Below are 576,716 nucleotides of genomic sequence, written 5' to 3' on the forward strand. Positions count from 1 at the left end.
TTGTGCAACAATTTGCCGGCTGTGGAGTAGTCTGGGGACATGGCTGAGGAGACTGGTGAGATGTAGACTTTGACGCGGGAGAGTGTATCGATCGAGAGGGGTGGGTATTCGTTGCACGAACTTTACGAGCCGGAGAAGCAGGATGATGGACAGGAAAGGGTTTAGAGTCTGACACAACGGGTAGTCTGCGCTTACCACTAGAGGAGGATGGGGGTCGGATGGTACGTTGGGCCAGAGGCGTCAAATGGCTGGTATGAGAGAGAGAATTGGAGTGAGAGGAGGGACGAGGTTAGGAATGAGGGGAAGGACGAGGAGAGGGAATAGGTAAGGAAAGGGATGAAGAGGAGGTAGGGGTAGAGAAATCTAAAACAGAGAAAGAATTAGAGACAGGAACAAGAGGAGTCTGTAAGGGGGGGATTGAGGTAGAAAGGGGTTTAGGTAGAGAGGAGGGAGAGGTGGAAATAGGAGTGCTAGGAGGAAGAGAAGAGGAGACAACAGTTACAGGAGTAGGTATAGAGTGAGAGGTGGGAAGGCGAGAGGAGAGAGGAGATGAAGAGGGGACAGATGCAGAAGGGATAGAAGAAATAGTTCTGGGATTAGAAGTTATTATGGGAGGAGGACGGGCTACACGTGCATAAGTAACATTAGGGTGATGACCGAGACTGCGAACTCTGCGACGAGCCTCACGAAGGGAAAGGCCAGTTTTCCAGCGGACGCTAGACACTTCTGCTTCAAAGAGGTAGGCAGGACAATGTCGGTAGGAGGCAGAATGATCACCTTGACAATCTGGGCAGCATCGGATGATGGAAATGCAGTCTGAGGTGGTATGACTGGCCAGTGCACAGTTGGTGCAGACTGCGGATGATCGGCAGTACTTGGCTGGATGGCCAAAGCGCCAACAAGATGTGCGATGACGAGGAGATGGAATATATTCGCGTACTGGGAGAACAGTGCCTCCAATGATGACTGTGGGAGGCAGATCACGAGAGGCAAAAACTATTTTAACAATATTAGCCAGCTCTTAGCGTTGTCCACGAGGAGGAATTGTATAGCAATGAATTGATCGTATTGGGTGATGTTGTTCCGATAGGATTAGTTCAATATCATTAGTACAATCCGGGAAAGCCCTCTGGCCAAAGGACATCGAAGATGGTAAACGTACAGTGCCTGTGGTAGAATTGAGCTGGATGTCTGGGGACACAGAGATGGGTTGTCCTGCATTACTGACTAGGGATGTAACCTTCTCGGCTTGGGCAGCACTGTGAACGACAAGGAGGCGGGAATCATTCGGACGGGCCGAGAAGGTGACATCCCTGCCTACTTGTCGAAGGAGATAGAGGTGGAGTGAGAGGTCGTTGGTTGTGTCGTATACGTTGAAAATTTTTGACCATGTCTGCGTACCGAAAATTGAGGAGGTGAGGGAAGGGGCAGGGATATAGGAAGAAGGACGAGGTCAGGAGAGGGAAACAGAGAACATGGAAGGATGAGAGGCAGGAGGTGAAGGAGGAAGGTAAGGATGAAATGTGACGATAGTAGAAGCGCTGACTGAAGTAGACAGAGCAGAAGCTGGAAGAGTGGAAGGCACAGTAGGCGAGGAGAATGGGGTGTTTAATACAATCGAACGTGTAGGAGGAGGGGAAGAGATCGAGGCCATAGTCGAAAGGGGGTTTTGGGTCGTCACCATAATCGGGTGAGAAGTAACAATATCCATATAATGTAAATTGGTAGACTTCACCCCCCAACCCCCCACCCACCACGGAGCCCAACGAGGGGAGGCTGATGTTGGGTTCAACTCACCCAACAGCCCCAGGGATAGCGGGAGAGGTATGCACGGACACGGGTTGGTGTGGGGTGGCAGCCGCGGACCAATGCGGTGCCCACCAAACAGTGCCCGCTTAACACTAGACGAGGTTGACTGAGTCAACACATGATCAGCCGATTTGCCCAGCAGGGCCACACTGGACCGCCCGTCTTACCCCAACCCCCCTACCAAAGGAGCGTGTTGCCCACCACAGGGAACTACACCCTGCCCCATGGTGGACTCAACTCCCAGATAGAGGGGCGCAGGGAATATACGGGTCGCCACGCATGGCAAACACGTGGGGAGGGAGTAGTCTCACCCAAGATGACAGAAGGGGCGGAGACTAGTATCATCACCTAAGGCCTCCACTATTTGGTGATGATAGGGGAAGAGGAAGAAGCAATAGGATAAGGAAAAGAACCTCACAAAATTAGTTGAGGCAGCGACAGGGACCCAAGGAGAGGGGAGAGGGTAGAGTAGAGACCCCACCACAGCTTCCCCACCCATCAAGACCCAATCGACGTCTCCGAAGCCCCCCCACGACAACAACGAGCGAGGAAATGGGGGGGGAGGGGGGTTGGGTACAAAGGCATACCTGAAGAAGGAATAGTTTGGAATGTAGAATCATAATAATGACTATGAGAAAATCTTGTAATAATTAGCCTAGAGCAGCACAAACAGTATATACATGAAGTACTGTGCCTCGTACAGTTTTAGTAACTAATCATCTGTTCTTATAAGTTTCCACAAAAGAGCATAATTTTCATATATTCACTCACTGCGAAAGGAAAGATGATGCCAACAATCATCTATCATATGAAAATATATTTTGGAAACTGAAGATAATACAAATAAAAGAAAGCTAACACAGCATTTAACCTCTAGATAGTGGTAATATTTTGGGTGCAGCTGCCCTCTTCCTACGGCAATATTTCCCAAAATAGCCTTACTTCAAACCTTCATATCTGGGAAAGTATAGCAGTTAAGAAAACAAATTAAAAACCATATTACTCAGCAACTCTTCTTCTTACAAATGAAAGCATCCCCAGGCCTGTAGGTGGTTGCTTCAATGACTAAGGACACGAAGAGGATCAGTAACTTTTGGCGCTTGAAGTAGGACGACTTCATGCGCGTGTGCGCAGCCCTGACTTGGTTTCACTCTCAACGTGATAACTTCTCACCACTAGATAAACTAGACACAGAGGCATCCAAGGCATGCCCTATGGCATTATCACTGAGCCCTTTCCTAGTATCCTTGGGCAAAGGCTTGGCAGGGGTGGATGAGGCAAGCAGTCTGAGGTGGGGATGGAATCAGATGGGGGGTTTCAGAAGACATCGTTCAGCATCTGTTTAAGTCACAAAGAAGACTGAGGTACACTTGCAATGGGTGGTGGGAGTCTCTCCCTGTCCTCCGGTGATGAGATCTACTGGAGGCCAATTCAAACTGTTACGGGACTGCATTTGCGGCTCCTCCCGTCACCCAGTAGTCTCCGTCCACCCTTTCTGTAGCGGCCTATGTGCAGGGGTTAAATAAAGTAACTGAAAGAGCCACAGTGGGCACAAGTGCTGACACACAACAACCAAAATGAGCTGCCCATAGCTCTCTCACCTTACTGTGAACATCTAAGACTGCTGCTAAGCTGGGCAGTTTCCTGTTATTACTACACAGGGTGCAGAAAAGTACATTACTAATAAGCCAAACAGTGTGCATTGAAACTACTTATTCCTGCACTGTACCACCTTTTTATTCCTTTGTTGCCTAGGCAGAAAAGAGGTACTAATTTTATTCTGACTCAAGTGAGAAAATTTAAAAGGTACCATATATTATTCAGACTAAAGTCAGATGATACAGTCCTTTGCCATGACAACTTGAGAATTTTAAAATGAATTATCTTAGTACTGCATCAAGCAATAGATGTTTAGGTATGCTGGGTCTGATGAAAAGGATTTTAAAATATTGCAGAAAATGTAACAGGCAAGACCTTACTCTTTTGTGTTATCTGAATGACCAGCTATGTACCATTTAGAGGTTATCTACAATCTGTGATTTAAAAAAATAACAACATAAAATTAAAGTTATCATGTACTTGTTTGATGACCCGTATACTGCTGTTGCTTAACCCTGGTCCACTTAGCTGAGAAGATCCATCAACAGCAAGTAACCAACTGCTCCTATGGGGTCATCATGTGAAAAATTATATTACACCTACATGAATACTATATAGTGTCTCTGGAATTGATGTCCTAACTTCAATAGGTACTTCTAGAGCTGATTTTGTGTAAACGCTATATCAACATGGGTCCAATTTTCAACTGTTATATGGTACAAATACAGATGACCTTATAGGTGAATAATATAAGAAAGACAATTTTTACCCTCAGGGACATCAGTAATTGTAGCTCCACAATGGTTCAGAACTGGACCCCTGTTGATACAGCATTTTATATTCAAAATCACCTAATATATACCCTGCTGAAGTTAGTCCATCAAGTCCAGGAACACTTTATGAACACTTATACTACCATCATGTAAGATACTACTGTGCTAGAGAATCCCCTGCATTTAACCTCCCAGCTGCTAATTACTTCCCTCAGCAGAAAGAAATTAAATCTTTTTCCTGAAGATTTTTGTTTTTTCTATCTGCTTATTGTAGCTTTTGTTACCACCACCACCACCTCGTTTTGTTGGCCGCCGGTTCAGCGTGACAGCCAAATCAACAAATGGTGGCACTTCAAACCCAAAACACTTGGCAACCTGTGTGGACAAAAAAAAACAATATATTAAAAATAATTATAATGTACTGAATACTTAAAGTGAATTTCTTAAAGTATAAAGGTTCTCTGTACTGATGATATGCAGATTGGGTTTATGCCAGGTAAAGGAACAAGTGATGCGTTATACACTGTCCAACAGCTTCAGAAAAAGCTACATAGGAAGGAAGAGACAGAAAAAGAGCTGTACTTTGCTTGATTGTTTCGTTTTTGAAGACTTCAACATGCTTGCATACGTCGGCCTTGGTCACCTAATGCTGACTTTCCATGCTGCACAATCTATGGCAGCCTCCCCGTTCAGTCCCTTAACCCTGAGGTCACACTTAATGACCTCGTCCCACATCTTTCTTGGTCTACCCCTCACAACCCCACCCCCAGTATTAACACTTCTCACCTTCTGCACCCAATTATCATCCCCCATCCTCTCCACATGCCCAAACCATCTCAATCTACCTCTCTCCATCACAACACCAATACACTCCAGTCCCATCCTACCTCTCAACTCTACCATTATGAACCCAGCCCCCCCAGGCCTTGCACGCAGGGACGCACTGCACATCCACCTAATCATTGTCATTTCTGTATGTTTGAGCCTGCGAATATCCTCTTCCTTTAATGCCCAGGTCTCACAACCATACAGCATCACACTCCTAACACATGCTGCATACAGAGACCTCTTAGCACGTAGGGAGAGTCCTCTCCATGTCAGGAGAGGCAAGAGCTCCCTGAACTTCTTCCAACCACTTCTCACCCTAGCCACAGAGCTGGCTCCAGCCCCACCTCCTGCACATAACATGTCTCCCAAATAACAAAACTCTTCCACCCACTCAAGAGATTCACCAGCAAGTTCAATCCTTTCACACCTGACAATCTCCACCTGCTCTCCCCGACACACCGCACACATAAAATCAGCATTATCTTGCAGTCTACCTCTGATACCACTACATCTCTTGTGCACCCATTTATCACAAACACTGCACAAGATGGAATTACTTCCCACGCCCCTGTGGCAAATTTGATATAGGATGGATGAGAGAAAGCTGTACTTTGCTTTTGTTGATCTGGAGAAGGGCTTTGGCAGAGTTCCTAAGGAGGTGGTGAAGTGGGCAATGAGAAGCATGGGATTAAGGAGTGGCTGGTTATAGTGGTTAGGACAATGTATGAGGGTGCTCTCACCCAGATGAGAAAGAACAGTGGTTTGAGTGATGAGTTATCATGAATAATGGTGTGCATCAGGTTCCAGTTTTGAGACCCTTGCTGTTCATCAGGGTGCTTGAAGTTCTCTCAAAAGACTTCAGAGCTATATTTCCACACAGTATTGTATGCAGATGACTTAGTGTTGATCGCAGACTGAAAGGGTGGCAGAGGTAAAATTTAGGAAAGAGATGTGGAATAGGGTACCAGAGTTTGAGAGTACCAGAAAAAGTGGATAATCTATCTATTTATTGCCAGACGCCGTAATCCCTTAAGAGGTGGCCACAAACAAATTGCCTCCATGTAGCCCTGTCTCCAACCATTTCATTGCCCTACTCCCAGCTCACACACCCCTCTCTCAAATACCTCTCCACTCCATCCCTCCATCTCATTCTTGGCCTCCCTCTCCCTCTCCCCCCCCCTCCACCTTGCTCACATACACTCTCCTCATCAGTCTCTCACTCTCCATCCTCTCCACATGGCCAAACCACCTCAAGTGTGTTTCTCCTAACACTTCCTATCACATCCACATCCACACCACAATGCTCCTTCACTTCCTCATTTGTCAGTCTGTCTCTCCATGTGACTCCACATGCTCCTCTCAAATAACTCACTTCCACTACTCTCACTCTTGACTTCTGTCCCTCCAGTAAGGCCCAAGCTTCACTTCCAAACGTCACGAGTTGGTATCACAATACTGTCATGTAGTAACTTTTTTATTTCCATGCTCACTTCCCTGTTTCTTATCACTGCTTTCAACGAACCAGCAACCTTTCTTTCCTGCCGCACCCTTTCAAGCACTTCACCCTTTAAACTTCCACCCTTACTCATCACATTACCCAAGTACTTAAATGCACTCACATTTTCCATTTCCTCCTCATCCAACTTCACTGTACATTCACTGACATCACTCCTCTCGAAGACCATAACTTTACTCTTCCCTACACTGACCTTTAGATTCCGTTTCTTACACACTCTCATCCCTTTTCTGTCCAACTCTCTAATGCAAGAGTTAACCGTTACTCCCAGTCTTTCATTTATGCTACAGGTCAACTCTGGAACTGTCTCCCTCTGTCTGTATTTCCTGCTGCCTATGATCTCCAGTCTTTCAAACGCAGTGTGTCCAGGCATCTCAAAATGATCGGATCTTGAATTTGGATCTCTATTGTATTTTGTTTTTCTCTTGGAGGGAACTGTTACTGTGGGCTCATGGCCTTTGGTTCCTTCTTCCTCGCACTAAAAAAAAAAAAAAAAAAAAAAACTCTCCCAAGCTCATCCACCAAGCCTTACAGCTCCCCTTTGTCCTCACTTAACAACACAGTATCATCTGCAAACAACAGTTCAGGGAGTTTCCAAACACTGCCCTCTCTCACTAGGGCCGCTCCAACATCCACTGCCCTACCTTGTATCTGTCTTATAACTCCATCCATATGCAGATTGAACAACCATGGAGACATGACACATCCTTGTTTCAATCTAACCTTCAAATAGAAAAATTCACTCAGTTCACTATCCACATACACTGCAGCCTTAGCACCCTCATACATACTCTTCATGGCCTTTAACAACTTCCCATCCTCTCCATATATTCTTAATACTTTCCACAATCCTTGTCTATCCACCCTGTCATATGCTTTCTCCAAATCCATGAAGGCCCCATACAACTTCCTTCCCTTCTCCAGAAACTTTTCCACTAAAGATCTAAGAATGAATATCTGATCTACACAACCTCTCCCCTTCCTAAAACCTTCCTGTTCTTCTCCAACTAATTCCTCTGTTATTTCCCTAACTCTGTTAATAAGTATCCTACCAAATACTTTTCCTATTACAATAAGAAGACAAATGTCTCCATGATTACCACACACTTCTTTTTCCCCTTTTACTTTGTACAAGGGAATAATTATACCTGACTTCCAATCCTCTGGAACTCAACCTTCCTCCCAGGCCAATCTGCACATCTTCTACATCCATTCTACTACTATATCTCCCCCATGCTTCAACATTTCACCACACACTCCATCAATTCCTGGGGCTTTCCCCAATTTAACTTTCTTCATTGCTTCCACAACTTCTATCCTACTGATTTCTTCCTGTCTTCTCACCTCCCTCCTTCTCCCAGCCATTCCCTAGCCACTTATACTCGCATCACTTCCATCCTCTATGTTCAACAATTCCTTAAAGTGTTCTCTCCATCTGCTCACTTTTTCTCCCTTCTCCACTAGTAATCTACCATTTTTATCTTTCACTCCCCTGCTAACTTCACTTCCACCCTGTCTTACTCTCATCACCTCTTTCCAGAACATTTTTTTACAGTCCCTCCACTTTACACTCAAATTCCTTCCAAATTCCTCATCCACTCTCTTTTTACTCTCTCTTACTAATCTTTTCACCTCTCTCTTTCTATCTACATATAACTCTCTCTTCCGTCTCTCAACTTCTTCCACGCTCCTATTTCTCATCCATTCATTGTATGCTTTCTGCTTTTGTGCCACAGCCTGTTTCACCTCTTCATTCCACCACGCTGTTCCTTGCACCCCCTCCGTCTTCTCTTCCTTCCACACACCACATCACATGCTGCACATATTTCTTCTGTGAATATCCTGCACACACCTTCCACGTCCCCCATCTGCTCCAATTCATATTTGCCCAATCGTTCCTCCACTTCTCTCTTATATTCTGCCTTTTTCTCATCCTCTTGTAACCTTTCCACTCTCCTTGCAAATACTCCTTCTTCCCGTCCTTCCCTTCTTCTAGTTCTCCATCTTTTTTGGATCTTCATTCTGGCCACCACCAAGTGGTGGTCAGAAAGTCCACTCCCCCAACCTCTATAAGCTCTTGCATCCATTACACATCTTCGCATCCTTTCATCCACACACACATAAACAATCATTGCCTTCCTTTCATTCAGTTCACCACCCACCCTTCTCATCACTTGCCATGTATACCTGTGGATCATTTTATGCCTGAAGAGGGTATTGGCTATCACCAACCCCCTCCCAGCACGAATGTCCACTAACACACTGCCATTCTCATCTATCTCAGCACGCACACCCCACCCACCAACTATTCCATCCACCTTCACATTCCCTAATTTATCATTCATATCGCCGATCAAAAACACTCATTCCTTCCAAAATTTTCCATGCACACTTCCACATTTGCCCAGAAGTCTTCTCTCACTCTGTTTGCACGATCTTGCGTTGGCGCATACACACACACAATCGCCCACATTTGTATTCCAACTTTCAATCTTACCCACACAATCCTTGACCTAACTGATCCATACTCTCTTATGTACTTCCATTTTTTACTCACAACTATACACATTCCTTCTTTTGTCCTCTCATTTTCACCTACTCCTGCACATATACCCCATCCATACTCCCATTCTCTCACCCTCTCACCTCTCCATTTATTTTCAGTTACTACACATACATCAACTTTCGCACCCTCAAGCACCTGGACAATCTCTCTCTCTTTCACCTCATCAGATAATGAAGGTAATGAAGAGAGTTTTAGAAGGTATGATTAGAGAAAGAGTGAATATTGATGAGATGCAGTTTGGGTTTATGCCAGGTAGGGGGACCACTGATGCTATATTCATTGTTCGTCAGCTTCAGGAAAAATATATTGGTAGGAGAAGGGATCTTTATTTTGTTTTTGTTGATTTGGAAAAGGCCACTGACAGAGTCCCTAAAGAGGTGGTGAAGTGGGCAATGAGAAAGCTTGGCTTGAAGGAGTGGCTGGTTAGGGTGGTTATGGCTATGTATGTGGGTGCTCACAGCCAGGTAAGAGTGAATGGAGATTTGAGTGATGAGTTTTCCGTGAATGTTGGTGTGCATCAGGGGTCAGTCTTGAGTCACATGTTGTTTATCATGGTACTTGAAGCCCTTTCACGTGACTTTAGAAACGGACTCCCGTGGGAGTTGTTGTATGCTGATGATTTGGTGTTGATTGCAGAGAACAAAAGGGAGGCGGAGGAAAGGTTTAGGAAGTGGAGAGATGGTATGGGGCACAAGCGTTTAAGGGTAAATGCAGATAAAACAAAAGTGATGATATCTAGGGTTGGTGGCGGTACTGTCAAAGACGAGGGAGAGTGGCCATGTGCAGTTTGCCACAAGGGCGTGGGAAGTAATTCCATCTTGTGCGGTGTGTGTGATAAATGGGTGCATAAGAGATGTAGTGGTATCAGAGGTAGACTGAAAGATAATGCTGATTTCATGTGTACAGTGTGTCGGGGTGAGCAGGTGGAGATTGTCAGACGTGAAAGGATTGAACTTGCTGGTGAATCTCTTGAGTGTGTGGAAGAGTTTTGTTATTTGGGAGACATGTTGTGTGCTGGAGGTGGGGCTGGAGCTAGCTCTGTGGCTAGGGTGAGAAGTGGTTGGAAGAAGTTCAGGGAGCTCTTGCCTCTTCTGACACTGAGAGGACTCTCCCTACGTGCTAAGGGGTCTTTGTATGCCGCATGTGTTAGGAGTGTATTGCTGTATGGTAGTGAGACCTGGGCAGTGAAGGAAGAAGATATTCGCCGGCGCAGACGTTCAGAAATGACAATGATTAGGTGGATGTGCAGTGTGTCCCTGCGTCCAAGGCCCGGAGGGGCTGGGTTTACGATAGAAGAGTTGACAGGTAGGATGGGACTGGAGTGTACTGATGTTGTGATGAGGAGAGGTAGATTGAGGTAGTTTGGACATGTGGAGAGGATGGGAGATGATAATTGGGTGAGGAAGGTGAGAAGTGTTAATACTGGGGGTGGGGTTATGAGGGGTAGACCGAGAAAGACATGGGACGAAGTCATTAAGTGTGACCTTAGGGTTAAGAGACTGAACAGGGAGGTTGCAATGGATCGTGCAGCATGGAGAGCCGCCATTAGGTGACCAAGGCCGACACATGCAAGCATGTTGGAGCCTTTAAAAACGAAAACGAAAACGATGTGTGTGTATATATATATATAGATATACAGTAGAACCTCTCTCATTCGGACTATATGGGGGGAAGGGTTGTCCGAATTAGCAGATTGTCCGGACCATCAGGGTAATCTCCAGTTCATACCAAAAACTATCTACATAAGGTATGTTAATTATTAACATATGTGGCATATGTCAACCCTATGTAACTGCAAAAGATGAAAGGATACTAAAATAACAAAACTAATCATGTACGATAGTTTTGTATTGCATAATTTACAGGTAAGGCCATGACAAGAAACTAGCCTACATTTTGAATTGTAGTAAGTGACTAAGGCCCGTGTAGGCAAAAAAATAAATTAATTAATTAACTGTAATATTTGGAATAAAACTTATGTAGGCAAAAAATACATTGTCATCTTTGGCATATTGATAACGCCCATATGGGCAAGAAGCTAATGTTTGATGTACAAGTAAAGCGCATTTAAGTACAAAAAATAACCTACAGTAATCACTAAACACTGCAGAATATTCTGACCCATTTTTGTGTAGGCAAACTCCTCCTTTTAACACCTTTATTTATTGCAGAAGCTACACTTGCATTAAGGGGCATGGTAAGAAGGATTAACTTTTGAAATACAGCATAAAAATATAAATGACTGGTGAACTAGTTGATGGAACGAATGCTAGCGTGTGTTTAAACAGGCGCCCATGTTGCGACCTAGCGTGATACAAAACTAAACGAATAACGATCGCTTTCCGTGTCGATACTGAAAATTACTTTAGAATTACTTTCAACATATTTTTGGAGCTTATTATTTTTAAATTTTGTCCAAATTAACAGAAATCCGGATTAAAGGGGTCCGGACCAAAGAAGTTCTACTGTATATATATATATATACACTCAATCCTCGTAAATCGCGTGTTTATAAATCATGGATTTGTAAATCACGGCTAAGTGGTTCTCAGACTGCCGGCACCCTTAAATCGCTGTTAAGTCATGAAAATCGCGGATCTAGGCACCGAAGGGGGCCTTTTCCGAGGAGAATCATAAACCGCGGCATTCAATTTGAAAATCGTGACCCAACAACCAATCACCACCTGTCCCTGGTGGCAAGTGTGCATACTAATGCCGCAGAGTTAATGAGAAACATCAGGAACTCATCACCCACTATTTTGCCCGGGTAAGGGCAGAAGCTGAGCCTGACCACAGCCTGGCCCTTCACACACTGAGGACGTGGATGACGTAGCATCTGTCAACTCTAAGGCAGACTTAGAGGGCTTCCTGAGGGAGGCAGAGGAGCTGGAGAAGGGAGAATAGCATGAGGGAGCACCCTCATCTCATGCTGAGAGGTTCCAAGTTCTTCCCAATACCACCTCACTCCATTCACTTAAGCAATATCGTCATAGGATTAAGGTGAGATCCCTTAACATTGCTTATTTCTATTAAGTACATGCACTGAATATTCCTAAATTTGTATGTTTGTGTTTGATGGTGCCTAGATAGGTGTAGGTAGGGTGCTGTGGGGGGTGGTTGGCCAAAGTCCAGACCCAAATTCATTTTTCACATAAGTCAGATAGATTATTTTCTGGTTAGGAGGGCCGATAGAAGGTTAGTGAGGGATGTTAAAGTTATAGGAAGTGAGGAGTGTGTGCAGCAGCACAAACTATTGATTTGTGATATGGTGCTTAAAGAACAAGTGATGAAAAAGAGGACTTATGTACCTAGGAGGAAAATATGGAAGCTGAAAAACCAAGTAGTAAGGGATGCCTTCTATAGCGAGTTGAGGAGAGTGGTGGCTGAACAGGGAGCTGTAGACAGAGGCGTTAATGAACAGTACAGAGCCCTCAAGAACAATTTCTTGAGAGTTACTGATGTAACATGCGGCTGGACAAGAGGACCACCAAGACATAAAGTAACTTGGTGGTGGGATGAGGGTGTAGAAGCTGCAATTAAGGAGAAAAGAAGGCTTTTCCGGGAATGGAAGAAGGGCGGTGGCAAAGAGGAATATTTGGCTGCCAAGAGTAGGGCTAGGAGAGAGGTATACAGGGCAAAGTCTGAGTCACAGAGACAATTACTTGATAACCTAAATCATGGGGAAAGGAAAAATATATTTAGGGTGGCAGGTCAGGTGAAGAGGGATAATCGGGATATCATAGGTGAGCAGTGTGTGAAGAATGATGAAGGAAGGGTAGTGGTGAACAGTGAGGATATTAAAGATGCATGGAGACAGCATTATAACCGGTTGTTGAATGAGGAGTTTGACTGGGACAGGGAAGGTTTGGAGCCAGCAGATCCAGTGTCTGGCCCTTGGCCTTTGATTGATACTGCTACTGTGAGTGAGGCAATAGGCAGGATGAGGGTGGGGAAGGCAGCAGGTGTGTCTGGGTTGACTGCCGAAATGTTGAAGGCCTCAGGCGATATAGGGGTAAGTTTAGTCACTGACCTGATAAATAGGATTATTTATGAGTGTGTTGTCCCAGATGATTGGCTGAAGAGTGTAATTGTAAATGTGTATAAAGGGAAGGGTGATGCCCTGGAAAGAGGAAATTATAGAGGTATAAAGCTTTTAGATCAGATAATGAAGGTAATGGAGAGAGTTTTAGAAGGTATGATTAGAGAAAGAGTGAATATTGATGAGATGCAGTTTGGGTTTATGCCAGGTAGGGGGACCACTGATGCCATATTCATTGTTCGACAGCTTCAGGAAAAATATATTGGTAGGAGAAGGGATCTTTATTTTGTTTTTGTTGATTTGGAAAAGGCCTTTGACAGAGTCCCTAGAGAGGTGGTGAAGTGGGCAATGAGAAAGCTTGGCTTGGAGGAGTGGCTGGTTAGGGTGGTTATGGCCATGTATGTGGGTGCTCACACCCAGGTGAGAGTGAATGGAGATTTGAGTGATGAGTTTTCTGTGAATGTTGGCGTGCATCAGGGGTCAGTCTTGAGTCCCATGTTGTTTATCATGGTACTTGAAGCCCTTTCACGTGACTTTAGAAACGGACTCCCGTGGGAGTTGTTGTATGCTGATGATTTGGTGTTGATTGCAGAGAATGAAAAGGAGGCGGAGGAAAGGTTTAGGAAGTGGAGAGATGGTATGGGGCAAAAGGGTTTAAGGGTAAATGCAGATAAAACAAAAGTGATGATATCTAGGGTTGGTGGCGGTACTGTCAAAGACGAGGGAGAGTGGCCATGTGCAGTTTGCCACAAGGGCGTGGGAAGTAATTCCATCTTATGCGGTGTGTGTGATAAGTGGGTGCATAAGAGATGTAGTGGTATCAGAGGTAGACTGCGAGATAATGCTGATTTTGTGTGTACGGCGTGCCGGGGTGAGCAGGTGGAGATCGTCAGACGTGAAAGGATTGAACTTGCTGGTGAATCTCTTGAGTGTGTGGAAGAGTTTTGTTATTTGGGAGACATGTTGTGTGCTGGAGGTGGGGCTGGAGCTAGCTCTGTGGCTAGGGTGAGAAGTGGTTGGAAGAAGTTTAGGGAGCTCTTGCCTCTCCTGACATTGAGAGGGCTCTCCCTACGTGCTAAGGGGTCTTTGTATGCAGCATGTGTTAGGAGTGTAATGCTGTATGGCAGTGAGACCTGGGCAGTGAAGGAGGAAGACATTCGCCGGCTCAGACGTACAGAAATGACAATGATTAGGTGGATGTGCAGTGCGTCCCTGCGTCCAAGGCCTGGAGGGGCTGGGTTTACAATGGAAGAGTTGAGAGGTAGGATGGGACTGGAATGTATTGGTGTTGTGATGAGGAGAGGTAGATTGAGGTGGTTTGGACATGTGGAGAGGATGGGGGGTGATAATTGGGTGGGGAAGGTGAGAGGTGTTAATATTGGGGGTGGGGCTATGAGGGGTAGACCGAGAAAGACATGGGACGAGGTCATTAAGTGTGACCTTAGGGTTAAGGGACTGAACAGGGAGGCTGCAATGGATCGTGCAGCGTGGAGAGCCGCCATTAGGTGACCAAGGCCGACACATGCAAGCATGTTGGAGCCATTAAAAACGAAAACGAAAACGAGTTATTATTTATAAACCGTGGAATTTGTAAATCGCAGCAGTGGTCCAGACCCAAATTGCCGCGATTTACGAGGCTCATGGCCTTTGGTTCCTTCTTCCTCGCATAAAAAAAAAAATTATATATATATATATACAGTAATCACTCCAATATCCGACGTAATAGAGCCATAGGTAGGTCCAGATATTGGTTCTGTCCGGATATTGGGCCCCAGCTTATGGACTTGTACTTATGGACCCTAACTCAGAGAAACACCTATACAACCCCCTCTGGACATGCATAGCACCTATTTAAGACCCAAATCACACCAATACGGGACATAAATGACTGAAATAAATGCAAAAGAAACATAAAATGAGGGTTTAGAAGTAGGTTCATACAATAATAAGCATTCTGGTGACTGGCTCCTGGACTGGTACTTATGGACCCTAACCTAGCCTAACTCAGAAAAACACCTTCCTACTGCACATGCATAGCTCCTAACACCCTATTCACACCAATAAAGGACATTAAAGAGAGAAATGAGGTAAGTATAGTATGGAAAAAAGTGCAGTATGAAACATTCTTATGTCCGGATAGTGGGGATGTTCGGATATTGGGCGTCCGGATATTAGAGTGATTACTGTATGTATATACTGTATATATATATATATATATATATATAGCTCTCTCTTCTCCTTTCGGCTCTCCCCTTAGGGGTCGCCACAGCGGATCACCCGTCTCCATCTTACTCTGTCTTCTTCTTCTCTTGCACCTACCACTCGCATGTCCTCCTTCGCTACATCCATAAACCTTTTCTTTGGCCTTCCTCTCTTTCTCCTGCCTGGTAACTCCATTTCCAGCATCCTCCTTCCAACATACTCCTAATCCCTCCTCCGCACATGTCCAAACCATCTCAGTCTCGCCTCTCTAGCTTTGTCCCCAAATTGACTTACGTGTGCTGTCCCTCTAATATGTTCATTTCTAATTTTGTCCAACCTCGTCACTCCTAGTGAAAAACGCAACATCTTCAATTCTGCTACCTCCAACTGTGCCTCCTATCTTTTTGTCAGTGGTACTGTCTCCATTCTGTACAACATGGCTGGCCTCACTACAGTCTTATAAACTTTCCCTTTCATTTCTGCAGAGCCCCTTCTGTCACAGATCACTCCTGTCACCTTTCTCCACCCACTCCATCCTGCCTGCACTCTCTTTTTTACCTCTCTACCACACTCTCCATTACTTTGAACAGTTGACCCCTAGTATTTGAATTCATCAACCTTTGCCACCTCTACACCTTGCACCCTCACGGTTCCCCTGTCATCTCTCTCATTTACACACATGTACTGAGTTTTGCTTCTTACTTTCATTCCCTTTCTCTCCAGTGCATATCTCCATCTCTCAAGCTCGCCTCAGCTTCCTCCCGGCTCTCACTACATATCACAATGTCGTCTGCAAACATCATTATCCACGTATTTCTCTGCCATCCTGACTTTCTCATACAGTACCACAGCTCCTCTCTCGGTACCCTATCATAAGCCTTCTCCAAGTCTATAAACACACAATGCAACTCTTTCTGGCCTTCTCTGTACTTCTCCATCACCACTCTCAAAGCAAATATGGCATCTACAGTACTTCTCCCTGGCATGAAGCCAAATTGCTCCTCGCAGATCCTCACTTCTCTTCTCAGCCTAGCTTCCACCACTCTTTCCCATATCTTCATTGCATGGCTGATCAGCTTTATACCTCAGTAGTTGCTGCAGCACTGCACATCACCCCTGTTCTTGAAAATCGGAACTAGAATACTTTTTCTCCACTCCTCTGGCATCCTCTCATCTTCCAGGATTTTTGTTAAACAATCTGGTAAACCACATCACAGCCATCTCTCCTAAGCTACTCCATGCTTCCACTGGGATACCATCTGGGCCCACTGCCTTGCCATCCTTCATGCTCTTCATGGCATTCCTCACTTCCTCTCTGCTGATCTCTTGCACTTCCTGACTCACTACCTCCAACCTTCCCTCTCTCATATTTTCTATATTCATCAACTCTTCGAAATATTCCTTCCACCTTCTTAGTACTCTCTCCTCACTTGTCAGTACATTGCCATATGCATCCTTTATCATTCTAACATGATGCACATCCCGCCCAGCTCTGTCTCTCTGCCTGGCTAATCGGTACAGGTCTTTTTCCCCTTCTCTACTATTCAACTTCTCGTACAGCTTCTGGTATGCCTTTTCTTTAGCCTTAGCAACCTCTTTATATATATATATATATATATATATATATATATATATACACAGTGGTTTCTCGAATTTCAATAAGCATGAGTACCTAAAAATCACCGCGAAATTCAAGGAAAAATTAGTTTGGGTCCATGGCCTCCAAACCTAACCATGTAAAATCATGATTTTTTGCCCACACCCCCTGTAAACTTTATGAACTATAACTGTGGTTAAGTAACTGTAGTTCTGCATTGTATTGTCATACTGTCAGCAAGTGTATACTTGGTGTATTTCTGCCCTTTCCTCTATTGCCATTTCTCCTTTGGCTGCGAAGATTTAGAGGTGCCAGACTGCACTTGTCCATTACCACTGCTACCCGAAGAACCACTCTAGCTTGCCATCTTGAAACAGGTAAGTTGCGACAAAAATACAAAGAAAATACATACAACTAAATTGCAGTGAAATGCATGTCCACACATGGAAGGTACAGGCTGAAAGTGCGGCACTTGGCCGTAGAGGGCTGGCTGCTAGCAGGACAGTCTTTTCCTTGAATTTCTCTTGTTATATCTTCGAGTTATTACAGTACTGATTAGTTAATAATACTGTAAGTATATTTATAGAATGACACGGAACAGTCCAGGGTGCGAATTGTCCTGACGGGAAATCGTCCATGTTTTGACTGGGAATTATCTGACGGTAAACTGACTTGACGGTGAATTGTCTCGGAACCATATCATCGTTTGCTCCACACATGAATAAATGATGTTGATTTTCATTCTCTTCTTGACACATGTCACATACGATATTAGGTTAGGCTCATACTTTTTCTTATAATTTTCCTTTGCTTCTAGCATTTTGGTTCGCATCAAAAATATTATCTTTGCTTGTTTTGGTTGGAGTCTGGCCCTGAGAGCATATGTCATATACGATATAAAGTTAGGCTCATATTTTTTCTTATAATTTTCCTTCACTTCTAGCATTTTGGTTTGCATCAAAAATATTATCTTTGTTTGTTTTGGTTGAAGTCTGGCCCGGACAGCATTGAAATGCGTGACTTTGCATTGAAATGTGAGGTAGGCAGACCACTCCAAAATGCACCGAAATTTGATTCATCAAATTCTAAACTGTCGAAATTCGACAAACCACTGTGTGTATATGTATGAGTATATGTATATGTATATGTATATATATATATATATATATATATATATATATATATGTATATGTATATATATATATATAGGAGGAGGCCGTAGCACGGGCCGAACAGGGTAGTACTCCCGAGGGGAACGGGAATGCTGGTGATAGGGAGAGCTGGAGCTCCTGTTTCACTAGCTATCTAACCATCCCCCTTTGCTGACCCTTTCAGTGTGACAGTAACATGGAGAGTAGACCAGCATACTCTCCCAAACATTTCCTCTAACTATCTATGCACTACACCACATGCACTTTACATTTCACACAACGTATCCCACTACGTTACAGGGGCTGGCGCCAGCAAGGGCATGCGGCCAGAAAACTTTGCCCCCGCTACCTAGTGGCGGACTTCTGGGGGGAGGCGTGGCGGGGGTTCTGCTGGCATAGATCATGGGTCCAGGGCGAGATGGGGCTCAGGCCTGTGCTAGAGGGTACAGGGCACTGCGGTTCCCAGGCTGCCGCTTCCGCTCAATAGAGAGGGGCCCAAACCTGGGAGTAGCGCCCCAGGAGGCTGCCCTATCAGTGGGTGTATAATGGCGGGATAGTTGCAGTGCTAAGACGCGCTTGGAGGGTGTCCCTGCAGCTGTCCTGGGAGGGTGCCCCGAGGCCACTACCACAGCCACTGGTAAGCTGGTGGGCTAGGGGTCCCAGATCCATTGCCTGGACCTGGGATTGTGAAGTGAGTGGGACCTGTGCTGTGTCTGTCCCCATTTATTAATACTGAAGGTGACAAAACAAAAAAGGTTTCAAAGCAAGCCTGAGGACAGTAAATCACCCATGGGGATGAGGGTGGGTTCACGGAATGTGGGGAGTTTGAGGGGAAGAGCAGGGGAAGTCGTTGAGGCATTCAGTAGGAGGTGGGTGGATGTGGCGTGTTTGCAGGAAGTCGGGTACAGGGGTGGATCAGCCAGAAAGATTGTTGGGAAGGACTGTTGTTATAAGTTGTTTTGGCAGGGGGGGACAGACGGATATGGAGGTGTTGGTGTGATGGTTGCGGAGAAATGGGTGGAATATGTTATGAATGTTTTGAGAGTAAGCGATAGAATATTGGTAGTGAAAATTCTGTTGGGAAGAAAGATAGCTGCGATTATATCGGCATATGCTCCACAGGCAGGATTGGATGAATCAGAGAAAGATAGATTTTGGGATGATTTAATACGTGTAGTGGGTGGTATGCGGGATGATGAGATAGTGATTTTGGGAGGGGACTTAAATGGTCATGTAGGTGAAGCAGCACAAGGTTATGAAGGAGTGCATGGAGGATGTGCATATGGTCTAAGGAATGCAGAAGGGGAAAGGATACTCGAGTTTGGGGAGGCAACGGACATGATTGTGTGCAACACATATTTTAGGAAAAGAGACAGTAGGTTAATTACGTATGAGTCTGGGGGAAATAGCAGTCAGATAGATTATTTTCTGGTTAGGAGGGCCGATAGGAGGTTAGTGAGGGATGTTAAAGTTATAGGAAGTGAGGAGTGTGTGCAGCAGCACAAACTATTGATTTGTGATATGGTGCTTAAAGAACAAGTGATGAAAAAGAGGACTTATGTACCTAGGAGGAAAATATGGAAGCTGAAAAACCAAGTAGTAGGGGATGCCTTCTATAGCGAGTTGAGGAGAGTGGTGGCTGAACAGGGAGCTGTAGACAGAGGCGTTAATGAACAGTACAGAGCCCTCAAGAACAATTTCTTGAGAGTTACTGATGTAACATGCGGCTGGACAAGAGGACCACCAAGACATAAAGTAACTTGGTGGTGGGATGAGGGTGTAGAAGCTGCAATTAAGGAGAAAAGAAGGCTTTTCCAGGAATGGAAGAAGGGTGGTAGCAAAGAGGAATATTTGGCTGCCAAGCGTAGGGCTAGGAGAGAGGTATACAGGGCAAAGTCTGAGTCACAGAGACAATTACTTGATAACCTAAATCATGGGGAAAGGAAAAATATATTTAGGGTGGCAGGTCAGGTGAAGAGGGATAATCGGGATATCATAGGTGAGCAGTGTGTGAAGAATGATGAAGGAAGGGTAGTGGTGAACAGTGAGGATATTAAAGATGCATGGAGACAGCATTATAACCGGTTGTTGAATGAGGAGTTTGACTGGGACAGGGAAGGTTTGGAGCCAGCAGATCCAGTGTCTGGCCCTTGGCCTTTGATTGATACTGCTACTGTGAGTGAGGCAATAGGCAGGATGAGGGTGGGGAAGGCAGCAGGTGTGTCTGGGTTGACTGCCGAAATGTTGAAGGCCTCAGGCGATATAGGGGTAAGTTTAGTCACTGACCTGATAAATAGGATTATTTATGAGTGTGTTGTCCCAGATGATTGGCTGAAGAGTGTAATTGTAAATGTGTATAAAGGGAAGGGTGATGCCCTGGAAAGAGGAAATTATAGAGGTATAAAGCTTTTAGATCAGATAATGAAGGTAATGGAGAGAGTTTTAGAAGGTATGATTAGAGAAAGAGTGAATATTGATGAGATGCAGTTTGGGTTTATGCCAGGTAGGGGGACCACTGATGCCATATTCATTGTTCGACAGCTTCAGGAAAAATATATTGGTAGGAGAAGGGATCTTTATTTTGTTTTTGTTGATTTGGAAAAGGCCTTTGACAGAGTCCCTAGAGAGGTGGTGAAGTGGGCAATGAGAAAGCTTGGCTTGGAGGAGTGGCTGGTTAGGGTGGTTATGGCCATGTATGTGGGTGCTCACACCCAGGTGAGAGTGAATGGAGATTTGGGTGATGAGTTTTCCGTGAATGTTGGTGTGCATCAGGAGTCAGTCTTGAGTCCCATGTTGTTTATCATGGTACTTGAAGCCCTTTCACGTGACTTTAGAAACGGACTCCCGTGGGAGTTGTTGTATGCTGATGATTTGGTGTTGATTGCAGAGAATGAAAGGGAGGTTGAGGAAAGGTATAGGAAGTGGAGAGATAGTATGGGGCAAAAGGGTTTAAAGGTAAATGCAGATAAAACAAAAGTGATGATATCTAGGGTTGGTGGCGGTACTGTCAAAGACGAGGGAGAGTGGCCATGTGCAGTTTGCCACAAGGGCGTGGGAAGTAATTCCATCTTGTGCGGTGTGTGTGATAAATGGGTGCATAAGAGATGTAGTGGTATCAGAGACAGACTGCGAGATAATGCTGATTTTATGTGTACAGCGTGCCGGGGTGAGCAGGTGGCGATCGTCAGACGTGAAAGGATTGAACTTGCTGGTGAATCTCTTGAGTGTGTGGAAGAGTTTTGTTATTTGGGAGACATGTTGTGCGCTGGAGGTGGGGCTGGAGCTAGCTCTGTGGCTAGGGTGAGAAGTGGTTGGAAGAAGTTCAGGGAGCTCTTGCCTCTCCTGACAATGAAAGGGCTCTCCCTACGTGCTAAGGGGTCTTTGTATGCAGCATGTGTTAGGAGTGTAATGCTGTATGGCAGTGAGACCTGGGCAGTGAAGGAGGAAGACATTCGCCGGCTCAGACGTACAGAAATGACAATGATTAGGTGGATGTGCAGTGTGTCCCTGCGTCCAAGGCCTGGAGGGGCTGGGTTTACAATGGAAGAGTTGAGAGGTAGGATGGGACTGGAGTGTATTGGTGTTGTGATGAGGAGAGGTAGATTGAGGTGGTTTGGACATGTGGAGAGGATGGGGGATGATAATTGGGTGAGGAAGGTGAGAAGTGTTAATATTGGGGGTGGGGTTATGAGGGGTAGACCGAGAAAGACGTGGGACGAGGTCATTAAGTGTGACCTTAGGGTTAAGGGACTGAACAGGGAGGCTGTAATGGATCGTGCAGCATGGAGAGCCGCCATTAGGTGACCAAGGCCGACACATGCAAGCATGTTGGAGCCTTTAAAAACGAAACGAATATATATACAGTACAATCCCTGCTATCCAGTATCCAGACAAACGGAATACTCAGAAAAACAGGAAAATTCAAGGGCTGGTAAAAACGTCAGTAAGTTATAACTGCGCCACTTTGAATGGACCGCCAAACCGCCGTTTTATCGTGTCATGCAAGGCTGGGTGAAGTTGGACTAAGCGAGGTGAAGGCATTTCTGACTAATGTAAATCCCTAGTAAATCCTCTTAACCAGCCCTCCTCTTCCCTCTTTCCCCTACTTGAATTCAGTCATCCTCCACACCCTCCACAATTTCCACAAATCACCAGTCTGCTTTTTACCACCAGACAGTAAACAAGCTCTCTTGCTGTTGTGTTGCTCTGATGGACAGTAATTTCAACACTCCAAAATGTCTAAAGAGCAAACTAAACGTAAGCGTGTCGTGCTTACCTCGAAACAGAAGCTGGACATATGCAATAGACTTGAAAAAGGCAAACATTATACAACATTGATGACCGAATATAATGCAGGAAATCCAACGATTTATGATATCAAGGCCCAAACATCCAAGCTTAATGAATTTTTCATGAATAGCGAGACAAGTAAATCCATCGAAAAAAGGCATACTCTTCATCGTTCGAGTGGTTTTGCTTAGAAAGATCTAGGGGAGCACCTATTTCTGGTCCTCGTATACAAGAAAAAGCAAGAGAGTTTCACAGTAAAATGAATACAGAAGTCGAATGTGATTTCAGTGTTGGATGGTTAAATCGTTTCAAAGACAGGCATGGAATTTGTAAACCAGACATCTCGGGAGAGAGCAAATCAGCAAACGCTGGTGTTTTTCTTCCTAACGGACCGACTCTAACTTGCACCACATAAATTCATTGTAGAACGCATGTGTGCTGGCAGAGATGAAAAAAAAAATGTTAATAGGAATGAAGGTTTACTTTGTTGGAAGAAAAAAAAAAAAATATATGCTTGCACTTCATATGTACATCATGTATTTTATTTTGTGCAAAACAGCTGATTGGCGGCGGGTGAAGGGTGGAATAGTGGTCAGTCGGGGCCGGGACTGGTGGCTCAATCGGTAGAGAGTTGGCCTGCAGTCCTGACGGACCCGGGTTCAAATCCCGCTGAGGCAGGGAACAGTTTAAGGATTTGAATTTCAGAAAAATCAGACTTTACTGATGTACCAGAAGGCCCGCCGACATGTCGTAAAAATACCCCCGCTAATACCAATACACCAGTCCTGTATGAGACAGCCCTAGCATGTATTCAGTATGGACGGTGGGTGTTAGCGCCGAAGTGGTGACATGTGGAGGTGTGCAGTACGTAGGAGGACTACTGGGCCTTGAAAGCAGGCTGTGAAGCCTATGCCCAGAGTCGGTCACATAAAAAAAAAAAAAAAAACTGATGTGGGGGCACAGGTGTCGTGATAATTTACCAATAAATATTCAGGATTTTATTTCTTTAATTTTCCACATTTATGAGTACATTACATACAAGAAAATATTCGGTAGTTAACAGAATGGACTCGTGCATTTTGCAGTCATGCCCGTGCATTATGACCATGGTGTGTGTTTACAAGGCAATATTTCAGGTGGAATCTCTTAGTGTGCCCCCTGATGTGAGTGGTGAGTACCTGAATTGTATTTACTGCTGTGATAATTATCGCCTTTGCATAGATTTGAATATCAGAACTACGGGAAAAATCTGTAACCAGGAAGGTAAATTCCCCAAGCCGCCCGGTTAACTGGGATTGTACTGTATATATATATATATATATATATATATATATATATACTGTATATATATATATATATATACACACATATATATATATATATATATAAACATATATATATATATATATAAATATATATATACAAATATATATATATATATATATATACAGTAAAATCTCAAATTTCAACAGTTTAGAATTCGATGAATCAAATTTCGATGCATTTTGGAGTGGTCTGCCTACCTTACTTTTCTATGCAAATTCGCGAATTTCGATGATCTCAGGGCCAGACTCCAACCAAAACATGCAATGATAATATGTTAGATGAGAAACCAAAATGCCATAAGTGAAGGAAAATTATAAGAAAAAGTATGAACCTAACCTAAAATCATATGTAACATGTGCTCTCAGGGCCAGACTCCAACCAAAACAAGCAAAGATAATATCTTTGATGTGAACCAAAATGCTAGAAGTGAAGGAATATTATAAGAAAAAGTATGAGCCTAACCATATGTGGACATCCATTTCACTCCAATTTAGCTGTATGTATTTTCTTTGTACAGTATTTTTGTCGCAACTTACCTGTTTCAAAATGGCAAGCAAGAGTGGTTCTTTGGGTAGCAGTGGTGATGTACGAGAGCAGCCTGGCACCTCTAAATCTTTGCAGCCAAAGGAGAAATGGTAGTACAAGAAACAGAAGAAATACACCAAGTACAGTAACCTCTCAAATAACGCGAGGGTTAGGTTCCTGGAGAGGTCGCGTTAGTTAAAAACATGTTTTTTAAACATAATATTCCCATACGAAACAATCGTAATACTGGGGGTTACGTTCCTAGACTCTGGGAAAGTCTACCCATTTGGGGGGTTATGCTACTCTAAACTTAAAAGCAACAATATTAATTTGAAGGAAAATCCACGTAAAAAACAAAAACAGTATATCTGGGGATATATAAACAACATTTGAGCCCTAGCTGGGCTGAAATGTTGTTTACTTCTCCCCAAATACATACTGTTTTCGTTTTTTACGTGGATTCTCTTTCAATTCTGCTTCATTCACGGCATTGTGAAAGTTCCTTACCACTATTAATGCATTAGTAGGTCATAAAAACACTACAGTAAAAGCAACATTTTCATTACAGTAAGTAGGTCACAAACAATAACAACACAGCCTCACTTCATCTATGCATCACTCGTCGTCTGCTGCTGTCCCTCCTTACCCCTCTACCCCACCTCCCACCGCTCTCCACCCTAAATTTGTTGTCCCTCCTCGCTCTGCTGTCCTTCCTCTTCCTCTTACTCTGACTCCAGTGCTACTGGTGATGAAGATAACAGTTTTCTGTCTTCTTCATAAAGAACTGTTCTATCTTGGTCTGAGTGGTTTTCTTCTTTCTCTTCTGCAGCATCAAGTTGTAACAATTTAGATCTACCATCACTTCCCCGGCCAAATTTTGTCTGAAAATGAGCCAAATTGCTCAGAATGGGGCCAAACATCATTTTTGAATATTATAGTTCGAATAAAACCAGTTTAAGCAACAGACAAATAAAAAATTGAATTTATGCATAAACTGCCACAAATGGTCTATCAGCTCGGGACTGTCCAAGGCGCGCGCGGCTAATCTGAAACCATCACATACGTGTAAAGTCGCGTTAAATCGAGAAACCCTTGTTAGTTAAACATCCATCCATTGCCAGACGCCATGTATCCCAGAAGCGGGGTGGCCAAGGCTTAGACTTAATTGTTTTACAGGGAGGGGCACTAATCCTCCACCAACCCCACTTAATACGTAGGGAGAATACCTCCTTAAATATTTGCTCGTGTTAAAACGAAAACGCGTTTTTTAAACTCGTGTTAGTTGAGAGGTAACTGTATACACTTGCTAACAGTATGGCAATACAATGCAGAACTACAGTTACTTAACCACAATTATAGTTCATAAAGTTTACAGGGGGTGTGGGCAAAAATTCATGATTTTAGGTACTGGTAGTTAGGTTTGGAGGCTCCGGACCCAAACTAATGTTTCCCATAAGAAGTTCAGTTTAAATTTCGATGTTTTGAATTTAATGCGGTTTTTGGGTACATATGTCCATCGAAATTTGAGATTTTACTGTATATATATATATATATATATATATATATATATATATCTATCTATCTATCTATTGCCAGATGCCATAATCCCGTCAGGGGTGGCCATTTGACTTTGAGTTAGTTGTTTTACAGGGAGGGGCACTAACCCTCCACCAACCCACTTGCTGATACGTAGGGACCACGTACAGTTTGGTTATATGGTTACCACCCAGCGCTGTATATGGTTTCTTGGCTTACAGGAAACCATTTGGCTTGTCACTCAATGTAAAGCCATCTGTAATGGAAAGAAAAGCAATAAGAAGTGACAGGAAAGATGGGACAAATAGGAAGAGAGGAGGGCAGGCACAGAAAAAGAATGATACGGGCTAAGGAAGAAGTAGCCAGCACTACATCAAGTGAGTGGATGATGGTCGCCACCACCTACCACACTATATATATATATATATTACACACACACACACACACACACACGCTTGTATATAACTGGGTAGTTTTTTTAGTACTAACCTTTTTCAAGTCAAGAGAATTTATATCAAAAAAGTCCTTATTTTGGTGAGAATTGTAAGCCCGAACATATCCTTTGAAGGCCTCCTTACCACTGCTGTGCAGGAAATAGTTCTGCTTCATGAGCTTCTCCAGCTGTGAGAGAAAAAAAAAAAAAAAGAGTTCATACTTCTCAGTCTTTTCTGGTACTGTACATGCAATCAATATCAATGAACAACTGTATACAGCAGATACAGTAGAAGTTTTTTTTTTTTTTTCTTATTTTTCTATATCAGTATAGAAACAAATGAGAAACTGTGTCAATGTTTCATTGCTGTCTAAAACTCTGCTATGCCTGCTTCCTCCAACTTACAGTACAGTACACCCTCACTATAATGGACTAATTGGGGGAGGGCCACATCAGTTAACGCCGACAGTCCGTTATATCCAAAGGTCACCCCCTGAGGTGGGATTTCAAGCACATGTTTGAAAATAAATGAGTACAATGGCATATTCTAGATAACCTATACCCATTTTACACAAAATTGACCCATAATTTCACTGTTTTGCTGCTTATTTCACATCCTTGTCATGGCACTTCTTCATGATTAGTACAGTCTTACTACATTCTGTTATTACAACTCAGCAATCATGATTTGGAGAGAGCAATTTCAGATCAGGCTGGAATAAAATGGGTAAAAAATACATGTAATGTGCCCCATTGTGCTCATTTAACGGACAATGTTCTTTACAGCCAACAAAAAATGAGTGGGTTTCATGGCGTCTGCTACATACGATATCTGCTATACCAGAGTCCACCATAGTGAGGGTATACTGTACTTACTTAATGGGGAAAAATATACTGGGAAAATATACCAGGCACCTTTATAGTAAGGATTTACTATGCTTACTTGATGAGGGGGAAAGTTAAATTTTGGTATGCATTTCTACTTGTAACAGGGACTCTGTACTACCTATCACTTTCATTAAATGATGTACATGCATAACACTGATTTTAATAAACTGCCTACAAACATCAACAAAAATAAGTAACAAAACTGCTAGAAAATGTTACTATAGGTATGTACACTATATGTCATAACAAAATACCACTGACGACACAATGAAAAGCAAAGCAAGTGAAATGAATGAGGTGGTGGTTAAGTACCCTACATGTATGCATACAACAGTTGCGTGGCTGATGAATGATGAATGGCAGAAAGGAATGAAAGACTATACATGTACAATATTAACTCGAGGTGTATGTATGCTAAGTTTTATTTTCAAAAAGAGAAATTAATGTCAATGGGTGCATTCACAAAGTCCCAAAAGTTGTCAATCTTCACCTGATAACTTGATATGAAAAAATAAAAATGTGGCCAGCTAAACTACAGTTTTGTATGTATTTCCTTTATTAGTCTGTTTGTAAGTATAATTTTATGAACATATTTACTCAATAAAATGAAAAAAAGAAACTTCAGTTTGATAGAGTTGAAAGGAATTTCTAAAGTAACCTAATATACCATCTAAATTTCAGGAAAAATATTGTTTCTAGCTTAAGTACAATCATTTACATTCTTAGTCATGTCTTTTAATACAGTAATCCCTCGATTATCCGACATAACAGAGCCAAAGCATGTCTGGGTAATGGCTCCCTCCAGATAATGGACTCCTCTCCTGGTCCCCCTTCATACATAACCTGACACTGAAAGTCACTGTAAAGGGACACTATAGTACATCATACAACATGCTCACCCTTCTCCCTCTCACTGGAGCAAGAGGGGGAGGGAGGGAGGGAATGGAGAAGGAGAGAGAGAGGAGGGACCAATGTTACGTTATCTCTTCCGTTTGTTTATTCGAAGAGGCACACTTATGTCATTCCTGTATTTATTCGCTCTCTCTCTCTCTCTCTTTCCTCACACAAGGTGCATTCATTTTACTTCACATATTTTTGTCTTCATCATCATGTTCTTCATCTTCATCTTCCCTTTCATTTTTACCTTCACTTTCAGTTCACTCTGACATTCACATTCACTTTTATATTCACTTCCACACTCACTTTCACTACTACTTTCATTTTTATTTTCATTTTAACCTTCACCTTCATTTGCATCTTTACTTTCTCACTTTCATGTTTACCTTTACTATTACTTTATGTTCACACCTTCACTTTTGTATTCCCTTCTTTTACTTTCTCATTCCCTTCATTTTCACCCCACCCTCTCTCTCTCTCTCTCTCTCTCTCTCTCTCTCTCCCACCAGAGAGGGAGAAGGAGGGGAGCAATGGGGAAGGAGAGAGAAAGAATGGACCAATGTTACACTATCTCCTCAGTTTGTTTATTCAAAAAGATGCGCTTATGTCATTCCTGTACTTATTCTCTCCCCCCCACCCCACACTGGGCACTTCCATTGTAATTCATGTATTTTTGTCATCATCATCACCTTCACTATCACCTTCCCTTTCATTTTTACCTTCACTTTCAATTCACTTTGACATTCATATTTGCTTTCATATTAACTTCCATGCTCACTTTCCCCTTCATATTCACCTTTACACTCACTTTCATTATTACATTCATTTTTATTTTCAATTTCAATTTCACCTTCACCTCCACTTGTATCTTTACTTTCTCATTTTCATGTTTACTATTACATTCACTCACCTTCACTTTTGCCATCCCTTCTTTTACTTTCATATTGCCCTTCACTTTCACCTCTCTCTCTCTCTCTCTCTCTCTCACACACACACACACACACACACACACACACACACACACTCACTCATATGGATGCATATATAATCTTTCCCTCACTAAAAAATATGCACACATATGCACATACATGCACATATGTACACATGCTGTACTGGGAACAGCTGAAGGGGTCTCTAGTGGACGTTAGATAAAATACTGAGCCAGACAGTACGGCGCCACTGGGCTATTGGCACAGCCACCGGACGCATGCATTTTGTCTACGTAAAATGGAATAATGCACGAATGATGGTTTAGAACAACCAGATCATTGCGACTGGGTAATGGATTGTCCGGGTAATGGCTGTCCGGATAATATAGGGATTACTGCATAGTGTTAAATAAAATTTTCAGACAAATATGCCTATAATTATACAATACTAACATCAAGTCATTTGGCTGCAAAATGCTTACAGGGATCAGGATGAAGATTATATACACATGTCCGCATCAAAAGTTCTGTTGCTGTCTTCTTGGAAACATTAATACTTGAAATTTCAGTGGCTTCAACTTTGCATGATTTCAACTTCATAAATTAAGAGTTGGCACATTCACTTCTGCATTTGTCAGATGAAACATTAATCTCTTTGATAACTAAATGATAAGTGTTTCATATTAAACATGCAGTGAGACTTCTAATATCATGTGATGAATGCTCACGGGCCACTTGTCATTCTAAGCATTCTAGTACAGTACCTGTTCTGCAGTATTTCACTTACTAATCATATGTAGAAAATAGTATAATAACCAATGATTATAGTACTGAAGAATTTATGTACTGGTCATCAGTAAATATCAAGAAAGGGATTTTACAAAATATGCGATTGTGCGAACAGGAAGAGTTGACCAAGTTCATAATGAAATCACCCAGCGATCACTGCCAACTCCTCAGTTTGTGAATGCTCCCATTGTATAATATGCAACTTAAAATTCAGGAGGTACTTTATATAATGATGATATAACCAAAATCACAGCTTTGGAAATAACTTAAAGTTTTGCAAATTTCAAATGAAAAACACTCAATGGCTATTAAATTGAAAATCCCTCAATCTTCAAACACACAACTGATGTAAATAATAAAGTCAAGCTGTGTATATGTCTGTCTGTTCGTTTTTTCATTTCTTTCATGAGAACAGTAACAGATACTGTCCATGGAGTGTCAGAAAAGTACCAAATGAAAATTTTGGTGATTGCTCGTGACACTATCTATCTATAGCCCGACGCCCTAATCCCGCAAAGGGTGGCCGCAGACAAAACGCCTCCAAGTCACTCTGTCACCCACCATTTGACTCCCCTCCCCCCAACTCACCCCCCCCTCCCTCATATACCTCTCAACTCCATCCCTCCACCTCATCCTCGGTCTACCCCTCCCTCTCCCTCCCTCGTGACACAATCGCGCAAAATTATCAGAAGTCTCGATATATGAATCATCATCATCCGGACCTCCTTTCCCACCCTAGAACAGGGTGAGGGGTAAAAATGTCCAGAAAGCCCAATTTTACCCAATCCAATGGGCCACGCTTCCATTCACTTGTCATTCAAGCCCCTAGAATCCTGGCTCAATCTGATACCCCTAAAAACTTTCACCACATTCTGTAGCTTCACATAAATGTATCCAACAGAGTCAATGCGAACACTGTCACAATAACCTGAGGTGTCCCAACGACATATGGATACATTCCCACATTTTGTCACGGTAACACCCGACGACGCATCAATACGTTTTGCAATTGCAAGGTCCGTAATTTGCACATTTTTCAAATTTCGCGCATGATTTTTGGTACATATGCGCAGGCAAGGTGCGGCAAGAAGGAAAATAAAATATGGTCCTTCTGTGTTGTCTGGGGAAAGCACGAGTGGTATGGCGGGAGTGAAGGGTGAAAGGGAAAGTGGTGTGGCGGGAGTGAGCGGTGAAAGGGAAAGTGGTGGGGGGAGGGAAGCAGCGCGAGTGTGTGGTGTACGTGGGCAGATGGTAGGCGAGAAGTAGCTGCTCCCTAGCACGTCTTTGGCCCCACAGTATTCCCGCACTTCCTCGCCACAGCCCAGTGATGTGGGGAAAGGAAGGAAGGGGAAGGGAAAGGGGAAAGGAAAAGAGAGAGGGAAGAGGAGCGCGAGTGAGGAAGGGTGCCGCTCTCCACTTCCCCATCCTACCCCACCACCCTCTCCTCCCCACTCTGACGAGGTGTTACTTTACTGATACTGTGTGTGCTTCCAATAATATGACGCTCACTGCAAAAGTAAGGCCTGTAAATATGCGATAATATGACGCTCAATACAATAGTAAGACCTGTATGTATGTGATAACAATTATATAAAGTGGAAACAGGTGTAATGTTAGTGGAAAAGTGTTATATAAGTTGAAAAATAGAGTGTAAGTTGAAACAAATAGTAGCGAGTTCACTCACCATGTAAATATGCCATAATATGACTCTCACTATAAAGTAAGGCCTGTAAATATGTGATAACAATTATATAATGTGGAAATGGGTGTAATGTTAGAGGAAAAGTATTATATAAGTTAAAAAATGAGTGTAAGTTGAAACAACAGTCATAGCGAGTTCACTCACTATCACAACAATCTTCCCAAAGTTTGACGAACATATTGTGGAAAAATCAAACAATTTGCAACATGTAGTAGTAGAGATTGGGTTTTCATTGTATTTCGCCAGGAATAAATTATCTTTGGACAGAACTGGGAAGACAGTTTTGTCTTTCATTGTACATAAGCGATAATATGACGCTCAATATAATATTAAGGCCTGTAAATATGTGATAACAATTATATAAAGTGGAAACGGGTGTAATCTTATTGGAAAAGTATTATATAAGCTAAAAAATAAAGCATAAGTTGAAACAACAGTCACAGCGAGTTCACTCACTATGTACAAAGACACAACAATCTTCCCAAAGTTTGACGAACATATTGCGGGAAAAATCAAACCATTTGCAACACGCAGTAGTAGAGATTGGGTTTTCATTGTATTTCTATCTATCTATCTATCTATTGCCAGATGCCTCAATCCCGTTCGGGGTAGCCACAAACAAAATGCCTCCACGTCGCCCTATCCCCCACCATTTCACTGCCCCGCTCCCAACTCACACCCCCCTCTCTCATATACCTCTCCACCCCATCCCTCCATCTCATCCTCGGCCTCCCCCTCCCTCTTCTTTCTCCCCTCCACCTCACTCACATACACTCTCTTCGTCAGTCTTTCACCCTCCATCCTCTCCACATGGCCAAACCACCTCAGTGTATTCCTCCTAATGCTTCCTATCACATCCACATCCACACCACATTGCTACTTTATATCCTCATTTGTCAGCCTGTCTCTCCATGTGACTCCACAGGCTCCTCTTAATTAACTCATTTCCAATGTTCTCACTCTTGACTTGTGTCCTTCCAGCAACGTCCAAGCTTCACTTCCATACGTTAGAGTTGGTATCACAATACTGTCATGTAGTAACGTTTTCACTTCCACGCTCACTTCCCTGTTTCTTATCACTGCTTTCAAGGAACCAGCAACCTTTCTTCCCTGCTGTACCCTTTCAAGCACTTCAACCTCCAAACTTCCATCCTTACTCATCACACTACCCATGTACTTAAACGTACTCACATTTTCCAATTCCTCACCATCCAACCTCGCTGTACATTCACTGACTTCACCTCTCTCAAAGACCATCATTGTATTTCGCCAGGTGTAAATTATCTTTGGACGGAACTGGGAAGATAGTTTTGTCTAATTGTACATATGCCATAATAATACACTAAATATAATTGTAAGGACTGCAAATACGTGATAACAGTTCTATAAAGTGGAAACGGGTGTAATGTTGGTGGAAAAGTATTATATAGGTTGAAAAAAGAGAAAGTAAATTGAAACAACAGTCATTGCAAGTTCGCTCACTATGTAAATACAGGTATGCTCTAATATTACGCTAAATATAATCGTACGGCCTGTAAATATGTGATAACAGTTCTGTAGTGGAAACTGGTATAATGTTAGTGGAAAAGTATTATGTAAGGAGAGAAAATGAAATGTATGTTGAAACAACAGTCATAGTGAAGCATATGTGACTGATTTCAGCGATTTTGCTATGCTCACTCAATGGAACAATGCTTATTTCACCTATATTTTTGTGTGAAAACCAATATATTTCTTGACCTACATGTTATTTTGCTCCAAATTAATAAATACCTATCAATTATGAGTGACTTAGAATACATACCTAAACCATGGAAAACGGGACAGCAGCTGAGTGCCTTCACAAAATACGGTACCAGGTGCGTGGTGGCTCACCTGTTTTGACCATTTCGAGTCTCAGGTATGCACCTTCTCTGTGATCTGCCATCGTTTCTCACCAAAAGCGGAGGCTTGAGAAAAAAAAAAAAAAATCTGCCGGGATTGGGAGGGGTCAGTGGTGGAAAATCGGCCGGGATGGGGCGGGTTAGGCGTGCCAAATCCCCGATCACGCATTTCTTCTCACAACATTCATCCAGCCAGCTCGATCTCTTGTCGGTCCCCTAGCCTCACGGACTTCCATACCTCTCTTCCTCACACACTCATCCACCATATCCCTCCACCTTCTCCTTGGCCTACCTCGCCTCCTCCCCCCTTCAGATTTGCTCAGATATACCTATTTCATCACTATTGATGGGGTATATGTGCAGGAGTAGATGAGAATGAGAGGGCAAAGGAAGGAGTGTGTATAGTTGTGAGTAAAAGATGGAAGAAGAGCATAAGACAGTATGGATCAGTTGGGTCAAGGATTGTGTGGGTAAAGTTGAAAGTTGGAATACAAATGTGGGCGATTGTGTGTGTGTATGCACCAACGCAAGATCGTGCTAGAAGAGTGAGAGAAGAGTTCTGGACAAATGTGGAAGTGTGCATGGAAAAGTTTGGAAGGAATGAAAGAGTGTTTTTGATTGGTGATATGAATGGTAAAGTTGGTAATGTGAAGGTGGATGGAATAGTTGGTGAGTGGGGTGTGCCTGCCGAGATAGATGAGAATGGGAGTGCGTTAGAGGACATTTGTGCTGGGAGGGGGTTGGTGATGGCCAATACCCTCTTCAGGCATAAAATGATCCACAGGTATACATGGCGAGTGATGAGAAGGGTGGGTGGTGAATTGAATGAAAGGAAGGCAATGACTGATTATGTGTGTGTGGATGAAAGGATGCGAAGATGTGTAAAGGATGCAAGAGTGTATAGAGGTTGGGGGAGTGGACTTTCTGACCACTACTTGGTGGTGGCCAGAATTAGGATGCAAGTGAGATGGAGGAATAGAAGAAGGGAAAGACGAGAGGAAGGAGTAGTTGCAAGGAGAGTGGAAAGGTTACAAGAGGATGAGAAAAGGCAGAGTATAAGAGAGAAGTGGAGGAACGATTGGGCAAATATGAATTGGAGCAGATGGGAGACGTGGAAGGTGTGTGTAAGATATTTACAGAAGAAATATGTGCAGCATGTGATGTGGTGTGTGGAAGGAAGAGAAGGCGGAGGGGGGTGCAAGGAACAGCGTGGTGGACTGAAGAGGTGAAACAGGCTGTGGCACAAAAGAAGAAAGCATACAATGAATGGGTGAGAAATAGGGGCGTGGAAGAAGTTGAGAGGCGGAAGAGAGAGTTATATGTGGAAAGGAAGAGAGAGGTGAAAAGATTAGTAAGAGAGAGTAAGAAGAGAGTGGATGAGGAATTTGGAATTAATTTGAGTGTAAAGTGGAGGGACTGTAAAAAAATGTTCTGGAGAGAAGTGAAAAGAGTAAGACAGGGTGGAAGTGAAGTTAGCAGGGGAGTGAAAGATAAAAATGGTAGATTACTAGTGGAGAAGGGAGAAAAAGTGAGCAGATGGAGAGAACACTTTAAGGAATTGTTGAACATAGAGGATGGAAGTAATGCGAGTATAAGTGGCTGGGGAATAGCTGGGAGAAGGAGGGAGGTGAGAAGACAGGAAGAAATCAGTAGGATAGAAGTTGTGGAAGCAATGAAGAAAGTTAAATCGGGGAAAGCCCCAGGAATTGATGGAGTGTGTGGTGAAATGCTGAAGCATGGGGGAGAGATAGTAGTAGAATGGATGTGGAAGATGTGCAGATTGGCCTGGGAGGAAGGTAGAGTCCCGGAGGATTGGAAGTCAGGTATAATTATTCCCTTGTACAAAGGAAAAGGGGAAAAAGAAGTGTGTGGTAATCATAGGGGCATTTGTCTTCTTAGTATAATAGGAAAAGCGTATGGTAGGATACTTATAGACAGAGTTAGAGAAAGAACAGAGAAATTAGTTGGAGAAGAACAGGGAGGCTTTAGGAAGGGAAGAGGTTGTGTAGATCAGATATTCATTCTTAGATCTTTAGTGGAAAAGTTTCTAGAGAAGGGAAAGAAGTTGTATGCGGCTTTCATGGATTTGGAGAAAGCATATGACAGGGTGGATAGACAAGGATTGTGGAAAGTGTTAAGAATATATGGAGTAGATGGGAAGTTGTTGAATGCTGTGAAGAGTATGTACGATGGTGCGAAGGCTGCAGTGCGTGTGGATGGTGAACTAAGTGAATTTTTCTCTTTGAAAGTTGGTTTGAAACAGGGATGTGTCATGTCTCCATGGTTGTTCAATCTGTACATGGATGGGGTAATAAAAGAGGTACAAGGTAGGGTAGTGGATGTTGGAGTGGCCCTGGTGAGAGAGGATAGTGTTTGGAAACTCCCTGTACTGTTGTTTGCAGATGATACTGTGTTGTTGAGTGAAGACAAAGGGGAGCTGCAAGGCTTGGTGGATGAGTTTGAGAGAGTGTGTAAGAAACGAAACCTAAAGGTGAATGTAGGGAAGAGTAAAGTGATGGTCTTTGAGAGAGGTGAAGTTAGTGAATGTACAGCGAGGTTAGATGGTGAGGAATTGGAAAATGTGAGTACATTTAAGTATTTGGGTAGTGTGATGAGTATGGATGGAGGTTTGGAGGGTGAAGTGCTTGAAAGGGTACAGCAGGGAAGAAAGGTTGCTGGTTCCTTGAAAGCAGTGATAAGAAACAGGGAAGTGAGCATGGAAGTGAAAAAGTTACTACATGACAGTATTCTGATACCAACTCTAACGTACGGAAGTGAAGCTTGGACACTGTTGGAAGGACACAAGTCAAGAGTGAGAGCAGTGGAAATGAGTTATTTAAGAGGAGCCTGTAGAGTCATGTGGAGAGACAGGCTGACGAATGAGGATATAAAGGAGCGTTGTGGTGTGGATGTGGATGTGATAGGAAGCGTTATGAGGAACACACTGAGGTGGTTTGGCCATGTGGAGAGGATGGAGGGTGAAAGACTGACGAAGAGAGTGTATGTGAGTGAGGTGGAGGGGGGAAGAGGGAGGGGGAGGCCGAGGATGAGATGGAGGGATGGGGTGGAGAGGTATATGAGAGAGGGGGGTGTGAGTTGGGAGCAGGGCAGTGAAATGGCGGGGGACAGGGCGACTTGGAGGCGATTTGTTTGTGGCCACCCCAAATGGGATTGAGGTGTCTGGCAATAGATAGATAGATAGATAGATCACTATTGTTATCCATTCTCTGCACATAACCATACTATCTTAGTAAACTCTATCCGATTCTGGTGTCCAAAGACTTCTCATTCTGCATCTTTCACGAATCACAGTATTCTATATCCCATCCACTCTCTGTACTCCACATACATTCCTCAGCGGTCGCATCTCCACTGCTCTCACTGTTGACTTTTCATTTTCATACCGCATCATATATGCAAAAATAATTTTTTTGTTTTTGTGGTCAGAACTGGTCATTGTCTTAACCCGCCCCATCCCGACGTTTTCTGGGCAGTGGTACGCCCCAGTCCTGACATTTTTGGACCTTTTTTTTTTAGGCTCAAACATCCGCTTTTGGTGAGAAACATCGAAAATTCATAGAGAAATCGCTCACCTGAGGTTTAAAATACTCGATCCAGGTACGAGTACCTCCTTACCTGACTGGGTTTTCTAACAAGCTGGCACCAAAGAAAATGAGTTCAATGGGAGGGTAACTATTTTATCCACTCATAAACAATATTTATTTATTTACTTGGTACGAATTTATATGTAGTACAAGAGTATATTGGTTTTCAAACAGTAATATAGGCATTATAAGCATTGTTTCACTCACTAACTCATCACCATTCATGATCTTTTTTTCCCACATTACCTAATCATCATTTCGGACCGTTTCTTCCTCTAATGCTATGTAAACTTTGTCCTCCACAATGTCATCGATTGGGGAGTCACTCTGGCCCTGAATGTCTTTATCGGCCAGGTCAATAGTAACAGGTGAATTGCCGAGACAACGGCGTGCGGGGGTTATGCGGTGTAAGGCATTGTCCCTGCTTGGCATCTTGTAGAGGAATAGAGGAAGGTGTCCCATGTATACGTGCCAAAAATCACTCGCGAAATCACTCACGAAAATTGAAAATTGTGCAAATTTGGGACCTTGCAATGTTGCCGCGTTAATTTACATCTCCGGGATATGAGTGCACATCATGTGAGGACGTGAATTCACGTCTCCGGGACGGGGCAGATTAAACAACAGTATGGAAAAAAAAAGTATCTGCAAACATTTTGTGATGGAAAGGCAATTAGTTACCCCTGCAAATTTTGGGGGGCAAGCACAAGTAGTTTATATAGTATGCTAATGTCTTAACGTTCACGTATGTTTTATTCAATGATTTGAATATTTCCATTCAAATAAATGAGAATTTACATCATCACAAAAAGCATAGCAGCAGGGAAGATGAAACAGCAAGGAAGATGAAGAAGAGACAGTAAATGAAGCAATGGCATTAGAATGGTAAGTACACAGTTGCAGTAATATTCATTTGCATATTTTAATCTTGGATACTAACATGAGCATAAAGTTAAATTACATATACAATATGGGTCAGCTGACAATACATGCATTACTTAAATCCATCCACCCATCATCCAATCCTACTTTGCCCCGTGAGCAGCGTAAGAGCCCGAGGCTAGGCAAGTTGGTCCTGACATTTAAGATGAGAGTGACCAGGCTCACTCATCCCTCAGTGGTATAACATGAGCAATAAACCCCAACAACCCCTTCGATTTAAACCTTCACCGGCTCAATCCAACTGGAGCACCGAAATTACCCACTAAACCACCAGGCACCATAATTTGGTTATATGGTTACCACCCAGCACTGTAAATGGTTTCCTGGTATACAGGAAACCATATGGCATGTCACTCAATGTGGAGTTACCCATAGGCTGAGGGATGAGGAAAGATTGAAGGAAAGAAAGGTAGAAGAGGGAGTGTAAAGTCACCCATAGGCAGATGGATGAGGAAAGAATGAAGTAAAGAAAGACTGAAGAGGAAGGAAGTAAATAAGGATGGAGGAGAGGAAAGGACAGACACCCGAGAGCAGGGCTACATCGAGTGAGTGGATGGTGAGTGCCCCCACCTTCCACCCAGCATCTTTAAATTACATAGCAACTGCCCCAACAAACAGTACACACACTTTCCTACCAACAACACCCATTTTTTTTCTTCTATTATTTCCAGGAATTTGGTTAAACACAAAAAGATATACAGTAATCAAGCTGGGCTTGAAGATGATAGTACGTCACATTAATATGAACTTTGACTGTATCAACCTCTGTAAGCCACCCTAACAACTTTCCAATAGAGGCATATCAAACAAATAGTAAATTCATTGAGATGTCTAAGCTGCCACATCAAACAGGCAGTAAATATATATTATTCTGGAAAGAGGTGTGGAAATGTAGAAGTGAAAACAGAAAGAAATGTGATGGTGTGAAGGATGTAAGTGGTAGATTATTAACCCAAGGGGATGAAGTAAAGAACAGGTGGAAGGAATATTTCAAAAGCTTGATGAATGGGAATAGAGAGAGCAGAGCGGTTTGATTGGTTTTGGGGGTGTGCACAGAAGGAATGCAGTACCAGGAGACGTGACACTCGCACAGGTGAAGAGTGCTGTGAAGCGGCTGAAAAATGGGAAAGCAGCTGGGGTTGATGAGGTGTATGCAGAGATGCTTAAGTGTAGTGGAGAGAGTGGAATGAAGTGCTTGTTGGAGAAATGTGCGAATGCATGGGTGAGTAAAACCGTGCCTGCAGAGTGGAAAAAGGCTGTGATAGTACCCCCGTACAAAAAATTAAGGTGTGCGAAGTGAGTGCAAGAATTATCGTGGCATAAGTTTACTGAGTGTGGTAGGGAAGGTATATGGAAGAATTATTATACAGAAAGATGTAGAGATACTAGAAGTCCTAATGAGTGATGAACAGGGTGGCTTTAGGAGTGGCAGAGGATGTGTGGAACAAAAATATCTGCAGTGAGACAGATAGTAGAGAAGGCTTGTGAGACGGACCATAGGGTGTTTATGGCATTCATGGATCTGGAAAAAGCATATGACAAAGTAGACAGAGAACGACTGTGGAAAGTTTTGTGTATGTACAGTGTAGAGGGTAAGCTGCTAGGTGCCGTCAAGAGTTTTTATGATGGTAGTGAAGCATGTGTATGGGTTAATGGGCATCTATGTGAATAGGCCATGATCAGTGTGGGCATGCGACAAGGTTGTGATGTTCCCATGGTTGTTCAGTACAGTAGAACCTCTTTGGTCCGGACCCCGTTAATCCGGATTTCTGTTAATTCGGACAAAATTTAAAAATAATAAACTCCAAAAAATATGTTGAAAATAATTCTAAAGTCATTCTCAGTATCGGTGCAGAAAGCGATCGTCACTTGTTTAGTCTCAGATCATGCTAGGTCGTAACATGGGCGCCTGTTTAAACACACGCTAGCATTCATTCCATCATCTAGTTCACCGACCATTTATATTTTTACGCCGTATTTCAAAAGTTAATCCTCCTTACCATGCCCCCTAATGCAAGTGTAGCTTCTGCAATGAATAAAGGTGTTAAAAGGAAGCATGTAACACTAAGTATTGCAGGTAAAGTGAAAATACTTGATAAACTAGAGGCTGGTGTTCCTGCAGGAAAACTCATGAATGAGATTACCCTGATGGTCCGGACAATCTGCTAATTCGGACAACCCTTCCCCCCGTATAGTCCGAACTAGAGAGGTTCTACTGTATATATATGGATGGGGTGATGAGAGAAGTAAAAACACGAGTAATGGAGAGAGGGATGGCGTTGGTAATGAATGGTGATGGATCGAACATCTCAAATTTGTTGTATGCTGATGATGCAGTACTGCTTGCAAGTACTGAACAAGAACTTGGTAGACTAGTGCACAGTTTTGCTGATATGTGAGCGTCATCCCTTGAAAGTAAACGTAGAAAAGAGTAAAGTTATAGTTACTCAGAGAGAAGATGACTCCCAATGTGATGTAACAGTGAATGGAGAGAGACTGGAATTGGTGAGAGAGTTCAAATACCTGGGTACAGTGATACAAAAATGAGGAAAATGTGCAAAAGAAGTTGAAAGTACAGTGACACAAGGAAGAAAAGTAGCTGGTGCAATGAAGGATTTGTTAAGAAACAGAGGCTTGAGTGTTGCAGCTGCATGAGGCTTACATGAAGGAGTGTTAGTGCCAACTTTAACATATGGATGTGAGATTATGGTGTGGCATGAAAATGAAAAGTCAAGAATATGAGCAGTGGAGCTGGGACTGCTGAGGAATGTATGTGGAGTGCAGAGGGTGGACAGGATACGAAATAATGTGATTCATGAAAGATGCAGAGTGAGGAAGTCGGTGGACACCAGAATCGAAATGAGTGTACTGAGATGGTATGGTCAGGTGGAGAGAATGGATAACAACAAAGTGGTGAAAAAGGTACAGTATATCTGAGTGAATTTGAAGGAGGGAGGAGGCGAGGTAAGCCAAGGAGAAGGTGGGGAGATATGGTGGACAAATGTGTGAGGAAGAGAGGTTTGGAAGTTGGTGAGGCTACAGAACTGACAGGAGATCGAGCTGGCTGGATGAATGTTGTGAAGAGAAGTGCATGATCAGTGATTTTGGCACCCCTTTTTAACGTGGCAGCATCTGGATTGACTCTATCAGATACGATTATGTGAAGCTACAGAACGTGGCGAATGTTTTTGGTGTATCTGATAGAGCCAAGATTCCAGGGGCTTGAATGATGAGTGAATGGAAGAGTGGCCCATTGGATTGAGCAAATTTGGGCTGTCTGGACATTGCTACTCCTCACCCTGCCCTACGGTGAGAAAGGAGGTCCAGATGATTTTATATATATATATATATACATTGTTTATTTTAAAAGTCTGATGAATGGGAATGAAGAGAACAGAGCAACTGTAAACATGATTGATTTTGGGGGTGTACAGAGAAGGAATGCAGTGCCAGGAAACATGACACTGGCAGAGGTGAAGAATGTTGTGAAGTGGCTGAAAAATGTCAAAGCAGTTGGGGATGATGAGTTGTATGCAGAGATGATTAAGTGTAGTGGAGATGGCACAATGAAGCGCTTGTTGGAGATAGTGGATGAGTGAAACTGTGCCAGGAGAGTGGCAAAAGACTCTGATTATGCCCCTGTACAAACATATAGGTGAGCAAAGTGAGTGCAAGAATTATCATAGCATAAGTCTGTTGAGTGTTGATGGGAAGGTATATGGAAGAATTATTATAGAGAAAGTAAGAGATGTCAGAAAGCCTAGTGAATGACGAATGGGGTGGCTGTAGGAGTGGCAGAGGAGGTGTGGATCAAATATTTGCAATGAGACAGATAGTCAAGAAGACTTGTGAGAAAGACTATAAGGTGTTTAAGGGATTTGTGGATCTGCAAAAACCATAAAGATTGCTGCCACTGACGAGGAATTAGCAAGACTATCTATCTATTGCCAGACGCCTCCACGTTGCCCTGTCCCCCATCATTTCACTGCCCTGCTCCCAACTCACACCCCTCTCTCTCATATATCTCTCCACTCCATCCCTCCACCTCATCCTCGGCCTCCCCCTCCCTCTCCTCCCCTCCACCTCACTCACATACACTCTCCTCATCAGTTTCTCACCCTTCATCCTTTCCACATGGCCAAACCACCTCAGTGTGTTCCTCCTAACACTCCCTATCACATCCACATCCACATCACAACGCTCCTTTATATCCTCATTTATCAGCCTGTCTCTCCATGTGACTCCACAGGCTCCTCTTAAATAATTCATTTCCACTGCTCTCACTCCTGACTTGTGTCCTTCCAACAACATCCAAGCTTCACTTCCATATCACAATACTATCATGCAGTAATTTTTTCACTTCCATGCTCACTTCCCTGTTCCTTATCACTGCTTTCAAGGAACCAGCAACCTTTCTTCCTTGTTGTACCCTTTCAAGCACTTCACCCTCCAAACTTCCATCCTTGCTCATCACACTACCCAAGTACTTAAACGTGCTCACATTTTCCATTTCCTCACCATTAGCAAGACAACTGGAAAAAAATGATTGCAAAGCTAGTGGTAAGTGGCCGTGGCATTTTCGTAGGAGGCATGGTTTGGTACATCTTAAGCTTCATAGTGAAGCTGCGTGAACTGATACCGGTGCTGTGGAGTCATTCCGCCTTAAATTAATAAAGTGAAAATCTGGATCATGCTCAAATATACAGTATAATGCAGATGAAAGAAGCTTTTTTTGTCAATCTATCTATCTATCTATAGCCCGACGCCCTAATCCCGCAAAGGGTGGTCGCAGACAAAACGCCTCCAAGTCGCTCTGTCACCCACCATTTGACTACCCTCCCCCCAAATCACCCCCCCCTCCCTCATATACCTCTCAACTCCATCCCTCCACCTCATCCTCGGTCTACCTCTCCCTCTCCCTCCCTCCACCTCACCTACATACACCCTCTTAGTCAGTCTTTCATTCTCCATTCTCTTCACATGTCCAAACCACCTCAGTGTATTTCTCCTAATCTTCTCAATCACATCCACATCCACCCCACAGCGTTCCTTTACTTCTTCATTCGTCAACCTGTCCCTCCACGTCACTCCACATGCTCCTCTCAAGTAACTCATTTCCACTGCTCTCACTCTTGACTTGTTCCCCTCTTGCAAGGTCCATGCCAATAAATACTCAGGCCACAAGCATAAGGAAAGGATTGCACAGAAAAAGCTGCAAAAGAAGCAATTGTCTGTGTTGGTCGGTACAAATGTCAACGTAATGCATTGACTAAAGGTTGTGGTGGATGGCAAGCAAGCCAAACCCCAGGCATTGAAAGACATAATGCACCAACTTCCTTCCCCCCCCCCCCTCCGACTCTGGGCAAAGGCTTCAGGGCCTATATCTTGAGGGCAGTAGCCTATCCCAAGGCCCAGTAGTCCTCCTACACCTCCACATGTCACCACTTCGGCGCTAACACCCACCGTCCATACTGAATACATGCTAGGGCTACAGCCATTTTTGAACAATGCTTTCAGCACTACTTCATCCCTGAGGTGAGAAAATTCTAGGAGTCAGAGCTGAATAGGAAGCCAGAGGACGTCCAGGCATTGCTGATCCTGGATAAGGCCCCTGCTCACCCTCATCCTGACATCCTGGTTTGCAGAGATGGGCAAATTCGGGCCAAGTTCCTCTCTCCAAATACCACCAGCCTTATCTAGCTTATGGACCATGGCGTTATTGTATCTGCCAGGTGGACCTATCAACGCAGTTACCCGAAGGAGGTCCTTATCGTGGTAGAGGATGAGGATGATGTGGATGAGGACACCCGAGGGCAGAGGTTAGTGAATAACTTCTGGGCATATAACATCAAGTCTGACAATTTAGGCCAAGTTCCTCTCTCCAAATACTGCCAGCCTTATCCAGCTTATGGACCATGGTGTTACTGTATCTGCCAGGTGGGCCTATCAGCGCATTTACCCAGAGGAGGTCCTTATCATGGTAGAGGATGAGGACGATGTGGATGAGGACACCCGAGGGCAGAGGTCAGTGGAAAACATCCGGGCATATAACGTCAAGTCTGACATATTCAACTATGTTTCAGCTTAGACACAAGTTAAGGTGACCTCTTTAATAAATACCTGGAAAAAATTACTTGAGGACACTGACCCAGAGTTTGACTCTGAAGGTTTTGAGGCAGAAGATTCTCACCGCATACTGCACAGAGCTAGGGAAAATGAAGTCACTCTCCAGGATTTGGAGGAATGGCTGGATGTAAATGACAGTGAACTTTGATATGAAATTCAGACAGAGGAGTAATTCTAGCTCTGAGGGCGCCACTAGCCACACAGGAATATTCATCATTTCATTGCTCGTCTCATGTAAAACATTTTTCTTTGCATAACTGACATGAATATTATGTTAAGGGACATCATAGCTTTAATGTATTGTAATCTGGTGTGCCTTATTACTTGTATGCACGAAAATGTGATGATTTATGCAGATTTATCCGTGTAGGTCAGACAACTGTATAACTCAGACTGAGTTATCCCCCAATTAGTCAGAGTTACCAAGGTGTGACTGTAATTACAAACAGCATACAAAGATTAATAAATTCAGGAGGTGAATGGCATCGTTACTGCATGGTATGTACGTGTCACTCGATGTAGTGCTGCTCTCAGGTGTCTGCCCTTTCCTCTCCTCCGCCCTTCTTTCCTTCCATCCTCTTCTGTCTTTCTTTCCTTCATTCTTTCCTCATCCTTCTGCCTACGGGTGACTTTACACTCCCTCTTCTGTCTTTCTTTCCTTCAGTCATTCCTCTTCCTTCTGCCAGTGGGTGACTCTACACTGGGTGACAAGCCAAATGGTTTCTTGTGCACCAGGAAACCATTTACTACGCTGTGTGGTAACCATACAACCAAATTTTGGTGCCTGGTGGTTTAGTGGGTAATTGCATAGCTCCAATCGGATTGAGCCGGTGAAGGTTTATATCCAAGGGGTGGTTGGGGTTTATTGCTCATGTAATTGCACTTAGGGATGAGTGAGACAGGTCACTCTCTCCTTAAATGTCAGGAACAACTTGCCTAGCCCCAGGCTCCTATGCTCCTCATGGGGCAACATACGACTGGATGATGAATGAATGAAAAAAATGAATGGCATCATTATTGCATGGTATGTACGTGTACAGTCCATGCTGCCTCAAGTCACTCATTTCGCCTCACGTTACTCGCACCCTCCCTCTACTCCAAACTGGTGGCGCCAGCATTGACGGAGATGGTGGTGGTGGTGGTGGTGGTGTGGTGATGGTGGGTGGGAGGGGGGAGTAAGTCACACAGCACTCTACATACACTCACTGGTGAACCAACACATGAACTGAGAATACTTTTTCCCGAGTTGCTGTGAAACCCATACTGGTTGTAACATCAAAGTTCCACACATTTTTGTTTAGTACCCAGGATGACAGATGTGTTGTTGGTACAACTAACATAAATTCTGGTATACTGTGAATACTGGAGGAGAGAATTTTAGTAATGATGTCAGACCTATTAAGATTTAGGAGTTACGAAGTTCAATAAATCATCACCATCATCATCATCATCCCAACCTCCTTCCCCACCCCAGGGCAGGGTGAGGAGTAGCAAAGTCCAGACAGCCTAAGCCTGCTCAATTCAATGAGTCATGCTTCCATTCACTCACCATTAAAGCCCAAGGAATCCTGGCTCCATCTGATACACCAAAAAAAAATTTCACCATGTTCTATAGCTTCACATATACTGTACCTATCTGACAGTCAATCCTAGCGCTGTTATGTTGAGAAGGGGTGCCAAATACCTAGTTATGAGCCTCTCTGCACAAAATTCATCCATCCAGCTCGGTCTCTTGTCAGTCCTTTAGCCTCACCAACTTCCATATCTCTCTTTCTCACACACTCATCCATCATATCCCTTCCACTATCTTCTTGGCCTACCTTACCTTTTCCCTCCTTCAAATTCGCTCAGATTTACCTTTTTCATCGCTCTATTGTCATCCATTCTCTCCACATGACCAAACCATCTCAGTACATTCACTTCAATTCTGGTGTCCACAGACTTCCTCACTCTGCATCTTCCATGAATCACATTATTCCATATTCTGTCCTATCTCTGTACTCCACATACATTCATCGGCAGTCCAATCTCCTCTGCTCTTACTCATGACCATTCATTTTCATGCCACACCAGAGTCTCACACCCATTTGTTGAAGTTGGCACTAACACTCCATGTAAGCCTCGTGCAGCTGCAACACTTAAGCCTCTGTTTTTTATCATGGCCTTCATAGCACCAGCTACTTTTCTTCCTTGTGTCACTATACTTTCTACTTCTTTTGCACATTTTCCTCTCTCTTCTATCACTGTACCCAGGTATTTGAATTCTTCCACCAACTCCAGTCTCTCTCCATGCACTGTAACATCTCACCGGGAGTCATCCTCTCTCTCAATAACCATCACTTTACTCTTTTTTACATTTACTCTCAAAGCACAATGCTCACAGCCATCTACAAAACTCTGCACTAGTCTACCAAGCTCTTGTCCGGTGTTTGCAGGTAGCATTAACACATCAGCATACAACAAATCTGAGATATTTCATCCATCACCATTCATTACCAATACCATCCCTCTCTCCATTACTTGTGTTTTTACTTCACTCATCACCCCATCCATAAATATGTTGAACAACCATGGAGACATCACATGACCTTGTCGCATGCCCACACTGATTGTGAACCAATCACTAAATGACCGTTAACCCTTACACATGCCACACTACCGTCATAAAAACTCTTGATGGCACCTAGCAGCTGACCATCTACACCGTACATGCACAAAACCTTTAACAATCCTTCTCTGTCTACTTTGTCATATGCTTTTTGTCATATGACGAGGTGAAACGAGCTGTGGAACAAAAGAAGAAGGCATACACTGAATGGTTAGCGAGTAGAGGTAGGGGAGAAGATGAGAGAGAGAGAAGATAGAGGTATATGTGAGCAGGAGAAAGGAGATGAAGAGACTGGTGAAGAGGAGTAAGAAGAAAGAGGATGACGAGTTTGGGAGGAATCTGAGTGTGAAATGGAGGGAGAGTAAGAAATTGTTTTGGAAGGAGGTAAAGAAAGTAAGGCAGTGTGAAAGGGGAAACAGTAGGGGAGTGAAAGATAGGAATAATAGATTGTTGGTGGAGAAGAGAGAGAAATTGAGGAGATGGAAGGAGCACTTTGAGGATTTGTTGAATGTAGAGAGTGACAGCAGTGCGAGTATAAGTGGTTGGGGAATGGCTGGGAGACGAAGAGATGAGAGAAGGGAGGAAGAGATCAGTAGGGCGGCAGTAGTGGAAGCAATGAAGATCAAGATGGGAAAGGCCCCAGGAATAGATGGAGTGTGTGGTGAAATGCTGAAGTATGGGGGTGAGATTGTTGTGGAGTGGATACGGAAGTTGTGTAGATTGGCTTGGGAAGAGGGAAGGGTTCCAGAGGACTGGAAATCAGGTATAATTGTTCCTTTGTACAAAGGAAAAAGGGAGAGAGAAGTATGTGGTAACCACAGGGGTATTTGCCTTCTTAGTGTGACTGGAAAAATATATGGTAGAATACTCATTGATAGGGTTAGGCATATGACAGAGAAGCTAGTTGGAGAAGAACAAGGGGGATTTAGGAAGGGAAAAGGGTGTGTAGATCAGATATTTGTTCTAAGATGTTTAGTGGATAAGTATCGAGAGAAGGGAAAGAAAGTGTATGCTGCCTTCATGGATTTGGAGAAAGCTTATGACAAAATAGATAGGCAAGGTATGTGGAAGGTATTAAGAATATATGGAGAGGAGGGGAAATTGTTGAGTGCTGTGAAGAGTATGTAAGAAGGAGCTAGGGCTACGGTGCGAGTGGATGGTGAGCTGAGTGAATTCTTTGATCTCAATATGGGACTGAAACAGGGTTGTGTGATGTCTCCAGGGCTGTTTAATATATACATGGATGGGGTTGTAAACGAGGTGCAAGGTAGGGCAGTGGATGTGGGGGTGGCTCTAATGAATGAGTGTGAGATTTGGAAGATTCCAGTGTTGCTGTTTGCTGATGATACAGTATTGTTGGGTGAAGATGAATGGGAGTTGCAAGGTTTGGTGAATGAGTTTGGGACAGTGTGTAGGAAGAGGAATCTGAAAGTTAATGTACACAAGAGTAAAGTTATGGTGTTTGAGAGGAATGAAGTCACAGAATGTACAGTGAGGTTGGATGGTGAGGATATGGAGAAAATGAGTCCATTCAAGTACTTGGGTAGTGTGTTGAGTAAGGATGGAACTTTGGGGGATGAAGTGGGTGAAAGGGTACAGCAGGGAAAGAAGGTTGTTGGTTCACTGAAAGCAGTGATGAGAAATAGGGAGGTGATTATGGAAGTTAGGAAGTCACTGCATGATAGTATTGTGATCCCTACTCTGACGTATGGAAGTGAGGCGTGGACCTTGCAAGAGGGGAACAAGTCAAGAGTGAGAGCAGTGGAAATGAGTTACTTGAGAGGAGCATGTGGAGTAACATGGAGGGACAGGCTGACAAATGAAGAAGTGAAGGAACGTTGTGGGGTGGATGTGGATGTGGTTGAGAAGATTAGGAGAAATACACTGAGGTGGTTTGGACATGTGAAGAGAATGGAGAATGAATGACTAACTAAGAGGGTGTACGTAGGTGAGGTGGAGGGAGGGGTAGACCGAGGATGAGATGGAGGAAGGGAGAGGGAGGGTTAGACCGAGGATGAGGTGGAGGGATGGAGCTGAGAGGTATATGAGGGAGGGGGGTGGTGAGCTGGGGGGAGGGTAGTCAAATGGTGGGTGACAGAGCGACTTGGAGGCGTTTTGTCTGCGGCCACCCCTTGCAGGATTAGGGTGTCGGGCTATAGGTAGATAGATAGATTTTTTTCCAGATCCATAAATGCCATAAACACGTTATAGTCCTTCTCACACACCTTCTCCCCTATCTGTCTTATTGCAAATATTTGATCTACACATCCTCTGCCACTCCTAAAGCTACCCTCCTCATCACTCACTAGAACTTCTGATATCTCTCTCAATTTGAAATAAGATAGTTACCAATTCAGCAATTGCTGATTAATAACCAACCAAGACACAAGTACGCTTATCCACATCCAAGTTTTCTAGCAAATCAACTGTACACGATTCAAAACACTGCTTCAGTAGTTCTTTACTATTACAACATAAGTGTGGACTGCTAATGGTTGGCATGTGCCCTATTCATCAATGTTATGCAATTTTTTCAGTAAGAAGTAATGATATCACCCAGTGGGTACATGCAGCTTTTGTTCCATTATATATTCTTCCTTACTTTAACCCGCCCCGTCCCGACGACGTATGGGTACGTCACCACGATTTGCATTTGCCAGTCCCGGCGACGTACCAGTACGTCGTGCAATTGCAAGGTACCTAATTTGCACAATTTTCAATTTTCGCACGTGATTTTTCGTATGTATACATGGGACACCTTCCTCTATTCCTGTACAAGATACCAAGCAGGGACAATGCCTTACACTGCATAACCTCCCCCCTCCCCCCCTCACGCCATTGTCTTGGCAAAGGACCTGTTACCAGTGACCTGGCTAGTAAAGTTATTCAGGGCCAGAGTGATTCCCCAATCGATGACAATGTGGAGGACAATGTTTACATAGCATTAGAAGAAGAAACAGCCAGAAATAATGATCAGGTAGTGTGGCAATAGGTCAGGTATGGTGATTAGTTAGTGAGTGAAACAATGCTTATAATGCCTTTATTACTGCTTGAAAACCAATATACTGTCATACTACATATACATTCGTACCAAGTAAATAAATAAATACCGTTTATGAGTGGATAAAATAGTTACCCTCCCATAGAACTCGTTTTCTTTGGTGCCAGCATGTTAGAAAACCCACTCAGGTAAGGAGGAACTCCTACCTGGATTGGGCACTTTAAACCTCAGGTGAGCGATTTCTCTATGAATTTTCGATGTTTTTCACCAAAAGCGAAGGTTTTAGCCAAAAAAAAAAAAAATCGAAAATACCTCGGGACTGGGGGATGTCGGAGGTGCGGAAAACCTCGGGACGTGACGGGTTAACTGACAATAATACAAACACTACATATTCATTGGTTTAACTGTGAAGGGTCTGAATAACAATACATGTTAATGTTCCCCAACCATGATAAAATCCCCTTTATTCCTAAAAAATAACACGAGTAGTGTGGAATGACATCCGCCTGTCCATATCCATGTCTATTGCTCATTTTTTTTTTTTTTCCAAATAAGCAATTGAAATTCCATGAAACAGAATTACTACTTTGTGGTGGGTGACAAAGCTCAGACCAGAGTGTGGGAGGAATTGCCAGAGATGTGTCTGGTGGAAAACACCTGATGCCAAACATCGATGTGCAAAATTTATCTTCCACAAAATTAGAAGGATTTGCTTTAAATTGAAAATATGTAAGTAACTGTATGTGTGTTGTTATAAATCGATAATTTAAAATTAATTTGCTTAAAATCAACATTCTACTGTATAAACTGAACCTGGGGTTGTTACAGTCCCCTCTAACAAATGTTGGCTACAGTCAACCCTCGCTATGCATGGGTTTGCATATTCATGGATTTTTCCGGGGAAATCATTTTAAAAATTCATAGGTAGATATTTCCTGCTTTTCCCCCCAGCATCAGCTGTTCCTAGCGATTCATGAGTGATTTGTTTTCGTGAGAAATATTGTCATCATGCCATGCAATACAGAACATTAACCATTCATTGTCCATCATGTACTGCATGACAAACACTCATTGCCATCATCACGGGTGAGTACGGTACATTGTACCCATAAAGGCTTGTGTATCATCCAGTTCTGTCTTTTGGGGAAGTATTAATGCGCCATAAAATGCATTTACAGGTCTCATACGGGTCTGTAGGTAATGGGAAAAATTAAAACAGTGAAACCAGCTATTTTTGCGGAGGTACAGAGTACTTCTGGATTTCACCCATTCGTACAGGGGGGGTGGGGTCCAGCATGTAAATTTCATGAACAACGGGGGTAGAGTGGATATTGAATTATTAGTTCAATGTACCAAGGGTTTACTGCAGTATAAAAATATATAAACATACATAGAAACACTTCAACAATCTTTACATGTTTCTGCTTCCTGGTGCAGAGTAACTGACCACCTGATTAGTTAATCAGCAAAAGCTAAGTCTTCAACTCAGTGCTGTGAATGAATGGGGAGCCTAAATTCTTCTAGTCTGCTTCTTTTGTAATAATTTAATTTAATTATTAATGTGTGGTAAGTTCTTGTGATCAAATGGAATGGTCATATGGAGAGAAAGGGTGTGAACATGATGGTAAAAAGCGTGCACAGTATCTCAGTATCCAATGGTGAAAGAAGTATGTAGTAATCATAGGGGCATGCCTTCTTAGTGTAATAGGCAAAGTTTATGGCAGGATACTTATTGACAGAGTTTGGAAAAATAACATAAGAATTAGCTGGAGAAGAACAGGGAGGTTTTAGGAAAGGAAGAGGTTGTGCAGATCAGATATTCATCCTTAGGTCTTAAGTTAAAAAGTTTCTAGAGAAGGGAAAGAAGGTGCATGCAGCCTTGATGAATTTAGAGAAAGCATATGACAGAGTGGATACACATGGAATATGGAAAATATTAACCCCTAAAAGACGGGTGTCTGCATATGCTGTCCATGGGTACTATACCGGTCGCGTTGACCAATTCCTCTTGTGCCCCGCCCCCTATTGATGCCCCGCCCTCTTCCAGCTCTACTCGTTGCTGATTGGGTGAGATCATTATTCCTCTTACTAACAGAATAATGAGCCTTACCACGAAACAATATTGTATTACAGTATTTACTTTTACTTTGAATTCATTTTTTGATGATAAAGGAAGCACTAAAATTTGCTAACTGAATCAAAATCAGTTTGAAAAGAACCAACCTGTCTCCTCCCACAACTGCAGCTGAGTTTTGCCGCCAAGAAAGTTCGGAGCTTAGCAATAACACATCGCAGGTGTGCCGTTATTACTGTTAAACATATTAAGTCACCTATTTGTCATGGCTGGTAAGTTACCACAGTTTCATAACCATATTGTAATTTTCCCTATTTATTTCCTTAATATCAGAGGTTTGAATACAGAAGTAGGAAAACGAAATGTCACTGGCTTTGCTTCGAAATGAGAACGTGAAGTCAGTGAAATCTTATAGAGGGAAAAGGGTTTTGTGTGTGTGTGTGGATACCATATTTAAGGAAAAATGTCAAACCACTAAGTTCTTTGTAGAATGTGTACCTTTTTATTTTCATAGAGGGAACTTTCGTTACTTTACAAACCTTTCATGCCGATGACGTTCCTTGATACTTTTTTCCAACATCCTTTACTACAAAACATTTCCTAGTTAAATGGAAAAGATATCATTGCAGTTAAGGGGTTAAGTAAATGTTTTGTTGCTTCGATTAGCGAGAGCGCCTAACATGTTTACCCAACACTGGCACGGCAAGACTGGCTCAGAACTCATACTCGGGCCAACAGGCGAGTGGGCATGGCCAAGGGGGTGGGGCACAAGAGAATCAGGCAAACGCTAACAGTATAGGGCCAAAAAGACACGTGCTTGCATATGTGGTCAAGCCCCCCCTACCCCTCCAAGCCCATCCAATCCCCCTACCACCACACCCACACACCACCTGCCAAGTACCCTCACCCTCACTCCCCTTGCCCCTCCTCCTGCCCTCCCCCCGTGACCCCCACTGCCCCACAACTCCCCGCACTGTCCCTCCCAATACCACCCACTGCCCACTACCACCCCTAACCCCTACCCTCCTACCATCCCTATTCTCCCCATTCCCACCCCATACACATCCCCAATCCCCCCAACCACTCCCCCCACTGCCCCCCACCACCATCTCCCCAGCAGCCACCACCCCATATCCCCCATCCCCTACTGGCCACCCCTACTCCGACCACCCCAACCCCCTACCCTCCTCCATCCCCCACACCCCTAAATCCTCCCCCCCCCCAAACAAACCCACCCCTCCAACCCCCCCCTCTCACCCCCACCCTTTTCCCCCCATCCCTCTCCTACCCCCCCACTTACCATTCCCACCCCCACCTCCCCCAAGCACCCAGTCCCCAACCCCACACCACCCCACAACCCCCACACCTCCCCTACCATATCGCACCTGCCGATTACACCCGTCCTGAACGTGTCAAAACATTCCAATGACCGTCTTTTAGGGGTTAAGAAAATACTGTACAGAGTACATGGGAAGTTGTTGAATGCCGTGAAGAGTATGTATAAAGGGTGCTAGGGCTGCAGTGCGTGTGGACAGTGAACTGAGTGAATTTTTCTATTTGAAGGTTGGACTGAAACACGGATGTGTCATGTCTCCACGGGTGTTTAACTTGTATATGGATAGGGTTATAAAAGAGATATAAGGCAGAGCAGTGGATGTTGCAGTGGCCCTAATGAGAGAAGGCAGCATTTGGAAACTTCTTGCATTGTTGCTTGCACAAGTTGCAGATGATACTGAATTATTAAGTGAAAATGAGGGGGAACTGCAAGGCTTGGTGAATGGGTTTGGGAATGTAAGAAATGGAATCTACAGGTGAATGTAGGGAAGAGTAAAGTTATGGTCTCTGAGAGAAATGAAGTCACTGAATGTACAGTGCGGCTGGATGATGAGGAAATGGAAAATGTGAGTGCGTTTAAGTACTTGGGTAGTGTGATAAGTGAGGATGGAAGTTTGGATAAGAGCCTGAAAGGGTACAGCAAGGAAATAAGGTTGCCGGTTCTTTGAAAGCAGTGATGAGAAAGAAAGAAGTGAGCAAGGAAGTAACAAGTCACTGCATGACAGTATGTACTGTGATATCAACTCTAATGTATGGAATTGAAGCTTAGACCCTGTTAGAGGACAAGAGTCAAGAATGAAAGCAGTGGAAATGAGTTATTTCGGAGTTGCATGTGGAATTACATTGAGAGACAGACTGGCAAATGAGGAAGTAAAGGGGCACTGTGGTGGGGATGTGGATGCGATAGAAAGAGTTAGGAGAAATACACTGGGGTAGTTTGGCCATATGGAGAGGATGGAGAGCAAGAGATTAATGAGGAGAGTGTATGTGAGTGAGGTGGAAGGGGGGAGAGGGAGGGGAAGTCTGAGAATGAGATGGAGGGATGGAATGGAAAGGTATATGAGAGAGGAAGGGTGTGAGCTGGGGGGAGGGAAATGAAATGGTGGGGGACAGAGTGACATGGAGGCGATTTGTTTGTGGCCACACCCTTTACAGGATTAAGGCATCTGGAAATTGATAGAATGACAGACATACTGCTCTTATCATTATGTAAATTATGTGTGCAACAGCAGCATTATTCAGTGCAAAGTACACTGTTATTCAAAGCTCATTGGTGTGGCAAGCATGTAACTGCTGATATGGTGGAGCTAGCTGAAGTGTGATGTGAAATACATGACTGTTGTTTTTAGGTATGCATCTAAGTTTCATGTCAACTATGTTTATGTTGTTAAGGGTGGATGCTGTAGTGGTTCATTTGAATATGATGACTGTTGTCCACTGTGGTCTGTGAGGGCTAGGATTTCATTCATGTATAATGATACTTTCTGTTGTTGTTATGATCCAAGAAACCGGCAATGCCACAGGAAATTCATTCATTCATTTATCATCCAATCTTACATTGCCCCAAGAGGAGCATAGAAGCCTGGGGTTGGGCAAGTTGGTCTTGACATTTAAGATGAGAGTGACTTGCCTCGCTCATCCCTGAGTGGCATTACATAAGCAATAAACCCTAGCCACCCCTTGGATATAAACCTTCACTGGCTCAATCCAACTGAAGCACTGTAATTACCCACCGAACCACAAGGCGCCAAAATTTGATTATGTGATTATCACTCGGCATAGTAAATGGTTTCCTGGTGTACAGAAAACCGTTTGGCTTGTCATTCAGTGTAGAGTCACCCATAGGCAGAAGGAAGAGGAATGAATGAAGGAAAGAAAGACAGAAGAGGGAGTGTAAAGTCACCCTTAGGCAGAAGGATGAGGAAAGAATGAAGATGAAGTAAAATTTTCCCTCCAATAGAGTCAAGAATTCATATGCAGATCCTCTGATGACAGTCAGGTAGCTTACGTCTGTGTTTATAATTCATTCATTCATTCATTGCCAGACGCCATGTATCCCAATCGGGGTGGCCAAGGGCTTAGAGTTAATTGTTTTACAGGGAGGGGCACTAATCCTCCACCTGTGTTTATAAGCTACTTCAATTTGCCACGAACAAGTGGAAGATTCCCCTGTCCCTAATGTTGGCCTGAAGGGGCAGGGCAGCCCCTTAGGCCGGGCGCACATTGAGACGCAAGGCAGCACAGAACAGGGCAGACACAGGGCAGAGCAGGGCAGGGCAGCATAGGCGTGGTGCGCACATTGGCTCAAGCAGTCTGTCGTCCTGTGCTGTACTGTGATCATTTGCATTATTACAATCCAGTGGTACGAGCTCTCTCTCTCTCTCTCTCTCTCTCTCTGTCTCTCCACACACATACACACACACACACACACACACACACACACACACACACACACACGATGCAACGGCACACAGCAACAGTCAAATCCGTATGCTAATTCATGATATTAATTTTCATACAGCAATATACATACCATCGTTATACTGCAGAGTTCTTGCAATATCAGCCCATATCTCGTCCTTGTAAGATCCCTTCATGTACTCAGGATAAGTAGTATCATACAATACTTTTTGTTGGCGGACAGCCTCTATAAGTTCCTCGGTGGATGACATCGTGAGAACTTACAAAATGACTGGCTGTGCCACACGTGTGCAGGAAACTGCGTTTCAAAGGCTGCGAGGCACAGGCTAACACAGGTCTGCAGCTGTGCTGTGCTGCCCTGCGTGACAACGTGCGCGCTTACATTTGAAATAGTGAGATGCAGTTTTCTGCCCTGCTCTGTGCTACGTCGCCTGTGTCGCCTGCGTCTCAATGTGCGCCCGGCCTTAACAACAGAGCATGTAGAAGCTGTTAATCTCTCTCACAGCACATCCAGTGGAGCCAGTACGATTTAAAATACATGATATCCTCACCCTGCCCTAGGGTGGGAAAGGTCTGGATGATGATGATGATCTTTCCCACAGTACATCCAGTGGAGCCAGTATGATTTAAAAGAAGCATAAAGTCACAGGAAAAAGGAGATGGAAAAAAAAATCACTTGAGCTATGTCATGAACTGAACTCCAGTCTTCTGTCTGTGCCACAATCAGGTTAGCCCCTTAATGGCCCCCGAGCATAAAAAGATGCCATGTGGTATGAATGCCACAAGCATCAAATAAGTGCGATCTATTAAAACCTGTGAACAATTAGGGCACAGGTAGCATCAGTGGTATGTTTTCATAAACATACTCTACCAACCGAAGCATGCAGGCAGTCAGTTTATCTTGTATCTTATCATCTATTGGTCTACATGCTATTGGGAATAAAAAAAAAATGGTCCCAGGGCAGATCTGTGGTGCACATGAATGTACAGTAGTGCCTCACAGCCACTGAGGACTCTGCCATTTCTAGTTTTATTAAGAACTGACAGTGTGGAAAGTTGCCTTACTGTCTTCTGGAGATTTGAGGTTTGATCTCCATCACAGTATATGTTGATGAATATTACCTATGGTTGCTGTTGTCGCCTATGATTCATCTGAATATGAACCCACTGGACTGTAGAAAAATGGCGATTGCAGCTGGGTTCTCCCTGATATCTTTTGTTGACGTTATAAAGAAGGGCTGCCTGTACTGTGAGAGTATAGTGCACTGAGGTGTGTTACAGTGTGAGAGGCAGCAATATGATGAAGACAGCGACAACCGTTTGTGAGTTGTATTTTGAGCTGGTACTGAAGTAGACAAGGGTGATGGCTACGTCACACTGCTATGGTGAATTCACAGAAATCCCTTCCCTAAGAATATTAAAAGGGTATGGAAATAATGACAGTATTGACAAATTCAAAAAAGACTGAAGACCATACTATGGTTATTTTTACCTGAGGCTGGATATTGGCCACTTTGCCCCAGGTTATGTCCATGGCCTCCACTTTAATTTTGTGGGCCTTGAGGTATCGCACGAAGCCTATCTCCTCCTCCTGCACAAAGAGAAGTGCATGGCCTTGACCTCCGGCACGAGCAGTCCTCCCCACACGATGAATATACTCTCTGAAAGATACAAAATAACATAGTAAGGGAAATCCCACAGGCAATGATCAGCTACATGCATAACTTATACATACATCTTTCAATAAACCCAGCTATCACGTAACACTACTACCACCATCACCACGAATAATAATCAATAATAAAACAACAATAATAATAATAATAATAATATTATAACACTAATATTATAATAATAATAATAATAATAATAATATTATAATAATAATAATAATAATAATAATAATAATAATAATATGGAGAAATAGAAGAAGGGAAGGATGGGAGGAAGGAGTAGTTGCATGGAGAGTGGAAAGGTTACAAGAGGTTGAGACAAAGGCAGAATATAAGAAAGATGTGGAGGAATGACTGGGTAAATATGAATTGGAACAGATGGGTGACGTGGAAGATGTGGGCAAGATATTCACAGAAAAAATATGTGCAGCATGTGATGTGGTGTGTGGGGTGAAGAGAAGATGGAAGGGGGTGCAGGGAACAGCATGGTGGAATGAAGAGGTGAGGCAGGCTGTGGCACAAAAGAAGACAGCATACAATGAATGGAAGAGAAATAGGGGCGTGGAGGAAGTTGCGAGGCAGAAGAAAGAATTATGTGTAGAAAGGAAGAGAGAGATGACAAGATAAGTAAGAGAGAGTAAGAAGAGAGTGGATGAGGAATTGGGAAGGAATTTGAGTGTAATGTGGAGGGACTGTAAGAAAATGTTCTGGAAAGAGGTGAAGAGAGTAAAACAGGGTGGCAATGCAATTAGTAGGGGCGTAAAAGATAAAAATGGTAGATTACTAATCCAGAAGGGAGAAAAAGTGAGCAGAGGAGAGAACACTTTAAGGAACTGTTGAACACAGAGAATGGAAGTAATGTGAGTACAAGTGGTTGGGGAATGGCTGGGAGAAGGAGAGAGGTGAGAAGACAGGAAGAAATCAGTATGACAGAAGTTGTGGAAGCAATGAAGAAAGTCAAATTGGGGAAAGCCCCAGGAATTGATGGAGTGTATGGTGAAATGCTGAAGCATGGGAGAAAGATAGTAGTAGAATGGATGTGGAAGATGTGCAGATTGGCCTGGGAGGAACGTAGAGTCCCGGAGGATTGGAAGTCAGGTATAATTAATCCCTTGTACAAAGGAAAAGAGGAAAAAGAAGTGTGTGGTAATCATAGGGGCATTTGTCTTCTTAGTGTAACAGGAAAAGTGTATTGTAGGATACTTATTGACAGAGTTAGGGAAATAACAGAGGAATTAGTTGGTGAAGAACAGGGAGGCTTTAGGAAGGGAAGAGGCTGTGTAGATCAGATATTCATTCTTAGATCTTTAGTGGAAAAGTCTCTAGAGAAGGGAAAGAAGTTGTGTGCGGCGTTCATGGATTTGGAGAAAGCATATGACAGGGTGGATAGACAAGGATTGTGGAAAGTATTAAGAATATATGGAGTGGATGGGAAGTTGTTGAATGCTGTGAAGAGTATGTATGATGGTGCTAAGGCTACAGTGCGTATGGATGGTGAACTGAGTGAATTTTTCTCTTTGAAGGTTGGGTTGAAACAGGGATGTGTCATGTCTCCATGGTTGTTCAATCTGTACATGGATGGGGTGATAAAAGAGATACAAGGTAGGGCAGTGGATGTTGGAGTGGCCCTAGTGAGAGAGGGTAGTGTTTGGAAACTCCTTGTACTGTTGTTTGCAGATGATACTGTGCTGTTAAGTGAAGATGAAGGGGAGCTGCAAGGCTTGGTGGATGAGTTTGGGAGAGTGTGTAAGAAAAGGAATTTAAAGGTGAATGTAGGGAAGAATAAAGTGATGGTCTTTGAGAGAGGTGAAGTCAGTGAGTGCACAGTGAGGTTGGATGGTGAGGAAATGGAAAATGTGAGTACGTTTAAGTACTTGGGGAGTGTGATGAGTAAGGATGGAAGTTTGGAGAGTGAAGTGCTTGAAAGGGTATGGCTAGTTCCTGATCATCCCACCTTTGTTGAACTTTTTCAGTGTCTCAGTTACACAGAGAGTAGGCCAGCATGCTCTCCAATACAAATTTCTCTAACTATCTACACCAAACTACATGCACAGTACACACTACACTTCCTTTTCCAAAATTCAAAAAAATCATGAAGTCTCAACACTCTGCCTCGAAGTCCCGGGGGGGGGGGGGGGGGGGGGGGGGGGGACCATAAATGCCCCCACCTTCCACCCCTCTCCCGGTGACAGCTTGAGCTGCCTGGAACCACAGTCTGACTCACTTCTTCTTCATTTCTGCAACATTCGCGACCGTTCCTCAAACTTTCGCTCTGTTGAACATCACCTCTCCTCCTCTAAACCTCACCTTTTCTTTCTAACTGAGACTCAGCTGTCTGAGGCAACTGACAGCAAACCCTTTTCTGTATCCTCCTACTTTCTCTATACTCATTTCAAAGCCAAAGGTGGCTGTTGTGTATATATACGCAACGACTTATCTTGCTCTCATGTTCCTCAACTCGATTCTTCTGAATTCTCTACACTCTGGCTTCGGCTTTCCTGTCATTCTCTGACTAAATATATCTGTGCTGTTTACTTATCCCCTAATTCTACTATCAAAAATTCTTTGACTATTTTACTTCTACGATGGAACACATTCTATCCATTTCTCCGTTCGCTGAAATCTCCATATTAGGAGACTTCAATGTTCACCACCACCTTTGGCTCTCCTCTCCTTTCACTGATCCACCTGGTGAACAAGCCTACATCTTTTCTACACTTAATGACCCGGAGCAGCTTGTACAGCACCCTACCCATATCTCAGACCGCCTTGGAGAGAGCTCCAACATACTTGACCTCTTCCTTACAACTAATCCTTCTGCCTACACTGTTAATCTCTTCTCTCCGCTGGGCTCCTCTGATCACAACCTTATCACCTTAACCTGTCCTATCACTCCGGTACGGCCTGTGGACCCTCCAAGGAAATGTCGTCTATGGCATTTTGGAGCCGCGGATTGGGAGGCCCACAGGCAGTACTTCTTTGTTTTTCCATGGAATGATTATTGCCTCCATGGCCGGGAGCCATCTGAGTGTGCCATGCGCATTACGGAGGTTATTCTCTCGGGCATGGAAGCATACATTCCTTTCTCATATCCTTTGTCTAACACACGAAATCCTTGGTTTAATCACGCTTGTTCAAATGCTGTCCGCAACAAGGAGAGGGCCTACAAATGGTACCGGATCCAACCCACCCCCAAATCACATCATCTTTACGTTTCTGCCCGGAATCGTGCTTAGTCTGTTCTTCGCTCTACTAAAAATAATTTCATCCGTACTAAATGCTCTAAACTCTCCAACTCGAATTCTTCCCACTCCTTCTGGCACCTTGCCAAAAACCTTTCTAACAACTTTACTTCTTCATCCTTCCCTCCTCTTTTCTACTCTGATGGTTCTGTAGCTATTTCTTCTACTAATAAGGCAGATCTCTTCGCACAGACTTTCTCCTCCAATTCCACCTTAGACAACTCCGGTGCTGTTCCTCCATCACTTCCCCCCACTGACTTCCTCATGGCTGACATTAAAATTTCTTCAGCTGATGTATTTTCTCCCATCACTGGCCTCAATACTAACAAGGCATATGGGCCTGATGGAGTACCTCCTGTTGTTCTCAAGAACTGTGCTTCTGTGCTTACACCCTGCCTAGGCAAATTCTTTTGCCTTTGTCTATCAACTTGTACCTTTCCTTCTTCCTGGAAGTTTGCTCTCATTCTGCCAGTCCCAAAGAAGGGTGACCATTCCCAACCCTCTAACTATCATCCAATTGCTTTAACGTCCTGTACTTCAAAAGTTTTTGAGTCAATTCTCAACAGAAAAATTTTAAGGTATCTTTCCTATCAGGACCTTCTTTCTGATCGTCTGTACAGGTTCCGTCAGGGACGCTCCACTGGCAATCTTCTCGCCTACCTTTCAGATTCCTGGTCATCCTCCTTTCAGGACTTTGGCAAAAGCTTTGCCATTGCACTTGACATCTCAAAGGCTTTCGATCGAGTCTGGCATAACTCTTTAATTTCCAAACTGCCCTCTTACGTTTTCTATCCTTCTATCTGTGCCTTCATCGCTAGCTTCCTTTCTAATTGTACTATAGTCGCTGTTGTAGATGGCCATCGTTCTTCTCCTAGATCTATCAACAGTGGTGTTCCTCAGGGCTCTGTCCTATCACCAACTCTCTTCCTTTTATTCATCAATGACCTTCTAAGCTGTACATCTAACCCTATCCACTCATACGCTGATGATTCCACTCTTCACCTTTCCATTCAGTTCCCGCAACGACCATCTCAGCAGTTACTTCCAAACAAGGGATGAGGCTATGGCACACCTAATGTCTGACTTGGCTCGTATCTCTGACTGGGGTAAAAATAATATGGTTGTTTTTAATGCATCTAAGACTCAGTTCTTACACCTATCAACCCAACAAAATCTTCCACAGGTATACCCACTAATGTTTAATAATATTTAGCTTAATCCTGCATCATCCTTGAACATGCTTGGGATTTCATTTACTCGGGACTTATCTTGGAAAGATCATATTACATCTCTTGTAAAATCTGCTTCCAAGAGATTAGGTGTGCTAAGCCGACTCCATTCTTTCTTTACCCCTGCACAATTGTTGACTCTATACAGGGGTTTTATCCGCCCCTGTGTGGAGTACAACTCTCATGTGTGGGGAGGCTCCCCACATACAGCTCTTCTCAATAGGGTGGAGTCAAAGGCTTTTCGTCTCATTAACTCTCCTCCTCTTACTGACTCCCTTCAACCTCTGTCTCTTTGCCGCACTGTTGCATCTTTATCTCTTTTCTATTGCTACTTTAATGGTCACTGATCCTCTGAACTGTCTGCATGCATTCCTCCACCTCTTCGACAGTCGCGTAGCACCCATCTAGCAGCAAACTCTCATCCTTTTTCTGTTCAACTCTCTAATGCAAGAGTTAACCATTACTCCCAGTCCTTCATTTAAGCAACAGGTCAACTCTGGAACTGTCTCCTTCTGTATGTATTTCCTGCTGCCTATGAGCTCCAGTCTTTCAAACGCAGTGTGTCCAGGCATCTCGAAATGATCGGATCTTGAATTTGGCTCTCTATTGTATTTTGTTTTTCTCTTGGAGGGAACTGTTATTGCGGGCTCATGGCCTTTGGTTCCTTCTTCCACAAAAAAAAAAAAAAAAAAAAAAAAAGGAAGAAAGGTTGCTGGTTCCTTGAAAGCAGTGATAAGAAACAGGGAAGTGGGCATGGATGTGAAAAAGTTGCTGCATGACAGTACTGTGATACCAACTCTGACGTATGGAAGTGAAGCTTGGACGTTGCTAGAAGGACACAAGTCAAAAGTGAGAGCAGTGGAAATGAGTTATTTAAAAAGAGCCTGTGGTGTCACATGGAGAGACAGGCTGACAAATGAGGACATAAAGGAGCGTTGTGGTGTGGATGTGGATGTGATAGGAAGCGTTATGAGGAACACACTGAGGTGCTTTGGTCATGTGGAGAGGATGGAGGGTGAGAGACTGAGGAGAGTGTATGTGAGTGAGGTGGAGGGGGGGAGAGGGAGGGGAGGCTAAGGATGAGATGGAGGGATGGAGTGGAGAGGTATATGAGAGAGGGGGGTGTGAGTTGGGAGCAGGCCAGTGAAATGGCAGCCGACAGGGTGACATGGAGGCGATTTGCTTGTGGCCACCCCGTATGGGATTTAGGCGTCTGGCAATAGATAGGTAGATAGATACATAGATAATCCATCCATTTATCCATCATCTAAACCTGTGTTGCCCCATGAGGAGCACAGAAGCACAGGCCCAGGCAAGTTGGGCCTGACATTTAAGATGAGAGTGACCAGTCTCGCTCATCCCTGAGTGACACTGTGTGAGCAATAAACCCCAACCACCCCTTAGATATGAACCAAAACAGGCTCAATCCAGTTGGAGTGCATTAGTTACCCACTAAACCTCCAGGAGCCATAATTTGGTTATATGGCTACCACCCAGCGTAGTAAATGGTTTCCTGGCATACAGGAAGCCATTTGGCTTGTCACTCAGTGTACTGTAGAGTCACTCACAGACAGAAGGAAGAGGAAAGAGTGAAGGAAAGTTAATGACATGAGAGGAAGGAAGGAAAGAAGAAAGGAAGAGAGGAATGGGCAGCCACCCAAGAGCAGCACTACAGCAAGTGAGTGGATAGCAATAATAATAATAATAATAATCATAATAATAATAATCATCATCATCATCATCATCATCCTGACCTCCTTGCCCACCCTAGGGCAGGATGAGGAGTAGCAATGTCCAGACAGCCTAAGTCTGCCCAATTCAATGGGCCATGCTTCCATTCACTCATCATTCAAGCCCACAGAATCCTGGCTCCATCAAATAGACCAATAAAAATTTCACCACGTTCTGTAGCTTTACATATATATCTATGTGACAGAATCAATCCAAACGCTGTCACATTAAAAAGGGGTGCCAAATCCCTGGTTATGCGCTTCTCCACAAAAAATTCATCCATCCAGCTCGGTCTCTTGTCAGTCCCTTAGCCTCACCAATGTCCATACCTCTCTTCCTCACACACCCATCTACCATATCCCTCCACCTTCTTCTTGGCCTACCTAGCCTCCTCCCTCCTTCAAATTTGATAAGATATACCTTTTTTACCACTCATTTGTCATCCACTCTCTCCACATGACCAATCCATCTCAGTACACTCTCTTCGATTCAGATGTCCATAGACATCCTCACTCTGCATCTTTCACAAATCACATTATTCCATATCCTATCCACTTTCTGTACTCCACATACATTACTGAGCAGTCCCATCTCCAATGCTCCTACTCTTGACTTCTCATTTTTGTGCCACACCATGGTTTTACATCCATATGTTAAAGCTGGCACTAATACTCCTTCATGTAAGCATCATGCAGCTGCAACACTCAAGCTTCTGTTTTTTATCATGGCCTTCATAGCACCAGCTACTTCCCTTCCTTGTGTCACTATACTTTCCACTTCTTATGCACATTTTCCTCTCTTTTCTATCACTGTACCCAGGTATTTGAACTCTCTCACCAATTCCAGTCTCTCTCCATTCACTGTTACATCACAGTGGGAGTCATCTTCTCTCAATAACCATCACTTTACTCTTTTTTACATTTCCTTTTAAGGCACGATGCTCACTGACACCTACAAAACTCTGCACTTGTCTCTCAAGTTCTTGTCTGGTATTTGCAAGTAGCACTGCATTATCAGCATACAACAAATTTGAGATATTCCATCCATCACCATTCATTATCATTGCCATCCCTCTCTCCATTACTTGTGTTTTTACTTCCCTCATCATCCCATCCATATGCATATTAAACCACCATGGGAACACCATACAACCTTGTCGCACACTCACACTGATCATGAACCAATCACTTAGATGCCCATTCACCCTTACACACGCCACACTACCATCATAAAAACTCTTGACAGCACCTAGCAGTTTACCATGTACACTGTACATGTGCAAAATATTCCACAATCCTTCTCTGTTTACTTTGTCACATGCTTTTTCCAGATCCATAAATGCCATAAACACCTTAGTCCTTCTCACATGCCTTCCACACTACCTGTCTTATGGCAAATATTTGATCCACACATCCTCTGCCACTCCTAAAGCCACCCTGTTTGTAATCACTAGGACTCCTGATATCTCTCTTACTTTATAATAATTCATCATATACCTTCCCTACCCCACTCAATACACATGTTATGATATGTCTTGCATTCAATTCGTTCACCTTTATTTTTGGACAGGAGTACAATCACTGCCTTTTTTCACTCTACTGGCATAGTTTCACTCATCCATGCCGTCTTACATATCTCTGACAAGCACTTCACTCTGCTTTCTCCACTACACTTAATCATCTCTGCATACACCTCAACTCCAGCTGCTTTCCCATTTTTCAACAGAATCACGGAATTCACCACCTCTGCGAGTGTCACGATTCTTGGCACTGCATTCCTTCTCTATACTTCCCCCAAACCAATCATGTTAACAGTCACTTTGTTCTCTCCATTCCCACTCATCAGACTCTGAAAATATTCTTTCCATCTGGTCCTTACTTCATCCCCATTGGTTAATACTCTACAACTTCCATCTTCCACACTTGAACATTTCTTTCCACTGTCACTTGTAAATTTCCGCACCTCTTTCCAGAATAACTTCTTGTTTTCAGAGTACTGTAATTAGCATTCATTTTTCTTCCTAGATCATCATTTGCCTCCTCTTTTCCTCTTCACTTGTCTCCTTATATGCTTCTTGATCCGGCTACTGTATATTCAATGCTTCTTTCAACTGAAACCCTGGGCTGTATCCACTCTAGCCACTTCTTCCTCTTTTCCTCCTTGCTCCCTTGACCTCTTCACTCGACTATGCCGTATCTTCCTTATTTGTTGTTACTCATCACACACTGCTTTAGCATTCCTAACTAAGCAATAATAATAATAATGATAATAACAATAATAATAATAATAATAATAATAATAATAATAATAATAATGATAATAATAATAAAAATGATGATAATAAAAGATTAGGAGAAATACACTGAGGTGGTTTGGACATGTGGAGAGGATGGAGAATGAAAGACTGACTAAGAGGGTGTATGTAGGTGAGGTGGAGGGGGGGAGAGGGAGGGGTAGACCGAGGATGAGGTGGAGGGATGGAGTTGAGAGGTATATGAGGGAGGGGGGGGTGAGTTGGCGGGAGGGGAGTCAAATGGTGGGTGACAGAGTGACTTGGAGGCGTTTTGTCTGCGGCCACCCTTTGCGGGATTAGGGCGTCGGGCTATAGATAGATAGATAGATCTTAAATGTCAGGACCAACTGCCTAGCCCTGGGCTTCTATGCTCTTCATGGGGCAAAGTACGATTGGATGATGGATGGATAATGATAATAATAATCTATCTATTGCCAAAGGCCTTAATCCCATAAGGGGTGACCGCAAACAAATCGCCATGTTGTCCTGTCCCCCGCTATTTCACTGACCTGCTCCCAACTCACATCCCCCTCTCTCATATACATACCTCTCCACTCAGTCCCTCCATCTCATCCTTGGTATCCCCCTCCCTCTCCTCCCCTCCACCCCACTCACATACACTCTCTTCGTCAGTCTCTCACTCTCCATCCTCTCCACATGGTCAAACCACCTCAATGTGTTTCTCCTAACGCTTCCTATCACATCCACATCCACACCACAATGCTCCTTCACTTCCTCATTTGTCGCTCTGTCTCTCCATATGACTCCATATGCTCCTCCCAAATAACTCATTTCCACTACTCTCACTCTTGACTTCTGTCCCTCCAACAAGGTCCAAGCTTCATTTTCATACGTCAAAGTTGGTATCACAATACTGTCATGTAGTAACTTTTTCATTTCCATGCTCACTTCCCTGTTTCTTATCACTGCTTTCAAGGTACCAGCAATCCTTCTTCCTCGTTGTACCCTTTCAAGCACTTCACCCTCTAAACTTCCATCCTTACTCATCACACCACCCAAGTACTTAAATGCACTCACATTTTCCATTTCCTCCTCAACCAACCTCACTGTATATTCACTGACTTCACTTCTCTCGAAGACCATAACTTTACTCTTCCCTACATTCAACTTTAGATTCCGTTTCTTACTCTCCCAAACTCATCCGCCAAGCCTTGCAGCTCCCCTTCATCTTCACTTAACGACACAGTATCATCTGCAAACAACAGCACAGGGAGTTTCCAAACACTGCCCTCTCTCATTAGGGCCACTCCAACATCCACTGCCCTACCTTGTATCTCTTTTATAACCTCATCCATATACGGACTGAACAACCATGGAGACATGACACATCCCTGTTTCAATCCAACCTTCAAATAGAAAAATTCACTCAGTTCACTATCCACATGCACTGCAGCCTTAGTACTTTCATACATATTCTTCACAGCATTCAGCAACTACCCATCTACTTCACATATTCATAATATTTTCCACAATCCTTGTCTATCCAACCTGTCATATATTTTCTTCAAATCCATGAAGGCCACATACAACTTCTTTCCCTTCTCTAGGAACTTTTCCAATCAACCGTCAAAAACCAGACTGCTTAGGAAAACGGTACAGTAAGACCTCACTATAACGGACTAATTGGGGCCCAGACCATTCTAAAACAAAGCAAAATTCCGATAAAAGAGATATCCAGACCTCCCCCTGCTATTCCCAACTTTTTCCGATTTATCATACATTAAACTGAATCGTATCAAAGGTTTTTAACCTTTATACTCTGGACTTAAATTTCGCGGCACCTCCAGCATGTGTGCATAAAAAACGGGTGGGAAATTTTAAATTGGTCTATTTTGTTTGCTATTTTATGCAGCTCCTGTGAGAAGAGTAAAGAATTTGCAAGATAGTGAGAAAATGGCAGAGTATAAGAGCATAGTGGAAGAAAGACTGGGAAGGTATGAGCTAGAGCAGATGGAAGGGGTGGAAGACGTATGTAAGATATTTACGGAAGAGATAGGCACAGCATGTGAGGTGGTTTGTGGAGTGAGGAGGAGATGCAAGGGTGTGCAAGGGACAGCATGGTGGAATGATGAGGTGAAATGAGCTGTGGAACAAAAGAAGAAGGCATATAGTGAATGGTTAGCAAGTAGAGGTAGGGGAGAAGATGAGAGAGAGAAGAGAGAGGTATATGTGAGTAGCAGAAGGGAGGTGAAGAGACTGGTGAAAGACAGTAAGAAGAAAGTGGATGAAGAGTTTGGGAGAAATCTGAGTGTGAAATGGAGGAAGAGTAAGAAATTGTTTTGGAAGGAGGTAAAGAAAGTAAGGCAATGTGAAAAGGGAAATAGTAGGGGAGTGAAAGATAGGAATAATAGATTGTTGGTGGAGAAGAGAGAGAAATTGAGGAGATGGAAGGAGCACTTTGAGGATTTGTTGAATGTAGAGAGTGACAGCAGTGCGAGTATAAGTGGTTGGGGAATGGCTGGGAGAAGAAGAGATGAGAGGAGGGAGGAAGAGATCAGTAGGGTGGAAGTAGTGGAAGCAATGAAGGTTGGGAAAGGCCCCAGGAATTGATGGAGTGTGTGGTGAAATGCTGAGGTATGGGGATGAACTTGTTGTGGAATGGATATGGAAGTTGTGTAGATTGGCTTGGGAAGAGGGAAGGGTTCCAGAGGACTGGAAATCAGGTATATTTGTTCCCTTATATAAAGGAAAAGGGAAGAGAGAAGTATGTGGTAACCACAGGGGTATTTGCCTTCTTAGTGTGACTGGTAAAATATATGGTAGAATACTCATTGATAGGGTTAGGCATATGACAGAGGAGCTAGTTGGAGAAGAACAAGGGGGATTTAGGAAGGGAAAAGGGTGTGTAGATCAGATATTTGTTCTAAGATGTTTAGTGGATAAGTATCTAGTGAAGGGAAAGAAAGTGTATGCTGCCTTCATGGACTTGGAGAAAGCATATGACAGAATAGATAGGTAAGGTATGTGGAAGGTATTAAGAATATATGGAGTGGAGGGGAAATTGTTGAATGCTGTGAAGAGTATGTACGAAGGAGCTAGGGCTACGGTGCGAGTGGATGGTGAGCTGAACGAGTTCTTTGATCTCAATGTGGGACTGAAACAGGGTTGTGTGATGTCTCCATGGCTGTTTAATATATACATGGATGGGCTTGTAAAGGAGGTGCAAGGTAGGGCAGTGGATGTGGAGGTGGCTCTAATAAATGAGGGTGAGATTTGGAAGATTCCAGTGTTGCTGTTTGCTGATGATACAGTATTGCTGAGTGAAGATGAATGGGAGTTGCAAGGTTTGGTGAATGAATTTGGGACAGTGTGTAGGAAGAGGAATCTGAAAGTTAATGTAAACAAAAGTAAAGTTATGGTGTTTGAGAGGAATGAAGTCACAGAGTGTGCAGTGAGGTTGGATGGTGAGGATATGGAGAATGTGAGTGCATTCAAGTACTTGGGTAGCGCGATGAGTAAGGATGGAACTTTGGGGGATGAAGTGCGTGAAAGGGTACAGCAGGGAAGGAAGGTTGTTGGTTCACTGAAAGCAGTGATGAGAAATAGGGAGGTGAGTATGGAAGTTAAGAAGTCACTGCATGATAGTATTGTGATCCCTACTCTGACGTATGGAAGCGAGGCGTGGACCTTGCAAGAGGGGAACAAGTCAAGAGTGAGAGCAGTGGAAATGAGTTACTTGAGAGGAGCATGTGGAGTGACATGGAGGGACAGGTTGACGAATGAAGAAGTGAAGGAACGTTGTGGGGTGGATGTGGTTGAGAAGATTAGGAGAAATACCCTGAGGTGGTTTGGACATGTGGAGAGAATGGAGAATGAAAGCCTGACTAAGAGGGTGTATGTAGGTGAGGTGGAGGGAGGGAGAGGGAGGGGTAGACCGAGGATGAGGTGGAGGGATGGAGTTGAGAGGTACATGATGGAGGGGGGGGTGAGTTGGGGGGAGGGTAGTCAAATGGTGGGTGACAGAGCGACTTGGAGGTGTTTTGTCTGCGGCCACCCTTTGCAGGATTAGGGCGTCGGGATATACAGTAGATAGATTGATGTTTTATGCACTCAAAATACTAGACAAAGTATGGGGTAATAATATATCATTTGAAAGCTTAGATGCTACTCTTTGCCAAGATAAAATAAAAAAGAAGGAATAATGATCATGGGCAGACATAAAAATAAAATTTAAAAAGTGATGTTGCTGGCCAAAAACACAGAAACTTTACAATTCATGTAATATGTGTACAGACATGAAACTTAATGGTATTCAAAGTCATACAGGTGTATAGATATTCCTAGAAGACATACAGATTATTCCCTGGGCCTCTTGTGGTAGCTATTGTAGCATTCTGGGCAAAATCCATTGTTTCACTTGGGGCAGACATAGCAAGTCCACATTCACTTATTTTGTTCAATAACAGCCAAAAACAGCACTGTCATGTAATGTCATATATCACAACTTATGCCTGAAATACTCATTTACCGGTGGACGTATTTATATATATCAGCTATTTCACTTATAAATCTGCTAAAAAGGGTAATATATAGCATGTACCAGATTTTCACTCACTTACAAGCAAGATGGCGGACCTACTACTCTCTATTTGACTCTATAATAAAAGCTGGGACGTGATTGGATAGCTAGAGAGAGAGTGGGAAACAATGGGCCAATCATAAGCCTCGATGTGTGACATCTAGCCTCAACCAAAACAAACTTCCCATTCTCACATGAGCGGGAGATTTGAAGGCAGCCACGATCGTGGCCTCACAGAGTCTGCCAGGGAAGCCATGCATCATGCCAGGCAGAGTATAAGGGTTAAACTGTTTTCACGACCATTGCAGTACTGGACTGTATTATACCTTTACTACAATAATAAAATGGTATAATATATTAAATAATACTGTACTGTACACTGATATACATGTCTTTTATTTACCTTACTGTGATGAACATAGCTGAAATGGTCAGGCAGTCCGGACTGCCCCTGGCTTTATCGGACTTTTTCCGATATACAGTATAGGAATTTAGTCCGGTAGCACTCAGTTCCAATAAAAATGAATTCTGGTCTATTGAAGTCCATTATATTGAGGTTTTACTGTATTTCTAGATTCTTGACTTATCATATTCCTTAATGATGAAAGAAAGACTCAGAGCCATATTACCAAAGGATCCTAATCAATTTTTACAATGAAGAAGTCTCTATAGTGGTGAATAATCGCACAGTATCATACTGATTATGAAGTCTCCAACATGTGCCTCTTCACACTGTTCGATCTCTGGCAGCCTCCCTATTCAGTCCCTTATCCCTGAGGTCACACTCTATGACTTCGTCTCGGTGTTTTTTGGTCTGCCTCTTGCAACCCAACCCCCGATGTTCACACTTCTCACCTTCCACACCCAATTGTCATCCTTCATCCTCTAAACATGCCCAAACCATCTCAACCTACTCCTCCTCATCACAACACCAATATACCCCAGTCACATCCTTTCAACTCTTCAATTATAAGTCTAACCCTCCCAGGCCTCACATTCAGTGGCACACTACACATCCATCTAATCATTGTTATTTCTGTACGTCTCAGCCTACGAACATCCTCTTCCTTTACTGCCCAAGTCTAACTACCATACAGCATTAAACTCCTGAAACATACTGTATATGAGTAGCAGAGGCGACAACGCAATCACACTGTGCATGCATGACTGGGGCGTGGATTCATGGACTTAATGTTTGCTTTTTAGTTATAGAAAGAAGAAACCTGATTTTTCCCATGTCTCTTACTCTTCTTGCATGAATAGACTACAACTATAATGGGATATTGATCATAAGTTTGTAAGAGAATCTTCTGATCAGAGGAGCCCACTTGCTACTTAACCATGTCACCATTACTCATCCTTCTGCCCTTACATGCAGACTCTACCTCCACCACTCAATGAAATCAATCCGTAGCAATGCAGTTTTTAAAAGTAATGCAAACACTTATTAACAACTGTAATTAGTATCACTGCCATCTAAAACTTTAAAAATCTTAACATGCTGCTTTTTGGGATGTAATATAAACTCTAAAATTCCTGACGCTTTGTTCTTCCAGTTTGCGCACAAACACCTTGATCTGATTTTCTCATGATTTTGTTTTTAGCAAATTACTTACCGTAAGTAGTATGCATTTGGTTCTTAGAACCAATGAATTTTCATGACTTTTTTTTCATGGTGGCCATTGCAACAGTACATTGTAATAAGAAAGACACACAAGTAGGTAAACAATGACATGTTAACTACACCTGCTCTAGAAGACTTGTGACCTGCTGCTTGCATACGTCATCTGTTTAAATGGTTTGAGAAAACTGGTATATGGTGTGAATGAGAAATTGGACGGGAGAATCAAAACAAAATCTGTCTCGATTCTTGATAAATATGGATTTTTAAAAACCAGATACTTAACAGTCAACTGCAATACTATAATAATCTATCGATTCATTGCCAGATGCCGTAACCATGCCAGGTGTAGCCATTTGTCTTTGGGTTAGTCGTTCTATGGGAAGGGGCACTGACCCTCTGCCAACCCACTTGTCGCAAGTAGGGAACTTGTGTGGGATAGCTATATGGTTACCACCCAGCATTGTAAATAGTTTCCTGGCTTACAGGATACCATCAGGCTTGTCACTCAATGTAAAGCCACCTGAAAAGGAAAGACGAGTAATAGAAAGTGACAGGAAAGATGGAAGAAATAGAAAGACAGGAGGGCGGACAAAGAAAAAGAATGATAAAGGTGAAGGAAGAAGCTGGAAGCACCACATCAAAAGAGTGGATGATGGTCGCCACCTCCTACCACAAACTATACTGATAATGAAAATAATAACAACATAATTTTAATAATAATTCATCATTAATCTCATTTTGCTCAATATAAACAGAAGAGTACAGGTTGAGGACTAGCCTATTCAATCCTGATATCTAAGGCTTATATCCATCCATCCATCATCCAATCCTACGTTGCCCCATGAGGAGCGTAGGAGCCCAGGGCTAGGCAGTTGGTCCTGACATTTAAGATGAGAGTGAACATAGTAATAATAAAAGTAATAACAAAGAAATTAAATTATTTTCTCTGCCAAATCCAGTAATCATTGAAATATCCTGGAAGTCTTTATTCACAGTCCAATACCACCAGGAAAACATATTAAAGAGAGACCTTGTTTAATTCTGTCAAGCACTGAGGTGGTTTGGCCATGCGGAGAGGATGGAGAGTAAGAGAGTGAGGTGGAGACTGATGATGAGATGGAGGGATGGAGTGGAGAGGTATATGAGAGGGGGGAGTGAGTTGGAAGCAAGGCAGTGAAGTGGCACTGGACAGGGCGACATGGAGGCAATTTGTTTGTGGCCATCCCTTATGGGATTGTGGCATCTGGCAATAGACAGACAGATGGGTTTGCCCAGTAGCCACACAGCCAGTAATGACATTAACATGGCTCTACCTGCTCTCTTTCATTTGTGTGTGTGTACCACACAGCCAGTAGTGACATTAACATAGCTCTACCTGCTCTCTTTCTCTCATGTGTGTGTGTGTGTGTGTGTGTGTGTGTGTGTGTGTGTGTGTGTGTGTGTACTATACAGCCAGTAGTGACATTAACATAGCATTACCTGCTCTCTTTCTCTGGTAATTCACCGGTTCGGTCAGGATCACTTGATGGTCGTGATCGTCAGCTTTTACCCTCCCGGAAGGGAGCTGAGAGCTCATATAGTCCGATCTAAGGGCAAGGCTGTGACCTTCACGCACGCACACACCCGTCCCCTTGCTCAAGGGGGACAGTAACCACCCACTTCGTCAGTGAAACTTTTCGCAACCTGAGCAAGGCGCGAACTCCCGTCCACCAGTTGGCAAGCGGGAACGTTACCACTGCACCAGCGAGCGGTGTGTATGTGTGTGTACCACACAGCTGGTAGTGATATTAACATAGCTCTACTTGCTCTCTTTCTCTCGTGTGTTCTTACCTAATTGTATCTTTACAGGAATGAGTCAAGCTTGTACTGTCCCGTGTCTTAAACCATAGTTATCGTACATATCCTTAAATTTGTGAATTGTTTTGGCACACACTATTTCATTCGGTAGTGCATTCCATTGATCAATTGCTCTGTTTGGGAAACTGAATTTCCTTAAGTCTTTATCACCTCTCTTCTTATGCAGTTTTTTGCAGTGTCCTCTTGCTGATGCTTCTCCATATGTTAAGTAATCATTTATGTCTATTTTCTCCTTTCCTGATATGCACTTATATAGCATTATCATGTCACCTCTTTTCCTTCTCTCCTGTAGTGTTGGTAGATTCAGTTTATTTAGTCTTTCTTCGTAGCTTAGGTCCCTTAAGCTTCGTATCCATCTTGTAGCGGCCCTTTGAACTTTTTCAATCTTGTCTATGTGCTTTTTGAGATGAGGACTCCAGACTACTGATGCATATTCCAGGGTTGGTCTAATGAATGATGTTATTATACTTCTTAGCATGTCTTCATTGATGTATGTGAATGCTATTCTCATATTTGCAAGCAGTGTATACATGTTCCGTACCTTCTCGCTGATGTGGTCAGCCGGAGATAGTCTGTTATTGATAATCACACCTAGGTCTTTCTCTCTTTCTGACGTGTATAGGGTTTTATTTCCTAACTTATAATCCCAGTCAGGTCTTTTTCCACTTTTACCAAACTTGATTACATGACACTTGTCCAAACTGAATTCCATTTGCCATGTACTACTCCATTCATGAAGTTTATTTAATTCTTCTTGTAGCTCCCTACAAGAGTCTGTGTTAGTAATTCTCCTTTGTATTTTTGCATCATCTGCAAACATATTCAGATAGCTCTCATTTCCAGTGTTACTGTTTATATCATTTATATACACTAAAAACATGATTGGTGCCAGCACTGAACCCTGTGGTACTCCACTAGTCACTTCTTTCCATGATGAGTAGTTTCCTCTTAGTACTGTCCTCATTTCTCTTTTTATGAGAAAGTCTTGCATCCAACAAAACAGTTTGCCTCGAATTCCTCCTTGATGGTACAGTTTCCATAAAAGTCTTTGGTGTGGTACTGTGTCAAAAGCTTTCTTGAAATCTAAATAGATACTGTCCACCCATCCTTCCCTTTCCTGTATTGTGTTTGTTACTCTGTCATAGTAGCTCAACAGATTAGTAACACATGATTTTCCTTTTCTGAAACCAAACTGTCTTTCTGTTATCATACTGTGTTCTTCTAGATGATTTATCCAAGCTTTTCTTATAAGTTTTTCTAATACCTTGCTTACAACACTGGTCAGTGATACTGGTCGGTAGTTGAGAGGATTTTGTCTATTTCCTTTCTTGAATAAGGGGACAATATCTGCTTTTTTCCAAATATCAGGTAGTTTACCTTGACTCAAGGATTTCTTGAAAATTAAAAATAATGGTTTACTTAACTCTTTTGCACATTCTCGTAATACCCAACATGAAATTTCATCAGGACCACTTGCTTTTCCTCTGTCTAATCTACTTAACTCCTCCTGTATTACTTTTTCTGCTATTTGTATATCTGGTAGTATGTGTGGACATGCGTGTTCCACATAGTCCCTCTCAAAATTTTTTTCTTCTGTAAAAACTAATTGGAAATTCTTATTTAGTGCTTCACAATAACTTTCTCTTGTGTATAAGTGATTCCCTCATCCGTAATGGATTGTATTATATCTTTTACTTTGGTTTTGCTTCTGATATAGCTGTAAAACAGCTTTGGTTGATCACTACTTTTATTTATTATATGCTCCTCAAACTGTTTTTGGGCTTCCCTCCTTACTCTTGTATAGTCGTTTCTTGCCTGTTTGTAATTATTATACGCCCTTTCACTATTGAGTCTTCTGTATCTATTCCACAACAAATCTCTTCTTTCTTTTGATTTTTTACATTCTGTATTGAACCATTTCTGTATTTTCTTATCTGTTTCTTTGTGCTGTGGGATGTACTTCTGGACTCCTATTTCATAAAATTCACAAATTTTTTTATATACAGCATTTAAATCTTGTCCTCTAAGCTCTAACCCACTGAACCACAGCTGCTACAACCAGCTAGATGACAGAAGAGCGCTACCTCTCCCAGCAAGGCAACTTACCCAGGCACAGCGTGAACTCATGACTCTTTGGTTTCAAGTCAGGTGCTCCACCACTGAGTCGCCATGCAAACAATGTATTCCATTCATCCCTCAATAACCCAGAGCCTTAAACAACTCTTTACCGTATCACTGTCAGTGATGTCGAGTTAGTGCATGCTATAAAAAATTGTGAACAATTATGGGAAGGGAACGAAGGTCACTGGTATGTTTACAGGACCCTACACTACCATCCCAAGCAGTCAGGTGGTCACTTAATATCAGATGTTTTCGCCCATATGGCACATGCACCGTAATCTTATTAATTTTTCTGTGAATCATGGCGAATCACAGGATGGGTTTATGATGCTAAAAAACACATTGCTAGGGGCCCCAAATGATTCTCTTCACAGCTGCAAGAAAAATAAATTGATTTTAGAACTCTTGATAAATTGTTCCGTGGCTGGCCAGGAGTGCACATAAATTTCTGAGCCCACAGCCATTGAGGGGTTAAGCCAGTAAGCCATACCTACAATTGTTTGTTTCTGGCACAATGGAAGAAACTTACTCTACACACTCAAAGATGGATTTCGTTTCCCAACTGTAGGTTAGGTTAGGTTTGGTTAAATTACAGTATTAGGTACAGTTATACTAGGTTAGGTTAACTTTTGTTAAATGCTAAGGATAGTCCCTTCTGCCATTACACTGACAAATCAAACAAGAGTTGTCAAAGCTGACCAGCTAAAAACAATGGGGAAAAAGATTTAACAAGAAACATTTAATTATGGATAATGCATTACAGCATCAGTGGTTCGTAGGCTGGTAAATGTCATTTTCAGGAAGGCATTAAGAATTAGCGAGGGGGTTTGGAATGTAACCCTCACTAACTTGAAGGGGGTACTGTATTACGGTTCAGTAATATATGTCTGATTAACTCTATGTAATTTATAGTAGGGGTATTGTGGTGCGAAACTAGTGAGCGAACTGCTTAAGTAAATGACATTTATACTCAGGACTACTTGTGGGGTCTGGAGGAACCTAACACCTGCGAACTTATGGCATTATACACTACTGTTAAAATGGTGGGAGGGGGGAGAGGAAATCAGAATTGCAATCTCAATGTGAAAGAATAACAGTACAGTAAAACCTCAATATAACAGACTTCAATAGACTGGGATTCGCTTTTATCGAAATCGAGGAGCTACCGGACTAAATTGCTATATATCAGAAAAAGTCTGATAAAGCCAAAAGCAGTCCGGACTGCCTGACCACGTCAGTTATGTTCACCACAATAAGGTAAATAAAAGACATGTTTATTAGTGTACAGTACAGAATTATTATACATATTATACCATTTGATTAATGTAGTGAAGTTATAACACAGTACAGTACTGCAGCGGTAGTCAAAACAGTTTAAAACCCGTTCATGCAATCCGGACTAATGTCTGATATATCAGAAAAAGTCTGGAATAGCTGGGGGAAGTTCGGATGTCGCTTTTATCGGAATTTTGCATTTTTTTGAATGGTTTGGGCCCCAATTAGTCCGTTATAGTGAGGTCTTACTGTAGTGTACAGAAATATTTAGTTATGATTTTACTGTACTGTAAATAGTTCCCCACAAATATCTGGTAGTATGGCAAACTACAATACAGCCAAACTTTGATCATGATTATTATTTTGGTCCATCAAACTACCGCAGAAACCATACAAAATAAATGGGAATTAATGTTTTGCTTTGGAGTCTATAAGTCTACCCTCACTTTTTTTTGACTGACACCTAAATATTATCTCCTAAACAGACTGAAGGGACTGAAAGGGTGATGTTTACACCAATTCTTCTACTATTTATTGTACACCAGATAACTATTTTCTCTCACATCTTTTATATGAACAATAAACGAACATTCATAACAATCGATTTTCGTCTGTATAAATATGAAATTTGCATGATTAACCACTCCTAGTCATCAGTTTCCGACCTTACGAATATGACAGTTCTTACAATTCAAGCTACATTTCTTGTTATTTTAGCAAAGCCAACCCTAAAATAATCCTATTAACACTTCCATTTATTCTGAATTATTACCCAAGTAGAATTCCCGATGTCACTAATCAGAAAAACTGCCACTCTTCACCAAATTATTTAATTTTCAACATCAAAGTCAGTCAACTAAACCTCATTCTTTTTATGTGCCTTCTGTGTCACTATGTGAAAGAGAGAAATTATAAAAACATTTTTACTCACTATTATAAGGAAGAGAGGCTGTAATATAGTCAAACAGATGCAATAACTGATGGTTTGAGTCTACCGTCTCTGTATTGGAATGGATATTATTCTTTCTTTCCTTAACTATCAATACGCTTTATTTCTCATCCATTTCATGTATTTGTCCAGCAAAAAACAAAAATAATAATAATAAATAATAATAATAATAATAATAATAAGGCTTATAAGAAACATGTAACGATTCTTCTAAACGAAATACATTATTAGCATGACACAACTCAAGATCCTACGTTCTGACCATACACAAAAACCCTCATGTGTCTTCTGCCCTGCTGGACCAGGGTTGCCATTTTTTTGGGGGGTGGGGGGGGGCAAATTCTTCAAATTAGTCATTTTTTGAAGTGGCTGGCTCAAAAAAATAGCTGGTTTTTCTTGTCATTTGGCTTTTTTCCCTAATATGTAATATATTTCGACAAATTATGAGTGAACCTTTATGTTACTTTTAAAATCACAAACTAACTTAGTATCTCATAAAATGAATTAAGGAAAATGATGTCCTATGTTTTCATTCTATAGCATACAGTACTTTAGAGCCGTCACCATTCTCAGATTTCGGCCAGCAGGCTCATCTCAACACGATTTCAAACTTTAAACAATGTACGATTTTCAAATGAAAAATCTGTAGATTTTCTTCAGCATTTTCAGATGAAACATTGTTTTAGAAAACTAAATTATATGGGTTTCAAACCAAAGGTGCAGCTAGAGATCTGTATATGTATGATGAACACTGTCATACCCAGTGTGCTTTTATGGCTTCTAGTAACTGTTTTACTGAATTTATTGGACTAAAGCATATCTAGGATATCAATATAATTACTGAAGAATAACACCATGAAGAGCTTACATACGGTGTATCAATAACTATCCATCCATCCATCCATCATCCAATCCTATGTTGCCCCATGAGTAGCGTAGAAGCCTGGGACTAGGCAAACTGGTCCTGACATTTAAGATGAGAGTGACCAGCCTCATTCATCCCTGAGTGGCATTACCTGAGCAAAAATCCAAACCACCCCTTGGATATAAACTCACACAGGCTCAATCCGTCTGGAGCATCTTAATCACTCACTAAACTACCAATCGCCGTAATTTGGTTATATGGTTACCATCTACCGTAGTACGTAGTAAATGGTTTCCTAATGACTACCATGGGAGAGATTTTAGAAAATATGCGACTTGTGATCTCTGCAGGGGTAGTCCAACCTCCATACTGAACTAGCTGGCAATCATTCTCAACTCTGGAGTTAGTGACACTGGGAATCAAATGTTCACAACTCTGGAGTTAGTGACACTGGGAATCAAAAGCTTATCTCCATCACTGATATCTACTGGGATACTTTGCGACTACAGAGTACAAAAAACATGATTACATCTTAGGGCTGTTGGTGTGACTTGAGGCCAGCTGCCATGAGGCATGCCATTATCACAGTAACTGATACAAACTCAGTGGCCTACTGCATTGCCACCCATATCCTCAAATACATTTCCACTCACCTGTCTGGTCAGAATGGTGCATTATCAGCTATTATGGGGGATGAGTTGCTGTAAAAGAATGTTATGATAATAACAAAAACAACAGAGCAGCTTAGTCTTTTTCTGGTGTTAATTTAACTTACAAATGTTGATTATAGTTCTTGAAGCAGTAATAACTGTTTTTCTCGTTTCTGAAATTTCACTGGAAGGCGAAGCACAGAATTTTCCTAAATTTTTCACTGCCTGAATGTGATTAAAGACAATTTTACTTGCAATTCTGAAGGTCGTACTCTCATCATCCTCTGTTCATACTATGTATCTAATATCAACAGTTACTTAACATCAGCACAACTTTATGAAAATAAACCTGGCTACATAGCCATACAAATTTCATGACAAAACATCACTATATCGCCCCATCAAAATTTATCTTTAAAGTTTCAAACAATAAATTCTATTATCTAGTTTTGTTATGTTTAAGCTTACAAGTATGCAGCTCTATGTATATGTATGATGATAACAAACATGAGAGGCACCTGACTCACTTAGGATCATCTGGAGGGTCATACTGCACAATCCAGTCAACAGCTGGGATGTCCCACCCTCGTGCAGCCACATCCGTACATAACAGAATACCACAGTCAGCATTACAGAACTGGTAGAATGTGCTTGTACGCTTTGTTTGCTTCTGCTTACCCTGAAGAAAAGAAAAATAATCATGATAAATGAGGGGGAGGAAGGCATATAATTATCAAACAATACTGTACATCTAAAGAAACTTCTCATTCCTTGTTCACTTTGTTGACCGCATTTTTTCTTGGGGTGTCCCCCCAGATTTTACTGGATGGTAACTCTGGTATCCTTCGTGGTCCATGGATTATTTTACTGAGTCTGGCAATTGCCTATAACAGCCAAGAAATATCCAGAAAGGATATGTCAGTGCTTCCATTTACTTTGCATGAATGCTATGGATTCCAGTTGTAACAAGTGCTGGTTTGTTCTGGGCATCAAAAAAGCAGTATCCCATAGCAGTACTTTGTCAAGAGAAGCAGCCCCAAGCTTCCAACATTGTTTACACTCCTTGTTGAGTTTGGCCCAATGACTTCAGCATTATCTTGGCAAATTTGGCCCAGCTACATAATTTGAGTAACTAACTAAACCTTAAGCCATTAAATTATGTTTAGGTTAAATATTTCAATGTCAAATTTTGTTATTGTTCTGAGTCAATTTTCCTTCAATTTATAACTAAATACAATGAACTAGAGGGAAGGAAAGGCTGATGGTATACCTGAATTTTTGTTATAAATATCGGGCAACTTGTGGTAGGTGGGGGCGCTCACCATCCACTCACTCAATGTAGTGCTGCTGTGGGTGTCTGTCCTTTCCTCTCTTCCATCCTTCCTCTTCAGTCTTTCTTTCCTTCATTCTTTCCTCTTTCATCTGGCTACAGGTGCCTTTACACTCCCTCTTCTGTCTTTCTTTCCTTCATTCTTTCCTCTTCCTTCTGCCTATGGGCGATAATACATCGAGTGACAAGCCAAATGGTTTCTTGTACACCAGGAAACCTTTTACTAAGCTGGGTGGTAACCATATAACCATATTTTGGCACCTGGTAGTTTAGTGGATAAATAAGGTGCTCCAATTGGATTGAGCCTGTGTATGTTTATATCCAAGGGGTGGTTAGGGCTTATTACTCACGTAATGCCACCCAGGGATGAATGAGGGATCTTAATGTCAGGACCAACTTGCTTAGCCCTGGGTTCCTACGCTCCTCATGGGGTGACATAGGATTGGATGATGGATGGATGATTGGACTGTCCTGTGTGTTCTTTCTGAAACCCACTGAGTAAACACTCAAATGAACCTTGATTTTCATAATGTATCAACATTATTAGTTAAATCACATGTTATTTTTTATTACTCAGGCTATGTATGATAGGCAAGTAATGAGATGTGTATCTGTATACATATAATACAGGTAACCCCCAATATATGAAGTGAAGTTAGTTCAGGCAGTGATTTTTCAGATACTGGGGTGGTTATAATATGGGTTCTATGGGATTATGTCAAGTAGACATAAAGGTTTATATTTGTGCAACTTTAATTATCTCCACAAAGTACATTCCTGGTTATAAAACACAAATTACATACCTCCAGCAGCACTATACTTGCACCAGAGTCTGTATAAATAGCCATAACTCATGGGTTATACATGTCTTAAGTACACACAGTTAATGTGTGACTTTACTCAAACTCCCTCGTGAACTTATCAAGTCATAATATAACTGTATTCATTACATACTCACAGCAACAGAGTACTTGCACCAGAATCTGGATAACAATCAATAACACGTGTTACGAGGTCTGTTCTAAAAGAAACTGGACATTTTAAACAGCACATCAACTAGTCAACGTAATGTGATCAAAACAGGAGTGCTGTGTAGCAGAAATTTTGAGCTTTAGTCAAACACTACCCGCATCGCACCACGCCCCTTCGTCATCAAGGTACACGTGCTTCAGTGAACATCCTTTGCTTCATTAAACTCTCTCCAAATGTATCCCCTGAAATATTTTCTCAAAGCATGAAAATCAGTTTTACTATAATTATACTTAACTTCTTTATGCTTTTTTTTTTCACTTTCTTCCCAGCTTATGACCTCATTAAATTACTATATGATCACTCTTACCTTGAGGACAAAGGTACTTAATATTTAAGATATCATTTGGATCTGTTGTGAAAACAAGATTTATCCTCAGTGTTCCATTGTCACTTATTGTTCTTGTATTTTCCTTAATATTTTGGATCAGTAAGTTCTCTGTTGCCAGTTCTTGTAATTTATACCCCATGTATTGGTATTATTATCTGCATTGCTTTCTCTCCCAGTTAACCTCTTTACAACTAAAATTTCCATTTAAAACCAATCTATTTCTTCTTTGTACCAGTTTTTCCATGTATATCATTACATCTCTAGTCTTGACATTACTACATGTTCTTCATCATTCCACACTCTTGTTCAAGGTGGTACATTAACTACTTCTATGTCTATCTTATTACCTTTGTCATTGATGATTTCTACTGTTATAGCTTCCACATTTTTAGTTCCAGTATTTATTACTACGCTCAATCCTCGTAAATCGCGCCAATTTGGGTCTGGACCACTGCCGCGATTTACAAATTCCGTGGTTTATAAATAATAACTATTATGTGAAAAATGAATTTGGGTCTGGACTTTGGCCAACCACCCCCCACTGCACCCTAACTACACCTATCTAGGCACCATCAAACACAAACATACAAATTTAGGAATATTCAGTGCATGTATTTAATAGAAATATGCAATGTTGTGGGATCTCACCTTAATCCTATGATGAAATTGCTTAAGTGAATGGAGTGGGATGGTGTTGGGAAGAACTTAGAACCTCTCAGCACTTGTTCTTCCCAAACTCTTTCGCCAGCTTTGAAAACTTCTCTCCCTTCTCAACATGACAAATGAGCTCCAAACGTTGACTGTACAACAACTGCGGCAGCTTCTTGACGCCATACTGCTTAGAGCGCTTCATTGGGGGGTCAGGAGGGGCCATGGCAGGTAGGAGGAGGGGGAAGCTGCACAAAAAAGGCAGTTAGCTCTCGTACTCCACGGCAACGGTCTGTAGTGTGTGGACTGGTGGGACCAGAACAACATCATCATGGCAGCATTAGTATGCACATATGCCACCAGAGACGCTCGGTGATTGGTTGTTGGGTCGCGATTTTAAATTTGAATGCCGCGGTTTATGATTCTCCTCGGAAAAGGCCCACTTCGGTGACTAGGTCCGCGATATTTGTGACTTAAGGCCCTATCACACGGTACCTCGTACCAGGAACGGCCGAGGAAGATTTAAGTGGAACAAAACTTGGACGCTATCACACATGTTCCTCGTATCCTCGGCAAAGGACATGCTTCTCACACTGTTGCCAGAGCCCCGTCTCGCGACTGTGGACAGTGATCGCTGTCGATGACTCGATAAAGAATAAGGAGAAGCAACTTTTGTTTACAAACTGGTACACACGTGGAACTGCCTCAATTTCTCTATAAGGGCGAATTCAGCTGCCCTTGTCCAGGAAATCGATGATAAAGCCATCAGTACGTTGTTGTTGTGGTGGTGTTTTCAGGTGGCGACTGGTTCGTCTACTCTACCTGCGGTGGAGTCCTCAGTTGTAAACACGTGATATTTTATCGACATCACAGTTTCCTCGGTGTAGGAAATATTAACTCTTTATAAGGCCTTCAAAACGATTGATATTTATTATAAAATATTAATAAGTATTCAGTGTTAGGCTAAATGTTTAATAATGTAGTATGATATATTCTCTGTCGAGTAGCCTGGGTTTTGGTCACACTGTTTTGCCCGTCGTATCGTCGGCAGGAATCCATACAGACGGGTTCTAAATGCCCGTGGTATCGTCGGCAATTTTACCACGTTACCGTTCCAATTTACCATCGTATCCTCGGCAAACCTCATATGAGGTGCCGTGTGATAGCCCCTTTAACAACGATTTAAGGGTGCCGCCAGTCTGACAGCCACTTAGCCATGATTTACGAATCCGTGATTAATAAACGCGATTTACGAGGACAGAGTGTACGTTTTTCCTTTGGATTATTTTTTGTCATTATTAAAATTCCTCCCCCAGCTCTTCCCTCGCAATCTCTTCTCCTTATTTTATATCCATGCTAACCCATCACCATTACTTTCATGTCCCTTTCATCTTTGTTTCATCATCATCATCATCATCATCCAGACCCCCTTTCCCACCCTAGGGCAGGGTGAGGAGTAGCAACGTCCAAACAGTCCAAGTTTGCCCAATCCAATGGGCCACGTTTCTATTCACTCATCATTCAAAGCCCCCGGAATCCTAGCTCTATCTGATAAGTCAGAAACTTTCACCACATTCTATAGCTTGACATACACGTATCCGAGTCAGTCCGGATACTGTTGTGTTAAAATGGGTAACCAAATCCCTGATCATGCACTTCTTCTAACAACATTCATTCAGCCAGCTCTATCTCGTCAGTCCCCTAGCCTCACTGACTTCCTTACCTCTCTTCCTTGCACAATCATCCACTGTATCCCTCCACCTTCTTCTTGCCCTACCTCACCTCCTCCCTCCTTCAAATTCACTCAGATATACCTTTTCACCACTTAGCTGTTATACATTCTCTCCTCATGACCATCTCAGTACACTCTCCTCGATTCTGGTGTCCACAGACCTCATCACTCCACATCTTTCACGAATCATATAATTTCATATCCTACCCACCCTGTGTTCCTAAAATACATTCCTCAGCAGTCCCATCTCCATTGCTCTAGATCTTGACTTTTCATTTCCATGCCAATCCATTTATTAAAGCTGGCACTAACACTCCTTCATGTAACCTTTGCCCAGCTGCAACACTCAAGCCTCCATTTCTTATCAAAGCCTTCATAGTACCAACTACTTTCCTTCCTTGTGTCACTCTACTTTCCATTTTTTTTGCACATCTTCCTCTCCTTTCTATCACTGTACCCAGGCATTGGAATTCCCTTACCAATGCAAATCTCTCTCCATTCACTGTAACATTGCACTGGGAGTCACCTTCTCTGTCAATTACCATCACAACTCTTTTCTACATTTACTCTCAAGGCACGATGCTCACAGACATCAGTAAAACTCTGCACTAGTCTACCAAGTTTTTGTCCAGTATTTACAAGCAGTACTGCATCATCAGCATACAACAAATTTGAAATATTCCATCCATCACCATTTATTATCAATGCCATCCCTCTCTCCATTACTCGTGTTTTTACTTCTCTCATCACCCCATCCACATATACTGAACAACCATGGGGACATCACACAACCTTGTCACATGCCCACACTGATCGCGAACCATTCACTCAGATGCCCATTTACCCTAACACATGCTTCACTACCATCATACAAACTCTTGATGGCACCTAGCAGCTTACCATCTCACTGTATATGCACAAAACCTTCCACAATCCTCTGTCTACTTTGGCATGTGCTTTTTCCATATCCATAAATGCCATAAACATCTTACTATTTTTCTTACAAGCCTTTTCAACTATCTGTCTCACTGTAAATATCTGATCCACACATCCTCTGCTGCTCTTAAAGCCACCCTGTTCATCATTCAGTAGGATTTCTGATATCTTTGTTTCACTTAAAATTCATTCATTCATTCATTGCCAGACACCATGTATCCCACACGGGGTGGCCAAGGGCTTAGAGTTAATTGTTTTACAGGGAGGGGCACTAATCCTCCATCAACCCCACTTGACACGTAGGGATGCCAACAGCATCTGGTGTTCCCAGGCGGTCACCCATCCAAGTACTAACCAGACCCAACGTTGCTTAACTTCGCTGATCGGACGGGAAGCGGTGTACTCAACGTGGTATGAAAATTATTCCGTCTATACTACTGTACATTATTATACTGTTCACCTTGTCTCTTACTTTACCATGTGTAACATCTTTTCACCGTGATTTTTATTTCTTTATGTCTTCTCTTGGTGGCAGGTGGCAGCAACCATCATCCACTCACTAGATGTAGTGCTGCCTACTTCTTCCATCACCTTTATCATTCTTTTTCTGTGTCTACCCTCCTCTCTTCTTATTTCTCCTATCATTCCCATCAGTTCTTATTACTCTTCTTTTCCTTTAAGATAGCTTTACATTGAGTGACATGCCTAAAGATTTCCTGTAACCCAGGAAACCATTTCCAACACTGCGTGGTAACCATATAAGCAATCCATATGTGTTCCCCATGTGTCAAGCAGTGAGTTAGCAAAGGGTTAGTGACCCTCCCCGTAAAACAACCAACTCAAAGTCAAATAGACACCATGTACAGGATTATGGTATCTGTCTATACATAGGCAGAGTGTTCTCTTTTATTTCATTTCACCATTTTCATATTCAGTACTCTCATAAGAAACAAACGGAAAAAAATAACTGCTTCTTCATCTCTTCTCTCTGTTTTGTTTTTTCTCTTTGCATTCAATATTTCTTATTTTCTCTCATCCGAATTCAAATTCCTCCTCACTACTATCCCTCTGAATCTCATTCTCCTTCAGCCTCCATGTGGATTTCATCACTTCCTATGCTACTCTTACTGACTTGAACTAAATTCTGGCTGCTTCGTCCACCCTTTAGATACTGTCCCAACCCTCACACTCCCTCAATCTCTTCCTCCCATCCATTACTTTCTGCATCTTCCTCCTTAATCAGTTCACTGGCATTCTTTTCCTCTGTCTCTTTGCTCTCAACTTTATTTCTGATTTCATCTTCTTTATCTCCATACACTACTGTATATTTTTTTTTTATCTACTGTCTCTTTCACTTTGTTTTCCCTCTTTCTTATGACATCTAATACTCCTGTTTCAAATTTCACATATTCTTTTTTTTCTTCTCTCTCCAATACCTCCATAGTCCCCTTTTGTTCCACCATTATTTAATTTTAATGCAATTTTTCAAGTAGACTGTAGCACCAGTCGAGCAGGGCAGTACTCCCGAGGTGGATGGAAAGCTGATGACAGGGAGTGCTGGAGCTCCCGTTTCATCAGCCCTCAGGACTAGTTCCTGACCATCCCCCTTTGCTGAACTTTTTCAGTGTCTCAGTTACACAGAGAGTAGGCCAGCATGCTCTCCAGTACAAATTTCTCTAACTATCTTCACCAAACTACATGCACAGTACACACTACACTTGCTATTCAAAATTCACAAAAATGGCGTCGATTAATCAAGCCTCGGAGTCCCCAGGGGGGGGGACCATAAATGCCCCCACCATCTGCCCCTCTCCCGGTGACGACTCGAGGTGCCTGGAACCACTGTCTGACTCTCTTCTTCTTCATTTCTGCAACATTCGCGGCCTTTCATCTAACTTTCGCTCTGTTGAGCACCACCTCTCCTCCTCTAAACCTCACCTTCTTTTTCTGACGGAGACTCAGCTGTCTGAGGCAACCGACAGCAAACCCTTTTCTGTATCCTCCTACTTTCTCTATACTCATTTCAAAGCCAAAGGTGGCTGTTGTGTATACATACGCAACGACTTATCTTGCTCTCGTGTTCCTGAACTTGATTCTTCTGAATTCTCCACACTCTGGCTTCGGCTTTCCTGTCATTCTCTGACTAAATATCCCCCCCCCCCCCCCCCCCCCCCCCCTAATTCTACTGACTATCAAAAATTCTTCGACTATCTTACTTCTACGATGGAACACATTCTGTCCATTTCTCCTTTCTCTGAAATCTCCATTCTTGGAGATTTCAATGTTCACCACCACCTTTGGCTCTCCTCTCCTTTCACGGATCCACCTGGTGAACAAGCCTACATCTTTTCTATCCTTAATGACCTAGAGCAACTTGTACAGCACCCTACCCGTATCCCTGACCGCCTTGGAGAGAGCTCCAACATACTTGACCTCTTCCTCACAACTAATCCTTCTGCTTACTCTGTTAATCTTTTCTCTCCGTTGGGCTCCTCCGATCACAACCTTATTACCTTAACCTGTCCTATCACTCCGGTACGGCCTGTGGACCCTCCAGAGAAACGTCGTCTGTGGCATTTTGGAGCCGCGAACTGGGAGGCCCTCAGGCAGTACTTCTTTGATTTTCCCTGGAATGATTATTGCTTCCATGGCCATGAGCCATCTGAGTGTGCCTTGCGCATTACGGAGGTTATTCTCTCGGGCATGGAAGCATACATTCCTTTCTCATATCCTTTGACTAACGCAAGAAAGCCTTGGTTTAATCACGCTTGTTCTAATGCTGTCCGCAACAAGGAGAGGCCTACAAAAGGTACCGGAGCCAACCCACCCCTGAATCACATCATCTTTACATTTCTGCCCGGAATCGTGCTAAGTCTGTTCTTCGCTCTACTAAAAATAATTTCATCCATACTAAATGCTCTCAACTCTCCAACTCGAATTCTTCCCGCTCCTTCTGGCACCTTGCCAAAAATCTTTCTAACAACTTTACCTCATCATCCTTCCCTCCTCTTTTCTACTCTGATGGTTCTGTAGCTATTTCTTCTACTGATAAAGCAGATCTCTTCGCACAGACTTTCTCCTCCAATTCCACCTTAGACGATCCCGGTGCTGTTCCTCCATCACTTCTCCCCTCTGACTTCCTCATGGCTGACATTAAAATTTCTTCAGTTGATGTATTTTCTGCCATCACTGGCCTCAGTACTAACAAGGCATATGGGCCTGATGGGGTCCCTCCTGTTGTTCTCAAGAACTGTGCTTCTGTGCTTACACCCTGCCTAGGCAAACTCTTTCGCCTTTGTCTGTCAACTTGTACCTTTCCTTCTTGCTGAAGTTTGCTCTCATTCAGCCAGTCCCAAAGAAGGGTGACCACTCCCAACCCTCCAACTATCGTCCAATTGCTTTAACGTCCTGTATTTCAAAAGTTTTCGAGTCAATTCTTAATAGAAAATTTTAAGGCATCTTTCCTATCACAACCTTCTTTCCGATCGTCAGTATGGGTTCCGTCAGGGACGCTCCACTGGCGATCTTCTCACCTACCTTTCAGACTCCTGGTCATCCTCCTTTCGGGACTTTGCCATTGCACTTGACATCTCAAAGGCTTTCGATCGAGTCTGGCATAAATCTTTAATTTCCAAACTGCCCTCCTACGGTTTCTATCCTTCTATCTGTGCCTTCATCGCTAGCTTCCTTTCTGGTCGTTCTATAGCCACTGTTGTAGACGGCCATCGTTCTTCTCCTAGATCTATCAACAGTGGTGTTCCTCAGGGCTCTGTCCTGTCACCAACTCTCTTCCTTTTATTCATCAATGATCTTCTAAGCTGTACATCTAACCCTATCCACTCATACGCTGATGACTCCACCCTTCACCTTTCCATTCGGTTCCCGCAACGCCCATCTCAACAGTTACTTCAAGAAACAAGGGATGAGGCTATGGCACACCTAATGTCTGACTTGGCTCGTATCTTTGACTGGGGTAAAAATAATATGGTTGTCTTTAATGCATCTAAGACTCAGTTCTTACACCTATCAACCCGACAAAATCTTCCACAGGTATACCCATTAATGTTTAATAATACTCAGCTTAATCCTCGTCATCCTTGAACATGCTTGGGGTTTCATTTACTCGGGACTTATCTTGGAAAGATCATATTACATCTCTTGTAAAATCTACTTCCAAAAGATTGGGTGTGCTAAGCCGACTCCGCTCTTTCTTTACCCCTGCACAATTGTTATCTCTATACACGGGTTATATTCGCCCCTGTATAGAGTACAGCTCTCATGTGTGAGGAGGCTCCCACACACAGCTCTTCTCAATAGGGTGGAGTCAAAGAATTTTCATCTCGTTAACTCTCCTCCTCTTACTGGCTCCCTTCAACCTTTGTGTCCTCGCCGCACTGTTGCATGTTTATCTCTTTTCTAGCGCTACTTCCATGGTCACTGCTCCTCAGAACTGTCTGCTTGCATTCCTCCACCTCTACGACGTGCGCGTAGCAATCTGTCCTGGCAGCAAACTCTCATCCCTTTTCTGTCCAACTCTCTAATGCAAGAGTTAACCGTTACTCCCAGTCTTTCATTTATGCAACAGGTCAGCTCTGGAACTGTCTCCCTCTATCTGTATTTCCTGCTGCCTATGATCTCCAGTCTTTCAAACGCAGTGTGTCCAGGCATCTCAAAATGATCGGATCTTGAATTTGGCTCTCTATTGTATTTTGTTTTTCTCTTGGAGGGAACTGTTACTGTGGGCTCATGGCCTTTGATTCCTTCTTCCTCGCATAAAAAAAAAAAAAAAAAAAAAAAAAAAAAAATTGCCATGCAATCCTCCATATTTATGCCTGCCCCCAACCCCAAGAGGCTTGGGGACGGGTAATGTTTTCATTTGGTTTGTCCGTCTGTTTTTTAACAACTTTAAGCGAAAACTACTGGTGCGATTTTAACTAAAATTACAGGGATGATACGGTATGACCTTCTGATCCACCCAACCATCAATCATCCAATCCTATGTTGCCCCATGAGGAGCATAGGAGCCCAAGGCTAGGCAAGTTGGTCCTGACGTTTAAGATGAGACTGACTAGCCTCACTCATCCCCGAGTGGCATTACGTGAGCAATAAACCCCAACCATCCCTTGGATATAAACCTTCACCGGCTCAATCTGATTGGAGTGCCATAATTACCCACTAAACCACCAGGTGCCACAATTTGGTTATATGGTTACCACCCAGCATGGTAAATGGTTTCCTGGTGTACAGGAAACCATTTGGCTTGCCACTCAGTGTAAAGTCACCCACAGGTAGAATGAAGAGGAAAGAATGAAACCTGATTAAATTTTGGATCAAATTAGGCCAAGACCCACGCAGTGCGGGGGAGGTCGGGGATTGCCATAAATCCCTTCAAATTCGTCATATTGGCATGAAACCAAAAGCTAAAGTGGATCTTTCAAATCTGCATCCTATAATGTGCCTCACTACATCAGGGGGTCACCTCCCCAATTAGCTGTAGGGGGGGTCAATGTCAGGTGGGTCGGGCCTAAATTTCAAATTAGCATAAAATTGTCAATTTTCACCCAATTTACTCCAAATGTGATATGTGACACTGCTGACTAGATATCCTGTTGTGTTTATACGTCAGCACTAAAATGACCGCCGGGACGGGTTTGTTGTGCCTTGGTACTGCTTCTTGTTCATTTCTATTTCCACCTCCTCAGTTTTCACTTGACTTTACCTTATACCTCTCTTTAATATTTCATTCTCTTCTCTTAATTTCTTAATATGACTTTCCACTTTTGCCTTATATTCTACCAATTCTTTCTTAGCCTGCATCTTTCTCTCCTCCATTTCATCCCTTTCAGTTGGTTTCTTCTCCAAAGAAGTTAACCTCTCTATTATATCCTTAGCAAAGTCCTTAAATTCACAAATTACCAGCATTCTTCTTTCTAACAACCATAACCACTTCAAAACCTCCCACCCAGCCACCACCCTCTCTTCTAACTTTTCCCCATGTTCTTGGATTTACCCTGAAACCCTTACATTTCTGGTGATTCAGGATTCACCCTGTGTGTACTTACCTATTTGTATTTACCCATTTGTAGTATACAGGAATTGAGCAATGCTCGTGTTGTCCTGTCTCCATATCCACATTTATCAAGACTACCTTTACACACATGAATGTTTTTCTCATGCACCACCTTTTCGTCTAAGTCGTTCCAAATACTTATGTATTTACCTAATATATCTAATTGTGATATACACGGAATGTGCTATGCTTGTGGGTTTCCGTCGCTGTTTCTCAATAACTCAAATTTAGCCTTAAACTCGTTTAAGTTTTTAGACTGGACGATCTCTTTGTCCAGGCTATTCCATAAGTCTATACAGTAATCACTCTAATATCCGACGTAATAGAGCCATAGGTAGGTCCAGATATTGGGCCCCAGCTTATGGACTTGTACTTATGGACCCTAACTCAGAGAAACACCTATACAACTTCCTCTGGACATGCATAGCACCTATTTAAGACCCAAATCACACCAATAAGGCACATAAATGACTGAAATAAATGCAAAAGAAACATAAAATGAGGGTTTAGAAGTACAGTAATCCCGCATTTTTGCGGATTTTTTGTCTACGGTTTTGCCCTCTCGCGGATTTTCTTAGCATTAATAAGTTCAACTAAAATATCCTTGAATATACAGAAAACAAAAAATTTGAAATTCCCGCAGCTTCCAAGTGTAGCACAGTAAACTCACGCCACCCTCTGTCCCTTTCCCGCGGCCCCTCTGCCAGTGTTACCATATCTAGCATAATTTTATTCTTTTAGCATAATTTTGATCAAATTTTCGAGTCTGGAATATTTTTTAGCATATTAGAAGTTTAAGCATCATTCTAGCATAATTTAAAATGGAATGGAATATTTTTGGAATAATTTTATAAATGCTACAAATCAGAGAGAGAGAGAGAGAGACGAATAAGGTAAGATGATGTTTGAATAGTTGGTTACTTTCAGTTTGGGCTTGGTTGGGTTGGATTAGGTTAAGTTAGGTTGGATTAGGGTAGGTTAGGTTCGGTTTGGTTCGGTTAGGTTAGGTTAGGATAAGTTTGAGCTTTGTATTTTACCCATGAAACCAAGGTTTTTCCGATGGATTTTGGTATGATTCATTTGATTTTCAGCTTCATTTCAGTCGGAAATGACCATTTTCTGTGTTTCCCCCCCTCCCTATAACCTCCGACTCCCCAAAGATCCCCCATTATTGCAGGGGGACGGGGGGGGGTCATATCTCAAAATCTGGTTATTTCCGACGGAAATGATGCTCAAAATCGAATGAATCACATCAAAATCCATCAGAACAACGTAAGTTTCGTGGGAAAAAGCAGTATGGGCAGAAAACCAATATTTATCCTCTTACTGTATGTAGGTTCATTTTAATATTTTCATAGTAAACAATACATAATTAATATGTAGCACGAATATGTATAGAATTTTATCATTTAGCTTCAAGTTAGCATAATTCATTTTTTACTTGGAACAAATTTGCTCAATCTAGCACAATTTTTTCATTGTCCTAGCATAATTTTGTTGTTTGGATATGGCAACACTGCTCTCTGCCCCTCATTCCTCAGTCCACGCCTGACTGCCTTACGTGTCTGGTGTACTTGTAACCGCACTATGATACGAGCCTCTTGCCTCCCACTTGCTTTCCACATGGCCCCAGGACGTAAGCCAGCCTCACCAAAGGCTAATAATACAATTAGTAAGAACTCCAAAGTGACAAAACGATCAAGAAAAGTTATGACCTTAGCAGAGAAAATTGTGTTACTGGACAAGCTAAGAAACGACCGTGCGAGTGTTTGTTATCACCAGTTAATTCATCTTTTTATTTTGTACTGTTTTGTGAATAAATGTGTAGATAATTGTGTATTATAGTATGGTGTTTACGTTTTTCCTTCATAATGGAGTATGTGCTTTCAATCTTGTAAGAAGGTATTTCGGGATGAGTATGGAGGTTTCGGGGACAATTTACAGTCACAACAAACACAAGACAATTCGCCTTCATTAATGAAGATAGCTATGGGTGACGCTAGAACATAATTCAAAGGCGACTACAGCGAGGAAGAAACAAGTTAATTATTGACTAAAGGTGCAACTAATAAATAATATCCAGAACCTACGCTACTGAACATAGAATTTGCTGGATCCCCCTGAAATATAGTTATTAAAGTATTGATTAATTAATAATAAGTATATTTATAAAAGTATTGATTAGTATATTTACAGAATGGCGGGGAATCGTCCAGGGTGCGAATTGTTCTAAAGGGGAATCGTCCATGTTTTGACGGGGAATTGTCAGACGGCGAATTGTCTCGCAATCAGTATGGACATGGACTGTGTGATGGGCAACATGGTGGACACAAGTGCAAGATTCAATTGTTAATAGAGTATTCGCGAAATTGACTTTTCGCGGGGGTTACAAGAACGTAACTACCGCGAAATATGCAGGATTACTGTAGGTTCATACAATAATAAACATTCTGGTGACTGGCTCCTGGACTGGTACTTATGGACCCTAACCTAGCCTAACTCAGAAAAACACCTTCCTACTGCACATGCCTAGCTCCTAACACCCTATTCACACCAATAAAGGACATTAAAGAGTGAAATGAGGTAAGTATAGTATGGAAAAAAGTACAGTATGAAACATTCTTATGTACGGATAGTGGGGATGTTCGGATATTGGGCGTCCGGATATTAGAGTGATTACTGTACTTCTGTAAGGAAAGCTATATTTCATGATATCCTTCAAGCAGCTTGACTTTTTCAATTTCATTCCGTGTCCTCTTGTTGCTCTCTTATCCCATAAAAACAGATCTTCTTTGTCAATTTTATCTACTCCCACCATGGTACTGAACACTGCAATCATGTCTTCCCTCTTTTTCCTTTCCTCTAAGGAAGGCAAATCCAGCTTTTCAAGCCTCTCTCTGTATGACAGGTCTGCCAGACTGGGGACCATCTTGGTTGCTGTTCTTTGTATTCTCTCAATCTTGTTTATATCTTTCTTTTTGTGAGGGGACCACACTACCACTGCATATTCTAACCTGGGGCGGATCATGGCCACTATCAATTTTTTCATACGTTGGGTCTGGTTAGTACTTGGATGGGTGACCACCTGGGAAAACCAGATGCTGTTGGCATTCCTACGTGTCAAGTGGGGTTGGTGGAGGATTAGTGCCCCTCTCTGTAAAACAATTAACTCAAAGCCCTTGGCCACCCCATCTGGGATACATGGCGTCTGGCAATGAATGAAAAAAAAAAAAAAAAATCCATATAATGAAATACTACTCTTATGTTAGTCAAGAGTTTATAAGTCTCTCCAACTATCTTGTTAATGTGCTTTTCTGGTGACAAACTATCTTGGACCAGCACTCCCAAATCTTTCTCTTCTCTCATTTTTTCATTACCCAACAAATAATTCAGTGATGGCCTCCTGGTACTTTTACCCATTTCCAATATTTTACATTTCTTTACATTAAATTTCATTTCCCACGTCCGGCTCCAATCATGTATCCTATCCAGATCCTCCTGCAGCATTTTACAATCCTCCTCAACCTCTACCTTCCTCAAGATCTTTACATCATCAGCAAACAGACTTGCATAACTGTTCACTCCATCTACCATATCATGTACGTAAATCAGGAATATGACTGGCGCCAGCACCGAGCCTTGAGGGACTCCACTTGTTACTTCCCTCCATCCAGACATCCCGTCCTTTATTACTGTCCTCATTTGTCTGTCTCTCAGAAAGTCCCTCATCCATTCCAGGAGTTTCCCCTTCAGTCCTCCTATATACTCTAGTTTCCACATTAGTCTCTTATGAGGTACCTTGTCAAAGGCCTTCTCTAAGTCAAAGTACACACAGTCCACCCAACCATCTCTTTCCTGTACCAAGTTAATCGCTCTTGAGGAAAAGCTCAACAAGTTGGAAATACATGACCTTCCACTTCTAAATCCAAACTGACATTCAGCCAAAATATTAACCTCTTCCAGATATTTTATCCATCTGCCTTTCAGGATTGTCTCACACAATTTTGTGATCATGCTGGTTAGAGACACTGGTCTATAATTCAGGGGTTCTTCCCCGTTTCCTCCCTTATAAATTGGTAATGCATTTGCCCTCTTCCATTCTTGTGGCACCTTCCCCTCTTCCAGTGAACACACGATTAAACTGTGAATTTTATCCACCAGTTGTTCTCTGCATTCCTTCAGTACCCAATTAGAAATTCCATCAGGTCCTGGGGCTTTCCTTACATCTTGAGTTTCCAGTAATTTATACACTTCCTGTACCTCCACTTTTATATCTTCTATCACTGGTACATTTCTAATCACTCCCTCCCCTTCCACAAACTCTTTTTCATTAGTGAAAACCGATTGGAAACATTTGTTCATTATTTCAGCTTGCACTGCTGCATCTTTATAGACCTCTCCTTTTACTTTTAGTTTGGTGATTCCTTCCTTTTGTTTCAGTTTGCCATTAACAAATCTATAAAACAGTTTGGGTTCATCCTTGCATTTGTCTATTATACCTTTTTCAAAATTCCTTTCTTCTTCTCTACGTATTCTTGTGTATTCATTTCTTGTTCTTTTATATTCTTCCTTTGTTCTGTTGTTACCTCTCTTTCTCCAGTTGTTCCATGCCTTATCTCTCTCTTTTTTTGCTATCATACACCATCTGTTAAACCACTCCTTTTTCCTGTTTTCTTTCCCTCTTACTCTTGGTACAAATTTTTCCACTCCCAAATTATAGAGGTCTAGAAAGATATCCCACTTCCTCTGTATCTCTCTTATTTCTCTGAATTTTCTCCAATCCGCATTTTCAAAAAATCTTCTCAATCCTGTAAAATTTGCTTTCTCAAAGTTGTATCTTCCCTGCCTAGGAAGCTCGTCTCTTGGCTCGACGTTCCCTATTATCATCTGGAACTCAATTACCACATGATCACTTTTTCCTAAAGGACAGAAATATTTCAATGATTCTATTACATCAGGTTCTTTGGTACAGTAAGTCTAACCTTGCTGGTGTGTCCCCAACTCGGAACCGTGTCTCTTCTTTGACCTATTGCATCATCTCATTATTCATTATTATATTTAATAATATATTGCCCCACTAATCTTTGCTGTCTCCTGAGTCCCATTACTCCCAGTTCACTTCTTTACAGTTAAAGTCACCCACCAAAGTTATATTGTTGCTCTTCTCAATCATTTTTTGTAAATAACTAGCCATATCTGACAACATCTGGTATTCATCATCATTCCATGTTCTTGTCTTAGGAGGAACATACACTATTGCCATATCTCTTATGCCATTCTCTCCAGTTTCTAGTTTCATACTTATCACTTCAGCCCTGCCTTCTCCCATTTCCATGGTATATACATTTATGTTGTTCTTCACTGCTATCATCACCCCTTCCGTTTTTTCTTTTCTGTCTCTTCTCCACGGTCTGTATTTACCATCTCCCATGTGAACATCAATATCTTCTCTTAACTTGGTTTCTACAAAGCACATGACATTAGGTTCATATTCTCTCAAGAAATCATTAATTTCAAGCCTTGCTGATATTAAACCATCAACATTAGTATATACCACCTTAAATTATTTTTGATGTTTATTATACCCTCTTCTCTCCTTCTCTCCATCAGTTTCACTTCCTCAATTTCTGATCTTTCATAGCCATCCTCCTTAGTTTCCTTCACTTCTATTTCTTCACATACCACTTCCTTACTTTCATATCCATCACTCTCCAAAAAAAAGTTTTACATTCTTCCTCTGACCTCTTATCATTTTTTTCCTTTACTTGTTCCTTCAATGATTTTAAAACTTCTCTTTTTTCTTCATTCAAATCTTTTCTTATTATAATATTTTCCATCCCTGCCTCTTTGCTTAGTTTCCACGTCACTTTATCATTTACTACACTTTCTGATGACAACTTGACTCTCTTTGGTCTTGTTTCCCCTTTCTTATAAGGCCCTATCCTCTTTACTTCCTCAATTTCTTTTTCCCACTTGTCTCCCTCGGGATCAATCTTGCCTAATATTCTTCTCACCAGGTTCGTGTCTCTCTCGAGTCTCACGGATCTAACCTTTTCTTCCTCCTCTCTGTTTCAAAATATTACCACACATCTGTTCCTTTCTACAGTTTCTCTCACCATTTTCTCTTTTTTCTTCAGTATTTTCACTACATTTTCTTCCATTTTTTTCTTGTTCATTTCCCTTTCTTCCTGGATGATTTCCCTTAAGCTGACCACTTCTTTCTGTTCTTCTTCTACATGTGCCCACTTTGCCTTATGCTCTTCTAATACACTACTCACCTTCTCCGTTTTATTACTACTCTCTTCTAGTTTTCTCCTCAATTCGATATTTTCATGCTTCAAATCCCTGATCTCCTCATTCGCCGTCTCATTGGACTGGATCAGACTCTGTATAGTAATCTCGGTATTATCAAACATGTCCTTTAACACTAGATTCTCCACTTTCAAGTTCACTAATCCTCATAATCAATGTTTTAACCAGATCCATGACATTAGCATTACTATCAAATCCTGGAAATACGAGTCCCTCAATGTTTACATTATCGGCCATGTTTGAGATTGGTTACAGTATCAAAAACAACTGTTACCGAAAATACTACAAACTTTCATGTATAATCTCTGCCAATAAATCTTTACATTTTTGGTAGTCTATATTAACTTACAGTACAGTAATCCCTCTAATATCCGAACGCCCAATATCCGAACATCCCCACTAACCGGACATAATCGTCCCAGGATCCAACATTCCCAAAATGGTCCGAAAACCACAAAAAAAAAAAAAAAAAAAAAAAAAAAACGAATTTTTCCCACCCGTAATTTGAACTTGACTCGTGCGACGCGGGAGAGCATTGTTGTGGCGTGTCATTCCTCCGACGTCTGATAGAACGCCGCTGCATCCTCCCCACTTTCTGCCTGTCTCTCGCCGCGAGTGCACGCTTGTCGTTATGGCTGCCCACGTACTCGCTTTTGTGGTGGTGCCTTACCTGCTACAGGCACTCCTGCTGCTCTCGGGCCTCCTCTTAGTGTGTGTGATGATGGCCCTGCCACCTGAGAAAAGGAAGAGAATGGTGTTGACTCTGGAGAAGAAACGGGAGATATTGGAAAAAGTAGATGCGGGGTGGTCTTCTTCCCGCATCCTCCGCGAGTTCAACCTGGCCCGATCTACTTTGTTCGATATTAAGAGATCCCGAGACAAACTCATGCAGTGCACGGCTGACTTCTCGTCGAGAAGCAAACGCAACATGGAGAGGAAGGTGATGTTTACTCCCAAGTTTGCTGAAATCGACCGCTCCACGTTGATTTGGTATCGACAGCAACGTGCTGCTGGTGTGTTGGTACGTGGAACGGAGCTGAAGGCTGCTGCTGAGAAGTTCGCCAGGCTTCACGACACCCTAGGCTTCAAGGCATCCGAGGGTTGGCTCTTTGCGTTCAAGTTACAGCATGGCCTTACCAACAGTAAAGCTCATGGCGAAGCTTTGGACGCTAAAGAGGATGGAGTTGACGAGTTTCGGCACAAGGTGAAGGGCTTGATCGTCAGGAAGGGCCTCACTCTCGGTCAAGTCTACAACGCTGACGAAACTGGTCTATTCTATCGCTCTTTGCCAACAAACACTCTAGCCGAGGAGACAGAGAAGTGTGTACCTGGCCGCAGGCTCTCCAAGGAACGGATATCTGCTTTGTGTTGTGCCAATGCTAACGGCATGCACCAGCTTAAGCCCGTTGTTGTTGGCTGTGCAAAGCAGCCTCGGTGTCTTCATGGGATGATGGATGTCCTTCCTGTCGTCTGGTACCATTCTTTGAAGGCATGGTTTATAGCTGTGATCTTCAAAGACTGGTTCCACCGCCACTTCGTCAAGGAGGTCATCAATTACCAAATGGAGACACTGGGAATCCCACGCGACCAGGTAAAGAGCCCTCCTTCTCCTCGACAGTGCACCTGCCCACCCATGCGACAAGGACTTGGTGGCTGAGAATGGCCGGATTAGGTGCATGTTTCTGCCACCTACGACTGCTCTCATCCAACCAATGGACCAAGGAGTGATCGTGGCAACAAAGCACCTATACCGACGGAAGTTCCTGGACGAGGTGATGGTTGTTCTCAAGGACGAGGACGAGTGCAGGGAGGGACGGGACACATGAGGCCAGCCGACTTTGGAAAACCTTCACCACTACAACATCAAGTCTGCACTGTACAACTGGGCTAGTGCATGGAAGGAAGTCTCTGTGAAGACTCTGGAAAATGGTTGGTCTCGTCTGCTTCTCGGAACGGATGTGGAGTACGATTTTCTAGGGTTTGACGTGGATGACTTCCATGCACGGCTACGTACGCACGGCGACGATGTTGATGTGGACGATGTTCGTGAGTGGTTGGATGACGACGAGGGCGATCCTGGGTATCAGACATTGTCTGATATCGAGATCGCGTCTTCAGTTGCAGGTGTCAGTACCGAGCTTGAAGATTCCGACGAGGAAGGCGACGATGATGCGGACTCCTCTCAGCAGGACACTACTCCAGCCATCCCCAAGCTGAGCTCACTCCGGGAACACCTAGAGTTCGTCCTAGACTACCTGGAAAACCCGTACTGCGACAGGGAGATGGGGCCCTTGGGACTTGGGGAGGAAGTGCGTGCTTTTAGGCAACTCATCATCAATTGTCAGAATCATCGGTTATTGCGCAAATCAACCACTGACAGTTTTTTCAGGCCCGTGACCCCCACTGTGCCCAGCCCTGGCTCCACTCCATTGCCTCCCCAAGACAGGCCCTCATGCTCTGAGCCACAGCCCAGCACATCAGCCACAGTGGAGTCACCGCTCGACGTGAGTTTGCGTCTGTCTTCAGATTCGTCTTCAGTGGGTACACCATCACCACGACCCAGCGACGCACCCCTAGGTCACCTGCCAGTGATACTCTCGGACTCTGACAGTGAATAAACAGCAAGAACTTCTCCACTAGACCACACGGGAATTTACACTGTTGTGCAGTGAAAAGAAACAGTGTGTTGTGTTAAGGATTTACAGTTGTGAGTGAAAAGACTAATTTGGAACAAAATTTAACATAAATAGACTTGTTTGTTTTTGCTTTAGAAAATTATTAGAAGAATGGGAAAAGTTAAAGTGCAGAGTGCAACACTTAGTAAGTTACAATGGAGCATTAGTTAGACAAGAGTGCGCACTGTGAAGAGAACGACTTCTGAGTGCGATTGACTAAGTTCAGTGCAAGACTTCATGAACAGTGTTCTGGAAGTGCTCCAGGAAATCCTTCTTACTGTCAGAGTCCGAGAGGAGGCCGTTATTCATCGAGGTGGACATGGACTTGCTGTAAGTAGGCAGAATGTTTCATACTGTACTTTTTTCCATACTATACTTACCTCAAACACCTCATTTCACTCTTTAATGTCCTTTATTGGTGTGAATAGGGTGTTAGGAGCTATGCATGTGCAGTAGGAAGGTGTTTTGCTGAGTTAGGCTAGGTTAGGGTCCATAAGTACCAGTCCAGGAGCCAGTAACCAGAATGTTTAATATTGTATGAACCTACTTCTAAACCCTCATTTTATGCTTCTTTTGCATTTATTTCAGTCATTTATGTGCCTTATTGGTGTGCTTTGGGTCTTAAATATGTGCTATGCATGTCCAGAGGGAGTTGTATAGGTGTTTCTCTGAGTTAGGGTCCATAAGTACAAGTCCATAAGCTGGGACCCAATATCCGGACAGGACCAGTATCCGGACCTGCCTATGGCTCTATTACGTCAGATATTGGAGGGATTACTGTATTATAAATTTAAAACAAGACCATAGGAGACAGGACAAACATAATTCCTGAAAACTACTTAAGGTTTGCAGCGGTGGCTGAGAGCAGTCGAGATACGTCCGTTCGCTCTGGCTGTCAGTGTGTGTGTGTATGTATTTACCTAATTGTGATATACAGGAAATGAGCTACCGTAAAACGCCATAACTTCGGACGGCGTCCAAACTTCGGACATTTCGCAAAAAAATGTAATAATTCAAGTTTATTGGAAGAGAGTGCGATATTTGCAAAAAATAATGATGTGGGTAGGTAGGGTAATCCTCTAAGACTATTATGTATTAATCCTATTAAACTAGCTTGAATATGTGTGGGTGAAAAAAATTCGTGAATCCATTGGAAAAAATAACTGAATTTTCTTACCCTGCAAAACTTTGTTCACACAGAACAAACAGTTTCAATTGTAAAAAAGTGAACAGTACGATTATATGTAGAAAAGTGCTGTAAGTACTGGGAAGTAAACTGTTTCAAAATGTATGCATGGATAATCTTGCTATGCCTGCTTTAATGAATACTTCTTTATTTTGCAGAAAAAATCCTAACTTCGGACAGACAAATTATTTGAGCCAAATAAAGTCCAAACTTCGGACAGACAATAATATTAATGGTAAAGTGATGCTAATTATATAAACAGAAAAACATGGCTAAAACAGCGAAATCTCCTATAAAGAGGAAAAAAGCCTACACAAGTAAAGTGTCCAAAAGTGCCCTGGAAAAGGCTAAAGATGACATAAATAACAAGAACATGAGTGTGCGCAAAGCAGCTGAAAAATATAAATTAAAAAAGAGCACATTACATGATTACCTGATACAAAAACATTGCAAACAAGTGGGACGTTATACTTCATTGAGCCATGATGAAGAGTTACTGGTGTGTCAGAGAATCCTCACATTGGCAGAATGGGGATTCTCACTCAACAATTTGGACTTGAGGATGTTAGTGAAAGCATATTTAGACAAACGAGGGGTTGTTGTGTCACGATTCAGTAACAATGTACCTGGTGTTAAATGGGCCCATTCCTTCTTCAAGCGCCACAAACAAACCCTTAGTAGACGATTGTCCCAGAATATAAAGACTGACAGAGCCAGAGTGACAAGAGCCATGCTAGCTGAGTTTTACAGTAACCTGAAAAAATCACTAGAAGGTGTGCCTCCAGAGAACATAATAAATTTTGATGAGACCAATCTTACTGATGATCCAGGTAAAAAGAAAGTCATAGTGAGGCGGGGCACTAAATATCCAGAGAGAATCATGAACTCAACAAAATCCTCAATATCTATTATGTTCTCTGGAACTGCATCTGGTGTGTTACTCCCTCAATATGTGGTGTATAAAGCTATCCAACTTTACGATACCTGGACTGAAGGGGGCCCTCCTGGAACACTATACAATAGGTCCCCCAGTGGATGGTTTGACTCGTGTTCATTCGATGACTGGTTCCACAAAATTATCCTCCCCTATGCTAAATGCAAGACAGGTAGAGTTGTCATTATAGGAGACAACTTGGCAAGCCATGTATCACCCAGTGTTATTGAGTCATGTGAGAAACATAATATCTCCTTTCTTCTCTTACCACCTAACTCCACGCACTTGACACAACCTCTCGATGTTGCTGTGTTCCGGCCTCTAAAAGTGCACTGGCGTAAGATCCTCGAGAACTTCAAGAAAACTACTGTTGGTAGGCTGAGTGCTTCATTACCTAAAGACTGCTTCCCAGCACTACTGACCGAACTGGTGGATAAAGTTAAAGGGACCATTGCTGACAACCTACATAGTGGGTTTAGGAAGTGCGGCATTTATCCTCTTGATCCACAGAAATCCATCTCAAGACTTCCAGAAGATTCAATCCAAGATACAGCTGATACTGGTACACCAGGACCATCTACCAGTACTGCCTTAGACAGCTCAGTGTTGGAATTGTTGAAGGACATGAGGCATGGAACCAGTCAGTCAAGCTCAAGTCCAGCTATAGCGAAACCAAGGCGAAAGAAAAGGTTGAATGCGTCATCGGGCATGAGTATTACTACAAGGGCACTACAAAATGAAACAGAGAGCCAGCATGAAGAGTGTGAAGTTGATGATCCACAACCCCAGCCACTGCAGCCACAAGAGGATACAGCAGAGATAGCAGCACAGCCTTCCACTTCCACATCTGCACCCAACCATGAAGCACAAGCATCTCCCCTGACAGTCACCTCTACCCAGATTATTGGGGATAAAGTTGTTCCCTCAGATTGGGTAGTTGTGAGGGTTCCCTTTGATACCAAAGACAGATATAGGCATTATATTGCTATCATTGTTAAGGTAAAACCAGAAATACATGTCAGGTTTCTCAAACACGTTCAGGGTACACCTCACACATTTGTATATCCAATGGTTGATGACAGCAGTGACATAGACAAAGAGGATATACTGAAGGTGTTACCAGAACCAACACTTGACCGAAAGCAAAGGATGATTTTTGATGTAGATGTGAACCTTTGGCCTAAGTAATGATAATAATTTTGATATAGATCTGTAAGATACCATAGTCAGTACTACCAGTACCAAAGTTATTGCCAATAAGATGCCTTAACCAGTAATGAGGTTTATTTTAAAGAAAAAAGTGATACTATACATTTAGTTACAGTATTTTATACTGGTAGTTAAGGAATAGTTTTTTGTACTGATGTACTACAGTTAATATGTTCCATGGTGCCTTCATAACATGTGCCAGTGTGTGCGTGTGTCTGTTGATTTGTGTGTGTGTGTGTGTGTGTGTGTGTGTGTGTGTGTGTCTTTAGAACCTGTAAGAAATGTTCAACATCATATTATGTTATTTCGGTATGCATTTGTTGAGTCAATGAGGTAGATACTTGATAATTAAGTGAAGTTTTGTTTAGGAAAATGAGGACAGTTCCTCTTACAGTTTTGGGTATATGCAGTGCATTTTTATTTTATTTTTTCATCTCAAAAAGTTCGTGAATAGTTCTTAGTTCTATTTACGGCCAGAATACCTCACTACAATGTGATATGATGCAATTTAATGTGATATGAAATTACGAGCTCCAAAAAGAAGATATTCTGGGATACTTCTCTATATATATGTATAACTCTGGTCACGAGTGCCCAATATTTTTTTTTACATTTTTTAAAAACTTCTCAAGTGTCCGAAGTTTGGCCAGTGTGTCCAGAGATAGATCCCATTAACCCTTTAACCGCGGGTGTCATTCCAGAATGACGTTGCAAAAACTGGACCAAACCGTGGGTGTCATTCTCGAATGTTTGTGAATATTTTGAATACCCCGCGTTTTTTCCATGCGCCAGTTGTTTCAAGGGAGAGTAGCTATTAAGTTCTTTCACTCCAGCCGACCCCCACCTCCCTCTTCCCCCCCCTGGGGCCCCACCTCCCACCCCCTGGGCCCCCCACCCCACCCCGGACCAAACACGCATCAGTATCTGTCCAGCTGTGTGAGTGACAACACTGCTGATGTGATAGTGAAGTGCAGGCAATTACAGTGCCTTTTACCTGCCTCAGTGAACACAGAGTGGGCGTTTATCGTATGTGCAGGGTTCATATATGTTTATAGTATTATTATCAGAATGAGGTTGGCATTTGGTAATGGTGTGTGAGCGAAAAATAGTGATTAAAACACCGCTGATGTGGCAGTGAAATGCGGGTAATTACAGTGCCTTTTACCTGCCTCAGTGAACACAGAGTGGGTGTTTATCGTATGTGCAGTGTTCATATATGTTTATAGTATTATTATCAGAATGAGGTTGGCATTTGGTAATGGTGTATGAGCGAAGGTAATGGTGTGTGAGCGAAAAATAGTGATTTTACACCCCTCACTTCTAACGGCACTGCCCGTCCTGTGAAAGTCAACAAAGTCATGAAACCTACATCAATGGAAAGCTGAAGGTTAGTACTTTCTAATGGTACCTTATTTTTTTCTCTAGCTTTATTCTGTGCAGAGTTATTAAGGTTTAAAGGTTTGTTTACATTTGGCTGAAACCCCCGCGGGAGAGGACAGTCAGACCAAAACAATACCCGCGGTTAAAGGGTTAACCATTCTCATGTTTAAAGGGAAAATACATGGATGTCCGAAGTTTGGAAGAGCTGTCCGAAGTTAAGAAATTTGTTCCTAACCTCGGACACTTGAAAATGAAAAAAAAAAAGCACAAGTTTAGCTTGGCTAATTTTTTTAAATATATGGATTTAGTAGGTACTCTCCCTGGCTACCACATGACACCAACAGGAATAAAATTGCACCATTCTACAAGGAGTTATTCATTAAAACACATAAAAAATGTCCGAAGTTATGGCGTTTTACGGTATGCTCGTGGGGTCCCGTCTCTGTTTCTCAATAAGTCAAATTTAGCTTTAACCCCTAAAACGCGGGTCGTCGTGTTTGCGACGCTCGCCAAAAAGGACATAACGGCGGATCGTCGCGTTTGCGATTCAAGTTAATTTTGAATAAACGCGGGCAAGGATGTTCTAGCTGGTATTGTCTATCAGTACCACCACCCTTTAGCTACAATTAGCATACTTTACCTTTGTACTACTGACCTCCGTTGTTGCCAAGTATCGCGTTTTTCCCCCGTCCCCCCCCCCCACCACGGCCCGGCCAGCCTGACTGCTCAGAACTGTAAATCTGCACTCTCCTCTCACAAGCTGTTTATGCTAAGAGGAAACGCTTGTTTCCCCAGTTGTTACACTAGCTTTTTTTCGCGCGGTTTGCCCCTGTTTAGCATCAGTTTACCGCAGGCTTTCAAAGTGACATTATGGCGAGTTCTAGCTCTTCCGAGTCAGTGCGAGCGGCCGACAGGAACGAGAATAAAGTGACGGGCGTAAGGCAGAATAAAAAGCGCGCCGCGGTGATCTTTTGGGAAGTAATATGATTGAAAATAATGTAGTATATGTGTTTTTAGCTGTGAAAATGGAAATGTTTGTTGAGTGACGGGAAGAACGCAGCCGCGCTGCATGTCGGTCGTACGCTTCGTTGATTTTAGCCTTATTTTCAGTGCTTATTGTACAAATACGGATTCCAAACTACCTGTACATTGTAGTATAAAGTTTACTCTGACAGAATGAGGCTGTGGTAGAGGGGAAACCGGGTTGCTGGAGGTGTGAAAGTGAAGATTTTGTTACCCAACTTTGCAAGTCTCCACAAGTCCTTGGGTAGTCCAGAAGGCTCAACACCTGTCTCTGGAGAAAGCTGAATGTAAGTACTATCTGCCATACCAAATATAATGTTCTAGGGTTAATCTCTGATTTTTGGAAAATACTGTATTTTCCTACAGGTACTCAGACCGCGATCGAACCCCGCCACCAGGGGGGGGGGGGGTCGGCTGTCCATTGGCCACGCTTTAGGGGTTAAACTCGTTTAAGTTTTTAGACTGGACGATCTCTTTGTCCAGGTTATTCCACAGGTCTATACATCTATGAGGAAAACTATATTTCTTGATATCCTTCAAGCAGCTTGGCTTCCTCAGTTTCATCCCGTGTCCTCTTGTTACTCTCTTATCCCATACAAACAGATCTTCTTTGTCAATTTTATCTACTCCCATCATGGTCCTGAACATTGCAATCATGTCACCTCTCTTTCTCCTTTCTTCTAAGGAGGGCAAATCCAGCTTTTCTAGCCTCTCTCTGTACGACAGATCTGCCAGACTGGGGACCATTTTGGTTGCTGTTCTTTGTATTCTCTCAATCTTGTTTATATCTTTCTTTTTGTGTGGTGACCACACTACTGCTGCATATTCCAACCTGGGGCGAATCATGACCACTATCAATTTTTTCATTATCTCCTCATCCATATAATGAAAAGCTACTCTTATATTAGTCAGGAGTTTATACGTCTCTCTAACTGTCTTGTTAATGTGTTTTTCAGGTGACAAGCTGTCCTGCACCAGCACACCCTAATCTTTCTCTTCTCTCGCTTTTGTGATTGGTTCATTACCCATCAAATAATTCAATGATGGCCTCTTGGTACTTTTACCCATTTCCAATATTTTACATTTCTTTGCATTGAATTTCATTTCCCACATCCGGCTCCATTCGTGTATCCTATCCAGATCCTCCTGCAGCATTTTACAATCCTCCTCAACCTCTACCTTCCTCATGATCTTTGCATCATCAGCAAACAGACTTGCATAACTGTTCACTCCAGCTACCATATCATTTACGTAAATCAGGAACATTACTGGCACCAACACTGAGCCCTGTGGGACTCCACTTGTTACTTCCCTCCATCCAGACATCTTATCCTTTATTACTGTCCTCATTTGTCTGTCTCTCAAAAAGTCTCTCATCCATTCTAGGAGGTTCCCCTTCAGTCTTCCTATATGCTCTAGTTTCCACATTAGTCTCTTATGGGGTACCTTGTCAAAGGCCTTCTCCAAATCTAAATACACACAATCCACCCAACCTTCTCTTTCCTGAAGAACGTCAATCGCTCTTGAGTAAAAACTCAACAAGTTGGTAACACATGACCTTCCACTTCTAAATCCAAACTGACTATCAGCCAAAATATTCATCTCTTCCAGATATTTTATCCATCTATCTTTCAGAATTCTTTCACACAATTTAGTGACCATGCTGGTTAGGGACACTGGTCTATAATTCAGAGGTTCTTCCTTGTTTCCTCCCTTATAAATTGGTACCACATTTGCCATCTTCCATTCTTGAGGCACTTTCCCCTCTTCAAGAGAACACACAATTAAACTGTGAATCTTATCTGCCAGTTGTTCTCTGCATTCCTTCAGTACCCAATTAGAGATTCCATCTGGTCCTGGGGCTTTCCTTACATCTTGAGTTTCTAGTAGTTTATACACTTCATGTACTTCCACTTTTATATCTTTTATCACTACATTTCTAGTCACTACCTCCACTTCAACAAACTCCTTTTCATTAGTGAAAACTGGCTGGAAACATTTGTTCAATTTTTCTGCTTGCATTGCCGCATCCTTATAGACCTCTCCTTCTACTTTCAGTTTGGTGATTCCTTCCTTTTGTTTCAGTTTGCCATTAACAAATCTATAAAACAGTTTGGGTTCATCCTTACATTTGTCTATTATACCTTTTTCAAAATTCCTTTCTTCTTCTCTGCGTATTCTTGGTATTCATTTCTAATTCTTTTATATTCTTCCTTTGTTCTGTCGTTACCTCTCTTTCTCCTATTTTTCCATGCCGTGTCTCTCTCTTTTTTTGCTATCATACACCTTTTATTAAACCACTCTTTTTTCCTGTTTTCTTTCCCCATTACTCTTGGCACAAATTTTTCCACTCCCGAATTATACAGGTCTAGAAAAATATCCCACTTCCTCTGTATCTCTGTTGCTTCTCTGAATTTTCTCCAATCTGATTTTTCAAAAAATTTTCTCAATCCTGTAAAGTCTGCTTTCCCAAAGTTGTACCTTCCCTGCCTATAAAGCTCATCTCTTGGCTCCACGTTCCCTGTTATCATCTGGAACTCAATGACCACATGATCACTTTTTCCAATAGGACACAGATATTTCAAGGATTCTATTACATCAGGTTCTTTGGTAAACAGTAAGTCTAGTCTTGCTGGTGTGTCCTCACCTCGGAACCCTGTCTCTTTTTTGACCCATTGCGTCATCACATTGTTCATTGCTATATTTAATAATATAGTGCCCCACGAATCCTCGCCGCCTCCTGAGTCCCATTCCTCCCAATTCGCCTCTTTACAATTGAAGTCACCCATTAAAATTATATTGTTGCTTTTGTTAATCAGTTTCTGTAAATAACATGCCATGTCTGACAGCATTTCCTGGTATTCATCATCACTCCATACACTATTGCCATATCTCGCTTGTTATTCTCTCCAGTTTCTAATTTCATATTTATCACTTCGGCCCTGCCTTCTCTCATTTCCACGGTATCTACATTTATGTTGTTTTTCACTGCTATCATCACTCCTCCTCCTGTTTTTTCTTTTCTGTCTCTTCTCCACAGTTTGTATTTACCATCTCCCATATGAGCATCAATATCTTCTCTTAACTTGGTCTCTACAAAGCACATAACGTCAGGTTCATGTATCCTCAAAAGATTGTTGATTTCTAACCTTGCCGATATTAAACCATCAACATTAGTATATGCCACCTTCCAATGATTTTTGGTGTTTTCTATACCCTCTTTTCTCCTTCTCTCCACCGGTACCACTTCCTTAACTTCTGATCCATGTGTGCGTGTGTGTAGTTGTGTACCCAACTGCATGTACAAGTATTAGGAAGGTAGGTAGTGACAGCAGTAGTATTGGGTAAAACTTCCCCATGAGACAAAAATCCTCCCCACAATACATACAATCTCAACAGATGTTCATCTCTCTGAGCTGGAAAAATGGCAATACTGTACCTGTAACTTGTATGAGCTCTTCTGCTCGGCCTAGTTCAGAAGGAATTCACCGCATACAGTAAAACCTCTTTAAGTCGGAATAATTGGGGCTGAGGCCATTCCGACTTGACTATAATTCCGACTTATGGGAAATGTGAGATTCCTGACTAACCAGAAACAAAAATAAAACAAAAATCACTGACCATGCTTGCAGAGGGTGTAATCTAAGCACATGGAAGGCCTCTTGGTAGGATGTGGAGGTGCTAGGGGAGCATATGATTGCTTTTGTGCAACATTTCTTAACCATAATCGCAACTGAACAACAGTACAGTACTGTACTGTACAGTACACACTTTTCCTTATTCTTCATGTTGTAAAACGTGCTTGGCTCCAGGTTAAACTCCACACACATGGCACGCTTAGAGCTACCAACATCGATTCTTTCCAACTTTCAGCTTCTCTTGAATGCTCAAGGTCTTCAGCTTCATCTCCTTCCTGCCTGAAGAAGCCTTGGGAGCCTTGGAAGCCATGCTGGTTGGGAATAAAAGTGTGGAATACAGACTGAAATGTGAGAAAATACCGACACGAGTGGTAGCAGATGCTAGACTGAAGCAGAGTGAGGTGGGAGGTTCCAGGACTTGGCAAGGTTGCCAAATGGAATGTACAGTACTGTACAGCACAGAAATTTGCTAGACTGGCCTAAACAGTGAAAAAAATCCACCATACAGATGGAAATTGGGGAACATTAAAGAAAACAATGCTAGATAGGACTTTACAATACACCAGTCATGGAGTAAACTTCACCATTTATTATCCTCCAGATTTAAAAAAAAAAAACTTCTTAATATAGCGGGCAATCCTCCACATTAGCAACACTGTGGTGGGAGGTGGCTGGCGGGCCCTCACAGGCTAGAACATGATGAGCTCGTGCATCATCATAATGAGATTTGGCTTCCCTTAGCTGAGATTTCACGTCTTAGGGGCATTTTTACAAGAATTTTCTGAACGAGCCATCACAGCCTAGAACGATGCATCATCATCCAAGATGGGCCTTCTGTCAGACATCATTTAACGACTTTGGGGAAATTTTTCCGAGTTTTTTTTTTTTTACTGATTTCGAACATTTTAAATTATTTTCATTAACGATTTTCATGTAACATTACAACTTGTGCATAATTCCGACTTACAGGATGCTGACTTGCAGAGGTTTTACTGAACTTTAAAAATATACAGTAAACTCCTGATTATCCGTCTCGGCACTACCTCACATATGACATCATTCGGCATAGCTAATGGCTGAATTAAAATGGTATCTAGCATGTGGAGTGGATGGGGGATGATAATTGGGTGAGGACGGTGAGAAGTGTTAATATTGGGTGTGGGTTATGAGGGGTAGACTAAGAAAGACATGGGACGAGGTCATTCAGTGTGACCTCAGGGTTAAGGGACTGAACAGGGAGGCTGCAATGGATCGTGCAGTGTGGAAAGCCGCCATTAGATGACCAAGGCCGACACACGCAAGCATGTTGGAGCCTTTGAAAATTAAATGAAATGAAATGAAAATGAATCTAGCAGAAAGCATAAAATCTTTGACACTACCCAGCACGAAGGACCCTTTCTTCTGGCTAAAAGTACATTATTATCCTGCATGAAACTGTTGTTGTCATCATACCTCCAGCCACAATCACAAAAAAATTAAAGAAACTACACAAAAAGAATGGGGTTATACTGTACATGTATTGTAATATGAAAGGGGTGGAGTGTTGAGGGAGGGGGGAAGGGAGGGAGGACTGACGGTTGGTGGGCCTAGCAGCACACGGGGTGTTTGGTGGTGGGCAGGGAGGCTGAGATGCAGTGGTTGGGAGCAGAAAAGTTTTGACTGGCTAAGGCAAAAGAGGGAGAATTCTAATGCAGAGTTTTCATTGGCTGGCAGCAGGAAGGTGGATGTTCTCTTACTCTCCACTGTACAGTAAACCCTCGATATAACGAACTAATTGGGGGGAGGGGTGGGTTGCTAAATCTGATAGTTTGCTATATCCGAGGGTCGGTATTATAAGAGGGATAACCAAACCTAAGTCGCTGTATCCGGGGAGTCGTTCGGTCCTACGTTTGCAACCACAACCTAAACTTACTCTAGGAAGTTTTACATGAAGAATTCAATGGTTTATGTAGTTATACATGTAAATACAATACTGTATGAAGTTGTACATATAAATACAAGTAATCCCTCTAATACCCGAACGCCCAATATCCGAACATCCCCACTAACCGGACATAATCGTCCAGGGGTCCAATATTCCGAAAATGGTCCGAAAACCGCAAAAAAATCGAAAAAACACCAATTCATTCCCGCCCGTAATTTGAACTTGGCACGGGGGGCGCGGGACAGCTTTGTTGTGGCGCATCATTCCTCCGACGTCCGCTACAGCGCCCCTACATCCTCCTCACTTTCCGCCTGTCTCTTATCGTGAGTGAATGCTCGTCGTCATGGCTGCCCACGTGCTCGCTTTTGTGGTGGTGCCTTACCTGCTGCAGGCACTCCTGCTGCTCTCGTGCCTCTCCTTCGTGTGTGTGATGATGGCCCCGCTGCCTGAGAAGAGGAAGAGAGTGGTGTTGACTCTGGAGAAGAAGAGGGAGATATTGGAGAAAGTAGATGTGGGGTGGTCTTCGTCCCGCATCCTCCGCCAGTTCAACCTGGCCCAATCTACTTTGTTTGATATTAAGAGATCCCGAGACAAACTCATACAGTACACGGCTGACTTCTCGTCAAGAAGCAAACGCAACATGGAGAGGAAGGTGATGTTTACTCCCAAGTTTGCTGAAGTCGACCGCTCCACATTGATTTGGTATCGACAGCAACGAGTGACTGGTGTGATGGTACATGGTATGGAGCTGAAGGCTGCTGCTGAGAAGTTCGCCAGGCTTCACGACGCCCTAGACTTCAAGGTATACGAGGGTTGGCTCTTCGCGTTTAAGTTACGGCATGGCCTTACAAATCGTAAGGCTCATGGCGAAGCTTCCGACGCTAACGAGGATGGAGCTGACGAGTTTCGGCACAAGGTGAAGGGCTTGATCGACAGAGAGGGCCTCACTCTCGGTCAAGTCTACAACGCTGACGAAACTGGCTTATTCTATCGCTCTTTGCCAACGAACACTCTAGCCGAGGAGACGGAGAAGCGTGCACCTGGCCGCAAGCTCTCCAAGGAACGGATATCTGCTTTGTGTTGTGCCAATGCTAATGGCATGCACCGGCTTAAGCCCGTTATTGTTGGCCGCGCAAAGCAGCCTCGGTGTCTTCGTGGGGTGATGGATGTCCTTCCTGTCGTCTGGTACCATTCTTTGAAGGCATGGTTTACAGCCCAGATCTTCAAAGGCTGGTTCCACTGCCATTTCGTCAAGGAGGTCATACATTACCAGACAGAGAAACTGGGAATCCCACACGACCAGGTAAAGGCCTTCCTTCTCCTCGACAATGCACCTGCCCACCTGTGCGACAAGGACTTGGTGGCTGAGAATGGCTGCATTAGGTGCATGTTTCTGCCACCTAATACTACTGCTCTCATCCAACCAATGGACCAAGGAGTGATTGTGGCAACAAAGAGGCTGTACCGAAGGAAGTTCCTGGACGAGGTGATGGTTGTTCTCGAGGACGAGGACGAGTGCAGGGAGGGACGGGACACGCGAGACCAATGGACTTTGGAAAACCTTCGCCGCTACAACATCAAGTCTGCAATCTACAACTGGGCCAGTGCATGGAAGGAAATCCCTGTCAAGAGTCTAGAAAATGGTTGGTCTCGTCTGCTTCTTGGAACGGATGTGGAGTACGATTTCCTAGGTTTTGATGTGGATGACTTCCATGCACGTCTACGTACGCATGGCGATGATGTTGATGTGGACGACGTGCGTGAGTGGTTGGATGACGAGGAGGGCGATCCTGGGTATCAGACCCTGTCTGATATCGAGATCGCATCTTCAGTTGCAGGTGTTAGTACCCAGCTTGGAGATTCCGACGAGGACAGTGACGATGATGTGGACTCCTCTCAGCATGACACAACTCCAGCCATGCCCAAGCTGAGCGCACTCCAGGAACACCTAGAGTTCATTCTGGACTACCTGGAACACCCGGACTGCGACAGGGAGATGGGGCCCTTGGGATTTGTGGAGGAAGTGCACGCTTTCAGGCAGCGCATCATTAATTGTCAGAATCGTCGTTTCTTGCATTGACAGTTTTTTCAGGCCCGTGACTCCCGCTGTGCCCAGCCCTGGCTCCACTCCGCTGCCTCCCCAAGACAGGCCCTCGTGCTCCGAGCCACAGCCCAGCACATCAGGCACGGTGGAGTCACCGCTCAACGTGAGTTTGCATCTGTCTTCAGAGTCGTCTGCAGTGGGTACGCCATCACCACGACCCAGCGACGCACCCCTAGGTCACCTGCCAGAGATACTCTCTAACTCTGACAGTGAATAGACGTCAAGAACTTCTCCACTAGACCACACGGGAATTTACAATGTTGTGCAGTGAAAAAAACAGTGCATTGTGTTAAGGATTTACAGTTGTGAGTGAAAAGACAAACATATTTTGGACTAAATATAATGTAAATAGACTAGTGTGTTTTTGCTTTAGAAAATGGTTATAAGAGTGGAAAGACTTAAAGTGCAGAGTGCAACACTTATTATGTTACAATGGAGCATAAGTTAGACAAGAGTGCGCACTGTGAAGAGAATGGACTTCTGAGTGCGAATGACTAAGTTCAGTGCAAGACTTCATGAACAGTGTACTGCAAGTGCTTCAGGAAATCCTTCTTACTGTCAGAGTCTGAGAGGAGCCAGTTATTTTGTAAGTAGGAAGAAAGTTTCATACTGTACTCTACTGTATTTTCCATACTATACTTACCTCAAACACCTCATTTCACTCTTTTATGTCCCTTATTGGTGTGAATATGCTGTGTCTTAGGTGCTATGCATGTGCAGTAGGGAGGTGTTTTTCTGAGTTGGGCTAGGTTAGGGTCCATAACTACCAGTCCAGGAGCCAGGGACTTGTAAGTACCCAGAATGTTGAATATTGTATGAACCTACCTCAAAAACCTCATTTTATGCTTCTTTTGCATTTATTTCAGTCTTTTATGTCCCTTATTTGTGTGATTTGGGTCTAAAATAGGTGCTATGCATGTCCAGAGGGAGTTGTAAAGGTGTTTTTCTGAGTTAGGGTCCATAAGTACAAGTCCAGAAGCTGGGGCCCAATATCTGGACAGGACCACCATCCGGACCTGCCTATGGCTCTATTACGTCGGATATTGGAGGGATTACTGTACCTATAACAGGAATACAGTATCATGTAGTACAGAGATAGCCCGATTATCCGGGCTATATGGTGTGAAGGGGTGCCTGAATAATCCGAAAGCACGATTAATCCAGTTAAAACAAACACAAGTACAGTACTCTACTGTTAGATTGATTTATTAATAGAATACATTACTATTTGTATCAGTACTCTGCCCTTCATACATACACACAAGAATGAAGAAAAGAATAAGCACACAAAAAAACCTATTACTTCACTCCGAATCTGGGTCGTCCACCTCAGGTGAACACGAACGGAGCAATGCCTCATCAACGGGGGAACATGTAGGTGGCGAATTAGCAGCTGTGGACCGGTGTGTATTTGAGACACCTGAAGGGCCAGGTTCAGGGGAAGAAGCTGCTACAGTGCCGGGAGGAGAACCAGGGGGAGTAGCAGTACATGGAGGGAAGAACTGCAAAATCCTTTAAAAAAAAAAAAATACAGTAGCTGCCTTTGATGTGTGCATTCTTGTAATTAATGAATGCTGAAACAATAAAGAAAATTGTGAAACTTCGTAATGTAATAAAAAAATAAAAGCGCATCATTGTTACGTAACTTACCAAGTCTGACGAAATCCTGTGCCCCTGTGCTGCCGTTGTATGATGCAATCTCTCAGCTCCCAGATAGTGTTGTAGCACCGAGAAAACTCGGCATCGTCTTCCATCCCATCCAGGAAACTGAGGAGGACATCAGCAGCTTCACGTGCCTGCGAGAGTCGAGGCCTAGGGACGCTGGCTGCATCATCATCGCCATCCTCATCATCACTATCATCATTATCTCTCCACTGCACAGACTCGGCAATCTCTTCGTCTGTCATAATTTCGAACCCAGGATCTCCTTCATCAGCTTCCAACCATTCCATAATTTCATCAGCTGTTGCCTCTTCTCCCCCACGTTTTAAAGGTGCCAGGTATGGCTCAAACCCATCAAAATCTTGGACGGCTTCCTCGTTTTGCAACAGCTGGGACCAGGCATTAGGAAGCGTCGTCTGTTTCACATCATCCCAAGCCTTGGCCCAGTTAAATATGGCAGACTTCAGAGAATAATTTTTACACTTTGACAATGTCCTTTGCCCTCTGGTATCCTCATCCTCGTCATCAACCACAACCATGACCTAAGAAAATACATGCAGACGAAAAAGAAAGAAAAATATGGACGTGCCAGATCTCCGCAAGAAACTGTCGTACCTTTAGGTTAGGTTGCAAGATTTCACTTTCGTATTTTTTCTTCACAATTAATTTTTATTTTGTAAACCTCTTCTATAAATTTTATTTCATTAACCTCTTCAATAAATTTTACTTCTCTGGGATAGTCAGAGTAAGTTGGTTAAGTCCACTGGACACAAAGCAACCTTGCCTGATCGTTACAATCTCGTCACATGTTAGCCAGCACAAAAAAAAAAAAAGGGGGGGGGGTTAGGTTAGGTTAGGGTTTAGGGTGGATTAATTTATTAGGTACAGTTAAGCTATGTTAGGTTAAGTTTAGTTAAACACTTAGATTTGGCCATCCCTTCCGCCATTACTAATATTTTCAATCAGATTATCGTCATAGTCATATTACATGTATGATTATTCATTTGCGCAACAAATGAGGCCTCAAAACACTCAAATGAACTAAAAAAAAAAAAAACTATGAATGGATTAAAAAACACCAAAAATAGGAAACAGCAGTAAGGGAAATATTGCCCGGTTTGTATTATCATTTGCCCGTACCTATAACTGTCTTTTACTCAACGTACTCAAAGGTGGTTTTCGTTTCCCAGCCGGATGCTAGGTTAAGTTTGGTTAAATTATTAGGTACAGTTAAGCTAGGTGAGGTTAGAACACTTAGGTTAGGAGTCACTTCCAACATTAAGCTTACGAATCAAACGAGTTGATGGGGAAACAGATTTTACATGAAATGTTTTACCGCCTCAGAAATATAATTAAAATATAATAGACTGTCAGGAAGAACTGATTTGGTAAGGTGCTTTTACTGCCTCTGATAAAGCGTATGTTTACCCAAAGAAAAGCTTTTTTTGCACTAAAGGAATTAATGACACTTACGATGAATTAAAACTTACCTCCTCAAGGAATCGTCGTTGGTAGAGTCGCTTGGCTGCACATATGATGCCTTGATCCATAGGCTGGATAGCTGATGTTGTGCTGGGAGGCAGCATGATGCACCTGATTTGTCCATCATCACTCACGAGTTCAGAAACACCAGGATGAGCAGGGGCGTTATCAAGCAGGAGAACTGCTTGTACACGAGCTGGTGCAATATTCAGGACTTCCTGTTGAAACCTTTGCACCTCAAGGATGAAATTATTAAAAAACCAGTACTTAAAAATCGCTGATGTGAACCAGGCTTTCTTGGAGAAGTCATACAGAAGAGGTAATTTATCCATGCAGGTGCGGAGACAGCGTGGGCGACGAGCCTTGCCAACAATGAGCGGCTTCAACCGGTGGAGACCATCAGCACTTGAACAGCACAACACAGACACACGGTCCTTGGAGATTTTGCGACCAGGAACAGACTCTTCATGGCGCTGTGCAAGTGTATTCAGGGGAAGTGACCAGTAGAATAAGCCGGTCTTGTCAGCGTTGTATACCTGGGAGAAAAGAAGACCCTTGTCTTGTATAAGCTTCAGCAGTTTCTCCTGAAACAGCTGAATTTGTGATGTATCTGCATCCAGAGACTCGCCAAACACACTTCAGTTTACCATTGCATGCCTTGCCTTGAATCGAGAAAGCCAACCATCAGATGCCTTGAAACCCTGAATGCCGATATGGTTGCTAGCTTCTCTGCAGCAGACTTAATCTCAGCACCTCGTACCATAACGCCGACACTCCGTTGCTGAACAAACCACTTATACACTGCTTCCTCCAGGCGATCATCCACTGCAATTTTCATGGTTTTTCTGGCAGCCGAAGACCCACTAACTTTACAGTCAATGGCTATCTTACCAGAGAATTCCATGAGTTTAGCCTTGGACTTTCGAATGTCAGAAACAGTTTGTTTGCCTATTCCATAAAACTCTGAGCTGCGCTTGATATTCCAGCCTGATTCAAGTTTTTTAATCATTTCCAGCTTCTGTTGCAGCGTCAGGACAGTTCTTTTCCTCTTTGTTGGTGGTGGAGCCATGGATATAATGATGAAGGGCATCGCCAGCATCACAAATATAAAAATAAACAACGGCCATAGTGGTAGATCAGCAGGGGTAACAAGTGAACTAGCCATGGTGAATGTCGCACACGTGAGTGACAGAGTCAGAAAAGGTAGGTCGTGAGCGGGTGGCACGGGTGGGGGGTTGACTCACACTCGTTTACTCGTAGCTTGCTCGCTAGCAATCGCGGTGCTTTCTGTTTCAACTGGAGCTATCGTAAGTATAATTTTATGAATTATTGTACCGCTGAATCATTCAGTTATGGCCCGAATATTCCGAAAGCTGGATAATCCGAGCCTGGATAATCGAGCTTTCACTGTACTGTTACAGTACACTTACTGTGCCAGGAAGGGATGCTGTTGACGTTCACTTACTGTGCCAGGAAGGAGTGCTGTTGAAATACACTTACTGTGCCATGAAGGGATGCTATTGGAACCATGGGCTGATTCGCAAACTTCCCCTGCATTTAGCGACCTTTGTTCGCAAAATACGGGGGAAGTTCGGCCAGGATTTGGCTGTTCGCTACATCCGAAATTCACAATACCGGGGTTTGTTATATCGAGGGTTTACTGTATTCCTCCGCCGTTTTGGTGCCTATATTCAAACGAACCTACACTGCACTCTATGTCTCTTCCAAAACATTATTATTATTAAATGGCAATGTTGTGATGAGTTTCCCTCCAAAACCTGGCTGGCTTTATAGTGCTTCTGTGGCTTTCTGACATGTCGCATTGCTGCCCCTCCCCTCCCCTCTTCCTCTCCTCTCTGGTAAGTACAACTTACAGTATTCTGAAGTGTACATTACTGCACTGTACAAGTGATTGCTGGACTCTGCTAAGGCACCAATGAAAGTGTATTGGAAAGAAAAGTTAATTAAATTGTGGTGTATTGGAAAGAAAGGTTAATCAAATTGTGTCACTAAACAAGAAGAGTCGATAAAAATGTGTTTATTTTACTAAGCAAAATAACCATGCAACAAAGGAATTGTTAACACAATATAAAAAATCATTTAGACAACTGTTTCCTCCCAAGTGAAATTTGTCCTTGCTACGATGGAACAAAAGTTCTGTTGTGTTTTGTGTGGCAGACAGCTAGAATTTCGACTGAAGAAAGTACAGTACGGTGTACACAGTACAGCACAGTAGTGAAGCATGGTTCATTTTATGCGTGTACTTTCTGTTTTTTTACTGTTTTATTTTGGATGTTATTGTACAGTATTCTCCAATAATGTCTACATCACCACCACCATCATCATTATCATCACAATCAACATGCAATGTGTTTCTGTACATAAGATTAAAGTGTACTTCACAGTACATACAGTGTTTCAATATTAGAAACACCTTTTGGCTGATTTTTGACGGTTTATAGAGCTTATAACGTGCATTACACTGTACATGTACTGCCAGGTGAAAGAAAACGGGTCTCCTGGCTGGGGAGACTTTATTATTATCCCCATCATCAACATGAAATTGCTTCAGCATATAAAATTACAGTGCACATAACAGTACATTATAGTATTTTATTTTTAAGAATGTCTGTTAGCTGCTTTGTGACATTTTAAAGCGTTTTATAGGGGGTATGACAGTTGATAAGTGTTATAGAGTTGGGGGTTAAGGGCCCCTCGGGGGAACTTTTGCATAACCTGGCATATTGAGAGTATACGTCAGGCTTTTGGCTCTATTACGCTAGATAATTGGGAGTTCACTGATACTGTAACCTTTATATCTTTCATAATTCTTGGTTACCTGAATGAATTTCTTTGTGACTGGAATATATACTGACATCTCAAACTATTTTATCTACTGATAAAAACTGTGAATAAACTACAATGACAATGAGTAACTTACATGAATAGCCATAACTGGAAGGTCAATGTAGTTCAGAAGTTCATGGTAAAACTTGACTGCCATGCATGAACTAAGGAAAACCATGACTTTCCTTTTCTTGTTCTTCTTGATGAATGTATACAGTACTAGAAATCTCTTGTCAGCAGGAACTACCAAATATGCTGAAAAACAAGTTTAAAGTTAGCATTCATAAAGTTCACCTTCAACACATAATTATACAGGTCAGCTTATTGTAAAAGTGACTGCTGATCTGTAAAATGCCAGTGAAAGAAAATTAAAATATGGGAAATTAAAAGGCAGAAACACACGTCTATAAATAATTAAATGTCAATAAAAAAATCCAACAAGACTGCCAACATTCCCAAGGGAATGGAAGATGATCTCCATAAGAGTTACAGTACACTGACATGCAGTTGTGGTAACTGCCATGATGATTAATGAACAGACACAGAAACATCAGATCTCAAAATCTGCTTGTAATATGGGTTAATGTCTAACTCCATAAATTTGTTTAAAAGACCCATCCATCATCCAATCCTACATGCCCCATGAGAAGTGTACGAGCCCAGGGCTAGGCAAGTTGGTCCTGACATTTAAGATGAGAGTGACCAGTCTCACTCATCCCTAAGTGGCATTACATGAGCAATATACCCCAACCAACCCTTGGATATAAACCTTAACCGGCTCAATCTGACTGGAGCGCAATAATTACCCGCTAAACCACCAGGTGCCAAAATTTGGTTATATGGTTACCACCCAGCGTAGTAAATGGTTTCCTGGTGTACAGGATACTATTTGGCTTGACACTCAGTGTACAGTCACCCACAGGCAGAAGGAAGAGGAAAGAATGAAGGAAAGAAAGACATAAGAGGAAGCGTAATGTCACCCAGAGGCAGAAGGATGAGGAAAGGATGAAGGAAAAAAAACTGATATTGATGAATGGAAAGAAGGATGGAGGAGAGGAATGGGCAGACACCTGAGAGCAGCATTACATTGAGTAAGTGGATGGTGAACACCCCCACCTACCACATTTTAAAAGACCCAAATACAAAAAATACATAAATAATGAAAAAGATGTCTGGGAATATTGGCCCAAGGAACAATAATGCCAAGTTTGAAACAAATTGGTGAGAAAAAAAGAATGGCATCAGGTTGAAAAAGCACTTAGAAGAAAGAAGAGAAATAGAGGAAATAGTAACTCTTTACACTTGGTGTGGACACCTAAATATGGCACTACAGTGGGATCACCGTATGCATGGACTAGAATACTACAATAAGTCAACATCTCTATACCCTTCCAAAACAAAACTCCAACTTGTAATGTCATAAATTCAAATTCCACAGTGGCACAATGCCCAGTTGTTGCCTAAAGTTCTTTTGTCAAAGGATGCTGAATAGTAGCAACCCATATAGTCACCCACTGTGGTTTGACCCCGGTTAAATTTCTTGTGCTGATTTACAAAGATGGATGAATCAGTATTATATTTCCAGTCATAAGTACAGTGATGATGAAAATACTACCAGCAGAATAAGCAAATTTCCTGTAAGAAAGGAATAAAGACAGTAAGGAGAGAAATGTATATATATATATATATATATATATATATATATATATATATATACACTCAAGTCCCCTAAGGCACTGCTAACTGGTTCTGGACCGCACCCGTGCCATAGAAAACCGTGCCGTACAAATAACTAAACATATGGGAAAAATGGAATTTGGTACTACACGTTCGCCCAAAGTCCCCTTTTCCATCCCACTTTTCCCCATTTTTCCCCACTTTACAAATAAACACAATCAAGCAATCAGTCAATGCATGTATTACATGTAACAATAGGCACAAAAAACAGGAGGGTGATCAGCTTTGTATCTACTTTGGCAATACCACGCGCTGCAGATAGAGCAAAAAAAAGCTCGGACAAGTAGACACAGATCAGCTGACCGACCAAAACATTAACGATGGCGGAGGCTGCCTGGTCAAGCACTGATTGAAGAAGTTTGTTTTATAAAGTTTGTATGCTCAAGTGTCAACAAAATTCTCATTTAACACATTAACAATCATTCTTATATACGCGATGATGATGAAGGGAGGCATTATACTTCGTCTTAGCTCAGAGATAGGTGCTTTGTCATTAACCTGTTCATGGTGGTTTTACAAACAAACCTATAAACTAGTCACAATACCCAAAGAATCTATAATGTTTCATTACTTAACACAATGAATTTGGTGAAGTTTAACCTCCTCATATGAGAGAAAAATGTCCATGGTTGAAGCACTTGTAGAATGGAGCTGAAGTGGTCGCCAACTTCTTTGTTTACAAACAGGGAAGCGCACCACCAGGGGATTTTGCCCTCGTGTTTCAAACCTTGCCGCGCCCGCGCCAAAGGTAGTTTATGCGTGTGGTTCATTTTGGGGGAGTCTGGTACCTTGCTGTGCCATAGAAAACCGTGGCATAGAAGTCCGCGCCATAGGCGACTTGGCTGTATGTATAGATATATAGTATATATATATATATATATATACTGTATATATATATATATATATATATATATATATATATATATCAATCAATCAATCAATCAATCATTTCCTGTGGCACCCTCGGGGATGCATAGGGCCTCGATGAACTCACACCACCACATCCTATCTTGTGCTAACTCCTCAAGATCTCCCCAACACTCATCTCCAGCTTCCCGTCTCATTGTCCTCACCCACGTCTCTTTTGGCCTTCCTCTACCTCTCCTACCAAGCGCCATCCACCCTGGTGTACCTCGTACTATTCCCTGTCTCCTCTACACATGTCCTAGCCACTTCCATCGTGAGAACCTAACATATTCATCGACCGGCTGCACTCCCGTTATTTCTCTAATTCTACTATTTGGTATCCTTTCCCACCACTTAACTCCTAATATTCTTCTAAGTGCTTTATTTTCAAACACCAAGAATTTATTTTCCATAGTCACTGTGCTGTACCAAGACTCGTGTCCATAAATTAAGATACTCCTAACCATTACCTTATAAAGTTTGATTTTTGTATGCACAGAGAAATTATTATTCCAAATATTTTTAAGCATTCCCATTGCCTGATTAGCCTTCTTTAACCTTTCCTCGAATTCAACGTTCAAAGAACCATCCTTGGCTAAATAAGTACCTAAATATTTAAACCTATCAACTTGCTTTACAACCATACCTCCAATTACACATTCCTGTGCATTTTCCATATTCATATTGATTATTTCAGTTTTTCCACAATTAATAACCAAACCCACCTTGCGACCTTCACTCACCAAACAGTCCAACACTCTCTGCATCTCTTCTGGCCCATCACAAATCAAAACTATATCATCTGCATAATCTAAATCCAAAAGTTTCCTGTTCTCTCCCCAAAGTATACCTGCACCGGTTTCTGTTCCAACGCGTTTCATAATGTAATCAATGACCAATATAAATAGTAAAGGCGATAGAACACCACCTTGAATTACTCCGGACTTGACTTCAAACGAATCACTCAGACAACCATCAACCATCACTTTACAAAATGTGTCCTCATGCATGTTCATAATGACCCTCACAAACTCCTCTGGTATTCCATAATGTGTCATGATCTTCCCCATAGTCTCTCTCGAAACACTATCAAAAGCCTTTTCAAAATCAACAAAACAAAGACTTAACGGTACTCTCATTTCATTAACTTGCTGCATCAAATGCCTAACTATAAAGATCTGATCATTGCAACCACGTCCCTTTCTAAAACCAGCCTGTTCATCCCTCAGAATACCCTCAACCACCGGCTCCAACCTATTTAACAACACTCTACTGAAAACTTTCAAAGCTATCGGCGACAAAGAGATTCCCCTCCAATTACCACATTCACTCAGGTCTCCCTTCTTCGGAACTTTAACAATTACACCATTCTTCCAAACTGATGGTAGTAACCCCATCACCCATATCTTATTGAATAGCTTGGTCAAGATCATTATTAATCTATCCCCCTCCACTTTAAACATTTCCGGAAATAAACCATCCTCCCCTGGTGCCTTATTATTCTTTAACTGTTTTACTGCTTTCTCCACTTCTGCAAGCCTCAACTCTCCTGTTTCTATATTTAAATCTTCCTGAGCAGACGGTATATCCTCTTCTGGTGGTATTGGTCTATTAAGAACTGTCTCAAAATGCTCTTTCCATCTATTTTTAATATCTCCATCTTTGGTCAATAAATTTCCTTCCCTGTCTCTAACTGGTATTTCCTTGCGTTTACCTGCATTACCACTCAGTTCTCTAATCGATTCATATGCTATTCTTTGACTCTGTCCATCATTTTTGTTTATTAAGATTTCAGTCTCTGCAACCTTTTCATCCACACATCTTCTTTTATCTCTCTTAGCTAACCTTCTTACTTCTGAATTCAAACTCCAGTACGCAGCTCTTGCTAATTCCATCTCTCGTTCATCAACGCATTGCATCTCACTCCTCAATTTAGCCTCACCTCTCTTTTTTATCATATCCCACGTTTCCTCTGATATCCATTTCTTTCTCCTGAATCTATGTCTCCTTCCAATCGTACATTCAGCAGTCTCATGCAAAACATTGTTCACATCCTCCCACATCTCATCTACACTTCTCTCCTCCTCTTCCAACGTTTCCAACACCAAAAACCTATTTCTGCATTCTAATCTGAATTCCTCCTTTTCTTCTCCTTCCCTTCTAAGCTTAACAATATCGTATCTACCAACACCAGAGTTTTCCTTCTTCTGATTTTTAAGTTTAAACCTTATTTTTGCAATGCTGAGTTGATGGTCACTACCAATATCCGCTCCCCGTTTAACATGAACATCTAGCAGAGAACTTCTATGCCTCCTACTGATAGCGATGTGATCAATCTGATTTTTATATTTTCCACACGGCGACACCCAAGTTGTCTTGTGTATATTGCAATGCTGAAAGAGTGTGCCCCCGATGACTAAGTCATTTGCTAGACAGAAGCTTCCAAACCTAACTCCGTTTTCACTCATCCTACTACCAACTCCCATCTTACCCATACATGCCTCAAATCCCTCATTTGAACAGCCCATTACTGCATTAAAGTCTCCAACGCAAATCAAAACATCATGTCTAGGTACCCTTCCTACTCCTTCTTGCAACTTTTCATAAAATGTGTCTTTCCTTTCATCGAGTGCATCATTAGTAGGTGCATAACACACAAACAGACTGATGTTGCCATGATTTGATTTAAACCGTGCGTATAACAATCGCTCATCTATAGGATCCCACTCACATAAAGCCTTATTTGCCTTACAACCCAGCAACAATCCTACTCCCTGATAATGCATTCTGTCCTGTCGACCAGATATCAATAAACGTATACCATCCTCCAAATCCAACTTATCGACTCCAGTTAATCTAGTTTCTGTCAGAGCACAAATATCAAGTCCATAATTTTGAAAAACCTTCACTAACTCATCGATTTTACCGTCATGATTTAGTGTTCTCACATTCCAGTTACCAATTTTAATTGTATTTTTTGCATTGACAAAGGAATTAGATTGTAATTGAGGCAACCGTGAGATTCTTAGCACCCCCTGCCCATTTAAAGGCTGCACGGGATTAGGGGCCATTATTGTTCTTTCAGAGTCCATCAAGGTTTCTTTGGCTAACTTCCTGAACACCTCGCCATTGTGTTGCAGTCGCAGTAGGCAGCTAACTTGCCTGATTGCCCACACCCGAAAGACCCAGCTATACTGTAGCCAGTCACGTGCTGGCATGCTTCCCAGCCATTTCACTCCCAAGGAGTTCCTCTGCCTGAGAAAGCAACCACCCCCCTGCTCCCGAGGGCTTTTGATCTGTGTAGGTAGAGGGCGATCACTCCCTCACTAGCCATATACAGTGTATATACAGTGTATAGGCTACACTCATATATATATATATATATATATATATATATATATATATATAGTAATCCCCGTAATATCCGGACGCCCTATTTCCGGACATCCCCACTTACCGGACATTTTTGTCCCAGGATCCAATATTCCCAAAATGGGCCAAAAACCGCAAAAAAATTCTAAAAAAATCCGACATTTTCCCGTCCGTATTTTGAAGTTGGCAAGCGCGGCGCGGGCCAGCTGTGTTTTAGTGCGTAGTTCCGCCGATGTCCGCTAGAGCACCCCTGCATACTCCCCACTTATCGCCCATCTCTCGTTGTGTGTGCATGTTCGTCGTCATGGCCGCCCATGTGCTCGCTTTTGTGGTGGTGCCTTACCTGCTGCAGGCTCTTCTGCTGCTATCATGCCTCTTCTTCGTGTGTGTGATGATGGCCCCGCCGCCTGAGAAGAGGAAGAGAGTGGTTTTGACTCTGGAGAAGAAGAGGGAGATACTGGACAAGGTGGATGCAGGATGGTCTTCCTCACACATCCTTCGTGAATTCAACCTGGCCCAATCTACTTTGTTTGATATCAAGAGATCCCGCAACAAACTCATGCAGCACATGGCTGACTTCTCGTCAAAAAGCAAACACAACGTGGAGAGGAAGGTGATGTATACTTCCAAGTATGCAGAAGTCGACCGTTCAACATTGATTTGGCATTGACAGCAACGTGCTGCTGGTGTGATGGTGCGTGGCACGGAGCTGAAGGCTGCTGCTGAGAAGTTCGCAAGGCTTCACAACGCACTAGACTTCAAGGCATCCAAAGGTTGGCTCTTCACATTCAAGTTACAACATGGCCTTACCAACCATAAGTCTCATGGTGAAGCTTTGGACGCCAACGAGGATCGAGTTTCGGCACAAGGTGAAGCACTTGATCGACAGGGAGGGCCTCGCTCTCGGTCAAGTCTACAACGCTGACGAAACTGGCTTATTCTATCGCTCTTTTCCTACAAACACTCTAGCCGAGGAGATGGAGAAGTGTGTACCTGGCCGCAAACTCTGAAAGCAACGGATATCTGCTTTGTGCTGTGCCAATGCTAACGGCATGCACTGGCTCAAGCCCGTTATTGCTGGCTGTGCAAAGCAGCCTCGGTGTCTTCGTGGGGTGATGGATGTCCTTCCTGTTGTCTGGTACCATTCCTTGAAGGCATGTTTCACAGCCCAGATCTTCAAAGACTGGTTCCACTGCCACTTCGTCAAGGAGGTCATACATTACCATGTTAGGACTCCATATTATAAATACAATTAATTATAGAAAACATGATAGATAGATAGATAGACAGAGCACCAGGCAAGCCTGGGAACGGGAAATGATCTTGCAAGTGTAACTGAGGAAATGTTGACAATACACTGGAAGCAGCAAGTCAGGGGATGATATAGGTAGTGTGTCAGCGAGATAGCATACAAACAATGCCTAGTGACCATACACACACATACTTACACACAGGTTTCTATAACATTCCAACAACAGTGCAACACACGTGACATGACCCTTGCTACACCAGAATTTAGGAAGCAGAGCTCAGAAGGAGGCTAGCTATAGAACTGACAGGTAGTGGAGAGAGTGAACAAGAAGAGGGGTCCAACTAGATTTACTTAGTATATTAAGTCTCTGTAAGACATACCCTGCTCAACTTAGATTTTCTCTGAAGATAATAAATTAAGATCAACTCCCTGTATTCATCTTTAACTCCTACTACAAGAATCAAGAGTCACAACCAGAAGGAGAAACTGGGAATCCCACGTGACCAGGTAAAGGCCCTCCTTCTCCTTGACAATGCACCTGCCCACCCGCGCGACAAGGACTTGGTGGCTGAGAATGGGCGCATTAGGTGCATGTTTCTGCCACCTAATACTACTGCTCTCATCCAACCAATGGACCAAGGTGTGATCGTGGCAACGAAGAGGCTGTACCAAAGGATGTTCCTGGAGGAGGTGATGGTTGTTCTCGAGGACAAGGACGAGCGCAGGGAGGGACAGGACATGCGAGGCCAGCAGACTTTGGAAGACTTTCGCCGCTACAACAAGTCTGCCATCTACAACTGGGCCAGTGCATGGAAGGAAATCCCTGTCAAGACTCTAGAAAATGGTTGGTCTCGTCTGCTTCTCGGAACGGATGTGGAGCACGATTTCCTAAGTTTTGACATGGATGACTTCCATGCACGTCTACGTGCGCATGGCAACGATGTTGATGTGGACGAAGTGCGTGAGTGGTTGGATGATGACGAGGGCGATCCTGGGTATCAGACATCGTCTGATATCGAGATCGCATCTTCAGTTGCAGGTGTCAGTACCCAGCTTGAAGATTCCGACGAGGACGGCGACGATGATGCGGACTCCTCTCAGCGTGACACTACTCCAGCCATCCCCAAGCTGAACGCACTCCGGGAACACCTAGAGTTCGTTCTGGACTACCTGGAACACCCGGACTGCGACAGGGAGATGGGGCCCTTGGGACTTGTGGAGGAAGTGCGCGCTTTCAGGCGGGGAATCATTAATTGTCAAAATCGTCGTTCCTTGCGTCAATCAACGATTGACAGCTTTTTCAGGCCCGTGACCCCCACTGTGCCCAGCCCTGGCTCCACTCCATTGCCTCCCCAATACAGGCCCTCATGCTCCAAGCCACAGCCCAGCACATCAGGCACGGTGGAGTCACCACTCAACGTGAGTTTGCTCCTCTCTTCAAAGTCGTCTGCAGTGGGTATGCCATCACCACTACCCAGTGACGCACCCCTAGGTCACCTGCATGAGCTACTCTCAGACTCTGACAGCGATTAGACGCCTAGAACTTCTCCACTAGACCACACGGGAATTTACAGTGTTGTGCAGTGAAAAAAAACAGTGCATTGTGTTAAGGAATCTGAGTTCTGAGTGAAAAGATAAAGATTTAATTGACTTTCAATGTAACGTAAATTAACTAGAGTGTGTTATGTTTAGAAAATGGTTCTATGAGTGGAAAGACTAAGTGCAGAGTGCAACACTTATTTCATTAAGGTACAATGGAGTGCATGTAAGACAAGAGTGCGCAGTGTTAAGAGAATGGAATTCTGAGTGCAAATGACTAAGCTCAGTGCAAGACTTCATGTACAGTGTAGTGCAAGTGCTTCAGGGACTCCTCCTTACTGTCAGAGTCTGAGAGGAGGTGGGTTATTCATCGAAATGGCCATGGACTTGCTGTAAGTACCCAGAATGTTTCATATTGTAATGTATTTTCCATACTTACCTCTAATACCTCATTTCACTCTCTTATGTCCCTTATTAGTGTGAATAGCGTCTTAGGTGCTATGCATGTGCAGTAGGGAGGTGTTTTTCTGAGTCAGGCTACGTTAGGGTCCATAACTACCAGTCCAGGAGCCAGGGACTTCTTGTAAGTACCGAGAATGTTTAATATTGTATAAGCTCACCTCTAAAACCTCATTTTATGGTTCTTTTGCATTTATTTCAGTCTTTTATGTCCCTTATTGGTGTGATTTGGGTCTTAAATAGGTGCAATGCATGTCCAGAGGGAGTTATATAGGTGTTTTCTGAGTTAGGGTCCATAAGTACAAGTCCAGGAGGCTGAGGCCCAATATCCGGACAGGACCACTTTCTGGATGTGCCTTTGGCTCTATTACATCGGATATTGGGGGGATTACTGTGTGTGTGTGTGTGTGTGTGTGTGTGTGTGTGTGTGTGTGTATACCAGATATATATATATATATATATATATATATATATATATATATATATATATATATATATATACATACAGTATATATATATATATAGATAAATAGATAGATACCATATATATATATATATATAGATAGATAGATAGATAGATAGATAGATATCATATATATATAGATAGATAGATAGATAGATAGATAGATATCATATATATATAGATAGATAGATAGATAGATATCATATATATATATATATATATATATATATATATATATATATATATATATATATATATCTAACTATTGCCAGACGCCATAATCCCATAAGGGATGGCCATTTGACTTTGAGTTAGTTGTTTTACGGGGAGGGGCACTAACCCTCCACCAACCCACTTGTTGACATGTAGGGAGCACGTATTGTTTGGTTATATGGTTACCACCCAGCGTTGTAAATGGTTTCTTGGCTTACAGGAAACCATTTGGCTTGTCACTTAATGTAAAGCCACCTGTAAAGGAAATTAAAGCAATAAGAAGTGACAGGAAAGATGGGAGAAATAGGAAGAGAGGAGGGCAGGCACAGAAAAAGAAAGATAAAGGCTAAGGAAGGAGTAGGCAGCACTACATCAAGTGAGTGGATGATGGTCACCACCACCTACCACAAGTATATACATATACATATATATATATATATATATATATATATTTTTAACATGTCCACCATACACAGAGAATATTAATGGACATATTCACCAAATAAAATGAGAAATGGATGACTGGATAAACTGAAGGGGACACATTGGACTAAGATGGAGATCATGGTCCAAAATGGGAATCATGCCCATGAAGGGCATGTTTGGCACTAACCCAAATCAGTTAAAGTTGTGCTATGGTTTAGATTTATTTAGGTCCTTCAGGGTTGGGTGGAGTCGGGGAGGTAAGTGGGTAGCATTGTGGTGTCACGCCATATCAAGGAATGTACTGTATTGATACCATGTGAAAATGGGCATACAATACACATACTTGTTCATGCCCTCTTTTGCATGGTATCATTTAAAACTGTCTTATGGAAGATAAATATATGTAGTACTTTTACTTTAGTTTCCCATAAATTTTCAAGTTTAAACATAGTAATCCCGCATATTTCGCGGTAGTTACGTTCTTGTAACCCCCGCGAAAAGTCAATTCCGCGAATACTCTATTAACAATTGAAAACTTGCACTTGTGTCCACCATGTTGCCCATCACACAGTCCATGTCCATACTGATTGCGAGACAATTCGCCGTCAGACAATTCCCCGTCAAAACATGGACGATTCCCCTTCAGAACAATTCGCACCCTGGACGATTCCCCGCCATTCTATAAATATACTAATCAATACTTTCATCAATATACTTATTATTAATTAATCAATACTTTAATAACTATATTTCAGGGGGATCCAGCAAAGTCTATGTTCAGTAGCGTAGGTTCTGGATATTATTTATTAGTTGCACCTTTAGTCAATAATTAACTTGTTTCTTCCTCGCTGTAGTCGCCTTTGAATTATATTCTAGCGTCACCCATAGCTATCTTCATTAATGAAGGCGAATTGTTTTGTGTTTGTTGTGACTGCGAATTGTCCCGAAACCACCATACTTATCCCGAAATACCTTCTTACAAGATTGAAAGCACATACTCCATTATGAAGGAAAAACGTAAACACCGTACTGTAATACACAATTATCTACACATTTATTAACAAAACAGTACAAAATAAAAAGATGCATTAACTGGTGATAGCAAACACTCGCACGGTCGTTTCTTAGCTTGTCCAGTAACACAATTTTCTCTGGTAAGGTCATAACTTGATCGTTTTGTCACTTTGGAGTTCTTACTAATTGTATTATTAGCCTTTGGTGAGGCTGGCTTACGTCCTGGGGCCATGTGGAAAGCAAGTGGGAGGCAAGAGGCTCATATCATAGTGTGGTTACAACCACAACAGCCACTTAAGGCAGTCAGGCGTGGACTGAAGAATGCGGGGCAGAGAGCAGTGTTGCCATATCCAAACAACGAAATTATGCTAGGGCAATGAAAAAATTATGCTAGATTGAGCATATTTGTTCCAAGTAAAAAATAAATTATGCTAACTTGAAGCTAAATGATAAAATTCTATACATATTCGTGCAACATATTAATTATGTATTGTTTACTATGAAAATATTAAAATGAACCCACATACAGTAAGAGGATAAATATCGGTATCTACCCATACTGCTTTTTCCCACGAAACTTAAGTTTTTCTGATGGATTTTGATGTGATTCATTCGATTTTGAGCATCATTTCCGTCGGAAATAACCAGATTTTGAGATATGACCCCCCCCCCATCCCCGTGAAATAATGAGGGATTTTTGGGGAATCGGGGGTTATAGGGAGGGGGGGAAACACAGAAAATGGTCATTTCCGACTGAAATGAAGCTGAAAATCGAATGAATCATACCAAAATCCATCGGAAAAACCTAGGTTTCATGGGTAAAGTACACAAAGCTCAAACTTATCCTAACCTAACCGAACCAAACCGAACCTAACCTAAAACCTAACCTAACCTAACCTAATCCAACCTAATCTAACCTAACCTAATCCAACCCAACCAAGCCCAAACTGTAAGTAACCAACTATTCAAACATCTTCTTACCTTATTCGTCTCTCTCTCTCTCTCTCTCTCTCTCTCTCTCTGATTTGTAGCTTTTATAAAATTATTCTAAGAATATTCCATTCCATTCTAAATTATGCTAGAATGATTCTAAAACTTCTAATATGCTAAAGAATATTCCAGACTCGAAAATTTGATCAAAATTATGATAAAAGAATAAAATTATGCTAGATATGGTAACACTGGCAGAGGGGCCACGGGAAAGGGACAGAGGGTGGCGTGAGTTTACCGCGCTACAATTGGAAGCAGCGGGAATTTCAATTTTTTTTTTTTTCTGTATATTCAAGGATATTTTTGTTGAACTTATTAATGCTAAGAAAATCCGCGAGAGGGCAAAACCGTAGACAAAAAATCCGCAAAAAATGCGGGATTACTGCATTCATTTTGGATAATGGCAGATATCACCTAAAAAATGATATATTGGCTATATTACTGCAACATGAAGAGGTTAGGTCAACTCATGCAATACTAACTCTCGATGACTACTAGACAGAAATCCACAGAACCTATTCATATCCAATATACTAAAATCTGGCTTATTTCAGATAATGGGGGCTTCCTGTATACATAGGCAACATACAACATGTCCTGTGGACGAAACAATAATATAACAAGAGTATGATCTGCAAACTTTACCAGTGTCCCATAGATTGTTGTGCCATATATGCAAGCCAACCCCCCAGATGGATGGAAGTGTTTACTACTACTGCTTAGCATGACTGTGTTACCTGACCACTGAACATAATGCTACACTCCGATGACCCATCCACAGTATTTCGGAGGATAAATAAGCTTATATACAGTACATTCATGAACTGTGTGATGTAATCTGCCTTTCAAGATGACAAAAATTTAATGTAATTCTTACCTGCCTCAATAATGATGATGATTAACCTACTACCCCCCACACACACACACAACAAGCACCCAGATGGAGAGGATGTGACAATTTCACGCTGCCAAACTTTTACCTATTTTACAAACAGCACACAATTAAAATGTATTTATCTCAAAGGAACAAATTTAGTTCACAGTCAACATTAACTTAAAAAACCTGATGTGCCTTTCAGATGGATATTCTTAGTTATCTTTCCAGGGTGACCATTGTTTACAAGTGAAATGACAGGGTGCTCGACTCTGACCCCAAACATTACAGCACCTAAGGGACGGTACATTACATTTTAGACATTACAGTAAGACCTCACTATAATGGACTAATTGGGGCCCATGCCATTCCAAAAAAAGTGAAATTCCGATAAAAGCGACATCCGGACTTCCCCCTGCTATCCCGGACTTTTTCCGATTTATCAGACATTAGTCCGGATCGCACCAACAATTTTTAAACTGTTATCACTACCATTGCAGTACTCTACTGTATTATACCTTCACTACAATAATAAAATGGTATAATATATAAAATAATACTGTACTGTACACTGATATACAAGTCTTTTATTTACCTTAGTGTGGTGAACATTGCTGAAATGGTCAGGCAGTCCGGACTGCTTCTGGCTTTATCAGACTTTTCCCGATATACAGGAATTTAGTCCGGTAGCTCCCCAAGTCCGATAAAAGCAAATTCTGGTCTACTGAAGTCCGTTATATCGAGGTTTTATTGTATTTAAATTTTTTGTAAACATGAGACCTAATCTATAATGTTCATCATGTCTTATTCTTGTGTTCCCCTGGACATTCTGAAACAATGAGTTTTCTGTTACCAGTTAATGTAATTTATAACCCTATATTTTTATTATTACCTGCATCACTCTCCTCCCAACATAGTATACCTCTGCAATTAAAGTCTCCAGTTAGGGCTAGTCCATTTCTTCTTTGTGCAAATTTTTCAAGATACATCAACATAATTCTTGCCATACCCTCACACTCTTCATCATTCCATGTTCTTGTTTGAGGGCACATAAACCACTCCTATATCCATCTTTCTCCCATCATAATTTTGTACTTCCACTGACAAGGATTCTGCCTTGTTGCCCACTTCCATCTAATTTGCCTTTAACCCATGGATTGCAAATTTACCTTTTTTTATCCCACCCCATGGTGTGCAAAAAATGAAGTATATTTTTGGTTTTGGTTTTGTTCATTACAAACTTGAAGATAAACATCCAGGGAATCATCTGGTAAAAAAAAAAAAAAAAAAAAAAAAAAAAAAAAAATGCTCTCTCTCTCTTCAACTTTGCATAGGGCCATGCGTAAGTTTACATAGTAAAAAGTTTTTTGTTTATTATAAACTTGAAGATAAACATCCAGGGCATCATCTGGTGAAAACAAAAAAATCTCTCTCTCTCTCTCTGTCTTTGCATAGCACCATGCTTAAGTTTGTGTAGGGGTGGAGTAGGTAGCAGTGATGCACGGCCAGCAAAGCCTGAGCTGTGGCTCGCAACGCAATGCTACCCTGTCTGAGCTGTGGCTCACAATGCAATGCTACTCTGCCTGAGCAGTGGCTTGCAATCCATGGGTTAAATTGCTATATGTTATGATTAAAACTCCTCCACCAGATCTACCTTCTCTGTAGTTCATCCATCCATCCATCATCCAATCCTACGTTGCCCCATGAGAAGCTTAGCAGCCCAGGACTAGGCAGTTGGTCCCGACATTTAAGTTGAGAGTGACCAGTCTCACTCATCCCTGAGTGGCATTACATGTGCAATCAACCCCAACCACCCCCTGGATGTAAACCTTCACCGGCTCAGTCTGATTGGAGCACAATAATTACCCAATAAACCACCGGATGCCAAAATTTGGTTATATAGTTATCACCCAGCATAGTAAATGGTTTCCTGGTGTACAGGAAACCATTTGGCTTGGCACTCAGCGTAGAGTAAGGCAGAAGAAAGAGGAAAGAATGAAGGAAAGACAGAAGAGGGAGTGTAAAGTTACCCACAGGCAGAAGGACAAGGAAAGAATGAAGGACTGAAGGAAAGGAAGACAGAAAAGGATGGAATGAAAGAAGGATGGAGGAGAGGAAAGGGCACACACCCGACAGCAGCACTACATCGAGTGAGTGGGTGGTGAGCATCCTCTCCGTATAATATATCCACTCCAGTCTAACACCTCTAGTTTTATGTCTTTAACTAGCGCATCTGACTTTAACATATGACTGTTGGTTTTTCTTTAGTTAAATACCGGTAATCTTGTAACTAATTTTGGGGGCATTAATCCATCTACATTTTTAAGTTGCTTTCCTTGCCTCTACTTTCTCCTTTGCAGTTTCTAAATACTTTTGTCTTGTCTTCTCCCCAACATAACATTTTACTACTTTCATGTCTATCACTCCCTCCTCACCCCACTTCCCCCCAAAAAAATTATACTTCTTTGTTCCTTCATGATTTTTCCTCTTTCCTTCTGCTATCAAGTTTGTTATTTTCCCTCTTTCTTCCTGGTTTACATACTTTCTTACAACTATCCCACTGAATCTACTAGCTTTCAATCTCCACGTAGATCTTAATACCCCTTCAACAACCCTGGTCAAACTGAACTGTATCTTAAATAGTCTCTTCCCATCCTTTTGATACTGCCCTAATCTTCATACACCCTTATCTCTTTCTCCTACCCATTATTATCTATACATGTTTTCTGGAGCAATTCCCTGGCTTTTTTTTCTCAGACTTTCCTTTCACTTTTGTTCCTAATTTTGCCCTCTGTATCCCCATACACAATCACACAATTCTTCTATCAACTGTTTCTCTCACCATATTTTCTCTCTTCCTTATGTTCAACATATCCACTTCAAAATTTACTTTTTCAATTTTTTTTTCTCTTTCCAATTTCCCCTTGTTCTTTTCTGTTCCTAGATTATCTCTTCTAATGTGGCTGATCTATTTCTTCTTTTACCTTCCACGCATTCTGAATATTCTTCATCTGTGTTTCTACCACCTGTTTTAACTGGTCATATTTTCTCTTATGCTTCTCTTTAATATTTACTTTCCTTCTTTCAGCATTTTAATTTGCTGCTCTGCATTTTCATTGTACTTTTCAGTTCTTCCTCTGCTGACACTTTACTCTCCTAATTTCTCTCTCTCTCCTCTATTTTCTGTCACTTATTCTTTTTATAATGTCAAAAATATTTTCTCCTATATCACAAATCTTACATTTTCTCTCCAATGTTTCAGCTCTTACCAAAATTCCTTGTGCTACACTACTATGTAACTGCCTTTCTAAACTCTCAATCTTGGCCAATACAAGATATCATTTTGTATTGTTTATGAAGGCTCCAACATGCCTGCATGCATCGGCCTTGGTCACCTAGTGGTGGCTTTCCACTCTGCTCAATCTCTGAAGGCCTCCCAATTTGTCCCTTATCACTGAGGTCACACAGACCTCATTCCAGGTTTTTCTTGGGCTGCCTCTCACAACCCTATCCTCAATGTTCACACCTCTAACTTTCACACAACTGTCAATATGCCCAAACCATCTCAATTTACCCTTTCCCATCACAAAATCAATACAATCAAGTCCCATCCTTCCTCTCAACTCTTCACCTGCAATTCTAACATCCCCAGGCTTCGCATTCAAGGACACAGTTTGCATCCATCTAATCACAGTAATTTCTCTGTTTTGAGCTTACAAATATCCCATTCCTTTAATGCCTGATTGCCCATGTCTAACTTCCAAACAGCATTAACTCCTACCACATGCTGCATACAAGGACCCATTAGCACAGAAGGGGAGCCCTCTCAATGTTATAAGAGGCAACAGCGTCCTGAACTTCCTCCAGCCACTCCTCACCCTGGCCATGGAGCTAGCTCCAGCACCAATACCTCCAGTATGTAACATGTCTCCCAAATAACAACACTCCTCCATACACTCAAGAGACCCCAGAGAGACCAGTCTCTTCATACCTGGCAATCTCTACATGCTGTTCTCGACACCAACACATACGAGATCAGCATTATTTCACAGTCTACCTCCAATACCACTGCATCTCTTATGCACATATTTATCACAAACACTGCACTAGATGGAGATACTTCCCACACCCTTGTAACAAACTGTACATTACCACATTCCCTCTGCTCTGACCGTACCACTATCAGTCTTAAATATCACGACTTTCGTTGTATCCACATTTACTCTCAAACCCTTGTGCCCCATTCCATCCCACCACTTCCTAAATCTTTCCTCTCCCTCCCTTTCATTCTCTGCAGTCAACACCAGATCATCAGCATATAACATCATCCTTGGAAGCCCAATTCAAAAGTCCTGTGAGAAAGAGCTTCAAGCACCATGACAAACAATAAGGGACTCAAGACTGACCCCTGGTGCACACCAATATTCAGGGAAAACTCATCGCTTAAATCCCCAATCACTCTTACCTAGGTGTGAGCACCCACACACATAGCCATGGTCACTCTAACCAGCCATTCCTTGATCCCAAGCTTTCTCACTGCCCACTTCATTACCTCCCTAGAGACTCTATTAATGGTCTTCTCCAAATCAACAAACAGAAAGAACAGCTTCCTTTCCTTCCATATACTGTATATTTTTCCTGAAGCTGTCAGACAACAAATATGCCACCAATGGTCCCTTTATCTGGCATAAACCCAAACTGCATCTCATCAGTATTCATTCTTTCCCTTATCAAACCTTCTTGAACTGTCTCCATTACCCTCATTATCTGGCCCAAAAGTTTTATGCCTCTATAATTTCCTCTTTCCATGGGATCACCCTTCCCCTTATACATGCTGTCCCCAACTTACGAAAATAATGGGTTCTTAAAGATCTTTCGTAAGTTGTTCTTTTCTTAAGTCCATCTCTCATTCTTAAACTCTCTCTCTCTCTCTCCTTTCCAACCCAACCCTAATCCCATAATTACTAAGGTCACAATGTTCTTTCCCCCTACCCCATCTCCTTTATACTCCATACCTACTTCTGTCCAGACCCCCCCTTCCCCCCCTCTCTCTCTTTCTCTCCTTTCCAACCCAACCCTAAACCCATAATAGGGGACTTTCAGAGTGCCGAGTCATTCCAAACTCAGTCCTATACTAGTCTTTCGTTGGTTGCCATGCTTGTAATAGCCGTAGATTATTTGTACTCCAGTGTCTAACAGTGAGATATAGTAATGGCATATGCCACTAAGTTACTAAAATATTACTCAGAAAAATCATAACCAATAAGAATGATCTCCTTTGTTTTCATAATTTTATAATCTATGATCGTAGACTCGATACCGAAGCATCAGGCTGTCACAACTACACCTTGCATAAATTATATTCGATTTGCTGGACATTGTAGCTGATCTGTCATATATATTAAGGCCTGGCAATTATACACTGTTAACATCAACTTTTGTAGTCAGTCCTTGTATTGTCTGAAATTTAATATTTTGTAAATATAAGCACTTAACATATCGCCAAGAGACTCGCGCATGCGCAGTAAAGGGACTATCCTGAATAAGAGAAAAGCCCATGCTCACTGTTTACCAAAGATTGTTTCATCTGTCTAGTGCTAATGTTTGAGATTGAACTATACTGAATTAAAGGGATTAAGTGCAATAACTCAAATTCAGAAGCTGCCGAATCAAATTAGGGACTACTTATCAGTCTTCATTATTATCAATATCCTATCTTAGTATTGTCAAGATAAAAAATGTGCTCACTGTAGAGAGAGAGAGAGATGGATTTTTCCTTTTCTATCAGTTGATGTACAAAGGGAATTTATGGCTAGCACTAGTGTGCCAGATAAAAAAAATGCCTAGTTACATTTATTACTGTACTAGTGTTATTACTTTGCCGCTAGGCTACCCTTTAATTTGTATTTAGGACGAAATTACATTACACGGCCAAGTTGTAATTGTATAATACCTTGCATTTAATTGACATCTCAAAAAAAAGTTACCACCTTAATTCATTTCATTCATTGCCAGACACCATGTATCCCAAACGGGGTGGCCAAGGGCTTAGAGTTAATTGTTTTACAGGGAGGGGCACTAATCCTCCACCAACCCCACTTGACATGTAGGGATGCCAACAGCATCTGGTGTTCCCAGGCGGTCACCCATCCAAGTACTAACCAGACCCAGCGTTGCTTAACTTCGCTGATCGGACAGGAAGCGGTGTACTCAACATGGTATACCACCTTAATGATTATTTAAAATACGAAAACTGAAGAAACAAAATGTATGTATATTCTAATATCGACAGTCTGCATCATTTAACATACAAGAGGATATTACAGTAAAACCTCGATATAACGGACTTCAGTAGACCGGAATTCTCTTTTAACGGACTACAGGAGCTACCGGACAAAATTCCTATACAGTATATCGGAAAAAGTCTGATAAAGCCAGAAGCAGTCTGGACTGCCTGACCACTTCAGGTATGTTCACAACAATAGAATAAATAAATGACATGTTTATCAGTGTACAGTATAGTATCATTATATATATTATACCATTTGATTAATGTAGTGAAGTTATAACATAGTACAGAACCGCAATGTTAGTCAAAACAGTTTAAAAACCGTTCATGTGATCCAGACTAATGTCTGATATACCGGAAAGAGTCCGGATTAGCAGGGAGAAGTCCGGATGTCGCTTTTATCGGAATTTCGCATTTTTCGGAATGGCTTGGGCCCCAATTAGTCCGTTATAGTAAGGTCTTACTGTAATATGTAATACAGATAAAGTTGTACCAGGTGTCCAGTGCCACTTAGAATCATGTATGTTCCTTCAATTTTTGGAAGGGATGGTAAAATAAATCACAAAACGTGTACCAAATGATGATCAGGTAAGCCTCTGAATAAGAGTGATGTCAGAAGCCTAACTTTTTCAGTCCAATGATATACATAGTTTTATTCTTGCTGCCAAACAATTTTACCAGTTAGAATACTCATACTGAAGGGGATTAATGAAGCCGTATCATCATCCAGTTCAGTCTCCCCTAAGGTGAACAAAGTCGTCGGAATAAGGAATAAAATAATTTACGTCCTCAAAGTGAAGGAAGTACAGTAGTTTGATCACACTCATGGAGCAGCACACGCTCTAGGCTAACTTGTATTTGTCTGTTTTTTTCCCTCGTTGTATAAATCAAGGTACTGTACATAATACGAATCACGCTTATAATGGACTTCAAAACCTTCGTTAATCACAATAATGGTCTAGTAAATGAACCATATGCACATCCGCCTTCACCGATAGCTAGTGAAAAGTGAGCTATGTTTTATCCCAGCATGGGGACAGTCGCCTATGACTTATGGAAACAGATGTCAAGTGGAGGTATTTGGCAAATATTAAATTTCAGAAAACTAGGGCTACGACAAGCCTCAAGAAAGCACTATTCATACTCAAAAAGATGGTAAAAATGTACATATGAAGGCCAATTGCACAGAACTCATAAGTAACAACGAAATGACCGTGTGTAAGGGATTGCCAGATGGAAGCCCAATGCACGCACATGCAAAATAGCCAGTCAAAAGTATTCAATCATGGATGTGATATTTTTTTATCAAAGAGTATTTTAGTGACCTTAATGGTATATAGTGCTGCTAACTCTTGCAAATTTATCCAGATATACAGAATAGTCACAATAGTTATGTTACTTTCTCTGGTCTAGGACCAAGTTTTGGCTCACCAGCTAGGTAGCAGGCAACACCTGAACGCCCTTTATTACTAAGGACACAAAGTTCTTTCTACCCCACCACCTTTCTACACCATTCCTACGTCTGTGCTATCCTCTCTCTCTCTCTCTCTCTCTCTCTCTAACCCAACCCTAATGCCATAATTACTGAGGTCACAAAGTTCTCTCTTTCTACCCTATCTCCTTTATACTCCATACCGACTTCCGTGCTATCCTCTCTCTCTCTCTCTCTCTCCCCCCAGATTAAAGTCCATTATTGTCTCCACTCCTCCACTTATCCCCTACCCCTCCCTGAACTGCAATTACAGTAAAACCTCACTACAACGGACTAATTAGGGCCCAAGCCATTATTTTAAAAAAGCAACATATGGACTACCCCCTGCTAAAATATTTTCTATCTACCTATTCATAGCCCGACGCCCTAATCCCGCAAATAGTGGCCGCAGACAAAACGCCTTCAAGTCGCTCTGTCACCCTTCATTTGACTGCCCTTCCCCCAACTCACTTCCCCCTCCCTCATATACCTCTCAACTCCATCCATCCACCTCATCCTCAGTCTTCCCCTTCCTCTCCCTCCCGTCACCTCAACTACATACATCCTCTTAGTCAGTCTTTCATTCTCCATTCTCTCCACATGTCCAAACCACCTCAGTGTATTTCTCCTAATCTTCTCAACCACATCTACATCCACCCCACAACGTTCCTTCACTTCTTCATTCGTCAACCTGTTCCTCCATGTCACTCCACATGCTCCTCTCAAGTAACTTATTTCCACTGCTCTCACTCTTGACTTGTTCCCCTCTTGTAAGGTCCAAGCCTCGCTTCCATATGTCAAGGTAGGGATCACAATACTATCATGCTGTGACTTCTTAACATCCATACTCACCTCCCGATTTCTCATCACTGCTTTCACTGAAGAAACAACCTTCCTTCCCTACTGTACCCTTTCAAGCACTTCATCCTCAAAACTTCCATCCTTACTCATCACACTACCCAAGTACTTGAGTGCACTCACATTCTCCATATCCTCACCATCCAACCTCACTGTGCATTCTGTGACTTCATTCCTCTCAAACACTGTAACCTTACTCTTGTTTACATTAACTTTCAGATTCCTCTTCCTACACATTGTCCCAAAATCATTCACCAAACCTTGCAACTCCCATTCATCTTCGCTCAACAATACTGTACCATCAGCAAACAGCAAATCTTCCACATCTCACCCTCATTCAATAGAGCCACCCCAACATCCAATGCCTTACCTCACACCTCCTTTACAACCCCATCCATGTATACATCAAACAGCCACGAAGACATCACAAAACCCTGTTTCAATCCCACATTGAGATCAAAGAACTCACTCAGCTCACCATCCAGTCGCACTGTAACCCTAGCTCGTTCGTACATATTCTTCACAGCACTCAACAATTTCCCCTCCACTCCATATATTCTTAATACCTTCCACATACCTTGCCTATCTATTTTGTCATAAGCTTTCTCCAAGTCCATGAAGGCAGCATACACTTTCTTTCTCTTCTCTACATACTTCTCAACTAAACATCTTAGAACAAATATCTGATCGACACACTCTTATCCCTTCCTAAATCCCCCTTGTTCTTCTCCAACTAGCTCCTCTGTTATATGCCTAACCCTATCAATGAGTATTCTACCATATATTTTTCCAGTCACACTAAGAAGGCAAATACCCCTGTGGTTACCACATACTTCTCTCTCCCTTTTTCCTTTGTACAAAGGAACAATTATACCTGATTTCCAGTCCTCTGGAACTCTTCCCTCTTCCCAAGCCAATCTACATAACTTCCATATCCATTCCACTACAATCTCACCCACATACCTCAGCATTTCACCACACACTTCATCTATTCCTGGGGCCTTTCCCATCTTGATCTTCTTCATTGTTTCCACTACTTCCACCCTACTGATCTCTTCCTCCCTCCTCTCATCTCTTCTTCTCTCAGCCATTTCCCAACCACTTATACTCACACTGCTCTCACCCTCCATATTCAACAAATCTTCAAAGTGCTCATTCTATCTCCTCAATTTCTCTCTCTTCTCCACCAACAATCTATTATTCCCATCTTTTACTTCCCTACTATTTCCTCTTTCACATTGCCTTATTTTCTGTACCTCATTCCAAAACAATTACTTACTGTCCCACCATTTCACACTCAGATTCCTCCCAAACTCTTCATCCACTTTCTTCTTACTCTCCTTCACCAGTCTCTTAACCTCCCTTCTTCTGCTCACATTTCCCTCTCTCTTCTCTCTCTCATCTTCTCCCCTACCTCTACTCGCTAGCCATTCACTGTATGCCTTCTTCTTTTGTTCCACAGCTCGTTTCACCTCATCATTCCACCATGCTGTCCCTTGCACACCCTTGCATCTCCTCCTCGCTCCACAAACCACCTCACACGCTGCACCCATTTCTTCCGTGAATATCTTACATACATCTTCCACCCCTTCCATTTGCTTTAATTCATACCTTCCTAATCTTTCTTCCACTATGCTCTTATACTCTGCCATCATCTCACTATCTTGCAACTTCTCCACTCATCTCACAGGAGCTATTTCCTCCTGTCTTCCCCTTCGTCTCTTCAGCCATTTTCTTTGCAGCCTTACCTTGGCCTTCACTAAGTGACGGTCCCAGATTCCATTCCCCCACCCTCTCCACACTCTTGCATCCGACACTTGTCTTCTCATTCGCTCATCCACACACACGTAATCTATCATTGCCTTTAGTTCAACAGGTTCACCATCCATCCTCCTCATGACTCTCCATGTATACCTGTGGATCATCTTATGACGAAAGTAGGTGTTAGTTATTGCCATCCCCTTACCAGTACAGATGTCCACCAAAGCACTACCATTCCCATCTACTTCAGCTGGCACACCCCACTGACCAACCACTCCATCCACTTGTACATTCCCAACTCTGCCATTCTTGTCTCCAATCAAAAACACTCTCTGGCTCTTCTCAAATTTTCATACATGAAAAGTGTTATGGCCACAATCCTTCTTCACGTCATCAGTTCCTTCTAACTCAGGATAATATCCCATATGCCTCTTGACTTTTCTCAAATGCCACTATAAATGACTTACTGTATAACACAGTATAATTTTAGTAAGATTTGGACTCGATAAAGGCCATATGTAACACACACACGAAGATCTTTTCGTACATGAAGTGTCACGGCCACTATCCTGCTTCACTCCACCAGTTCCTTCTAACTCGTGGCAATATTCCTTTTGCCTATTTGCTTTTCTAAAAGGCCACCAAAAATAATTTGTTGCATAGCACAATATAATTTTAGCAAGGTTTAGACTCGATAAAGCCATACAAAACACACTATCTATCTATCTATCTAACTATTGCCAGACGTCATAATCCCGTCAAAAGAAGATATTTTCATTCATGAAAAGCATCGTGGCCACCATCCTGCTTTACCCCCACCAGTTCCTTCTAACTCGGGGTAATATCCCATTTGCCACTAAACTTTTCTCAAATGCCACTATAAATAATTTATTGCATAACACAGTAAAATATAAGCAAGGCTTGGACAAAATAAAACTCGTAAGTACAGTGGAATCTCAAATTTCGACAGTTTAGAATTCGATTAATTGAATTTCGATGCATTTTGGAGTGGTCTGCCTACCTCACTTTTCAATGCAAAATCGCAAATTTCGATGCTCTTGGGGGCTTCATAAGCAGAAACAGTCAAAGATGATCACCTTCTTCAGGCCAATTACTAGGGTGTTGCAAGATATAACCATCCAAGAGGGTGAGGAGGAAGATGTTGACACTGCAGATGTCCAGATACTCGAGGATGATTTTCATTTTGAGGATTTCGGGTTGGATACCTCCACAGAGGCTACTTCAACTTAGTAGTCCACCCCTACCACACACCACCAAAACCAGCCAGCCAAGTGATAATAGGCCATAGCCCAAGGTTAGTACTGTACAGTGTGCTGTACTGTAATAAAAACTATGACAGGATACTGACAAACCATAACAAATTTTGCTGTATTCTAAACTACAGTACAGTATGGCAATACAGTGCAGAACTAGAGTTATGTAACCACATTTATAGTTCATAATGTTTACAGGCAGTGTGGGCAAAAAAATCATGATTTTACATAGTGAAGTTGGGAGGCCCCGGACCCAAACTAATTTTTCCCATAAGAAGTTCAGTATAAATTTCGATGTGGTTTTTTGGTACATATCCCCATCGAAATTTGAGAATCCACTGTAATAAAAAAAAAAACTTTCTTGTGGCACCATTCCAACTCACTTGGCTCACTCTACTCTAACCTCCCACCTTGCCAAGTGTTTATCATCATTCAGCACCTGGTGAAGGATCCTTCAGAGTAAATTGTTCAAAATCATTATCCATTATCTTCAGGATCATCACCAAGGAACAATGAATCATCCTCCTGATTGTCTTCACTGGCAGGAGCTGAATCATGGACGGGAATTGGAGGTGTACCTTTTACCTTACATGTCGTGGGGGATAGGGGAATTTCAAGAATACTCCCCCAGTATCCCTGCTTGTCATTTGAGACAACTAAAAGGGTTGGTGGTGGGTTAGTGCCCCACCTGTAAAAACAACTAACTAAACATGCAAATAAAGCACCTCAGACCAGGACAGACCATACGTTGACGACTAAGGAACGGACAAAGGACATTCTAAGGGTGAGGACGTGGAATGTGAGAGGAGTGAATGATGATGTTCAGGTGCTTGAGGATGCAGGAGTGGATTTATGCGGATTGACTGAAACTAAATGGAAAGGTGAAAGGGTGAGAGAATGGGAATACGGTTTAGAAATATATGCGGGAGTTAATGAGAATGAGAGGGAAAGAGAAGGAGTATGTCTCATGAAAAGCAAGAAGTGAAAGAAGAATATAAGAGACTATGGAACAGTAGGTGCAAGGATTCTATGGGTGAGGATGAAAGTAGGTATACAAGCCTGGGCAACTGTATGTGCATATGCACCGACAAAGGAACAAGTGGCAAGAGTGAAAGATGAGTTTTGGGCAAGTGTAGAAGCATATATGGACAAGTCTGAGACGAGTGAGAGAATGTTTCTGACTGGAGACATGAATGGTAAAGTTGGGGATGTACAAGTGGATGGAGTGGTTGGTCAGTGGGGTGTGCCAGCTGAAGTAGATGGGAATGGTAGTGCTTTAGTGGACATCTGTGCTGATAGGGAGATGGCAATAACTAACACCTTTCAGCGTAAGATGATCCACAGGTATACATGGAGAGTCATGAGGAGGATGGATGGTGAACTTGTTGAACAAAAGGCAATGATAGATTACGTGTGTGTGGATGAGCGAATGAGAAGACAAGTGTTGGATGCAAGAGTGTGGAGAGGGTGGGGGAATGGAATCTCGGACCATCACTTAGAGATGGCCAAGGTAAGGCTGCAAAGAAGGTGGCTGAAGAGACGAAGGGGAAGACAGGAGGAAATAGCTCCTGTGAGATGAGTGGAGGAGTTGCAAGACACTGAGATGATGGCAGAGTATAAGAGCATAGAGGAAGAAAGATTAGGAAGGTATGAATTAAAGCAAATGGAAGGGGTGGAAGATGTATGTAAGATATTCACAGAAGAGATGGGTGCAGTGTGTGAGGTGGTTTGTGGAGTGAGGAGAAGATGCAGAGGTGTGCAAGGGACAGCATGGTGGAATGATGAGGTGAAACGAGCTGTGGAACAAAAGAAGAAGGCATACAGTGAATGGCTAACAAGTAGAGGTAGAGGAGAAGATGAGAGAGAGAAGAGAGAGGTATATGTAAGCAGGAGAAGGGAGGTGAAGACTCTGGTGAAGGAGAGTAAGAAGAAAGTGGATGAAGAGTTTGGGAGGTATCTGAGTGTAAAATGGTGGGACAGTAAGTAATTGTTATGAAAGGAGGTACAGAAAGTAAGGCAGTGTGAGGGGAGAAATAGTAGGAGAGTGAAAGATGGGAATAATAGATTGTTGGTGGAGAAGAGACAGAAACTGAGGAGATGGAAGGAGCACTCTATGGATTTGTTGAATGTGGAGAGTGAGAGCAGTGCGAGTATAAGTGGTTGGAGATTAGATGGGAGAAGAAGAGATGAGAGAAGGGAGGAAGAGATCAGTATGGCAGAAGTTGTGGAAGCAATGAAGAAGATCAAGATGGGAAAGGCCCCAGGAATTGATGGAGTGTGTGGTGAAATGCTGAGGTATGTGGGTGATTTTGTAGTGGACTGGATATGGAAGTTGTGTAGAATGGCTTGAGAAGAGGGAAGGGTTCCAGAGGACTGGAAACTAGGTATAATTGTTTCTTTATACAAAGGAAAAGGGGAGAGAGAAGTATGTGGTAACCATAGGGGTATTTTTTTTTTTTTTTTTTTTTTTTTTATGCGAGGAAGAAGGAACCAAAGGCCATGAGCCCGCAGTAACAGTTCCCTCCAAGAGAAAAACAAAATACAATAGAAAGCCAAATTCAAGATCCGATCATTTTGAGATGCCTGGACACACTGCGTTTGAAAGACTGGAGATCATAGGCAGGAGGAAATACAGACAGAGGGAGACAGTTCCAGAGCTGACCTGTTGCATGAATGAAAGACTGGGAGTAACGGTTAACTCTTGCATTAGAGAGTTGGACAGAAAAGGGATGAGAGTTTGCTGCCAGACGGGTGCTATGCGCCCGTCGTAGAGGTGGAGGAATGCAAGCAGACAGTTCAGAGGAGCAGTGACCATTAAAGTAGCGATAGAAAAGAGATAAAGATGCAACAGTGCGGCGAAGAGACAGAGGTTGAAGGGAGTCAGTAAGAGGAGGAGAGTTAATGAGACGAAAAGCCTTTGACTCCAACCTATTGAGAAGAGCTGTATGTGGGGAGCCTCCCCACACATGAGAGTTGTACTCCACACAGGGGCAGATAAAACCCCTGTATAGAGTCAACAATTGTGCAGGGGTAAAGAAAGAGCGGAGTCGGCTTAGCACACCCAATCTCTTGGAAGCAGATTTTACAAGAGATGTAATATGATCTTTCCAAGATAAGTCCCGAGTAAATGAAACCCCAAGCATGTTCAAGGATGATGCAGGATTAATCTGAATATTATTAAACATTAGTGGGTATACCTGTGGAAGATTTTGTCGGGTTGATAGGTGTAAGAACTGAGTCTTAGAAGCATTAAAGACAACCATATTATTTTTACCTCAGTCAGAGATATGAGCCAAGTCAGACATTAGGTGTGCCATAGCCTCATCCCTTGTTTCTTGAAGTAACCGTTGAGATGGGCGTTGCAGGAACCGAATGGAAAGGTGAAGGGTGGAGTCATCAGCGTATGAGTGGATAGGGTTAGATGTACAGCTTAGAAGATCATTGATGAATAAAAGGAAGAGAGTTGGTGATAGGACAGAGCCCTGAGGAACACCACTGTTGATAGATCTAGGAGAAGAACGATGGCCGTCTACGACAGCAGCTATAGAACGACCAGAAAGGAAGCTAGCGATGAAGGTACAGATAGAAGGATAGAAACCGTAGGAGGGCAGTTTGGAAATTAAAGATTTATGCCAGACTCGATCGAAAGCCTTTGAGATGTCAAGTGCAATGGCAAAGCTTTCGCCAAAGTCCCGAAAGGAGGATGACCAGGAGTCTGAAAGGTAGGTGAGAAGATCGCCAGTGGAGCGTCCCTGACGGAACCCATACTGACGATCGGAAAGAAGGTTGTGATAGGAAAGATGCCTTAAAATTTTTTTATTAAGAATTGACTCGAAAACTTTTGAAATACAGGACGTTAAAGCAATTGGACGATAGTTGGAGGGTTGGGAGTGGTCACCCTTCTTTGGGACTGGCTGAATGAGAGCAAACTTCCAGCCAGAAGGAAAGGTACAAGTTGACAGACAAAGGCGAAATAGTTTGCCTAGGCAGGGTGTAAGCACAGAAGCACAGTTTTTGAGAACAACAGGAGGGACCCCATCAGGCCCATATGCCTTGTTAGTACTGAGGCCAGTAATGGCAGAAAATACATCAACTGAAGAAATTTTAATGTCAGCCATGAGGAAGTCAGAGGGGGGAAGTGATGGAGGAACAGCACCGGAATCGTCTAAGGTGGAATTGGAGGAGAAAGTCTGTGCGAAGAGATCTGCTTTATCAGTAGAAGAAATAGCTACAGAACCATCAGAGTAGAAAAGAGGAGGGAAGGATGATGAGGTAAAGTTGTTAGAAAGATTTGCCTTCTTAGTGTGACTGGAAAAATATATGGTTGAATACTCACTGACAGAGTTAGGCACATAACAGAGGAGCTAGTTGGAGAAGAACAAGGGGGATTTAGGAAGCGAACAGGGTGTGTGGATCAGATATTTGTTCTAAGATGTTTAGTGGAGAAGTACCTAGTGAAGGGAAAGAAAGTGTATGCTGCCTTCATGGACTTGGAGAAAGCTTATGAAAGAATAGATAGGCAAGGTACTTGGAAGGTATTAAGAATATATGGAGTGGAGGGGAAATTGTTGAATGCTGTGAAGTGTATGTACGAAGGAACTAGGGCTACAGTTCGGGTAGATGGTGAGCTGAGTGAGTTCTTTGATCTCAATGTGGGACTGAAACAGGGATGTGTGATGTCTCCATGGCTGTTTAATATATACATGGATGGAGTTGTACAGGAGGTGCAAGGCAGGGCAATGGATGTGGGGGTGACTCTAATGATGAGGGTGAGATGTGGAAGATTCTGGTGTTGCTGTTTGCTGATGATATAGTATTGTTGAGTGAAGATGAATGGGAGTTGCAAGGTTGAGTGAATGAATTTGGGACATGTGTAGGAAGAGGAATCTGAAAGTCAATGTACACAAGAGTAAAGTTAGGGTGTTTGAGAGGAATGAAGTCACAGAATGCACAGTGAGGTTGGATGGTGAGGATATGGAGAATGTGAGTGCACTCAAGTACTTGGGTAGTGTGATGAGTAAGGATGGAAGTTTTGGGGATGAAGTGCTTGAAAGGTTACAGTAGGGAAGGAAGGTTGTTGGTTCACTGAATGCAGTGATGAGAAACAGAGGTGAGTATGGAAGTTAAGAAGTCACAGCACGATAGTACTGTGATCCCTACCCTGACGTATGGAAGTGAGGCATGGACCTTGCAAGAGGGGAACAAGTCAAGAGTGAGAGCAGTGGAAATGAGCTACTTGAGAGGAGCATGTGGAGTGACATGGAGGAACAGGTTGACGAATGATGAAGTGAAGGAACGTTGTGGGGTGGATGTGGATGTGGTTGAGAAGATTAGGAGAAATACACTGAGGTGGTTTGGACATGTGGAGAGAATGGAGAATGAAAGACTGACTAAGAAGGTGAATGTAGTAGGTGAAGTGGAGGGAGGGAGGGAGAGGGAGGGGAAGGCTGAGGATGAGGTGGATGGATGGAGTTGAGAGGTATATGAGAGAGAGGGAAGTGAGCTGGGGGAAGGGCAGTCAAATGGTGGGTGACAGAGTGACTTGAAGGCATTTTGTCTGTGGCCACCCTTTACGGGATTAGGGAGTCAGGCTATAGATAGATAGATATATTTTTCAAATACATATCGTACATTTTATACATCTTATTTTTTACGATCTTACAAACTAAAACTGTTCACTTTGTCTGTATATTTCACTTATCACTAGTCACCCTTGAGCAGTGTATCAGGAACTTCCGTGGAAATTATGTGGGTTGACTGAGGCAGAGCACGGGGGCACAACAGTAACACCACCAGCCCGCCACCAACTGACGCACAAACACACAAACCTCTTGCTGTGTAATTAATGCTTTGTATCTTGAATATATATTATATTAATGCAGACTCCTTTTCTAATTTTTTAGCATTTAGAAAGTAATTTATTGGTATACAGTAAAACCTCACTAAATCGGACTAATTGGGGTCTAAGCCAGTCTGAAAAAAGCGAAAGTCCGATAAAAGCGACATCAGGATTCCCCCCTTGACTTCTTTTGTTATGCACAGAGGCTTGCTTGCCCTTCATGCATTTATTCCCTCTCTCTCTCTCCGCACTGGGCACTTCTATTTTACTTCACATATTTTTGACTTCGTCGTCACCTTCACCTTCACATTCATTTTTACCTTCTCTTTCAGTTCACTCTGACATTCACATTTACTCTCATATTCTCTTCCATGCTCATTTCACATTCACCTTCACACTCACTTTCAGTATCACTCATTTTGAATTTCCCTTTCACCTTCACTTGCAACCTTACTTTCACATTTTCACATTTACCTTTATAATTATTCACTCACCTTCACTTGCCCTCCCTTCTTTTACTGTCACATTCACATCCACCTACACTCACACTTTCACCTTGACTTTCACTTTCTTTTCTTTCACCTTCATCTTCACTTTTTCATTCACTTTCACCATTTTCACCTTCTTTTTCTCCTTGGCCTTTACTTTCACCTTCACTTCCACCATCTTCACTTTTACATTAATTTTCACCTTCATTTTCATTCATTTTCACCTTCGCTTTCACCCTCACGTTCACCTTCACATTAACCCTCACTTTCACCTTTCACCTTCACTTTTGACTTCATTTTCACCTTCACTTTGACCTTCCTTTTCATCTTCACTTTCACCTTCACATTCACCCTCACTTTCACCTTCACTTTCGACTTCATTTTCACACCTTCACTTTCACCTTCCTTCTTCACCTTCACTTTTGCCTTCATTTTCACATTCACTTTTACTTTCACCCTCACTTTCACATTTGACTTTACTTTAACCTTCACCTTCACTTTCACTTCTACTTTTGCCTTCACTTTCACCTTCACCTTCACTTTTACTTCCACCTTCACTTTCACACTACCTTCACTTTCACCTTCACAATGCCTTCACTAACCTTCACTTTTTCATTCACTTTCACCTCTCCCGGAGACAGTTCGTTCAATCGTTCAAAGATTCAAAGATTTCCTGCACATATAGTGCAGGCTGGGCCATACATTAGCCCTGTCAGTGGGGTATGGGCTGGTTAAAAAATAGTAAGTGGAGAGGACAGGACCTGGGGATTGCCCAGCACACACGTCCTGTCTCCTGGCTGGCTTTGTGGTGTGTGTCCACCGAAGAGAGAGAGAAGGGGAGGAGATATAGGAGAGAGAGAGAGAGGAGGGACCAAGGTTATGCCTATCTCCCTCATATGTTTATGCCAAGGGGACGCCACTTGTCATTTCTGTATTATTCTCTCTCTCTCTCTCTCTGTTGACTTTGACATTCCATATTTACTTGTGCTCTCTCTCTCACCCTCACTTTTACTCTCATTTTCACTGTTATTTTCATTTTCAATTTTACCTTTCTCTCTCTCTCTCTCTCTCTCTCTCTCTCTCTCACTGGAGAGGGACGGGGAGGAAGGGAAGGTATGGAGGAGGAGAGAGAGTGAAGGAACCAATGTTATGGTATCTCCTCCGTTTGTTTGTTTATTCGTTTTTTCCAAGAAAGGACAGCTTCTGGCTTGATCGGACTTTTCCTGATGCATAAGAATTTAGTCCACTTGGCTTCTTGAGTCCGATAAAAGCAAATTCCGCTATACTGAAGTCCGTTATATCGAAGTTTTACCGTAATTTAAATTTAAACACTTTTCAAATACTGTACTGTACACTTTACGCATCTTATTATTTACAATCTTACAAACTAAAGGTGTTCACTTTGTACATTTCACTTATCACTTGTCACCCTTGCGCAGTATATCATGGATTTCCTGGGATGTGATGTGGGTCAGACTGAGGCCAGAGCACGAGGGAACAATAATGACACCACCAGCCCTCCACCAACCGACACATGAACACACAAACCGCGCGGACAATATGGCCGCCTCAGGCTGAGGCTAGGAAGTCTGGACTGCTTCTAGCTTTCTGGGAGTTTTCCCCAAATATAAGAAATAATTCCAGTTGGTTCCTCAACTCCAAAAAAAGCAAATTCCTGTCCAGTGAAGTTTGTTGTAATGAGGACATACTGTATCACCTCACTTTGACCCCATCCTTCCTTGCTATGACTGACCTCTCCTCCCCCTCCTCACATTTTTTTTTTTTTTCTTTTTTGTACCCGGATTTTTTGTAAGTCAATCTTTCGTAAGTATGGGCGTGACTGTACACACTTACAACCACACTCTTCAGCCAGCCTTCTGGGGCAACACACCCATCCAGCTGGAATATCAGAAGCCAAACTGAACATGGCATCATACTGAATGACCTCAATTTACCTAAATGGGTAAATGTCTATTGCCACTGCGTAGAGATGAAATTTTGCTACAGTACATTAAAAAAATCTATGTTTGTTAAGTGTATATAAAGAGAGATCAGTCTGTTGGCATTAACCCTTTCGGGTCGCAAATACAGGTAGGTCTGTACATCCAGTCTGAAAAATCGAATTTTTGACAAAAAATCAGGGTCTGTAAATTTAGAAAAAAATACAATATTCATACAAAAGGAACTAATACACATCTCTCTACAAAACATTAGGGCTCTACTTACCATACATGAGCCATAATAATGATGTGAAGTTGTGTAGCAAATGGTGTGTTGTGTCATGAATAAATGAATTTCTGTGTACAAAATGATAGAGAAATACTCCTGTTTACCTAAAAATCATAAAGCTGCATTATATCTTCTCAACTGGATTGCCCTATACTCAAGAAATGATTAATATTAAAAGAAATACTTATAACATTCACCAGCTTCCCACCACAGTCTTGAGATGCGCTCAAATAGGCAAGTCACGATTGTGGCCGGGAAACCCGTCCTGATAATGCCACGATTGTGACCATGAGACCTGAAAGGGTTAATGAATGGGTACCTTGCTCCAGCCCCTCTACAGTGGCACTCTGTTTATCTGAATCTACATCCACTTCCATGGGTTCAGTCTTCAGTGCAAGCCGAGCCAACTCATTCGTCCTGGTGTCTTTTGTGGCACTAAAAAGCATTGTTTGCCTTCGCTCTGTGGGGGGAAAAAAAAAAAAGGAATAATAATCAATATTTTATGCTAAAGCACCAATTACACTGACAGACAGAAGAGAGACATATGTACAGAGGAAGAGAGAGGTGAAAAGATTAGTAAGAAGAGAGTGGATGAGGACTTCGGAAGGAATTGGAGTGTAAAGTGGCGGGGAATGTAAGAAAATGTTCTGGAAAGAGGTACAGAAAGTCAGACAGGGTGATAAAGTAGTATAACGGGGAGTGAAAGATAAAAATGGTATATCGCCAGTGGAGAAGGGAGAAAATCTGAGAAGATGGAGAGAATACTTAAAGGAACTGTAGAGCATAGAGAACGAAATTAACGCGAGTATAAGTGGCTGGGGGATGGCTGGAAGGAGGAGGGAGGTGAGAAGACAGGAAGGAATCTGTAGGATGGAAGTAGTGGACGCAATGAAGAAAGTTAAAATGGGAAAAGCCCCAGGAATTTTTGGAGTGTGTGGTGAAATGCTGAAGCATGGGGGAGAGATAGTAGTAGAATGGATATGGATGATGTACAGATTGGCCTGGGAGGAAAGTAGAGTCCCAGACTATTCGAAGTCAGCTATTATTATTGCCCTGTACAAAGAGAAAGGGGAAAAAGATGTGTGTGGTAATCACAAGGGCATTTGTCTTCTTAGTGTAATGGAAAAATTATATGGCATGATACTTGCTCAATGAGTTAGAGAAATAACAGAGGAATTAGGAGAAGAACAGGAAGGTTTTAGGAAGGGAAGAGGAATCAGATATTCATTCATAGGTCTTTAGTGTAAAAGTTTCTGGAGAAGGGAATGAAGTTGTATGTGGCCTTCATGGATTTGGAGAAAGCATATGACAGGGTGGACAGACAAGGAATGTGGAAAGTATTAAGGATATATGGTGTAAATGGGAAGTTGTTGAATGCCATGAAGAGTATGTATGAGGGTGCTAAGGCTGCAGTGTGTGTGGATAGTGACCTGAGTGAATCTTTCTATCTGAATGTTGGATTGAAACAGGGATGTGTCATGTCCCCATGGCTGTTCAATCTGTATATGGATGGGGTTATAAAAGAGATACAAGTTAGGGCAGTGGATGTTGGAGCGACCCTAATAAGAGAGGGCAGTGTTTGGAAACTCCCTGTACTGCTGTTTCCAGATGATACTGTAAAGTGAAAACGAAAGGGAACTGCAAGGCTTGGTGAATGAGTCTAGGAGAGTGTGTAAGAAATGGAATCTAAAGGTAAATGTACAGAAGAGTGAAGTTATGATCTGTCAGAGAAGTGAAGTCACTGAATGTACAATGAGGTTGGATGTGAAGAAAATGGAAAATGTGAGTGCATTTAAGTACTTGGGTAGTGTGATTACTAAGGATGGAAGTTTAGAGGGTGAGGTGATTGAAAGGGTACAACAGGGAAGAATGGCTCCTGGTTCTTTGAAAGCAGTGATAAGGAAGGGGGAGGTGAGCATGGAAATAAAAAAAACTCACTGCATGACAGTATTGTGATGCCAGCTCTAACGTACGGAAGTTAAGCTTGGACCTTGTTGGAAGGACACAAGTCAAGGATGAGAGCAGTGGAAATGAGTTATCTGAGAGGAGAATGTGGTGTTACATGAAGAGACAGACTGACAAATAAGGAAGTGAAGGAGAGCTGTGGTGTGGACATGGATGTGATTGAATGCTTTAGGAGAAATACACCGAGGTGATTTGACCATGTGGAGAGGATGGAAAGTGACAGACTAACAAAGAGATAGTATGTGAGTGAGATGGATGGGTGGAAAGGGAGGGGGAGGCTGAGGATGAGATGAAGGGATGGAGTGGTGAGGTATATGAGAGAGGGGGATGTGAGTTGGGAGCAAGGCAGTGAAGTGGCACTGGACAGGGCAACATGGAGGCGATTTGTTGGTGGCCACCCCTTACAGGATTGAGGTGTCTGGCGACAGATGGACAGATAGATAGACAGACCAATTAACATAATCAAAACAAACAAAATTAACATTAAATATACTGAAAACTTGAAAATGGTTAACAATGCAAAAATACTGTGATTATCAGCCAACAAACCATTGCCTTAAGATTTCTTCCATACCACACCATGGAGGGTGATAATTGGGAGCAGAAAGTGAGAAGTGCTAATGTTGGGGGTAGAGTAGCAGGAGGCAGATCGAAAAAGACCAGGGACAAGGTTATTGAGTGTGACCTCAAGGATAAGGGATTAAACAGGGAAGCAGGTAGAGATTGAGCAGCATGGAGAGCACCCATTTGGTGACCAAGGCTGACACACACGAGCATGTTGGAGCCTTCAAATACTAAACAATACAAACCCTATGGTTGGGGGGGGGTAGTATTACTCCCATGATATCAAGAACACATTAGAGTATGAGTATGCCTAATGCCAAAAACCAGTATTACTCCCGTGATATCATGAGCATATCAGAGTATGAGTATGGCTAAAATACTCTCAATATCTGCCATACTTTAGTCATGTTGCAGTTAAGTTCCTGGGTTTCTCTCCAGTGCATTATCATAACCAATCAGGTTATCAGAGGTGTGTTTCTGTGCAAAAGCTCAGGCATCTGTATTGCTATTTGTTGTTGAGAAAAGTTGCTGCATTAGCAATGACCTCTACCATTCTCTGTAAGAAGTGTGGTAGCCTATCCCCACTTTCATGTGGTGAACACTGTTAGTGTTCATAGTGCCATGCAAGTGGAACTAATGGGGTGGCAAATGCTTAACCCTAGCAGTTTTTCTTTGTTTTATTTTATTCTTTTTTCTTTCTTGTCTATTTCCATTCTCTTTGGTGCCTGCTAATTTCAACATTGGTGCTGCCTGGGATTACCTAGGACACTCACTGAGCTAGACATGGCTGATACGACTCAATGGCAAGGTGCTAAACTGTTGGCATTTGGTAAATGGCACTGCATCACATGTGTAGGCCTTCAGGATAATGATTACAGTTGCGTTTCAAAGAGGTGGCCCTGAAACTGATGATACTGTGGTAGCTATGATGTGGGTGCTGCCACAGCAGGTATGGAGACTGAGATCATCAACAGGGTCAGAGCTTTTGAAAGGTGCTCCTGACAGTTTTATGGTGGATATATCTTTAAGGCTAACAGTTTGGAAGATAGGATCAGCATTATTAAGGCAACTCCATTGAACCCTGAACATCATTTGCTGACATCTTGAAATAAGAACTTACATGCTGTGGAAGGATAGAGATGATCCCATCACATATCTGACTCATGACAGGACAGAACATATCTACCAAGTACTGGTGTTGAAACTAATGGATGACACTGACAATGATAAAACTAGATTGTCTCCAAGTACTGGAGATGTGGAGAGGGCACTGAAGTCTATTTCAGTTAATAGCTGTATGGAAACAGGATCAGGGACTGCCCACAGAAAGAGGCAAGTGAGATTCTAGCACAGCACTTAAATCATGTTTTGGTTCTGATCCTACTTACTCAATACCTAAGTCAAAGAAAATTCTTCCAAAGATAACTATGACAGGACTTTACCTTTCCCTGGATGACACTGGTATCACTCCAAGCATTTTAGATAAGAATAAAATCAAAATGCTTATGGAAAGTGGTTGTACTGTCCACCTTCAGTTTACAGGAACTAAGAATGATACTAAAAGTGCCATCTTAAAGATGTCTCCTGAAGTGTGCTCCTCCACTTTAGAAAAGGGCAAATATATATATGTGGGCCTTACAAGACGCCATCCCTTCAATAGATTTGGGGTTATACAATGTCACCACTGTCAGGGTCTTGGTCACATATCTGAGAAGTGTACCAGAAAGAGCCATGAACCCAACTGGGTTTTTTAAACTCACATGGGCTCTCCCAAATGTGTAAACTGCTCTTCTGTAAGACATTTAGAAAATGTTGGTTCACAGTCAGTGGCTCATTTTTGCATCTACTGTAGTACAGCATGTCTACATATGACTTCCCACTGAAATAGGTTAACTGAAAACACCAACTTCATCCACTCAAAAAATTTATAATCCCCCTTAAGTCAGTTAATACTCATTCTTCTAAAGATTCATTCCATTCATAATAAAATGAACTTGACACTTTGTGTTTGACACAAACTTGGTTGTGTGAATCATACACTGTATTAACAGTGTGTGCACTGCTTTGCTCAAGACACAGTCTATAATAAAGAGTTCCCATGCCTTCTGCCAACCATCTGGGTGCAGGTGTAGCCTTCTCTACTCCATGGAGCTCACAAATGTATCTTACATAAATTATGACTTTATGCCATCTTTCTTTGAATTTATGGAAGTATTAATAAACTTCCATAAAAAAACTATTAAAATTGCAATTGTTTACCGACCATGCCATCCAGGCACAGGTTGAAGCTTTATGGAGGAGTTTGGCCAGTTTCTAGAAGCTTTTTCTCTTAAATCTTGTGGACTGCTTGTTTGTGGTGATTTCAATTACTGGACTGACAATCCTCACTTGAAACGTTTTCTTTCAAATTCCTCATACTGATCAACTAGAATATTCTTTTAAATCATCCTCATCAATCAATTCATATCTCAGGCCAGGTACTTGATTTGATCTTATCCCCTCTTGGCTGCAGTCGTATTGGATGTGGAGGTTGATTCAACTGATCCTTTCATCTTAAACCACAAACTCATCACTTTTGGTTTTAAAAGCCTTCATACTGAAAGGTTATCAGTTTTAGAAATATACAGGAACGCTGACCACGATCTGATTTGTTGCGTTGACGATTAGCACTTAAATGGCATTAATTCATCTGATGATTTAATGAATATAAATACAGTGATGAGGTTAAGTCTATCTTTGACCATCATTGTCCAGAAGTAGCAAAGACAATCACTGTACATGAAAATCCTCCTTGGTTTGGTCCTACCCATCAATTCTTTGCACAGACAGCACAGGAAAGCTAAACATGAGTGGCGCTTCCAATGGACTGAACTGACTCAACTGCATTGTGAGTTTGCCTATAAAGACAGGTATTCCCAAAATATGGTTATGTGGTGGATTAAAAAGCTGGCTGTGGTTATGAATAAGTTGGCTGGTCACAAGACTGTGACTCCTAACCCAACTTCTGTATCTGGTGCCCTATTGGCTTCCAATTTTGTTTCGTTCTTCTCATACACAAAATGAACAATACACCCACTGCAAATTGACTTAGGACCTACACACAGAATTGCTATGGGAGGGTTGTCTGTCTTTGCTTTGTGTTTCCACCTCTACCAAGTGAATTTTTTGGGCAAGAAGTAACTGGCAACTCCTCCGGTGTTGGAGGGAGGTGGTGAAACACTCAGCACGTCAGTGCTTGCCCAGAAGCAAGAGTGGGAGTATAATGTTCCTGTCGCTCTGAGCTTGCACCTCCCTCTTTTTTCGTAAGCATTTCTGTTTGCCCTGTTATTTTCCTAGAGTCGAGTTGTCATGCCTGGAAAGTACTGCTCAAAGGATGAAAGGGTCTGTATCAATGCATAAAGGCAGGATAATGTCCCCATCAACACGATCTGTGAACATACTGGATGCACAAAGTTGACCGTAATGAAGATTCTTACTGCAGCGTGCAGCCTGCCACCTGATGTCGTACCAGAGCACAAGCATGGCGGTGGAAAGAAGTGGATGACTTCTAGAGATACAGATATGCTTCTGAAGAGGGAGGTAATCAAGAATCCTCAACTGACAGCAGCAGACTTGAAGAAAATGCATCCCCAGCTGTTACAAGATGCCTCAATTCGAACTATCCAACACTGCTTGCAGAAGGAGCTGGGTTTGCCAAGCCGCACATAATATATGAGTGTGCTGTCCCAGATGATTGGCTGCAGAGTGTAATTTGTAAATGTGTACAAAGGGAAGGGTGATGCACTGGAAAGAGGAAATTATAGAGGAATAAAGCTTTTAGATCAGATAATGAAGGTAATGGTGAAAGTTCTAGAAGGTATGATTAGAGAAAAAGTGAACACTGACGAGATGCAGTTTGGGTTTATGTCAGGCAGGGGGACCACCGATGCCATTTTCATTGTTTGACAGCTTCAGGAAAAATATATTGGAAAGAAAAGGGATCTGTATTTTGTTTTTATTGATTTGGCAAAGGCCTCTGACAGAGTCCCTAGAGAGGTCATGAAGTGGGCAATGAGAAAGCTTGGGTTGGAGGAGTGGCTGGTTAGGGTGGTTATGGCTATGTATATGGGTGCTCGCACCCACGTAAGAGTGAATGGAGATCTGAGTGATCAGGGCTCTTGTTTGGTGAGCCACAGATCGCAAATGCGAGTATTTATTCTCTTCGGCGAACAAATTTTACACTTAGGTCGCCTTTTGGTGAGGAGAAAATACATCCACTTCAAAACCCAGTAAACTACAAAATAAGTAGATATCACTTAAGTGAACCAAAAAGAACGTTGTGATTAATTATTAAGTCTTTCCTTGTCGCCACTGTGAATGTTTAAAACCTCATTACAAGATTCTAATCATCACAGTGTGTAAATAAATAAATATATTTATTGCTCATAAAATATTTTGGCTCGTAGTAAGTTTGCCTACTAAAAATTTATTTGGCTCGTGTATCTGAAACCTTAGGAGCCAAATGGCTCACAACCATTGGCAGTTAGCAAGAGCCCTGCTGATGAGTTTTCTGTGAATGTTGGTGGGCATCAGGGGTCAGTTTTGAGTACCTCATTGTTTATCATAGTACCTGAAGCCCTCTCACGTGACTTCAGAAATGGAATCCCGTGGGAGATGTTATATGCTGATGATTTGGTGTCAATTGCAGAGACTGAAAGGGAGGCGGAGGAAAGATTTAGCAAGTGGAGAGATGCTTTGGGTCACAAGGGATTAAGGGTAAATGCAGATAAAACAAAAGTGATGATATTTAGGGATGGTGGTGGTACAGTCAAAGAACTGGGAGAGTGGCCATGTGCAATTTGCCACAAGGGCATGGGACGTAATTCCATCTTGTGCAGTATTTGTGATAAATGGGTGCAAAAGAGATATAGTGGTATCTGAGGCAGACTGCAAGAAAATGCTAATTTTATGTGTGCGGCATGTCGGAGAGAGCAGGTGGAGACTGTCAGGCGTGAAAGGATTGAAATTGCTGTTGAGTCTCTTGAGTGTGTGGAAGAGTTTTGTTATTTGGGAGACATGTTATGTGCTGGAGGTGGGGCTGGAGCTACCTCTGTGGCTAGGGTGAGAAGTTCAGGGAGCTGTTGCCCCTCCTGATACTGAGAGGACTCTCCCTACGTGCAAAGGGGTCTCTGTATGCAGCATGTGTTAGGAGTGTGATGCTGTATGGTAGTGAGACCTGGGCAATAAAGGAAGAGGATATTTGCAAGCTCAATCGTACAGAAATGACAATGATTAGGTGGATGCGCATTGCGTCCCTCCATGCAAGGCCTGGGGGGGGCTGGGTTTACGATGGAAGAGTTGAGAGGTGGGATGGGACTGGAGTGTATTGGTGTTGCGATGAGGAGAGGTAGATTGAGATAGTTTGGGCATGTGGGGAGGATGGGGGATGATAACTAAGTGCAGAAGGTGAGAAGTGTAAATATTGGGGGTGGTGTTGCGAGGGGCAGACCAAAAAAGAAATAGGACGAGGTCATTAAGTGTGACCTCAGGGTTATGGGACTGAACAGAGAGGCTGCCAGAGACTGAGCAGCATGGACAGCTGCCATTAGGCGACCAAGGTCAACACAAGCAAGCATTATGGAGCCTACAAAAACGAAAAAAAAACGAAATGAGATTATTTCAAATATGTCTGCCTTAAGACACCCAAGGCAATGTGCTTATATACGATCTCATCGACTGGACACATCAGTGCATATTGCATTCTAACCTAACCTAACCAATTAGTTTTGCCCCCTAATACTCCTCATAAAAATTTTAGTCACCAAGGATCGCCACTAAGCCTCTTGAAAGTCCTCATTACCAATCAAGCAAAAAACTTCTGACCTAAGCAACACGTGAATAATGGCCACCCAGCATCTGGCATATTTTGCCAACAATCACTTTCGGCTCTCATTAAAAAAAAAAAAAAAAAAAATGCAGTGTGAAACTATTTTTGAAAGCCATTAGTCATCAACAATAAAGGAAAAAAAAAAAAAAAATGATAGGAAGAAGTTGTCACCATGGAGTAATTGCGTATTTCTCACGTCTCAGATACAGTACACACAAATGCAGTAATTGTGAATAATAAACAATTCAACCAGGAAGTATAATTTGCATGACAGTATAATTCACAAGAACTGAACTCACATAATTATGTTACATAACTATGTATGTCAACATGTAGTGTCTTCACACATCATAAGATCCGAATTATCTCTACCAAAGACCATCAGTTCATAACAAACATCGGGAACAAAGCCTTTTTTTTTCTTTCACACTCGTTACACTAAACGTGGAAACATGAATTTTACTGTTCCTTCATCATTAACTTTTTTTTCTAACAGAGAGAACTCTCCACATCGTAAACACACCCGACTCGTATCTGTCTGATCGTTTGCATTTAACCTCCCTCACTACACACCACTTTGTCCGACAATTTTACATTTTCATTTAGAATAAATGCTTTTCTTGTGTTCATAGCACTTTCAGGGTGTTTAGGCATGACTAAAGTTACTGTGGAACCACATGCTCAGAGTTCTGAGAGGAAATGAGGAGCAAGGATATAAGCAAAAAACTTCTCATTATAATGAACGTCTACACAACACTGAGGCAGTCTGTGGCAGGTGGTATGGGACATGGGTCATGTGGGTCTGGTCTGGTCGAGGAAGCCAATCAGTGACCAACAAAAGCATAACACATGAACTGTATTTGGAAATCTAACACCTAAACGCACCCATTTCCCAGTTTCTCTCGCACAATGGAGTGGCATTACCGTGCTATTATAAGTAATTATGGGAGAAATTAAATGCCCATGTTATCATAAGATCGTTGCTCCGTTTTGTCTTAAATCCTGACTCTACTGTATACCCTGGTTTAACGATGTAATTGGTTATGTAAAACCCCATTGTTAGCCAGTGTATTGTATATCAGGGTACTTTTAACGTGTAAAGTAATGGGAAACGTTTATCAGCCTTGGGTTTCCCCCAAACCAAGTCCAAAACCCACCCAAATGAGCCCAAAAACAAGTTTCAAGCCAATCTAAATAGCCTAACAGCTGTAAAGGAAGCTAACACCTGTAAATAACTCACTGAAACCAACATATAAAATCTGAAAATCATAAGAAATAGGTTAGATAATATCAAACACCTCTCATCACTTACTTCTTGTAAGTCCATGTCTGGTCCTGGTCATCATCCTTGCTATTCCCCCCGAGGCTAGAGGCCATGTGGTGGTCCCTCGCATTCACTCATCCTCCTCAGTGCCCTCAAACCCCACCTTCAGGAGAGGGTCAAAGGGAGGGGGAAGCCTGGCAAGGTGGAGTGATCGTAGCGGGGGACTGATGCACTGGCTCTGGGGGTGGCGATGGAGTGCGATGCAATGATGTAGGCGGTGGCAATGGGGTGCGATGCGATGGCTCAGGTGGTGGAGATGGGGGTGCGATGTGATGGCTCTTGGTGTGGTGATGGGGTGTGATGTGATGGCTCTTGGGGTGGTGATGGGGTGCGATGCAATGGCTCAGGTGGTGGTGATCGGATGCAATGCGATGGCTCAGGTGGAGGCAATTGAGTCCATTGCGATGACAGAGGAGGTGGTGAGGGAGACAGCACAATGACTGATGAGGTGGCAATGGAGTCAGATGCAGTGACTCACATCATGGCAGAGGAGACTGAGACAGTGGCCGAAGTGGTGAGGGAGATGGAGGTTGAGGCGAGGAAGGCAGTGATGGAGTGGTGAAGTGTCTTATTGGAGACACAGCTGACACGGGAAACAGGGATCTGCTGCAGGTTAGGTCCAGCACTAGAGGCCAAGCACATCCTTAGCGGGAGAAGACCCTGGGTGTTTCTCTGCTGGTCGATGGCAGAGGAGATGCTCTGCTGGTTGAAGGTTGGAGAGATGCTCTGCTGGTTGAGGGCTGGGGAGATGCTCTGCTCTTCGAGGGCTAGGAAGATCCTTTGTGGCTTGCTGGCGTGGTGGGGGCCTGTTTGAAGGAGGCAGTGATTATAGTCTCTTCTTTTCCTCCAGCATTGTCTTGTACACCTTCATCCCCTCCTCCAGCCGATTAGCTGTGTCCCTGCTTCATCTTGGAAGAGGGTCATGTGTGTGCATCAGCACAATGATTTCGTCCAGCTTGGTCAGCACCTCCCTCAGAATTATTCTACTGATGGCTTGCACGTCAGGGACAACTGCCTCCTCCTGTGCCTAAAGGTGTGACCTCTGAATTTCAATACTGAGGAGCTCCTCATTGCTGAGCTCCTCCCTGTGACTTCGAGGACCTCCTACACATCGACTTCCCTAAAGCCTGCCTTGTGCGACAATTCCACTATGTCCTGCCGCACACTCTGCACAGGCAAAGCTTGCATGCCCTCGGGAAAGCCGGTGAAGGAGTGCACACACTCTGGCCACAGCGTCAGTCACTCACCTTTCATGATGGGCTGGGTAACTTCATGTCACGCTGCAGTGATGTTCTCTATGGTGTGGTGTATTCTGCAGACCTCCCAGAATTTATGCACTGTCGTCCTATTGTCACTGTCAGAGGCCCTGACTAACTGCTGCATAGTGCAGCGGAGGTAATACGCTCTGAACACAGCTATCATCCCTTGGTCCATGGGTTGTAACAACAACGTGGTGTTGGGGGGCAGGAACACCACTTCCATGTTGTTTGCCCATTCCTTCATCGCGGGAGGGTGGCTAGGCAGACTGACTACCACCACGGGAAATCTCTTTGCAAAATTCTCCCTAGAGGCATACTTTGTCCGGACACGAGAGAAGTACAAGCGGAAATATCATGAACAGATGTCGAAAGTCAGCCAGGCCTACTTGCTGGACTTCCAAATTACCCTGAAATTTTTTTTCACATACCCCACCAGATGCCTGGGGTTCTCAGAGTGGTACCCAAGGAGTGGCTTCAACTTGAGGTTGCCCTCGGCGTTGCCCCCAAGCAGGAGTGTAAGCCAGTCCTTCGAGGCCTTGAACCCTGGCGTAAACTTTTCCTTTGTTCCAAGATATGTCTTAGGAGGACATTCTTTTCCAAACGAGCCCAGTCTCATCAAAATCCAAGACCTGCTTCGCACTCTAGCCACCCTCTGCAATTATGTGTTTCAACTCGTCAGGAAACGCTGCCACTCCCACCATATCTGCACTTGCTGCCTCACCGTACATCTTCACGTGGTGGAGATTTGCTTGCCTCTTAAAGTGGTCAAACCACCCATGGCTAGCCTTGAAGGTTTCGTAGTATCAAGATCCCGCCTCACCTTGATTTCTTCCCATAGTGAGAGAGCCTTGGTGCAAATAATTACCTGGCTCATAGGTGCCTTCCTCTGGTTCTGATCTTCCACCCACATGCGCAGCATCCGCTCCAGCTCCTCCATTGCAGTTTCTCTCTGGCGGGTGATACATGAGGCGCTTATAGTTGCAACCTCCCCAGCAGCGGCCTTAATGGCCTCCCCCTTCTTGATGATGATGGAGACAGTTGACTGGGCCAGGTGGAGCCAAGGCGATAGCACACACACCCTCGCCTTTTTCATGGCGCTTAAGAATATCTAGCTTGACTTCTAGAGACAAGAGTTTTATGCACATGCTTTGTGGGAACATCACCAGTACCAACACTAGCAGGCTGCTTACCACCCCGACTTGGGCCTCCACTTACACCATCACTAGCCCCACCACGTGCAACATACTTACCAGACATGATCACAATTATTTAAGCCACATATTACACAAAATAGCACTCCAAACAGGATTAGTATCACTGCTCTACTCACAGCACTGCTCATACCCAGTTAATATGCACTACAACAGCAGCTTGCGTAATGTTGGTGATGCAACACGATGTGTGGTGGGCGGGCGTAAAAAAGTTCCTCACTCTGAGATGGCTGGTGTAAGAAGAATGATATGGGTGAGCACGGGGTGAGTGATGGCTGTGGGACCTGCGTGAGCGTTTCTGCGCATCCTGGGAGGCAGGCGGGCTGAGCTGGCCGCGGGAGCGCGCAATTCAAAATTTCCGCCTATCACTTGTGGATACAATGTTGGAGGGCCCATCGCTAAACTGGGGCGCGGTCATCGTCTAATGGGGTACGGTGGTATTTGTACCCCCATCACTAAGTCAGGGTGTTGCATCTAGGGGTATCGTATATCGGGGTATTACTGCATAACTGCCCTGTTCCACGATGGAGGGTCTCACCTCTGGTGACATCTTCAAGACAGCAGTTATAGTGCCACTCCTTGTTCTTGTGAAGAGAAGGCTAAGGGTGCAACCTCAATCAACGAGCCTCTTAATTTTATTATTTTTATTCAGAATGTTAGGGATGATGTCAGAGTCGCCCAAGGAAGAGGAAAGGCCTGCTACAGTCATTTTTGGCTGCATTTTCTTTGGCTATGATATGTAAAAAGTGCCATCAGAACCAAAATGATCCTTCAGTATCCCAGCCGCTTCACCTTTAGTCTCGGCTGATGGAAACTTCATTACTAGCCCACAAGTCTTGGTCTTAAGGCAGCTAGCAACCAGTACTGAGTCAAGTACACCTCTGATGTCTTCTGGTCCCATCTGAGTCGTTGGTGGATCAGCACCGCTCTTTCGTTTTATCAGTACCTATTGACTACGAATTGTTTTTTTCTGCCCATGAGACCTCAACCACACCCCAAGGGAGATCCTTCCCCTCCCCCACGAGAGACACCCAAATTGCATCAGCAAATGACTTGACGTGGTCTTGGGTGACAGCCACGAGTGATGAGACCTTGGTCTCTAGTCTGTCTGAAACATCTCTGATAGCCTGAAATATCGGACCTACAACCCCATCTTCCAACTCTTTCTTAGTGGCTCTACTTCCTCCACCAGCCATGACCTCATCCGCTGGTGCAATGCATTGGCTACACAGCCAGCGAAAGCCCAGCTGGTGGCTCTTCTTCATAAATGGATAATCATTAGCATCCATATTTTCGCAAGCCAAATTAACTTACTTGATGCAGTATGCACACTTAAGCTAGTGCACCTTTTTGCAACAGGCCTAGTGCAGTGAGGGCACTAGTGTTGTTTGCTCATGGTTGGCAAAAGAGAAAAGAACAAAACAAAAACATTGACAACAACAACAGCAAAAAGTATATACCATACCACCTGGTAGAAACCTGGGTAGTGCCGTCCTCATTTGTGTCACCCTAATCTGGGGGGAGGAGAGCACAAAGAACAGAAATAAAAAAACAGGGGGTCTGCGGGGTCACCACAAGCAGGTGGGGTACAACTTGACTACCCTTCTGGGCAAGGTAACTCAAATCGAGATGCCGCAAGTGCTGAGATGGTATTTTACAACTTTTCCCAATTTGAGCTTTATGACAGTAGCAAATATGTTACTTAGGCAAGACCTCATTGGTTATGATACTGCCACTGTGCAAACTCTTCCAAACACTCAAGAGACTCACCACCAAGTTCAATCTCTTCACGTCTGACAACATCCACCTGCTCTCCCCAACATACCGCATACATGAAATCAGCATTATCTTGCAGTCTACCTCTAATACCACTACATTTCTTAGACACCCACTAATCACAGACACTGCACAAGATGGAATTACTTCCCACGCCCTTGTGGCAAATCACACATGGCCACTCTCCCTCTTTTTTGACAGTACCGCCACCAGACCTTGATACCATTGCTTTTGTTTTATCTGCATTTCCTCTTAAGCCCTTGTGCCCCATATCACCGCTCCACTTCCTGAAACTATTCTCCAACTCTCTTTCATTCTCTGCATTCAACACCAAATCATCAGCATACAACATCTCCCGCGGAAGTCCATTTCTGAAGTCATGTGAGAGGGCTTCAAGTACCGTGGTAAACAACAAGCAGCTCAAAACTGACCCCAGATGCACACCAGCATTTACAGAAAACTTATCACTCAAATCTCGGTTCACCCTTACCTGGGTGCAAGAAACCTCATACATGGCCATAACCACCCTAACCAGCCTCTCATTGATCCCAAGCTTTCGCAATGCCCACTGTACCACCTCTCTAGGGACCCTGTCAAAGGCCTTCTCCAAGTCAGCAAAACAGTTCCCTTTTCCTTCCTATATATTTTTCCTGAAGCTGTCAAACATTAACTATGGCATCAGTGGTTCCTTCGCCTGGCATAAACCCAAACTGCATCTCATCAATATTCACTCTATCTCTAATCATACGTTCTATTACTTTCTCTATTACCTTCATTATCTTGTCTAAAACCTTTATGCCTTTAGAATTTCCTCTTTCCAGGGCATCATTCCTTGTACATATTTACAATTACACTCTTCAGCCAATCATCTGGGACAACACACTCATATATATAATCGTATTTATCAGGTCAGTAACTGACCTCACTTCGATATCTGCTGAGGCTTTCAACATTTCAGCTGTCAACCTAGACACACCTGGTACCTTCCCCACCTGTATCCTCCCTATCGCCCCACTCACAGTAGCAGTGTCAATCAAAGGCCAAGGGCCAAACATTGAATCAGTAGGCTCCAAACCTGCCCTGTCCCAGTCAAACTTTTCATTCAACCACCGGCTGTTTCATATCCCCAATGTTCACCACTACCCATCCTTCATCATTCTCCATACACTGATCACCTATGATATCCCTATTCTTCATCATTTGAACTGCCACCTTAAATATCATATTCTTCCTATCCACACAATTTAGGCTATCTAGTAAAATTCTCAGTGACTCAGACTTCGCCCTGTAAACCTCTTTTCTAGTCCTACACTCGGCAGCTAAGTATTCCTCTGTTACCATCCTTCTTCTATTCCTGGAATAGCCTTCTTTTCTCGTTAACTGCAGCTTCTACACCCTCATTCCATCACCAAGTTACTTTATGTCTTGGTGGGCCTCTTGTCCATCTACATATTAAATCATTCAGTAACTCTCAAGACGTTGCTCTTGAAGGCTCTGTACTGCTCATTAACACTTCTGTCAATGTCTCCCTGTTCAACCACCACTCTCCTTATCTCCCTATAGAATGCATCCCTTACTGCTTGTTTTTTCAGCTTCCATATTTTCCTCCTACGTGCATAGGTACTCTTTTTCATTATCTGCTCCTTAAGCATCATGTCACATATCAATAACTTGTGTTGCTGCACACACTCCTTGCTCCCTATAACTTTAACATCCCTCAATAACCTCCTACCAACCCTCCTGACCAGGAAATAGTCTATCTGGATGCTATTTCCCCCCAGACTCGTATGAAATCAACCTAATCTCTCTCTCTCTTCCTAAAATGTGTGTTGCATATAATCAGGTGTTTATGGCATTTATGGATCTGGAAAAAGAATGCGATATAGTAAACAAGAGAAGGACTGTGGAAGGTTTTGGGCATCTACGGTGTAGATGGGAAGCTGCTAGGTGCTGTTAAGACTTTTTATGAGGGTAGTGAGGCATGTGCAAAGGTAAATGGGCATCTAAGTGAATGGGTCACGATCAATGTGGGCATGCGACAAGGTTGTGTGATGTCCCCATGGTTGCTTGATATATATATATGGATGGGGTAATGAAAGAAGTAAAAACACAAGTAATGGAGAGAGGGATGGCATTGGTAATGAATGGTGATGGATGGAATATCTTAAATTTGTTGTATGCTGATATTGCAGTGCTACTTGCAAATACCAGACAAGAGCTTGATAGACTAGTGCAGAGTTTTGTTGATGTCTGTGAGAGTCATGCCTTAAGAGAAAATGTAGAAAAGAGTAAAGTGATGGCTACTGTGAGAGAAGGTGGCTCCCAATGTGATGTTATGGTGAATGGAGACTGAAATAGGTGAGAAAGTTCGAATACCTGGGTACAATGACAGAAAAGAGAGGAAAATGTGCAAAAGAAGTGGAAAGCAGTGACACAAGGAAGGAAAGTAGCTGGTACTATGAAAGCCTTGATAAGAAACAGAGGCTTGAGCGCTGCAGCTGTGCATGGCTTACATGGAGAAGAGTTAGTTCCAACTTTAACATATGGGGTGGCATGGAAATGAAAAGTCAGGAGTTAGAATAGTGGAGATGGGACTGCTGAGGAATGAATGTGGAGTACAGAGAGTGGATAGGATACAGAATAATGTGGTATGTGAAAGATGCAGAGTGAGGAAGTCTGTGGATACAAGAATATAAAAGAATGTACTGAAATGGTTTGGTCATGTAGAAAGAATGGATGACAAGAGAGTGGTGAAAAAGGGATAGCTGAGCAAATCTGAAAGAGGGAGGAGGTGGGGTAGGCCAAGAAGGTGAAGGGATATGGTGGATGAGTGTGTGAGGAGGAGAGGTATGGAAGTTGGTGAGGCTAAGGGACTGACGACAGACTGAGCTGGATGGATGAATTTTGTGCGAAGCGCATAACCAGGGTTTTGGCACCCCTTTTTAGCGTGACAGTATTTGGATTGGCTCTATCAGACAGGAGCTACTGAATGTGGAATAATTTTTTTGCCCATCTGATGAAGCCAGGATTTTGAGGGCTTGAATGATGAGTGAATGGATATGTGACCCATTGAACTAGGCAAACTTTGGCTGTATGGATGTTGCTACTCAACACCCTGCCCTAGGGTGGGAAAGGGAGTCCGGATGATGATGATGATGACGATGATGATGATGATGAAAGGACTAATCTTGCTGGTGAGTCTCTTGAGTGTGTGGTAGAGTTTTGTTATTTGGGAGACATGCTATGTGCTGGAGGTGTGGCTGGAGCTAGCTCTGTGGCTAGTGTTAAGTGGTTGGATGAAGTTCAGGGAGCTGTTGCCTCTCCTGACACTGAGAGGGCTCTCCCTCCATGCTAAGGGATCTTTGTATGCAGCATGTGTCAAGAGTTTAATGCCGTATGGCAGTGGGACCTCAGCAGTAAAGGAAGTGGACATTCACAGACTCAACCGTACAGAAATGACAATGATTAGGTAGATGTGCTGAGCGTCTCTGAGTGTGAGGCCTTGGGGGGCTAGGTTTTTGATGTAAGTGCTGAGAGGTAGGATGGGACTGGAGTGTATTGATGTTGTGATGAGGAAGTAAACTGAGATGGTTTGGGCATGGGGGAAAGATAGCTGGGTGTGGAAAATGAGGTGGAAAATGAGGAGTGTTAATGTTAGGGGTAGGGCTGCGAGAGGTAGACCAAAAAAAGACCTGGGACAAGGTCACTGAGCGGGACCTCAAGGATAAGGGCCCGAATAGGGAGCTGTCAGAGATTGAGCAGCATGGACAGCTACCATTAGGTGACCAAGGGTGATGCCTGCAAGCATATTGGGGCCTTTACAAAATGAAAACAAACAAAGACGAACTCAGCAAGTAATGTTCTATATACCTAACCAGGACATCAAACACAGTGAAGCTACTATGTAAAAAAATTTAATCACACCCTATCATAAATAAATCTCCTAGTATGACACATTATCACTGCTGCCTTAACATTATTCAAACCAATAAAACTTGATGAAAACAATTAAAACTTAAAATACAATATGAACTAATCACACCTGCATCGAATGCTGGAGTTTTAGAAACTTAAACATGACATCCCATCAGTTCAAACAGAGAATACCATGAATCTAGCAGTCCATAACAATTCACTAGCAGTATATTTCTACTGTCACAGACACTTGTTCTATGTATGCAGAACCTAATAAAAAAAGAAAAAAAAATATCCAGTCACACTCTGGAGTCCCCTTGGGAAGCTCCTAAGCACAAAATGAATAATACAGAGCTCTTCAAAAAAATGTTAACACGTGTGGGACTGAAGTTTTTGGTTAAACAGACCTGAAGTCCCAGTATAGCATATCCCAATGACAAATGTATGTTCTTAGAGTCAGTCTCCACTTGTTTTTCTTTACTCCAGAGGCAAGCCTTGTTGTCGTTTAATTGAGTTGCTCATCTTAAATGTCAGGACCAACTTGCCTAGCCCAGGGCTCCTACGCTCCTCATGGGGTAACACAGGATTAGATGATGTATGTATGTATACAAAGAAAAGTAAGATACTGAAGTGTTTTCCATGTGATAATGCTTTTCTGAAGCATCCTGTAAGTGCAAAATACTACAGCAGTAAATGTGAGGTCTGAACCTGGTAACAACAATCCAAACAAATCAATTCAGAATGCTCAAAAGAGGGGCAAACACTGACACACACAGTGAGGATGGAAACAAGAGGAGCAGGGACCACCATATAGTACTCTAGGAACAGACAAAAAAATGCACAGCAAAGAAGTGGAATCATAAAGAGTAATGCATCTTACTGGAAAATTATAACATCACAGTAAGTGTCAAGCACTGGGAGGGATAAGCTCCACAACTAACTCCAGGCTGCAGTACCTATTATGGTATGGTTTTGAATTTTTGCTGTAACAATGAGAGCATTTCTTGCTTTACCAACACAAAGTGGGTTCTGGCACATCTCTCCTTAACCCCTTAACCACGGGGCGTCACTTTCGTGATGCTTGGGAGCAAGGGATCATACCGCGGGGCATCGCTTTTGTGATTCTGTGTTATTTTGAATTCACCCGGGCTTCCAAGTGGTGCCTTGTATCATCTATCAGTACTGCCAATGTCCAACACTAGTCAGCACTCCTAATCTCATCTGTACTCCCATCCATTGTTGACAATTTAGCCATTTCTCCCCATTCTTGACGCCCCTCCCTACCCCCCCTCCATTACCCTATCCTCTCGCCTGCCCAGCCGTGCTACGCTAAGTAAATCTTCCCTGGAATTTTTCACTGATTTCATCCATTGAAATAAGCCCTATGCCCTATTCTTATACCAAATAATATATACAAGAAAGAAATAAGGTAAGTGAGAGTGCCATACACCTGGAATTGGCTAATTATCACCTGACAACACCTCACGTGCACTCGTTCGCTAATTTTCGCTGTTTATTTCCCCTTGAAATATGCCGTATAATCTATTTTCGTAATAAATATACACATAAGGAGGGAAGGGAGAAGCCTAAGTGATATTTACATTCACCTGGAACTACCTAATTTATTTTTCATCATTGCCAGACGCCATGTATCCCAAACAGGGTGGTCAAGGGCTTAGAGTTAATTGTTTTACAGGGAGGGGCACTAATCCTCCACCAACCCCACTTAACACGTAGGGAGTTATGCCAACAGCATCTGGTGTTCCCAGGCGGTCACCCATCCAAGTACTAACCAGACCCAACGTTGCTATAATGTATTGTATAGATTTCCTGCCAATAATTTCACTGCAATATATTAGCTGCTGTCAAGAGGCTAACGATGGCAGCAATGCATTTCCCTAGGTAGGCCACCACCCTGGCCCACCCTTATCAGTTCACTCTCATCTCCCAATGTGGAGGTATGTCTCTTTGCTCTTGCTAGCTTCAGGGACTTTTCACCCCCATGCAAAGGGCCCTGTGACCTTTACCCCCTACTAAACCTCGTGTGGAAAGAGGTAAAGGGCTGACAATTGATAAAAGAGTGACTACGATCTTTCTATTGAGTAAAACAGTGCAAGTGGAACTGTAAATAATGTGTAAACAGCAAGTGAAAGTAATGAATGTAAATATACGTGAACAGTGGAAAATAGTTTTATAAGTTACTTCAAGTGACAGTGCATAACACAGTGTAAATAAAATAGAAATGTAAATACAGTAATCCTGCATATTTCGCGGTAGTTACGTTCTTGTAACCCCCGCGAAAAGTCAATTCCGCGAATACTCTATTAACAATTGAAAACTTGCACTTGTGCCCACCATGCTGCCCATCACACAGTCCATGTCCATACTGATTGCGAGACACCCGCCGTCGTCAGACAATTCCCCGTCAAAACATGGACGATTCCCCTTCAGAACAATTCGCACCCTGGACGATTCCCCGCCATTCTATAAATATAATAATCAATACTTTCATCAATATACTTATTATTAATTAATCAATACTTTAATAACTATATTTCAGGGGGATCCAGCAGTCTATGTTCAGTAGCGTAGGTTCTGGATATTATTTATTAGTTGCACCTTTAGTCAATAATTAACTTGTTTCTTCCTTGCTGTAGTCGCCTTTGAATTATATTCTAGCGTCACCCATAGCTATCTTCATTAATGAAGGCGAATTGTTTCGTGTTTGTTGTGAGTGCGAATTGTCCCGAAACCTCCATACTCATCCCGAAATACCTTCTTACAAGATTGAAAGCACATACTCCATTATGAAGGAAAAACGTAAACACCGTACTGTAATACACAATTATCTACACATTTATTAACAAAACAGTACAAAATAAAAAGATGCATTAACTGGTGATAGCAAACACTCGCACGGTCGTTTCTTAGCTTGTCCAGTAACACAACTTTCTCTGCTAAGGTCATAACTTGATCGTTTTGTCACTTTGGAGTTCTTACTAATTGTATTATTAGCCTTTGGTGAGGCTGGCTTACGTCCTGGGGCCATGTGGAAAGCAAGTGGGAGGCAAGAGGCTCATATCATAGTGTGGTTACAACCACAACAGCCACTTAAGGCAGTCAGGCGTGGACTGAAGAATGCGGGACAGAGAGCAGTGTTGCCATATCCAAACAACGAAATTATGCTAGGGCAATGAAAAAATTATGCTAGATTGAGCATATTTGTTCCAAGTAAAAAATGAATTATGCTAACTTGAAGCTAAATGATAAAATTTATACATATTCGTGCAACATATTAATTATGTATTGTTTACTATGAAAATATTAAAATGAACCTACATTCAGTAAGAGGATAAATATCGGTATCTACCCATACTGCTTTTTCCCACGAAACTTACGTTTTTCTGATGGATTTTGATGTGATTCGTTCGATTTTGAGCATCATTTCCGTCGGAAATAACCAGATTTTGAGATATGACCGCCCCCCATCCCCCTGAAATAATGAGGGATCTTTGGGGAATCGGGGGTTATAAGGAGGGGGGAAAACACAGAAAATGGTCATTTCCGACTGAAATGAAGCTGAAAATCGAATGAATCATACCAAAATCCATCGGAAAAACCTAGGTTTCATGGGTAAAGTACAAAGCTCAAACTTATCCTAACCTAACCGAACCAAACCGAACCTAACCTAAAACCTAACCTAACCTAATCCAACCTAACCTAATCCAACCCAACCAAGCCCAAACTGAAAGTAACCAACTATTCAAACATCTTCTTACCTTATTCGTCTCTCTCTCTCTCTCTCTCTCTCTGATTTGTAGCTTTTATTAAATTATTCTAAAAATATTCCATTCCATTCTAAATTATGCTAGAATGATTCTAAAACTTCTAATATGCTAAAAAATATTCCAGACTCGAATATTTGATCAAAATTATGCTAAAAGAATAAAATTATGCTAAAAGAATAAATTATGCTATAGATATGGTAACACTGGCAGAGGGGCCACGGGAAAGGGACAGAGGGTGGCGTGAGTTTACCGCGCTACAATTGGAAGCTGCGGGAATTTCATTTTTTTTTTTTTTTCTGTATATTCAAGGATATTTTTGTTGAACTTATTAATGCTAAGAAAATCCGCGAGAGGGCAAAACCGTAGACAAAAAATCCGCAAAAAATGCGGGATTACTGTAATGTAAATAAAATAGAGAACGTAAATAGAAATGTAAATGAGTAGTATTATAAGAATACGAGTATATACCCTAGGAGTAATGAAAGTGAAAGTTTCACTCTAGCATGTCTGAATACTATGAGTTATGAGAGTGAAGGTGAAAGTGACATTCACTCTCAATGCTAGTATACAGGACGAGAAAGTGAATGCTACGTATTTTACTGAAAGAAATTGAATCCCTACAGTGACAATAAACTAATACTACTGACGGAAACTTATGGATAAAGACTGTAGATATATATAAGTGTTATATAGTAATAGAAGTATAAAGTGTGAGGGGTTTTAAGAATAATAAATGACTGAATACCAACAGCGAACTAGCGCAAGAGGGAAGGTCATACGCGCTCGTAATTTTCATTGCTTTCACAGTGGTTTTTATTTGGAGTATCCCAAACTACTTGATAATCATAGAGTAGTGTTTATAGTGTTAGTATCTGGCTGTGGTAATCATATTACGGGTTGTCGGGAAGTGTAAAGTGGAGACTTCGTTACCCAACTTCAGAGGTCTCCACAAGTCCTTCGGTAATCGACGAAGGCTCAACAAACATCCCAGGAGAAAGCTGAAGGTATGTGCCATATGCATATGTAATTTTAATATTCTAGGACTAATAACTGATTTTTGGCAAATATTTTTTGAGAGTCTGTCAGAGCCCGAATAACCCCGCTGGAGACGCAAAACATTGGGAAACATGCCCGCGGTGTAAGGGTTAATTATGAAGTAAGTCAAGAAGGTACTCTAACAACACAGAGTTAATCTTGTGGTCATGAGAAACTCAGATTATTACTTCTTAGGTGTCAAAACAATGGAATATGAACAAAAAAGACTTAAAAGTACATAGGTCACTTACTAGGAAGAATCCTCAGTATTTGCTTCATCTCCTCCTCAAATCCCACATCAAATATCCTATCAGCTTCATCAATCACCAGACACACCAGATTCTTGTACAGAAAATGTGGTGTGTTCTGCAAGTGGTCCAGCAGTCTCCCAGGAGTGGCTACAAGGATGTTCACACCTGGAATGAAAATGCTGTTAATCATCATCATCCAGACCTCCTTTCCCACTCTACGGCAGGGTGAGGAGTAGCAATGTCTAGACAGCCCAAATTTGCCAACTCCAAAATACAATTACCACTGTTGTATGAACAAGGCAACCTATCACCAACCTCTTGCAGTGCCAGCTCACGTACATGCTTCTCCAGTAGATACGCGACAAAGAGATTGCGAACACTATTTCCTGATTCTATCTCACTAATGGCCTGCTCTCCCACCCTTCACTAATAGTGGTAATAACAGACTTTTCTTGCTCTATCTCAATCATTTTTCCCTTTTCCACTCTCTCAGCAATATACTGCACAACTTTTTTTTTTCTCCCATGCAGCTGAAGCTTTTCGATCACTATCAAATAAATTAAAATAATGCCATGCCCCCTCACCATAAAGAACATTCGTACAGCATTTTATAGAAGTTTAATGAAGTACCAACAGCAGCTAATTAGCCTCTCCACTATGATTATGAATTAGTTCAATGTGTTATTACTCCCACTACATAATTTTATTTAGATTAGTAAAAACTACTTTCGTATTGAAGAAGTATGTAATGGCTATACAGTATAGTAACTAACCCCTCGAGAGGGAAATAAAAAAAAAAATCCAAAGCAGAAAAGTATACTATATTGCCACAACAATAATCATTTATAAAAATAATTTTGTCCTGTGAAAGCCTTGGCTAGGACATGTGACTAAGCTTCTTGCATACAAGTGAGAGCTGTGTATATGGAAAATGCAGTCACACATCACTTTCACGAATTCTTTTCGACAGTCTGTATTGCTGCATTCTTCTCACAAATCCACACCATCTCAGAATACTTTTCATTTACTATACAGTATATTACACCACAGTGCAAACCTTCTGCTACTTCTTCCATATCTAAACTTTTACCTAATCAACTAAAGCTCATTACCTTAAACCTTCAGCCCAATATCTGCTTCCATGACTTACCTATACCACATGAACATCTTGAAATTTCTCATTCACGGAGAGTTGGGCTTCACAGGTTATAAACGGTGCAAGCACACTGTCTCTCTGCCTCTAAATCACATTCACATTCACATTCAGTTAAGCTGGGAAGAGGGGAGGGACCCCTGTATTACTCGGTGTTTTGCCTAGGAGGGGGGTTGGGAGGAAATGGTTGAGCAGGGTGATAGGTTTTAAGTGCTGCCTTGAAAAGCATTGCAAAGTTAATGCAATACAGCTGGGACCAGTTTTATGGATGGAGTGCCATGTATAATTGGGATGAGACTCATCTTAGTAGGTAGGAAGTTAATGTTTTAGCTGGAATGAAAGACAGGGAGTTAGAGGGGTTTTCCTGTGGTTGAGAATTAGACGTACAGGAAGTTGCAGCAACTACATTCAGAAATCATCATCATCAGGTATGGATAGATGCATCGAGACTTGCAAAATTAAGAACAACAGTTTAACCATTAGCGTAGATACATCCACCTAGGCATCTCAAAATGAGCAGGCGATGATAGAGGACAGCACAAATGATGATAAAGGAGCAATAATTGATAGTACAAACAATTGTATTACTGTATTAGTAGAGTTTCCTAGTTATTTAAAAAAAAAAAAAAAAAGTCTCAAAGTAGAGGTATAGTTACTCATAATAATCTGCAAGTGTAATAAACAAACAGATGGAGGGATGGGGTGGAGAGGTATATGAGAGAGGGGGGTGTGAGTTGGGAGCAGGGCAGTGAAATGGAGGGGGACAGGACGACGTGGAGGCGATTTGTTTGTGGCTACCCCAAACGGGATTGAGGCATCTGGCAATAGATAGATACTCGTAGATAGGAGTTTACGTAATAAAATGGATGAACTGAGGGCTTTAATCTGTACACAGAAAATAGACACTGCCGTTCTTAGTGAAACTTGGATGAATACACACTCAAGAATTTTTACCTGATTATCAGACAAAGGGCTATGATAATTTTGTGTCAAATATTCTGGGAAAAAAGGGGAACAGGGTAGCTACTTATGTAAAGGATTCAATAAACTATTCCAATAAAGCAGACATTAAAGTAAACAGGGACATGGAAAGTGTCTGGGTCGAAATCAGGAACAACAGGGAGAAATTAGTCTTAAGAGCTATTTACAAATCTCCAAAATTAAGTAGAGAAGATAGTAAATATCTTTGGGAGGAAATTAGGAAAGCATCACATTCCAGCTTAGTAATAATTGTAGGGGATCTTAACCTGCCAAGGCTAGATTGGCGAAATCAGAGAGGGGATGCAGAATCAGAGGAATTTTTAGAGGCACTACAGGATAATTTCCTTTATCAGTGCATCAGGGAGCCCACCAGAGGTAATAATATACTAGATTTGGTTTTAGCTAATGAAGAAAATGTCATTAGTGATACAGAAGTTGGTGGACGATTTGGTAACTGCGATCATGAAGAAATTAGGTTCAAATTTGTTTGGGATGTCTGTTCTACTGAAAATCCCTCTACCGTTCCTAATTTTTGTATAGATATTGATGGATTAAGAGTTTATTTCAGAACCGTATTCCATGGGGAGACTGGTTACTTCAGTGAGAGCCAGGTCATTGGGGAACCCCATGTCATAGGTGAGGGGCAGGAAATGGGTGGGAATGTGCCCCAGGTCACTGGAGAAGGTCAGGCCATAGGTGAGGGACAGGATATAGGTGGGAGTGTAGTTCAGGTGACTGGGATTAACTCAGGTCCAGTACCAAGCAGACGTTTGGCTAGTGAGAAATATACTGAGTTAGTAACTATAATACACAGAGGCCAAGATAGATATATCCCCTCAAAACCATTTAGAGCGAATAATTCAGAATCAAGACAGTTAAAAAACAGATTAAAATCTCTGAGGCCAAAGAAAGGAATATACAGTACAGAAAAATAAAAAGTGAAGAGGAACACTAATGTAACTGGTACCCGACTTTGAATACAGAAATAAAGAGGGAGATACGGAAAGCAAAGCGAGGTTATGAAATTAAGGTTGCTAGTGAATCAAAAGAAAACCCCAAGGGTTTTTACCAAATGTATCATACAAAAAAAAAAAAAAGATAGGATAGGACCTCTCAGGGCAGAATCAGGTAACAAAGGCAGTGAAGATAAAGAAATGTGCTCCATCCTAAGTGATTACACTCAAACCTCAATTTAAGGGGACCTCCATTTAAGGGATTTCGGATTTAAGGGACTCCATATTCTACCTAACAAATGGACATTATTGTTTTGTAATGATATGTAATGTCTAGGTTATATACATTAACATGTTTCTTTATACAGTACAATACCAGTAAAATAATATTCATAATCATATAAATAAGTAAGATAAGTGAAACAATTATTGCATTTCATAATAAGATTGTCTTTATATGTGGTAAAACAATGGACATTTTCAAGTAAGGGACAAGTTGATTCCCCATTTAGTCCCTTAAATCGAGGTTTCAGTGTACAGTATTTCATATTAGTATTTACCAAGGGAAATCTTGACCTGGTCCCTCAAGCAGCAAATATTTACGATGATAGTAGGGAAAATATTCTTGATAAGATAACCATTAGGAAGGAGGATGTACTGAGAGAAATTAATAAGTTAAAACCTTAAAAATTGCCAGGTCCAGACGATATGAATGCAAAATTTTGAAAAGAAACCAAAGAAGAATTATGTCAGCCACTTTTAACACTATTTACTGACTCTTTAAATTCAGAAGTTCTGGAGGCATGGGAGACCACAAACGAAGTGCCCATTTTAAAAAAGGGTGATATATGAGCTGCGATGAATTATCATCAGATAAGTCTAACATCAACAGTAGGAAAAACGCTAGTCAATTTGGGCAAATAAAATTAGAGAACACTTAGAAACATTTAATCTTGAAAGTCAGCACAGATTCAAGCAAGGTCGATCCTGCCTCACAAACTTGTTGTCATTCTTCTCGGAGCTGTATGAGGCAGTAGACAGCGACAAAGCTTACAATATTATTTATCTGGATGTGAGCGCCCACCATCCACTCACTCAATGTAGGGACGCCGCATGGTCTCTACACTGAGTGACATGCCAAAAGTTTTCCTGCACCCAGGAAACCATTTACTAAGTTGGGTAGTAACCATATACCTGGGGTTTTTGGCTAAGTTAAGTGTCCCACAGATTCCCATATCCAAAATCATCTAATCATGGCAGTTGTTTCAGAGAGCCTAGGAGGGCCCAATACCTGCCCAGGGCCCCAACCAAATGGGCAAATTTGCATGGCCATGTGGAATGTGACAGGTGTCTATAAGGAGAGCAAGACGGTGGAAGTGGGGTGTTCAATAGTGCGAGATATGCCGTGATGGTATTGTGTGAAACAAAGATGAAAGGGTGTGAAGTGGAAGAGTGAAAGGGTGTGACATGTGTAAGATTGGGCATGAATGGGTGAGGAAGACGCACGGAAGGAGTTGCTTTGTTGATGAATGAAGTGTGGCAGAGTGGAATGAGAGATTACAAATGTGTCAGCTTGAGGTCTATGTATGTCATGTTCAAGTTTGAGGAGGTGAAAGTGGCGGTTATTGTAGCATATGTACTGTGTGAGGACAGAAGTGAGAAAGAGAAAGACAGGTTTGGGGATGAGCTGGATGAAGCAGTGGGAGAAATGCCCAGGAGCTATAAAGTGATCATAATGGGCGATATGAATGCAGGAGTAGGCACTGGTCCTGAGGATAACATAATGGGTTGTAATGCAATACGAGGAGAAAATGATAATGGGAAGCGACTTAAGGATATGTGTCAGGAAAGTAGGTTGTACATTTGTAACTCATACTTCACACACAAAGATGCATATAAGTATATATGGTACAGAGGGAACAGGGATTGTGCTGAAAGGAACCTGATTGCTTACGTGCTCGAAGAGAGGTTGATGATGGGAATGGTTGCTGATACGAGGCCCGTGAGAGGACGATGTGGAGGTCTGTCAGATCAAATGATTGTGGTATGCAAGATCAAGCTGAAAGGAGTGAGGTTGAGCAGGAGAGACAGGAGCGGTCAGAGGAAAAACTGAAAGTCGAGAAGCTGAGGATCAAAGAAATGGCAGATGAACAGAGGACCAAAGTAGGGGAGGAGTTAGAATCAGTGAATTGGAATGAAATGGATCTGAACAGCCTATGGAATGCAAAAAAGGATTGGGGTGTGTGATGTGGCAAGAGTAACAACAAACAAGAAAGGTTCAGCATGGTGGGATGAAGAGGTTAAGAGCAGTGGAGGAAAAGAGGAAGAAGTGGCTTGAGTGGTTACAGGACAGGGGTTCAATTGAAATAAGAACTGAATATACTGAGAGCATGAAGCACGTAAAGAGACCAGCGAAGAGGAAAAAGGAGGAAGTAAATGATGATCTAGGAAGAAAAATGAATGATAACTACTCTGAAAATTGGAAGTTATTATGGAAAGAGGTGCAGGAATGTAGAAGTGAGCGCAGAAAGAAATGTGAATGTGTGAAGGATGTAAGTGGTAGATTATTAACCCATGGGGATGAAGTAAGGACCAGATGGAAATAATATTTTGAAAACCTGATGAATGGGAATAGAGAGAGCAAAGCGGCTGTAAACATGATTGGTTTTGGGGGTGTGCAGAGAAGAAATGCAGTGCTAGGAAATGTGACACTCATACAGGTGAAGAGCTCTGTGAAGTGAATGAAAAATGGGAAAGCAGCTGGGGTTGATAAGGTGTAAGCAGAGATGATTAAGTGTAATGGAGAGAGTGGAATGAAGTGCTTGTTGGAGATATGTAAGAAGGCATGGATGAGTGAAACTGTGCCTGCAGAGTGGAAAAAGGCTGTGATTATATCCCTGTACAAAAATAAAGGTGAGCAAAGTGAGTGCAAGAATTATCGTGGCATAAGTTTATTGAGTGTGGTAGGGAAGGTATATGGAAGAATTATTATAGAGAAAGTAAGAGAGATATCAGAAGTCCTAGTGAGTGATGAACAGGGTGGCTTTAAGAGTGGCAAAGGATGTGTGAATCAAATATTTGTAGTGAGACAGATAGTGTAGAAGGCTTGTGAGAAGGACTAGAAGGTGTTTATAGCATTCATGGATCTGGAAAATGCATACGAAAAAGTAGACAGAGAAGCACTGTGGAAGGTTTTGCACATGTAAGGTGTAGATGGTAAGCTGCTTTGTGCTGTCATGAGTTTTTATGACAGTAGTGAAGCATGTGTAAGGATTAACCCTCTCGTTACTGGAAGACTCAGGCTGCATCCAATCGTAGGCAAGTACTCAGGATGTGGGCCGGCTCGGCCATGGCTGAGTGCTGGGAGAACCCCCTGTCTTTCTGTGCTCGAGGTACTTCTTAAACATTTTATCCTCACACCCTTAGTTTTGCTTCTATCTCCGTGATTTTTATTCCTTGTAAACTCGAATAGTTGTACTTGTTTATCGTGTTGATAAAAACGTTTGGCGAATATAAACTATCAAAACCCACGCCGTCCACCCCTCTCCCGATGACAACCAAGCGAGATGCCTGGAACCAATCTGACTCACTTCTTCATTCCCACAATACTTGCAGCCTTTCTTTGACCTTTATGTTGAACACCACTACTCCTCTAAATCTCACCTTCTATTCCCCACTGAGACTTAGCTGCCTGAAGAGAAAAAGCAAATTCTTCTCTGTACCCTTCTACTTTTACTATACTTATTTCGAAACCGAAGGTGGCTGTTGTGTATATGTACACATTAACATATCTCGCTCTCGTGTTCCTGAACTTGAATCTTCTGAATTCTCTACTCTCTGGCTTAGCTATAATGATATGCTCTGACTAAATATATGTGCTATTTACTTATCCCCTAATTCTACCATGAAAAATTCTTCAACAGTCAAGAGTGAGTTATTATGGGAAATGAGTTATTTAAGAGGAGCCTGTGAGTCACGTGAGAGACAGGCTGACGAATGAGGATATAAAGGAAACGTTTGTGGTGTGATGGGATGTGTGATATAGGCTACAGAGAATACAATTGAGGTGGTTTGGCCATATGGAGAGGATGGAGGTAAAAGACCAATTTAAGAGCAGAAGATGAGAGGTGGAGGCAGAGGGGAGGGGGAGGTCGAGGATGAGATGGAGGGGATGGGTGAGAGGCATAGTGAGAGAGGGGGAAAGAGCAAGAGCAGAGCAGTGAAATGCATGGACAGGCTGTTCTGAGCATTTTGTTGCTGCCACCTCAAAACGGGGATTGAGGTAATGCCTTAGCACAGATAGATAGATAGATATCACAGAAGCACAGAGAGGAGAATCTAGAAGATTCAAATTACAGGAACACGAGAGCGAGATATGTTATCAGCACATGAAAATTTTAACCACATCCCTTTCAGAAATGATGAAGGAGAGAATTCACAAAGCCTTGCCAAACTGAACACGAGTGATCGTGCTGATTAATATGCCCTCTCCTGGATTCTAATCTTCCTCTTTCCTCCTCTCGCTTTTCCTCTACACACACACACACACACACACACACACACACACACGACGCTTAAATAATAAAACAATGTAAAAGGTAGCCTGCTTATCTGTTTGTGTCCTGATATCGTCCATGAGGAGGATGGAGATGGGAGTATTCGGGTCGAATGTGGGGGGAGGGGTTGGGAAATATGAAAGATGAAGAAAATTATCTTATCTATTTTATTGCTTCTATTACTATTCTTTATGAAAAACATAAAGTGATTTACAATAGTATTAATATTTAAGGATCAACAGGTATTTTATAAATATTCATTATAATTTAAAATTTACATTGAAAATTCACTTCTCTCTCTCTCTATCACTGATATTCATGTCTCCTCATCTAAACCTTCTTCTTCAATTTCTTCACAGAACTCTCCCCCATCCCGTTAATCCGATCCCTCCACTTCCCTAGGCTACTCAGCTATCACTATGAAAAATCATATATATATATATACACACACACACACACACACACACACGACGCTTAAGTAATAAAACAATGTGAAGTCTCTATTTATCTATCAGTGACAGCAGGGGCTGCCACCTTGCCAGAATTTCTGGCTGTGTATGGCCCATCCTGCCAGTTTCCCGAAGTTTATTAAGGGTTTTATAGTTCCACTTTGTATATATATATATATATATATATATATATATATTCTGACAGAATGGTAGATTTTTTCAGGTCATCACAGTTATTTAAAAACATGTTTGTCTTTATACATATCGTTTAACAAAACAAAGAACAAGCCATTCAGTCTGAACCCTATTCTGTCCAGATTTCTAAATCACGGCACAGCACTCTGACAGTGACAGGTAGCGGGTCTCAGATGAGGAAGACCTTTAGTAAGAAATAGGATGCCCAGAATGGGAAACGGATTCACGATCCCAGCCTGTGTGTGTGTAATGTTGTGTATGGGCACAACAAGGAAGAGGGGATGGGGACGTGATAGGTCAGGAAGGATGATGTTCTTGAGTCCAGGTGGGTGCAGCCCAGATATCGGTCCATATGAGGAGGGATGAGATGGAGTGGCTCCGGCTGAATGTGGGGAGGGTTAGGTAAGCCAACAGTATCTGAAAGATGAAGAAATTATTTTATTTATTTTTATTGTTTTATTACTATTCTTTATGAAAAAAAATGTTATGAAAACATAAACTGATTTACAATAGTTTTACTGATCAAAATGATCAACAGTAGCATTTCCTTAATAACATTCATACCTAAAATTCATTGAAAATACAATCACCATCTCTCTCTCTCTCTCTCCTCTCCTCGATATTCATAAATTTCTCATCTAAACCTTCTTCTTCACTAAAAGGAATCATTCGCCACGTTAATGACGACTCCTCGACTCATGTGATTCGTTATCAATGTCATTTCTGATATATTCCTTGTTCTAGCTTTCTCAGAGTGCTCCATACATTTTTGCCAGTTTTCAAGTGTCACTTTCCCTACTGCACTTCTTGTGATGTTAGAGAGAGAGAGAGAGAGGTGATGGAGTGACCACCAGTCCTCTGTGAATACCCAGCCCTCTCTCTCTCCTCTTCTCTCTCTCTCTCAAGGTTCTGTAGTAGTGAATACTAATGTCAATGCAAGGTAAGGGAATCAACTGTGATATAAGTATTATAAAAATAAATAAACATTAACATATTATTGAGAAACAACTACAAAGAAGTCCCCACGAGACGTCAGCATGTGGAACTGCTCACAATTCCCTGGGGGCCACCAACGCTCTCACCTTCATACATGTCTACAACCTTCTGCCACAATATTCGCCATAGATCACAACATTTCCTCCTCATCTTACTTTCCAATACAAAGCATACCATTAGTCATGACAATGACTACACGACAATGAGAGAGAGAGAGAGAGAGAGAGAGAGAGAGGTAGATGGGGAGGGGAGAGTGGAGACGTGGCAGCTGGCATCCAAACAGAACCATAGTTCATATTGACCCAAAGAGCATACCTGAACATGACACCTATCTTGACTGATCTGTGCATGGTGTGTGCATGGTACATATGGGTGGCAGGTGCTACACACATACATGGTACATATATATATGTAGCATGTACATGGTGTTTCTGTCCCTCAAGTGTGGCTTGTCCCTGCCGTGCCTGGCCCCCACAGGTCGCAAATCAGATGCCTCTGCCTTTGACAGTGACTTTGAGTAAAATAGACGCATATTCCCACATCTGCTTTTTCCTTATATGACCATATCCTTACTTATAAGACGGAACATATCCTATCCATTTCTCTTTTCTCTGAAATTTCCATTCCAGGTGATTTCAATGTTCATCACCACCTTTGGCTCACCTCTCCTTTCACCGATCCACCTGGTGAACAACTCTACACCTTTTCTATCCTTAATGACCTAGAGCAGCTTGTACAGCACCCTAACACAGCCTTCTAAAACAGGCCTGGTCAGTGGGGGAGTGAGAAAGCTCTATGTCATCTCCTGTGGGCCTACCTGCGGCTCACATGACTCAGCCCATTGTGACCTCAGTATAAGAGAAAATTGTGGTGGGGTCACGTTCTTGCCCGTATTCAAAGCGTTTTTTACATTTAAATCACCTAGTCTTCTTGTACAGAGCAAACACAGTGTTAAAGAAACAACGCCCTTAAAGTGTTGTGTACTCCTGTGTATGGGTAACTACAAATCGGGACATAAAGTCCATGTATTCAGGTTCCAAAAGTGTGAAAAACAATCTGCACAGAGGTCGAATGCCATTAAACGAGAAGGTTATATTATCTCCAAGCACAGCAGAGTACCATGAATTATATTGTGATTCTCGTCAAAAATGATATAGTGCTAACGAGCACATAATGGTACCATATACTTGTTCGATGAAAACTGTGGAAACAGAAAATAGGATATGCTGGAGAGAAGTATTTTTTTTCATGCAGCATACCATACAAGAATTTATTGTTTTGCCAGACATTCTCTCATTTTAGATGAAAATGTCTCTATAGATCTATCTATTGTCAGATGCCATAATCCCGTAAGGGCTGGCCATTTGTTTTATGGGGAGGGGCACTAACCCTCCACCAACCCACTTCCTGACATGCAGGGAGTACGTATGGTTTGACTATATGGTTACCACCCAGCATTGTAAATGGTTCCTTGGCTTACAGGAAACCATTTGGCTTGTCACTCAATGTAAAGCCACCTGTAAGGAAAAGAAAACCAATAAGAAGTGACAGGAATAATGGGAGAAATAGGAAGAGAGGAGGGCTGGCACAGAAAAAGAATGATAAAGGCTAAGGAAGAAGTAGGCAGCACTACATCAAGTGAGTGGATGATGGTCGCCACCATCTACCACCAGATGAAAATGTAATAGCATTAAAAATATATTGCCATTATTACAGTTATTAGTATTATTATTAATGATACTAATGTGCAGGAGAGAAGTGAATATTTTTTTGCGTGTGGCATGCCAACTAAGAATTTATCATTTTGCCCGACATTCTCTCATTTTATATGAAAATATAATAGTACTAAAAATACATTATCATTATTATTGTTATGAGTATTATTATTAATGATAATGTACGGGAGAGAAGTGAATATTTTTTTTCGTGTGGCATACAAACTAAGAATTTATCATTTTGCGAGACATTCTCTCATTTGTGATGAAATGAAAATATTATTACTAATGTCTTATCATTATGTACGTGTCAAGTGGGGTTGGTGGAGGATTAGTGTCCCTCCCTGTAAAACAATTAACTCTAAGTCCTTGGCCACCCCGTTTGGGATACGTGGCGTCTGGCAATGAATGAAAAAAAATGAATTATCATTATTATTATTATTGCTGTTACCAGTATAGGTATTATTATTAATGATAATACTGTAATATTATGCAGGAAAAAGATGTGAATATTTTTTTTCGGGTCGCATACCAACAAACATTTTACCGTTTTCCCATATATTCTCTCAGTTTAAATTAAAAATATATTATTATTAATATATTACCATTAAAATAATAATAATTACAATAATTACAATAATAATAATAATAATAATAATAATAATAATAATAATAATAATAATAATCAGTAATTTATCCATCTATTGCCACATGCCTTAATCCCGTACGGGGATCGCCTCCTTGTTGCCCTGTCCCCCGCCATTTCACTGCCCTGCTCCCAGCTCACACACCCCTCTCTCATATACCTCTCCACTCCATCCATCAATTTCATCCTTGGCCCCTCCCTCTCCTCTCCTCCACCTCACTCACATACACTCTCCTCATTAGTCTCTCACTTTCCATCCTCTCCACATGCCCAATCCACCTCAATGTGTTTCTCCTAACACTTCCTATCACATCCACATCCACACAACGATCCTTCACTTCCTCATTTGTCAGTCTGTCTCTCCATGACTCCATATGCTCCTCTCAAATAACTCATTTCCACTGCTCTCACTCTTGACTTCTGTCCCTCCAACAAGGTCCAAGCTTCACTTTCATACATCAGAGTTGGTATCAAAATACTGTCATGTATTAACTTTTTCACTTCCATGCTCACTTCCTTGTTTCTTATCACTGCTTTCTTCCTTGCTGTACCCTTTCATGCACTTCACCCTCTAAACTTCAATCCTTACTCATCACACTACCCAAGTACTTAAACGCACTCACATATTCCATTTCCTCCTTATCCAACCTCACTGTACATTCACTGACTTCACCTCTCTCGAAGACCACAACTTTACTCTTCCCTACATCCACCTTTAGATACTGTTTCTTACATACTCTCCCAAACTCATCCACCAAGCTTTGCAGCTTCCCTTCGTCATCACTTAACAACACAGAATCATCTGCAAACACCAGTACAGGGAGTTTCCTAACACTGCCCTTTCTCATTAGTGCCGCTACAACATCCACTGACCTACCTTGTATCTGTTTTACAACCCCATTCATATATAGATACAAGAGTATACAGGGGTTGGGGGAATGGAGTCTCTAACCACCAATTGGTGATGGTCAGAATCAGTGTTCAAACGAAATGGAGAAACAGAAGAAGGGAAGGATAGGAGGAAGTAGTTCATACAAGGAGGGTGGAAAAGTTACAAGAGATGAAAAAAGAGCGGTATATAAGAGGGAAGTGGTGGAGCGATTGGGGAAATATGGATTGGAGCAGATGGGGTATGTGAAAGGTGTGTGAAAGATATTCACAGAAGAAATATGTGCAGCATGTGAGGTGGTGTGTGGGGTGATGAGAAGACAAAAGGGGGTGCAGGGAACAGCATGGTGGAATGAAGAGGTGAAAGAGGCTGTGGCACAAAAGAAGAAAGCATATAATGAGTGGATGAGAAACAGGGGTGTGGAAGAAGCTGAGAGATGGAAAAGAGAGTTGTATGTAGAGAGGATGAGAGAGGTGAAAAGATTAGTAAGAAAGGGTAAGAAGAGAGTGGATGAGGAATTTGGAAGGAATTTGAGTGCAAAGTGGAGGGAATGTAAGAAAATGTTCTGGAAAGAGGTAAAGAGAGTTAGACAGGATGCCGAAGAAGTTAGTTGGGGAGTGAATGATAAAAATGGTAGATTACTAGTGGAGAAGGGAGAAAAAGTGAGTAGATGGAGAGAATACTTTCATGAAATGTTGAACATAGAGAATGAAACTAATGCGAGTATAAGTGGCCGGGGAATGGCTGGGAGACAGAGGGATGTGAGAAGAGAGGAAGAAATCAGTAGGATGGAAGTTGTGGATGCGAAGAAGAAAGTTAAAATGGGGAAAGCCCCGAGAATTGATAGAGTATGTGGTGAAATACTTAAGCATGGGGGAGAGATGGTAGTAGAATGGATGTGGAATATGTGCAGATTGGCCTGGGAGGAAGGTAGAGTCCTGGATGATTGGAAGTTAGGTATAATTATTGCCCTGTACAAATGGGGAAGAAGAAGTATGTGGTAATCATAGGGGCATTTGTCTTCTTCGTGTAATAGGAAAATTATATAGTAGGATACTTATTGACAGAGTTAGGGAAATAACAGAGGAATTAATTGGAGAAGAACAGGAAGGTTTGAGGAAGGGAAGAGGTTCTGTAGATCAGATATTCATTCTTAGATCTTTGGTGGAAAAGTTTTTTGAAAAGGGAAAGAAGTTGTATGAGGTCTTCGTGGATTTGGAGAAAGCATATGACAGGGTGGATAGACAAGGATTGTGTAAAGTATTAAGAATATATGGAGTGAAGAGCATGTATGAGGGTGCTAAGGCTGCAGTGAATGTGGACAGTGAACTGAATAAATTTTTCTGTCTGAAGGTTGGATTGAAACAAGGTTGAAACAAGGATGTGTCATGTCTCCATGGTTTTTCAATCAGTTTATGTCTATCTATCTATCTATTGCCAGATTTAATAGACTTTCAATGTAGTGTAAATAAACTAGAGTGCGTTATGTTTAGAAAATGGTTTTATGAGTGCAAAGACTTTAAGTGCAGAGTGCAACAGTTATTTCATTAAGGTACAATGGAGCGCAAGTAAGACTAGAGTGCGCAGTGTTAAGAGAATGGAATTCTGAGTGCAAATGAAAAGTTCAGTGCAAGACTTCACGTACAGTGTACTGCAGGTGCTTCAGGAACTCCTTCTTACTGTCAGAGTCTGAGAGGAGGCAGGTTATTCATCGAGATGGCCAGGGACTTGCTGTAAGTACCCAGAATGTTTCATATTGTACTGTATTTTCCATATTGTACTTACCTCTAACACCTCATTTCACTCTTTTATGTCCCTTATTCGTGTGAATAGGGTCTTAGGTGCAATGCATGAGCAGTAGCGAGGTGTTTTTCTGAGTTAGGCTAGGTTAGGGTCCATAACTACCAGTCCAGGAGCCAGGGACTTGTTGTAAGTACCCAGAATGATTAATATTGTATAAACTCACCTCTAAAGCCTCATTTTATGGTTCTTTTGCATTTATTTAAGCCTTTTATGACCCTTATTGGTGTGATTTGGGTCTTAAATAGGTGATACGCATATCCAGAGGGAGTTGTATAGGTGTTTTTCTGAGTTAGGGTCCATAAGTATAAGTCCAGGAGGCTGGGGCCCACTATCCGGACGGGACCACTATCCGGACATGCCTTTGGCTCTATTATATCGGATAGTGGAGGGATTACTGTATGTATATATATATATATATATATATATATATATATATATATATATATATTGGATGAAGCAGAGAAAGATAGATTTTGGGATGATTTAATATGTGAAGTAGGTGGTATGCGGGATGATGAGATAGTGGTTTTGGGAGGGGACTTAAATTGTCATGTAGATGAACTAGCACAGGGTTATGAAGGAGTACATGGGGGATGTGCATATGGTATAAGGAATGCAGAAGGGGAAAGGATACTCGAGTTTGGGGAGGCAACGGACATGACTGTGTGCAACACAGATTTTAGGAAAAGAGAGAGTAGGTTAATTACAAAGAGTCTGGGGGAAATAGCAGTCAGATAGATTATTTTCTGGTTAGGAGGGCTGATGGGAGGTTAGTGAGGGATGTTAAAGTTATAGGAAGTGAGGAGTGTGTGCAGCAACACAAACTATTGTTTTGTGATATGGTGCTTAAAGAACGAGTGATGAAAAAGAGGACTTGTGTACCTAGGACGAAAATATGGAAGCTGAAAAACCAAGTAGTGAGGGATGCCTTCTATAGCAAGATGAGGAGAGTGGTGGCCGAACAGGGAGCTGTAGACAGAGGCGTTAATGAACAGTACAGAACCCTCAAGAACAATCTCTTTGAGAGTTACTGATGTAACATGCGGTTGGACAAGAGGACCACCACTAAAAAGTAACTTGGTGGTGGGATGAGGGTGTAGAAGCTGCAGTTAAGGAGAAAAGAAGGCTTTTCAGGGAACAGAAGAAGAGTGGTAGCAAGGAGGAATACTTGGCTGCCAAGCGTAGGGCTAGAAGACAGGTATACAGGGCGAGGTCTGAGTCACAGAGACTTTTACTTGATAACCTAAATCATGGGGAAAGGAAAAATATGATATTTAAGGTGGCCAATCAGATGTAGAGGGATAATCGGGATACTATAGGTGAGCAGTGTGTGAAGAATGATGAAGGAAGGGTAGTGGTGAACAGTGAGGATATTAACCCCTTAACCGCGCGGTGTCACTTTCGTGACGCTCAGGAGCAATGGATCATATTGCGGGGCGTCACTTTTGCGATTCTGTGTTATTTAGAATTCTCCCGGGCTTTCATGTTGTGGCTTGTATCATCTATCAGTACTGCCAGTGTTCAACAATAGTCAGCACTGTTAATGTCATCTGTACTCCCATCCACTGTTGACATCATCATTGCCAGACGCCATGTATCCCAAACGGGGTGGCCAAGGGCTTAGAGTTAATTGTTTTACAGGGAGGGGTACTAATCCTCCACCAACCCCACTTGACACGTAGGGATGCCAACAGCATCTGGTGTTCCCAGGCGGTCACCCATCCAAGTACTAACCAGACCCAACGTTCATCATCATCATCCACTGTTGACAATTTAGCTATTTATCCCCATTCTTGACTCCCCTCCCTATCTCGCCTCCATTACCCTCTCCTCTAGCTTGCCCGGGCACGCTGCGCTAAGTAAATCTTCCCCAGAATTTTCCACTGATTTCATCCATTGAAATAAGCCCTATGCCCTATTCTTATACAAAAAAAAAAAAAAAAAAAAAAAAAAAAAATTAGGTAACTGATAGTGCCATACACCTGGAGTTGGCTAAATATAACCTGGCAACACCCCATGTGCATTTGTTTGCTAATTTTCCCTGGTAATTTCTCCTTGAAATATGCCCTATAATCTATTCTCATAATAAAAATATATACAAGTATAAGAAAGGAAGGGAGAAGCCTAAGTGATATTTACATTCACCTGGAACTACCTAATTTCATGAAAATCATTTCACAGCATATAAATTAGCAGCCATCACCTTGCTGATGCAGTCAGCCCTTGGGGGCCCCATATCCGTCTCATCATTTAGTTCAGTGTTGTTTCTTGAAATGAGAGCACGTAGCACTCGCCCCTCTCCATTTCCGCAGATTCTAGAGGGCCCTGTGACCTCTACCCCTATTAAACCTCGTGTGGGAAAGGGTAAAGGACTAAATGACTCTGCTGTGGGGCATGAACTGGCTAATTTACCCATGATAACGATGGACAGTGACTACAATCTTTCTGGTGAATCGTGTAATGACCCAGTGGAGGAAATGGTGAAAAACTACGAATGCTTCAGTGTCCCAAGTTCATCCTGCATCCAAGGGAAAGGAGCCCTTATTTACTGGAAGTGACAGTGTATAACATAGTGTAAATAAAATAGAAATGTAAATAATTACTAATATAAGAATATGAGTACAAATACTTGGAGTAATGAGTGTCAAAGCTTTGCTCTCTACACTAGTTTACTGAACGAGAATGAAAATAAACTACTATTACTAAAGGAAACTTACGGATAAATACTGTATATATATATCGTATAAGTGTAGTAAGTGTGTTTATGAATACAGTAATAAATGACAGAATACCAGTGAGGAGTGAGGGGAAGTGGGAAGCTCGTACGGGCTCGTAATTTTCATAGCTATCACATTTTTTTTTTTTTTTTTTTTTTTTTTTTTTTTTTTTTTGGATTCCAAACTATTTGAAAATCAAAGAATAGTGTTTCTAGTGATAATATCAGGCTGTGGTTATCATATTACGGGGTGTCGGGAAGTGTAAAGTGGAGACTTCGTTACCCAACTTCAGAAGTCTCCACAAGTCCTACGGTACTCAACGAAGGCTCAACAAACATCCCAGGAGAAAGCTGAGGGTATGTGCCACATGCACATGTCATTATTATATTCTAGGTCTAATAACTGATTTTTGACAAATATTTTAAAAAGTCTATCAGAGCACGAATATTCTCGCGGGACACGCAAGGAGCATCAAAACAACCCCGTGGTTTAGGGGTTAAAGATGCATGGAGAAAGCATTATAGCTGGTTGTTGAATGAGGAGTTTGACTGGTAAGGGGAAGGTTTGGAGCCAGCAGATCCAGTGTTTGGCCCTTGGCCTTTGATTGATGCTGCAACTGTGAGTGAGGCAATAGGCAGGATGAAGGTAGGGAGAGCAGCAGCTGTGTCTGGGTTGACTGCCAAAATGTTGAAGGCCTCCGGAGATGACCTGATAAATATGATTATATATGAGTGTGTTGTCCCAGATGATTGGCTGAAGAGTGTAACTGTCAATGTGTATAAAGGGAAGGGTGATGCACTGGAAAGAGGAAATTATAGAGGTATAAAGCTTTCAGATCAGATAATGAAGGTAATGGAGAGAGTATTAGAAGGTATGATTAGAGAAAGAGTGAATATTGATGAGATGCAGTTTGGGTTTAAGCCAAGTAGGGGGACCACTGATGCAATATTCATTGTTTGACAGCTTCAGCAAAAATATATTGGTAGGAGAAGAGTTCTGTATATTGTTTTTGTTGATTTGGAAAAGGCCTTTGACACAGCCCCTAAAGAGGTGGTGAAGTAGGCAGTGAGAAAGCTTGGCTTGGAGGAGTGGCTGGTTAGGGTGGTTATGGCTACGTATGTGGGCGCTTGCACCCACGTAAGAGTGAATGGAGATTTGAGTGATGAGTTTTCCATGAAAGTTGGTGTGCATCAGGGGTCAGTTTTGAGTCCCATGTTGTTTACCATGGTACTTGAAGCCCTCTCATGTGACTTTAGAAACGGACTCCCGTGGGAGATGTTGTATGCTGATGATTTGGTGTTGACTGCAGAGAACGAAAGGGAGGCGGAGGAAAGGTTTAGGAAGTGGAGAGATGGTATGGGGCACAAGGGCTTAAGGGTAAATGCAGATAAAACAAAAGTGATGATATCTAGGGTTGGTGGCGGTACTGTCAAAGACGAGGGAGACTGGCCATGTGCAGTAATTCTACGTTGTGCGGTGTTTGTGATAAATAGGTGCAAAAGAGATGTAGTGGTATCAGAGGTAGACTGCGAGATAATGCTGATTTTTTGTGTGCGGCGAGTCGGGGAGAGCAGGAGATTGTCAGGCGTGAAAGGATTGAACTTGCTGGTGAATCTCTTGAGTGTGTGGAAGAGTTTTGTTATTTAGGAAACATGTTGTGTGCTGCAGGTGGGGCTGTGGCTAGGGTGAGAAATGGTTGGAAGAAGTTCAGGGAGCTCTTGCCTCTCCTGACATTGAGAGGGCTCTCCCTATGTGCTAAGGGGTCTTAGTATGCAGCATGTGTTAGGAGTGTAATGCTGTATGGTAGTGAGACCTGGGCAGTAAACGAGGAGGATATTCGCCAGCTCAGATGTACAGAAATGACAATGATTAGGTGGATGTGTAGTGCGTCCCTGCATGCAAGGTCCGGGGGGGCTGGGTTTATGATGGAAGAGTTGAGAGGTAGGATGGGACTGGAGTGAATTGATGTTGTGATGAGGAGAGGTAAAGTGAGATGGTTTGGACATGTGAAGAGGATGGGGGATGATAATTGGGTGAGGAAGGTGAGAAGTGTTAATATTGGGGGTGGGGTTATGAGGGGTAGACCGAGAAAGACATGGGACGAGGTCATTAAGTGTGACCTCAGCATTAAGGGACTGAACAGGGAGGCTGCAATGGATCATGCAGCTTGGAAAGCCGCCATTAGGTAACCAAGGTTGACGCATGCAAGCATGTTGAAGCCTTTAAAAATGAATAGAGAACAGAAGAAGATTTTATATACAGTAAGCCCCCTCGTCTGGCGAATTTCAACTTGGCGAAACTCACTTTTGGCGGTAGGGTGGCCACGGACCACCGAATGCGCGCTTGGCGATTTGAATTCAAACTTGGCGGTCCCCTGGCGGCCGCACGTTGAACAATATCAAGAAAAATTGAAAATGTCAAAGCAGGCAAAAATAACAAAGTTTTTCTTAGAGAACCTGGACAGACAACGCAATATCCAAGACGTCATTGCCACCATTCCCGTTGACGATGATAACTGTGAAATCATTGATAACCCCCCCCCACTCAATGTGCCACAAGAACAGCCCCAAAAGCAGCCACAAGAACAGCCGCAACCTCCCCAGCCATCCCAACCCCTCCAGCCACCCCAACCTCCCCAGCCAAGCTTTGCTGCCCTCTTTAAGCTGGATGCTGACTTTTCTGGCTTCGATGAAGTGGATGATCAAGCGAGACAAATGGTTGCTAAGGGGGTTATGGGGGAGGAGGGGGAGAGTGATGAGGAAAGTGGTGGTAGCAACTAAACTGCCCCCACTGCCACTCCGACGTCCCCAGCCAAGCAAGCCTATCTTCACTCTATTTACGGTTAGTTACAACCTTTATATCATGTCTTATTAGCTTTATTTATTGTTTATTGGTCTGTTTTCTACATGTGTATTAATATGTGAAGGCAAAAGATTTTATTTCAGCTCGAAAGATGGTGTTTTAGGGGTCAAAAGGGGGACTTTGGCAATGACCAAAGACTGATTGAGGCACTTTATAGGCAATTTATATGGTAAAAAGAACTCGCGTTTGGCGAAATTCGAAATTGGCGGTAGTTTCGCCAGACTAATTGGATCGCCAAACGCGGGGGCTTACTGTGTATATATATATATACAGTAATCCCTCTACTTTCCGGACATCCCCACTAACCGGACATAATCGTCCCGGGATCCAATATTTCCAAAATGCTCCGAAAACTGAAAAAATTGGGGGGGGGGGGGGGAGCTTTGTTGTGGCGCATCATTCCTCCAACGTCCGCTAGAGCGCCCCTGCATCCTCCCCACTTTCCACCTGTCTCTTGTCGCGAGTGAACGCTCGTCGTCATGGCTGCCCACGTGCTAGCTTTTGTGGTGGTGCCTTACCTGCTGCAGGCACTCCTGCTGCTCTAGTGCCTCTCCTTCGTGTGTGTGATGATGGCCCCGCCGCCTGAGAAGAGGAAGAAGAGTTGTATTGACTCTGGAAAAGAAGCGGGAAATATTGAAGAAAGTAGATGCGGGATGGTCTTCTTCATGCATCCTCCGTGAGTTTAACCTGGCCCGATCTACTTTGTTTGATATTAAGAGATCTCGAGACAAACTCATGCAGTACACGGCTGACTTCTCATCGAAAAGGAAACGCAATGTGGAGAGGAAGATGATGTTTACTCCCAAGTATGCAGACGTCGACCGCTCTACGTTGATTTGGTATCGACAGCAAACTGCTGGTGGTGTGATGGTACGTGGTACAGGGCTGAAGGCTGCTGCTGAGAAGTTCGCAAGGCTTCACGACGCCCTAGACTTCAAGGCATCCGAGGGTTGGCTCTTCGCATTTAAGTTACAGCATGGCCTTACCAACTGTAAGTCTCATGGCGAAGCTTTCGATGCTAACAAGGATGGAGTAGAGGAGTTTCAGCACAAGGTGAAGGGCTTGATTGACAGGGAGGGCCTCACTCTCGGTCAAGTCTACAACGCTGACGAAACTGGTTTATTCTATCGCTCTTTGCCAACAAACACTTTAGCCAAGGAGACGGAGAAGCGTGTACCTGGCCACAAGCTCTCCAAGCAATGGCTATCTGCTTTGTGTTGAGCCAGTGCTAACGGCATGCATCAGCTTAAGCCCGTTATTGTCGGCCGTGCAAAGCAGCCTCAGTGTCTTCGTGGGGTGATGGATGTCATTCCTGTCATCTGGTACCATTCTTTGAAGGCATGGTTCACAGCCCAGATCTTCAAAGACTGGTTCCACCGCCATTTCGTCAAGGAGGTCATATATTACCAGACGGAGAAACTGAAAATCCCACGCGACCAGGTAAAGGCCCTCCTTCTCCACGACAATGCACCTGCCCACCCGTGCGACAAGGACTTGGTGGCTGAGAATGGCTGCATTAGGTACATGTTTCTGCCACCTAATACTACTGCTCTCATCTAACCAATGGACCAAGGAGTGATCGTGGCAACGAAGCGCCTATACCGACGGAAGTTCCTGGACAAGGTGATGGTTGTTCTCGAGGACAAGGACGAGCGCAGGGAGGGACGGGACATGCGAGGCCAGCAGACTTTGGAAAACCTTCGCCGCTACAACATCAAGTCTGCCATTTACAACTGGGCCAGTGCGTGGAAGGAAATCCCTGTCAAGACTCTAGAAAATGGTTGGTCTCGTCTGTTTCTCGGAACGGATGCAGAGTACGATTTCCTAGGTTTCGACGTGGATAACTTCCATGCACGTCTACGTGTGCACGGCAATGATGTTGATGTGGATGAAGTGCGTGAGTGTTTGGATGACGACGAGGGCGATCCTGGATATCAGACCCTGTCTGATATCGAGATTGCATCTTCAGTTGCAGGTGTCAGTACCCAGCTTGAAGATTCCGACGAGGACGGCGACGATGATGCGGACTCCTCTCAGCATGACACAACTAAAGCCATCCCAAAGCTGAGCGCACTCCGGGAACACCTAGAGTTAATTCTGGACTACCTGGAACACCCGGACTGCGACAGGGAGATGGGGCCCTTGGGACTTGTGGAGGAAGTGTGCACTTTCAGGCAGCGCATCATAAATCGTCAGAATCGTCGTTCCTTGTGTCAATCAACAACTGACAGCTTTTTCAGGCCTGTGACCCCTGCTGTGCCCAGCCCTGGCTCCACTCCGTTGCCTCCCCAAGACAGGCCCTCATGCTCCGAGCCACAGCCCAGCACATCAGCCACGGTGGAGTCACCGCTTGACATGAGTTTGCGTCTATCTTCAGAGTCGTCTGCAGTGGGTATGCCATCACCACGACCCAGCGACGCACCCCTAGGTCACCTGCCAGCGACACTCTCAGACTCTGACAGTGATTAAACGGCAAGAACTTCTCCACTAGACCACACGGGAATTTAGTGTTGTGCAGTGAAAGAAAAACAGTGCATACAGTATTGTAAAGAAAGTAGAAATTTGAGTGAAAAGACAAAATTTTTGGACTAAATTTAACGTAAATACACTGTGATTTGTTTTGAAATTGGTTTTATGAGTGGAAAGACTTAAAGTGCTGAGTGCAACACTTATTAAGTTACAATGGAGCATAAGTAGGACAACGAGTGCCCAGCGTGAAGAGAATGGACTTCTGAGTGTGAATGACTAAGTCCAGTGCAAGACTTCATGAACAGTGTACTGCAAGTGCTTCAGGAAATCTTTCTTACTGTCAGAGTCTGAGAGGAGGCGGTTATTCATGGAGATGGCCATGGACTTGCTGTAAGTAGGCAGAATGTTTCATACCGTACTCTACTGTATTTTCCATACTATACTTACCTCAAACACCTCATTTCACTCTTTTATGTCCCTTATTGGTGTGAATATGTTGTGTCTTAGGTGCTATGCATGTGCAGTAGGGAGGTGTTTTTCTGAGTCAGGCTAGGTTAGGGTCCATAACTACCAGTCCAGGAGCCAGGGACTTGTAAGTACCCAGAATGTTTAATACTGTATGAACCTACCTCAAAAACCTCATTTTATGCTTTTTTTGCATTTATTTCAGTCTTTTATGTCCCTTATTGGTGTGATTTGGGTCTTAAATAGGTGCTATGCATGTCCAGAGGGAGTTGTATAGTGTTTTTCTGAGTTAGGGTCCATAAGTACAAGTCCAGGAGGCTGGTGCCCACTATCCGGACAGGACCACTTTCCGGACATGCCTATGGCTCTATTACGTCGGATAGTGGAGGGATTACTGTATTTTCTTACGGACAAAGTTAATGGGATCCATTTCTACTCACTTAACTCACCCGACTCGGTGTGACTAAATACCAAATAGGCACTTTTCACTGGAAAATACTTTAATTTTTCTCGCCACAGTGGCTCATACACATCTAATTATCTGAAATCTACTTTAAAAATTTTATTTAATATAACTTAATAAAAAAATTAGGTTTCAGAGCTAAAATGCAAGAATGTTAGCAGATATTTCCCCTTCGGATTGTCAGTGTTTATATCTTGGTCTGCTGATGAGTGGTTGGTCAATGTTCAGATATTTCCCCTTCAGATCGTCAGCACACCTTGACAGACTTATATTTTGCATAAATATTTATTTTGAATTTAAAAAAAAATGTATCTGCACTGTAAACTGATTTTTATCCAAAACAAAAGTCCGCCAAGGTGAGTTGTTACGCTAGAGGCAAAACACTTCTGCTAACTTTAAGAAATTTTCACTTTGAATCCTGATTTTCTATTAATTATTAAATTAAGCACAAACTTTTGATTGAATTTCAAATAATTAGGTGTGCAAACCTATATGGTGATAAAGATTAAAAAATTTTCCAATTAAAATTGCCGATTCTGTCCAAGATCAAGATCACATTCGATGATTGTATCTCGATCAGCTGATTAGTGGTTGGCCAGTGTTAGCAGATATTTCCCTTTCAGATCATCAGGACGCCTTGATAGACTTCTATTTTGCACAAATATATATTCTGAGTACAAAAAAATGTATCTGCTTTGTAAATTGATATTTATTACAAAACAAAAGTCCGTCAAGGAGAGTTGTTAAGCTAGAGGCAAAACACTTATGCTAACTTTAAGAAATTTTCATCTGAATCCTGATTTTCTATTAATAATTAAATTAAGCACAAACTTTTGACTGAATTTCAAATAATTAGGTGGGCAAACCTATATGGTGATAAAGATTAAAATATCTTCCAATGAAAATTGACAGTTCGGTCCAAGACTGCGTGTTTGTATCTCGGTCAGCTGATTAGTGGTTGGCTGACCTTGTGGTGCTTCATTGCTTGCTCATTTTCCTCAGCTTTCTGATCTTCCTCTATCATACCCTCCACATTCTTGTCAACAACTGTCTAAATAACCATTCTTAGGGTTGTAGCTAGCAAAATAATGCTATTGTGTCAGTTATTATTGTTATTGTGTCAGTGTTATTATTTTATGTACTGGGTATGTTTGTTATGTTGGTATTGGTAGCCTACATTCCAAAATGCTCTATATTATCGGTATAATTGCCAGACAATATTGGAGAATTCGGACAAACTATGGTAATACTCCGGGGAATGGTATGTGGGGCTGGACTTTTGCCATTCCCAGACTGTTCTACCCCCCTTTAATTCTGGCAAATCAAGGGTCGAGTGTCCTGTTAAACTGATTTATTTACCGGTAAATGGACACTTTAAGCAGCAGAAAAACCTTACCAATTCAATTCATACTCCTCCAGCTTGTTTCTGCTTTTCTCTGACAACTTTCAGTTTGGTAAATTACTTTTGCTAAAAATTTTTCTCCCTGTTATTATCGTTCCTTTCCTTAAGCCATACCTTCGATCGTTTTCAGTGCCGTGGAAGAAACTCAATATGCTCAAAGGTGGATTTCGTTTCCCAATTTTCCAACTGGAGGTTAGGTTAGGTTAAATTATTAGGTACAGTTAAGCTAGGTTATGCCAGTTTAGTTAAACGCTTCGAACAGTCCTTCCCGCCATTACGTTAACGAAACAAACAAGAGTTGTAACATCAGAACGGCTAAAAACAATGGGGAAACAAATTTAATACATGTTTATTTACCAACCCACAAATATCCAGAAAAATATAACGGACTACCAGGAAGAACTGATTTGGTAAGGTGCTTTTACTGCTTAAAGTAAAGTGTATGTCTCGCCCCCTCAATGGCCATGAGTTCTGAAATTTGCATGCTACCATGGTCAGTCTTGGGACAATTGTTTCAAAGTTCTAAAATCAATTTCTTTTCCACTTACGTGAAAAGACTCGTCTGGCACACCTGGCTTTTTTTTCCCCTAAACACATCCTATGATTTGCTATGATTCGCAAAACAATTAATGAAATTAGGATGCGTGTTTGGGTCTGGTTAGTCCTTGGATGGGTGACCGCCTGGGAACACCAGATGCTGTTGGCATCCCTACATGTCAAGTGGGGTTGGTGGAGGATTGGTGCCCCTCCCTGTAAAACAATTAACTCTAAGCCCTTGGCCACCCTGTCTGGGATACATGGCGTCTGGCAATGAATGAATGATGAGGATGCGTGTTACATTAATATGTAAACATCGGTGAAACATCTGGAATGAAGTGAATGCCTGACTGCCTGGGATGGTAGAGTAGGGTCGTGTAAACATACCAGTGACCTCGTTCCCTTCCCATAATTGCTCGCAGTTTTTTATAGCTCGTCCTAACTCAACGTCACTGATTCCGGTACAGTAAAGCATTGTTCAAGACTGGCAGTTATGAAAGGCATAATGGAATACATTATTGTTTGTATTAGTCCTCTCTCTTTCACACATACACATAAGAACGAACAAAAAAATGAGCAGTAAATGTACATTAACTTTAAGGAGCAGAAATAATTGTGCTCAGTCCGTCCAAAAATATTGGGAAGAGCGATACCGAATGAAGAATGTGGAACTAAATACTAACCTATGAGAACATGTGGGACAAAAGAGTAATTCTTTTCTGATTAGCAAACATTTTTGTTCCATTCCGTCTCCTAAAACTGTGAAAGCCATAATTTTTCGTGTAAGCATATGGCCTAATGACCTTACCGATTCAATACGTTTTCCTCTAGTTTGTCTTCTGTAATTTTCTGACTATTTTGAGGATGGTAAATTATCTTCTCTTGTTGACAGATTTTCTCCCTCATTATCATCACATTCCTTAAGCCGTACCTACAATTGTTTCCAACATAATGTAAGAAACTTACTCAAAATTAGGGCACATATTTGTGGTAGGTGGGGGCGTTCACCATCCACTCACGATGTAGTGCTGCTCTCGGGTGTCTGCCCTTTCCTCTCCTCCATCCTTCTTTCCATCCATCCTCTTCTGTCTTTCTTTCCTTCATTCTTTCCTCTTTCTTCTGCCTGTGGGTGACTTTGCACTCCCTCTTGTATCTTTCTTTCCTTCATTCTTTCCTCTTCCTTCTGCCTATGGGTGATTCTACACTGAGTGACAAGCCAAATGGTTTCCTGTACACCAGGAAACCATTTACTACGCTGGGTGGAAGCTATATAACCAAATTTTGGCGCCTGGTGGTTTAGTGGTAATAAAGGTGCTCCAATCAGATTGAGCAGGTGAAGGTTTATATCTAAGGGATGGTTGGGGTTTATTGCTCAGGTAATGCCACTCAGGGATGAGTGAGGCTGGTCACTCTCATCTTAAATGCCAGGACCAACTTGCCTAGCCCCAGGCTCCTACGCTTCTCATGGGGCAACATAGGATTAGATGATGGATGGATGGAGGTAACATAAAACATGTAAACATCAGCAAAAACATCTGGAATGAAGTGAACGCTTGACTGCTTGGTAGAGTAGGGTCATGTAAACATACCAGTGATCTTCGTTCCCTTCCCATGATTGTTCACAGTTTTTTATAGCTCGCCCTAACTCAATGTCATTGCAACGATACAGAACTGTTGCTCAAGACTGGCAGCTATGAAGGAGTCTGAATCAATACGCTCTCTTTCACACATACACATAAGAAAAAACAAAAGAATGAGCAGTAAATGTACACTTAACTTTAAGCAGAAATAACTGTATGCTCAGTCGGTCCGAAATGTGTTGGTAGGAGCGATATCGAACAAACAATGTGGAACTAAATGCTAACTGAGTAATTTTTTTCTCATTAGCAAACATTTTTGCTATACTGCATCCCATAAAATTGTGAAACCCATAAATTTTTGTCCAAGCATACAGCCTAAAGACCATTCCTCTAGTTTGTCTTCTGTATTTTTCTGACTATTTTGAGGGTGATAAATTATCTTCTCTTGCTGAAAAATTTTCTCCCTTATTTCATCAAGTTTCCAACTTAATGGAAGAAACTTACTCAACGTACTCTAAGGTGGATTTCGTTTCTCAGCTGGAGCCCAGGTCAGGTTAGGTTAGGTTAGGTTACGTAGTAGTAGTAGTAGTAGTTGTTCCCTAGGCAGTCTGGCCGAAAAGCCCCGAGTCCCTTAGGAAGGCCATGGCCAAGACCGGGCTTTCCCACACAGCTCTCAAAGAGTGTATATTGTGTTGTTCGCGTGGTGATTGTGTGCAATACAGTCTTCAATAAGGTGCTTAACCCCTTAACCGTGGGGCGTCACTTTTGTGACGCTTGGGAGCAAGGGATCATACCGCAGGGCATCGCTTTTGTGATTCTGTGTTATTTTGAATTCACCCGGGCTTCCAAGTGGGGGCTTGTATCATCTATCAGTACTGCCAATGTCCAACACTAGTCAGCACTCTTAATCTCATCTGTACTCCCATCCATTGTTGACAATTTAGCCATTTCTCCCCGTTCTTGACTCCCCTTCCTACCCCCCCTCCGTTACCCTATCCTCTTGCCTGCCCGGCCGTGCTACGCTAAGTAAATATTCCCTGGAATTTTTCACTGATTTCATCCATTGAAATAAGCCCTATGCCCTATTCTTACACCAAATAATATATACAAGAAAGAAATAAGGTAAGTGAGAGTGCCATACATCTGGAATTGGCTAATTATCACATGACAACACCTCACGTGCACTCGTTCGCTAATTTTCACTGTTAATTTCCCCTTGAAATATGCCGTATAATCTATTTTCGTAATAAATATACATATATGGAGGGAAGGGAGAAGCCTAAGTGATATTTACATTCACCTGGAACTACCTAATTTATAATGTATTGTCTAGATTTCCTGCCAATCATTTCACTGCTATAAATTAGCTGTGTCAAGAGCTAACATTGGTAGAACTGAATATCCCTAGGTAGGCCACCACCCCGGCCCTCCCTTATCAGTTCACTCTCATCTTCCGAAGTGGAGGTACGTCTGTTTGCTCTTGCTGACTTCAGGGACTTTTCACCCCTATGCAAAGGGCCCTGTGACGTTTACCCCCTACTAAACCTCATGTGGAATGAGGTAAAGGGCTGACAATTGATAAAAGAGTGACTACAATCTTCCTATTGAGTAAAACAGTGCAAGTGGAATTGTAAATAATGTGTAAATAATTTGTAAACAGCAAGTGAAAGTAATGAATGTAAATATACGTGAACAGTGGAAAATAATTTTATAAGTTACTTCAAGTGACAGTGCATAACACAGTGTACATAAAATAGAAATGTAAATAACGTAAATAAAATAGAGAACGTAAAGAGAAATGTGACTGAGTGGTATTATAAGAATACGAGTATATACCCTAGGAGTAATGAAAGTGAAAGTTTCACTCTAGCATGTCTGAATACTATGAGTTATGAGAGTGAAGATGAAAGTGACATTCACTCTCAATGCTAGTATACAGGACGAGAAAGTGAATGCTACGTATTTTACTGAAAGAAATTGAATCCCTACAGTGACAATAAACTAATACTACTGAAGGAAACTTATGGATAAAGACTGTAGATATATATAAGTGTTACAGTATATAGTAATAGAAATATAAAGTGTGAGGGGTTTTATGAATAATAAATGACAGAGTACCAAGAGCGAACTAGCGCAAGTGTGACGGTCAGACGCGCTCATAATTTTCATTACTTTCACAGTTTTTTTTTTTTTTTTTTTTTTTTTTTTTTTTTTTTTTTTGATCCCAAACTACTTGAAAATCATAGAGTAGCGTTTATAGTGTTAATATCTGGCTGTGGTAATCATATTACGGGTTGTCAGGAAGTGTAAAGTGGAGACTTCGTTACCCAACTTCAGAGGTCACCACAAGTCCTACGGTAACTGACGAAGGCTCAACAAACATTCCAGGAGAAAGCTGAAGGTATGTGCCATAAGCATATGTAATTTTAATATTCTAGGACTAATAACTGATTAGAAAGGGACGTCGTTGCAATGATCAGATCTTCATAGTTAGGCATTTGATGCAGCAAGTTAATGAAATGAGAGTATCGTTAAGTCTTTGTTTTGTTGATTTTGAAAAGGCTTTTGATAGTGTTTCGAGAGAGACTATGGGGAAGATCATGAGACATTATGGAATACCAGAGGAGTTTGTGAGGGTCATTATGAACATGCATGAGGACACATTTTGTAAAGTGATGGTTGATGGTTGTCTGAGTGATTCATTTGAAGTCAAGTCCGGAGTAATTCAAGGTGGTGTTCTATCGCCTTTACTATTTATATTGGTCATTGATTACATTATGAAACGCGTTGGAACAGAAACCGGTGCAGGTATACTTTGGGGAGAGAACAGGAAACTTTTGGATCTAGATTATGCAGATGATATAGTTTTGATTTGTGATGGGCCAGAAGAGATGCAGAGAGTGTTGGACTGTTTGGTGAGTGAAGGTCGCAAGGTGGGTTTGGTTATTAATTGTGGAAAAACTGAAATAATCAATATGAATATGGAAAATGCGCAGGAATGTGTAATTGGAGGTATGGTTGTAAAGCAAGTTGATAGGTTTAAATATTTAGGTACTTATTTAGCCAAGGATGGTTCTTTGAACTTTGAATTCGAGGAAAGGTTAAAGAAGGCTAATCAGGCAATGGGAATGCTTAAAAATATTTGGACTAGTAACAATTTTTCCGTGCACACAAAAATCAAACTTTATAAGGTAATGGTTAGGAGTATCTTAATTTATGGACACGAGTCTTGGTACAGCACAGTGACTATGGAAAATAAATTCTTGGTGTTTGAAAACAAAGCACTTAGAAGAATATTAGGAGTTAAGTGGTGGGAAAGGATACCAAATAGTAGAATTAGAGAAATAACGGGAGTGCAGCCGATCGATGAATATGTTAGGTTCTCACGATGGAAGTGGCTAGGACATGTGTATAGGAGACAGGGAATAGTACGAGGTACACCAGGGTGGGTGGCACTTGGTAGGAGAGGTAGAGGAAGGCCAAAAGAGACGTGGGTGAGGACAATGAAACGGGAAGCTGGAGATGAGTGTTGGGGAGATCTTGAGGAGTTAGCACAAGACAGGATGTGGTGGTGTGAGTTCATTGAGGCCCTATGCATCCCCGAGGGTGCCACAGGAAATGATTGATTGATTGATTGAATAACTGATTTTTGGCAAATATTTTTTGAGGGTCTGTCAGAGGCCGAATATCCCCGCGGCACACGCAAAACATTGGTAAACATGCCCGCGGTGTAGGGGTTAATAGTATGGGGTGCTGTGTTGCATCCTGGACAGGCATCAGCGATGCAGTCATGCAGCCTCTTCTGGTAGCTTAAGAGGGCTGGATGGTGCCCACATCTCAGCCTGGCCAGGTGGATCCTGTCCTCATGAGGAAGATAGGATTCAGAATGGTGGATGTCAGGAGGCCGTGTATGCAGCTGTGTTGTCTTTAAGTGACTGAATGGAGCGGCGAGTGATCTGAGTGTGGATATGCTTCTGGAAGCTGGTCTGAGGTGGGCAAGGAGGAAGAGATGACAGTATTTGTGTAAGGTATCGTGTGCTGGGTGTTGTTTTGATGTTCCTTGGTGTGGGTGGATGTGCTGCCATGTACTGTAGTGGATGTTGCGGGTTTGTGGAGGTTGCAGCAAGAAACTGGGTGCCTCTCATGTCTAGGTGATCCTTGACTTTGAGGACTTTGGTGTCTTGATGTAGGTGGTCTGTGGGTGTAGTAGCTGTGCAGCCTGTGATTATTTTTAGGGCCTTGTTCTGTATGGTTTGTAGTGTGTTGTAGTGTGTTTTGGTGAGGTTAGAAGCCCAAGCAGGGCTTGCATAATTCATCACTGAACGTATGTATTATCTGTATAATGTGGTGGTGGTTTTTTTGGTTGTGTCTGAATGTTGTAAGGGCAAGTGACCTCAAGGCATTAAGTCTTGGTGTTATTTTATTTTTAATGTTTGTGATGTGTTGTTTAAATGACACTGATGTATTGTATGTTACACCAAGGATTTTGGGTGTGTGTGTGTGTGTGTGGTAGGGGAGTGTTGTTTATGGTGAGGTGTGGGATGTGACTGTGTTCTGCTGCCCACTTTGTGAGAAGAGTCACTGTAGATTTGGCTGGGGCTATTTTGAGCCTATTTGTGGTGAACCATTCGAGTAGTGTGTTGAGGTAAGGTTGAATGATGTGTTCAGCTGTGTTTGCATTTTGGTGAGTACATCTATCTATCTATCTATTGCCAGACGCTTCAATCCTGTTTGGGGTGGCCACAAACAAATCGCCTCCAAGTCGCCCTGTCCCCCGCCATTTCACTGCCCTGCTCCCAACTCACACACCCCTCTCTCATATACCTCTCCACCCCATCTCATCCCCGGCCTCCCCCTCCCTCTTCCCCCCTCCACCTCACTCACATACACTCTCTTCGTCAGTCTTTCACCCTCCATCCTCTCCACATGGCCAAACCACCTCAGTGTGTTCCTCATAACGCTTCCTATCACATCCACATCCACACCACAATGCTCCTTTATATCCTCATTCATCAGCCTGTCTCTCCACGTGACTCCACAGGCTCCTCTTAAATAACTCATTTCCACTGCTCTCACTCTTGATTTGTGTCCTTCCAACAATGTCCAAGCTTCACTTCCGTACGTTAGAGTTGGTATCACAATACTGTCATGTAACTTTTTCACTTCCATGCTCACTTCCATGCAGAGGAAGCTATGTGTATCAGTGGTATGTGGGGTGTGAGTACATCATGCATGTATAGGTTAAAGAGTGTAGGGGACAAAACAGATCCCTGGGGGACGCCGTTTGTGAAGTTTCTGATGTTAGAAGACTGACCGGCAAATGATACGTGTGCACATCTGCCTGCTGAGTAGTTTGCCAGCCATCTTTTTGTGTTATTGTGCATGTTTATGCTGAGTATTCTGTTTGTGAGGCTGTGGCAGGGGATGGTATCAAAAGCTTTGCTAATGTCTAGTGTGATTAGGATTGTTCTGTGTGGTGGCCTAGCTGAATTCAAGCCATCGAAAACTCTCTGTGTAAGGTCTGTAAGAAGGGTGTTTGTGGAGTGTAGTGGCCTAAAGCCATGTTATGACTGGGCTAGGGGAATATGAGGTGTGACTAGTTGTAGTATCAGTCATTCAGTGACTTTAGAGAGGGTGCAGAGGAGTGTGATGGGGCGATGTGAGGAGGGTAAAGTGGGGTCTTTGTTGGGTTTAGGGATAGTGATGATATTGCCATGCTTCCAGATGTTGGGTATTATGTTGTGTGAGTAGCTGTAGTTTGATACGTTAGTGAGTGCTTGTATGCCTTGTGGTCCTAGGTGTTTTAGGTGAATGTTGCTTAAGTTGTCTGGTCCACAGGCAGATGAGTGCTTGAGGTTGTTAATGATGGCTTCGTCTGGTTGTAAGTGAAAGGTGCATAGTCTGGGTCTGTGGGGAACTGTCTCTTACGCTGGATGATACGTCGGTCTTCTGGATGGGGGTTTAGATGGCTGACTTGTGAAAAGTGATTGATGAGAGTGTTTGCTTGTTGTTTGTTTGAGGGTATGGTGTCTGTTGTTATGATGGCAGCATGTGATTGTGTGGTGTTCCTGTTAGAAAGTGTGATGCTGTTTAGTGTTTTGTAGAGTTTGCTGATGTTTGTTTTGTGGTCAAGTATTTGGAGGTAATTTTTCCAGTTTAGTGTTTGCTGTTCTGATATTTTATTGTTTATTTGAGTGTTGAGTTCTTGTATTTGTTGTACAGTGTCTTGTGTATGGGGTGTTGGGGAGTGTCACAGTGTGTCCCGTTGTCTGATGAGACCTTGAATTTCTAGTGTGAAGTTGGGGTTGTCTCTCTTTCTGTTGCCTCTAGGGATGTGTCGTTTGTCTGCGTTTTGTATAATTGCACTGAAAGTGTGCACAGCGGTGTTGATGTTTGTGATGGGTGTACTGTTTAGTGTTTGGAGATGTTGTTCTGTTTCAGTTACAAAGGCCTCCCAGTTGGCTCTCTTATAATTAGTGTATGTGTGTTTGTGGCCAGCTGGGGTGATTCTGGTTTTGGTAGTGATGATGATTGGGAGGTGATCAGAACCTAGGGTTTTGACCACTCTCCATGATGTAGTGGGGGAGAGGTTTGAGGAGCAGAAGGTGATGTCTGGAGATGATGGGAGGAATAGGGCTTGGTGTGGGATATGGGTATGTTGGTCTAGATTGTTTAGTATGAAAAGGTGAAAATGGCATCTTCGTCGTGGGTCTACCCCCCAGAGGCTGTCGAAGAGATGAGCAGGACAGCATGGGGGCCAAACCATCACAAACCCCCCTGGCCCCTCACAGGGCTCGAGTACCTGGGAGTGGCTTCGGTTAGGTTACGTTAAATCAGTAGGTAGTTACTCCTACATTTCAGGTGATCAGTAGGTAGTTAATGTTACATTTGCAGTGAACAGTGTCAGCAGAGTTCAATGAGATAAAATGCTTAGTGAATCCGGCCATGGTACTGTATCCACCCATGGAAATTTAACCCCTTAACAGGGAGGCGTCACTTTAGTGACGCTCGGGTGCAATGGATCATACCTCGGGGCGTCACTTTTGCGATTCTGTGTTATTTTGAATTCTCCCGGGCTTTGAAGTGGTTGCTTGTATCATCTGTCAGTACTGCCAGTGGCACCAAACAGCTGTTACACCATGGTCCCTTCACCCCTTCCTTCCTCCCCCTCCCCCCTCCCCTGTCAGGGTTGCCATTAGGTATTTTTCATTACCAAGTGTGGGCCAATTTGGTAATGAAAAATTCATTTGGTAATGAATCAGAATAATGCATTACCAAATGGATTTTTCACATGTATGAGGATACACAGGATGGAGATGGTGGATTGTTTGCTCTCTCTGATTAATCTGCTACACTACATAGCGTGAAAATAATCAACATGGTGTTAATTATAAGGAGAGTGATTACATGTACAGTAACCCCTCCAATATCCGGATCAATAGAGCCATCGGTAGGTTCGGATATTGGTTTTGTCCGGATATTGGGCCCCAGCTTATGGACTTGTACTTACGGACCCTAACACAGAGAAACACCTATACAACTCCCTCCGGACATGCATAGCACCTATTTAACACCCAAATCACACCAATAAGGCACATAAATGACTGAAATAAATGCAATAGAAACATAAAATGTGGGTTTAGAAGTATGTTCATACATTAATAAACATTCTGGTAATTATGGACTCTAACCGAACCTAACCTAACCGAACTCTGAAAAACACATTCCTACTGCACATGCATGAGGTAAGTTTAGTATGGAAAGAAGTACAGTATGACACTTTCTGGTAAGTATAGTATGGGAAAAAATACAATATGAAACATTCTGGTAAATATAGTATGGAAAATAGTACAACATGAAACATTCTGGCTACTTACAGCAAGTCCCTGGCCACCTCGATGAATAACCGCCTCCTCTCGGACTCTGACAGTAAGAACGATTTCCTGAAGCACTTGCACTACACTCTTCCTGAAGTCTTGCACTGAACTTAGTTAATAACACACAGAAGTCCGTTCTTTTCACAGTGTTCACTTTAGTCCAAATAATGTTCCATTAAATTTAAGTGTTGCACATTAACTTTTCCCAAGTTTTTTTAAGTTTCCAAAGCCAAAACAAAGAAGGTTAGTTACGTTAAATTTCTTTTCTACTTAGTCTTTTCTCCCAACTTGAAAACCTTAACACAACACACCGTTTTTTCCCGTGGGGTCTAGTGGAGAAGTTCTTGCTGTTTATTCACTGTCAGAGCCCGAGAGTATCACTGGCAGGCGTCCAAGGGGTGCATCGGTGGGTAGTGGTGATGGCGTACCGACTACAGAACACTCTGAAGACAGCCGCAAACTCACGTCGAGCGGTGATTCCACTGTAGCTGATGTGCTGGGCTGTGGCTCGGAGCATGAGGGCCTGTCTTGGGGAGGCAACGGAGTGGAACCAGGGCTTCGCACAGCAGGGGTCACGGGCCTGAAAAAACTGTCAATCGTTGACTGACGCAAGGACCGACGATTCTGGCGATTGATGATGCGCTGCCGGAAAGCACGCACTTCCTCCACGAGTCCCAAGGGCCCCATCTCCCTGTCGCAGTCCGGGTGTTCCAGGTAGTCTAGGACGAACTCTAGATGTTCCCGGAGTGCGCTCAGCTTGGGGATGGCTGGAGTAGTGTCCTGCTGGGCGGAGTCTGCATCATCATCGCCTTCGTCGTCGGAATCTTCAAGTTCGGGACTGACACCAGCAACCGAAGACGCGATCTCGATATCAGACAACGTCTGATACCCAGGATCGCCCTCGTCGTCGTCCAACCACTCACGAACATCGTCCACATCAACATCGTCGCCGTGCGTACGTTGGCCGTGCATGGAAGTCATCCACGTCAAACCCTGGGAAATCGTACTCCACATCTGTTCCGAGAAGCAGACGAGACCAACCATTTTCAAGAGTTTTCACAGGGACTTCCTTCCATGCACTAGCCCAGTTGTACAGCGCAGACTTGATGTTGTAGCGGCGAAGGTTTTCCAAAGTCCGCTTGCCTCGAGTGTCACGTCCTTCCCTACGCTCGTCCTCGTCCTCGAGAACCACCATCACCTCGTCCAGGAACTTCCGACGGTACAGGCGCTTTGTTGCCACGATCACTCCTTGGTCCATTGGTTGAATGAGAGCAGTCGTATTAGGTGGCAGAAACATGCACCTAATACGGCCATTCTCAGCAACCAAGTCCTTGTCGCACGGGTGGGCAGGTGCATTGTCGAGGAGAAGGAGAGCCTTTACCTGGTCGCGAGGAATTCCCAGTGTCTTCGTCTGGTAATGTATGACCTCCTTGACGAAGTGATGGTGAAACCAGTCTTTGAAAATCACAGCTGTGAACCATGCTTTCAAAGAATGGTACCATACGACAGGAAGGACATCCATCACCCCACGAAGGCACCGAGGCTGCTTTGCACGGCCAACAATAACGGGCTTAAGCCGGTGCATGCCGTTAGCATTGGCACAACACAAAGCAGATATCCGTTCCTTAGAAAGCTTGCGGCCAGGTACACGCTTCTCCATCTCATCGGCGAGAGCGTTCGTTGGCACCGAGCGATAGAATAGGCCAGTTTCGTCAGCGTTATAGACTTGACCGAGAGTGAGGCCCTCCCTGTCGATCAAGCCTTTCACCTTGTGCCGAAACTCGTCAACTCCATCCTCGTTAGCGTCCAATGCTTCGCCATGTGCTTTACGGTTAGTAAGGCCATGTCGCAACTTGAACGCGAAGAGCCAACCCTCGGATGCCTTGAAGTCTAGAGCGTCATGAAGCCTTGCAAACTTCTCAGCAGCAGCCTTCAGCTCCGTTCCACGTACCATCACACCAGCTGCACGTTGCTGTCGATACCAAATCAACATGGAGCGGTCGATCTCTGCATACTTGGGGGTAAACATAACCTTCCTCTCCACGTTGCGTTTGCTTCTCGACGAGAAGTCAGCCGTGTACTGCATGAGCTTGTCTCGGGAACGCTTGATATCGAACAAAGTCGACCGGGCCAGGTTGAACTCACGGAGAATGCGAGAGGAAGACCAACCCGCATCAACCTTCTCCAATATCTCCCGTTTCTTCTCCAGAGTCAACACCACTCTCTTCCTTTTCTCAGGAGGCGGGGCCATCATCACACACACTAAGAGTAGGGCAGAGAGCAGCAGGAGGCCTTGCAGCAAGTAAGGCACCACCACAAAAGCGAGCACGTGGGCAGCCATGGCGAACAGCGTAGGTCTTGTCGCGGTGAGAGATAGGCGGGAAGTGGGGAGGATGCAGCGGCGCTCTATCGGACGTCGGAGGAATGACGAACCAAAACAATGCTCTCACGCGGCGCGCGCGGCAAGTTCAAATTACGGACGGCAAAAAATCGATTTTTTTTCCAATTTTTTTGGGATTTTCGGACCATTTTGGGAATGTTTGATCCCAGGACGATAAGGTTCGGTTAGTGGGGATGTTCGGTAATTGGGCGTCCGGATATTAGAGTGATTACTGTATTTCCACTTGTATATAGGTGGTTTGGCCATGTGGAGAGGATGGAGGGTGAAAGACTGATGAAAAGAGTGTATGTGAGTGAGGTGGAGGGGGGAAGAGGGAGGGGGAGGCCGAGGATGAGATGGAGGGATGGGGTGGAGAGGTATATGAGAGAGGGGAGTGTGAGTTGGGAGCAGGGGAGTGAAATGGCAGGGGACAGGGCGACTTGGAGGCGATTTGTTTGTGGCCACCCCAAACGGGATTGAGGCGTCTGGCAATAGATAGATAGACAGACTGATATATAATTAGTGAAGAATAAATGCTAGCTTTACGAATTTGGTAAAGTTAAATTTGGTAATGAAAGTTGAGGAGATTGGTAATGTGGCCGTTGCGATCTGGTAACTCTGTTACCCCGCCATCATCAACAGTCACAGCCTAACTCCGATCGAGAGCAGATGCTCATAGCAGTGCAAGCCACAGGTGCTTGTTTTTAGTGAATAAACAGTGAATAAACTGCAATACCTCGCCACTAGAACACACGGGAATTTACAGTGTTGTGCAGTGTTAAGAAATTAGAATTTAGAGTGCAGAGAATTAACTGTGGACTGCAAACTGGCGGTTCAAACCAGTCCAGGAGCCAGGGACTTGTAAGTACCCAGAATGTTTAATATTGTATAAACTCACCTCTAAAACCTCATTTTATGGTTCTTTTGCATTTATTTCAGTCTTTTATGTCCCTTATTGGTGTGATTTGGGTCTTAAATAGGTGCTATGCATGTCCAGAGGGAGTTATATAGGTGTTTCTCTGAGTTAGGGTCCATAAGTACAAGTCCATAAGCCGGGGCCCAATATCAGAACAGGACCACTATCCGGACCTGCCTATGGCTCTATTACGTCGGATATTGGAGGGATTACTGTATAAAAAAGAAAAAAGGTAACTGATAGTGCCATACACCTGGAATTGGCTAATTAATTATCACCTGGCAACACCGCAAGTGCACTCGTTCACTAATTTTCCCTCTTTATTTCCCCTTGAAATATTTCCCCTTGAAATATGTTGGAAGGACACAAGTCAAGAGTGAGAGCAGTGGAAATGAGTTATTTAAGAGGAGCCTGTGGAGTCACGTGGAGAGACAGGCTGACGAATGAGGATATAAAGGAGCGTTGTGGTGTGGATGTGGATGTGATAGGAAGCGTTATGAGGAACACACTGAGGTGGTTTGGCCATGTGGAGAGGATGGAGGGCGAAAGACTGACGAAGAGAGTGTATGTGAGTGAGGTGGAGGGGGGAAGAGGGAGGGGGAGGCCGAGGATGAGATGGAGAGATGGGGTGGAGAGGTATATGAGAGAGGGGGGTGTGAGTTGGGAGCAGGGCAGTGAAATGGCGGGGGACAGGGCGACTTGGAGGCGATTTGTTTGTGGCCACCCCAAACGGGATTGAGGCGTCTGGCAATAGATAGATAGATAGATAGAAATATGCTGTATGACCTGTTCTCATAATAAAAATATATATAAGAAAGGAAGGGAGAAGCCTAAGTGATATTTACATTCACCTGGAACTACCTAATTTCCTGCCAATCATTTCACAGCATATAAATTAGAAGCTGTCACCTCACTGACGTTGTCAACCTTTGGTGGCCTCATATCCACCTCGTCATTCAGTTCAGTGACGTCTCTTGAGATGAAAGCACGTAGCACTCGCTCCCCTCCATTTCCACCGCTTCTAAAGGGCCCTGTGACCTCTACCCCTACTAAATCTCGTGTGAGAAGGGGTAAAGGACTAAGTGACTCGCTGCGGAGTGTGAACTGGCTAATTTACCCATGATAATGATGGACAGTGACTACAATCTTTCTGGTGAATCATGTGATGAGCCAGAGGAGGAAATGGCGATAAAACTACGAGTGCTTCAGTGTCCCAAGTTCATCCTGGCTCCAAGGGAAAGGAGCCCTTAGTTACTGGAAGTGACAGTGTATAACATAGTGTAAATAAAATAGAAATGTAAATAATTACTAATATAAGAATATGAGTACAAATACTTGGAGTAATAACAGTGAAAGCTTTGCTCTCTACGCTACTTTACTGAATGAGAAAGTTAATGCCTGGAGTGAAAATAAACAACTATTACTGAAGGAAACTTATGGATAAATAATGTATATATATATATAAGTGTAATAAAGTAATAGGAACATAAAGTGTGAGTATGTTTATGAATAATAAATGGCAGAATATCAGCGGGGAACGAGTGCAAGTGGGAAGCTCGTATGCGCTCATGATTTTCAATGCTTTCACGGTGTTTTGTTTTTTAGGTGTATGGATTCCAAACTACTTGAAAATCATAGAATAGTGTTTCTAGTGATAATATCAGGCTGTAGTAATCATATTACGGGTGTCGGGAAGTGTACAGTGGAGACTTCATTACCCAACTTCAGAAGTCTCCACAAGTCCCACGGTAGTCAACGAAGGCTCAACAAACATCCCAGGAGAAAGCTGAAGGTATGTGCCATAAGCATATGTAATTATAATATTCTAGGACTAATACCTGATTTTTGGCAAATACTGTATTTTTAAAAAGTCAGTCAGAGCGCGAATATCCCCACGTGAGGTGCACAGATCGCCTCCGACATGCCCCCGCTTAAAGGGTTAAATCTGTGTATGTTAAAAACGCCGATGTTAAGGGTTGACGGTATACTCTTATACATGGCTACACCACTGCAGAGTATATAATACCACTCGTGTCCAGGGCCACACAAACAATTCCACTTGAAACATAACTTCCTTGTAAACACAACTCACAGACGAAACACACATGATTGCAGTGTCTAACACTAGTACACAGTCTATCTATCTATCTATCTATCTATTGCCAGACGCCTCAATCCCGTTTGGGGTGGCCACAAACAAATCGCCTCCAAGTCGCCCTGTCCCCCGCCATTTCACTCCCCTACTCCCAACTCACACCCCCCTCTCTCATATACCTCTCCACCCCATCTCTCCATCTCATCCTCGGCCTCCCCCTCCCTCTTTCCCCCTCCACCTCACTCACATACACTCTCTTCGTCAGTCTTTCACCCTCCATCCTCTCCACATGGCCAAACCACCTCAGTGTGTTCCTCATAACGCTTCCTATCACATCCACATCAACACCACAACGCTCCTTTATATCCTCATTCGTCAGCCTGTCTCTCCATGTGACTCCACAAGCTCCTCTTAAATAACTCATTTCCACGGCTCTCACTCTTGACTTGTGTCCTTCCAACAACGTCCAAGCTTCACTTCCGTAAGTTAGAGTTGGTATCACAATACTGTCATGTAGTAACTTTTTCACTTCCATGCTCACTTCCCTGTTTCTCATCATTGCTTTCAAAGAACCAGCAACCTTTCTTCCCTGCTGTACCCTTTCAAGCACTTCACCCTCCAAACCTCCATCCTTACTCATCACACTACCCAAGTACTTAAACATACTCACATTTTCCAATTCCTCACCATCCAACCTCGCTGTACATTCACTGACTTCACCTCTCTCAAAGACCATCACTTTACTCTTCCCTACATTCACCTTTAGATTCCGTTTCTTACACACTCTCTCAAACTCATCCACCAAGCCTTGCAGCTCCCCTTCGTCTTCACTCAACAACACAGTATCATCTGCAAACAACAGTACAGGGAGTTTCCAAACACTATCCTCTCTCACCAGGGCCACTCCAACATCCACTACCCTACCTTGTACCTCTTTTATTACCCCATCCATGTACAGATTGAACAACCATGGAGACATGCACATCCCTGTTTCAACCCAATTTTCAAAGAGAAAAATTCACTTAGTTCACCATCCACACGCATTGCAGCCTTCGCACCATCGTACATACTCTTCACAGCATTCAACAACTTCCCATCTACTCCATATATTCTTAACACTTTCCACAATCCTAGTGCACATGGTAATTTCATTTTGTTAAACATTATTTGTTATTTTATTCAGAAAACACATTCAAAAAAATAAACTAAAGAAATAAATCATAAGCATTTACTGGTGATATGATGATTTGGAAAGATGTGCTGTATGGCACAATTTTCACGATTCCCTTTCTCACCAGTTTATTCCTCCCCTGTCCACTGTTACTTCATCCATCACTCACCACTCAGCTGTTTTGCAGATAATACAGTAAATACGTACGAATAACATGAAAAAATAAACTAAATACAGTACTGTACAATAAATAAATCTTGAGCTTTTGCTGATGAACTGATGATTAGGAATGAAGTGTTGTACAGGAGAATTATCACAACCCCCTTGCTCACAGTTGTGTACAGGTCTCATCCCATATTCATGGGATCAATATTTGCGGGTTCGCATATTTGTGAATTTTTCTGGGAAGTCACCAGCCACATAATTTACCCAAACTTCTTATAACCGCACCATTAAAAACTTATTCGTTATTATAATTTTTTATACAGTAGCTCAGTACACTTGTATATTTGCAAATTTTTTTGTTGTTTTCAGGTCCCAGAAATGGTTTTTAAGGTCTTTGTGCATGCTGTCATGGGAGTCCATGGCAGTCATCTGCATCAAAAGTACCTAAAATTATTATAACCATACCCATTAACTTCTTTATTATTAAAGTATTGTATACAGTAATACAGTATATGTTTGTAATGTTTTATGCTGGTTTCACATCTCTAAAATGGTTTTTGGGGGTTTATAGAGGTAATCTGATAATGTATGTGCATTTTCTGGGGGGAGCATCCAAAGTTCATGGATTGCACTCATTCATTGGGGATTGTGTCCCCCAAACCCCGTGAATACAGGGGTATACCTGTATACGGCCACGGCCCACCAATCTATTCTTTGCCTGACCGTCCTCACTCCATCCCTCTCTTGCCACTTGGCTGTTTGGCAGATAATACAACAATGACATACGAACTGCAAGCATAGTAATTTTCTCCAACAAACCAAACTTTTTCTTTCTATCAGCTAGATTTTATCTTCTCTGCCAGTGCAAATGTGTTCTAAGATGAATTTATACATCATCTTAAAATGCATTCGCACAGGCAGAGAAGATAAAATCTAGCTGATGAAAATGAAGGTTTGCTTTGTTGGATAAAATTACTATGCTTGGAATTCGTGTGTATTTACTGTTATATCTGCAAACCACATGAGTGGCGAGTGAGGGTGGTCAGGCAAGAAATAAACTGGTGGGTCGTGGCCATACACATAACTGTGAGCATGGGAGTCATGTTAATTCTACCGTACAACACTTCTTTTCAAATCTTCAGCTCACCAATAAATGTTTAAGTTTTACTTCTTCAGTTTACTTTTTCACATTTTTATGAATAATACTTAACAGAATGGACTTGCCTGTGGAGTCACATGGAGAGACAGGCTGACGAATGAGGATGTAAAGGAGCGTTGTGGTGTGGATGTGGATGTGATAGGAAGCGTTATGAGGAACACACTGAGGTGGTTTGGCCATGTGGAGAGGATGGAGGGTGAAAGACTGACGACGAGAGTGTATGTGAGTGAGGTGAAGGGGGAATGAGGGAGGGGGAGGCCGAGGATGAGATGGAGGGATGGGGTGGAGAGGTATATGAGAGAGGGAGGTGTGAGTTGGGAGCAGGGCAGTGAAATGGCGGGGGACAGGGCGACTTGGAGGCGATTTGTTTGTGGCCACCCCAAACGGGATTGAGGCGTCTGGCAATAGATAGATAGACAGACTTGCCAAGATACTGTAAGATACTGCAAGCTCACTGGTAGTTAGAGTTGGTTCGTTAGGTAGAAAACACATTTTCCACCAAAGATGAGCATGTTTTTTTTTCAATGAATTTATTCGTCATGCTTTTCTCGACCCTCTATCCTAAAACTTTCCATGAGTAAAAGATGAAATGTGGTAGGTGAGGGGTACTCACCATCCACTCACTCGATGTAGTACTGCTCTAGAGTGGCCGCCCTTCCTCTCTTCCTTCTTTCCTTCCTTCCTCTTATTTCCTTTTTTCCTTCTTTCTTTCCTCTTCCCTCTGTCTAAGGCTGGCTCCACACTGAGTGACGAACCAAATGGTTTCCAGTTCACCAGGAAACCATTTATTACATTGGGTGGCAACAATATAACCAAACTGTGGCGCCTGGTGGTTTAGTCGGTAATTAAGGAGTTCCTTTCGGATTGCGCCTGTGCAGGTTTACATCCATGGGATGGTTAGGGTTTACTGCTCACGTAATGTCACTCAGGGATGAGTGAGGCTCGTGACTCTCATCTTAAATGTCAGGACCAACTTGCCTAGCCCTGGGCTTCTACAATTCTCATGGGGCAACACACGATTCAATGATGATGATGATGATGATGATGATGATGATGATGATGAAAAGATGAAAATCAAACATAAAACACAATACAGTACTGACACACAACAGTAACACAGTACATGGTGTACTATGTACCCACCTAATTTTGGCATCAATGGAGAGTAGAGTTGTACACCATGCAGTACAGTATGTGTACTTAATCCTGTGTGTAGTAGCAGTAATTACATGTACAGTAACTTCAGAATCACAACTGAACACTAGGACACGAAGCACTGAAAGGCCACGAGCTTTGGTACAACAACAAGCGAGGCATGAAAGACCAAAGCAGACGCATTTCTGCAGAGTGCAGAAATAAGTCTTCACTATACGAGATCCACGAGAGAGACTGAGAAAGCAAGAGCAGGTTCGGCATTCTGGGTGGGCTGCTCCTGAAATAAATTCCAATTGGCTGGCACACTGCAGCTGTTCTCATTGCCTAAAAAGTGGTGGGGTTTTCCTAGGTGCCATATGGCTACTGTGAATGAGCCGGTTAATACCCATCGCTGCAAGATATAGCAAAAAAACTGCTGGTTACTTCCCATTTGGCTCCGGATGCTGCATAATTTTGCCGGATGTATGCTGGATAAAGCCGAGTCAACGACGCCAAATATTGCGATGACGGATAATTGAGTTTACCATAATGCACCAGTAATTGTTTAGTGGCCTATAGGTATGCCCTTATTTTTCTGGCCTAATACCTAAATATTTACCCTAAACAAACTGCAGGGACTGGATGGGTGACATTTACACATGTTCTACACTTGATTCTGACCCACATGACTTTTTTCGTTCACGTATCTTATAACTAGTGAGCCAATGTTTCGCTCTCTTTCGTTTATAATGGCTCCAACATACTGTACTTGTATGTCCCACCCTTGGTCACCAAATGGTGGCTCTCCATGCTGGTCAATCTCTGGCAGTCCCTTATCCCTGAGGTCACACTCTATGACCTTGTCCTAGGTCTTTTTCAGTCTGCCTCTCAAAATCCTGCCCCCAACATTCATACTTCTCACTTTCTGCACCCAACTGCGATCCCTCATCCTCTTCACATACCCAAACCACCTCAATATACCCCTCCTCATCACAACACCAATACACTCCAGTCCCATCCTTCCTTTTAACACTTCCATCATATATCTAGCCTCCCCCCAAGCCTCGCACTCAAGGACACACTGTACATCCACCTAATCACTGGCATTTTTGTATGTTTAAGTCTGCAAACATCTTTTTCCTTTACTGTCCAGGTCTCACTATCATACAACATTACACTTCTGACACATGCTGCATACAGAGATCCCTCAACATGCAGGGAAAGCCCTCTCAATGTCATGAGAGGCAACAGCTCCCTGAACTTTTCCAATCACTCCTCACTGTACCCACACAGCTAGCTCCAGCCCCAGCTCCAGCACATAACATGTCTCCCAAGTAACAAAACTCTTTCACATACTCAAGAGACTTGCCAGCAATATCAATTCTTTCACACCTGACATCACATTCTCTCCCCAAGACACTGTAAAAGAGTTGAAGGGAAGCCAGGTTCAGTAAACAAAAAAGTTCACTATACCCAAGTCTCCCCCCCTCCCACTCAAGTGGACATTTGAAAATAAATGACAACAATCACATTCTAGTTCTAAAACTGAAAACTATACCCATTTCACACTAACGTGGCCCATGATTTTGCCCTCTTATGGCTTATTTTATATCCCTGTCAGCACTTCATGATTAGTGCAGTATTACTATAATCTGTTATTACAACTCGGCAACCATGATAGGGAGATTGCAATTTTGGTTCAGATGGTGAGACAAAGACAGCAAAAGTTCAGCAGGCTCTGAGCCATTCAGTATATTCAAAAATCAGTTATATAGACGTTTGTTATAGCAAGGGTCTATTTATATGAATCACACATACCATATACAAAGTATATCACAAAATACTTGGCAAACCAAAACTAACAGCTTTATGGCTAATACAGACAGAACTCCAAATCTCAATCAGTATGTGGCTATCATGTGATCCACCTTCTCATTACCTCTCCTCAGTATGGTGGATTGGACTTGACCACGAGCTCCTCCCCGTAAAGCAAATAAGTCAGAAGTCAAATGGCCACCCCTTACGGGATTATGGTGCCAGGCAATAGACAGATAGATAGATAGATAGATAGAATTCATTCTAAACTCCTCAGGGGTGGAAAGCAGCAGCATCTGGGAAACATGCTGACAATTTACAAGACTGTTAACGAAACACTTTTTGTGGCACTGATGAGGAGTCCACATGTGGTGGTGTTTAGCACCCTGGCCAGAGAAACAATGCTGTCCACCTGAAGGACAAACCTCCTTATATTTGCTTGTACCTTGCTGGAGGAAGGACCCTGGTCTGACCCTGGTGAGGTGTTGTTTGCCTCAAGGGGGGCACCAGATCCCTACACTGTGTACATGTACCTGCAGGACAGCCCCACAGAAACAGTTGCCAACCTGTGGTTGAAGGGTATGCTCAACCAGACAGACCCAGGTTAAGCAACAACAACAAATAAGAACTTTTGTTTTATATATGCAACATGAACAGCTTTCAGAGTTTGGCATATATTTTGCTAAACACTCTGTATAGGCTAATATTCATTCATATGAATAGTTTTACTCACATTAATTCAGTTTAAATCTCACACCTTCCAGAAATCTCAAACTGTATCACTCCACCGCAGGATCAACTTTCTCCACAGAGGGAAAATCTATCTATCTGTCTATAGCCCGACGCCCTAATCCCGCAAAGGGTGGCCACAGACAAAATGCCTCCATGTCGCTCTGTCACCCACCATTTGCCTGCCCTCTCCCCAACTCACTCCCCCCTCCCTCATATACCTCTCAACCCAATCCCTCCACCTAATCCTTGGTCTCTCCCTCCCTCCACTTCACCTATATACACCCTCTTGGTCAGTCTTTCATTCTCCATTCTCTCCACATGTCCAAACCACCTCAGTGTATTTCTCCTAATTCCCACAATCATGCCCACATCCACTCAACAATGTTCTTTCACTTCTTCATTCGTCAACCTGTCCCTGCATGTCACTCTACATGCTCCTCTCAGGTAACGCATTTCCACTGCTCTCACTCTTGACTTGTTCCCCTCTAACAAGGTCCACACCTCACTTCCATAGGTCAGGGTAGGGATCACAATACTATCATGCAGTGACTTCTTAACTTCCATACTCACCTCCCTAATTCTCATCACTGCTTTCAGTGAACCAACAACCTTCCTTTCCTGCTGTACCCTTTCAAGTACTTCATCCCCAAAAGTTCCATCCTTATTCATCAAACTATGCAAGTATTTGAATGCACTCACATTCTCCATATCCTCACCATCCAACCTCACTGTGCATTCTGTAATATCATTCCTCTCAAACACCATAACCTTACTCTTATTTACATTAACTTTCAGATTCCTCTTCAAAAACATAGTCCCGAATGAATTTGGGACAGTGTCTTGCAATTCTCATTCATCTTCACTCAGCAATACTGTATCATCAGCAAACAGCAACACCGGAATCTTCCACACCTCACCCTCCTTCATTAAAGCCACCCCCACATCCACTGCCCTACCTTGCACCTCCTTTACAACCCCATCCATGAATAAATTAAACAGTCATGGAGACATCGCACATCCCTGTTTCAGTCCCACATTTAGGTCAAAGAACTCACTCAGCTCACCGTCCACTTGCACCGTAGCCCTAGCCCCCTCGTACATCAACTTCACAGCATTCAGCAATTTCCCATCCACTCCATATATTCTTAAAACCTTCCACATACCTTGCCTAACTACTCTGTCATCTGCTTTCTCCAAGTCCATGAAAGCAGCATGCATTTTCTTTCCCTTCTCTAGATACTTCTCCACTAAACATTTTAGAACAAATATCTGATCTACATATTCTTTTCCCTTCTTAAATCCCCCTTGCTCTTCTCCAACTAGCTCCTCTGTTATATGCCTAACCCTGTCAGTAAGTATTCTGCCATATATTTTTCCAACCACACTAAGAAGGCAAATATTCCTATGGTTACCACATACTTCCCTCTCCCCTTTTCCTTTGTACAAAGGAACAATTACACCTGACTTCCAGTCCTCTGGAACCCTTACCTCTTCCCAAGCCAATCTACACAACTTCCATATCCACTCCACTACAATCTCACCCCCATACTTCAGCATTTCACCACACACTTCATCAACTGCTAGCAAGTACAGTATTCCCAAAGCCGGCAAAATACAAACAGAGAAAGATGTCTGGTCTGAGAGAACAGTGAAACATGTGAAAGTGTTGCACTGGTTGTGTGTGTGTGTATGAAGTCTCTATATTGCACTGCTAGAACTCACAGGGTAAGAAGAGTGTAAAAGAATAAGGAGGGACACAGTAATACCACCCACTTTAAACATCTGCCACAGCATTGGCTCAAATCCTTAATAAGGGGATATATACAGCAAGATGAGAATGCTGCCACTGAGCCACTGCAGCTCTATGTTTCATCAATAAGAAAGCTATTAGAAAAACTTACCTTTAGCCAGTTTAGCAGCCTCACTTTTACGGTCAGCTCCACCCATGATAAGTCCATAAGTCTGTGTGTGTTCTTGCATAACCTCACGAAGCACTCCAAATGTCTGCATTGACAGCTCTCGGGTTGGTGACACAATGATTGCGCCAGTACCTAAAGAAAAAGGCTCATAAATACAGGCTAATGCAAAGAAACATTTTATATCTAAGAGACAATTCAAGAGAAATATTTAAATATCAATATATGATAATGGTCGATCCCTGTGAGACAGTCTTTTATCAGCATGCAAATGCCGATTAATGTTGGTATTGGTATCGGAAAGGAAAAACTGTCCAATAACCGAAAATGCGTCAGGATTGGCTCAGTAATGGCCAAAAAAAAAAAGTTTGTTTTACCCAGTGACACGAGACTCAAAGTCTTCTGCCACTTACTTTCCCACCTTTTTAGATATGAGCAAGAAGTGGTGCCAAAGCATGGCAAACCCATCTCCAGCAGTCACTGTAGTGCTGGCATATAAACAAAACATGATATCTAATCAAAGATGTCACACATCAAATTTGGAGTAAATCTGGTGAAAATTGACGATTTAATGCCCATTTGAAATTTTAGGCCTGACCCACCTGACACTGACTCCCCTACAGCTAACTGGGGGGTGATCCCCCTGATGTAATGGGGCATGTAATGCGATGTAGATTTGAAAGATGCTTATTTAGGTTTTGGTTTCATATCGATATGATGAATTTGAAAGATGCTTATTTAGGTTTTGGTTTCATATCGATATGATGAATTTGAAAGGAGTTATGGCAAAAAAAAAAAAAAAAAAAAAAAAAAAAAAATTGGGGGGGGGGGGGGCCTACATCCTAGGGCCTAGCCCAGTTTGGCCCCAAATTTAATCAAGTGATCAGAAGGTCATAGCCCATCATCCCTAAAATTATATTCAAAATTGCATCACTAGTTTTTGAGTAAAGTTGTTAACAGAGAGACAGACAGAGACAGACAAACCGAATGTAAACAATTCCCGTCCTCGAGCCCCTCTGGGGCGGGGACAGGTAATTAAGACCAGGATGATGACAATTTTCCCAACAGTACAGCCATACCCCATACTCTACCCACTGTCTTATGTGGTACAATGTTTAAATCATAAGGAATACTTAAACCATAATATTATAAAATGACTGTGGTTAGAATGTAACCCTAAACAAAAACAATAACTACACAGTAGCCTTCTGTTAACCCCTTAACAGTGGGGCATCACTTTTGTGACGCTTAGGAGCAAGGGATCATACCGCGGGGTGTCACTTTTGTGATTCTGTGTTATTTTGAATTCGCCCAGGCTTTCAAGTGGTGGCTTGTATCATCTATCAGTACTGCCAATGTCCAACACTAGTCAGCACTCCTAATCTCATCTGTACTCCCATCTATTGTTGACAATTTAGCCATTTCTCCTCCCTCTTGACTCCCCTCCATTACCCTCTCCTCTTGCCTGCCCGGCCGTGCTATGCTAAGTAAATCTTCCCAGGAATTTTCCACTGATTTCATCCATTGAAATAAGCCCTATGCCCTATTCTTATACCAAATAATATATACAAAAAAGAAATAAGGTAAGTGATAGTGCCATACACCTGGAATTGGCTAATTATCACCTGACAACATCTCACATGCACTCATTCGCTAATTTTTGCTGTTTATTTCCCCTTGAAATATGCCGTATTATCTATTCTCGTAATAAAAATATATATAAGAAAGGAAGGGAGAACCCCAAGTGATATTTACATTCACGTGGAACTACCTAATTCATTATGTATTGTCTAGATTTCCTGCCAATCATTTCACAGCATATATATTAGCAATTGTCGCCAGGCTCACATTGGCAGCATTGCACTTCGCCTAGGCGGCTAGGCCACCACACTGTATTCAGTTTACTGTCGTCTTTCAAGGTGGAACCACGTCGGATACGCGCCTGTTCAATTCCACCGATTTTTAGCCCCAAGCAAAGGGCCCTGTGACTGCTGTGGAATGTCAACTGGATAATTTATCAAAGAAAATGATAGACAGTGACTACGATCTTTCTGGTGAGTAAAACAGTGCAAGTGGAAATGTAAATAATGTGTAAACAGCAAGTGAAAGCAATGAATGTAAATATAACTGAACAGTGGAAAATAGTTTTATAAGTTACTGCAAGTGACTGCATAACACAGTGTAAATAAAACAGAAATGTAAATAATGTAAATAAAATAGAGAATGTAAATAGAAATGTAAATGAGTAGTAATATAAGAATACGAGTACATATACTAGAGGTAATGAAAGTGAAAGTTTCACTCTAGCATGTATGAATACTATGAGTTATGATAGTGGAAGTGAAGGTGACAGATTCACTCTCAACGCTAGTATACAATACGAGAAAGTGAATGCTATGTATTTTACTTACAGAAAATGAATGCCTACAGTGACAATAAACTACTATTACTGAAGGAAACTTATGGATAAAGACTGTAGATATATATAAGTGTTATATAGTAACAGAAATATAAACTGTGAGTGTTTTTATGAATAATATATGACAGAACACCAGCGGCGAACAAGTGCAAGTGGGAAGGTCATACGTGCTCGTAATTTTCATTGCTTTTACAGTGTTTTTTTTTTTTGGAGTATGGATTCCAAACCCCCCCTACCCCTGGGGGTAGGAGGGTTTTTCAAGAATACTCCTCCAGTATCCCTGCTTGTCGTAAAATGCGACTAAAAGGGATGGCGGAGGGTTAGTGCCCCTCCTCGGAAAACAACTAACTAAAAAAACAAACAAGAAGCCTCGGACAAGGACTGACCAAACGATGACGACCCAGGACCGGACGAAGGACTTGGTAATGGGTACATGGAATGTAAGAGGAGCGAATGATGAGGTGAAAGAGAGAGAGATTGTCCAGGTGCTTAAGGGTGCGAAAGTGGATGTATGTGGAATAACTGAAACAAAATGGAGAGGAGAAAGTGTTAGAGAATGGGAGTATGGATGGGGTATATGTGCAGGAGTAGGTGAGAATGAGAGGGCAAAGGAAGGAGTATGTATAGTTGTGGGTAAAAGATGGAAGAAGAGCATAAGACAGTATGGATCAGTTGGGTCAAGGACTGTGTGGGTAAAGTTGAAATTTGGAATACAAATGTGGGCGATTGTGTGTGTGTATGTGCCAACGCAAGATCGTGCTAGAAGAGTGAGAGAAGAGTTCTGGACAAATGTAGATGTGTGCATGGAAAAGTTTGGAAGGAATGAGAGAGTGTTTTTGATCGGTGATATGAATGGTAAAGTTGGGAATGTGAAGGTGCATGGAATAGTTGGTGAGTGGGGTGTGCCTGCTGAGATAGATGAGAATGGCAGTGCGTTAGTGGACATTTGTGCTGGGAGGGGGTTGGTGATAGCCAATACCCTCTTCAGGCATAAAATGATCCACAGGTATACATGGCGAGTGATGAGAAGGGTGGGTGGTGAACTGAATGAAAGGAAGGCAATGATTGATTATGTGTGTGTGGATGAAAGGATGCAAAGATGTGTAATGGATGCAAGAGCTTATAGAGGTTGGGGGAGTGGACTTTCCGACCACTACTTGGTGGTGGCCAGAATTAGGATTCAAGTAAGATGGAGGAATAGAAGAAGGGAAAGACGAGAGGAAGGAGTAGTTGCAAGGAGAGTGGAAAGGTTACAAGAGGATGAGAAAAAGGCAGAGTATAAGAGAGAAGTGGAGGAACGATTGGGCAAATATGAATTGGAGCAGATGGGAGATGTGGAAGGTGTGTGTAGGATATTTACAGAAGAAATATGTGCAGCATGTGATGTGGTGTGTAGAAGGAAGAGAAGACGGAGGGGGGTGCAAGGAACAGCGTGGTGGACTGAAGAGGTGAGACAGGCTGTGGCACAAAAGAAGAAAGCATACAATGAATGGATGAGAATTAGGGGAGTGGAAGAAGTTGAGAGGTGGAAGAGAGAGTTATATGTAGAAAGAAAGAGAGAGGTGAAAAGATTAGTAAGAGAGAGTAAGAAGAGAGTGGATGAGGAATTTGGAAGGAATTTGAGTGTAAAGTGGAGGGACTGTAAGAAAATGTTCTGGAAAGAGGTGAAAACAGTAAGACAGGGTGGAAGTGAAGTTAGCAGGAGAGTGAAAGATAAAAATGGTAGATTATTAGTGGAGAAGGGAGAAAAAGTGAGCATATGGAGAGAACACTTTAAGGAACTGTTGAACATAGAGCATGGAAGTAATGTGAGTATAAGTGGCTGGGGAATGGCTGGGAGAAGGAGGGAGGTGAGAAGACAGGAAGAAATCAGTAGGATAGAAGTTGTGGAAGCAATGAAGAAAGATAAATCGGGGAAAGCCCCAGGAATTGATGGAGTGTGTAGTGAAATACTGAAGCATGGGGGAGAGATAGTAGTAGAATGGATGTGGAAGATGTGCAGATTGGCCTGGGAGAAAGGTAGAGTCCCGGAGGATTCGAAGTCAGGTATAATTATTCCCTTGTACAAAGGAAAAGGGGAAAAAGAAGTGTGTGGTAATCATAGGGGCATTTGTCTTCTTAGTATAATAGGAAAAGTTTATGGTAGGATACTTAATGACAGAGTTAGAGAAAGAACAGAGAAATTAGTTGGAGAACAGGGAGGCTTTAGGAAGGGAAGAGGTTGTGTAAATCAGATATTCATTCTTAGATCTTTAGTGGAAAAGTTTCTAGAGAAGGGAAAGAAGTTGTATGGGGTTTTCATGGATTTGGAGAAAGCATATGACAGGGTGGATAGACAAGGATTGTGGAAAGTGTTAAGAATATATGGAGTAGATGGGAAGTTGTTGAATGCTGTGAAGAGTATGTACGATGGTGCGAAGGCTGCAGTGCGTGTGGATGGTGAACTAAGTGAATTTTTCTCTTTGAAAATTGGATTGAAACAGGGATGTGTCATGTCTCCATGGTTGTTCAATCTGTACATGGATGGGGTAATAAAAGAGGTACAAGGTAGGGTAGTGGATGTTGGAGTGGCCCTGGTGAGAGAGGATAGTGTTTGGAAACTCCCTGTACTGTTGTTTGCAGATGATACTGTGTTGTTGAGTGAAGATGAAGAGGAGCTGCAATGCTTGGTGGATGAGTTTGGAAGTGTGTGTAAGAAACGGAATCTAAAGGTGAATGTAGGGAAGAGTAAAGTGATGGTCTTTGAGAGAGGTGAAGTCAGTGAATGTACAGTGAGGTTGGATGGTGAGGAATTGGAAAATGTGAGTGCGTTTAAGTACTTGGGTAGTGTGATGAGTAGGGATGGAGGTTTGGAGGGTGAAGTGCTTGAAAGGGTACAGCAGGGAAGAAAGGTTGCTGGTTCTTTGAAAGCAGTGATAAGAAACAGGGAAGTGAGCATGGAAGTGAAAAAGTTACTACATGACAGTATTGTGATACCAACTCGTAACATATGGAAGTGAAGCTTGGACGTTGTTGGAAGGACACAAGTCAAGAGTGAGAGCAGTGGAAATGAGTTATTTAAGAGGAGCCTGTGGAGTCACATGGAGAGACAGGCTGACGAATGTGGATATAAAGGAGCATTGTGGTGTGGATGTGGATGTGATAGGAAGCGTTATGAGGAACACACTGAGGTGGTTTGGCCATGTGGAGAGGATGGAGGGCGAAAGACTGACGAAGAGAGTGTATGTGAGTGACGTGGAGGGGGGAAGAGGGAGGGGGAGGCCGAGGATGAGATGGAGGGATGTGGTGGAGAGGTATATGAGAGAGGGGGGTGTGAGTTGGAAGCAGGGCAGTGAAATGGCGGGGGACAGGGCGACTTGGAGGCGATTTGTTTGTGGCCACCCCAAACGGGATTGAGGCGTCTGGCAATAGATAGATAGATAGATAGTTTCTAGTGATAATATCAGGCTGTGGTAATCATATTACGGGTTGTCAGGAAGTGTAAAGTGGAGACTTCGTTACCCAACTTCAGAGGTCTTCACAAGTCCTATGGTACTCGACAAAGGCTCGACAAACATCCCAGGAGAAAGCTGAAGGTATGTGCCATATGCATATGTAATTTTAATATTCTAGGACTAATAACTGATTTTTGGCAAATATTTTTAGAGAGTCTGTCAGAGTGCAAATATGCCCGCGAGACACGCAAGTCAAGCAAAAACAACCCCCCGGCTTAGGGGTTAAGGTGCTGTGGCAGACATGGAGAAAACTGAATTCAGTGGTTATCAGACAACTCACTCTCCCACCCCCCCACGCACTGGACGGTGATCCTGGCTCAAACTGTCGACTGGGAGGCCACATCAGCAGCTGACTGAGAAGGCTAAGTATGCATGGTAGAAACGATTTTAACAAGTTTCAGTGTTTCACACACAAAAGTTACCTATCTGTCTATCTATCTATCTATCTACTACCAGACACCATGATCCCATAAGGGGTGGCCGTTTGTCTTTGAGTTAGTTGTTTTACGGGAACAGGCACCATCCCTCTGCCAACCCACTTTTTGATACATGGGGAGCACATATGGGTTAGTTATATGGTTACCACCCAGCATTTTACATGGTATTATGGCTTACAGGAAACCATTCGGCCTGTCACTCAATATAAAGCCACCTCAAAAAGAAAGAGGAATAATAAAAAATTGACAGGAATGATGGAAGAAATAGGAAGAGAGAAGGGCACTCTTTTGACTCCAGTATCTCTAATTTGTTCAAAACTACCTTTCTTGCCTCAAAGATTGGCAGTCACCTCCTCAACAAGATCTTTCTTGGTGTTAAACCAGTTTCCTCCACCAGTCAGGACTTTGTTACATATTGGTTGCAAAGTCAACGAGAGCCCAGTCAGTAACTCCTTTTCATATATGGCTAGCAGTGGTAGTAGTTATTCTCTAGGCTATCTGGTCGAACAGACCGAGTCCCTACGGAAGGCCATGGCTGACACCAGGCTTTCCCACAAAGCTCCCAAGGAATGTATGTTGTTTTGTTGGTGCAGGCGATTGTGTACAATGCAGTCTTCCATAATGTGCTTATGGGGTGCTATGTTGCATCCTGGACAAGCATCAGTGACAGAGACATCCAGCCTCTTCTGATAACTCAACAGGGATGGATGATGCTCACATCTCAGCCTGGCCAGGTGGACCCTGTACTCACAAGGGAGGTAGGATTCAGAAGGGTGGATATCAGGAGGCCATGCATGCAGCTGTGTAGGCTTTGAGTGACTGAATGGAGAAGCGAGTGATCTGAGCATGGATATGCTTCTGGAAGCTGGTTTGAGGAGGGTGAGGGGGAAAAGATGACAGTATTTGTATATGATACCATGATCTGGGTGAAGTTTTGATGATCCTTGGTGTGTGTGGATGTGCTGCCATGTAGTGTAGTGGATGGTGTGGGTTTGTGGAGGCTGTACCAAAAATCTGTGTGCCTCTCAAGTCAAGGTGGTCCTTGATTTTGAGGACTTCGGTTTCTTGGTGTAGGTGGTCTACCGGTGTAGTAGCTGTATAGCCTGTGATTATTTTTAGGGCCTTGTTCTGTATGGTCTGTAGAGTGTTGTAGAGTGTTTTCGTGAGGTTAGAATCCCTAGCAGGATTTGCATAATTCATCACTGAACGTATATATTGCTTGTATACTGTACTGTGGTGGTGGTTTCTTTGTTGTCCAAATGTTGTATGGGCAAGTGACCTTAGGATGCTGGGTCATGGTATTCATCATCATCATCCGGACCTCCTTTCCCACCCTAGGGCAGTGCAAGGAGATGCAATGTCCAGACAGCCCAAATTTGCCCATTCCAATGGGCCATGTTTCCATTCACTCATCATTCAAGCCCCCAGAATCCTGGCTCTATCAGAAACATCAAAAACATTCAACACATTCCGTAGCTTCTCGTAAATGTATCCGATAGAGTCAATCCAGACGCTGTCACGTTAAAAAGAGGTGCCAAATCCCTGATCATGCACTTCTCCTCACAATATTCATCCTGCCAGCTCAATCTCTTGTAAGTTCCCTAGCCTCTCCGACTTCCAAATCTCTCTTCCTGACACATTCACCAACTATATCTCTCCACCTTCTTCTTGGCCTACCTTGCCTCTCCCTCCTTCAAATTCGCTCATATATACCCTTTTCATCACTCTATTGTTATCCATTCTCTCCACATGACCATACCATCTCAGTACACTCTCTCCAATTCTGGTGTCCACAGACTTCCTTACTCCGCATCTTTCATGAATCACATTATTTCGTATCCTATCCACTCTCTGTACTGCACATACATTCCCCAGCAGTCTCATCTCCACTGCTCTCACTCTTGACTTTTCATTTTCATGCCACACCATAGTCTCACATCCATAAGTTAAAGTTGGCACTAACACTTCTTCACGTAAGCGTCATGCAGCTGCAACACTCAAGCCTCTGTTTCTATTCAAGGCTTTCATTGCACCAGCTACTTTCATTCCTTGTGTCACTCTACTTTCCACTTCCTTTGCACATTTTCCTCTCTTTTCTATCACTGTACCCAGGTACTTGAACTCTCTCACAATTCTAGTCTCTCTCTTCTCACTGCAACATCACAAAGGGAGTCACCTTCTCACTCAATAGCCACTACTTTATTCTTTTCTACATTTACTCTCAAGGCACGACACTCACAGACATCAGCAAAACTCTGCACTAGTTTACCAAGTTCTTGTCTGGTATTTGCAAGTAGTACTGCATCATCAGCATACAACAAATCTGAGATATTCCATCCATCACCATTCATTACCAACGCCATCCCCCTCTCCATTACTCGTGTTTTTACTTCTCTCATCACACCATCCATATATACATATTAAACAACCACCGGGACATCACACAACCTTGTGTTGGTGTTTATTTAAATTATTTTAATGTTTGTGATGTTTTGTTCAAATGACATTGATGTTGTGTGTGTGGGGGGGTAGGGGTGTGTTGTTTATAGTGAGGTATGGAATGTGACTATGTTCTCCTGTACACTTTGTAAAAAAGATCACTGTAGATTTGGCTGGGGGTACTGTGAGTCTGTCTGTGGTGAACATTCACGTAGTGTTTTAAGGTAAGACTGGAGGATGTGTGCGGCTGTGTTTGCATTTTGGTGTGTACATGTTAAGTGTTATGCCGTCTGCACAAGAAGCTATGTGTATCTGTGGTGTGTGAGGTGTGGATATGTCATGAATGTATAGGTTAAAGTGTGTAGGGGACAAAACAGGTCCTTGGGATATGCTGTTTGTGAAGTTTCTGATGTTCGATGACTGACCAGCAAATGTTACATGTGCACATCTGCCTGCAAAATAGTTTGTCAGCCATCTTTTTGTGTTAACGTGCATGTTTGTGCTGAATATTTTGTTCATGAGGTTGTGGCAAGGGACGGCATCAAAAGCTTTGCTACTGTCTAAAGTGACTAGGAGTGTTTTGCATAATGGCCTAGATGAATTCATGCCATCAAAAACTCTTTGTGCAAGGTCTGTAAGAAGAGCATTTGTGGAGTGTTGCGGTATATTACCATGTTGTGATGGTGCTAGGGGGAGGTGAGGTGTTACTAATTGCAATACCAGTTGTTCAGTGACTCTGGAGGAGGTGCACAGGAGTGTGATGGGGCAGTGTGAGGAAGATAACATTGGGTCTTTGTTGGGTTTGGGGATAGTGATGGTAGTACTATGCTTCCTGATGCTGAGTATTTTGTTGTGTGAGTACCTATAGTTTGATATGTTGGTGAGTGTTTGTATGCCTTGCGGTCTAAGGTGTTTAAGGTGTATGTTGCTTATGTGTATGTCTGGGCCATAGGCAGATGAGTGCTTAAGGTTGCTAATGATGTTTTGTCTGGCTGTAAGTAAAAGGTGCGAAGTCTGGGTCTGAGGGGAACTGTCTCTTGCATCGGATAACACATCAGTCGTTGCAATGGGGCCTTAGATGGCTGACATGTGAAAAGTGATTGATGAGAGTGTTTGCTTGTTGTTTGTTTGAGGATATGGTGTCTGTTGTTATGATGGCAGCATGTGACTGTGTAATGCTGCTGTCAGAGAGTGTGGTGCTGTTTAGTATTTTGTAGAGTTTGATGATGTTTGTTTTGTGACCAAAAAATTTGGAGATAATTATTCCAATTTGGTGTTTGCTGTTCTTATATTTTATTGTTTAACAGACTGAGTGCTTGTATTTGCTGTAAGGTGTCTTGTGTATGGGGTGTTGGAGAATGTTGTAGTGTGTCGCACTGACTTATGAGGCCTTGAATTTCTGGTGTGAAGTTGGGGTTGTGTCTCTTTCTGTTGCCTCTAGGGATATGTCTTTTGTCTGCATTTTAAATAACTGTATTGAAAGTGTGCACAGCAATGTTGATGTTTGTAATGGGTGTACCATTTAATGCTTCAAAGTGTTGTTTTGTTTCAGTTGTGAAGGCCTTCCAGTTGGCTCTCTCACAATTAGCGTGTGTGTGTCTGTGGCCAGCTAGGGTGATTCTGGTTTTGGTAGTGATGATGACTGGGAGGTGGTCAGAGCCAAGGGTTTTAACCACTCTCCAGGATGTTGTGGGGGTGAGGTTTGGAATCATACATAGGTAATAAATAACCCATGGTGAGATATTCATAGGAGGTGAAACCACACGCTGCAGGAAGCACACTTTAATACTTGTGCAGTTCTAGCTACAAACTTACTGCAGCAAGGTCTCTGACAATATTGGCTCATGTCTGTGTAGAAAATTCTTAACCAGAAAAAGCAACAGGAAGAAAAAAAAATACTACCCAGGATCAACCCGGGTATGCCCATTCCTATTTGCCCTACCCTACTTAAGAGAAAAAATATAAACACAGCCAAGGAGAAACAAAAACAGAAAACAAAGAAAAAAATGCTAGATGTTACACAGCACTCTTCCCACTGGTTCCATTTATAGACTTTAGGTCTGAATGCATGAACAAGGCTTGAGATGGACTTGGGACTTGAGTCAATCTTATGTCAGACTTGAGACGTGCCTGCTGAAAATCAGTGTGCAGAAACAAGGCTTGGGCCTCCCTCAGAGCCGATGCTCGCACGTCCAAGCTGCCTCTGAGTGGGCTTGAATTGGACTTAAGCCTTGTGGACCTGTTATTAACAATTTTGGTGAGCAGATTCACTTTTTAAATTAATATTTAATCAACCACTACTGCAATAATAGACAATGACTGCTTAAGATCCTCAGCAAAAAATATTTGAAATTTATACAAACTACTTGGCTGTCAGGATGATAAACAGTATATACATACTTCGTTTTCTAGTATACTGTACTATAGCAGTAGCCGTGTGTGTGTGTGTGTGTGTGTGTGTGTGTGTGTGTGTGTGTGTGTGTGTGTGTGTGTGTGTTTTGGGCAGCCAAAATTACACATTCAGATCACACCAAAACTGGCAGAGAAATCGCAAAAAATTCGCTGATGTGAAAAAACTTGGTCCCATCACAACTGAAAAACTTTTACTATAGTTAATGAGTGATCACATTTTGACCAAAAAAACGCCGTTCATGGTGCCCGGCATAGGATCTCCATAGAATTTTTTGCTCACTGGTAAAACTAAAGTATTTCGGACTTGCCTTTGGACAACTTAGGTTCCATTCCTGAAGCTGCAAATAACACGATCAATTGGTTAGCTGCAAAAAATCCAAGTGACAACGTTACACTAGAACAGTACATAAATGCAAGAGCCCTCCGCAGGAGCAAGTGCAAGGGGCCTGAAGGGCCCACAAGCACTTGTTTACACTGACAGCATTACCAACGCATTTTGCCCGAACTGAAAATTACTGCCTCTATTCCTAATTATTCTTTTTATTCTATCATTATAGCTAACAGCCATAATCTGTAATCCATTTAGCTGCCAATAATGACAGGTTTAGATGCTCCAGCAAGACTGCCTGGACTGCTTATGAAATGTCATTGTCCCTCCTTGTAGGCCAGGCAGTGACTGGTCACTTGCATAACAATCCATAGTTTTTTACAACAACCTCCCTAAATGAACGCATATAATGGACCAACTCGCAACACTGTCACCTTCCCATGCAAGGACTATTTAGTTCTTCATATTAATTAAAGTTTTCTGTATTATTTAGATTCCTCATAGTTATTATTCATGTACAAGATAACACTGTAGATATCTGGTATCTAAGGTTTTTATAAAGCATCTTTTATTTTATCTTGCCTTATCTGCTAAATTTAATATTCAAAAGTTGGAACTGTGATTGGCTTATTTGAAAATGGTCGAAAGTTTGCTGCACGTTCGCAACTCAAGGTTGACTTTGTGAAGTCAGACTTGAGCTTTGATTCAGCACATGGCTCTGTCAAGCTGGCTGAGCCCAACTTATGTACGCTATGAGCCTGGGTTTGGAACCCTCCCAAGTTCAACTTTCAAGTCTGCCTTTGGTCCCATTCTGGTATTTGGGCCTAAGTGCAATAATAGCGTGCACAAGTAAAGATGGGGATGGGATACACTATCTCTATGAAGAAGGGCAAAGTTAGTTGCTAATATAATAACTTTTCCTAATGACAAATAGCAAAAATGGATGGTCAAGCCTAGCACAACAGCAAACCTGGGATAAACTTCACTGGTTATGATACTGCCACTGCATAATGTTGTTATAAAATTCAGCTCTAGCTGTACCCGCTTCATTTTGTTTCATTTATAAAGGCTCCAACATGCATGCATGTGTCGGCTGTGACCACCCAATGGTGGCTCTCTATGCTGCTTGATCTCAGGCAGCCTCCCTATTCAGTCCCATATCCCTGAGATCACACTCAGTGACCTTGTCCTAGGACTTTTTTGGTCTGCCTCTTTCCACCCTCCCCCCCAAACATTCACACCTCACACTTCCAGCACCCAACTTTCATCACTCTCTCCACATGCCCAAACCATCTCAATCTACCGACCAATACATTCAAGTCCCATCCTACCTCTCAACTCTTCCATCATGAACCTAGCACCCCATGCACTCACATTCAAGGACGAACTGCACATTCACCTAATCATTGTCATTTCTGTACATCTCTGGCAAAGAATATCCTCTTCTTTAACTGCCCAGGTCTCACTACACTCTAAACAGATGCTACCATCAAAGATCTCTTAACTTGGATGGCAAGCCCTCTCAATGTCAGGAGAAGCAACAGCTCCCTGAACTTCTTCCAACCACTCCTCACTCTAGCCACAGAGCCAGCTCCAGCCCCACCTCCAGCATGTAACATGTCTCCCACATAGTGAAACTCTTCCACACACTCAAGAGACACGCCAGAAAGATCAGTCCTATCATGCCTGACAATTTTCACATGCTCTCCTTGACACACTGCACGTGTTCAATCAGCATTATCTCACAGTCTGCCTCTGATACCAATAAATCTCTCATGCACCCACTTATCACAAAAACAGCACAAGGTGGAATTACTTCCATGCCTATGTGGCAAACCGCACATGGCCACTCTTCCTCTTCTCTAACAGTACTGCCACCAATTCTAGATATCATCACCTTTGTTTTATCTGCATTTACTCTCAAGCCCTTGCCCTCCACACCATCTCTCCACTTCCTAAATCCTTCCTTCACCTCCCCTTTATTCTCTGCAATCAACACCAAAACATCAGCATAAAACATCTCCCATGGGAGTTGATCTCTGAATTCACATGAAAGTGATTCAAGCACCATGATAAATAATAAGCGGCTCAAGACTGGCCCCTGATGCACACCAACATTCACAGAAAACTCATCACTCAGATCTACATTCACTCTTATCTGGGTGTGAGCACCCACATACATAAGTCACAACCACTCTAACCAGCCACTCCCAGATCCGAAGCTTTCTCAATGCCCACTTCACCACCTCTCTAGGGACTCTGTCAAAGGCCTTCTCCAAATCAACAAAAACAAAGTACAGTTACCTTTCCTTTCCTATATATTTCTCCTGAAGCTGTCGAACAGTAACTATGGCATCAGTGGTCGGTTTGCCAGGCATAAACCCCAACTGCATCTCATCAATATTCACTCTATCTCAAATTATACCTTCTAGAACTCTAGCCATTACATTCATTATCTGGCCCAAAAGTTTTATCTATCTATCTAAATATAACCCGACGCCATAATCCCACAAAGGGTGGCCACAGACAAAACGCCTCCAAGTTGCTCTGTCACCTACCATTTGACTACCCTCCTCCAACATATACCTCTCAACTCCATCCCTCCACCTCATCCTCGGTCTACCTCTCCCACTCCCTCCCTCCACATCACCCACATACACCCTCTTAGTCAGTCTTTCGTTCTCCATTCTCTTCACAGGTCCAAACCACCTCAGTGTATTTCTCCTAATCTTCTCAACCACATCCACATCCACCCCACATCGTTCCTTCACTTCTTCATTCGTCAACCTGTCCCTCCACGTCACTCCACATGCTCCTCTCAAGTAACTCATTTCCACTGCTCTCACTCTTGACTTGTTTCCCTCTTGCAAGGTCCATGCCTCGCTTCCATACGTCAGGGTAGGGATCACAATACTATCATGTAGTGACTTCTTAACTTCCATACTCACCTCCCTATTTCTCATCACTGCTTTCAGTGTACCAACGACCTTCCTTCCCTGCTGTACCCTTTCATGCACTTCATCCCCCAAAGTTCCATCCTTACTCATCACACTACCCAAGTACTTGAATGCACTCACATTCTCCATATCCTCACCATCCAACCTCACTGCACACTCTGTGACTTCAATCTTCTCAAACACCATAACTTTACTCTTGTTTACATTAACTTTCAGATTCCTCTTCCTACACACTGTCCCAAATTCATTCACCAAACTTTGCAACTCCCATTCATCTTCACTCAACAATACTGTATCATCAGGAAACAGCAAAACCGGAATCTTCAACGTCTCACCCTCATTCATTAGAGCCACCCCCACATCCACTGCCCTACCTTGCACCTCCTTTACAACCCCATCCACATACATATTAAACAGCCAAGGAGACATCACACTACCCTGTTTCAGTCCCATATTGAGATCAAAGAACTCACTCAGCTCGCCATCCACTCGCACTGTAGCCCTAGCTCCTTCATATATACTCTTCACAGCACTCAACAATATCCCCTCCACTCCATATATTCTTAATACCTTCCACATACCTTGCCTATCTATTGTCATAAGCTTTCTCCGAGTCCATGAAGGCAGCATACACTTTCTTTCCTTTCTCTACATACTTCTCCACTTAACATCTTAGAACAAATGTCTGATCTACACACCCTTTTCCCTTCCTAAATCCCTCTTGTTCTCCTCTGTCATATACCTAACCCTATCAATGAGTATTCTACCATAGATTTTTCCAGTCACACTAAGAAGGCAAATACCCCTATGGTTACTACATACTTCTCTCTCCCCTTCTCCTTTGCATAAAAGAACAATTATACCTGATTTCCAGTCCTCTGGAACCCTTCCTCTTTTCTATCTATCTATCTATTGCCAGACGCCTCAATCCCGTTTGGGGTGGCCACAAACAAATCGCCTCCAAGTCGCCCTGTCCCCCGCCATTTCACTGCCCTGCTCCCAACTCACACCCCCCTCTCTCATATACCTCTCCACCCCATCCCTCCATCTCATCCTCGGCCTCCCCCTCCCTCTTCCCCCCTCCACCTCACTCACATACACTCTCTTCGTCAGTCTTTCGCCCTCCATCCTCTCCACATGGCCAAACCACCTCAGTGTGTTCCTCCTAACGCTTCCTATCACATCCACATCCACACCACAACGCTCCTTTATATCCTCATTCGTCAGCCTGTCTCTCCACGTGACTCCACAGGCTCCTCTTAAATAACTCATTTCCACTGCTCTCACTCTTGCCTTGTGTCCTTCCAACAATGTCCAAGCTTCACTTCCGTATGTTAGAGTTGGTATCACAATACTGTCATGTAGTAACTTTTTCACTTCCATGCTCACTTCCCTGTTTCTTATCACTGCTTTCAAGGAACCAGCAACCTTTCTTCCCTGCTGTACCCTTTCAAGCACTTCACCCTCCAAACCTCCATCCTTACTCATCACACTACCCAAATACTTAAACGTACTCACATTTTCCAATTCCTCACCATCTAACCTCGCTGTACATTCACTGACTTCACCTCTCTCAAAGACCATCACTTTACTCTTCCCTACATTCACCTTTAGGTTCCGTTTCTTACACACTCTCTCAAACTCATCCACCAAGCCTTGCAGCTCCCCTTCGTCTTCACTCAACAACACAGTATCATCTGCAAACAACAGTACAGGGAGTTTCCAAACACTATCCTCTCTCACCAGGGCCACTCCAACATCCACTACCCTACCTTGTACCTCTTTTATTACCCCATCCATGTACAGATTGAACAACCATGGAGACATAACACATCCTTGTTTCAAACCAACTTTCAAAGAGAAAAATTCACTTAGTTCACCATCCACACGCACTGCAGCCTTCGCACCATCGTACATACTCTTCACAGCATTCAACAACTTCCCGTCTACTCCATATATTCTTAACACTTTCCACAATCCTTGTCTATCCACCCTGTCATATGCTTTCTCCAAATCCATGAAAGCCGCATACAACTTCTTTCCCTTCTCTAGAAACTTTTCCTCGTTCCAGGGCATCACCCTTCCCCTTGTGCACATTTACCATCACACTATTTAGCCAGTCATGTGTGACAACACCATCCATCCATCCATCCATCCATCATTTAATCTTATGTTGCTCCATGAGGAGCGTAGGAGCCCGGGACTAGGCAAGTTGGTCCTGGCATTTAAGATGAGAGTGACCAGCCTCACTCATCCTTGAGCGGTATTACGTGAGCAATAAACCCCAACCACCCCTTGGATATAAACCTTCACCGGCTCAATCCGATTGGAGCACCTTTATTACCCATTAAACCACCAGGAGCCAAAATTTGGTTATATGGTTATCACCCAGCGTAGTAAATGGTTTCCTCGTGTACAGGAAACCATTTGGCTTGTCACTCAGTGTAGAGTCACCCACAGGCAGAAGGAAGAGGAAAGAATGAAGGAATGAAAGACACAAGAGGGAGTGTAAAGTCACCCGCAGGCAGAAGAAAGAGGAAAGAAAGAAGGAAAGAAAGACAGAAGAGGATGGATGGAAAGAAGGATGGAGGAGAGTAAAGGGCAGACACTCGAGAGCAGCACTACATCAAGTAAGAGGATGGTGAGCGCCCCCACCTACCACAGGAGTGTGACAACACACTCATATATAATCATATTTATCAAATCAAAACTAACTCCACTCCTAAATCTCCTGATGATTTCAGTATTCCAGTAGTCAACTCAGACACACATTCCTGAATTGCATCCTGCCTATTGCCCTGCTCATAGCAGAAGCATCAAGCAAAGACCCAGAGCCAAGCAATGGATCTGCTGACTCCAAACCTTCCCTGTTCCAAATTCCTCATCCAGCAAAAAGTTCTAATGCTTACAGGGTTCACCACTGCCTTTCCTTTATCATTCTTCATATTCTGCTTGTCCCTGATATCCATGTTTTTCCTCTTCATGTGATGTACCACCTCAAATATCGTATTCTTTCTTTCAATGCTATTTAGGTTATCCAGTAAAAGTCTCTGAGACTCATATTTTGCCCTGTAAATCGTGCCTCTTTTCTAACCCAACGATTGGCAGCCAACCTCTTTGTTACCACCCTTTTTCCATTCCCAGAAAGGCCTTCTTTTCTCCTTAACTGCAGCTTGTAACTCCTCAGCCAACCACTTTGTTACCTTGAGTCTTGGCAGTCCCCTTGTTCATCCGTTCACTGAATCAGTAACTCTCAGGAGATTGTTCTTGAGAGCTCTGTACTGTTCATTAACACTTCCATCAACAGCTTCAAGTCCAGCCACCACTCTACTCATCTCACCATAGAAGGCATCCTTTACTGTCTAGTTTTTCAACTTCCACAAAAACATTTCTTAACCACATTCATTTAGTAGTCTAGAACGTACAATACTGGGAACAGTCCACAGCCTAACTTAACCACATTTTGACAGATAAACAACCAACCAAAGTTACACAAGGAATTCAACATTAACTGTAAAAAATAATCAGCTAAAGCTATGTCTCACTGGAATCATTCTTTCTCATATTCATTGTCAAAATAAAATATATATTTACATCTATATCTATCTATCCATCTATATACTGTATATATATATATATATATATATATATATATATATACAGTAATCCCTCTAATATCCAAACATCCCCACTAATCGGACACAATCGTCCCGGGATCCAATATTCCCAAAATGGGCCAAAAACCGCAAAAAATTCGAAAAAAATCTGACTTTTTTTCCCACCTGTAATTTGAAATTGCCGCGTGGCGCCAAACAGCTGTTACACCATGGTCCCTTCACCCCTTCCTTCCTCCCCCCTCCCCCCTCCCCTGTCAGGGTTGCCATTTTATTTTTCATTACCAAGTGTGGGTCAATTTGGTAATGAAAAATTCGTTTGGTAATGAATCGGAATAATGCAATACCAAATGGATTTTTCCCATGTATGAGGATGCACAAGATGGAGTTGGTGGATTGTTTGCTCTCTCTGATTAATTTGGTAGCCTATATAGAGTGATTAAAATCAACATGCTGTTAATTATAAGAAGAGTGATTACATGGATTTCCACTTGTGTATATAATTAGTGAAGAATAGATGCTAGCTTTATGAATTTGGTAATGAAAATTAAAAATGGTAATGAAAATTGAGGAGTTTGGTAATGTGGCCGTTGCGATCTGACAACTATGTTACCCCGTCATCATCAACAGTCACAGCCTAACTCCGATCGAAAGCAGATGCTTATAGCAGTGCAAGCCACAGGTGCTTGTTTTTTGTGAATAAACAGTGAATAAATTGCAATACCTCGCCACTAGAACACACGGGAATTTACAGCGTTGTGCAGTGTTAAGAAATTAGAACTTAGAGTGCAGAGGATTAACTGTGGACTGCAAACTGGTGGTTCAAACCAGTCCAGGAGCCAGGGACTTGTAAGCACCCAGGATGTTTAATATTGTATAAACTCAACTCTAAAACCTCATTTTATGGTTCTTTTGCATTTATTTCAGTCTTTTATGTCCCTTATTGGTGTGATTTAGGTCTTAACCCTTTAACTGCGGGTGTCATCTCAGAATGACATTGCAAAAACTGGACCAAACCGCGGGTGTCATTCTCGAATGTTTGTGAATATTTTGAATACCCCGCGTTTTCTCCGTGCGCCAATTGTTTCAAGGGAGAGTAGCTATTAAGTTCTTTCACTCCAGCCGACCCCCACCTCCCTCCTCCCACCCCCCGGGCCCCCATCTCCCACCCCCCAGGCCCCCCACCCCACCCCTGACCAACACGCATCAGTATCTGTCCAGCTGTGAGTGACAACACCGCTGATGTGGCAGTGAAGTGCGGGCAATTACAGTGCCTTTTACCTGTCTCAGTGAACACAGAGTGGGTGTTTATCGTATGTGCAGTGTTCATATATGTTTATAGTATTATTATCAGAATGAGGTTGGCATTTGGTAATGGTGTGTGAGCGAAGGTAATGGTGTGTGAGTGAAAAACAGTGTTTTTAGATCGCTCACTTCTAACGGCACTGCCCATCCAGTGATAGTCAATGAAATCATGAAACCTACATCATTGCAAAGCCGAAGGTTAGTAGTTTCTAATGGTACCTTATATTTTGCTCTATATTTATTCTGTGCAGAGTTATAAAGGTTTAAAGTTTGTTTACATTTTGGCTGAAACCCCCACGGGAGAGGCCAGTCGGGGCAAAACAATGCCCGCGGTTAAAGGGTTAAATAGGTGCTATGCATGTCCACAGGGAGTTGTATAGGTGTTTTTCTGAGTTAGGGTCCATAAGTACAAGTCCAGGAGGCTGGGGCCCAATATCCAGACAGGATCACTATCCGGACATGCCTTTGGCTCTATTACATCGGATATTGGAGGGATTACTATACATATACAGTACAGCCTTCAACTTTGCGATTCACCAATTCTGCGAGGTAGTTTCAAAAGTCATGTATTTTTTAACATTTATGAACTTTGCGAGTGATCACACACTTTGCAAGGTCGAGTGGTGGGAGAGTCGTCTTCCCGTACTACTTTGCCACACGGAGTAGTGACGTCACGGTTCACTGGGCGTACTGCGCCTCCTAGTTCAGTGGTCTGCTGCCCTGCCACGTTTGTTTGCACCTGTTCCCAACCAAGGTGACTGACCCTCACAATTTCGTGGTGCTCCTCGCAATATCCCAGCAGTCTAACCTTGCACGAGTGTTATCATGGCGCCAACGGGTAAGAAGAACAAGAAAATAAGTTTGGAGACCAAATTGAAAATGATTGAAAGGAAAAAAGCAAGGAAAGGTAACTCTGCTATTGGTCGGAAGTTTGGTTTTGGTGAATCGACAGTGAGAATGATTTTAAGGAACAGTTAACAAATCAAGCAAGCAGCAAAGAACAATGGAGGTGCTCAATTTGATGGTAGAATGCAGGTTCATGTTTGTTTCATTAATCATCGTAAAATTAAGAGGTAGAGTTGAGAGAAAAAGTGGGAAAAAGTGCTTACCTTGGGGTGATGTCGACCAATTTGCCTGTAATTCATATATTTAATTGTTTTAATTTTGTGAATTTTGATTTTCCGAGGGTTTTTGTTGACCATATTCTCGCAAAATTGGAGGAAGGACTGTATATATATATATATATATATATATATATATATATATATATATACACACATATATAAGCAATAGGATATTGGTAGTGAAAAATCTGTTCGATAGAATGATAGCTGCAGGTATATCGGCATATGCTCCACAGGCAGGATTGGATGAAGCAGAGAAAGATACATTTTGGGATGATTTAATACGTGTAGTAGGTGGTATGCGGGATGATGAGATAGTGGATTTGGGAGAGGACTTAAATGGTCATGTAGGTGAAGCAGCACAAGGTTATGAAGGAGTACATGGCGGATGTGCGTATGGTATAAGGAATGCGGAAGGGGAAAGGATACTCGAGTTTGGGGAGGCAATGGACATGATTGTGTGCAACATATATTTTAGGAAAAGACAGAGTGTAATTGTAAATGTGTTAAAGGGAAGGGTGATGCACTGGAAAGTGGAAATTATAGAGGTATAAAGCTTTTAGATCAGATAATGAAGGTAATGGAGAGAGTTTTAGAAGGTATGATTAGAGAAAGAGTGAATATTGAAGAGATGCAGTATGGGTTTATGCCAGGTAGGGGGACCACTGATGCCATATTCATTGTTCGACAGCTTCAGCAAAAATATAATGGTAGGAGAAGGGATCTGTATTTTGCTTTTGTTGATTTGGAAAAGGCCTTTGACACAGCCCCTAGAGAGGTGGTGAAGTAGGCAATGAGAAAGCTTGGCTTGGAGGAGTGACTGGTTAGGGTGGTAATGGCTATGTATGTGGGTGCTCATACCCAGGTAAGAGTGAAAGGAGATCTGAGTGATGGGTTTTCCGTGAATGTTGCTGTGCATCAGGGGTCAGTTTTGAGTCCCATGTTGTTTATCATGGTACTTGAAGCCCTCTCACGTGACTTTAGAAACGGACTTCCGAGGGAGTTGTTGTATCCTGATGATTTGGTGTTGATTGCAGAGAACGACAGGGAGGCAGAGGAAAGGTTTAGGAGGTGGAGAGATGGTATGGGGCACAAGGGCTTAAGGGTAAATGTAGATAAAACAAAAGTGATGATATCTAGGGTTGGTGGCAGTACTGTCAAAGACGAGGGAGAGTGGCCACGTGAAGTTTGCCACAAGGGCGTGGGAAGTAATTCCATCTTGTGTGGTGTTTGTGATAAATGGGTGCATAAGAGATGTAGTGGTATCAGAGGTAGACTGCAAGATAATGCTGATTTTATGTGTACGGCGTGTCGGGGAGAGCAGATGGAGATTGTCAGACATGAAAGAATTTAACTTGCTGGTGAGTCTCTTGTGTGTGTGGAAGAGTTTTGTTATTTGGGAGACATGTTGTGTGCTGAAGGTGGGGCTGGAGCTAGCTCTGTGGCTAGGGTGAGAAGTGGTTGGAAGAAGTTCAGGGAGCTCTTGCCTCTCTTGACATTAAGAGGATTCTCCCTATGTGCTAAGGGGTCTTTGTATGCAGCATGTGTTAGGAGTGTAATGCTGTATGGTAGTGAGACCTGGGCAGTGACGGAGGAGGATATTCGCCAGCTCAGACGTACAGAAATGACAATGATTAGGTGGATGTGTAGTGCGTCCCTGCGTCCAAGGTCTGGGGGAGCTGGGTTCACGATGGAAGAGTTGAGAGGTAGGATGGAACTGGAGTGTATTGGTGTTGTGATGAGGAGAGGTAGATTGAGATGGTTTGGACAGGTGGAGAGGATGAGGGATAATAATTGGGTGAGGAAGTTGAGAAGTGTTAATATTGGGGGTGGGGTTAAGAGGAGTAGATCGAGAAAGACATGGGACAAGGTCATTAAGTGTGACCTCAGGGTTAAGGGACTGAACAGGGAGGCTGCAATGGATCGTGCAGCATGGAGAGCTGCCATTAGGTGACCAAGGCCGACGCATGCAAGCATGTTGGAGCTGTTAAAAATGAAACGAAATGAAACGAAAAACCCATTCTTCCTTTACAGTAAGTGAACCTGGATGCATCCTGCAGAGGAGGCTTTTGGCTGTTTTACTACACCACCCAAGAATATTAGCCTCTGGTATCCAGACGATGCCAGTGGTTCTCAACCTTTTTCTTCCTATATACCCTTTGGACTTTTTCTGCATGGATGCACTCCTCACCAACAACGAGGAAAAAATGTATTGCTTACTAACTTTTTAAACTGCACATCAAGCTACCTTTTTTACTCATCACTGTAACAATATCACCATAAGAAAGTTACCGTGTGACTATTATGAGTTTCGAAAGTTACACACAATGAGATGGCTAGGCTTGTTTTTTTGCTGTCTGCGCAAATATTGAGGACTGTCACGCACCCCAGATATCCCTTTCATATACCCCAGATTAAGAACCACTGCCTCAGGATAAACTATTCAATGTACAGGCGAGAGACATAGCTTCCATTAACTCCTTCACTTCAAGAGTTTCCCCTAAACTGAACAAAATCATCTGGAGACATTAAAAATAAACCAATAAACAATATCATCAGACTGACAGAATTCAAAGACCTGAGGAAATGGTGCATTACTTACAGTCTTGAGTTAGAATGCCCTACAATGCAAACTGTCCATCAATGCTGGGTGGTAACCACATAATTAAATACAGCGTAACAGGTTGATGTAAAACACACTATGCTGCCCCTGTTAACTGTATGGTGAGCCCTAAATGTGGCATCCATCCAGAAACCAAACCTCCACACTCTTCCCCACGCCTCTCTGTGGTAAGGTGTCATCTAACACACGGGAAAGCCAGTTCACGGCACGGGACAGCCCAACAGGGATGGTTGGTTGTCTGCGATCGATACGTCTATTCAGCCAGGAAGATGATGGTTACTCAGCAACAACAACCACCACCTGAGTTCACTGATGTCTTGTCCAGTTATTCAATGCATGTGTTCTATGATGTGCTTCCACAGCTTTCTCCACACAGTGTGAAAATCCCCAGTCTTAAAGGGTGTGTTCATTCTTGCCACTTCTGCTGTGTGTGTGTATGGGGGGTGAGGGGGGATGGAAGGCCCAGTGTTATGTGGTGAGAAAATGGAAGCAGATTTAAGACTACATGTAGGTCCAGAGGTTTGACCTCCATCCTAGAAAGTGCAGTACAGTAGCATCCTATAAGAGGGGGGGGGGGAAGGAGGGGGGGAGCAATACCTGTACAAATGTAAAACTTACCATTCCTTGGTTTAAATTTGAGCTTGTATAACAATTCCACTGCTGGTATAACAAAGGCAAGAGTCTTCCCTGATCCTGTTTTTGCTGTCCCTCTCAAGTCTCGCCCTTCCAGGAGCTTTGGGATTGCTTTGGCCTGAATCTCTGTCATCTCAGTAAAACCCATGAGGCCTATAGCCTTCGCAGTTTCAGCTGATACGACAGAACGCAAACTCTCAAAGGATCTGTTTATGGCTGCATCAACTCCCAACACGTTGGATTCTAGAAAAGAGAAAAAAATTAAAGGATAATTCTATTTTATATGTTACCCCACCCTAAATCTATTTTATTATAAATAAGTTTCTAAATCCTTGCAAATCAAAATTTTCCGACTACATGTATAACTTTAATTATCCCCACATTTGCATATGAGTGGTGTAAAGAAAAACGAGTCTGAGACAAGTTTATTCCTGACTAGTTTCCTGACTAGAATAAACTTCTGTCTCAGACTTGTGTTTCTTTACACCACTCGGATACACCTGTTATAATGTCTCAACAACCATACCTACATTATTAGATCATTCTCCCACTACCTACACATGCCAGCATGGTCAATGGTCTCTAAACCTAAGCATAGCATTCCATCATCTCAAACATTTTCAAAATATTTCACTCTCATCTTAACCCACACACATACCGATGACGGGCTGGGCCGTCACTCGATTGTCAACCTCTGACGTCAGTATAACGACTTTGCCCGTCATCCGATGTAATCTCTAAAGAAATATTTAGGGAGTCGTCATTTTTGTTGGATGATGGGCAAAAGTGGGAGAAGCTAAGCCTGCCACAGCTGGTACATGAGTGCTCACTTGTTTTGCTCGGCTCAGTGTGGTGTAAGGTTCCTCAAAGGTAGGATGTACTGTATACCTTTTGACCCCCTGCTGAACGCATGCTCCTTTTTCTCTCGTATATACACGGCATTATTATTGAAGAAAATACAACAAATAATGCATTATTGGAAAGGAAAATTATTCTGCTATGTGTTGAAGCAAAAAATATTATTTCTTGAAGTGTTTTGTGTGTGTGTGTGTGTGTGTGTGTGTGTGTGTGTGTGTGTGTGTGTGTGTGTGTGTGTGTGTGTGTGTGTGTGTGTGTGTGTGTGTGAATATTTTTAAAATGAAATTGTAACACTATAGCATGTCAGCTAACTTCTACTCACTTTTCTTGCATTTTACTTTGGTGTCTTTTTGAATAATGTATGACAGAGCAAATCTTCAAAATGAGACCAAAGTGGCCTTTCTATGATGAATAGTAACTTCCCTACAAGCGTTACAAGTAATATATCTCTACCCGACTGTTTTGAAAGCTCTTGAGCAAGAGTTATGTGCCACAACCAGAATTTACATGCACCCCTTTACATGATAGGATTAAATGTCAGGACCAACTTGCCAAGCCCCGGGCTCCTACGCTCCTCATGGGGCAACACCGGACTGGATGATGTATGAATGGATGGATTCAGTGTTATCAACAACAATAAACTTCCTCATAAATGAACTAAAGGCATGGTCACACAGGTGCTTGTCATGGCTGAAAATTTATCTATCTATAATTAGACACCATAATCCTTTAAGGGGTGGCCATTTGTCTCTGAGTTAGTTGTTTTATGGGGATGGGCACTAACCCTCCACCAACTCACTTGCTGACATATAGGGAACACATAGGCCTATGGGTTGGTTATGTGGTTACCATCCAACACTGTAAATGGTTTCCTGATTTACAGGAAACCATTAGGCATGTCACTCAGTGTAAAGCCACCAGAAAAGGAAAGAGAAGTAACAAAAAGTGACAGGAAAGAGGGGAGAAATAGGAAGAGAGGAGGGCAGACAGAAAATGAATGATAAAAGTGAAGGAAGAAGTAGACGGCATTACATCAAGTGAGTGGATGTTGGATGCCACAGCTCCAAATCTATCTATCTATCTATCTATTGCCAGACACCAAAATCCCGTAAAGGATGGCCATCTGACACTGAGTTAGTTGTTTTACAGGGAGGGGCACCAACCCTCCACCAACCCACTTGTATCATCTATCAGTACTGCCAATGTCCAACACTAGTCAGCACTCCAAATCTCATCTGTACTCCCATCCATTGTTGACATTTTAGCGACTTTACCCCCTTCGTGACTCCCCTCCCTACCTGCCCTCCATTACCCTGTCCTCTCACCTCCCACGCCGCGTTGCGCTAAGCAAATTTCCCCCGGATTTTTCCACAGATTTCATCCATTGAAATAAGCCCTATGCCCTATACTTATACAAAATAATATATACCAAAAAAAAAAATAAGGTAAGTGATAGTGTTATACACCAGGAATTGGCTAATTATCACCTGACAACACCTCACGTGAATTCATTCGCTACATTACCATGGTAATTTCCCCTTTGAATTATGCCTTGTAATCAATGTCTGTAATAAAAATATATATCAGAAAGGAAGGGAGAAGCCTAAGTGACATTTACATTCACCTGGAACTACCTATTTCTTTATGTATTGCCGAGATTTTCTACCTATAAAAAATTAGCATGTAAGTTAGCAGCAGTCAGCCTCAGTGTCATTGTCAACCCTTGCCTTCTCAGATAAGCAGCGGCATTTAGTTCCTTGTCCTCCGCTGTGGTCAAACCATGTCGCACTCGCGCCCCGCCATTTCTGCCGCTTCTGTGCCCATTGCAAAGGGCCCCATGACCTCTACCCCCAAGAAAAGTAGTGAGGGAAGTAGGAAAGGACTTAGTGACTCTGCAGTGGAACGTGAACTAGCAGAATTGTCCATGGTGATGATGGATAGTGATTCTGACGATTCGGGTGAATCGTGTGATGAGCCGGGTGAGGTAATCGTGCCAGAAAGTGCTAGTACGAGTGCTTCAGTGTTGGAAGTAGTCCCTAGCTCTAAGGGAAAGGAGCCGTTAGTGCAGCATGGCAAGGAATTTGGGAAGGGAGTGAAAAGGCGGCGTGTTAGCCCCAGAACAATGCCCCCGCATGACCCAGCCCGCCATGAGTCCCGAGTCGATTCACCTCCCCGTTCCCCAAGCCCCACTTCACTCATTTCTTCCTCATCGTCGGCCGAGTTATCTCCGGAGTCTTCGTCGTCGGAGTCACCACCAGCATCAACAGTGAAGGCAGGCCGTAGAGGAAGAGGTAAATCTCGGACTTGTAAAAGTAGAGTTGGTAGTAGGGTAAGGGCTGCTAGTGCTGTACGGCAACCCAGGGTCAGTGCGAGTGACCTTGAACCTGATAAATCTGCCTCACAGCCACCCACCACCACCACCCACCCTAAACCGCCACAACAGGGAATCCTGAACACCTTCGCGTGGAAGGAAGGGTCCGATTTTGTGCCTGAACATTTAGTGTTTGATGAGAGCTCCTCAGGAGTTCAGCCTGCCTTCACTATTGACAATAATGCTGAGTGTGTGGACTACCTTTTGGCCTTCCTAGATGACGAAGTCATGCAGCACATATGTGATGAGACTAACAGGTATGAATCACAACGTGCTGCAAGTGGTACAGGTGCAGCCAAGATGCAACAGTGGTCCATGCTGGGAGTGCAGGAGCTGTATGTGTTCTTTGCCCTCGTGCTTCTCATACCACACTCCAAGAAGCATGAGTTGGAAGAATACTGGTCCATGGACCCCTTACTACCCTCACCCACCTTCAATAAGTACATGGCCAGAGATCGCTTCCGGAACATCATGGGAAACCTGCACTTTGCCGACAACGATGTATCTTCCCAAACCGACCCACTCTGGAAGATCCGGGAGATTCTGAGCAGAATGAAGGATAAGTTTATGTCATTCTTCCACCCCTTTCAGAAGGTTGTCATTGACGAATCCTTGGTTTTGTTCAGAGGACGTCTTCGGTTTGTTCAGTACATTCCAAGCAAACCCCATCGCTTTGGAATTAAGTTCTTTGTACTGTGCGACTGTAAGACGGGGTACATCCTTGACTTCGTCATTTATTCAGCCAGCACTGTCAATCTGGATAAAACACACCCCCTTGGCTTCTCAGGCTGTGTAGTGAAAGTGCTCCTTGAAAAGTATTTTGGTGGGAATCATGTGCTGTATACAGACAACTACTATACAGCACCGAAACTTGCCAAATACCTTTCTGAGCACGGCATTGGCTCCTGCGGCACTGTCAAAAGTAATCGTGCCCACTTCCCTAAATTCACAGAGGCAGGAACCTCGCAGCGAGGAGACGTGCACCTACGCAAGTCTGAGAAGATGCTGGCAATACGGTGGCATGACAAGAGGGTTGTGCACATGCTCACCACCGTACATATGGGGGAGATGACAGACAGTGGGAAGGTCGACCGTATGACAGGCGAACCTGTGATGAAACCTGATGCTGTGTTGGACTACAATATCAACATGCGGCTGGTGGACAAGTCCGACATGATGATTGGTGAGATCGACTGCCTCGGGAAGAATACTAGGTGGTACAGGAAAGTTTTTCTGCATCTCATAGATATGACGATGCTGAACGCCTTCATCCTGTACAAGATGAAGGTCAAGCCACCCAAGTCCTTCTCCCTGAGGTTGTTCACCAGGACTTGTGTCCAGCAGCTGCTGGAAAGACATGGTAGGGTGACAGCAGCAACTCCAAGGGGCCATCCAGTAACACTTCCCGACCGACTTGAGCAGAGGGCGTATATGGATCGGCACAGACTGGAGCTAAGGCCTGCCACAGGGAAAAGGAAGGCTGCGATTCGCAGGTGTCAGGTGTGTGCACATACCACCCGCCGCACACCTGAGCACAAACGCACCTCTTGGCAGTGCGCTGAGTGCCAGGTTCCCCTCTGTGTTACCTGCTTCTTTGATTACCACAGCCAGAAGCAGTTCTAACAGTGCAAGTGTGAAAGGAGAATAATGTGGAAATAATGTGTAAATAATGTATAAATAGCAAGTGAAAGCAATGGATGTTCAGTACATATGATTGAACAGTGTATTATAGTTTTATCTTACTGAAAGTGACAGTGAATAACATAGTGTAAGTAAAATAGAAGGGTAAATATTGAAAATAGAATAGAAAATGTAAATAGAAATGTAAGTAATTAGTAATATAAGAATATGAGTACAAATACTTTATGTTATAAAAGTGAAAGTGAATCCGTGGCTCTCTACGTATTTTACTGAACGAAAAATTGAATGACTTCAGTGGCAATAAACTACTACTACTGAAGGAAACTTATGGAGAAAGACTGTAGATATATATAAGTGTGATATAGTAATAGAAGTATAAAGTGTGAGGGGTTTTATGAATAATAAATGACAGTGTACCAAGAGCGAACTAGCGCAAGTGCGACGGTCAGACGCGCTCGTAATTTCCATTGCTTTCACAGTGTTTTTTTTTTGGAGTATGGATCCCAAACTACTTGAAAATCATAGAGTAGTGTTTACAGTGTTAATATCTGGCTGTGGTAATCATATTACGGGTTGTCGGGAAGTGTAAAGTGGAGACTTCATTACCCAACTTCAGAGGTCTCCACAAGTCCTACGGTAACCGACGAAGGCTCAACAAACATTCCAGGAGAAAGCTGAAGGTATGTGCCATAAGCATATGTAATTTTAATATTCTAGGACTAATAACTGATTTTTGGCAAATATTTTTTGAGAGTCTGTCGGAGCCCGAATAACCCCGCGGGACAGGCAAAACATTGGTAAACATGCCCACGGTGTAGGGGTTAAATGCACTGATATTTTCCATTTCCTCCTCATTCAAGCTCGCTGTACATTCACTGACTTCACTTCTTTCGAAGACCATAACTTTACTCTTCCCTACATTGACCTTTAGATTCCGCTTCTTACACACTCTCCCAAGCTCATCTACCAAGACTTGAAGCTCCTCTTCATCTTCAATTAACAACAGAGCACCATCAGGGTATCATCCGCAAACAACAGTACAGGGAGTTTCCAAACACTGCCCGCTCTCATTAGGGCCACTCCAACATCCACTGCCCTGCCTTGTACCTCATTTACAACCCTATCCATATACAGATTGAACAACCAGGAAAACATAACACATCCCTGTTTCAAACCAATCTTCAAGCAGAAAAATTCACTCAGTTCACTATCCACATGCACTGCAGCCTTAGCACCCTCATACTCCTCACAGCATTCAACAACGTCCCATCTACCCCATATATTCTTAATACTTTCCACAATCCCTGTCTATCCACCCTGTCCTATGCTCTCTCCAGATCCATGAAGGCTGCATACAACTTCTTTCCCTTCTCTAGAAACTTTTCCACTAAAGATCTAAGAATAAATATCTGATCTACACAACCTCTTCCCTTCCTAAGATCAAGTTGACAAAATCTTGGCAGTTTCAGTCAAGTTTTCACCAAGGTGGTGGTGTCAACCCAAGTTGAGAATTTTCCAATGGGATAAATGCTTTTATGACCAGTCCTTAACACAGCCAAGGACACTCTGGAAATGCAAACTTTCCATATAAATTAAAGTTTTAACAAAATACCTAAGAACATCCATCCCCCCTCTCTTATTCCTTTTCGTATCAGATCCAAAGGTGATAAAAAGAAAGCATAAAAGATGGAATTAGAGGAATTAAAAAAAAAAAAAGGGGGGGGGGTAATAAAGTAACCTTTGGCAGGACCCATGATGATGACTCAGACCAGATTTAAAAAAATAAATAAATAAAAAAAAATAAAAAACTTCAGGTGAGTTGGAAACTTATTTTTTGACATGTTTGGTGGCTGACCACTGGCCACAAACCCATGTTATAATATATTTGATATATGAGAGATCATGATCCCATTGGTTTTCCAGGAAAGCAACTCAATCATACAACACAGCTAGTCAGCATGTGAATATATTAGTGTACATAGATCATAATGTTCATCTGTGAAAAAATGAACAGAAATATAAGTGAAATGAACTCATTAAGATTTGTTCATTAGTTTGTTTCACCACACAACAAATGCCAACAGAGGTAAAAACACATTTACTTCTCCTTTATTTCATATCACTATACTCAGTTTTTTTTTATCAAGGCGAAGATGCACTTGACAGATCGGTGATTATTGGCTGAATGCAACATTACTTCATAATCTAGCATTATTAACTGACAACAAATATCTGAGGGGGAAATTTGGGTTAGTAAATATTTTTTGGACATGTTGCATTCAGCAAATCATCATCAACCTGTCAAGTGCATCTTCACCTCAATAAAAAAAAAGGAGTATAGGCACACAGTATCAGCATTATTCACACAAACAGAATTAAAAAATCACAAATAATCAAGGCCAACCTAAGTCTGTACCATTTAATTCATCCCAAAAATCCATACTTGTCGTGAGATCTTTGTCATACAATGCTTACCAGATGGGACAACCACAATCTGCAAACATACACTGTGAGAGGATGCGACTTCTCACACTGTGTCAACAGCATTATTGGCAGACATTTTTTTTTTCTTTCCTACAGAAATATATCAGCAATGGGCTAGTAATAAGATAACTACCAGAGCACATGACTGTAAATGCTGTACAAGTGTCCCCCTGGTAAATCAGCCTTCTGTTTGATTATTCTGAAGATTGTTTGATAGGCACACAGAAGTCGACACACCTAAAATTTGATTTATCAATGTCTGATTTAGTGAAGGTTACTATATTTTATTATTGCTATCCCCATACAGTTTTGTTAAGTTAAGGAGAGCCCCTTAGTGGCAAAGAGGTTACTGATACATGACAAAGAGGTTACTGATACCCACATGTAATCCTCCAATCCAAAAACTCTCCTACGCTTAAGAAAATTGCCTGAAGATATCAAATACAAAAGGAGTTATATGTCCCCAGACTGAAGGGATTAGTGTGGTTATTAAAAAATCTTCAAGCAATCCTCTTGAAGTCTCCACATTCACTCTTCTGTTGCATACAAAGGCGTTCAGTAGCACCAGCCACTTTTATTCCTTAAGCTACCCCAGTCTGCACTCCATTTACACAATTACCTTTTTTTCTTTTTTTTTTTTTCTACTGCAACACCATGACACTTAACTCATTCACCAAATCAAATATTTTTCCACTTATCAACACATCACACCTAGTAAGTTCTCTGAACAATTATCAAACTTATCTCTCAGCCTTGTAGTCTGAAACTACGCCCATGGCTACTTTAGACATGACCACTGACAAACCAAAAGAACTAATAAATTTAAAAAAAGCATGGATAAAGTACAAGAACAAATTAAAAAATAGCATGGATAAAGAAGGTATTGTATTTCATCATCATCATCATCATCATCCAATCCTTATTTGCCCTACCAGGAGCATAACATCCCAGAGCTAGGCTACTCAGTCCTGATTACGGTGAGGGTAACCAGTATCACTCACCCCTGAAAGGCAGTATGTGAGCAATAAAGCTTAACCCCTGAAGTACTTTGACAGACAATCATCAGTTTGCAAGTTTGCCATGTAGAGTCCTATGACTGATGATCATAGAAGGTCTGTCAAAAACTGCCAAGCACTAAGCCAGCCCTTTTTATGATGTAAATGGTTTCTACCCAATCAGAACTAGGGGATGAGGTGGTGGGGAGGAAGATCCCACCCCCTCACCAGGTCTATTGGGGGGATGATCCCCTCCCCAGCCACTTCTCCACCTCCCCCTGCCTGATTGGATACAGCCTGCTGTCCCCTTCCACCGAAACAAGAGAACCCTCACCACACCTCCACCTTCCTCCCTGCCTATCCTTTGTCCCCAGTATGGTGCGATAATTTACCTGCCATGATCAGCCTGTGTCTGTATACACTCACCATTTTTTTTTTTTTTTTTTTTTTTACCTCTCATGCAGACTCTGGCACCTTGATTCATCAATAGAAACACATATTACATTGATTTCATTCATTCTGGTAAGGTTCTGTAGAGAAAATTAGGTTTTTGCTGATTTCTATTTATTTATTTATTCATTTTTTTTTTTACTCTCATGCTGACCCCTGCAACTAGTTTCATCAACAGAAACATATTTTACATTTGTTTCACTGACTTTGGTAAGGTTCTCTAGTGTAAATCAGGTTTTTGCCAAATTTTTGCAGATTGGATTTTTTTTTTTTTTTAACTCATGCTCACCCCTACACTTAATTTCATTAACAGAAACATATTTCACACTGATATCATTTTTTCTGGTAATGTTCTCTAGTGAAAATTAGGTTTCCGTCGATTTTTTCCATTTTTTTCTCTTACCGCATGGGGGGACTTTTATAATCTTTGACGGGCGGTTTTGAAGTAACCATTAGGCCTATGGGACTGACGTTGGCATTTTTAGGTGTGTAAATTCAAGCTCTTCAAATCTCTAAGAAAAAATTATACATTGGAAAAAGTTGAAAAATTTACCCCAAACTGCAGCAAGGATGGAACATTTCTATGTATCTATCTAATGCCAGATGCCTTAATCCCATAAGGGGTGGCCACAAACAAATCACCTCCATGTTGCCCTGTCTCCTGCCATTTCACTGCCCTGCTCCCAGCTCACACCCCCCTCTCATATACCTCTCCACTCCATCCCTCCATCTCATCCTTGGCCTCCCCCTCCCTCTCTCCCCCTCCACCACACTCACATACACTCTCCTCATCAGTCTCTCACTCTCTATCCTCTCCACATGGCCAAACCTCCTCAATTTGTTTCTCCTAATGCTTCCTATCATCCACACCACAGCACTCCTTCACTTCCTCATATATCAGTCTGTATCTCCATGTAACTCCACATGCTCCTCGGAAATAACTCATTTCCACTGGCCTCACTCTTGACTTGTGTCCTTCCAACAAGGTCCACACTTCACTTCCATACGTTCGAGATGGTTTCACAATACTGTCATGCAGTAACTTTTCACTTCCGTGCTCACTTCCCAGTTTCTTATCACTGCTTTCAGGGAACCAGCAACCATTCTTCCTTGCCGTACCCTTTCAAGCACTTCATGTTCTAAACTTCCATCCTTACTCATCATGCTACTCGAGTACAGGTGTGTGTATGTGTGTGTGTGTGTGTGTATATATATATATATATATATATATATATATATATATATATTATATACACACACAGGGTGTAATGTGACGTATGACAAAAACTTACACCAATGATCTATCACGTAATATTGAGTATATTTTGTTCTATAAACATGCTCTCTGCAACCCCAGTTCAGTACCCAGCATTTGGCTGTTAAGTGTAAAAGCTTCGTGGGTTGAATGTGCCATTGGATGAGAGCTTCGCAGGCCGACGGGAGATGAGCAATATTAGATTATACTGTACTGTACATGAAAATCCCATATCCTATCAGTACAGGCGAGTTTTAAGAAGAAACTTTACGTAGTACAGTATATTTATTCTTTAACACTGTCATGCATTCGTGCAATTCTTTTGCACATATTGACTCCAATTAAGGATTAAATTCAAATTTTATGGCTTCCAAGGGAGTATGGAGGGAGGGAGGAGAGGCTGGTGTATTGTTGCCAGTTATGTAATGTTTGGTTTGTAGGCTATTACTACCAGCATTATCATAACACCCTACTGATTCAATTCCTTATCCCTGATATCACACTCGACAACGCTGTTCCATTTCTTTTTAGTGTCTCTCGCACCCCTATCCTCAACATTCACACCTTACCTTCCACACCCAGCGGTGATCTTTCCTCTCAACATGTTCAAACCATCCCAAACTAGCTTTCATCACAATACTGTACATTCAAGTACCATCCTTCCTTTCAACTCTTCAATTGCATTTCTAGCCCCCAAGCCTCTCATTCAAAGATGTACTACAGATCAATCTAAGCATCGATTCTGTACATCTGAGCCCATGAATGTCCTCTTCCTTTCTATGAAGAGGCTAGAATATGGTGAAAAAGACAAAATGCTCTACAGGTCTACCACCAACTGACAAATGAAGAATTAGTAGCACTGGTGCACACTCCTAAAGAGGCTCAGGAAGAGGAGGAGCTGGCAGATAAATGTCCAGACTCTTTGGCAGCATGCATTAATGCTGCTGATACTCTACTCAAGTATTCTGACAAGAAGAGATGATTGCGAGGTACTATGAATATTCATGAGCTGTATGGCTCATGTTGATACAGGAACATCATATAAGTGCAATGCAAGAGAATGGTTTCTTTCATTCTTTAGGCCAACATTAACCAGCATCATGAGAAAATAAACCAATACATTGTTCAAAACCAGTGACATTTCTGTGGCATTGACTTCATCAGCTAGTCTTCCCACTCCTTCCTCTTTGGGAGAGTCAAGTCCTAGCTGCTGCAGGCCTCTCTCTCCTAAACTGTCAGTGGTGGAGAGCGTCATCCCTGATCCACCAAGTGATATTTCTGACCGTTAATATTGTAAATACAGTAATCCCTCACTTATCCAGACTTGTTTATTATCTAGATACTGGACCTTGGCTCCATTAAAATATTATCCGAATCTACCTGCTATTATCCGGATGTCAAAGTCCTGAGAACTTTGGCCAGCCAGCCGACATGTCAAAGCATTCAGTTTCGTTGCCACTGGGTGCTAGCAGTGCATGGGAAATAGGCTGTAACCCACAACCTGAACTAAAATGTCTGCCCCTGTACTGAACGGTCAAAGTCGCACCCTGGTACAATCATTCCCTATGAACCTCCAGCACCCGAGTAATACCGATCATAACCCACAAGCGGTGCCAAAACGTCCATACGCATCCCCACCAAATGTCCAAAGTCACATGGCCACCAGTATTAGCCTTTCCCAACTGCCACTGCACATCTAACAGAGACCACAAGCCCCAAGTCAGGTGAAAGCGCCCGTCCGCCTCTAGACCAAACGTCCAGTCGCCTGGTCACCAGGAGTTCTGTTTTCCATTGGCCAACGCGCGTGTACGACAGACCACAAGCTACAAGTCAGGTGAAAGCGCCCGTATGTCTCATGAAGAAGGGTGAAAATCTTGCCCATAGCCTCACTTCTCCCCGTCTCCCCTCCCACCTCCATATCCTCCCATGCTCCCAGCCTTCCAAGCCATGCCTGCCGGCTCCCTCCTCACTCCCTCAGTCCTTCCCCTTCTTCGCGCTGAAAGCACTGACCTGTGACCTTTTAAAGTTTTTGGCAATTTAGTCTAATACAATTGGTCGTATCAAAATTCCACAAAAACCATGAGAAACCTCAATAATTTTTGCACCCAGACATATGCTTAACCCTTGCAAGGCAAGGGCAAAACTTTGCACTTGGATGGTGGGAAGTTATATGAGGGTAAGTTGTACTCTTGAACACCAATGCTCACTGTAGTTTTGTAATTTTACTCATCAGTTTTCTGTTTTTATTAGCTTATCTTATAGTATAAACACCAGCGAAGATAATGGTATACCACTTATACCAATATAACCAAAATCCGGTGGAATATTTGGCTGTGGAATTTTCTTTGTGGGTGCCCCAGAAGCAGCAATCACTTATGTCACAATGATAACTGATTTTCCAACCATCTTCAGTTATATTCTGGATTTATGTTCCTTATGCATTGTTTTCTTGGTCTATCTATTGCCAGATGCCTCAATCCCGTTTGGGGTGGCCACAAACAAATCGCCTCCACGTCGCCCTGTCCCCCACCATTTCACTGCACTGCTCCTAATTCACCCCCCTCTCTCATATACCTCTCCACCCCATCCCCCCACCTCATCCTCAGCCTCCCCCTCTCTCTCCCCCCCTCCACCTCACTCACATACACTCTCCTCATCAGTCTCTCACCCTCCATCCTCTCCATATGGGCAGACCACCTCAGTGTGTTCCTCCTAATCCTTCCTATCATCCACATCCACACCACAACGCTCCTTTATATCCTCATTTGTCAGCCTGTCTCTCCATGTGACTCCACAGGCTCCTCTTAAATAACTCAATTCCAAAGCTCTCACTCTTGACTTGTGTCCCTCCATCAACGTCCAAGCTTCATTTCCATATGTTAGAGTTGGTATCACAATATTGTCATGTAGTAACTTTTTCACTTCCATGTTTCTTATCACTGCTTTCAAGGAACCAGCAACCTTTCTTCCTTGATGTACCCTTTCAAGCACTTCACCCTCTAAACTTCCATCCTTACTCACCACACTACCCTAGTACTTAAACGTACTCACATTTTCCACTCACTCACCATCCAACCTCACTGTACATTCACTGACTTCACCTCTCTCAAAGACCATCACTTTACTCTCACCTTTAGATTCCGTTTCTTACACACTCTCCCAAACTCATCCACCAAGTCTTGCAGCTCCCCTTCGTCTTCACTCAACAACACAGCATCATCTGCAAACAACAGTATGGGGAGTTTCCAAACACTACTCTCTCTCACCAGGGCCACTCCAACATCCACTGCCCTACCTTGTACCTCTTTTATTACCCCATCCAAGTACAGATTGAACAACCATGGAGACATAACACATCCCTGTTTCAACCCAACCTTCAAAGAGAAAAATTCACTCAGTTCACCATCCACACACACTGCAGTCTTAACACTATCATACATACTCTTCACAGCATTCAACAACTTCCCATCTACTCCATATAATCTTAATACTTTCCACAATCCTTGTCTATCCACCCTGTCATATGCTTTCTCCAAATCCATGAAAGCCACATACAACTACTTTCCCTTCTCTAGAAACTTATCCACTAAAAGATCTAAGAATGAATATCTGATCTACACAACCTCTCCCCTTCCTAAAGCCTCCCTGTTCTTCTCCAACTAATTCATCTGTTCTTTCCCTAACTCTGTCAATAAGTATCATACCATACACTTTTCCTGTTACAGTAAGAAGACAAATGCCTCTATGATTACCACAAACTTCTTTTTCCCCTTTTCCTTTGTACAAGGGAATAATTATACCTGACTTCCAATCCTCCGGGACTCTACCTTTCTCCTAGGCCAATCTGCACATCTTCCACATCCATTCTACTACTATCTCTCTCCCATGATTCAGCATTTCACCACACACTCCATTAATTCCTGGGGCTTTCCCCAGTTTGACCTTCTTCATTGCTTCCACAACTTCTATCCTACTGATTTCTTCCTGTCTTCTCACCTCCCTCCTTCTCCCACCCACTTATACTCGCATTCCTTCCATCTTCTATGTTCAACAATTCCTTAAAGTGTTCTCTCCATCTGCTCACTTTTTCTCTCTTCTCCACTAATAATCTACCATTTTTATTTTTCATTCCCCTGCTAACTTCACTTCCACCCTGTCTTACTGTCTTCACCTCTTTCCAGAACATTTTCTTACAGTCCCTCCACTTACACTCAAATTCCTTCCAAATTCCTCATCCACTCTCTTCTTACTCTCTCTTACTAATCTTTTCACTTCTCTCTTCCCTTCTACATATAACTCTCTCTTCCATCTCTCAACTTCTTCCACACCCCTATTACTCATCCATTCATTGTAAGCTTTCTTCTTTTGTGCAACAGCCTCTCACCTTGTCATTCCGCCACGCTGTTCCTTGCACCTCCCTTCGTCTTCTCTTCACCCCACACACCACATCACATGCTGCACATATTTCTTCTATGAATATCCTGCACACACCTTCCACGTCCCCCATCTGCTCCAATTCATATTTTCCCAATCGTTCCGCTGCTTCTTTCTTATATTCTGCCATTTTCTCATCCTCTTGTAACCTTTCCACTCTCCTTTGCAACTACTCCTTCTTCCCGTCCTTTCCTTCTTCTATTTCTCCATCTTGCTTGGATCTTAATACTGGCCACCACCAAGTAGTGGTCAGAAAGTCCACTCCCCCAGCCTCTATAAGCTCTTGCATCCATTACACATCTTCGCATCCTTTCATCCACACACACATAATCAATCATTGCCTTCCTTTCATTCAGTTCACCACCCACTCTTCTCATCACTCACCATGTATATCTGTGGATCATTTTGTGCCTGAAGAGGGTATTGGATATCACCAACCCCCTCCCAGCACAAGTGTCTAAAGCACTGCCATTCTCATCTATCTCAGCAGGCACACCCCACTCACCAACTATTCCATCCACATTCACATTCCCTACTTTACCATTCATATCACCGATCAAAAACACTCTCTCATTCCTTCCAAATTTTTCCATGCACACTTCCACATTTGTCCAAAACTCTTCTCTCACTCTGCTTGCACGATCTTGTGTTGGTGCATACACACACACAATCGCCCACATTTGTATTCCAACTTTCAATCTTACCTACACAATCCTTGACCCAACTGATCCATACTGTTTTATGTTCTTCTTCCATCTTTTACTCACAACAATACACCCTCCTTCTTTTGCCCTCTCATTCTCACCTACTCCTGCACATATACCCCATCCATACTCCCATTCTCTCACACTCTCTCCTCTCCATTTAGCTTCAGTTACTCCACATACATCCACTTTCGCACCCTCAAGCACCTGGACAATCTCTCTCTCTCACCTCATCATTCGCACCCCTTACATTCCATGTTGCGATCCGTACCATGTCCATTGTCCGGTCTTTGGTCGTCATCTTGTGGTCAGTCCTTGTCCGAGGCTTCTTGTTCTTCTTCTAGTAAGCTGTTTTCCGAGGAGGGGCACTAACCCTCCGCTAACCCTTTTAGTTGCCTCGTACGACAGGCAGGGATACTGGGGGAGTATTCTTGAAAAAAAATCCTACCCCCAGGGGGGTAGGGAGGTTTCTTGGTATTTAGCATTAATGTGGATATTCCTAGTGTTTTGAGGTCTCAATATGGCAGAATGACCCGAGAACACTGCCAAAATTTGGAGGGGTACTGTACAGAATTTTTTTTTTTTTTTTTTTCATGTTTTTCTTGTTTAAAATTATTTTGGATATTCCTATGTGTGTTTTGATTTCTAAATATGGCAGATTGACCTGAAAACAGTCCCAAAATTAGGAAGGGTACTATACATACAGTAGTGTATAGACAGGGTATGTTTTAGTTTTCAATATATTTTTTTGCATGGTTTTCTTGGTTAAAAAATATTTTGATATTTCTATGTGTGTTCTGATGTCTAAATATGCCTGAATGACCAGAAAACATTGTCAAAAGCAAGCAGATGTACTGAACAAATAGGTTAGGTATAGGTTGGAGGTTGGGCATAGGTAGGGTCTAGGTATAGTAAGGGGGATATTGTTTGTTATCTGGACATTGCCACTACCTGGGCATGCCTTTCATCAGATAACTGAGGGACTACTGTATGTATCAAGTGTACACTAACTAAGGATACATGATCATACACTCAGTGACATGGAGGATTAAGTGGACTGTCTGGCCAAGTAGAAAAGACTGTTTTTGAGTTACTGTACTGTACTGTAATTACTGTACAGTTAAGACTGTAAGATTAATTTGTAACACATATGTTCCGAGAGGAGAGTGCATGAAGTAGACGGTCACCAACTACATGGCAGGGAAGCAAGTTCACAGAGTAAACAAAAACCATTTCTTGTTGCATTTCCTCGTTTTCACTATTACCTATCAAACTGAGGGCCAAAATTAGTTCAGTATTCCTTATTGATCTATTATATATGAGGCGCTTGGAGGGAAAACCAGGTAAGCGCCACCCCAGCCAGAAACGGAGTTACATATACCACTTTATTCCCCAAATCCTCTTCTACCGCTACAACAAGGGTTTAAGTGAAAAAGATGTCCCTAAGATGGTTGAAAATTACGATTTTTAAAGGGCTGTGAACGACCGTACTGCTATTGATAGCCAACCACTCCATGACATTACCATTAGGTCCATTTTGGCTTAGTATTTTCTTCTCCCAAGTACTGCATCCTTGGAAACCAACATCATGTCTGGTTTTCCTACTTGAGTTAAGGCGATTTTACCATAGTATTCATGTCAAAACATGCACTTATTGTAAGCCGCATGTATGTGAGGCTAAGAGTGAGAGGGAAAACTAGGCGAGCGCCACACAGCAGGAGCTGGCTGCAAGAAGCGCCAATCGCGTGGCTCGACGCATACCACCAAGCTTTTTTTTATGACACCACCATAAAGGCACATGTCCTTACATACCTACTGACATATTTTCAGTCTCAATATCTTATAGCTGACCTACAATAACACATATTATGGGTAAAAGTACTGCTACTTTGTCATTGATTGTTGTCTAACAAGAGGAAAAAGAAGATGTTATTGAATTTTTTCATTTAAAATATCACTAATTATCAGCGTCTGAGTATCATTACGGAAAAGTAGATGAATTAGGCTACATGGAAAAAAAAACAAGAGCAGAATATCTTCATTGGTTGAAAAGTTATGTCATATTTAAAGTACACAAACTTTAACAGCGTTTTTTTCTGTTTTCTTTTTTTGGCGCTTACCTGGTTTTCCCTCTAATGGCCTCATATATAAAGAGACACTGAACAAATCCTCACAATACTGATTTATTGATGTCATATAACTTGTCCAATGTGGGGTAAATACAGGGCCATTTTTCATCCACTGCATACAGACCCTATGTTCAGTACAGCAGGTCCCTATCTGATGTCTTATAAAACGAATTATTAGTTACAGGGCTACCCCGGTTTAACAATGCATGTTTTGAGCCTTGGGATACCTCCTCAACCAAGTCCTAAACTCACCCAAATGAGTCCAAAAACAAGTTTATAGCTAATCTAAATGGCTTAACAGTTTAAACGAAGCTAACCTAAGCCCAAAACCTGTTAATAACTCGCCAAAACTAACAAATAATGTCTGAAAATCATAAAATATAGGTCATAAAATATCAAACAGCTTTGATCACTTACTTCTTTGAAGTCCATGTCTGGTCCTGGTCATCATCCTTGTTATCTCCCCAGAGGCTAAGAGACATGTGGTGCTCCCTAGCACTCACTCATCCCCCTCAAAGCCCTCAAACCCCATCGCTGGGGGAGGGTTTGAGGGAGGGGGGGGAGGTTAGCAAGGTGGGGTGATGGTAGCAGGAGACTGATGTGATGGCTTGGGTTGGCAATGAGCGTGCAATTCACGCTTTTAGCTGATCACCCCCAGACAAAATCTCGCAGGACCCATCGCAAAACTGGGGGTCGGCCTAAGATAGGTGGGGCATGGTGGTATTTCTACCACCATTGCTAATCTGGGGTATCACGTTGCAGGATATCATGTAGAGGGATATCCCTGTACAGTATAGTGTCTGCCTTTTCCCTCAATTATTCCATTATAACTGGGTGTCATTATGTGTGCGTATATGTGTGTAAAAAAGGTCTTCCCTGTTATACACTCACCTGCTATGCAATCATTGGCTTAAATGATTTCAACATTTTTGCATCCCTTTTTTTAGAAAACAAGTGTCGTTTTTACTTACACAATCACTAAGGTCATCTATGAAGCACCATTTTAAAAAAAATATACGATTGCCATTTTTGCTGATGAGATCATTAGGATCCCCACATCAACACTGGATCAATCATTATTAGATCATTTTCCCATGAACATAACCTAATCATACAGTGAGGCTGACTGTATATATCTAACTAACTGCCTATCTCCCCCTATGTGGACAGAGAGACAGATACTGTTTACATATCAGAGTCTGTGACACAGCCATACCTTTCACTAGAATCCACCTGACAGGTACTTATCAACATCATCATCATTTACTTCTACTTTCACATCTTCTGTTCTTGTTTTGGCTCCTATCCATTCCTTCATTATACAGATGCCTGACTGTTCAAGTCTTGTAAAAGTCAGCTTAGTACAGCCTAATTACAGTACATACTTACCAGTTTTAATCTCTTCACTCTCGTACCCAGTCTCTTCTCCCTCATCTGGACTAGCATTGGTGTTAATTGTTGATGTCTTGAGGGTGACTGCTTTCACCTCTTTCTTGACACCTGTTTCACCTTCTTCAGTGCACTTCTTCATTTTTTTGGCTGACTTCACTTCTTGTGGAATTTCATTGTCAGCTCCCTCATCCAAAGCATCCTCCAAAGCCTGCAATTTCTTCTTTTTTTCTGGAATACAAAATCACTGTATAAGCAATTATAACTGATGTACAGTTGGGGAAGAAAGAAGCTGGACACAATTGGCGGCCCCTGGCAACAACTCCTATATTAAACACGTAGGTGGTATTGGAAATGCATGAATGGAGAGGTGGCTGAATCGGTAGAGAGGCGGCCTGCAGTCCTGATAGACTCAGGTTCGAATCCCAGCTGGGGCAGGGAACAGTTTAAGGATTTGAGTTTCATGAAAGCAGACTTTCCTGATCTACCAGATGACCCGCCGACATGTCATAAAAGTACCCCCGCTAATACCAATACACCAGTCCTGTATGAGACAGCCCTAGCATGTATTCAATATGGACGGTGGGTGTTAGCGCCGAAGTGGTGACATGTAGAGAGGAGTATGGTATGTAGGAGGACTACTGGGCCTTGAGAGCAGGCTGTGGAGCCTATGCCCTGAGTCAGACACATTAAAAAAAAAAAAAAAAAAAAAAAAAAAAAATTGTATCATAGTGTGTGATTGGTTGGCGCATCGCCGTCTGTCATTGCCATGTAGTCAAATATTGGAATGGGTTTTGAGTATGAATATGCTATGTGGTAGATATAATAGATATTCATCCTGTGTCATAGAACATATAATATCTTAATTATTATACACAATTGGCATTTTAGCTGTATTAATTATACACAATTGGCATTTTAGCTGTATTAATTAATGTCGCTCATAGTTAGGGCACTGTGCAGCTTAAAGTATTTGTGGAGTCAAGAGCATCTGTCTTGAGCGTAGGTTCAGTACAAGACCGAAGCCTCAGATCCTTGAATAAATCATAATTATTATCAAGTAAAATACTTAATTTATTTGCATGTTCGTTTGAATGCTTTATTAACAAATGTCATTGAAAAACGAAGTTGGTGCCGATAATTTTTGAATATGAGTCAGTAAAACGTTCCTCCCATGAACGTGGACAGAGCTTTGTTGAGCACCATCTCTTACCGTGTTGGGGGTGGGAGGAACGATGTACACACGTATTATTTATTAATTTCTTCATTCACCTGCTAATGAAAAAAAAAATACTATGCAGTTACTAAACAGATGTTTGCTCCATCCATAATTACTAGAGACTGCCCCCTGATAAGACAGATATCTCTGATACTCAAAACATTCCTTTTAGGTGATGTCCGTCACACGTTTTGCCTCTCGAGTTGAGTTGGTGAGTTGGCAGGGTGATGTATAGCCTTTTCTATGGCACTTCCATCTCAATTGTTTTGCCCTTCAACCTGTCCACCGAACTAACCTCATACGAGCATCCCTTCCAAGCTAGCCTCACACAAACACTTTCCTCCTGCATTCTCTTCCCACACCTAGCTCAACCGTTCACATTACCAACATGTTAAGATGATTCCTAACATCCAGTTCAGTCACAGAATTTTCACTTTAAGTAATGATCTGTTATCCCACAGTTTAAATCAAGGAGACTGTAATGAACTCTTTTTGGGGCGAGTGCATTTTCAAATTAGTGCAAATGTCCACACTCGTAGGTAACATGTTTTCAGGTGATACCAGTTATACACACTGTAATAATTCATTCAGAAGACCTGATCAATATGTTAGCGTTTTATCCTAGCTAACACTACATGATTCTAGTTCATTTACAGGGCATCCTTGCATATATATGGTTAACTCTTTCGCTGTGAGTTTTCTTGTGATGTGTCTGGTGTCAGCGTAAATTACTGGTTACGTGCAGTAAAGTCCTAAGCACTAAATGAAAGGTGACGTAAGCTTGAGAATGTTACTGAAATTGCAATAATTTCATTTAGCATTCACAATGTCTTTCATCCATCGATTCATCAGCCAATCCTAAGCTGCCCCATGAGGAGCGTAGGAGCCCAGGGCTAGGTAGTTGGTCCTGTCATTTAAGATGATAGTGACCAGCCTCACTCATCCCTGAGTGGCATTAGGTGAGCAATAAACCCCAACCACCCCTTGGATAGAAATCTTCACCAGCTCAATCCAACTGGAGCGCAATAATTACCCACTAAACCACCAGGCGCCAAAATTTGGTTATATGGTTACCACCCAGCATAGTAAATGGTTTCCTGGTGTACAAGAAACCATTTGGCTGGTCACTAAATGTAGAGTCACACACATGCAGCAGGAAAAGGAAAGAATGAAGAAAAGAAAGACAGAAGAGAGATTATAAAGTCACCCATAGGCAGCAGGACGAGGAAAGACCGAAGGAAAGAAAGACAGAGGAGGATGAAAGGAAAGAAGGATGGAGGAATGGAAAGGACAGACACCCGAGAGCAGCACTACATTGAGTGAGTGAATGGTGAGTGCCCCACCTACCACAAAAAGTAAATTTGTGATGCAGTAAGCTGAGTAAAAGTGACACACATGGATTACAGTATATTCGGTTTCACCTGAGGCGATTTCACTCGAATAAAATAACATACAAAATCTTTTACATTAGAAACATCTTCCTCATAATGTATTTTTAAGTATATACTTGAAATATCAAAAGTTTTAATATACAGTAGTAATATGCTTAACAGTTGACGATTTTACTGATACCTTGGAACAATCTGCCTTGAAAAAGAACTAGCCAAAAAATAAAGATGATAACGATAAGGTTCCCATCAGACAAGTATTTTCAATCATACAGTAATGTGCTACAACATTATACATGGCATATTATTTAGAAATGGCTTTTTTCTTCAAACTATTATTAACTGCAAAGTGCTCACAACATTTGTCGCTTGATGTTGTGAAAAACAATATTAGAAACTTAGGTATCATTTGACCATCGTCTGGTGGTATGCCAACATTCGGTCCATGCACCTTGGTGGCACCAGCTGTCAAAATGAATTCAAGTGAGATTGCTCAATGCGGACACATAGTGGGTATGACAGAATCTGGCCTAACACCTTCATAAATGTCATGGGATCTAGGGATAATTCGCACAACAGTGTATAAGTGGTAATGAACTTGAGATGAAGAAGAACATCTTCATGATCAACAAGTCAAGACACCCCAAGAAACTACACCGGCTGAGAATGAAGCTATACGTGGATCAGCAGCAGCAGACCCCTTCACGAATGCTGTCACCATCAGGGAACAGCTGGAATTTGACATAACTTCAAGGACAATGAAGAAATGGCTACATCGGATGCCCACTATCAAAGAATAGCTGAGAAAGAGATGCAGGGAACACCAACTTTGCTTTGCCCAAGGGTATGCTGATGAGAGACTGAATTTCTGGGGGCATGTCATTTGGTGAGATGAAAAGTCCTGCTCAACATCACATGGTAAACTTCATTGTTTGTGTTGAAATAATGAAAGGTAAGACTGTATGACTAAGATATTTAATGCTGAGACTGCAGACTGTTATATGGTTTGTCATTCGCTTACTCCTTTGTCTTCATCTTCAAGAACATTATTAAATAATGTTCTTGTAGATGAAGACACTGGTCAAATTCTGATCAGTGTGAGTGGTTATCAAAGATATTATTTTGCTCTTTAAAACACACACACACACACACACACACTGCCTTTATCTTTCCATCCATGCTCCTACCCTTCTCTGTATCTCTTAACTACAGAACAAGTGAATGTTATAACATGTAGTGTACCGTGATTGTAGACTAGTCTCTCCTACTGACTGTCCATCCATTTATTATTCTTCATCTTTTATATATCATAGCTGTTTACAGAATAGCATAATAACCCATTAACATAAAAAATCATGAACCTGGTATGCCAGCTCTAACTTCTACGAGGTCGCCCAGAGCAATCACATCACTGGAAACTTATGGGGTTGGATCTTCTTGCGTGGGGTAGGTCAGCTGGTTAACATCAAGGGCCGCCTAACAGAAGACAAATACATAGAAATACTTGAAGGAGTAATGCTCCCTTCTGTGCAGACCTACGCTCTACGCTACCTGGAAAGGATCATCTTTGTGTAGGACAACTGTCATGTACACACGGCTAGAAACGTCCGACGATGGTTTCAAGAGCAGAGGAATGTGGAACTCCTCGACTGGCCAAGAAAGCATGCGATCTCAGTCCAACTGAAAACATATGGGCAAACATTGCTACTGTGTGGGGGCCAGCACAGGAACAAACATCACGTGAACTAGTGCTGCACGCCCATAGAGAATGAAAAGCTCTGAGGAGGAAGCATGAACTGGTTTTCAAGCACGTTGCTTCTGATCCCAACTGGCTGCAGGATGTCAATGAGATGGGTGGAGACTGGACTGGCCACAGAATACAGGAAGGAAATGTGAGCTTGAGAGCATGGAAAGGTTTGCGTGCATGTTTGAGTGTTTGTATGTATGAGTGTGATTAGTTATGACTGAAATAAAAGTAACCATGTTATGATATTTTTAAATGGAACCTTTTTGTCATATTCAGAACAGCACAGATTTACATGTGAATAAACTTTCCCTTTGCCATACTGATGAATTCAAATGAAGGCCAACAAGTGAACTGTAGCTACATGATGGATTAAAACAGGTCAAAAGACTATGATCTGAGATATATCACACCTTAACAAATCGGAAATCAATGGTGTAATAATAAAGGAAGCACATGATTCCAAAGTTCGTGCAGAGGACTGATGGCTCGGCACCATAACTGTGTGGAACATTTTTTAAAATGTTGCTTACGTGTTTTACGCATTATTCCCTGCAAACTGCTGCTCAAGGTTTATCACATTATCAGTCCAACTGGTGTACTGTAGGAAGGCAATAAAAGTGTTTAGATGTCGTTCGCTTAGAATGGATGTAAAGAGAAGGCTGTATTAGGGTGTTGTGGTACCGACTGCATTATATGGGGCTGAAACATGGAATATGGGTGTAGCAGAGAGGAAAAGTTTGAATGTAATGGAGATGAGGTGTCTGAGGAGTATGTGTGGAGTGACGTGTATGGATCGAGTGCGAAATGATGAAGTGCGAAGGAGAACTGGAGTTGTTCGGAAGATGGCTGGTAGAGTTGAGCAGAGGGTGTTGCGATGGTTTGGGCATATGGAGAGAATGGATAATGAGCGATTGGTGAAATAGATAACTAGATCTGATGTGAGAGGTGTAACACTGAGAGGAAGACCACGAATAGGATGGATGGACAGTGTGAAGAGAGCGCTGGATGCGAGAGGGATGTCTGTTGAGCAAGGAAGAGTGGCTGTGCGTGACAGAAATAAACGGAGAGAAATTGTGAATGAATATGTGATGACGCAGCCCTGAGGGGATATTCTCCCGCATTTGGTCTGATCAGCTAGTCAGGTCAGGTGCGGGTAAGGGGATGGGTCTGTTATGATGTGGCAGGGGTAAACCAGCACCTGCTGTCGGGCCCTGCTGCAGATGTCACTGATTGCATTGCGCAGTTGACCCTTGTGCGGTGTGGTGCAGTGAGGATCTGTCCGTTCTCCACTTTGGGGCTAAGATGCGAATGAATGTGTTTGAATGGATGAGTAAATGGAGAGTGTGTTGTCCTGTCTCGGCTACCTCCCTTTCCTTGGGGGAAGCAGCCTAGGTATATAGATAGATAGATACATTTTTAAACTTCTACTGCGCCTGTTCTGTCCTCGGATACAAGGTGAACACACGTCCCTCCAGTCTATTTGATGAGTGGAGCAGACTTGCTAACTTCAAATTACCTCACCCTGTTATGGTATGAAAAGTATGTGACCGATCATGAGTGAAGCACAATAAATGTTGTAGGACCCACAGACGTCATTTTCATGAACATAAGTAACAGAATCATACATGAGGCAATGCGGTGATGTTATAACTTCAATAAAAAAAAAAAATGGTTACAAGAAAAGAACCTAAACAGAGAAGTCATGTGTAGTTTTGTTGGAAATACTCGTTTGTTGGGAACCTTATCGTTTTCACATTTATTCTTTGGATAGTTCTTATTCAAGGCAGAATGTTCCAGGGTATCAGCAAAATCGTCTACCGTTAAGAATACTACTACAGTATACTAAAACTTTTGATATTTCAAGTATATACTTAAAAATACATTATCGAGAAGATGCTTCGAATATAAAGGATTTTGTATGCTATTTTATTCGAGTGAAATCGCCTCAGGTGAAACCGAATAGACTGTAATCCATTTGTCACTTTTACTCAGCTTACTGCACCATAAATTTACTTTTTATTTGAAAGACATTGTGAGTGCTAAATGAAATTATTGTAATTTCAGTAACATTCTCAAGCTTACGTCACCTTTCATTTAGTGCTTAGGGCTTTACTGCACGTAACTAGTAATTTACTCTGACACCAGACACATCACAGGAAGAAAACTCGCAGCGAAAGAGTTAACCATATATATGCAAGGATGCCCTGTAAATGAACCAGAATCGTGTAGCGTTAGCTAGGATAAAACGCTAACATATTCATCAGGTCTTCTGAATGAATTATTACAGTGTGTATAACTGGTATCACCTGAAAACATGTTACCTACGAGTGTGGACATTTGCACTAATTTCAAAATGCACTCGCCCCAAAAAGAGTTCATTACAGTCTCCTTGATTTAAACTGTGGGATAACAGATCATTACTTAAAGTGAAAATTCTGTGACTGAACTGGATGTTAGGAATCATCTTAACATGTTGGTAATGTGAACAGTTGGGCTAGTTGTGGGAAGAGAATGCAGGAGGAAAGTGTTTGTGTGAGGCTAGCTTGGAAGGGATGCTCGTATGAGGTTAGTTCGGTGGACAGGTTGAAGGGCAAAACAATTGAGACAGAAGTGCCGTAGAAAAGGCTATACATCACCCTGCCAACTCACCAACTCAACTCGAGAGGCAAAACGTGTGACGGACATCACCTAAGTGTGCATCCACAAGTGTGTTCAAACAAGTGTTGACAACATGTAAGCAACACAGTAATGAACACATTACAAACATGCTGGAAGCAGCAGCATCTAGATCATGTTAACAACATCATGATGAAGTCTCAGCTGCTTCGTATGGATACACTTATCCCATCACCTCTGCCAGTGTTCGAAACTGCATTGAAACATGTCTGCACACATCTGTCCATATACTGCTGCAAAAATGTTACCGAACATGTTGCCAGCTGTGTTGCCAACATATTTTTGAGCACGTGTGGACACACACTAAGAGGAATATTTTGAGTATCAGAGATATCTGTCTCATCAGGGGGCAGTCTCTTGTTATTATGGATGGAGCAAAACATCTGTTTAGTAACTGCATAGTATTTTTTTTTTTTTTCATTAGCAGTTGAATGAAGAAAATAATAACTAATGCATGTGTTCATGGTTCCTCCCACCCCCAACACAGTAAGGGATGGTGCTCAATGAAGCTCTGTCCACGTTCATGGGAGGAACGTTTTACTGACTCATATTCAAAGATTATCAGCACCAACTTCATATTTCAATAGTAATCCCTCCAATATCCAGACGCCCATTTTCCGGACATCCCCAATAACTAGACATTTTCGTCCCAGGATCCGATATTCCCAAAATGGGCCAAAAACCGCAAAAAAATTTTTAAAAAATCCGACTTTTTCCCGCCCATAACTTGAAGTTGGCGCGTGCGGCGCAGGAGACCTATTTTTTGGTGCGGTTCCGCTGACGTCCGCTAGAGCGCCCATGCATCCTCCCCACTTAACGCCCATCTCTTGTTGTGTGTGCACGCTCGTCGTCATGGCCGCCCACGTGCTCGCTTTTGTGGTGGCGCCTTACCTGCTGCAGGCTCTCCTGCTGCTCTCGTGCCTCTCCTTCATGTGTGTGATGATGGCCCCGCCGCCTGAGAAGAGAAAGAGAGTGGTTTTGACTCTGGAGCAAAAGATGGAGATATTGGACAAGGTGGATGCGGGATGGTCTACCTCACGTATCCTCCGTGAATTCAACCTGGCCCGGTCTACTTTGTTTGATATCAAGAGATCCCGCGACAAACTCATGCAGTACACGGCTGACTTCTCATCGAAAAGCAAATGCAACATGGAGAGGAAAGTGATGTATACTTCCAAGTATGCAGAAGTCGACCGCTCTACGTTGATTTGGTATCAACAGCAACGTGGTGCTAGTGTGATGGTGCGTGGCAAGGAGCTGAAGGCTGCTGCTGAGAAGTTCGCAAGGCTTCACGACGCCCTAGACTTCAGGCATCTGAAGGTTGACTCTTCGCATTCAAGTTACGACATGACCTTACCAACTGTAAGTCTCATGGCAAAGCTTTGGACGCAAATGAGGATGGAGCTAATGAGTTTTGGCACAAGGTGAAGGGCTTGATCGACAGGGAGGGCCTAACTCTCGGTCAAGTCTACAACTCTGACGAAACTGGCTTATTCTGTTACTCTTTGCCTATGAACACTCTAGCTGAGGAGACGGAGAAGTGTGTACCTGGCCGCAAGCTCTGCAAGCAACGGATATCTGCTTTGTGTTGTGCCAATGCTAACGGCATGCACAGGCTCAAGCCCGTTATTGTTGGCTGTGCAAAGCAGCCTCCGTGTCTTCGTGGGGTGATGGATGTCCTTCCTGTCGTTTGGTACCATCCTTTGAAGGCATGGTTCACAGCCCAGATCTTCAAAGACTGGTTCCACCGCCATTTTGTCAAGGAGGTCATCCATTACCAGACAGAGAAACTGGGAATCCCAAACGGCCAGGTAAAGGCCCTCCTCCTCGGCAATGCACCTGCCCACCTGTGCGACAAGGAGTTGGTGGCTGAGAATGGGTGCATTAGGTGCATGTTTCTGCCACCTAATACTACTGCTCTCATCCAACCAATGGACCAAGGAGTGATTGTGGCAACGAAGAGGCTGTACAGGCAGAAGTTCCTCGACGAGGTGATGGTTGTCTTCGAGGACGAGGACGAGCGCAGGGAGGGACGGGACACGCAAGGCCAGCGGACTTTGGAAAGCCTTCGCCGCTACAACATCAAGTCTGCCATCTACAACTGGGCCAGTGCATGGAAGGAAATCGCTGTCAAGACTCTAGAAAATGGTTGGTCTCGTCTGGTTCTCAGAACGGATGTGGAGCACGATTTCCTAGGTTTTGACGTGGATGACTTCCATACACGTCTACGTGCGCATGGCAACGATGTTGATGTGGACAAAGTGCGTGAGTGGTTGGATGATGACGAGGGCGATCCTGGGTATCAGACCATGTCTGATATCGAGATCGAATCTTCAGTTGCAGGTGTCAGTACCCAGCTTGGAGATTCCGACGAGGACGGTGACGATGATGCGGACTCCTCTCACCGTGACACTACTCCAGCCATCCCCAAGCTGAGCGCATTCCGGGAACACCTAGAGTTTGTTCTGGACTACCTGGAGCACCCAAACTGCGACAGGGAGATGGGGCCCTCGGGAATTGTGGAGAAAGTGTGCGCTTTCAGGCAGGGAATCATTAATCTTCAAAATTGTCATTCCTTGCGTCAATCAACGATTGATAGATTTTTCAGGCCCGTGACCCCCGCTGTCCCCAGCCCTGTCTCCACTCCATTGCCTCCCCAAGACAGGCCCTCATGCTCCGAGCCACAGCCCATCACATCAGGCACGGTGGAGTCACCACTCGACGTGAGTTTGCGCCTCTCTTCAGAGTCGTCTGCAGTGGGTACGCCATCACCACTACCCAGCGACGCACCCCTAGGTCACATGCATATGCTACTCTCAGACTCTGACAGTGATTAGACGCCAAGAACTTCTCCACTAGACCACACGGGAATATACAGTGCTGTGCAGTGAAAAAAACAGTGCATAGTGTTAAGGATTTAGAGTTGTGAGTGAAAAAACAAAAATTTAATGGACTGTAAATGTAACGTAAATTAACTTGAGTGCATTTTCACTACAAAATGGTTTCAAGAGTGGAAAGACTTAAAGTGCACAGTGCAACACTTGTTTCATTAAGGTACAATGGAGCGCAAGTAAGACAAGAGTACGGAGTGTTAAGAGAATGGAATTCTGAGTGCAAATGACGAAGTTCTGTGCAAGACTTCATGAACAGTGTACTGCAAGTGCTTCAGGAAATCCTTCTTACTGTCAGAGTCTGAGAGGAGGCGGGTTATTCATCGAGATGGCCAGGGACTTGCTGTAAGTACCCAGAATGTTTCATATTGTACTGTATTTTCCACACTGTACTTACCCCCCCTGGGGGTAGGGGGGTTTCAAGAATACTCCCCCAGTATCCCTGCTTGTCGTACGAGGCGACTAAAAGGGTTGGTGGTGGGTTAGTGCCCCACCCCGTAAAAAGAACTAACTAAAAAAGCAAATAAAGCGCCTCGGACCCAGACGGACCATACGTTGACGACTAAGGAACGGACAAAGGACATTCTGAGGGTAGGAACATGGAATGTGAGAGGAGTGAATGATGAAGTGAAAGAGAGAGAGATTGTCCAGGTGCTTGAGGATGCAAAAGTGGATATATGTGGATTGACTGAAACTAAATGGAAAGGTGAAAGGATGAGAGAATGGGAATACGGTGTAGGTATATGTGCGGGAGTCAGTGAGAATGAGAGGGCAAGAGAGGGAGTAAGTCTGATGATAAGCAAGAAGTGGAAGGAGAATATAAGAGAGTATGGAACAGTGGGTGCAAGGATTGTATGGGTGAGGATGAAAGTAGGTATACAAGCATGGGTGATTGTATGTGTGTATGCTCCAACAGAGGATCGAGTGGCAAGAGTGAAAGATGAGTTTTGGGCGAGAGTAGAAGCATGTATGGACAAGTTTGAGAGGAGCGAGAGAGTGCTGTTGATTGGAGACATGAATGGCAAAGTTGGGAATGTACGAGTGGATGGAGTGGTTGGTCAGTGGGGTGTGCCAGCTGAAGTAGATGGGAATGGTAGTGCTTTGGTGGACATCTGTGCTGGTAAGGGGTTGGCAATAGCCAACACCTACTTTCGTCATAAGATGATCCACCGGTATACATGGAGAGTAATGAGGAGGATGGATGGTGAACTTGTTGAACGAAAGGCAATGATAGACTACGTGTGTGTGGATGAGCGAATGAGAAGACAAGTGTTGGATGCAAGGGTGTGGAGAGGGTGGGGGAATGGAGTCTCGGACCATCACTTAGTGATGGCCAAGGTAGAGCTGCAAAGAAAGTGGTTGAGGAGACGAAGGGGAAGACAGGAGGAAGCAGCTCCTGTGAGAAGAGTGGAGAAATTGCAAGACAGTGAGAAAATGACAGAGTATAAGAGTATAGTGGAAGAAAGATTGGGAAGGTATGAGCTAGAGCAGATGGAAGGGGTGGAAGACGTATGCAAGATATTCATGGAAGAGATAAGCGCAGCGTGTGAGGTGGTTTGTGGAGTGAGGAGGAGATGCAAGGGTGTGCAAGGGACAGCATGGTGGAATGATGAGGTGAAACGAGCTGTGGAACAAAAGAAGAAGGCATATGGTGAATGGTTGGCGAGTAGAGGTAGGGGAGAAGATGAGAGAGAGAAGAGAGAGGTATATGTGAGCAGGAGAAGGGAGGTTAAGAGACTGGTGAAGGAGAGTAAGAAGAAAGTGGATGAAGAGTTTGGGAGGAATCTGAGTGTGAAATGGAGGGAGAGTATGAAATTGTTTTGGAAGGAGGTAAAGAAAGAAAGGCAGTGTGAAAGGGGAAATAGTAGGGGAGTGAAAGATAGGAATAATAGATTGTTGGTGGAGAAGAGAGAGAAATTGAGGAGATGGAAGGAGCACTTTGAGGATTTGTTGAATGTAGAGAGTGAGAGCAGTGTGAGTATAAGTGGTTGGGGAATGGCTGGGAGAAGAAGAGATGAGAGGAGGGAGGAAGAGATCAGTAGGTCGGAAGTAGTGGAAGCGATGAAGAAGATTAAGCTGGGAAAGGCCCCAGGAATTGATGGAGTGTGTGGTGAAATGCTTAGGTATGGGGGTGAGATTGTTGTGGAGTGGATATGGAAGTTGTGTAGATTGGCTTGGGAAGAGGGAAGGGTTCCAGAGGACTGGAAATCAGGTATAATTGTTCCTCTGTACAAAGGAAAAGGGGAGAGAGAAGTATGTGGTAACCAAAGGGGTATTTGCCTTCTTAGTGTGACTGGTAAAATATATGGTAGAATACTCATTGATAGGGTTAGGCATATGACAGAGGAGCTAGTTGGAGAAGAACAAGGGGGATTTAGGAAGGGAAAAGGGTGTGTAGATCAGATATTTGTTCTAAAATGTTTAGTGGAGAAGTATCTAGAGAAGGGAAGGAAAGTGTATGCTGCCTTCATGGACTTGGAGAAAGCTTATGACAGTATAGATAGGCAAGGTATGTGGAAGGTATTAAGAATATATGGAGTGGAGGGGAAATTGTTGAGTGCTGTGAAGAGTATGTACGAGGGAGCTAGGGCTACGGTGCGAGTGGATGGTGAGTTGAGTGAGTTCTTTGATCTCAATGTGGGACTGAAACAGGGGTGTGTGATGTCTCCATGGCTGTTTAATATATATATGGATGGGGTTGTAAAGGAGGTGCAAGGTAGGGCAGTGGATGTGGGGGTGGCCCTAATGAATGAGGGTGAGATTTGGAAGCTTCCGGTGTTGCTGTTTGCTGATGATACAGCATTGTTGAGTGAAGATGAATGGGAGTTGCAAGGTTTGGTGAATGAATTTGGGACAGTGTGTAGGAGGAGGAAGCTGAAAGTTAATGTAAACAAAAGTAAAGTTATGGTGTTTGAGAGGAATGAAGTCACAGAGTGTGCAGTGAGGTTGGATGGTGAGGATATGGAGAATGTGAGTGCATTCAAGTACTTGGATAGTGTGATGAGTAAGGATGGAACTTTGGGGGATGAAGTACGTGAAAGGGTACAGCAGGGAAGAAAGGTTGTTGGTACACTGAAGGCAGTGATGAGAAATAGGGAGGTGAGTATGGAAGTTAAGAAGTCACTGCATGATGGTATTGTGATCCTTACCCTGACGTATGGAAGCGAGGCGTGGACCTTGCAAGAGGGGAACAAGTCAAGAGTGAGAGCAGTGGAAATGAGTTACTTGAGAGGAGCATGTGAGTGACGTGGAGGGACAGGTTGACGAATGAAGAAGTGAAGGAACGTTGTGGGGTAGATGTGGATGTGGTTGAAAAGATTAGGAGAAATACACTGAGGTGGTTTGGACATGTGGAGAGAATGGAGAATGAAAGACTGACTAAGAGGGTGTATGTAGGTGAGGTGGAGGGATGGAGTTGAGAGGTATATGAGGGAGGGGGGGGTGAGTTGGGGGGAGGGGAGCCAAATGGTGGGTGACAGAGTGACTTGGAGGCGTTTTGTCTGCGGCCACCCTTTGCGGGATTAGGGCATCGGGCTATAGATAGATAGATAGACTTACCTCTAACACCTCATTTCACTCTTTTATATTCCTTATTGGTGTGAATAGTGTCTCAGGTGCAATGCATGTGCAGTAGGGAGGTGCTTTTCTGAGTTAGGTTAGGTTAGGGTCCATAACTACCAGTCCAGGAGCCTGGGACTTGTTGTAAGTACCCAGAATGTTTAATATTGTATAAACCTACCTCAAAAACCTCATTTTATGGTTCTTTTGCATTTATTTCAGTCTTTTATGTCCCTTACTGGTGTGATTTGGGTCTTAAATAGGTGCTATGCATGTCCAGAGGGAGTTGTAAAGGTGTTTTTCTGAGTTAGGGTCCATAAGTACAAGTCCAGAAGGCTGGGGCCCAATATCCGGACAGGATCAGTATCCGGACATGCCGTTGGCTCTATTACATCGGATATTGGAGGGACTACTGTATTTGTTAATAAAGCATTCAAACGAACACACAAATAAATTATGTATTTCACTTGATAATACACTCCACCCTCAATTTGGTGGACCCCTATTTCCCGGATTTCGGATTTCCTGGACACGGGCTGAGATTGGACAATATTATCAAATGTCAGATAAATGACAGTACAAGTCCAGGATTCTCAACAAAAGTCCAGCCATTATTCTCTCATATAAAACTATAAGCAGTCTGCTGCACAACACAGTATAATTTTAGCAAGGCTTTGACTCGATAAAGGCAATTTGTAACACACACAAGAAATTATTTTCATACATGAAATGCATCTTGGCCACTAACCTGCTGCACACCACCAGCCCCTAACTCATGGCAATATCCCATTTGCCTCTTACCTTTCTGAAATGCCACTATAAATACTTTACTGCATAACACAGTAAGGTTTAAGGGAGGCTTGGACACAATAATATTTATAGGTAATAAAAAAAAAAACATTTTCTTATGGACAAAGTCAATGGGATCCACTCCTACTCAATTTGCTCACCCAACTCGGTGTGACTACATACTGAATCGGCACTTTTCACTGGAAAATATTTTAATTTTTTAGGTCACAGTGGATCATACACACCTAATTATCTGAAAAATTTACTTTAAAATTTTTACTGAATATAACTTAATTATGAAATTAGGTTTCAGAGCTAAAATGCACGAATTTTAGCAGATATTTCCCCTTCAGATCGTCAGTGCTAACATCTCGGTCAGCTGATGAGTGGTTGGCCAGTGTTAGCAAATATTTCCCCTTCAGATCGTCAGCACACCTTGACAGACTCCTGTTGTGCATTAATATTTATTTTGAGTACAAAAAAAAATGTATCTGCATTGTAAATTGATATTTACCCAAAAGTCCGTCAAGGTGAGTTGTTAGGCTAGAGGCAAAACAATTCTGCTAACATTAAGAATTTTCACTCTGAATCCTGATTTTCTATTAATAATTAAATTAAGCACAAACTTTTGACTGAATTTCAAATAATTAGGTGTGCAAACCTATATGGTGATAAAGATTAAAATATCTTCCAATGAAAATTGCCAGTTCGGTCCAAGACTGCGTGTTTGTATCTTGGTCAGCTGATTAGTGGTTGGCTGACCTTGTGGTGCTCCATTCCTTGCTCATTTTCCTCTTTTTCCTCAGCTTTCTGATCTTCCTCTATCATACCCTCCACATTCTTGTCAACAACTGTCTAAACAACCGTTCTTAGGGTTGTAGCTAACAAAATACAGCTATTGTGTCAGTTATTATTGTCATTGTGTCAGTGTTATTATTTTATGTACTGTGTATGTTAGTTATGTTGGTACAGGTAGCCTACATTCCGGAATGCTCTAGATTATCGGAATAATTGCCGGACAATATTGGAGAATTCAGACAAAGTATGGTAACAGTCTGGGGAATAGTATGTGGGGCCAGACTTTGGCCATTCCCGGACTGGTCTACCCCCCTTTTAGTCCGGCAAATCGAGGGTCGAGTGTAATTATGATTTGTTCAAGAATCTGAGGCTTCGGTCTCGTACTGAGCCTACGCTCAAGACAGATGCTTCTGACTTCACAAATACTTTAAGCTGCACAGTGCCCTAAATATGAGTGACATTAATTAATACAGCTAAAATGCCAACTGTGTATAATAAATAAAATATTACATGTCCTATGACACAGGGTGAATATCTGTTATATCTACAACATAGTGTATTCATACTCAAAACCCTCTCCAATATTTAACTACATGGGAATGGCAGAAGGCAATGCGCCAACCAATCACACACTATGATACAAACGTTACCCCTCCATTCATGCATTTCCACTACCACCTACGTGTTTAGTATAGGAGTTGTTGCCAGAGGCCCCCAATTGTGTCCAGTCCAGTTTCTTTCTTCCCCGACTGTATATTTCTTCAAACTTGGAGGAGAGTTAGCTGGCTGAGAAAAAGGAAAAATAATAGCTGCATGATAGCATCACTATAAATAAATATATAATCATCATCACCATCATCCGGTCCTCCTTTCCCACCCTAGTGTAGGGTGAGGAGTAGCAACATCCAGACAACCCAAATTTGCCTAATCCAACAGGCCATGCTTCCATTCACTCATCATTCAAGTCCCGGAATCTTGGCTCTATCTGATAAGCCAAAAAACGTTCACCACATTCTGTGGCTTCACATAAATTTATCCGACAGAGTCACTCTGGAAGCTGTCATGTTAAAAAGGAGTGTCAAATCCCTGATCATGCACTTCTCACAACATTTATCCAGCCAGCTCGATCTCTTGTCAGTTCCCTTGCCTCGCTGGATTCCATACCTCCCTTCCTCACATGCTCATTCACCATATCCCTCTGCCATCTCCTTGGCCTACCTCACCTCCTCCCTCCTTCAAATTCGCTCAGATATACCTTTTTTGCCACTCTATTGTTATCCATTCTCTCCACATGACCATATCATCTCAGCACACTCTCTTTGGTTCTGGTGTCCACAGACTTCCTCACTCTGCATCTTTCACGAATCACATTATTTCATATCCTATCCACTCTCTGTACTCCACATACATGACTCAGCAGTCCCATCCCCACTGCTCTCACTCTTGAGTTTACATTTTCATACCACACCACAGTCTCAAATCCACATGTTAAAGTTGGTACTAACAATCTTTCATGTCTCACGCAGCTGCAACACTCAAGCCTTTGTTTGTTATCAAGGCCTTCATAGCACCAGCTACTTTCCTTACTTGTGTCACTCTACGTTCCATTTCTTTTGCACATTTTCCTCTCTTTTCTATCACTGTACCCAGGTATGTAGGTACCTTGTCAGGTACAGTAAAGGCATACCCCAATTTAACGATATCACTGGTTAAGTAAAAACCCATCACTAAGCAGGGTATCGTATCTCGGGGTAAATTTAACTTGTAAAGTATAGGGATGCATTTCTGAGCCTTGGGTTTCCCCCCCAACCAAGTCCTTAACCCACCCAAATGAGTAAAAAAAATAATAATAATAATGCCCATCTAAATGGCCTAACAGCTGTATACGATGCTAACCTAAGCTTAAAACCAGTACCCGTCTCACTTGTACCCAATCAAGGTCAATGGAGAATGCGATCTCCGACTCATATTCAAACTTGGTGGAGAAGCAGCAGGATCGAATGACATCCCACTATCAGACGGTCCCTGGACAATTAAATAAACATCTGTTTGCACAATAATAATGTATGAATGACGCAGAATCGTTCATGGTGTGAACTATTGTGATGGAGAATCACTGATGTTTTGAGAGAGAACTCTCAACAGGGAATGCAAACGATGATGCAATCGGGATATCCTTGTCAACAGCCCATCTTTATGTCGTTTTTGTTACTGTTCTGGTTGCTAAGCTCCTTCATTTTCTTCTCTCTAATTTTCCAACATTTATGTAGAAATTCCTTTGTACTGTATTTTCAAAGCGTTTCCCTTGAACAGCCCGAATGTAAACACATGATTTATCGACTGATGTTGCGACTGAATAGCCTTTTCAAAGGCACCTCTTTGTGTCAAGTTAGCTACTGTTCTGGTTGCTGAGCACCTTTATTTTATTTTCTCTTATTTTCCAACATTTACTTAAAAATTCCTTTGTGTTTTCAAAGAATTTTTCCTTGAATAACCCGAATGTAAACACAATTTATCGGTCACAGTTTTCATCAATGCATGAAATATTTATTCTCTAAGGTTTTCATAATTATTAATAATTATTTAAAATTATTATTATGTATTCCATGATAGGTTAGATGACAGTTCAATGGTCAAACACAAAATATTCTTTGTTGAGTCACCTCGTTGTCCACACTGTTTTGTACCTCGTCTGATGGGAGAGAATCTGTACCCCAAATAACAGTGTTCACTCCACCTAAAAAAAAATAAATAAATAAATAAATAAAATAAAATAAAAGAAGTTTTATGCCATGTATCCACAAAAGGCTAGGGCACTGTCCCAAGGTAGAGGACTTTGGATTGGAACATGTAGCATTTTATAACCGGATGCCTTTCTTGATGTCTACCAATGACCCTCAGGCGGATTTGATCCTCCGACCCTCTGGTCAGAGCAGAGCGCTCTAACCCACTGAGCCACGGCTGCTACACCTATAACACTTTAATCTATGTCTAAGATCAGTTTATAAATCAACCTAAACACAAAATTTAAGTCTAAAATATCATCAAAATCAGTAAAAAAAAATAAAATAAAAACCCATTGCAAAACCAGGAGTAAGCCTACAATAGGCGAGCAGGGTGGTATTTTTACCTCCATCATTATTCCAGGGTATCACATTTAGGCTTATCATATATCGGGGTGTGCCTGTACTGGACTTTGACTTAAGTATTACGAGGTCTGTTCAGAATATATTCGACCTTAGGCTCTAAAAAATATAAACAGCTACCCTGTTGAGCTAGGACACTAATCCCCCACAAAGTAGGCCCCTTCTGACTTGGCACATACAGCCCAGCGTTCTTTCCACTGCCTGAAACATTTTTCAAAGTCAGTTTTCAATATCTCCTGTAGGTGCTTTGCATTCGTCATGATCTCTTCTCTTGTATCAAATCAGGAACCCTTCAGTGGAGGTTTGAGCTTGTGGAATGACCAACAGTGGCATGGCGCCATGTCTGGTGAACAGGGAGCCTGCCAGACCTGCGGGATGTTGTACTTGGCCAAAAATTCCTGAATCAGTTGTGACAAATGGGCAGGGGAATTGTCATGATGCAGCTTCCAACTTGCCAATTTCCAAAGGTCTGGTCTCTTCTGCTGAACTGCATCACAAAGATGACAGATAACGTCAAGATAGTAATGTTTGTTGACAGTCTGATCTGGTGCATATTTGTAATGCACAACACCATGGTAGCTGAAAAAACCTGTCAACATGCGAGTGCATTTCACCTTGCCGTGGCACTGTCGTGCTTATTTTGGCTGAGGAAACCCTGCATGCTTCCATTGGGATGACTGTGCTTTGGTTTCTGGGTCGCACCCGTACATCCAAGTCTCATCTCCAATGATAACAGTCTTCAGAAAGTCTGGATTGCAATTTGCACACTCCAAAACATCTTCAGCAACATTCATCTGAGAGAAGAGGTTGTGGCGAAAGAGACGAAACACCTGCAAGAGATACCGAAAACTGACTTTGAAAAATGTTTCAGACAGTGGAAAGAACACTGGGCTTTGTGTGTCAAGTCAGAAGAGGTCTACTTTGAGGGGGATTAGTGTCCTAGGTCAACAGGTTTGCTATTTTTTTTTCCGAGCCTATGGTTGGATATTTTTGGAACAGACCTTGTATACAAATCCTCTTTACTTATACTTGAATTTTTCAGCAGTACAGTAGGCTTGCACAGTGCGCGAGAGATTGGGCAGTCCACGACCTCGTGCACTGGGAATTCGCGTACTAGGAATACATAATCTTATGGGAATAATTACATATGGGAGGTACCCCCTCATACCTGGGCATTTTTTGGCCCTTAGAGACATAATAAAGGTCATATGTTTCAGACATTGTACTAAAGCTATAGCTACAATAACAAAAATATGGGTAGTCACCTTAACAACAGTAGACAAAAGGCCTGATGACCTTAAATAACAGGGGTTCCGAGGCCCGGCAACACTTACAGCGCCGCACTCCCCACCGCACCAACACTTCCCTCCACAGACTCCTCTTGATCACCTTCCCCAGGGTATCAAAGTCACTCACTTCGGCCATAAACCCTTCAAAGTCCAATGCTGACACTTCTGACATTGCATCCTCTTCATCCTCAACAGGAACAGGAGCAGACGATGTCGCTGGTTCTGCAATTTCACCAACTTGAACCCGCTGTGTGTAGCTTGTTATAAGCGCCTGTCTTCTCCTGTTTATTTCTTCCCTGTGCCTGTCTGTGTAGAAACAGAAGAGTTTGTCGATACCAACCAGAAGTTCCTCCGTTCTTAGGTTGCTCACTTCCTGTTCCTTCACCTCTTCCTTGAGCTTATCCACAGCAGCAAGGATCTTGCTAATGTTTGACATACACAGCTCAGTCTTGCCTTCCATCACGCTAGGCTGCTCAACTTGACTCTGGCATCGGGCTCTGAGTCAGCCTCGTCTATCCATTGCAACACTTCCTCGGGAGGCTGTTCCTCAGTAGCAGTGTGCACTTCTTGTATGTCCGCCAATGTAACGTCCTCGAAACCTGGTACAGCTTGTGCTGCTGTCAATGTTGCTGCCTCAGCCTCGGCCAGTGGTTGAATGGCCATCTCCTGGGTGATGCATAAGTGAGGCACGAGCATTCGCCACGCATGGTTCACCGTTGCAGGTGTAATCTAGTGCCAGGCTTGTAGGAGAAATTCAACTGCGTCCTTCACCGTAAAATTACACCAAAATGCCTCAACAGTCATGGCATCTGTGGCAGGTCGGGATACAGGTGCTGGTGGAGATGGAACGGGAGCAGATGCCCCATCAAGGTCTTCGTCGTGATCTTCTTGTAGGGCATGAAGCTCCTCTTGTGTGTCGGTCTTCCTGCGTAGGTAGTCGTACACTTGCTTATGGTAGAAATGCTTCACAGTGGCGATTAGTTCTTGATCCAGTGGCTGCACTAGTGACGTCGTGCGGGGCGGCAGAAACACAACACGACAATCCTTATGAAAATCTTCAAGGTATGGAGGGTGACTTGGTGCGTTATCGAGCACAAGGAGCATCTTAAATGGAATGCCCAGTTCCCGACACTTGGCCCTGGCATCAGGGACACACCGCCTCGTTAACCAGTCTGCCATAATGTTCCCGGTCATCCAACCATTTGCGGACTTGTACCAATACACGCCACTTGCATCCATGTTCGTGAGGTTTTTGTAGCACCTTGGATGTGAAGCTGTGTGTACAACAACTGGCCTCATCTTGTGGCTCCCAGACAGGTTTACAGCGAACATTACCGTCATCTTACACTTCTGGAGCTTGCGACTAGGGGCTTGTTTCTGTCTTTTAGCGATGTAAGTTGATTTGGGCATGGCCTTGTAATATAACGACGTTTCATCGATGTTGTAGATCTGGTCCTTGGTGTACTTTCCCTCTTCAATAATCACTCGAAATATCGCAGGATAGTCTCTCGCGGCCAGCTTATCGGCAGAGGCACGTTAACCAGACACTTTCACGTAACGGAGTTCCTTGTGCTTGAGAAAACAGTCCAGCCACCCAACCGATGCCCTGAAAGGTTTTTCCACTTTTTAACTGCAAGATGCTGCCTTGTAAAAGAGCTGAGCTTGGTTCCGAATAAATCTTCCATTCAGTGGAACACCTTCCTTTTCTTTCCTCATTATGAAGGTGGCAAGATAGCGCTCCATTAGTATCATAGCACGATTTCCCACCCGCGAACAGCCATCTAGGTCAGAGGCACTGTACGTCCTCACTACAGCCTTTATGGCTTCACGGTTCTTCCACACAGTTCTCACTGTAGGTTCAGCCAGTCCCAGGGTTCTCCCGATAGCAATGTTTCCTTGACCCCTCCTCCTTCATCTTAATGATCTTTAACTTGGTGGCATGTGTCAGAAGTTTCTTAACTCTTGGGGTTGGAGCCATGGTGCGGCGAAGTACAGGCAGCACAAAAAACACCACACGTTGTACACGACAGGTTAGCTGTAGAGAGCGGATCCGCACAGTGCACGAGCCAGGACTGTTATGGCGCGACCGCTCTCTTGTACCCCAAGCTGCGCAGTAGAATGCCCGGGAATTTCTGCGCATCAACATGACGACACGTGATACGCTGTGTGAGGGGTGGTCGCGCACTAGTAGAAAATGTCATTTTTGAGCCACTCCTTGCCTCTGCTTCGCGTTCTGTGCAGTAAACTCGCGCATTGAAGGGTTTTTGGTTATGATTTTTGGTCACACGCACAATGCGAATCGCGCACTGTGCGAGCCTACTATACTTGCTTTTGTATTCAAGTACTGCCAACTGTACCTGGATTGATGCCTGATAAGGCACCATAAAAAAAGCATTAGTGAATACAGTACCTTAACTGTTATGTGTGACATGGCACCATACTTGTGTGTAACTTGAAGTACAAAATTTTTAAGTTAGGTGAATCCAGCCCTAGGAAGTTAGTCATGTGCCCTAGTAGGTGTTTGTCCTGATATTTAAGATGAGAGTCATCAGCCTCACTCATCCCTGAGTGGCATTATGCGAACAATAAACCCCAACCACCCCTTGGGTATAAACCTGCGCAGGCTCAATCTGACTGAAGCGTCTTAGTTACCCACTAAACCACCAGGCATCATAATTTGGTTACAGTGGAATCTCAAATTTCGACAGTTTAGAATTCAATGAATCCAATTTTGATGCATTTTGGAGTGGTCTCCCTACCTTACTTTTCGAAGCAAAGTCGTGTATTTCAATGCTCTCTGGCCCTGGTCTCCCTACCTTACTTTTCGAAGCAAAGTCGTGTATTTCAATGCTCTCAGGGCCAGACTACAACCAAAACAGGCAAAGATAATATTTTTGATGTGAACCAAAATGCTAGAAGTGAAGGAAAATTATAAGAAAAAGTATGAGCCTAACCTAATATCGTATGTGACGTGTCAAGAAGAGAATGAAAATCTATTCTATCTATCTATCTATCTATTGCCAGACGCCACAATCCCGTAAGGGGTGGCCATTTGACTTTGAGTTATTTGTTTCATAGGGAGGGGCACTAATCCTCCACCAACCCACTTGTTGACACGTAGGGAGCAGGTATGGTTTGGTTATATGGTTACCACCCAGCGTAGTAAATGGTTTCTTGGCTTACAGGAAACCATTTGGCTTGTCACTCAATGTAAAGCCACCTGTAAAGGAAAGAAAAGCAATAAGAAGTGACAGGACAGATGGGAGAAATATGAAGAGAGGAGGGCAGACACAGAAAAAGAATGATAAATCAACATCATTTATTCATGCAGTATATGAAGCATACGATGATATGGTTCCGAGACAATTCACCGTCAAGTCAATTTGCCGTCAGATAATTCCCCGTCAAAACATGGATGATCTCCCGTCAGGACAATTCGCACCCTTGACGATTCCCCGTCATTCTATAAATATACTTATTATTAACCCCTAGGGTACGCAATTCCCCTGTCTCGACTGACCCCAGGACGCAAAAACAGGCAAATTTTTCGACTTCCTCAAAGGTTAAAAGTTTTATGCCCGATTTATAGAGCCTAAATTTACACACCTGAAAATGCAAACCCCACCCTCCTAGACCCAATAGTTACCGAGCTATGGCCCGTCAAAGTCTATAATAGTTACCCATCGCGGCCCCAGCGAGAAAGAAAATACGCCGCTCGCACCTGTTTTCTTCGCAACAATACGTACAAAAATCACCAAAATCAATTTTTTTTGGTGGGTATAGATGTTATAAACCATTGTAATGTCTATCTACTACTACTATCTACTGCCAGACACCATAATCCCGTAAGGGGTGGCCATTTGACTTTGAGTTAGTTGTTTTACAAGGAGGTGCTTAGAAAAAAATAAACTAGTGACAAACCCCTCAAATAAATGATAAATAAAAATTATCCTTCCCTCCTCTCCTCTCCTCATATCTCCAATCCCCTCCCTCCCCTTCCCCTCACCTAACTTCCTCTCCCCCCTTCCCTCCCCATCGAGCTGTCAAATCTAGCAAGGGAAATTGGTCATGAACCCCCAATAAAAATATGATAAATAGTAAAAATTATCCTCCCTTCTCTCCCCTCTTCAAACCTCCAATCCCCTCCCTCCCCTTCCCTTCCCTCCTCTCTCCTCTCCTTCCCTCCCTTCCCCTCGCCTAACTTCCCCTCCCCCCTCCCCTTCCCTCCGAGCTGTCAAATCTAGTTTTCATTTCGTTTCGTTTCGTTTTGAAGGCTCCAACATGCTTCCATGCATCGGCATAAAATAAAATGTCTTTTTCAAGTGGGTTTCGACTAAAGACAGCTAAAATAATTGTGGTGTGCATATCTGTATGAAGACACCAATAAATTACAGGTAATGATTCAAAAACACGTGCCATAAAGCGTAAAAAATACGCAAAATATTTGAAGCCAGGAGGGAGTGGATGGGGATGGAGGGATGGGAGGAGACCACCACAAGACACAAAGGAAGGGCCAAAGTGGAGTACAGGGACATGGAGGGAGGGTAGGGGGGAAATAACCTCCTCCCAGTTGACTGGAGGGGAGGATGTTGGGGGGGATCAACATGGGAGGGGGGGGGATGCATGAGGAGGGGGTGGGAGGGGTTGTTGTGGTGATAAGAATGGTGGGAGGTAGGGTAGTAACACGGTAGTGGAGTAGAAGGACGTGGCGAGAGGGAGGTGGGGGGTACACCCCCCACCACCTGGTTATGGGCCTGGGTCCCCCCTCCAGTGTGTCCAACACCTAGTTCTGATTGGTTAGAAGCCATCTACGTCACAGCTGGGGTGGAGCCAGCTGCCGCCAGTTTTTTGTGGATGTTGTACGATCAGTGTTGCTCATCCTCTTAAGAAATTGCGCAAAAAGCCCGATCGATGAGATTAGCATTTGAGGGATTAATTAATAAATACTCTAATAACTCGAAGATATAACAAGAGAAATTAAAGGAAGAGAATCAATACAGTAAAACCCCGATTTAATGGCATTCATTCTAACAGCAACCCCAAACTAACGGCACAAATCTCCCGAGGAATATTTATGAAAAAAAAATAAAATTCCCCAAAAATGGGTAAAAATGAGAAAAAAATTCAGATGTGGCGGGCGCCGCGTGCACCTCAGTCATCTGTTTGTAGTTTCCCGCCAACTGGGTATGTTTATGCTCACCCGGTCTTCCTCCCGCCTAGCCTGAGCCCAAAATGAAAAAAATTAGCAAGTAAGGTTAGATTTAAGAACTAGTGTTATAGACTTCATAACTTAGTGAAATTATTTACGTAGTGCCATCTATTCTACTCCAACCCAAATGATACAACGATCTTACAATAACACGAGCATTTAATTTCTCCCATAATTATATGCAGTAATTGCATGGTAATACCACTCAACTGCACGAGAGAAACTGTGAGAAATGGGTGTTTTGGTACTGGATTTCCAGATACAACTCGTGTGTTATGCTTTTGTCGGTCACCGATTGGCTTCCTCAACCCGACCCAACCCACGGGACCCCCATACCACCAGCCACAGCCTGCTGCCTACCTCAGTGTTGTGTGAACGGTTGCTGTGATGAGAAGTTTATTTGCTTATTTCCTTGCTCCTTGTTTCCTCTCAGAACTGAGCACGTGGTTCCAAACTAACTTTAGTTATGCTTAAGCACCCTGAAAGTGCTATGAACACAAGAAAAGCATTTATTCTAAACGAAAATGTATAATTGTTGGACGAAGTGGCGTGTAGCATTACAGTTTAAATGCAAATGATCAGACAGATAAAATGAGTCGGGATGTTTACGATGTGGACAGTTTTCTTTGTTGGAAAAAAAAGTTAATGATGGAGCAGTAAAAGTCATGTATTTGCCTTCAGTCAACGAACGTGAAAAAAAGAAGAAAAAAAAAGGCTTTGTGCTCGATGTTTTTGTTATAAACTGACGATCTTCGGTCAGGTAAATTCGGATCTTATGATACGTGAAGACATTACCTGTTGACATAAACAGTTAGGCAAGATGATTATGTGAGTTCAGTTCTTGCGAATTATACTGTCATACAATTTATACTGTTTGGCTGAATTGTTTATTTTTCACGATTTCTGCATTCGTGTGTATCTGAGAAGTGAAATATGCAATCACTCCATGCTGACAACTTCTTTATAATTTTTTTCTTCCTTTATTGCTGATGACTAACGGCTTTCAAAAAGTTTCACACTGCATTTTTTTTTTAGTACCGAAAGTGATTCGTGACGAAATATGTGTGATGCTGGCAGGCCATTATTCACATGCTGTTTAGGTCAAGTTTATGCTTGATTTCTAATGAGGACTGTCATGAGGCTTAGTGGCAATCCTTGGTGATTAAAATTTTTATGGAAAGTATTAGGGGGCAAAACTAATAGGTTTGGTTAGGTTAGAATGCAGTAGCTATGCACTGATGTGTCCAGTTGGTGAGGTGGTATGTAAACACACTGTCTTCAGTGTCTTAAGGCAGACATATTTCTAATAATCTATTTTAAATATATTTTTAACGAAAAATATGAGGCTCCTAGACCCTAACCCCGTATTTCACATGTAAATATATGTCACGTTTTAGCGCGAAATCGATTTTGCACGTGGTTCTGCATAACCTATCTTGTGTCGTATGAAGACTTTACTGTACTTACCTCGATTACTGTACAGTACTTTACTATAACACCACACCTACCTGCTTTCTTTTGTTCTAAATATAAATTTTTTTATTGATTTTGCATGTCTGCACATATGTTTAACCCCTACACCGCGGGCATGTTTACCGATGTTTTGCGTGTGTCGCGGGGTTATTCGGGCTCCGACAGACTCTCAAAAAATATTTGCCAAAAATCAGTTATTAGTCCTAAAATATTAAAATTATATATGCTTATGGCACATACCTTCAGCTTTCTCCTGGAATGTTTGTTGAGCCTTCGTCAGTTACCGTAGGACTTGTGGAGACCTCTGAAGTTGGGTAACGAAGTCTCCACTTTACACTTCCCGACAACCCGTAATATGATTACCACAGCCAGATATTAACACTATAAACACTACTCTATGATTTTCAAGTAGTTTGGGATCCATACTCCAAAAAAAAAAAAAAAAACACTGTGAAAGCAATGAAAATTATGAGCGCGTCTGACCGCCACACTTGCGCTAGTTCGCTCTTGGTACTCTGTCATTTATTATTCATAAAACCCCTCACACTTTATACTTCTATTACTATATAACACTTATATATATCTACAGTCTTTATCCATAAGTTTCCTTCAGTAGTATTAGTTTATTGTCACTGTAGGGATTCAATTTCTTTCAGTAAAATACATAGCATTCACTTTCTCGTCCTGTATACTGGCATTGAGAGTGAATGTCACTTTCATCTTCACTCTCATAACTCATAGTATTCAGACATGCTAGAGTGAAACTTTCACTTTCATTACTCCTAGGGTATATACTCGTATTCTTATACTACTACTCATTTACATTTCTATTTACGTTCTCTATTTTATTTACGTTATTTACATTTCTATTTTATTTACAATGTGTTATGCACTGTCACTTGAAGTAACTTATAAAACTATTTTCCATTGTTCACGTATATTTACATTCATTACTTTCACTTGCTGTTTACACATTATTTACAATTCCACTTGCACTGTTTTACTCAATAGAAAGATCGTAGTCACTGTTTTATCAATTGTCAGCCCTTTACCTCTTTCCACACGAGGTTTAGTAAGGGGTAAAGGTCACAGGGTCCTTTGCATGGGGGTGAAAAAAGGCCCTGAAGTCAGCAAGAGGATGAGCCGTACCTCCTCTTCGGAAGATGAGAGAGAACTGATAAAGGAGGGCCGGCCCGGGTTGAGGCCTACTTAGGGGTTATTCAGTACTACCAACGTAGCTCTTGAAACAGCTATGTATTTCACTGAAATGATTGGCAGGAAATCTAGACAATATATTATAAATTAGGTAGTTCCAGGTGAATGTAAATATCACTTAGGCTTCTCCCTTCCCTCCTTATATGTATATTTATTACGAAAATAGATTATACGGCATATTTCAAGGGGAAAAAACAGCGAAAATTAGCGAACGAGTGCACGTGAGGTGTTGTCAGGTGATAATTAGCCAATTCCAGGTGTATGGCACTCTCACTTACCGTATTTCTTTCTTGTATATATTATTTGGTATAAGAATAGGGCATAGGGCATATTTCAATGGATGAAATCAGTGAAAAATTCCAGGGAAGATTTACTTAGCGTAGCACGGCCGGGCAGGCGAGAGGATAGTGTAATGGAGGGGGGTAGGGAGGGGAGTCAAGAACGGGGAGAAATGGCTAAATTGTCAACAATGGATGGGAGTACAGATGAGATTAGGAGTGCTGACTAGTGTTGGACATTGGCAGTACTGATAGATGATACAAGCCCCCACTTGGAAGCCCGGGTGAATTCAAAATAACACAGAATCACAAAAGCGACGCCCCGCGGTATGATCCCTTGCTCCCAAGCGTCACGAAAGTGACACCCCGCGGTTAAGGGGTTAAAAATGTGTTAAAATGTCAGCCCCAATCTAACGGATTTTCATTTTTTTTTTTTGCATGCTCAGGCCCCCCAGGGTGCCGTTAAATCGAGGTTTTATTGTAGTAGAAATACTAAAACAAAATGAATTACAGGTGGTAGCAAATACAGTAGGCAGAATACTGAAACGAAGAGAAATACGGTAATTATGAATATAAGGAGCAACATAGAAAGGAACAATTGAGACAGAAAAAAAATAGTCATGTTGTTTAAGGACAAGAGCTCCTGAATTGGAGTAGGATGCTCTGTTATCGGCAGCCATCTTGCAACTGTCCTGCCAGCAGCCAGCTATCTACAGCCAAGTGCTGCACTTTCAGCCTGTACCTTCCACATGTGGAGATGCATTACACTGCAATTTAATTGTATGTATTTTCTTTGTACTGTATTTTCATCGCAACTTACCTGTTTCAAGATGGCAAGCAAGAGTGGTTCTTCGGGTAGCAGTGGTAATGGACAAGAGCAGCCTGGCACCTCTAAATCTTCGCAGCCAAAGGAGAAATAGCAATACAGGAAAGGGAAGAAATACACCAAGTATACGAGGGGCATTCAAAAAGTTTTGGCAACAGGGTAATAAAACCTGGCACCTGTGACTTTTGGCTATTCCCTAAGTTGTCAGAAAAACTTGCTGGGATCCATTTTCAAAGAGAACAGGACCTTGCCAGGAGGATAAATTCAGAACTGAAGAGTATACCTGTTTCTGAGTACTCGGAGTGCTTTGTTAAGTGGATGACACAGCACCAGAAGTGTGTAAACCTTGGAAGAGAGTATGCTGAAGGAGTGTGAACTTCAATAAATGTGTATCTCTATTAATTTTGCATTTATTACCCTGTTGCCAGAACTTTTTGAACGCCCCCCGTACACTTGCTGACAGTATGGCAATACAATGCAGAACGACAGTTACTTAACCACAATTATAGTTCATAAAGTTTACAGGGGGTGTGGGCAAAAAATCATAATTTTAGGTAGTTAGGTTCGGAGGCCCTGGACCCAAACTAATTTTTCCCATAAGAAGTTCAGTTTAAATTTCGATGGTTTGAATTTCGCAGTGATTTTTAGGTTCATATCTCCACTGAAATTTGAAATTCCACTGTACATGGCTACCACCCAGCATAATAAATGGTTTCCTGGTGTACAGGAAACCATCTGGCTTGTCATTCAATGTAGAGTCACTCACAGGCAGAAAGAAGAGGAAAAAATGAAGGAATGAAACACAGAAGAGGAATTGCAAAATCAACCAAAAGCCAAAGGATGAGTTAAAGTACAGTATAAAAGGCACAAATTAAGACAAAAATACATCATCATCATCATCATCATCATAATCTAATCCTGAGTTGCTCTATGAGGAGCCTAGGAGCCTGGGACAAGGCAAGTTGGCCCTGACATAGATGAGAGTGACCAGCCTCACTCATCTCTAAGTGGAATTATGTGAGCACAAAACCTCAACCACCCCTTGGATATAAACCTGTACAAGCTCCATCTGAATGAAGCACCTTAATTAACCAATAAATCACCAGAAGCCATAATTTGGTTATATGGTTACCACCCAGTGTAGTAAATGGTTTCCTGGTGTACAGGAAACCAATTGGCTTGTCACTCAGTGTAGAGTCACCCATAGGCAGAAGGAAGAGGACAGAATAAAGAAAGACAGAAGAGGAAGGAAGGACAAAAGGAAGGAAGAGAGGAAAGGACAGTCACCTGAGAGCACCACTACATCGAGTGAGTGGATGGTGTGCGACAATAATATAGCCTATAAAATATGCAACTGGACACAGCTGCCTGCAGCTGGTGTTGATGACACTGTTATACAGTAAACTTTGCAATATTTTTTTGATACATTTTTTTACTGCTTTTATGTAAGTAGGGGAAAAAAATATATTCTGAACAGTATTACAGTGTACCACTATAAATTATACATGTACACTACTGCATATCGTATGGCCGGCGGCGTAATTGCTCTGTTTTGGGGTGTTGGCTGGCCGTCACGCAAAAATATTGCTTTGCACCAGCATATACTAGCTGTGCCCCATTCTTCGGATGGGTTATTTAATTTCAATTATATGTAATTACAAGATTATCCAGATGTTCCGTGTCTCCGTGTCTAAGCGTTAGGCCTTGGCTCAATTATGGCAGTATCTGGATTTCTTTGTCTGTATCCAAACATAAAAATTTCTGACATCACCAGCTGGGTGGCCTATAAAAAAAAAAAAAAAAAAAAAAAAATGGCTGCCAACTGGCCTTTCTGGCCACGTGTGGATAATAGACCGCAACCCAACAGCTAAGCAAAAATGGCCATTTGCCTCCTCACTGAACAGTCAAAGCCCCCTGGCTATCCAGATCACTTGGGGACACTCTAGTAATACAGACCCTAAAACACAAGCTGAGCAAAAATGGCCATCTGCCTCCTCACTGAATGGTGAAAGTCCTCCAGCCACCCACATCACTCAGACGCTCTTGGCAGTGAACGGTAATACAGACCCAACCCACAAGCTGAGCAAAAGTGGCCATCCGCCTCCTCATCAGTCAGTCAGTCCCCCAGCCAGCTGGATCACTCAGACGTTCCCAGGCAAGCACAGCGGTCCACCTTCCTACCGAATGGTCAAAGTCACCTAGGCGGCCAGATTACTCAGACACTCCCTGAGGCCATGATGTACAGTGGATCCAGTGTTGCTGCTGCACCTGGCTGAGTGAAAATGACCCTTGTGCTCAATGGTCAGTTTGGTGTTCTCTCCTTGTGTGCTCATAGCCAAGCATGGGTAGAGACATGGCAACACTGTGTACATGTGGCGGTACCGCAACTATGTTCTCGCCTTTGTCTTTCTTGAGTGTGGACATGCTTGGCCGAGTTGTAACCATGGCAGCTTTCATTGTTGCAATTGTGGTGGTTCCCTACCTTTTTCAGACTTTGATTTTCCTCTGTGGCATTCTCGCTTGTGTGATGATGATCCCACCACCACTCGAGAAATGAAACAGGAAGGTTTTGACTCTGGAGAGGAACCAGGAGACACTGAGCATGGCTGACATGGGCTGGCCAACTTCACGCATTCTCCGAGACCATGACATTTTTTAAGCAGATTTTGTTAGCCACTAGACCACTTGAGATTACTGAACACCAGCTGGAGGATAGTGGGTTACGACACTTGTCTGCCGTTCACTGGATGGTAAGTGTATACTATACAATACACTACTATATGAAAATTGTTTTTGCAACCTTTGTCTTCTTCATTTATTTGTGGATTTTTATTGTTTATGCATCATTTTCTCTGTGTCCGCATTATACTGGATATTCCCATGTGTGTTTTGATGTCTAAATACCTGAAAGACCGAAGAACAATGCCACAATTAGGAGGGGTACTGTACATACAAGTTGGGTATAGGTAGGTAGGGTATTATTCCGTATCCGGATTTCACCCGTATCCAGATGTACCGATGTCTCTATTACGTTGGAAAATTGAGGGAATACTGTACTCTTATGGGTCCCCGGATGTTAAAGTGAACTGACATTGTGCAGAAGGATGTTAACCCCCAAAGTATAAAGGTAGGATGGGACTGGTACGTATCGGTGTTGTGATGAGGAGAGGTAGATCTGGGCATGTGGAGAGGATGGGGGATGATAACCGGGTGCAGAATGTGAGAAGCGTTAATACTGGGGGTGGGGTTGCAAGGGGCAGACCGAAAAAGACATGGGACGACGTCATTAAATGTGACCTCAGGGTAAAGGGGCTGAACAGGGAGGCTGTCACAGATTGAGCAGCATTGAAAGCTGCCATTAGGTGACTAAGGCCAACGCATGCAAGCTTGTTGGAGCCTTCAAAAACAAAATGAAACGAAAAGTACTATGACTGACGATCGTCAGTTTACAAGTTTGCCACGTAGGGTCCTATGACTGACAATTGTGGAAGGTCTGTCAAAACTTGTCAAGCACTAAGACAGCCCATTTCATGATGTAAATGGTCCCTACCCAATCAGAACTAGGGGATGAAGCGGTGGGAAAGAAGATCCTACCCACTTTCCAGGTATGTGGTGAACCCCCCCTTCCCAAGCCACTAGTTCACTTCCCTCTGGCTGATTGGATACAGCCTGCTCTGTCCTCTCCCAACCAAACTACCCACCAATACCACATCTACATCATACATGGGGAGTGTCTCATGCCCACTCACCCCCCCCTCCTACCCTTCATAATGAATGATGTAGCAATTTTCCTGCTATGATCACTTTGTGAGTTCCCTCCTGCCATAAAACCCCACACACCATCAATGCCGCATTGGGTGTGTGTCTCATCTCCGATCATCCCCACCAGAAACCCTCCACCCCATCTCCACCTTCCTCCCTTCCCATCCTTTGTCCTGAATATGGCACTATGATTTCCTTGCCAGGAGCAGCTTGTCTCTACTCACACCAAAACAACCTCCCACAACACCTCTCCCCTACATTGGGAGTATGTCTTACCCCTGCCTGAGACCCCCACCTCCACCTCCGCCTCCCTCCCACCCACCCTATCCTTCGCCCTGAGTATGACACGATAATTTCCCTGCCATGATCGTCCTGTCTGTCTATTCTCATCAAATTACCCTCACACCACCACTGCCCTGCATTGGGGATATGTCTCACCCCCATCTGAGACCCCCAACCCCACCTCCACCTCACTCCCTCCCTAGCCTGTGGCTTGTGTCCAGAATATTTCATTCATTCATTCATTGCCAGACGCCATGTATCCCACACGGGGTGGCCAAGGGCTTAGAGTTAATTGTTTTACAGGGAGGGGCACTAATCCTCCACCAACCCCACTTGACACGTAGGGATGCCAACAGCATCTGGTGTTCCCAGGCAGTAATTTCCCTGCAATGATTCACTTCTAATCCATGCCAAATAAATTTGATTGAGGCCTAGAAAGGTTTGTTATAAGTTTACAGTAATTTAGGTAAGGTTGTTAGCTCTCATGCTGACTCCTGCACCTAGTTTCATCAACAGAAATATATTTCACATTGATTTTGGTAAGGCTCTATAGCAAAAATTGGGTTTTTGCCAAATTTTTCGAGTTAGGAAAAAAAAGGTTTTGCTTTTTTTTTTTTTTTTTTATCTCATGCTGACTCCTACACCTACTTTCATCAATAGAAGCATATTTTACACTGATTTCATTTATTTTGGTATGGCTTCCACCGATTTTTTCTTACTGCAGAGGGGGGACTTATAATCCTTGACAGACGGTTTGGTGGAAACCAATGGAGCTATGGGATTGAGACTGGCATTTTCTGGTGTGTAAATTCATGCTCTTCAAATCTGTAAGAAAATTTTTTACCTTGGTAAAACCTGAAAAATCGACCCCAAATTGTGGCTGGGGTGGAACATAGCTTCAGAAAAATAGGGTCTTTAAGGATAAGTAGCACACACCTGTCAATGGAACCCCCACAAACTGGAAAAACATGCCACCAATCACCAGATAACCTAATGAAAAATGCGAGTGTGGTAAACTTAAACTGCCCTCTATTACACAATTTTTTTGTTACTTTAAAAAAAAACAGGATACTTATTGATTTATCTACAAATGCTGGAGAAAAAAAATGGCTTATTTATCAAAATATTGAAATGGAAGGTTGTCATTTCCATTTATCTCAGTTTAGGGGCTGCCTACAAGCGATTATTAATATGTTGCATGAATTTTGATCACTGTCATGTTTTTAGGTGTTGGATGTACTGTACATCTGCAAGGAAAAATGGTAAATGGGTATACCGAAATTGTATTTTAAATAACAAATTAAGGAAATATGGTACTTAACCCTTACACCGCGGGCTTGTTTTGCTTTGACTTGCGGCTCCCGCAGGCATATTCGCGCTCCGACAGACTCTCTAAAAATATTTGCCAAAAATCAGTTATTAGTCCTAGAATATTAAAATCATATATACTTATGGCACATACCTTCAGCTTTCTCCTTGGGTGTTTGTTGAGCCTTCATCGAGTACCGTAGGACTTGTGGAGGCCTTTGAAGTTGGGTAACGAAGTCTCCACTTTACACTTCCCGCCGACAACTCGTAATATGATTACCACAGTCTGATATCATCACTAGAAACACTAATCTATGATTCTCAAATAGTTTGGAATCCATACTCCCCCAAAAAAACACTGTGAAAGCAATGAAAATTACGAGGGCGTATGACCATCCCACTTCCGATCGTTCGCCGCTAGTGTTGTCTATTATTCATAAAAACACTCACAGTTTATATTTCTGTTACTATATAACACTTATATATATCTACAGTCTTTATCCATAAGTTTCCTTCAGTAATAGTAGTTTATTGTCACTGTAGGGATTCAATTTCTTTTAGTAAAATACGTAGCATTCACTTTCTCGTCCTGTATACAGTACTAGCATTAAGAGTGAATGTCTTTCACCTTCACTCTCATAACTCATAGTATTCATACATACTAGAGTGAAACTTTCACTTTCATTACTCCTAGTATATATACTCGTATTCTTATAATACCACTCATTTACATTTCTATTTACATTCTCTATTTTATTTACATTATTTACATTTCTATCTTATTTACACTGTGTTATGCACTGTCACGAAGTAACTTATAAAACTATTTTCCACTGTTCACTTATATTTACATTCATTGCTTTCTTGCTGTTTACAAATTATTTACACTTTATTTACAATTCCACTTGCACTGTTTTACTCAATAAAAAGATCATAGTCACTCTCTAACAATTGTCAGCCCTTTACCTCTTTCCACACGAGGTTTAGTAGGGGGTAAAGGTCACAGGGCCCTTTGTATGGGGCTATAAAGTGGCGGAAGTTAGCAGGAGCAAATCAGACATACTCCCACTTTCAAAGACGACAGTGAACTGATAGTGGTGGCCTCCTGCCGCCTGGCTAGGGTAGGTGCAACACTACCAACTTCAGCCCTATGACACCTGCTAATATATAGCAATGAAATGATTGGCAGGAAACCAAGACAATACATAATAAATTAGGTAGTTCCAGGTGAATGTAAATATTACTTAGGCTTCTCCTTTCCCTCCTTATATGTACTGTATATTTATTATGAAAATAGATTATACGGCATATATCAAGGGGAAATAAACAGCGAAAATTAGCGAACAAGTGCACGTGAGGTGTTGTCAGGTGAAAATTAGCCAATTCCAGGTGTATGGCACTATCACTTACCTTATTTCTTTTTTGTATATATTATTTGGTATAAGAATAGGGCATAGGGCTTATTTCAATGGATGAAATCAGTGGAAAATTCAAGGGAAGATTTACTTAGCGTAGAATACAGAAGACAGGAAGAAATCAGTAGGATAGAAGGTGTGGAAGCAATGAAGAAAGTTAAATCAGGGAAAGCCCCAGGAATTGGAGTGTGTGGTGAAATGCTGAAGCATGGGGGAGAGATAGTAGTTGAATGGATGTGGAAGATGTGCAGATTGGCCTGGGAGGAAGGTAGAGTCCCGGAGGATTGGAAGTCAGGTATAATTATTCCCTTGTACAAAGGAAAAGGGGAAAAAGAAGTGTGTGGTAATCATAGGGGCATTTGTCTTCTTAGTATAATAGGAAAAGTGTATGGTAGGATACTTATTGACAGAGTTAGAGAAAGAACAGAGAAATTAGTTGGAGAAGAACAGGGAGGCTTTAGGAAGGGAAGAGATTGTGTAGATCAGATATTCATTTCTCAGATCTTTAGTGGAAAAGTTTCTAGAGAAGGGAAAAAAGTTGTATGTGGCTTTCATGGATTTGGAGAAAGCATATGACAGGGTGGATAGACAAGGATTGTGGAAAGTGTTAAGAATATATGGAGTAGATGGGAAGTTGTTGAATGCTGTGAAGAGTATGTACGATGGTGCGAAGGCTGCAGTGCGTGTGGATGGTGAACTAAGTGAATTTTTCTCTTTGAAAGTTGGGTTGAAACAGGGATGTGTCATGTCTCCATGGTTGTTCAATCTATACATGGATGGGGTAATAAAAGAGGTACAAGGTAGGGTAGTGGATGTTGGAGTGGCCCTGGTGAGAGAGGATAGTGTTTGGAAACTCCCTGTACTGTTGTTTGCAGATGATACTGTGTTGTTGAGTGAAGACGAAGGGGAGCTGCAAGGCTTGGTGGACGAGTTTGGGAGAGTGTGTAAGAAACGGAATCTAAAGGTGAATGTAGGGAAGAGTAAAGTGATGGTCTTTGAGATAGGTGAAGTCAGTGAATGTACAGCGAGGTTGGATGGTGAGGAATTGGAAAATGTGAGTACGTTTAAGTACTTGGGTAGTGTGATGAGTAAGGATGGAGGTTTGGAGGGTGAAGTGCTTGAAAGGGTACAGCAGGGAAGAAAGGTTGCTGGTTCTTTGAAAGCAGTGATAAGAAACAGGGAAGTGAGCATGGAAGTAAAAAAGTTACTACATGACAGTATTGTGATACCAACTCTAACGTACGGAAGTGAAGCTTGGACGTTGTTGGAAGGACACAAGTCAAGAGTGAGAGCCATGGAAATGAGTTATTTAAGAGGAGCCTGTGGAGTCACATGGAGAGACAGGCTGACGAATGAGGATATAAAGGAGCGTTGTGGTGTTGATGTGGATGTGATAGGAAGCGCTATGAGGAACACACTGAGGTGGTTTGGCCATGTGGAGAGGATCGAGGGTGAAAGACTGACGAAGAGAGTGTATGTGAGTGAGGTGGAGGGGGAAAGAGGGAGGGGGAGGCCGAGGATGAGATGGAGGGATGGGGTGGAGAGGTATATGTGAGTTGGGAGCAGGGGAGTGAAATGGCGGGGGACAGGGCGACTTGGAGGCGATTTGTTTGTGGCCACCCCAAACGGGATTGAGGCGTCTGGCAATAGATAGATAGATAGAATACAGTGTGGTGGCCTGCAATAATTAGGTAGTTCCAGATGAATGTAAATATCACTTAGGCTTCTCCCTTCCTTTCTTATATATATTTTTATTACAAAAATAGATTATACGGCATATTTCAAGGGGAAATAAACAGCGAAAATTAGCAAACGAGTGCACGTGAGGTGTTGTCAGGTGACAGTTAGCCAATTCTAGGTGTATGGCATTCTCACTTACCTTATTTCTTTCTTGTATATATTATTTGGTATAAGAATAAGGCATAGGGCTTATTTCAATGGATGAAATCAGTGAAAAATTCCAGGGAAGATTTACTTAGCGTAGCACGGCCGGGCAGGGGGAGGATAGGGTAATGGAGGGGAGGTAGGGAGGGGAGTCAAGAACAAATGGCTAAATTGTCAACAATGGATGGGAGTACAGATGAGATTAGGAGTGCTGACTAGTGTTGGACATCGGCAGTACTGATAGATGATACAAGCCACCACTTCAAAGCCCGGGCGAATTCAAAATAACACAGAATCACAAAAGTGTCGCCCCGAGGTATGATCCCTTGCTCCCAAGCGTCACGAAAGTGACGCCCTGCGGTTTAGGGGTTAAACAACTGAAGATCGTATGAACCCACTGAGCTCATATGGAGGGGCTTTCTCATGGGTAGTGCCGCGCATTTTGTGTGCCTGACGCTAGAGGCCCAAGGATGATGATTATACAACACACCTGACACCCGCGCCTTTCAAAATCAGCTGATGCATCTGGTAAATATAGTGCCACGGTCCACTGCGCAGCTAAAATATCAGTGGAATAATGGACTGCAGCAGAACTGAGACGTTTCCTCAAAGCAAGAGGAATTCCAAGCCTTTAAAAATTGGGGTTGCTGAACTTAGACCCATGCGATTTCGGTGGTAAAATTCTTATTACGTGTATAATGGATACTCATGTTAGAATTTGCCAAATGAAATATTACAATCTTTTGAAACTGCATAAAAAGTTTCTCCAACAACTGATGTAATAACCTCACTAAAACTTAACAAATTAACCACACTGTCCTGGCCGAGATTCGATCTCTGGCCCTCGCGAGTTATGGGCATGCATGTTACCACTGAGCCAAAGAGAGGATCCCTCCTTTGCCTCTGAGCAATGTGGGCTTTTATACACTCTATTATATCACTCTTTTCTCCCCCTGGTGATTAATTTGGTCAATTTTGAACACGTGTTTGCTTGGCTCATTGGAGGCCACCAAGGGGGCACTGCAGACCACACCAGACAGCTCACCCCCTGGGATGTAAGGCTGTCAACAAACATCGTTGCCCTCAAGGCCTCGTCTCACATCCCATACCACTGCCAACCAACGTAATACCCGAACACGAAACTTAACAAATTAACACACTGTCCTGGCCAAGATTCAATCCCAGGCCCTCACGCTTTATGGGGGCACATGTTACCACTGAGCCAAAGAGAGGATCCCCCCTTTGCCTCTAAGCAATGCAGGTTTTCATACACCCCATTACACTGAGATTCATAACACTTGGTAAAAAGGTGATAAATGAAAACACGCACAATAAGCTTTCATGGCTTTTAGTAAACTCTGCGAAGGACTTTTCAGCATAAATCTCATTCAGATCATCAGTAAAATATCTATGATGAATATAATACTGGTACTGTATAATGCCTGATGCATGAGTAATAATCACGATGGGAATTTTTTTAAAGGAAGGTACATCAGCTCTGAGCAGGCAGGGACCACATGCTATTTAGCGATCCGGCAAACAATGGCAACTTTCACTGAAAGAGTTTGTGGGGGCTCTAATATGAATTTATTACAAATAACTATGGTGCTCTGAGCTGATAATCTAGATCCAACTCATGTTAAATCTTTTATTTTTATTTTTTTATTGGTACTGTACTCATTTCATACATGCAACACTAACATTCTAGATTCTAGTTTCTTTATCAGCTCAGGATTCTATGATATAGTTAAATTTACACACTTTCTCCTGAAGCGGCTGGGATACTGAATGATCATTTTGGCCCTAATGGCACTTTTTGCATACCAGAGCCAAAAAAACTGCTGACAAAAATTACTGTGACAGGCCTATGCTCTTCCTTGAGTGACTCTGACATCATCCTTAGTTTTCTGAATAAAAACAGTAAAATTATGATGCTCGTTGATCGAAGTTGCATCCTCAACCTTCTCTTCACAAGATCAACGAATGACACTAAAACTGCTTTCTTGAAGATGTCGCCAGAGATGAGATCCTCGATCAAAGAACAAGACAGTTATATCTATGTGGATCTTACAAGGTGTTGTGCTTTTAACAGATTCTGGGTTACACAGTGTCATCCCTGTCAGGGTTTTGGTCATACATGTGAGAGGTGTTCTTGAAAAAATGAACATAAATGTATTTTTAGTGCTGGGGCCCATAAGTCTAAGGATTGTAGTAACAGAAATTCTCCCAAATGCATCAACTGCTCCTCCTTAAGGGATCAAGAGGCTTATACTAAATCATAGTTGGCAGCCCATCTAGTAAAGACAGTCCAATTATGGTATCTCACAGGAACAGATTGACTGAAAACAACAAATCTGGCCATTCAAAAAAATGACTACGTCCCTCTTGAACCAGTTAAGGATGGGTCTTTTAAATATTCATTCCATCCGTAATATGACAGACCATATAAATGAAGCTCTAAATCAGAACGAGCTTGAAATTTTGTGCTTGACTGAAGCCTGGTTGCTTGAGTCTGATATTAATATTATTCATAGTGATTTGTCTATGATATATATTCTATTATAACTATTCCCAGGCCTGCTACTGACTGTCCGGGAGGACGCATAGCACTCATCTACTCGGCTGCACTTGCAAACGCTTCTCTCATTGACTCAGACCTGACCTCATCTTCATTTGAATTTATGGAAGTACTGTACAGTACTAATAAATTTCCATCAGAATCCCATTAGAATTGCAACTGTCTATCGACCAGGTCATCCGGGCACAGATCAAGATTTTATAGAGGAGTTTGGGCAGTTTCTTGAAGGGTTTTCTCTTAAATCTCGAGGACTTCTTGTTTGCGGTGATTTCAATTACTGGATTGACAGTCCACAGTCAAAATCATTTTCTTCAGAATTCCTTGAGCTGATCACCCAGAATAATTTTTTCAATCATGTGAGTGATCCTACTCATGTCCCGGTACATGTCCTTGACCTGATCTTGTCCTCTGTTGATTGCAGGCGCATACTGGATGTGGAGGTTGACTCAGTTGACCCCACACCTCTGATCAAGCTCTGCTCACTTTTAGTTTGATATCCCGAAATCCCCTTCCTATAAAAAGGTCACCAGGTTCAGAAATTACAAGCATGTTGACCGCCATTTGATGTGTCATGAAACTGATCAGCGTTTAACCCTTTCGGTCTCCTGGCCACGGTCGTTGCTGTATCGGTACGAGTCTCCTGGCCACAATCGCGGCTGTATTGGTACAAGTCTCCTGGACACGATCGGGGCTGTATCGGTATGGGTCTCCTGGCCACAATCGCGGCTTTATGGGTATGGGTCTCCTGGCCACGATCGCGGCTGTATCAGTATGGGTCCTCTGGCCATGATCGCAACTGTATCGGTATGGGTCTCCTGGCCATGATAGTGGCTGTATCAGTACAGGTCCTCTGGCCATGATCGCAGCTGCATCGGTATGGGTCTCCTGGCCAAGATCGTGGCTTGCCCATTTGCCTTCGACTCAGAACTGTGGGAGGCAGCTGGTGAATGTTATCAGTATTTCTCAATATTTACTCATCTCCTGGGTATCAGATAAATCCAGTTGAGAAGTAGTAAATGCAGATTTATGATCTGTGGTTAGTAAGAGTGTTTGTCATTTTGTATACAGAAATGCACTGATCTGGGACACCACATACCACTTGCTATGCAACTTCCCATTGTTATTGCTGCTCTTGTATGGTATGGAGAGCCCTAATATTTTGTACACTGATGAATATTAGTTCCTTATGCATGAATATTATGTTTCTAAATTAACAAACCTTGTTGTTGTTGTTGTTTTTTGTCAAAAATGCGGTTCCTCAGGCTGGACCTATTTGCGACCTGAAAGGGTTAAACTGCATTGATTCTTCAAATCATTCTTCCGATGATTTGGTTGATATATATAACAATGAGCTTGGGTTAATTTTTGATCATTATTGTCCTGAGGTGGTACAAACAATCACTGTACGTAATGAATCTCTGTGGTATGGTCCGTCCATTAATTCTTTGTGTAAACAACGCAGAATGGCAGAACGTGAGTTGCACTTGAAATGAACCTAATTAACTCGTTTGCGTTATGTTTGTGTGAGAAGAGTGGTTGTTCACACTGTAAAAGCCCACAAGGCAAGGTATTATCAAAATAAAGTTGATTCTTGTTGTGGTGAAAAAAAAAAAAAATGCAGTTGTGAACAATTTGGTTGGTTGGACGAAAGTAATTGTTAAACCAACTTCTGTATCTGATGCCCAACTGGCTTCTGATTTTGCTTCATTTTTTACAACTAAGATATCTCACATAAGGAATGATTTAGACAACAGTTCTAATGAAGTGTACTTAGTTGACTTCCAACCACCATGCACAGGGGGTCATTTGCTTTCAACAATTCATCCATTGGATGTAAATAAAGTCAAATGTTACATCAGAGAACTTAACAAAACATTTTGCCCACTCGATCCGTGTAACCTGTCACAACTGCCTGATGTGTACGACCATGTACAGTAGCATACTTTACCTGCAACATTATAAACAGATGCTTCTTAGAAGGTAATCTTGTGTAGTCCGAGAAACGTGCCTTGTTTAGGCCCCTAATCAAGAAACCTGGCCTTATGTTGAGAGCATGACAAATTATCACCCTGTCTCTAACCTGTCTCTCTTATCCAAGATTACTGAGCGTGCCATACTTGATCAACTCCTGCCACTACAGGAACAACACAGAGTTGTTCCTGTTGTTCAATCAGCATACAGAAAAAAACTTTCAACTGAAACTGCATTACCATGAATTCACAGTGACTTGACAGCAAACACCTATGGTGGGATGTCCTCTCCTAGTTCTGTTGGATCTGCCTACAGCTTTTGATATAGTAGATCATAAACTGCTGCTGGATGATCTGTACCAATAATTTTATGGCATTCATGATAGTGCTCTTTTGCTCCTTAAGTCGTATCTGTTGGACAGATCTCAAAGAGTGGTTGTTGATTAAACTAGCTCTGAATCTGCTCCCGTTCTATTCAGAGTCCTTTAAGGATCAGTTTTGGGACCAATTCTATTTACTAACTACAAGAGTAGTTTAACGTCTTTACTCGGTGCTCACAATGCATCCTATCACTTTTAAGCTGACGACACCCAGCTTTACGTTAGGATGTTGGATATCAACAATACTAAGACTAAGCTTGAATCTCTATTGTCATTGTCTGATATTAAGATTTGGATGGCTAGGAGGAAGCTTATGCTGAATGATGGTAAAACTGAGATCGTCATCATCAGAGGAGACAGAAGGGGTGACGACACTGATAATGCCCTGGTTCCGAACACTGAAGTGTCAGAGCTTCATCCAGTCAGTTCTGTTCGAAATCTGGGTGTTTATTTTAATTCAAAGTTAAATTACAAGGAACATATTAATCAAGTTGTCAGAGAGTGTAACTTGCATATCAGAAATCTGTACTCTGTGAGGAAATTCTTGAATAAACGTTGCCTCTTAACATTAGTTCATGCAGTGGTCTTGTCTTGTGTTGATTACTCTAATTCACTGTGGATTGGTCTTCCAAATAATATACAGTACTTGTACTAACAAAAGTTCATTCTGTGTTGAACAGGGCAGCATGATTTATCTTTGGTCTCCCTCTGAGAACCTCGACTACATCGTTCCTAATTCAGATGCATTGGTTACCAGTAAAGGCTAGAACTGAATTTAAACTGTGTCTTATTACATTCAAGGTTCTTAAGTTTGGTGAACCGAAGTACTGTATCTTGCTGAATTGTTAAAACTCCCATCAGCACGCCCAGGTGTGATGTTACGTAGTGAAGATGATTCCTTGTGTCTTGATAAGCCTGGAGCCATTCACCAGTCATCTTTCTCTGATCGTTCTTTTCAGCCGTTTTCTCAGTCGCCTAAGCACCCGAATCGGGCACCCGCTCCCGAGCCTCGGACGCCAACACCCAAAAACTGAGATTGGTTTTCTCAGTCAGTGAATTTCTCAGGTGCGAGCGCCCAAGCCTCGGAACCTAGCACATGAGTGACCTGCACTAAGCTGGCAATAATGACTAGGCCTGCCTGTGGTAGTTAGCAGTACTTTACTACCAAATGGTGACCAATCATATTTAATTTTGCTTAAATATAGGTATGTTATATTTTGGGTTGTTTTTTGCGAGGCCAAAATCATTTTAAAAGTGTGTTTTGAATGACTGATCAGTAAGAGGAGCCAAGGTCACTCATGGAACATTTACCCACATTACCAATGGTTTAAGGCATCTTAATTAAGGCAGGAAACATGATTTGGTATTATTTGAAGCGTACATCTGAATGTACAATAGGTACATATTATTTTTTCCGACCGCCTGCAGTGCTGACTTGCAGCCAAGGCAGACGATGGAGCTGGTTTGTTGACGATAACTAGTATTATTGTGGCTGCACCATACAATTGTAAAACATTTGGGAGTGTACAAATTGTTAACAATACTCTGCACAAAACACTGAAATAATATGTACTGACGTTACCCAGTACATACCACATGTATTTTCATATATTATTTTAAAAAATAAACATAAATTTTACAGCGGCCTGCCCAGATCGGAAGGTGTACCTTGCCTGATTAACAGTCGGGTGCTTACACCCAACTGTTCCAATAATGGCCGGGTCACAGGCCTCGGAAATGCCACTGAGAAGACCAAATCGTTCTCGGGAGCTAGCAGACGACCTCAGGTGTGCAGTCCGAGGCGACTGAGAAAACGGCGGTTTGTGTATAGAGCCCCTACATTATATTATAGATTGCCACTGTCCATGAGACAACTCTCTTATGATGAATCCTTCAAGAGACAACTGAAAACCTTTCTTTTTTCAAAATGCTATGACCTGGAGAGAGGTACTATGACGGATGGTTATGGGGTTTAATTATTACCACTTTCATATTTTTTTTTTACTGAAGAAATTTGTATTCTGTGTGAGAGATGTCACAATTCTTGTAATTGTAAAAATAATGTACACTCTCCCACAATAGTATCGGCACTCTTACAACACATATCATTCTGAAACACGGATGAAGCATTGTGATAAATGGGGCTTCCTGTAATTATAAGTGCAAATCTTATATTTGGTAATTATTGGAACTCAAAATTGTAAAAAAGATTCACTTACTGGGTGGTATATGTTTTGATGCATCACATCTATAGGATCATGCATGACTGCGGAGGTTGCTCATTTTCACAACCATCGTACCCAAAGGCGCCAATACTTTTTTGGGAGGGTGTACATGTGTGTCAAGCACTAGTGAATTCCCTATGGAAGAACTGGCAATGCTGAGAAACAAATGACCAGATTATTATTATTATTATTATTATTATTAGGGGCGCTCACCATCCACTCATTCGATGTAGTGCTGCTCTCGGGTGTCTGCCCTTTCCTCTCCACCCTTCTTTCCTTCCATTCTCTTGTTTTCCTTTCCTTCATTTTTTCCTTGTCCTTCTGCCTACGGGTGACTTTACACTCCCTCTTCTGTCTTTCTTTCCTTCATTCTTTCCATTTCCTTCAGCCTGTGGGTGACTCTACACTGAGTGACAAGCCAAATGGTTTCCTGTGCACCAGGAAACCATTTACTACACTGGGTGGTAACCATATAACCAAATTTTGGCTCCTGGTGGTTTAGTGGGTAATTATTGTGCTCCAATCGGATTGAGACGGTGAAGGTTTATATCCAAGGGATGGTTGGGGTTGATTGCTCATGTAATGCCACTCAGGGATGAGTGAGGCTGGTCGCTCTCATCTTAAATGTCGGGACCAACTGCCTCGCCCAGGGCTCCTACGCTTCTCGTGGGGCGATGTAGGATTGGATGATGGATAGATGGATGGATGTATTATTATTAAAAGGTGGTGATGCTCACTATCCACTCACTTGATGTAGCACTGCTCTCAGGTGTCTGCCCTTTCCCCTCCTCCACCCTTCTTTCCTTCCATCCTCATCTGTTGTTCTTTCCTTCATTCTTTCCTCTTCATTCTGCCTGTGGGTGCCTCTACACTGAATGACATGCCAAATGGTTTCCCGTACACCAAGAAACTGTGTACTATGCTGGGTGGTGATCATATAACAAAATTTTGGCACCTGGTGGTTTAGTGGGTAATTACGGCACTCCAATCGGATTGAGCCAGTGTAGGTTTATATCCAAGGGGTGGTTGGGGTATATTGCTCACGTAATGCCACTCAGGGATGAGTGAGGTTGGTCACTCTCATCTTAAATGTCAAGACCAAATTGCCCAGCCCCGAGCTCCTACGCTTCTCATGGGGCAACATTGGACTGGATGATAGATGGATTATTATTATTATTGCTACCACTTGATATACATACTTCAATGCCATACAACAGTTAATGAAAACTGAGTATGAAAAAACATTCAACGGAAGGCACTGTTGTATTTCAGGGAAGACAACAGATCATGTGTACCACAGCCTTGTAAAATAAACACAATAAAGACTGGAAGCACCAATGAGCTGCTTAATGCACACTTCCTAATTCAATGGTCATGGTGGGTTGTTCTAGAGGGGTTGTGATTGCTGATGGATCTATTGTGACCAATGGACTTTGTGTGTCACTTCCAAAATCAATTGAACTTGGGTCCACAATAATGAGTGTCTACTGTTTGAGAGAAAAGGGTCATGCTGGCCACTCTAATAAATAAAAAAATAAGAAAAATGGTAGGACTCTGTGTAAAAGCAGAGTAAAGTTTGTTAAAGGTGTGATATAATTCATGCATAAGGTTCTAATGGGATTGCGTGAGGATATGTTTCTAAGGAAAATAATAGATTCCAGAACTGAACCCCCTCATTCTATGCAAATATGCCACCATTCAGCACAAAACTAAGACAGCACAAGCAACCCCCTCATTTATCATGCAAACATGTCGCGATTTAGTACAAACATTAAATATCACAAGGCCCCAGAATTCATCTTGTGTTTTATAGAAACCAAACTGTACTTGGCAAGCTTATCCAAAAATCCACATAATCACCAGAACACCATTACCAAGGTTTCCATATAACTGAGAGAAAACCAACAGTATCAATATGCTTTTTACACCTCTAACTTACTCTTCTTTGGGACAGGAATATCATCTGCAGGACGCTTGGACAAAATCTTATGACTGTGAATCATTCTCTCAGTCTCATCTCCTGGTAATTGCTCCCTTTCTGCAAATAAACCAAACCATTAACAGAATACTGTATATAGTACTATATAATTATTAACAAAATAATGCTTCCTACTAATAAATGGAATGAAGTTGCCAGCCACAATATTTTGGACTGCACTGTCACTGTGCAATTACAAGATACTCAGATATCACAGGCAGCTATGATTTACTGTACAGCAGCAGTCATCATCTAAATCCACTTCCCACCAATTAATGAGATGGGTACTAGTAAGAATTCTGAAACTGGAAAAGAAAGCACAAAAATACAACCATCAACATTATCCAGCACTACAAGTCATATGTTCATGACTTGCAAAACCCAAATTTTCACTTAACGACAATTTAGACCTAACAAATACAGTAAGACTTCACTATAACGGACTAATTGGGGCCCAAGCCACTCCGAAAAATGCGAAATTCAGATAAAAGCGATATCCGGACTTCCCCCTGCTAACTTGGACTTTTTCCGATGTACTGTATCAGACATTAGTCCGGATAGCATGAATGGTTTTAAAACTGTTTTGACTATCATTGTGGTACTGTACTGTGTTATAACTTCACTACATTAATCAAATAGTATAATATATATAATAATACTGTACTGTGCACTGACAAACATGTCTTTTATTTGCTTTATTGTGGTGAACATACCTGAAGTGGTCAGGCAGTCCGGACTGCTTCTGGCTTTATCAGACTTTTCCAATATATAGGAATTCAGTCCGGTAGCTCCTCGATTCCGATAAAAGTGAATTCCGGTCTATTGAAGTTCATTATATCGAGGTTTTACTGTATACACAAACTGCTATGGAAAGTATCACAAACACACAAAAGCATGGTTAGGTTAACAGAATATGGTGAAAAGGGCACAATATGGATGAATCATGTACCATACAAAGACCTGAGATGGGCTTGAGATTCTGAGGCTAGGGGGTGGAGAATTACTGGTCTCCACTGCTGGGATTAACTCCTCAAGTAAGGACTCATCTATTAATCTGCCAGTCATCAGAAACCATAGATTTTGCACCATCATTCCACAGAAACCACCTCAGGTGCATGATGTTTTTTTTTAGCCTTTTTAGCATATAAAAATGCATGATAACAGCAAGAGTGCAGATATTCATATAGCACAGATAACAAACACTTCTATAACCAGGTACATGATAACCAAGGGATCATTGTACTCAGACACTGGAAAATGCAGTTCTTTCCTGGTGATGGTCTTTGGCTTTCTTTATTTGTTCTCTCAACAGGTTCTGATGCACGATTCCCTTTGAAGCAAAGATTTTCCTGTCAAAGATTTACTGCCATAAGATGTATTCCCATTATTCACTTAACTCTATTTATCAACTTATTTAACAAACAAAGAAGGGCTTGAGATATATGGATGCGAATACTGGCTGTTTGTTAAACGAAAACAATGGCACTTAAAGAATCGTAGGCTAAACAACATTCCTTCGTGACCTAATACAAGTGATTATGATTTTGTAAAAATATAGCGATAGCCATGTCCCTTTGCAATCATCTATGATCTACCAAAAGCTTGATGCCTTAATCCCATCAGGGGTGGCCACAAACAAATCGCCTCCATGCCGCCCTGTCCCCTACCATTTCATTGCCCCCTCCACAACTTACACCTTTCAATCATATACCTCTACACTCTATCCCTCTATTTCATCCTTGGTCTCCCCCTCCCTCTCCCACCATCCAACTCCTCACTCACACTCTCCCCATCAGTCTCTCACTCCCCATCCTCTCCACATGGCCAAACCATCTCAATGTACAGTACCGGTATTTCTCCTAACGCTTTATATCAAATCCATATGAATTAGCTATCATATTCATTCACTAAATTAAAGCATTGCTATAAATAAAATAGAAAGAAAAATCAAGTTATCAGACAAAATTTTTACTGCAGTGAGATTAAAGCTGAAAATTAAAGACTCACAAATTCGGACACAAGGAATGCTGGAGTGCCTGATAGAGAAGAATGAAAAACTAGAGAAGAAACAAAGACAGATGCACTGGCCATTAATCAGCTTCCTTGCATGAAACATCCAGGGCCTCTATCCAGAATGCAATCACGTCAAGATCCCAATGATGAATGAATTGGCAGAAGAAGGCTTAGTTTTCTTGGCACTTACAGAAATGCATTTCAACAGAGAAATACTAGATGCAGAAGTTAACTTACGAAGCTATTCGGTATTCAGGTCTGATAGGAAAGAGAGAAGTCATGAAGGAGTTGCAGTCAATATGATACAAGATCTGATGGCTACTGCCAAGATACTAACATCTTTCTCAAAAAGTAGCAGAGAGATGACTGAAGCATATGTGAAGATATTAGAGTTTATCCTCATAAACATTTATCACTCACCAAATACTATAGTCTGTTCCATAAAAACTGGCCGAGAGAAACCTGTATTTTCCTTCCCAAGTCTGGGTCAAATGTAGAATGCAGGTGACCTTTGAAGGATTATCCCCCTCTTTCCTCCAGCCCCTCCCTTCTCCTTCCTCTCCTGAGAGAGAGAGAGTGCGTGCGTGCGTGCGTGTCTCGCGCGCGCGTGTAGGTGTAGGTGCATGTATGTGTGTGTATTTTCTGTGGAGAGCCTTCTTCTGTACTATCCTTATGTTTATTGGCATAGATTAGTCTTTTTCCTGTTGGAGCTGCCTAGCATGGACCAAAAGGTCTACTGCAGTTTTGCTCTCTTCTTACAGTATGTCCTTATATGTTACTTTTAGCAACTTACATGATTGTTGTATTAATATTTAAAAACTATTTAAGACCGGTTTCAAAATTTCCCATTCATCACAGACACACACACACACACACACACACACACACACACACACACACAATGCTCCCACGCAGGCGTATATAAAGAATATTCTCTAACGACAGTTCTTATGAAAATATGTGGAACATGCTGGGACTCTTGGGTGAGTATAGCTTGAGATGAATGGTAACAAAGAAGAGGAAGGAGGGAATGCATGAGTGGAGAACCTGCTGACCCGTACTGGTTCAGGAATGCGTTTAGCCTCAGGTCAAGATTGGTGGAGCTTTTGCCCTGAGGTCACATGCAGCATTTCCTGGAACGCCCTTGATGATGCTTCTCAACATCCTGCCCAGGTAACTTATAGTAATGGGCAACGCATCATACCACTGCAAAATCATAAGCATCAACACAGAGCATATGAAAACAAGAAATTATAAAGTGGCTTCTTGATAACAACCTCCCTCATAACCCTCTGTACACTAAGGCTGAGCTGCTACACCAAGTGGGAAAAAAAAAAAAAAAAAGACAAGCAATTGTTTGAAATTGATGAAATCGTCAATAATCATGGTCACCAGGTGCTGCGGCTTCCTCCTTATCATTGCCAGCTCAACCCCATAGAGCTGATTTGGGCTCAGGTCAAAGATGATGTGAGGAAGAGAAACTCAAATTCTTCTAAAAAATTACGAGTGATCGAAGAGCTGACGAGAAATGTGATAGAAAAAGTAACAGCAGAAAACTGGCAGAAATGTGTGGCACACACACACAAAAAAGAAGAATTTATGAGAAATGACATTGCTGTAAGCCACATGGTAAAAAATTTTATTATCAATATATCAAACGAGTCCAGCAGCGCTGAAGATGAATGAACAAGTGTTGTGTGAGGTGTCTTGTGTATACTTATTGTAAATAAGAGTCGTAAATATAAATATAGGCCATATACTGTACATAATTTGTTTAATATTATACAAAAGAGAGAGAGAGAGAGAGAGAGAGAGAGAGGGGGGAGGGGGGGAGGGAGGGAGGGAGGGAGGGAAGGAGGAAAGAACAAAGAGAGAGGGTGGGGAGGGAAAGGGAGAAACTTTCCCTTTTCCTATTAATCACACACACTCACACACGCTAGAAGGGAGAGAGAGAGAGAGAGAGAGAGAGAGGGTAATGTGTATTTCATCATTTTTTTTATATAATACTCTATCTTGATAGACATTACTTTCAGCAAATCATATGCCTGATATTTTAATAATTATAACGTTTCACCATTTCGCGATGAATTGGTGATTTTCTTAGGTTTGCAAATCAAGATAGAACATGTAATAATGCCTTCAAATTACACAAATTCATGTTTGGATTGGATGTAGGATTAATATTAGGTCAGAAAAATATTATTGCTATATTTGAAGATTAGACAATAAACAGTTCAAATCTCTCTCTCTCTCTCTCTCTCCCAGGAGAGTAGGCTAGAGAAAGAGTCAGGTGAGGTCACTTTTATCCCTTTGTACGGTCACCTGCGTTTGACTAGGACTTGGGCGTAGCTTCTCTGCCACTTTATATGGAACAGAGTATATATACTGTGGCAGAGTTTAGATGTCAGTGAAATTCTTGTATCGCTACTCAATGAATTACCAACGCCAGATACAGGCAGCCCTCCACATTAGCAGAAGTTAGGGGACACAGACCCCTGTGAATGTGGATTTTCCATGAATGTTTGGTGCGCCCTCCAGTAAATGCCTCTACAACCGCAAATCACTCCCTGTGAGAAAGCGTGCACATACTGTATCTGGGATCTGAAAGCAGCATAAAATATCACAAATAGCTGATAACTTGCCCACACATGAGTGCAGGCAAATCAGCTACATATTTACTCCAACTTCTTACACCCATACCCATTAAAAAGTTGATTCCGCGCATCTGGAGGGCCACCTGTATATAGTCTTTACTAAAGGGAGACTTCAATCCCCCTAGCATATGCTGGACTACCAAGACAATAAGTGATGGGTCCGCCAATGAGAAATGTCCGGCAGAGTTCATCCAAATCGCAAATGATACATGACTCAGTTCGCCAAACTGCCTACCAAAGGTCAGAACATTCTAAACCTCATTTTTAGCATTAATCAAAACATCATGAACTCATATACAAGGTGCTATCCAAAAGTTTCAGTAATTTGAATATTGTAGGAAATTAAGTTACCTTACCTCCTAGTTCTCACTGTCACCTTCGAAATAGTCCCCTTGGGCATGTACACGGTGGTTCTCTCTGGATCTCCTCAATCGAGTCAAATCGACACCCTTTCAGTCGTAATTTCAGCTTAGGAAACAGGAATAAGTCACAGGGGTCAAGGTCAGGCAAATAAGGTGGGTGGGGAATGGCTACTGTGTCAGTGGAAGCCAAGAACTGCCGGACAACAATTGATGTGTGGGCAGGGGCATTGTCATGATGCAGGACCCAGTCTTTGTTCTTCCACTGTTCTGGACATTTGCGGCGGATGTTCTTCAGACGCTGCAATACTTCACAGTAAAACTTTCCACTGACAGACTGACCGGGTGGGATGAGTTCCTTGTCAACAATCCCTTGGATATCGAAGAAAACTATCAACATCGACCTGACATTGCTGTGAACTTAACGCACTTTTTTCAGCCTCGGTGAATTGGGAGACTTTCAATGCGATGACTGCTGCTTTGTCTCTGGGTCTTAACAATAAACCCATGACTCATCACCAGTTATGCCCTTGGAGATAAAGGTGGAATCATCTCTGACCTGATTCCCTGCAAACTGCAACGCGATGTGCCTTCTGCTTGTCACTTAGCGGTCTCGACACAAATTTTGCAGCGATACGTCTCATGCCCAACACGTCTGACAAAATGTATTGCAAGCTCCCATATGACAGTCCAACGATATCACAAACATCACGGATAGTTCATCTACGATCTGCAAGGATAGCCTGATCAACATTTCAGACGTTTTCTGGTGTTGTTGCCGTTGATGGTCGTCCAGATCGGTCATCGTCTTCGACGGACGTTCATCTTCCTTGAATCACTTGTACCAGAAAAATGTTCTGCTTTGGGATATGGCATAGTCACCAGAGGCTTGCTGAAGCAAACAGTGAGTTTCTGCAGCCGTCTTGTTGATCTTGAAGCAGAACTTGATGCAGGTTTTTTGTTCCGTGAGGTCTGCCATTGCAAAACTGCCAAACCACCTACACACCACGTTACAATAGTAAGCGTATATCAACAAGTCCGCTCACAGACACGACTGAGGCCACACTGATCCACAAGGGGTGCTGCTGATTCCTCCTAGCAGCAAAAGGCAAAACCGCAAACGTTTGGTTCCCTCTGTTCAAATTATTGGAACTTTTGGGTAGCACATCGTATTGTAATGGCCACAATAATGCCAGATCACTGGCAATGGATGGATGGATGGACAAACTTACCAAAGCCATTGTTAATGGAATTGGTGGAACTAAACTGAACAATATAGTCATAAAGCTGGTGGCTGAATTAGTAGAGAGGTAGCCCGCAGACCTAATGGATCCAGGCTTGAATCTCAGTTGTGGAAAGCAACAGAGTTAAATTTCATAGAGCAGACTTTACTGATCTCCTAGAAGATCAGCTGACATGTCATAAAAATATTCCCACTAATACCAATACACCAATCCTGTATGAAACAGCCCTAGCATGTATTCATTATGGATGGTGGGTGTTTGCGACGACGTGGTGACGTGGAGGTTTACGGTACGTAGGAGGACTAATGGGCCTCGGGAACAGACTGTGAAGCCTATGCCCAGAGTTGGAGGGGGGAGGGAACTTTCTTCAGACTTTTCTATATTTCTGTAGGCCACATATCAACTGGACCCACATTAAATTGGAGCTCAGTAAGACTGAATGGGAAAACATATTTAGAGGGAAGGGCAGTGATAGTATGTTCAGTGTCTTCCTAAAGAACTGTTACAGGCTTTATGGCCATACTATCTACCTATCTACAGTAATACCTTGATATATGATACCCCTAGATGCAATACCCCGGCTTAACGATGGTGGTAGAAATACCACCATACCCCGCCTAACAATGGCCAAACCCTGGTTTAACGATGGGTCTTGATATTTTTTTTACGATTTTGATGATATGTCAGACTAAAATTGTGTGTTTAGGTTGATTTATAAACTGTTTTTAGACTTAGATTGTGTTTTAGCTAATGGTGGGGTGGACATTGTCATTTTGAGGTACAGTTTACTAAGCTTGATTTTTTCCAGACATATTTGATGATTTTCAGATGTTATTTGTTGGTTTTAGTGTGTTATCTGCAGGTGTTAGACTTAGCTTAGTTTCCTTGACAGCTGTTAGGCCATTTAGATTGGCTTTAAGCTTGTTTTGGGGCTCATCTGGGTGGGTTTTGGGCTTGGTTTGGGGGGAAATCCAAGGCTGGTAAACATTCCACATTACTTTACATGTTAAAGTACCCCGATATATGATACCTCACCTAACAATGGGGTTTTACCTAGCCAATTACACTGTTAAAGCTGGGTATGCCTGTTTCTATCTATTGCCAGATGCCTTAAGTAAAACTCCTTAAGATCAAAGAAAAAATTAAGAATAGCATCAGGGATGTACAGTCACATGAAGACCAGAGGAGAAGGGAAGAAGTGCAAGCTGTGACTAACATCAAAGATACATGTATACCCCAGTTTAATTATGTCATTGGTTAACCTGCCGCGTGCCAGCTATTTATAGCCCTATGGGTCGTCTCCACGCTGGCCATTTTTTCGACCTTTTTTTTTATTGGCTAAAATGATAGATTTTGATGTGAAAACAACAAATTTCACCATTAAAATGCTCACCAAAGCTCGGAAATAGGTTTTATTCAGTCCTGCATACTCATATACAAGTACAGTATACCCGCTCTCTCACGCTCACCACGTCGGTGAGTGAAAGCCGTTTTCTATGTAAGGTATACTCAGGTATTTATGCTGGGAAGATATAGCAATGTTCAGTACACTTTTCTGATTACTTATCAACATCTATCACAATTTGCATGTCTCTCTCACTGTGAATGCATTATCTTACACCTACTTGAAGACAGGTACAACATGTCATTATGTTGTCCCAGATGATTGGCTGAAGAGTGTAACTGTAAATGTGTATAAAGGGAAGGGTGATGCCCAGGAAAGAGGAAACTATAGGGGTATAAAGCTTTTAGATCAGATAATGAAGGTAATTGAGAGAGTTTTAGAAGGTACGATTAGAGAAAGAGTGAATGTAAACGAGATGCAGTTAGGGTTTATGCCAGGTCGGAGAACTACTGATGCCATATTCATTGTTCAACAGCTTCAGCAAAAATATATTGGTAAGAAAAGGGATCTGTATTTTGTTTTTGTTGATTTGGAAAAGGCCTTTGACAGAGTCCCTAGAGAGGAGGTGAAGTGGGCAATGAGAAAGCTTGACTTGGAGGAGTGGCTGGTTAGGATGGTTATGGCTATGTATGTGGGTGCTCGCACCCAGGTAAGAGTGAATGGAAATTTAAGTGATGAGTTTTCCGTGAACGTTGGTGTGCATCAGGGATCAGTTTTGAGTCCTATGTTGTTTATCATGGTACTTGAAGCCCTCTCAAGTGACTCCAGAAACAAGACTCCCGTGGGAGATGTTGTATGCTGATGACTTGGTGTTGATTGCAGAGAATGAAAGGGAGGTGGAGGAAAGGTTTAGGAAGTGGAGACATGGAATGGGGCACAAGGGCTTAAGGGTAAATCCAGATAAAACAAAAGTGATGATATCCAGGGTTGGTGGCCGTAGTCAAAGACAAGGGAGAGTGGTCATGTGCAGTTTGCCACTAGGGCATGGGAAGTAATTCCATCTTGTGCGGTGTTTGTGATAAATGGCTGCACAAGAGATGTAGTGGTAGCAGAGGCAGACTGCGAGATAATGCTGATTTTATGTGTGCGGCGTGTCGGGGAGAGCAGATGGAGATTGTCAGGTGTGAAAGGACTGAACTTGCTGGTGAATCTCTTGAGTGTGTGGAAGAGTTTTGTTATTTAGGAGACATGTTGTGTGCTGGAGGTGGGGCTGGAGCTAGCTCTGTGGCTAGGGTAAGAAGTGGTTGGAAGAAGTTAAGGGAGCTCTTGCCTCTCCTGACATTGAGAGGACTCTCTCTACATGCTAAGGGGTCTTTGTATGCAGCATGTGTTAGGAGTGTAATGCTGTATGGTAGTGAGACCTGGGCAGTAAAGGAGGAGGATATTCGCAGGCTCAGCCATACAGAAATGATAATGATTAGGTGGATGTGTAACGTGTCCCTGCGTCCAAGGTCTGGGGGGGCTGGGTTTATGATGGAAGAGTTGAGAGGTAGGATGGGACTGGAGTGTATTGGTGTTGTGATGAGGAGGGGTAGATTGAGATGGTTTGGGCATGTGGAGAGGATGGGGGATGATACTTGGGTGAGGAAGGTGAGAAGTGTTAATATTGAGGGTGGGGTTATGAGGGGTAGACCGAGAAAGACATGAGATGAGGTCATTAAGTGTGACCTCAGGGTTAAGGGACTGAACAGGGTGGCTGCAACAGAGCATGCAGCATGGAGAGCCGCCATTAGGTGACCAAGGCCGACACATGCAAGCATGTTGGAGCAGTTAAAAATGAAACGAAACAAAATGAAACGTGAAAATGTATACAAAATGCCTTCACTATGTACAGCACTGTGTGAGGCATGCATGCAGAGTGAGGCAAAGCATGCATGAGGGGGGGGAGCGAGTGAGTGTACTGCCTTGACAGCCTGGGGGATGATGGAAGAACAGTTACCATACATGCCTGCCAATTTTTACCTGCCAATCTTGAAAAATGTGGTCACAGAGAATTTTTTTTATTTTAAATTGTTTTAAAACGGAATTGGCACTGGCTGCGGAATTATGTCAGACCATTTTAAAATGGCACTGGCACGCGACAGGTTAAGTTAAACCCCATCGTTAGGTGGGGTATCATATATCAGGGTACTTTTAATATGTAAAGTAATGGAAAGCGTTTAGCGGCCTTGGGTTTCCCCCCCCAACCAAGTCCAAAACCCACCCAAATGAGCCCCAAAACAAGTTTAAAGCCAATCGAAATGGCCTAACAGTTGTAAAGGAAGCTAACCTAAGCCTAACACCTGTAAACAACTCACTAAAACCAACATACAAAATCCAAAAATCATAAGAAAAAATAGGTTAGAAAATATCAAACACCTCTCATCACTTACATCTTGTAAGTCCATGTCCAGTCTTGGTCATCATCCTTGCTATTCCCCTGAGGCTAGAGGATATGTGGTGCTCCCTAGCACGCACTCATCCTCCTCAAAGCCCTCAAACCCCATCTCCATGGGATCGTAGCGGGAGACTGATGCACTGGCTCTGGAGGTGGCAATGGAGTGCGATGCAATGACAGGCAGTGGCGATGGAGTGTGATGCGATGGCTCTGGCAGTGGCAATGGGGTGCAATGCTATGGCTCAGGCGGTGGCGATGGGATGGCTCTGACAATGGAGATGAGGTGCAATGTGATGGCTCTCGGGATGGCAATGGGGTGCAATGCGATGAAAGAGGAGGTGGTGAGGGAAACAGCTGCGATGACTGGTGAGATGGTGAGGAAGACCGCTGCGATGACTGACGAGGTAGCGATGGAGTCAGATGCGGTGGTTCATGTCACGGAGAGGGAGACAGGAACAGTGGCCGAAGTGAGGAGGGAGATGGGGGCTGGGGCAAGGAAGGCAGCAATGGAGTGGCAGAATGCCTTAGTGGAGACACAGGTGACACGGGAGACAGGGATCAGCTGAAGGTTAGATCCAGCACTTGGAGCTGAGCATGTCCCTGGCAGGAGGAGACCCTGAGTGTTTCTCAGCTGGTCGATGGCAGGGGAGATGCTCTGCTGGTTGAAGGTTGGGGAGATGCTCTGCTCGTCAAGGGCTTGGGAGATCGTGTGACTTGCTGGCGTGGTGGAAGCCTGTTTGAAGACGGCAGTGATTCTAGTCTGCCTGGCTGCCCTCTTCTTTTCCTTCGGCATCATCCTATACACCTTCATCCCCTCCTCAAGCAGATTAGCCATGTCCCTGTTTCATCCTGGGACAGGGTTGTATGTGCACATCAGCGCAATGATCTCATCCAGCTTGGTTAGCATCTCCCTCAGAATTGTAATATTGAGGGCTCGCACTTCAGGGACGACCTCCTCCTCCTGTGCCTCTTGGTGTGGGTTGAATCTCCGTATTGAGGAGCTCCTCGTCGCTGAGGTCCTCCCTGTGGCTTTCGAGGATCTCTTCCACATCCTTCTCATCAGCCTCCCTGAAGCCCATCTCATGCGGCAGTTCAACAATGTCCTGCCACATACGCTGCACCAGTGGAACTTGCACGCCTTCAGGGAAGGCAGTAAAGGAGTGCACACACTCTTGCCACAGCTTCCGCCACACAACATTCATGGTGGGCTGGCTAACTTCACGCCATGCTGCAGTGATGTTCTCTATGGTGTGGAGTATCTTATACCCTTCCCAAAACTTTTGCACTGTCGTCCTATCGTCACTGTCACAGGCCATCACCAACCGCTGCATAGTGTGGCAGAAGTAATACGGTTTGAAATTAGCGATCACCCCTTGGTCCATGGGTTGCAACAACAACGTGATGTTGGGGGACAGGAACAGCACAATAATGTTGCTTGCCCATTCCTTCATCACATACGGGTGGCTAAGCGCGTTGTCTACCACCACGAGGAATCTGTTCGCCAAATTCTCCCTGAGGGCATACCTGTACTTCTTCAGGACACTAGAGAGGAACAAGTGGATATATGATGAACAGATGTTGGAAGTCAACCAGGCCTTCTTGTTAGACTTCCAAATCACCCCGAGATTTTCTTTCATATACCCCACCAGAGGCCTGGGGTTCTTGGAGTGGTAGACAAGGAGCGGCTTCAACTTGACGTCGCCCTCGGCGCTGCCCCCAAGCAGGAGCATAAGCCAGTCCTTCGAGGCCTTGAACCCTGGCGTAAACATTTCCTCTGTTGCAAGATATGTCTTGGAGGACATTCTCTTCCTAAACAGCCCAGTCTCATCAAAATTCAAGACCTGCTTCGCACTGCAGCCACCCTCCGCAATGATGCGTTTCAACTCGTCAGGTAACGCTGCCGCTGCCACAGTATCCGCACTTGCCGCCTCACCTCATACATTTTCACGTGGTTGAGATGAATTCCCCGCTTGAAGTGGTCAAACCACCCATGGCTAGCCTTGATGGTCTCGCTAGCATCAAGATCCCGCCTCACCTTGATTTCTTCCCATAGTGAGAGAGCCTTGGTGCAAATAATTGCCTGGCTCATGGGTGCCTTCCACCTGTTCTGATCTTCCACCCAGGTGCAGAGCATCTGCTCCAGCTCCTTTATTGCAGGCTCTCTCTGGCGGGTGATACAGGAGGCAGATAAGGTTGCAACCTCCCGAGCAGCAGCCTTAATGGTCTCCCCTTTTTGATGATGGAGACAGTCGACTAGGCAAGGTGGAGAGCCGAGGAGATAGCACATGCACCCTCGCCTTTTTCGCGGTGCTTAAGAATATCTAGTTTCACTTCTAGAGACTGAGTTTTACGCACACACTTCGCAGGAACATCGCTAGCACCAACACTAGCCTGCTGCTTACCATCCCGACTAAGGCCTCCACTAGCACCACCACAAGCCCCACCACATGCAGCACTCTAACCAGACATGATCACACTTATTTAAGCCAAAAATCACACAAAATCACACTCCACACACAATTAGTATCACTGCTCTACTCACGGCACTGCTCATACTTAGTTATGATGCACTACCTGTGATAGCAGCTTGTGTAACATTGGTGATGCAACATGGTGTGTGGCAGGAGAGCATAAGAGTTCCCTATTCTGAGATGGCTGGTGCGAGAAGAATATGGATGAGCGAGGGGTGCGCGATGGCTGTGGGGGCTGCGTGAGCATTTCTGCGCTTCCTTGGAGGCGGGCAGGCTCAGCTGGCCGCAGGAACGCACGTGATTCAAAATTTCGGCCTAATGCCTGTGGACGTAAAGTTGGAGGGCCCATCGTTAAACCAGGGCGCAGCCATTGTCTAACGGGGTATGGTGGTAATTGTACCCCCATCGCTAAGCCAGGGCATCGCATCTAGGGGTAAACTGTAACTCAGTTTTACTTTCCATACACAAACAGGAAGATGAGAAGCTCACCATCAGTAGGTCCACTAGAATGAAAATAGTATCCTGGAAAGAGATCCACACAAAAGGGCCCCTGTTGCTACTGACGCAATACATAATGGTGTTTAGCCCACCAAAAAGTAGCATGGTAATAATGACCCTAACATCCTTTTTTCTGGAGCATACAGTGCATGCACACCTGCTTCTAACAAACATACACATAAGAGAAGAAATTAGAACAGCAATAAACACTGCACCAAACTCAAAAGCAGCACCAGATGGTTTACATCCTTAGTTCCTTAAAAACTGTACATATGTACTGATTATTCCAAAGCAAATATTACAGACAAATTCAATTAATTCAGGTACTGTCCCTGCAGCAATGAAGGCAGACATAGTACCACCCTATTCAAGGGGGAAAAAAAGGCCTGGTAAAGTATTATAGGCCTGTGACTGACTTCTCACAGTAAAAATCATGGAGAGGATAATAAGGACGAAAATGACTGAATAGAGAGAATTGGTGCCTTTGGTGATGAATAACATGGTTTCAGGCACAAGTATTTTCTGTCTCTCACAGCTGCTACGGTAGTACACTAGGATGGAATACTAAAGGAAAAAAGCCGTAATACATATTGTATGTTACCTATGTGGATCTTGCCATGAACTGAAAGCACTAGGCATCTCTGGAAATCTGAGAACGTCATAACTTCCTTAACCCCTTAACCGCGGGGCGTCACTTTCGTGACGCTTGGGAGCAAGGGATCATACCGCGGGGCGTCGCTTTTGTGATTCTGTGTGATTTTGAATTCACCCGGGCTTCCAAGTGGGGGCTTGTATCATCTATCAGTACTGCCAATGTCCAACACTAGTCAGCACTCCTAATCTCATCTGTACTCCCATCCATTGTTGACAATTTAGCCATTTCTCCCCGTTCTTGACTCCCCTCCCTACCCCCCCTCCATTACCCTATCCTCTCGCCTGCCCGGCCGTGCTACAGCTAAGTAAATCTTCCCTGGAATTTTTCACTGATTTCATCCATTGAAATAAGCCCTATGCCCTATTCTTATACCAAATAATATATACAAGAAAAAAATAAGGTAAGTGAGAGTGCCATACACCTGGAATTGGCTAATTATCACCTGACAACACCTCACGTGCACTCGTTCGCTAATTTTCGCTGTTTTTTTCCCCTTGAAATATGCTGTATAATCTATTTTCGTAATAAATATACATGTAAGGAGGGAAGGGAGAAGCCTAAGTGATATTTACATTCACCTGGAACTACCTAATTTATAATGTATTGTCTAGATTTCCTGCCAATCATTTGTGCTATACATAGCTGTTTCAAGAGCTAACATTGGTAGCACTGAATATCCCCTAAGTAGGCCTCTACCACGGCCCTCCCTTATCAGTTTACTCTCATCTTCCGAAGTAGAGGTACGTCTGTTTCTTCTTGCTGACTTCAGGGACTTTTTCACCCCCATGCAAAGGGCCCTGTGACCTTTACCCCCAACTAAACCTCGTGTGGAAAGAGGTAAAGGGCTGACAATTGATAAAAGAGTGACTACGATCTTTCTATTGAGTAAAACAGTGCAAGTGGAATTGTAAATAATGTGTAAATAATTTGTAAACAGCAAGTGAAAGTAATGAATGTAAATATACGTGAACAATGGAAAATAGTTTTATAAGTTACTTCAAGTGACAGTGCATAACACAGTGTAAATAAAATGGAAATGGAAATAACGTAAATAAAATAGAGAACGTAAATAGAAATGTAGATGAGTAGTACTGTATTATAAGAATACGAGTACTGTATATACCCTAGGAGTAATGAAAGTGAAAGTTTCACTCTAGCATGTCTGAATACTATGAGTTATGAGAGTGAAGATGAAAGTGACATTCACTCTCAATGCCAGTATACAGGACGAGAAAGTGAATGCTATGTATTTTACTGAAAGAAATTGAATCCCTACAGTGACAATAAACTAATACTACTGAAGGAAACTTATGGATAAAGACTGTAGATATATATATGTGTTATATAGTAATAGAAATATAAAGTGTGAGGGGTTTTATGAATAATAAAGGACAGAGTACCAAGAGCGAACTAGTGCCAGTGCGACGGTCAGACGCGCTCGTAATTTTCATTGCTTTCACAGTGGGGTTTTTTTGGAGTATGGATCCCAAACTACTTGAGAATCATAGAGTAATGTTTATAGTGTTAATATCTGGCTGTGGTAATCATATTACGGGTTGTCGGGAAGTGTAAAGTGGAGACTTCGTTACCCAACTTCAGAGGTCTCCACAAGTCCTACGGTAACTGACGAAGGCTCAACAAACATTCCAGGAGAAAGCTGAAGGTATGTGCCATAAGCATACGTAAGTTTAATATTCTAGGACTAATAACTGATTTTTGGCAAATATTTTTTGAGAGTCTGTTGGAGCCCGAATAACCCCGCGGCACACGCAAAATATCGGTAAACATGCCCGCGGTGTAGGGGTTAATGAACAGAAGCAAATGGTGTCAGTCCAAGGAACCCAGTCTGGACCAAGCAATACGAGTATGATCAAAGGGATTCCCCAAGACTCAGTACAGGGACATTTACTTTTTCTCATGATCACAGATGTTGATAGGCCAGTAAAATTTATCTACAGTGTCTTTCTATTGCCAGACACCTAAATCCTGTAAGGGGTGACCACAAACAAATCCCTCCATGTCGTCCTGTCCCTCACTATGTCACTGCCCTGCTCCCAGCTCACACACTCCTCTCTCATATACTTCTCCACTCCATCCCCCCATCTCATCTTTGGCCTCCCCCTCCCTCTCCCCCCCCTCCACCCACTCACATACACTCTCCTTGTCAATCTCTCACTCTCCATCCTCTCCACATGGATAAACAACCTCAATGTACTTCTCCTAACGTTTCCTATCACATCCACATCCACACCACAACACTCCTTCACTTCTTCATTTGTAAGTCTGTCTCTCCATGACTCCACATGCTCCTCTCAAATAACTCATTTCCACTGCTCTCACTCTTGACTTCTGTCCCTCCAACAAGGTCCAAGCTTCACTTCCACACATTAAAGTTGGTATCACAATACTGTCATGCAGTAACTTTTTCACTTCCATGCTCACTTCCCTGTTTTTTATTACTGCTTTCAAGGAACCAGCAATCTTTCTTCCTTGTTGTACCCTTTCAAGCACTTCATCCTCTAAACTTCCGTCCTTACTCATCACACTACCCAAGTACTTAAATGCACTCACATCTTGTGGTAGGTGGGGGCGCCCATCATCCACCCAGTTAGTGTAGTGGTACCCTGTTTTTAGGGTAGCTTTACATCGAGTGGCAAGCTAAATGATTTCCTGTGAACCAGGAAATCATTTACAACGCTGGATGGTAACCTTATACCTAACCAACACATGTTCCCTATGTGACAGCAAGTGGGTTGGCGTAGGGTTATTGCCCCTCCCCGAAAAACAACTAACTAAAAATATGAACAAAAAGCCTCGGACCAGGACTGACCAAAAGATGACGACTAAGGACTGAACACAGGACTTGATACAGATGGCGACGTGGAATGTAAGGGGTGGAAATGATGAGGTGAAAAAGAGAGATTGTCCAGGTGCTTGAGGGTGCGAAAGTGGATGTATGTGGATTAACTAATACTAAATGGAGGGGTGAGAATGGGAGTATGGATGGGGTATATGTGCAGTATGTGTGAATGAGAGGGCAAAAGAAGAAGTGTGTATTGTTGTGAGTAACGGATGGAAGGAGAATATATGAGAGTATGGATCAGTTGGCCCAAGGATTGTGTGGTAAAACTGAAAGTTTGACTACAAATGTGGGTGATTGTGTGTGTGTGTGTGCCAACGCAAGACAGTGCAAGCTGAGTGAGAAAAGAGTTCTGGACAAATGTGGAAGTGTGCATGGAAAAGTTTGAAAGGAATGAGAGAGTGTTTTTCTATCTATCTATCTACTGCCAGACGCCATAATCCCGTATGGGGTGGCCATTTGACTCCGAGTTATTTGTTTTACAGAGAGGGGCACTAACCCTCCACCAACCCACTTGACACGTAGGGAGCACGTACGGTTTGGTTATATGGTTACCACCCAGCTTTGTAAATGGTTTCTTGGCTTACAGGAAACCATTTGGCTTGTCACTCAATGTAAAGCCACCTGTAATGGAAAGAAAAGCATTAAGTAGTGACAGGAAACATGGGAGAAATAGGAAGAGAGTAGGGCAGGCACAGAAAAAGAATAATAAAGGCTAAGGAAGAAGTAGGCAGCATTACATCAAGTGAGTGGATGATGGTCACCACCACCTACCACTAATGGCCTTAACAATTATTAAAATTTCAACAATTCAGACTTCGAAGAATGTCAATTATCAATAAGACATCATAAACTATCAGTTAAATAAGCATTCTGTGGGTTAGCTATGCACACTCATGGAGTGACTGCACCAAGCTGAATGCAATGGTAGACTAAAACAAAAGACGGCTGATCACCTGTTAGCCGATGTATGGTGGTGGTGAAAGATTATCATATTCCTTCATAATTTATTGGTGGATGTTGAATATCGATATTAAGTAAACTAAATTCAGTATTTTTTTCCTATACAGTGTATACAGTGTTTTTGATTGGCGATATGAATGGTAAAGTAGGGAATGTGAAGGTGGATGAAGTAGCTGGTGAGTGGGGTGTGCCTGCTGAGATAGATGAGAATGGCAGTGCTTTAGTGGACTTTTGTGCCAGAAGGGGGTTGGTGGTGGCCAATACCCTCTTCAGGTACAAGATGATCCACACGTATACATGACGAGTGATGAGAAGGGTGGATGGTGGACTGAATGAAAGGAAGGCAATGACTGATTATGTGTGTGTGGATGACCGGATGAGATGATGTGTAATGGATGCACGAGCATATAGAAGTTGGGGGAGTGGACTTCAGAATCAAGGTCCAAGTAAAATGGAGAAATAGAAGAAGGGAAGGACAGGAGGAAGGAGTATATGCAAGAAGAGTGGAAAGGTCACAAGAGGATGAGAAAAAGGCAGAATATAAGAAAGAAGTGGAGGAACGATTGGGTAAATATGAATTGGAGCAGATGGGGGACATTGATATTCACAGAAGAAGTATGTGCAGCTTGTGAGGTGGTGTGAGGGGTGAAAAGAAGACAAAGGGGATGCAAGGAACAGCATGGTGGAATGAAGAGGTGACACAGACTGTGGGACAAAAGAAAAAAGCATACAATGAATGGATTAGAAATAGGGGTGTGGCAGAAGTTGAGAGACGGAAGAGAGAGTTATATGTAGAAAGGAAGAGAGAGGTGAACAGATTAGTAAGAGAGAGTAAGAAGAGAGTGGAGGAGGAATTTGGAAGGAATTTGAGTGTCAAGTGGAGGGATGTAAGAAAATGTTCCGGAAAGATGTAAAGAGAGTAAGACAGGGTGGCAATGAAGTTAGTAGGGGAGTGAAATATAAAAATGGTAGATTACTAGTGGAGAAGGGAGAAAAAGTGAGCAGATGGAGAGAACACTTTAATGAACTGTTGAACATAAAGAATGAAAGTAATGCAAGTATAAGTGGCTGGGGAATGGCTGGGAGGAGGGAGGTGAAACGACAGGTGGAAATCAGTAGGATGGAAGTTATGGAAGCAATGAAGAAAGTCAAAATGGGGAAAGCCCCAGGAATAGGAGCCCCCACAAACTGGAAGAAGATGCCGCCGCTAGCCAGATAATGTATAATGCAAAAGTGGGGTCAACTTGAATTACTCTGTTATACAATTTTTGTGTTACTATACTGAAAATAGGATATTTTTTTATTTATCTGCTTACAATACTGGAAGAAAAAATGACTTCTTTATCAAAATATAACAGAAATGGAAGGTTGCATCCACATCAGGTAAGGGACAGTCTACATGCAAGTATTATGTTGCCTGAGTATTGATCACAGTCATTTTTTTAGGTGATGAATGTAAATCTGTAAAGACAAATTGTAAATGAATAAAAAAATTGTATCTTACATAAGAAATGAGGGAAATATGGTACTTAAACAATTGAAGATCGTATGAACCCACTAAGCTCATATGGAGGCACTTTCTTAATGGTAGTGTGGCATAGTTTGTGCGCCCACCGCCAGGGGCCCAGGGTGGCGCTATGGTGTGTATACACCACACCTAACTCCTGCACCTTTTGAAATTACCCAATGATTCCAGAAAATGCAATGTCATGGTCCACTGTGCGGGTAAAATATATGTGGAAAAATAGACTGTAGCAGAACTGAAACGTTTTCTAAAAGCATGAGGAATATCATGCCTTTCAAAATTCAGGTCGGCTGATCTCAGCCCCGTAAGATTTCAGCCGTACAATTCTTACTATTATTAAGTGTATAATGGATAGAATCATGCCAGGATTTGTCAGATGAAAGATTACAATCTTTGGAAACTGTATGATATAATTTTCCAACAACTGACTTTCATAACACTTGGTGAAAATATGCTGAATGCAAAAACACACAAGCTTTCATGCTTTTTAGTAAACTCCATGGAGAGCTTTTTAGTGTAAATCTCATTTAAGTAAAATATCTACGATGAATATAATACTGGTATAATGCTTTATGCATGAGTAATAATCCCGACAGAAAACTTTTAAAAGGAAGGTATACAAGCTCTCGCTGGCTAGTGACCCCACGCAATTTAATGATCCGGTGAACACTGGCAACTTTAAGGAGATTGTGGGGGCTCCTATTGATGGAGCATGTGACGAAATGCTGAAGCATGGGGGAGAGATAGTAGTAGAATGGATGTGGAAGATGTGCAGATTGGCCTGGGAGGAAGGTAGAGTCCCGGAGGATTGGAAGTCAGGTATAATTATTCCCTTGTACAAATGGAAAGGGGAAAAAGAAGTGTGTGGTAATCATAGGGGCATTTGTCTTCTTAGTATAATAGGAAAAGTATACGGTAGGATACTGACAAAGTTAGGGCAATAACAGAGGAGTTAGTTGGAGAAGAACTGGGAGGCTTTAGGAAGGGAAGAGGTTGTGTAGATCAGATATTCATTCTTAGATCTTTAGTGGAAAAGTATCTTGAGAAGGGAAAGTAGTTGTACGCGGCCTTCATGGATTTGGAGAAAACATATGACAGGATGGATAGACAAGGATTGTGGAAAGTATTAACATACCGAGTAGATGCGAAGTTGTTGAATGCTGTGAAGTGCATCTATGAGGGTGCTAAGGCTGCAGTGTGTGTGGATAGTGAGAGTTTCTCTATTTGAAGGTTGGGTTGAAGCAGAGATGTGTCATGTCTCCATGGTTGTTCAATCTGTATATTGATGGGGTTGTTAAAGAGATACAAGGTAGGGCAGTGGATGTTGGAGTGACCCTAATGAGAGAGGATAGTGTTTGGAAACTCCCTGTACTGTTGTTTGCATATGATACTGTGTTGTTAAGTGAAAACGAAGGGGAGCTGCAAGGCTTGGTGGATGAGTTTGAGAGAGTAACGGAATCTAAGGGTGAATGTTGGGAAGAGTAAAGTTATGGTCTTTGAGAGAGGTGAAGTCAGTGAATGTACAGTGAGGTTGGATGATAAGGAAATGGAAAATGTGAGTACGTTTAAGTATCTGGGTAGTGTGATGAGTAAGGATGAAAGTTTGGAGGGTGAAGTGCTTGAAAGGGTACAACAAGGAAGAAAGGTTGCTGGTTCCTTGAAGGCAGTGATAAGAAACATGGAAGTGAGCATGGAAGTGAAAAACTTATTACATGACATTATTGTGATACCAACCCTAACGTATGGGAGTGAAGCTTGGACGTTGTTGGAGGGATACAAGTCAAGAGGGTGAGCATTGGAAATGAGTTATTTGAGAGGAGCCTGTGGTGTCACATGGAGAGACAGACTGACAAATAAGGATGTGAAGGAGTGCTGTGGTGTGGATGTGGATGCGATAGGAAGTGTTAGGAGAAACATACTGAGGTGATTTGGCCATGTGGAGAGGATGGAGAGTGAGAGACTGATGAGGAGACAGTATGTGAGTGAGGTGGAGGGGAAGAGAGGGAGGGGAAGGCCAAAGATTAGATGGGGGGGATGGAATGGAGAGGTATATGAGAGAGGGCGGTGTGAACTGGAAGCAGGGCAGTGAAATGGTGGGGAACAGGGAAACGGGGAGGCGATTTGTTTGTGGCCACCCTGTATAAAGGATAAAGGCATCTGGCAAAATTTAGATAGATACGATAGATAGACAGACATTTTCCATTTCCTCCTTATCCAACCTCACTGTACATTCACTAACTTCATTTCTCTCAAAGGTCATAACTTTACTGTTCTCTATATTCACCTTTAGATTACATTTCTTACACACTCTCCCAAACTTATCCACCAAGCCTTTCAGCTCCTCTTCGTCTTCACTTAACAACACAGAATCACCTGCAAACAACAGTACAGGGAGTTTCCAAACACTGCCCTCTCGTTAGGGCTGCTCCAACATCCACTGCCCTACCTTGTATCTCTTTTATAATCCCATCCATATAAACTGAGCAACCATGGAGACATGGTTAGTAAAACAAATAAACAGACAGACCAGAGGCTCTGCCCATCTGCACAGTCCTGAGTCCAAGCATGGGACTTCCCTGCCAAGATAGCTACATGGACACCCTCCACAGGTGCCTTGGCATTATAACTGCCCCACCATTATACACCCACTTATAAGGCAGCCTCATGGGGCACTACTCTCAGGTTTGCCACCCCCCACCCCTCTATTGTGGGCAGAAGTGGCAGCCTGGGAACCGTAATGCCCTGTACACTCTGGCACAGATCCGAGCCCCATCCCATCCTGGTCCCCAAAACTATGCTGGTGGAGCCCATGATATGCCCCCCCTCATGTCTACCAGTAGGCAGTGGTGTCAACCTCTGTGACATACTAGGACTGTGCAATAGTGTTATGTAAAGTAGTGCATGTGACAGTTAAAGAAAAGTGTTTGGGAGAGTAGGTTATGCTGGCCTACCCTCCATGTTAATGTCACACAGAAAAGGTCAACAATGGGGGATGTTCTGAATATTATCCTAATGGCTAGTGAAACAGGAGCTCCAGCTCTCCCTATCACCAAAACTCCCATCCTCCTCAGGAGTACCACCCTCATCAGTTGGTGCTAAAGCCTACTCCCTGCCAGGGACCTGAAATTTTCGCATGCCACTACCTTTGCAGATGATATCAGTATCATGGGACGAATCTGCTCTCAGAAAGACGTTTCTTCACAAGAGGATCTGGATAAAGTATTAACCCTTTGAGATTCTGACGACGCGATTTTGTATTGGCTTGTAGGAATTCCACCACTGGTCACTAATATATCAGCTCACTGGAACCCCACAGCTGATCACCAATTTATACATCAGCTTAGACGTGATTGCACTGTTCCATGCAAGGTTATCAATATACAGTATAACGTTCCGCCTGGTCAAAGTCACTTCTGGCTGACACTCTCCACCAGATGTCTTCTCACGCACTGGAGATGGTGGGAATTGGTGCAGATCCTGTTGAAGGAATGGTAGGCACGTACCTTGTGCAGGTGAAAGAAAACTGAGCAGATTTATCTCTCTTTATTGGCCACAGAAAGATACAACTGCGACACATAGAGAGCCGAGAGTAAATATGTCCCTCTCGTTTGAATGATAAGTTGCTGGCCGGCTCCCCCGCTGGGAGTGGCCCTGAGGTCAGCATAAATCAGAGGTGCCAAACTCCACAGACAACTGGGATTTATACATGAATAGAAGCATCACAACTTTACCATGCACATTATACACCTCAATAAAGTACTATTGATTACATTAAAGTATACCAATAAGGTATACGTGTTCCCCCAGGACTTAACATATAAACAATTCATATTTCTCTATCGCCTTCCCTTACCCTCGTTGTTTATACAGTAATAGAAAATGCTGGGCTTTGCAAGTCTGGTCACTCATATGTTCCCATGCCACACTTTACAGTAAGATGGTGTTTGGCTGATCATCATCACTCTATATTACACACTCTTTATGTTTAAACACTTTTGAGTGTAATACGTAAAAATAGTGTGAGACTACAACTCATCATGGAAACGATGTCCGGCACCAGAACAATTTTGCGTCATCATAAATCCAACCGTTGAGATTCTGATGACTCGATTTCGAGTCATACGAAACATTTTTTTTTTTCTTGCATGTTTTCCATCTCCTATCTGGCCTTGTTCCACATACACTATCCTATTTATTCTTCTCCAACTATTTGCTCTTACAGTGACACATACATCAGACAGATATACATAATAAATAGGTTTTTACCACAAATAATATCAGTATTAACAGCATGGATATTTGGCAACGTAACAGCGAGGGCTTTCACTTTTCTCTGTGAAAACTAACACAAATTGCCATAACCTATATATCAATAGAAAGGGAATTTACTGTAGCTTGACACGGTGCTATCACATTTCACGAAACTCTAATACTTTCCTTTTTTACAAATATTTTTCTATGGAAGGGTGTGCAATTTTTCCATATTGGCTAACGTCTACTCGTCCTACTGGACTTTTAGTTATCATATTTATCTTTTTCAACCATACTACGATAAAGAGCAACTATTCAGCTTTAAAAAGGTACCAGATTCATTAGTCTACCATAAAAAGTTAGTGTACAGTGGCTGATAAATACAAATATCAATTCTCGACGGGGCGCTGTATGTGAACCCAGCTGAATCCGGCGCATACACAATCACCGAGGGCCGAAAATCTCAAAGGGTTAACAGGCAACAAGAAAGAACATGGCCCTAACAAGTGACAAATTTGAACTCATTAGATACGGCCAGCATCATAACACTGAGGATGACAGACAGTACAAGTGCCATGACCAAGTCATCATGGTCATGGAACATGTAAAAGAACAAGAAATTCAAAAAAGCAGTGATGCCACCTTCATCCACCACGCTGACAAAGTACTGTAGTTCAGCCGGACAACTGCAAGGCTGCATGCTATGAACCTCTAAGCCCAGAAGCCCAGAGTGCATGTTCACTTTGTGGAAGTCATTGGCGAGACCAAAACTTGAATACAGTAATCCCTTTAATATCCGGACACCCCAAATGTCTGGACATTTTGGGCCTGGGCCTTCAGAACCTAAAAATGGTAAAAAAAAAAAATTAAAAAAAAAAATCTGACATTTTTTCAACCCTACTCTGAACCTGGCGCGCAGCTCCGAACAGCTGTGTTTACATGCAGCCCCTTGCTCCCTCCCCTCCCCAGTTACCATCTAACTACCATCCTGACTAGACGCTCATTGCAACAGATGCCGCATGTGCTCATTTTTGTGAATAAACAGTGACTAAACTGCAATACATCGCCATTAGACCACATGGGAATTTACAGTGTTGTGCAGTGTTAAGAAATTAGAATTCTGTGCAAAGGCTTAAGTGCAGCACAACACTAGATTACTGTACTTGCTTCATGAGCATTTTCACCACTGCCACAGCCTTTGAGGAGGCGGGTTAATAATGGCCACGGATGTGTCGTAAGTACCTTGTACGCTGCTAAATATTTTCCATACTCACTTCTAATTCCTCATTCTCTGCTTCCTTTTCATTTATTTCATGCTTTCTGTCCCTTATTTGTGTGAACAAGGTCTTAAATAGGTGCTGTGCATGTCTGGTAGGGAGTTATGGAGGTGGCTTTCTGAGTTAGGCTGGGTTACAGTCCATAAGTACCTGTCCTGAAGGCATTTTCCCAGTATCCGGACAAACCCACTTTCCTGACATGCCTTTGGCTCTATTACATCGGATATTGGAGGGATTACTGTACTACTGCCAACTGTGGATCCTTCACCAGCAGAATACATGACATGCAGGATCTAACTTACTGGGAAGCTACAGCATTTGAGAATCTTTTCACTTCAGGGACAACATGAAAGATAAATTGTAAAATATGTCTGGAAGGTTTCAGAGCAGCTGGTCTCAAATCTAGGTATACGGGTCACTTGCTACCCAACAAGAAGCTGCCTTAGTTATGTGAGGATAGCTGAAGGTGTGTCCCAGAAAGGTGATCACAGTCAATGAAAGTTTTACCTATAATACAATACAGCTTTTTGAGTCTATGCCTCTGAATCTCCAAAGTCTTTCTGACATATCCCCCATGCCTTCAAATACCATCTAGACAGATGGCTGTCAAAAGCTCCCAACCAACCTCCTTACCAAGCTACCCCAAACTTGGTTCAAACTCGCTCCAGTTAAGAGCAGCAGATTTGCCTGGTGCCAGTGGAGGCCCACTTCAGTCGCATCAGTCATGGACTGAATACTACAATGTAAACGAAGTACAGTAAAACCTCACTATAATGGACCAATTGGGGCCCATGCCATTCTGAAAAAAGTGACATCCAGACTTCCCCCTGCTAACCCGGACCTTTTCTGATATAGTGCCCTCACACAGTGAATGAGTTTATGGGCGGCAGACAAGCTCATTCAAAGTGAATTTGTTCACTGTGAACAATATATCTTAAGGAAAAAATAGCATATGGGTGGCAACGCTCCCTTAAAGTCCATTTTTGGGGCTACAGAGATGTATTAAACAGCACATTTCAAACACAAACAGTTCAGATATATAAAATATAAAACACATGGTTATTTACCTTAAACGAAGCACATGGTGGCCCTGATTGGTTTGCCTACAGGTGGTTCCGAGGCAGGGAGATACACTTACTTAGTCCTTGCCACATCACCTTCCACTCCCTCATTCCCATCGCCAGTCTCACCCTCATCACTTGACTGAACCACTTCCCCACGTGCCCCTACCTCATTCATCTCTCCCATAAAACCTTCAAAGTCCAAAGATGACACCACTGACAACACATCATCATCGTCTTCCCCAGGAAGTGTAGCAGACAATATAGAGGCAACTGGTTCCTGTTGTTCTTGAGTTCAATGGTAGCATGTGACGGGTGTTTGTTTTCTTCTGTTTACTTCCATATTGTGCCTTTCAATGTAATGACAAAAAGTGGTTTCTACTTCACTGAGCACTTCCTGTGTCCTAAGGTAGCTGGTTTCAATTGCCTTGACTCCTCTCGGAACATACATTGCCCGTAGAAGTTTACTGATCTTAGGTGAATAGACACAGGCAAATATTCGTCCTCCACTTGATTTTGCTTAAAAGGCTGCTCAGATCTGGCCTCTTGTGCTGCGTCTACTGGGGGTGGGTGGGTTGTTCACTATGGTAGGTGGTAGTTATGGCCTACTCTTTCCATCGATTTCATTCACTCGGGGTTCAACTCGTTCATTATGTTTTTTTTTATGCAAGGAAGAAGGAACCAAAGGCCATGAGCCCGCAATAAGAGTTCCCTCCAAGAGAAAAACAAAATACAAGAGAGAGCCAAATTCAAGATCCATTCGTTTCGAGATGCCTGGACACACTGCGTTTCAAAGACTGGAGATCATAGGCAGCAGGAAATACAGACAAAGGGAGACAGTTCCAGAGTTGACCTGTTGCATAAATGAAGGACTGGGAGTAACGGTTAACTCTTGCATTAAAGAGTTGGACAGAAAAGGGATGAGAGTTTGTTGCTAGACAGGTGCTATGCGTCAGTCGTAGAGGTGGAGGAATGCATGCAGACAGATCAGAGGAGCAGTGACCATTAAAGTAGCGACAGAAAAGAGATAACGATGCAACAGTGCAGCAAAGAGACAGAGGCTGAAGGGAGTCAGTGAGAGAAGGAGAGTTAATAAGACAAAAAGCCTTTGACTCCAGCCTATTGAGAAGAGCTGTATGTGGGGAGCCACCCCACACATGAGAGCTGTACTCCACACAGGGGTGGATAAAACCCCTGTATAGAGTCAACAATTGAGCAGGCAAATCGTTTACTCTGAATACGTTTACTGTACAAGGGCACTGTGTCAGACATTAGTCCGGATAGCACCAATGGTTTTTAAACTGTTTTCACTATCATTGCAGCACTGTACTGTACTATATGTTCACTACAATAATCAAATGGTATAAAGTACATGATAATACAGTATTGTACTCTACACTGATAAACATGTCTTTCATTTACCTTACTGCGATGAACATAGCTGATGTGGTCAAACAGCCTGGACTGATTTTGGCTTTATCAGACTTTTTCTGATTTACTGCATAAGGATTTAGTCTGGTAGCTCCTCGATTCCGATAAAAGCGAGTTTTGGTCTATTGAAGTCTGTTATTTCGAGGCTTTACTGTACCGTACAGTAAGCATGAAGTGCAGGGATCCAACCATAATGTAGCGTAGCCTTACCTGACCTAAACATATTTTGTCGGGGACATGATCTACCAAGGTTTATATTTATGGTGATTTGTACAACTTGCTGCCAACCAGGAAATAACCCTGGCTGAAGAATAACCACTCCTCTAATAATATGCACCCAGTCGTTCATGTACGCTGAAACCCTGCTTCCATACCATCCAGTACAGTGGATTGGATAAACACCACTGATGCCACATGCACATCCTCTATAAAACAAAGACTTTATTTTCATTAAAATATGACAAGTCACGCGGTATTTCTAAATTTCAAATTGGAATGAAGTGTTGAGAGGATCCTTTATTTTTAACCCGTGGATTGTGGAATTACCTTTTTGAATCCCACCCCATGGTGTGCAAAAAATGAAGAAAAAAAAGTTGTTTTTTTTATTTTTTTTATTATAAACTTGCAGACAAACATCCAGGGCATAATCTCACAAAAAAAAAAAAAAAAAAATCTCTCCATCTTTGCATAGGCCCATGCATAAGTATATGTAGGGCTGCAGTGAAAAAATAAAAAATATGTACTACATATTCTTTTGCTTTTGTTTCTCATAAACTTGAAGATAAACATCCAGGGCATCATCTGGTGAAGAGAAAAAAAATCTCTCTCTCTCTCTCCGTTTTTGCGTAGCTCCATGTGTAAAGTTGCATGGGGCCGAGTAGTTAAAGGTGATGCAAGGCCAGCACAGCCTGGGCTATGGCTCGCAACACGATGCTACCCAGCCTGAGCTGTGGCTCACAATCCACGGGTTAATAGATTAGCATTTTTTTTTTTTTTTTTTTTTTTTAATGTTCACAAATGGGGGGAGGGGGTTCCATTACGGTACTGCATAGCATAACATGTATACCTTGGATTTTATGAAATATGAAATGTTTTAATTTAATCACTGAGCATTATTTTGCTAACCTGCATCACATTTCAATGGATGTGTCAAGTGTGATGTATAATACAGTATCTGCTTTATGATCAAACCTACCTTTGCCATCATATGGCAACAATGACTACCACACAATCTTAATGTACGATACTGTTCTGGTACACTAATTAGGTTTCCACTGCTATACATAGTTTTTAAAGCTGTGTACATCTAAGTTTGTCTGGCGTACTGATGTCATGTCCAGTCAGTGACACTGGCAGTAAATACACTGTCAGGGGTGTTGAAGTGACTTTCTTCAATATCGCAAGGTAGGTAGGTAGAGTTGAGCAGAGGGTGTTGCAATGGTTTGGGCATATGGAGAGAATAGATAATGAGCGATTGGTGAAAAAGATAACTAGATCTGATGTGAGAGGTGTAAGGCTGAGAGGAAGACCACGAATAGGATGGATGGACAGTGTGAAGAGAGCGCTGGATGCGAGAGGGATGTCTGTTGAGCAAGGAAGAGTGGCTGTGCGTGACAGAAATAAATGGAGAGAAATTGTGAATGAATAAGTGATGACGCAGCCCTGAGGGGATATTCTCCCGCATTTGGTCTGATCAGCTAGTCAGGTCAGGTGCGGGTAAGGGGATGGGTCTGTTATGATGTGGCAGGGGTAAACCAGTTCTGCTGTCGGGCCCTGCTGCGGATGTCACTGATTGCATTGCCCAGTTGACCCTTGTGCGGTGTGGTGCGGTGAGGATCTGTCCGTTCTCCCCTTTGGGGCTAAGATGCGAATGAATGTGTTTGAATGGATGAGTAAATGGAGAGTGAGTCGTCCTGTCTCGGCTACCTCCCTTTCCTTGGGGGAAGCAGCCTAGGTATATAGATAGATAGATAGGTATATTTTGCTTGTTTTCTTCAACATTTATTGTTCAAAAATCAAATGTTCATCACCTCTGATGTACAGCATCTAGTACCGGTACTAAAACTAGAAAAATGGCAAAAGAGCTCCATTGGCAAATGATGAAAATTTAATCTATTGCCAGAATCCAGAATCCCAATAGATGGCAGTATGTCACTGAATTCGTGGTTTTATGGGGAGGGGCACAAACCCTCTGCCTACCTACATGTTGACATGTAGGGAACGCGTATGGGTTGGTTATATGGTTACCACTAAGTGGTGTAAATGGTTCCTGGCCTATGGGGAAACCATTAGGCTTGTCACTCAATGTAAAGGCACCTGAAAAGGAAAGATGAGAAATAAAAAGTGACAGGCAAGATGGCAGTAAGGACGGACATAGAAAAAGAATGATAATGGTGAAGGATGAAATAAGCAGTGCTACATCAAGATTGTGGAAATGGTCATCACCACCTACCACAAAATTTTAATGACAATGTATAGTTCATACAGGCTACTGTATGACACCCAGATTCTGTGGAAAAAAAATGTTGTTGTTTTTGCTGATGCTGGCAATGGCATTATACTCTTCGACGAGTGGCTGTTATACGTTAGTAGGTTTGTAAGAAGATAATCTTAGTTCCCTTCTTCATGCAATGACAGGAGAGGTAAAGATGAGTATGGGACTACAGTGTATTTTTACTTGTCTTGGAAATATTAACAAAGTCTCTCACACACGAGTGAAGTATAGAGTCCCGCTGTTACCTCTCATTAGACCCTCTCTCTCTACAACCTCTCACTACGATCGCCAGCCCCTTTCTGTCACATGTATAACCCGTAGGTATGGTTTCTGGAAGCTTGCGTGTGTCTGTGTGTATGTAGTGCTTCATGTGCCCTCTGGCATTCCTTACAAAAATGCAGACACCTTTCCTTTGGTCAACTCTCACCGACACATTTTCCATTCCCACACCTTGGCTGGTGCACCTATCTACTATCTATCCATCATGCTATAGAGTTGTATTATTATGATATGGAGTCCTGACAAGGTTGTGTACTTGGTATCTTTAAAATTATGCATTTCTCCTACTTTTTAATGCTACCACAATGATAATTAGCTATATTATAGGGTAATTCTTAAGGCAAGGTAGGACTCCAAGCAAATGTAGCTACGGCTTAGTTTAACCAGCTCACTTCTAATTGTTACAATTTGTTTTTCATACTTTTCTAATTATTTTTATGGTGGTAGGCCTACATGACTTGTGGTGATTCTGTTTCTTGTTTTTATCCAAGCTGTTTCCCCAACACATGTTGTTTCTTGGGCATAACAGTGGACATTTACTAAAAGCTATAAAGCTGTAGCAAAATTGTTTTTCGAGGTGTTTGGTTAAATTACTGTTACATCGGGTTAGGTTTGGTTTGATTTGCTTGTTAGGATAGGTTCGGTAATGTATTGTCTTGTTAAGTTAGATTAATTTAGATACGGCTAGGGTATGATTTTTAAAGTTAAGCTAATACAGCTGTAATAATATCTTTCAGTTGATCTGAGTACGTTTTAGGAAGTCTGCTATTACACTTGAAAAACAAACACAATTGAATAGTAATGAATTCTTTACATATTTTCTTACTACATCTTCAAGTTTCGGTGCTTTTCTTTCATATAAGTGGTAAGACATTTTAAAAAGCGGACTCTGTTTACTGATGGATGCATCTTGTAGTAAGCAGACAGATGGATGCCATCTCAGAATTCCATTTTTGAAAGAAATTGCCGGTAAATTTTTCGAAGTAACCAACGTTTTCTTTTATTATTATTTTTATGGTTTCCAATGCAAAATACTGTGCTTTAATTAGTTTTGACCCTCATTTTGGGGGAAAAATCCCCCTTTTGGAATTTTGAGTAAGATTTCCAAAAGTGGGTTTATCACCCAAAATCAAGATCAAGATTAATTAAAAACACACTATTTTGCATTAAACTAACCCAAACTAACCTAACCTAACCTAACCTAGGCTTAATCTAGGGCCTGACATAGACCAAATGCACACGCCTGCACCAGCCAATATGGCGCAACATGCATCAGTTACTGAGTGACACGCCTAACCTAAGCCACTATATGACTACCCCTACAAAATTTGCTCCCCCAACTCAAACTAAGCCAAAGGTAAGTCTTAGTTAGAATAGTTCAAGGACGTAATATAATGGAAATTGGTAACGTTGGTTACTTCTAAAGTTATACCAAATTGCCCTTATCAGTGCCTATTTCTCCAAACCAAACCTAGATTTTTGTAACAACCCAACCTTATTTACCCAATCTATTCCATGTTAACCTAACCCAACTTATCCTAACCTATCCCTTGTGTTATCATATTTTCTTGTTATTGCAGGATCCTCTTCATACTAAAAAAAACACACTAGTACACCTTTTCAAAATCACTTAATCAGTTCGATGGTACGTAAAAATACATACAGTATATACTTGTATGAAGTGGTTCTATGGCTCCTTAAGGATTACCCTTGTAATTTCTATGCATCAGTACTCTCCTGATGCATCACCACAAAATTATTTCCCTTAAGAATACGGGTTCATAAACAGTCTGAATCGCTGCAAAACTCGTTTTTCTTTTTTTTTCTCTAACTGTTCTTCAAGTTAGACTCACCTGTAGTCACTGTTTTACTGGCCTCATTCATCTTTAGCATTTTAAGTTTCTTCTTCTGACTTTTTTTCATTTTCCTCAGGAGAATTTTGTCTGGCAGTGGAGCCATTCTGTCTTGAATTCAAGGAACTCTACCGTCAATTTCGCGTTGGTGGATTGCTGTCTTCCCTCAGACGTCGTTCTGTGCCACACAACAACACGTGTGGTGCTGCCAGCGGTCACCTCATCGCCTCCTGCGCCAGTCGTCCTCGTGACGTCATCCTAGTCCTACTAAATCCCGTCCGGGAAGTGAAGAGTTGAAAAGCAGCCCTGCACCTGCATTTTCTGTCTATCTATCTATCTATTGCCAGACGCCTCAATCCCGTTTGGGGTGGCCACAAACCAATCGCCTCCAAGTCGCCCTGTCCCCCGCCATTTCACTGCCCTGCTCCCAACTCACACACCCCTCTCTCATATACCTCTCCACCCCATCTCATCCCCGGCCTCCCCCTCCCTCTTCCCCCCTCCACCTCACTCACATACACTCTCTTCGTCAGTCTCTCACCCTCCATCCTCTCCACATGGCCAAACCACCTCAGTGTGTTCCTCATAACGCTTCCTATCACATCCACATCCACACCACAACGCTCCTTTATATCCTCATTCGTCTGCCTGTCTCTCCATGTGACTCCACAGGCTCCTCTTAAATAACTCATTTCCACTGCTCTCACTCTTGACTTGTGTCCTGCCAACAACGTCCAAGCTTCACTTCCATACGTTAGAGTTGGTATCACAATACTGTCATGTAGTAACTTTTTCACTTCCATGCTCACTTCCCTGTTTCTTATCACTGCTTTCAAAGAACCAGCAACCTTTCTTCCCTGATGTACCCTTTCATGCACTTCACCCTCCAAACCTCCATCCTTACTCATCACACTACCCAAGTACTTAAACTCACTCACATTTTCCAATTCCTCACCATCCAACCTCGCTGTACATTCACTGACTTCACCTCTCTCAAAGACCATCACTTTACTCTTCCCTACATTCACCTTTAGATTCCGTTCCTACACACTCTCCCAAACTCATCCACCAAGCCTTGCAGCTCCCCTTCGTCTTCACTCAACAACACAGTATCATCTGCAAACAACAGTACAGGGAGTTTCCAAACACTATCCTCTCTCACCAGGGCCACTCCAACATCCACTACCCTACCTTGTACCTCTTTTATTACCCCATCCAAGTACAGATTGAACAACCATGGAGACATGACACATCCCTGTTTTAACCCAACTTTCAGAGAAAAATTCACTTAGTTCACCATCCACACGCACTGCAGCCTTCGCACCATCGTACATACTCTTCACAGCATTCAACAACTTCCCATCTACTTCATAAATTCTTAATACTTTCCACAATCCTTGTCTATCCACCCTGTCATATACTTTCTCCAAATCCATGAAAGCCGCATACAACTTCTTTCCCTTCTCTAGAAACTTTTTCGCTAAAGATCTAAGAATGAATATCTGATCTACACAACCTCTTCCCTTCCTAAAGCCTCCCTGTTCTTCTCCAACTAATTTCTGTTCTTTCTCTAACTCTGTCAATAAGTATCCTACCATACACTTTTCCTATTATACTAAGAAGACAAATGCCCCTATGATTACCACACACTTCTTTTTCCCCTTTTCCTTCGTACAAGGGAATAATTATACCTGACTTCCAATCCTCCGTAAAATGCCCGCCGTGCCCGCCGCCGGACCTCCCACCTCACCACCTCCCACCCCACCACCGGGACGCCACCGCACCACCACCCCAGGAGGACACAACGGTGGGGTTAGTGACCCCAATCAAGAGGGTCACCAAAACACTACGGTCCTGGGCCCTTGTTCCCCGTAACTGCCCCAATACCAGGTGACCAGGGAAAGGCAACTACATTGCGGGCGGAGCAACTATCATCAGAATAGGGGTGGGACTGAACAAGATTCAGTCCCAGGTAACACCGTATTGACGGCTTTTGTTACACCCTCTAGGGCAGGAGGCCCAAGGGTAGGAGGCCCAAGGCTACGGCCTAACAAAGTGTACAAGGGTAAGGCGACCCAAGGCTCCGGCCTTAGTACACCAGAAAGAGAGAGTTGCCCCAGTGCATCCCTCTCTTGCTGTTCTCCCCTTCAGGAGCAACACCGTGCTGACGGTCTCTATACGTGGCGGGGAAGGAGTGGCCTTGTACGCCCTTCAGTTGTTTCTGATCGGACAGATCAGCTTCCGGCTACAGCCAGAGTATGGACCAGGGTAAAGAGCCCCTGCTATCGTACGTGTAGCTTTTCCCTACTACGGGAGCAACACCATGCCGACGGTCTCTATACGTGGCGGGGAAGGAGTGGCCTTGTACGCCCTTCAGTTGCTCTCGGTAAGACGGGTAGGCACCCGGCTCCGGCCGGGACACGTACCAGTGTAGAGAAGCCCCTGAAGGTAGTTTCAGTTCGTACTGGAGAGAGTGTGGCCTCTGTGCCCCTCACTCCGGCTTGTCCCCTACTACGAGAGCAACACCATGCCGACGGTCTCTATACGTGGCGGGGAAGGAGCGGCCTTGTACGCCCTTCAGTTGCTCCTTGTATGCCAGGCAAGTTCACGGCTACAGCCAATGTACATACCAGGGTAAGGCGACCCAAGGCTCTGGCCTCAGGACGTACTAGAGAGGACACGAGTGACATGAGTCCTTCTCCAGCCTCTTTCCCTTGTGGGAGCCCTTCGTCACCACCTGGGAATATAGCCCCGGAAGTGACACTAGAGTGGTGGCAAGGCCCGATATCGGACCTACCGCCCACGCCCGGGAGTTCCTTGTTCCTGCCTGAGTCCCGAAGGAGAAGCTGCCGCAGCCCAGCCCTGACGGCGCCTCTCCCCCTTGGTGCCCACAGTCCCAGGACACCCAGGCAAGACCCTCCAGCTCCCAACGAAGGCGATCCTGGCTCCCTCACTCCACGGAGCCAAAGACGACAGGCCCGACTACTCCGGCTGTTCGGTCCCAGTCCCAAGGGCCGCCTATCGGGTCGAGGCCCCCAGACGGGAGAGCCTCTCTGCACCCCACCGACGAGTGTGACCCGGGCAGTGACACCCCTGCGGGTAATCCCTTGCCCTCTACAGGCCGGGTCCCCCTAGGGCTCTACCTTCACGCCCTTGTCCCAGAGTGAACGTTACCCAGGAGATATAGGAAAATAGTGACTCCCCCTGTGTCAAGAACAAGTCGGGGAAAAGAACAGTGAACAGTGATTAAGTGAAGAACAGTGTAGTTAATAATAGTCCACAAGAACTCAGTGACGGCAGGACAGAGAATGAACCTTAGAGTGATTATCCAAGTCCCCCCCCCCATAAGAGAACTTTCTGTGAACGCATAAGGTAAGGGTGCGCGGGCCCGTCAAAAGCCTGAGTGTGAGTGTCGCCGTGACAAGGTGACTGTGTCAAGTGTCGCTATCCGCACCCTACCTTATTTATAGTAATATTTTCCCTACTGACTCCCAATCTTGTTTATCCCCTTTGTGAACCGTTCAGTGTATATCCTGCCTAAAAGTGACACATAGACAATACCATATATAATTCAAGATATCCCTGTATGAGCATTGTAGTGTATACTGAGTGTAACTATATTTTGTGGTGCTGAATGTTAACTCTGTGTCTCTGTTCCCCTGTATCTCAAATATCACTCTGTGTTGTATTGTTACGGTTAGAATTAAGGTAATAGATGTGTTAAGGTATACTGCCTGGTTTTATGTCCTGTTCCTTTGTTGGTGCTTTACTTCCGGTCTAGAAAGAGGACCCCGCTTCAGTCGCTAGTGTTTTTACGACGAGAAGTCGCCTTAAAAACACCAGCATAACACTCCGGGACTCTACCTTCCTCCCAAGCCAATCTGCACATCTTCCACATCCATTCTACTACTATCTCTCCCCCATGCTTCAGCATTTCACCACACACTTCATCAATTCCTGTGGCTTTCCCCAATTTAACTTTCTTCATTGCTTCCACAACTTCTATCCTACTGATTTCTTCCTGTCTTCTCACCTCCCTCCTTCTCCCAGCCATTCCCCAGCCACTTATACTCGCATTACTTCCATCCTCTATGTTCAACAATTCCTTAAAGTGTTCTCTCCATCTGCTCACTTTTTCTCCCTTCTCCACTAGTAATCTACCATTTTTATCTTTCACTCCCCTGCTAACTTCACTTCCACCCTGTCTTACTCTTTTCACCTCTTTCCAGAACATTTTCTTACAGTCCCTCCAGTTTACACTCAAATTCCTTCCAAATTCCTCATCCACTCTCTTCTTACTCTCTCTTACTAATCTTTTCACCTCTCTCTTTCTTTCTACATATAACTCTCTCTTCCGCCTCTCAACTTCTTCCACGCCCCTATTTCTCATCCATTCATTGTATGCTTTCTTCTTTTGTGCCACAGCCTGTCTCACCTCTTCAGTCCACCACGCTGTTCCTTGCACCCCCCTCCGTCTTCTCTTCCTTCTACACACCACATCACATGCTGCACATATTTCTTCTGTAAATATCCTACACACACCTTCCACGTCTCCCATCTGCTCCAATTCATATTTGCCCAATCGTTCCTCCACTTCTCTCTTATACTCTGCCTTTTTCTCATCCTCTTGTAACCTTTCCGCTCTCCTTGCAACTACTCCTTCCTCTCGTCTTTCCCTTCTTCTATTCCTCCATTTTACTTGAATCCTAATTCTGGCCACCACAAAGTAATGGTCAGAAAGTCCACTCCCCCAACCTCTATAAGCTCTTGCATCCATTACACATCTTCGCATCCTTTCATCCACACACACATAATCAATCATTGCCTTCCTTTCATTCAGTTCACAACCCACCCTTCTCATCACTCGCCATGTATACCTGTGGATCATTTTATGCCTGAAGAGGGTATAGGCTATCACCAACCCCCTCCCAGCACAAATATCCACTAACGTACTCCCATTCTCATCTATCTCAGCAGGCACACCCCAATCACCAACTATTCCACCTTCACATTCCCAACTTTACCATTCATATCACCGATCAAAAACACTCTCTCATTCCTTCCAAACTTTTCCATGCACACTTCCACATTTGTCCAGAACTCTTCTCTCGCTCTTCTAGCACGATCTTGCGTTGGCGCATACAGACACACAATCGCCCACATTTGTATTCCAACTTTCAACTTTGCCCACACAATCCTTGACCCAACTGATCCATACTGTCTTATGCTCTTCTTCCATCTTTTACTCACAACTATACATACTCCTTCCTTTGCCCTCTCATTCTCACCTACTCCTGCACATATACCCCATCCATAGTCCCATTCTCTCACACTTTCTCCTCTCCATTTTGTTTCAGTTATTCCACATACATCCACTTTCCCACCCTCAAGCACCTGGACAATCTCTCTCTCTTTCACCTCATCATTCGCTCCTCTTACATTCCATGTACCCATTACCAAGTCCTTTGTCCGGTCCTGGTTCGTCATCGTTTGGTCAGTCCTTGTCCGAGGCTTCTTGTTTGTTTTTTTAGTTAGTTGTTTTCCGGGGAGGGGCACTAACCCTCCGCCAACCCTTTTAGTTGCCTTTTACGACAAGCAGGGATACTGGGGGAGTATTCTTGAAAAAAAAACCCTATCTCCAGGGAAAAAAAGTTAACAAATAACTAAAATTGGGGAAATACAAAAGGGATTGTATGAAATTCTCTCTGGGTGATAATGTACAAAAAATCATAGATATAAACATAGATGCCGCACGGAGGTAAAACACGAGTCAGCTTGGCCGCCATGTTGGAAACAGTGACGCCATTCCATGGGATTTTTCCCAAGTGTAATGCTGTGTTTTTAAGGCGACTTCTCGTCGTAAAAACACGAGCACTGGAACGGGGTCCTTTTACTAGACCGGATGTAATGCACTAACAAAGGAACAGGGCATAAAAAATAGGCAGTATACCGTATCACATCTATTGCTTAGGTCCTACTCATTACAGTGTACATACAATGATATTTAGCATATGGGGGAACAGAGATACAGGATTACACTCGGCTTCACAGAATGATCACACATATATTAACACTATGGCACAGGGAGATCGCGGATATTCTTTAATGTCACCTGGAGGGAAATTATGCAACTGGGGTTGTTCGTTTGAATTAACCCTTTAACCGCGGGTGTCATTCCAGAATGACGTTGCAAAAACTGGACCAAACCGCGGGTGTCATTCTCGAATGTTTGTGAATATTTTGAATACCCCGCGTTTTTTCCGTGCGCCAATTGTTTCAAGGGAGAGTAGCTATTAAGTTCTTTCACTCCAGCCATCCCCCACCTCCCTCTTCCCCCCCCTGGGGCCCCACCTCCCACCCCCTGGGCCCCCCACCCCACCCCGGACCAAACACGCATCAGTATCTGTCCAGCTGTGTGAGTGACAACACTGCTGATGTGATAGTGAAGTGCAGGCAATTACAGTGCCTTTTACCTGCCTTAGTGAACACAGAGTGGGTGTTTATCGTATGTGCAGTGTTCATATATGTTTATAGTATTATTATCAGAATGAGATTGGCATTTGGTAATGGTGTGTGAGCGAAAAATAGTGATTACAACACAGCTGATATGGCAGTGAAGTGTGGGCAATTACAGTGCCTTTTACCTGCCTCAGTGAACACAGAGTGGGTGTATATCGTATGTGCAGTGTTCATATATGTTTATAGTATTATTATCAGAATGAGGTTGGCATTTGGTAATGGTGTGTGTGTGAAAAATAGTGATTACAACACCGCTGATGTGGCAGTGAAGTGCGGGTAATTACAGTGCCTTTTACCTGCCTCAGTGAACACAGAGTGGGTGTTTATCGTATGTGCAGTGTTCATATATGTTTATAGTATTATTATCAGAATGAGGTTGGCATTTGGTAATGGTGTATGAGCGAAGGTAATGGTGTGTGAGCGAAAAATAGTGATTTTACACCCCTCACTTCTAACGGCACTGCCCGTCCTGTGAAAGTCAACAAAGTCATGAAACCTACATCAATGGAAAGTTGAAGGTTAGTACTTTCTAATGGTACCTTATTTTTTTCTCTAGCTTTATTCTGTGCAGAGTTATTAAGGTTTAAAGGTTTGTTTACATTTGGCTGAAACCCCCGCGGGAGAGGACAGTCAGGCCAAAACAATACCCGCGGTTAAAGGGTTAATTATTATGTCACTTCAAGATAATAATAAACTGGGGCTGTTCACTTTAAATCACTGAGATTGGGAGTCTGTTTCGGGGATATTACCATAATAGAGGTAGGGTGCGGATAGCGACACTCGACACTGTCACCAGGTCGCGGGAACACATACACTTGCCTTTCGGCTCACTCGCACACCTACCTCTAGATTCACAGAAAACTCCCTGGTTCCTTGATGCGGGGGGGACTGAATTATTTATCAATAGACACTTCTTACCCTGATTGCACGTGTTTCTGTTAGGCCACTGTTTAATATATTTTCCGTGTAAGCACTGTCACTGTACTCTGGATCACTGTCACCGTCTTACCCTTGTTTCCTGGGTTGTCAGATCACTGTTTCACTTACTGTCAGGGAGGCTCACCTGTCTGGGGTGAGCCTATCTTAGGGCCGCGCCGGTGGGGTGCAGGGAGGCCCTGTGGTCTGGGGGCCTCGACCTGATCGGGGGCCCTCGGGACTAGGGCCGAACAGCCGGAGCAGTCGGGCCTGCTTCCTCTGCCTCCGGGGAGTGAGGAAGCCTGAGTCTCTGTCGTTGTAGACTGCGGCGGCGGGGCGGGGCATCCTGGGACTGTGGGTGCTCAGGGGGAGAGGCACCGTCAGGGCTGGGCTGCAGCAGCATCTCCTGCAGGGCTCCGGCAGGGTCAAAGAACTCCCAGGTGTGGGCGGTAGGTCCGTTATCGGGCCTTGCCACCACTCTAGTGTCTCCTCCGGGCCTATAAGCCTGGATGGCGATGAAGGGCTCCCCGAAGGGAAAGAGGCTAAAGGGAGACTCACACTCTTAGTGGTCCCTTGAGTGTGTCTATAGGTCTGAGGCGGGGCTCTCCTTCCCCTATTGTGCACCTTGGCTGTAGCCGTGAACTTGCCCGGCGTACGGGGGACACCTATAGGGTGATTGAGGTCGCCCTTTCGCCGTGGCAAGGTACCGCCGGTGTGGTGTTCCTCCTGCAGTAGGAGACAAGCCGGAGTGAGGGGCTCAGGAGCCGCACTCTCTCCAATACGGACAGATCCTACCTTCAGGGAATTCTCCACCCTGGTACGTGCCCCGGCCGGAGCCGAGTGTCTGCCCGTACGGAAAGCGATTAACGGGTGAACTGGTTCGCCCGTCTGTTGCGGCAAGATACCGACCCCGGGACGCCGCTTCCGTAATTGGGTAGCGCTACACGTACGGTAGCAGGGTCTCTCTACCTTGGACCGTATTCTGGCCGTAGCCAAAGAGCAACTGGAGAAGGATGCACACAGGCAACCCTCTCTCCTCAGTGTGTTAAGGCTGGAGCCTGGGGTCACCTTCCCCTCTACACACTCTGTTAGGCCGTAGCCTGTGTCTATCACTTTCTCTTTCTTTAGGCCGTAGCCTTGGGCCTCCTGCCCTTGGGCCTCCTGCCCTAGAGGGTGTAACAAGACCGTCAATATGGTGTTACCTGGGACTGAACTCTTTTCAGTCCCACCCCTGGTCTGACGATCACTACCCCGCCCGCACAGTAGTTCAGTTTCCCTGAACGCCTGGGGTTGGGACACTTGCGGGGAATAGGGGCTCAGGGTCGGGATGCCCCGATGACCCTCTTGCCCGGAACTACTAACCTCACCAGTGTGTCCTCCTGGGGTGGTGGTGGGGTGGCGGCTCTGTGGTGGTGTGGGGGGTGGTGAGGTGGGAGGTCCTGCGGCGGGCACGGCGGGCATTTTACCACCCTCCGCGTCGTTGAAGTCACGGCCACGTGACTGGAGGTGGTAGGTGGTAGAGGTGGCTGTCTGGTAGGCTGGGGTAAGGTGTTGGGTGAAGCTGACCCAGTGAGTGGTGAATTGGTTGGGCTCCTGGTGGGGGTTGAGCGTGAAGTGGAGGGAGGACGGCTGGTTGGTCCGGCGTAGGAGGCGTAGCAGGTGGTCGGTGCCTCTGACTCTGGTTGGTGGGTGGTTGTACGACTGCCATCAGACTTTCGTCACCTTCATCTCGGGGAATGGTGCCTGGTGGGGAGATGAAATTTGAATGCTGGAGAGTGATGGGAGGTTGGTGCTTTTATTTGGGCTAATTTGGTGGGAGGAGCGTTGTCCTTTGGGGAATTGGGAATTGGGAAAGTTCCAACGTGCTTGGTGGAGGGGTAGGGTTATGGGGGAGGTGTTGGGGTGGGTGGGGAGGGTGGGTTTTGGGGTGGGTGTGTGCTGGGTGGAGGTGTCGGGGTGTATCTTGCGAGTGGGCTTGAGAGTCGTCCTGATCTGGTGGTGGTAGTGGTTATGGTGGGTGTGGGTGGTGAGGCTGGTTGAGTGCGTGGTGGTGGTGAGGGTGTACGGTGGTGAAGGGGGGGGGATGGTTGGTGGTGCGGTGTGGCGCGTATAATGGGAGTGGTCATGAGGAAGGGCGGTGGTGGGTGTGTGGGTGGTGTGACTTTCGGGGGGGGTGGGCGGCTGTGGTGATGAGGGCGGCCTGAGTGGAGTGGGTTGAGAGGTGGTGGGTGGAGGGGTGTTCGGTGCGTGAATGTCAGGTTGTGAAGTAGTGGTGGTGGTTTCAGGCTGTGGTGGTGGTGTATCGGGGGGTGGGCTGGTTGCTGGAGAGTTTGAGGAGGGGGGTGAGAAGGAGTAGGAGTAGGAGTCTGGGGGGTGATGCTGAGAGAGGTCAGGGTGGCCAGGTGTGCGGGCCGCGGTGGAGGTAGGCTTAGTGCGGGGGTGGGTGGTGTCGGGTGGGTGGAAGGGGCGCACGTGGCGGTTTCTATATGTGCAGTGTTGTCCTTGTTGATCCACAGTGACTTGGTATGGGTTGAGTACTCGCACGATTTTGTAAGGTCCGTTGAATCGGGGGGAGGTCTTCGGTGGGGTAGGCAGGTTTGCAACCACAACAGACTGGCCAGGTGTGTATGGATTGGAGTGGGTTGTGTCAGGTGCTAAGTCTTGTTTTGAGTGTAGGTGGTGGAGGCGGCGTTTGAGGTGGTGGAGAGGGTCGGTGGTGGAGGGTGGAGTGGGCGGTTGTAGGTGGTGGCGGAGTGGTAGGAGTAGGGGTGGTTCTCCGAAGACTCTCTCGCGCGGGGTTATTCCATCTTCTCTTGGGCACGTATTTAGTCCCCATTGTATGATCTTGACGTGTGCAGGCCAGTCTTCGTTCCACATTTGCATAATGCGTGTGCGAACCTGATTCATAAGGGAGCGATGGCTTCTCTCGCATATGCTGTTGCCTTGGGGCCAGTAGGGGGATGAGTGAGAGATGTTGTATCCGAATATGCTAGCTAGTTCTTCCCAGATTTTTCCCGTAAATTCTGGAGCATTATCCGAATGAAGGGCCTGTGGAATCCCAAAATAAGGGAAAACATGTCTGGTGAGGGCGTCGGCGACTGACAGTGCGGTGTGATCCTTGGCGGGGCAGGCGATGATGAACTTAGAATATACGTCCACGAAGGTAATTATGTACTTGTAGCCTGCTTTTGGTGTGAGGGGGCCGACGACGTCTAGGGAGAGTAGTTGACACGGTTTTTGTGCTGTGAGTTTTCCTGTAGGGCCTGGTGTTCGGGTGATGTCCTTTCCAAGGGCGCATGCTCGGCATGATTGTATGATCTTCTTTGCGATGGTGGATGGGTTTGGGGTCCAGTACATATCGTTAAAGACTTGTAGCAGCTTCTTCGTTCCCAGGTGGATGCCGTTGTGGGCATGGAGGTGGAGCATGGTGTCGTGGGCCGTAGCTGGGCTGAGGACAATGTGTCCGTTCGGGTCAAAGAGATGTTCGTCATGTGGGTGGAGTTTGGTGAATGTGGTCTGTGGAATCCAGGTGGGGCGTTGTTTATTGTTTCACATTTGGACCAGGTCGGGTTCTGTCTTGATGGCGTTGATTGGGAGACGGGATAGGGCATCGGCGTTGGTGTGTAGCTTGCCTGGTCGGTATGCGATTTCGAAGTCATACTCTTCAAGGGTTTCTCGCCAGCGTATCAGTTGGGCATTGTTGGTGTTTGATTGCCATAGCCATTGTAGGGATTGGTGATCCGTAATGACTACTACGTGGGTGCCTGAGATGTAGGACTTGAAATATTCTAGGGACCAGATGATCCCTAGGCACTCACGCTTTGTGGCCGCGTAGTTTCGCTCTGCCGTGTTCAGGGTGCGACTGGCACAGGCGATGATGTGTTCTCTCCCATTTTGTACTTGTGCAAGGACAGCTCCTATGGTGATGAGGGACACGTCGGTATACAGGCGGAATGGGAGGTTGTAGTCTGGGAACGCGACTACTGGGGCGGTGGTTAATTTTGATTTGAGGGTGGTAAAGGCCGTTTTTCTTGTCTCGGTCCACACAAAGGGCTCACCTGTTTCTGTTAGCTCGTGAAGGGGTTTTGCGATGTCAGTGAATCCTTTGGCGAATCACCTGTAGTACGATGTTAACCCCAGGAAGGCTCTGATTTCGTGCATGTTGCGGGGCAGTGGGATGTCTGCGATGGCTCGAAGCTTATCTGGGTCTGGTGAGATGCCTTCGGCATTAATAAGATGTCCCAGGAAAGACACGGATCTCTCCGCCAATACGCATTTCGTTGGTTTCAGCTTTAGTCGTGCTTGGCGTATGCAGTGAAACACTTGCTTGAGGCGATGAAGGTGGTCGGTCCATGTACGACTAAAAACGATGACGTCGTCGAGGTACGCCAAGCAAGTCTCCCAGGTTAAACCACTAAGGACGGACTCCATCAAACGGGAGAATGTGGCAGGGGCGTTGCAGAGTCCGAAAGGGAGGACATTGAATTCATAACGTTTGCCATTCGATGTGGAGAAGGCGGTTTTGTGTTTGTCGTCGGGATGTACAGGGACTTGCCAGTAACCTGACTGCAGGTCTAAGGTGGAGAACCATGTCGAGCCATGTAACGAGTCAAGTGAGTCGTCGATGCGTGGTAGGGGAGTGGCATCTTTGTGACATCATTGACTCGGCGGTAGTCAACACAGAAACGCATTGTCCCGTCTTTTTTCCTTACGAGTACCACCGGAGAGGACCATGGGCTATTAGAGTTGGAGATTACGCCGGCATCTAGCATGTCCTGGACCTGCCGGTCTTCTTCCTCTCGTTGCTTAGGATTCTTCCGTCGCGATAGTTGGCGAATTGGAGGTCCGGTCGTGTGTATCTCATGGCTGAGATAGGTGGTATGGCCAAGGTCGGTTGGGCCGGAGGAGAATAGGTCTTGAAAATCCAGGAGGAGTTGTCGGAGGCTGTTGGTTTGGGTTGGGGATAGGTGTGATGGTAGGGCGGGGAGAGTGGGCAGGTCTGGGGGTGGCGTTTGGCATGGTTCGGCTTCTTCAGTATCGCCGATGATGAGTCCTCTTGGTAGGGTTAGTGGTGTAGTAGCGAGGTTGGCGATACGGATTTCATGGGCATGTGGGGGGAGGAAGGTGGGGCTTACTAGACAGGAAGAGAGTGGTCCGGTGGGGATGGATGGTGAGAAGAGAACGGAGGTATGGGAAGGTTTGTTTAGTTTTACCCAAGCTTCATGGTGTGGTGGAATGGTGATAGAGGAGGCGACAGTGGCAGGAAAAGATGGGGAGGGACGCAGATGATGTGTGGTGGGTGGTGAGGTGGGTCTAGTGGTGTGAGGGGTTGGGTTGGGTTTAGGTGTGTGTGTGGTATGGGATAGGTGAGTGTTTGATGGTAGTGTGTGAGGGTGGGTGTTATTGTTGTGCCTTCGATGTTGTTTTTTTTCTTCTTCTTCTTTCTTTTTGACTGCTGGTTGGTTGGGGTGGGCTGGACTGAAGTGGAGGCGGCGTTGATGGCAGTCAATGGTGGTGTGTAATTTCTGGAGGAGGTCCAACCCTAAATATCCATAATATTGACTGCATGTTGAGTCGAATATGATGAATGGGTGGCTAGTGGATATTTGCTGGTGGGTGCGGGTTTGAAGGGCCCGAGTTTCCCCACGGATAGGCAGGGGACTGTCCCCCGCGTCGACGAGGTTGGCTGAGGTGGGGAAGAGAGGGCCGAATGCACCCATGTGGCGGGAGTAGAAGTGGGAGTAGAGGTACGATCTGGCTGCTCCCGTATCCACTAGTAGACGTGCCTTGACCCCGTTTAGCCAAATCTTGTCGTAAACTGGGGGTCTGTAGTTCTGTGAGGTGGCCCCCCCCACCGTGGGGAGGTGCGGGGGTGGGCCTAAAAATCCATCTGTTGTGGGGTGGTGTCTTCTTGGTCGTCGTTGTCTGTTCCCGAGTAAAGTTGTGGCAGTGCGTCGTCTTCCGGGGCATCGTCGTCTAAGGAGGAGACTTTCTTGCGCCCTTGTTGAAAGGTTCTGCACCTGCTAGCTTTAAGCTGCTCCCTAATGTCGTGTAGAGGGCAGGTGCAACTGCAAGCCGTGAATTCCCAGAGATTAATAGTGATGAGGTTTCCTTGTTCCCTGGGGTTTGGTAGCTTCTTCTGCGGGTAAGCTCTAGGGACTGTGGGAGGCGGCTCAGAAGTTGGCTGGTGAGGCGGCAGCTTAGGTTTGGAGGGGGGGTGTTGCTTTGTTGGGAAACGTGTCACCGCGTGGAGTGGCTGTGGTGTGGGGCGGGCGGCAAGCAGACGTCGGACGAGTTGTAGGTCATTTTCCATGTCCCCTGATGGGTCGTAGATTGAGAAATGCTCCCTGACTATGCTGGGGAGGATCCTCAATAGAGCATTGAATGTATGGATATCCCGGGCATTTGGAGGTGCCTCAGGATAGGCAGCGCTGACGAGGCGCCTAGCCTGGGTGAATGTGTCATCCAGGTTTCCGTGGTAGGTGAGGGCGTCGAGTTGAGAGAGAGCAACAACTCGGCCTATTGATGGCGTGAATGCCTGTCTCACTATTTGTGAGAATTGGTCCCATGACAGTTCTGGGACAATTTTTGGTGCGACACTAGTGATTATTTTACCCAGGTTAGGTAGTGTGACTGCGATCTTTTCTCTGTCTGAGTTGAACCCTATGTCCAGGAGGGGTTTGACCATGTCTAAATATACATCTATGTCGCACTGGTCCGAGTTGAACCTCGGCAATTGGATGTGTGGTTTGGCTGCCATTGTAAGTTCCCTTTCTGCGTTCCTCCATGCGTTACTCGGATCTAGAACCACCGCTTGCCACCAGTGTAATGCTGTGTTTTTAAGGCGACTTCTCGTCGTAAAAACACGAGCACTGGAACGGGGTCCTTTTACTAGACCGGATGTAATGCACTAACAAAGGAACAGGGCATAAAAAATAGGCAGTATACCGTATTACATCTATTGCTTAGGTCCTACTCATTACAGTGTACATACAATGATATTTAGCATATGGGGGAACAGAGATACAGGATTACACTAGGCTTCACAGAATGATCACACATATATTAACACTATGGCACAGGGAGATCACGGATATTCTTTAATGTCACCTGGAGGGAAATTATGCAACTGGGGTTGTTCGTTTGAATTAATTATTATGTCACTTCAAGATAATAATAAACTGGGGCTGTTCACTTTAAATCACTGAGATTGGGAGTCTGTTTCGGGGATATTACCATAATAGAGGTAGGGTGCGGATAGCGACACTCGACACTGTCACCAGGTCGCGGGAACACATACACTTGCCTTTCGGCTCACTCGCACACCTACCTCAAGATTCACAGAAAACTCCTTGGTTCCTTGATGCGGGGGGGACTGAATTATTTATCAATAGACACTTCTTACCCTGATTGCACGTGTTTCTGTTAGGCCACTGTTTAATATATTTTCCGTGTAAGCACTGTCACTGTACTCTGGATCACTGTCACACTCACCGTCTTACCCTTGTTTCCTGGGTTGTCAGATCGCTGTTTCACTTACTGTCAGGGAGGCTCACCTGTCTGGGGCCTCGACCTGAGGGGCGGCTCCTTTCTTAGGGCCGCGCCGGTGGGGTGCAGGGAGGCCCTGTGGTCTGGGGGCCTCGACCTGATCGGGGGCCCTCGAGACTAGGGCCGAACAGCCGGAGCAGTCGGGACTGCTTCCTCTGCCTCCAGGGAGTGAAGGAGCCTGGGTCTCCGTCATTGTAGACTGCGGCGGCGGGGCTGGGCGTCCTGGGACTGCGGGTGATCAGGGGGAGAGGCGCCGTCAGGGCTGGGCTGCGGCAGCGTCTCCTGCAGGGCTCCGGCAGGGTCAAAGAACTCCCGAGTGTGGGCGGTAGGTCCGTTATCGGGCCTTGCCACCACTCTAGTGTCTCCTCCGGGCCTATAAGCCTGGATGGCAACGAAGGGCTCCCCGAAGGGAAAGAGGCTAAAGGGAGACTCATGCTCTTCGTGGTCCCTTGAGTGTGTCTATAGGTCTGAGGCGGGGCTCTCCTTCCCCTATTGTGCACCTTGGCTGTAGCCGTGAACTTGCCCGGCGTACGGGGGACACCTATAGGGTGATCGAGGTCGCCCTTTCGCCGTGGCAAGGTACCGCCGGCATGGTGTTCCTCCCGCAGTAGGAGACAAGCCGGAGTGAGGGGCTCAGGAGCCGCACTCTCTCCAATACGGACAGATCCTACCTTCAGGGAATTCTCCACCCTGGTACGTGCCCCGGCCGGAGCCGAGTGTCTGCCCGTACGGAAAGCGACTAATGGGTGAACTGGTTCGCCCGTCCGTTGCGGCAAGATACCGACCCCGGGACGCCGCTTCCGTAATTGGGTAGCGCTACACGTACGGTAGCAGGGTCTCTCTACCTTGGACCGTATTCTAGCCGTAGCCAAAGAGCAACTGGAGAGGGATGCACACAGGCAACCCTCTCTCCTCAGTGTGTTAAGGCCGGAGCCTGGGGTCACCGTCCCCTCTACACACTCTGTTAGGCCGTAGCCTGTGTCTATCACTTTCTCTTTCTTTAGGCCGTAGCCTTGGGCCTCCTGCCCTAGAGGGTGTAACAAGACCGTCAATACGGTGTTACCTGGGACTGAACTCTTTTCAGTCCTACCCCTGGTCTGACGATCACTACCCCGCCCGCACAGTAGTTCAGTTTCCCTGAACGCCTGGGGTTGGGGCACTTGCGGGGAATAGGGGCTCAGGGTCGGGATGCCCCGATGACCCTCTTGCCCGGAACTACTAACCTCACCAGTGTGTCCTCCTGGGGTGGTGGTGGGGTGGCGGCTCGGTGGTGGTGTGGGGGGTGGTGAGGTGGGAGGTCCTGCGGCGGGCACGGCGGGCATTTTACCAAGATATTAGGATTTAGGGTCTAGTCTTAGGACACTGGGATTTTTATTTCAAGGAGTTGGATATCTTAGGATTTTGAAGCCTTCTCACTTTAATTATTTAGATTTGCATATCAAATAATATGAATACCATAAAATTATCCATTTACTTTATTCTCCTACATCTAACGACACTACACCTGCCCTAAAGAGGCACTCTCCCCTCAGAGAAGCTTACACTCTTTTGTATTAAAATACCCGCCGCCGGACCACCCAACCCGCCAGCGAAATTTTTTTCCTGCCCAGTTCCGTCACTTTGCACATATGGCAACGTTGCCCTATGTTTAGTTTGGCAACGCCGTGCAGCAGTGAGCCATATCGGATGCCAGGTTTAGTATTCATCACAATTATTTACTTTTTTTATCAATCGATCAAATCAATCATTTCCTGTGGCACCCTCGGGGATGCATAGGGCCTCGATGAACTCACACCACCACATCCTATCTTGTGCTAACTCCTCAAGATCTCCCCAACACTCATCTCCAGCTTCCCGTCTCATTGTCCTCACCCACGTCTCTTTTGGCCTTCCTCTACCTCTCCTACCAAGTGCCACCCACCCTGGTGTACCTCGTACTATTCCCTGTCTCCTATACACGTCCTAGCCACTTCCATCGTGAGAATCTAACATATTCATCGATCGGCTGCACTCCCGTTATTTCTCTAATTCTACTATTTGGTATCCTTTCCCACCACTTAACTCCTAATATTCTTCTAAGTGCTTTATTTTCAAACACCAAGAATTTATTTTCCATAGTCACTGTGCTGTACCAAGACTCGTGTCCATAAATTAAGATACTCCTAACCATTACCTTATAAAGTTTGATTTTTGTATGCACAGAAAAATTGTTATTATTCCAAATATTTTTAAGCATTCCCATTGCCTGATTAGCCTTCTTTAACCTTTCCTCGAATTCAAAGTTCAAAGAACCATCCTTGGCTAAATAAGTACCTAAATATTTAAACCTATCAACTTGCTTTACAACCATACCTCCAATTACACATTCCTGCGCATTTTCCATATTCATATTAATTATTTCAGTTTTTCCACAATTAATAACCAAACCCACCTTGCGACCTTCACTCACCAAACAGTCCAACACTCTCTGCATCTCTTCTGGCCCATCACAAATCAAAACTATATCATCTGCATAATCTAAATCCAAAAGTTTCCTGTTCTCTCCCCAAAGTATACCTGCACCGGTTTCTGTTCCAACGCGTTTCATAATGTAATCAATGACCAATATAAATAGTAAAGGCGATAGAACTCCACCTTGAATTACTCCGGACTTGACTTCAAACGAATCACTCAGACAACCATCAACCATCACTTTACAAAATGTGTCCTCATGCATGTTCATAATGACCCTCACAAACTCCTCTGGTATTCCATAATGTCTCATGATCTTCCCCATAGTCTCTCTCGAAACACTATCAAAAGCCTTTTCAAAATCAACAAAACAAAGACTTAACGGTACTCTCATTTCATTAACTTGCTGCATCAAATGCCTAACTATAAAGATCTGATCATTGCAACCACGTCCCTTTCTAAAACCAGCCTGTTCATCCCTCAGAATACCCTCAACCACCGGCTCCAACCTATTTAACAACACTCTACTGAAAACTTTCAAAGCTATCGGTGACAAAGAGATTCCCCTCCAATTACCACATTCACTCAGGTCTCCCTTCTTCGGAACTTTAACAATTACACCATTCTTCCAAACTGATGGTAGTAACCCCGTCACCCATATCTTATTGAATAGCTTGGTCAAGATCATCATTAATCTATCCCCCTCCACTTTAAACATTTCCGGAAATAAACCATCCTCCCCTGGTGCCTTATTATTCTTTAACTGTTTTACTGCTTTCTCCACTTCTGCAAGCCTCAACTCTCCTGTTTCTATATTTAAATCTTCCTGAGCAGACGGTATATCCTCTTCTGGTGGTATTGGTCTATTAAGAACTGTTTCAAAATGCTCTTTCCATCTATTTTTAATATCTCCATCTTTGGTCAATAAATTTCCTTCCCTGTCTCTAACTGGTATTTCCTTGCGTTTACCTGCATTACCACTCAGTTCTCTAATCGATTCATATGCTATTCTTTGACTCTGTCCATCATTTTTGTTTATTAAGATTTCAGTCTCTGCAACCTTTTCAGCCACACATCTTCTTTTATCTCTCCTAGCTAACCTTCTTACTTCTGAATTCAAACTCCAGTACGCAGCTCTTGCTAATTCAATCTCTCGTTCATCAACGCATTGCATCTCACTCCTCAATTTAGCCTCACCTCTCTTTTTTATCATATCCCACGTTTCCACTGATATCCATTTCTTTCTCCTGAATCTATGTCTCCTTCCAATCGTACATTCAGCAGTCTCATGCAAAACATTGTTCACATCCTCCCACATCTCATCTACACTTCTCTCCCCCTCTTCCAACGTTTCCAACACCAAAAACCTATTTCTGCATTCTAATCTGAATTCCTCCTTTTCTTCTCCCCTTCTAAGCTTAACAATATCGTATCTACCAACACCAGATTTTTCCTTCTTCTGATTTTTAAGTTTAAACCTTATTTTTGCAATGCTGAGTTGATGGTCACTACCAATATCCGCTCCCCGTTTAACATGGACATCTAGCAGAGAACTTCTATGCCTCCTACTGATAGCGATGTGATCAATCTGATTTTTATATTTTCCACACGGCGACACCCAAGTTGTCTTGTGTATATTGCAATGCTGAAAGAGTGTGCCCCCGATGACTAAGTCATTTGCTAGACAGAAGCTTCCAAACCTCACTCCGTTTTCACTCATCCTACTACCAACTCCCATCTTACCCATACATGCCTCAAATCCCTCATTTGAACAGCCCATTACTGCATTAAAGTCTCCAACGGAGATCAAAACATCATGTCTAGGTACCCTTCCTACTCCTTCTTGCAACTTTTCATAAAATGTGTCTTTCCTTTCATCGAGTGCATCATTAGTAGGTGCATAACACACAAACAGACTGATGTTGCCATGATTTGATTTAAACCGTGCGTATAACAATCGCTCATCTATAGGATCCCACTCACATAAAGCCTTATTTGCCTTACAACCCAGCAACAATCCTACTCCCTGATAATGCATTCCGTCCTGTCGGCCAGATATCAATAAACGTATACCATCCTCCAAATCCAACTTATCGACTCCAGTTAATCTAGTTTCTGTCAGAGCACAAATATCAAGTCCGTAATTTTGAAAAACCTTCACTAACTCATCGATTTTACCGTCATGATTTAGCGTTCTCACATTCCAGTTACCAATTTTAATTGTATTTTTTGCATTAACAAAGGAATTAGATTGTAATTGAGGCAACCGTGAGATTCTTAGCACCCCCTGCCCATTTAAGGGCTGCACGGGACTGGGGGCCATTCTTGTTCTTTCAGAGTCCATCAAGGTTTCTTTGGCTAACTTCCTGAACACCTCGCCATTGTGTTGCAGTCGCAGTAGGCAGCTAACTTTATGCTTGACTATAAATATAATACCTGACTATCTATATTTTACATGGATTGAAAGAATAATAGAGACATAGAGGTCATATAATTTTCGCTGCCTTAGCTTAAATTAAAATGCCCGCCGTGCCCGCCGCAGGACTTCCCACCTCACCACCCCCCACACCACCACCGAGCCGCCACCCCACCACCACCCCAGGAGGACACACCGGTGAGGTTAGTGACCCCAGGCAAGAGGGTCATCGGGGCATCCCGGCCCTGAGCCCCTATTCCCCGCAAGTGCCCCAACCCCAGGTGTTCAGGGAAACCGAACTACTGTGCGGGCGGGGTAGTGATCGTCAGACAGGGGTGGGACTGAAAAGAGGTCAGTCCCAGGTAACACCGTATTGACAGTCTTGTTACACCCTCTAGGGCAGGAGGCCCAAGGGCAGGAGGCCTAAGGCTACGGCCTAAAGAGAGAAAGAGAGATAGACACAGGCTACGGCCTGACACAGTGTGTAAAGGGGAAGGTGACCCCAGGCTCCGGCCTTAACACGCTGAGGAGAGAGAGTTGCCTGTGTGCATCCCTCTCCAGTTGCTCTTTGGCTACGGCCAGAATACGGTCCAGGGTAGAGAGACCCTGCTACCGTACGTGTAGCGCTACCCAATTACGGAAGCGGCGTCCCGGGGTCGGTATCTTGCCGCAACGGACGGGCGAACCAGTTCACCCGTTAGTCGCTTTCCGTAAGGGCAGACACTCGGCTTCGGCCGGGGCACGTACCAGGGTGGAGAATTCCCTGACGGTAGGATCTGTCCGTATTGGAGAGAGTGCGGCTCCTGAGCCCCTCACTCCAGCTTGTCTCCTACTGCGGGAGGAACACCACGCCGGCGGTACCTTGCCACGGCGAAAGGGCGACCTCGATCACCCTATAGGTGTCCCCCGTACGCCGGGCAAGTTCACGGCTACAGCCAAGGTGCACAATAGGGGAAGTAGAGCCCCGACTCAGACCTATAGACACACTCAGGGAACCACGAAGAGCGTGAGTCTCCCTTTAGCCTCTTTCCCTTCGGGGAGCCCTTCGTCGCCATCCAGGCTTATAGGCCCGGAGGAGACACTAGAGTGGTGGCAAGGCCCGATAACGGACTTACCGCCCACACCCGGGAGTTCTTTGGCCTTGCCGGAGCCCTGCAGGAGACGCTGCCGCAGCCCAGCCCTGACGGCGCCTCTTCCCCTGAGCACCCGCAGTCCCAGGACGCCCAGGCCCACCACCGCAGTCTACAACGACGGAGATCCAGGCTCCCTCACTCCCCGGAGGCAGAGGAAGCAGGCCCGACTACTCCGGCTGTTCGGCCCTAGTCCCGAGGGCCCCCGATCAGGTCGAGGCCCCCAGACCACAGGGCCTCCCTGCACCCCACCAGCGTGGCCCTAAGAAAGGAGCTGCCCCTCAGGTCGAGGCCCCAGACAGGGGAGCCTCCCTGACAGTAAGTACCAGTGATTTGATAACCCAGGAAACAAGGGTAAGACAGTGACAGTGACAGTGATCCAGAGTACAGTGACAGTGTTTATGTAGAAGATATATTAAACAGCGGCATAACAGAAACTCGTGTAATCAGGGTAAGAAGTGTAAAGTGGTAAATAACTCAGTCCCCCCTGCATCAAGGAACCAGGGAGTTTTCTGTGAAACTAGAGGTAGGTGCGCGAGTGAGCCGAAAGGCAAGTGTATGTGTCCCCGCGACTGGGTGACAGTGTCGAGTGTCGCTATCCGCACCCTACCTCTATTATAGTAATATCTCCGACACAGACTCCCTATCGCAATGATCTAAAGTGAAACGCCCCAGTTTTTTATTATCTTGAAGTGACATAATAATTAATTCAAACTAACAACCACAGTGATGTAATATTCCATCCAAGTAACAGTAAAGAATATCCACGACTTCCCTGTGCCACAGTGTTAATATATATATGTGATCATTCTGTGCAGTTGAGTGTAATCTTGTATCTCTGTTCTCCCATGTACTAAATATCGTTGTATGCACACTGTAATGAGTAGGACTTAAGCAATAGATGTGATACGGTGTACTGTCTCTTTTTATGCTCTGTTCCTTTGTTAGTGCATTACATCCGGTCTAGTAAAAGGACCCGTTCCAGTGCTCGTGTTTTTACGACGAGAAGTCGCCTTAAAAACACAGCATTACATAAATAAATATAAAAAGGGGCCATACCACTGTCTTTACTTCGTCACTCGTCTGCTGAGAGAGAGAGAGAGAGAGAGAGAGAGAGAAGATACTCTCTACACTTTGCTAAAATTAGTTATATGTTGATTTAATGAAAATGCGGTACGTCTTAGGGGTGGTACATGACTGTTCGTTGAGAACACTTATCAGTAACATATGTTGTAGACCTATACTACTGTACCTGTCATTTCTTGTCATTGCTCCCAGACGTACGATTCAATCAGCTGTGTTTACAGGAGAGAGAGAGAGAGAGAGAGAGAGAGAGAGAGAGAGAGGTTAATGACCCATAATATTTTATCACTTAAAACGCTTTTCATGATCATTCTTAAGGGTTAACCTTGGTAATTTCTGCTGCAAGCTGGGAAATATTGGTATCAATGATGCCTGAATATCAATGTTTCATTAGACATTTTCTTAGGTATATATGTCAGGTTAGATTTCAGATTATTTTCTTGTTTTTCTTAGGTATATTAGTAAAATCATTTGTCAGGTTAGATTTCAGATTATTTTCTTGTTTTTCTTAGGAATATTAGTAAAATCATGTCAGGTTACATTTCAGATTATTTTCATGTTCTCATGTCCTTTATTTCATGTTAAGTATGCTTGAAGGGTTTTTGTATCTGATGAAATGCAAAGCTTTATTTACTGTAATGCTGGGTAGAATTAGGCTCGACTTCTCGTTCCTATTTCACCCAACGTGGAGCGGGGTCCTCTTTCGAGACCGGAGCTAGTGCAATAAAGAGAGGCAGGACATAAAAACTCTCGGCAACACCATATACATCTATTACCACAATCAGACACAGGACAATTCAGCAGAGATTACGACACAATATAGAGCAATATAAAACCTTATCTAAGATATGTGTATCTCGCAGGATACTTGCTTTCTAGATACTAATGACAACACAACAAACCTAGTGCATTAGGAGTGCAGTAAATACACGTGCGCGCAGAGCGCGGAGGGGGAGGAGGTTGTGATTCACTAGGAGGAGATAGGGGAGGCGCGGAGAGTGACTTAAAACGGCGAGGAGAAAGTTATGGTAATATTGGAAGATGCCCGATATTAGCAGGGGAGTTTATATGGTTTCTGTTAGTGAAGGTACTTTGGCAAATAACTCTGATTCTTGATTTGCCTTTAAGAGCGTGAGCGAGTAATAGAGAGGGTTTTTAGGGGTAGCGTGCAGAGGGAATATTATTAATACTTCCTTTCTTGATATTTCCTCGTTAGAGTGGGAACATGTCTCTTTAGGCACAGGCTTATTAATTACACATCTGTCAGAGAGGTCTTCCACGTATGGTCCATAGAATCTCGCTTCACAACGCGGAACAAGGGCGGAATACTCTTAATACTACTTTCACAATATTACTTCGCGGCTAGATGACATTTCTTCCTCACATTCTTTCAGCAATGGGGATATGTCTTTATAGATATCCGGGGTGACACTCGCACATATATTCACTCAGATCTTAGTCCACATTCTCGACCTCTAACTTCTCATTGTGATCTGTTTTACCCCGATATACATCACAGATTCACTGCACAATACTGGTTCTAGGAGAGAGAGAGAGAGAGTCACACTTAACCTATACCACTATTATTACATTATCACCCGTATTCTCTTAACAAAGGAGACGGGGGCACGACATTGGTGATCCGGCTGAGTTAGGGGCGCCGTCAAGACAGGGCGAACTGAGAGGGCACGGGGCGGCTCGCAAGGGCGTCCTCTCGTGTCCGGGACTCCCGGTGGCTTCTGGACTGGGCTCCGGCGTAAGGCCCTTGGGACTGGGGCCAAATAGGTCCCGGAACCTCTGGGTCAGGTCCCGGCGTCGTGGGGGCGTGGCGAGGTCTCGCCCGGGTGTCCTAGGGAGGGCCGAGAGAGGCGACGGGCTGCGGTCTCCCACATCCAGAGGCGCCGTCAGGAGAGGACTGCGGCAGCGACTGTCACTGGGGCCCGACAGGTGTGTCTGCTCTAGGGCCAGGCGTAAAGAACAGAGACCGGGGGAGGCAGGGAGGTCTGTCCGGGATGTTCTGGGACAGGACACCTGGAGTTCAATCTCCGGTTGTGGAGACGTCCCTCTCCTAGCTACGCCCTGGGAGCGACCATAGATCGTCTCTACCTGGACACTGGGGGAGCGACCATTGATCGTCTCTACCCGAACACTGTGGGAGCGACCATTGATCGTCTCTACCTGGACACTGTGGGAGCGACCATTGATCGTCTCGACTGGAACACTAAGGGAGCAACCATTGATCGTCTCTACCTGGACACTGTGGGAGCGACCATTGATCGTCTCGACCGGAACACTAAGGGAGCGACCATTGATCGTCTCTACCTGGACACTGTGGGAGCGACCATTGATCGTCTCGACCGGAACACTAAGGGAGCGACCATTGATCGTCTCTACCTGGACACTGTGGGAGCGACCATTGATCGTCTCGACCGGAACACTAAGGGAGCGACCATTGATCGTCTCTACCTGGACACTGTGGGAGCGACCATTGATCGTCTCGACCGGAACACTAAGGGAGCGACCATTGATCGTCTCTACCTGGACACTGTGGGAGCGACCATTGATCGTCTCGACCGGAACACTAAGGGAGCGACCATTGATCGTCTCTACCTGGACACTGTGGGAGCGACCATTGATCGTCTCGACCGGAACACTAAGGGAGCGACCATTGATCGTCTCTACCTGGACACTGTGGGAGCGACCATTGATCATCTCGACCGGAACACTAAGGGAGCGACCATTGATCGTCTCGACCGGAACACTAAGGGAGCGACTATTGATCATCTCTACCTGGATACTGTGGGAGCGACCATTGATCGTCTCGACCGGAACACTAAGGGAGCGACCATTGATCGTCTCTACCTGGACACTGTGGGAGCGACCATTGATCGTCTTGACCGGAACACTAAGGGAGCGACCATTGATCGTCTCTACCTGGACACTGTGGGAGCGACCATTGATCGTCTCTACCTGGACACTGTGGGAGCGACCATTGATCGTCTCGACTGGAACACTAAGGGAGCGACCATTGATCGTCTCTACCTGGACACTGTGGGAGCGACCATTGATCGTCTCGACCGGAACACTAAGGGAGCGACCATTGATCGTCTCTACCTGGACACTGTGGGAGCGACCATTGATCGTCTCGACCAGAACACTAAGGGAGCGACCATTGATCGTCTCTACCTGGACACTGTGGGAGCGACCATTGATCGTCTCGACCGGAACACTAAGGGAGCGACCATTGATCGTCTCTACCTGGACACTGTGGGAGCGACCATTGATCGTCTCTACCTGGACACTGTGGGAGCGACCATTGATCGTCTCGACCGGAACACTAAGGGAGCGACCATTGATCGTCTCTACCTGGACACTGTGGGAGCGACCATTGATCGTCTCGACCGGAACACTAAGGGAGCGACCATTGATCGTCTCTACCTGGACACTGTGGGAGCGACCATTGATCGTCTCTACCTGGACACTGTGGGAGCGACCATTGATCGTCTCGCCTGGAACACTAAGGGAGCGACCATTGATCGTCTCTACCTGGACACTGTGGGAGCGACCATTGATCGTCTCGACCGGAACACTAAGGGAGCGACCATTGATCGTCTCTACCTGGACACTGTGGGAGCGACCATTGATCGTCTCGACCGGAACACTAAGGAAGCGACCATTGATCGTCTCTACCTGGACACTGTGGGAGCGACCATTGATCGTCTCGACCGGAACACTAAGGGAGCGACCATTGATCGTCTCTACCTGGACACTGTGGGAGCGACCATTGATCGTCTCGACCGGAACACTAAGGGAGCGACCATTGATCGTCTCTACCTGGACACTGTGGGAGTGACCATTGATCGTCTCGACCGGAACACTAAGGGAGCGACCATTGATCGTCTCTACCTGGACACTGTGGGAGCGACCATTGATCATCTCGACCGGAACACTAAGGGAGCGACCATTGATCATCTCGACCGGAACACTAAGGGAGCGACCATTGATCGTCTCTACCTGGACACTGTGGGAGCGACCATTGATCGTCTCGACCGGAACACTAAGGGAGCGACCATTGATCGTCTCTACCTGGACACTGTGGGAGCGACCATTGATCGTCTTGACCGGAACACTAAGGGAGCGACCATTGATCGTCTCTACCTGGACACTGTGGGAGCGACCATTGATCGTCTCTACCTGGACACTGTGGGAGCGACCATTGATCGTCTCGACTGGAACACTAAGGGAGCGACCATTGATCGTCTCTACCTGGACACTGTGGGAGCGACCATTGATCGTCTCGACCGGAACACTAAGGGAGCGACCATTGATCGTCTCTACCTGGACACTGTGGGAGCGACCATTGATCGTCTCGACCAGAACACTAAGGGAGCGACCATTGATCGTCTCTACCTGGACACTGTGGGAGCGACCATTGATCGTCTCGACCGGAACACTAAGGGAGCGACCATTGATCGTCTCTACCTGGACACTGTGGGAGCGACCATTGATCGTCTCTACCTGGACACTGTGGGAGCGACCATTGATCGTCTCGACCGGAACACTAAGGGAGCGACCATTGATCGTCTCTACCTGGACACTGTGGGAGCGACCATTGATCGTCTCGACCGGAACACTAAGGGAGCGACCATTGATCGTCTCTACCTGGACACTGTGGGAGCGACCATTGATCGTCTCTACCTGGACACTGTGGGAGCGACCATTGATCGTCTCGACTGGAACACTAAGGGAGCGACCATTGATCGTCTCTACCTGGACACTGTGGGAGCGACCATTGATCGTCTCGACCGGAACACTAAGGGAGCGACCATTGATCGTCTCTACCTGGACACTGTGGGAGCGACCATTGATCGTCTCGACCGGAACACTAAGGGAGCGACCATTGATCGTCTCTACCTGGACACTGTGGGAGCGACCATTGATCGTCTCGACCGGAACACTAAGGGAGCGACCATTGATCGTCTCTACCTGGACACTGTGGGAGCGACCATTGATCGTCTCGACCGGAACACTAAGGGAGCGACCATTGATCGTCTCTACCTGGACACTGTGGGAGTGACCATTGATCGTCTCGACCGGAACACTAAGGGAGCGACCATTGATCGCCTCAACCTGAACACTACGGGAGCGACCATTAATCGTCTCTACCGAAACACTGTGGGAGCGACCATAGATCGTCTCTACCAGAGGGGCGCTGTCTGGAGTACTGTTTCTGACTCCACCCCTAGCTAACTCAGTGATTCCACCACGCGAAGGTAGTGTCTTTCGCCTACGGTGGTGGCGGCGTGGTGGCTGAATGTCACAGGGGCGCACGGCCCGGGCTGACATGCGTCGTTGTTGCCCGGAGTGGTGGTGGCTGGTGGCGGCTACCCCATGGGGTCCGTGTGGGGGTGTCGGCATTCTTGTGGGCGAACTCTGTTGTTCCTGGTTCGCCCTGTCGTCGGGGATACTACGGTATTCTCCGGGCGTTTCCTCGGGAGTACTGTTAAAGCCACGCATTTCAGTTACGGTATAATCTTTATTAAATATTACATAGCACCAGGCACCATATGCTATTTCCCATGTGCTGATGACAGGCATTGGGTCAGACATGAGACATAGACCATTGTGTGCAAAGTAAGTAAATCAAGAGAAACAAGGAATTAAAAAAATAAACTCACTGTGATGCGCCATTGCCGATTGTAAACACAGCTGATTGAATCGTACGTCTGGGAGCAATGACAAGAAATGACAGGGAAAGTAGTATAGGCCTACAACATATGTTACTGATAAGTGTTCTCAACGAGCAGTCATGTACCACCCCTAAGACGTACCGCATTTTCATTAAATCAACATATAACTAATTTTAGCAAAGTGTAGAGAGTATCTTCTCTCTCTCTCTCTCTCTCTCTCTCTCTCTCTCAGCAGACGAGTGACGAAGTAAAGACAGTGGTATGGCCCCTTTTTATATTTATTTAAGCTAAGGCAGCGAAAACTATATGACCTCTATGTCTCTATTATTCTTTCAATCCATGGAAAATATAGTCAGGTATTATATTTATAGTCAAGCATAAAAAAAGTAAATAATTGTGATGAATACTAAACCTGGCATCCGATATGGCTCACTGCTGCGCGTCGTTGCCAAACTAAACACAGGGCAACGTTGCCATGTGAAAAGTGACGGAACTGGGCAGGAAAAAAAATTTCGCGGCCGGGGTAGTGCACAGGAATTTTGTTGGCGGGAAGAGTTCCTGCGCAAGCACAAACTCCAACACTCCCTCTCCACAGCAGTGAATTCCCTCACTTCGTGCAGTGTTAATAAAAAGCACATTGCTCAAGGAGGAGGGGGGTCACTGGAATAACAAAACCATGGGCAGATACTGACACGCATCATAACTTTAGACTAGGCATTACATGAAACAATGCTGGGAAAATTTACATGTTACATATATGCTGACTTCAGAATAGCATAATTGCTACAACAATAAGGAATTCAATTACATGTGCTGGAGCAACCATTGCTCTGATATCATCGTACAAGTGCAACAAGGTTATACACATTACAGAACACCTTATCATGCCTCGAGGTACAAAACATAGTGATGTTAAGGTACAGTTTTCTGGGTGCTTTGGGGCATGCCTAGCGTGCCACGGCTTTTCCAGGGGAGGGAGAGGCTGAGGGGCCTCCCCCCTGCGGTCGTCCTCCTCCCAGGGAACATCCTCAACGTTTGTGGTGGGTCTCTTTTCCCCTGTCTCCTTGTAGGGGCATAGGTGGCGGCGATTCCTGAGGGAGGCCCACCCACTGCCGTCCAGCCTCACCAGGTATTGTCTTGGGGCTGGTGTGTCAACAATAACCCCTACACGGTCCCACTGCCCCGTCTCCTGGTTCTGTAGGCGCACCCATTGGCCTGGGTTTAGAGGGACGAGGTTATGTGCCATCTGGTTGAATCTTATGGTCACTGCCTCCCCAGTGTGGGCCATGGCCTGTTCCCTGCTCCTCAGCATCCCAGCCAAGCGCCTTCTGATACTGTAGTGTTCTTTGCAGCAGGTACAGTCTCTCTCAGCTGATGCCCCATCAGCAGCTGGGCTGGGGATGCGTCTGTGTTGTGTAGCAGGGTGTTGAGGTACTGCAATATGGCCCTAGCAGCTGCATCCGAGTCCAGGGAGCCTACCGGGCTGGTGTTGTTCCTCAGCAGCCTCTTGGCAGACTTGACTGTGGCCTCCGCTAGGCTGTTGGACTGTGGGTAACAACACCTTCACATGGATAGGAATGCCCTCATTTCCCCACTCACGAGGTTCATCCCCTGACACAAGACAGGACCTCTGGGATATGAACCTTTTGAACCACTTATGAAACGCCATTATGAGCCGTGAGCAGGCGGTGCCCCTGGGCAGATGCTCCACCTCCAGCCAGCCAGTTAACCTGTAAAACCCGAAACTTTATCCCACCAGTTGCCACCAGTGTAATGGAAAGACCTGTTATCCCACCGGTATTCACCAGTGTGATGCTAGTGGTATTTATATTCTTACCTATTGTGGGTACTGATCCACTCATCCATGGACTTAGTATAACAGTTTATAGTAAATATTTATGAAATATTATGGTAGCGTTTGTAGTTTCTGGCCGAGTTTAGATTTAGTCGGTACCACAGGTGGTTGTCGTTCCCTTAGCGAAGGAATCTTGAATTGGAAGGGGAGTGAATTTGGCTTGGACATAATTTCCTTGATTAAGTATACTAATAAAGAAATGATATATACTTTACTTTAATAATCCTGTTAATTTCCACAAAAACATTTTTTTTTTCTAATTACATGACCCTTTTTAGTATGAGAGAAGATTGTAAATGTTACCAAGGTTTTTGGGTGATCATTCCTCTAACATTATTACCAGACGAAACAATTTGATACACGCGAGGTATGGAGTTGTTGTACTTTACTTTCTTTTTTGGCCGTTACCCTTGGGCTCAACAATGGCCTCAAGACAGGGACACTTTTACGGGTATGAATTGTCTGTTCGGGCTGGCATAGCCTCGAATCAATAAGAATGATTATTTGTGTTCATCTTTCACCCATATAAGGTATTCTCCTCATGTAATTTTCTCGATTCCCACATCGTCAGTATTATTTACAGTTCATCATCAACAATGTTTTATAGTCACTAGAAATACATAATCTCTCGGGCTTGTTTAGCCTCGAGGAACAATTAAAAAAGAGACAATCACCAGGAACACCCCAATCACTCGGGCTTGTTTAGCCTCGAGGTACAACTCAAATATCACATTATTGCTCACAATCAGTAAGTTCCCTTCCACGCTCCTGATTATAATTTTTCTAATAAACTAATTTTAATGAAAGAGAACAGTTAATGAATTTGAATTTTTCCTTTCCGTTGCAGAACATATCACTTTTATATTTCTATTCCTTATTTACAAAAAAAAGTTCACTTGATAGGATCATTAATAACATATCAACTACTTTCGGTTTGTAAAATACTTCGTGGGTAGTGTAAATGTGTATGTAAAAAAAAGTCTACGGGCAATACCACTAGGAGGCCTCGTGCACACTTTGACGTCGCCGCCGGTGTCTGGGGACTAAACGAACGTCTGTTATACACGATATCTGAGCAGCAAGTCACTCTACGTTAAACTCTCAACAATATTACTTCACATAGTTCATAATAAGTAAGGATTAAACAAAGAAAAAGAGGGGGAGGAAGAAGAAATGTGGACGACTCACCTAAACGAACGTCTGTTATACACGATGTCTGAGCAGCGAGTGGGGCCTGTCGGGCACCAAAGGACGCCACTGCTAGATCAAATGAGATTGTGTTTTTGAAATATGGTGGGTTTCAATTCTCTTTACAATTTATTTAGCAGTGTACCCTTGACGCCAGGACTTTTGATTGAATTGGGGAAAATTTGGGATTTATTCCTTACTTAATTTAGATACTGATTCTATTACTATTTCAATTTGAATCTGAGAGCAGCTCTTGCCATCTATTGACGGCCAAAATAAACGGGACTTTAAATCCTCACAAATGACATTATTTAGGCCTTTTGGACTGCTAAACTTACATACTTGTGTTCTAGCAGCTTCATTAGCAAACATTTCACAACTAGGTTACGGAAAGAATTGTATATTTCATCATTATTCTGTTTAAGGTTTAAACTCGGCGCCCAACAACGACAAGAAAAGTTGCGCGGATCTGTTATTCATTACTCTACTTGACTGAGGAATTCCCATAGCTCAACATCTACAATTACATCACCCACTGCATAGATACAGAGATACATACATATAAAAATAGAGTTAGCCCTACAGTAATTATTAATATATGAATTACTACTTAGGGTAGGAACTTATAAACTAATATTCAGGTTACACCCTATCTAACTTAAAATTACAGTACTACTAAATACATACATGAATATCAAATGTGTGGCACTACAAACCTGTCTACATAAGGGATATACTCTTCCCCCTCCAGTTGGAACAGGTCAGCCACTGTTTGCTGAAAGGGGTACTCTGGTGGGGGTGTGGGCAGCAAGTTTTCTGTGGGTTGTGATGGGCATTGATTTTGCATACTTGACAGTGCCTCCTCTTCTGCTCCACATCAGCATCTATGCCAGGCCAGTACAGGTATTGCCTGGCACTCCTGAGCATGGAGTCCTTGCCCTGGTGACCTGTGTGGAGGTTGGCTAGGACCGCGCAGCAAAGGGCTGAGGGAATTACAAGTCAAAGGTGCCCCTTGTGCATACATGACAGTGTCACCCTGGCATGACAAGTGCCTCCTCATTCTGTAGAATGGGCGGAGTGCTGTCAGCTCCTTGTCCTTCTGGTTGGCCAAGTCCCAGGTGCTCACGTGCTCATGGAGGAGCCTGTAGTTCTCGTCCTGCTGCGCTTTCCTTCTCCACTTGACTGAGGTCCACGATGGCACAAGCCATCGCTGCCGCGACCATCTTCCGCCAGGTCTGTCTCGTCTGGTCCGCCCAAGAGCAGGGGTATCTTAAGAGTACGTCTGCCGTGAGGTTCACCTCCCCCTTCAGGTACTTTATGTGAAATGAGTACGTCAGTGTCTTTTCCTTGAGGCTGAGTATGCAGGGGTTGCTGATGTCTTTCAGCTCTTTATCCTTGAAGATCTTGGTGAGTGCATCAGCTCTTTATCCTTGAAGATCTTCGTGAGTGCATGGTGGTCTGTGATGAAGGTGAGGTCCGGACATCCCGGCAGGAACAAGAGCGCCTTTTTCAGGCACCATATGATGGCAAGGGCCTCCCCCTCCAACTCTGAATAGTTCTTCTCAGCCGCTGTTAGATGGCGGCTGCTGCACAGGGCCAGTTTCCAGCTGCTCTTGCAGCACAAGGGGGCCTCTTGAGACACACGATGGCAGTACTGCTGCATGACCACAAAACCAATGCCAAGCCTGCTGAAGTCGGTGAACACTGCTATGGGCTGTGTGGTGCCGTAATACTGGAAGCCCTTTGCCACAAGCTTGCCTATAGCCTCCTTTGTAGACTCGAAGATGGCCTGGAGTTGACCGCCCCAGTACACCACTTTCTCTGATGATTTTTTCAGTAATTCTCTGAAGGGCTCTATGAGTGGTGCAGCAGCAAGGAATGAAGCCACCTGGTTCACCAGCCTGAACCACAATCAGATATCTATAATCAAGGGGTGTGGTGGCATATGGAAATTGGTTATACTGCTTAGCAAATCCTGGCTAGGCTGATACTACTCCCAACCGAGCTGATAACCTGCAAAGCTCACGCTTCTCCTGCAGAAGCGGAATTTGTCTGGGCGACGTGTGATCCCATTTTCCACACACATTTGCAGGAACTGGTATGTGTACCAGAAAGCATCAGCAATGCTACGGTCATGCAGGAGCGTGTCATCGACACATTTCAGCTTCCTGGGAATCCCTGCTGTTGCATCACTGATGTGCTTGGTGAAGGTGTCCTGTCCTACACAGTGGTCCATGGGTGTACACCAGTAGTGGAAGCAGCCCAACAAGGTGATGAAGGTGGTTATCTTCTTGTTTTCCTCGTCCAGGGTGGTCTGGTGGTAACCCGAATAAGCGTCCGCTACTGTTTTGAATGTGTGCTTTGGCACTCTGGTGATTGCGTCGAATGAGGGACAGGTGTGATGGGTCTCCCGCTTGCTTGCCTAGTTGAGTCGCCAATAGTCAATAGTTCTACGCAGCCATCCGTCCTTCTTCGGGACCACCATCACATGGGAACACCACTCCGTGGGTTCTCCAGCCAGTATGGGCACGATGATACCCTTTCTTATGTCCTCTTCCAACTGCTGGTGAATTTTGTCGTAGAAGTGGTGGGGGACAGGCTGGCGTGTGCACCGCGCAGGGCTTTAAACAGGGACACAGGTGGATGTGGTGGGCTGGCCTCTGCATCTCCGGCGGGGGGGGCACGGTTCACTGTGAATGTCATGTGCCCAGAGTGCTCCAGGAACCACTTTTCCAACAGGTTCACATTTTCTTCCATCAGGGTGTATGGGGGAGTATTGGGTTGGGTGGGGATAGGGGGCTCTTTCACCTGTTCAATGGTCCCTACAGTTGCTGACAGGTTGGGAAAGTCATGTGACACCACGCCCAGCACTGCACATCTACAGTGACAGATACAGCTGATGCACACCATCAGAGAAGTACAGGTTCACCATAACAGACCTTCCACCCACGTTGAAGCTTCATTCCTTGCATCCCACAATGTGTATGCTCCCCCCTGCGAGGTGATTAATACTCGTGGCAGGTCTCTGTAGACTTCGCGGAGTCAGCCCGAGGCCCCGCATGAGGTGGCATCCCGGAATGCATACCGGAGCACCTGTATCGGTTACTGCCATCACCTCGCATGCTGCTGTTGGGTCGTCACACTTCACTTCCACCCTGATGCATGCTGATGCCTCGGCACTGGCTATCGTGACACTGCCAGTGGTCTCAGCGGGGCTGGGCTGCTTCACTGACCTACACACTTGCTGGAAGTGGCCGAACCTCCTACATCTGTGGCAGGTGGCCTTGACAGCAGGGCATGGTGCTCCCGCTGCATTTGCTGCCGTCCCACCTCCAGCAGCCCTTTGCTGGTGGGGGTGGGGCACAAGGCTGGGGTGGCCCTGCACCTGCCTGCTGCAGCTGAGTGGCACTGCCCACTTCCGTTTCCTCCTCGTCACTCACTGAAGCACCTGCCACACCTCTATGGCTGCACACTCCCGCTGTTTTCTCTGCTGATTAGAACACTTCACAGGTGTTTGTGATTTCTTCCACAGATTGCAACATTGGAAGTTGCCGCAGCACTTATGTTTTCATACTAAGGTTGCGCAGACCCATCACAAGATTTTTCGATAGCATAAAATAGTCGAGATTTATGGAACACTGGGGGACCTTAAAATTACACTCTACCGCCTTGGCTCTACATTTTACCATATATGAACACACATTATCATTGGGCTCCTGCATGTACCGTATGTGATGAAGCCTGACAATGCTCCCACTGTGCACCTGGGGCCCACCACCACACTCCTTGCCATGCCGATGGCCTCCTTCTTGCTCATGGCCTCAAATCTATGCTTGGCCACCCATGTGTCCACGCACTGCTGCACATCAGGATCACACAGCAATCTCATGTAACTCGTAACCAAGGGTGGGACCTACCTGCAACCACTGCTGTAGCACTCAACCCTGCAGGCCCATGCCTCGAACTGGGATGATGACATTCCCATAGTAGTCTTACCGTGAACTACAAGTGGTGCCAGCACTCACCACTGGGCCTGTGCCTCCAGGTGCAAGGCTGGGTGCAACGGCTGGTAGGCTGTCGCCATTCCTGGAGGTTGTAGCTGGTGTGATGGCACACTGTCCATGTTGCTGCACACTTGGTCTCCTGGTGTCATGCAGAGGAACCAGTCTTTTGACTCTGGGTTCGCCTGCTCAAGCACTGGCAGTGCCACCCCTAGGTCACACGTAGAACTCCACTACACCATGTTGGGGTGAGAACCAGGAGGGAGATGGAAACAGTGAGGCCAGCTTGAGATTTATTTTAACAGGTACAGGCAAGGGCGTGTCCTCTCTCTAGCACGGCATAAGTCAAGCTGACCGCCAAGCCCCCTGTGCGGGCCAGTGGCACACAAAGGAGCTCTGCTTGGCGGGAAGGGTTCCCGCGCAAAAACTCCAACAGGAGTTAAAACACTCAGTTCCACTGAATTGTAGTATTTCTATTTACTGAATAAAGGCATTACTGTACATGGAAAATGAGAGGCTTTACTCATATTGATTATATCGTTTATAAAGGCCCCAACATTCTTGCATGCATTGGCCTTGGTCAGTTACATTGCCAAGGCACGCTTCAAGGGTGTCCCTGTAGCCATCCTGGCAGGGCGCCCCGAGGCCACTGCCACAGCCATTGGTCACGGGTGGTGGGCTATGGGTCCCAGGTCCCATGTCCAGACTTGGGACTGTGCAGGTGGGCCTGATGATACTAAATCACCCAAGGGAATCAAAGTGGCATCTTAGAATGTGGGTAGTTTAAAGGGTAGAGTAGGGGAAGTGGTCAAGGCAATGAGTAGGAAGTGTGTGGATGTTGGCTGTGTACAGGAGGTTTGGTACAGGGGGATGATCAGCCAAAATGATTGCCAGAAGGGATTGTCAGCATAAGATATCTTCACTGGGAAGGGAAGATGGATGTGGTAGTGTGAGCGTGCGGGTTGAGGAAAAATGGATGGCATACGTCATGAATGTAATGAGAGTGGTGAATGGAAGGATTATATTAGTAATAATTTTGTTTGGTAGGCTGGCAATTTCATTTATATCGGCGAGTGCTCCACAGGCTGGCTTGGGTGATATAGAAAAAGATAGATTCTGGGATGACTTAATACATGTGGTAAGTGGTAAGGGGGATGATGAGATTACAGTTTTGGGAGGGGACTAATGATCATGTGGGCAAAGCAGCTCAAGGATATGAAGGAATACATGAGGGATACGCATACGGTACGAGGAATGTGGAAGGGGAAAGGATACTCGAATTTGAGGAAACAATGAACATAATTGTGTGCAAAAGGCACATACAAGTCTTGGGGAAACAGTAGCCAGACAGAGTACTCCTGGTCAGGCAGGCTGATAGGAGGTTGGTGCAGGATATTAAAGCTATAGGAAGTGAAAGGTGTGAGAAGCAACACAAATTACTGATATAAAACATGGTGCTTAAGGAGAGGGTGGTGCAGAAGATCTATGCACCTAAGAGAAAAATATGTTAGTTGAAAACTAAACAGTAAGGGATGCCTTCTATAGCGAGACAAGTATTGTGGTGGTTGAACAGGGAGCTTTTGAAGGAAGTGTTAATGAACAGTACAGAGCTCTCAAGAACAATCTCCTGAGACTTAATGATTCAGTGTGTGGTTAGGCAAGGGGCCCCTCCAAAACATAAAATAACATGGTGGTATGATCAGGGTGTAGAAGTTTCAGTTAGGAAAAAAAAAAAAAAAGAGGGATTTTCCAGGAATGGAAAAGGGGTGGTAACAATAAGGAATACTTGGCTGCAAGGCATACAGCTGGAAAAAGAGATATACAGGGCAAAATCTGAGTCCCTGAGATTTCTCCTGGATAACACAAATAGTGTGGAAAGGAAGAATATGATAATTAAGGTGGCAAATCTGATCAAGAGAGAAAATAGGGATATCATAAGTGAGCAATGTGTGAAGAATGATGAAGGAAAGGTAATGGTGAAGTGAGGATATTAAATACACCTGGAGAAAGCATTATCACCTGTTGCTGAGTGAGGAGTTTGACTGGAACAGGGAGGGTTTGGGGTCAGCGTATCCAGTGTTTTGCCCTTGGTCGTTGATTAATGCTGCTACTGTGAGCACAGCAACAGGCAAGATGCAGGTGGGAAAGGTAGCACGTGTGACTGGGTTGAGTGTTGAAGTGTTGAAGGCCTCAGGAGATATAGGAGTGGGGTTAGTTGCTGATTTGATAAATAAAATTATGAGTGCAGCTTGTCCCAGATGAATGGCTAAAGAGTGTGATTGTAAATGTGTACAAGGGGAAGGGTGATGCCCTGGAAAGAAAAAATTATAGGTATAAAACTTTTGGACTAGATAACGAATGTAATGGAGAGAGTTCTAGAAGGTTTATCTATCTCTTCTGTTGCCAGATGTCTTAATCCCATAAGGGGTGGCCACAAACAAATCGCCTCCATGTCGACCTGTCCCCCACCATTTCACTGCCCTTCTCCCAGTTCACACACACACCCTCTCATATACCTCTCCACTCAATTCCTCAATCTCATCCTTGGCCTCCCCATCCCTCGACCTCACTCACATACACTCTGCTCATCAGTCTCTCACTCTCCATCCTCTCCACATGGCCAAACTACCTCAGTGGATTTCTCCTAATGCTTCCTATCACATCCATGTCCACACCACAACATTCCTTCACTCCACATCCACACCACAATGCTCCTTCACTCCACATCCACACCACAATGCTCCTTCACTTCCTCATTTGTCAGTCTGTCTCTCCATGTGACTCCACATGCTCCTTGCAAATAACTCATATCCACTACTCTCTCTCTTGACTTCTCTCCCTCCAACAAGGTCCAAGATTCATTTTCATACGTTAGAGTTGGTATCACAGTACTGTCATGTAGTAACTTTTTCACTTCCATCCTCACTTCCCTGTTTCTTATCACTGCTTTCAAGGAACCAGCAATCTTTCTTCCTGGGTGTACCCTTTCAAGCACTTCACCCTCTTAACTTCCATCTTTCCTCATCACACTACCCACATACTTAAATGCACTCACATTTTCCATTTCCTCATCATCCAACTTCACTGCACATTCACTGACTTCACTTCTCTTGAAGACCATAACTTTACTCTTCCCTACATTCACCTTTAGATTCCGTTTCTTACAAGTTCTCCCACATTAATCCACCAAGCCTTGCAGCTCCCCTTCATCTTCACTTAACAACACTGTATCATCTGCAAACAACAGTACAGGAAGTTTGCAAACACTACTCTCTCTCATTAGGGCCACTCCATCATCCACTACCCTACCTTGTATCTCTCTTATAACCCCATCCATATACAGACTGAACAACCATGGAGACAAGACACATCCCTATTTCAATCCAACCTTCAAACAGAAAAATTCACTCAGCTCACTATCTACATGCACTGCAGCCTTAGCACCCTCATACATACTCTTCATGGTATTCAACAATTTCCCATCTACTCCATATATTCTTAGTACAGTACTTTCCAATGTCCTTGTCTATCCACCCTGTCATATGCTTTCTCCAATAGGTATAATTAGATTAACATTGAATACTGACGGGATGGAGTTTGGGTTTATGACAGGCAAAGGGACCACTAATGCCATATTCATTGCTCAACAACTTCAGGAAATATATATAGGAAAGAAACAGGATCTGTACTTTGTTTTTATTGATTTGGAGAAGACCATTGACAGAGTCCCTTGGGAAGTGATGAAGTGAGATCGGGGAGTGGCTGGTCAGAGTGGTTATGACTATGTATGTGGGTACTCGCACCCAGGTTAGTGAATGGAGATGTGAGTGATGAGTTTTTCGTGAATATTGGTGTGCATCAGAGGTTAGTTTTGAGCCCCTTATTGTTTATCATGGTGCTTCAAGCCCTCTTACTGTACATGACTTCAGAAATTGACTCTAATGGGAGATGATGTATGCCAATGATTTGGTGTTAACTGCAGAGAATGAAAGGGAGGTCGAGGAGAGATTTAGGATGTGGAGAGATGGTATGAAAAACAAGGGCATGAGAGTAAATTCAGATTCAGTATAACAAAGGTGATGGTATCTTGGGTTGGTGGTAGTACTGTCAAAGAAGAGGGAGAGTGGCCATGTGCGGTTTACCACAAGGTCGTGGGTAGTAATTCCATCCTGTGCATTGTTTGTGATAAATGGGTGCATAAGGGATGTAGTGGTATTAGAGGTATGAGGAATGTGAATTTCATGTGTGCAGTGTGTTGGGGAGAGCATGTGGAGATTGTCAGACATGATAGGACTGGTCTTGCTGATGAGTCTTGAGTGTTTGGAAGAGTATTTTTACTTAGGAGACATGTTGTGTGCTGGAGGTGGGGCTGGAGCTAGCTCTGTGGCTGGAGTGAGGAGTGGTTGGAAGAAGTTCAGGGTACTGTTGCCTCTCCTGACATTGAGAGGATTCTCCCTCCGTGCTAAGGGACTTTGCATGCGGCATGTATTAGGAGTGTAGTGCTGTATTGTAGTGTGGCCTAGGCAGTACAGGAAGAGAATATTCACAAGCTTAAGCATACAGAAATGACAATGATTAGGTGGATGTGCAGTGCGTCCATGAATGCGAGGCATAGGAGGGCTAGGTTTACAATGGAAGGGTCAAGAGGAAAGATGGGACTGGAATGTATTGGTGGTGTAATAAGGAGAGGTATATTGAGATGGTTTGGGCATGTGGAGAGGATGGGGGATGATAGTTGGGTGCAGAAAGTGAGAAGTGTGATTGACGATAAAGTTGCGAGAGGCTGGCTGAAAAAGCACTGGGACAAGGTCACAGAGCGTGACAATCCTCAGGGATAAGGGAATGAGCATGGAAGCTGCCAGAGACTAAGCAGCATGGAAAGCCGCCATTAGCTGACCAAGGTCAACGCATGCAAGACTGTTGCAGCCTTGATAAATGAAACAAAACGACATGAAATGAAAAGAAGCATACTGAAACCCCTGAACTAATCATTGCACCAGCTGTTTATGTAAACAATTCAAGCTCACATTCATTGACAGAAGTGAAATCTCTACAATTTCATTCTTTAAATTTCCTCATGTAGTTTTACTGTAAACACTGTAAGTAAATGATGAAGTGAATATCTTGGAGAGCACCCACTCCTTTAACAATTTTTCTTTTCCAATATACAATACATTTAAATTATCAAAGAATGAGGTCTAACCCAAGGAGTGTGTAATTACCTGCTTTAGAAGCCTCTCCACTGCAGTTTTAGAGTGTACTTTATCTGGCACAACCTGAGTTGTGGCTCGCACTCATAGATAAACACAGCTGGAGCCATGGCTGGCACTCCATAGGTTAAAAACTTGCAGGAATGTGTAAACTTGAAGTTTATTCATTACAGAACTTTATAAATTTTACATGCAAACCAAGCCTCACAATTCCTAACTTAGCTGTAAAAACAACACTCATCAGTTCTAACCTTGGTTTCATATCAGTTACTGCCACAGAAATGGAGTGCCATAAATGACTTCCATTATGACGCTATTTAACCCTTCGTTACAGGTGGGGTGTTATGGCTCCCCAAATTACTTTTAAAAGCTCATATTTCCTAACTGGTTACTTGATTATTTCTTTCCATTCCTGTACTCGCCTGATTCAGTGAAGGGAGGGAGCACGTGGAGTGGCGCAGTCCTGCCTCTGCTGTAGTGAGAGAGAGAGATGCACTTTTTTCCCTCCAGGGTGTCCTGTCACCCCTCCAGACTCACCAAGGTATATATTCACAACTTATAAAATGTTTTTCATTTCAATGGGAAATTAAATTATGTAGCTTTATTATGCAGAATATATATCAGCACTCTAATATATTTTTGCATTGGACTGCTGCTCTCAGTGTATTTTATTATTCATTCAGTCATATAATTATGAGTTTAACTAAGACAATAGTGCATAATTTCAAATATTTGTTTTATGGAAGTTTTCTTATTCATTTTAACTACTGTTTATCATAATACTGATATATATATATATATATATATATATATATATATATATATATATATATCTATATCTATCTATCTATCTATATACCTAGGCTGCTTCCCCCAAGGAAAGGGAGGTAGCCGAGACAGGACGACACACTCCCCATTTACATATATATATATATATATATATATATATATATATATATATATATATATATACTTGTATATATATATATCTATATATATATATCTATATATCTATCTATCTATCTATATATATATATATATATCTATATATATTTTGTCCAGTGGGAATTTACCTAATAAATGAGATTTGAATCTGTTTGTTGATTTTTTTTTTACCAATTTTGTAATGTATTGTCAGTGGTGGGCAAGTTAATGAAAAACGTTAGCTTTGTTAACCATTAGTCTGTTAATCCGTCAAGTAACTCCGTTAAAGTTAATCAGCTAATTCCGCCATTAATGGAAATTAACCGTTCATCCATTAATTCGCTAGTCTTTTAAAATGTTAACTTGGCTGATAACTAATTTGATAGTCAACTAATCTGTTACTTGCTAATTTTCATTTTTTACACATGAAACTTGGTTTTCCTTTATAAAAGACACTCTTAAAGCTAGAAAAGTATTATTAACACCCCAAAATATTATAAAAATACAGTTAGAATTCAAAATTAATAGAAATGCAAATGACACAATCACTCAATTAGTTTATCACTACTCCTCCTCTACTTCTTCTTTGAGTTCTTCCTCACAGGCAGGTGCTTGTTCCCCTTCATAAACATCAACATGTTGAAGTTCTCAGGTGGACCTTACATTGAAAAATATAATTGCTGCCCTCTGTTTTCCTGTAGGACACAAACTTGTCAAGATGTGGCCAAGGGTTCTCAGGCAGCTCAGAGTCATTATCCACCTCAGTCTTGCCAACATCACTCTCACTAGCCACAACAGTTTCCTGACTGCCCAGTCTGTCCTGGCCGACTTCAGTCTCACTTACAGACAACTGGGACAAAGGTACAGACCCTTGAAAAGTACTTGATTGAGATGCCATCATTATGAGTCTATGATCACTCCACAGTCCAAAGTTCTGTTGGCTTAGAGTCACTGTGACACTCAATTTGACAATTTAAATGACGATTTAAAATGCTTCTGACCTACAGCGACCTGTAACAGAAAATAAATAACGGAATAACGGAAATCAACGGAAAATTTAACAGAAGTTAACGATAATCCGTTTATTTGAAAAAAAATTAATGGATTTATGGGTTAACAAAAAAAAATTAGCTCCGTTATTAATGGATTAACGATTAATGCACTAATGCCCACCACTGTTTATTGTATTTTATTATTTTAAATTAATGAACACCAGCTACACGGCATTCAATCTGTTCATGAGTGATTTAAGATATGCTGATGCAGCAGTATGAATATATTTTACATGATAATAACACTGCATGCATTTTTCTATTAAGGTGTTGTAACACCCCACCTGTCCAACCACGCTTGAATACCCCACTAGACCAACGAAAGGTTTATCCTTGTCATATAATTTACATCTAAGAATGGGAGATCTCCATGATTTTGTTCAAGGATGATAGTAAATAATAATTAACTGAATGCAAGGCTTAAAAAAAACAAACACACACACAAATGCTTAAGAATGCTAACCTTGTAGATATGCACTGGAGCCCTACTGTTAATTATTGGCCTGGGGTACACACACACACACACACACACACACACACACACACACACACACACACACACACACACACACACACACACACTTAAGAATGCTAACCTTGTAGGTAAACACTGGAACCGTACTGTTCATTATTGGCCAGGGGTACACACACACACACACACACACACACACACACACACACACACACACTTAAGAATGCTATCCTTGTAGATACACACTGGAACCCAACTGTTACACACACACACACTTAAGAATGCTATCCTTGTAGATACACACTGGAACCCAACTGTTAATTATTGGCCTGGGGTACACACACACACACACACACACACACACACACTTAAGAATGCTAACCTTGTAGATAAACACTGGAACCCGACTGTTAATTATTGGCCAGGGGTAAGTGCTTCTGTTAACAGGTTACTTCCCATAGTTTTTCATTACATAAATATAACACTGATAATATACTTCTGGTTAACAACAGCAGATATACAGAGCAAATTAGAGCCACAATGGGCAGTACTGGGTGACTTGCGATAAAATTTTTGGTGAAGCATACTTGCCTGTGATTACTTCAGAGAATAAGCAGCCATGGATTTTTTTTTTTTTTTAATCATGGTGCCTGAAGTACATTAAGCAGGGGGAGGGGGGGGGTATGTCCATTAACCAATACACATGAGAGTTCTGTGCTTCCTATGAAGAATATACTCATCAACTGTCAATTACACAGATAGAAGATTTAGGTTACATATTGTCTGCAACCTTTAAGTGTTGGTAAAGTATTATAATACACATAGAAAAGTGCTTATTTTAATGCATAAGTCAGGAATTTGCATAATCATATACATCAAACATCTTTAATGACTCCTCACACCTATGCAACACTGCACAAAGTGGGAATATACCATCCAATGGTAAAAATCAGATGCGTATCTCTAACAATGCAGTTAAACTTTATCTTTCATTACTAATTTACATTGAGAAAAATGTATTTCTACACTGAGCAAGCTAACTACCTCCTTAAAAGCATTAAATACTGTACACACATACATATTGCAAAAGACTTAAATGAAATCTCCAAGTCATACAGATAACAATTAGTATACTAAATAAATGAGAAACTAATTTATGAAAATTACACTTTCACAGTAGTGCTCCTTCCCTCAAGTGTGCTCATACAGTACGGTTATACACACCACGAAAACTTTACCAATATTATGTAAAAAATGTGGTGATTTGGTCAACATACTGTAGGTTAGGTGCTGAAGGCAATACAGGTCTGTATTTTTTAACTTGCAATCATGTTATAACCCATGTAGATTTAGTACTGTTTGTCCCTTTAAAAAATATACGGTAATAAATAATGCTGTAAAACCTAGATTATCCTGACAAACCAAGATGAAAGAGTTCACGAACTAAAAAATATAAAGTTTGAAATTCCTTTCTTCCGGAACTAATTAAAGTCTCAACCCTCTTATCATGATGACATCTTTTTCAGTTTAATCAGAATACCATCAGACAATTTTATTCAACTTTGTAAGGACTTCCAGCAGTGAAGGGATTAACATTCTCAGGGTTCTATGACTCACTCTCTGCTGAAGAAATTCATCTTGCAATAGATGGAATTGAATTTTCAAGCTGTCCTGACCATGAAAGGCTTAACCCCTTAAACACTAAGTATGACGATCGTTGTTTTCCAAGCTTGGTGAGGAAAGTCCTATATCCACGATCATTGCAAGGTTACATGAAACTGGAGAGTTGTAACCCCACATCTTTTATGACATAAATGGTACCTAGACAATAGAAACTAAGAGATCCAGTGATGGTAGGCATGATCCAGCCTGCTTCCCAGGTATGGGGACTCCAGCCCCCTCCAGTCCATCTCTCCACCTCCCTCTGCTCCATTGAATCCTGCCCTGTGTCCCTCCCACTCAAACTACCCCCCCATACCCCCTCTAGACCATATTGGCTGTGTGTGGCTGGCATATTCCCTCCCTTTCCCCCCCTCCTGATGCCCTACACACTCCCTCCACCTCCCTATTCCCCCTTATTTCTCAAGATCATCCCAGTCTTGTTCATAGCGAGGAGTGACATTTTTCTTGTATTTTACGGTTGAGTGTGCGGTAACCATTACACACATGAGGAGAAAATATACATTTTCTAGTATGTAAAATCAAGCTCTTCAAATATATAAGACCAAAATTAACTTTGGTGCATTTTTTTTTTTCCCCTCACTATTCGCGAAGGGTAACATTCTTATTTTTGACGTTCTTTGACGGTCAATATTTCAGTAACCATTAGTGATTCAATATACATTTTCAGGTGTGTAAACACAAGCTCCTGAAATCAAAAGAAAAAAATATAATCTTGGTGAAAGCTGAAAAATCGGACCCTTCTTGCCGTTCTCGGGTTAGGTGGACTAGAATACTTGCATACTTTAGGGGTTAATGGTACCAGTAGCAACACTCTCAGGATCCTATGCTTACTCTCAGCTACATAAAATCTGGAGTTAGCTGGAATACAGTACTCAAATTGTCCCAGCAATTAATGAGGTTAAATGAAGGCTATATTCAACCCCTCCATTTTGAAAATTCTCTATGCTAAATAAAATAATCTGGCAACAGCAAGAATAAAATACAAAGCAGTCGATGTATTGAAGACATTAAAATGTTTTTTAGTAGTGTATATCACTCAAATGTGCATCCTTACTAAAGAGACACGAGACATTTTGACACAACAAGCAACAAAATATGGAATACCGACACTGTTTGAATTGCTCTACTCATCGTGGAGTCCTATGTTCACGTGAATAAGGATACTTTTTTGAGTGATATTACATATAATATTATCAAACCTATCTATAAAAACCTAACTAAACTACCCAATATACAGTACAGTGAATATTTCTGAACCTTGCAACTGAAGCTTACCTGAGTTTCCATTCTTGCAGCTCAATGATTGTCATTATGAGAACTCTGGCAACAGAAAACTCATTGTGTTTCCATTTCCACATTACTCTTTCGAGTTGCAAATAGGTCTGTACGTACAGTCTGAAAAATCGAATTTTTGAACAAAAATCAAGGTTCATAAATTTAGAAAAAATACAATATTTATGCATAAGGAACTAATTATGCATCTGTCTACAAAATATTAAGGCTCTAGTTACCATACAAGAGCCGTAAGTTGCATGGCAAGTGGTGTGTGGTGTCACAAATAAATGCATTTCTGTATACAAAATGATAAAGAAACACTCCTACCAACCTAAAATCATAAATCAGTGTCATGTCTTCTCATGACTGGATTGTCCAATACCAATACCATTCACCAGCTTCCTGCCACAGTTTTCAGATGCAATCAAATAGGTGAGCCACGATCGTGGCCAGAGATCCGTATCAAAAAAGCTACGTTCGTGGCCAAGAGACCTGAAATAGTTAATACTCTGTAGCTGTAATTAATATTAACAAGTGAGTGTTAATCACAAATGATGATCCAATCTGGGAAACTAATAGGAAAAATGTGAAACAGAGTATTATAACAGATAATGGAGAGAGACAAAGGTAAACTTTAAATTCAACACTAGAAATTCCACCCATCCACAATTTTCTGGGCTTATGACTTAATCATCCTTGAGTTTTCACACCATTTATCAATCATATTTCCCTGATGTTTTTATGTGTAATACATTGTCTTGTTACCAAAAGTAAGTAGGATAAGAACCAGTCATTTCAGCCGTAAAGTATAGTGCCAGCAGTGCTGTGTAACAAGTCATAAACAAGAGTGGAAATCCTCATTTTCCTCTAGTGCCATCAATGACCCTCAGTACTGTTGCCACCACTCTCTCTCTCTGTGTCCCCACATCTGAACAGCATATTAGGTGACTGCGGATGGTCATAATCATAAAAACTCACCAATGGTGGCAGGGAAGGCGGTAAAGGATGGATTAAGACCACTTTTTTCTTCAGTTTTTTGCTTGGTTATGACTTCAACAGCTTTCACCACAATGCATCCTCATAGCCTAGCAAAGTATTCTGGCACACTAAGAACAACGGATTTTATTTAATCAACTAACCTCCTTGGTATCAGTATAAGCTGTTTTTATACTGACATTTCTGAATTTTGTGGGTCTACATCTGTAACACAGGTATCAAAATTACTGTACTGTATTCATCGTTCCTGTTCGTGCTTGCACTTCTATAAGCCTGTAACCTATTTGTCCATTTTGGTTTCATCGTTCCTGCTCATGCTTGCACTTCTATAAGCCTGTTTCCTATTTGTCCATTTTAGTTACCAAACTAAATTTACTGGATAACTGGCAATGTTAAATGAAGTTTATATTACTACTATTTAAATGTAAACTATGACAGTCACACCAGCTACTGTTCAATGATGAGCTTTTAAAAATGAAGATTTAAATAGTCTACCCATCCCTCATTTATGACTTACACAGCACTACTGGCACTACATTTTTGGACTGAAATGACTACATGCAAGGGTCCTTCCCCCAACAACCTTATCTCTAATTGGGTTACACTTGTTGCCAGTAATGGTTAGAACAGAATTTAAACTGTCTCTCATTATTTTCAAGGTTCTTCAGTTTGGTGAAGCAAAGTATCTTGCTGAACTGTGATGTTATGAGGCAAAGAAGATCCCTTGCACCATGATGGGCCCGGCACTGTTCACCAGTCACCATTCGCTGATTATCTTTTTCCTATACTGCCCCTAGACTATATAATAAACATTCATTACCCATCAGGAAAATTACTTCCGTTGAATCTTTTAAGGAGCGGCTCAAAGCCTTTCTCTTTTGTCATGGAGTTATGACCTGGGTAAAGGTGCTGTAATGGACAATTATAGGGTTTAAATTGCTGTGACTTCTGCTGATTAAGCTTGTATATGAATGATATCACAGTTTTTTTTTAAATTGTAAAACTGCTGAATGTGTGCTGAGCACTAAAGAATTCCTTATTGGATGGACTAGTCCATCCATCCATCATCTAATCCTATGTTGCCCCATGAGGAGCATAGGAGCCCGGGGCTAGGCAGTTGGTCCCGACATTTCAGATGAGAGTGACCAGCCTCACTCATCCCTGAGTGGTAATACGTAAGCAATAAACCCCAACCACCAGAAAACCTTCACCGGCTCAATCTGACTGTAGCGCAGTAATTACCCACTAAACCACCAGGCACCAAAACTTGGTTATATGGTTACCACCCAGTGTTGTAAATGGTTTCCTGGTGTACAGGAAACCATTTGGCTTGTCACTCAGTGTAGAGTCACCCAAAGGCAGAAGGAAGAGGAAAGAATGAAGGAAAGAAAGACAAGTACTTCTGATAAACAAAGGACCAGATTTATTATTGTTGTGTACCTTCTTTTGCTAAAAAGATAATGTATTGTGCATAAAAACACCAGGGAAATATCATAACTGATAAACAATGAAGAAACTCTGGCATCTTCACTGGTATGATGTCATAAACCTGAGAATCCACAGATGAGTGGGATCATCAGTACATTGGATCCGTTTATGTGAATCTATAGAATGTGGTGAAAGTTTTTGGTGTATCAGACAGAACCATGATTCTGGGGACTTGAATGATGAATGAATGGAAGTGTGACCCATTGAACTAGGCAAACTACAGCAGTCTGGATGTTGCTACTCCTCACCATGCCCTAGGGTGGGAAAGGAGGTCCAGATGATGATGATGATGATGATGCCTATGTCTCTTTCCAATACCTGTTATAATACCATGCTTCACATGCAGCTTATCAATTTCCCAGATTGGACCAGCATTTGTGATTAGTACTCACTTGTTAATATTAACTACACATACAGCGTGTAACGATCGAAATTTCTTCACATAATGACAACCAATCTGCTGCATGAATGGACATTCAGGTAGGCTTCAATTGCAGGGTTCAGATGAATTCACTTCAGTTTCCAGTACAGTACCCCTTGCTCGAGATACACAGCATACGTAACTGCAAGAGACGCTTTTCCAAGATACACTGTTGAATAAAATGCACCCATTTTTCCAGTTACAAGGCTCTGTCCCCACATTCCCATCTTGATCTTCATGGTTCCATCCCCTCCCCACGACACAGTGGGAATGATGGCAGCTGTCGTAATGGTAAAAGTAGTAGCAGTAGTTGTGATGGTGGCTGTAGCAGTGATTGTGGTAGTGATAGTTGCTGTAGTAGTGGTATGGGGTAATGGTAGTGATGGTAGTTGTGGTGGTAGTAGTGACAGTGATGGCAGTTGTGGTAGTAGTAGTGGTGATAGTGATGGCAGCTGTAGTGTTGGTAGTGACTAGCTGCTACTGCAGTACTGTTTTACCTCTGTAGAATGGGAACGCATTATCCATGCCTATTTAGTTCTGGAGCCCTCCTGCATGAATTGAACAAATTAACAGGAAACATTCAACTTATAACACAGTCCATGACTTGCTACACTTAAATGATATTTCACATCCCCTCCTACCTAACAGAGCTGCGCACTTCCACAAACTGAGAATTCTGCAATTGTGGAAGTGTGATTTTGTTTGAGGATTTGCACTTGTGACAAATTTCACACAAATTTGGGGTTTTGCATTTGCAGTACTTCCGCAAATGCAAACCTGCCCGCATACCACCCTGACCTCTGAAAACTTTTTTTTTTTTTTTTTTTTTTTTTTTTTTTTTTAATGATGGGCAACATGGACCTGCTCAAGATGGAGTTGTCTCAGTTGTTGGAGGAGTCTGATGATGATCTGTTCAAGATAGAGTTGTCTCAGTCGTTGGAGAAGTCTGTGACTGAGGAGGTTAGAGCTGAGGAATAGAGGTGGATTGGTGTGTCAACTTATCAAGTGTGAGCTGTGAAGTGTAATAATTTAATTCATTTATCTACAATAGTGAACGATTTAACATTGTTTTATAGTAAAAACAGTCTAATATATTAATATAATAATAATTAATATACTACAGAACCCCATAAATGCCGAACTCACAATTAACAACCACTAATTTGCGAGTTCTTAAAAAAAAAAATAAAAAAAAAAATAAATAAAAAAAAAAAGTTGAAAACTGGAGTACTGGAGAAATATGAACTGAACTGGTAAGGTCTTTCTGCTGAAAGTTATATGTATATTTAGCGCTCACTCTTCCATTCATTTCTGTGTGTATATGCAGAAGAGTACTGATGCAAACAATAATGTTTTCCACTAACCCCTTAACAACCCCTGGCACTAAGCAATCCTTTACAGTACTGGTGTCAATGATGTCGAGTTAGTACTGTGAACAATTATGGAGAGGGAACGAAGGTCACTGGTACGTTTACACAATCCTACACTAACGTCCCAGGCAGTCAAGCGGTCACTTAATCTCAAATATTTTTGCCCATGTGGCACATGCACTGTAATTTCATGAATTCTTCTGCGAATCACAGGAGGGGTTTAGGATGCTAAAAAACACATTGCTAGGTGTGCCAGATGAATCTCTTTCGATTTGTAAAAAAAAAAAAAAAAAAAAAACATCATACATAGATTTTAAACCTCTTGAACCCGAGGCGTCCCATTGACGTATGAGTACGTCGCAACGTTTTGTCACAGCTAGACCCATCGACGTACCAGTACGTCGCACAATTGCAAGGTTCATAATTTGCACAATTTTCAATTTTTGCGCATGATTTTGGTACGAATGGGACACCTTCCTCTACAAGATGCCAGGCAGGGACAATGCCTTACCCCGCATGACCTCCCCCCCCCCCACACGCCATTGTCTCGGCAATTCACCTGTTACCAGTGACCTGGCCAATAAAGACATTCAGGGCCAGAGTGATTCCCCAATCGATGACAATGTGGAGGACAAAGTTTATGTAGCATTTGAGGAAGAAACAGGCAGAAATAATGATCAGGTAATGTCGCCAAAAAAAAGTCAGGTATTTTGATGTGTTAGTGAGTGAAACAATGCTTATATTGCCTATATTACTGTTTGAAAACCAATATACTCTCGTACTACATATAAATTCGTACCAAATAAATAAATAAATACCGTTTATGAGTGGTGTGGAATAGTTATCCTCCCATAGCACTCGTTTTCTTTGGAGCCAGCCTCATAGAAAACCCAGTAAGGTAAGGAGTGCTGCTACCTGTATCGAGTATTTTAAACCTCAGGTGAGGGATTTCTCTATGAATTTTCGATGTTTCTCACCAAAAGCGGAGGTTTGAGCCAAATTTTTTTCCCAAAATTGATTGGGATTGGGGGGAGTCAGTGGTGGAAAATCGGTCGGGACGGGACGGGTTAAAAAATTGTTCTGAGGCTGGCCAGGGATGCACGAAAATTTCTGAACCCACAGCCATTGAGGGGTTAAGCCGTTAAGCTACACCTATGAACTTTTGTTTCTGGCACAAAAACTTATTCTACCTACTGAAGGGTAGATTTCATTTCCCAATTTCCTAACTGTAGTTAGGTTAGGTTTGGTTTAATTATTAGGTACAGTTAAACTTGGTTAGGTTAGGTTTAGTTAAACACTCACGACAGTCCCTTCCGTCATTACGCTGACAAACCAAACAAGAGCTGGCACAGCCAAACAGCTAAAAACAATGGGAAAACAGATTTAACAAGAAACATTTATTTACGGGTAATTCATTACAGTATCAGTGGTTCATAGACTACGCAATTACAGGTAAATGTCATTTTCAGAAAAGTGTCATGAATTAGTGAGGGGGTTTTGAACATAACCTTTGCTAATTAGGAAGGGTTAATGTATATACTTTAGTTTTACTATAATTTTACACATCCAATTCAGTACTACAGATAATTTCAAAACTTCATAAAGTCACCTACTGTTAGACAGAATACAGTAAATAAAGATATAATTGTAGTGAATGAGTTACTTGAGATGATTTTTAATCCCTTGATTAAGAAAAATATCATCCTAAACTTAATAACATCCTCTAATAGTATCCAGAATAAAATGAAACTGATGCCATGGTACTGAATGGGATACAAGTGGCTTACATTTGCATCTGCATCTGTGGAATAACAAATTTCAAGAAGTTTGCGGATTTGTGGATGCGGAAGATAATGGTTTGAGTTTGCGGATGTGCATTTGTGAAGGTGGATATCCATTTGTGGTGCCCAGCACTGCTACCTAACCATAGACTAAGCTCCATAACTTATGAACATTTAGTAGATAATATTACACAAGATAGTAGTAACATGGACTACTGCACAGGTACTGACCAGAAGTGAGTTCTGGTCACTGGGTAAAGAGAAGGGTGGGTGGCTTTGAGATGCTTACTGGGGCTTGAGTGGCAAGATGATGTGATGCAAAACCTATTTCATTCCAACACCACCTCTATATTTTACTTCATTTTACCAAAGCTCAATCAGTTACTGCTTTTGATACAGTAGATCATAAACTATTGTTGGATGATCTGTATTTTTATGACGTTCGTGATAGTGCCCTTTTGCTCCTTAAGTCATATCTGTCGGACAGATCTCAGTGAGTGGTTGTTGATTATGCTAGCTCTGATTCTGCTCCCCTTCTATTTGGAGTCCCTCAAGGATCAGTTTTGGGTCCAATTCTATTTACTTTCTACACAAGTAGTTTATCGTCTCTACTTGATGCTCATGATGTGTCCTATCATTTTTATGCTGATGACACCCAGCTCTATGTTAAGATGTCAAATATCAACGATACTAAGACAAAGTTTGAATCTCTAATGTCTGATATTAAGATTTGGATGGCTAAGAGGAAACATAAGCTGAATGATGGTAAAACTAAGATCATCATCATCAGAGGAAACAGAAGGGATGATGACACTGACAATGCCCAGGCTTTGAACATTGGCATGTCACAGCTTCATCCAGTCAGTTCTGTTCGAAATCTGGGTGTTTATTTTAATTCTAGGTTAAATTACAAAGAACATATTAATCAGGTTGTAAGAGGGTGTAACTTGCATATCGGAAATCTGTACTCTGTGAGAAAATTCCTGAATAGACGGTGCCTCGTAACATTGGTCCATGCAGTGGTCTTGTCTCGTGTTGATATTTGTAATTCACTGTGAGTTGATCTTCCAAATAATATACTAACAAAAGTTCAGTCTGTGTTGAACAGGGCAGCATGACTTATCTTTGGTCTCCCCACGAGAACCTCAACTACCCCGTTTCTGATTGAGTTGCATTGGTTACCAGTAAAGACTAGAACTGAATTTAAACTGTGTCTTATTACATTCAAGGTTCTTAAGTTTGGTGAAACGAAGTATCTTGCTGAATTATTAAAACTCCCATCGGCACGCCCAGGTGTGATGTTACGCAGTGAAGATGATTCCTTGCATCTTGATGAGCCAGGAGCCATTCACCAGTCATCTTTCTCTGATTGTTCTTTTGTGTATAAAGCCCCTAGATTATATAACAGATTGCCATTGTCCATAAGACAACTCTCTACTATTGAATCCTTTAAGAGACAGCTGAAAGCCTTTCTTTTTTCAAAATGCTATGACCTGGAAAGAGGTACTATGACGTTTGATTATAGGGTTTAATTATTGCCACTTTCATGGTAATATGATGTAGCTTGTATTATATACAAGAAATGTCACAATTCTTGTAATTGTAAAAATAATGTATGGATGTCGAGGGCTAGTGAATTCCCAAAGGAAGAACTGACGCTTTTGAGAAACAAAAGACCAGATGATGATTAATATTATTATTATTATTACATAAATTACTATTCAGAAATGTAATTACATAACTGTAATGCACATATCATACTGAAGATAATTCTGTACACTCTCACTTTCAGTGTATGTTTTCGAGTGATCAGTCAATGGCCACATCGTAAACGGCTTCTGATAAACAAGATGATATGGGCACCTAGACTCTCCAATTTTTAAAAAATTTATAAGAAAACATATAAATTTACATTACTTACTAAAAGATTTTTATTAGTGTATGGACAGTATTTTGATAAAATTTCTTCAAGTGAAAAGGTCAAGGCTTCAGCATGGAGGCTAATATTAATTTGTTTCTATGCTTTTCAAAGACGAGATATGGTAAACCCTCAATATACCGACCCCTCTTTTAACAAATTTTGGTTTTAACGACCACCTTAAGCAGGCCAAATGGTATGTTCATTTAACAAATTTTGTTCAGTAAAAGAATGGACGTGCAGGAAACACTGACCAGTGTGGCATCCCTACACACACACACACGTGCATGCACGCTCACACAGTTTGGATTCAGAGTGGAAGGTCATGTGTTTCCAACTTGTTGAGCTTTTACTCACGAGCGATTGACGTGGTGCAGGAGAGATATGGTTGGGTGGATTGTGTGTACTTAGAGAAGGCCTTTGACAAGGTACCTCATAAGAGACTGATGTGGAAACTAGAATACATAGGAGGACTGAAGGGGAAACTCCTGGAATGGATGAGAGACTTTTTGAGAGACAGACAAACGAGGACAGTAATAAAGGATAGGATGTCTGGATGGAGGGAAGTAACAAGTGGAGTCCCTCAAGGCTTGGTGTTGGTGCCAGTAATGTTCCTGATTTACGTAAATGATATGGTAGATGGAGTGAACAGTTATGCAAGTCTGTTTGCTGATGATGTAAAGATCTTCAGGAAGGTAGATGTTGAGGAGGATTGTAAAATGCTGCATGAGGATCTGGATAGGATACATGATTGGAGCCGGATGTGGGAAATGAAATTTAATGTAAAGAAATGTAAAATATTGGAAATGGGTAAAAGTACCAAGAGGCCATCACTGAATTATTTGTTGGGTAATGAATTAATCACAAAAATGAGAGAAGAGAAAGATTTGGGAGTGCTGGTCCAAGAGAGTTTGTCACTTGAAAAACACATTAACAAGATAGTTAGAGAGACGTATAAACTCTTGACTAATATAAGAGTAGCATTTCATTATATGGATGAGGAGATGATGAAAAAATTGATAGTGGCCATGATCCGCCCCAGGTTAGAATATGCAGTGGTAGTGTGGTCCCCACACAAAAAGAAAGATATAAACAAGATTGAGAGAATACAAAGAACAGCAACCAAGATGGTCCCCTGTCTGGCAGATCTGTCATACAGAGAGAGGCTGGAAAAGCTGTATTTGCCTTCCTTAGAGGAAAGGAGAAAGAGGGGGAGACATGACTGCAGTGTTCAGGACCATGGTGGGAGTAGATAAAATTGACCGAGAAGATCTGTTTTTATGGGATAAGAGAGCAACAAGAGGACACGGAATGAAATGTTAAAAATCAAGCTGCTTGAAGGATATCAAGAAATATAGCTTTCCTTACAGAAGTATAGACTTATGGGATATCCTGGACAAAGAGATCGTCCAGTCTAAAAACTTAAACGAGTTTAAAGCTAAATTTGACTTACTGAGAAACAGCGACGGGAACCCACGAGCATAGCACATTTCGTGTATATCACAATTAGGTATATTAGGTAAATACATAAGTATTTGGAACAACTTAGACGAAAAGGTGATGTAGGAGAAAAACATTCATGTGTGTAAACGTAGACTACATAAATGTGGATATGGAGACAGGACAACACGAGCATTGGTCAATTCCTGTATACTATAAATAGGTAAATACATATAGGTAAACACACACACACACACACACACACACACACACACACACACACACACACACACACACACACACACACACACACACACACACACACACACACACACACACACACACTACTCCACATCCCCTAAAATGCTGCATCAGTAGATGACCAGCACTGTAAGAGGAGCCATACATAGAGCATTTATTAAGAAAAAGAGTCATTTAGACCTAGCTGCATGTCATCACTGTCAAGGCTTTGGCCATACATTTGAGAGATGTTCTAGGAAAAATCATGAACCTAAATGTGTCTTTTGTGCTGGAGCCCATAAATCTAAGGATTGTAGTAACAGAAATTCTCCCAAATGCATCAACTGCTCTTCTTTAAGACATCAAGATGCTAATTCAAATTCACAGTCAGTTGCCCATTTTGCATCAAGTAGAGACTGTCCAATTATGATTTCTCATAGGAATAGATTGATTGAAAACACCAATTTTGACCATTCAAAAAACTGACTACGTCCCTCTTCAACCCGTTAAGGATGGGTCTTTTAAATAATCATTCCATCCATAATAAGATAGACTATATTAATGAAACTCTAAATCAGCACGAGGTTGACATTTTGTGCTTGACTGAAACCTGGTGGTATGAGTCTGATATTGACATTATTCGTAATGCTTTGCCTAAGACACATTCTATTATCACTATTCCCAGGCCTGCTGCTGACTATCCGGGAGGAGGCGTAGCACTCATCTACTCGGCAGCACTTGCAAACGTTTCTCTCATTGACTCAGACCTGACCCCATCTTCATTTGAATATATGGAAGTATTAATAAATTTACATCAGAATACCACTAGAATTGCAACTGTCTATCGACCAGGTCATCCAGACACAGATTGAGGTTTTATGGAGGAGTTTGGGCAGTTTCTTGAAGGGTTTTCTCTTAAACCTGGAGGACTTCTTGTTTGTGGTGATTTCAATTATTGGGTTGACACTGTTTTCTTCAGAATTCCTTGAGCTGATCACCCAGAACTAATTTTTTCAATCATGTGAATAATCCAACTCATGTCTCAGGACATGCCCTTGACTTGATCTTGTCCCCTGTTGGCTGCACGCACATATCAGATGTGGAGGTTGACTCATTTGACCCCCTCATCTCTGATCATGCTCTGATCACTCTTAGTTTTGATGTCCCAAAATCCCCTTCATATAAAAAGGTAATCAGGTTCAGAAATTACAGAAATGTTGACCGCCAGCTGATGTGTCTTGAAATTGATCAGCGTTTAAACTACACTGATTCTTCAAATCTTTCTTCTGATGAATTGATTGATATTTACAACAATGAGCTTGGGTCAATTTTTGACCATTATTGTCCTGAGGTAGTAAAAACAATCACTGTACATGATAATTCTCCATGGTATGGTCCATCCATTAATTCTTTGCGTAGACAACGTAGAAGGGCAGAAGGAGAGTGGTGCTTGCAGCAGACGGAAGTAACTCATTTGCTTTATGTTTTTGCGAGAAGAGCAGTCGTTCACACTGTAAAAGCCCAAAAGGCTAGGTATTATCAAAATAAAGTTGATTCATGTGGTGGTCATAAAAAAAAAAAATTGTCTGCAGTTGTGAACAACTTGGTCGGTCGGAGGAATGTAACTGTTAAACCAACTTCTGCATCTGATGCCCAATTGGCTTCTGATTTTGCTTCATTTTCTACAAGTAAGATATCTCGCATAAGAAGTGATTTAGACAGTTCTCCTAGTGAAGCATACTCAGTTGACTTCCAGCCATGCACCGGGGATCATTTGCTTTCAACATTTCATCTGCTGGATGTAAACAAAGTCAAGTGTTACATTAGAGAACTTAATAAAACATTTTGCTCACTCAATCCATGTAACATGTCACAACTGCCTGAAGTGTATGAGCATGCTGCAGAATTTATCTGCAACATAATAAACAGATGCTTCTTAGAAAGTACAGTATCCTTGCATCCAACACGGTAATATTGTCATGCATGGGTCCCGTGTTGGACCAAAAACGTCTTGGACAAACAACAGAGCTTATGGGGAAAAATGAATTATGTCAGCAACCCTACGAAAAGTCACCCTAAATACCTACCATATACCTATACATATATTGGTACTACTGTAATTATAATAAGTGGTACTGTACTATGAATGATAACTAACCTTTTAGGATAGTGTTGGTGGGCTTGCTGGGAATGGAAGGTGATATCCGAGACTGTAGGTAGTCCTACTGGGTCCCTGGAGGATGGGTGCTGGCGTCACTAGTGGGTAATGGCTGCTGCTCCTCCTCAACCTCCCTCATAAATCCTTTGAAATTCCTCTCCCATTTCTTCTGCCTCTCGATGAATTCTAGCCTGGTGGCCTGAGGGAGGTGCCGCCGCTTCTTGGGGTTCTTAGAAGGCTTCCTAGGCATCGTGAGCAAGGCAAAATGCAGTAGCAAGGGCAGAAAATGCAGCGAGAAAAAAGCACCGTCCAATACGAATTATGCGACTGAGTGGCGCTGTGGCGGGAGAAATTTAAACAAAACATCACGTGAGAACAGAAGCGTTTTTCATTGGGCGACATCACGTCATGATAGCGGGCGGGGGAGGCTACTTGATCGGAAGTTTTGATTGGTTCTCAGCATCACGGGAATGTCCAGTATGACCATGTTGGACCAGGGGTGATCGTGCTAGAGGCGAACTCTGCGGATTTCGCCCACTTCTCGGAGCTCCGTCAGTGTTATGCTTTCGCACCCGTTTTACAGGAAATCGTATTAAATCATACTAATTTTTTGCTCTCTGTGCTGGACACGAATTGTGCTGGACAAACGCGTGTTGGACGCGAGGGTACTGTAATTTTGTGCAGTCTGAGAAACATGCTTTGCTTAGGCCCCTAATTAAGAAACTTGACCTTGACAAATTATTGTCCCCTCTCTAACCTGTCTTTTTTATCCAAAATTATTGAGAGGGCCATACTCGATCAACTCGTACCACTACTGGAACACAACAGAGAGATCCTGTTGTTCAATCAGCATACAAAAAATACCATTCAACTGAAACTGCACTAACAAGGATTCAGAGTGACTTGGTGGCAAACACTTGTAGTGGGATGTCCTCTCTCCTAGTTCTGCTGGATCTGTCTGCAGCGTTTGATACAGTAGATTATAAACTAGTGTTGGAAGATCTGTATTTTTAAGGCATTCGTGATAATGCTCTTTTGCTCCTTATGTCGTATCTGTCGGACAGATCTCAGAGAGTGGTTGTTGATTACACTAGCTCTGATTATGCTCCTCTTCTATTTGGAGTCCCTCAAGGATCAGTTTTGGGTCCAATTCTATTTACTTTCTACACAAGTAGTTTATCGTCTCTACTTGATGCTCATGATGTGTCCTATCATTTTCATGCTGATGACACACAGCTCTATGTTAAGATGTCAGATATCAATGATACTAAGACAAAGTTTGAATCTCTAATGTCTGATATTAAGATTTGAATGGCTAAGAGGAAACTTAAGCTGAATGATGGTAAAACTGAGATCATCATCAGAGGACACAGAAGGGGTGATGACACTGACAATGCCCTGGCTTTAAACAGTGGCATGTCACAGCTTCATCCAGTCAGTTCTGTTCGAAATCTGGGTGTTTATTTTAATTATAAGTTAAATTACAAAGAACATATTAAGAGGGTGTAACTTGCATATCAGAAATCTGTACTCTGTGAGAAAATTCCCGAATAGACGGTGCCTCTTAACACTGGTCCATGCAGTGGTCTTGTCTCGTGTTGATAATTGTAATTCACTGTGGGTTGGTCTTCCAAATAATATACTAACAAAAGTTCAGTCTGTGTTGAACAGGGCAGCACAGCTTATCTTTGGTCTCCCCTCAAGAACCTCAACTACCCCACTTCTGATTGAGTTGCATTGGTTACCAGTAAAGGCTAGAATTGAATTCAAACTGTGTCTTATTACATTCAAGGTTCTTAAGCTTGGTGGACCAAAGTATCTTGCTGAATTGTTAAAACTCCCATCGGCACGCCTGAGTGTGATGTTACGTAGTGAAGATGATTCCTTGCGTCTTGACGAGCCAGGAGCCATTCACCAGTCATCTTTCTCTGATCGTTCTTTTGTGTATAGAGCCCCTAGATTATATAACACATTGCCATTTTCCATAAGACAACTCTCTACTGCTGAATCCTTTAAGAGACAGCTGAATGCCTTTCTTTTTTCAAAATACTATGACCTGGAGAGAGGTATTAAGACGGATTATTATAGGGTTTAATTATTGCCACTTTCATGTATATATGATGTAGCTTGTATTATATACAAGAAATGTAACAATTCTCGTAACTGTAAAAATAATGTATATGTGCTGAGCGCTAGTGAATTCCCAAAGGAAGAACTGGCGCTTTTGAGAAACAAAAGGCCAGATGATTATTATTATTATTAGTAGTAGTAGTAGTAGTGGTAGTATTCTGTATGATTACACAGCTGAATGATGCTCTACATTTACCGATCTTTGTTCGGTAAAAGCCACAACTGGGAAATTACCTAACGGCACAGTGTTCGGCTTTAATGTTGAGAGTCTGGTACCAATAAGTTCATTATACCGAGGGTGTAAGGTACCTGTATTCTGATCATTCTAATAAAAAATGGAGAAGGTCCACCCAACTTGGACTGAATGTGGCTGCTCAATTAATTATGTTTTCCTGGCATTCACATCATCTGCGCTGATCATGAGAAAATTTGCATATATATGGGGAATTTTTGGATATTTTGTGGGTGGTAATAATAAAGAGAATCACAAAAGCTAAGTAAACAGATGACACAATCCCACTTTACGGCATGTCTCTTGAAAGCACATCAGTAGCCATGCTGGTGCTACACAGTACAATATATGGTTTTCAATGGGAAAAATGGGGATCAGCCTCAAGAAATGACTAACACAACAGCTTTAGTATATGGGTTCAAGGGACCAAGATGTGCAGATTCAGGATACAGGGAAAGTAAGGTTAACACATCAGCCAAGTATCTCGGGGAGCTACTGTACTTTTCCAGTTATTAGATGATATATTAATAAGCCAAGATAAAAAAATATACAGTACCAAGCTAGTATGAATGTATACCCTGGAGAACCACAACATATCCAGCGTTAGTAAATACTCATAAAAACAATATCGTCACAAAAGGTTTTACTGCACTGACCATGTGTGTAACAGTTCAACTTGCCCAGCATTAAGTACAAAGATGAATGACAAAATGGGAGATGAATGCAGTAAAGAGTGGAATGTGTAGGTTTAACAGTGAGGTCAAAGGCCTGCCACAGAGTTTAAAATTTACATCTCAGTCTCTACTCCACTGATAAAATGCTTACAGTATATACTTAACCTGTAATGGTAAACTGCCCTTTGTTGCTCTGCACTTGTGTTCTGCTAAGTTAGATAGTACTTTAAAAAAATTAATCAGTAAGCGCAGCTGAAGTGTGGTGTTGCAGCTACTGAACAGGCTGAGGCTGTGTTGAGGGCTGGGGAGAGCTGGAGATTCCTTGGAAAGACTCTGCTGGTAGAGTGGCACTTACTGGAAAGTAACACATTAGTCAATAATGAAATATCTTTCCCGAAATAAACATATATATTGCAAAGCAAAAAGTCATGTGAAAAAGTGCTGGACTTTCTTAGAAAGCCTTAAGAAGCTGAGAGAGACACTCAAAATTATTCCAAAAACTGTATAAACTACATATCACACAGCATATGCAACTTTAAAGGAAAACAGAGACTTTGTATCCAGTCAGGAGGTTCACCTGATAAGTGGAGGATAGAAATGATATACCATAAACAGGAATATCAATTATTCAGTGGCCTTAACCCTCCTATGGTAACCTGGGGTCTATAGGACCCCATGCTATTTTTCTTAGTGTTTTTCATATATTATTATAAGGTCTTGGGATCTGGTTTTCCCTCTATCTTCCAGACTAGTAGACTAGTTTAGGGAGGTGATGGGGTCAGTTCGGGATCTGGCTCTATTTTCGTGCTAAAGGGCTTTTGGGGTCCAGTGGACCCCAGGTTACCTAACCTGTGATTTTTTATTCCGCATGTAGCCTATATCTTCCATACCAAAAATTATTTATTATGACATGTGTTTCTCTTTCTTCTTAAAGATACATTGGCCACTGGTCTATAGCAAGCACTGACAGAGAACTGGTGGAACATATCAGTTTTGGTATGGCAGCGACTAATTTCAGAGGGTATAAAATTTGTCAATGTTTTTAGTTTCCTTACAATATTTCATCACTTGTCTTTTCATGCATTTTGCACCAAATTGAAGGAAAAGGACTGCAGAAATTGTGTACAAGTGATTGTTTGAATAAATGTGTTGTATTTTTGGTGATTTTCTAAAGACTGGGGTCTGGCAGACTCTGGGTTATCTGACATGTTATGGAGTTGTAGGGTTACCTTACAAGGGATAATGTAAGCAGTGCTGAAATGCAGACTGACCTGTGATGGGAGGCATGCCAGGTAAGTTGATCGGGGTAGTAACAGGCATGCCAGGGATGGATGGCATGGCTGGCGGTGCTGTGAAAACAAACATTCAATAACTCTGCATACTGGTGCGTCTGTCTGGTTCTCATCTTGCTATCCGAATGTGTTTCTTGCACTTTAGACCTTAGTTAACCATTCAATTCAACATCTGCTTATCAAATGTCCTGTTATTCTGTTCAGGACCTTTCAGCACAGTAATACAGTATGTTAAAATTCAAGGAGGTTAGGTCCCCAAAAGTCATGAAAACTAAAACTGCAAAATATCACTCATGGAGTAAAAATTTACTCTGCAAGTTACCTATGGTTGGATTGAAGCCATCCACCATCCTTGTATTTTATGTAATAAAATACAGATAACTATTTACAAGATGAAAACACACTGACATAACTTTCTCCAATGTAGATAAGGACAGAATTTGTAGTAATAAAGCACATGTAATAGAATGAGTGGAGAGGTGAACATGAGCTGAAATGTTGGCCAGTTTCCATGGCAGTAAGCAGGATCTCACCAGAAGTCAGACCATGACTTTAGAATTAGGTCATCCAGCCATCCATCATCCAATCCTATGCTGTCCCATGACGAATGGAGGAGCCTGGGGTTACGCAAGTTGGTCCTGACATTTAAGATGACAGTGACCAGCCTCACTCATCCCTGAGTGGCACTGCAAGAGCAATAAACCCCAACTACCCCTTGTATATAAACCTACACAGGCTCAATCCTACTGAAGCGCCTTAATTACCAATTAAACCACCAGGAGCGATAATCTGGTTATATGGTTACCACCCAGCATAGTAAATGGTTTCCTGGTGTACAGGAAACCATTTGGGTTGCCACTCAGTGCAGAGTCACCCATAAGCAGAAGGTCTTGAAAGCTTGGTCGTAGGTACTTGTAGGGAGATTGTGAGGTCGGTTGTAGATCATTGGAGCACTGGTAGATTAAACTTGTTAGACATAGTATGGCTCGAACTTGTCGCTGCTTATTACACAGTGTGTCGTCGGCTAGACTGAATAGGTAGGTCTCTCTCTCTCTCTCTCTCTCTCTCTCTATTTCTTTCTCACTTTCCCCCTTTGTGTATCAGCATGGTGAGTTAGAGCACCCTTGGGTTACGGAGTTTACTGTACAGTTATATTGAATAATGAGTTACAGTGTAACATAGCATGAAGGCACAGCCACCTAGTTGATCCTCGTGTTATTGGGCCTTCTCTCCAACCCCTTCTGACCTGAAGGGAATCTCTCCAACATTATATACTGCTTGGAGAGGGTGTTGTGTGATGTAGTGTCTGGTAGATTTCCATTCACATGGACTAACCAACCAGAGGGTTACCCCACGTGTTTGAATACGTCATGAAATTCTTGGTCACCTGGACTACAAAGAGACTGCTTGAGATACATCATATGTTAAGAATTCTTGATGGTTTGCAACAAGCTTGTGGATATACATTATATGGACTGACATTCCTAGTGAGAAGCTGTGTATGTCTCCAGCACATACTACATCCTGTACATTGTGTTATGAGATATATATTAGTGCCTATATAATGTCTACCAAGGAAGGGGAAAGAATGGGGGACAGAATGACAGATGTGGGAGTGTAAAGTCATCTGCAGGTAAAAGGAAGTGGAAAGAATGAAGGAAAGAGAGACAGAAAAGGCAGGATGGACAAGAGGAAAGGGAAGGCACCCAAAGCTGCACTACATTGAGTGAGTGGATGGTGTGCACCCCCACTGACCACCAACGTAAGACATACATTAATAAAAATTCCTACACAAGTAAATCAATCTTTCTTACAAAAAGACATGACTCAAAGTGCCTTCATTCACACTTTGTGATGAACTGAAGACTTTATTTTTGTTTATCAGCTAATTAGCAGATGCTTAGTCACCAAAGACCATCAGGCCATTAAGCAGGCATGAATGTGCAAAGCTCATCATACTGTTTGTATGTGTATCAATGTTTTTAAATTAACACTTCTCCTGGGATGGATATCTACACTGAACTTCATAATGTTAGTAATATAATGTACACTTCCTTTCGGCATATGTAAAATGACAGCATAGAAAGCAATGACATGGTCAGACATCATACTTCCTTATGCCATAGGTTAGATCGACCACTTATATGGGATTTGCAGGCACAGTTGAAAAAAGCACTAACAAGGACATCACATGCTCCATGCTGCTTGCAGGTGTGTGTGTGTGTGTGTGTGTGTGTGTGTGTGTGTGTGTAGTGTGTGTGTAGTGTGTGTGTAGTGTGTGTGTGTGTGTGTGTATTTACCTAATTGTGATATACAGGAAATAAGCTACACTCGTGGGGTCCTGTCTCCGTTTCTCAATGTCAAATTTAGCTTTAAACTTGTTTAAGTTTTTAAACTGGACGATCTCTTTGTCCAGGCTATTCCACAGGTCTATACATCTATAAGAAAAACTATATTTCTTGATATCCTTCAAGCAGCTTGGCTTCTTCAGTTTCATCCCGTGTCCTCTTGTTACTCTGTTATCCCATAAAAATAGATCTTCTTTGTCAATTTTATCTACTCCCACCATGGTCCCGAACACTGCAATCATGTCGCCTCTCTTTCTCCTTTCTTCTAAGGAAGGCAAATCCAGCTTTTCCGGCCTCTCTCTCTGTACGACAGATCTGACAGACTGGGGATCATCTTGGTTGCTGTTCTTTGTATTCTCTCAATCTTGTTTATATCTTTCTTTTTGTGTGGGAACCACACTACTGCTGCATATTCTAACCTGGGGCGAATCATGGCAACTATCAATTTTTTCATCATCTCCTCATCCATATAATGAAAAGCTACTCTTATATTAGTCAGGAGTTTATACGTCTCTCTAACTGTCTTGTTAATGTGTTTTTCAGGTGACAAACTGTCCTGGACCAGCACACCCAAATCTTTCTCTTCTCTCGCTTTTGTGATTGGTTCATTGCCCATCAAATAATTCAATGATGGCCTCTTGGTACTTTTAACCATTTCCAATATTTTACAATTCTTTGCATTGAATTTCATTTCCCACATCTGGCTCCATTCGTGTATCCTATCCATATCTTCCTGCAGCATTTTACAATCCTCTTCAACCTCTACCTTCCTCATGATCTTTGCATCATCAGCAAACAGACTTGCATAACTGTTCACTCCATCTACCATAGCATTGACTTATATCAGGAACATTACTGGTACCAACACAGAGCCCTGTGGGACTCCACTTGTTTCTTCCCTCCATCCAGACATCTTATCCTTTATTACTGTCCTCATTTGTCTGTCTCTCAAAGTCTCTCATCCATTCCAGGAGGTTCCCTTTCAGTGTGTGTGTGTGTGTGTGTGTGTGTGTGTGTGTGTGTGTGTGTGTGTGTGTGTGTGTGTGAGAGAGAGAGAGAGAGAGGGGAGAAGGCTATACAGTTCCAACACTTCAGGTGAATGCAACCAGCTTTATTTATCAGTGGCTTAAAAAGAAAAAAAGAAAAAAAAAAAAAAATCTCACATATGGGGTCTGCTCTGAGAGTATCTGACCTCATTTTTTTCTCAACAACCAGTTGGAGGATGGGGGCAAGGTTTTGTGTATTGCACTGCAGGACCTTTGTGCACATTCGTGATTAATGCCAGCCGCCATGAGTGACTCAGTGGCTGTTAGTCAGCTGTGTTCATAGCCATGCACCTTACATTCGTCACATTTTTGTGCTTACTACGATGATCGAAAAAGTCAAACAATGTTACTGCATCGAATTTTGCCAAAAATTAGGTGATACCCAAGTTGAAAATATCAGGAAGATCTATCAACTTTTGAGGACAATGCAAATAAAATGAGGAGGTACAATCGCTTCCAAAACAGCTGAATCTCAGCCAAGAATGATCCACGTCCTGGGAGGCCATTAACATGCAGGAGTGCTGAAATTGTGAAGAAAGACTGAAATTTGGTCATGGGAAATCATCAGCTGGCTGTCAGAGAAATTGTAAACAAAACTGAAATCAGCGATGGATGAACGCACAAAATTTTAATGGATGACTTAGGGATGCAAAGAGTTGCCGCCAACTTCATTTCAAAGCTCCTTTCACATGAACACGAAACTCTGCAGATGAACATTGCTCAAGACGTGTTGGAGTGCACGAATCGCGACCCAGACTTTCTGAAGACTGTTATCGCTGGTGAGACTTGGATGTACAGGTATGACCCAGAAACCAAAGCACAGTCATCCCAGTGGAAGCATGCAGGGTCGCCTCAGCCAAAAATGCACAACAGGTCCAACGCAAGGTCAAATGCATGTTGACAGTTTTCTTCGACTACCATAGTGTTGTATGTCATGAACACACACCAGAAGGTCAGACTGTCAACAAACATTACTACCTTGACGTTATCCATCGTCTTCATGACGCAGTTCGGTGGAAGAGACCAGACCTTTGGAAAGCGGCAAGTTGGAAGCTGCACCATGACAACGCCCCTGCCCATTCTTCTCAACTGACTAAGGAATTTTTGGTCAAAGACAACATCCCTTAGGTCTGGCAGGCTCCCTACTCACCAGACATGGTTCTGTGCAACTTTTGTTTATTCTCCAAGCTCAAAACTCCACTGACGGGTTCTTAAGATAAGAGAAGAAATCATGATGAATGTGACACAGCACTTGCAGGAGATACTGAAAACTGGCTTTGAAAAATGTTTCAAGCAGCGGAATGAACACTGGACTACGTGTGTCAAGTCAGAAGGAGTCTACTTTAAGGGGGATTAGTGTCCTAGCTCAACAGGTTAGCTATTTATATTTTAAATTCCTATGTCTGGATACTTTTTTAACACTCTGTATAAGCCTCTATGTGACCCACTCAGTAGGAGAATCTTAGCCCATTAAACCACCAGACATCATTTGGTTATGTGGTTATGGGAGAATCTTAATCCATTAGATCACCAGGCATCATTTGGCTGTGTAGTTACCACCCACCAAAGTACAGGTATGTCTCATAGAAAGATATGGATACATTAACCAAAATCTTATTGTTAAGTGATCTATTGTTGTTCGAGTTGGTTATAATATGGGTTCAAAGAGAAACACTACAAGACCTCCAAACGTTGCCCTTTTGGGGGCTATTTGATGCTAACCCAGATCCAAAACTAGCCTCAAAAAGGTTCACAGCCTTGTAAAACAACATACACAGTCTATCTATCTATCTATCTATTGCCAGACGCCTCAATCCCGTTTGGGGTGGCCACAAACCAATCGCCTCCAAGTCGCCCTGTCCCCCGCCATTTCACTGCCCTGCTCCCAACTCACACCCCCCTCTCTCATATACCTCTCCACCCCATCCTTCCATCTCATCCTCAGCCTCCCCCTCCCTCTTCCCCCCTTCACCTCACTTACATACACTCTCTTCATCAGTCTTTCACCCTCCATCCTCTCCACATGGCCAAACCACCTCAGTGTGTTCCTCATAACGCTTCCTATCACATCCACATCCACACCACAACGCTCCTTTATATCCTCATTCGTCAGCCTGTCTCTCCATGTGACTCCACAGGCTCCTCTTAAATAACTCATTTCCACTGCTCTCACTCTTGACTTGTGACCTTCCAACAACGTCCAAGCTTCACTTCCGTACGTTAGAGTTGGTATCACAATACTGTCATGTAGTAACTTTTTCACTTCCATGCTCACTTCCCTGTTTCTTATCACTGCTTTCAAAGAACCAGCAACCTTTCTTCTCTGCTGTACCCTTTCAAGCACTTCACCCTCCAAACCTCCATCCTTACTTATCACACTACCCAAGTATTTAAACATACTCACATTTTCCAATTCCTCACCATCCAACCTCGCTATACATTCACTGACTTCACCTCTCTCAAAGACCATCACTTTACTCTTCCCTACATTCACCTTTAGATTCCGTTTCTTACACACTCTCTCAAACTCATCCACCAAGCCTTGCAGCTCCCCTTCGTCTTCACTCAACAACACAGTATCATCTGCAAACAACAGTACAGGGAGTTTCCAAACACTATCCTCTCTCACCAGGGCCACTCCAACATCCACTACCCTACCTTGTACCTCTTTTATTACCCCATCCATGTACAGATTGAACAACCATGGAGACATGACACATCCCTGTTTCAAACCAACTTTCAAAGAGAAAAATTCACTTAGTTCACCATCCACACGCACTGCAGCCTTCGCACCATCGTACATACTCTTCACAGCATTCAACAACTTCCCATCTACTCCATATATTCTTAACACTTTCCACAATCCTTGTTTATCCACCCTGTCATATGCTTTCTCCAAATCCATGAAAGCCGCATACAACTTCTTTCCCTTCTCTAGAAACTTTTCCACTAAAGATCTAAGATGAACATCTGATCTACACAACCTCTTCCCTTCCTAAAGCCTCCCTGTTCTTCTCCAACTAATATCTCTGTTCTTTCTCTAACTCTGTCAATAAGTATCCTACCATACACTTTTCCTATTATACTAAGAAGACAAATGCCCCTATGATTACCACACACTTCTTTTTCCCCTTTTCCTTTGTACAAGGAAATAATTATAACCGACTTCCAATCCTCCAGGACTCTACCTTCCTCCCACACAGTCACTATAATTTATTGACATAGTATCAAGCACAGAACACAGTGTTATTGTTACAGCTACCGCAAACTGACTTAGGACCTCCCCCCACAAGGTGTAACACAGAAATTATAGTATATCACAATGTTTGTTCATGAAATGCCATTCATTAATATGAAATCATGTTTCCTTTGTTTTTCAGGACCAGTTGGATGCATTTTGAAGTGGAATCACTTAGATCTCTAAAGCAATCCAAGGACATTTCTTTGCACCAAACATTTGTCAGTTCAGTCTTGAGGTTGTCTAGATTGGGTGTCTTCTTCTCTGCCATGATTTTCTTCATCTTTGCCCAGCAGTTTTCTATTGGATTTAGATCCGGACTGTTGCCAGGCCAGTCGAGGACCTCAATCCGATTATCCTGAAGCCATTTTGTCATCTTTCTTGGCTTGTGACATGGAGCTGAATCATGCATGAAAAAGTTGCACCCATGAATAGCAAAAAAAAAGTTTAAGAAATGCTCTTTCAGAACTAGAATGTACCGGTCACCGTTCATCAAGTTCTTAGGAAGAAAGTAGAGTCCTCCCCTTCCCATTTCACCTGAGAAACACCCCCATACCATTACTGATTGTGGGTACTTAACAGTCGGCACCATGTAAGCAGGGTCATATCAACTATGGGAGGCAGGGCAACGAACCTTGGCAGAATGCACCTGGAACACAAGAAATGTGCTTTCAATGGAAAACATAACTTTTCTCCACTCATCCGATGTCCGGTGTGCATACTTCTTGGCAAACTGAATGCGCTGCTTCTTCATGCGGTCAGTGAGATGGGGTTTCTTGACTGCGGTGCGGCTTAGAAAACCCAGCTCCTTCTGCAAGCGGTGTTGGATAGTTTGAATTGAGACGTCTTGTAACAGCTGGGGATGCATTCTTTTCAATTCTGCTGCTGTCAGTCGAGGATTCTAGATTACCTTCCTCTTCAGAAGCGTATCTGTACCTCTGGAAGTCGTCCTCTACTTTCCACCGCCATGCTTGAGCTCTGGTACGACAACAGGTGGCAGGCCGCGGGCTGCAGCAAGAATCTTCAAGATGGTCAACTCTGCGCGTCCAGTACATTCACAAATTGTGTTGATAGGGACCTCGTCCTGCCTCCATGCAATGATACAGACCCTCTCATCCCTTGAGCAGTTCTTTCCAGACATGACAACTCAACTCTAGGAAAATAACAGGGGAAACAGTAATGCATACGAAAAAAGAAGGAGGTGCAAGCTCGGAGCAACAGAAACATATACTGTACTCCCACTCTCGCTTCCGGGCATGCACTGACGTGCTGAGTGTTTCACCACCTCCCGCCAACACCAGAGTAGTTGCCAGAGACTTCTTGCCCAAAAAATTCACCTGGGAGAGGTAGAAATACAAAGCAAAGACAGACGACTCTCTCATAGCAATTCTGTGTGTATGTCCTAAGTCAATTTGAGGTGGGTGTAATATATTGGGGGAGGCGGTGGCTGAATCGGTAGAGAAGCAGCCTGCAGTCCTAATGGACCCAGGTTCAAATCCCGGCTGAGGAAGGGAATAGTTTAACCCCTCCGTAGCCACCGGCGTTGAATGACGTTTATCCGATAAATGGCTGCCGGTGTCGTTTGAGCGCGGCCTGTAAAAAACTGCAAAAAATTTTGGGAAGTAAATGGACGTTCTGAATGTCTTCACACTGACCTACACTACACTCCCATACACCCCATCCAGCAGTTCAGAGCCTGCTGCTGTGATAAGTGGATTTTCGATTATATCGCTCCTGGCCATGCCTTAACAAGCACAACTACAGTACACCCATTATCTCGACCCAGGCAGAACATATCATCTTTGTCCTCTCTTGCAAAACTCACACAACCACATGTTTACGATTATGAAGTAATACAGGCACATACAAAAAAGATGATAATAACAGAAAAATACATTTTTGTCTTGGTATCTTTACCTATTTGCTCAGGTTTGCTGTAAAGGTTTGGATCATTTGATGCAATGCAACTTGTAGAAAACTGTGAAAACTTTCGGGAAGTGAACGAAAATCTGGGACATGAGACTGATCTTGACTTCGCCCTCTCACGTATCATCCGTCAGTTCACCACCTGCTGTCGTGACGAGTGGATGTACGATTTTTTCACTTGTGGCCATGCCTAAACACACATAGTTACACCCATTATCTCCACACAGAAAAGAAAATACAATCTTTTTCCTCCCTTGCAAAACACACACAACCACCCTGTTTACGAGACAGCAATATATACTATATTGTGAAAATCTATCTATCTATCTATTGCCAGACGCCATAATCCCGTAAAGGGTGGCCGTTTGACTTTGAGTTATTTGTTTTACAGGGAGGGACACTAACCCTCCACCAACCCACTTGTTGACACGTAGAACATGGTAAAATGATAAAGATGAACGTAAAATGATAGAGAAAGATGAACATGTTACGACGGAAAAAATACGTTTTCCCCCGTCAGTAAACGTATTTATTTCTGCTTTGTATCTGTATTCGTAATAATCAGGCTTATTCTTAGTTCTAAAACTGCATTATGATTCTATTTTTAGCCATGCTCGTGGTCTGAAAGCGGGAAGTTGCAACTCAGCTTCCTTATTGCTAATCGGACTGACCCTCCACTTTATTCTCCCGTGGCAGAGTCTAGCCTTGGAGGACGTCCAGTTTTCTCATTTAGGACTGAAAATTCAACTCTTTCGCTCTCATTTCCAAGCATGGGCACAACGATAACGTAAAAAATAACTCGAAACTACCATAAACATATTTTATATCAAAAAGGTGAAAATGTATTCATAACATTTTTTTTTCCAGCCATTCCTAACAGATTATGTGAGGCGCTGAGTGGAATAACCTCTTGTCCACCACAGCGGCCATTTTGGAGTTAAGTACACCAACATATTCCCCAAACCCTCTTCTACTAGTACAATAATGAATCATGTGAAAAAATGCCCCCAACAAGGGTGAAAATCCCATTTTATAAAGGGTACTGACTGACCATGCTGGACATGAAGGTGTTTATACTCTGCTAGGTGGACGTTAGATCCATTTTTGCCTGAATAATCCAGTCAGAAAATCGTTGCGGCTTAGCACTGTCTTCCCCAGGTCCTGAACCTTGGATACCAACATCAGGCTCAGTTATTCCACTGGTGTTAAGGTCAATTTTTCTTATGTATTCATGTTCAGACACGCATCTATTGTTAGCTCCAAGTGGGGGAAGTCCCAGAATGCTAGTAATAACCACTCGAGCACCACAGGCCACCACGGACAGATTTTCTTAGCTATATTTTATTTTTTTGTGCTGGTGTTGTGCTATATTAATGGATATTGTGAAAGTACATGCATACATCATAAGGTTGGCTTGCAATAACACACATTTTTGGGAAAGTTTATGTGAAGCTACAGAATGTGGTGAAAGTTTCTGGCGTATCAGATAAAGTCAGAATTCCGGGGGCTTGAATGATGAGTGAATGGAAGCATGGCCCATTGGATTGGGCAAATTTAGGCTGTCTGGATGTTGCTACTCCTCACCCTGCTCTAGGGTGGGAAAGGAGGTCCAGATGATGATGAGGATGATGATGATGATGATCATGTTTTGTGGTAAATGAGGAATACTTTAGTACTGCAACTGTTGTGTTTAACCCCTAAAACGCGGCTGTGTACAGTCGTTCCCCCCCGAGTGGCGGGGTTGTATCGCGGTCTGAGTACCTGTAGGAAAATATTTGCCAAAAATCAGAGATTAACCCTAGAACATTATGCTTGGTATGGCAGATAGTACTTACATTCAGCTTTCTCCAGAGACAGGTGTTGAGCCTTCGTGGACTATCCAAGGACTTGTGGAGACTTGCAAAGTTGGGTAACCAAATCTTCACTTTCACACCTCCAGCAACCCGGTTTCCCCTCTACCACAGCCTCATTCTGTCACAGTAAACTTTATACTACAACGTAAAGGTAGTTAGGAATCCGTATTTGTACAATAAGCACTGAAAATATGGCTAAAATCAACGGAGCGTACGGCCGACATGCACTGTGGCTGCGGTCTTCCCGTCACTCAACAAACATTTCCATTTTCACAGCTAAAAACATGTATACTACATTATTTTCAATCATATTACTTCCCAAAAGATCACCACGGCGCGCTTTTTATTCTGCCTTACGTCCGCCACTTTATTCTCGTTCCTGTCGGCCGCTTGCACTGACTGGGAAGAGCTAGAACTCGCCATAATGTCACTTTGAAAGCCTGCAGTAAACTGACGCTAAACAGAGGCAAACCGTGAGAAAAAAAGCTAGTGTTACAACTGGGGAAACAAGCGTTTCCTAGTAGCATAAACTGCTTGTGAGAGGAGAGTGCAAATTTACAGTTCTGAGCGCTCAGAGCGCTGCCATGTATCACAGCCAGGCTGGCCGGGCCGTGGTGGGGGGGGGACGGGGGGAAAACGCGATATTTGGCAACAACTGAGGTCAGTAGTACAAAGGTAAAGTATGCTAGTTGTAGCTAGAGGGTGGTGGTACTGATAGACAATACCAGCTGGAGCCTGCTTGCCCGCGGTTATTCAAAATTTACTAAAATTACACCTGTCCTTTTGGCCGAGCGTCGCAAACGCGACGATCCGCGTTTTAGGGGTTAAGGGTAATCCAGCAGGCTCCAATCTCCAACCCAACCCAACAATAGCCCAGTGTGACACTCTTTGCATTGAAAAACATATCAGTATAGGAAATTTGCTTTGCAAAATGGGTGTCTCTGGATTTTACTGACTTCATTATAAGTGAATTTATTACTGATTCCCACTGGATGGGTAGCTAGCATACTTGGTTTGGAAGTTAGCCTTACTGAATGTAGGCATGGTACTCATGCTTACCTTTTGATTAAGCAAAGAAAGGAAATACAATAGAAACCTGCAGCTGTTTGTATGAAGAAAAATAAAATCAAGATCCGATCATTCTGAGGTGCTTGGATACAATGTGTTTAAAAGATTAAAGGTCGCAGGCAGAGGATAAAACAGACTAAGGAAGGCAGTTGCAGAGCTGACCTGTTGCATACAGAGATATATTACAATATATACTCTGTACTATAGTTTATTTCCATTTCTGAAATCAAATTAGCATATACCATATACAAACAGTATGTATATCATCACCTTTGTAATTATCCTGACCTCCTTTCCACATAAGGCTGGGGCGGGGGAAAGCCTGAGAGAACTGAGGTGCAACAGAACTGCATACTATATATACCATACAAATATACTGTATTTTATTATATGGCAAAGATCCTTCTTTCCTTCCTTCCTCATCTGTCTTTCTTTCCTTCATTCTTTCCTCTTCCTTCTGCCTACAAGTGCCTCTACACTGGGTGACAAGCATATAACCAAATTATGGTGCCTAGTGGTTAGTGGGTAATTAAGGTGGTCCAATTGGACTGAGCCTGTGCAGGTTTATATCCAAGGGGTGGTTGAGGTTTATTGCTCATTTAATGCACTCAGGGATGAGTGGGGCTGGTCACTCTCATCTTAAATGTAAGGACCAACTGGCCTAGCCCCGGAAACCTATGCTCCTCATGGGGCAACATAGGATTAGATGATGAATGAATGCAAGAATGAATGATAAAGATTATAGACATTACAGTTCCTAAGGGGTGGTTTTGGTATGTTATACATTAGGGGTTACTGTATTTCATTACAATGGGGGAGTAATGCTGAGGACATTACTTATTAAATGGGGTAAAACAGGATAATTTCGCCATAAACGGTGGTTTTTGCTAAACACAAGCCAGGGTCTGCACTGATTAAATTAAACTTATTTAATCATGTAATTAAATTATTGTTTTTTTTTTTTTTTTCTAAAAGTTAACAAAAATAAAATCTGAAGGTTTATAAAAGTTGTGTATAACTTTGTGTTGGCATTCATTTATTCAGATACTTAAGCATTAAGTTAGCAGATTCTGGAGAATGGTGCTATTTGAAATTGCTACATTGTATAAGAGAAAAAATATTTTTATATTTGTGTACTTAAGTACTGAAATTATTTGTACATTTGAAATAATGAGACATAAATAAAAAACTAAAGCCATAAAACTAGGCAGGCTAAGCTTGGTCACTTAAGGCCATGTCACAATAATATCAGCTTATGATTTTTCTGTGTGGCAGTATAATCAGCTTTGAAATATGCTGTCATGATTACCACTGGCAACTCAGCCTTAACCAGTAGTGCAGAGACAGGACTTGAACAGGTATGTATCTGGATTCTAGGCAGTGACTTTCAGCCTGAACCATCAGTGGATAGACAGGACATGAAGTTAACAGTATTCAGCATACTGCTTTGAAATATTAGCTATTTAATAAACACAAAAATTGAATTAAAAAATAAAATAAATTGCATAAATAAAAAAAAATCATTTTTTTATTTTTCTGATTTTTCAAAAAAAAAAAAAAAATCACCAACCCTGATACAAACCACCACATATGGATTATTGACATTTTTATTGCTTTAACTACACATTCAGCCCTTCTGCTAAAGATACCTATAATCATCTTTGTAAAAAAAAAAAATTTCAGTCCATGACGTAGATATTTTAAACAAGTGTGTTTTCGTTTTCGTTTTCATTTTTAAAAGGCTCCAACATGCTTGCATGTGTCAGCCTTGGTCACCTAATGGCGGCTCTCCATGCTGCGCGATCCATTGCAGCCTCCCTGTTCAGCCCCTTAACCCTAAGGTCACACTTAATGACCTCGTCCCATGTCTTTCTCGGTCTACACCTCATAACCCCACCCCCAATATTAACACTTCTCACCTTCCTCACCCAATTATCATCCCCCATCCTCTCCATATGTCCAAACTACTTCAATCTACCTCTCCTCATCACAACACCAATACACTCCAGTCCCATCCTACCTCTCAACTCTTCCATTGTAAACCCAGCCCCTCCAGGTCTTGGACGCAGGGACGCACTGCACATCCACCTAATCATTGTCATTTCTGTACATCTGAGCCAGCGAATGTCTTCCTCCTTCACTGCCCAGGTCTCACTGCCATACAGCATTACACTCCTAACACATGCTGCATACAAAGACCCCTTAGCACGTAGAGAGAGCCCTCTCAATGTCAGGAGAGGCAAGAGCTCCCTGAACTTCTTCCAACCACTTCTCACCCTAGCCACAGAGCTAGCTCCAGGCCCACCTCCAGCACACAACATGTCTCCCAAATAATAAAACTCTTCCACACACTCAAGAGACTCACCAGCAAGTTCAATCCTTTCACGTCTGACGATCTCCACCTGCTCACCCCGGCACGCCGTACACATAAAATCAGCATTATCTCGCAGTCTACCTCTGATACCACTACATCTCTTATGCACCCATTTATCACACACACCGCACAAGATGGAATTACTTCCCACGCCCTTGTGGCAAACTGCACATGGCCATTCTCCCTCGTCTTTGACAGTACCGCCACCAACCCTAGATATCATCACTTTTGTTTTATCTGCATTTACCCTTAAACCCTTTTGCCCCATACCATCTCTCCACTTCCTAAACCTTTCCTCCGCCTCCCTTTCATTCTCTGCAATCAACACCAAATCATCAGCATACAACAACTCCCACGGGAGTCCGTTTCTAAAGTCACGTGAAAGGGCTTCAAGCACCATGATAAACAACATGGGACTCAAGACCGACCCCTGATGCCCACCAACATTCACGGAAAACTCATCACTCAAATCTCCATTCACTCTCACCTGGGTGTGAGCACCCACATACATGGCCATAACCACCAGCCACTCCTCCAAGCCAAGCTTTCTCATTGCCCACCACCACCTCTCTAGGGACTCTGTCAAAGGCCTTTTCCAAATCAACAAAAACAAAATAAAGATCCCTTCTCCTACCAATATATTTTTCCTGAAGCTGTCGAACAATGAATATGGCATCAGTGGTCCCCCTACCTGACATAAACCCAAACTGCATCTCATCAATATTCACTCTTTCTCTAATCATACCTTCTAAAACTCTCTCCATTACCTTCATTATCTGATCTAAAAGCTTTATACCTCTATAATTTCCTCTTTCCAGGGCATCACCCTTCCCTTTATACACATTTACAATTACACTCTTCAGCCAATCATCTGGGACAACACACTCATAAATAATCCTATTTATCAGGTCAGTGACTAAACTCACCCCTATATCGCCTGAGGCCTTCAACATTTCAGCAGTCAACCCAGACACACCTGCTGCCTTCCCCACCCTCATCCTGCCTATTGCCTCACTCACAGTAGCAGTATCAATCAAAGGCCAAGGGCCAGACACTGGATCTGCTGGCTCCAAACCTTCCCTGTCCCAGTCAAACTCCTCATTCAACAACCGGTTATAATGCTCTCTCCATGCATCTTTAATATCTTCACTGTTCACCACTACCCTTCCTTCATCATTCTTCACACACTGCTCACCTATGATATCCCGATTATCCCTCTTCACCTGACCTGCCACCCTAAATATATTTTTCCTTTCCCCATGATTTAGGTTATCAAGTAATTGTCTCTGTGACTCAGACTTTGCCCTGTATACCTCTCTCCTAGCCCTACGCTTGGCAGCCAAATATTCCTCTTTGCTACCACCCTTCTTCCATTCCCGGAAAAGCCTTCTTTTCTCCTTAATTGCAGCTTCTACACCCTCATCCCACCACCAAGTTACTTTATGTCTTGGTGGTCCTCTTGTCCAGCCACCTGTTACATCAGTAACTCTCAAGAAATTGTTCTTGAGGGCTCTGTACTGTTCATTAACGCCTCTGTCTACAGCTCCCTGTTCAGCCACCACTCTCCTCAACTCGCTACAGAAGGCATCCCTTACTACTTGGTTTTTCAGCTTCCATATTTTCCTCCTAGGTACATAAGTCCTCTTTTTCATCACTTGTTCTTTAAGCACCATATCACAAATCAATAGTTTGTGCTGCTGCACACACTCCTCACTTCCTATAACTTTAACATCCCTCACTAACCTCCTATCAGCCCTCCTAACCAGAAAATAATCTATCTGACTGCTATTTCCCCCAGACTCATACGTAATTAACCTACTGTCTCTTTTCCTAAAATATGTGTTGCACACAATCATGTCCGTTGCCTCCCCAAACTCGAGTATCCTTTCCCCTTCTGCATTCCTTAGACCATATGCACATCCCCCATGCACTCCTTCATAACCTTGTGCTGCTTCACCTACATGACCATTTAAGTCCCCTCCCAAAATCACTATCTCATCATCCCGCATGCCACCCACTACACGTATTAAATCATCCCAAAATCTATCTTTCTCAGATTCATCCAATCCTGCCTGTGGAGCATATGCCAATATAATCACAGCTATCTTTCTTCCCAACAGAATTTTCACTACCAATATCCTATCGCTTACTCTCAAAACATTCATAACATATTCCACCCATTTCTCCGCAACCATCACACCAACGGTAATTTCTCTGCAACCTATTTACTGTTATTATTACAATAATATTTATTATTATTATTGTTATAATACCATGCTACATATCATACACAACTGATTATACCTAGGCTACCATACAGCAGGCCCTAGGCCATATACTGTACTGGGTGAACTTTACGTCGATGGCATCCATCATTGTTTCACTGACTGTTTCACTATTGGTATGTTGGTCAGAGGGGGCTCCCACTGCACGAGTGCACGGCAGGGTAGTATGTGTATGTATTTACCGAGTTGTATTTACCTAGTTGTGATATACAGGAAATAAGCTACGCTCGTAGGGTCCTGTCTCTTTTTCTCGATAAGTCAAATTTAGTTCGGAACTCGTTTAACTTTTTAGACTGGACGATCTCTTTGTCCAGGCTATTCCACAGGTCTACACATCTATATGGAAAGTTATACTTCTTGTGTGTGTGTGTGTGTGTGTGTGTGTGTGTGTGTGTGTGTGTGTGTGTGTGTGTGTGTGTGTGTGTGTGTGTGTGTGTGTGTGTGTGTGTGTGTGTGTGTGTGTGTGTGTGTGTGTGTGTGTGTGTGTGTGTGTGTGTGTGTGTGTGTGTGTGTGTGTGTGTGTGTGTGTGTGTGTGTGTGTGTGTGTGTGTGTGTGTGTGTGTGTGTGTGTGTGTGTGTGTGTGTGTGTGTGTGTGTGTGTGTGTGTGTGTGTGTGTGTGTGTGTGTGTGTGTGTGTGTGTGTGTGTGTGTGTGTGTGTGTGTGTGTGTGTGTGTGTGTGTGTGTGTGTGTGTGTGTGTGTGTGTGTGTGTGTGTGTGTGTGTGTGTGTGTGTGTGTGTGTGTGTGTGTGTGTGTGTGTGTGTGTGTGTGTGTGTGTGTGTGTGTGTGTGTGTGTGTGTGTGTGTGTGTGTGTGTGTGTGTGTGTGTGTGTGTGTGTGTGTGTGTGTGTGTGTGTGTGTGTGTGTGTGTGTGTGTGTGTGAGAGAGAGAGAGAGAGAGAGAGAGAGAGAGAGAGAGAGAGAGAGAGAGAGAGAGAGAGAATAAAACAAACAGTTCCGAACCACTTTTAACCTGAAACATCAAAACTTCATATGACCTTGTTAGGTCGGCATTCGTCTAAAACCTAAGCCCAACAGAAGCCAAATCTATTCAATAGTTTGGGAGTTATGGGCCTTTGAACTGGAATTAGAACTACCCTGTGGCGAAATTACCCCGTTTTACTCTATCACTATTCTGTTAAGATACTGGTAATAAAATGGCAGCTTACCTGAGAATGTGGGAGGAGGAACTGGAGGAGGTATAGTTGATGAGTAACTCTGGTTAATTGGAGGAACCTGCATCGGTGACAAAGGAGAAGGTATTGGAGCAACAGGAATATTGGCTTCAGAGTGCCCCTGAGGGTGGTTTGCTGTAACTGGGACTGTTGGAGCACCACCCATTCTAAGTGGGCTAGGCTGAGAAACTGAACCGGAGGGAACAGTGGGGCTCAGGGAGTATGAGGTAGGGGAAGTCTGCATGGGCACTTCCCCTCCTGCTGTGATTTGATTCATGGCAACTGATGGAGCCACTGGCGAGGATTGAACTGTTGATGATGGTGGAACCTGAGAGCCTGAGGAAGGCACAGAATAACAGCTAGAAGTTTGAGGTGCCATAGGAGGATTATAACTTGTAGATGGAGGTACCACGGAAGACGTGAAGTTAGCTGGCAGTTCTTTTGGAGGTGGCAGAGAGGTGGGAGTGAAGGCTGCTGGGGGAGGGATGCTGGGAGCAGTGGCTGACACAGGTGAACCCTCAGTGACACCAACACTGGCTGTGGCTAATGCAAATGCTGAATGAGAATCTGATGCTGTTGTGAATGCCGTAGGGGGTGGGATTGTTGATCCTACTGTGACTGCTGTTCCGGACCCTTCAGCTATGTTCAGTCCTGATACACTTGACGTCACTGTCTCAACATCACTTCCAGTGGCAACCTATAAAATAATAATAATAAAAATAATAATATAATAAGTCAGTTCTCCTGCTTCTTAAAAGCACCATTTTTTCCAAAGAAATTCACTAGCACTTAACACATGTTTGCATCCTTCTAATTACAAGCATTATGACATTACTCATCTATCTATCTATCTATCGCTAGACACCTTAATCCCATAGGGGGTGGCCACAAACAAATCGCCTCCATGTCACCCTGTCCCTCTCCAATTCACTGCCCTGCTCCCAGCTCACACACCCCTCTCTCATATACATCTCCACTCCATCCCTCCATCTCATCCTTGGCTTTCCCCTCCCTCTGCCCCCTTCCACCTCACTCACATACACTCTCCTCATCAGTCCCTCACTCTCCATCCTCTCTACATGGCCAAACCACCTCAGTGTGTTTCTCCTAACACTTCCTATCACATCCACATCTACACCACAACGTCCTTCACGTCCCCATTTGTCAGTCTGTCTCTCCATGTGACTCCACATGCTCCTCTTAAATAACTCATTTCCAATGCTCTCACTTCTGACTTCTGTCCCTCCAACAAGGTCCAAGCTTCACTTCCATACGTTAGAGTTGGTGTCACAATACTGTCCTGTAGCAACTTTTTAACTTCCATGCTCACTTCCCTGTTTCTTATCACTGCTTTCAAGGAATCAGCAACCTTCCTTCCTTGTTGAACCCTTTCAAGCACTTCACCCTCTAAACTTCCATCCTTACCCATCATACTTCCCAAGTACCCCTGTAAGGTAACTTGGGGTCTGTCAAACCCCACCAAAAGTTTCTTTGTGTATGCCATATAATAATTTAAGGTCGTGGGATTTGGTTTTCCCCCTACCTTCCTGTCTAGTAGGGGTGAGTGTGGTTATTAGGACTTTTCTTGATCTTGATTAGTTTTTGCTCTACTACAGCCTTGGGGTCCAGCAGACCCCAGGCTACCTGATGTGTTATTTTGGTGGGGTCTCCAGATTTTACCTTATTTACAAACACAGGGACTTATCCCTGTCAAAAAACATACTTTGCTCACATGTCAACACCAGGCAGTGGTTGATAACTAGGGAATCACTCTCAGCTGGGGAGCTGTCCCATTACATTTATGGATGTATACATTTCAAGTGTTTGTAATTTTTTTTTTTTTTTTTTTATAAGAAAATTTTAGATAAGTTTTCCACAAAATTTTAACCAAATAGTTGTAGAACTTGTGTAAAAATACATATTTCAATAAACCCACTGTATCAATTTTTGCCAAATTTTTAAAAATTGGGGTCTGGTAGACCCCAAGTTACCTGATATCTGATTTTCAGGGTTACCTTACAGGGATTAAACACACTCATATTTTCCATTTCCTCCTCATCCAGCCTCACTGTACATCCACTGACTTCATTTCTCTTAAAGATCATAACTTTACTCTTCCCCACATTCACCTTTAGATTAAATTTCTTACACACACTCCCAAACTCATCCACCAAGCCATGAAGCTCCTCTTCATCTTCACTTAACAACACAGGATCATCTGCAAACAACAGTGCAGGGAGTCTCTAAACACTGCCCTCTCTCATTTTGGCCGCTCCAACATCCACTACCCTACCTTGTATCTCTGATGTAACCCCATCCATATACAGACTAAACAACCATAGAGACATGACACATCCCTGTTTCAATCCAACCTTCAAATAGAAAAATTCAATCAGTTTGCTATCCACATTCATTGCAGCCTTAGCACCCTCATACATACTCTTCACGGCATTCAGCAACTTCCATATGTTCTTCAGCACCCTTATACATATTCTTCATGGCATTCAGCAACTTCCCATTTACCCCATATGTTCTTAATACTTTCCACAATCTTTACTCATACACAATTAAAATATCATCCTCATAAGTGGCAACTTACATAAAATACCTATTCCATAACATTTCACATCATTCAATGTATTCTGAGAATAATAAACAGAAGCTATACTGTCCTAAAAGGCAAATGTATTACTATTCTATTTATCTAGTTTGCTATCTTCTATTGCCAGACACCTTAATACACTGAGTGGTCAAAAACAAAACACATCCAGGTCACCCTGTCCTCTTCTATTTGACTGCCCTCCCTCCAACTCACACACCCCTCTCTCACATCTCTCCACTCCATCTCATCTTCATTTTCCCCCTCCTCCTCCATCTCAATCACATACACTCTTGTAGTCAGTCTCTCATTCTCCATCCTTTTCACATGGCTAAACAAACCTTCTCTGCCTAGCACTGGCCAACCAGCCTACTGCAGTTATTCTCTCTACTTATGTTCTTATATTCTCAGTATTTCTCTTCACTCACTTTAAATTATTCACATCAACACCACAATGCACCTTCACTTTTTCATTTGTCTGTCCATCTCTCCATGTAACTCCACACACTCTGCTCAGATGAAATCATTGCCACTTCTCTCACTCTTGAGTCGCATCCTTTCAACAGGGCTCAAGTTTCACTTTGAAATGTCACAGCGGGGATAACAATGCTGTCATGCAGCAACTTTTTTACTTCCATACTCACTTCCCTATTCCTTATCAGTGTTTTCAGTGAACCAGCAACCTTCCTTCCCTGCTGTACCATTTCTAGCACTTCATCCTCTAAACCATTTAAGGTGTGTGTGTGCATGTGTGTGTGTGTGTGTGTGTGTGTGTGTGTGTGTGTGTGTGTGTGTGTGTGTGTGTGTGTGTGTGTGTGTGTGTGTGTGTGTGAGAATAAAAAAATAAAAAAAAATCACAACATACTACAGACATCCTCCACTCTTAAAAGAATCTATAAAAGCTGGATTTGAACTACTGTGGGTTGAATTTGGGGGAGAAACTATACTCGATTTTTTTCCAGCTGATGATGTACTTTCGTGACTGTGGCACCTGCGCACTCCTGCCCTGTGATTGGTTGGTTTCAATTTCATACCTGAAGGATCATTTTTAGAAAAAAAAAAAAAAAAAAAATTGTACCTTATATTCCAATTCTCATAAATGCTGTTTTGCATTGTCATTGTACTACACAAACAGACATGAAATGAATATGCATCTGTGCTTCACCCAAACGGACAATGAATATAAGGAAGCTGAATTTGAATTTAAGTATTGTTGTAAAAGGTACAGAGTTGTTGCATCTCTAATAAATAAATAAATACATATACTTATGGATATATATACTTGCAGATACAGTAATATGGACGAAGGTATTGAAGCAATGGAGTAGGTGTGATCCATAATAGAGTTTGACATCTTACGAGACGAGACAACTTGTTTTTTTCGGCTGGCCGTCTTTCGTGTCCCCCTCCTCCTCTGTAGGGACTGTTCCATTCACCTCCCCACTTCCACCACAACTGCTAATTTACATGGAATGGTACTATTATCTAATGTAACAAGTGGCTAAGTATTAAGATACCTTTAATCTGCACTTACCCAGCCAGATGCGTTGATTGCTTAAAAAAATATAGGGAGACGCAACAACTCTGTACCTTTTACAACAATATTTCACTTCAAATACAACTTCCACAAATTCATTGTCCGTCTGGGTGAAGCACAGATACAAACTTGTTTCATGTCTGTTTATATAGTACAATGACAATGCAAAACAGCATTTATGAGAATTGGAATATAAGGTACAATTGTTTTTTTTGTAAATATGACACTTCAGGTATGAAACTGAAACCAACCAATCACGCGGCTGGAGTGCGCAGGTGTCACGTTCACGAAAGTGGATCATCAGCCGGAAAAAATCGAGTATAGTGCTGCAACGAGTATGATCAACTGAACCGGTATACTGTATAGCTGTTTTTGCACTCTGAAACTGAACTAATACTGATTTTTATTTTTATCACTACAGTATATCAGATATGGATGGAAGAAACATTAATACAGTATATCTTTCATTCAAGATCTCATTCACTGTTTGGTCTGACTCTGTGTGAAAGAATGTTACCTTGACACCTTTTTTGCAGCCTAATACTGTTTAAAACACTCTTGCTGAAAATCATTAAAGGTTCAGAATAACTAGTGAGTGAGTGGTGGGGAAAAAAGAAAGAAAAAAAAAAAATCAGGGTCCAAAGTAGCAAGTTAAGAGTAAGGCAAACTGGGCAGTTTCTAGGTGTGGTGGCTGTGTGGGCTTAGGCTATGTATGTAAATGGTGTACACACACGCTGCTGAAGTAAGCGAGTATTGCCTGCAACTATTAATTTTACATTCTTTACTTAGCCATAATATTTACAGCCGCTCTTTTTACTACTGTCTAAATAAAGAAGTGATTTACTGCAAGCAATAAGAATGAAGGCTCTTCTTGTGGTAGCTGCGTGGGCTTATGTATGTAAATGGTGTACACACACGCCGCTGACGTAAGCAAGAATTGCCTGCAACCATTAATTTTACATTCTTTATTTAGTCATAATATTTACAGCCACTCTTTTTACTGCTGTCTAAGAAGTGATTTACTGCATGCAATAAGAATGAAGGCTCTTCCATCCTTCCTCTTCTGTCTTTCTTTCCTTCACTCTTTCCTCTGCCTATGGGTGACTTAACACTCCCTCTTCTGTCCTTCTTTCCTTCATTCTTTCCTCTTCCTTTTGCCTATGGGCAACTCTACACTGAGTGACAAGCCAAATGGTTGCCTGTACACCAGGAAACCATTACTACACTGGGTGGTAACCATATAACCAAATTATGGCACTTGGTGGTTTAATGGGTAATTAAGGTGCTCCAAGCAGATTGAGCCTGTGTAGGTTTATATCCATGGGGCAGTTGGAGTTCATTGCTCACGTAATGTCACTCAGGGATGAAAGAGGCTGGTCACTCACTCTCATCTTAAATGTCAGGACCAACTTGCCTAGCCCCAGACTCCTACGCTCCTCATGGGGTGACATAGGATTGGAAGATGGATGGATGGATGAATAAGAATGAAGGATGTAGATGGGGCAGTTAGAGGACAATCACTCTGACATGAAGGGATGAACAATTTTTGGCAACTTTGCTCAAGTTCAGCTTCTAAAGCAAAACAATCCTTTAGCTCACAGAAAAACATTCTACACTGATCCTGCCTGTACATCTTCATTACTACACCATACAAGGTATGCAACTTTGCACTCACTCCTAAAGGAAAGACAGTAAACTGAAGAGAAAGTGTGAATATCTTTTAATGGTGTGTATGTATGGGCAAGTGTACTTATGCTATTAGTGCCTGTGTGCATAAATGATGTCTAGCTTCATGTGTAACTTCACAACAAATATTCAACAAGGCAGAAGACACTGACCAAAAAGCTTTGCTCACTTAAACCAGAGAATCTTCAACACTTGGCTTTTCAAGGTGGTGGACAGGTTTTTTTTTTTTTTTTTTTTTTTTTTTTTTTGAGATGAACTGAGGAAGGAAAAAAAAAAAATCCATACCCCAGATTACAGGTGTCCATTCGTAAAAAATCTGTAACAGTATGACTTGAACTCCTGTAGGTTTAAGTTTTGGGGGAAACTAATCTGGGGAAACAAGTTCTAAAGTGAAACAGTTCTGGGAATAATGGATTCTGAGAAGCAGAATTTCTGCAATATGGCACATAACAGAGTCATGTTATGAGGACTACCAGATGCCAATGTAGCACAGGGGAAGACATGGACAGGTGGAACAATGGTTGCAGCTTCGTATGAGCATTTGTCATAAATGTATCTAAAATAATGCAAGGGAGAAAACATCTGTAATTGCTGGTTATCAATCATTTATTATTCTTATAGCTTTGTTCTGAATTTTGTCAAGTTGTTTTAATGTAATCTCTCCACATCCACTCCACATGGGTGGGTAATATCCACACTGAGAGGGCATGGGACTCTTCTAAATTACAGCTAACTGCTCGTCAGTGAAGAAGTTATGGATTCTGTACCATATTCCAAGTTTCCAAGAAGTTTGGAGAAAGCATTATAACCAGGTGCACTGGCCTTAGTGACATAATGGTGGCTCTCTATGCTGCTTGATCTCTGGCAGTCTCCCTGTTCAGTCCCTTATCCCTGGGGTCACACTCTATGACCTGGTCCCAGGTCATTTTTGGTCTGCCTCTCACAACCCTACCACCAACCCTAACTCTTATCACTTTCTGCACCCAACTGTCATCCCCTATCCTTTCCACATGCCCAAACCATCTCAATCTACCTCTCCTCATCATAACACCAATACATTCTTTTCCCAACCTTCAATTTAACTTTTCCACTGTAAACCCAGCCTCCCCCAGGCCTCGCATTCAAAGACGCACTCCACATCCACCAAATCAATGTTAATGGCTAAACCAAAAATTCATTTACTTCTCATTATTATGCAGACGATCTTGATACAAATCCAATTATTGGATAATTTTCCCTTTCTGATACTGGTACTGATATTACTCGGATATACAGCACTAGGAGAAACTATTTGGAGGAAGCAAATTCCAAACAGAAGCAGTTCAAGAAATATATTCTAGTAGGTAGGCAGAAGCTCTGCAATGTAGCAGCATACCATTCAAGTGCTACCAAATGCCTTTGTAGCAAGGGTGGAAGGCATGGAGAGATGACACAAGGATGAAAGTACCTGTGGGGAAGGTAGTTCATAAGTAACTGCTGAGTTATTAATTATTCTTATACCTCCGTTTTGAATTTTGTCCAGTTGTTTTAGAGCAACCTTCCCACATCCAATCCACTAGGACAATATCTGATATGAGAGTGTACATAACTTGTAAACTACAGTTAAGTGCTCATCAGTGAGGAAGTTACATACTCTGTACAATACCATAATTCAATTTTCTTTGAGGTGGTTTTAGCAAGTGATCTAACGTCAGAGGTCCAACTAAGGATAATCACTCTACCTCTCCACGCATTAAACAAATTTCATATTATATAACTATTTGTTAATCACTTGTTACACACCTGCAAGAGGGACTTTGTATCAGCTGTATCACTAGGTGTGGGTTTTGAAGAGGTGCCGGCTGAGCTTACACGCTGTGTGGGGATGCGATGAAGGTAACCATAACCTATACCACATCCCAGGCTGTGGAAAAACAGATAACAGTACAGTTTTTTCAAAAGGGGAAACCCATCACCTATAAACAAGCATTGTTCTTAAACACATTAATTTTTCTTCATTCATTCACTGCACAGTACAGTATATAATGTCTGAAAACATTCCCCAAGTAAGAAGTGGACTCAGTAAAGGAGATTTCTAACCCTGTTTCAGTTCAACAATCATTAAACACCTTCTTCATCATTTGGTTCCTCAATTCTAGAACATTACCAAATTCCAATCACGCTTTAGTTTCCAGGTTACTAACAACAGTTCAGTCAACTTTCAATAGTTCAGGATGCTTGAAAAGTAAATCGTCATGGTTTCCTCAAAAATGCATACTCTTACATTGTAATTTTAGGAATCAAGAGTCCCACATTTATCAATAACCCTAAGCAATTTATGAAGAAGCCTCTGCAGCTGTAAATTATTAGAAAATACACAACATTTATTTTTCACCTTAAAGTCCAATATTTCGGCATCTATGGGACCAGGCAAGTGCCGAAATAGCAAAATTGCCGAATTATCGAAAACCCTACCCACTCGGTACCTTATATGTTTCAGTGAACACTATCATCATTACTCATATCATTACAAATGTGTTTGGAGAGAGTACTGTATACTGTTTGATACTGTACAATACTGTAATGAATACAGTACTATACATGAATATGAAAAATAAAGAAATTAGTGAACATACTGTATATAAATGTAATGGTACAGTAGGCCTACAGGTTCACATGCACTTACCTAAACTTATAGTACTGTAGGTTCCTTATTTACATATGTACAATATGTACAATATGTACATATGTACAATAGTCAACATCTTATGTGTACGCTTCTTGCTAACACCAGTTAACTTTCCACACGTGGAGGCCATTTTCAAAGCACGCAGAAGATGTTTATACTGTTCACAACACACGGCTGGTCCACTCAGGTGTTACAAAGCTCCTGTCTGATGTTAAGGTGCTTACAGCAACTCGAATAGTAATTTCAGAGGTATTTCGGTACGAAGTTCACAAAACACACAGAAGAATCAAGAGAAGTCGGCAGCAGCACGGCAACAACTCGGAAGAATGGTGAAACAGATTCTCTTTCCCAAGCTAGACTCACTACATATTTGTCCTCTCTTTATGCTATAGGAGAAAGAGCTAGCCTCTGAGCTTCATGGCAGTGGTAGACTCGTTCCATCACTTTCACTATCTCACTCACTAAGGCGGGTAAAGGCGGGTAGCTAGCTGGCAAGCCTCATGGAGAATTTCAAGACTGACGAAAAAAATCGGAGAATCTGCCCAACGATCGGAGATTTTCATAAATGGGACTATTTCTCAAAACTGCCGAAATGTCAGATTTGCCGGGGCATTGGATGCCGAAATTTTGGACTTTTACTGTATTTGGAAGGAATTTGAGTGTGAAGTGGAGGGAATGTAAGAAAATGTTCTGGAAAGAAGTACAGAGAGTTACACAGGGCGGCAAAAAAGTTAGCCAGGGAGTGAAAGACAAATCTGGTAAATTACTTGTGGATATGGGAGAAAAAGTAAGCAGATGGAGAGAACACTTTAAGGAATTGTTGAACATTGAGAATGAGAGTAACACGAGTATAAGTGGCTGGGGAATGGCTGGGAGACGGGGTGAGGTGAGAAGACAGGAAGAAATCAGTAGGATGGAAGTTGAGGAAGCTATGAAGAAAGTTAAAATGGGGAAAGTCCCAGGAATTGATGGAGTGTGTGGTGAAATGCTGAAGCATGGGGGAGACATAGCAGTCGAATGGATGTGGAAGATATGCAGGTTGGCCTGGGAGGAAGGTAGAGTCCTGGAGGATTGGAAGTCAGGTATAATTATTCCCCTGTACAAAGGAAAAGGGGAAAAAGAAGTGTGTGGTAATCACAGAGACATTTGTCTTCTTAGTGTAGTAGGAAATGTATATGGTAGGATACTTACTGACAAAGTTAGGGAAATAACTGAGGAGTTAGTTGGAGAAGAACAGGGACGTTATAGGAAGTGAAGAGGCTGGGTAGATCAGATTATTCATTCTTAGATCTTTAGTGGAAAAGTTTTTAGAGAAGGGAAACAAGTTGTATGCAGCCTTCGTGGATTTGGAGAAAGCATGTGGCAGGGTGGATGGATAGACAAGGATTGTGGAAAGTACTAAGAATCCAATAATTGGAGTAGATGGGAAGTTCCTGAAAGCCGTGAAGAGTATGTATGAGGATGCTAAGGCTGCAGTGCATGTGAATAGTGAACTGAGTGAAATTTTCTATTTGAAGGTTGGATTGAAACAGGGATGTGTCACGTATCTATGGTTGTTCCATTTGCATATGGATGGGGTAATAAAAGAGGTACAAGGTAGGGCAGTGGATGTTGGAGTGGCTGAAATGAGAGAGGGCAGTGTCTGGAAACTCCCTGTACTGTTGTTTGCTGATGACACTGTGTTGTTAAGTAAAGACGATGAGGAGCTTCAAGGCTTGGTGGATGAGTTTGGGAGTGTGTGTAAGAAATTTAATCTAAAGGTGAATGTAGGGATTAGTAAAGTTGTGGTCTGTGAGAGAAGTGAAGTCAGTGAATGTGCAGTGAGGCTGGAGGGTGAAGAAATGGAAAATGTGAGTGCATTTCAGTACTTGGGTAGTGTGATAGTAAGGATGGAAGTTTAGAGGGTGAAGTGCTTGAAAAAGTACAACAAGGAAGAAAGGTTGTTGGTTCCTTGAAAACGTGATAAGAAACAGGGAAGTGAGTATGGAAGTGAAAAAGTTACTACATGACAGTACTGTGATACCAACTCTAATGAATGGAAGTGAAACTTGGACCTTGTTGGAGGGACAGAAGTCAGAGGTGAGAGCATTGGAAATGAGTTATTTGAGAGGAACCTGTGGAGTCACATGGAAAGACAGACTGACAAATGAGGATGTGAAGGAGCATTGTGATGTAGATGTGGATGTGATAGCAAGTGTTAGGAAGAACACACTGAGGTGGTTTGGCCATGTGAAGAGGATGGAGAGTGAGACACTGATGAGGACAGTGTATGTGAGTAAGGTGGAGGAGGGGGGATGTAGGGGGATGTCAAAGATTAGATGGAGGGATGGAGTGGAGAGGTATATGAAAGAGGGGTGTGTGAGCTGGGAGCAGGGCAGTGAAATGGCAGGGAACGGCAACATGGAGGTGATTTGTTTGAGGCCACCCCTTATGGGATTAAGGCATCTGGCAATAGACAGACAGACAGATTCAATCTAGTCTGACTGGGAAGTGTTTTATAGTCATATCAGTGAAAATACACACAAACAAATACAGTTCAGCTCTGGATGCTAAGAAGAAAACTCAGAAAAGCATATACAGTATACAGAATTACTGGAGAGGCATATGAACTACTGACCAATATATGAGTGGATTTTACTTACAGTAGACCCATGCCATAATGGACTAATTGAGGGGATGCCTGATCTGATTAAGCGTATGGATTCCTATACTGACTGCCATACTGTTAACACAGTCTCAGTGCCTGCAGAGATAGTGAGTAATGAGTGCTGGGAGGCTTGCTGTTTGTTGATACTGTACCACTTTGCTGGCAGCAAAGAGGGCCATGATGGCTCACAAGAGAGGTGTAAGTAGTGGAGCAGAGGTAGAGGACATGACAACCAGTGACAGTATGGACACCAACCAGCTGACGGAAAGCAAAACCTATCAGATTTGGCTAATGGGGAGGACAGAGAGGGTGTGACACACTTGGGGAAGCTCCTCAGGGTATCTACAGAAGGGTCCTGCCCAGATGAGGCCCAGTTGCAACCAGGACTAAAGTAGTACCATGCTAAACTGGCCGGTCTGGGTGTGGCTCATCACCTTTACACTGTTGTCATACTTCCAACTGACTCCCATACAGCCCAGGCTATTTTTAGATGGCCTTGGTACAGCCCACCATTTACACCCACCACATGTGTGTGTGTGTGTGTGTGTGTGTGTGTGTGTGTGTGTGTGTGTGTGTGTGTGTGTGTGTGTGTGTGTGTGTGTGTGTGTTTCCCTACTTTCTCTCTCACTGTGTGTGTGTGTGTGTGTGTGTGTGTGTGTGTGTGTGTGTGTGTGTGTGTGTTTCCCTACTTTCTCTCTCACTGTGTGTGTGTGTGTGTGTGTGTGTTTCCCTACTTTCTCTCTCACTGTGTGTGTGTGTGTGTGTGTGTGTGTGTGTGTGTGTGTGTGTGTGTGTTTCCCTGCTTTCTCTCTCAGTGTGTGTGTGTGTGTGTGTGTGTGTGTGTGTGTGTGTGTGTGTGTGTGCACTCTCATTAAGGGAGTAAGGTGTAGGGCAATGCATGGATTATTATAATTATAATTATTATTATTATAATTATCATTCTTACATTTCGACTTTAATTCAGCTGTTTGGCAAGTAGCCTTGGATACGTTGATAATAACATCCCCCATCTCCTTCTCTTTCTGAAAATACTGGTTTACGTTATATACAATTTCTTTGGCCTGACTATACAGGTGATTTGCTTGAATACATAAGCGATTTGGAGAGGCATCCATTGTCCTCGACTGCGGGAGAATGAATGAAGCGCACAGCAAATCAGGTGGTGTGTGTGTGTGCGTGCGTGCGTGAATGTGTGTGTGTGTGTGTGTGTGTGTGTGTGTGTGTGTGTGTGCGTATAACCCTAATCTATACCGGCAACACTGCACAAGCAACTCTGCCAAGTTTTATACAAAGTTCTGATAATTACTAACAAAAACCGAATCTTACATAAAAACCTTATAGTTTTTTTGTACATGTAAAACTAAACTGGGCTCTACCAGGGACATCTAAAAATATTTTTAGATGGCCAAGGCTGTATGGGAGGTCAGCTGTACGTATGACAACAATGTAAAGATGACTTGTCACACCCAGACCGGCCAGTTTAACATGGTACCACTTTAGTAACATTCGTCATCCAGTCCATGGACAGTGCCCATATTTTCAACAACTCATAATGCCTCACTGATCCCACCAAAGCCTCACACCTTGGTAAATATTATGCAGAGTGGGAAATTAGGCCACTGGGTGATGGCTCCTCAGTTCATCTCAAGATCTCGGCCAAGAACCTCGCTAAGTTACCTAGCCAGCTGGAGACTATAAGTCTTTATGGCAAGTGGAAAGTGACTTGTCATTGTGCTTACCCCAGGAATGACCCAACCATCAGGTTTGGAAAACTGGACCTGCAGGATGACCCAACCATCAGGTTTGGAAAACTGGACCTGCGTCATGACCTGGATGATACAACCTTGGTAAGCAGGCTCCGGCCCAACAGATCACGGCTCCTTGGTGCTGCTAGGGCACTCTGAATCCCAGAACGATTTCCAACCCCAGGGGCAAAGCGCCATTTGCAGTGGATGCGGCTAATGTTTAAGGACCTCTACCATCCCAAGCAATATATGGTCATGTCTCATTCTCGGTAAGTGAAAACGTACCACTGATTCTCTGCTGCTACAACTGCCACCAATCTGGTCACACTAGGCTGTCCTGCAGAAACAAAACCAGGTGTTCTACATGCCGTGGTTATCATCCTCTCAGATCCAGTGAGGCACAGGGGCAGACGTGTCCGAAGAGCTCTAAGTGATATGTATGTGGTGGAGACCACCAGGTGGTGTATTACCGATGCTTTAGCATCCTCTCAGATCCGGTGAGGCACAGGGGCAGACGTGTCCGAAGAGCTCTACCACCACAGGGTGGTGTCTCGCCGATGCCCAGTTTACCTAGAGGCTTATGACACGTATGACAACATGCATGGAAGTGGTGTGTCCTCAGTGGATATCAACTAAGACTCCGTTTGCTACACTCTACGTCTCAACATTCTACCATGTCCAAGCCATCTGTGTCTGTCAATCCACCCCAGGATGCCAGTGTAAGAGATGGGACAAGCTAAGTCTGTGCCACAAAAAAAGGTACGATATAATGGCTGATCAAGATCAGGAGGACAACTCTGATTGGGTTGCAGACACAGTGAGGGTCTCATCTAACCCAATATCTCAGACTGAGGTCTTGATCCAAGACAGTGATCATGCCAGGAGGAGGGCTCCTATCCACCAGCAACCACTTCATCAATGACGCCAGGCATGTACATTAGTCTCTGAGGAACCACAGCAAGATCCAGGCCAGCACATCCCTGCCCCAGCCAATGATGCCCGGCTGCCTGCCCCTTCTGCCACACCACCTCAGACACCAGCCAACTAGACCACCAGTTCCCACCTTGCTCCTGGTCAACACCACCACCATGATGCTGCCTAACTGAGTGTTTATGATGCAGCATGTACTAGTGGCACCTTCTTCTTCTGGTAATTGAACCCCTGGATTTGTATCAGAAGGGTTGGTCCTTCATGGATATATGTTCACACCTCTGGCCCAAGCTACTTACTCTTTCTCTGTCATTATCTTGCCAGGCATAATAAGCTTGACTTTCATGCTATGGAATGCACAGTCACTGGTGCATAAGACCCATGATTTTAAATTATAGGTGGCTATTCGAGGCCCCAGTGTGGTAGGAGTCTGCAAGACACCTGGATGGAGCCTCACCTCCAGTTCCACTTGGGTGATTACCCTGTTTCTTGGTCTGACTGCCCTCCTGGACGGGATGGGGGTCTGACCAGAGCTGTGCAGGAGGAGCCTCTGTGTGTGAAGTTGCCACTGACCCCATTTTCTGGCAGTCTGTTGGAGGTGTTAGCAGTCAGGGTGGCCCTGTGCTCAAGGTAGGCATCAGTTTCTCTCAGCTATAAGTCATGCAAAGATGTCTCCCACGAGGAATATGCTCATTACAGTACTTCCATCAGTTCCCAACCCTTTGTCATGGGTGACTTCAATGCCAACCACAACTGATGAGACTCTACTCAGAACACCACCAATGCCGCTGGAATGTCACTCTTTCAGGCTCTCTTGGACTCTCCATGCATTGGAATCCTCTCCCCTCCAGGTCTTGGCACATGTTTTGACCCCAACACAGGGAGTCTTCTGTACTGAATCTTTGCCTTGGGAATGATGCCTTTCAGCACCCTGAGGTGGATGTGGGTCCATATATGGGCAGCAATCACTTGCCACTATTCTGCAGTTTTCCAATGCTGTCACCTAAACTGTCCAGCACAAGTTGGCCCCGCTCGTGACTGCAGAGTGAAAAATGGCCTGCCTATACCAGTTGAGCTATCTGGATATTTCACAGGTAGCTGGGGCTCTAAGATTAATAGCCTGGGAATTCTCTTGCCTGTCAGTGGAAGCAGGAGGCTGGGTATTTTGGCAGTCTACCTGTCGTTGTCTACAGCTAGCCCTGGTTCCCTGCTGGGCAGCAACATGAGCTGCAGTGGTCAAAACCCATCGCCAGGTCTGGCAAGCCTGGAGTCAACATCTATGCACAGCACTGGGGGAACGATGTCGTTGCCTGGACACTGAATGCAATCGGACCATCTTGTCAGAAAAAAGGAACATCTGGAACTCCTTCTGTGCAAGTGTCTCTTTCTCTAGTTCCTCCGCTCGAATTTGGCGGTTACTGAAGGCAATGGCTGGCCATCCAACCACATACTCCTTCCCCCTCTGTTGAGATGGCCTCCACCTACTGGATGACTTGTCCAAGGCAGAATTCTTGTTATCATTTTTCCATACTCAGTTCGGCCTCCCATTAGCCTTAACCTCATCCACCACCTACGAGGAGATACAGCACAATATCTTGGCTCCCCCTGCCTTCAACATGGATTCTCCATTCACTGCCTCTGAGCTGGCCAGGGCACTAGCCTCCCTACCTATGGGTTGGGTTGTAGGCCCTGACATGGTGGCCAATGAATTCCTCCATCTCTTTCCTTGCCAGGTGAAGAACAGCCCCCTGGACATTGTCAACCACAGTTCGCATCAGGGTGTGTTCCTAAGGGACTGGAAAGAATCCATGCTATTGCCATTAATGCATGTGGAAGCTGCTGGAGAAGTTGGTGGTGTGTTGCCTCTTGTGGTGGCTGGAATCTATGTCACTCATTTTGGAGGAACAGTGCGGATTTCGCCCTCGCCAAGGCACCATGGATATTTTGTGTCAATTGGAGCACCTAATTCATGATACCTACGGCAGATGGAAATTCATGATGACCACTTTCATTGACCTGAAGGGGACACTCAACTCCACCCCTCACTTGGATATATTCCTCAAGCTCTCCTGATGTGGAGTCACTGGCTCCCCTCTAGCATGGTTCAACAACTTCCTGTTGAACTGCAGCTTCAGGGAGTGCCTCAAGGATCACCACTGAACCTTCTCCTCTTCATTGTCATGATGTCTGACCCACCAAGCAACTCTGATGCCACCTACCTGGTTTATGCCGATGACATCACCATCATCAGCCAAGCAGCCACCTTTGCAGAATCCCAATAGCGTGATCAGCTTGCAGTGTCCAGTTTCGAGGAATGGACCCACAGGTGGGACACGAGTGATGGTTTTTACACCACACCGCCTACCTCCAAAACCAGGCCTCAAGATCTGACTGGAGGTGGTGCCAGTCATAAGAGAATACACCCTTCTGGGTCTTCATCTGGATGAACCAATCCTCACCTGCAGCCGCCATGTAGAATATCTATGGAATTCTTGCGCCAAGCTGCTGGATGTCATGAAGAGCCTGACGAGGTCGTGCTGGGGTGCCAACCGAGACCTGCTCCTGGCCTAATAAAGAATCACCATACTTTCCAAAGTGAGCTATGGGTCTGCAATCTATAGCTCAGCTTCCAAAATCCAACTCCGGAAGCTCGACACTGTCCAAAATACGGCACTGAGGGGCATTTTGTTCTTTCCCTGCTGTGTCTGCATGCCGAAACTAGTGTTCCTCCACTCCCTCTCACCAGGATGAAACACTTCTTGGCCATTCAACTGTCTCCCCCTCACCACACACTGCAAGCTCTCCATACCACTGTGGGGACTGACCCTTTGAACCCGACCTGGCCCACCAAATCCAGACAGCCCTTATTAATCCAAGCTCTCCAAGCATACCACACACTGTTACATCAGCCTCCTCCCCATCATCCACTGGCATCAGTATCTCCTATCCCTCCTTGGTGGGACCTCTCAACCATGGACTCCCTTCAGCACACAGAGTCTTTCAGCAAGTCCCAGGATGGACATCTTGCCCCCCCCCAAGTCTTTCAGGAGCTGGCATCCACCACCTATGCAAACCACCTGGATGTCTACATGGATGACTCCCATTCCCCAGCCCCTGCTGCATCAGAGGCAGAAGTACAGGTATACCTCGATATATGATACCCCTAGATGCGATACCCTGGTTTAGCGATGGAGGTAGAAATACCACCATATCCCACCTAACTATGGCCATACCCTAATTTCATGATGGGTTTATTTATTTTTTTTTACCGATTTTTATATTTTAGACTTAAATTTTGTTTAGGTTGATTTATAAACTGTTTTTAGACTTACAGTAATGTGTTTCAGTCATAGGTGGAGGTGAACACTGTCATCTTGAGATCCAGTTTACTAAGTTTCATTTTTTCCAGACATATTTGACAATTTTCACCTGACAACACCTCACGTGCACTCGTTCGCTAATTTTCGCTGTTTTTTTCCCCTTGAAATATGCCCTATAATCTATTTTCGTAATAAATATACATGTAAGGAGGGAAGGGAGAAGCCTAAGTGATATTTACATTCACCTGGAACTACCTAATTTATAACGTATTGTCTAGATTTCCTGCCAATCATATCAGTGCTAGACTTAGCTGTTTCAAGCAGTAATATTGGTAACTCTGAATAACCCCTTAGCAGGCCTCTACGCTGGCCCTCCGTTATCAGGTTACTCTCAACTTCCGAAGCGAGAGTACGTATGTTTCTTCTTGCTGACTTCAAGGCCTTTTTTCACCCCCATGCAGATGGCCCTGTGACCTTTACCCCCTACTAAACCTCGTGTGGAAAGAGGTAAAGGGCTGACAATTGATAAAAGAGTGACTACGATCTTTCTATTGAGTAAAACAGTGCAAGTGGAATTGTAAATAATGTGTAAATAATGTGTAAACAGCAAGTGAAAGTAATGAATGTAAATATACGTGAACAATGGAAAATAGTTTTATAAGTTATTTCAAGTGACAGTGCACAACACAGTGTAAATAAAATAGAAATGTAAATAACGTAAATAAAATAGAGAACGTAAATAGAAATGTAAATGAGTAGTATTATAAGAATACGAGTATATACCCTAGGAGTAATGAAAGTGAAAGTTTCACTCTAGCATGTCTGAATGCTATGAGTTATGAGAGTGAAGATGAAAGTGACATTCACTCTCAATGCCAGTATACAGGACGAGAAAGTGAATGCTATGTATTTTACTGAAAGAAATTGAATCCCTACAGTGACAATAAACTAATACTACTGAAGGAAACTTATGAATAAAGACTGTAGATATATATAAGTGTTATATAGTAATAGAAATATAAAGTGTGAGGGGTTTTATGAATAATAAATGACAGACTACTAAGAGCGACCTAGTGCCAGTGCGACGATCAGACGCGCTCGTAATTTCCATTGCTTTCACAGTGGTTTTTTTTTTTAGTATGGATCCCGAACTACTTGAAAATTGTAGAATAGTGTTTATAGTGTTTGTATCTGGCTGTGGTAATCATATTACGGGTTGTCGGGAAGTGTAAAGTGGAGACTTCGTTACCCTACTTCAGAGGTCTCCACAAGTCCTACGGTAACCGACGAAGGCTCAACAATCATTCCAGGAGAAAGCTGAAGGTATGTGCCATAAGCATATGTAATTTTATTATTCTAGGACTAATAACTGATATTTGGCAAATATTTTTTGAGAGTCTGTCAGAGCCCAAATAACCCCGCGGCACACGCAAGTCATTGGTAAACAAGCCCGCGGTGTAGGGGTTAAATAAGCTGATCAACAAAAGACGAGAAGAAAAATGAAACAGAAACATGGATCAGATCAAAGAAACCATCAAAAATGGTAAAAGTCTGAAACAGGTCTGAAGCAAAATGACACTAGGAAAGCAACAAATGACATCACTGAAAGAAAAAAATGATAATATCATTAAATGCAGAGACAAGATGGTGAAGAGAGTTGAAGAATTTTACAGAGAACTGTATGCATCAAAGACAGTATTACCAACAGCTAACTTTTCAGTTGACACAAGTGAAATACCTGAGGTAACACCAGACGAAGTAAAAATTTGTCTAAAATATGAAAAGAGGAAAGGCTCTGGGAGAAGATGGAATAGTAATAGATTTACTGTTGGATGCAGGTGTAAAATAGGCTTGCTCATTTATATACCCACTGTATAAAACTGAAGAAAATTCCCAAAACATGGTGTAATGCAATAGTTATTTTACTCTACAAAAAAGGTGACTCAAAAGATCTTAGTAACTATCAACCCATTAGCTTATTATCAGCCATTTACAAACTCTTCACTAAAGTCCTTACGAACAGAATAACAACAATTTTGGAGGAAAACCAACCTCGTGAACATGCAGGATTCCGAAGCGGGTATTCGACCACTGATCATCTACACACAATGAATCAGCTAATTGAAAAAACTACAGAATATAATAAACCACTGTGCTTAGGTTTTGTTGATTGCGAAAAGGCTTTTGATTCAGTGAAGCACAGAGCAATTATAAATTCATTGTGAGAACAAGGAGTGAATGAGAACATTGTAAAACTGCTTGAAAACATATATAAAGAGGGAATGGCTATAGTTAAATTAAATAAGGACTCGGAAAAAACTAAGATTGAGAAGGGCGTGCGTCAGGGAGATACAATTTCACCAAAATAATTTACAGCATGCCTAGAAAGTATTTTCAGAAAGCTAGACTGGGAAAACAAAGAAGTGAGCATAGATGGAGAAAAGCTAAACCATTTAAGATTTGCAGATGACAGTGTCCTAATCTCAGAAATGGCGGAGGCATTGCAAGAAATGTTAAATGACCTGAACAGAGAAAGTCTGAAAGTAGGACTGAAGATGAACCAAAGTAAAACTAAAGTACAGTAATGTTTAATCCACAAACACCAAAGAGCGTCATCAGAATAAGGGATGAAATTCTTGAAGAAGCTGAGGAGTACAACTACTTAGGACAAGTACTAAAATTAACGAAAGATCATGATAGCGAAATAAAAAGACGAATTACAATTGGATGGAAAGCTTTTGGTAAACATAGAGACATTATGAAAAGTAGCTTGTCAGTTTGTATGAAACGAAAAGTATATAACAAATGTATATTTCCAGCTATGACGTATGGTTGTGAGACCTGGAAACTAACAAAATCAATGGAAAATAAATTAATCTGTTCTCAGAGAGCAATGGAAAGGTCAATGTTGGGAATATCTTTAAGAGACAGGAAAAGATCAACTTGGGTGAGAGAGCAGACTAAAGTCAAAGGTACTATAGAAGTTTAAAAGAACAGAAATGGAGGTGGGCAGGCCATATAGCAAGAATAAGAGATAACCGATGGAGCAAGAGGCTGACACCAAGAGATTGTAAGTGTAGCAGAAAGAGGCCAGACAGGAGATGGAGAGATGAGATAGAGAAATTTGCAGGGAAAACTTGGCAAAGATTGACTCTGTCAAGGAATTCACGGAAAAGGTTGGGGGAGGCCTTTGTTCAGCAGTGGACTAGTTATGCCTGATGACGACGACGATGATGATGATGATGATGATGATGATGATATATATACTGTATATGACTGGACAGATAGATAGATAGATAGATAGACTGATATATATATAATATATATATATATATATATATATATATATATATATATATATATAATATACAATAAAACCTCGATATAACGGACTTCAATAGACCGAAATTCGCTTTTATCGGACTTGAGGAGCTACCAGGCTAAATTCCTATATATCGGAAAAAGTCCGATAAAGCCAGAAGCAGTCTGTACTGCCTGACCACTTCAGCTATGTTCGCCACAGTAAGCTAAATAAAAGACATGTTTATCAGTGTACAGTACAGTATTATTATATACAGTATATTATACCATTTGATTAATGTAGTAAAGCTATAATACATTATAGTACTGTAATGGTAGTCAAAACAAGTTAACAACCATTCACATGATTTGGACTAATGTCTGATATATTGGAAAAAGTCCAGATTAGCAGGGAGAAGTCCGGATGTCGCTTTTATCTGAATTTTGCATTTTTCGGAATGGTTTGGGCCCTAATTAGTCTGTTATAGTGAGGTCTTACTGTATGTGTATATACAGTATATATATATATATATATATATATATATATATATATATATATATATATATATCATTAGATAGATGGACAGATACTGTACTGTAGATATGTATATACTGTACTTACCTTCCTGAACCTCCCCACTGAGTGTCAGGAGTAACAGTCACCTCCCTACATGAGTCTGTTTCAACATTGTACACATAAAGCTTGAGTGGTCGTCCCTCATGAGCCTCTATAAGTGAGAAAAGGTCCTCACTCTCATGTAAGACAGAGTCAGCTCCAATTATGTAGTCCTTGTGGCCTTGGAGTCCAGCTATATCAGCTGGTGAATTAGGTTCCACATCCTGCAGGAAAAAATAATAATATTTCATCAAACCATCCACTCTCCAATCTAATATATATACATACATACACACACACATATCTATCTATCTATCTATCTATCTACCTATCTATCATCCAATCCTACATTGTCCCATGAGGAGTGTAAGAGCCCGGGGCTAGGCAGTTGGTCCCGACATTTAAGATGAGAGTGACCAGCCTCACTCATCCCTGAGCGGCATTACACAAGCAATCAACCCCAACCACCCTTTGGATATAAACCTTCACCGGCTCAATTCGATTGGAGTGCAATAATTACCCACTAAACCACCAGGTGCCAAAATTTGGTTATATGGTTACCACCCAGCAAAGTAAATGGTTTCCTGTTGTACAGGAAACCATTTGGCTTGTCACTCAGTGTAAAGTCACCCACAGGCAGAAGGAAGAGAAAAGAATGAAGGAAAGAAAGACAGAAGAGGGAGTGTAAAGTTGCCCATTGGCAGAAGGACAAGGAAAGAATGAAGTAAAGGAAGACAGAAGAGGATGGAAGGTAAGAGGGATGGAGGAGAAGAAAGAGCAGACACTCAAGAGCAGCACTACATCGAGTGAGTGGATGGTGAGCGCTCTCACCTACCACAAAATATATAAACAGTACAATCCCAGCTATCCGGTATCCAGACAAACGGAATACTCAGAACAACGGGAAAATTCAAGGGCTGGTAAAAATGTCAGTAAGTTATAACTGTGCACCAATTTGAATGGACCGCCAAACTGCCGTTTGATCGTGTCACACGAGGCTGGGTGAAGTCAGACAAAGCGAGGTGAAAGCATTTCTGGCTAATGTAAATCCCTAGCAAATCCTCTTAACCACCCCTCCTCTCCCCCTCTTTCCCCTACTTGAATTCAGTCATCCTCCACACCCTCCAAAAATCACCAGTCTGCGTTTTGCCACCAGACAGTAAACAAGCTCTCTTGCTATTGTGTTCCACTGACAGACGGTAATTTGTACACTCCAAAATGCCTAAAGTGCAAACTAAACGTAAGCGTATCGTGCTTACCTTGAAACAGAAGCTGGACATATGCAACAGACTTGAAAAAGGCGAACATTATAAAACACTAATGGCTGAATATAAATGTTAATAAGAATGAAAGTTTACTTTGTTGGAAGAAAAATAAATAAATAATATGCCTACATTTCATACATACATCATTTATTTTATTTTCTGCAAAACAGCTGAGTGGCGGGTGAGGGGTGGAGTGATGGAGGTCAAGTGGGGAAGAAGAAGAACAGTCGGAAACGTAAACAAACTCACGTGGGGGCACAGGTGTCATGATAATTCTACAGTGCAGTCTTAACACATCATCAGTTCACTAATAAATGTTCGAGCTTTTATTTCTTTATTTTATTTTTCAATTTTTATGAGTACAGTACATATAATGAAAATACAGTAATTCGGTAAACAATGGACTGGTGCAATTTGCAGTATTGCAAATTGCTAGACATTGCACGCACGTCCGTTATGACCATGGTGTGTGTTTACAAGGCAGTTTTTCAGGCGGAATCTCTTAGTATAACCCCTAATGTGACTGGTGAGTACCTGAACTGTATTTACTGCTGTGATAGCCTTTGTATAGATTTGACTTGAAAATCAGAAATACGGGAAAAATCTGTAACCGGGAAGGTAAATTCCCCAAGCCACCCGGTTAACTGGGATTGTACTGTATATATATCATCATCATCCAATCCTACATTTCCCCATGAGCAGCATAGGGGCCCAGGGCTAGGCAAGTTGGTCCTGACATTGAAGATGAGAGTGACCAGCCTCGCTCATCCCAGAGTGGCATTACGTGAGCAATAAACCCCAACCATCCATTGGATATAAACCTTCACCGGCTCAATCCGACTGGAACTCTGTAATTACCCACTAAACCACCAGGTGCCAAAATTTGGTTATATGGTTACCACCCAGCATAGTAAATGGTTTCCTGTTGTACAGGAAACCATTTGGCTTGTCACTCAGTGTAGAGTCACCTGTAGGCAGAAGGACGAGGAAAGAATGAAGGAAAGAAAGAAAGAAGATGGAAGGAAAGAAGGATGGAGGAGAGGAAAGGGCAGACACCCGAGACCAGCACTACATCGAGTGAGTGGATGGTGAGCGCCCCCCACCTACCACAACATATTTTATATATATATATATATATATATACAGTAAACTCGCCCCGAACATGTTCTCGCCGAACGCGCTCGCAATTATACGTGGTTAGTGCTGGGATACGTATAAGACAACGTAAGATTAAAGAACCATTACGAAAACTATAAATTTACGCAGGACAGGCGGACTTTGAAAGGCCATATCCTTGAACATCAGTGCAGCACCACGCACGGTTTGTTTTGATCACGTGATCGTGTCCTGCTTTTCCACAGTACTGTATTTGTAAGTTAAATATTTACATTACTGTTCTGGTAAGTTTATGTACAAGTTAAAGCACTATTAAATAACGTTAAAGCAAGAAATAAAGCCTTATAACCAGTTTACCTGATAGGCATCGGAATATTGTCTTTTTTATTTGTTCGTTAAAGATTTGCTGCACTGATTTTCCACGGTACTGTATTTGTAAGTTAAATATTTACTGTTCTGGTACATAAGTTAAAGCACTTAAATGAAGTTAAAGCATTAATTAAAGCCTTGTAACCAGTTACCCTGATTTATATGATTATCCATGATCAGCGGGCTCTGAGACAATTCTCCGTCAAGTCAATTCTCCGTCAGACAATTCCCCATCAAGACTTCGACGATTCCCCGTCAGGACAATTGGCACCCTGAACGATTCCCTGTCATTCTATAAATATACTTATTTCGCCTTTGAATTATATTTTAACATCACCCACAGCTGTCTTCATTAATGACGGCAAATTGTCTTGTTATTGTTGTGATGGCGAATTGACTTGATGACGAATTGTCCCGAAACCAATCGGCATCGGAATGTTGCCTTGTGTTTACGCATTTGTGTGTTGAAGTTTTGCTGTGCAGTACTGTATTTGTAAGTTATAACTTTAAATAAACCTTCTAACCACTTAAAGTGCTTCATATTGATTACCAATGGCATATAATAGCAAAACACCATATTTAGGGGGTCTAGGGAGCAAAATAAGGAGTAGTTAAAACTTACGTGGTTTCACGCCAAATGCGCCACAGTTGGAACGAAACTTTCGCATTAGGGGTGAGTTTGCTGTATATATATATATATATATACTGATTGCATTGCGCAGTTGACCCTTGTGCGGTGTGATGTGGTGAGGAGCTGTCCGTTCTCGCCTTTGGAGCTCAGATGCGAATGAATGTGTTTGAATGGATGAGTAAATGGAGAGTGAGTCGTCCTGTCTCGGCTACCTCCCTTTCCTTGGGGGAAGCAGCCTAGGTATATAGATATATATATATATATATATATATATATATACAGTGCTCGTCAGAAGTATCGAGCGCCCTGCGTCCCTCCTACGAAACAAACCTTTCAACATTGAAAAAACATATAAATAATGCATTTTATTTACCTTTAGTGCTTCGTACGGTATCCTTTACGCTTCTTCACGGACCTGAGACTACTTGGAAGTGAAAGGGCGAGGTTCCTGAGGTGCTGGAGGGGTATTTTGTCCCAGGAGTCATGAATGGCGACTTCCAGCTTAGGCAGAGAGCTCACGTCCTTCCCATGGAGATTCTTCTTTACAAGGTACCAGAGGTTTTCAATTGGGTTGAGGTCTGGGCTATTTCCTGGCCAGTCATTCATGAATGATACCTTGCAGTCACGAAGCCAATTGGTGACTGATTTGGCCTTATGAGCAGGTGCACCGTCCTGCTGAAACACTCGTGCACCTGTTAGCTCGAATGACCCAGGTAAATGATCACACAGAAGCTCCAGATAAACATCCTGATTCACTCTGCAGTTCTTGGGAAGCACAACAAGCTTCCCCAAACCTTTACCAGAAAAACAACCCCATACCATGAGTGAATCAGGATGTTTAACTGTGCTTTCAACGTACCGTGGGTCAAGTGGGTCACTACCTTTGCGCCGGGACACACGTGCTCCTCTGTTACAGGTAACACTAAACGGTGCCTCATCAGACCACAACACTGACATCCATTGCTCCTCACCCCAGTTAAGGTATTTGTTAGCAAAGGCAAGCCTACAAAGTTCCTGGTATCGAGTGGGAAGAGGCTTTCTCACAGGCCTGTGACTTGTGTAACCAAGTTCATGGACCCTTCGAGACACTGTGCACACAGAAACCTCACCAAACACTTCTGGGTTGCTCTCCTTTATTTTCCTTGCACTCACACGAGGATTAGACTCCACTGCACGTTTTAAAACGTTAAGAGACCTCGGGGAAGTTTTCCAAGGCCTACCAGACTGCGGTTTCATTGTGGGAATGTCACCACTGTTTTCCACTCGAAAACGCGCGCACCACCTACGCACTGTCGATCAAGCCACGCCAACCAATTCACTAATTTTCTTTGTTTGGTGGCCTGCCTCCTTTAGAGCAATGATCTGGGATATGATTTCACTCGATAGTTCATGGGTAGGTGCTATAACAAAGTGGAGAAAGCCAAACCACTGCAGGACACTCGGTAAAAAATGGCGCAAAAAGAGAGGGAGACGCTGCGGAGTTCCTCTTTCTCAGGCAGCCTGTAGGCAACTGAGGTGGAAACCAACCAGTGCGTAGGAAGGCCTCAGAGTACCGTGACGTCATGCTAGCACCACAAACTTCTGGCTCAATTTTTACTACCAAAAACAGTTGATTCTTTTTTGGCCATAAGTATTGCGCGCCCAGCCATAGGCACTCGATACTTCTGACGAGCACGGTTATATATATATATATATATATATATATATATATATATATATATATATATATATACAGTATATATACATATATATATATATATATATATATATATATATATATATATATATATATATATATATATATATATATATATATATATATTCTGTGTATATATATATATATATATATATATATATATATACAGTATATATATATATATACAGTATATATATATATATATATATATATATATATATATATATATATATATATACAGTATATATATATATATATATATATATACAGTATATATATATATATATATATATATATATATATATATATATATATGTGGCTGGGAAATGGCTGGGAGAAGGAGGGAGGTGAGAAGACAGGAAGAAATCAGTAGGATAGAAGTTGTGGAAACAATGAAGAAAGTTAAATCGGGGAAAGCCCCAGGAATTGATGGAGTGTGTGGTGAAATGCTGAAGCAGGGGGAAGAGATAGTAGTAGAATGGATGTGGAAGATGTGCAGATTGGCCTGGGAGGAAGGTAGAGTCCCGGAGGATTGGAAGTCAGGTATAATTATTCCCTTGTACTAAGGAAAAGGGGAAAAAGAAGTGTGTGGTAATCACAGGGGCATTTGTCTTCTTAGTATAATAGGAAAAGTGTATGGTAGAATACTTATTGACAGAGTTAGAGAAAGAACAGAGAAATTAGTTGGAGAAGAACAGGGAGGCTTTAGGAAGGGAAGAGGTTGTGTAGATCAGATATTCATTCTTAGATCTTTAGTGGAAAAGTTTCTAGAGAAGGGAAAGAAGTTGTATGCGGCTTTCATGGATTTGGAGAAAGCATATGACAGGGTGGATAGACAAGGATTGTGGAAAGTGTTAAGAATATATGGAGTAGATGGGAAGTTGTTGAATGCTGTGAAGAGTATGTACGATGGTGCGAAGGCTGCAGTGCGTGTGGATGGTGAACTAAGTGAATTTTTCTCTTTGAAAGTTGGGTTGAAACAGGGATATGTCATGTCTCCATGGTTGTTCAATCTGTACATGGATGGGGTAATAAAAGAGGTACAAGGTAGGGTAGTGGATGTTGGAGTGGCCCTGGTGAGAGAAGATAGTGTTTGGAAACTCCCTGTACTGTTGTTTGCAGATGATACTGTGTTGTTGAGTGAAGACGAAGGGGAGCTGCAAGGCTTGGTGGATGAGTTTGAGAGAGTGTGTAAGAAATGGAATCTAAAGGTGAATGTAGGGAAGAGTAAAGTGATGGTCTTTGAGAGAGGTGAAGTCAGTGAATGGACAGTGAGGTTGGATGGTGAGGAATTGGAAAATGTGAGTACATTTAAGTGCTTGGGTAGTGTGATTAGTAAAGATGGAGGTTTGGAGGGTGAAGTGCTTGAAAGGGTACAGCAGGGAAGAAAGGTAGCTGGTTCTTTGAAAGCAGTGATAAGAAACAGGGAAGTGAGCATGGAAGTGAAAAAGTTACTACATGACAGTATTGTGATACCAACTCTAACGTATGGAAGTGAAGCTTGGACATTGTTGGAAGGAAACAAGTCAAGAGTGAGAGCAGTGGAAATGAGTTATTTAAGAGGAGCATGTGGAGTCACATGGAGAGACAGGCTGACGAATGAGGATATAAAGGAGCGTTGTGGTGTTGATCTGGATGTGATAGGAAGCGTTATGAGGAACACACTGAGATGGTTTGGCCATGTGGAGAGGATGGAGGGTGAAAGACTGACGAAGAGAGTGTATGTGAGTAAGGTGAAGGGGGGAAGAGGGAGGGGGAGGCCAAGGATGAGATGGAGGGATGGGGTGGAGAGGTATATGAGAGAGGGGGGTGTGAGTTGGGAGCAGGGCAGTGAAATGGCGGGGGACAGGGCGACTTGGAGGCGATTTGTTTGTGGCCACCCCAAACCGGATTGAGGCGTCTGGCAATAGATAGATATATATATATGGTATATATATATAGCCTTTATCATTCTTTTTCTGTGCTTGCCCTCCTCTCTTCCTATATCTCCCATCCTTCCTGTCACTTCTAATTGCTCTTCTTTCCTTTACAGGTGGCTTTACATTGAGTTACAAGCCAAATGGTTTCCTGTAAGCCAAGAGACCACTTACAACGCTGGGTGGTAACCATATAACCAACCCATACGTGCTCCCTACGCATCAACAAGTGGGTTGGTGGAAGGTTTGTGCCTCTCCCCATAAAACCAATAACTCAAAGTCAAATGGCCCCCCTTTACAGGATCATGGCATCTGGGAATAGAGATAGAGATAGACAGTTGGGCTGAGCTTGGGAAAGTTTATAGCCAGGGGGTGGTTGGGATTTACTGCTAACGTAATGCCACCCAGGGATGAGTGAAGCTGGTCACTTTCAACCTGCCTTGGCCCAGGCTCTTACGCTCCTCATGGGGCAACACAGGATTGGATGATAAATGAATGATGATTAATATTAAGTGTTTGGACATATGTGTGACCTCATAATGTGTACTATATACTGTACCTGACTTCTGACAATAATATACTGTATAAGCATTTTTGACTTATGATCAAACTGATTTACGATGGCTCCATCAGAGCTTAACCCCATCATATGTCAAGGACTATCCGTATTTATTTTTCATCATCATCCGAACCTCCTTCCCACCCTAGGGCAGGGTGAGGAGCAGCAATGTCCAGACAGCCCAAATTTGCCCAATCCAATGGGCCACCCTTCCATTCACTCACCATTCAAGCCCCCGGAACCCTGGCTCTAACTGACACGCCAAAAACATTCACCACATACTGCACATAAACGTACCCTTGGACAGAATCAATCAGGACGCTGTCAAGTTAAAAGGGGGTGCCAAATCCCTAATCAAGTGCTTCTCCTCGCAATATTCTTCTAGTCAGCTCGATCTCTTGTCAGTCCCCTAGCTTCATCGACTTTCAAACTTCTCTTCCTCACACACTCATCCACCATATCCCTCCACATTCTCCTTGGCCTACCTCGCCTCCTCCCTCCTTCAAATTCGCTCAGATATACCTTTTTCACCACTCAACTGTTATCCATTCTCTCCACATGACCATACCATCTCAGTACACTCTCTTCAATTCTGGTGTCCACAGACTTCCTCACTCCACATCTTTCACGAATCACATTATTTCACATCCTAATTACTCTCTGTACTCCACATACATTTTTCAGCAGTCCCATCTGCACTGCTCTCGCTTTGACTTTTCATTTTCATGCCACACCACAGTCACACATCCATATGTTAAAGCTGGCACTAACACTCCTTCATGTATGCCTCATGCAGCTGCAACACTCAAGCCTCTGTTTCTTATCGAGGCCTTCATTGCACCAGCTATTTTCCTTCCTTGTGTCACTCCATTTTCCACTTCTTTTGCACATTTTCCTCTCTTTTCTATCACTGTACCCAGGTATTTGAACTCTCTCACCAATTTCAGTCTCTCTCCATTCACTGTAAGATCACACCGGGAGTCATATTCTCTCTCAATAACCCTCACTTTACTCTTTTCTACATTTACTCTCAAGACACGATGTTCACAGACATAGGAAAAATCTGCACCAGTCTACCAAGTTCTTGTTTGGTATTTGCTAGTAGTACTGCATCATCAGCATACAACAAATTTGAGATAATACATCCATCACCATTCATTGCCAACGCCATCCCCCTCTCTATTACTCGTGTTTTTACTTCCCTCATCACTTCATCCATATATATACACTGAACAACCATGGAGACATCACACAACCTTGCTGCATGCCCACACTGATCGTGAACCATTCATTTAGATGCTCATTTACCCTTACATCATAAAACTCTTGGCGGCACCTAGCAGCTTACCATCTACATCGCACATGCTCAAAACCTTCCACAATCCTTCTCTAATTTGTCATATGCTTTTCGCAGATCCATGAATGCCATAAACACCTTATAGTCCTTCCCACAAGTCATCTCCACTATCTGTCTCTGCAAATATTTGATCCACACATCCTCTGCCACTCCTAAAGCTACCCTGTTCATCACTCACTAGGACTTCTGATATCTCTCTTACTTTCTCTATAATAATTCTTCCATATACCTCCCCAACCACACTCAATAATCTTATGCAATGATAATTCTTGCACTCGCTTCGCTCACCTTTATTTCTGTACAGAGGTAAAATCACAGTCTTTTTCCACTCTGCTGGTACAGTTTCACTCATCCATGCCTTTTTACATATCATCAACAAGCACTTCATTGCACTCTTTTCACTACACTTAATCATCTCTGCATTTACCTTATCAACCCCAGCTGCTTTCCCATTTTTCAGCCATTTCACAGCACTCTTCACCTGTGCGAGTGTCACATTTCCTATTACTGTATTCCTTCTCTGCACACCCCCAAAACCAATCATGTTTGCAGTGGCTCTACTCTCTCTATTCCCATTCATCAGGCTTTCAAAATATTATTTCCAGCTGGTTCTTACTTCATTCCCATGGGTTAATAATCTACCACTTACATCCTTCACATTTTCACTTTTCTTTCTGCTGTCACTTCTATATTTCCACATCTCTTTCTAGTAGAACTTCCTATTTGCAGAGTAATTTGAGTACATTTTTCTTCCTAGATCATCATTTACCTCCTCCTTTTTCCTCTTCACTTGTCTCTTTAAGTGTTTCTTGCTCTCAATATATTCAGTTATTTGAACTGAACCCCTGTCCTGTAACCATTCTACCCACTTCTTCCTCTTCTCCTCTACTGCTCTCTTAACCTCTTCATCCCACCATGCTGTACCTTTCTTCTTTGTTGTTACTCTTTCCACACCACATGCAGCTTTAGCATTCCTAACTAAACAATCCCTATGTGCATTCTACAAGCTGTCCAGATTCACTGCATTCCTTTTCACTGATTCTAACTCCTCCCCTACTTTGGTCCTGTATTCATCCGCCATTTCTTTGATCCTCAGCTTCTTGACTTTCAGTCATTCTCCCTGACTGCTCCTCTCTCTCCTGGTCCACCTCACTCCTCTCAGCTTGATCTTATATACCACAATCATATGATCTGACAGACCCCCACATTGTCCTCTCATGGTCCTCATATCGGCAACCAATTCCAGCATCGATCTCTCTAGGAGCACATAATCAATCAGGCTCCATTCAATATGATCCCCGTTCCCTCTTTACCATGTATATTTATGTGCATCTTTGTGTTTGAAATATGAGTTACAAATGCACAACCTCCTCTCCTGATACGTATCCTTCAGTCGCTTCCCATTATCATTTTCTCCTGGCACTCCATTACAACCCATTATGTCATCCTCAAGACCAGTGCCTACTCTTCCATTCATATCACCCATTACGATCACTTTATAGCTCCTGGTTATCGCTCCCACTGCATCATCCAGCTCATCTCAAATCCTGTCCTCCCCTCTCTCACTCCTGTCATCACAAAGTGCATATGCTACAATCACAGCCACTTTCACCTTCTCAAACTTGAACTTGACATACATACATCTCGAGCTAAACCACTTTACTTACACATATTTACGATCTTTTCTGATGCTTAGATGCATTAAGAGGCATGGTTGGCATGGAAGCACTCCCTCATACATAGGTCAACCTTGCACTCTGTACGCAAACATAGTCCTAACTTTCTTCCTCATCCATCCATCCATCCATCCATCATCCAATCCTACGCTGTCCCATGAGGAGCGTAGAAGCCTGGGGCTAGGCAGTTGGTCCTGACATTTAAGATGAGAGTGACCAGCCTCACTCATCCCTGAGTGGTATTGGATGAGCAATAAACCCCAATCATCCCTTGGACATAAACTTTCACTGGTTCAATCCGACTGGAGCACAATAATTACCCACTAAATCACCAGGCACCAAAATTTGGTTATATGGTTACCACCCAGTGTAGTAAATGGTTTCCTGGTGTACAGGAAACCATTTGGCTTGTCACTCAATGTAGAGTCACCCACAGGCAGAAGAGAGAGGAAAGAATGAAGGAATGAAAGACAGAAGAGGGAATGTAAAGTCACCCATAGGCAGAAGGAAGAGAAAAGAATGAAGGAAAAAAAGACAGAAGAAGATGGAAGGAAACAAGGATGCAGGAGAGGACAGGGCAGACACCCGAGAGCAGCACTACATTGAGTAAGTGGATGGTGGGCGCCCCCACCTACCCACAACATTTTCCTTATAATTTTTGCAGTTTCTCACTATAACTATCATTTATTATTACAAAGTTTTAAAGTAACATAGTTACAGTGTTGCCATGTTACAGAATAATAACACCTGACCACCAAAAATAGTCATATATTTACTTATTTTTCTACCACCTATTTCTAGTTATCAAGTTACACAGTAATTTTCTGTATCTGTAAGTATTTAAATTTGGTCTTATAAAACTGGAACAGTCCCAGATAATTTTGTAGAATGTGTCACTTTCACTTATGCTAGTGTGTAGTGCACTGCAATGTCACTCACCACTGTCTCTATATTCACTATTACACTAATTTAATATTTTTGTACATAGGGGTTGTGGTAGGTGGAGGGCGCTCACCATCCACTCACTCGATGTAGTGCTACTTTGGGTGTCTGCGCTTTCCTCTCTCCCATCCTTTCTCTTCTGTCTTTCTTTCCTTCACTCTTTCCTCTTTCTTCTGCCTATGGGTAACTTACACTCCCTCTTCTGTCTTTCTTTCCTTCATCCTTTCCACTTCCTTCTGCCTATAGGCAACTCTACACTGAGGGACAAGCCAAAAGGTTTCCTGTACATCAGGAAACCATTCACTATGCTGGGTGGTAACCATATTATCAAATTATGACGCCTGGTAGTTTAGTGGGTAATTAAGGTGCTCCAATTGGATTGAGCCTGTGTAGTTTTTATCCAAGGGATGGTTGGGATTTATTGCTCACGTAATGCCACCTACAGATGAGTGAGGCTGGTCACTCTCATCTCAGATGTCAGGAACAGTTTGCCTCGCCCTGGGTTCCTACACTCCTCATGGGGCAACATAGGATTGGATGATGGATAGATGGACCTAGCCAGAATACTTCCATATATTTTCAATCTTTTCTGACACTTAGAAGCCTTTGGAGGTGTGATAGGCAAGGAGGCAGTCTCCCATACTTAGGTCACATGCGCTCGAGTTTTAGCACTTCCGCCTCCTCCCTTTGGAGCTGCTGTTAGCGGTGTCACTAGTGGTGGGCATAATCGATTACATCAATTACAAGGTAAAATTTTTCACTAATCGATTATAGTTCCCAGTAATAGATTACCAAATGATTACTCACAGCATAAATTACACATTAAAAATGCATTATAGACACGTGCATTTCAATGGATTTTACCCAATACATATTAATCTGTTTTACAATAAACACATTAATTCATAAAGATACATGTAAAAAACAGGTAGCTGAGACTTAACAGCGTGTGTGTATGAGCAGAATACAAAGCCAGGGCCTCGCACATTCGAGAAGACAAATGCAATAAAACAACAAACTCATTGATGCAGTTTCTGTGTACAACTTAGAACTGTGTGGACTGTGGCGAGTGTGCACTCCACAGCTGCCAGCTGTGTGGCAGTGAGTCATGTGACTGTGCAGCTGGCGGCTCACCAGATGTTATTACTGGTTAATTAAATTTTCAGGTATTAATAATGTTTTCACTTTTCCCGGATCTTTTTCTTTAACTTAATGCTTGGAGAGAGAGAGAGACTACAATGAAGCCATAGTATTTTACCTTATACTGTACTTTACCAATATACCAATATAATATCTTTTTTAAGGTAAAGGTAATCGAAATAATCGATTACAGAAAAAAATCGAGTATCGCCCGTCACTAGGTGTCACTGGGTGGTAGATGATGGCACTTGGCTTGCCAGGCGTGCTTCCCGTCATGTTGTGTGGGGTGAGAAGGGGGATGCAGTCTGGTCTCGATCTATGACTGTTCGCTACGTGATAAAAGGCTAGAACAATAATTCAAATGTTACACTCTTTTTCAGACTAACATTAAAAAAAGTAGTCATGATTTTGCTAGAATATTTTCTATGGCCACCTCTAAGAACTTCATGCGGATGCAGTGACACATGCAAGCTAACAGTCAGCTGTCAGAGTCAAGATGGCTACCCAGTGTTTACAGTCGCTATGATCGTCTGCCTTTCATTCTGTTTTGTGCATGTAAGGCCACTGATACATCACTGCTATTGCCAAATAACACTGCAAGTGCTTAACAAATACTGTAGTGCAATGTGTGACATTAAGTGAAACAATACCTATTTGTGTGTGAAATACTAAAACTTGTTACTTGCAAATCATGTCAACTCAACATACACAGCTTCCCCAGTCAGCTGACTGGGGCAAGATGGCCACCCAGCATTTACAGTTACTGTGATGGCCTGCCTTCTGTTCCATTTTGTGCATGAACTTCCCCTGCTGTGATGGTGTGGGCCAACAAAAAATGAGCTCTGCTTGCTAAAAGGTCCCAGTCAATGAAAACAGCTCACCTGTGCAATGATCTGGGCCAAAGCCCATGAGCCATGTGTGAGTGCATGTTTTTGTGAGTTTTGGGCTTGGCCCAGCTCAGGCCCACAGCAATCAACTTTTGAGCCAAAAATTTTGCTATAATAGCAAGTGAAAATTTTAATTTCCCATGATAATGAAGTCTGCTACATAAAAGGGATGACTGTATACCACACAGTAGTCTCACTGGCTCCCTCATATGAGCAAACAGGGATGGAAACTCCTAACAAACCTGGCCACCCCACATGCATTACGAAGTTAGCCCCGGCCTAAAAAAAAAAAAAAAGTGTAGCAAATTTTTTCTCAAGATTCCATACCCACACAATGAACAAATTTTCTGATTCCCAATTATTTTACATAACAACATGTAACAGTTGTTTAATTATATTAAAAGAATAAACTCTACTTTCTCTATTTTCAATTCTTGTTTTTCATTCTATATCACATATCATTATACAATATTATTTTCTACTTTCTGGTTTTGCAAGCTCTACCTAACCACCATCACAAAACTCTAAAACGAAAAACAAAGATTCATGTATAGATATTATATTCTTCATGTTAGAACAAAATATTCAAATATTTATCATTTTTTCTATTTAATTTCCATTTCACTTAAACAGATTAAAAATTCTAAAAACAGATTAAAACCCTAAAAACTATCACCTAAAATTTTTTCTTATCACAAATTGTGATATTGGTAATCGGCAGTGCAATCCCTGTATTATCAAACCCTGGCAATCCCATACACAGTATCTGGCAAAGAAAATTACTTCCATTCAAGTTAAATCTTACCAGAATATGCCACACATTCTCATTTGCTCCCTCAAATGAGCAAAACCGGATGGACACTCCAAGTAAACCCTGGCCGCCCCACAGGTTAGATGGCGTGATTGAGACTGTGCGAATAGTCTGAGTCTTGCTACTGTACACAGTCATCTTAAGTTCTTTTTCAATGGAGCTCTTCAGCAGTTCTTTCAGTGTGTCATTGTCCTGGTCCTGCAATATGAACACAATGGATCACAAAAATCAAGAACACAATGTTCAAACAAATTTTAATACTGTACAGTAATCACTGTCATTTTTTTTTTTTTTTTTTTTTTTTTTTTAAATATACTCACCAATCTTGTGTTGCCAATAGAGACTATGAAGTCAAAAAATGCCTCAAGTCCAGCAAGTTGTCCAGGGGAGTTCTCTTGAACCTGACAAAGATAGAAAACTGTCAAAATCAGTTAGGAAAAAAATATAATGAAGGCTGCCATGAGAGAGAGAGAGACAGAGAGAGAATTCTTAGCAATCACCTTTCTTCAAAGTGGTGGCATACCATATGTTACATGCTTGACTAAGGCACTTTCCACAATAGGGCAACCCCCAACTTTTGAAAGACCATGAGCAGAAGGTGGGTGAATGTCTGTTGTATACAAGAAGTCAGATGGAGTGGAGAATCAAAAAGGACTATTACTGGAAAGGAATGTACGTACACGATATGGCGGGATGGTTATGCTTGTTGAAGACATACGGAAGAAATTTATTATGAACATGATTGTGCTCCAATCGGATTGAGCCGGTGAAGGTTTATATGCAAGGGATGGTTGGGGTTTATTGCTCACGTAATGCCACTCAGGGATGAGTGAGGCTAGTCACTCTCATCTTAAATGTCAGGACCAACTGCCTAGCCCTGGGCTCCTACGCTCCTCATGGGGCAACGTAGGACTGGATGATGATGAAAGGATCACAATGTTGAAAATAATGCTAGAAAAACTGTTTCACTGAATAGCTGTATATTTTATAAAGGCTCCAACATGCCCACATGCATCGGCCTAGGTCACCTGGTGGTGGCTCTATATGATGCTCGATTCTCGGCAGCCTCCTTATTCAGTCCCTTATCCCTGGGGTCATATTATATGACCTCGTCCCATGTCTTTTTTTTGGTCTGCCTCTCACAACCCTAACCCCAACATTCACACTTACCTTCTGCACCCAACTGTCACTCTGCATCCTCTCATTACGTCCAACCATCTCAATCTACCCCTCCTCATCACAATACCAATACATTCAAGTCCCATCCTTCCTCTCAACTCTTCAGTCACAATCCTAGCCCCCCCCCCCCCGTGTCCTGCAATCAAGGAAACATAACACATCCATCTAATAACTGTAATTCCCGTAGATTTGTGCCTATGAATATCCTCTTCCTTTACTGCCCAGGTCTCACTACCATACAGCATTGCACTGATAACACGTGCCACATAAAGTGAATCTTAGCACAGAGAGAGAGAGCCCTCTCAGTGTCAGGGAGGCAAGAGCTCCACGACCAACTACTCCTTACCCTAACCACAGACATAGCTCCAGCCCCACCTCTAAGACATAACAAGTCCCCCAAGTAATAAATCTCCACACATTCAAGCAACTCTCCAGTAAGATCAATCCTTCTACACCTGTCAATCTTTACATGCTCTTCCCAACACACCACACACATAAAATCAGCATTATTTTGCAACCTACCTCTAATACCACTACATATCTTATGCACACACTTCTTGTAAACACTGCACAAGATGGAGTTATTTCCCACACTCCTGTGGCAAACTGCACAGGGCCATACTCCCCCCTGTTTTGACAGTGCCGCTACCAGCCTTAGATGTCATCACTTTTTTATCCCCAATCAATCGTTCAATCCAGAAGGGGCAAACGCCACTGGGCGCATAGCCTCACTCACCCTCCGACTTCACACACGGAGGTCCCTTTATGCAACCCTCTATGCAGAGACTCTTCCCATCTTTTAAGTATCTCCCAACAAGAGTGATCGACCTGCTCCAGCCGTGAGTTTTGTAACGTTCCCCTTGACCTCCTCCACCGAGTTAACTTGTTCAGGGATCACCGTGTAAGCAGGATCAGCGTCAAAAAAGGGAGTCATGTGCCCATATTGCTGGAGTTGGTGTCGACGTATTATGTGGGTAACAGACCTTGATTCAGCCTCAGGGAGTAGTCATTCATTACACATACAGTTGTACCAGCGATATCCCCATTTACTCTGAAAACCTTGTGCCTCATTTTATATCTCTGTTAAATCCGACATCAACTACACCAGGGTTAGTCATACCGATGATCTACTAAATATATATATATATATATATATATATACAGTAATCACTCCAATATCCGATGTAATAGAGCCATAGGTAGGTCCAGATACTGGTTCTCTCCGGATATTGGGCCCTAGCTTATGGACTTGTACTTATGGACCCTAACTCAGAGTAACATCTATACAACTCCCCCTGGACATGCATAGCACCTATTTACGACCCAAATCACACCAATAAGGCACATAAATGACTGAAATAAATGCAAAAGAAACATAAAATGAGGGTTTAGAAGTAGGTTCATACAATAATACACAATCTGGTGACTGGCTCCTAGACTGGTACTTATGGACCCTAATCTAGCCTAACTCAGAAAAACACCTTCCTACTGCACATGCATAGCTCCTAGCTCCTAACACCCTATTCACACCAATAAAGGACATTAAAGAGTGATATGAGGTAAGTATAGCATGGAAAAAAGTAACAGTATGAAACATTCTTATGTCCGGATAGTGGGGATGTTCGGATATTGGGCATCCCGATATTAGAGTGATTACTGTATATATATCTATCTATCTATCTATAGCCCGACGCCCTAATCCTGCAAAGGGTGGCCACAGACAAAACGCCTCCAAGTCACTCTGTCACCCACCATTTGACTACCCTCCCCCCAACTCACCCCCCCCTCCCTCATATACCTCTCAACTCCATCCCTCCACCTCATCCTCGGTCTACCCCTCCCTCTCCCTCCTTCCACCCCACCTACATACACCATCTTAGTCAGTCTTTCATTCTCCATTCTCTCCACATGTCCAAACCACCTCAGTGTATTTCTCCTAATCTTCTCAACCACATCCACATCTACCCCACAACGTTCCTTCACTTCTTCATTCGTCAACCTGTCGCTCCACATCACTCCATATGCTCCTCTCAAGTAACTCATTTCCACTGCCCTCACTCTTGACTTGTTCCCCTCTTACAAGGTCCACGCCTCGCTTCCATACGTCAGGGTAGGGATCACAATACCATCATGCAGTGACTTCTTAATTTCCATAATCACCTCCCTATTTCTCATCACTGCTTTCAGTGTACCAACAACCTTCCTTCCCTGCTGTACCTTTCATGTACTTCATCCCCCAAAGTTCCATCCTTACTCATCACACTACCCAAGTACTTGAATGCACTCACATTCTCCATATCCTCACCATCCAACCTCACTGCACACTCTGTGACTTCATTCCTCTCAAACACCATAACTTTACTTTTGTTTACATTAACTTTCAGCTTCCTTCTCCTAAACACTGTCCCAAATTCATTCATCAAACCTTGCAACTCCCATTCATCTTCACTCAACAATACTGTATCATCAGCAAACAGCAACACAGGAAGCTTCCAAATCTCATCCTCACTCATTAGAGCCAGCCCCACATCCACTGCCCTACCTTGAACCTCCTTTACAACCCCATCCATATATATATTAAACAGCCATGGAGACATGACACACCCCTGTTTCAGTCCCATATTGAGATCAAAGAACTCACTCAGCTCACCATCCACTCACACCGTAGCCCTAGCTCCCTCGTACATACTCTTCACGGCACTCAACAATTTCACCTCCACTCCATATGTTCTTAATACCTTCCACATACCTTGCCTATCTATTCTGTCATAAGCTTTCTCCAAGTCCATGAAGGCAGCATACACTTTCCTTCCCTTCTCTAGATACTTCTCCACTAAACATCTTTGAACAAATATCTGATCTACACACCCTTTTCCCTTCCTAAATCCCCCTTGTTCTTCTCCAACTAGCTCCTCTGTCATATGCCTAACCCTATCATGAGTATTCTACCATACATTTTACCAATCAAACTAAGAAGGCAAATACCCCTATGGTTACCACATACTTCTCTCTCCCCTTTTCCTTTGTATAGAGGAACAATTATACCTGATTTCCAATCCTCTGGAACCCTTCCCACTTCCCAAACCAATCTACACAACTTCCATATCCACTCCACAACAATCTCACCCCCATACCTAAGCATTTCACCACACACTCCATCAATTCCTGGGGCCTTTCCCAGCTTAATCTTCATCGGTTCCACTACTTCCGCCCTACTGATCTCTCCCTCCCTCCTCTCATCTCTTCTTCTACCAGCCATTCCCCAACCACTTATACTCACACTGCTCTCACTCTCTACATTCAACAAATCCTCAAAGTGTTCCTTCCATCTCCTCAATTTCTCTCTCTTCTCCACCAACAATCTACTATTCCTATCTTTCACTCCCCTATTACTTCCCCTTTCACACTGTCTTACTTTCTTTACCTCCTTCCAAAACAATTTCTTACTCTCCCTCCATTTCACACTCAGGTTCCTCCCAAACTCTTCATCCACTTTCTTCTTACTCTCCGTCACCAGTCTCTTAACCTCCCTTCTCCTGCTCACATATACCTCTCTCTTCTCTCTCTCATCTTCTCCCCTACCTCTACTAGCCAACCATTCACCATATGCCTTCTTCTTTTGTTCCACAGCTCGTTTCACCTCATCATTCCACCATGCTGTCCCTTGCACACCCTTGCATCTCCTCCTCACTCCACAAACCGCCTCACACGCTGTGCCTATCTCTTCCATGAATATCTTACATACATCTTCCACCCCTTCCATCTGCTCTAGCTCATACCTTCCCAATCTTTCTTTCACTATGCTCTTATACTCTGTCATTTTCTCACTATCTTGCAATTTCTCCACTCTTCTCACAGGAGCTGCTTCCTCCTGTCTTCCCCTTCGCCTCCTCAACCACTTTCTTTGCATCTTTACCTTGGCCATCACTAAGTGATGGTCCGAGACTCCATTCCCCCACCCTCTCCACACTCTTGCATCCAACACTTGTCTTCTCATTCGCTCATCCACACACATGTAGTCTACCATTGCCTTTCGTTCAACAAGTTCACCATCCATCCTCCTCATTACTCTCCATGCATACCGGTGGATCATCTTATGACGAAAATAGGTGTTGGCTATTGCCAACCCCTTACAAGCACAGATGTCCACCAAAGCACTACCATTCCCATCTACTTCAGCTGGCACACCCCACTGACCAACCACTCCATCCACTCATACATTCCCAACTTTGCCATTCATGTCTCCAATCAACAGCACTCTCTCGCTCCTCTCAAACTTGTCCATACATGCTTCTACTCTCGCCCAAAACTCATCTTTCACTCTTGCCACTTGATCCTCTGTCGGAGCATACACACATACAATCGCCCATGCTTGTATACCTACAGTGCTCGTCAGAAGTATGGAGCGCCCTGCGTCCCTCCTGAGAAACAAACCTTTCAACATTGAAAAAACATATAAATAATGCATTTTATTTACCTTTAGTGCTTCGTAGGGAAGCCTTTACGTTTCTTCACGGACCTGAGACGTCTTGGAAGTGAAAGGGCGGGGCTCCTGAGGTGCTGGAGCGGTATTTTGTCCCAGGAGTCACGAATGGCGGCTTCCAGCTTAGGCAGAGAGCTCACGTCCTTCCCTTGGAGACTCTTCTTTACGAGGTACCAGAGGTTTTCAATCGGGTTGAGGTCTGGGCTATTTCCTGGCCAGTCTGTCATGAATGATACCTCGCAGTCACGAAGCCAATTGGTGACCGATTTGGCCTTGTGAGCAGGTGCACCATCCTGCTGAAACACTCGTGCACCTGTTAGCTCGAAGGAGTCTGGTAAATGATCAAACAGAAGCTCCAGGTAAACATCCTGATTCACTCTGAGGTTCTTGGGAAGTACAACAAGCTTCCCCAAACCCTTCCCTGAAAAACAACTCCATACTATGAGTGAATCAGGATGTTTAACTGTGCTTTCTACATACCGTGGGTCAAGTGGGTCACTACCTTTGCATGCTCCTCTGTTACAGGTAACACTAAACGTTGCCTCATCAGACCACAACACTGACAACCATTGCTCCTCACCCCAATTTAGATATTTATTAGCAAAGGCAAGCCTACGAATTCTCTGGCTGCTAGAGAGAAGAGGCTTTTTCACAGGCCTGTGACTTGTGTAACCAAGCTCATGCACCCTACGAGACACTGTTCTCACTGACACATCACCAAACACTTCTGGGTTGCTCTCCTTAATTTTCCTTGCACTCACACGAGGATTAAACTCCACTGCACGTTTTAAAACATTAACAGACCTTGGGGAAGTTTTCCTAGGCCTACCAGACCTCGGTTTCTTTGTGGGAACTTCACCACTGTTTTCCTCCCGAAACCGCGCACACCAACGACGCACTGTCGATCGTGCCACACCAACCAATTCACTAATTTCCTTTGTCTGGTGGCCTGCCTCCTTTAGAGCAATGATCTGGGATATGATTTCACTCGATAGTTCACGGGTAGGTGCCATAACAAAGTTTTGAAGGCCAAAACACTGCGGGACACTCGGTAAAAAATGGCGCAATTTGAGAGGGACACTCGGCGGAGTTCCTCTCTCTCAGGCAGCCCGTGGGCGACTGAGGCGGGAACCAACCAGCACGTCAGAAGGCCCCAGGCTACCGTGACGTCATGCTCGGAGCTCAAACTTGTGGCTCAATTCTTACCCCCAAAAATGGGTGATTCTTTTTTGGCCATAAGTATTGCGCGCCCGGCGGACAACGCTGAATACTTCTGACGAGCACTGTACTTTCATCCTCACCCATACAATCCTTGCACCCACTGTTCCATACTCTCTTATATTCTCCTTCCACTTCTTGCTTATCATCAGACATACTCCCTCTCTTGCCCTCTCATTCTCACTGACTCCCGCACATATACCTACACCATATTCCCATTCTCTCGCCCTTTCACCTTGCCATTTAGTTTCAGTCAATCCACATATATCCACTTCAAGCACCTGAACAATCTCTCTCTCTTTCACTTCCTCATTCACTCCTCTCACATTCCATGTTCCCACCCTAAGAATATATATATATATATATATATATATATATATATATATATATATATACACACACACACACACACACACATATATATAGATATAGAGATATATATATATATATATATATATATATATATATATATATATATATATATACAGGTAGCTCGCACGGAACACGATCTCACGGAACGTGCTCGCAATTATACACGGTAAGGGCTGGGATACATATAAGACAACGTAAGATTAAAAAACCATTATGAAAACTACAAATTAAAGCAGGAGAGGCCTTTGAAAGATCAAATCCTCAAACGTCACCGCAGCACACGGTTTGTTTTGATTACGTGACGATCTAGGCGGGAAATTATTCAGTGAGTGAGACATTCCCGAGTACAGTAGCACAGTATTTGTAAGTTAAATATTTACAGTACTGTACTGTTCTGGTAAGTTTATGTGCAACTTGAAGTACTATTAAATAACGTTAAAGCAAGAAATAAAGTCTTATAACCAGTTTACCTGATAGGCGTCAGAATATTGCCTTTTTTATTTGTTCGTTTTTTCCACAGTGCTGTTCAGTATTTGTAAGTTAAATATTTACTGTTCTCGTATGTACTGTACTTGTAAGCACTTAAATAAAGTTAAATAATTAAATAAAGCCTTGTAACCAGATAACCCGAATTATATGATTACCCATGATCAGCGTCAGAATATTGCCTTTTTCGTTTGTTCGTTAAACTCTTACTGTACTGCTTTTCTACAGTACTGTATTTGTAAGTTAAATATTTACTGTTCTGGTATGTACTTGTAAGCAATTAAAGCATTAAATAAAGCCTTGTAACCAGTTAACCTGATTTATATGATTACCCATGATCGGCGTCGGAATATAGACTTTTTTTTTTGTTTGTTCGTTAAAGACTTATAATAAGAGAAAAATACATTTTTGTCTTGGTATCTTTACCTATTTGCTCAGGTTTGCTGTAATGGTTTGCAACTTGTAGAAAACTGTGAACACTTTCGGGAAGTGAACGAAAATCTGGAACATGACCTTGACTTCACCGTCTCATGTATCATCTGTCAGTTCACCACCGGCTATCGTGATGAGTGGATGTACGATTTTTTCGCTCGTGGCCATGCCTAACCACACATAGTTACACCCATTATCTCGACCCAGACAGAAAATACAACCTTTTTCCTCCCTTGCAAAACACAAACAACCACCCTGTTTACGAGACAGCAATATATATTGTGAAAATAACAAGGTAAAATGATAAAGATGAACGTAAAATGATTGAGAAAGATGAACATGTTATGATGGAAGAAATACGTTTTCCCTGTCTGTAAACGTATTTATTTCTGCTTTGTATCTGTATTCGTAATAATTAGACTTATTGTTAGTTCTGAAACTGCATTACGATTCTATTTTTAGCCATTCTCGTGGTGTGGGAGCTGGAAGTTGTGACACAACTTCCTTATTGCTAATCGGACTGACCCTCCACTTTATTCTCCCGTGGCAGAGTCTAGGCTTGGAGGACGTGCAGTTTTCTCATTTAGGACTGAAAATTCAACTCTTTCGCTCCCTTTTCCAAGCATGGGCACAACGATAACGTAAAAAATAACTCGAAACTACCATAAACATATATCAAAAAGGTGAAAATGTATTCATAACATTAATTTTTTTCCCAGCCATTCCTAACAGATTATGTACTGAAATCATTCGATATCACAGTACTGCATTTCTAAGTTAAATATGTACTGTTCTGGTATGTACTTGTAAGTTAAAGCACTGGTACCAGTTAACCTAATTTATATGATTACCTATGATCGGCGTCGGAATTTTTCCTTGTGTTTACGTACAGTATTTGTGTGTTGAAGTTTTGCTGTGGAGTACTGTGATTTGTGAGTTATAACATTAAATAAACCTTCTAACCACTTAAAGTGCTTTCTAGTGACGGATAACAGCAAAACAACACATTTGGGGGGTCTAGGGAGCAAAATACGGAGTAGTTTAAATATACGTGATTTCGCACCTATATATATATATATATATATATATATATATATATATATATATATATATATATATATATATATATATATATATATATATATATATATATATATATATATATATATATATATATACATATATATATATATATATATATATATATATATATATATATACTTTCCGGACTCCCCACTTACCGGACATTGTGGGCCTGGACCTTTGGAACCCAAAAATGGCCAAAAAAAAGAAAAAAAATCCGGATGATATCGGTTTTCAGCCCATAATCATTCTCGTGAATTTTATTATGTTCTACACACTCATCTCTTCAAGTTCATCTACATTTTCCTTACACAACTCCATCACAAATTGGTTTTAAGGAAGATATAATAATATTTGGGTGTCCTCATCCCACCCTCCCCCTTCCAGCCCAGCCAGGATGACTTGCTAGCTCAACGAAATCCGGTTCAAACTGAGCTCTCGACGCCGGCGAGAAGCAAGCCAATCACTGCCGTCACCAGATCACCTACGGCCAATCAGCATTTCTGCTGTTCCCTCCACTACCTCCAGCTTCCATTTCAAAATCAGAGTAGATATGGCGGTCCAGTGCAGCAAGTGTCTCTCGGTTCCCAGCCGCATTTGTCAAAGGTATTTTGAAAACAACGATTCAAGCATTGAATTTCTTAGGTCCCACGGTGTTTTGCTACTACATGTTCAGTGTCCCTATCTTACGAGTAAGGTAAGAAGATGTAAGGTTTGAATAGTAGGTTACTTTCAGTTTGGGTTAGGTTGGGTTGGTTTAGGTTAGGTAGGATTAGGTTAGGTTAGGTTTTAGGTTAGGTTAGGTTAGGTTAGGTTTGGTTAGGTTCGGTTCGGTTTTAGGTTAGGATATGTTTGAGCTTCGTATTTTACCTAAGAAACCTAGGTTTTTCCGATGGATTTTGGTATGATTCATTCGATTTTCAGTTTCATTTCAGTCGGAAATGACCATTTTCTGAGTTTCTCCCCTCCCTAAAACCCCCGATTCCCGAAAGATCCCCCATTATTGCAGGGGGATGGGGGGCAGGTCATATCTCAAAATCTGGTTACTTCCGACAGAAATGATGCTCAAAATCGAATGAATCATATCAAAATCCACCAGAAAAACCTAAGTTTCGTGGGAAAAAGCAGTATGGACAGAAAACCGATACTTACCAAAAATCCTCCCCAAATCCTACTTTTTTCCCATCTGTAATTTGAAATTGCCGCACGGTGCTGAACAGGCCAGCTGTGTTTACACACGGCCCCTTCACCCCTTCCTCCCCCACCCCCTCACAAGTTACCACCTAACTGCCATCACAAGTAGATGCTCATTGCAAATGGATGCCACACGTGCTCGCTTTTGTGATTAAACAGTGAGTTAAGCAACGTTGGGTCTGGTTAGTACTTGGATGGGTGACCGCCTGGGAACACCAGATGCTGTTGGCATCCCTACGTCAAGTGGGGTTGGTGGAGGATTAGTGCCCCTCCCTGTAAAACAATTAACTCTAAGCCCTTGGCCACCCTGTCTGGGATACATGGCATCTGGCAATGAATGAATGAATGAATAAACTGCAATACCTTGCCACTAGACCACATGCGAATATACAGTGTTGTGCAGTGTTAAGAAATTAGAATTTAGAGTGCAAAGGATTAACTGTGGAGTGCAAACTGGCAGTTGAAACCAGCATGGTGCAATTAAGAACAGAATGTGCAGTGTTAAACAATTATAACTCACAGTGCAAAGAATTAAATGCACCACAACACTGGATTACTGTATATGCTTTAAGAGCATTTTCACCACTGCCAAAGCCTTAGAGGAGGCGGCCACAGACGTGCTGTAAGTAACCCGTACAGTGATAAATACTTTCCATATCCACTTCTAATTCCTCATTCTCTGGTTCCTTTTCATTTATTTCATGCTTTATGTCCATTATTGGTGTGAATAGAGTCTTAAATAGGTTTAAATAGGTGCTATGCATGTCCGGTAGGGAGTTATTTAGATGGCTTTCAAAGTTAGGCTGGGTTAGGGTCCTTAACCCTCCTCAGGTAGACCTTTGTCCACCCTTTCACCCCAGGTAGATCTAGGTCTACCAGACCCAGGTCAGAAACAAGGTCAGAAAACACACTTTTATTTTATTTATGACAGATCCAAACATGGTATGACATTCTTCAATGTATATGCAATACAGCCATGTAAATAAACTTAATTCTTAAATTCATTATATATTTTTACCATCATTCACTCACTTGATGTAGTGCTGCCTATTTTTTCCTTAGCCTTTATCATTTTTTTTCTGTGCCTGCCCTCCTATCTTCCTATTTCTCCCATCTTTCCTGTCACTACTTATTGCTTTTCTTCTGTTACAGGTGGCTTTACATTGAGTGACAACAAGCCAAATGGTTTCCTGTAAACCAAGAAACCATTTACAACGCTGGGTGGTAACCATATAACCAAACCAAACGTGCTTCCTACGTGTCAAGTGGGTTGGTGGAGGGTTAGTGTCCCTCCCTGTAGAACAAATAACTCAGAGTCAAATGGCCACCCCGTACTGGATTATGGCGTCTGGCAATAGATAGATAGATAGATTAAAAAAAAAAAAAAAAAAAAAAAAAAAAAAAGTTTTTTTTAAATATTCAGGGAAAAAATGAAAACATCCGATTGTAACTGTGTGGTGCAACTGGCAGTAACATCATGGAGCTTCATGGTGTGATGTTGGGGTGCCTGAAGCTGCGACCTTATTTGCAATCAGAGAACAAAATAAAGCACCCTCCTCAGGTAGAGCCGGGTCTCTGAGACCCTCCCCCCCCTACACCGGAAACAGAGAAGAGCTCGAAATTGCCCTTTCACCCCTTACATGTGTAATGCCACAAATTTAGTATTCATGTATATGTTTAGAGGTACTGTAATTTCTAAGTTAGAGTGTAATCTGAATATTAGTCTATAAGGCTCCTGTTCTAAGTAGTAGTTCATGTGTTAATGATTGATATAGGGACAACTTTATCTTTATATGTCTATATCTCTGTATCTATGCATAGGTAGTGTAACTGGGACTGTTGAACTATGGGAGTTCACCCATCTGGTAAGTAACGAATAACAGATGTGGGCAACATCCTCTTGCTTGTGGTGCGTTGTTGCCGGGCGCCAAGTTTAAACCTTAAACAGAATAATAATGGGTATGCAATTCTTTCCATATCATTGTTGTGAAATGATTACTAATGAAGCTGCTAGAATCCAAATATGTGAAATTAATAGTCAGAAAAGGCAAAGATAATGTAATTTGTGAGGATCAAGTAGTTCCGCTTGCCTTAGCCATCACTAGATGGCATAAGCTACCCCAAACTCAGGGCGGGATGGAGGTAAATTCAGTATTTAACTGTAGTAAGGAATGAATCCCAAATTTTCCCTAATTCAATCAAAAGTCCTAACGTCATGTGTACTCTACTATATAAATAGTGAAGAGAATTAAAACCCACCATATCGCAAAAACACAGTCTCATTTGACTAGCAGTAGCGTCCCTGTGGGCCCAGCTAAGCCACATTGGCTAACCAGACATTACGAGTAACAGACGTTTTTTCAGGTGAGCTGTACACATTCCTCCTTTCTCCCCCCTTGCGTGTTTTAATTCTTGCTTGTCGTGAACAATAAGAAGTCTATCTATCTATCTATCTATATATTGCCAGATACCTCAATCCCGTTTGGGGTAGCCACAAACAAATCGCCTCCAAGTCGCCCTGTCCCCCGCCATTTCACTCCCCTGCTCCCAACTCACACCCCCCTCTCTCATATACCTCTCCACCCCATCCCTCCATCTCATCCTCGGCCTCCCCCTCCCTCTTCCCCCCTCCACCTCACTCACATACACTCACTTCATCAGTCTTTCACCCTCCATCCTCTCCACATGGCCAAACCACCTCAGTGTGTTTCTCATAACACTTCCTATCACATCCACATCCACATCCACACCACAACGCTCCTTTATATCTTCATTCGTCAGCCTGTCTCTCCACGTGACTCCACAGGTTCCTCTTAAATAACTCATTTCCACTGCTCTCACTCTTGACTTGTATCCTTCCAACAATGTCCAAGCTTCACTTCCGTACATTAGAGTTGGTATCACAATACTGTCATGTAGTAACTTTTTCACTTCCATGCTCACTTCCCTGTTTCTTATCACTGCTTTCAAAGAACCAGCAACCTTTCTTCCCTGCTGTACCCTTTCAAGCACTTCACCCTCCAAACCTCCATCCTTACTCATCACACTACCCAAGTACTTAAACATACTCACATTTTCCAATTCCTCACCATCCAACCTCACTGTACATTCACTAACCTCACCTCTCTCAAAGACCATCACTTTACTCTTCCCTACATTCACCTTTAGATTCCGTTTGTTACACACTCTCCCAAACTCATCCACCAAGCCTTGCAGCTCCCCTTCGTCTTCACTCAACAACACAGTATCATCTGCAAACAACAGTACAGGGAGTTTCCAAACACTATCCTCTCTCACCAGGGCCACTCCAACATCCACTACCCTACCTTGTACCTCTTTTATTACCCCATCCATGTACAGATTGAACAACCATGGAGACATGACACATCCCTGTTTCAACCCAACTTTCAAAGAGAAAAATTCACTTAGTTCACCATCCACACGCACTGCAGCCTTCGCACCATCGTACATACTCTTCACAGTATTCAACAACTTCCCATCTACTCCATATATTCTTAACACTTTCCACAATCCTTGTCTATCCACCCTGTCATATGCTTTCTCCAAATCCATGAAAGCCACATACAACTTCTTTCCCTTCTCTAGAAACTTTTCCACTAAAGATCTAAGAATGAATATCTCATCTACACAACCTCTTCCCTTCCTAAAGCCTCCCTGTTCTTCTCCAACTAATTTCTCTGTTCTTTCTCTAACTCTGTCTATAAGTATCCTACCATACACTTTTCCTATTATACTAAGAAGACAAATACCCCTATGATTACCACACACTTCTTTTTCCCCTTTTCCTTTGTACGAGGGAATAATTATACCTGACTTCCAATCCTCCGGGACTCTACCTTCCTCCCAGGCCAATCTGCACATCTTCCACATCCATTCTACTACTATCTCTCCCCCATGCTTCAGCATTTCACCACACACTCCATCAATTCCTGGGGCTTTCCCCGTTTTAACTTTCTTCATTGCTTCCACAACTTCTATCCTACTGATTTCTTCCTGTCTTCTCACCTCCCTCCTTCTCCCAGCCATTCCCCAGCCACTTATACTCGCATTACTTCCATCCTCTACGTTCAACAATTCCTTAAAGTGTTCTCTCCATCTGTTCACTTTTTCTCCCTTCTCCACTAGTAATCTACCACTTTTATCTTTCACTCCCCTGCTTACTTCACTTCCACCCTGTCTTACTCTTTTCACTTCTCTCCAGAACATTTTCTTACAGTCCCTCCACTTTACACTCACATTCCTTCCAAATTCCTCATCCACTCTCTTCTTACTCTCTCTTACTAATCTTTTCACCTCTCTCTTTCTTTCCACATATAACTCTCTCTTCCGCCTCTCAACTTCTTCCACACCCCTATTTCTCATCCATTCATTGTATGCTTTCTTCTTTTGTGCCACAGCCTGTCTCACCTCTTCAGTCCACCACGCTGTTCCTTGCACCCCCCTCCGTCTTCTCTTCCTTCCACACACCACATCACATGCTGCACATATTTCTTCTGTAAATATCTTACACACACCTTCCACGTCTCCCATCTGCTCCAATTCATATTTGCCCAATCGTTCCTCCACTTCTCTCTTATACTCTGCCTTTTTCTCATCCTCTTGTAACCTTTCCACTCTCCTTGCAACTACTCCTTCCTCTCGTCTTTCCCTTCTTCTATTCCTCCATCTTACTTGCATTCTAATTCTGGCCACCACCAAGTAGTGGTCAGAAAGTCCACTCCCCCAACCTCTATACACTCTTGCATCCTTTACACATCTTCGCATCCTTTCATCCACACACACATAATCAATCATTGCCTTCCTTTCATTCAGTTCACCACCCACCCTTCTCATCACTCGCCATGTACAGGTAACTCGCACGGAACACGAGGGTTTCGTTCCTACCGTGCCGTGTTAGGTGCGAAATCGCGTATATTTAAACTACTCCGTATTTTGCTCCCTAGACCCCCCAAATGTGTTGTTTTGCTGTTATATGTCACTAGAAAGCACTTTAAGTGGTTAGAAGGTTTATTTAATGTTATAACTCACAAATACAGTACTCCTGAGCAAAACTTCAACACACAAATACTGTACGTAAACACAAGGAAACATTCCGACGCCGATCATAGGTAATAAATTAGGTTAACTGGTACTAGTGCTTTAACTTACAAGTACATACCAGAACAGTACATATTTAACTTAGAAATGCAGTACTGTGATATCGAATGATTTCAGTACATAATCTGTTAGGAATGGCTGGAAAAAAAAAAAATGTTATAAATACATTTTCACCTTTTTGATATATGTTTATGGTAGTTTCGAGTTATTCTTTACGTTATCGTTGTGCCCATGCTTGGAAAAGGGGGCGAAAGAGTTGAATTATCAGTCCTAAATGAGAAAACTGCACGTCCTGCAAGGCTAGACTCTGCCACGGGAGAATAAAGTGGAGGGTCAGTCCGATTAGCAATAAGGAAGTTGTGTCACAACTTCCAGCTCCCACACCACGAGAATGGCTAAAAATAGAATCGTAATGCAGTTTCAGAACTAACAATAAGTCTAATTATTACGAATACAGATACAAAGCAGAAATAAATACGTTTACAGACGGGGAAAACGTATTTCTTCCATCATAACATGTTCATCTTTCTCAATCATTTTACGTTCATCTTTATCATTTTACCTTGTTATTTTCGCAATATATATTGCTGTCTCGTAAACAGGGTGGTTGTTTGTGTTTTGCAAGGGAGGAAAAAGGTTGTATTTTCTGTCTGGGTCGAGATAATGGGTGTAACTATGTGTGGTTAGGCATGGCCACGAGCGAAAAAATCGTACATCCACTCATCACGATAGCCGGTGGTGAACTGACAGATACATGAGTCGGTGAAGTCAAGGTCATGTCCCAGATTTTCGTTCACTTCCCGAAAGTTTTCACAGTTTTCTACAAGTTGCAAACCATTACAGCAAACCTGAGCAAATAGGTAAAGATACCAAGACAAAAATGTATTTTTCTCTTATTATAAGTCTTTAACGAACAAACAAACAAAAAGTCTATATTCCGACGCCGATCATGGGTAATCATATAAATCAGGTTAACTGGTTACAAGGCTTTATTTAATGCTTTAATTGCTTACAAGTACATACCAGAACAGTAAATATTTAACTTACAAATACAGTACTGTAGAAAAGCAGTACAGTAAGAGTTTAACGAACAAACGAAAAAGGCAATATTCCGACGCTGATCATGGGTAATCATATAATTCGGGTTATCTGGTTACAAGGCTTTATTTAATTATTTAACTTTATTTAAGTGCTTACAAGTACAGTACATACGAGAACAGTAAATATTTAACTTACAAATACTGAACAGCACTGTGGAAAAAACGAACAAATAAAAAAGGCAATATTCTGACGCCTATCAGGTAAACTGGTTATAAGACTTTATTTCTTGCTTTAACGTTATTTAATAGTACTTTAAGTTGCACATAAACTTACCAGAACAGTACAGTACTGTAAATATTTAACTTACAAATACTGTGCTACTGTACTCGGGAATGTCTCACTCACTGAATAATTTCCCGCCTAGATCGTCACGTAATCAAAACAAACCGCGCGCTGCGGTGACGTTCGAGGATTTGATCTTTCAAAGGCCTCTCCTGCGTTAATTTGTAGTTTTCATAATGGTTTTTTAATCTTACGTTGTCTAATATGTATCCCAGCCCTTACCGCGTATAATTGCGAGCGCGTTCCGTGAGATCGTGTTCCGTGCGAGTTACCTGTATACCTGTGGATCATTTTATGCCTGAAGAGGGTATTGGCTATCACCAACCCCCTCCCAGCACAAATGTCCACTAACGCACTCCCATTCTCATCTATCTCAGCTGGCACACCCCAATCACTAATGTTGTTAAAAGCTTAACGTAGACAATGGCTAACCAGATGTTACGAGTAACAGACGTTGTTTCAGTCCATAGACACCGTGACTTTGGGGTTTGACGAGGCCATCATGTGAATTTGCCCATAGACTTGATGTACACACACACTTACACTACCCACAAATAGATTTATAACTGAATGTAGTAGCATTTGAATTATGAATCAATCAGGTAAACCTTTTTTTGATAGTAGATAAGGTACGGAATTTTGAAAGTTAATGTGATCATGTAACGGAAAAGCGAATTTAAACTCATCAACCGTTTTTTTTTTCTCTTCTTTTATTAATAGGTTAGAAATATTGGGAGTGTTAAAGTGAATTTAGTGGTTGTATGGATATGTAATTTCGAACTGTTCCTCGAGGCTAAGCAAGCCTGAGTGATTATGAAATATTAGCTCGAGGCTAAGCAAGCCCGAGTGATTATGAAATATTAGTGAACTGTGTGATGAGTTTAGACTGGCCCAACGTAATAGTACATGAGTGAATATTTTTGGTTCAAGGCTATCCCAACCCGAAAAGACAGTCCATGTCATTGAATGTCCCAGTCTTGAGGCTATCGACGAGCCCAAGAATAACTGATAATCGAGAATGTAATGTGATGAACTCAGGAGTCATTGTTAAATATTTAAATTGTTTTGCTTGGTAACAGTACTGTATTACTATTGGCCAAACTAGTACTTAATTTACAACTCTTTTCATATTATTAAAGGTCATGTAATTCAAAAAATGTCTGTTGTTTAACAAGTATGGAGTTATTAAAGTAAAGTATATGCAATTTTGATATCCAACCAAGAGAATTTTGTCCTCTCACACATGACTCACTCCCTTTCCAGTTCAAGATTCCTCCGCTTTGGGAACGACTAACACACGTGGTACTAACTTATTCTCGACTCGGCTAAAAATACAAACGCTACCAAAAATATCCTTTATGCAATTAACCTTTATCATTCAAAGTCGAAGTTACTCCCCTCCCCCTTATGTTTTTGTTTTTCTTTGGTGAATACTTTATCAGTCATTGTGGGGAGACTAAGTTGAGTACCCTTTGTATTATCAACAAGTAAGTTAAAAAGAACAAACCTCATAAATAATGATGGGATAAAATTTCTCATCATTACACTGATGAACAACGGTGGGATAAAAATCCTGGCGTTACACATGGGTACAAAAAGTCAGGCAGCTACTGGGGGGTACAGGGTTTCCGGGTGTTTAAAAGGTAGTTTACTTAACAAACTTGGGGGGGGGGGTCTCAGAGGCCCGGCTCTACTTGAGCAGGGTTAAGTACCAATCCAGCAGGAAGGGACCCATTTTCCTGAAATGCCTTTGTCTCTGTTACATCAGATAGTGGAGGGATTCTATCTATCTATTGCCAGATGCCTTAATCCCATTCGGGATGGCCACAAACAAATCACCTCCACATCGCCCTGTCCCTCACCATTTCACTGCCCTGCTCCCAACTCACACACACCCTCTCTCAAATACCTCTCCACCCCATCCCTCCATCTCATCCTCGACCTCCCCCTCCCTCATCCCCCCTCCACCTCACTCACATACACTCTCTTCATCAGTCTTTCACCCTCCATCCTCTCCACATGGTCAAACCACCTCAGCATATATATATATATATACAGTACACCCTCATTATCGACGTTTTTTTTATTGACGGATTTGATTATCGACGGTTTTTTCTTCTCCTGGGAGTTAAATTATTATTAAAAAAATAAAAAAATAAAGAATTGTATTGGCACCTCCTAGCAAGTTTGCGCGCCATCCCGCCAGGTGTCTCTGGCTGCTCGCGGCATGTTCCCGCCGACCCAACAAACAACAGCATCAGTACACGTTTGTCTGTTGTTCTCATATCGTGTTCGGCCACATCTATCGTGCTTTCGCGATCATCATGGCTCCGAAGCGCCCTTGTAACACTCCAACTGGAAATAAGGCAGCTAAGAGAGCAAGGAAAGTACTTACCTTGGAAGTAAAGAACGAAATATTACAAAAACTTAGAAGTGGAATGAGTTATGCAGCGGTTGGTCGCGAGTAAGGCATGAATGAGTCCAGTGTTTGTGGCATAAAACGGAGAGAAAAAGACATTAAAGATGCTCTGGCTTCGTGCACACCAGGATCGGCTAAAGTAACGATGCATGTGAGAGATGATGCCTTGGTGAAAATGGAAAAGGCAATGAATATTTGGATTGAGGACTTAAACCGTCGACACGTGCCGCTAGACTCCCAGTTCATCAGAAACAAACCAAAACAACTCTATGCTCGGTTTGCTGGTGAAAGCAGTGGTGTTGGTGAAGATAATGGTGATGAAAGTGAGGCAGGTGAAAATAGTGATGATGGTGATGAAAGTAATGATGATGGTGATAGGCCTAGTAATGTTGGTGCTTCTAGGCAAAAGAAATTTGCAGCCAGCAAGGGCTGGTTCGAGAATTTTAAGAAAAGGTATGGCCTACATAACATTAGGATGACTGGTGAAGCAGCTTCAGCAGATCAGATAGCAGGAGAATCGTACCCAGGTGAATTTGCTGAACTTATAAGGGAGAAAGGGTACAGGCCTGATAAAGTGTTTAATGCGGACAAAACAGGCCTGTGGTGGAAGAAAATGCCTAAAAGAACGTACATTTCGAAGGAGGAGAAAAGTGCGCCAAACTTTAAAGCAGCAAAAGATCGTGTGTCTGTGCTGTTGTGTGGTAATGCAGGAGGACATATGATAAAACCCATGCTCCTGTATCATTTGTTATAATGTTAAAGACAAGTTGGATTTTTTGTCAATAAAGGATATTTCTTGCAAAAGTTAAGCAGAGATTAAATATGAAATATACGAGCATAAGGAGAGTTGAATTTTCCTAAAAGAAGATCCTAGCGAAAGCTAGGCTAAGATTCATCTTTGATAACATAAACTGCCATACAGTCATGAAAATTTAGGTCTGGGAGAAATGGAATATCAAGAATGAAAGGAAGCTCTTGAGAATGAAAGTAAATAGGAGAGCGTGGTCTTTCTGGTATGAGCTAGCAGCACCGGCGTGTGTTGTGAAGATCGGTGCGAACAGCTGATCTAACGTAACACTTGCCTCACACTCTCAGTTATTAGAACGTATGAATGACCACCACTGCTGCTTTCGTTTTTTTTTTTTTTTTTTTTTTTTACACTCGGTTATGTAAACGTATGGATGGCTACAACTGCTGGTTTCGCCTTTTATTTTTAGATGGAGTGAGGTGCAAGTGGAGAGAGAAGTGATGATACAGCAGCCATTACAAGTTGGGGTCCAGTGTACGACCACTATGCATCAACATCAGAGATTATGCTATTTTTTCCATAATTCTTTACTTAATATAAGTACTGTAGTTTTATTATGATATTCAGTTTTTCAATTGCTTAATTTATTTCTAAGAAACACTAAAACTAAACTGCATATTACATACGAGTGATTGAAGGGATACTAAAATATATAAACAAGAGGGTACCTGACCAGACGAAAATCGGTATCGACGGTTTTAGGCATCGACGGGTATCTTAGGTACCTAACCCCCGTCGATAATGAGGGTGTACTGTATATATATATATATATATATGCCAACGGCCATACCACGTTGAGTACACCGCTTCCCGTTCGATCAGCGAAGTTAAGCAACGTTGGGTCTGGTTAGTACTTGGATGGGTGACCGCCGGGGAACACCAGATGCTGTTGGCATCCCTACGTCAAGTGGGGTTGGTGGAGGATTAGTGCCCCTCCCTGTAAAACAATTAACTCTAAGCCCTTGGCCACCCTGTCTGGGATACATGGCGTCTGGCAATGAATGAATGAATATATATATATATACATATATATACAGTAATCACTCCAATATCCGACGTAATAGAGCCATAGGTAGATCTGGATATTGGTTCTGTCCGGATATTGGGTCCCACCTTATGGATTTGTACTTATGGACCCTAACTCAGGGAAACACCTATACAACTCCCTCTGGACATGCATAGCACCTACTTAATACCCAAATCACACCAATAAGGCACATAAATGACTGAAATAAATGCAAAAGAAACATAAAATGAGGGTTTAGAAGTATCTTCATACATTAATAAACATTCTGGTACTTATGGACCCTAACCTAGCCTAACTCAGGAAAACACATTCCTACTGCACATGCATAGCTACTAACACCCTATTCACACCAATAAAGGACAGTAAAGAGTGAAATAAGGTAAGTATAGTATGGAAAAAAGTACAGTATGAAACATTCTGCCTACTTACAGCAAGTCCCTGGCCACCTCAATGAATAACCGCCTCCTCTCGGACTCTGACAGTAAGAAGGATTTCCTGAAGCACTTGCAGTACACTGTTCCTGAAGTCTTGCACTGAACTTAGTCAATCACACACAGAAGTCCATTCTCTTCACAGTGTGCACTCTTGTCTAAATAATGCTCCATTGTAACTTACTAAGTGTTGCACTTTAACTTTTCCCATTCTTATAATTTTCCAAAGCCAAAACAAACAAGTCTATTTACGTTAAATTTTTTTTCTATTGAGTCTTTTCTCTCACAACTGTAAATCCTTAACACAACACACTGTTTTTTTCACTGCACAACACTCTAAATTCTCGTGTGGTCTAGTGGAGAACTTCTTGCTGTTTATTCACTGTCAGAGTCCGAGAGTATCACTGGCAGGTGACCTAGGGGAGCATCGCTGGGTCGTGGTGATGGCGTACCCACTGCAGACGAGACTAAAGACAGACACAAACTCACGTCGAGCGGTGACTCCCCCATGGCTGATGTGCTGGGCTGTGGTTCGGAGCATGAGGGCCAATCTTGGGGAGGCAACGGAGTGGAGCCAGGGCTGGGCACAGCGGGGGTCACGGGCCTGAAAAAACTGTCAATCGTTGATTGACGCAATGACCGACAATTCTGACGATTGATGATGCGCTGCCTGAAAGCACGCACTTCCTCCACGAGTCCCAAGGGCCCCATCTCCCTGTCGCAGTCCGGGTGTTCCAGGTAGTCTAGGACGAACTCTAGATGTTCCCGGAGTGCGCTCAGCTTGGGGATGGGTGGAGTAGTGTCCTGCTGAGAGGAGTCCGCATCATCGTCGGAATCTTCAAGTTCGGTACTGACACCTGCAACCGAAGACGCGATCTCGATATCAGACAACGTCTGATACCCAGGATTGTCCTCGTCGTCATCCAAGCACTCACGAACATCGTCCACATCTACAGCGTCGCCGTGCGTACGTAGCCGTGCATGGAAGTCATCCACGTCAAATCCTAGAAAATCGTACTCAACATCCGTTCCGAGAAGCAGATGAGACCAACCATTTTCCAGAGTCTTCAAAGGGACGTCCTTCCATGCACTAGCCCAGTTGTACAGCGCAGACTTGATGTTGTAGCGGCGAAGGTTTTCCAAAGTCCGTTTGCCTTGTGTGTCCCGTCCCTCCCTGCGCTCGTCCTCGTCCTCGAGAACAACCATCACCTCGTCCAGGAACTTCCGTCGGTATAGGCGCTTTGTTGCCACGATCACTCCTTGGTCCATTGGTTGGATGAGAGCAGTCATATTAGGTGGCAGAAACATGCACCTAATACGGCCATTTTCAGCAACCAAGTCCTTGTCGCATGGGTGGGCAGGTGCATTGTTGAGGAGAAGGAGGGCCTTTACCTGGTCGTGCGGGATTCGCAGTGTCTTCGTCTGGTAATGGATGACCTCCTTGACGAAGTGACGGTGAAACCAGTCTTTGAAGATTACAGCTGTGAACCACGCCTTCAAAGAATGGTACCAGACGACAGGAAGGACATCCATCACCCAACGAAGGCACATACGCTGCTTTGCGCGGCCAACAACAACGGGCTTAAGCCGGTGCATGCCGTTAGCACTGGCACAACACAAAGCAGATATCCATTCCTTGAAGAGCTTGTGGCCAGGTACACGTTTCTCCGTCTCCTTGGCTAGAGTGTTCGTTGGCAGCGAGCGATAGAATAGGCCAGTTTCGTCAGCATTGTAGACTTGACCGAGAGTTAGGCCCTCCCTGTCGATCAAGCCCTTCACCTTGTGCCGAAACTCGTCAACTCCATCCTCGTTAGTGTCCAATGCTTCGCCATGGGCTTTACGGTTGGTAAGGCCATGCCGCAACTTGAACGCAAAGAGCCAACCCTCGGATGCCTTGAAGTCTAGGGCGTCGTGAAGCCTTGTGAACTTCTCAGCAGCAGCCTTCAGCTCCGTTCCACGTACCATCACACCAGCAGCACGTTGTTGTCGATACCAAATCAACGTAGAGCAGTCGATTTCTGCAAACTTGGGGGTAAACATAACCTTCCTTTCCATGTTGCGTTTGCTTCTCGACGAGAAGTCAGCCGTGTACTGCATGAGTTTGTCTCGGGATCTCTTGATATCGAACAAAGTAGACCGGGCTAGGTTAAACTCACAGAGAATGCGGGAAGAAGACCACCCCGCATCTACTTCCTCCAATATCTCCAGCTTCTTCTCCAGAGCCAACACCACTCTCTTCCTTTTCTCAGGTGGCGGGGCCATCATCACACACACTAAGAGGAGGCCCAAGAGCAGCAGGAGGCCCTGCAGCAGGTAAGGCACCACCACAAAAGCGATCACGTGGGCAGCCATAACGACGAGCGTGCACTTGCAGTGAGAGATAGGCGGAAAGTGGGGAGGATGCAGCAGCACTCTATCGGACATCGGAGGAATGACACACCACAACAATGCTCTCCCACGCCGCGAGCAGCAAGTTCAAATTACGGGCAGGATTTTGAAGGTGGGGGGGTTCGGACCATTTTGGGAATATTGGATCCCAGGACGATTATGTCTGGGTAGTGGGGATGTCCGGATATTAGAGTGACTACTGTATATATATATATATATATATATATATAAGTAATCCCACTAATATCCGAATGCCCAATATCCGAACATCCCAACTAACCGGACATAATTGTCCTGGGATCCCATATTCCCAAAATGGTCTGAAAACCGCAAAAAAATCAGGAAAAAAAAAAAAAAAAAAAACGCCCGTAATTTGAACTTGGCTCATGGGGCGCAGGACAGCTTTGTTGTGGCACCTCATTCCTCCGACGTCCGCTAGAGCGCCCCTGCATCCTCCCCACTTTCCACCTGCCTCTCATCGCAAGTGCACATTCGTCGTTATGGCTGCCCACGTGCTCGCTTTTGTGGTGGTCCCTTACCTGCTGTTCTCGTGCCTCTCCTTCGTGTGTGTGATGATGGCCCCGCCGCCTGAGAAGAGGAAGAGAGTGGTGTTGACTCTGGAGAAGAAGCGGGAGATATTGGAGAAAGTAGATGCGGGGTGGTCTTCTTCCCGCATCCTCTGCAAGTTCAACCTGGCCTGATCTACTTTGTTTGATATTAAGAGATCCCGAGACAAACTCATGCAGTACACAGCCGACTTCTCATCGAGAAGCAAACGCAACGTGGAGAGGAAGGTGATGTTTACTCCCAAGTTTGCTGAAGTCGACCGCTCCATGTTGATTTGGTATCGACACCAACGTGCAGCTGGTGTAATGGTACATGGTACGGAGCTGAAGGCTGCTGCTGAGAAGTTCGCAAGGCTTCATGACGCCCTAGACTTCAAGGCATCTGAGGGTTGCCTCTTCGCGTTCAAGTTGCGGCATGGCATTACCAACTGTAGAGCTCATGGCAAAGCTTTGGACGCTAACAAGGATGGAGTTGACGAGTTTCAGCACAAGGTGAAGGGCTTGATCGACAGGGAGGGCCTAACTCTCGGTCAAGTCTACAACGCTGACGAAACTGGCCTATTCTATCGCTCGCTGCCAACGAACACTCTAGCTGAGGAGACGGAGAAACGTGTACCTGGCCACAAGCTCTCCAAGGAACGGATATCTGCTTTGTGTTGTGCCAGTGCTAACGGCATGCACCGGCTTAAGCCCGTTGTTGTTGGCCGCGCAAAGCAGCGTCTGTGCCTTCGTTGGGTGATGGATGTCCTTCCTGTCGTCTGGTACCATTCTTTGAAGGCATGGTTTACAGCCCAGATCTTCAAAGACTGGTTCCACTGCCACTTCGTCAAGGAGGTCATCCATTACCAGACGGAGACACTGCGAATCCCGCGCGACCAGGTAAAGGCCCCCCTCCTCCTCGACAATGCACCTGCCCACACGTGAGACAAGAAGCTGGTGGCTGAGAATGGGCGCATTAGGTGCATGTTTCTGCCACCTAATACAACTGCTCTCATCCAACCAATGGACCAAGGAGTGATCGTGGCAACAAAGCGCCTATACCGACTGAAGTTCCTGGACGAGGTGATGGTTGTTCTCGAGGACGAGGACAAGAGCAGGGAGGGACGGGACACGCGAGGGCAGTGGACTTTGGAAAACCTTCGCCGCTACAACATCAAGTCTGCAATCTACAACTGGGCCAGTGCATGGAAGGAAATCCCCGTCAAGACTCTAGAAAATGGTTGGTCTCATCTGCTTCTCGGAACGGATGTGGAGTACGATTTCCTAGGTTTTGACGTGGATGACTTCCATGCATGTCCATGTACGCATGGCGATGATGTTGATGTGGATAATGTGTGTGAGTGGTTGGATGACGACGAGGGCAATCCTGGGTATCAGACCTTGCCTGATATCGAGATCACATCTTCAGTTGCAGGTGTCAGTACCCAGCTTGAAGATTCCGACGAAGACGGCGACAATGATGCGGACTCCTCTCAGCATGATACAACTCCAGCCATCCCCAAGCTGAGCGCACTCTGGGAACACCTAGAGTTTGTTCTCGACTACCTGGAACACCCAGACTGCGACAGGGAGATGGGGCCCTTGGGACTTGTGGAGGAAGTGCGTGCTTTCAGGCAGCGGATCATCAATCGTCAGAATCATCATTCCTTGCATCAATCAACGATTTACAGTTTTTTCAGGCCTGTGATCCCCGCTGTGCCCAGCCCTGGCTCCACTCCATTGCCTCCCCAAGACAGGCCCCCATGCTCCTAGCCACAGCCCAGCACATCAGCCACGATGGAGTCACCGCTCGACGTGAGTTTGCGTCTGTCTTCAGAGTCGTCTGCAGTGGGTACGCCATCACCACGACCCAGCGACGCACCCCTAGGTCACCTGCCAGTGATACTCTCGGACTCTGACAGTGAATAGACACCAAGAACTTCCCCACTAGACCACACGGGAATTTACAGTGTTGTACAGTGAAAAAAAAACAGTGCATTGTGTTAAGGATTTACAGTTGTGAGAGAAAAGACAATTTTTGAACTAAATTTAACATAAATAGACTTGTGTGTTTTTGCTTTAGAAAATGGTTATAAGAGTGGAAAAAGTTAAAGTGCAGAGTGCAACACTTATTGAGTTACAATGGAGCATAAGTTAGACAAGAGTGCGCACTGTGAAGAGAACGGACTTCTGAGTGCGAATGACTAAGTTTAGTGCAAGACTTCATGAACAGTGTACTGCAAGTGCTTCAGGAAATCCTTCTTACTGTCAGAGTCCGAGAGGAGGCAGTTATTCATCGAGATGGCCATGGACTTGCTGTAAGTAGACAGAATGTTTCATACTGTACTCTACTGTATTTTCCATACTATACTTACCTCAAACACCTCATTCCACTCTATGTCCCTTATTGGTGTGAATATGCTGTCTTAGGTGCTATGCATGTGCAGTAGGAAGGTGTTTTTCTGAGTTAGGCTAGGTTAGGGTCCATAACTACCAGTCCAGGAGCCAGGGACTTGTAAGAACCCAGAATGTTGAATCCTGTATGAACCTACCTCAAAAACCTCATTTTATGCTTCTTTTGCATTTATTTCAGTCTTTTATGTGCCTTATTGGTGTGATTTGGGTCTTAAATAGGTGCTATGCATGTCCAGAGGGAGTTCTATCGGTGTTTCTCTGAGTTAGGGTCCATGAGTACAAGTCCAGGAGGCTGGTGCCCACTATCCGGACAGGACCACTATCCAGACCTACCTATGGCTCTATTACGTCGGATATTGGAGGGATTACTTATATATATATATATATATATATACACATACATACATATATATCATATACAGCAGACCCTTCTTATATGCTAAATTTGCATCCATGGATTTAAGTTTCCACGGACCAAACTCATTTTAATATTGTACTATACACTGTACTGTAACTTAATTTGAAAATGGCACACAACTTGCATTTCTTTTGTAGCAACAGTTAGCATACCCACACCCAAGGGCATTCCCTCCACTCCGCCAGTCTTATTGTAACACCAATCAGTTTGTTACTTACGTCGTCATCGCCCTTCTCATGTTTACAACTCTACTGTACTTCATTGTGTAAGTAAAAAATGGCTACCAAGAAACAAGTAAAGGATAAAAGCAATCCTTCTAAGCCGAAGAGAGAGCGTAAGGTGTTATCTGGGGTCCTGTCAGAAGGGTCAGACTAGACTCAGAGCTTACCTACAGTGCTGCCACACATCTCGTCACCTCACCACATTGGTACTGTAGGAACTATACTACAATCATCATTGTCATCATACAGCATTCATTGTCATCTACACAGCAATCATCATCGTCACACAGCTATCATCATCATCACACAGCTATCGTCATCATTGTACGAAGGTTATGAAGAGAACACACAGTCTTTTGGTGAGTGTTAATATGTATTTGTAATATTTTAAAGTATGTTTTTATTTTTTCAGGGATGTGTTTAGCTTATGTGGAAATAATATGTCATTTTGTGATGACTTGAGTATCCGCGGAATTTGCCTTCCACAGGGGTCTCTGGAACCTAACCCCCGCAGATAACTAGGGTCTACTGTATATTATATATATATATATATATATTATATTATATTATATTATATTATATTTATATATATATATATATATATATATATATATATATATATATATTATATTATATATATATATATATATATATATATATATATATATATATATAGACAGATGGATAGATATAGATAGACAGATAGATAGATAGATATAGATAGACAGATAGATAGATAGATATAGATAGATAGATAGGTGGACAGATACAGATATAGATATATACACACACACATACATACATACACATTATATATATTAGAGTGGTTCTTAAAATTGGAAGTTTGACATGTTTTGCTCCTAACCTTTAATTTTTTTTTAATTGTATGAGAAAACCATTTGGGCAAAATTTTAAATAATTTTGACTAGATTTAGAGGTTGCACACGTAGTCTGTAATTTTTTCCATGTTGCTCACATAAGACATTCGAGCTGATGTTTTCCGGTAACTGGCAACCACCCATTACTGAATCCTCAACATTTTGTATCACCATACCACACATGAGTTAGGAGTAACAGTAGCTACCCGGACATTTAAGGGGGAGGTTGTAAGTAAGGGAGTACTGTATGGTACCTTGTGATGGATTGCTTTTGGATTTTATTTTTTCTTGTTAATACTGTATTGTACAAATCAATTGGATGTGAATGCTCAAAGCATGAGGGCTTTATGGGACACATAATTTAAATATGTGAGTTAGTTTTGCTGTAGGATCAAGAATATCAGAGTATAAAGAAAGGGAAAAAACAGAAGATCAGCCTCACAGATACAAATTGAGAAGGACTTTGAGACAGAAATGCCAAACTTGTTTGACATAGCCACCAATGATCCCCTCACAATAATGACAAAGCAAGAAGATCGAGAATTCCTAATGGCTCAATGAGAACCAGGCCGTAGAGGAACAATAGCGCCAACTGATAGGAACCAGGCTGGAAAAGAAAACCGATCTTTGAAGAGGAAGATTAACCCCTTAACCGTGAGGCGTCACTTTCATGACGCTTGGGAGCAAGGGATCATACCCCGGGGCGTCGCTTTTGTGATTCTGTGTTATTTTGAATTCACCCGGGCTTCCAAGTGGGGGCTTGTATCATCTATCAGTACTGCCGATGTCCAACACTATTCAGCACTCCTAATCTCATCTGTACTCCCATCCATTGTTGACAATTTAGCCATTTCTCCCCGTTCTTGACTCCCCTCCCTACCCCCCCTCCATTACCCTATCCTCTCGACTGCCCGGCCGTGCTACGCTAAGTAAATCTTCCCTGGAATTTTTCACTGATTTCACCCATTGAAATAAGCCCTATGCCCTATTCTTATACCAAATAATATATACAAGAAAGAAATAAGGTAAGTGAGAGTGCCATACACCTAGAATTGGCTAATTATCACCTGACAACACCTCACGTGCACTTGTTCGCTAATTTTTGCTGTTTATTTCCCCTTGAAATATGCTGTATAATCTATTTTCGTAACAAAAATATATATAAGAAAGGAAGGGAGAAGCCTAAGTGATATTTACATTCACCTGGAACTACCTAATTATTGCAGGCCACCACACTGTCTTCTACGCTAAGTAAATCTTCCCTGGAATTTTCCACTGATTTCATCCATTGAAATAAGCCCTATGCCCTATTCTTATACCAAATAATATATACAAAAAAGAAATAAGGTAAGTGATAGTGCCATACACCTGGAATTGGCTAATTATCACCTGACAACACCTCACATGCACTTGTTCGCTAATTTTCACTGTTTATTTCCCCTTGAAATATGCCATATAATCTATTTTCATAATAAATATACATATAAGGAGGGAAGGGAGAAGCCTAAGTGATATTTACATTCACCTGGAACTACCTAATTTATAATGTATTGTCTAGATTTCCTGCCAGTCATTTCACTGCTATATATTAGCAGCTGTCAAGAGGCTGACGTTGGCAGTAATGCATTTCCCTAGGTAGGCCACCCCGGCCCACCCCTATCAGTTCACTGTCATCTTCCAATGTAAAGGTACGTCTGTTTGCTCCTGCTAACTTCAGCCACTTTTCACCCCCATGCAAAGGGCCCTGTGACCTTTACCCCCTACTAAACCTCGTGTGGAAGGAGGTAAAGGGCTGACAATTGATAAAAGAGTGACTACAATCTTTCTATTGAGTAAAACAGTGCAAGTGGAATTGTAAATAATGTGTAAATAATGTGTAAACAGCAAGTGAAAGTAATGAATGTAAATAGACGTGAACAGTGGAAAATAGTTTTATAAGTTACTTCAAGTGACAGTGCATAACAGTGTAAATAAAATAGAAATGTAAATAACGTAAATAAAATAGAGAACGTAAATAGAAATGTAAATGAGTAGTATTATAAGAACACGGGTATATACCCTAGGAGTAATGAAAGTGAAAGTTTCACTCTAGCATTTATGAATACTATGAGTTATGAGAGTGAAGGTGAAAGTGACATTCACTCTCAATGCTAGTATACAGGACGAGAAAGTGAATGCTACTTATTTTACTGAAAGAAATTGAATCCCTACAGTGACAATAAACTACTATTACTGAAGGAAACTTATGAATAAAGACTGTAGATATATATAAGTGTTATATAGTAACAGAAATATAAACTGTGAGTGTTTTTATGAATAATAGACAACACTAGCGGCGAACGATTGGAAGTGGGATGGTCATACGCCCACGTAATTTTCATTGCTTTCACAGTGTTTTTTTGGGGGAGTATGGATTCTAAATTATTTGAGAATCATAGATTAGCGTTTCTAGTGATAATATCAGGCTGTGGTAATCATATTACGAGTTGTCGGCGGGAAGTGTAAAGTGGAGACTTCGTTACCCAACTTCAAGGGTCTCCATAAGTCCTACGTTACTCGATGAAGGCTCAACAAACACCCAAGGAGAAAGCTGAAGGTATGTGCCATAAGTATATGTGATTTTAATATTCTAGGACTAATAACTGATTTTTGGCAAATATTTTTAGAGAGTCTGTCGGACCGCGAATATGCCCGTGGGAGCTGCAAGTCAAAGCAAAACAAGCACGCGGTGTAAGGGTTAAGGAAGAAGAATGGAAAAGGCAATGGGAGAAGGAAACTGCAGGTGCAGCATCTTCAAGCATGGTGTAGATGGAGTCATCTTCCTGCAATAGCACTGATGAATCTGCAAATGAAGAGGAGAGTTCTGCTGATGCTGTTGCAGGAAGTAGTAAGTTCAAACATCGCATTGGCACACAAAACATAATATCTCCATCTCTATCAATGGCTCCTGACAGAACGAAAATATCAGACAGGGCTGCTACTATTATTTTAACAGCAACAATGTGCTCAATAGGCCAACAGCCTGAAGAATTTAACATCAACCCCTCATCTATTCAACGCATGCGTCAGAAACGCGGGAAATTTGTTGCAAAAACGCTGAAGGCTGAGTTTCATGCTGATGTCCCACTTACTGTGCACTGGGATGGAAAGCTCCTCGGGGATTTAACAACCAAGCAACATATTGACTGGCTACCTATTCTAGTTACTGGTAATGGGATTTCCCAGGTCCTGGAGGTTGCCAAGCTAGAAAAGGGGAGAGGATCAGAAGAAGCCAAGGCAGTAGTAGCTGCTCTAAATGAATGGGATTTGAAAGAAAAGGTTATAGGATTATCATCTGATACCATTGCAGCAAACACTGGATGAAAGTCAGGTGCATGTATTCTCATAAAACAGAAGCTTCATAAAGACCTTTCGTATTTGGCATGCCACCACCATGGAATGGAACTTCTTGCTGAAATGGCAACACTGGATGAAAGTCAGGTGCATGTATTCTCATAAAACAGGAGCTTCAGAAAGACCTTTCGTATTTGGCATGCCACCACCATGGAATGGAACTTCTTGCTGAAACGGCATTTACTGTACTTATGAATACTAGCAAGGGACCATATGTCATGATTTATATGAGGTTTCAAAATCAGGGGGAGTCCATTAACAAAAATTCTTATGTGACAGTAGCTGATTACAAGGAGACGGCTGATCCCACTGAACTAGTGGCGACTAGACCTCCGTGATGACTATTGGGAATTCGTAGAGCTATCGTTGATTTTCTTGGGAGTTGTTCCACCACGTGGCATTTACTTTATGGCACCAGGTCCTGTGCACCATGCAAGGAGGATGTCCACAGTGATATGTTTACTCAAGATTTGGTTATTTTGTTGTCAGTTTAAGCTAACAGTCAGGGTAAAGTAAGGTGACCAGAGTCCCACTTTTAGGCGGGACAGTCTCGCTTTTGGACATCTATCCTGCTTTTCTAATTGTGACTAGAATGTCCCACTTTTTGGGCATATTATCGTAGGTGTCCTGCTTTTAGAAAATTACTATTACATAAGATATAGCATGACCATATTTTATGAAAATAAGATGAATCAGAAAAATTATGCATAAACCTAACCAAATAAAATACCGAATTATTATTATAAAATTTGTAATACTCACTAGCTGGTAACTTTTGTCGGTCCATTCACTGTACTGTAAGGCATGTTCGGAGTTCGCATGAGACATTAGTATTTGATTAGCAGCCTCAGGGTGAAAGTAGTGCAGGAGCGGTTGTTGTCATTCACGTAAGTGAATATGTATGTATATATATATATATATATATACACATACACACACACACACACACACACACACACATGCGCGTGTGCGTGCAGGGGGGGGGATAGTGTCCAGCTTTTAGCTCCAGATAAATCTGGTCACCTTAGGGTAAAGAATGGCCTTTATCAGATGTGTGTCTTTGCAGTTAAGGTTCACCTCAAAGCATGGATTTTTTTTTTTCTTTTTATGCAAGGAAGAAGGAACCAAAGGCTGAGCCTGCAAGACCAGTTCCTTCCAAGAAAAAAACAAAAACAATACAAAAGACAGCCAAATTCAAGATCCATTCATTTCGAGATGCCTGGACACACTGCGTTTGAAAGACTGGAGATCATAGGAAGTAGGAAATAAAGACAGAGGGAGACAGTTCCAGAGTTGAGCTGTTCCATAAATGAAGGACTGGAAGTAACAGTTAACTCTTGCATTAGAGAGCTGGACAGAAAAAGGATGAGAGTTTGTTGCTAGACAGGTGCTACGCACCTGTCGTACAGGTGGAGGGATGCAAGCAGACAGTTCAGAGGAGCAGTGACCATTGAAGTAGCGATAGAAAAGAGATAAATAGGCAACAGTGCAGCGAAGAGAGAGACAGGTTGAAGGGAGCCAGTAAGAGAAGGAGAGCTGATTAGACGAAAAGCCTTTGACTCCACCCTATTGAGAAAAGCTGTATGTGGGTAGCTTCCCCACACAAGAGTTGTACTCTAAACAGGGGCGAATAAAACCCGTATATAAAGTCAACAACTGTGCAGGGGTAAAGAAGGCACGGAGTCAGCTTAGCACACCTTATCTCTTGGAAGCAGATTTTACAAAGAGATACAATATGATCTCTCCAAGATAAGTCCCAAGTGATTGAAACCCCAGGCATGTTCAAGGATGATGCAGGATTGAACTGGATATTATTACACATTAGTGGGTACTCCTCTGGATGATTTTGACGGGTTGATAGGTGTAAAAACTGAGTCTTTGATGCATTAAATACAAGATTATTTTTACCCTAGTCAGAGATACGAGCCAAGTCAGACATCAGGTGTGCCATAGCCTCATCCCTTGTTTGCTGAAGTAACTGCTGAGATGGACGCTGCAAAAACGAACGGAAAGATGAAGGGTGGAATCATCGGCGTATGAGTGAATAGCTTAGAAGATCATTGATGAATAAAAGGAAGAGAGTTGGTGATAGGACAAAGCCCTGAGGAACACCACTGTTGATAGATCTAGGAGAAGAACGTTGGCTGTCTCCAACAGCAGCTACAGAATGACCAGAAAGGAAGCTAGAATTGAAGGCACAGATAGAAGGATAGAAACCATAAGAGGGCAGTTTAGAAATTAAAGATTTATGCCAGACTCGATCGAAAGCCTTTGAGATGTAAAGTGCAATGGCAAAGCTTTCGCCAAAGTCCCGAAAGAAGGATGACCAGGAGTCTGAGAGGTTGGTGAGAAGATTGCCAGTGAAGCGTCCCTGATGGAACCCATACTGACAATCAGAAAGAAGGTCGTGATAGGAAAGATGCTTTAAAATTTTTCTTTATGAATAGACTCGGAAACTTTTGAGAGACAGGATGTTAAAGCAATGGGGTGCTTCTGAAAAGCCTAGTATTCCGTCAGATGGCTCCACTGTAGCAGTAAACACATTCCCGAGCTGTTTAAAAAGCACAATTTTATTTGTTAAATATTTACACTGTTGTGTGAAATTGTGAATCATGGTAATGTCATATGCCTTAATATAAATAATACAAATAGAACACATATATATAACGTATCATGAATTGTTTATATTTATCATAAACTGAAATTAAAATATCACTGATGGCATGTGATGGCAATCCGCCATTTCAGTGGTCCTATATTATTTAATTTCTGCTACATTTAGTGCAAGTTAGATTCTTATTACATAGTTTGTTCAGAGTGTAAAGTACGCCTAGTGGGTATCTTGACTCATCAAGTCTCTATGTGGGCAGAAATTTAATATTGAGTAAATACTGGCATTCACCATCATAAATCATCCGGTCTGAGGAACCGTCCCAAAACCAAGATCGTTTACGCGTCATTTTTTGCCCGGTCTCACCGAGGACAGACGACTGGGGAAGGTAAACAAGCCAAGCCATCGCCTCCAAGTGATCCACAAGATTCACACGGAGTCAAGTTCAGTATTCACGATTTTATTTATATATATATATATATATATATATATATATATATATATATATATATATATATATATATATATATATATATTATATCTAATATATATATATATATATATATATATATATATATATATATATTATATATATATATATATATATATATATATATATATATATATATACAAACGTGAAAACACATGAGTAAATACTACTGCATCCTCTTATATATATATATATATATATATATATATGCAAACGTGAAAACACATGAGTAAATACTACTGCATCCTCTTAAATGTCTACCCCCAGAGATTGCATCCAGGTCAAGTGGACTGGTATGTGCACAAGCTACTGACTCAGTCAGTGGAAGATCTTACAAACATATGTGTGTGGACAGGTGGCCTGGAGACAGTTCTCACATGACCATACCATTAGGGACTTGCCAAGAGGGGGCAATGTGTGCGAGATATTGATGGTAAGATGACCTTAAGGTATTTATTTGGTAGGCACTTGGTGAAATGTAAAAATTAAAATAACCACTAGTTCTCAACAGAAAAAGACAAAACTTCACTGTAACACTTTATTTACAAAAAGCTACAATGATACATATGAATATGACTCATGGTGCAAGGAAGCTGCAGGGGAAGGTCTCTCTCTCTCTCTCTCTCTCCGCTCAACAGTCAGGAACTCACATTACTGAACTATGTGTGTTTGAGTGTGTCCATTTACGACAGTAATGTAACCAACATCGGGTACAGGGACATGAGAAATGGGCGTAGCTTAGTTAACAGCTAGAGAGGCAAGATGTGGGAATGGCAATTACACAAAGATATCGCTCAGTGAAACTCACTGCCTATACATAGTCACTTATGAACCAATGACGAATGTTATGAATATAGCTCGTTTCTACTCTGAGTGAATCCGTGACATTACACGCCATCAAAATAAAATTTTTCATGGAAACTTGACATCCCTCGTGAAAAACTTAAACACGGGACTGTCTTGTGGTGCGCATGCGTGAAGGAAGCGAGCAAAATGTTGAATGCCAGTATTTACTCAACATTAAATTTCTGCCCACAAAGAAACTGGATGAGTCTAGATACCCACTAGGCATACTTTACAGTCTGAACAGACAATGTATTAAGAACCAAATTTGCACTAAATGTAGCAGAAATTAAATAATATAGGGTCACTGGAAGGACGGGTTGCCATCACATGCCATCAGTGATATTTTAATTTCCGTTTATGATAAATATAAACACTTAACGATACGTTATATATAGGTGTTCTATTTGTATTATTTATATTTCGGCATATGACATTACCGTGATTCACATTTTCACTCAACAGTATAGATATTTAACAAAGAAAAATATGCTTTTTAAACAGCGCAGGGAAGGTGTTTACTGCAACAGTGGAGCCATCTAGCGGAATACTAGCTTTGAAAGCACCCCATTGGACAATAGTTAGAGGGTTGGGAATGATCACCCTTCTTTGGGACTGGCTGAATGACAGCAAACTTCCAGCAAGAAGGAAAGGTACAAGTTGAAAGACAAAGGCAAAAGAGAGTACCTAAGCAGGGTGTAAGCACAAAAGTACAGTTCCTGAGGACAACAGAAGGGACCCCATCAGGCCCATATGCCTTGGTAGTGTTGAGGCCAGTGATGGCAGAAAATACATCAGCTGAAGAAATTTTAATGTCAGCCACAAGGAAGTCAGAGGAGGGAAGTGATGGAGGAACAGCACCGGAATCATCTAAGGAGGAATTGGAAGAGAAAGTCTGAGCAATGAGATCTGCTTTATCAGTGGAAGAAATAGCTACAGAGCCATCAGAGTAGAAAAGAGGAGGGAAGGATGATGAGGTAAAGTTGTTAGAAAGGTTTTTGGCAAGGTAGAAGGAGTGGGAAGAATTCAAGTTGGAGAGTTGAGAGCATTTAGTACAGATGAAATTATTTTTAGCAAAGCGAAGAACAAACTTAGCACGATTCAAGGCAGAAACCATAAAAAAGATGTGATTCAGGGGTGGGTTAGCTTCAGTACCTATTATAGGCCCTCTCCTTGTTGCGGACAGCATTAGAACAAGTGTGATTACACCAAGGCTTTCTTGCATTAGGAAAAGTATATAAGAAAGGAATGTATGCTTCCATGCCCAAGAGAATAACCTTCATAATGTTCAAGGCATGCTCAGATGGCTTCTGGCCATGGAAGCATTAATCATTCCAGGGAAAATCAAAGATGTACTGCTTGAGGGCCTCCCAATCCGCAGCTCCAAAGTGCCACACACAACGTTTCTTTGGAGGGTCCACAGGCAATACCAGAGCAATAGAACAGGTTAAGGTAATAAGGTTATGATTGGAGGAGCCCAATGGAGAGAAATGATTAACAGTGTAAGCAGAAGGATTAGTTGAAAGGAAAAGGTCAAGTATGTTGGAGCTCCTTTGCCTGCATCAGCACCAAACAATGACCTCAACCTTTTGAAAGCCCCTGATGACTATGCCTGTGTAAACACTACTTTAACAAAAGCTGTTATAGCCAAGCTCTCATCACACCTGTAGTACCTGTCAGAGGAGCTGGTGGCGCTTGCATTTTTTGATCCCTCAGTGTCCTCACCTAGAAAGATGCTCATGGCAAGAGAAATATGGGAATGCAAGGGGACAGAAGATGCTCCTAAGCGACAGGCAATCAATCCAGCAACTGTTAAGCAGCTTCAGCTCTGATTTTGTGACCAAAAAGTCCCTATCTTTCTTTGAAAAGCTTCCTCTCTCAACTTACTTCCTAATCCAGAATCCAGACACTTGGCTAGCTAGAAAGGATTATGGGGAGGCTCTTAAGGTTGTCAACAGCCTCACTGTTAGAAACGACCATTCAGAGCGCGGAGTTGCTCTAATGAACAGTACACCTTAATCGTCTACTGACGTGATGAACAGCAAACCCAGTTTCTGCTTCAAGTGGTGATAGAACAACATAAAAAAAATTTCCTGATGCCACAAAATCAACATGTATCAGGCAACAATGAGTGTTTAGCAACCATGATAACCCCCATCTCTGGATGGCTAATACTCCCTTATTAAGGGAGGGGGACCCGAGAGCTTCCATTTTAAGCCACACCCGAGTGCTTGAATTTTAAGCCACTTGAAGTTCACTTACTTTTTCTACAGAAATTATCCAAAATTGCAATAAATATAACTTTAAGGTCACGGTGCAACCCCTAAAATTTGATGTATCAAAAAAATATTTTGCATGGAGAACTTTTAGCTCAATGGGAAAAAAATTGGAAATGACAAACAGAAAATTCTTAATAAAAAATTCTTCCCTATACACCTAAGAACCACCCTAAATATATATATATATATATATATATATATATATATTTATATCCACTCACTTGATGTAGTGCTGCTCTCGGGTGTCTGACCTTTCCTCTCCATCCTTCTTTCCTTCCATTCTCTTCTGTCTTTCTTTCCTTCATTCTTTCCTTGTCCTTCTGCCTACGGGTGACTTTACACTCCCTCTTCAATCTTTCTTTCCTTCATTCTTTCCTCTTCCTTCAGCCTATTGGTGTCTCTACACTAAGTGACAAGCCAAATGGTTTCCTGTACACCAGGAAACCATTTACTATGCTGGGTGGTAACCATATAACCAAATTTTGGCACCTGGTGGTTTAGTGGGTAATTATTGCACTCCAATCGGATTGAGCTGGTGAAGGTTTATATCCAAGGGATGGTTGGGGTTGATTGCTCATTTAATGCCACTCAAGGATGAGTGAGGCTGGTCACTCTCATCTTAAATGTCGGGACCAACTGCCTAGCCCTGGGCTCCTACACTCCTCATGGGGCAATGTAGGATTGGATGATGGATGGATGGATATATACATATATATATATATATATATATATATATATATATATATATACAGTGAAAGTCCATTAATCCGAACACTGATAATCGGAAAATTCCAATAATCCAAATTTTTTAAGAAGGCAGACAGAAACTCCAAAGTAAAAATAAATCAAATTTAAAAAACTCAAACTGGGCACCAAATGCACCGAAGTGCTGAGCGGTGTGGTCATGGAAGTTTCATGGAAGGAAGCTTCTGTATACTTTGATAAACTGGTGCATTTTGTTGAACAAAATAATCATTACATTAGGGCTGAGGGAATCCATTTCCATATCTTGCAAAATGAATTCTGCAAGAAACAAGCACAGGCTGTTAGGCAGGCTGATAACCGTGAGTGACTGAAGTGGATGAGCAACCAGGCATGTAAATCCACTGACTGTTTCTGGACAATTCACTGTCAATAACAAGACAATTTGCCATCAGGACAATTCACCCCCTGAATGATTCCCCGTCATTCTATAAATATACTTATTATTGATTAACTGACACTTTCATAACTAATTTTCAGTGGGATCTATCAAAGTCTATGTTCATTCAATAGCGTAAGCTTTGGATATCATTTATAAGTTGCACTTTTAGACAATAATTAACTTGTTTCTACCTCGCTGTAGTTGACTTTGAATTATATTCTAGCGTCATCCATAGCTGTTTTCATTAATTTCCATTGGTACTACACATCCTGGGTATATTTTAAAACGACTCTGAAGTGGTACAAGTATTCAAAAACTAGCATACTTGCTAAATAAACAGGTATGTACATAAACGATGGGGAATCATCCTGACGGGGAATCGTCCATATTTTGATGGTGAATTGTCTGACGGCAAATTGTGCTTTTACAAAACATGCATATAATTATTAACCCTGAACCCTCTCTAATTGGATTTACCTGCCTAAAACTGCAGTTTTCAACATTACCCATTACTGGTGAGTTAAACAATTCATAACATCTTTTAATTTACCAATTACAGTTCATGTCTTCAGTAATACATTATAAGTAAAAAATTTGTGTACTACATAATGTTAATATGTGCCATACTGTATGAATTAAGAGTGATCCATTTGGTAAAATTTCAGTTTAAACATGAAATGAAGTGTCTTATGGGTCCAACCCAAAAATCCGAAAAATCTGATAATCTGAATGATTCTTGGTCCACTGCCATTCGGATTAATGGACTTTTACTTTATATGAGGCCCCTAATAACATAGTGTACTGAACACGACATGTTGAAAACGGAGAAAAACGCAGTTAAAATTGCGTAACTCTCAAAATGCCATAACTTTGGAACTAGTATTTTTTGTGCTTTTTTTTTTTTTAATTTTAGCTTGAAGTTCGTACTTTCATGTCATGCTAATCTTGGTAGAAGAGAAATTAGTAGCATTCAGAAAGGTACAACAATAGCTGCGTTTTTCTCCAGTGTGTTTATTGAGAGACAAAACGTACTTCCAGTAAGCATTTTTAACAATCAGACCAACCAAAGATATCAATGGGAAATGTTTACAAAAGCAAAATACAGTAGATGTATGTAATACTATTTTCTGAGACTAAAAACCATTATAAAAAAAGAAATCTTTCATTTTAGCTATTTGGGAGTAATGGTAAGCTCTTTTTCTGTTATGAGAAGGACCAGTAGCTTTTTGCTCACTACTAGAATCACTCATGTTCTCGAGACAATGAGAAAAAAACACTAAAACAGCTCTGAAAATAGCCAGTTAATCCACGCAGTGTTCTAGGCCGGCTGGTAAACAAAAAACTGTCATGTCACGACAGATTCCCAGATCACAGCTGCCAATGTTTTGCTGAGCTCTCTGCCTTTCCATTTTCTGTACATTATGGCTAACTTACCCTTAAAATCATGCAATTTTATGCTAAAATATTCCACTATGTTAAAATAATGGTACAATAATTAATAATGCTATGAAAAAAATGCATGGTTGTGAGCATAAAGAAATGCAAGTATCTGGTAACACCCGACAACACGTTGCTGGGAGACACTTGGTACATGCTGTGACCAGCATGAAGGCTTGTCGACACACTGAGGATAAACAGGCAGTGAGACCATGTTACAGAAGGGGAATTTGGACCCTAATGCCAGTTGCTTCCCGTACCTCGTGGTTGCTCTCCACGTCAAAGAGGGTTTGGGCTACGTAGTGGTATACTGAACTCGGTTTCGCTTGCAGTGGCGCTCGGTACACTATGTTATTAGGGGCCTCATATATATATATATATATATACAGTACCCTCGCATCCAACACGGTAATATTGTCATGCATGGGTCCCATGTTGGACCAAAAACGTCTTGGACAAACAACAGAGCTTATGGGGAAAAATGAATTATGTCAGCAACCTTAGGAAAAGTCACCTTATATACCTACCATATACCTATACATATATTAGTACTGCTGTAATTATAATGAATGGTACCGTACTATGAATGATAACTAACCTTTTAGGATAGTGTTGGTGGGCTTGTTGGGAATGGAAGGTGGTATCCGAGGCTGTAGGTAGTCCTACTGGGTCCCTGGAGGATGGCTGCTGGCATCACTAGTGGGTAATGGCTGCTGCTCCTCCTAAACCTCCCTCATAAATCCTTCGAAATTCCTCTCCCCCTTCTTCTGCCTCTCAATGAATTCTAGCTTGGTGGCCTGAGGGAGGTGCCGCCACTTCTTGGGGTTCTCAGAGGGCTTCCTAGGCATCATGAGCGGAGTAAAATGCAGTAGCAAGGGCAGAAAATGCAGCAAGAAAAAAGCACCATCCAATGCGAATTATGCGACTGAGTGGTGCTGTGGCAGGAGAAATTTAAACAAAACATCACGTGAGAGCAGAAGTGTTTTTCATTGGGCAACATCACGATCACGTCACGATAGCGGGCGAGGGAGGCTACTTGATTGGAAGTTTTGATTGGTTCTCAGCATCACGGGAACGTCCAGTATGACCACGTTGGACCAGAGGGGATCGTGCTAGAGGCGAACTCTGCGGATTTTGCCCACTTCTCGGAGCTCCGTCTGCGTAATGCTTAAGTACCCGTTTTACAGTACTTAAATCGTATTAAATCATACTAATTCTTTCCTCTCCGTGCTGGACGCGAATCGTGCTGGACAAACGCGTGTTAGACGCGAGGGTACTGCATATATATATATATATATATAGACGCGAGGGTACTGCATATATATATATATATAGACGCGAGGGTACTGCATATATATATATTTGTATACAAGTATATATATATATATATATATATATATATATATACAGTACTTGTCAAAATTATTCGGTGTTGTCCGCCGGGCACTCAATACTTATGGCCAAAAAAGAATCACCCATTTTTGGGGGTAAAAATTGAGCCACAAGTTTGCGCCGCGAGCATGACGTCACGGTAGCCTGAGGCCTTCCGACACACTGGTTGGTTCCCGCCTTAGTCGCCCATGGGCTGCCTGAGAGAGAGGAACTCCGCCGCGTGTCCCTCTCAAACTGCGCCATTTTTTACCGAGTGTCCCACAGTGTTTTGGGGTTCACCACTTTGTTATGGCACCTACCCATGAACTATCGAGTGAAATCATATACCAGATCATTGCTCTAAAGGAGGCAGGCCACCACACAAAGGAAATTAGTGAATTGGTTGGTGTGGCACGATCGACAGTGCGTCGTTGGTGTGCAGGGTTTCGGTTGGAAAACAGTGGTGAAGTTCCCACAAAGTAACCGAGGTCTGGTAGGCCTAGGAAAACTTTCCCAAGGTCTGTTAATGTTTTAAAATGTGCAGTGGAGTTTAATCCTCGTGAGTGCAAGGAAAATTAAGGAGAGCAACCCGGAAGTGTTTGGTGAGGTGTCTGTGAGAACAGTGTCTCGTAGGGTGCATGAGCTTGGTTACACAAGTCATAGGCCTGTGAAAAAGCCTCTTCTCACCAAGAGCCACAGAATTCGTAGGCTTGCCTTTGCTAATAAATATCTAACCTGGGGTGAGGAACAATGGCTGTCAGTGTTGTGGTCTGATGAGGCAACATTTAGTGTTACCTGTAACAGAGGAGCACGTGTGTATCGACGCAAGGTAGTGACCCACTTGACCCACGGTATGTAGAAAGCACAGTTAAACATCCTGATTCACTCATGGTGTGGGCTTGTTTCTCGGGTCAAGGTTTGGGGAAGCTTGTTGTGCTTCCCAAGAATGTTAGAGTGAATCAGGATGTTTACCTGGAGCTTCTGTGTGATCATTTACCACACTCATTCGAGCTAACAGGTGCACGAGTGTTTCAGCAGGACGGTGCACCTGCTCACAAGGCCAAATCGGTCACCAATTGGCTTCATGACTGCGAGGTATCATTCATGACATGACAGACTGGCCAGGAAATAGCCAAGACCTCAACCCGATTAAAAACCTCTGGTACCTCGTAAAGAAGAGTCTCCAAGGGAAGGACGTTAGCTCGCTGCCTAAGCTGGAAGCTGCAATTCGTGACTCCTGGAACAAAATACCCCTCCAGCACCTCAGGAGCCTCGCCCTTTCACTTCCAAGATGTCTGTATATATATATATATATTATATATATATATACAGCAATCCCTCCACTATTCGATGTAACAGAGCCAAAGGCATGTCCGGAAAGTGGTCCCATCCGGAAAGTGGGCTTCTGACAGCTGGACTGGTACTTATGGACCCTAACCCAGCCTAACTTTGAAAGCCACCTAAATAACTCCCTACCAGGCATGCATAGCACTTATATAAACCTATTCAAGACCCTACTCACACCAATAATGGACATAAAGCATGAAATAAATGAAAAGGAACCAGAAAATGAGGAATCAGAAGTGAGTATGGAAAATATTAGGCCTAGCAGCATACCAGGTACTGTACTGTACTTACAGCACATCTGTGGCCGCCTCCTCTAACTCTCTAAGGCTCTGGTATTTGTGAAAATGCTCTTGAAGCACATACAGTAATCCAATGTTGTGCTACACTTAATTCTTTGCACTATGAGTTATAATTGTTTACCACTGCACATTCTTCTTAACTGAACCACACCAGTTTGAACTGCCAGTTTCAACCGCCACTCTGCATTCCACACTCACTCCACAGTTAATCCTTTGCACTATAAATTCTTATTTCATTATACTGCTCAACACTGTAAATTCCCATGTGGTCTAGTGGCGAGGTACCACGGTTTATTCACTGTTTATTCACAAAAAACGAGCACGTGCAGCATCGATTATGATGAACGTCTTCCCTGAACGAAGGTTAGGCAGTAACTGGGAACAGGGTTGCCAGATCTGAACTTGGCCAGATTACCAAACTCCTCAATATTCATTACCAAATTCTTAAAGGAAGCATTTATTCTTCACTAATTACATATACAAGTGGAAATACATGTAATTACTCTCCTTATAATTAAGTGTTGATTATTTTCAACGCTATGTTGGCTAGCAGATTAATCAGAGAGGGCAGACAATCCACCATCTCCATCCTGTGTATCCTCATACATGTGAAAAAAACATTCGGTAATGCATTATTCTGATTCATTACCAAACGAATTTTTCATTACCACATTGGTCCACATTTGGTAATGAAAAATACCAAATGGCAACCCTGACACGGCAGGGGGGAGGGGGGAGGAAGGAAGGGGTGAAGGGTCCATGGTGTGACAGCTGTTCGGTGCCACGTGGCAATTTCAAATTACGGGTGGGAAAAATTAGGATTTGGGGGGGATTTTTTTCTTTTTTTGGCCATTTTTGGGTTTTGAAGGTCCAGGCCCATAATGTCCAATAAGTGGGGTGTCCGGAAAGTGGGCATCCGGAAAGTACAGGGATTACTGTATATATATATATATATATAAGGTGCTATCCAAAAGTTCCAGTAATTTGAATATTGTATGTGGAATGACACGGAGGGACAGGTTGACGAATGAAGAAGGAACGTTGTGGGGTGGGTGTGGATGTGGTTGAGCAAATTACGAGAGATACACTGAGGTGGTCTGGACATGTGGAGAGAATGAAGAATGAAAGACTGACTAAGAGGGTGTATGTACAGTCATAAGAAAAACTATCGTTACCCTTCAGAGCTATGCACAATGACACAACGACGAAGTGTTGTGGAATGATGGGACAGGAAAGTTTGTACTGCAAACCCGTCAATGTCGGTTACGTGAGACACAGATATTAGAACAGATATTAGAATTTGTGCTAGAGGTCATAAAAGCTAATTGGATCGTGTGGCCTCTGTGCACAGAGACAATACTTTTTTTTTTTTTTTATCCGGCACCGAATTCATTAAATAAAAATATAACAGAATGATGTAAAGTCGGCAACACACATGCAGACGGGCAACGAGTGTGTGCACCTGTGCCAGACGTATGATAGTAATTCGGCCGATACAAGCCAAGTTAGTAAATTTCAATGTAATAATGATATGTATTGCTTTCTGCATATAATAAATGCTGAGTAGAAGGAAAATAATAATTCATGTTCAGTCTCACTGCTCTAATATTTTGTATACCCACCCCCTGCTTCCAAAACAGCCTCTAGACGTCAACGCATGGATACCACTAACTGAAGCATCCTTCTGAAGCACTTAACCACCCATCTGAAGCAAACAAATGAAGTCGTGCACCCCTGCTACACTATCATAAAAAAACAGTCGATGCCTATAGATTTAATACACTTCAAAATAATTTATTTTTTGTATCCTATAGATATTAAGTGTTGAATAGTAAGAAAATATAAATGTGCCGAGTTTCATTATTAATCCCCGGAGGGGCCCTCAGGGTAACGCAAACACGACCTATATATTTCCCCGCCAAATGGCTCATTCTTGCTCATTATTCCAACTCTTGTAATGGGATTGTGATATGGCAACACTAGACAGGGGAGGGGCGAACAGCAAGGATCTGCCCACATAGCCCAGCTAGCATTCATTTTGCATCAAACATAACTGGGGGTAACGATTGTTTTTCTTATGATTGTATGTGAAGTGGAGGGAGAGAGAGGGAGGGGAAGACCGAGGATGAGGTGGAGGGATGGAGTTGAGAGGTATATGAGGGAGGGGGGAGTGAGTTGGGGGAGGGCAGTCAAATGGTGCGTGATAGAGTGACTTGGAGGCGTTTTGTTTGTGGCCACCGTTTGCGGGATCAGGGCGTCAGGCTATACACAGATAGATAGATAGATAGGAAAATAAGATACCTTATCTCCTAGTTCTCACTGTCGCCTTCGAAGTAGTCCCCTTGGGCATGTATAAAGTGGTCCCAGCGTTTTTTCCAGAGTCCATGCATCCCTGGAAGGCTTCGGACGTGATGGTCTTGAGCACCTCCTGCGACTGTCTGGATCTCCTCAATCGAGTCAAATCGACGCCCTTTCAGTCATAACTTCAGCTTGGAAAACAGGAAAAAGTCGCAGGGGGCAAGGTCAGGAAAATAGAGTGGGTGGGGAATGACTACCGTGTTGGTGCAAGCCAGGAACTGCCAGACAACAACTGAAGTGTGGGCTGGGGTGTTGTCATGATGCAGGACCCAGTCCTTGTTCTTCCACTGTTCTGGATGTTTGCGGCAGATGTTCTCCTTCAGATGCTGCAAAACTTCACAGTAAAACTTTCCGCTGACAGATTGACCAGGTGGGAACAATCCCTTAGATATCAAAGAAGATTATCAACATCGACCTGACACTGCTGTGAACTTGACGAGCTTTTTTCGGCCTCAGTGAATTGGGAGACTTCCACTGCGATGACTGCTGCTTTGACTCCGGGTCAAAACCATAAACCCACGATTCATCACCAGTTATGACCTAGGAGATGAAGGTAGTATCATCTCTGACCTGATTCTTGAGCTCCCTGCAAACTGCAATGCAATTTGCCTTCTGCTCGTCACTCAGCAGTCTTGGCGTAAATTTTGCAGCGATGCATCTCATGCCCAACACGTCCGACAAAATGCGTTGCACGCTCCCATACAAGAGTCCAACAATATCACAAACATCATGGATACTGTAGTTCGTCTATGATCAGCAAGGATAGCCTGATAAACATTTCCGACGTTTGTAACTTTGTTGCCGTTGATGGTCGTCCAGAACAGTCATTGTCTTTGATGAACGTTCGTCCTTCCTTGAACCGCTTGTACCAGAAAAATGTTTTGCTTTGAGACATGGCATTGCCACCAAAGGCTTGCTGAAGCAACCAGTGAGTTTCTGCAACCATCTTGTTGATCTTGAGGCAGAACTTGATGCAGGTTCTTTGTTTCATGAGGTCCGCCATTGCAAAACCGTCACACCACCTACACACCACATTACAAGACTAAACGTAGCTCAACAACAAGTCTGCTCACAGACACGGCCAGGGCCACACTGACGCACAAAGGGTGCTGCTGACTCCTCCTACCAGCAAAAGGCAAAACTGCAAATGGTTGGATCCCTCTGTTCAAATTACTGGAACTTTTGGGTAGTACCTCGTATACTCATTTATTTTCCAAGAGAGATGGCAGCACTTGAAAACTTCCTGTTCTGATGTTTGCAGATGATACCATACTGTTTAGTGAAGACAAAGTTTTGGTAAATGAGTTTGGGTGAAACAGAATCTACAGGTAAATGTAGGGAAAAGTAAAGTTGTGGTCATCATGAGAAATTAACTCACTGAATGCACAGTAAGGCTGAGGAAATGGAAAATGTGTATGCATTTAGCCCAAACAGGTTTCAGCCCTAGTCAGATTATATCTGTCCTACAGTCAGCCGCTCTCATGCTGATCCAGATCTTCGCGCAGACTTTTTTTTTTTTTTTTTTTTTTGGGGGGGGGGGGGGGCCAGGTCTGGGTAAATACACCTTTCATGATAGAATGCTGGTTTTGGTGTCATTTTAAAGCTGAGTAGTATGTTAAAAAACAGAACACAAAGAAATAAAAGCCAAAAATGACGAGTTGAATTTAGATGAAAACCAAAAATTTTATATCTTGTCATAGAAAAATATTCACCAAGAATAAAGTAAGTAAGATATATAAATCTGGTTTGAACCATGAAAAACTAGGATAAATTACCTTTACAATGATACTGTACATGTACATAGTTTATGGCTATTTATGCATGTTACTGCATGGTAAAGCTAAAGAAAAAATGATGAACAATTTTGTATGATTTTTGGCCTAATATTCGCCCAGTGATCTTTTTCTTTGATTGGTCTGAGTAAATATAATTTTCATGATAAGCCGTTGGTTTTGGTGTCATTTTAAAGCCAAATAGTTGTACAATACTTTATCACAGTATGTTCAAAAAACGAAAACAAAGAAAATAAAAAGTCAAAATGATGAGCTGAAGATAGGCAAAACCCCAAAATTTTAAATCTTGCTGTAGAAAAATATTCACCAAGAAGAAAGTACTGTACAGTGCGTGAAATCCCACTTTGAGTTGGGGGGGGAATCAGATTTTTCGGGTTATCGGCTTTACCAGATCGGCCTTCCCCCAACTGATCCAGTATGAAGAGGGCCTACTGTATATAGATAGACAGATGTACAGACAGATGGATTTATAGATAAATTGACAGATACATACAGTGCCATATACAACTAAGAAATAACTAGTTACATTACACAATGCTATTTTCCAAAAACTCCACTGTCTTCAGTGTTAATTACAGGCCTTTGTTCTAACATTATTAACCTTTACCTTTTATAACCTAACCACCTCCACATCCAATGAAAGTGTTGCAAAAGACTACATCAATAATGTATTGGTACTTTAAGCCTGTTTGATCTATTGACTGCATATGCTATACTGTATTAACCTGCCCCATCCCGACGTTTTTGGACCTTTTTTTTTTTTTGGCTCAAACATCCGCTTTTGGTGAGAAACATCGAAAATTCATAAAGAAATCGCTCACCTGAAGTTTAAAATACCGGATTTAGGTGCGAGTACTTCCTTACCTGACTGGGTTTTCTAACAGGCTGGCTCCAAAGAAAATGAGTTCTATGGGAGGGTAACTATTTTATCCACTCATAAACAGTATTTATTTATTTACTTGGTACGAATTTATATGTAGTACAAGAGTATATTGGTTTTCAAACAGTAATATAGGCATTATAAGCATTGTTTCACTCACTAACTCATCACCATTCATGATCTTTTTTTTCCCACATTACCTGATCATCATTTCTGACTGTTTCTTCCTCTAATGCTATGTAAACTACGTCCTCCACATTGTCATCGATTGGGGAATCACTCTGGCCCTGAATGTCTTTATTGGCCAGGTCACTGGTAACAGGTGAATTGCCGAGACAATGGCATGCAGGGGGGGGGGAGAGGTTATGCGGTGTAAGGCATTGTTCCTGCTTGGCATCTTGTAGAGGAATAGAGGACGGTGTCCCGCGTATACGTGCCAAAAATCACTCGCGAAAATTGAAAATTGTGCAAATTAGGGACCTTGCAATGTTGCTGCGTTAATTCACGTTGCCGGGACGGCGCGGGTTAAATTCCAAGTAGCTACGGCTTAGGTGTCATCATCATCATCATCATCTGGACCTCATTTCCCACCTTAGGGCAGAGTGAGGAGTAGCAATGTCCAGACAACCCAAATTTGCCCAATCCAAAGGGCCACACTTCCATTCGCTCACCATTCAAGCCCCCAGAATCTTGGCTCCATCTGATACGCCAAAAACATTCACCACATTCTGTGGCCTCACATAAACGTATCTGACAGAGTCAATCCAGACTCTCTAGATGTCTACGTTTGTAATAATACCTCATTCTGATCATGGTCTGAATAAGCCTATGTAATGTGGGAATGGATGGAAGAGGGACATGAAACACTGGAACAAATTCTAGACCTCCATCTCACAGATGCTTAAAAGTTTAACACAAAGATAAAATTTCGGTCACCTTATACAGTGACCTATCCAATTATAATACACAGGTTCCAATTATGGTTTTTACCATTTACATGGAGAGATAAACCCTACCCTGATTTCTGTTATGCAGGGAAGAATCCTCTTAGTTGGGAAATTTCTAGAAATTGCCCCCCCAGAACAACCAGTTGGGTGAAAACAGTTGAAAGTCCCACATGGTGGCATGTCAACATGGCCGCCATGCGTGGCTGCCCTCTCATCCCCTCAGTAGAGCAATGAACCTTGACCTTAAATGCCTGTCAGTAAACTGCCTGTTGAACTGTCGCTCAGCGTAATCCTGGGAGTTCAAATTGTTGTGCAATGGCTTTGCTACCTTCTATGCCAGATGCCAGTGGTAGTAGAGTTGGGTCTCAGTGAGTTCCCTTGTCACTAAAAAAAAAAAAAGGGATATATTGCAAAGCTGTGATGCAAAACAGGAGGAGGTTGTCATTGCTAAATGATATGATATAAATGAGTCAACTGTTTGCACCGTTCATAAATATAAAGTTAAACAGGAGATGCTGTGCTACTTGCTGGTGGACTGGGTTCAGGAAAGCAGTCATATGCTAAGAATGAAGTGCTTCTGAAAACAAAGAATGTATTGTAAAAGTACTTTTGCACTCAACATGAACATAATCTTCCTATGGATAGTAGTGCTATAAGGCATAAGGCATTGGAGATATATGCTTAAGTGGCTAAAATTATGAAAGTGAAAAATCCTCAGCCATTCTCGGCATGCAAAAGGTGGTTTGCTTAGTTCTGTTACTGTGAGGAGCTTCGCCATGTGAGGGTTGGGGGTGAGGCATGGGAATGCAGACGTGGCTGCGGCTGAGGATTTTCCTACCTCTTTCAGTAAGATTGCAGAGCATGGAGGCAACAAAATAGACCATATCTTTAAACCACCGCCTCCCGGCTGATTCTTCACCAATGACCCCTCAATCCTGGCAGATTTTCATTTTTTTTTTTTTTTTTCCCCTCAAACCTCCACTTTTTATGAGAAACATTGGAAAATACCAAAAAAGTACTCAAATGGGCGTATAAGTGCGCTATACAGATGTCCCTCAAAACACCTGGTACCATACCATCTTCTCTTGCGCCGTAATACTTTTGTCACATTTTCTGTGGTAGTGGTAACTATTGAAAACCACTCAGAATAGGTAAATATTTGTTCATTTGGTACGAATTTATATGTAGTACACGAATATATTAGTTTTCACACAAAAATATAAGCGATATAAATATTATTTTACTCACCGAACACGTCAGTATACCGCACCCTCCTTGGCAACATTACCTCCTCATCACTTCTGCTTGTTTCTTCCTCCAGCACGACATAATCTTTGTCCTCCACATCGTCATCAATTGGGAGATCACTCTCGCCTGTGAAGGCATCAAGGGGGGGCTTGAATTTTGTCGTTGGAGAGACCATGGCGCGGCATGTCTTTATTGGCCAGGTCACTGCTAACAGGTGAGTTGTTGAGATGATGGCGCACAGGGATCACGCGGGGACGGGGAGTGGTGGCGGGTAGAGGAAGGTCTCCTATATTTGCCTACCAAAAATCACCCGCGAAACTTGAAAAATGTGCAAATGACAGACCTTGCAATTGAAACTGTAATGGTACATCGTCGGGTCTCAGTGTGAAAAAAGTTGTGACGTGCCCATACAATGACGGGACGCGGCCCGTTAATATGTACGAGATTGATCGTTTTTGGAAGTGCCTTCCCTCTACCATCTTCCTAAAAATGCAGGAAATCTCAGCACGTGAGTACAAGGTGCCCAAAGAATGTCTTACTTTACTGTTGGTGTGCAATGCCACAGGCAACTGTAAACCAAGGCCTTTGGTTATCCAGTAGTTCACATGACTGAGGGCATTTCAGTATGACAACAGTAATAGTCTGGGTGTGCAATGGATGTGCAACTCAAATGGCTGGACTATGTAGCTGTGTGTGCTGGAGTGGTTTGAAATTTTTTTCCAGCCACTGAAAAGCATTAGAGAGAAGAATCTGGCATTGAATATGGTGCTGGTACTGGATAATTGTCCGAGTTACCCAGCATATCTCACTTTTTTTTTTTTTATGTATCCGACTCTGGGTATAGGCTTCACAGCCCGCTATCAAGGCTCAGTAGTCCTCTTACATACCATACACCTCTACATGTTACCCTGCAGTTCAAGTTGTGTTCCTACCACCCAGCATCACTAGTCTTGTCCAGCCTCTTGACCAAGAGGTCACTGCCACATCTAATGGGCGCTACTATGTGCGAACCTATTACAGTAATCCCTCTAATATCCGAACGCCCAATATCCGAACATCCCCACTAACCGGACATAATCCTCCTGGGATCCAATATTCCCAAAATGGGCCAAAAACCGCAAAAAATTCGATAAAAATCTGACTTTTTTCCCTTCCATAATTTGAAATTCCCGCCTGGCGCCAAACAGCTGTTACACCATGGTCCCTTCACCCCTTCCTTCCTCCCCCTCCCCCCTCCCCTGTCAGGTTGCCATTTGGTATTTTTCATTACCAAGTGTGGGCCAATTTGGTAATGAAAAATTCGTTTGGTAATGAATTAGAATAATGCATTACCAAATGGATTTTTCACATGTATGAGGATACACAGGATGGAGATGGTGGATTGTTTGCTCTCTCTGAGTAATCTGCTACCCTACATAGTGTGAAAATAATCAACATGGTGTTAGTTATAAGGAGAGTGATTACATGTATTTCTACTTGTATACATAATTAGTGAAGAATATATGCTAGCTTTACGAATTTGGTAATGAAAAGTTATATTTGACAATGAAAGTTGAGGAGATTGGTAATGTGGCTGTTGCGATCTGGCAACTCTGTTACCCCACCAACATCAACAGTCACAGCTTAACTCCGATGGAGAGCAGATACTCATAACAGTGCAAGCCACAGGTGCTTGTTTTTTGTGAATAAACAGTGAATAAACTGCAATACCTTGCCACTAGAACACACAGGAATTTACAGTGTTGTGCAGTGTTAAGAAATTAGAATTTAGGGTGCAGAGGATTAACTGTGGACTGCAAACTGGCGGTTCAAACCAGTCCAAGAGCAAGGGACTTGTAAGTACCCAGAATGTTTAATATTGTATAAACTCACCTCTAAAACCTCATTTTATGGTTCTTTTGCATTTATTTCAGTCTTTTATGTCCCTTATTGGTGTGATTTGGGTCTTAAATAGGTGCAATGCATGTCCAGAGGGAGTTGTATAGGTGTTTTTTAGAGTTAGGGTCCATAAGTACAAGTCCATAAGCTGGGGCCCAATATCCGGACAGGACCACTATCCGGACCTGCCTATGGCTCTATTGATCCGGATATTGGAGGGGTTACTGTACTCAATACGGACTGGGAGGCTGGGGTAGCAGCACTGGCATCGGAAGGTTGGGAGGGAATGGACGTTAGTTTAGAAACACCCCCAGCACCAAATCTGCATGCCAAGACCCTGGAACGGTTCTGGAAGTCATTCAACATTAAAGAAGCCATCAAAACCACCATCGCTGCCTGGACAGACATCAACAAGGAGACTGTACAGGGCTCTTGCTAACTGCCGATGGCTGAGAGCCATTTGGCTCCTAAAGTTTCAGATTTCTGAGCTAAATAAATTTTTAGTAGCCAAACTGACTACGAGCCAAAATATTTTACAAGCATTAAATATATTTATTTATTTACACATTGTGATTATTAGAATCATATAATGAGGTTCTAAACATTCACAATGGCAACAAGGAAAGACTTAATAATCGATCACAACGTGCTCTTTTGTTCATTTAAGTGAGATTTACTTATTTCGTAGTTTACTGGGTTTTGAAGTGGATGTACTGTATTTTCTCCTCGCCAAAAAGCGATTGCATGTAAAATTTGTTCGCTGAAGGGAAAAAAATACTCGCTTTTGCGAGCTGTGGCTCGCCAAACAAGAGCTCTGCTGTAAAGCATGGGAGGAGGAAACTGCTGCCCCATGTCTATCCAGCTGTGTCACTGACACCTATCGTCGATGCGCTACGTCAGGCAGCAGAGGCAACTCAGCAAGTGCTGGGAGAGGGTTTCAGTGGTGTCATCCATGAGGCTATTTTGAATCTGTTCGACACTACTACCAAGATGGCACTTGACGGACTCATTGAACAGGTGGATGAGGAGGAGTGCCTGGCACCCCAGAAGACACAGGATGATCCAGAATCAGCAAGGGTTTAACAGGCTGCAGGGCTGACAAGACAACACCTGAGTCTCATGATGGAGAATGCTGACCACATCACGAACTCTCTCATGTTAGTTGTGCACAACACTGTTATTTGCCTTTCATGCTGACATTCACTGCACCCTCTGGGAACAAAAGGAGCTCCTGATGAAGATTAACGAGTCATGCCAATCCCACATCACGGCCTACCTTTCCCCTGTCCCAAACCCGATGCCTGTCCCGCCATCTCAGTCTCCCCAACCATACAACTCCACACTACCCAACTTGCCACCACCTACAAGTGACAACAATGGGGGGAGCGACTCTGAAGGGTTCAAGGCCTAGCCTCATCCCTCGAGGGGTTAGTGGCACTGCTCATTCCCCCTCCTCTAGTCCCTCAGCCTCAGATACACGCCTCCCCAACAACTGAGCATCACTCCATTCCATCAAGGTAAGTGATCACCACTTATCATTTTGTACACTCTTATCAGCTAACCCATTTTAATACCAAGTGATGCTCCAAGAGGTTGTATGTTTACATCCATCCATAATCCAATCCTACAATGCCCCATGGGAAGCGTAGGAGCTAGGCAGTTGGTCCCGACATTTAAGATGAGAGTGACCAGCCTCACTCATCCCTGAGTGGCATTACATGAGTAATCAACCCCAACCACCCCTTGGATATAAACCTTCACCGGCTCAATCCGATTGGAGCGCAATAATTACCCATTAAACCACTGAGTGCCAAAATTTGGTTATATGGTATTATGGTTAACACCCTGGTGAACAGGAAACCATTTGGCTTGTCACTCAGTGTAGAGTCACCCACAGGCAGAAGGAAGAGGAAAGAATGAAGGAAAGACAGAAGAGGGAGTGTAAAGTCACCCGTGGGCAGAAGGACAAGGAAAGAATGAAGGAAAGAAAGAAGAGGATGGAAGGATAGAAGGATGGAGGAGAAGAAAGGGCAGACACCCAAGAGCAGCACTACACTGAGAGAGTGGATGGCGAGCATGTTTACTTCAATAATTATTAGGTATGATCAAGGGGTGAGGGATGTAAAATTTTTTCAAGAGGGTCACCAGCAGGACTGGTTTTGGATTTTACCATACCAATTGACCTTATAACATGGGTTTCTACAATAACAAAATTCAATTTCCACAGAAAAATTCAATGGTACATTAGCCTCATAACTGGAGGGGTAACTGTAATTCTATGATGTACGTATCAGCATTTTTCATGCCAGCGAAAAATATCACCGTAATTTGAAAGTAATTACCAAATTTCGCACTAAATTCCTTAATGAAAAAGGCACTGATAAATTCCTTAATGAAAATGGCAGTGACAGAGTTGTGTATATTTTCACTGATATACGTTATACAGGAGAATAAAGAGGAATAGAAAGATGAGAAGAAACTGAATTTCTGGTCATACTTCATACCACTGGAAATAAATACTGTATTAACCCCTTAACCGTGGGGCGTCACTTTTGTGATTCTGTGTTGATTTTGAATTCACCAGGGCTTTCAAGTGGTGGCTTGTATCATCTATCAGTACTGTCAATGTCCAACACCAGTCAGCACTCCTAATCTCATCTGTACTCCCATCCACTGTTGACAATTTAGCCATTTCTCCCCGTTCTTGACTCCCCTCCCTTCCCCCCCTCCATTACCCTCTCCTCTCGCCTGCCCGGCCGTGCTACGCTAAGTAAATCTTCCCTGGAATTTTCCACTGATTTCATCCATTGAAATAAGCCCTATGCCCTATTCTTATACCAAATAATATATACAAGAAAGAAATAAGGTAAGTGATAGTGCCATACACCTGGAATTGGCTAATTATCACCTGACAACACCTCACGTGCACTCATTCGCTAATTTTCGCTGTTTATTTCCCCTTGAAATATGCCGTATAATCTATTCTCGTAATAAAAATATATATAAGAATGGAAGGGAGAAGCCTAAGTGATATTTACATTCACCTGGAACAACCTAATTTTTTATGTATTGTCTAGATTTCCTGCCAATCGTTTCATAGCGTATATATTAGCAGCTTTCACCCCGTTGACATTGGCAGCATTGCCTAGGCAGGCCACCACACTGTATTCAGTTTACTGTCATCTTTCAAGGTGAAAGCACGTCGGATTCGCCCCTGCCCAATTCCGCCGCTTTTTAGCCCCAAGCAAAGGGCCCTGTGACCTCTACCCCCTACTAAACCTCATGTGGAAAGAGGTAAAGGGCTAAATGACTGGCTAATTTATCAATGAAAATGATAGACAATGACTATGATCTATCTGGTGAGTAAAACAGTGCAAGTGGAAATGTAAATAAAGTGTAAACAGTAAGTGAAAGCAATGAATGTAAATATAAGTGAACTGTGGAAAATAGTTTATAAGTTACTGCAAGTGACTGCATAATACAGTGTAAATAAAACAGAAATGTAAATAATGTAAATAAAATAGAGAATGTAAATAGAAATGTACTGTAAGTGAGTAGTAATATAAGAATACGAGTATATATACTAGGAGTAATGAAAGTGAAAGTTTCACTCTAGCATGTACGAATACTATGAGTTATGAGAGTGAAAATGAAAGTGACAGATTCACTCTCAACGCTAGTATACAGGACGAGAAAGTGAATGCTACATATTTTACTGAAAAAGAAATTGAATGCCTACAGTGACAATAAACTACTATTACTGAAGGAAACTTATGGATAAAGACTGTAGATATATATAAGTGTTATACACCAACAGAAATATAAACTGTGAGTGTTTTTATGAAAAATAAAAGACAGAACACCAGCGGCGAATGATCACAAGTGGGAAGGTCATACGTGCTCATAATTTTCAATGCTTTCACAGTGTTTTTTTTTCTGGAGTATGAATTCCAAACTATTGGAGAATCATAGAATAGTGTTTCTAGTGATAACAGCAGGCTGTGGTAATCATATTACAGGTTGTCGGGAAGTGTAAAGTGGAGACTTCGTTACCCAACTTCAGAGGTGTCCACAAGTCCTACGGTACTCAACGAAGGCTCAACAAACATCCCAGGAGAAAGCTGAAGGTATGTGCCATATGCATATGTAATTATAATATTCAAGGACTAATAACTGATTTTTGGCAAATATTTTTAGAGAGTCTGTCGGAACGCGAATATGCCCGCGAGACACGGAAGTCAGGCAAAAACAACCCCACGGTTTAGGTGTTAAGCCTGAGTCATACCATTAATAGAACACCACCAGTGTGCTGTGTGTGTGTGTGTGTGTGTGTGTGTGTGTGTGTGTGTGTGTGTGTGTGTGTGTATTTACCTATTTGTATTTACCTATTTGTAGTATACAGGAATTGAGCAATGCTCGTGTTGTCCTGTCTCCATATCCACATTTATCAAGTCTACCTTTACACACATGAATGTTTTTCTCATGCACCACCTCTTTGTCTAAGTCGTTCCAAATATTTAAGTATTTACCTAATATACCTAATTGTGATATACACGGAATGTACTATGCTCGTGGGTTTCCGTCGCTGTTTCTCAATAAGTCGAATTTAACTTTAAACTCGTTTAAGTTTCTAGACTGGACGATCTCTTTGTCCAGGCTATTCCATAAGTCTATACTTCTGTAAGGAAAGCTATATTTCTTGATATCCTTCAAGCAGCTTGACTTTTTCAATTTCATTCCATGTCCTCTTGTTGCTCTCTTATCCCATACAAACAGATCTTCTTTGTCAATTTTATCTACTCCCACCATGGTCCTGAACACCGCAATCATGTCTCCCCTCTTTCTCCCTTCCTCTAACGAAGGCAAATCCAGTTTTTCCAGCCTCTCTCTGTATGACAGGTCTGTCAGATTGGGGACCATCTTGGTTGCTGTTCTTTGTATTCTCTCAATCTTGTTTATATCTTTCTTTTTGTGTGGGGACCACACTACCGCTGCATATTCTAACCTGGGGCGGATCATGGCCACTATCAATTTTTTCATCATTTCCTCATCCATATAATGAAATGCTACTCTTATGTTAGTCAAGAGTTTATAAGTCTCTCCAACTATCTTGTTAATGTGCTTTTCTGGTGACAAACTATCTTGGACCAGCACTCCCAAATCTTTCTCTTCTCTTCTTTTTGTGATTAATTCATTACCCAAAAAATAATTCAGTGATGGTCTCCTGGTACTTTTACCCATTTCCAATATTTTACATTTCTTTACATTAAATTTCATTTCCCACGTCCGGCTCCAATTGTGTATCCTGTCCAAATCCTCCTGCAGTATTATACAATCCTCCTCAACCACTATCTTCCTCAAGATCTTTACATCATCAGCAAACAGACTTGCATAACTGTTCACTCCATCTACCATATCATTTACGTAAATCAGGAACATTACTGGCGCCAACACTGAGCCTTGAGGGACTCCACTTGTTACTTCCCTCCATCCAGACATCTTTTAATTTATTACTGTCCTCATTTGTCTGTCTCTCAAAAAGTCTCTCATCCATTCCAGAAGTTTCCCCTTTAGTCCTCCTATATATTCTAGTTTCCACATTAGTCTCTTATGAGGTACCTTGTCAAAGGCCTTCTCTAAGTCTAAGTACACACAATCCACCCAACCATCTCTCTCCTGTACCACATCAATCGCTCTTGAGTAAAAGCTCAACAAGTTTGAAACACATGACCTTCCACTTCTGAATCCAAACTGACATTCAGCCAAAATATTCATCTCTTCCAGATATTTTATCCATCTGTCTTTCAGGATTCTCTCACACAATTTTGCGACCATGCTGGTTAGAGACACTGGTCTATAATTCAGGGGTTCTTCCCTGTTTCCTCCCCTGTAAATTGGTACCACATTTGCCCTCTTCCATTCTTTTGGCACTTTCCCCTCTTCCAGTGAGCATACAATTAAGCTGTGAATTTTATCCGCCAGTTGTTCTCTGCATTCCTTCAGTACCCAATTAGAAATTCTATCAGGTCCTGGGGCTTTCCTTACATCTTGAGTTTCCAGTAATTTATACACTTCCTGTACCTCCACTTTTATATCTTTCATCACCGGAACATTTCTAATCACTCCCTCCCCTTCCACAAGCTCCTTTTCTTTAGTGAAAACTGACTGGAAACGTTTGTTCATTATTTCTGCTTGCATTGCCGCATCCTTAAAGACCTCTCCTTCTACTTTCAGCTTGGTGATTCCTTCCTTTTGTTTCAGTTTGCCATTTACAAATCTATAAAACAGTTTGGGTTCATCCTTGCATTTGTCAATTATACCTTTTTCAAAATTCCTTTCTTCTTCTCTACGTATTCTTGTGTATTCATTTCTTGTTCTTTTATATTCTTCCTTTGTTCTGTCGTTACCTCTCTTTCTCCAATTGTTCCACGCCTTATCTCTCTCTTTTTTGGCTATCATACACCTTCTATTAAACCACTCCTTTTTCCTGTTTTCTTTCCCTCTTACTCTTGGTACAAATTTTTCCACTCCCAAATTATAGAGGTCTAGAAAGATATCCCACTTCCTCCGTATCTCTCTTGTTTCTCTGAATTTTCTCCAATCCGCATTTTCAAAAAAGTTTCTCAATCCTGTAAAATTTGCTTTCCCAAAGTTGTATCTTCCCTGTCTATGAAGCTCATCTCTTGGCTCGACGTTTCCTATTAACATCTGGAACTCAATGACCACGTGATCACTTTTTCCCAAAGGACAGAGATATTTCAATGATTCTATTACATCGGGTTCTTTGGTGAACAGTAAATCTAACCTTGCTGATGTGTCCTCACCTCGAAACCGTGTCTCTTCTTTGACCCATTGCGTCATCACATTATTCATTATTATATTTAATAACATAGTGCCCCATGAATCCTTGCCGCCTCCCGAGTACCATTCCTCCCAGTTCACCTCTTTACAATTAAAGTCACCCACCAAAATTATACTATTGATTTTCTCAATTATTTTTTGCAAGTAGCTAGCCATATCTGACAACATCTCATGGTATTCGTCATCCTTCCATGCTCTCGTCTTTGGGGGAACATACACTATCGCCATATCTCTCTTAACATTCTCTCCAGTTTCTAATTTCATATATATCACTTCAGCCCTGTCTTCTCCCATTTCCACAGTATCTACATTTATGTTGTTCTTCACTGCTATCATCACTCCTCCTCCCTTTTTTTCTTTTCTGTCTTTTCTCCACAGTTTGTATTTACCATCTCCCAAATGAACATCAATATCTTCTCTTAATTTGGTCTCTACAAAGCACATGACATCAGGTTCATGTTCTCTTAAGAAATCATTAATTTCGATCCTTGTCGATAAGAAACCATCAACATTAGTATATATCACCTTCAAATTATTTTTCTATCTATCTATCTATTGCCAGACGCCTCAATCCCGTTTGGGGTGGCCACAAACAAATCGCCTCCAAGTCGCCCTGTCCCCCGCCATTTCACTGCCCTGCTCCCAACTCACACCCCCCTCTCTCATATACCTCTCCACCCCATCCCTCCATCTCATCCTCGGCCTCCCCCTCCCTCTTCCCCCCTCCACCTCACTCATATATACTCTCTTGGTCAGTCTTTCACCCTCCATCCTCTGCACATGGCCAAACCACCTCAGTGTGTTCCTCATAACGCTTCCTATCACATCCACATCCACACCACAACGCTCCTTTATATCCTCATTCGTCAGCCTGTCTCTCCACGTGACTCCACAGGCTCCTCTTAAATAACTCATTTCCACTGCTCTCACTCTTGACTTGTGTCCTTCCAACAATGTCCAAGCTTCACTTCCGTACGTTAGAGTTGGTATCACAATACTGTACTGTCATGTAGTAACTTTTTCACTTCCATGCTCACTTCCCTGTTTCTTATCACTGCTTTCAAAGAACCAGCAACCTTTCTTCCCTGCTGTACCCTTTCAAACACTTCACCCTACAAACCTCCATCCTTACTCATCACACTACCCAAATACTTAAACGTACAGTAATCCCGCATATTTTGCGGTAGTTACGTTCTTGTAACCCCCGCGAAAAGTCAATTCCGCGAATACTCTATTAACAATTGAAAACTTGCACTTGTGTCCACCATGCTGCCCATCACACAGTCCATGTCCATACTGATTGCGAGACAATTCGCCGTCAGACAATTCCCCGTCAAAACATGGACGATTCCCCTTCAGAACAATTCGCACCCTGGACGATTCCCCGCCATTCTATAAATATACTAATCAATACTTTCAATATACTTATTATTAATTAATCAATACTTTAATAACTATATTTCAGGGGGATCCAGCAGTCTATGTTCAGTAGCGTAGGTTCTGGATATTATTTATTAGTTGCACCTTTAGTCAATAATTAACTTGTTTCTTCCTCGCTGTAGTCGCCTTTGAATTATATTCTAGCGTCACCCATAGCTATCTTCATTAATGAAGGCGAATTGTTTCGTGTTTGTTGTGACTGCGAATTGTCCCGAAACCTCCATACTCATCCCGAAATACCTTCTTACAAGATTGAAAGCACATACTCCATTATGAAGGAAAAACGTAAACACCGTACTGTAATACACAATTATCTACACATTTATTAACAAAACAGTACAAAATAAAAAGATGCATTAACTGGTGATAGCAAACACTCGCACGGTCGTTTCTTAGCTTGTCCAGTAACACAATTTTCTCTGCTAAGGTCATAACTTGATCGTTTTGTCACTTTGGAGTTCTTACTAATTGTATTATTAGCCTTTGGTGAGGCTGGCTTACGTCCTGGGGCCATGTGGAAAGCAAGTGGGAGGCAAGAGGCTCATATCATAGTGTGATTACAACCACAACAGCCACTTAAGGCAGTCAGGCGTGGACTGAAGAATGCGGGACAGAGAGCAGTGTTGCCATATCCAAACAACGAAATTATGCTAGGGCAATGAAAAAATTATGCTAGATTGAGCATATTTGTTCCAAGTAAAAAATGAATTACGCTAACTTGAAGCTAAATGATAAAATTCTATACATATTCGTGCAACATATTAATTATGTATTGTTTACTATGAAAATATTAAAATGAACCTACATTCAGTAAGAGGATAAATATCAGTATCTACCCATACTGCTTTTTCCCACGAAACTTGACGTTTTTCTGATGGATTTTGATGTGATTCGTTCGATTTTGAGCATCATTTCCGTCGGAAATAACCAGATTTTGAGATATGACCCCCCCCCATCCCCCTGAAATAATGAGGGATCTTTGGGGAATCGGGGGTTATAGGGAGGGGGGGAAACAGAAAATGGTCATTTCCGACTGAAATGAAGCTGAAAATCGAATGAATCATACCAAAATCCATCGGAAAAACCTAGGTTTCATGGGTAAAGTACAAAGCTCAAACTTATCCTAACCTAACCGAACCAAACCTAAAACCTAACCTAACCTAATCCAACCTAACCTAACCTAACCTAACCTAATCCAACCCAACCAAGCCCAAACTGAAAGTAACCAACTATTCAAACATCTTACCTTATTCGTCTCTCTCTCTCTCTCTCTCTCTCTCTCTCTGATTTGTAGCTTTTATAAAATTATTCTAAAAATATTCCATTCCATTCTAAATTATGCTAGAATGATTCTAAAACTTCTAATATGCTAAAAAATATTCCAGACTCGAAAATTTGATCAAAATTATGCTAAAGGAATAAAATTATGCTAGATTTGGTAACACTGGCAGAGGGGCCACGGGAAAGGGACAGAGGGTGGCGTGAGTTTACCGCGCTACAATTGGAAGCTGCGGGAGTTTCAATTTTTTTTTTTTTTCTGTATATTCAAGGATATTTTTGTTGAACTTATTAATGCTAAGAAAATCCGCGAGAGGGCAAAACCGTAGACAAAAAATCCGCAAAAAATGCGGGATTACTGTACTCACATTTTCCAGTTCCTCACCATCTAACCTCGCTGTACATTCACTAACTTCACCTCTCTCAAAGACCATCACTTTACTCTTCCCTACATTCACCTTTAGGTTCCATTTCTTACACACTCTCCCAAACTCATCCACCAAGCCTTGCAGCTCCCCTTCGTCTTCACTCAACAACACAGTATCATCTGCAAACAACAGTACAGAGAGTTTCCAAACACTATCCTCTCTCACCAGGGCCACTCCAACATCCACTACCCTACCTTGTACCTCTTTTATTACCCCATCCATGTACAGATTGAACAACCATGGAGACATGACACATCCCTGTTTCAACCCAACTTTCAAAGAGAAAAATTCACTTAGTTCACCATCCACACGCACTGCAGCCTTTGCACCATCGTACATACTCTTCACAGCATTCAACAACTTCCCATCTACTCCATATATTCTTAGCACTTTCCACAATCCTTGTCTATCCACCCTGTCATATGCTTTCTCCAAATCCATGAAAGCCGCATACAACTTCTTTCCCTTCTCTAGAAACTTTTCCACTAAAGATCTAAGAATGAATATCTGATCTACACAACCTCTTCCCTTCCTAAAGCCTCCCTGTTCTTCTCCAACTAATTTCTCTGTTCTTTCTCTAACTCTGTCTATAAGTATCCTACCATACACTTTTCCTATTATACTAAGAAGACAAATGCCCCTATGATTACCACACACTTCTTTTTCCCCTTTTCCTTTGTACAAGGGAATAATTATACCTGACTTCCAATCCTCAGGGACTCTACCTTCCTCCCAGGCCAATCTGCACATCTTCCACATCCATTCAACTACTATCTCTCCCCCATGCTTCAGCATTTCACCACACACTCCATCAATTCCTGGGGCTTTCCCCGATTTAACTTTCTTCATTTTTGACATTATTAATATCTTCATTTTTGACATTATTAATACCCTCTTCTCTCCTACTCTCTGTCCGTACCACTTCCGCAACTTCTGATCTTTCACAACCATCCCCCTTAGTTTCTTTCACTTCTATTTCCTTAAATACCATTTCCTTACTTTCATATCCAATACTCTCCAAAAAAAAGTATTACATTCTTCCTCTGTCCTCTTATCATTTTTTTCCTTTACTTCTTCCTTTAACCCCTTAACCGCGGGGCGTCACTTTCGTGACGCTTGGGAGCAAGGGATCATACCGCGGGGCGTCGCTTTTGTGATTCTGTGTTATTTTGAATTCACCCGGGCTTTCCAGTGGGGGCTTGTATCATCTATCAGTACTGACAATGTCCAACACTAGTCAGCACTCCTAATCTCATCTGTACTCCCATCCATTGTTGACAATTTAGCCATTTCTCCCCGTTCTTGACTCCCCTCCCCACCCCCCCTCCATTACCCTATGCTCTCGCCTGCCCGGCCATGCTACGCTAAGTAAATCTTCCCTGGAATTTTTCACTGATTTCATCCATTGAAATAAGCCCTATGTCGTATTCTTATACCAAATAATATATACAAGTAAGAAATCAGGTAAGTGAAGTGCCATACACCTGGAATTGGCTAATTATCACCTGACAACACCTCACGTGCACTCGTTCGCTAATTTTCGCTGTTTTTTTCCCCTTGAAATATGCCGTATAATCTATTTTCGTAATAAATATACATGTAAGGAGAGAAGGGAGAAGCCTAAATGATATTTACATTCACCTGGAACTACCTAATTTATAATGTATTGTCTAGATTTCCTGCCAATCATATCAGTGCTACACAAAGCTGTTTCAAGATTTAACATTGGTAGCTCTGATTATATATCTCCTAAGTAGGCCTCTAATCTATTTTCGTAATAAATATACATGTAAGGAGGGAAGGGAGAATATTTACATTCACCTGGAACTACCAGATTTATAATGTATTGTCTAGATTTCCTGCCAATCATATCAGTGCTAGACTTAGCTGTTTCAAGAAGTAATATTGGTAACTCTGAATAACCCCTAAAGCAGGCCTCTAGGCTGCCCCTGCGTTATCAGTGTACTCTCATCTTCCGAAGTGAGGGGACGTACGTTTCATCTTGCTGACTTCAAGGCCTTTTTTTCACCCCCATGCAAATGGCTCTGTGACCTTTACCCCCTACTAAACCTCGTGTGGAAAGAGGTAAAGGGCTGACAATTGATAAAAGAGTGACTATGATCTTTCTATTGAGTAAAACAGTGCAAGTGGAATTGTAAATAATGTGTAAATAATGTGTAAACAGCAAGTGAAAGTAATGAATGTAAATATACGTGAACAATGGAAAATAGTTTTATAAGTTATTTCAAGTGACAGTGCACAACACAGTGTAAATAAAATAGAAATGTAAATAACGTAAATAAAATAGAGAACGTAAATAGAAATGTAAATGAGTAGTATTATAAGATTACGAGTATATACCCTAGGAGTAATGAAAGTGAAAGTTTCACTCTAGCATGTCTGAATGCTATGAGTTATGAGAGTGAAGATGAAAGTGACATTCACTCTCAATGCCAGTATACAGGACGAGAAAGTGAATGCTACGTATTTTACTGAAAGAAATTGAATCCCTGCAGCGACAATAAACTAATACTACTGAAGGAAACTTATGGATAAAGACTGTAGATATATATAAGTGTTATATAGTAATAGAAATATAAAGTGTGAGGGGTTTTATGAATAATAAATGACAGGCTACCATGAGCGAACTAGTGCCAGTGCGACGATCAGACGCGCTCGTAATTTCCATTGCTTTCACAGTGTTTTTTTTTTTAGTATGGATCCCAAACTACTTGAAAATTGTAGAATAGTGTTTATAGTGTTTGTATCTGGCTGTGGTAATCATATTACGGGTTGTCGGGAAGTGTAAAGTGGAGACTTCGTTACCCTACTTCAGAGGTCTCCACAAGTCCTACGGTAACCGACGAAGGCTCAACAATCATTCCAGGAGAAAGCTGAAGGTATGTGCCATAAGCATATGTAATTTTATTATTCCAGGACTAATAACTGATTTTTGGCAAATATTTTTTGAGAGTCTGTCGGAGCCCAAATAACCCCGCGGCACACGCAAGTTATTGGTAAACAAGCCCGCGGTGTAGGGGTTAATGATTTTAAAACTTCTCTTTCTTCTTCATTCAGATCTTTTCTTATTATAATATTTTCCATCCCCGCCTCTTTGCTTAATTTCCAGGTCACTTTAAGTATCTCATTTATTACACTTTCTGATGTAAATTTGACTCTCATTGGTCTTGTTTCCCCTTTCTTGTAAGGCCCTATCCTCCTTACTTCCTCAATTTCTTTTACCCACTTGTCTCCTTCGGGGTCAATCTTGCCTAATATTCCTCTCACCATGTTCGTGTCTCTCTCGAGTCTTACGAACCTAACCTTTTCTTCCTCTTCCCTGTTTCCAAATACTACCACACATCTGTTCCTTTCTACAGTTTCTCTCACTATTTTCTCTTTTTTCTTCAGTATTTTCACTACATTTTCTTCCATTTCTTTCTTGTTCATTTCCCTTTCTTCCTGGATGATCTCTCTTAAGCTGGCCACTTCTTTCTGTTCTTCTTCTACGTGTGCCCACTTTGCCTTATGTTCTTCTAATACATTACTCACCTTCTCTGTTTTATTAGTACTCTCTTCTAGTATCCTCCTCAGTTCAACATTTTCCCGCTTCAAATTCCTAATTTCTTCATTGGCTGTTTCATTGGACAGGATCAGACTCTGTATGGTGGTTTCCGTATTTACTGACACATCCTTTATCACTAGATTCTCTACTTTCTTTTCGAGTTCACTAATCCTCATAGTTAATGTTTTAACCAGGTCCATGACATTGGTATTAGCATCAAATCCTTGAAATTCCAGTCCCTCACTGTTTATATTTTCAGCCATGTTTGATGTTGGTTAAACACCAAAACAGTCAAGGTTAGCAGCGATGGCTGGGACGTCTGCTCTCTACGGCTCCGTGTGTGTGTGTGTGTGTGTGTGTGTGTGTGTGTGTGTGTGTGTGTGTGTGTGTGTGTGTGTGTGTGTGTGGTTAGTTTACTCCCTGACTCACAGGTTTCTGTTTGTCTGACACAGCTCCTTGAGTAATGACTGCTGTCTACATATTGTTTTTGTGCAGAGTTTTATTATAAACACACTGATACAATATTACGGTCTAAATATTCCTTGCATTTTATTTCAAACACTTTATCATTTAACACAGTGAACAGGATGTGGGATATGACCGTATTTTTGGAAAATAACCATCACCCTATCCTTTGTTCACACCTAAAAAAGAAATGGAGAAATAAGACTTGTAAGAGTCTAGGGCCACTGGGTAAAGCATGTACGGTATTTATTTTTCATCATTACTCAGCCAATTTCTATGCAAATATAACAACTTATTAATTTTTTCCTTCTGATTGATAATGACATTAATATGCTTTTTCTTGCCAATTTATAGCACTACAATTCACATCCTTTCTTCCATGGTTATTTTCTATTTTTTTCTAACCATTTTCACAGTAGTGAATGACTGCTTACTGCTGATTTTCTTTTCCTGTTAACTCTACCAATATCCATTTCGATTCACTCAAGCATAATGGCAGACTTTCTAAAAACTACTCAAATCAACTGAAATATATTCTAGGAACTGCACTAGCCTCACCTTAAACTTTCAAAACCTTGCCTTATCAGTATTATTTTACAAGTTGCCGATATGCAGCTCTGGGACATTACCACCATAAATGCACAGTACATTAGCTAAGAATGCTAATGACCCTTCATAACCCCATTCGGAAATCAATATTTACAGAGATATTGAATTTAGTTACAATTTCCCAAAATACTGTACGGTACCTTGGATCCTGACTCAGCCAGTCTGTGTAAAAAATGTGTGCATTCATCTTCGTGTTTCTCTTTCTGTCAACTGCGCATGCATCTGCTAGGTCTGTTTCACCCACTCATAGGCATACTTTATTTCACATGATGGTATTCTACCAACCAATTTGAAGCAAAAGAAGGAGTGTGTATTGTTGTGGGTAAAAGATGGCAGAAGACCATAAGAGAGTATGGATCAGCTGGCTCAAGGACTGTGTAGGTAAGATTGAAAGTTGGAATACAAATAAGGGCAATTGTGTGCATGTATGCGCCAACGCAAGGTCGTCCAAGCAGAGTGAGAGAAGAGTTCTGGACAAATGTGGAAGTGTGCATGGAAAAGTTGGAAAGGAATAAGAGAGTGATTTTGACTGGTGATATGAATGGTAAAGTAGGGAACGTGACGGTGCATGGAACAGTTGGTGAGTGGGTTGTGCCTGCGGAGACAGATGAGAATGGCAGTGCATTAGTGGACATATGTGCCGGGAGGGGGTTGGTCACAGCCAGTAACCTCTCCAGGCACAAAATGATCCACAGGTATACATGGCGAGTGATGAGAAAGGTGGGTGGTGAACTGAATGAAAGGAAGGCAATGATTGATTATGTGTGTGTGGATGAAAGGATGCGAAGATGTGTAATGGATGCAAGAGCTTATAGAAGTTGGGGGAGTGGACTTTCTGACCACTACTTGGTGGTGGCCAGAATCAAGATCCAAGTAAGATGGAGAAATAGACGAAGGGAAGGACGAGAGGAAGCAGTAGTTGCAAAGGAGAGTGGAAAGGTTACAAGAGGATGAGAAAAAGGCAGAATATAAGAGAGAAATGGAGGAACGATTGGGTAAATATGAATCGGAGCAGATGGGGGACGTGGAAAGTGTGTGCAAGATATTCACCGAAGAAAAATGTGCAGCATGTGATGTGGTGTGTGGGGTGAAGAGAAGACAGAATGGGGTGCAAGGAACAGCATGGTGGATTGAAGAGGTGAGACAGACTGTGGCACAAAAGAAGAAAGCATACAATGAATGGATTACAAATAGGAGCGTGGAAGAAGTTGAGAGGTGGAAGAGAGAGTTATATGTAGAAAGGAAGACAGAGGTGAAAAGATTAGTACGATAAAGTAAGAAGAGAGTGGATGAGGAATTTGAGTGTAAAGTGGAGGGACTGTAAGAAAATGTTCTGGAAAGTGGTGAGGAGAGTAAGACAGGGTGGCAATGAAAGATAAAAATGGTAATTACTAGGGGAGAAGGGAGAAAAGTGAGCAGATGGAGAGAACACTTTAAGGAATTGTTGAACACAGACAATGGAAGTAATGCGAGTATAAGTGGCTGGGAAATGGCTGGGAGAAGGAGGGAAGTGAGAAGACAGGAAGAAATCAGTAGGATAGAAGTTGTGTAAGCAATGAAGAAAGTTAAATCAGGGAAAGCCCCAGGAATTGATGGAGTGTGTGGTGAAATGCTGAAGCATGGGGGAGAGATAGTAGTAGAATGGATGTGGAAGATGTGCAAAATGGCCTGGGAGGAACATAGAATCCTGGAGGATTGGACGTCAGGTATAATTATTCCCCTGTACAAAGGAATAGAAAAAGAAGTGTGTGGTAATCATAGGGGCATTTGTCTTCTTAGTGTAAAAGGAAAAGTGTATGGTAGGATACTTATTGACAAAGTTAGGGAAATAACAAAGGAATTAGTTGGAGAAGAACAGGGAGGCTTTAGAAAGGGAAGAGGTTGTGTAGATCAGATATTCATTCTTAAATCTTTAGTGAAAATGTTTCTAGAGAAGGGAAAGAAGTTGTATGCGGCTTTCATGGATTTGGAGAAAGCATATGACAGGATGGATAGACAAGGATTGTGGAAAGTATTCAGAATATAAGGAGTAGATGGGAAGTTGCTGAATGCTGTGAAGAGTATATATGATGGTGCTAAGGTTGCAGTGCGTGAGGATGGTGAACTGAGTGAATTTTTCTCTTTGAAGGTTGGGTTGAAACAGGGATGTGTCACGTCTCCATGGTTGTTCAATCTGTACATGGATGGGGTAATAAAAGAGAATGTTGGAGTGGTCCTAGTGAGAGAGGGTAGTGTTTGGGAACTCCCTGTACTGTCGTTTGCTGATGATACTGTGTTGTTTAGTGAAGACGAAGGGGAGCTGCAAGGCTTGGTGGATGAGTTTGGGAGAGTGTGTAAGAAATGAAATCTAAAGATGAATGCAGGGAAGAGTAAAGTGATGGTCTTTGAGAGAGGCGAAGTCAGTGAATGTACAGTGAGGTTGGATGGTGAGGAAATGGAAAATGTGAGTGCGTTTAAGTAGTTTGGGAGTGTGATGAGTAAGGATGGAAGTTTGGAGGGTGAAGTGCTTGAAAGGGTGAAACAGGGAAGAAAGGTTGCTGGTTCCTTGAAAGCAGTGATAAGAAACAGGGAAGTGAGCATGGAAGCGAAAAAGTTACTACATGACAGTACACTATTGTGATACCAACTCTAACGTAGGGATGTGAAGCTTGGACGTTGCTGGAAGGACACAAGTCAAGAGTAAGAGCAATGGAAATGAGTTATTTAAGAGAAGCCTGTGGAGTCACATGGAGAGACAGGCTGACAAATAAGGATATACAGGAGCGCTGTGGTGTGGGTGTGGATGTGATAGGAAGCGTTTGGAGGAACACACTGAGGTGGTTTGGCCATGTGGAAAGGATGGAGGGTGAGAGACTGACAAGGAGAGTGTATGTGATTGAGGTGGAGGGGGGGAGTGGGAGGGAGAGGCTGAGGATGAGATAGAGGGATGGAGTGGAGAGGTATATGAGAGAGGGGGTGTGTGAGTAGGGAGCAGGGCAGTGAAATGGCGGGGGATTGGATGACATGGAGGCGATTTGTTTGTGGCCACCCCGTACGGGACTGAGATGTCTGGCAATAGATAGATAGATAGATAGAATTTGAATTGCAGTCTTTGATTCCTTCTGGGTGGAAAATTCAAATCCTTCTCGCTGTGACTTCCAAAGAAGTAAGACGTGATCTGTCCACTGGGTGTAATATTGATTATGTAAGTGTTGTTATGCGTTTCCACTTGGAACCAGAGGAAGCCACTGAGTTACAGAGAAAACATGGTGTATTTTTTCTGGTAGTTTTTGATGATATCTGAGTGATTCTGACCATTTTTGTTGGAAATGCTTCATTTTGCCTCTTTTTCCAATTGTGAACTTTGGCAGGATGAGGAGGTGAAATGAAGCATTTCTGACAGAAAATGAAGACAAAAATAACTCAAATCATATCAAAAACCACCAGAAAAATACAAGTATACTGCACAACCTGGGCCATCATATCTCTAAGGTAAGCATTCCACTGCAGCACGTTAGGTTAGGTTAGGTCTGTTTAGTTAGGTTAACCAGTTGTGCAATATATTTTTCTGGTGGTTTTTTATGCGATTTGAGTGATTTTTGCCTTTGTTTTCTGTTGGTTTGGTTACTTTAGGTTAAGTCTGTTTGGTTAGGTTAACCAGTTGTGCAGTATATTTTTCCAGTGGTCTCTGATGTGATTTGAGTGATTTTTGCCTTAGTTTTCTGTCGAAAATGCTTCATTTCACCTCCTCATCCAGTCAACGTTCATGACTGGCAAAGAAGCAAAATGAAGCACTTCCGACAAAAATGGTCAAAATCACTCAAATCTCATCAAAAACTACCAGAAAAATATACTGCACAACCTAGGGGGTGTATTACCAAACCTAGCCCAACAAACCTAACCTATCCTAGGGGAATGTTAACCCTAAAGATACGATGGTCCAGGATGAGGGTCGTCTGGGTCGTCGTTGTCTTCCGTTTCTTGGTTTTTGCGTACTTTTTGTACCGACCACAGTACCACTGATGTCTGTCTTTTCTAAATTTACACGGTTCCTGACAGTCTAGGCAATAAACTTCCGAAGGTAATACACCGTGTCTTCTAAGAAACTCAATAGCCTCCCCTGGTTCTGAGTGGAAACGCTTAATCATCTGTAAATAATAAATATCACACCCGGGACACACAGCATGTCTTTCTTCTTAAGAGGTCATACCGAGAAGAATTTGAAGTTTCCATTCACAAGGAATCAAAGACCGCGGTTCAAACTGATTGGTAGAATAGCATCACGTGACCTAAAGCAGGCCTATGAGTGGATGATAGAGACCTATGAGAAGCACGCGCTGTCAAAGGGAAGAGAAACACATGTGTGAATGCACGTATTTTTAACATGGACTGGCCAAGTGAAGATCCAAGGCATGTATTTTTTGGAATTTTAAATTAAATGGAATGTGAAAGCAGTGAATGATGAAATGAAAGAGAGAGAGATTGTTCAGGTGCTTGAGGATGCAAGAGTGGATATATGTGGATTGACTGATACTAAATGGCAAGGTGAAAGGGTGAGAGAATGGGAATATGGTTTAGGTATATGTGCGGGTGTTAATGAGAATGAGAGGGCAAGAGAGGGAGTATGTCTGATGATAAGCAAGAAGTGGAAGGAGAATATAAGAGAGTATGGAACAGTGGGTGCAAGGACTGTATGGGTGAGGATGAAAGTAAGTATACAAGCGTGGGCGATTGTGTGTGTGTATGCTCCAACAGAGGACCGAGTGGCAAGAGTGAAAGATGAGTTTTGGGCGAGAGTAGAAGCATGTATGAACAAATTTGAGAGAAGCGAGAGAGTGCTTTTGATCGGAGACATGAATGGCAAAGTTGGGAATGTACGAGTGGATGGAGTGGTTGGTCAGTGGGGTGTGCCAGCTGACGTAGATGGGAATGGTAGTGCTTTGGTGGACATCTGTGCTGGTAAGGGGTTGGCAATAGCCAACACCTACTTTCGACATAAGATGATCCACCAGTATACATGGAGAGTAATGAGGAGGATGGATGGTGAACTTGTTGAACGAAAGGCAATGATAGACTACGCGTGTGTGGATGAGCGAATGAGAAGACAAGTGTTGGATGCAAGAGTGTGGAGAGGGTGGGGGAATAGACTCTTGGACCATCACTTAGTGATGGCCAAGGTGAAGCTGCAAAGAAAATGGTTGAGGGACGAAGGGGAAGACAGGAGGAAACAGCTCCTATGAGAAGAGTGGAGAGGTTGCAAGATATTGAGAAAATGGCAGAGTACAAGAACATAGTGGAAGAAAGATTGGGAAGGTATGAGCTAGAGCAGATGGAAGGGGTGGAAGATGTATGTAAGATATTTACGGAAGAGATAGGCACAGCGTGTGAGGTGGTTTGTGGAGTGAGGAGGAGATGCAAGGGTGTGCAAGGGACAGCATGGTGGAATGATGATGTGAAACGAGCTGTGGAACAAAAGAAGAAGGCATATAGTGAATGGTTAGTGAGTAGAGGTAGGGGAGAAGATGAGAGAGAGAAGAAAGAGGTATATGTGAGTAGGAGAAGGGAGGTGAAGAGACTGATGAAGGAGAGTTAGATGAAAGTGGATGAAGAGTTTGGGAGGAATCTGAGTGTGAAATGGAGGGAGAGTAAGAAATTGTTTGGGAAGGAGGTAAAGAAAGTAAGGCAGTGTGAAAGGGGAAATACAGTAATCCCGCATATTTCGCGGTAGTTACGTTCTTGTAACCCCCGCGAAAAGTCAATTCCGCGAATACTCTATTAACAATTGAAAACTTGCACTTGTGTCCACCATGCTGCCCATCACACAGTCCATGTCCATACTGATTGTGAGACAATTCGCCGTCAGACAATTCCCTGTCAAAACATGGACGATTCCCCTTCAGAACAATTCGCACCCTGGACGATTCCCCGCCATTCTATAAATATACTAATCAATACTTTCATCAATATACTTATTATTAATTAATCAATACTTTAATAACTATATTTCAGGGGGATCCAGCAGTCTATGTTCAGTAGCATAGGTTCTGGATATTATTTATTAGTTGCACCTTTAGTCAATAATTAACTTGTTTCTTCCTCGCTGTAGTCGCCTTTGAATTATATTCTAGCGTCACCCATAGCTATCTTCATTAATGAAGGCGAATTGTTTCGTGTTTGTTGTGACTGCGAATTGTCCCGAAACCTCCATACTCATCCCGAAATACCTTCTTACAAGATTGAAAGCACATACTCCATTATGAAGGAAAAACGTAAACACCGTAATGTAATACACAATTATCTACACATTTATTAACAAAACAGTACAAAATAAAAAGATGCATTAACTGGTGATAGCAAACACTCGCACGGTCGCTTCTTAGCTTGTCCAGTAACACAATTTTCTCTGCTAAGGTCATAACTTGATCGTTTTGTCACTTTGGAGTTCTTACTAATTGTATTATTAGCCTTTGGTGAGGCTGGCTTACGTCCTGGGGCCATGTGGAAAGCAAGTGGGAGGCAAGAGGCTCATATCATAGTGTGGTTACAACCACAACAGCCACTTAAGGCAGTCGGGCGTGGACTGAAGAATGCGGGACAGAGAGCAGTGTTGCCATATCCAAACAACGAAATTATGCTAGGGCAATGAAAAAATTATGCTAGATTGAGCATATTTGTTCCAAGTAAAAAATGAATTATGCTAACTTGAAGCTAAATGATAAAATTCTGTACATATTCGTGCAACATATTAATTATGTATTGTTTACTATGAAAATATTAAAATGAACCTACATTCAGTAAGAGGATAAATATCAGTATCTACCCATACTGCTTTTTCCCACGAAACTTAACGTTTTTCTGATGGATTTTGATGTGATTCGTTCGATTTTGAGCATCATTTCCGTCGGAAATAACCAGATTTTGAGATATGACCCCCCCCATCCCCCTGAAATAATGAGGGATCTTTGGGGAATCGGGGGTTATAGGGAGGGGGGGAAACACAGAAAATGGTCATTTCCGACTGAAATGAAGCTGAAAATCGAATGAATCATACCAAAATCCATCGGAAAAACCTAGGTTTCATGGGTAAAGTACAAAGCTCAAACTTATCCTAACCTAACCGAACCAAATCGAACCTAACCTAAAACCTAACCTAACCTAACCTAATCCAACCTAACCTAACCTAACCTAATCCAACCCAACCAAGCCCAAACTGAAAGTAACCAACTATTCAAACATCTTACCTTATTAGTCTCTCTCTCTCTCTCTCTGATTTGTAGCTTTTATAAAATTATTCTAAAAATATTCCATTCCATTCTAAATTATGCTAGAATGATTCTAAAACTTCTATTATGCTAAAAACTATTCCAGACTCGAAAATTTGATCAAAATTATGCTAAAAGAATAAAATTATGCTAGATATGGTAACACTGGCAGAGGGGCCACGGGAAAGGGACAGAGGGTGGCGTGAGTTTACCGCGCTACAATTGGAAGCTGCGGGAGTTTCAATTTTTTTTTTTTTCTGTATATTCAAGGATATTTTTGTTGAACTTATTAATGCTAAGAAAATCCGCGAGAGGGCAAAACCGTAGACAAAAAATCCGCAAAAAATGCGGGATTACTGTACAGTAGTAGGGGAGTGAAAGATAGGAATAGGTTGTTGGTGGAGAAGAAAGAGAAATTGAGGAGATGGAAGGAGCACTTTGAGGATTTGTTGAATGTAGAGAGTGACAGCAGTGCGAGTATACAGTGCTCGTCAGAAGTATTCAGCGTTGTCCGCCAGGCGCGCAATACTTATGGCCCAAAAAGAATCACCCATTCTGGGGGGTAAGAATTGAGCCACAAGTTTGAGCTCCAAGCATGACGTCACGGTAGCCTGGGGCCTTCCGACGCGCTGGTTGGTTCCCGCCTCAGTCGCCCACGGGCTGCCTGAGAGAGAGGAACTCCGCCGAGTGTCCCTCTCAAATTGCGCCATTTTTTACCGAGTGTCCCGCAGTGTTCTGGCCTTCACAACTTTGTTATGGCACCTACCCGTGAACTATCGAGTGAAATCATATCCCAGATCATTGCTCTAAAGGAGGCAGGCCACCAGACAAAGGAAATTAGTGAATTGGTTGGTGTGGCACGATCGACAGTGCGTCGTTGGTGTGCGCGGTTTCGGGAGGAAAACAGTGGTGCAGTTCCCACAAAGAAACCGCGGTCTGGTAGGTCTAGGAAAACTTCCCCAAGGTCTGTTAACGTTTTAAAACGTGCAGTGGAGTTTAATCCTCGTGTGAGTGCAAGGAAAATTAAGGAGAGCAACCCGGAAGTGTTTGGTGAGGTGTCAGTGAGAACAGTGTCTCGTAGGGTGCATGAGCTTTGTTACACAAGTCACAGGCCTGTGAAAAAGCCTCTTCTCACCAAGAGCCAGAGAATTCGTAGGCTTTCCTTTGCTAATAAATATCTAACCTGGGGTGAGGAGCAATGGTTGTCAGTGTTGTGGTCTGATGAGGCAACGTTTAGTGTTACCTGTAACAGAGGAGCACGTGTGTATCGACGCAAAGGTAGTGACCCACTTGACCCACGGTATGTAGAAAGCACAGTTAAACATCCTGATTCACTCATGGTATGGGGTTGTTTCTCAGGGAAGGGTTTGGGGAAGCTTGTTGTACTTCCCAAGAACATCAGAGTGAATCAGGATGTTTACCTGGAGCTTCTGTGTGATCATTTACCAGACTCCTTCGAGCTAACAAGTGCACGAGTGTTTCAGCAGGACGGTGCACCTGCTCACAAGGCCAAATCGGTCACCAATTGGCTTCGTGACTGCGAGGTATCATTCATGACAGACTGGCCAGGAAATAGCCCAGACCTCAACCCCATTGAAAACCTCTGGTACCTCGTAAAGAAGAGTCTCCAAGGGAAAGACGTGAGCTCTCTGCCTAAGTTAGAAGCCGCCATTTGTGACTCCTGGGACAAAATACCCCTCCAGCACCTCAGGAGCCTCGCCCTTTCACTTCCAAGACGTCTCAGGTCCGTGAAGAAACGTAAAGGCTACCCTTCGAAGCACTAAAGGTAAATAAAATGCATTATTTATATGTTTTTTCAATGTTGAAAGGTTTGTTTCTCAGGAGGGACGCAGGGCGCTCTATACTTCTGACGAGCACTGTAAGTGGCTGGGGAATGGCTGGGAGAAGGAGAGATGAGAGGAGGGAGGAAGAGATCAGTAGGATGGAAGTAGTGGAAGCAATGAAGAATATCAGTTTGGGGAAGGCCCCAGGAATTGATGGAGTGTGTGGTGAAATGCTGAGGTATGGAGGTGAGATTGTTGTGGAATGGATATGGAAGTTGTGTAGATTGGCTTGGGAAGAAGGAAGGGTTCCAGAGGACTGGAAATCAGGTATAATTGTTCCTTTATATAAAGGAGAAGGGGAGAGAGAAGTATGTGGTAACCATAGGGGTATTTGCCTTCATAGTGTGACTGGTAAAAAATATGGTAGAATACTCATTCACAGGGTTAGGCATATGACAGAGGAGCTAGTTGGAGAAGAACAAGGGGGATTTAGAAGGGAAAAGGGTGTGTAGATCAGATACTTGTTCTAAGATGTTTAGTGGAGAAGTATATAGAGAAGGGAAAGAAAGTGTATGCTGCCTTCATGGACTTGGAGAAAGCTTATGACATAATAGATAGGCAAGGTATGTGGAAAGTATTAAGAATATATGGAGTGGAGGGGAAATTGTTGAATGCTGTGAAGAGTATGTACGAAGGAGCTAGGGCTACGGTGAGAGTGGATGGTGAGCTGGGTGAATTTTATCTCAATGTGGGACTGAAACAGGGTTGTGTGATGTCTCCATGGCTGTTTAATATATACATGGATGGGGTTGTAAAGGAGGTGCAGGGTAGGGCAGTGGATGTGGGGGTGGCTCTAATGAATGAGGGAGAGGTCTGGAAGATTCCAGTGTTGCTGTTTGCTGATGATACAGTATTGTTGAGTGAAGATGAATGGGAGTTGCAAGGTTTGGTGAATGAATCTGGGACAGTGTGTAGGAGGAGGAAGCTGAAAGTTAATGTAAACAAAAGTAAAGTTATGGTGTCTGAGAGGAATGAAGTCACAGAATGTACAGTGAGGTTGGATGGTGAGGATATGGAGAATGTGAGTGCATTCAAGTACTTGGGTAGTGTGATGAGTAAGGATGGAACTTTGGGGGTGAAGTGTGTGAAAGGGTACAGCAGGGAAGGAAGGTTGTTGGTTCACTGAAAGCAGTGATGAGAAATAGGGAGGTGAGTACAGAAGTTAAGAAGTCAGTGCATGATAGCATTGTGATCCCTACCCTGGCGTATGGAAGCGAGGCGTGGCCCTTGCACGAGGGGAACAAGTCAAGAATGAAAACATTGGAAATGAGTTACTTGAGAGAAGCGTGTGGAGTGACAGGTTGACGAATGAAGAAGTGAAGGAACGTTGTGGGGTGCATGTGGCTGAGAAGATTAGGACAAATTCACTGAGGTGGTTTGGACATGTGGAGAGAATGGAGAACGAAAGACTGACTAAGAGGGTGTATGTAGGTGAGGTGGAGGGAGGGAGAGGGAGGGGTAGACCGAGGATGAGGTGGAGGGAGGGAGAGGGAGGGGTAGACCAAGGATGAGGTGGAGGGATGGAGTTGAGAGGTATATGAGGGACGGGGGAGTGAGTTAGGGGGAGGGTAGTCAAATGGTGGGTGACGAAGCGACTTGGAGGTGTTTTGTCTGCGGCCACCCTTTGTGGGATTAGGGCGTCGGGCTATAGATAGATCTACTACTACTACTACCTACTGCCAGACGCCATAAACCCGTAAGGGGTGGCCATTTGACTTTGAGTTAGTTGTTTTACGAGGAGGGACACTAACCCTCCACCAACCCACTTGTTGACACGTAGGGAGCACGTATGGTTTGGTTATATGGTTACCACCCAGCGTTGTAAATGGTTTCTTGGCTTACAGGAAACCATTAGGCTTGTCACTCAATGTAAAGCCACCTGTAAAGGAAAGAAAAGCAATAAGAAGTGACAGGAAAGATGGGAGAAATAGGAAAAGAGGAGGACAGGCACAGAAAAAGAATGATACAGGCTACGGAAGAAGTAGGTAGCACTACATCAAGTGAGTGGATGATGGTCGCCACCACCTACCACAAGAAGATAGATTAAATTAAATTCATTATCTCTGAAATTACCAAATTCCAAATGGGGATATGGGGGTTCATTATGATCCTTAGGGAATATACCATATGTTAATGGTGCTCAAATTCCTGAACTGTGTATTGGCAACGTGTAAAATAATACTGTTAAGTTTAGTGTGCTTGGTGGGGTTATGTTACGTATTCCCCTAGAATAGGTTAGGGTTAGTGTGTTTAGTGAGGTTACGTTACGTCTGTTTGGTTAGGTTTCATCTGTACCGTTACCTTACACAGTGGTGCAGTATATTTTTCTGGTAGTTTTGTATGTGATTTTTAACTTCATTTTTTTTCGGAAAATGCTTGATTTCACCTACTTGTCCAATCGAAGTTCATAATTGGAAAAGAGGGGAAATGACGCATTTCCAACAAAAATGAAGGTCAGAAACATTCGAATCGCATCAAAAACTGCCAGAAAAATATATTGCACTACCTGGGGGGTGTATTGGCAACCTGTACAAATTTACCAATTTTGGTACATTTCTATCTATCTATCTATTGCCAGACGCCTCAATCCCGTTTGGGGTGGCCACAAACAAATCGCCTCCAAGTCGCCCTGTCCCCCGCCATTTCACTCCCCTGCTCCCAACTCACACCCCCCTCTCTCATTTACATAGCTTAAGTGTCTGCCATTATGCTGAAGACACAAAATGTGCTGGCAAAACAAAACATGGATACAAGCAACAGGGAAACATAAGCATCATGAAGCAATCATTTTCCATCCTAAATATAAAAAAAATATGGATAACAAACTATAAGAAGTGAATGGGTACAGTCTTTCTGCTGCTGAAACTAAGCCATGGACTTACTATACAGTATTGTAACTGCAATATTGTATAACAGAATATCTCTTACTGCAGTATGGCAAAACAATGGAATAGGCTAGTACACTGATTAAGGGTGGGAGTACCAAGTCACAGGGAAGCACATAATGACCGACTTGGAGAGGCACATTTGTTCAACCAATCTCCTGTAACTTAGTCTAACTTGAAGGCTGAGTCCAGGGAAGAAGACATCTAAAGATTTGTAAGACATACATACCGGTACCATATTCCAAAGTTGCTAAATTTACATTGTTCTAATTCAGTCCTATATATTATCACTATCCGTTGTGATTAAGGCAATACGTAAATTTAATGTAAATAACCTGGTGTAACGAAATGTTTAACAACTTTCCGCCTTCGACTGAAAGTCTCACATAACAGTCCACTCCTATACTTTACCCTTAGCACATGGTAACCCTCCATGCCTCCTCCTGGGATTGGCACACTCTGCGATCCACCCATGGTAGCTTTTTCTGCAATAACGCCTTTCCACTACTTATGTTAAAGGTGTTCTGTTGCTGTGACCACCTTTGACATGAGCCAAAACAGACGTGGCAGCCGAGGCATTGTGGGTAAACAGCTGATGGAAAGTGGATATTTCGTCGCCAGTGACACTTTTTAGCCACAAAATAGGAGAGATAAAATCAAGTGATAGGTACTTTATAAGCTGTCAAATTAAAAGAAGTTCTTTATGTAAGATGAAAATGATAACCTTGTTTCTGTCGACAAGGGATGCGATAATGCGAGGAACGAAAACTCCACTCATTCGACCACACATTTCACCCACTCTATCTATCTATTGCCAGACGCCTCAATCTCGTTTGGGGTGGCCACAAACAAATCGCCTCCACGTCGCCCTGTCCCCCGCCATTTCACTGCCCTGCTCCCAACTCACACACCCCCTCTCTCATATACGTCTCCACCCCATCCCTCCATCTCATCCTCGGCCTCTCCCTCCCTCTTCCCCCCTCCACCTCACTCACATACACTCTCTCCGTCAGTCTCTCACCCTCCATCCTCTCCACATGGCCAAACCACCTCAGTGTGTTCCTCATAACGTTTCCTATCACATCCACATCCACACCACAACGCTCCTTTATATCCACATTCGTCAGCCTGTCTCTCCATGTGACTCCACAGGCTCCTCTTAAATAACTCATTTCCACTGCTCTCACTCTTGACTTGTGTCCTTCCAACAACGTCCAAGCTTCACTTCCCATCCAGTCAGTGGTTACAAATTTGTGCATGCATTAAAAAAAAAAGGGGGGGAGAGGGGGAGGGGTCTTGCCACATACCCCTTCAGCAAATAGAGCTGAGTAACATGTAGTAGATACATTTAGGGGCTTTTTACTTCCCAACAAAGTTCAAGAAGGGAAGTTCTGTGTAAAATTTAAGACAGTTTGAGAATCTTGCTACTGTGTACCAATACAAGTATAAAATATATGTACAACTATTATACAAGCAGTGAAGATGAGATGGAGGGCGAGTGGTGTGGTGAAGGAGTGTTGAGCGCCTTTTCACAAACAGCAGGCGACTCGCTGATAAGCGATGCTATCACCTTTGGTGTGAAGTATGTGGGAGAGGAGTGTGTGAGTTGGACAGGGCGATTTGGAGGCGATTTGTGTGTGGCAATATATATATATATATATATATATATATATATATATATATATATATATATATATATATATATGAAATGCGTGGCTTTGACCGATACAATACTCCGGAATATTCCGGAGAATACCGCAGTATCCCCGACATCGAGGCGGACCAGGAGCAGTGGAGTTCGCCCTCAAGAATGCCGACACCCCCACTCGGACCCCACGGGGTAGCCGCCGCCAGCCACCACCACTCCGGGCAACAACGGCGTACGTCAGCCCGGGCCGTGCGCCCTTGTGACACTCAACCACCACGCCGCCGCCACCGTAGGCGAAAGACACTACCTTCGTGTGGCGGAATCACCGAGTTAGCTAGGGGTGAAGTCAGAAACTATACTCCAGGCAGCGCCCCTAAGGTAGAGACGATCTATGGTCGCTCTGATAGTGCTAAGGTAGAGACGATCTATGGTCGCTCCCATAAAAACCCGGTAGAGACGATCTATGGTCGCTCCCATAAAGCTCAGGTAGAGACGATCAACGGTCGCTCCCTCAGCACTCCGGTAGAGACGATCAATGTTCGCTCCCCTAAAAACAAGGTAGAGACGATCTATGGTCGCTCCCATAAAAATCAGGTAGAGACGATCAATGGTCGCTCCCTGAAAGCTCAGGTAGAGACGATCAACGGTCGCTCCCTCAGCACTCCGGTGGAGACGATCAATGGTCGCTCCCCTAAAAACAAGGTAGAGACGATCTATGGTCGCTCCCATAAAAATCAGGTAGAGACGATCAATGGTCGCTCCCTGAAAGCTCAGGTAGAGACGATCAACGGTTGCTCCCTCAGCACTCCGGTAGAGACGATCAATGGTCGCTCCCTTAAAAACAAGGTAGAGACGATCTATGGTCGCTCCCATAAAAATCAGGTAGAGACGATCAATGGTCGCTCCCTGAAAGCTCAGGTAGAGACGATCAACGGTCGCTCCCTCAGCACTCCGGTAGAGACGATCAATGGTCGCTCCCTGAAAGCTCAGGTAGAGACGATCAACGGTCGCTCCCTCAGCACTCCGGTAGAGACGATCAATGGTCGCTCCCCTAAAAACAAGGTAGAGACGATCTATGGTCGCTCCCATAAAAATCAGGTAGAGACGATCAATGGTCGCTCCCTGAAAGCTCAGGTAGAGACGATCAACGGTCGCTCCCTCAGCACTCCGGTAGAGACGATCAATGGTCGCTCCCTCAGCACTCCGGTAGAGACGATCGATGGTCGCTCCCAGGGTATAGTGAGGAGAAAGACGTCTCCACGACCGGAGGTTGAACTCCAGGGGCCTCACTCCGGGAATTCTCGGAGAGACCTCCCTGTTTCCCCCGGCCTCTGTTCCCTACGCGTGGCCCTTGAGAAGACCCACCTGTCGGGCCCCCGTGACAGCCGCTGCCGCAGTCCTCCCCTGACGGCGCCCCTGCTCATAGGAGACCGCAGTCCGTCGCCTCTTCCGGCTCGCCCTAGGACACCCGGGCGAGATCTCACCACGCCCCCGCGACGCCGGGACCTGACCCAGAGGTTCCTGGACCTCTTCGGCCCCAGTCCCAGGGGCCTTACACCGGAGCCCAGTCCGGAAACCCCCGGATGTGAGAGGACGCCCTCGCGAGTCGCCCCGTGCCCTCTCGGCTCGCCCCACCCTGACGACGCCCTCAGTCCGACCGGATCATCATTGATGTGTCCGTGTTTCTCTCCATGAGGAAATACGAGTGATCCTGTAATAATCGTGAAGTAGGTTAAGTGTGACTCATTTCCTCTTAGAATAAGTATGGTGCAGTAATTTCACTGGGGTAAACCAGGACATAATACCCCGTTAAAGGACGAGAATGTTGGTTGAGACCTCAAGTGAAAATACGTGCGAGTGTCATCCCGAAGTTTTCTAAGGACATATCTCTAGAGCCCGAAGAAAGACTAAAATATTATTGGAGTGCTATTGGCTAAGCTCTGAGTAATATAGTGGAATAGAATTTACGAGTGTTCCGACTTTGTTACGCGTTGGGAAGTGAGAGTCTACTCGTACATAACATATCGGGGAGATGTGTAATGCATAAGTTGTGCCGACAGAAACCTAGTGTCACCAAAACAACAAGGACGGCGAGTAATAACGATATTCCCCTGCTCCGCACGCTATTCCTAAAAACTCTCTCCATTCATCACTCCCGCTCTTAAAGTCCAAATAAGAACCAGAGTTAATTGTCAAAGAATCTTCGCCAACAGAAAACACCTAAACTCCCTTGCTAATAGCGGGCCTCCTTAAATATTACCATAACTTCCTCCTCGCCGTTTTAAGTCACTCTCCGTGCCTCCCTACCTCCTCCTGGTAGATCACAAACACCCCCCCTCTCCCCTCACGCGCTCCGCGCGCACGGGTATTTACTGCACTCTTAGTACTAAGATTTGTTATATTGTCATTAGTATCTAGAAAGCTAGTATCCTGCGAGATACACAATATTTTAGATGAGGTTTTTTGTATTGCTCTATATTGTGATGTAATGTCTACTGAAATGTCCTGTGTCTGACTGAAGTAATACACGTGTATGGTGTTGCCAAAGGTTTTTATGTCCTACCTCTCTTCATTACACTACAGTCGTTCTATTTTATCAAGGCAGTTTGGGTCGGGCCCTCTGGGACCTCACTCTGTTAGCTCTGTTGCCACATCGTCGCTACACACGTGCGCTCTCTCTCTCTCTCTCTCTCTCTCTCTCTCATATTATACTGTATATTAACTACTACTAATTGTATTTTCTTAATTTTTTCTCTTGTTTTCGACTTTTTTTCCACACCACCCCTGAGGTAAAAGTCTATAGGTGCGTTTTTTTTTTTTTTTAAATAGCTTCCATGGCGGAAGACTGACCGAGTATGACCCGCTCACGCAGGGCTGTCCCTCGTGTCACCACCAGACAACGTCTCAAAGGCAACGCTGACAAGTCTTATGAGATTTACACTATACTACAGCTTTTTTATTGAATTACATCTATACAGAGTGTTTAAAATTCATTTATAAGTAGTTACTAGCTTAAAATAGGAGAGTGAGAGAGAGAGAGAGAGAGAGAGAGAGAGGTGAACACAAATAATTACATGTGTGTCGGCGGCGATGTGACAACAGAGCTAACAGTGTGAGGTCCCAGAGCATCCCACCCAAACTGCCTTCATAAAATAGAACGACTATAGCTCCGGTCTCGAAAGAGGACCCCGCTCCGAGTTGAGTTGAATTGGGACGAGAAGTCGAGCCAAATTCTACTCAGCATTACAATATATATATATATATATATATATATATATATATATATATATATATATATATATATATATATATATATATATATATATATATATATATAACTGGGCACCCTACCAGCTAATTATCCTCACATCTGCCATGCTTTTACTTGTTTTGAATGTGTTTCCTCTTTGGTTGCTGCCTGAAATACCAGCACGGCGGGATGAGCCCGACACCATCACCCCTGGAGGAGAGAGTGTGGGGGTGATGCCCACCCCACAAGGAGACAACGGAGGGGCTGAATTACCTGGGAGGATGTCCAGGCAACAACAGCGCATCTCCCTCGAGACCCGGCGCCCCTCTTCCGCGCAGCCAGACCACCCGGCAGTGTAAGGAAAAAGTACACTACTCTCCAGCAAAGGGAATGCTCGCCAGAATCGGGGTGGGACTTGCAGTGGCAAGTTTCCAGGCACACCCTCGAACGCCGAGTCCTATGGATCGGCTCCACACCTAACTAAGACTAACAGAGGCCACAGTCCTCGGAGCCAGCGGGCCTCCCAAGGTGCTCGCCAAGGCTAAAGGGCCTCCCCCGATGCAAGCGGTCACAGTTCTCCCCTGATGGCCGCCCCAGACTGGGGTATGGGCTGCCTTACCTCGGTGGCACCCTCCTCTCGGCCGACCCTTCGGCCGGGCCTCCACCAGGCCCTCCCCCGGACCCCAAAGACGATCAAGGGCCAACGGCATACAGCCTGACTTCTGTCTTTGGGCCCAGTCCCGAGAGCCCTGCCTCCTGCAGGGCTGACGCGGCGAGAAAGCCGCCCTGTACACCGCCCCATTACTCCCGGACTAGTGGCAACTCCTTGGGCCCCACTGTTCTGTGCAGCTCCCTGGATGGCCCACCTCCCATGCCTGGCTGCCACCTATAGCTCCCTGCATAGGCCCTCTCCCCCATGGGCCGTGGTCTCCTCCCCATCAGAACTGTGAGTGACAGGTCTTGGATTATATACCTCCCCAATGTTGTGAATCCCCCCTTTTCAGTGAACTACCAGTGAACCATTCTTCTGTGTTCCTCTCCCCTATCCCCATGCATGGCACCACCCCTGTCAGTGTTCCCCCCTTCCTTGCTGATGAGTCAAGCCCCTGTGAATCGCGTGTGGAGTGTATAACCCCAGCCCCGGGTTGAGACTCCCCTCCCTTCGGACAGGACAGACGCCCCCGTATCACTCACGTAACACAGCAATATCTCAGTACCGGATTCTCCCCCTCCTCTCCTCCCTGCCCCCCGCCCGGGCCCACAGAGAGAAACCCTCCCTATCCTCAGTAAGCCCCTCGCCCCCCCACTTCCCCCCAGTGTGACCTACGATATATTCTCGACCTATGTGACGCGTATATATCAGTGTAAGGCATTGTGTAATTTCGACTCTGGTCATAGAATATTGAGTGAGTAATTGTTTCTCTATTAATATATTGGTGTATTTGTTCACTCGTGGTGTTTGTGTTTCCCTTCCTTGCTAATGCTGACCCGGTCAGGAATTAAGGGCCCAGAGTTGCACCGTGACTGGACCTGAGAAGTCAGGACACAGAACATGCTGCATAACACTGGTGGCTAGTGGTGGTTCTTGACCCAGTGGTAAAACGGCAAAGAACGGAAATTCCGCAAGCATGGCGGCCAAACCACACGTTCAACTCCCAAAGTTCGACACCGAAGTCCATGATATACACATATATTTGTCTATGATCAAAGCCATACTAGACATAAGCTTTGAGAATGATCGCAAAAAGATAGCAGTCATACTCCCCCACCTTGGAAAAATTGTCTCGAGCACAGCTACAAAAATAGTCCCGGAGTTGAAATGGGACCAATTTCAACAAATCGTGACCCAAGCTGTCACGCCCTCCCTAGGGAAAGTCGTCGCCTTCTCCCAGTTAGAAGCACTAACTTAATACGAGAACTTGGACGACTCCCTCATTCAAACACGTCATCTCATTGCCACCACCTACCCGGAAGCAGACCCACAAACCTGGGACCAACATATGTTTAATACTCTCCTACGAATACTCCACAGTGTAGTCAGGGAACATTTTACCTTTTACGACCCAACTGGGGATATTGACAAAGATATCCTGTTGGTGAGGCGCCTACTCACCGCCCGCTCCACGCCCCAACAGATAGGGACAGTGAGCAGGATCCCCAACTGCAAGCTGCCCCCCAGCAAGCCCTGGACACCAACCCCACACCCGCCACCCCAGGAACAGCCAGCCCTTCCCCGAGCCACGCCCACCAGGAAGCAACCTGCTCCCAGGGAAACGTCCACTATCATCTCCATGAACCCCTGGGAGTTCATGGCATGCAGTCATCGCTGGCCCATACACGATATTAGAGAGCAACTAAAGGCCGCCTGGCGAAGAGCTGCTAACCAGGGGCACCACAAGTGTCGGCCATCGAGGATGATCCACCCAATGAACCCTTTCCCCCCATAGAGGCCCCCAACGCCGACAAGTCGGACATAGGTGGCAAGGGGAAGACGCCTCACCCCAACTGGATTTTTAGGACTGCCCCCACACCTCCCCATGGTGGCGGGGGCCACATCACACAAGTATTGCCCCTGGTCTATGACAAGGCCAGATTAAACAGGGTGAAAGCTCGATTGCTGGTTGACACGGGAGCAGCCAGATCGTGCCTATTACATTACTTCTACTCCCGTCATGCCAGAGTCTTTGGCCCTCTCCTCCCCACCTCGGCCCACCTCGTAGACGTGGGGGACGGCCCCCTGCCCATCCATGGGGAAACCTGGGCTCTTTGTGTCCAAACTCACCAAAAAGTAACCGCCCAAAACCAGTTTGTTATATTTGACTCCTCCTGCCGTGCCTATGAAGGGTATTTGGGGTTGGATCTGTTGCAGAAACTCCGAGCCATCACCGACTGTCACAGAAGGCGGTTGCATTTCCCTTAGGCACCAGATCCACTCCCTCAAGCTCTGTGCACATGCCACACCGTAAACCCCCCTCTCCCCCCTTTCACCCCCCCACCCCTTAGTCCCACCCTTGCACCTGCCACACTGTAAACCCCCCTCTCCCCCTTCCACCCCCCCACCCCTTAGCCCCACCCCTGCACCTACTACCCCACCCCCACCCACCTTCCCAGCTACATTATCCTCCATCATAACCATTCCCCCCCACCATGAGACATGGCTTCCTTTGCATCGACCCGCCAGCACCCACGTAGTATTCTCCCAAGCTGCCTCGGCAGGCGCCGTCACCTCCTGCCTCCTTTCCCCCACCTTCCTCCCCCCGCACCTCGCTGCGGTCCATGCTGCTAATCTCTCAGCTTCACCCCTTACCCTTGCCAAGGGTCTAGTAGTAGGCGAGATGAAAGAAGCAGAGACCTGCGCCGCCCTACCCCCTCATCCCCTAACTTCCCGACCCTCCCCTCACTTCCCAATCATCTCTCCCCTCAACAAACCACCAACCTGCGACTCCTCCTCCTGGACTTTCAGGACATCTCATCAGGACCCACCAACATCGGCCACACAACCATCCTGTCCCACAAGATACGAACGACGGGCCTCCCCCATCTGTCAAGCCACTCACCGGAAAAACCCCACGCAATGGGCCAAGGAAGACCGGCAGGTCCAGGACATGTCAGATGCCGGCGTAATATCTCCATCCACCAGCCTGTGGTCCTCTCCTGTCGTCCTCGTCAAAAAGAAAGACAGGACACTGAGATTCTGCATGGACTACCATTGCCTAAACAATGCCACTATCAAGGACGCCACTCCTCTACCGAGGATCGACGACTCCCTGGATTCACTTTAGGGGGCCTCTTGGTTCTCCACCTTAGATTTACAGTCGGGATACTGGCAGGTCCCTGGCACTCTGAGGACTGACAAAATACCACCTTCTCTACCAGCAACGGGAAGCACTATGAATTCAACGTGCTTCCTTTCAGCCTCTACAATGCCCCAACAGCATTCTCCCACCTCATGGAGTCCGTCCTCAGCGGCCTCACATGGGAAATCTGCCTCGTCTACCTTGACGATGTCATCATATTCGGCAGGACCTGGCCTGACCACCTTCATCGCCTCTGCCAGATTTTTTTCCCAAATACCTCACGCTGGGCTTAAAATCCGGCCATCCAAATGTGTTCTAACCCAGCAATCCATCTCCTTCCTATGACACGTCATATCAAAGGGAGGCATTGCACCGGACTCAGAGAAACTTAGAGCCATAGCTGACCTCCCCCTGCCGCAAGACGTGCATGACACACACGCTTTCATAGGCCTCACCTCCTATTATCGGCTTTTCATAAAAGGCTTCGCTACCATTGCCAAACCGCTACATGATCTCACCAAAAAGGGGAGCCATTCACTTGGATTGAGGAACGCCTACAAGCCTTCCGGACCCTAAAAACGCAACTCGTCACAGCCCCCGTAGTGGCATTCCCAAATTATACCATCCCATTCCGCCTCTACACTGATGTCTCACTGGTGGCCATAGGCACTGTACTAGCACAGGTACAAGATGGCAGGGAGCACATCATTGCCTGCGCCAGCCATACTCTCAACCAGGCTGAACGAAACTAAGCAGCCACAAAACGGGAGTGTCTCGGTATCATCTGGGCACTAGAATATTTCTGCACATACCTGGTGGGCACCCACATAACCATCATCACTGATCACCAATCACTACAATGCCCAACACCAAAAATGCACAGATGATCTGCTGGAGGGAGACCTTGGAAGAATTCGATTTTGATATCTTGTACCGACCTGGAAAACTTCACATGAATGCAGACGCCCTCTCTAGACTCCTCGAGAGTGCCATCCAATCCACACCCACCCTACTGCAACGGTGGCAAGCCAAAGACCGCCGAGACTGGATGCCAGCCCATCTGTTTTCCAAACTACAATGATCCGGTGACTTGTACACCTAGTCCGGCCACATAGCCCTCAACCCCGAGGCCGCGATAGACACCCTCACCCATCTCCACTCCGACAACGGGGTACACCTTGGCACCAAAAAATTGCTCCAGGCATCTAACGACATCTTCTGGGCCTCACACCCCTCTAAATCACTGCAACAAGTAATCCAAGCCTGCTGCGCGTGCACCCTCAGGAAGGACACCACCCGTACACCAGGCCCCTCGGGTCGCCTAGTGGCCAGCAAACCATGGCAGCTGCTATTAACCGATGCGGTTGGCCCCCTTCCCCCTAAGTCAGGCTACCGCTACATCCTTACGTTTGTAGACTCTCTAAATTCCTAGTCGCCTGTCCGGTGAAAGAACATCACGCCCTCACCCTCGCAGACGTGATGATCTGCCACGTGTATCCATACTTCAGGATTCCCCAAGCCCTTCACTCCAATAATGCACCCGAGTTTACAGGTAAAGTCTGGAAAGAACTATCCACCATCTTCGGATATAACATTTCACACTCATCCCCCTACTGGCCACAAGGAAACGGCATTTGTGAGCACAGCCATCGCACTCTACCCAACCAGGTGCACATCCGCATTCAAGCCACCCAGGACGATGATTGGCTGGCCCACGTTAAAATTATACAATGGGGCATGAACACCTGCCTGCGTGAAGATGGCATCACGCCACATGAAAGACTATTTGGCGAGCCGCCCCTACTCCTCCCCCTCCGCCGCCACCTCCAACCCCCCACCAACCCCACCTTCTCCGACCCCCTGATCCACCTCAAGCAGAAACTCAAACACCTACAGGCCATGCAAGACCTAACCCCAGATGATACATCAGCTAATCACTACAAGTCTGGCAACCTCGTCATGGTTGTCACCCTACCTACCCCCCACAAACTTGCCCTGCACTACAGGCCCTTATGAAACAGTCAACATCCCCAACCCCTACCAGGTCACCATTAACTACCACAACACCACCCACACCTATAGAAACCGACACGTGCGACGATCCCCGCTGCCAAGCTCACCACCACCCCCGAACCAGAACTTACCCAACCTGCCCACCTCCGTCCCCCTGACTCAGGAAAATTTCTATGCCTGCTACCTGCCCTCTTCCTTCTCCTCAAACAACATCCCCGCCACCTCCACCACCCCTATGCCCGCTGCAATCCCCTCGTCACTCTCACCCGCACCCTCAACATCCTCACCCTCCCCACCATCCACCACCAACCCTCCCCATCTCTCGGAATCGCCTTCTGTCTCACCCAGCCCCCCCACAACAACCCCCAAGTCCTACACCTGTGCCCGTCACCACCACCCCAACCCCTACCTCACCACAACACACCCCATCACCAACATCACCCTCGACACCACTCCCGCCTGCCACGCCCCCAGTACACCCACCTCTCAACCCTTACTCCCCACCCACACCTGTTCTGACAACCACCTGCACCCAATCTGGCCGCCTATCACGCCCACCTGCCCGCTACACTCACACACCCTCTCCGTCCTCCACCCCCGCCCCTACTATCACCCCCCCTCCTCTGCAAATCCTGCCATCCCCTAGAGAACATCCCAATTGCCCGCCCCACTAAGCTGATTACCTCGAAATGCCCCTATAAATACTTCAACGCGCTCGCCCTCTCCAGTCTTCAGTCAGACTTCTTCCCGGCCACCCCATCCACGCCACGCAAAATGAAAATCACTCTTGTACCTCTGGACCCCACCCCAAGGGCGCAAGTGCCGCATCCACAGCACTGACGAACACCTCAGCCTCCTACGACAAACACTGATGCCATCAGCTCTCACCGTCAGGTACTCCCCAAATCTCCAGCCAAACCAGCGAACCACCCACTGGACAAAATTCCTCCGCCACCTCATGCTCGCACACCACACCACCACCTCTGACACATTCCAACTCCAGTCACGGAGACGTGACTTTTTAACCCATGACGGTGGTGAAATACCAGCGCGGCGGGATGAGCCCGACACCATCACTCCCGGAGGAGAGAGTGAGGGGGTGACACCCACCCCACAAGGAGACAATGGGGGGGGCTGAATTACCTGGACAGATGTCCAGGCAACAACAGTGCATCTCCCTCGCGACCCGGCGCCCCTCTTCCGCGCAGCCAGACCACCCGGCTGTACGGAAAAAGTACACTACTCTCCAGCAGAGGGAATGCTCACCAGAATTGGGGTGGGACTTGCAGTGGCAAGTTCCAAGGCACGCCCTTGGATGCCAAGTCCTCTGGATGTGCTCCACACCTAACTGAGGACTCAGGAGGAGCCTCTAGGGTTGCTATTCCCCTGCCCAGACTGAAGGAGGGCACGCTCCATCAGAGCTGTGGTGAAAGCCGAGAGTACATCCGACCTCTTCCTCCCGATATTACAGGCACAAGACCTTTCCACACAGAAGGAGGGCACGCTCCGTCAGAGCTGTGGTGAAAGCAGAGAGAGTACGTCTGACCTCTTCCTCCTGATGTCCCTGGTACGGGTAACCCCAACCCGACATAGGGAGGGCAATCTCCGTTGGAGCTGTGGCAAAAGCCATGAGTGTACGTCTGACCTCTTCCTCCCGATGTCGCCAGGGCAGGAGGCCCTAGCCCTATGACAGATAGTGCCCCCTTACCCCTGATTCACGTAGGAGCACAGGCAGTGACCAACGGGGCTGCCTGACGAAAGGGGTCACCTCTGGCTCGCCCCACCTCCCTGGTATTAGAGCAAGGTGCCACTCTTTCCAGCTCTCTCCTTGGAAGGCTGAAGTCTCTCCCCCTACAGGCTCCCCACCTGAGTCCGGACCAGATGAGGGACCCCCGAGGCCCGGAATCCAGTCCCTGCAGCCCGGGCCACCTCAGACACTGACAGGCTCTGCTAGAACCAGAGGCAGCAGACCTACCCTGTCGGCCTCCCTCTGCAGCAGAGGCTGCAGTCCTCAGAGCCAGTGGGCCTCCCCAGGTGCTCACCGAGGCCGAAGGGCCTCCCCCGAAGCAAGCGGCCGCAGTTCTCCCCCGACAGCCACCCCAGACCGGGGTACGGGCTGCCCTACCTCGGCAGCACCCTCCCCCTGGCCGACCCTCGGGCCAGGCCTCTACCAGGCCCTCCCCCGGACCCCAATGACGACCAAGTGCCAACGGCATACAGCCCGACTTCTGGCCCTCTTTGGGCCCAGCCCCGAAAGTCCTGCCTCCTGCAGGGCTGACGCAGCAAGAAAGCCGCCCCGGACGCTGCCCCATTACTCCCGGACTAGTGGCAACTCCATGGGTCCCACTGTTCTGCACAGCTCCCCGGACGGCCCGCCTTCCACACCTGGCTGCCACCTGGAGCTCCCTGCATAGGCCCTCTCCCCCGTGGGGTGTGGTCTCCTCTCCGTCAGAACTGTGAGTGACAGGTCTCGGATTATATACCTCACCAATGTTGTGAACCCCCCCCTTTTCAGTGAACTATCAGTGAACCGTTCTCCTGTATTCCTCTCCCCTATCTCCATACGCGGCACCCCCCCCCCCGTCAGTGTTCCCCCCTCCCTTGCTGACAAGTCGAGCCCCTGTGAATCACGTGCGGAGTGTATAACCCCAGCCCTGGGTTGAGACTCCCCCCCCCCCTTCAGACAGGACAGGCGCTCGTATCACTCACGTAACACAGCAATATCTCAGTACCGGATCCTCGCCCTCCTCTCCTCCCGGACCGGCCCCATAGAGAGAAACCCTCCATATCCTCAGTAAGCCCCTCGCCCCCCCCCACTTCCCCCCAGTGTGACCTAAGGTATATTTTCGACCTATGTGATGTATGGGACTGCTGTACAGTGTACATGTCACGCGGAGATGATGTATTAGCAAGGACCCGTCTCTGTCACACGAGCACCTAGGCTTAAGAGCTGTCTCTGTGGGTATACTGGGTTGTGTTGTATGTAAACCTATGTTGATGTATTATCTATATTGGCGAAATATTGCCTGAGATACTGTGAGGAAATAACCCAGATGTGAAACAAAGATGCTGAACTAGGTGGACAACGATTCAAAGAGATTTAATCCCCGAGCTAGGCAACTATGGCCATATAGCCCCACTAGGTTACCGGAGCGCACTACCACTCCTGGCACAGCAGTCCCGGGTGAGGCTCGAACTCGCAATCCCGATTACTAGCTTGATGCTCTACCACTGAGCCACCGTGCCCCCAACTGGGACAGTGATTCAGACCAATATCATCGTAAGGCATTGTGTAATTTCGACTCTGGTCATAGAGTATTGTGTGTGTGACTGTTTCTCTATTAATATATTGGTGTATTTGTTCACTCGTGGTGTTTCCCTTCCTTTTTGTTTTGGCTCGTTGTGCTATTTGCTCAAATTTTCCTCTCCCAGGCCAGTTGGGCTTCTTGGTTTAGTTTTGTTGTTGTTGTTGTTGTTGGTTTTGCTTGCTTTTATAAAACTATGCTCTGACCGTTGTATTTTTATTATGCCTCTTGTCTCCTGTGTTTTTTCTCTAAACTGGATTAGAATGGATAGCTGTGTCAGGACCTCGGCCCACCATCTCCTGGTCTACAGGGACACTGGTTGTCCTTCTGTCCATTCTCATCTTTTCACTACAATCAGTAAGATGTTGCTGGGCCTGTTCTGTTCACTATCTATCTATCTATTGCCAGACGCCACAATCCTGCAAGGGGCGGCTTTTTGAGTTATTCGTTTTACGGGGAGGACCCTCCACCAACTCCCTTGTTGACAAGTAGGGAGCACGTATGGTTATATGGTTACCACCCAACATTGTAAATTGTTTCTTGGCTTACAGAAAACCATTTGGCTTGTCACTCAATGTAAAGCCACCTATAAAGGAAAGAAAAGCAATAAGAAGTGACAGGATAGATGGGAGAAACCTTTGTTTAAATAGGACATTTTCTGATTCGTTCTGCCTTAGGTAGACAGACTGCTGTTTTTATCCAGTGAGATGCTGATTTCATTATGTCTGATGTGAACTTCTTCCTTGGATGCCTCTCTCTGGGACCATAGTCCTGTAAGTAGGCTCTCACAGGCAGCATCATGACTCTAGGGGTCATCCATTGCCGGGTCATGTCTACTTAAATTCTTTTAGGATGTCAGCCCGGGACTACCGTCCCCTCTCAGTGGAATTTCCATGATCATGTCCCATGTCAACAATAATCCTTAATTAGGGGACGGTCAATTATTACATGTATACCTCATGTGATTTTCAACTTTTCATTAACATTTTGAGTAGATTTGGTCATTCTAAGAATCTTTTCTTCTATGGCAATTCTCTTGGAAATTGATAATAAATGAAAAAAAGAAAACACTCAGGTTAGATGCCTGTTACCACGTGAAACGTCCTACAGTATTTTTATAGCTAAAGGAAATTAACCTAACCTAACCTATCAAAATTACCTAACCTAACCTAATCTAACCTATCAAAATTACCTATCTATCTATAGCCCGACGCCCTAATCCCACAAAGGGTGGCCGCAGACAAAACGACTCCAAGTCGCTCTGTCACCCACCATTTGACTACCCTCCCCCCAACTCACTCCCCCCTCCCTCATATACCTCTCAACTCCATCCCTCCACCTTCCTCAGTCTACCCCTCCCTCTCCCTCCCTCCACCCCACCTACATACACCCTCTTAGCCAGTCTTTCATTCTCCATTCTCTCCACATGTCCAAACCACCTCAGTGTATTTCTCCTAATCTTCTCAACCATATCCACATGCACCCCACAACGTTCCTTCACTTCTTTAATCGTCAACCTGTCACTCCACATGCTCCTCTCAAGTAACTTATTTCCACTGCTCTCACTCTTGACTTGTTCCCCTCTTACAAGGTCCACGCCTCGCTTCCATACGTCAGGGTAGGGATCACAATACTATCATGCAGTGACTTCTTAACTTCCATACTCACCTCCCTATTTCTCATCAGTGCTTTCAGTGAACCAACAACCTTCCTTCCCTGCTGTACCCTTTCATGCACTTCATCCCTCAAAGTTCCATCCTTACTCATCACACTACCCAAGTACTTGAATGCACTCACATTCTCCATATCCTCACCATCCAACCTCACTGTACATTCTGTGACTTCATTCCTCTCAAACACCATAACTTTACTTTTGTTTACATTAACTTTCAGCTCCCTCCTCCTACACACTGTCCCAAATTCATTCACCAAACCTTGCAACTCCCATTCATCTTCACTCAACAATACTGTATCATCAGCAAACAGCAACACCGGAATCTTCCAAATCTCACCCTCATTCATTAAAGCCACCTCCACATCCACTGCCCTACCTTGCACCTCCTTTACAACCTCATCCATGTATATATTAAACAGCCATGGAAACATCACACAACCCTGTTTCAGTCCCACATTGAGATCAAAGAACTCACTCAGCTCACTATCCACTCGCACTGTAGCCCTAGCTCCTTCGTACTTCACAGCACTTGACAATTTCCCCTCCACTCCATATATTCTTAATACTTTCCACATACCTTGCCTATCTATTCTGTCATAAGCTTTCTCCAAGTCCATGAAGGCAGCATACACTTTCTTTCCCTTTTCTAGATACTTCTCCACTAAACATCTTAGAACAAACTACACACCCTTTTCCCTTCCTAAATCCCCCTTGTTCTTCTCCAACTAGCTCCTCTGTCACATGCCTAACCCTGTCAATGAGTATTCTACCATATATTTTTCCAGGCACACTAAGAAGGCAAATACCCCTATGATTACCACATACCGGTACTTCTCTCTCCCCTTTTCCTTTGTATAAAGGAACAATTATACCTGATTTCCAGTCCCCTGGAACCCTTCCCTCTTCCCAAGCCAATCTACACAACTTCCATATCCATTCCACAACAATCTCACCCCCATACCTCAGCATTTCACCACACACTCCATCAATTCCTGGGGCCTTTCCCAACTTGATCTTCTTCATAGCTTCCACTGCTTCTGCCCTACTGATCTCTTCCTCCCTCCTCTCATCTCTTCTTCTCCCAGCCATTCCCCAACCACTTATACTCTCACTGCTCTCACTCTCTACATTCAACAAATCCTCAAAGTGCTCCTTCCATCTCCTCAACGTCTCTCTCTTCTCCACCAACAATCTATTATTCCTATCTTTCACTCCCCTACTATTTCCCCTTTCACACTGCCTTACTTTCTTTACCTCCTTCCCAAACAATTTCTTACTCTCCCTCCGTTTCACACTCAGATTCCTCCCAAACTCTTCATCCACTTTCTTCTTACTCTCCTTCACCAGTCTCTTCACCTCTCTTTTCCTGCTTACATATACCTCTCTCTTCTCTCTCTCTCATCTTCTCCCCTACCTCTGCTCGCTAACCATTCACTATATGCCTAACCTATCAAAATTACCTAATCTAACCTAACCTAACCTAACCTGTCAAAATTACCATACCTAACCTAACCTAACCAAACCTAACCTATCAATATTACCTAACCTAACCTAGAAGCTTACTTTAATCAGTATCCTCGTCTTCGTCGAGGATGAATTTCATCGGCTGTCGCAACGCGCTCTGGTCCGTGATTGGTGGAAATAAATTACGTGTAACTCGATTATTATCAATTTCCGAGAGAAATGTCATAGAAGAAAAGATTCTTAGAATGACCGAATCTACTAGAAAATGTTAACGAAAAGTAGAAAATCGCACGAGGTATATGTGTAAAGTTTGACGTAGGGGACATTCAAGGATGCAGCTTAATTCTAATGATTCCCATCTTTACCTCCAGCATGAGTACAGTACAGTGCCTTGAGATTTGTAACCAACTCCACCAAGGTCAGGTGCCAGGAGTCAGGCTGTGAAATATTATTTAAGGCTTGTGAGCACTAACTTTCCATCCTTCATTCCTTGTGGTACAACAAAGGATGCTTCAGCCCTAAAATTATGGCTGTCTATGCATTCTGCCATGATCCACCAGTAAAAAGGAGTGCTGGGAATATATAAAGTTTCTTGCTTACTGAATTCTTAACCCTTTTATATTCTCCCCACTAATTATTCTCTGGGGAAAATTAACACATTTACACCACCTAGTGAATATTTTTTTCCTCATCAGTTTTGTTCATTTCCCCCCGATCTTTTTTAAGTGGCATACACCATACACCATTGGCTTCCTAAATGTTTGCTCTTTGTTATGAACACTAAAACAAATTGAAAAGATGAGACTAAGGCTACCTTTCTGCAATGTGAATTGAGTAGAACATCATGTAAATATATTCTCAGTCTTGTAGGCTGAAACTTTAACAGCCACTGCTATTGCAGAAATTTCTAGAGTTTTGCAATGATGACTTTGGATTTTTTATATAATGAACAGTTCTCATGAGAAAAAAGAAAAAAACATCTGGCAAAACATGAAAACTGAGCCAGTACATTCTGGTGTATATATTGCCTACGACTCCGGGATAGGGGAATGGGGTATACAGTAGTTGATTACTGCTGCATTTTGTATGCTTTATGTTCCACTATGAATCATTAGAGAATGATACAAATAACTTGTAAACTCTTCCCTCCAGAACAATTTATATGTATGAAACATGAAATCCATATCACTGAAACTGATCCTTAAAGATATTTGCTGTGACATGGTAAATTCCATACGAAAGAGCTAAGAGTGCCTCCTTGTGTGGATGCTTATTTATTTTGGAGTAATCTTTTGATAGCCATAAGCCTTTCCACTTTCTACTGGACCCATTATTTAAGGAAACCATGTTTCCTTCCTTTTCCTTCAAGAAGCTGTAGGAATGCCCAAAAACATTCTCAGGATATTAACTTAGGTTTTGACTGCTCCACCAACAACACCCGCAGGCAAACTTGGACAATCCTCCAATGCCAGTTCTCCTTCAGCTTCCTATTGTCTGGCTCCTTCTGCTCCCCGTAGCAGCCTTTTGGGAATCCAAACTTTTTAACATTATCCCTTCTTTTTCTTTTCATGCCGATTTTCTTCTCCAGTCACCATTTAACCCTCTCCAGTCATGACCCTGTACCTCTAGGCCTGTTCTTCCTTTTCAACCCTTGACTTTTACATGTCCTACTCCTTCTGCTTTGTCTCTCTCAATGCTTTCTTCCACCTCACTGACCTTATTCAGCCTTCCAGACCTTGTTTTCCTACTTCTATAGGGCCTTATCCTTGACAACAGCTAAGCATCACTGGGCATAGCAGGGTTTAAATGTAATGGTGGAAAATTGCCTTAGCTGTGCCAGGAAGAGGTTTACAGATTGTAGGTGCCTAGACAGTGTTAAAAATTGAAGCCCTTTTTTTTTTTATCTACAGACCAATCTGCACTGCCTAAGTTCAGAAGCCTCAGTAAGGGTTACATAACTTTTAGCCACTACACTGTAACAGGTCTAGTTTTGTTTTGTTTTTAAAGGCTCCAACATGCTTGCATACATTGGCCTTGGTCACCTATTGGCAGCTGTCTGTGCTTCTTGATCTTTGGTAGCATCCATATTCAGTCCCTTAACCCTGAGGTCTCACTCAATGACTTCGTTCCGGGTCTTTTTCGGTCTACCTCTCGCAACAAGTTTCGAAGTTAGAGACTGTTTCAAGAGTTGGCCATATATCTACCTAAGTTACTCTCTAAAGCTTTTATGAGTCAAGTTTTAACAGTTACTTCCAGCTAAGAGTCTTATATCTTGTGACTTAGGAGCCTTTCTTAATACTGACTCACCCTAACTCTTATTTTAATCTAGTTGACATTTCAGACAAACTCTAAATCAGGCTGGTGACCTGTTTCCTCTGAGTGATTTGCAGTTCTAACTTGTAAAGGCCTTAGGGCATTCTGGAGACAGAGTGGTGTTTATCTCAAAATTACTGATGTAGATTTCTGCAAACTTCTCTGAGTATCTCTACCTACTAATGTTGTCGAGCCACAGAAAGGACTCTTTTTAGTGAAGTTCTGTCAGTTCAAGAGACTACTTCTGTTAGCAGTCCTTTCAGGTTCTCAGTGTTCAAAACCCAGCAAGGTTCTAAAATGAACTGTGGAAGATTCCAAAACTCAAGGATAAAGCATCAAAGAGACAGTCTCACTCAGAAGCAGTGGCTCACATGCCTTGTGTGTTTCCACTAACAGACCTTGCATTGAGGTTCACTATCAGACTTAACTAGTTTGTGTCCCTGTCTGAAAAGACTTCAGGAGGAGGTCCAATTGCATTCCCTGTAATCTTGATTACCAGGATCTCTACGTACAGTAGTTGTTCCACTGCAGTAGCAGGATGCCTGGACCAGTTTTCACCTTTATTCGGCTTTTAAGGATCCACTGCTTCTGAGCTTTAATATCTCTATCCTAAGATGGATTATATCACTCTAGAGAAGTGGTTTTGTTCATAGGTGACCTTTATTACTTGCTCTTTCCATGCAGTGTTCCCAGCAAAAAATCCTGTATATGCTTAGCTCCAATTACCCAATCCACTTTCCAGGGATCTACAGATTCTGGATCCCTTCATAAAACCATATTCCCCATTATCATGCCGTGAGTGAAATTTCAGGAATGAAAACAATGACTAGCCACAATTCAGACTATGCTCTCTTAATTTCACCTCAGTGTTCATTTTTCCTCCTTCAGGGATCATCTGAAACGATGACTCAAGAGTCTTTCCAACCTTTATGTTGAAAGATTCCAGTTCAGTTATATATTACTGATAAAGTCATCACTGTCTGTGCCCAGATCTGGTATCATTAAGTTTGATAACTCAGTCAAACCTTGGTAATTTTCAGTCTCTGCTGAACTGACCAGATTATATGAAATCTTGTTCTTTAACTCATCGTTTTAAAATGTTGTGTTTAGTGATACCCCACTTCCATTCCTGTGGTCCATGAGGTCAGAGAAGTAGCTACCTCAGCTTACCACTTGGTCTTTTTTCTTTCCAGAAGGCATTTTCTAGCAAGGCCTGTGGGCATTCATCAGTACCTGAGACTGAAGTTATTTTTTAACCTTGGTCTCCAGCTCTCCCTGTGGGACCTCTGAGCCTACTGATTCCCAGAACTGTGATTTTACACTCCATCTCAAATTTATTACAAAGCTAATGAGGTTTGCTTTGTAATTTACAATGTTTGCATTGGAGCACTGGATTAAAGAAGCAGAATCTATCTTCCTCTTTATGGTTTTCCTCTTACATGTACAGAGGTTTTTTAAGTCTGATCAATTAGATTCGTGATGCTGGCTTCCACCAGAACTGATTACTTGCTTTCACTTTAGGTGGCACCTATTAGTTTCCATGTCAGGGTTTGTATGCTCTTCTCAGCCGAAAAGTTGGACAGTTGGGCAGATGGCCCAAGGGAAAGGAGACGTCTTTCTTTCTCCTTTCATGGCTCAACTGTGTGATCCTCTAGCAGCACGTGGCTCCATACTCCCTTTACATGGGCGCATGAGATGGCCTGATAAAACATAAAAAAAACATTATATACCAGTGTTAGGTGACCATGGTGCCCTCAACACCATACTGGGAGTAGGTACACAGGTAAGCAGATGCCTAAGTCAATAAATCTTTATTACAGATGTTATTAACTGCCAAACAAATTTAAGAACAGATGGCCTATATTATGCCCAGCACAGGATATACAGTAATTCCTCATTTAACATACATCCACTTAACATATTTTTCACTATAAAGCTGTTAATAAAAATATGAACAATTTTACTGAACATGCTATTATTTTCTATTATCCTATGTGGTCAGCATGTGCAGCGAAGGGCCAGGACTGAGAAAACTCACATTAGCACATATCCCAATATATGACTATTTCTTTAACTTACCTACAGACTTGAACATTTAGTACATGCTAAGACACCCAGTCACAACATGAAATTCATTTTTAAAATGAACAGCCTTACAAATCACTTAAGAAAGTAATTTTTAGGAGGACATTTGTAGTGTTAAGTGAGGAATTACTGTGCAACATTCAAGGCACTACATCCTTTGAGCCAGCAAATAAATGGTTTTATTATAAAATGTGCCATTTTGATAAACCAAGTTTTGCTCATTTTCTTTATGAGGTCTTTTTCTTTCTCAAATTCCTTTTTTCAACCTCTAAGTTTTCAGTCTCAACTGGCACTGCCAAGAAGGTCTCTCCTGCCTACCAAGGACAGGGGCAGAGAGAAACTTGCAGCAATCTTCACTTTTTTTTTTTCTTCCCCCCCCCCCACAAAGTTGGGGATCTCTTCTGTGATTCTTCAGCTGCTCCTTTGGCCATGAACCTCAAGTCTAATCCTCCATCATGTGGAATTCTTAGCTACTCAGGTACTAAAACTTGAGGAAGGAAGGAAGGAATAATGAAGAACTAGTGCCAAGCCAAAATATGGCTATATGGTACTAAGGCAGAAGGAAATGGGGTAAATGATTAAATGAAATGTATGATACGAAATGCAGTAAGAAAAGTGATAATATTGGTAAGTGAGGGTGTATAGGTATGTGGGGGTGCCCATCATCCACCTATTTAGCTTAGTGGTTCTCTGTTTTTAGGGTAGTTCTACAATAAGTGGCAAGTCAAATGATTTCCTGTAAACCAGGAAATCATTTGCAACACTGGGTGGCAATGTTATAACCAACCAATGCGTGTTGCCTACGTGGGTTGCCGGAAGGTTGATCCCTCTCCACGGAAAACAACTAACTGACAATACAAACAAAAAGCCTTGGACCAGGACTGACCAACAGGTGACAACTAAGGACCGAACAAAGGACTTGTTACGAATTGCAGCATGGAATGTAAGGGGTGCATATGATGAGGTGAAAGAATGAGAGATTGTCCAGGTGCTTGAGGGTGCAAAAGTGGATATATGTGGTTTAACTGAAACTAAATGGAGAGAGGGTGTGAGAAAATGGGAGTATGGATGGGGTATATGCACAGGAGTGGGTGTGAATGAAAGGGCAAAAGGAGTGTGTATTGTTGTGTGCAACAGATGGAAGGAGAATATAAGAGAGTATGGATCAGTTGGCTCAAGGATTGTGTGGGTAAGATTGAAAGTTGGATTACAAATGTTGGAGATTGTATGTGTGTATGCGCCAACACAAGGTCGTGCAAGCAGAGTGAAAGAAGAGTTCCGGACAAATGTGGAAGTGTGCATGGAAAAGTTCAAAAAGGAATGAGAGAGTGTTTTTGACTGGAGATATGAATGGAAAAATTGGGAATGTGAAGGTGGATGGAGTAGTTGGTGACTGGAGTGTGCCTGCAGAGGTGGATGAGAATGGCAATTCTCTAGTGGACATTTGTGCCATGAGGGGGTTTGTGATTGCCAATACCTTCTTCAGGCACAAAATGATCCACAGGTATACGTGGCGAGTGATGAGAAGGGTGGGTGGTGAACTGAATGAAGGGAAGGCAATGATTGATTATGTGTGTGTGGATGATAAGATGAGGTGTGTAATGGATGCAAGAGCATACAGAGGTTGGGAGAAAGGACTTTCTGACCACCACGAATCAAGGTTCAAATGAAATGGAGAAATAGAAGAAGGAAAGGACAGGAGGGAGTACTTCATACAAGGAGGGTGGAACAGTTACAAGAGGATGGAAAAAAGGCAGAATATAAGAGAGAATTGGAGAAGCGATTGGGTAAATATGGACTGGAGCAGATGGGGGACATGGAAGGTGTGTGCAAGATATTCACAGAAGAAATCTGTGCAGCATGTGAAGTTGTGTGTGGGGTGTAGAGAAGATGAAAGGAGTTCAAGGAACAGCATGGTGGAATGAAGAGGTGTGACCGGCTGTGGCACAAAAGAAGAAAGCATATAGTAAGCAGATGAGAAACGGTTGTTGAAGAAGTAGAGAGACGGAAGAGAGAGTTATATGTAAAGAGGAAGAGAGAGGTAAGGAGTTTAGTAAGAAGAAAGTGGATAAGGAATTTGGAAGGAATTTGAGTGTAATGTGGAGGGAATGTAAGAAAATGTTCTGGAAAGAGGTAAAGAGAGTCAGACAGGGTGTCAAGTAAGTTTGTTGGGGAATGAAAGATAAAAATTATTAATGGAGAAGGTAGAAAAAGTGACCAGATGGAAAGAACACTTCAAGGAATTGATGAACAGAGAATGAAAGTAATGCGAATATAAGTGGCTGGGGAATAGCTGAGAGACGGAGGGATGTGAGAGGAGAGGAAGAAATTGGTAGGATGGAAGTTGTGGAAGCAATGACGAAAATAAAAATGGGGAAAGCCCCAGGAATTGATGGAGTGTGTGGTGAAATGCTGAAGCATGGCAGAGAGACAGTAGTAGAATGGATGTGGAAGCTGTGAATATTGGCCTGCAAGGAAGGTAGAGTCCCGGAGGATTAGAAGTCAGGTATAATTATCCCCCTGTACAAAAAAGGGAAAAAGATATGTGTGGTAACTGTAGGGGTACTTGTCTTCTTAGTGTAGTAGGAAAAGTATATGGTAGGATACTTATTTACAGAGTTAGGGAAATAACAGAGGAATTACTTGGAGAAGAAGAGGGAGGCTTTAGGAAGGGAAAAGGTTGTGTAGGTCAGATATTCATTCTTAGATCTTTAGTGGAAAAGTTTCTAGAGAGGGGAGAGAAGTTGCATGCGGCCTTCATGGATTTGGAGAAAGCATATGACAGGATGAAGACAAGGACTGTGGAAAGTATTAAGAATATATGGAGTAGATGGGAAATTGTCGAATGCCGTGAAGAGTATGTAGGAGGGTGCTATGGCTGCAGTGCTTGTGGATAGTGAACTGAGTGAATTTTTCTGTTTGACGGTTGGATTGAAATAGGGATGTGTCATGTCTCCATGGTTGTTCAATCTGTATATACATGGATGGGGTTATAAAAGAGATACAAGGTAGGGCAGTGGATGTTGGAGTGGCCCTAATGAGAGAGAGCAGTGTTTGGAAACTCCCTGTACTGTTGTTTGCAGATGATACCATGTTGTTATGTGAAGACAACAAGGAGCTGCAAGGCTTGGTGGATGAGTTTGGGAGAGTGTGTAAGAAACAGAATCTAAAGGTGAATGTAGGGAAGAATAAAGTTATGGTCTTCAAGAGAAATGAAGTCATTGAATGTACAGTGAGGTTGGATGAGGAAGAATTGGAAAATGTGAGTGCATGGGTAGTGTGATGAGTAAGGATACTAAGGATGCTATAGGGTGAAGTCCTTGAAAGGGTGCAACAAGGAAGAAAGGTTGCTGGTTCTTTGAAAGCAGTGATAAGAAACAGTAAAAGAGCATGGAAGTGAAAAAGTTACTGCTTGACAGTATTGTGATACAAACTCTAAGGTTTGGAAGTGAAGCTTGGACCTTGTTGGAGGGACAGAAGCAAGAGTGAGTGCAGTGGAAATGAGTTATTTAAGAGGAGCATGTGGAGTCACATGGAAAGCCAGACTGACAAATGAGGAAGTGAAGAAGCGTTGTGGTGTGGATATGGATGTGATGGGAAGCATTAGGAGAAACACATTGACGTGGTTTGGCCATGTGGAGTGGATGGAGAGTGAGAGACTGATGAGGAGAGTGTATGTGAGTGAGGTGGAGGGGGGGAGAGGGAGGGAAGGCCAAGGATGAGATGGAGGGATGAAGTGGAGAAGTATATGAGAGAGGGGATGTAAGCTGGGAGCAGGGCAGTGAAATGGCGGGGTACAGGATGACATGGAGGCGATTTGTTTGTGGCCTCCCCTTATGGGACTAAAGTGTCTGGTGATAGACAGACAGAAACAGAGGGAGTCACCTAGGAAATCAGTAAGTTGTGGGGGCCGATGGAGTGAGGAAAGGAAGGGGAATGCTACACGACATTATTAGAATATAGACAGACAATTAAGAAAAAGATGACGGGTAGTCATAGGGCAGTCACAGGATAAGCAGGTGGGCTGAGGATCATGGCTCATCAAATGACCATGAGTCAGGCAGGTATGACTGAAGTGAAGACGAGTAAGGATTGTTTCCCATCGACGAATGGGGTGGGTTGATGTGTGCCAAGGTATGGCAGAAGGTTTAACACTATGAAGTTTGTTGTGAATCTGTTGATTCCACAAGGATTGCCAACAATCACAGAAGAGGCAGGTTAGAAGAGGGAAGCAATCGAGAGCTGGAATGAGGCGGAGGGAGGACCTAGAGGAGAAAACAGCAGAGCGTGACAGTAATTCACCTGTTCGTTACCTGTAATTCCAATATAGCCAGGAACCTAGCATAAACGAACAGACTTTTTTCTAGCAGAAAGACGGAACAGCCACTCCTGAATCTGGGTGATTAAGGGATGAGAAGAAGGCGTGGTCTGTAAGGAAGTGAGCGCACTGAGAGAATCGGAGAAGATAACAAAGAAGGAAGAAGAGAACCTTAAAAGAGATTTCAGAGCAAAAAAGATTAGCATACAGTTCTGCAGTAAGGATACTGGTAATGGAGGGGAGTGTACTGTGAAAGGAGGAGTCAGGAAACACAACTGCAAACCCACCACCTCAATAACATTGAGCCATCAGTAATGATGTGCATAGCAGAAGAGTGACAGGACATATGTTTGAGAAAAAGGGAGCGAAGGGCATCTGGGGGAAGAAAAGACCTAGAACTAGGGAGAAAAGAAGGGCAGACCACAGCAGGAGCAGAAGCTGGGATGGGAAGGAAACTGGACATACTGGATGAATAGGAGGAGAGGTAAAATCAAGTGACTGAAGAACGGTTGGGACCCGAAGGGGAAATGGAAGAAGGAGATGAGAGACCAGGCAAAAACAGCATTGAAGAAGGCTGGGAGGGCGGAGTAATTTATTCGTTGGGAACTGAAGAAGACATGTATAGGACCTGACAGTGAGAAGAGAATGACGATAAGAGGGGGGAGGGGGGTGTCCAACTCAGCACAGAAGACTTGTTGCAGGAGTTGACCAGAAAGCTATCTATCTATCTATCTATCTATAGCCCGACGCCCTAATCCCGCAAAGGGTGGCCGCAGACAAAACGCCTCCAAGTCACTCTGTCACCCACCATTTGACTCCCCTCCCCCCAACTCATCCCCCCCTCCCTCATATACCTCTCAACTCCATCCCTCCACCTCATCCTCGGTCTACCCCTCCCTCTCCCTCCCTCCACCTCACCTACATACACCCTCTTAGTCAGTCTTTCATTCTCCATTCTCTCCACATGTCCAAACCACCTCAGTGTATTTCTCCTAATCTTTTCAACCACATCCACATCTACACCACAACGTTCCTTCACTTCTTCATTCGTCAACCTGTCCCTCCACGTCACTCCACATGCTCCTCTCAAGTAACTCATTTCCACTGCTCTCACTCTTGACTTGTTCCCCTCTTGCAAGGTCCACGCCTCGCTTCCATACGTCAAGGTAAGGATCACAATACCATCATGCAGTGACTTCTTAACTTCCATACTCACCTCCCTATTTCTCATCACTGCTTTCAGTGTACCAACAACCTTTCTTCCCTGCTGTACCCTTTCACGCACTTCATCAAGCACCAATAGTTAAATGAAGACCAGTATGATGAACAGAATCTAGCTTTGAAAGAGTGCGAGTGGAGGCAGAAGAGTAAACCTGGCAACCATAACTGAGTTTGGAAAGAACTAAAACGGAATGAAGACGAAGTGTGATGTGATTAGCACCCCATGAAAGATGAGACAACATTTGCAGCAAATAAAGACAATGAAGGGTAGAAGACTTGAGGGAAGAGGTACGTGCATTACAATTTAACCAAGAGTCAAATGTGAGGCCAAGAAATGTGGTAGAGGATGAGTAGGGAAGAGGGATGTTATATAGGTATAGAGAAGGCTGTGGTAGGGTTTGCAAACAAACGTTACTGCACACGACTTTGAGGTAGAAAAGCGAAAACCACGAGTAGTAGCCCATGTGGAGGCTACATCGATGGTGGATTGAAGAAGGGACTGGAGTCAAGGCAGATCTGCAACGTAAATAGCTAAATCAACATACAGAGAAGTCGAAACAGAAGGGGGTAGGGAAGAGACAATGCCATTTATAGCTATAATAAAAAAGGTAGTACAGTGTACTCACTAGTTTCATGAATTATACATTCACAAATAGCAAATTCACGATCCAAAGGAACGTTCCTCTGCAAGGAGTCTCACGATTTTATTGAGAGTTTTGCAAGCCCCGGTGGCAAGTGATCGCACACATACGTATCTCCTCAGTCACTTCTTCACAGCCTCTGCCGCCACATTTGTGATGTCATATGCCATGACACTTTGTATTGTTGTGATCTCATGCTCACAGGACTTTCTCTCTTGAGATTCTAGTTCTTTTGTGGGTAATGTGTTTCACGATTACACAATGAGTGACCGCAGTGCTGAGGGTTCAAGGAAGGGCAAGGGTACCTGAGAGTACCTAAAGGTACAGTGATGGTGGGGAGCAGGGAGGGGGCAGGTGATAGCTAACCACCGCTCCAGCCTCAGAACTCATTTTCAAGCCTCATCAAGCAGTTCATCCTGTGTGTCAGTGTTGGTAATGTTTTTAGTATTACGGTTCAGTATTATAATACTGTACATGTCTGATTAACTGCATGTAATTTATAGTAGGGGTATTGTCATTAATGGGTAGCTATAGGGGAATGAGGTGGCTGATTCTAGAACCAATTACCACTTATTATAGTACTGTACTTGTAAAGTATATGCATGGGAAAGGTGGTCTCTTAGAGAGACAAGGAAGGTCCGGAGCGAAGGAAAATTCTGAAGAAAAACACCCATGTTACCATGTTGACCAAGGGAATGAAGGCAACAAAGAACATGATGCCTCCATGCCATATTGTAGGCTTTTTCTAAATTTAAAAAAATGGCAATGACTGACGGGCAGAGGGGAAAAAGCAGAACAGATGAAACATTCAAGTTTGTGAAGGGTATCTAAGGTGTTGCGTGCTGTGCGATACCCAAATTGTACAGGAGAAAGAAGACTACGAGATTCAAGGTACCACATGAGTCTAGTATTGACCGTCCATTCAAGCAGTTTACATAAACAGCTAGTCAGGGCTATGGGATGGTAATCTTGAGGATGGTGTCCAAGTTTACCAGGTCTAAGAAACAGGAGTATGATCGCAATATGCCAATCAGAAAGAAAGAAGCCTTCAGTCCAGAGTTTATTATAGAGCCATAAAGGATAAGGCTTGCAGGGAGAGGTGTTTTAACATAGTATAATGAACACCGTCAAGTCCCTCACCCGTATTCTTACAAGATTTAAGTGAAGACGATAATTCCTGAAGAGAAAAGAAAGTGTTCAGAGCTCCCTCAGCTGACAACGTAAAAGAAATCGGTACAGATTCAGAATCAGATTTAAGACAATGAAATTCTTGAGAGGTGAGACTCACTACTAATAAAACTAAAATAATTACCTGAGACATCTGCAACTAAGGAAGCATTGGCTACGGACTGGCCATCAACATGAAGAACCATGGCTTGGGGTGGGATATGTTTGCCTAATAATCTACGGAGTCGGGACCAAATTGCTGCAGCAGGTATATTTACAGAGATGGAAGAAACATAAAGAAACACAGTTTCTTCAACTAGAACATTTGGCCTGACAGATGGTACGATGGAAGGCAGCGGAAGCTCGGCGAAATATGAAGAGGCTATGAATCCGATTGGAGGTGGACTGTTTACGGCAAAAACTTTTCCAAGCGGCACGTTTCACATGAAGAGATCGTGAGCGAGCAGAAGTCCACCACGGATCATGTTTGGCAGCTGATGGTCGCATATCATGAGGACAGGCAGTGAGGGCAGCACTTATAACCTAGACAAGGAAAAAGGACAACATATCTTGTGAAGACAAAAAAAAATGAAGAAGAAAGCAGGGGCACTTTATGAGAAAATAACTACCAGTCGGCAGCATGGAACTGCCAACGAGGGAGACGAGGAAGGGAACAGTAAGAGGCAAGAGAGGGTTTAGTAGGGAAGTGATCACTAAGAAGGGTGTCTTCTAATACTGACCAATGAAAATGGAGAGAACCTGAAGGGGAGCAAAGGGACAGATCCAAACGAGAAAGGCAATGAGTACGGAGGTCAAAGTGAGTAGGGGTGCCAGTGTTAAGGATAAAAAGGTCTTGAGAAGAAAGAAACTGTTCTAATAAATATCCCCTAGTGGTGATCACAAAGTCACACCACAGGGAATGTCAGCAACTGAAGTCACCAAGAAGAAGAATTGGGGGAGGAAGGGAATGAAAGAACATGACAGAGTTAGGAAAATCAAGAGGAGCAGGAGAGAAATAGAGAGAGCTAACAGTGATCCACCAATGGAGAAAAACATGAGCAGAAGTATGAGGGATAGAAGAAGAAATAGGAAGAAGTTCAAAGGACACATCATTGCAGATAAGAAAGACAGTGTCATATGAAGGAGATCCAAGAATAGTATAGCCAGGGACAGGAACTGGGGAAGTATGAAGAAAGGTTTCCTGAAGAGAGAAAAGAAGAGGATTATGGGTGGAAAGAAGAATATAAAGGCCCATACAATGGGTAGAGAAGCCCCTAATATTCCACTGAAGGAATGCCTATCAAGTGAGGGAAGAGTGCAGAGACTGCTTATGGTGTTGAGGGAAAGAGTACCCAGAAGACATAGGTAAACCAAGAATGGAAGAGATCAGGGATGACAGAGAGGATGTAGAGATCATATAGGAGGTGGGTGGTTTAATAAAGGAAGAGTGGGAAACAGAAGAGAGGGGAAGAGGAGATGCTGGAGAGGTAGAAATGGGAGGGGAATGTACAGGAGAGGTAAGAGGAATGGGAGTAGGGGGGAGTGGGGAAGAGGGGGGCAAATGTATTTCTGTGGTGATAAGGGTAGGCAAGGGTAGGTATGGTGAAGATAAATGATGATACTTTGCAGGGATTCTGCTTCCATGGGAGAGGACAAAAGGTGATTGTGAGCTGGTGACATGGCATTATGCTGCTGTTGTCTGGAGGAGGGGGAACTCTGGACAAACTGGATGGGCTGAACAACAGAGGAATGGGGAGAGACCAGGAATGTGGGATGGAGAGGAGACAATGGCACGTTTACGTCTGTTAGCTCAGGGAGAGGAAGGTGAGGGAGGAGAAGAACAGGAGTACTATATAATGTAAAGGGAGGAGGTGGGATGGAGGGTGAAGAATGAATGAGAGGGAAGGGAAGAAGAGGAATCAGGAAGAGAGGCAAGAGTGGCAAAAGAATTTGAAAGAGGAACAGAAATAGAAACGCCGCACAAGTTTGAAACCTGCGATATAGGAAAGGGTCTAGTAATGCAGGCATAGGAGATGCCAAGGGAGTGCCCCACATGACATGCCTGTTGACGGGCTTCTCAGAGGGTAAGCTCCATCTTCCACCTAATGTGGGACACTTCTGCTTCCTGCAGGAGGCTGTATGTTGTCCCTCACAGTTTGGGCAGGACTGGAAAGTAGACATGCAGGTGGATGCTGGGTGTCCAGCCTGCAAGCAGCTGGGGCAAACAGCTGGAGACTGGCAGTACTTTGCTGGGTGGCCAAATCACCAGCAGGAAGTGAACTTATGGGGGGAGGAATGTATTTCTTGATCGAGAGGACTGTGCCTTCAATAATAATGGAGGAGGGAAGGTCACGGGACTCAAAAACTATCTTGGCGATGATGGCTGGTTGTTGGCGGCGTCCTCTAGGAAGGATTGTGTAGCATTGTATGGCAAGGATTCAATGTTTCTCTTCAGAGAGGATGAGTTTTACACCATCAGCACATTTGGAGAAAGGTCTACTCTCAAAAGAGATGTAAGGGGTAAGTCAGACAGTACCAGTAATGGAATTCAATTGGACTTCTGGAGAAACAGGGACCGGATTCCCTGATGAGTCAACTAATGCTTTTACTTTCTCTGCTTGTGCAGCATTCTGGACTTCAAGGAGGCATGAGCTGTTTGATCTTACAGAGAATGTAACGACCAACCTGCCGTAGCAGGGAAAGATGAAGTGAGAGGTCAGCCATTTGGGAAGTAATATTAAAATACTGAGACCAGGTGTGGGGTTCAAAAAGGGAAGTGGTCAAAGTAGAGGTTGTGAATTGGGAAGCAGTGTAAGGATGGAACGTGGAAGCTGAAGAAACAGGATGGATAGATGGAGGAAGGCGCAGAGGCAGATAAGGTGCAAGGGTTACTGTGAATGAAGAACAGGTAGACAGAATAGTTTATGGAAGGGACTGTGAGGCAGGAGTTGGTGTAGATGATCTGGAAGAAACAGGCAAGGGAACAGTGGAAGGAGTCAGAGAAGCACCAGGAGGAGAAGCCGGGCGGCAGAATTGGGGAAGGGGAAACTAGAAACCAATGCCATGATTTTCACTGGGAAGGAAAAGGCTCAGCTTGACTGTTGAAAAAGAAAGGATTATTTTGGTGGAACCCAGAATCTAAAGGCCCAGCCAACAACCCAAGTAGGGATCAAGCTCCAAGGATACACTCCCTACCCTATCCCAGAAGTACTATCAACACCGTGTGGGAGAGCAAAGCCTCCCAGCACAATGATGGGTCACTGACTATTGGCTGAGAGTCCTACCAATAAACAAAAGCGCCCCTTGATCCAAAAGTTGCAGCTCAGTGGCAGTTCCGCCTCTGCATAGGTCCACACACTGGGGTGGTGTCAAACCACCATGATCCCTACAATTGGCCAGACCAATAGCTCATGGCACACCTTAATCCTTCCTGTCGCAACTTACTCTAGGTCAATGATGAGAATTTTCATGATGTCGGGACCAACTGCCTAGTCCCTGGCTCCTACGCTCCTCATGGGGCAATGTAGAATTGGATGATGGATGGATGGATGGAAAAGTTCACTCTAGAGCCAAAGATAGAACAGAGAGGATAGAGTAAAAAAAGGGAGAAGCAATAGTACAAGAAAAGAGTCTTGCAGAATTAGTTGAGGCAGTGACAGGGACTCAAGGAGAGGGGAGAAAGTGGAGCAAAGTGGAGAGACAAATGCAGCATCCATCTAACAACCAGATTTCCACACACCTTGGAGTTCTTTAAGGTACCCTGCTATAGCTCCCCTACACATCAAGTCCCAATCAACATCTCCAAAGCCCCCCCACAACAACAATGAGCATGGAAATGGGGGGTTAACCTTAAGGAGTCTAGTAAATTGGCAGGTATTAAAATAAAACTCTTCATTTGCTGGCTCAAAGGGTCTAGTGCCTTCCATGGCTATCCCACCTTTTAAACTATTCTTTTTCTTTCCTTCATTCTTTTTCTTCCTTCTGCCTGTGGGTGACTCTACGCTAAGTGACAAGCCAAATGATTTCCTGTACACCAGGAAACCACTTACTATGCTGGGTGGTAACCACATAACCAAATTTTGGAGCCTGGCAGTTTAGCGGGTAATTAAGGTGCTCCAATCGGATTCACCCTGTGCAGGTTTATATCCACGGGGTGGTTGGGGTTTATTGCTCACAAAATGCCACTTAGGGTTGAGTGAGGCTGGTCATTCTCATCTTAAATGTCAGGACCAACTTGCCTGGCCCCGGGCTCCTACACTCCTCATGGTGTGCCACAGGATTGTATGAGGATGACGATGAACTTCCTTGCTCTCCCTTTTTCAGTGTTAATTTGGATATTCAGAATGAAAAACAAAACACCTTTGCATTGCAAACTGAGGATGTTGCTATACTTGAGGGATCAAAAGAGTGAGAGGCAGGTCTGGCTGAAGGACTTCTGAGTGCCTGGCCATTCTTTGTTTGCCATCAGTGTGATTTTCTTTCCTATCAGGGTAATTAAGTAGTAGGGGAGCTTAACCCTGGCACAGAAAGGAATACTTAGCTCTTCAGGCACCAAACCCTCCCAGCCAGGATTTTTTTTTTTTTTTACCTGCCACTTTACAAGATTTCTAAAGGTGGGCAATATTTTTTCAAATAAGAAACTCTTGAGAAATCAGATCACAGACAGGTGATAGTGCCACTGCTCTTGAAGTAGAGCTGCTGCAGGCAAACTGATAGTAATCTTCATGATGCAGTGACGTTTGATTGGTCTAGCTGGAAATCCAGATTTTTGGAAAATCGTACAAAGTGGTATTACAGTAATAATAACATCATGCACTGTCACAACACTGCAAATATATCATGCTAAAGTATCCCACAGATGCTGCACTGCTGTGTGCAAAATCATTAAGTTCAGTAATATTTTGTGCTTGGAGGATATGTCAGAATGAGTTAGAGAAGGATAAGTTCTTACTACATCTGCATTAAAGTTTTTGCAGTATTATCACTTGTCTAATTACTGCTTTCTTTTAATATTTCTATGATAAAACTTGAAAACCATCACAAACACACGCACAAAAAACAGTGGACAGAAGCTACCAAAAAATTATTGTTTACTCTTTCCATTATGCTACAAAAAAATGATCCTTGCATAAAGTGACAAATCACGGATGATCATAATCGGTACATGAAACAGGCATAAAATAAAACAGAAAAAAAAATGTCTTCTCTTGCATTTTGCACTACATGTATCTACAGTCTTTTAGATGAGAGCCTGTACAGCTGGAACAGATTAATATTAAAAATTATATTGAGCTAAAGCAAATTTGACCTGAATTGATTTTTTGGTGATATGCATAACTCTCTTATCATCATCATCATCATCATCATCATCCGGACCTCCTTTCCCACCCTCGGGCACGGTGAGGAGTAGCAACGTCCAGACAGCCCAAGTCTACCCAATCCAATGGGCCACACTTCCATTCACTCATTACTCAAGCCCCCGGAATCCTGGCTCTATCTGATATACCAAAAAACTTTCACCACATTCTGTAGCTTCACATAAACATATCCATTAGAGTCAATCTGGACACTGTCACCTTAAAAAGGGGTGCCAAAGGCCCAAATCCCTGATCATGTGCTTCTTCTCACAACATTCATCCAGCCAGTACATCACTTGTCAGATCCCTAGCCTCACCAACTTCCATACCTCTCTTCCTTGCACACTGATCCTCCATATCCTCCACCTTCTCCTTGGCCTACCTTGCCTCCTCCCTCCTTCAAATTCTCTCAGATATACCTTTTGACCACTTTCTTGTTATCCATTCTCTCCACATGACCATACCATCTTAGTACACTCTCTTTGATTCTGGTGTCCACAAACTTCCTCACTCCGCATCTTTCATGAGTCACATTATTACATATCCTGTCCACTCTCTGTACTCGACATACATTCCTCAGCAGTCCCATCTCCATTGCTCTCACTCTTAACTTTTCATTTTCATGCCATACCACAGTCTCACACCCATTTGTTAAAGTTGATAATAACACTCCTTCAGGTAAGACTCGTGCAGCTGCAGCACTCAAGCCTCTGTCTCTTATCAAGGCCTTCATAGCACCAGCTACTTTCCTTTCTTGTGTCACTCCACTTTCCACTTATTTTGCACATTTTCCCCTCCTTTCTATCACTGTCCCCAGGTATTTGAACTCTCTCACCAATTCCAGTCTCTCTCCATTCACTGTAAATCACACTGGGAATCACCTTCTCTTTCAATACCATCACTTTACTCTTTTCTGTGTTTACTCTCATGGCACAATGCTCACAGACATCAGCAAAACTTTGCACTAGCCAACCAAGTTCTTGTCCAGTATTTGCAAGTAGTACCACATCATCAGCATACAACAAATTTGAGATATTCCATCCATCACCATTCATTACCAGTGCCATCCCTCTCTCCATTACTCATGTTTTTACTTCTTTCATCACCCCATCCGTAAATATATATTAAACAATCATGGGGACATCACACATCCTTGTCGCACACCCATACTGACTGTGAACCATTCACTTAGATGCCCATTTACCCTTACACATGCCTCCCTACCCTCATAAAAACTCCTGACGGCTTCCTAGCAGCTTCCCATCTACATCGTACATGCTAAAAACCTTCCACAATTCTTCTGTCTAATTTGTTGTATGCCTTTCACAGATCCATAAATGCCATAAACATCTTATAGTCCTTCTCAAAAGCCTTATCCACTATCTGTCTCACTGCAAATATTTGATCCACACATCCTCTGCCACTCCTGAAGCCACCCTATTCATCACTCACTAGGACTTCTGATATCTCTCTCACTTTCTCTATAATAATTCTTCCATATACCTTCCCTACCACACTCAATAAACTTATGCCACGATAATTCTTGCACTCACTTCGCTCACCTTTATTTTTGAACAGGGATACAACCACAGCCATTTTCCACTCTGCTGGCACAGTTTCATTCATCCAAGCCTTCTTACATATCTCCAACAAGCACTTCATTCTGCTCTCTCCACTACATGTACACTTAATCATCTCTGCATACACCTCATCAATTCCAGCTGCTTTCCCATTTTTCAGCCACTTTACAGCATCCTTCACCTGAGCGAGTGTCACGTTTCCTGGCACTGCATTCCTTCATTGCACACCTCCCAAAACCAATCATGTTTACAGCAGCTCTGCTCTCTCTTTTCCCATTCATCAGGCTTTCAAAATACTCTTTCTATCTGGTCCTTACTTCATCCCCATGGGTTAATAATCAACCACTAACATCCTTCATACTTACACATTTCTTTGCGCTGCCACTTCTACATTTCCGCATCTCTTTCCAGCATAACTTCCTATTTTCAGAGTAATATACATTCATTTTTCTTCCTAGATCATCATTTACCTCTTTTTCCTCTTCACTAGTCTCTTTATGTGGTTCTTGCTCTCAATGTATTCAGTTCTTATTTAAAACGAACCCTTGTCCTTAAGCCACTCTAGCCACTTCTTCCTCTTCCCCTCCATTGCTCTCTTAACCTCTTCATCCCACCATGCCATACCTTTCTTCTTTGTTGTTACTCTTGCCACACCACACACCACTTTAGCATTCCTAACTAAACAATCCCTATGTGCATTTCACAGGCTGTCCAGATTCACTACATTCCTTTTCACTGATTCCAACTCCTCCCCTCTCTTAAACTATTAATATATCTAAAAGCTAGCACATGTATACAATGGCTTTCCTATTGCTGAATGATATCACTGTATTCATAAGGAACAACACAAGTGACATTTATTATTGCTTTCCTCCAAATATATTTAACAAATTGCGGGAATAAACATGAAATTTATAACTGCATAAATAACCTACTAAAGTAAACTATTTACAGACATGGTAAAATTATTGCACATAACCCTATTAATGGATAAAAAGTGTTTAAAAATCAATACTTAAGGAAGTCAACTATTCAAGCCTGAGAGCAGTGATCATGAAACTGTGTTTTTGATAACATCTTGTGGCCTGACTTTCATTTTAAAACTCAGTAAATCTATAGCAACCCTTTGAAATTAATGTTGCTAAAAAAAAATAAAGCCTCATAATTTCATCCTGAGTGTGAAGGCCCTAACACTCTGTTTCTGTGATGGCATCTTTTGGCCTGGCCTCTGACTCACTAAGAACTGGCACCTGGAGAGTTGACATTGATGGCTGGGGGTCAGTGGGATGCAAAGTAGTGAAAAAACAGGGCTCATCTAGTTCTGAGGGTGCTGATATGGGAGATGGGGAGTATGGACGGGATGAAGGCCTTGACCTCTGCCGTCCTCTGAGTACTGGCAGAGCACCAGAGGAAGCCCAATGACTGTGCATCTCCTCATGTATGGAAGACCGGCGAGTGTTTGGACTGCTTGGCTGGGAGACAGCTAACCGAATCCCCTCACCACCAATGACAGATGTCCGTCTCATCACAGGGGAAAGGGAATGCGAGGTGAACTGGGCAGGCCTAGGTACTGATAACAAGCCAGACTGGATAATGTCAATGCTAGTTGTACTGTGTCTCTTTCTCAGTTCTACTGCTTTTGAATCTCTTCTGATAATAACTGGAGCTGCTCCATCTTCAGTGTCAGAAAGATCAGTTCTGACTGAACAAAGATCCTCCAAAGAAACTGCTAAGTTCTCAGAATCCCTATGCATTCTACGCTGAATCAAACCTTCCATCAGCTGATAATCTGCTTCCTCTGCATCACGTAAAGGATTAGAACTGATTGTGATAGCAGGGTTGGCAGACTCTGAAAAGTGCCGCCTGCGGAGCTGTGGTGCTGCACAACTATGATAGCGCACATGTGGAGAGGAAGGCGGGGTCAAACGAGACATACACACTGTTTCCAGTTCATCAGCCAGGCTAGTATACTCACTGGCAAATGCAAAAAGATGAGGAGGAGAGGATGGAGGAATTACTTGTATAATAGGTCTAGAAGAGGAAGTTGACAGGCTTCTTTCATATTTGGGATGTGAGTGTAGGGCTGATGCATCATCAGGAGCTGACAGAGATCTTAAGTATCTAAAATGCATGTCATCTTCTGCACTCAATTTCCTCTCCATTACCTCTATATCTCCAGCAGAATCAGAGTCATCAGCAATATCCATGAAGCATACTTTTGATGGGCTGAACACTT

At 43.0% G+C, this 576,716-nt stretch overlaps 3 protein-coding genes, 1 non-coding gene and 2 pseudogenes across 5 annotated transcripts in view; 1 reads left to right on the top strand and 5 right to left on the bottom strand.

The window, feature by feature from the left end:
• Positions 1-3,319: 3,319 nt before the first annotated feature.
• Positions 3,320-345,172, bottom strand: pit (probable ATP-dependent RNA helicase pitchoune). Of its 2 annotated transcripts, XM_080282377.1 has the most exons (12): positions 344,940-345,172; positions 313,231-313,329; positions 266,986-267,216; positions 248,261-248,518; positions 224,476-224,625; positions 176,300-176,464; positions 153,665-153,805; positions 119,986-120,146; positions 79,967-80,118; positions 56,883-57,051; positions 26,247-26,378; positions 3,320-4,556 (listed from the first exon to the last, which is right to left on the bottom strand). In XM_080282377.1, exons 1-12 carry the CDS (start codon positions 345,043-345,045, stop codon positions 4,407-4,409), a joined length of 1,914 nt encoding a protein of 637 aa, XP_080138503.1. In that variant the 5' UTR covers positions 345,046-345,172; the 3' UTR covers positions 3,320-4,406. The 2 variants fall into 2 exon arrangements, with proteins under 2 accessions (XP_080138503.1, XP_080138504.1); XM_080282378.1 differs by lacking the exon at positions 313,231-313,329.
• On the bottom strand, positions 85,752-85,870 carry LOC145412732 (5S ribosomal RNA; annotated as a pseudogene).
• Positions 139,250-139,368, bottom strand: LOC145412676 (5S ribosomal RNA; annotated as a pseudogene).
• Positions 345,173-405,470: 60,298 nt separating the features above from the next.
• Positions 405,471-539,120, bottom strand: Grasp65 (Golgi reassembly-stacking protein 2). The gene is made up of 9 exons (XM_080282379.1): positions 539,058-539,120; positions 459,535-459,615; positions 459,209-459,412; positions 444,856-445,073; positions 431,406-431,526; positions 424,195-424,498; positions 423,796-424,095; positions 406,471-406,548; positions 405,471-405,553 (listed from the first exon to the last, which is right to left on the bottom strand). The coding sequence occupies exons 1-9, from the start codon at positions 539,118-539,120 to the stop codon at positions 405,471-405,473; spliced, it is 1,452 nt and encodes a 483-aa protein (XP_080138505.1).
• Positions 480,166-480,284, top strand: LOC145412691 (5S ribosomal RNA). Its single transcript, XR_013899602.1, has one exon. It is a non-coding gene; the product is annotated as a 5S ribosomal RNA (ribosomal RNA).
• A 36,310-nt stretch (positions 539,121-575,430) lies between the features above and the next one.
• The window catches only part of Trpm (transient receptor potential cation channel, subfamily M), a 933,145-nt gene continuing 931,859 nt past the window's right edge, over positions 575,431-576,716 (bottom strand). Inside the window, exons 24-25 of the mRNA XM_080282376.1 lie at positions 576,666-576,716; positions 575,431-576,557 (exon numbers count right to left, since the gene is read on the bottom strand). The exon at positions 576,666-576,716 is cut by the window's right edge and continues 646 nt beyond it. Of these exons, the coding sequence (XP_080138502.1) occupies positions 575,668-576,557; positions 576,666-576,716 (941 nt within the window). The 3' untranslated portion in view covers positions 575,431-575,667. The remainder of the gene's footprint in view (positions 576,558-576,665) is intronic.

The sequence above is a fragment of the Coenobita brevimanus genome, chromosome 93, assembly GCF_032717465.1.
Source record: "Coenobita brevimanus isolate Jiangsu-jjx chromosome 93, ASM3271746v2, whole genome shotgun sequence".
Classification (NCBI taxonomy): Eukaryota; Metazoa; Arthropoda; class Malacostraca; order Decapoda; family Coenobitidae; genus Coenobita; species Coenobita brevimanus.

Coding starts and splice junctions, on each gene's coding strand:
- pit (XM_080282377.1), bottom strand. CDS start 345,045: ATGGCTCCACTGCCAGACAAAATTCTCCTGAGGAAAATGAAAAAAAGT. Junction 267,217..313,230: donor TATTCCTGTCCCAAAGAAGA/GTAAGTTAGAGG, acceptor TTTGTATTCCAG/AAAAAAAGAAGAAATTGCAG. Junction 26,379..56,882: donor TGGCCAATATCCAGCCTCAG/GTAAAAATAACC, acceptor TTTCTCTCACAG/CTGGAGAAGCTCATGAAGCA.
- Grasp65 (XM_080282379.1), bottom strand. CDS start 539,120: ATGGGTGGATCGCAGAGTGTGCCAATCCCAGGAGGAGGCATGGAGGGT. Junction 459,616..539,057: donor AGGGTTACCATGTGCTAAGG/GTAAAGTATAGG, acceptor TATCTTTGTCAG/GTTCAAGAGAACTCCCCTGG. Junction 445,074..459,208: donor AGAATGTGTGGCATATTCTG/GTAAGATTTAAC, acceptor TTTTTCCTGCAG/GATGTGGAACCTAATTCACC.